Source organism: Sus scrofa, chromosome 11, assembly GCF_054392235.1.
Source record: "Sus scrofa isolate SSC_HxYL_T2T_F1_AM1 chromosome 11, Sscrofa_HxYL_maternal_Yorkshire_Landrace_v2.0, whole genome shotgun sequence".
Taxonomy (NCBI): Eukaryota; Metazoa; Chordata; class Mammalia; order Artiodactyla; family Suidae; genus Sus; species Sus scrofa.
In genome coordinates, this window is record NC_139393.1 from 51,984,508 (window position 1) to 52,561,223 (window position 576,716).

Consider the following 576,716-nt stretch of genomic DNA (forward strand, 5'->3'; position numbering starts at 1 on the left):
AATTCATTGCAGTTTCAAAAAAAAAAAAAGTATTTTGAGGAGTTCTCGTCATGGCACAGTGAAAATGAATCCAACTAGGAACTATGAGGTTGTGGGTTCTATCCCTGGCCTCGTTCAGTGGGTTAAGGATCCGGTGTTGCCATGATCTGTGGTGTAGGTGGCAGATGTGGCTCGGATCTGATGTTGCTGTGGCTGTGGTGTGGGCTGGCAGCTGTAGCTCTGATTGCACCCCTAGCCTAGGAACCTCCATATCCCGCAGGTACAACCCGAAAACAAAGCAAAAAAAAAAAAAAAAAGTACTTTGGACTAAAAGTAAAATTGACATATGATGCAGCCATCTCACTCCTGGGCATATATCCAAACAAAACTATAATTCAAAAGGATATATGCTCCCCTGTGCTCACAGCAGCACTAGTTACAATAGCCAAGACATGGAAACAATCTAACTTCCATTAAGAGATGAATGGATAAAGATGTGGTACATATACACAATGGAATACTACTCAGACGTAAAGAATGAGGTAATGCCATTTGTAGCACCACGGACCAAGAGATTGTCATACTAAGTGAAATAAGTCAGAAAGAAAAAGACAAATACCATATGATATACCTTAACTGTGAAATCTAAAATCTAACGCAAATGAATTTATCTATGAAACAGAAACAGACTCACAGATATAGAGAACAGACTTGTGGTTGCCGGGGGTGGCGGAGGGGAAGGGGAGGGAGAGATTGATCGAGATTAGCAGATGCAAACTATTACACATAGAATGGATAAACAACAAGATCATATCGTATAACACAGGGAACTATATTTAATATCATACAATAAACCATAATGGAAAAGAATATGAAAAAGTATATATACATATATATATATATAAGTCACTTTGCTGTACAGCAGAAATTAACACAACATTATCTTCAATAAAATAAAAATTTTTTGGCTCTGTGGCGTGAGAAAGTTCCCAGGCCAGGGATTAAAAGAGAACCACAGCAGTGACCCAAGCCACAGAAGTTACAACACTGGATCCTTAACCCACGAGGCTACCAGAGAACTCCAGATTTTAAAAAAAAAAAAAAGTTAAAGTACTTTGACCTTATAGCCATGAATGTATCATCAATCTTTTTAATTGTATTATTATCATTATCACCAATATATCATTATTAACTATAGTTCAATTGTACACCTAATTTTATTCATGTGTAACATTTTTAAACTTTCTGTACAGATTAAAAAGTGTATTTAACTACTATCTTTTATTTAATAATTTGTATTAAATGAGAGCATGGCAGTATTCAAAAGCCAGTGAAATTCAGTCATGTAAGGTCTCAATTGAGAGGGGTGGACATATATGTACATGCATAAACACACTAAACTTTTTAATTTTAAGCTTAATGTGGTTAAATTAGTTATAAAATAATCAGTTGTCTTATAATCATATTCTGCTGTTCGCACCAAAATGAAATATACCTCCCTTTATTAAAAAAAAAGTGGAAGTGATTAAATAGACGACAACATCATTTCCATTACAAGTGCTTTTTCTGCCATCTAGTGGAAAAATGAAACCTGTGAGGATTCACACATTTACATTTTAAATTCTATTGTCTCAAATTATTTCGCAAGGGCTTATTTAAAATCTCAAGAAAAGAAAACAAAATCATGTCTTCTCTCCCTGTTTCTGATTTGACCTGCAGGTGGATCAAATGTGGGTAATTCTGAGTATTCCCCACGTTGCCAAAGGGACTACAAATTGAAAAATGTAGAGGGTGCTTCAGGCTTTCTATAAAAATCACAGACATCATGGACTCCAAACAAGGTCCTAGCACCCACTGTTTTAAGTAATTGAATCGTCACTCATTGTCAAAGTGATGAAAGATGCCTCTTACACCCATCCCTTCTTGTTACTGTCTCAATGTTCTAATCCTGTAAACTGGCGGAGAGGGTTTACACTAGAGAGATGTTTGTTGAGCACTGTCTAGATCAATGGCCTTCAAACTTTTTACACCGCAAGTCACACTAAGGCATATTTTGATTGTGATCCAGTGTGTGTATATAAAACAGAAGACAAAGTTCCACAAGGAATAACCTTTTTATGAGTGATCACTGTGATAGTTCACATTCTGTTCTGCTTTATTCCACTTCATTTTTTGCTATTTTATTGTATAACATTGTAAGTTGATTTCATGATCTGGTAATGGTCCTAAAGGTTGAAAATCATTCAAAGAATATCCTGAGAAGTCCTAAGTGTTTACTGTTCCTGCTTTAAAAATATATGATACTGGGAGTTCCCGTGGTGGTTCAGCAGGTTACGAACCCAAAAATATCCATGAGGATCCAGGTTTGAGCTGTGGCCTTGCTTAATGGGTTAAGGATCCAGCGTGGCCCTGAGCTGTCATGTAGCTCACAGATGTGGCTCAGATCCTGTGTTGCTGTGGCACAGGCTGGAAGCTGCTGCTTGAATTGGATCCCTGGCCCGGGAACTTCCATGTGCTTGCAGGTGTGGCCCTAAAAAAATTTTTTTTAATTAAAAAAAAAAGTGTATATACATACACACACACACATATATATGATACTATGTCCAAATAAATAGCCAAATAAAAAGTTAAATGAGGAGTTCCTGCTGTGGCTCAGCAATAACAAACCCAACTAGTAGCCATGAGGGGGCAGGTTCTGTCCCCGGCCTTGCTCAGTGGGTTAAGGATCCTGAGTTGCCCTGGGCTATGGTGTAGGTCCCACATGCAGCTTGGATCTGGTATTGCATAAGCTGCCAGCTGCAGCTCTGATTCAACCCCTAGCCTGGAAACCTCCCTATGCCTCGGCTGCAGACCTAAAAAGAAAAAAGAAAAAAAGGTTAAGCAAGAAAAAAGGAGTTGCTTATTGTGGCTCAGCGGTAACAAGCCCAACTATTATCCATGAGAATGTGGGTTCCATCCCTGGACTCCCTCAGTGGGTTAAGGATCCCGCACTGCAGTGAGCCGTGGTGTAGTTCACAGATGTGGCTGGGATCTGACATTGCTATGGCTGTGGTGTAGGCCTGCAGCTGCAACTCCTCTTTGACTCCTAGTCTGGGAACTTCCATATGCCAAGGGTACAGCTCTAAAAAGACAACAAAAAGAAAAAGAGAAAGATATGATAGAGATTGGTTAATTAGTACAAAATCCTTTGAAATCTTCTCAAAGATATTTTATCTGAGAGTTCCCTAGTGGCCCAGCATGTTGAGGACCTGGTGTTTCCATTGCTGTGGCTCTGGTCACTGTGGTGGCAAGGGATGGATCCCCTGGCCCAGAAACTTTTGCATGCCACAGGCATGGCCACAAAAACAAGAAACTTCATTAGACGAATATTCACTATTCCGTGTTACTGCCATCATCCCCTCTGTCCCCAGAAGAGAAGGCTTGGATTCATCTTCACAACCACCTCTCTCACTGAATCAGTCGTCAAGGTCTGTGGCTTCTAGCATCACAGCCTCCCTCATATCTCTGTTCCTCTTTTCATCTGATTGAGAGCCTTCCCATTTCTTTCTGGAGGGTCAGAAGCTTTTGCACTGCTCTCCCTGACTCCATCTCTCATCTCTCTGGTCCATCCTTCACACGGCTGCCAAGACTTCTCCTCCTCACAGGTTAGATGACATCACCACTGCCTCCTCTGACTAATCACCTTAGGGTGGCATTCAAGACCCTTCCTGCTTAGTGCTTCGCTGGCATTTAATATTTTCGAATATCGCTCTCCTCATCCGATGGTGAGTTGGGACTATATCTTTGCCTCTTTGGGGGCATATTGTATTTGCCCCAGCAGGTGCTTAACAAGTATCTGTAAAAGGCACTGAACAAAACTTCTTCTCGGATGTTCAGTTCTCTTTATAGTCCTGTGTGCACCCCTCCATCCAGTTGCCGTCCTACCAATCAGTCGCTGAACTCTCCCTTATTAGTTAATTATTTTTTAACTAACTAAGCCACAGCTCACAGCAACGCCAGATCCTTAACCCACTGAGCAAACCCTTTTTATTGAAGTGTGGTTAATGTACAATATTATATGTTACATGTGTACAATGTAGTGATTCACAATTTTCATTTTTTTTATTTTATTTATTTATTTATTTATTTATTTTGTCTTTTTAGGGCTGCACCCACAGCATATGGAAGTTCCCAGGCAAGGGGTTGAATCAGAGCTGCAGCTGCCAGCCTACACTACAGCCACAGCAACTTGGGATCCTAGATGAGTCTGCAACCTACACTAAAGCTCACAGGAAAGCTGGATCCTCAACCCACTGAGTGAGGCCAGGGATGGAACTTGAGTCCTCATGGATACTAGTTGGGTTCATTAACCACTGAGCCACGAAGCGAACTCCGTGATTCACAATGTTTAAGGGTCACAGTCCATTTACAGTTATTATAAAATGTTTGCTGTAAGAGTAACCATTGTAGCTCAGTGGGTTAAGAACCTGAGTATGTGAGTTCAATCCCTGGCCTCGTTCAGTAGGTTAAGGATCCACCATTGCCACAAACTGCAGTGTAGGTTACAAAGGCAGCTCGGATCTGGCATTGTTCTGGCTGTGGTGTAGGCCAGCAGCTGCAGCTCCAATTCCACCATAGCCTGGGAACTTCCATGAGCCACAGGTATGGCCCTAAATGAAAAATATATATATTAGCTATAGTTCCCATATCGTACAATATATCCTTGTAGGTTATTTTATACATAGTAATTTGTCCCTCTTACTCCTCTATCCTTATATTGCCTCTCCTCCTTCCTCTTCCACTAGTTTTTTCTCTACATCTGTGAGTCTCTTTCTTTTTTGTTATATTCACTCATTTGTTGTAATTTTTAGATTCCACACATAAGTGGTATCATACAGTATCTTTTTCTGACTTATTTCATTTAGCCTAATGTCCTCCAAATCCATTCAAGTTGCTGTAAATGGCAAAATTTCTTTTTTTAATGGCTGAGTAGTATTCCATTGTCTATATCTTTTTTTTTTTTTTTTTTGGCTTTTTGGCTTTTTGGCTTATTGCTTTTTTAGGGCCACATTTGCAGCATATGGAGATTCCCAGACTAGGAGTCCAATAAGAGCTGCAGCTGCCAGCCTACACCACAGCCACAGCAATGCAAGATCTGAGCCACATTTGTCATCTACAACACAGCTCACAGCAATGCCAGATCCTTAACCCACTGAGCAAACCCACAACCTTATGGTTCCTAGTCAGATTCATTTCTGCTGCGCCACGATGGGAACTCCCATTGTCTATATCAATCATCTCATCTACCCATCTATCTATATACTACGTCTTTTATAAAATTGAAATATAGTTGGTTTATAATGTTCCAGATTACAGAAAAGTGATCCAGTTATATATATATATTCTTTTTCATATTCTTTTCCATTATAGGTTACTACAAGATAGAGTTCCCTGTGCTGTACAGTAGGTCCTTGTTGCTTATTTATTTTATATATAGTAGTGTGTATCTATTAATCCCAAATTCCCGATTAATCCCCCCCCTTTCCCCTTTGGTAACCATTTGTTTGTTTTCTGTGTCTGAGTCTGTTCTGTTTCGTAGTCACTTGTGTCATTTTTTTAGATTCCACATATAAGTGATATCATATGCTATTTATCTTTCTCTGTCTGACTTACTTCACTGAGTATAATAATTTCTAGGTCCATCCATGTTCCTGCAAATGGCATCATTTCATTTTTATGGCTGAGTAATATTCCATTCAATATATATGTATACCACATCTTTATTCAGTCATCTGTTGATACTGATGACTTTGGTTACTTTCATATCTTGGCTATTATAAATAGTGCTGCTGTGAACACTGAGGTGTATGTGTCTTTTCAAATTAGGGTTTTCTCTGGACATATGCCCAGGAGTGGGATTGCTGGATTATATGCTAACTCTATTTTCAGTTTTTTAAGGAACCTCCATACTGTTCTCCAAAGTGGTTGCACCAATTTACATTTCCACCAGCAGTGTAGAAGGGTTCCCTTTTCTCCACTCTCCTAGCATTTATTATTTGTATACTTTTTGTTGTTGTTTATTTTAAAGAATGTGTGTATACTCAAGGTTTTTCCTGGGCTGCCTTGCTTTCTGTTTTCTGCCTGGGAAATCCTTTTCATCCTTGAAACATCAGCTCAGATCGCATCCTCTGCAAGAAAGTCCCTTGGTCCTCAGCAGACTGAACTCCCCCAGTTTAATAGTAACTTCAGTGTCTATTCAATGCTTATGCCATTGTGCCCAGTTTAGACAGAATTTCTGTGTCTATTTCACTTGATTGTGATCATTTTGAGGGAATAAAACCTGCTCTTGCATCTTTCTAGCTCTTGGGGCTATTCCAGGTATTGATGTATATTCATTTACTTGAACACATTTGTTTCTTTATGTTTTTAAAAAGAAACTGGAGATTGCTGACAATGATGTTTAGTGTAGGCCAGCCAGGTAGACAGGCTATTTTTTAAATTTGGTATTATAGTTGATTTACAGTGTTCTGCCAATTTCTGCTGCACAGCAAAATGACCCGATTACACATGCGCATACATTCTTTATTCTTATATTATCTTCTATCATGTTCTATCACAAGTGATTAGATATAGTTTCCTGTGCTGTGCAGTAGGACTCCATTGCTTATCCATTCTAAATGTAATAACTTGCATCTACTAACCTCAAATTCCCAGTCCATTCCACTCTCTTCCTCTTGGCAACCACAAGTCTGTTCTCCATGTCTGTGAGTCTGTTTCTATTCTGTAGACAGGTTCATCTGTGCTGTATTTTAGATTCCACAAATAGGTGATATCATAGGTATTTGTCTTCCTCTTTCTGACTTACTTCACTTCTTACTATGAGAATCTCTAGTTGCGTTCATGTTGTTGCTGCAGATGGTATTATTGCATTTTTATGGCTGAGTAGTATTCCATTGTATATATGTACCACATCTTAATCCATTCATCTGTTGATGGACATTTAGGTTGTTTCCGTGTCTTGGCTATTGTGAATAGTGCTGCAATGAACATAGGGCTGCATGTATCTTTTTGAATGAAAGTTTTGCATAGCAGGGACTTGACAAAGCTTTCCAGTTTGAATTATCAGCCCCTCCACCAATAATTTTTTTTGGTATCTACCAAGCACTATCTACTGCTGAGAATACTGGAAAGCTGAAAAGCCATCTACCAATGCCCAGCTGGATAGCCCTTCCCCACGTTCCCATGAGGAGCTGTACTTTCTTCTGTCACCTGGCTTCCTCCTGTACTACATGTATCTGTTTCCATGAGATCCTCCAAGGGAGGGAGTCTCATTCATTTCTATATTCAGCAACTAACATACCACCTGCACAAAGCAGATGGTCAATAAATATTTGTCGACAAGAATGAGAGACACAAAGAATTATAATAGATAAAAAAAAGAAGCATTAGATATTATGTCCATCTTCAAGGCGTTTATGCATCAACTGGGGAAATAATTACCTAAGTATTCTGACCATCATGTTCTACACGTAATAGACATTAAATACACTTGAATGAATTACAATTTATGAAATGAGAGCCTATGTCTCTGTGCAGGAGAAATGCTAACCACTCATCAAGAAGTCCAAGCACCAGCTCTGTCCTCTAGGAGAGCATAATCAAGGGTGAGGTAATAAAAATATTCACAAACACATTACTCAGCAGGTTGGTTTCCTGCCAAATGCGTTTTAGAGGATCCCTGTAAGCTGCAGTAGTTAGATAGGACTTCCCAAAGAAAGAAGGTCTTTGTCAAGAATTCTGGAAAGTCTGAGATTTTACCCTATGTGCCAGCTGAAACCTTAGTCTGCCACATTTTCATAGGTGCTGGCAGAGACCACAAAGCTCCTGAGCCAGAGGCAATGCCCTCTGTTGCTCTTAGCACAGCAGGTAGCAGGAGATTTGCATCCACGTTGGTTCCCTTTGTCCTCCTGTTAGTGCAAGTCCGTGTACCCAACACGCAGTGAGGCCAAACAAACCGAACCATCGGAGTCTGGAGCAGAGAAAGGTTTGTTGCAGGGTCATGCGAGGAGATGGTGGCTCAGGCCCCCAGTATACCCGAAACTCCTGAACCAAAATTAAAAGGCATTTTTAAAGGCAAAGTGAGGGAGGGGCATGGTTGGTTGTTGCAAACTTCTTGGTGCAGAAATCCTTTGTTCTTGTCGCTGCCCATAGAGGTCAGGTCATGACATTCCTATAAACCTCCAAGATACATGCTATACTTCAGAGAAGAGTTAAATCAGAGGAGATGGGGGAAGGGCCTGCCGGGGGAAGTCCCCATAGGGTCCTGCTCAGTTACACTCCAAGGCCACATGGGTGATAAAGGGGGACACTGCCCACTCTGTGGGTTTGCATCATAGTTGGGGAACACTGAGCTAAAGAAAGCTCATCTTCTAGGAGTTCCCATCTTGGCGCAGTGGAAATGAATCCGACCAGGAACCATGAAGTTGCAGGTTCGATCCCTGGCCTTGCTCCATGGGTTGAGGATCTGGTGTTTCTGTGAGCTGTGGTGTAGGTCGCAGATGTGGCTTGGATCTGGCATTGCTGTGGCTCTGGCGTAGGCAGACAGCAACAGCTCCAATTAGACCCCTAGCCTGGGAACCTCCATATGCCATGGATGGGGCCCTAAAAAAAAAGATAAAAGACAAAAAAAAAAAGAAAGAAAGAAAGAAAGAAAGCTCATCTTCTAAAGAGGCTGCTAGCAAACCTGTCCAGTCTTTGTCCTGGAGGGAGACATTATCCATATTATACTGGTCAGAAAATAAATCTGTTCTCTCCCAGAGGGAGATCCCAACTTTGTGTTCCAGGGCTGTTTGATATACAAGCAATCTTGAAAAAATGGCCCAGAACAAAAGCCAATGATGTTTTTTCTCAGAAGATGGACAAAAACACAAGAGACCCAAGGAGAATGTTCTTTCAACATTCTAAATTTGGTTCTTGAAGGTCAGGTATGATTTAATCAAGCAACAGGAAGGGAATGAATATTCCTAGGAGAAGGAATTTCATGGGCACATATTTCATGAAAGTTGTTTTTTTTTTTTTTTTTTTTTGCTTTTTATGGCTGCCTCTATGGCATATGGCAGTTCCCAAGTTAGGGGTCAAATTGGACCTGCAGCTACTGGCCTATGCCATAGGCATAGCAACACAGGATCAGAGCCACGTCTGCATCCTACACTGCAGCTCACGGCAACGCTGGATCCTTAACCCACTGAGTGAGGCCAGGGATCGAACCCGCATCCTTATGGATCCTGGTCAGGTTTGTTAGCTGCTGAGTCATGAAGGGAACTCAATGAAAGAACTTTTTGGAACTCAGTTTCTTTACCTGTATACCTGGAATAATACCTACTTCACAACATTGCTGTAAAAATTGCATGAGGTAATAATCTATGTATAGCATCCAGCCTGGTGACTGACACAGCAGGTGCTAAACTGTTAGTTCTTCTCCATTTTCCGCAATTTCCACAGTGGCACAGTGGTTAGGAATTTGACTGCAATAGCTCAGATTCCTGCAGAGGTGTGGGTTCGATCTCAGGCTCCACTCAATGGGTTAAAGGATCCAGTGTTTGTATAGGCAGAGGTTCCAGCTGTAGCTCAGATTCAGTCCCTTGCCTGAAAACATCCATATGCCCTGGGTGTGGCAAAAACAAACAAAATTTCCCCAGAATGTATAGGTTAAAACTCTGTAGATTGCCCTGACATTAAGAAAGGGAGGAAGAAAGTCTTTAGCCAATCAATTTGCAACAAAATTTATTGAGCATCTACTATGTTTCAGGCACCAGACTATATACGATGCCTGTCCTCTTAAAGCTTATGGTCTGCTTCATGGGGAAACTAGAGAACAGTTATCTTGCTTCTGTCAAGTAAATTTGTTGAAGATATGCCTCCAAAGTTTTATGGCTATGCCATCTGACCAGAAAGCCAGGGAATTATTGAAACAGAGAGGGAGCATAAACCCAACATAAGAAGAGAGAAATGCCAAAGTTCAATGACGGCATACCCCAGCCAAAAATGCTTTTTCAGGATCCTGTTGAAAGAACAGTACTAATAATCATCACAGCAGGAAGTTTTCATGTGAACATTATCAACATCTAGGTAGAGTTGTTAAATCATTCATTTGATAAATATTTATTGAACTTCCACTCTATGTTATGTTTAGTAATGGGTGCCAGAATTCCAGGCTCAAGAGCAGAAATTCCACCAAGGGTGAAGTGACCCCAAGAAATAAGGGATTGATTTTTTAAAACTTGATGCCAATGTTCGTCTATGCATGGATGGAGAGAGAAATGTGAGCGTCTTGGAGATACTACAAATAAGATATTCAATGCAAGGGTGACTAGATTATTGATTCACTGGACAACTCTAAATTAGAACTCGAATAAGGAGAAAAGGGAGTTAAAATTTCTGTCTTTATCTATGGAAAGGGTAAATAATTACTTGTCATATTATAGACCATATTTATGTCTGAAATATTTACTGGTAATAAAATAATAATTTTTGAGAGAAAAAGATGAGTTATAAATACCATCCCAATTCAGGTCTTGCTATGTTAAGTGTGTCTGATGCATTAAAATAGTATATGAAAATACATCTATAGTTGGCTTTTCTGGAAGAACAATGGTAATTGTACTTTTTTTTTCCTATCTTGTTTCCAATGCAATGCAGACTGGATTTCAGTGATTTGTCAAGAATCTACCTAAGGGGTTGATTGTGAGAAATGGCGCATGCTCTTTGACAGGTGAATGTTGGGGGCTATCCAGAAGGAGAAGTGAATTATGTTTGAAATGAGAAGCTGAGGACAAATATATGAAAGCAAAGCCAGAGGGAGTAGTGCGCCATCTTTTGTTTCTCTTACTCATGGATCATTAAATGGGCTTCAGCTGATGCTGAGTTGTCTTACACTGGATGGCTTTGGGGAGTGTCAGGTCCAGCAGTCAAATGATTTGAAGGACCTTAAAAATCTCTCCATCTGCCAAACTCATCCCCTCCCTTATGACCCTATGCTGTGAGCTGGCTACCTTCCTTCAAGTTGAGTGGTCCTTCTAGGATTTGGTTTTCCCCAGAGATGGGAGATGCATTATCATTAACATTCTGGTTTGGATTCCTTCGCCCTGACCTGAGTTTGTGAGGAAAAAGAAGAAATTTTAGCACAAAATGCTGAAAGGGAGAGAAGAAATGATTTGAGAAATCCCAGGTGAGAAAGCATCTTCTCTCTTCTACACGTTGTTTTCCCTAGGGCCTCCCTTGTTAACCAGATTTACTGCTAAATCCCAACATAGATTCTAAAACCTTTCTGAACTGATGAAAGTGACAGTGCTGGAGTCATAATAATTCATCACAACAGCTCTTTTCCTTTCTAAGTCATGCTACTGGCTGCTACCTTGAAAGGTCAAGTCCACACCAGTTTTTTCCTAAGACCGCAGGGTCCCCAAGGTCCTTGGCAGTAGCAGTTCAGTATAAGAACAGCACAGTGTACACAGTGCCATTTTTGTGAAATTGAAGCACTTTTGTCTTTGTTCCACATAAAATGCTTTTTTTCTTGCTCTCTCCGTCTGAACTTGGCTCTTTCAATTTCTATTAGGTAAAGACAGGTAAAAGCAGAAATGGTGTTTATCCAGGGCTGAAATGAAACCATACAGACCCCTTTCTTCTGGGCTACCCCACCTTCCCGACAATTTTCTTTCAGTAGACTTCCACAGAAACTCCCATTTAGCTAGCTACTTGCTCCTATTTTACATGACGGTTTTCCGTGTTCATCAGGAACAAAGATCACTGATTTTCCCACTGGGTTTATCAAAAGCAACTGAACAATGAGCTCTTTTTATGTTGAAAATAGAGATTTAAACAGTATTCATAATCCTTGCTTCTTCTCCCATCGCATTTTCATCCCTATGAGCTCATTTCACTAATTAGTTATGCAAGTCTTCATACTAAAATTGAGCTACATGTTAATCTTTGATAGGATGTCTTGATCTTCCTGGCTACACAAACAAACGCAGTATGTGCTTACATCTAAATACATTTTGTCTATGTTTCCAAAAAGATAGTAAGTAAAAGCAGGAGTTTATGAAAACATTAGGTCTGATTTTATTGATGAGAGAAAAGTGCATTTCAGATTTATGTATTCAGAACCACTGAGCCACTTTGTAATAGGGAAGAGTAAATCAGACTCCATATTAGATCTATTTCTTTTACTTTGACCTCTGAATTCTATTGCTTTTATTTGGAGTCAAGAATGTTGCCTACAGCCTGAAATATACAAGAGAGCCCATTCTCAAGGCTCTGCACTTTAAGAATATATTTTCCCATTCATATAGAGATAAAAAGTTGCAGGACAGAGAATAACATTTGTCTTGTTGGAGATTTACAGGAATATCAAGACCAGACACAAAGATGCAATAACCAACCATACCCTCTCCCCTTTCAGCATGAAAGAAGTTAGAATTCTCACTTGAGTAAGATGGTTTCCTAGGACATTGGTCTTCCACCTTCTCTATCTGCTGGCTGTCCAAATAAAGTTGCTATTCTTTGCCTCAACACCTCATCTTTCAATGTATCGGTCTATGGTGCGGCAAGCAGAGTTGAGTTTGGACTCAGTAACAACTCTTGAAATTAAGTTGCTAGGTAAATCCCATTAACGTAAAATAGAAAATGAAGATTAGTATTTATGAAGTTTCTACTATGTGCCAGGTGTCTGGTGTGGATTTTACGTATCTTGGCTTAATCTTGGTGATGCTTTGAAGTATATATTGCCTTCATCCTACAGATAAGAAAACTGAGACTTGGATAGGGCACATGGACTCCATGCCTGTCTGACCCCAAAGCCTGAGCTTACTACTAAACTGTATGAATATTAGAACCGAAAGGAATCTTGAGGATTATCTAGGGTAGCAGCTTTCCAAAAGGATGGGTGCCAAAGGGGTGGGGGGGTAGGTGGGACAGTATATTTTAAATGCAATAACTGTCATAGCAAAGAAGTTCATTTCTTTTCAGCTCTTTTCATCTTTTTGATGACTTTGTTCTGTGTCTCTAACACTTGTTCATCTTGTTTTCTATCAAAGAAAGAGCAGGTCTCAGAATCACAGATTTAAAGACAATATCTAAGATAAAATCTATGTTTTGTTTTCATTGTAATTGTTTTCATAGCTACTTTCTAGCTAAGACAAATAATGCTGGTTTTCCTTTTTAGTAGTCATGTAAATTTTTATTTAAAAAAATAAACATATTTAAGAGGTCCCATTGTGGCTCAGCAGTCAAACAAATCCGACTAGTACCCATGAGGACATGGGTTCAATCTCTGGCCTTGCTCAGGGGGTTAAGGATCCAGCGCTGCCCTGAGCTGGGAGGTAGGTCATAGATGCAGCTCAGATCTGGTGTTTCTGTGTCTGTGTCTGTGTCGTAGGCCAGCGGCTGCAGATCCATTTCGACCCCTAGCCTGGGAACTTGTATATGCCACACATGTGGCCCTAAAAAGCAAAAAATAAAAAATAAACATATTTAGGTTACTTTAAGTGAGCCTATTTAAAGAAAAGTGTTTATAAATAAGTGGTGTATATATACAAAGGGTAAAAATCATGAAGAAGACATAGGAAATCTAGACTTTTGGGGGCACAGGTTTGGAAATTCTAGGTTAAAACTCACAGAGTACAGTCGAGGAAATTTTTGAGGCCCAGAGAGATGTAACTAAGTGTCCACGGCATACGATTTTACTGAATTGTTGAAACATGATCATTCATCTTTTTTAAAAAAATTGAAGGATAGTTGAGTTATAGTGTTTCAGGTGTACAGAAAAGGGATTCAGTTTGTATATATTCTTCTTCAGATTCTTTTTCATTATAGGTTTTTACAAGATATTGAATATAGTTCCTTGTGCTGTACAACACGTCTTTGTTGTGTCATTTACCTTTTAAAACATGCAATTATCTCCCCACAAACAGATCAGTTTCCACTGTTTCCTGGTGGTGCTTCAGGTACCTTTGGACCCTACATATATACTAGAACAACCACAACAAAACAAAAACAGGAATTCTGTTTCCTCCCAGAGAAGTTACATAGTTTCATTTTTCTTCCATGCTAAAGGATGTGAAATTGAAGTGGGTGGTATTTCAGATTAGCTTGACAAACTGGGTCTTTTTGCTTAAATCAGAAGTATATATTTTATATATTTTTTATTTTATTTATTTATTTACTTTTGTCTTTTTGCCATTTCTTGGGCCGCTCCTGCGGCATATGGAGGTTCCCAGGCTAGGGGTCCAATCGGAGCTGTAGCCACAGGCCTACGCCAGAGCCACAGCAACGCGGGATCCGAGCCGCGTCTGCAACCTACACCACAGCTCACGGCAATGCTGGATCCTTAACCCACCGAGCAAGACCAGGGATCGAACCCATAACCTCATGGTTCCTAGTTGGATTCGTTAACCACTGCACCACAATGGAAACTCCTATATATATATTTTTAAAAGTTATATGTATTTTTTAAATTAGTTGCTGCCGTAGTTAAGACAGTGTGGTACTGGTACAAAAACAGACACACAAACCAATGGAACAGAATAGAGAACCCAGAAATAAACCCAGAAACCTTGGTCAATTCATCTTCCACAAGAAGACGAGAATATAAAATGGGAAAAAGTCTCTTCAGCAAGTGGTGCTGGGAAAACTGGACAGCTGCATGTAAATCAATGAAACTAGAACACACCTTCACACCATGCAGAAACATTAACTTAAAATGGCTTGAAGATTTAAACATAAGACAAGACACCATCAACCTTCTGGAAGAGAACACAGGCAAAACATTCTCTAACATCAACCACACAAATGTTTTCTTAGGTCTGTCTTCTTAGGTTATTTCTCCCAATAGAAATAAAAACAAAAATAAATGGGACGTAATCAAACTTACAAGCTTTTTCACAGCAAAGGAAACCCTAAAAAAAAAAAAAAGGCAACCTTCGGAATGGGAGGAAATAGTTGCAAATTAAGCAACTGACAAGGGCTTGATCTCTAAAATACACAAACAACTCATACAACTCAACAGCAGTAATAATAATAATAATAATAATAATAATAATAATAATAATAATGAATGAAACAACCCAATTGAAAAATTGGCAGAAGACCTAAATAAACATTTCTTCAGAGAAGACATACAGATAACCAATAGGTACATGAAAAATGCTCAACATCACTAATTATTAGAGAAATTCAAATCAAAATTACAATGAGGTACCACTCACACCAGTCAGAATGGCCATCATTAGTAAGTCTACAAATAACCATGCTGGAGAGGGTGCGGAGAAAAGGGAACTCTCCTACACTATTGGTGGGAATGTAAATTCATAACAACCACTGTTGAAAACAGTATGGAGGTACCTCAGAAAACCAAATATAAAACTACCATATAATCTAGCAATCCCACTCCTGGGCATAGATCTGGACAACACTTTCATTCAAAAGATACATGCACCCCTAGGTTCAACACAGCACTATTCACAATAGTCAAGAAGTGGAAACAACCTAAATGTCCATCAACAGATGAATGGATTAAGATGTACATATACACAATGGAATACTACTGAGCCATAAAAAAGAACAAAATAATGCCATTTGCAGCAACATGGATGGAACTAGAGATTCTCATATTAAGTGAAGTAAACCAGAAAAAGACAAATACCATATGATATAACTTAGATGTGGAATCTAATATATGGCACAAATGAACCTATCTACAGAAAAGAAACAAACTCATAGATATGGATAACAGACTTGGAGTTACCAAGGGGGAGGAGGAGTTAGTGGGATGGACTGGGAGGTTGGGGTTAGCGGATGCAAACTATTGCATTTGGAGTGGAAGAAATGAGATCCTGCTGAATAGCACAGGGAACTGTATCTAATCACTTGTAATGGAACATGATGGAAGGTAATATGAGAAAAAGAATGTATATATATGTGTGTAATTGGGTCACTTTGCTGTACAGCAGAAATTGGCAGAATATTGTGAATCAACTATAATAAAAAATTAAGGAAAAAATTTACATTAGTTTTTTAGCTATTTAAATGTAGAGCAGCCAGCACATTCAAATATAAGTTATTACTGTTAAAATAAAAAGCCACTTTTCTGGTAGTAGAGCAAGTCAACTGTCTTAAAAAAAGTTTACAAGTGAAAAGTTTTTCTAACATTACCTCTCAAAAGCAAAATTAATCAGAACAGCCTTTTCAAAGGATTTTGATGTAACTTTTCAGGTGTACATCTGGCAATCTGTTGCTTTCAGTAGCTAGAGGTGATAATGTGGACTGCTTCTGGTACAACATACCTGTATTTCCATTCAGCTCCTGGGGACCCACAAGATATCCCAGCATTCTGCTCTATTCTACCACACAAAGTATCATTTGTTAACAGGTAGATTTCCTGAAGCTGCTATTTAGGGTGGTCACATATATTATTATTTTTTTCTTTCTTTCTTCCTTCCTTCCTGCCTTCCTGCCTTCCTTCCGTGGAAAGTAACATAATGTCTTTTCTATCAAGGGAAATTTTGGTTACTCCATTTTGCTCCAGTTTTGGCTGAAACGCCCCCTGTGACCACCTTCCTCTTTTCCCAGCAACAATTTTTTTCAGTTAGCCAACCAGGAAGAATGTGTGCCCTGACCTGACCAAAGGGAAGGGGACAGGTTAATCACCTGCGTTAGGGATAAATAGGGGAGGGTCCTTTGTTCGGCACGAGCACTTTTTGAGCACCCGTGCCCTTCTGCAGAAGTAAAGAGCCTTGTTGCAATCTCTCCATGTTCATGTGTCTCATTTTTCGACACTGATGATCCAAGCCATGTCCCCAAAACTAACTTCCTTCCTTCCTTTCTTCCTTCCTTCCTTCCTTCCTTCCTTTCTTTCTTTCTTTCTTTCCTTTCTTCCTTCCTTCCTTCCTTCTTCTTTCTTTCTTTCTTTTTCTTTCTTTCTTCCTTCCTTCCTTTTCTTTCTTTCTTTCTTTCTTTCTTTCTTTCTTTCTTTCTTTCTTTCTTTCTTTCTTTCTTTCTCTTTCTTTCTTTCTTTCTTTCTTTCTTTCTTTCTTTCTTTCTTCCTTTCTTTTTTTCTTCCTTTCTTTCTTTCTCTCTCTCTCTTTCTTTCTTTCCTTCTTTCTTTCAACACTAATAATACTTCAATCCCATGCACATGAAAATAAAAGTGAATTTCATAGAACAAGAGTTTTTTGGTTGTTAGAACAGGGCTTTCCAAATACGATGCTTGTGGAAAATGAATGGTTTTAACATGTTATTTCTGTTATCAAAAGACAAAAATAATACAGACCTTCAGCGATGTCATGAAAATTCACCAGCCCACCAATATCAGCATTAGAGTGCTGGTTAGGAAAAGATCCCTGGAAAAAGTAAGCACTTATCATTGGTCTTTTTTTATATCCAGAGCATCTACTTCCAGAGTTTCAGTTACAATCTTTGGGCATCAGATTCCCAGCCTCTTCGACCCATGAGAAGGTGATGTATAATGGGAGGCGCTACAGTGCGTGGGCTCTAGAGTCAGTTTACCTGGGCTGGCATCCTGGCTCTACCACTTTCTGGATTAAGCCATCTCTTTACTAATCTATGCCTTGGTTTCTGTTTCTTTTCTTTTCTCTTCTGCCTTCGTACTTTCTTTCCTCCCACCCCTCCCTCTTTTTTTTTTTTTCTTTCTTTCTTTCTTTCTTGCTTTCTTTCTTGCTTTCTTTCTTGCTTTCTTTCTTGCTTTCTTTCTTGCTTTCTTTCTTTTTCTTTCTTTCTTTCTCTTGCTTTCTTGCTTGTCTTTTCTAGGGTCGCACTCATGGCATGTGCAGGTTCCCAGGCTAGAGGTCCAATCAGAGCTGTAGCCGCCAGCTTACACCAGAGCCACAGCAATGCAGGATCTGAGCCACGTCTTCGGCCTACACCACAGCTCACGGCAACGCTGGATCCTTAACCCACTGAGAGAGGCCAGGGATCAAACCCACAACCTCATGGTTCCTAGTTGGATTCCTTAACCATTGCGCCACAATGGGAACTCCTTGCTTGCTTGCTTGTTTGCTCTTATGGCTGTACCTGTGGCATTTGAAAGTTCCCAGGCTAGGGGTCAAATTGGAGCTGCAGCTGAGGCGTAGGCCATACCCACAGCAACACTATCTAAGCCACTTGAGACCTACTCTGAAGCTTGTGGCAACGCTGGATCCTTAATTTCCTGAGTGAGGCCAGGGATTGAACCTGCCTCCTCATGGAGAATATGTCAGGTTCTTAACCAACTGAGCCACCAGGGGAGCCCCAAATATATACACCAAATTCCTTTTTAAAAAATTTATTTAGGGAGTTCCTGTCGTGGCGCAGTGGTTAACGAATCCGACTAGGAACCATGAGGTTGTGGGTTCGATCCCTGGCTTTGCTCAGTGGGTTAAGGATCAGGCATTGCCGTGAGCTGTGGTGTAGGTGGCAGACGCAGCTCGGATCCTGCGTTGCTGTGGCCCTGGTGTAGGCCAGCGGCTTCAGCTCCGATTAGACCCCTAGCCTGGGAAACTACATATGCTGCGGGAGCGGCCCAAGAAATGGCAAAAAGAAAAAAAAAAAAAAATTTATTTTTGGCCACACTCACGGCATGTTGAAGTTCCCGGGCCAGGGATCAAATCCAAGCTGCAACTGTGGCAAGATCAGGTCCTTGAGGCATTGCGGCAGGCTGGTGATTGAACTGCCACTGTGGTACAGACAATACCATATCCTTAACTCACTGTGCCACAGCAGGAATTCCTATGCCTCAGACATATTCCTTTGCTTTTTTTTTTTTTTTACCTGCGATGGGATCTATCTCCTACAGTAACTGAAAGGAGTTTGATACATGTCAAGCACCAGGCAATGTCTTGCATAGAACAAGTTCTCATATGTGTTAGTTACTATTTTTCAACTGCATGGTGGGTATTGTTTCTTGGATGCTGAATCTCTCCATGGGTTCAGCTAACATTTATTTATTGAGCAATTATATGCCGGGTGTGATTCAAGAAGCTTGATTCTCACCAATGAACAAACCCCCTCAAATCTCAGCCTTTGTGGAGCTTCTTCAGGTAGAGGGAGACAAACAGTAATCAATAACTATTATAACTAAGTAAATTGATCAGAGAGGGATAAATGATGTAAGAAAAAAATACGGACTTAGTAAAGGCATTGGGAAGGTAGCCAAGGGTGAGATTTCATATATATGTTCAATAAGATATTCCTAAAATAAAACTCATTTTTCTAGAAAAATTAGATTACCATCTTGATTTTCACTTACTGATAAATCATTCTTTATTTTTTATTTTTATTATTATTAATTTTTTTTTTTTGTCTTTTTCTAGGGCCGCACCTCATGGCACATGGAGGTTCCCAGGCTAGGGGTCTAATCGGAGCTGTAGCCGCCGGCCTACTCCAGAGCCACAGCAATGCATGATCTGAGCTGTGTCTGCGACCTACACCACAGCTTGCGGCAACACTGGATCCTTAACCCACTGAGCAAGGCCAGGGATCGAACCCACAACCTCATGGCTCCTAGTCAGATTCATTAACCACTGAGCCACAACAGGAACTCCCGAATCATTCTCTTTTTAACCCAGGTTAAAAACTCAGTCATTTTAGTTTCTTTTCTATTTTTGCTCTAACCTGCCATTAAACTTCACATGTTTTTCTCCTGTATTGTCTTAAATCTATGGATCTGAGCACCTAGGCTTGTGCTACTCTCTCCTGTCACAGCCCCCTGCCAGTCTCTGCTTCTGGTCTCATCCTGCACTTACTTCACTAGGAAAGCAATTTCTGTAAGGGAGCTAGCTTACCCCCGTCTCTTCCTTTAGTTCTGATGCCTGTGGAGTGAAGATCCAACTTGTTCAAGGAGTTTCATAATCTGACCACATCTTGCTTTTCAGATCTCAGCCACATCTGCGATCTACACAGCAGCTTGTGGCAATGCCAGATCCTTAACACACCGAGAGAGGCCAGGGATTAAACCTGCATCTTCACGGAGACATCAGGTTCTTAACCCACTGAGCCACAATGGAAACTCTTACATATGTTTTAATGACTCAAGTGATTGTCTTCAGAAAAGCAAAGCCATCTTCTATTCATTATGTAAAAAATAAAAAATAAAAAATTCAACTTCATTTAATGAAGTTTGTGTAAAAACATCCTTGCCACCGGTGAATATTAAAGTGCTTTTATATTAATCTATTTTCTTCTATGAGGTCCAAACACCATCTCGATTTCTCAGCAATACTGCCCATTTGACTCATGCTGCCTGCATGTAAATGATTGAATCATTTCTACTACTGTAGATGTGTTTCAATGCTAGCGATATACACATTCAGGCAAATACAATGCAGACTTTCCCAAAGATTCCTATTAAACGGTAACCTTCAATTGTGCCAGTCTTCAAAAATGCAGGTATTATGTATCTCAAAAATAAGAAATTTATTATTTCAGAACCATCACCAATCAAGACTCTCATTCTTTCAGATTTCAAATTTCCCAAGTGGCTTGCTGATCTCTGGGCTATTTTCATCTGAGGTTCTAAGCAGGACTAAACACACCCACTGTGCCTCTTCACCAACATGGGGTAGGGCAGCCATCAAGTCTTCTTTAAAAACAAACAAACAAACAAAAAAAACATGCCTGCTCCTTGAGGATGCAGATTTGATCCTTGGCCTCACTCACTGGGTTAAGGATCCAACTTTGCCTTAAGCTACAGCATAGATCACAGATGCTGCTCAGGTGTTGCTCTGACTATGGTGCAGGCCTAAGCTGCAGCTCTGATTTAACTCCCAGCCTGGGAACCCCTAGCTTGGGAACTAGCAGTAGCAGCCGTAAAAAAGGAGAAAAAAAAAATTAAAAAACCCAAGGTCTGTATTATCTTCCCAATTTGTTTAGCTTTTGCTTTGTATCCCTGTAGACTGAGTACGATGATTTGTCTATGACAGGTACTTTACAAGTTATTCGTTCCTTTATTAGTTTGTTACAGTTGCCTTTACAAAGTACTACAGACTGGGTGGCTTGAACAAAAAGCCATTTGTTTTCTCACAGTTCTGGAGGCTACTAGTCCAAGATCAAGTTCAAGATGGAGCTGTTGGGTGCCTTGTTTTCCTCTGAAGCCACTTTGCATGGCTTGTAGATGGCTGCCTCCTTGATGTGTCCTCACGTGCTTTCTTCTGTGTGCCTGCACCCCTGGTGCCTCTTTGTGTCCAAATATCCTCTTCTTGTAAGGACAACAGTCAGCTTGGGTTAGTTCTCAGTCTTAAGACCTATCTTTAACTTGATCACCTCTTTAAAGGCCTGCCGCTAAATACGATCATACCCTAAATCACACTGGAGGTTAAGGTTTCAGCACATGGATGTGGGTGAAGCATAATTCAGCCCAAGTTTGCCAACAGAGACCCCATCTGTCACTTACGATATCTTAAAAATTTTTGGTTCCATCTTTGAGGAAGGTGGTGAAGTGAATATTCTTTATGTCCCTGAAATGGTTAAAATGGTAAATTTTATGTTGTGTATATTTTTACTACAATAAAAATGTGGCTAGTGTGGGAAACTTTTAATTAATTAATTTTGCTTTTTTTAAAGGTCGTATCCTTGGCATATGGAAGTTACCAGGCTAGAGGCTGAATCGGAGCTATAGCTGCTGGCCCACGCCACAGCCACAGCCACGCAAGAGTTGAGCTGCATCTGTGACCTCATGGATACTAGTCGGGTTCATTACTGCTGAGCCACGATGGTAACTCCTTTAATTAATTTAAATTCAAATATACAGTTTATTTGAAACCTATGTAAATTTCACAATATCCACCATATAAAGAAACTCTTAACCTGAAGTATAGAAAAATAGAGTCCCACACGTATTGAAATGCCAACTTTGTTTTCAAGCCTGGGGTAATGTTAACATAGCTATCTATTTTCACTGCCAGGGAAAAGTATTCCATTTTACACCAAGTCTAATTTTAAATTGGAAAGGCTACCTTTAAATAGTCTTCTGTCACACATAACTAATAGACATCTAAATATTTATCGAACACTTAAGAAACACAAGTTTAGGAGTTCCCGTTGTGGCGCAGTGGTTAATGAATTTGACTAGGAACCATGAGGTTGTAGGTTCGATCCCTGGCCTTGCTCAGTGGGTTAAGGATCCGGTGTTGCCGTGAGCTGTGGTGTAGTTTTCAGCGTGGCTTGGATCTGGCGTTGCTGTGGCTCTAGCGTAGGCCAGTGGCTACAGCTCCGATTAGACCCCTAGCCTGGGAAACTCCATATGCCGCAGGAGTGGCCCTAGAAAAGGCAAAAAGACAGGGAAAGAAAAAAAAAAAAGAGAAACACAAGTTTAATTCACAGAAGCATATTTTAAATCAGAAGTACATGCTGATACCACCAAAATGGCTTTATTTTTGTCACTGACTACATGCATAACAATGCAACTGTATCATGACTTTGTTTGGTTTCCTTAAATATTATTTAAGTATGCATTAAAAATATACGTTTACCTTTAAGAAATGTAACACATAAAAAGTCCTCTGTAAATACAATACCGTCTTAATATATTTTCCTACTTTGTTTCATAAATAAATAACAATCTACACAGTCATAAATAAAACTATAATTCTTATGATCTGAAGTATATACAAATTTTGGAGCTTGACAAAAGTGTTCTCTTTTTGATTTTATACAAATAACATGCAGTATTTGTGATTTATGTTTTTCTTTTTAAGGCTGCACCTGAGGCATATGGAAGCGCCCAGCCTAGGGGTCAAACTGGAGCTGCAGCTATGGTCTATACAACAGCCACAGCAACACTGGACCCAAGCCACATCTGTAACCTATGCCACAGCTTACAGCAGCACTGAATTCTTTTGTCTTTTTAGGACTGCACGCACAGCATATGGAGGTCCCTAGACTAGGGGTCAAATCAGAGTAGTAGCCGCTGGCCTTTGCCACAGCAACGTCATATATGAGCTGCATCTGCAGGCTACACCACAGCTCACAGCAACACTGGATCCTTAACCCGCTGAGCAAGGATAGGGATTGAACCTGCGTTCTCATGGTTCCTAGTCAGATTTGCTTCCACTGAGCCACCCACGGGAACTCCCAGCGCCAGATTCTTAAACCTCTGAGCAAGGCCAAAGATCAAACCTGCATCCTCACAGATAATACGTCAGGTCCTAAACCTGCTCAGCCACAACAGGTACTCCATGCAATGTTTCTTAATCAAACAGATGACTTGTAACAAAAGTTTTATTGTCTCCCAACCAGTTCTTCCAAAACAGACCTTTAGTGCACTTGGAGAAAGATGCCATGCATTTAAAAAGTCAAAATGGGTCAAAAGACTAAATTTTTAAAACAGAAGGTTCCCATTTAAAGATTACTAACCTTTATTAAAATCAGTTCACTTTTGTTTGAAGAAGAAAAAAATGCCACCAAAGAATATATGCTTGTACCATCATTTAATTGGAAACTAATGAAGTCTTCAAAATCAGACTAAACTTGTATTAGTCTTGGAAAAATTTTCCACTGATATTCTGTTGCAGAAAGAGAATCAGTGCTATCCTAAGTTTTCTGAAATTTATTTTGAACCACCCATCACTCTGATTAGTTTAAACTTTCAGGGTAAAAATAATGATACAAAAAATGATCTTAAGAAAGGCATATTTAGAATTCCTGATATAAAACATTTGATTTAGTTTTTGTTTAATGACTGGAAATATTTATTTCTTCAGAAAATAATAACATATTCGTTGAAAGACACTGCCCATTTAGTGATTTACTAGATAACCACTCAAGGTATATTAGGTAAGCACTCATTATTTTTATGCAACAAAGTAAAAAGAACTTTTCATGCTGGAAATGTTTCATTACGCTTTTTTAAGATTGTGATCTACAGATGTAAAACTTGTAAAAACATTCTCAATCAAAATTCTCACTGAATTTAAATGACTCAAATGATAAATAATACTAAGCTAAGCACTGTCATTACTTTTTTTGGGGGCAGCACCCACAGTACACAAACATTCCCAGGCCAGGGATCAAACCCTTGGCACAGCAGTGACCCAAGCCACAACAGTGGCAATGCCTAATACTTAACCTGCTGAGCCAACAGGGAACTCCTGTCATTATTTCTACAACCTAAGTTTCGAAAAGTTCTATTTTTCATTCAATACAAATATGATCTGGTTCACACCATTCACCGTCAGTCAAACTCTATGTTTTCAAAAACTAAATATTTTTTGTTAAAGAGCAGATGACAAGTGTTTTCCATGCTCTTATGAAAAATAAGATTCTGATATACCTAATGAATCTAAATCAAAATCCACAAATGGCAACTGAAATTCTGTCAACTTTTAGCCTCATACAACATAAATCCACAGCTATTTTGCATAAATAATTCAAAATTAAAGTTTATAATGGAAATGTCAACAAGTCATAACTAAAACATTACTAATGATGGGTTCCACTATACTTCAACTGGGCCCAGCAGATGTGCACATCTGATAGACAGACTGCTTAGAAAATTAAAGCTATCAGTGCTATAAATAAGGCATACATAAATATGAACACAGCAACGCCAAAGGATTACAGCCGTTAAGAAAGAAGGACGGGTGTAAACACGAATGATAGTTCTTTCTATAAGCCACTTTCCACTGATTTATAAAGCTATGGTTTTATAATTCTTTCAAAAAGGACAATGTTTCCACACTGCTACGTGCCGTCAGTTCACTGTACATTCTTGACTACAATGCCGTCTTCAATCCTTCTGCAGAGCTTGACATAGCTCATCGCATTTCTTCAGAAAGTCAGCTTGTCATATTTTCAGCAGCCTAGAACAAGAGGGTAACATTCATTATAATAAAATCATGGAAAAACAGACATGATGGAAATAAATTTGTTAATACTGCACTGTCATTAACAAACAACTCCTTCCCCACAGAGACCAAAGTACTTTCATCAGGATAAGGCAGCGGTGTTTATTTCTGTAGAACACTATTAGAACTATTTTTGAATTGATTGCTGCTAGGTTAACAGTAGAAAACTGTTATATAATCTTAAATAATAGTGTAAAAATATACTCCTACTTGAAAAATTAACTTATAGAAGACCTTATCCACACAGTCTTTATTAGTTTGTTTCTGTACGTTTCATTACAGTGTGAAAAGGGGATTAAGATGAAAGAGGGGAGCTCTCCTGTGCTGCAGTGGGTTATGGATCCAGAGTTGTCACTGCTGCAGTTTGGGTTGCTGCTGTGGCCTGGGTTCAATCCCTGGCCAAGGAACTTACATACGCTGCAAGAATGGCTGAAAAAAAAAAAAAGAAAAGAAAAGAAAGAGACTTTTCTGTTGTACTATAAGGTGAAGAAAAAAGGACAAAAGAGAAATAATGAACATACGGCTAATCCTTCATCTAAACCACCAAAGGGTATACTTTCCCTGATTATTCTGTAGAAATTCTCGGACACCATCATCATTCAGCATTTCTTTTTAAAAAAATTTTATGGCTGCACCTATGGCATATGAAGTTCTGGGGCCAGGGACTGAATCTGAGGAGAGCTGCCATGTATGCTGCAGCTATGGCAACACTGGATCCTTTAACCACTGTGCCAGCTGTGGATCAAACCAGCCACCTCCATGGTGACCCAAGCTGCTGACCTTGGGACTCTTAACCCACTGTGCCATAGAGGGAACTCTTGATATGCATTTCTAAAATATAAGGTTTCAAGCAATTTTTAAAGACCAAAAATAGAAATGCTGAATTTAGATTAAGTTTAGTCCTAGAAATACCTGGTAAACTTATAACTGCCTAATTAAAACTTGCTTTTTAAGGTTCAGTCTAAGTTCAGAGATCTTTCAAGAATACCCCTTAAGATACTGGGAAAATTGTTGATAAATCAGAAATAGTCTTGTTTTTCTAAATAGCTGGCTGTTCTAAATTAGCCTTTCCCTTCTTTGAGTCTACTATTCACGAGAATTAGAACCTAGTTTGAAAAAACATTTCCCTTGTTCAAAAAGGTTTCTTACTTCTTTCGACCCTTACAGGTTCTTACGTTAGTTTTAGCCACATGCCTTTTAAGCACTGTCATCTTCCTAACCCCATTCTCAGGATCCTCTACCTCAAAGATGAAATACTCTGCATGATTTTTTTAAAAACGAAAACACCTAAACACTTAGTGCAGTTTCTCTTGTCCCATTCCACTTTCATACTAATTCTAGAGGTTCCCCTCCAAGATACAATGCAACAAGTGTTTTTACTTAAACTAAGTAAGCCATCAACCCTGGACAGCATTCATGTTACATGATCGCAGAACTACTTCCAGCTGAAAGGACAGCAGTGGCAGCCTAGAGACCCATCAAGACCGGCCATTAGAGACTCCGAAGATATATAAGCATCTGCCTTGGAAAAGCCAATAGTCGTAGACGTCTCCCTAGGCTTTTCTTTTCTGCACAAGTTTATTCCCTCCTTTGGGAGGGTGGGTGGGGACATAGGACCAACTTCATCCTTTATTTTTCTACCAGCTACAAAGTCTACAGCTCCAGCATCCTCATGCTGCAGGGGACCTTGCTACACAGTGGCGGGATCTATCACTCACCCTAAGGTATCAGTGATAGATAGTACGAGACTGCTACAAAAGAAAGGGCAAGGCAAGGGCAAGGTGTACTGTATAGGATCACATCAATAACAGTATAGGCACTGTGGCAACAAAGAAGATGATACATGAAAGCAGGTTTTACCTAGAATTTCTAAAATCATAACATGTAAATGACTCCTTAACACATAAATACTAGCACTGAGGAGACAACACACGAATTCAGTGGGGTTAATTTATAAAAACGAAGTCTGCTGTCTTAAGGACATGCATGTAATTAGCAACCCTATTTATACTGTGGAGATACACATAAGGCAACATATCTATTGTCGTTAATAAATTTACCTAACCAGGCGACACACAAATAGCTGTTTTTACTATTAGCATACATAACACAGTATCAACATACAAAATAACTAATAAAATGTTATAATTTTCTCTGTAATTAAGGAAAGAAGAAAAAACTGCCCTGCTTCAGAACAATTTCTTGCAACATTTCATCATGTCCTTGATTTATATTGTACACAATCTAAAATAGACAAATACCATAAAACTAAATGTTTGCGGGTTTTTTTTTGTTTTGGTATTTTTAGGGCTATACCCTCGGCATAGGGAAGTTCCCAGGCTAGGAGTCAAATCAGAGCTATAGCTGCTGACCCACACCACAGCCACAGCAACGTGGGATCTGAGCCGCATCTGCGACCTACACCACAGCTCACGGCCTACCCCATAGCCACAGCAATACCATGGATCCAACCCACATCCTCATGGATACTAATCGGGTTCTTAACCTGCTGAGCCACAACAGGAACTCCTAAAATTCAATTTTAATACTAGGATTTCTAGGTAAAGGCAGTAGAAGGCAGCAGGGCATTTCTCCTTATCCTATTTTTCAAACTAAAAGAAACAAAAACATATGAGAAAAAATTCATGAGCAGCAACCACACAAAAAAGAGAACTACCTGAAGAACATAAAGGGGGATTAAGGGAAGAGAGGAGTGGCTCAGAGTGGATCTGAACCAACTGCCTCCCAACTCCCACCCAACAGGAGCAGTTAACAAAAAAACCACCACCAACAACAAAAAAGAGAGAACAAACAGACTCTGATCTAGAGATAAACCGCCTTGGGAAGTTTATTCTTTTTTAATTTGATGAAATTAAGTATAACATTTTTGTTTTCAAAGTAGAATGAGACCATCTAGAAAAATGTTCACCAAATATTTCATTGGTTCTCTCTTGGTGATCCTGACTCTTTTTGTTTCCTTCTTTGTATTTTTTGGTTGAAATATGTTAGAATTCTGAGTATGTGGTATTTTTTATAAAAAATTATAGATTTCAAAAACTACTTCAAAGAAAACCAGAAAAAGTTTTCATTAACACTTCTTTATTCATCTCTTCCCCACCATGTTTTAGTAAGATACTGGTATATACTGATTTCAGATAATGGGAGAAATTTCTTTAAGAGTCCGTGTGTGTGTCTAAGACTGATTTTCTATTCAAATAAGCAATATTTCCTGATTTTTGTTCAACTTAATTATTGACTTTGCCTTCACAGCTCACTATGATCCACTAGATGTGGAATAACCAGTATCTCAAAGCTGAGAAAAGCTACATTAATCAGGCATTTCTGGATCTTCTATTCTAATACCTCAGGTTTTATTCTCTCTAAGAAAAGCCTATCCCAGAACTCACTCTCTCTCTCTCTCTCACATTTCCAGCTAGGTCATTTATTTGCCTCTGGTTCTTTCTTAGTATTCCAACTGCATAACATACAAAAATCTCTTCCTATTCTGCCTCCTGATGCTCCTTCAAACTTCAGCACAGTTGAACAAAAATTCTTGTAGTTGTGGAAGATGTCTATTAAATAAACCCTCTTCTACTAGAATTCTTTTCAGAAATTTATTGATGAAAGGCTATAATACCTTTTATTTTTATCAACAGGGTTATGAGACAACACTAAGCCAGGAAATGTTCCTGGGCTATAGTCCATTGACTCAGTTCTAATGACCATTGTCATGCTTTCTGAAATAGCAGGCTTTTTAAAATAACTTACAATAGGCGGAAACTTAGCAGTTAACAACTCTGAGGTCAGAAGGCCTGAGTTCAAATCCCACCTCAACCACTTATCTGTATGTCCTTGAGAGAAGTTAAGTTTACCACAGCTTTAGTTTCCTTAGGAGGAAGCTACTAATGGTAGTAGTAATACATGTCCCTGTTGTGACCAGAGAGCAAACAATGCAAGGAAAAAGCCTTTGGTGCATCTGGTTTGACAAAAGGAAAGTATTCATAAGTATTAGCTTTTTTTTTTTTTTTTTGTCTTTTTGCCATTTCTAGGGCTGCTCTCACGGCATATGGAGGTTCCCAGGCTAGGGACTGAATTGGAGCTGTAGCCGCTGGCCTATACCAGAGCCATAGCAATGTGGGATCCGAGCCACGCTGCAACCTACACCACAGCTCATGGCAATGCCGGATCCTTAACCCACTGAGCAAGGCCAGGGATCGAACCCGCAACCTCATGGTTCCTAGTCGGATTTGTTAACTACTGCGCCACGACGGGAACTCCAATATTAGCCATTTTTATTATATTAGTGAGTTATTTTTCTTTATGACCGCGTTATACAAACACAGCAGTTATGAGTTAAAAAAGAAATATAGATTTGAATAGTTTTTATAATTACTTAAAAATTCTGATTAAAAAACAAACCTGGAGTTCTTCTGTGGCACAGTGGGTTAAGGATCTGGTGTTGTCACTGCGGTGGCTTGGGGTGCTGCTATGGCACAGGTTCAATCCCTCGCCTAGAACTTCCATGTGCCATGGGCAGGGCCAAAAGACCTCCAGAAACCTTACGTGTATATCTGACAAAAAAGGTTTATATCAAAATACTTTAAGAAAGGACACCCACAAAGGACAGATAACCCAGAAAAATGGGTAAGCTACGTGAAAAGATATTTCACAAAAGAAAATGGCCAAAAAACATGTAAAAACACGTTCAATCTCATTGGTACTCAGAAAAATGCCAATAAAATGAGAAATCCACACACTTCCGCCAGAATGACGAAAATGAAAAAGACTCACAGTAAGTACTGACAAAGATGTGGAGCAGGTGAAACGTAAGTGCTACTAGTGAGAATACAAATACAACCTTTTTTTTTTGTCTTTTTAGGGCCATACCCATGGCATATGAAGTTTCCAGGCTAGGAGTCAAATCAGAGCTACACCTGCTGGCCTACACCACGGCCACAGCAACACGGGATCTGAGCTGCGTCTACGACCTACACCACAGTTCACAGCAATGCTGGACCCTTAAGCCACTGAACGAGGCCAGGGATCGAACCTGCACCCTCATGGTTCCTGGTCGGATTCGTTACCACTGAGCCACAATAGGAACTCCAAAATACAACTATTTTAGTAAAATAGCATTACCTCTTCAAGAGACACAGAACCTAAGGACCAGCAATTTTACTTCCAGATACACACCCAACAGAAATGCCCACATACATGCACAAGAGACATGGACAACTAAGCTCACAGCCTTACATTTTTAACAGCTCCGGACTGGAAGCAACCTAATATTCATTCACAGTAAAGATAAATACAGTATATTTGTACAATAAAACATGAATGTTACAGTGAAAAGGAATGCATTACAGCTATATACAACATAAAAGAACCTCACAAACATAATGTCAAATGAAAGAACGCAGTAAAAAAATTGTGCTGTAAGATTTTATTCATACCAGGTTCAAAAATTTTACAAATTTACACTGGTGTTTAGAGATAAATGCTTAGTCAATAAAGCCATTAAAAGAAAGTATCCACCATAAAAATGAGGACAGCAGTTACTGCAGTGGGGAGCAGGAAAGAGAGGTTACCAATGCGGGGAACATAAGGGAACTTCAGCATAAGGGAACTGCTGGCAGAGAATTGTATAGATATCCTCCTTGTGATAAACGTTTGCTCTGTCAATGTTTACTTTTTTGTGCTCGATTTAAAAATCCAAAAGTTTGGGAGTTCCCATCCTGGCTAAGTGGTTAACGAATCCGATTAGGAACCATGAGGTTGCGGGTTCGATCCCTGGCCTTGCTCAGTGGGTTAAGGATGTGGTGTTGCCGTGAGCTGTGGTGTAAGTCGAAGACATGGCTCGGATCCCACGTTGCTGTGGCTGTGGTGTAGGCCAGTGGCTACAGCTCCAATTCGACCCCTAGCCTGCAAACATCCATGTGCCACGGGAGCAGCCCAAGAAATGGCAAAAAAGACAAAAATAAATAAATAAATAAAAATAAAATAAAATAAAAATCCAAAAGTTTTAAATTACACAAAACCAAAAACTCAAATGATTGGAAATTACTGGAGAGTAACTTCATCTGAGATGGGTAAGCTATGTGTTTTCTAAGTCTGTTCCTCAAAGAAAAGAAAAAAGGGTAGAGAGAAGCCACTTTGTCCTTAGAAAGTTTTAAAAGGGACTGACCTGAAGTTTCAGTATTCACGTGGCGTTAGTGCTATATAAACATGGAATGTAAACTGGTACAGCCACTATGGAGAACAGTTTGGAGATACCTTAGAAATCTATACATAGAACTTCCATATGACCCTGAAATCCCACTCTTGGGCATCTATCCGGACAAAACTCTACTTAAAGGAGACACATGCACCCGCATGTTCATTGCAGCACTATTCACAATAGCCAGGACATGGAAACAATCCAAATGTCCATCGACAGAGGATTGGATTCGGAAGATGTGGTATATATACACAATGGAATACTACTCAGCCATCAAAAAGAATGACATCATGCCATTTGCAGCAACATGGATGGAACTAGAGAATCTCATACTGAGTGAAATGAGCCAGAAAGACAAAGACAAATACCATATGATATCACTTATAACTGGGATCTAATATTCAGCACAAATGAACATCTCCTCAGAAAAGAAAATCATGGACTTGGAGAAAAGACTTATGGCTGCCTGATGGGAGGGGGAGGGAGTGGGAGGGATCGGGAGCTTGGGCTTATCAGACACAACTTAGAATAGATTTACAAGGAAATCCTGCTGAGTAGCATTGAGAATTTTGTCTAGATACTCATGTTGCAACAGAACAAAGGGTGGGGAAAAAATATGTAATTGTAATTTATACATGTAAGGGTAACTTGATCCCCTTGCTGTACAGTGGGAAAATAAAATAAAAAAATAAATAAATAAACATGGAAATACAATCACCTGAGATTTTAAATCAGAGGGTGTGAAGCATGTGAGGGAACACGACACTTTTCCTATTCCCAATCTCGGCAATTAAAAGGTTGTAAATTTGGGAGTTCTCGTGGCTCTGCGGAAACGAACCAGACTAGTATCCATGAGGACACAGGCTCGATCCCTGGTGTCAGTCAGCGGGTTAAGGATCTGGCGTTGATGTGAGCTGTGGTGTAGATAGCAGATGTGGCTTGGATCTAGTGTTGCTGTGGCTGTGGCCCCCAGCTGCAGTGCTGATTTGACCCCAGCCTGGGAACTTCCATATGCCATGGATGTGGCCCTAAAAAGAAAACAAAGTTGTGAATTTGAATTCAAAAATAGGTGGCCCTCTGGGTCCGTATTGCCTGTGCAGCTCTATCGGCCTAAGCAGTGTGCTGGCCTCTGGACTCTTCCCTTTTCTTGAAGGATGAACACACAGGCAGGGAGCTCCATCAGTCAGCTTTCTGCCTACTGAATCCCAGAAGTCTCAGAGCCTTCCTGCACTTCGTCCTGCACTGTTCCCTTTCAGCCCAAGCTGGCATGGTTTTGTGCCCAGATAGCCTGACTGTATCTGAGTCACACAACCTTATTATCTCTTCACCTAAAGGTTGTCCAGCCACACTCCCAGCCTTCTTTCCAGAACATGCTGTCTGGGTAGGCTGAGACTTTCCCAATGCAAGAGCCAGCTCCTCTTTGCTTACCAGTTTTTCCTCAATTTCTCATTCCTCTTACATTTTACTATAAGCAGCAAGGAGAAATCAGGCTGCACTTTCCACACTTTGTTAGGAAATTTCCTTAGCTGGATATTCAAGTCACTGCTTAAAAGGTTTGTTTTGCTTTTTAGGGCCGCATGTGTGGCATATGTAAGTTCCCAGGCCAGGGGCTGAAAAAGAGCTACAGATGCTGGCCTATACCACAGCCATGGCAACGCCAGATATGAGCCACATCTACTACCTACACCACAGCTCATAGCAATGCTAGCTCCCTTAACCCAGGGACACCTGGGATCAAACCCATGTTCTCATGGGTACTAGTCGGGTTCGTTACTGCTGAGCCACAATGGGAAGTCCACAAGTTTTGTTTTCCTTCCAACAGAATATAACTCAGCCAAGTGTTCTTTATAGCAAGGATGGCCTCTCTTCCAGTGTCCCCAACTGATGAACTCATTTCTGAGACTTCATCAGCAGCACCTTTCACATTCATATTTTTAGCAAGATTCTGTTCATGATGATATATGTATTCTGAGATGACTGAAGCTCTTCTCTCTTCTTTCTGAGCCCTCAGGAGAATCACCTTTAACACTTAGAGTTTTACTGACAGCCTTAAAATCTAGGCTTTTTCTATCAAGCCTCTTAAAACTTTCCAATTTCTATCCATTACCCAATTCCAAAGCCATGTCCACATTTCTTAGTTATTTCTTACAGCAGTACTCTACTTTCCAGTAGTCAATCTGTATTAGATTTCTAGGGCTGCCCTAACCAAGTACCAGAAGCTGGGTAGCTTAAAACAATAGAAATTTATGCTCTCATAGTTCTGGAGGCAGAAGTCCAAAGCCAAGGTGTCAGCAGGACCATTCTCTCTCTGAAGGCTCTAGGGCAGCATCCTTCCTTGCCTCTTAGCTTCTGCTGGGCCTTCTTTGGCTTGTAGACACCATCACTCCAATCTCAGCCTGGGTCATCCCATGCATTCTCTCCTGTGTCTTCATATGTACCCACGTCCACATGTGTATCCACGTCCACATGTCCCTTGTCTTCTAAGGACACTGGTCATGAAACCATTACGATCTCATCCTAATGTGATTATACCTACAGATACACTATTTCCAAATAAGGATATATTCACAGGCACTAGACCCATGCATATCTTTTTGGGGGCAGATACAATTTTACCCACAGTATGAGGAAAATTCTAAACACAATTGGAGACTTATCTGGACCAGAAAAGATAACATGGTCCAGAGAGTAGCAAATTTTGTGATTTGAACACATGCCACCCAGCTCCTGGTCTTCAGAATTTCTCCTGAGGAAGACAGATGCTAGTTTAATCACGTTCAGGGCCTTGCACTTAACTTCATCATTAATCATTTTCTAAACGAAAGCATCTTTATTCAGAGTGAGCTAACACACGAATCTCTCTACCTTTAATGCTTCAGTGGCCTTGCGAAGTTCCTTAATAACTGAAGATAAAGCTTCTGGGTTAATTCCTTGTTCGCAGAGCCGGACACATATAGACAGAGTTTCCATATCTAATCCAGTATTCAAAATTCTTGAAATCTCAAGCAGAACTGAAAAAGGACAGAAGGAATTTTTAAAAAAATCTTGTAACATTTAAAAACATGCACATACTTCCATTTTTAGTTCATATAATACTGCATATGAAAACTGGCATGTAATACTGTCTTCCCCTTACTTACTTCTAGAAACTTAAAAATAAATTTACAACCTCCTTCCACATAACTGCTTTTTACATCTTGGGTTATATGCTGCCATTCATCTAATATCTAAAATTTATACTTCAGAATCAAGATTATTCTGAAGATTTACCCACCTTTTAGTATTCTTTTACAATGTAATTTAATTAGTCATTTAATTACTAAAAGAATTAGTATTCTTTTACAATGTAATTTAATTAGTCATGTGATTGAATTAAGTAATGCAAACACGCCATTACTTAACCACTCTGCTATTTTGTTGGGGGGAGTCTTATGTTTCCCCATTAAAATAAAACTGTGAGACGCATCTGTACAAACAAATTTATCAGAATAAATTCCTAGAAGCGGAACTACTCAGTTGATAATATATATACTTAAGGCTTTAAAAGTATTTAGAAACTTTTACAATGATCGTGTTTGTTTACCATATTTTTACATAAAAACATAAGCTTCTATTTTTTAACTTCATTTTTAAAGTACTTCATTTCACTATAGTTTATAAAAGAACCTGTCTTTGACATGAGAAGCACTAGCGTACGGATCCACAGGATGTAAAAACACTGGGTCCATTAAACTTTGTTTTATGGTGGTTGTTTCCCAGAGTGTGTTTAGAATTTTTTAAGTGAAAGGTCAACATGTTATGTGTTGTTTCCTGTGTCATTTTCTCTTGGCATTATGTTTAGAAAGTTATTCCCCATGCAAAGATTATGTAATTATTCACCAATATTCTCTTCTAGCACCTGAAAGTTTATTTCCACCCCCCTCTCCATAAACATATATTTAACTCCCTGCCTGGAGTTTGGGTGGAAGACAGAATTTCTAACTTTCCCTTCCAGAAATAAGTCAGCTGCCCCAATACTATTTATTGAAAAATCTATTTTTTAAACCACTCAGTTAAGATGTCACTTTTATCACATAGTAAATTCTCTTGTGCCTCTGAATTTGTTACATGTCTATCTTCTGTCAGAGCCACAATTTAAATTTACTAACTTTATACTGCATGTAGTAGGTTAAAGATACTTTTGTCACTTTTTTTTTTTTTTAATCTTTTGTTTTTTCAGGGCTGCACCCGCAGCATATGTAGGTTCCCAGGCTAGAGGCTGAATCGGAGCTGTAGCTACTGGCCTATGCCGCAGCCATAGCTATGCGGGATCCAAGCTGCGTCTGCAACCAACAACACGGCTCACGGCAAAGCTGGATCCTTAACCCACCGAGCAAGGCCAGGGATTGAACCTTAGTCCTCATAGATATTAGTCGGGTTTGTTAACCACTGAGCCACGACGGCAATTCCCCGTTACCTTTCATTATCATAAGCCCTCCTGATGAATTTAAAGAGGTTGATCAGTTCCACAAATGAAATTTGGATTTGACTTGAACTCCATGAAAACTATACATTATTTGCATTATTTGGGGATGAATGGACAAGTACCAATATTAAGGCATCCATTAATTTAAGTCTAAGTCCTTCTGAAAACTTTTACAGTATTCACGATGCTCATGACACAGGTCCTTCCCACTTTTTCATACCCAACATTGTTTCATCTCCAAAAGTTCAATTTGAGTCTTTTAAAAAACACATCTTCCATTCCTCTACTCAACTTTCTGAACATATGGTGAACTGTTCTAATGTCTTCATCTGCTAATCCTAATGTCTATGTCAACTGTGAGTCTGTTTCAACAGATAAAGTTTCCTCTTTATCATGGGTCATATTTTTCTGTTTTGCATACTTAATAATTTTTGATCAGATGCCAGACATTGTGAATTTTACCTTGTAGGGTACTGGATATTTTTACATTTCTAAACATATTCTTGAGATCTGTAATCAGAGATTGATCTGGAAACAATTTGATCCTTTGGGGTCTTTTAAAATTCATTAGCCAGGACCAGAGCCCCATTTAGTTTAGGCTTAATTATCACTCACACAATGTCTTGTGAATTATAATTCCGGCTGGCTGATACAGGAACTATTCCCAGCCCTCTCTGAACAGGGTGTACTTTCCCCACCTTTTTGGGTACTTGAGCTTGGGAAATCTCTACTTTCACAACAAGCTGCTTAGCAAGCCTGCTTTTTATCTGTAGGTAGATGCGGGTTTGATCCCTGGCCTCACTCAGTGGGTTAAGGATCCAGTGTTGCTGTGAGCTGTGATGTAGGCCAGCGGCTACAGCTTCGAGTAGACCCCTAGCCTGGGAACTTCCATATGCCACAAGGGCAGCCCTAAAAAACAAAGCAAAACAAAACAGAAAAATGCTTAGTGAAGAGTGGGAGATAGGGGAGGGCTCACACGAGCAACGAGACTGATGGTGGAAGTATGGACTGATACATACACGTTTGCCCAACTAAAAGTGCCTTGTAGACTGAATTGTCTTCACTCCTTTTTCTAGTTTACTACCTGACACATAAAGTATCCACTGGTTCCACATCCCCACTCAAGCAACCATGGACTGAAAAACCAAGGAGGGAAAAAATTCCAGAAAGTTCCTCCAAACAAAACTTGAATTTACCAGAGTTCCCTGGCAACGGAGGGGGTTAAGGATCCAGCACTGTCTCTGTGGCTGTGGTAAGGGTCACTGCCATGGTGCCAGTTTGATCCCTGGCCTGGGAACTTCCTCATGCTGAGGGCGCAGCCAAAAAAACTAAACCAAAACAAACAAACAAACAAAAACCCCCCAAATCAAAACAAAAAACCTCTTGAATTTGCCAATATGCATATGCTGAGAACTATCTACAGAGCATTTGCATTTATCAGGAATTACAAACAACTGAGAGATGATTTAAAGAATACAAGAGGATGTATGCAGGTTATGCAAGTGCCAGGCCATTTTATATAAGAGACTTGGGCATCTAGATTTTGGTGTGGGTGTTGGGCAGATGTGTGTCCCGGAACCAAGTGCCCTGCAAATATTGCGGAACAACTTTACTTTGAAGTCTCTACCAAGGAAGAGGTACTTTATAATCACCATTAACAAAAACAATATCTAGTAGTAAGAAATTAGAGGCATATGAAAAATTCTAGAACATTAAGAAAATAAGAATTAGGGAGTTCCCATCATGGCACAGTGGAAACGATTCCGATTAGGAAAACCATGAGGTTGCAGGTTCGATCCCTGGCCTCGCTCCGTGGGTTAAGGACAGCATTGCCGTAAGCTGTGGTGTAGGTTGCAGATGTGGCTTGGATCTGGCGTTGTTGTGTAGTGTAGGCCGGCAACTGTAGCTCGGATTCGACCCCTAGCCTGGGAACCTCCATATGCAGCAGGTGAGGCCCTAAAAAGCTGAAAAAAAAAAAAAAAAAGAAAAGAAAGAAAAGAATAATTAAAGTATGAAGCTATCAACAAAGAGTATCTAAAACTTCAAAATGTTGAAAAACGAGAGACAATTAAGTATACGGGAGGAGTGAGAAAGGTAGCTGAAAGATCCTCTCACATTTCAAAGAGGAAACGAGAAGCTGAGGCTCTCAGAGAGCACCGAGGAGGCCCTTATGCAACAGACCCTGTACTAAATCACAATTAGGTCCTTTCCAGTGATCTGTGCATATCAAAATCCTTTCATTTCACAATAAAATTACAAATGTTCATAGCTGAATTCTACAACCCTTGCGAATCATTCATTTGACATTACTTAAAAGATTAAAGCACTGTGAGCTGACTCTTAATACGGATGGGAGGGAGGGAGGAAGAGAATGAAGAGAAATATACTAGATCTTGAAGGAGGGTTGCCAGACCCAAAAGGTTTTGAACACTTCAGTCTACTACAGTGAAACCCCACACTGGCAGAATTTCACATAATAATGGTGCCTGAGTAGTTTAGCCCAGTTCCTTGGGCAAGTTAGAGCTCTATTTCTAGGAATTGGGGGGGATTATGAAATTGCTGCATTTAGTACTTTTTTCAGTTCCATGTAGGGTCAATTTTCTTTTTTTTTGATCTTTTTGCCTTTTCCAGGGCCGCTCCCTCGGCACATGGAGGTTCCCAGACTAGGGGTCTAATTTGAGCTGCAGCTGCCGGCCTATGCCAGAGCCACAGCAATGTGTAGGGTCAATTATTAACATTGCCAAGTGTCACAACGTTTCCCTTTGTGCCTTAATCATCCGAGGTGGCATGGAAAATAGTTTCATTAACTTAGCAATAATTAAACTTCACATTTTATGTGACTGATTATTTTGGACCCAATTATGGCAAGACAGCACAGAATTTCTGTAAGTTTGGAGTTCTAATGGACACGACAGTTCCTAAGCACATTTAACAGATCCTGATTCACTGGCAACCTGGGGCCTTCCTTTTTACTTTTTGGATTGTGGGCAAACCATGTGTAGAGGAGCAGTGTTCTTTAATTCACACATGCTCGCCTCCGATGCTGGTTTAAAAAAAAAAAAGCCTGGTCTTTCTTTACCTTTTCATGTTCTTATACTCTGTAATCTTCATTTTACATAAAGTTCTCTCGGCAAAAATCTTGATAATGTAACCAATACAAATGATTGGTTCTCCTTTCTACATCAGTTGTTCCACCAGAGAGAAAATGTCAGTTTTCTATTCAAATGGGATATTGTGGCCATATAATTAAGGAACCTAAGCACAGCTAACATAAAGAAAACTGCCTACAAGTCAGGCTTCATATACCCTCCATCCTGTTCAAAAACCACACTGGCTTCCAAGCATGGATATCTAAGACCATAACGTTGTTCACATATAGTTACCATGTAAACAAATCCACTTAACACCTAATAAGCTATGATATATCAATAAGGATGGGAAACAGGCTGAATACGGAGTTAAGAAAAAAAGTCTATTTTTCAGAAAAATAGCAAAGCAGCAACTAAGTAAAATATTAGACCCCAAAGCGCTAATAATATAAAGAAGTCTTTTTGAAAAGGAGAGCAGCCAGCCAGTGCAAAAAAAGGCAGAAGCATTATCAGAAGTCTCCACAAAGAGTGGCTCTGATAGGAAATGGACCTTACAGTGAGACAGAGATGAGGCATGAAGGCTGACAATGCTTACCTGTGAAAATTTCTAGTTTTGACAGAATTAGAAGGTGAGGTGGTATCCTCTGGAAAATGCAAAGTTTTAACATGCATCAAATCCTCATATACAGGGGGACGCAAATGAGGCGTCCGCAAGTGGGATAACATCTTATACACAAAGTACAGGAACTATCTTTTAACTATCTCTGAGATGCCCTTACTTGGTTTTTTATTTAAATATTCACACAACTCTAGGTAACTTCGTTTTACGGGGGGCGGGGGAGGAAAGCAAGCTCAAGGATGTCTAAGCAGCTTGTCCAAGCCCACCACCACCTGGGGTAGAAAGTGGCAGAGAGGAGAGGATAACTTCCACGCGATTATTTTTCTACTACTTGCGGGTAGGTTTTACCCCCGTGCTCGGGACTCGAAAAACAGGTAAATACGCCCAGAGCCCTCGACACAGGCATCACCTGCTCCAAGACTAAACCGGTCCGCTGCACTTTTGATAAACGCACAACTTGTTCCTTCACGGTCTATTTAAAATGCGCCTGCTGACGTGCAAGGGACAAAAGATGTAGCGGTGACCAAACACGTGAGGCCGCTCTCCGCGAGGGGCTTAAAGTCTGGCAGAGGCTTCTGAGGCGCTCCCCGCAGTAGAGGGAGTGAGCCAGCTGGGCGGGGCTGGCAAGGCCCGCACCAGAGGAAGGACGCGGGAACTCGAAGCGGGAGGGGGCGTGGCATAGGGAGGGGGCGTGGGCTGAGCGTTCCGGTGGCAGGATTCGGGTACGCAAGACCACGGCGTGGGGAGGGGGGCGTCGCACCCGGAGAGAGGCGCGGGAGGGGGCGTGGGATGTGCACGCTGGACACGGACTGCGCGCGCGGTCCAGCGCGACAGAGGCTGAGCGCGCGCCGGGCTGACGTGGGGCCGCAACGCTGTGCGCGCGACAAACTACGCAGGAGCGAAAAGACGACTCCGAAGGGATGAGGCCATCAGCCCCGCGGCCTTGGCGGGGTGCCCTGACAGACTCCCCAAAGATGCAGATCAGGCCAGGAAGTGGACCTGAAGTCCCTTTGGGCCCACCCCCGCCTGGGGGCGCTGGCTTTAAGGAACGGATGCAAGGTAAAGGGGGGCGAAACGGGCACTCACCGTCCATGGTCTCCCTCACTGCATTCAGATTCGCCGCCGCCGCAGCCCCGGAGCCGCTGTTACCCGCCATGGTGAAGGCCGAGGAAGGGTAGCGAAGGGCCTGACCCGGAACTGGAGCGCCTTCCTTTCTCCTGGGCAATCACACCGCGCGTCCCCTTCTCACGCCGGTCAGGCCCCGCCCACGCCTGGCAGCCCCGCCCCTCGCGCCCGTCGCCGGCGTGAGGCTGCGTTGATTTGAATTTGGAGCCTCGTTACTCTACGCGGAATGCGAAGCGAGGAGTTGCCATTCGAATTTACTACGCGGCCTCGACTCGATTGGCTGGTTCGCGGACAGCGGTGCGGCGCGATTGGCCAGTCGCCCACAGGGCCAGAGCCCTGGTTGGCCTAAGACAGCGCGGAAGCGGGGAGTTAAAGAGTCTGCCTGTCGTGTGAGCCGGCCTGGCACCCCCGGGGCGTCCTGGAGTCGCTTTGCGGGGGGGCTTTCTTTTTTTTTTTTTTTTTTTTAAAAACACACAGCTAGGTACGTTGTCTGTAGTTCCTGGCTTTTCCTCCTGTCTCGAATTGGAGAGCTCACTTTGCCCAGCTCCGGACCTGCCTGCCGGCTCTCCCGGGATGAATGGGAGCTGCCAGGGAGTAGGTGCGGAAGAAGGGGCGCCAAGAAAGAGTGGTCTAGTAGGGCTGGCGATGACACCGGCGTGAGTGCCCTCCTCTGCTCTTCACCCGAGGAGGCCAGCTGCACATCAGCCTTCCAAGGAGTAGGTCCTTTTTCTCTGGTTGTAGCTTCCTTTGACAGGAAATAATTGTCTCGCCTTCTGTCCTGGGGGTCTTAGGGAAACGAGGGTGTTCGAGAAAAGGCAGCCGAAAGCGGTTAGTTTCCTAGCCCTAAACAGGCACACTCTCTTTAATGTGCAAGAAGGGCACGGTGCACAAGCTTCCTGGTCTCTTATTTGCTTGCTGTAAATAACTGATGTTTAGTAATTGCATTTTTCTAGGAAATGACTGGGCTCTCCGAATTATGCTCAAAGTGCTTAGAGACTTGAGATAATGAATTAAAAAAAAAAAAACTGTAGGTATAAATTCTTTAGTTGAAAAAGGCTTTGTGCCTGTTGTGAACTTTAGTTGCCTAGAAGGTGGACCGGAACTCTCATATTTGGACTGGTACTTGTAAGCCACTTAAATTCTCTGAGCTTGTAGATTTTCTGCAAAAATCTCTCTCCAGCACCTTCCCCCTCTAGCTTTCTAAGTTATTTAGAGGATCACCCTTGAGAAAATGTATGTGGAGCTCTTGTTAAACTATTTTTTAAAAATCCCAAGAGTGCTAGCTTTTGAGTTAATTCTTTTATGAAATGTTCGTTGAATATATTTTAATTGTCAAAATGAATGTCTGAAACTTTGTCCTTTTATACACACTTATGATTTCTTTTTAGTTTTCTCTCTGCGCTATGGGAGATGTCAAAGAATCAAAAATGCAGATAACACCTGAAACGCCAGGAAGGATCCCTGTTTTAAATCCTTTCGAAAGTCCTGGTGATTATTCTAGTCTCCATGAACAAACTCTCTCCAGTCCTTCTGTTTTTAAATCGACAAAATTACCAGTAAGTTATGCTTGACTAGTGTTTACAAATAGCTTTGAATGTAAATATCTTACTTTACAAGATAAGTAGGTGATTTATCCTGGAACATATGTATCTGGAATGTGCTTTTTAATTGTACCATTCATTATAATATAGTTGTTGGGCAAAAAATAAGTTAACCAGATTTTTTTAAATTAGCATTTCTTTTTATTTTACATACTTAGGATTTCATGTTAGTGTAATAGATAATGTGTTAGTTTCCTACAACTGTGGGTTCAGCTAGATAATGTGGTTGATGACATATGTACTAACACTGTAATAGAGAAGAAGCCATGTCGTTTAATTATCTATTCTCACAAATTCAGCAAACATTATTTGAATGCTCTGGGTTGAACACAGTGCTGGGTACAGAGGTGACATCTTGAACAAGTCCGGGTCACAGGACAAAACTTTCAAGGAGCTTATACTCTAACGCAGGGGTCAGCAAAATTTTTCTTTCAAGGGCCAAATAATAAATATTTTAGGCTTTGCAGCTTATCTGGTTGCTGTTGCAGCTGTGCACTTCTGCCTTGTATTACGGAAGCAGCCATAAGTCGTATTTAAATAATAAATGTGGCATGGTTCCCACAAAGCTTTACCTATGGACACTTGGAATTTCATGTAATTTTCACATGTTGTGAAATAGTAAGCTTTCAGATTTTTTTGTCAACCGTTCTTAGCTTGCAGACTGTTTGAAAAAGAAGTAAATCTTGGGAGTTCCCGTCGTGGCGCAGTGGTTAACAAATCCGACTAGGAACCATGAGGTTGCGGGTTCGGTCCCTGCCCTTGCTCAGTGGGTTAACGCTCCAGCGTTGCCGTGAGCTGTGGTGTAGGTTGCAGACACGGCTCGGATCCAGCGTTGCTGTGTCTCTGGCATAGGCTGGTGACTACAGCTCCGATTCGACCCCTAGCCCGGGAACCTCCATATGCCGTGGGAGCAGCCCAAAGAAATAGCAAAAAGACAAAAAAAAAAAAAAAAAAAAAAAAAAAGAAAGAAAAAGAAGTAAATCTTGGAGTTCCCATCGTGGCTCAGCGGAAATGAATCTGGCTAGTAGCCACCAGGAGGAAGGTTCAATCCCTGGCCTTGCTCAGTGGGTTAAGGATCCAGCGTTGCTGTGAGCTGTGGTGTAGGTCACAGACGTGGTTTGGATCTGCCATGGCTGTGGCTGTGGTGGAGGCCAGTGGCTACAAGCTCCAGTTCGATTCAACCCTTAGCCTGGGAACTTCCTGGTGCGGCCACGGGTGCGGGCCCTTAAAAAAAAAAAAAAACAAAGGCAAAAATGAAAAGTCGGTCTTGACCCTAATGGAATAGACACAACTAAAATGGCAACTTCAAGAGAATATGATGCTGTGACTGGTAGTTAGACAGGAGAGTGAAGTGGAAGGAGACATACTCTTTAGATTAGGGAAGGCTTCATTTTTTCAGCTTTTTTTTGCTTTTTAGGGCCACACCTGTGGCATATGGGAGTTCCCAGGCTAGGGGTCTATCCGGAGCTGTAGCTGCTGGCCTATGCCACAGCCACCGCAAGGCAGGATCCGAGCAGTGTCTGCGACCTACACCACAGCTTACGGCAACACCAGATCCTTAACCCACTGAGCAAGGCCAGGGATTGAACCCGAAACCTCATGGTTCCTAGTCGGATTGTTAACCACTGAGCCATGATGGAAACTCCTCTTTAGCTTATTTTCACTGGTACTGGCTATAGTGGAGAAGTTCTTTTGAAGTTTGATCTTCTAACTTAGGGAATTATCTAGAAAACTGCAAGCAGGGTGGGTTCCTAATGCTGGCTTCACTTTCATATCAGCTGAAAGCTCACTATGCACTGGAGGAAAGTTTACAGTTAAACACTTTATGTTGAGTCCTTGAGCTGACCTCGTGATTTTAAATTGAAGAGTATTAAATTTTAGTCTTAATAAAAATAGTGGAGTGACTGCAGCATAATCCTCAAAGCAAGAATGCATGGCATTTTGGCTTGTTTAAGCTTGATTTTGTCAAAAACAGATTAGGATTTGGATACTTTTGTTTTTTTTATCCAATAGTTGAATAGAGAAAAACTGCATTGATTACTACGTGTAATAATCTTAAGGATCACTTATTTTATTAGCTTTAGCAAGCCCTTCTGTAGTTAGGACTTTGTTTAATTTCATTTTTAGTGAAAAAAATGATCACTAAGATTTTTAGTTTTACTTGGACACGTTGCATCACTGATGCGTGTTAATTGTAGAATTTCTGTATCTTTAATACTCTGTGATTTTTTTTTATTATGTAATTTAAAAAACCATCCAGGGGTAAGGTTTGGATATTTTAAAGACAGAGAGAAAAGTCAGGTGACTTAGTGTGATTTGATTACCATTTGCCATTTAATTTAGCAATAAAGTCAAATTTTAAAATGCGAGCTGTAAGATATTTTTATATTCTAATCATTCCCATTATTTTTGAAGCTGACATTTGAAGTTAGCATTTCAATGAACTCTTTTAGTATGCTTCTACTCATAAGATCACTTTCTTTTAAGACTCCAGGGGAGTTTAGATGGTCTATTGATCAACTAGCTGTCATAAATCCTGTAGAAATAGACCCAGAAGACATTCATCGTCAAGCTTTATACTTAAGTCGTTCTCGGTAAGTTTTCTTTTCTTGCAACTAAGTGTGATAACGTATTCTCACGTAACGAGAGATAGGAGGTTGAATGATTTTATTTGTAAAGAAATCAGGAAAAATTAGGATGCAGATTTATCCAATCTAACTGTAGCATCAGCTCAAAGAACCGCATCCAGAAAATTTCCTTTGCCAACCCCACGGGTCTACCCCATCTGGGTAGGAGGCCTTTTCTTGAGAAGATGACCTTCTCCCTCTGCTATTTAGGGGACATCTCTGCTTCCCCAGCACTTGATGGCACGAAGGGCATTTAGAACTTTGTACCTTTGCACATGATTGTGATTTTTGCCACTGCATTTTTGTTTTGTCTTCCTTTTGGTGTTATAGGGTAAAGCATAATGCCATTTCATTGCCACCTAGATTTAGAGGAGCCTAAAATCCCCTTACCAATTTAAGACACATTGAATGGAAGGGTGGCCATCATCAGCGGAGAGTGCTTTTCTAGACACCGTCTGACTTTGACACTTGGGAATCCGAATTACATTGTCTAAAATTCAACCTAGGAATCAGAGCATCTCTAACTGATGCTGCTGGTGATGTGTTGTATAGATTTTTAAGTACTAGTGTGTCTGAGACTGCTTAATGATGCCTGATATAGTGAGTCCATATTCTTCTTTGGAGGAACAGGCATAGTTTTTGATTACTAGTTGCAGTAATCCATAATCGTAAATTACAGATAGCAGTATTCATTCATAGTTTGAGGGACGTTTTATAGTTGTCAGTTTTATAGTTTGATTTTTCTGTTATTATTTGAAACAGTCAAATACTATTATATTCAGCTTTTCATTTTTGGCTCTAAGGTGCATGTGTTCTCCGTTCGAGATAACCAACCGTTCTTCTCCCTTTAAGTTTAGAATTTAATCACACAGAGATAAACACTTGGGGATGCTCTTACAAGCAAGTGTGTGGCTTTTCCACCCTTCCTCCTTTGGCTTGGTAACTTGACCATCCATTTGTAATTAACTAATTGATGTCCAGCAAAAGTGCTGTGGAAAGGGACGGGGTTGGGGATAGAACATGAAAGGACTTTAACGTAAAAGTTAGACAATACCTTTGAAAGAGAAGGTAAACGGAATATCTAAAAGCAAATGTGTCACAAATGATACGCATTGTTTTGTTTCATACAAACCATATGCTTTCTTTTGCCTCCTCTTTTTGGTCTGTTGAACCATGGACTGTCTAGAGAGATTTTTCCAGCCTCGTGAGGCACTGTCCTAGAGTCAACAAATTGTGACACAACATTACTCTACCTGTTAGTAAAGGGTGTATTGTCTTAGCTGGCTTATGAAAAGAATCTTGGTCTCTGTCACGGGGTAGACCTGTAACATAGGGGAGGAGAAAAGACCTGAATTTTAATTTAACTTCCTCATGTAATTCAGTGATGGGTTTAGCTTCCACCAAGGATAGTGTGTATATTCTTAAAACATGTCAATCCATCCTTAGAAATGAGCAAAGGCTTCCAGTGTTTCTTCCTGTTTCAACCCGAGTTCCTTATTTCAGTTCCTCCCACCCTTTTCATGTTGTGCTACATGTAAAAAATGGTAACTGTAGACAGAGGAGTCTGTCCATAGAGGAGGTGAATGATCTGGAAATGCCTGCCCCACCTCACCTGCCAGGAGTCCATTCAGGACATACATGTAACACTGTAACCTGTATGCATCATGGTGGTGTTCTTTGGTGTGCCAGGCAGGGTGCCCTGCCCTGTATGACTTCTTAGAACCTTCCATGATCTGGCTTTACAATACTTGGCCAAACCGATTTTCACCGCTTTCAGCAATCACCTGAATATTTTAGGTTGAAAGTCCTCTGATGAAGCAGAGGGAGGTTTTTGAATGAAGTAGTGCCAGATCAGAGTTACTCGTGCTGTGTGTTGTTATTGTTATGCACTGTCATCTTGGCCTGATTATGTCCACGAGATGAAGAGAACTAGGTCTCAAAACAGCTGTTTCAGCGGAGATAGGTGGATTATCATTGTAGTCTATTTTCTCACAGTTCTCTTATTTGAGAAATCCACTTGATTTTAATTTCTGAAACATGCACGTTATAAGCTTGGTCAAGCTACAAGTTATACATGAAAACATTTTGAGGGAAAAAGGTGTTTTGCCAGCTTATTGATGGTAAGCAAATACCCTCTCCTGGGACAGATTAAAGAAGTGGTCCTACAAGGCTAACGGCTGAGTCTTTGGCAGGTATATGCCTTGTGCTTGAGACCTGACAGTTTCTATTTACATCTTATAGCTAATAAATGTATGGTGCTGTAATTGAATGTTGTTTCAAAGTGGAAGAAACAGAATTCGTTTGGGTAAAATTTTATATTTTATATTTCAAACTTATTTTGTTGACATTTCGTTTCGTAATTAATATTTTTGCCTATTTGTTTAGGACTATAAGGATGATAGTTTCTTTTATTTCAGAATAAGAGTGGATTCTAAAATTAGGTCTAAAGGAGTTCCCATTGTGGGCTCAGCAAGTTGAGACCCTGATGGAGTGTCTGTGAAGATGCAGGTTCAGTCCCTGGCCTTGCTCAGCAGGTTAAGGAGCATTGCCACAAGCTGTGGTATAGGTCACAGATGCAGCTTGGATCTGGGGTTGCTGTGGCTGTAGCATAGGCCTCAGCTGCAGCTCTGATTTGCCTCTAGCCTGGGAACTTCCATATGCTACAGGTACAGCTGTAAAAAGAAAGAAAAATAAAATAAAATTACGAATATGATAAACTTGCTATAATCGAAGAAGAAGAATTGGGACAATTTTTAGGTTTCTGTGAAGTGACATACTTCTTAATTTGTGGCCATTAAAGGGCAAAAGCTTATTCAAATCACTTTCTTTATATTGTTAATAATAATTTAAAAATTGTATGAATGTAAGCCTTTTAAAAGAAAATATTCTGGAGTTCCCATTGTGGCTCAGTGATAACAAACCCGACTAGTATCCATGAGGACGTGGGTTCGATCCCCTGCCCCACTCAGTGGGTTAAGGCTCTGGCATTGCTTCAGGCTGTGGTGTAGGTTGCAGACGCGGCTCAGGTCTGGTGTTGCTGTGGCTGTTGTGTAGGCTGGCAGCTATAGTTCTGATTCGACCCCTAGCCTGGGAACTTCATATGCCACGGGTGTAGCCCTAAAACAGAAAAGAAAAGAAAATATTCCCTTCAAACTGAGAAAGGGAAAGGGGGAGGTAAGCCTACCAGCACGAGGCTGAATATCTAAATACTGTCATTTTCAAAATGTGATAAGATCCCAATTTTCTTTTAAAATGAGCATAATATTTGCCAGTTTTCAATGGGAAAAAAATTATTTCTTTGAAAGGGTTTATTTTAAATGTTCAATCAGCTGAAGTAATGGCATGGTTATTTTTCTTCTTTATCTCTGTATAGAATAGATAAAGATGTGGAAGACAAAAGACAAAAAGCCATTGAAGAGGTAACTTAAAAACTGTCACTGATCACGAAGCCAGTTAAGCATCGATTCTGCGTGCACATCATCTCTAAAAGAGAAGGACTTCCTTCCGATCCTTTGCTGTCCCAACTCCCGCCAGCCGGCCCGTCCGCAGTCCCTGGCCCCAGTCCCCGGCCCCCTCAGTGCTCCCACAAGACCAGTGTCTTTCAGCTGTTTCAGTACTTTATGCTATTGTCATGATTGATTTAGTGCTTTTCTTCCCCAGACTGAATTCTTCTTTGGCCAATATTGTGCTTTGTTCATCTTTTATTCTCAGGGCCCAGCAAGGTTGGTCTTACCTTGTGCCTTTGATGAGCACAAACTGTGGTTTCAAGTTGGAGTTTATGTTGAGGAAGTTGAATATTTTCGAGCCTTGAAAATCTAGACTGGCATCAGTAATCATTTTATCTTCTATTATTGTTGATTCTTTGAGTTTTTAAGACATAGAATATATTTCGTGAAATAAAACATGCTGCTAAATAGAAAAAATATATCTCAAATGTAGGGCTTTTTGAAGTTTGTATTTTTATTTCTTTTTTCTTTTTGGGGCTGTCTGTACCGGCATATGGAAGTTCCCAGGCTAGGGGTTGAATTGGAGCTGCAGCTGCCAGCCTACACCACAGGCACAGCCACAGCAATGTGGGATCCGAGCCACATCTGTGACCTACACTGCATCTTATGGCAACTCTGGATCCTTAACCCACTGAGCAAGGCCAGGGATCGAACTGGTATTCTCATGGATACTAGTTAGTTTCTTAACCCCACTGGGCCACAGTGGGAGTCCCAAGGTTTTTTGTTTTTTTTTTTTTAAGTAAAACTAATGAAGTAAGTTTTTCACTTTTTGCTTTCTTTGTTTTCTGAACCCCTCTTCAAGGGTAAAATTTATCCATCTAGTTATTTACTCAGAAAGTCTTCATGACATGGCAGCATTTTTTATTTTACCTCTTTCCCCTCGCTGGCCCCCTCTGCCCACCTCTGTTGCTTAGCTGTGCTTGGTTCTTCTGCACCCAGAAAACTTAAGCTATGGCATGTTCAGAGATCAGTGGCTCCTGTATTTCATATATAGGTGTTTCTTAGAAAATAGTTTCATATCCTTTACTCCTGCCAGACATTAGCTACTTCTTAATCTACCTAGTAACTTCACAATTTTCCTTCTAATCCAGTCATTTGATTCCTCCCCAGCTGAATATTTTCAGTCTCTTTCCCATTTCCCAACATTCGGGGGAATATGCTTTCTCTTTCAAATCCTCACCTTAATTTTGGAGGGAATTCAGGAGAAAAAGTGAAGTCATGGTGAAGATTTGGATTAATGTATCAGAAGTTAATGTATCAGACAGAAGTTAAATTCATACATATATATGAAATACAATAAATGCATCCACATAACAAAAACATTCAAACTGCAAAGAAAAAATATAAAATGAAAATGGAGTCCTTCTTCATCCCTCTCTCACTCCTTAAATGTGGTATTTCTTGAGTATAATTTCAGATTCATTTTATGTATATGATAGCATGTCTTTTAAATATTTGCATATAAATGGGTTCATTATTCTGATACTCTTTGGCCTCTTTTATTCAATAATTTCTTTTTTTTTTTTTTCCGCTTTTTAGGGCCGCACCCTAGGCATATGGAGGTTCCCAGGCTAGGGGTGGAGTTGGAGCTGTAGCCACCAGCCTATGCCACAGCCACAGCAATGCAGGTTCCAAGCAGAGTCTGCAACCTACACCACAGCTCACGGCAATGCCAGATCCTTAACCCACTGAGCGAGGCCAGGGATCGAACCTGCAACCTCATGGTTCCTAGTCAGACTTGTTTCCACTGCGCCATGACAGGAACTCCTCTTTAATAATTTTTTAATATGTTTTTTGATTATCCATACATTCCGATTTTTAGTCATAGCACAGTATTCCATTGTGTGAATGAACGTCACCTGATCTAGCCTCTGTTGACAGGTTCATAGATCATGTTCAGTGTTTTTCTATCACAAATAATGCTGCAGTGAACACAGTTGTCCCTATATCTTGTGGACTTGCTAAATCAGAGGCTCTATGTTTTCTGTTTGGGTAGGTTTTGCTGTATTGCCCTTCCAGCTTATTCTCTTGGCCATGTTATATTACTGCCTGTTTTCTCCTGTCTGGTCTACTGGCAGTTATCAGATTTCTTAATTTGTGCTCTTCTTATTGCCTTAAACATTTCATCTTGTTACTTGGGTTCGGGTTTCTTTCATTTTGAATGAACTTAGGCATGGCTTCCTGAGTATGGGTCTTTTATATTCCTTTTTTTTTTTTCTGGGAACTGTCTCTGTCCTAATCTCCGCTTCCGTCTCCCCTTGTTTTGCATCTTCACTTTGTGTATTTATAGGTAGTTTAGACTAAGGAAATTAGTTCATTGTCACAGATGTAGTGAAACAGAAAGAAAATGTTTTGAGTTACCCCCAAAACATAGAGGGGAGGGGAATATCCTGTATTAGGCCTAATTAATTTGATATCTGGAAGGAAAGAGGAAAGACATTTATCCAAATGCTCTATCTCCATTTGAGTGTACTGGCCAGTGGGGTGCTGGTAAATGTTTACCTGACGTCCGGTCGTCGGGAGGGAGTGGGTTTTAGTGATTGCTGTTGTCTGTAATGTAGATACTCCACCCATGGCCAATTTCAAGTTCATAATATGACATCCTTGAATGGGAGAGAAAGGCTTTGTACACCGTTATGTGTAGGCATTCTGCTGTACAGATTCAAAAGACGTAATTAACCTCAAGAACAGAGATACTGGTAAATGCAGTAAAATAACTAGCAGGTGATGGTTTTGAATGTTTACTACCTTTATTTTTAATATAATGTGTTTAAGTTTACATAATTTTAATATTGGCTTTAACCACCGATATACACAATTCCTGAAAATTTAATAATTAGATCTTGAGAGTTAGGACAAGCCGGCTCCTACACACCATTCATCCTGGCTTATACTCATGCAAATCTATTCCGTTTATTCCTTCCCTTTTTCTCTTCTCTTTTGTCAATCTCCCTTCCCCTCCAAAAAAATTAAAAAAGATTTTCTTTATGATTAATGCCCTTAGCTTAATTTGCAAATTTCAAATTTGAGTATTTGATTTGAAGGATTAAGATTTCACTTTCTATATATACCTTGTTTCTTCCATTTCACCTTTGCTCATTTGTGTTTTTTAAAATTTTTTTAAAATTAATGTTGACTTACAATGCCGTGCCATGTGCTTTTAAGTATTAAAATTTAAAAATAGAACTGTAAAGTCAGTATGTAATGTGTTTGATGGTTTTTTTTTTTTTAACACAGTTATATTTTCTTATTTTGGAGGCAGTTTATGCCTAATTGTGTGACTTTCATTTTCCTAGTTTTTCACTAAGGATGTCATTGTACCCTCTCCTTGGACTGATCATGAAGGGAAGCAGCTTTCAGAGTCTCATTCCAGTAAATGTGAGTGTATTAACTGTGTCATCGAAAGTCATAAATAGCATGAAAATAAAAAGCAGTGATTGTATAGTAATGTACAGTGAAGTGTCAGTTTATCCACTTTGATAGAAAGCTTGCTATAAATGAAATTTCTGGATACCAGAGGATTTAACTATTTAAGAGTTAGGATTCAAAAACTTAACTAATTTCTTTTGTGTTTTTTTGTTTTTTGTTTTTTTTTGGCCACTCTGTTCTGAGTTTAACTTCTTTATGACCGTTGTGAACATCAGTTATGATGATGGTTATAGAGTGTCTGGAGATGAAGAAATACGGAAATAGTTGGAATTGAAGATAAAGGTTCAAAAAAAATAAAAAAATAAAAAAATAAAAGGAGTTCCTGTCATGGCTCAGTGGTTAACGAATCTGACTAGGAACCATGAGGTTGCAGGTTCGATCCCTGGCCTTGCTCAGTGGGTTAAGGATTCGATGTTGCCCTGAGCTGCGGTTGTAGGTTGCAGATGCGCCTCGGATCCCGTGTTGCTGTGACTCTGGCGTAGGCCGGCAGCAACAGCTCCGATTCGATCCCTAGCCTGGGAACCTCCACATGCCGCGGGGGCAGCCCAAGAAATGGCAAAAAGACAAAAAAAATAAAGAATATAGAGGTTAATTTTTTTTTCTTTTGAGGGCTGCACCTGTGGCATATGGAAGTTGCCAGGCTGGGGGGGGGGTGGTCAACCTAGAGCTGCATCTGCTGGCCCATGCCACAGCAATGCCAGATCCGAGCCACGTTTGCCACCTACACCACAGCTCACAGCAACACCGGATCCTTAACCCTCTGAGTGAGCCAGGGATTAAACCTGCATCCTTATGGATACTAATCGGGTTGGTTGCCCCTGAGCCACAATGGGAAGTCCTAGAGGTTAATTTTTAAAGTGAAATCTTTAAATTGCTTTGCTTTTTGCAAATTTGCTGGTTCCTTACAGCGGTAGAGGGAGGATGAATATTTATATGACTTCTGGGACGATATGTAATATAGCTGATGATCTGTAAAATTAAGAAGGAAATTAAGGGCAAGCCAGTAATCTTTCAAGTATTTTTCTACCTCCAAGAAGTGTTTTTTTTTTTTTTTTGGCACCCTGAACCATATGGAGTTCCCAGGCCAGAGATCGAATCTGAGCTGCAACCTGCACCACAGTTGTACGATGCCAGATCCTTAACCCACTGTGCCACAGTAGGAACTCCCTGCCCCCAAATTCTTCATGTTGGATTTTTGAACAGGTGAATCAACTTTCTTATGTGATCTTTTTTATAATGTCATTTTTTGCTTGAAATATCCTGTTTTTGTTAAAGTGATGCGGATCAGGAAGATGCTAAAAATACCATACCCTCTTTGTTCTGCTTATCAAGCCTGTGATGACAGAGTACAGTGGTTAATCGGGTGGGCTTCAGAGCTGAGCTGTTCAGTCTGGTGTTGGAAGTCAGTTGAATTCTCCATGGGTCTCACACCTTTCTAGATATCTCATGAAGAGTGTCACAGACAGGTTTTGTTCCAAATTACCTCTTAAAAGGTGTTTATATTGTGACCATATCCCTCCAAAGCAGAGGGTAGGTTTGTTTTGCTGCCCATTGTAATGATGAACTCGTGTCCCTCTGGAGCAGGTTTGCTTGCAGCTTATAAAGGATGGAATTTCCCAAGCCTGGGGTTCCTCCGCTGCGACACAGACCTTCTATGTGTGCTGCACCCCCCTGGGCTGTTTCATTTCACTTCCTTGGGACTGAGGGGCAAAAGGGAACTGACAGGAATGTGAACTTCATGCTGCAGGCTATATGCTGAGATTAACGAAGCCCTTTGTCCTTGACCTGAAGCCTCCTGTCTTTCCAGTGGGTTAAGGATCTGGCATTGCTGCAGCTGTGGCATAGGTCAAAGCCGTGGCTTGAATCCAGCCCCTGGCCTGGGAACTTCCACATGCTGCAGGTGCTGCCAAAAAAAAAAAAAAAAAAAAAAAAAAAAAATGTATAGATGGTCATGTTGCCTACAGTGAAGAAGGCTTTATTTACTGCCTGGTGATTTTTGAGTTAAGAAGTTTAATATTTAGTCACAGAGTTCCCATCATGACGCAGTGGAAATGAATCCGACTAGGAACCATGAAGTTGCGGGTTCGATCCCTGGCCTTGCTCAGTGGGTTAAGGATCCAGCGTTGCCGTGAGCTGTGGTGTAGGTCACAGACGCAGCTCAGATCTGGTGTTGCTGTGGCTGTGGCGTACATAGGCTGGCAGCTACAGCTCTGATTAGACCCCTAGCCTGGGAGCCTCCATATGCCATGGGTGGGGCCCTAAAAAGCAAAAAAAAAGTTTAATATTTAGTCATTAACTTTAGATTGTTAATAAAAATTATTTGCAGCCGTATTTTTTTCTCCTGTGTTCAAAAAAAAAAAAGAAAAACTAGCAAGGTTTTAGTGATCAAATTTCAGTTTCTATCAAAATGGCCTGGCATTTTAATTCAGATAGTTTATCTAAACCTATTTTGGGAAAGAAGTGACAGAGGATCTGTTTGAGGACATTGGCATTCTCTAAACATCCATCCCCAACCTTTTAAGGTTGACGTGGAGAGCCATCCTGCTTTCCTTAAAAAGTATCTCTTGGAGGAATTCCCATTGCGGCTCAGCAGTGACCAACCCACCTACACAAGGACATGGGTTCAGTCCCTCCCCTCACTTAGCAGGTTAAGGATCCGGTGTTGCTCTGAGCTGTGGTGTGGGTTACAGATAAAGCTCAGATCCCGTGTTGCTGTAGCTGTCGTGTAGGCCAGCAGCTGCAGCTCTGATTCTATACCTACCGTGGGAACCTCCATATGCTGCAGGTGCAGCCTTAAAAAGAAAAAAAAGTATCTCTTGGCATCTCCTTACTTGCTATGGTAATCCTTAAGTTTTATCCTTGTGCTCCTTCGTAAGTCGAAAATGAATCAATTAAAAATAAATAAGCTTAACAGAAACACACTGAATTATATACTTACATATGCAGATATTTGTTTTGAAAATGTTAAATAAGTTTCCATGCTTCATTTTTTTTTTTTTTTTCCTTCTGGAAAAAGTAACCCCAATGTAAATGAAGTCTATAAAATGTCAGATTTTTTCACTTTAAATGTTTTACAGGTGTTAACATAAATAATGAATCTCCAATGGGAAGAAAGCTGACTATCCATTCTGAGAAAAGCAATGGTGAGTTTGAATACAATCAGAAAAGAAGTAAGTTCCATATTAAGCAACGTTTGATTTTAAATTCAGCTCATGTGAACACTTCACTCTGGAATTGAAATTGTTGACTTTTTATGAATGGGTTCTATGAGAGCTGACCTTCAGAAACACTTGGGATACATCCAGCCATGTTTTAGAAATGGTGATAATGTGTTGTTTTGTGGTTCTCAAGGCATGTGAATTGAATTTTGGTCGGGGAAAGCATTCTTTTGAAAATTGGTTAATATTAGGAAACCTACCCCCAGATATAGATGGGCCTCTTTTTTGATTCAAGTGCCAACAGCACAACCAGGGGTGTACTTTTACCATCAACAGGTTTACATCAGTTCTAGAAGATGTGGGAAACCATCTGGAAGAAGGTGGCACGTTATGGAATGGAATGCATAAAGGAGATAGCCCAGTTTGGGTGGCGCATCATGGGAGATGGCTGATTGGGAAGAACGTGCTAAATTGCATTTATCACATTGATTTATCCATGTTTGTGTTTATTTGCTTGCTTCCAGTTGCTTGCCAGACATTGCTGTCTCTTCCTGTGGATTTTAATTTAGAAAAGATACTAGGTAAGTATGGTGTTTGTTTAAAATTTAGTAACTTAAAGGTTTTTTTTTTGGGGGGGGGGATGCTTTTTAGGGCCGCACCCACAGCATATGGATGTTCCCAGGCTCGGGGTCAAATTGGAGCTGTAGCTGCTGGCATACACCACTCCCACAGCAACACAGGATCCGAGACATGTCTGCAACCCACACCACAGCCCACGGCAATGCTGGATCCTTAACCCACTGATCGAGGACAGGGATCGAACCGTCATCCCTATGGATGCTAGTCACATTCCTTTCCACTGGGCCATGTTGGGAACTCCCAGGTTTTGTTTTAAGGGCTTTTGTAAATGGAAATCTTTGGCAGTGCCTCTTTCCAAAGAATTGGGGAAACCATCCTGAAATGTCTCATTTTTCTTTAATATAGCCTGAATCACCCTTTTTAATCATAATGAACTTAACTATGAGCATAAACTATTCACGGACACATCTTACTGGTGCTATCTATTCTGATAATGAAGCACTCAAAAGAGAAGGAAGCATTTCAGATTTAAAACATCACATATGCTTTTAAATTTTGCCTTCTTTTTTGAAAAAAATTCAAACATGCAATACATACTGGTTTTTAAAAACTCGGACAACTGAAATATAATTGCTCTTCAAAATGGCTAGCTTTGCCTTTTTTTCTGTTCATTTTAACTATAGGTGACTATTTTAGAGCTGATGAATTTGCAGATCAATCTCCTGGAAACCTCAGTTCTTCATCCCTCAGAAGAAAGCTATTTTTAGATGGCAACGGAAGTATCTCTGACTCCTTATCTCCAGCTTCTCCCAGAAGTCCTCGTAGCGGTGCTCAAGCATCACTTGAGGTTTTCTGTTCAATAGATTTATCTCCTGTGCAGACCCCAAGTTCGGTAAGACGTGTACTAACGGTGGCTGCTTGATTTGCTGTAGGCATCTTAGACCTAGACGCTCCTCTTATACTCAGAAGGAATGATTGTCTTTTGGGTTTTATATTTCATGTGGACTAGCCTATTTCACATGTTGTCATTACGTATAGGAATGTTTTTGGCCAGATTCTCCAATTTTTGTATGTAGAGGTGAATGAATCTCAAGGAATTTCAGTATCAGTTACTTAACTGAATTGTGGAAGATTTCCAGTGTAACTCAATTATAGATTGGTATCAGTGGAGTAATGTCATTTAAAATTTTTCATAAGCAGCTACTTAATATGAAACAATGGTTTGTGTAAATACGATGCATTTATATTTTATCTTGTCTAGTATGTTGTTTCAAAATTTTTCAGAGTTCCCTCGTGACTCAGCAGGTTAAGGATCTGGCGTTGTCACTGCTGTGGCTCTGGTTGCAGCTGTGGCGCAGGTTCGATCCCTGGCCCGGGAATTTCCACATGCTGGGGGCACAGCCAAAAAATAACTAAATAAAGTAAAATAAAATCTTTCTCATAGTCTTCTTAACTATCCTCATTATAAGATGCCTTCCTTTTGCCATAAAGCAAAGGTGGCATCTTACTTTTTGGTAAATGACCAAAGTTAATGACCTAGTTTATGAATGTGTTTTGAAAATAAAGATAGCTAGTGTGTGGTATAACTAGTTGAGAAGAGAACCATGTAATTTTATTATTTTTTTTAATCACAGGGGCAGTTTTCTTCTAGCCCTATCCAGGGTAGTGCAAAAAAATACAGTTTGGGAAGCATAACCAGTCCAACACCTATTTCTTCACCCACTTTCTCACCGATTGACTTTCAGATAGGAAAGACACCACTCTCAGGTATGTCTCACAATAAAATACTTTGTTAAAATTCATCTTGTCAGTATTTGTTGTTAAAGAACTTCTTCCTAGCTTGTTCTAACTGTGGAACTCTAGGAGTTCTCACTGTGGTGCAGTGGAAACAAGTCTGACTAGGAACCAAGAGGTTGCAGGTTCAATCCCTGGCCTTGCTCAGCGGGTTAAGGATCTGGCGTTGCCGTGAGCTGTGGTGTAGGTTGCAGACACTGCTCGGAACCTTCATTGCTGTGGCTGTGGCATAGGTGGGCATTTGTAGCTCCGATTCGACCCCTAGCCTGGGAACCTCCATGCCCTAAAAAGCAAATAAATAAATAAATAAAAATAAAAATAACTACAGAACTCTACATGACCACTAAACTTTCTAAAATTCGGAAACTTGGATTTTTTTTTTTTTACAAAAGAAACAATTTACTTTCTAGGACTGCAGTTCTCAGCACAATGCTACTGTAGTGTCAGTTATGGGATTGGACTAGCAGTATTTATATCAAACCCTTTTATAAAACAGAATCAAAGAAAGATGGCAGTTGTAGAGATAAGTTGGTTTTGGTAGCCTTCCGACCTATAGGTTCAGACTTTCGTAATTGAATATTCATCTTATAAGGATATATTTGTTTGAGTAAGGTTTTGAAGGTAAATATAATGTGTGAAAAATTACATATTTCTGTTCTCAATATGTCAGTTTTTCTTTGAAAAAATTTATAGCACTTTTTGAAAATTCACGTTTTAAAAAACCTACTTGTAGTAAATAAAATTGGTAAACTGGAAACTATTTTTGTTAGTCTTCCCTTTATGTGTATGTATGTGAATGTCTCCACACATGTATACACACACATACACACACAGTTCTGTATCCTGCTTTTTTCATAAAGCATTTTATTATGAGTATTTTCATAGGTCATTCTAGTTATACTTACTGTCTGAAATCATGATTTTTTAATCACTCTATAACATGCCATTTTCTGGTTGTATATTTTGTTTTCAGTCATGGATAAATATTTAAATTATTTTTAAGTTTTCCTTGTATATACATTGTATTATTGTATTTATTTCCTTAGGTTAAATTTTCAAAAGTGGGATAGTTGATGAAAAGGGATGGATGTTTTTGAGGCTTTTGAGGAATTTTGTCAAATTTTCCTCGTAAGAGCTTGCACCAATTGAAATTTTCATGAGCAGTGGGTGAGAAAGTCAGTTTTTCCCCATCTAGCAACACTGGTCTTGTCATTCTTTTTGATGTTTGTTAATTTGGCACATGGTGAAAAGATCTCTTACTGTTTTCATCTTTGTCTCTGATTATTGCAATATTAACTCTTTTGAATATTTATTGGTCATTTGGGGGGTGGGAGGGATTATTACCTTGGACTTCAGTGTTTTTGTTAAAGGGTCTCTCATTGCTTTGACTTCCATTTTTTTAAATTATTCATGTAGCTGAACACTTCATATGTTCATTTACCACTGGGAGGATTGTTTATATGCTTTTGCCCATTTTTTAAAACTTCTGTTATTATTAAGCTGATGAAGCTGTGAAAACTGTTAACTTAAGGCATTTTGATCATTTTGATTATCACTGTTAACCGCCTTCTTATTGCAAATATTATTTTACAGTTTTTTGCTTACCTTTTAATGTTTACATTTTTTTGCTTGCCTTTTAATGTTGCTTACAGTGTTTTACATAACGCAAATAGATTATTACGTATTTCATTTACCAGGTACAGCAGTTAATTGGTAGCTGTCAGTTTATTCTTTTTTGGGTGGTGGGGAGCTGCACCTGTGGCATATGGAGGTTCCCAAGTTAGGGTTCAAATCCGAGCTGTAGCCACCAGCCTGCGCCATAGCCACAGCAATGCCACCTCCGAACCGAGTCTGCGACCTATACCACAGCTCGTGGCAATGCTGGATCCTTAACCCACTGAGCAAGGCCAGGGATCAAACCTGCATCCTCATGGATGCTAGTCAGATTCATTTCTACTGAGCCATGACAGGAACTCCTGTTTATTCTGTATCTTGTATGTGAGGAGTATTTTTCATACTAGCAGTGTGCTTGTGAGGACATAATTCTCAGGGAATAAGATATTTTGTTTCATTAAAAAAGGGAACGTGCCAGAGGAACTAACTTTTTAAAAGTCTCACTTGACTTATGGATACACATTCATTTGTGCTATTATCATTATTGTTATTATTAATCTTAATGGCTTCACTTACGACATATGGAAGTTCCTGGGCCAGGGATTAAGTGTGAGTCTCAGCTGTGACCTACACCACAGCCGAGGGAATGCTGGATGCTTTAATGCCCTGGGCAGGGCCGGGGAATAAACCCACACTGCCACAGCAACCTGAGCCAGTGCAGTTGGTCTCTAACCCACTAGGCAACAGCAGGAACTCCTGTGCTGTTGTTTTTAACACCAGTTTCACTCCAGGAAACAACACAACTGTTCAAGAAATCCAATTTTTCTGGCATGAAACCTGATGATGACCATTTAGTAATGGCTTACCCATTTCCATGTTTTCATGATGTGATTTTTTTTTTCTTTCCTAATCTTTCTTTTTCCCCCTCCCAATTTTTTAGAACAAAGGAAGTTTACTTTGCATTCTCCTGATGCTTCATCTGGGGCCACTTCTAATGGAATTACCAATCCGTGTATCAGAAGTCCTTATATAGATGGCTGCTCACCCATAAAAAATTGGTCTCCCATGAGACTCGAGGTGTGTAGAGGGGGTGCTCAGTATCGGACCTCAGTGATCCGAATACCTTTTACCCTTGAGGCTCACAGTGAAGATGAGGAAAAAGCAGATGTCCCTTGCACAGACACCTCCTCCCCAGCCTCTGGCGCTGCTGGAGTCCACCTGCTGCAATTGGAGGGCAGCACCTGCCCGTGTGGCCCGCACTTGGCAGTGACGGCCATGTCCATTACCCAGCACCAGTCCGGCGCGTCTGCGAAAGAGCTGGCGCTGCTGCAGGACGTGGAAAGCGAGAAGGAGAACCACACTGTGGATATGGTCGATCCCGTCGAGATGGTAGAGGAGACCGCCTGGATTAAGGAGCCCGTGGATCATGGCAGCTCGCCCATGACCGATTTTGGGAATGGGATTGCCTTCAGCATTGAAACCTCCCACATGTGCATGTCACCCCTTGCAGAAAGCAGCGTCATTCCTTGTGAAAGCAGTAACACTCAGGTAAGGCCTTTTAATACGCTGCAGTCCTTTACCTGCTCCATTGGTGGTCTTTTTTTTTTTTTTTTTTTTTGTCTTTTTGCCTTTTCTTGGGCCGCTCCCACAGCATATGGAGGTTCCCAGGCTAGGGGTCGAATCAGAGCTGTAGCCACCGGCCTACGCCAGAGCCACAGCAACACGGGATCTGAGCCGCGTCTGTGACCCACACCACAGCTCATGGCAACGCCAGATCCTTCACCCATTGAGCAAGGGCAGGGACCGAACCCGAAACCTCCTGGTTCCTAGTCAGATTCGTTAACCACTGTGCCACGACGGGAACTCCCGTTGGTGTTCTTTATCCTTTCTTATCAGATTATAGTCAGAAAGAAAATGGGTTAAAGGTGAGGACCTAGAGCGTTACATGATATTTCTTAAAATCACAGCTAGGTGATAGAAAGAGGGTTAGTTCCTTTTCATTTGGGCTGATAATGCATATTTAATATTCACATGGACTGGTCTTTATTGGGAGTAGGAAAAGAAAGCAGAAAAGAAGTCAAGCTGCTCTGTTTTAACTGCTAGAGTCCAGCAGCTTCTCTGGGTCGCTTCTCTTTCGTGTGGAGCTGGTTCCAAAGGAATTCATTTTCTCAGCTAGTATTCGTATTCTAAAAATAAAGTGGTTTTGGTTTTTCCTGTATACGATTTAGGGAGAAAGAATAGGGTTTAGAGTACTTTTACATGTATATTTTTTATACTTTTAAAAAATGTGGTTTATAACCCCCGTTTTTCACGTGATTGTACATTTCCAATTTGGCAATATCTGGCAACAGGCAAGCATGATTCATTTGACAAGTACACTTCGTAGCCAGCCCTTACTTTCAGAAAGACATTTCTTCCATCAACTGCCATATGCTTCTGTGTTGAGAGTTTAGAAAGAACCGTAAAATAGTCAGCAAGGCAACCCAACCTTCCATTTCATAGAAAATCTAGCACTTGGAGCTCTTCCAGTATGCCGGCATTATTCCCGGTACATTACATGTGTTAATTTGTTTAATCTTCATAACAACCCTGTGAAATAGATGTGCTGTTGTCCCCATTTTACAGATGAAGAAACTGAGGGTCATAGAGGTTCAGTAGACTGCCTGCATAGCTAGAAGGTAGTGGAGCCCAGAGTCAGAGCCTGGCAGTCTGGCTTTAGAGTCCATGTTTATATACCGACCTGTAGTAAGTGTTACTACTTACCCAGTGCTCTAGATTGCTAGACACTCTTGTAACCACTTTATATATACTACTTAATCTCATTCTCATAATAACTCCATAATGCTTGAGTGCCATCATTTTTGACATGCTAAAGTTTAAAACTCATGGCGGGATTTTAAATGATCCAAAATTACATATAATCTTTTGCTTGTATTTTATGCCTGTATTGTCTATCCTGACTTCTAGGGTCGTTGCTCAAAAAAAAAAAAAAAAAAAAAAAAAACACAAAACCCTAGAATCCCTTTTACATATTCCAGCTTCTAAATGTGGTTCCCAAGTGAAAAAGCACATACAGTCAAACTGAGCCTTAGAGGCACTGTTAACTTCTTTTCCTTTTTTTCCTCACTACCTCTTTTTCTCCCAGAGCATTTATAGAAGCATTGTAAAATACTTGCCTGGAAATTACCCATTAATCATCCAATCCACCTGTTCAACTGGAAGCCTGTCTCACCACTAAACTGCCGTCCACTCTCTGCCTGGTACCTGCAGGGTAATCCAGCCCCTTTTAGGGGACTTCTTTCCCCGTGACAAGCCTCGTCCTTAATGATTCTGTGGTATATACGAGTCAGTTTCAGCTTTCCCTTTTGCAGGGCATTTTGTAGTTGAAAAATGTTTTCACATGTTCTTACTTTCCTACCAGAAGTAGCTTCAAGCATTCCAAGACAGCCACACTTTCCCAGGGCCTTTGATCGGGCGGCTTGGCCTCAAAACATTGTAGAGAGCTGTCTTCCTAAAACAGTCCTTCGTCATCCTGGGGATTCTCTTAACCTCTCCTGTGTTCTGTACCCTCTTCTTCTCTTTCCTGATTTACTTCTCATTTGACTGGAACATACCTGCTGGTAGCTTTCAGAGAAGGCGTACCTTTTTCAAGCTACTGCACATCTGGCCACGTGTTCTTTATTCTCTCACATTGGAGAGTTTGAAAAGAATTGTCTTTCAGACTTTTAAGATATTGTTCACTGGTTCATTTCAGTGTCACAAGTGAGAGATCTGAAACAATTTTAATACTTGATCTTTTGCACGTAGTCTCTTTTTATCCCATTCTGGAGAATAGGATCCTTTCTGTGTCCACAGTGTCCTGAAATTTCAGTGCCTTTTTGGTATGGGTTCCTTTTCATCAGTTGTGCTAGGCACTCAGAGGGCCCTTATGATGTGTAAACTTAGGCCCCTCGCTTCTTGGATCTTTTGTTGAATAACATCGTAGATTTCACTTCTGTCGTTTTCACTGTTCTCTTTGGAACGCCTTTGGATTCTCCAATTTTAAAAAATCTTCCCACTGTATTTATCTTTTTGTTCTAGTTTTTGAGAAACTTGCTCAACTTCGTATGAACCCTTCTGTTGAGCTTTTGTGTCTGCATCTTAATCTTAAATTTCTAAGCATTTTTTTCAGTTTTGATTTTAGATTAAATTGAAAATCTATAAATAGCATGGCTGGCGAAAGCGTTGCATAGTCTAGCCTTTGCCTTACTCCCCAGCCTCATTTTGTTTCCCTTTATTCTCTCTCTTTCAGTCACATTGTCTTTCCAGAGTTTGGAATCCCACATTGTCTTCTTTGATGACTGTGGGGAGTAAGGAGATGACCTGTGTTGCCTGGTTGGCACAGGGTAGCCACATCCAGATGCTGCTAATGATCTGGGCAGGAGCCAGTGTAGTGATCTACCGAATTGTTAGGGAGCAGCCACTGAACCTTCCCTTCCTATAGAGTGGGGCAGAGTCCCTGTGTACCTTGCTGCCTGCATCACAAGGGTTTTGTTCAGATGGAACAGGACTCCCAGCAGTGCATCCATCCTGAAAACTGGAGCTATTTTTCTTAAGATGCTGATGAAATGCACTTTCTAGGCTCTACAGATGTTTGTGGTGGGGGCCAATTACAGTCTTCCCTTCACCAATCGTAATTTGCATAGAAAGGTGTAAGTACAACTTCCCTGCGGGTTGTTTGGTGCTCAAACTGTGCAGGTGAGAGCACTGTGAGCTGTCAGTGGACAGAGGCTGTGTGGCCTCGGCTCTTCCTCACCTCATTCTGACACTGTGAAAGCTCCTCTTTCTGAGCCTTAGCTTCCTCATCTGTGAAGTTGATAAGTTATAAGGACAAAATAAGAATGGTATTAAGTGGAGTGCTGCACAGGGCCTGGAGCTTTTTCAGGCCCTCACAAAGTAAAAACTTACTCTATTTTTTACCAAAACTGAAACTTGCTAAATCTTTTTTTTTTTTTTTTTTTTTTTTTGTCTCTTTCTCTTCAGCTATAACAGTGTGTAGTAGAATGCTGCATTTTCTCTCTCTCTTTTTTTTTTTTTTTGGTCTTTTTAGGGCTACACCTGAGGCCCATAGAAGTTCCCAGGCTAGGGGTCAAATCAGAGCTGATGGCTGCCAGCTTACACCACAACCCACATCAACTTGGGATGTGAGCCTCTGAGCCATGACTGACCTACGCCACAGCTTATGGCAACTCCCGATCCCCGACCCACTGATTGAGCCCAGGGGTTGAATCCATGTCCTCATGGATACTAGTGGGGTTCATTACTGCTGAGCCACGATGGGAACTCCTAGAATGCTACAGTTTTAAAAGTGAAAAGTTGAAAAAAAAAAGAAAAAAGAGAAAAAAGGAGTTCCCATCGTGGCGCAGTGGTTAACGAATCCGACTAGGAACCATGAGGTTGCGGGTTCGGTCCCTGCCCTTGCTTAGTGGGTTAATGATCCGGTGTTGCCGTGAGCTGTGGTGTAGGTTGCAGACGCGGCTCGGATCCCGCGTTGCTGTGGCTCTGGCGTAGGCTGGTGGCTACAGCTCCAATTCGACCCCTAGCCTGGGAACCTCCATATGCCGCGGGAGCGGCCCAAGAAATAGCAACAACAACAACAACAACAAAAAAAAGTGAAAAGTTGAACTGACACCTAGAGCCATTATATACGTGGTAATGTTATGAAGGTAAGATTTTTATTTCACTGGGTGTGAGTATAATGTAAGGCACCTTTTAAAAAATGGGTATTATTTGGAATCCTCTTCAAGGTAGCATGCCTTTAAGTAGATTTTATTTAGAGATGCAACTAAGCCATTTAGAGGCAAGCTTGATAAAATGAGCTGGAAGGTAAAGTTGATTGTAATCTTCACTTTCATCTACTGAGTGTGAGCACAAAGTCACAGGGAAGCATGTTCTTAGTGGCTTGTTCACTGATTTTAAAGAAAATTACAGGATACATTTTATTAGAAGGAATTGTAGTGACTGAACAAATGGTTCTATGTAGAACTACATTTTGTTTATGTATTACTTTAAAAATTCATTCAGTGTGATTAGTATTAAATATTACCTTGTGTTCAATTGTGATATAGTGATTCATTTAAATGTTTCAAAGTGTTGTTATATATAATTATATAAGCCATATCTTATAAAATATTTAAGATGAATTTACCTATTTTTTTTTTGTGGATAAGTGAATTACAGTTTGTAATGTTATCCTTGGTGTGTTGTTTTCTGTCTGTCTCATCCCTGCCAGATGGATAGCGGTTATAACACACAGAGTTGTGGAAGCAACACTATGGACACGGTTGGGGCAGAAAGTTACTGCAAAGAAAGTGACGCACAAACCTTGGAAGTCGAGAGTAAATCTCAAGTTTTTAATATAAAGGTATGGAAAAAACAGAAAGCTTGACAGGGTTGCATTTTCCTAACTTTTCTGCTACAAAGGGTAAAGAGGAGAGGTTGGGGAAGGAGAGCTAGCGCTGCTTGGCCTGCCGTCAGCTCCTTAAACTGAGAGGGAACAGGAGAGGGTGTTTGCCTGTGATATTGTCTCAAAGCTAAACCTAAAAAAAGAGGTTTGATTATTAGGGAGGGAAAGAGTACAACTTACATATCAGTTAAGAACACTCCAAAGTAAGGGCCCTTTTCTTAAACTCCAAGCCTTCAGAGATAACACATATGTATCTTATATACTAGTATTTATACAAAAGTGTACTGTTGGTGACATTTACTGAACCTCCTAGTCAGGATAGCCATAACTAAATGCAGTCGGCCCTCCCTGTATCCGTGGGTTCTACATCCACGGATTCAACCAACCTCAGATCAGAAATATTCAGGGGACTTCCCTGGTGACCTAGAGGTTAAGGATCAGGTGTGACACCTATGGTTCAGGTCTGATCTCTGGCCTGGGAACTTGCGCATACCAAGAGCAAGGCTTAAAAAGGAAAAATCGGAATGGATTAGCAATGAATTGATCCTGCTGCCAGTAGCATCGGTAACTATGTCTAGTCACTTATGATGGAGCATGATAATGTGAGAAAAAAGAATGTATACATGTATGTGTAATTGGGTCACCATGCTGTACAGTATAAAATGGACAGAACACTGTAAACCAGCTATAATGGAAAAAAATAAAAATCATAAAAAAAAAAAAATTGGGGAGGAAAAAGATCCAGAAAGTTCCCAAAAGCAAAACTTGAATTTGCCATGTGTCAGCAACTTTACATAGAACTTATGTTGTATTTGCAGCTCTTTACATGGTATTTACACTGAATTGGGTATTTATATGTAGTCTAGAGATGATGTAATATATGAGAGGATTTGCATATGCAAACACTGCTATTTCATGTAAGGGTCTTGAGCATCCATGGATTCGGTCTCCTTGGAGGGTTCTGGAACCAACACCCCACAGATCCTGAGGGAGAACTGTGTTCATATTTGAAGAATCCCATCATCATCTTAGGCACTAATCAGAATTTTTGATTTTTATATGACAATTTATTAACAAGCAGTAAACAGCAAGTGCGCAACTGAACATAACTCTCCAAGTGAATATTAAGAGTTAACACAGAGGCCACATTATTTCACCTTTCCTCCATTTTATCATGAGGTTGGGTTGTAGTTGTCCATTTAAAAGTAAGCAAACATTAAGACATAGGAAATTTGCATTCAGGTTTTAAAAAACAGTGTACATAATTGTTGTATCCTTGAATGGTCCTATTTAAACTGAAAATAAGGTATTTCCTTTTTCACAGCAAGATCACCCAACGCAACGGTGTTGGATGAAAATGGCAAATCCTCCTCGGTGCAGCAGTCCATAGAATACCTCTCAGAACAAGACTATCACTGGACAGCTTCTCTCCTATTTTTAACGCACGGGATCAATAATGTGATGGTGATTGGGAAAAAAATTGCTTCAACTAACATGCTTGGCTTTTTTTCTTCCCCTCAATGTGAAAAATCAAGGGCTTAATTTTAGTGACACAGGAACAACAGAAAAGCGCCTGGAACTTTCAGCAAGTTACTAAAGTACAAGTTCATTTTTTTATCAATAAATATTTTTGTACTTACCTCGAGTGATGTGTTTAACAATAAAAAACTTGAGTGATGACTTTGCCTCTATCCTGCGGGGTCAGTGAAGTGCTTCTTCGTGAGCCTTACTCACAGCACTAAATTTAGCAGTTCTGGGAACATGGACTATGAAGGTGCTGTTTTATTTTACATAAAAATATGTGATAATACAGATGAATTCAAACTTACAACCTTCGTGAAAGAAAGAAATCTGACTTAGCTTCCTAAAACAAACTTAATTGAAGACATGGAAAAGTGGTTTAGTAGGTTTTTTCCAGAAATTTTCATTGAAAAATGTGTTCATTTGTGAAGGAATTCTTAGTTCCATGATTAACTGATCTAAAAAATGTAAATCTTACTGTCATGTATTAGTGAGGTAGATGGGGGGTGCCCAGATGTATCTCCATCCTTGGGGTGAGGCCATCCTTTCCTGCTCGGATGTGGCCCGAGGGGAGGAATAAGAACATGGGAGAACCAGATACCTGAAGCTCCGGTAGAGCTTTAGGCTTATGAAGCTTTTAAAATGAAATGAAAAATTTAAAACAACTTACATTCATGTTGGGAATAGAATGAGTATATAATTTGGGGGCGGATACTCTGGAGTATCTATACATTTCGAGAATGCTTGTATTTTATAAATCATCTTTTACAAATCCACATTCAAGAGGGAATCACAATTCCTATGTATCCCTGGGAAATAAAGGCGTACTACTGGCACTTCCTGACTTTTGTGCGCCTTGTAAACTTACTGCCAACCTGCAAAACTTATTTCGTGCTGTGTCCCCGGCTCATCCTCCCTCCCATAGGCCACACTGTTAAAGCCATTGGCGACTGGGTTCACTGCATTAGGAAGTTGAGTTCTTAATCACAGGCTTTAGAATTAATAGAAACTTAAGACAACTGTTGTACATTAAGAGGAATTCTAGATGCTAAGGATAGGAATTCTAGATGCTAAGGATAGGGGCTTCCCTGGCTTTTTTTTTTTTTTTTTTTTTTGTTAATAGCACAAGTCAAAAACAAAGTTGTGCCTGTAACGTGGATGCAGATCTCTCTTCCTGTCACTTACTACCTGAAATAGTTTGCAAACCTCCATCAATCCCCCCATCTGTTAAATGGGGATAATAGTCCTTACCCAACCTTTTTTTTTTTTTTCACCCCCTGGCCAACAGGGCCTTTGAAATGAAATATTTCATGTACGCTGCTTAGTGTAAGAAATGGCATTTGAAGCACTTTAGAAAAGGAGGTTTCTGGTCATCTCGAATCACTCAATAGGGTCTAGAGCCCGAATCAGGCCTTCCTCATTAATGAGGCACAGGAAAGCAAACTGGGAAAGGGAGTCGGCACAGACTTGTTTTACCAAGAAGTCCCCCTTTTCCTTCCCTGCAGGTAAACTATGGCCTGTGGGCAAAGAATTTTACAAGGTGGTGGTGGGGGATACAGTATGGAAATAGTATTTTGTTACACAAAACTAGTATTTTTGTTAAATGAAAAATGTGAACTGTTAGGTTTCTCTATCCGTAAATGAGATCTTGTTGGGATGCAGCCATTCTCTTGCTAAGAGCAGAGGGTGTGAGAGAACCACCCGGCTGGCAGGGCCTGACACGTCTGACCTTTACAGAAAAGGTCTGCTGCCACGCACCCTGATGTTCGACCACTCAGGGCTATTTTCTCCCACTGACACAAGTGCTGCCTCAGTGTATGGAGGTTTTCCTCAGTGAAAGGAAACGGGAACCATCATTTTAACAATTACTGAGTGCCTGAGTGATTTGTACACATGGCAACCACCCCCACATACACCTGCTGAGGGATCTGCCAGTCTTTCTCACTGTACCTCAAGCTCCTTCAAGGCAGAGATAGGTTACTTAGTGATAAATCTGGTGCAGTGTCAGTCCTCTAGAAATTGAATAAGCAAAGTGAAATGTTTTAAGTTATCTGTACTTCAAAGTATTGGTGAAAACACCAATGTGATCGTGGCTAATCTTTGTGGTTGGCAAGGGAAGTAGTCACTGTGACACATGAAAGAGCGGTACTTCCATCTGTTCCCTGTGCAGTCCTCACACAACACCTTCTTTCCTACATAACCTGATATATATGCAATTTTTTTTCATTTTTGCCTTTTAGGGCTGCACCTGCAGCATATGGAAGTTCCCAGGCTAGGTGTTGAATTGGAGCTGTAGCTGCCAGCCTACACCACAGCCACATGGGATCTGAGCCGCGTCTGCAACCTACACCACAGCTCAAGGCAACGCCGGATCCTTAACCCACTGAGCAAGGCCAGGGATCAAACCCGCAACCTCATGGTTCCTAGTCAGATTCATTTCCACTGAGCAATTTACAAGCTATTCATGACCTACTTTTATAAGTTACAGGATGCAACATTTAAAGTGCCATCTCTATTCTTTGAACTTTTAATGCCTTATTTTCGGGGAGATACTCGAGCTGGAGGTCAAGGAGGAGATCACACTTATTATCTTGTTTTTTAAGAACAACTATTATTACAGTCAGATCAAAATATTCTACTTCACTTTCTCATAACATCTGGTTCCCAAACATTTGGCTGTTCAAGGACCAGTAATAAAATGCTGGAGGCTTTTTAACAGGGAATGCTTACTATAACTTAGGTAAATTAAAGATGGCAAAGGAGATGAAATGCTCAATTCTCTGAATAGCTCTTGACTTCACTGTCTTGAAATCAAACTGCCATTCTATATACAGTGACAGCTTTCAAGACTTAAAAAGATTAAATTGTTCCTTGCTCTAAAAAGGTTCTACTTTTCTCCATAGGAAAATTATAGTTTTTTTCTATGAATTGTAAATAATCATATTACTTATGCAAGATTCATCTGCTCTTCAATGAGCTTCGATGAGCAGACGAATGTTCCCTTTAAATGTTCTTTACAGAGCCCTCAAGTTGCTATCCTGTCACTATTTAAGTGATGGTTATTCAATTGAGTATTTCTGCATAAATAGTTCTGTTCACTCCAGAAATGAAAGTAGTATGATGAGACAGACACATTCAACAGTTCAATAAAAATGCAAATTTTAAAAATTATTAAAATATACTTAAAAGTAACAAACTATATCACTCAGTTATTAGGTTTAGAAGTGTTCTCTCCAGCTTTTTTTAAAGAAAACAAATCTTTGAAGGTTTTTTTGTTCTTGTTGTTGCTGACTGTAGCTATTTTTGTAGCTTCTTCTTCTTTCTCTCTGGTTCACTATTGTCCATGTTTGAGGTATCAGTAGGAACACTTATTCCTGGTATCTAAAGGAAGGCAAGTAGGAAAATAAGGTGAGTAAAAGCATAAAAGAAGAATAAGTCTCATTCTTACCTTCCCCTTCCCCACTGACACTTTCAAGTTCAAGAAGATGTACGGGTGGAAGCGGGGGGTAGTAGTAGATCTTCCACACTATGTATCTATTTCACACCTGAGGAATGGTGGCTCAGAAATGTCAAAGGCAGACGTGATCTCGGAAGGTCATGTGGGAAGCAGGTCATTTGGGATGGGCGTGTGTTTAACACACTGAGCTTGTCCTGGCTGAGCCACTATGATGGTCTGCATCACAGGCCTCAGGTGCATTGGGGTGGAACCAAGTTCAAGAACCAATGTCTTTGGTGAAGCATAATCTGCCAAAGTGTAGATTTCAACACTGAAAAAAGTGGAAAAGAACGAGGCAGATCTCAGAGTTCTGCTTTTGGTACCAAGGACCTCAGAAGAAGCCCAGATGCCTGGGTTCCCAAGGACTAGAGAGATGAGTGAGAAGGCAGGATTTATTTCCTACACAAACGTGTGTCCTCCACACTACTTTCAGGGCTTTATCATTAAAGAGAAATAACCTACGACTACATCACTCTCTTAACACAAACTATGTACTGATTATTTCATCACAACATGGACAGTGTAAGTTTGGTTTTACCTGTGGTTCTACCAGCAACATTCGGATTTTCTGATGCTGAAGATTAGATGAGTCTAGCATGATTCTCACTTTAACTTTATCAAATATGTGAAACACTGTATCTTCTATTTTAAGAGATGGTACCTAAACAAAGCACATTTCACTATTTTTAATTGCTTTCTTACACTCGAGGCTTGGTTCTAATAATTTATCTTCCATGTTAATTTACAAGTTTAATTTAAAAATTACTTCAATATTTAATATTTACCAAGTAGCTAGGTGTTCAACATAACAAAAACCACAAACATATGACCCATCAATGTGCATACTTCTCTTTCATTTAAGGTGATCCCAATACTATTATTTGCAGGAGTCTCACCCCTTTAATTAGCAAATTGTTGATCTTATGCAGGAACACAAAGGTTCTGTGGGCAGAATTTATTGTTCTGAAGTTCTACTAAGGTTAGGGAAGTAGGGAGTGTGTCAGGTAAGAGACACTGGGAATTGGTTTAAAAAAATTCCCTTCTCTGAGCTATAAGAAGCCATTTATTCCTTTACTTGAATCCATTTGTCCACCAGGGACAAAGTATAAGTTTTCCTTAGAGGGGAAGACTTTACATGGTATAAAAGAAAGAAATCAAGGACAACATTTGTATGTGGGGAGATATCCTGAAGTGAGAAATTATGAGTAAAAAGTTAAGTGTAGCTGCCATAAAATTCTGTAGGGTACAATAAGTAATTTTACACTTTATGGGTACCATTTGCAAACTATCAAAGAGAAAGTGTGCCCCTTCTAAAAAAAAAAACCCCAAATAAAAACATTAGAAATACTTTATGTACCTCATCATCATAAATAAGTCGTGGCTTTGGTTTGTCCTTTTCTTCAAAAAACACTGTACCTTCTAAGCCATACTTTGGAATCAAAACCACAATAGCATTCTTTCTCACAAACAGAATATAAGCTTCTTCACTTACTATTCCTTTGCTTTTGAAGAATAACTGTAAAAGAGCACAGAACCATAAGGATCTTATTTTGAGGTAAACAATAATACGAACAAGAAAATATGCAATTGAAAGTTTATAGGAATTCCCATAATGACTCAGTGGAAACGAATCTGACTAGCATGAGGAGGACACAGGTTTAATCCCTGGCCTCACTCAGTGGGTTAAGGATCCGGCATTGCCGTGAGCTGTGGTGTAGATCATAGATGTGGCTTGGATCTGGTATTGCTGTGGCTGTGGTATAGGCCAGCAGCTATAACTCTGATTCAAACCCTAGCCTAGGAACTTCCATATGCTTGTGGGCGTGGCCCTAAAATTAAAAAAAAAAGAGGGGGGAATAAAACTTGGAGTTCTCTTTGTAGCACAGCAGAAACGAATCCAACTAGTATCCATGAGGATGTGGGTTCGATCCCTGGCCTCGCTCAGAGGGTCAGGGATCCGGCTTTGCCATGAGCTGTGGTATAGGTTGCAGACATGGCTTCGATCTGGTGTTGCTGTGACTATGACTGCTGGAGCTCTGATTCAACCCCTAGCCCGGGAACCTCCATATGCTGTGGATTCAGCCCTAAAATAAAAAAAAAAAATTTTACAAAGTGAATAAAACTTCATCTCTACTGACATCGGTGACAGAAGGGACATACCTGGGTATGAAAAGCCACTGATGCGCGCTGAGCATATTGCGCCATTTTGTGCCGGAAATTGAGATTTTTACATAAATCTGCAAGCTTGTGCTTGTCTGTCAACTCCGGGTACGTACAGTCAGCCCCGATGGCCACAGCCAACAAACGATGAACAATGATATCTGCGTATCTGGATATGAAGGAGGAAACAAGCATCATGCTGTGTTAGCACTACAAAGTCCTCTTACAATTCAAGCCTGACTATTTTCTATCTCCGAGTTGACAAGGAAAATGTACCTTCGGATGGGTGAGGTAAAATGTGTGTATATTGGGGATGCTAAGCCATAGTGATGAAAGTCATTATCCATTCCAGAGCAGAAGTACACAGCTTGCATCATACAGCGGGTGGCTAATATCCTTAACAGGGTATTTAGATATGGGAAAATAGGCGAATCCACCCGGTCCAGGGAGTCAGCCAGAGCCTTGGCTGTATCGGTTTTAATTTCCAAATTCTGTGAATAAAGAGGAGGGAAAGGTCAGCAGAGTAAACATTTTAAAATCAGTACCAGCACATCTTCAATATAACCAATCAGACTGAACAAACATGGTGTCTTTGACCAGGTTAATGTTTCTTTTTCCTTCTTCTTCTTCTTCTTTTTTTTTTTTTTTGCTTTTTCGGCCCACATCTGTGGCATATGGAAGTTCCCAGGTTCCGGGCTGAACTGGAGCTGCAGCTGCCGGCCTACACCACAGCCACAGCAACACAGGATCCTTAACCCACTGAGTGGGGCCAGGGATTGAACCTGCAGCCTCGTGGATACTAGTTGGGGTCATTACCCCTGGAACTCCCAACCAGGTTAATGTTTATCCTTAGCCTCGAAGAACTAAATTTATAAAAAAGTAATGACTGTCATGTGCAACATCCAATCTTAAAATTTTCTGAATGCATTTAATGGTGTTGCAGCATCAACAGTCTGAAGAAGTTTGCAGGGTGAAGACAACAGTGGGGGAAGCAGTGTTCTCTCAAGGTCCAATCTATGCCTGCCTAATCTTTGTTGGGGTAGGAAGAAAAAAAAAAAAAAAAAAATCAAAGCAGCTCTGGACACTTTCCAGCATGTGTGGATTTTCTCTGCAGATATTTTCCCTCCATTCAGGGTAGAAGTAAAGGCCAGAGGCAAAATAAACCTGTATTGTTTACTCTAGCTCAACGTGCTGATACATCAGACTTAGCTGCTTTGGTCTACTCTGGGAGATGAGGCAAAAAGATCTAAATCTTCCTTCTTTTCCCACGTCATAAAGAAATAAGAGAATCAGAGAAAATTCTCCAAAGCACATTTTAAGCCTTAGAGCAGAGGAGAAGCTGATGCTGTTCTGATGGATATGATAGGAGTAGGGCCACCAAAAAGGTCTGAAAAATCAGAAACCTTCATCCTGTTAGAAATATGCCCTAAGATCCACTCCTCCTTCCAGCTCTCTTCTGGACAAGAAAGATGGGACCGGAGCAAGTGATCAGAAAAAAAAACAAAAACAACAACAACAAAAAAAACCCCACAAAAAACCCAACATAAGCCAGCCACCCTAAGGGCAGGGGTGATTATACCTAAATAAAAGTACTAACCTAGAGGCAGGGGGTATACGGGGCTGAGGAAATGGAGCCTTTTCTATTTTTTTTCCTTGTTGCTAAATGTGCAAAAATGGACTTTTTTTTAGGGACATGATATAAAGACGGCTTCACTGAGTTGAAGATAGAGGGAAAAAAAACGAAGGTAGGCAGTTCAGAGGAGGCATGAAGTCTAACACAGCATAAAGAACAAGTGGAAAGGCAGAGAGATACGGAAGCGCATAACCTGTTCAGGATATTACATGTAACAGTCTGGAACGTCTGGCTTTGATATAGGGCTCTCTTTAAAGGATTTTATTAAATAAATGATTTCAATGTGAGAAGAGATGACTGTACCCAATTAGACGATACCTTTTTTTTGGGGGGGGGGGGTCCCACCCATGGCATATGGAGATTCCCAGGCTAAGGGTCTAATTGGAGCTGTAGCTGCCGGCCTGCACCACAGCCACAGCCACCAGGGATCTGAGCCGTGTCTGCAACCTACACCACAGCTTATGGCAACACCAGATCCTTAGACCACTGAGCTTGAGCAAGGCCAGGGATCAAACCCGCAACATCATGGTTTCTGGTCAGATTCATTTTGGCTGCACCATGATGGGAACTCCTGCTTTCCTTTTTAACCAAAGGAACTACTGGCATATTTTTGCAGCAGATAACAACAAAACTTTTATGGAAATATGAATACAGATTATTCAGTGCAATGGCTAGATCAAATATACATACAGATGATTTTTCAGACTATGGGGCCTTACCTTGGATTTAGCTGCCTTAACAAGAATTTCATAATTTGATGGAGGAGGAGCAGGATGTTTTCGAAGCAGAGCATGCTCAGAAAATTCTTCATGGATTTTTTTTGCAACAGAGATATTGGCAAGTAACATAAATTCTTCCACCATGGAATTTGTTTCTCTACCAATGAAAAAAGTCATCAAGGAAAAAGAATGAGATCTCTATGCAACATTCAGAGGTTGTCTTGTTGCCTTTTCTACCAATGAGATAAGGAAACTATTTCCTATGTAAACAAAACATTCCTGTGTGTGCACATGTGTATTAAGAACATCCCTTTCATTTCTCAGCTACTATGCTAACAATCTCTACTGCATGAGTAAACCTCATGCTAGAGGAAACTTTACAAAACACATTAAAAACAGAAGCTTTACCAACTCTAGTAATTGTAAAATCTGAATCATAAGCATTTTCACCTCTTTACACTGAGTCCAAAGGATTGTTACTTAATTATAAATCTACAGAAGTAAAGCTTACTAAGAATTAAAAGCTAGGTCATATCAATTTTGGTTTAAAAAATGAAAACTTATACCAATAAATCCCCTAAATGAAGAGATACTTATAATAGGTATTTTGGGTGCTTAATATGGCCAGGTGTTGTGCTATATACATGGTGATGTGTTTACACACTCATACATAAGACATATACATACACATGGATATAGATATTAGACCTGTTTTGCAGATGAGAAAACTGAAGATGTGTAACATTATTCTCTTGCTCAAGATCAGAATTATCAGAAATAACAGGATGTGAGCCCACATGATCAGACTTCAAAACTCTTTATTTGATATTGTTTTTCATTTTAGATAGTCGGTCTATGTTAATTTAAAATTTAGTTTTTCGTTCTGAGTTATTAAACATGCATTATTAAACTTTTATTAATATTTTCATTTTTAACACCTTCTAACTTCTTGACAAGATTCCTGAAGTACATTAATTTTTTTTTTTTAATATTAGGAAGACCTCCAATCATACCTTTCAAACTATGAGGACAATCTCTTATAAATATGGTTTTTCTTCTTCATAAGAAGAAATGGGTTATGTTTTACTCTGGCAAAACTAGATTCAAGATTTTTCTCAAAAAAGCTCTTAGTATTGGTTTCACGCTTCATATTAACAATAGATTTATTTGCACAAAAATTCACCCAAAGGAAATTTTTTTTTTTTTTCTTTTTAGGGTTGTGCTTGTGGCAAATGAAGTTTGGAGCATAGGGGTGGAATCAGAGCTGTAGCTGCTGGCCTGTGCCAAAGGCACAGCAATGCCAGAAACAAGCCACGTCTGAGACCTACACCACAGCTCATGGCAATGCTGGATCCTTAACCCATTGAGCAAGGCCAGGCATCAAACCCGGATCTTAATGGATACTAGTTGGGTTTGTTACTGCTGAGCCACAAAGGGAACTCCCCAAAGGTAATTTTTAATTTTAGTTCTAATGCTATAATAACAAACTTGTCCTAATTAACAAACTTGGATATATTCTCATTTTTAATCCTTGGTCATCTATGAGAAAAGTGTAAATAAATGCATGTTTAATTTCAGAATCACCTTACATAAGAAGCATGGAAAAGTGGACTAACTTTGATTTAATCAAAGCAGTCTTACTTCCTAAATCTTAACCAAATCAATAAAATATTAACAATAATACCTAAGCTCTAAGTACTCTCCATGACATCCTATGAGGTAGGTAGCATTACCAATCCTACTTCATCGACAAATCGAGGTACAGAGAGGTCAATAACTTGTCTAGAGTTACTGGCAGAAGTGGGATCCAAATTTAGGCAGTCTGGTTTCAAAGCCCAGGATTTTGGCCACCATTCTAACTTACAATACTATATATTCTATATTAAATACCTAAGAAATTCATTAGGGCAATCTTCTTTTACTTACTGTAACTACCACTAGTCAAGTGCTGATATACCACACATTAAGACAAACCAAACTGGCAATTTTGCTTTTATAGTACGTGTCTTACAAATAAGATGTATACTTTATTAAAGAAGACTAGAGGAGTTCCCGTCGTGGCGCAGTGCTTAACAAATCCAACTAGGAACCATGAGGTTGCGGGTTTGATCCCTGGCCTTGCTCAGTGGGTTAACGATCTGGCGTTGCCGTGAGCTGTGGTGTAGGTTGCAGACGTGGCTCGGATCCCGCGTTGCTGTGGCTCTGGTGTAGGCCGGTGGCTACAGCTCCGATTCGACCCCTAGCCTGGGAACCTCCATATGCCGCCGGAGCGGCCCAAGAAATAGCAAAAAGACAAAAAAAATAAATAAATAAAAAGAAGACTAGAAAGTGCAATCATAATTTTCTCTATATTTCTTAAGTTAAAAAAAAAAACTCTATAGATATCATAATCCCACTAAAAATAAGACTATTTTGGGTATAAATGTTTCTTTTGTTAATAGATATACTAAATATTGCATTAAAATCAAATTCTTATCTACCATAAAAAAAACTGCATACCTAAGTTCCTTGGTCTGCAGATCTATCGGATCATGAGTTTCACTATCCATGTGGAATCGAACTTCTGGAGAAGAAAGGGTCAAAGCCCTAAATAAAATAAAGATATGAATCAGTCATGTGTGCAGTAACAGACACAATTCTGGAAGTGATTACTTTTTTAAAAGAAAAAAAGACTAGAGAGTTCCCATCGTGGCTCAGCAGAAACGAAAAGGACAAGGAATCATGAGGTTGCGGGTTCCATCACTGGCCTCGCTCAGTGGGTTGAGGGTCTGGTGTTGCCCTGAGCTGTGGTGTAGGTTGAAAATGCTGCTCGGATCCTGCATTGCTGTAGCTGTGGTGTAGGCGGCAGCTGTAGCTCTGATTTGACCCCTAGCCTGGGAACCTCCATATGCCGCGTGGGTGTGGCCCTAAAAAGCAAAAAAAAAAAAAAAAAAAAAAAAAAAAGATTAGAGTAAGTACATAGCAGTTTTTCTTCCGAAAGCTTTACGACCATCTGCTAAGTTTTATGTTCTATTTTCATAGATGGCTTAATACTTTACAGTTCTAAAAGACATTTTAAAAGGAATGAGAGAAGGAATGCAACAGAATGAGTCCTTATGTTTCTCAGGAATTGAGTATCTTCTGTACCCAAACTGAGTTTTTACTGAGCTACCTGGGTTTGTAATCAGTTTTATAAGAAGAGAAGGTCATCAGCAGTATTTCCCTTACTACACAGAACAATGAGGGATAGTGGAGAGAGGCCAAAGCTGCCAGGGGTAGATCGGTAACATCAAAAGATCCCCAGTTCAGAAGTATCTTCCACATACACTCAACCAACAGAGAGGAGACTGAAAAACCACACCTAATGTTACAAATCCTGACAGCTATTGATATCTGGGTGCTGTGGGTCAGATAATGCACTAGGCTAAGGGCTTCTACATGCTGCTTCATTTTAGGACTTAGCAAGTTCTGCTTTGAAAAGTAAATTCCCATGAGGCCTGGGAAGTATATTGTTTCTTTACATTTTGATGCTATTTTCATCAGGTCGGTTCCAAATCAACGTAAAACTAAAACTAAGAATTTTCATGAGGCTAAGTAACTTTGGACAATCATAAAGAAGGGGAAAGATGAGTTGGGGCAACGTGGGAGTCCAAGTCCTTTCCTGCTTTGACCTTCACTTTTATTAGAAGAACTACAGAAGAAATACTAGAAAGGGAATCCCAACAAATATTCCTTCCTTACTATGGATGTATTTACAAGGTTCTATACCACAATCAATCCGTATTAAATAAACCTTAAAGACCAAGGTATTTAATCACATTTTGATCATTTTTTCTTCATAGAACATTTAAAACATGACATAATGTTTATCCTTTAAGACATACCATTTCCTTTAAGAAGGTGAAAGACAATTTTCTTTTTACTGATTGATTTCTCAGTTCACCCTAAAACTGAGAATTTCAATGATACGTTTTACCAATAGCCAATTATCTACTTAAAAAACTAAAACTACAAGGAGTTCCTGCTATGGCACAATGGGTTAAGAATCTGACTGCAGTGGCTCAGGTTCCTGCAGAGGTGAGGGTTCCCATCCCTGGCCCCGTGGGTTAGAGGATATGGCGCTGATGCAGCCTGGCCTGGGAACTTCCACATGCCGCAAGTGGCAGCTACAAAACACAAAAAACCACCCTCAAAATAAAACCTAAAAGTACACACTGTTTTTCCAGTTAAAAGAAAATCTTTCCTGTCCTAATTAGGAGAAACTATGTTACAAACGCAAATTTACATCTCTTACTTTAAAACTGCCAAGATAAATAGTTTCAATTTTTATTTGCTTTGCTTTTGTAACAAACTTCTTCAGATGCCTGGCATACTATGAACCCTAATAAACAAATATTTGCTGAAAAAAGAGTTGTTTTGTGTTACAAAAGAAATCTATATTCCTCTTATTTCCATCTTAATGACAAACTTGAACAAGAGTTTCATTGGGTTTTACTGAATCCAAATTATCCTTATATAGTTTCAGGTTTCCTACCTAGGATTATAAGAAAATTCCCAGAAAACTGATTTGTGAGCAGAGATAGGAGTAGCTAAGCATAGAACCTTAGAACAACACTGTCCGATAGAATTTTCTGCAGGGATGGATGTGTTCCCAATCCACCCTGTCCAACATGGCAGCCACCAGCCACATGCGGCTACTGAGCCTTTGAAATGTGGCTTGTATGACTCAGGAACCAAATCTCTTTAACTTTAATGAATTTTAATTTAAATAGGCACATCTTATGAAACAGCACACTCTCTATCAAACACACCTGTAGTAACCACTTGTGACCCTACCCTGCATAGGCATAGGAATCCAGAGACCAACATTTGAAAGGTTCATGCAACCTGATTTACCCTGACAGTTGATGATGTCTTTCCAAGAATCAAATTTCTTTTTCTATTTTTTCTGTCCTTTTAGGGCTGCACCCGTGGCACATGGAGGTTCCCAGGCTAGGGGTCAAATCGGAGCTGTAGCCACTGGCCTACACCACAGCCACAGTGACCCGGGATCTGAGCCGCATCTGCGACCTACACCACAGCTTATGGTAATGCCGGATCCTTAACCCACTAAGTGAGGCCAGGGATCGAACCCAAGTCCTCATGGATACTAGTCAGGTTCGTTAACTGCTGAGCCACGATGGGAACTCAAGATTCAAATTTCTTTTGAATCAAAAAGTTTGGGAACTTGAATACTCCTTAAAACTCCTCTGCAGTTAGGCAAATGCCATGACATAACAGCTAAAAGATGTGCCTCTGCCAGGAGCTATAAGATCTTTGGGAAGACTGTTCCTAAGGAACTTCTAATCTTTTAAAAAATGAAGGTGTTGAATCTCTAAAATCTCTTCCAATTTTAGGTGCAAGGACTTCATCTATATTTAAACATCTGAAAACTAATGTTCAATCTCGAAACCCATTTCTAATTAAAATCAAGAACAATCCATAGAAAAGTCTTAAGAAGATCTTGCCTTCCTAGCTTTTCTCCAAGATCTTTAACTTACACAGTCAAGATCTTTAACACAACAGAATTCCTAAACAAATAGCAGTGCAGAATCAAGCTGCTAATCTTTTCAAAGGTAGCTAGAAGAAATAGAATGTTCACTCTGTCCAGAAAACAGTTCAGTCCAGAAAACAATTCATCACTGTCCATAATAAAATACTTTAAAGAGTTCATAAATTATCCTAACACCATGATAGATGAATTAAGACAAATCTTAAAAGGTATCTTTGAAATGTACCCTTTTTCAATTCTTCTTTTTTTCAAAATTTTAGCTAGTTTATTTAGTCCACGGAGACTAGTAGTAATACTATCATTCATGGCTGCAGAATCAATTCTCATCTGAGCTTCAGCATATGTAAGGGAAGCCTAAAAGAGAAATCATAGGTTAATATAACGTTTAAAAAAAACTGGCTTAGCAGTTCCTGTCGTGGCTCAGTGGTTAACGAATCCAACTAGGAGCCATGAGGTTGCACGTTCGATCCCTGGCCTCGCTCAGTGGGTTAAGCATCAAGCGTTGCCGTGAGTTGTGTAGGTCACAGACGCGGCTTGGATTTGGCATTGCTGTGGCTCTGGCGCAGGTTGGCGGCTACAGCTACAATTAGACCCCTAGCCTGGGAACCTCCATATGCCACAGGAGAGGCCCTAGAAAAGACCAAAAAAAAAACCCCAACACTGGTTTATTCTGTTCCCATATTTCCACTACATAAAACTATCATTTCAGTAAACCCAAAATCAGTATCAAAAGAGATTCCTGGCTATAATATTTATACTCCATACCTAGGATTTCTGGTTCATTATTGCTTTTTGTGTGTGTGTGTGTTTTTAGGCCCACGCCCTGCCGGATCCTTAACCCACTGAGCAAGGCCAGGGATTGAACCTGCAACCTCATGGTTCCTAGTCGGATGTGTTTCTGCTGCGCCATGACAGGAACTCCAGGTTCATTAACTCTTATCTGGTGCATTACACAACACAAGCAAACTTGTGTTAACACAGACAAATGGTAGAATTGTTAGTAAATGAATCATTTAAACTCTAATTACTTTCATAGTTCAGTTAATGTATAAATACTTAGGTAATGCTAAAATAAAATGAAAAGAAGGGTAGATTATTCTCTGATAATGACTATAAAGTAAAATACTTTTATGATGATCATTACTTCCTTAATCACTGCAAATAATTAATAAAGTTGTGATAGTCTAGGCATCATGTTTTATAGGAAATCCACTAAATTAAATATCTAATCTAAAAATTGGACACATCAGAGTAGAAAAGATGAAAGTAATTTCCAATTATAATCCAAACATACAAATACTGCTTCTCTGTTCCTACTTCCCTCCTCATGGAAAAAAAAATTTTTTTTTTTTTAAATAGCTTCAGTAGCAAATATCAGGAACAATATAAGAGAGTTAGATGATGCAGATCAGGTCAGATTCAACTTATCTACTAGGGACTAAGAGTTCCCTGTCAAAAAATGTTTTCTGTTACATGTTTACTAAATTTTTTTTCATATAATTTTGTTACACTGACCAAGTCTAGGAGAACTATAAACTCATCCTATTTAAAAATACAAATCTAGGAAACTTTAAATCATTCGCACATCACCGTTTGTCAGTCTAACACTGCTTTCTCACCAATCACTAACTGATCAGAAAAGAATGATGTTAAAGAAAGAGAAAAAGCGGGGAAACTTGGAAAATAGATCACTGGAAGAAAAGAGGTTTGGCAAACATCAGAGGAAGATTCGGGGCAAAACAGAACAGAAGGGACTCTGGGACAAGGAGGAGAAAAACAATCCAACTCATTCTGTTTGAATGTCGATCTCAAGCTAGTTTCACCTGAATCCAACTATGATTTATAACATCGTTTCAGTGAGAAAATGTGAGGAACAAGAAGATGGTACACATGCCATCTTTTAAAATACTGACTAGTTATAAACTGGGATAACTTCAAATACTGGAGTTCCTGAGTATGGGATTAAAAAAATCTATTTCTTCATCTCAACTAAACAGGCTTTATAAGTTTCTAAAGACAGACAGGACAACTGCCACATCGACTCATTTCTAAATAACATCAAAAATTAAGCAGATAACTGAAAACAACTAGATTTTGTTGCAACACTGGGACAAAACTTCTTAACTCAATAAGCTTAACTTCTGCAAAACACCCTAGAACATTGTTAAAAGTACTACAGATTTTCAACTAACCTTTGAATTAATGACACTTTTGGTAAACCTCGTTTTTAAGATTTCAGCATTGTGATTCATCTCCCAAATACACGAAAATGCTAACCTATGGGGAAAAACAAACAGTATTTATTAATGGGAATCAGTTAAAGTAGTAAATACTATATTTCTACGAAGAAACATGCATAAATACCTGTCAACGTTAGATCTCAGGGAACATAAGTTAGAGCTAAGCAACTCTGGAACCATGTCAATCCTCTGGAAGAGATAAAATAAAAGTCACAGATTACTGAACTGTATCCATACCTTTATTCGAGGTTCTACTCCCAAGGAACATTAATGCTACAAAGTTAAAAAGAAAAAAAAAAAAAAAAAGACCTTTGTGAATAGAACTGGGAAAATGTGAAACAAAAATCTATTTCTAGAAGACTAGTTATATACAACTGTTACGGGAAGGAAACAATGAAAGGGAACTAGACTTCATATCAAAGGATCTAAGTTTAAGTTCTCTACACTGCCCATCTAGCTCTGCTCTCAAAGTCTGAAATCTCTGGTCTGCTAACAGTGTTTGTACTAGGTAATGGACACAAGCCCCGAAAATGCTGGGAATGAACCTTCCTCCAACACGTCACACAAACTACATGGTATTTTCAACATTCTTAAAAAAAGACACACTGAGAACACTATAAACCAGCTATAAAGGAAAAAACAAAAATCATTAAGAGTGAAAAAAAAAAAAGACACACTGAATTTTCATGGTGAAAAGCTACACAGAAGAACTGTGACAATGAATTCATATAAATTTAACTTTCTAGTTTCGCAAGTTTTCTCTTTAAGTTTATGGGAGCATACTTGATAAAGAATAAACAGCAAATCATGACAGAATAGACTCATGACTTAACTACATAAAAACCAGAAAATATATTAGTTACCCAGAGATAAGAAGTGAAATGCTACCCAACAGTTTATATCAACTACATTTATTCACTCAACAACAAAAAACACTGCAATATTTTCACTGATTTAAGGCCACCGTATTCTATGTTTATCTTTTTGCTAATTCATGTACTACTCCAGCTTGTTCAAGAATCCAAAAGTGCCCATGATTTCAACAAATTACACCATTAACAAAGTAGTTATTCATATCTCACTAAATACTGAGGCTGTCCTTTCTTCAGGAACCACCTGAGATGATTTTATCATTAAGAGTAAAATAGGTCGGAGTTCCCGTCGTGGCGCAGTGGTTAACGAATCCGACTAGGAACCATGAGGTTGCGGGTTCGGTCCCTGCCCTTGCTCAGTGGGTTAACGATCCGGCGTTGCCGTGAGCTGTGGTGTAGGTTGCAGACGCGGCTCGGATCCCGCGTTGCTGTGGTTCTGGCGTAGGCCGGTGGCTACAGCTCCGATTCAACCCCTAGCCTGGGAACCTCCATATGCCGTGGGAGCGGCCCAAGAAATAGCAACAACAACAACAACAAAAAAAAGACAAAAGACAAAAGACAAAAAAAAAAAAAAAAAAAAAGAATAAAATAGGTGAGGCATGCCCGTTGTGGTGCGGTGGTTAACAAATCTGACTAGGAACCATGAGGTTGCAGGTTCGGTCCCTGGCCTTGCTCAGTGGGTTAAGGATCTGGCATTGCCATGAGCTGTGGTACAGGTCGCAGATGTGGCTCAGATCCCACATTGCTGTGGCTGTGGTGTGGGCCAGTGGCTACAGCTCTGATTAGACCCCTAGCTTGGAAACCTCCATATGCTGAGGGAACAGCCCTAGAAAAGACAAAAAACAAACAAACAAAAAGAATAAAATAAAATAGATGATGGGAAAGATACAAGCATGCATCAAAATTCCATTTTAAATTTAACACATTTTTACCTTTTCACAAAGATACACTGTTGTTCCCCTTCTAGCTGATTCTTGATCCAAAGCATTTCCTGGCCTAATAAAGTGGCTAACATCAGCAATGTGAACACCAACCTTAAAGAGAGAAAAATAAAAGGATGTCAACATACTTAACTAGGTAAATGTACTAATGGAGTTCTAATGAGAAGCAATTTAGCTAGATTGAAAAAGGGCTCAAAAATAGTTACCATTTCTATTTTTACATGCCCATTAGTCTATGCAGATACAACTGACTCCACTTGACATGAGCAATTCACAAATTCTACAATGGGCTCAAAGGAAAATTAACTCAACACCAGAACTGTATTTGGATCCAACATCATCATAATTATGAATACCTCCAAATCTCCATTTTCAAGCTCTCTGCAATGGAGAGCATCATCTATGTCAGTACATCCTGGGGGGTCCACACTGCAAACACAGAGATGTCTCAGGTCTTCTCGGTTTTTCATGTCCTAGAAAATGCAACAGTATTAAGAAATAAGCCATAGTGTTGGTTTAGATGTAGCATACCTCTTAAGAAATCAAGAATATCTATAATTAAAAAAAAAAAAACCTTAGCTTTATTTTTTAATGATAACCACATTTCATGATTTGTAACTTGTGAACTCCTCAGCTTTGGAAAATTTGACATGAGCTAGTGTCTATCCCCTAGAAAATTCTGTCAGTGAAGCAATAGATTTCCATGATAGCTGTGAGTTCTATGTGTAACCAAATGCCGGGGAGGAAAGGACTATGGTTTCCACGTATTTTAAGATACATAGAGAAATCACAAAATTAGCTCAGACACAGTAATTCGTAAAGTCACTAAGAATTCGACATACCTTCTCCGTAATGCTCCAGGGCATCTTCGGTAAGAAGCTAAGAACAGCCTGTGAAAAGGGCTGATGGGGAACATCATGCTCAAGTAACAAAACTTCCGTTTCCGTCTCTTTGTCTCCAACTTCGCCTAAATTTTTTACAAAGTGTCCCTAAAACCAGAAGGTATTATTAGAAAGGTGTATTTTACAGCTTTGTTTGGAATTTATGTTTTATTATCATGTTAAATCCTTGAACATATATACATATCATTTTAGTATTTCTAGGTGTTTTCCATACTTCTTAAAAATGACCACTCAGTAAATTAAAGCTATAACTGGCAAGACTAAAGTGATTTATGCTGGAGACTTCCAGAGGGCCTGGTTCTCATATAACAAAGTATCTGCTAATTTCCTGTTATCTTTCAAGCTTAAGATGTGCTTCAAATATCACAGCTTTAAAATCGTAACTGTGAAATGTTCCCAAATTCCAGTATGTATTTTATACAAAAGCAGATTCTGGTTTGAGCAAAAGAGGCAATGTTATTTCATTCCCCAAATTTTAATTCAATAGTCTAAAATAAAATTACTAATACAAGCTTACATTTGGATATCTGGAATTTCTGGGCCAACCATCAATGGAAACAATAATTCTCCGTCCTTCTAATGTAGAGGCCTGTCTGGTTTCTATCCGAATTCTAGGGATTCTCTTATCAGCAGGTGTAAAGAGATGTCTTCTTGACTAGCGAAAATAAAGAAAAAAGATTTTACGAACACACAAAAAGGCTGGGATGAGGGCAAGAAAGTGAGGGCTCTAAGTTCTATATTACATAGCAAACATGGTCTGTACTCACCTCCTTAATATCAGACTTGGAAAGCATGCCACAATACGGTCTCCAGTTCCTTTTGATGATTCCGACAACTCTACCTGTCGGCTTTAACATTTTCTCGTTTACAGCAGTCTTGAGCTGAGATTTAAAAATGAAAGACCTTCAGTTAGCTTTCCTGTAAGGGGAATGAGACCGTTTCCCTTCAAAATGAGAACATGAATATGGTTACTAATGCCTTCTCAGGCAGTAAATTATGACATAAGACTACAGAATCCTGATGCTTCAAAATTCTAGGCAAGAGAATGCCAAACTTATACCACAGAAAGAGTTGCATAATAAAGAACCACAAAAACAATTAAAAAAGAAAAGTGACTGAATAAATATGTCAGAACCCAACTCTTCAGTTTTAATCTGAAGATTTACTAACATGCACATATGCATATACACAGGCACACACAGGCCTGGTAATTAACAGACTAGGATTTTAGTACTAGTTTTCAATAGTTAGCGGGGTAACATTTATTAATTCATTAAAAAAGAGATGGATCTTTAAAGGGTCATCCTTATCCAAAATATAAACTCAAATAAATAATAGTTATTAGAAATAACAAAACCTTATGGTATTTCTCCTGTAACACTTTTCTACGGCCTGGACTTTGCAAAGATAACGCTACAGTAAGACTCCAGAGCAGTGAATATAATTCAAATAAAGAAAAGAACCACAAAGGTGTGTATTCCACCTATTTGTATTATTCTTGTAGTTCTAAAACAGGAAAATAAAAAGGTCTTCTCAGGTAGACTTTAGGACATAAGATAAAACTGAAAGCATTCTCTTCATAAGGATTATTAAACAGACCCATTTTTAAGGGCCAGAAGTACATCTAGTATGCTGAGGGATTTTTAATATTACATAAAAGCATTTCAGAAAATTGAAAATTTGTATTTCTTAAAACTCACTAATTCATACAAATCATGTACCTGAATGTTAAGAGTTCAAGTTTCCTACTCAGGTTATGTCTTTTAGTAATTAAATCTGTTTATTTGAGCAAAATAAGACATGAATTTAAAAATAAGAGTGCCAACATGGACCTGCTATATAGAGCACAGGGAATTCTACCCAATATTCTATGATAACCTATATGGGAAGAGAATGACTGTTTGTATATGTATAACTGCCACTTTGTTGTACAGCAGAAATTATCACAGCATTGTAAATCAACTGTACCTCAATAAAATTGTAAAACTTTTTTTTTTGTCTCTCTTTTTAGGGCCACACCCGTGGCATATGGAGGTTCCCAGGCTAGGGGTCCAATCGGAGCTGTAGCTGCCAGCCTACACCAGGACCACAGCAACGCGGGACCTATAACCCACTGAGTGAGGCCAGGGATCGAACCTGCGTCCTCAGGGATGCTAGTCCGGTTTGTTAACCACTGAGCCACAATGGGAACTCCTAAAAACTTTTTAAAAATTTTCAAAAAGAGGTACAAACTCTTAGGTATACGATAAGGTACAAGGATATAATTATAATATGAGGAATATAGTGGATATTTTATAATAACTACAAATAGAGTATAACCTCTAGGATTGTGAATCACTATATTGTACCCTTGTAACATATACTATACATCAACTATACTTTGATAAAAAAAATGAAAAGACTTAAAAGATATTAACTGTGCATGACATGTATCAAACCTATAGAACTATAATTTTATTCAATAAATCTAAAAGCAATGAAACTTCTTTTTCTCCAAAATGACACATTAACAAAGTATTCAATGCTACACAGACAAAAACTAAAACCTGGTTTCATACAATGCGTTCTCTCTCTTCTTCCTTCTCCACATCGTCTTCATTTTGACCTTCATCATGTAAAACCACAGAAGATGGTGCTACCCACTGATTCTTGGGAAGAAGCTCCACAGCCACAATATCTTCATGAACAGCTCGGTTTAAATTTTTAAGTCCTTGTAAGATTATCTGTGTAAAACAGCAAATGACACATGCCCAACTATTTTTAAAGGCAATATAATAATGGGAAGGTTACCTTACAGAAGTTTAGATATATTCTGATGTCTCTATGTAACTATTCTCCCCCTCCCCCCTTTTTTTTTGCTTTTTAGCATTGCACCTGTGGCACATGGAAGTTCCCAGGCTAGGAGCCGAATCAGCGCTGTAGCTGCAGGCCTATACCACAGCCACAGCAATGCAGGATCAGAGCCACATCTGCGACCTACACCACAGCTCATGGCAACACCAAATCCTTAACCCACTGAGTGAGGTCAGGGATCCAACCTGTGTCCTCACAGATATTAGTCAGGTTCATAACCGTCTGAGCCACAGTGGGAACTCTCTCCCCCTCCTTTCTATTTTTAATTCCTCTACTGTGTCTCTTTACTCCACCCTCTTAATTTCTCAGGTAGAAAAACATGGGCTGTGTTCATGGCTCTGCCATAACTCTTATTTTAGTACCCAAATTTCCTAACTTCTCTAAATCTCAGGATCCTGATTGGTAAAACAACAACAAAAATAATAGTATCTACTTTTTAGGCAGAGCTGAAGATTAAACGAAATGCAGCTTTCAAAGCAATGAGATGACTACACGGCAAATAGTGAATACCCCACAGGACTGCTATTAGCTTCAAAGTTTGTGAAGCTCCTGGAGCAATTATACATTATGTAAATAGTATTTCCCATAACAGATCATAATACAGAAAACAGAGGCACCTTAGTTTTTATTTGATTGATTCAATTTTTTATTCTTTTAAAAGAAGGTTAATAGAAACTTCTTTCCTGCAATAAGCGGTTTCCTAAAAGAGTGATTAATTCCACTGGTATCTATGCCTCTCACATAACTGCCTTCAAGCTAATGACTGGGAGGATAAAGCAAATTTAATTTCTTGCACAAAATCTCAAACACTTATGAAAGAAAAACGGGAAGAGAAAGTACTTTAGTGTGTAAGGAATTTATGGATACACTTGCCTCTTTATTTTCTTCAGTGTCACCATGAACCCACACTGTAGCTTCTAGGTAATTTTCCCTGCTGGCTCTAAATGTTCCTTGAAGGTATGTACCAGATTTTATGCCTTGCTGCAGCTTACTTAATGGAAGATGCTCTGAAAATATTACTTTTCCACTTTCTATTTCATTCTGTGAAATAAGTAAACCAAGAAATACAGTTAGCATGTACATCTTCTGTTTGCTCAATAGACAAGTATTACCACTATCACGTATGTTTTCAAAACAACCATTCACATTACGGTATATACAGCCCTACGAATTTGAAAGAATACAGCATAGTAAGAAAAAAAAAATGCTTTCTATTCTTAGGGCAATGTACACATATTTCATTACATTTAGGCGTCAGCCACAGATCCAGAACACTAGGAAGCTGTGTCCCCTGACCTCCACCAGGCCCCCCAAAATGAAAGTGAGTAGTTAGGTGATGGCGTGAGTGGCAGGTAACAGGTAATGTGAAGCCTCAATTGCATGCAAAGACTGTGGCCACTGAAAGCACAAGAAGAGCTATTTTTACTGGGTTATTATTATTTTTTCTTTGCTTTTTAGGGCCGCACCCATGGCAAATGGAAGTTCCCAGGCTAGGGGTCAAATCAGAGCCACAGCTGCTGGCCTATACCGCAGCCACAGCAATGCAGGGATCTGCAACCTACACCACAGCTCATGGTAATGCCAGATCCCCAACCCACTGAGCAAGGCCAGGGATTGAATTGGATACCAGTTGGATTCGTTTCTGCTGAGCCACAACAGGAATTCCAGATACTGGGATTATATTAGCAGCTGAAACTGCTAGACAGAGGGGGGCTGGGACTGCTGTAATCCACTGCATGACCTTCCAGGATCCTTAGAGACTCTGACCTCCCACATCCGGACACTCGGCTTCCCTACTTTGCTTCATTTCCCACACTCTCCTCCTTCTTAGGAGATCACTTTTTACCTTCTCCTTTCCTGCTTAAATTGCCGCCAAATTCCTTGTCCTTCTTCCTCACTCTCAGATGGAGGATCTCCATAGTGAGACTCAGAAGCAATCACTCCAGACCTACTTTATCTTTCCCAGTGGAATCTGCTCACCTGTGTGTATCTATCTACCACTTCCTGTCCTCTATTAGCAACACTGGCCTACGATTACCTTCTCTCTCTGAAATCAATTTCCCCCCCTTCTACTATAATATCCTGACCATGATGTAAACTAACATGATCTATTAAATATTATGATCTAAATTAATTAATGATATGGCCTATTAAAGTAAACTGATTAATCATTCCCTCATTGTCCCCATCCAATATATCACCAAGTCCTAAAATCAACAAATATATATATATATCAACAAAAAATACCCTATATCTAAGTATGTCTCACTACCTTAACTGCTACTTACCATGGTCTAAGTTTGACTTGCCTCCCAGGAATACTAATATATCCTTCTCATTAGAGGATCTTGCTTTGAACCTACTCTCTTAGAGCAGCCAGATGGATATTATTGTTTTCCTACTCAACAGCAATCCAGCACTCATGGACTAAAATCCAATTTTTTTTCTCTGACTTACCACAACCCTATTTGATCTGGTCCCCGCCTATATTTCTGACTTCATTCCTAACATTTTCTCTTTTGTTCTCTCCATTCCAGCCACACTTTAGCTGTTTCTTTCTTTCTTTTTTTTTTTTCTTTTTTGTTAGGGCCACAGGTTTGGCATATGGAAGTTCCCAAACCAGGGGCTGTATCAGACCCACAGCTGCCAGTCTACACCACAGCCACAGCAATGCCAGATCCGAGCCACATCTGTGACCTACACCTCAGCTCACAGCAACACCAGATCCTTAACTTACTGAGCGAGGCCAGGGATCGAACTGGCATCCTCATGATCTGGTTCATTTCCGCTGAGCCACAACAGGAACTCCTTACTGATCTTACCAACTTAATCTAACCTCAGAACCTTTGAACTTGCTGTTTCCTCTGTATGAAATGCTCTTTGCCTAGTTATTAACATGGTAAACTTCCTTACATAATGCAGCTAAGTGTCCCTGTCTCAAAGCGACTGGCAATGCTAACATCTTCCATATCTGAGCTTAGATGTTACTTCTATCAGAAAGCCTTGATGTCCCCCCCAATCCGGGTTAGATGCCCTTGCTTAAGTACAGTTAGTTCTACAGTGTCTGTTTTTAAAACACAAATGTGTTCCAATGCAATTGACATATTAAAAGATATCAGGTGAATGCAGAAAGCCGCACTCAGTTGAACCAAGCTGTGTAGGAATCTATAAAACACACACTCTCTTTCAAACACCTATCAGTTACCTCAGATCACCGTGTTTCATGAGCCACACCACCTTCATCTGGTGTAACAACTTTCTGTTCAAAATTAAGATAACCTCCTTTCTACCATTTCATGAAGTTTCTGAGTGTGTCCCTAATCACATTCTCCTGTTTTTGTCTTTTTTTTTTTTTTGGACTTTCTAGGGCCAAGCCAGTGGCATATGGAGGTTCCCAGGCTAGGGGTGGGAATTGGAACTGCAGCTGCTGGCCTACGCCACAGCCACAGCAACAAGGGATCAGAGCCGCATCTGTGACCTACACCACAGCTCACGGCAATGCCAGATCCGTAATCCACCGAGTGAGGCCAGGGATCGGACCTGTGTCCTCATGGATACTAATCGGGTTTGTTAACAAGAGCCACAAGGAGAACTCCCCTAATAACAGTTACCCTTAAGCTCTGTGGTTTTTATTATATGATTTGGCATGACGGTGACTTTGAGAAGCACACATGTATTACAAAAAAACTGACTGTAATTTCACTATATCCTACACTTACCCTACCATAGTATTGATAAAATACTGTGAATTACCAATGCTGGATTACTTCCTGTTTCTTCTTCTAGATTAATGTTATCCAAAACAACTTTGTGATGAAGGGAATATTCTTTTTGTGATCTTTAATATAATAGGCACAAATGGCTCTTGAACACTTGACAGGGGAATAGTACAACTGAGAAGCTGAATTTTTTTTTTTGGTCTTTTTGTCTTTCAGGGCTGCACCAGTGGCATATGGGGGTTCCCAGGATAGGGGTTGAATCAGAGCTGCAGCCGCCAGCCCATACAAGAGCCACAGCAACGCAGGATCTGAGCAGCGTCTGTGACCTACATCATAGCTCATGGCAACGCCGGATCCTTAACCCATTGAGCAAGGCCAGGAATCAAACCTGTGTTGATTGCCAACCACTAGTTGGGTTCACCAACCACTGAGCCATGATGGGAACTCCAAGAAGCTGAATTCTTTAACCTGAATGAAATTTAAACAGCCACATGCAATTAGTGGTTACATGTTAGATAGGATAATCTTAAATCTGCATTCTAAAAATCAAGCCCAGGAGTTCCCGTCGTGGCTCAGTGGTTAACAAATCTACCTAGGAACCATGAGGTTGCAGGTTCTGTCCCTGGCCTTGCTCAGTGGGTTAAGGATTTGATGTTGCCGTGAGCTGTGGTGTAGGTTGTAGACGTGGCTCGGATCCCGCATTGCTGTGGCTCTGGTGTAGGCCGGCGGCTACAGCTCCGATTCAACCCCTAACTTGGGAACCTCCATATGCCGCGGGAGTGGCCCAAGAAATGGTAAAAAGACAAAAAAATAAAATAAAATAAAAATCACGCCCAGCTTTTGTTTTCTCCCCTTTAGTTTTATAAAGTAGCTACTTGAGGACAAGCAGGGATAGAGAAAATCTTATAAAGACTGGAGATACACCTATATCTATATCTATCTATCTATCTATCTATCTATCTATCTATCTATCTATACATATATAATGTTTCTATTACATAAAACCAATTTTTCGGGGGGGGGGGGCGTACCCAAGGCATATGGAAGTTTCCAGGCTAGGCGTCGAATTGCAGCTACAGCTGCTGGCCTACATCACAGCCACAGCAACTTGGGATCTGAGCTGTGTCTGTGACTTATACCACCGCTCACGGCAATGCTGGATTCCCGACCCACTGAGCAAGGCCAGGGTTGAACCTGCATCCTCATGGATACTAGTCAGATTTGTTTGCTCTGCACCACTACAGTATCTACCATTTACATTTACCATAGCTATATCAGACACTGAGGTAAGAATTTTATTAATACTACTGTTATCACCTCAATCTGCATAACAACACTAAGAAGTCATTACTGCTAAACATACTTTACACCAAGGATACGAGGGCTCCGTAAAGTCTACCACTGCAATGATCTCCTTACTCATCCTTCCGTCTCTAATCCTGTATTTGATACAATGCATCATCTTACAAACTGAAATTAGAGTGGCCTTCCAAACAAATAACATTTCTGGTCATTCTCCTCCATTCCTCCCAGACACATTCTCATCTGCCTTCAATTCTGTTCTGATTCTAGGTAGGGAGCCTAGAATCCCTTCTGCTAACTTCTCTTCATAGCAGCCCTTTAGGGAGTCCTTTAGAAAAAAGCTGGAAAACTACTCACAGAGTAAATTTTAAGTCCACATTATCTGGCTCCTTCCCTTCCTGTTCTGCCTCTCCTGCCCTCTGCCACCCTGGATTGATGCTAGAGCTGTACCTGCTCCCTGCAATGCCCATCACTTCTTTACTTGTCAAATATCTACTTCTTATTTACAAACCAGCCATGAATTCTTTCATTTATTAATCAAACAAATAGTGCTACCGGGTGCCAGGTCCTCCTCAGGTTGCTAAGGATTTATCAGTGAACAGCGCTATTTTAGAAAGTCAAGTCTTCAGGAACAGCATTTTGATAAAACGTCTACTACAGTTACTCTTGTTGTTTATAACCCAACTCCTACTCCAATTCCAGATTACCCACTGATATTCCAATTTTTTTTTTTTTTTTTTTTTTTTGGTCTTTTTGCCATTTCTTGGGCTGCTCCCATGGCATATGGAGGTTTCCAGGCTAGGGGTCTAATCGGAGCTGTAGCTGCTGGCCACAGCCACAGCAACACAGGATATGAGCCGCATCTGCAACCTACACCACAGCTCACGGCAACGGCAACGCTGGATCGTTAACCCACTGAGCAAGACCAGGGATTGAACCCGCAACCTCATGGTTCCTAGTCCGATTCGTTAACCACTGGGCCATGACAGGAACTCCCTTGATATTCCAATTTTTAAACTCTGGTAACTGTAAGCCTAATATCAACAGAATCAAGGACATGTAAACGGTCTTAGGACATAAATCCTTAATAATCACTAAACTTAAAAGTCAAAGTGGCTATGTTAATAATCTCACTTTGCAAAAACGAAATAAAACAAACTCAAACTTACCCCTTCGTCAGACAAACAAGCAAGACGATCTATGAGTTCGGGGTTAGCAGTTAAGCTTTTTACATATTCTTCACCTGAAAAATAAGTTTTTTGTTCTTGATAAATTCTTTTTTTTCTGTGCTTAGCTGTGGGAGAACATGGGTTACCTTGTTTCTGACAGTATCTAGGTCAAATATTTTTTTAGGAAAAAAAAAAGCCCTCTCTGTTGACGTGGTCATGCCTAAGAGGCAGTGAGTGGATCAAGTATATCTATGGGCTTTTATTGCTAAGCCAATTCCTAATGTCGAAAGGGAAACCAATAGCCACGGTGGCACAAACTACTTAGCTTAGAACCGATGAGAAATTTAAAAATACCAAAACATCACATTAAGTTATATAGGACTATGAAAATAACCAAGGAGTCAAATGGACATCTGACCATGGGCCCGAAGATAATTTTTGCATGCATTTGCAAATGTGAACTAACAGTTTGATTTACATGGAGACTTACAAGTAAAAGCTGGTATCCCTTCTTCTATGGCTTTCTCTTTGTTTTTCCTGTCATTGGTTATGAAGATAACTTGCAGCTGATTCTCTGCTGACATTTTCTTCAAATGTTCGTTGTACCATTTTGCTGCTACTCGAATGGCTCTATCGTTCCTGTCATTAGAATTTTCTCCTTGTTGTTGTTCTACATAAGTTTCTCTAAATGTAAAAAAAAAAAAAAGAAAGAAAGAAGAAATGGAAATCAACAGAATCAAGGACATGTAAAAGGTCTTAGGACATAAATCCTTAATAATCACTAAACTTAAAAGTCAATGGTACATCTTTTTCTCTTGAATGTATTCACCTTTATACTTCCAAGAAAAAATAAATAGAGTCTTTACAGTCAAGTTTTTAAGATACTAATTAGCTTGGAAAAGAAGAAAAATGTTATTAATGAAACAATAAAAAGGCCAAAACAGGTTTATTTCACCAAAAGAAAAATTCAAGATCAGAATTTATACTTTAGGTTGGGACATTAGGTAAGTAGGTAACGGTTTGGAAAAAACTATACTAAAACTGTGCAGGTCTGTTAATGATCACATGCTTACTCTATAGTTATTAAATACATAATGCACATAAATTATCCATGGTAAACACTCAATAAATGACAGAAGCTATCTAAAGACTAAAAGACCAGATAGAGACATGATTGCATTTTCCTTCTAAGTCTATCAACTGTGAGATCTCAAATGTCAGCATACTTATTTCTTTAAATCAGTTCCTCGAAGTCAAATTTAAATACAATAACAAAAGTCAGTACAACTTCTACCTAGCGCCGCAAGACAGGAGATTTGACTTTAGAATTTTAGACTTATTTATATTGTTTTCAGAATTATTTTATTCCTTGCCATTAAATATGCCTGCTAATGCTTTTAAGCTTATCAAAGATTTTACCATAAATTTCTGAATTGGTTTTAGCATGACTGAGCAACAATTTCCAATGAGATTTGCCCAAGTGTCTTAATTCTTCTCTCAGCTCCAGTACTGCTAAGCTCTATTCACTGCACTTAAGCTAAATGCAATTGCTCACCCTTGATTAAAAATTTGATGATCATGCGCCGCAGAAACTAGATCTTTCGGCACTGAAAAACCGGGAAGTTTCTGTTTCTAGATTTCAAGGAGGAGCTAGGAATAAGAAGTCTACAAGTGCTTTACTGATATTCTTTATAGGAACAATATTTATAGGAACTGATATTCTTTATGGGATATAAGAGAGAAATTTGAAAAGTTAAATATTTCTTAATTTGCATACTCTAGTGAGATTTCATTGTCAGATCTAATCCAGAATCTCTCAATTAGGGGAGTGATTTTTGCCCCAGGGGATATCTCACAAATTTGGAGGCTTTTGGGGTAGGTACAACTCAGTGGGGGAGGGGAGGTTTGCTACTGGCTTCTACTGTGTATAGGCCACGGATGCTGCTAAACATCCTACAATGCGGAAGACAGCCTTCCCACAACAAAGAATTATCCAGTCCAATATGTCAACAGTACTAACACTGAGAAACCCTGACCCAACAAAAGTAAACTAGGATTCATCACACATTACTTATATAACATAAAAATACCCAAAATCATATTTTCTAAGACCGCACATTAAGTTCAAACACATTAAGTGAAACATAACAAAGGTCTTGAATCTGAAACACAAAGGATTCTATTTTTTAACCTCATCATCCTCAGAGTGATCAGTTATAAAACTTTTAGGAACTAAATAATATTCTGAAGAATATAAAATCTATGGTGTTACCTTCTGACAATGTCACAAATTGCCACCAGGAACTCTCCCTCCAGTTTAGCTAATTCTACAGTTTTCATATAATTGACATAATTTTCCCCTACCTGTGGTGCTCATTAGTAAATGTATAGAAATGCTTCTCCTGGTTATTAGTCACGTCTCGGATTCGTTTATATACAGGAGCACTCCGATTTCTCACTTCTTGGAGAACTGTTTGTAGTACAATGACATTCCTGATCGCAGGGTCCTCGAGAACATCAATCTTTAAAAACAAATAAATAATAAGTAAAAGACTTAATTTTTCCCATGTTCAATCATACAGTCTTTCTGTTGAACATAAAACCCTGGCAGTTAAAAAAAAACATTAAATATGCATTAAACTAAGGAGCTATTTTGCAATAGAAAACCCTTCAGGTCGATAAATATGAGTACACGTAAATAGACTAATTACAAAACTTTGTAGAACTCCACTAATAAAGAAATACGTTGGCCCACATAGTTTTCGTTCGTAGGCACTTACAAGCTGCCTGAGGGTCGCAAGCTGGAGGCCACAGAAGCCCAGGTCCCCGGCCTCCAGATATTAAAATCTAAGGCAGAAGAGACATCAGGAGTTAGCAAATTAATGTATCTAAACTAAAATTCTTATAACTCCAAGAACTTAAAAATAACAGTACATAGAAAAGAACCTCGGCCTGGGGGGCAGGAGGCATGAATCCCGATGGGGTTTGCCTCTCCCTACGTACGCAATGATGCCCAAGACGCTCCTCCCTGGGCCTCAGTCTCCCTAACCGTTATACCCCTTTCTCTTGGTGGGGCCAGGGTGTCAGCAGTTCGCCCTCCTACTGGCGCACCTGGTGCAGCAACACGTTGGTATCAGGCAGCAAATAGTGTGGCTGCGGGCAGAGGCTGCTGGCCGGGTCCAGGGGCTGAGGCTCGAGGACAGGTCCCTCATGCGCACCGCCGCACGCCGCGCAACCGGGAGCACCGCAGCCGATGTCATCTCGCAGGTAATGCTCCCGCACGATCTTCATCACGCCTCCAGCCCGCGTCTTTTTTAAGAAAGTTTTGGACTTGAGCATCTTGCCTCGCCGCGCGTGATCCCAACCTCTGCAGCTGTCTTCCGGCGAAAGTTTCAAGCTCGGATTCCTGGCGCACAACTACACTTCACCCGGAATTTCGCCCTGTAGCCTCCAGGATATTAGTAAAACCTTCTCGCGGGAAAACCTCGAGACTGAGGTTGGTTGGCTCTTTGAGGGCTGCGAGGATTGGAAGGAAGCAGGCAGGTGGGCGGAGTCCGGAGCCATTTCCGCCGGTGAAGAAGGTGGGCCTGCCTCCGGACTCCAGCTCCCAGCATGCATTGCTTCCCGCGCCTGGGTGGAACCGGGAGGGCTGAGTTCCGGTGGCGTGGGCATCCGTCTGCTGCAGGTTCCTCCGTCCTTCTCCCGGCGTGGAAATGGTTGTCTTGGTTACGGATCCTAACGGTTCCTTGCCTGAAATTCCTTGTTGAGGGTCTGCAACACGAGCTGCTGTCTGCAGACTTCTTCGGCTCCCTAAGTGGCGGCTGTGGTGGCTGCTTCAGCTTTTGATGTGGAGTATTTGAAGCTTCCCCTTCCTTTTTCACATGGGACGAGAAATCCTCTGTTGCGGCCAAATTCGGGTTTTATTCTTCACGCCGCGCGAGTGGGCAGTGCTAGTCCCGACCCTTTGTATTCCAGGTGATGTTGCCTGTCTTTGATCTCACCTTTGCTTACCTCTTCTCTTTGTAATCGAGAGGAGCGGATCCAACCAAAGTTCTTACGTTGCCCTCCATACATGCACCTTTTTTTGTAATCATTCAGTTAAGAAGAACTGGTATCTACAATACCGTAAGTAATTTATTATATCGTGTATTATTAAAACAAGGGAGTTGCTGAAATTTTTGTGAAAGGGTGAGAAGTTCGATTTAGATTGAGGGATTTTTCTTTTTCCTCTTGTTTTGATATTTCTATCTGTCAATATGTTTTCTATCACTATTTCCCTTTTAAAAAACCTTTGGTGATGCTTCACTGCCTGTAGAGTAGATTTCGAACAGACTGAAACATTCACAGACTGAAACATTCACGGCCGTCCATAGGCTTGACTATGTATAGGGCATAGCCCTTCGGTGTGTTTGTGCTGAGGGGGTTGGGGGTGGGAAGGGGTGGGTGGATTCGCTGCTCAAATTCATGTAGACTTGGTCCAGCCAGACTACCACCATCGCCCTCTGTTGTTCTACACTTTCACCACCTCTACACCAATCTTAATACCTGCATGCTTTTTTTTTATTGCTCCTCTCCAAATCCTTCAAGATTCTAAGTCCTACCTCTGTTTAATTTTCCCCAGACCAACTCAGAAGTAACGTCCTGGTCTTGAACATGTGCTCCTTTTATTAGTAGCATGCTTGGGTACTAGCTATTTAGGGCTTTATTGTTTATCTCATACATTTCCTTGTTTATTCCAAGAGACGTACCAGGAATTTTTTTTTTTTTTTTGGCCGGGCCCTTGATGTGCAGAGGTTCTGGGGGGCCAAGGATGGAACCCAAGCTACAGTAGTGACAGTGCAGAATCCTTAACTTCTAGGCCACCAGGGAACTCTTGGATTTTTTCAATCATCAAAATATGGGTTTATAATAGGATTTAATGAGTTTGATTTAATATGTTTGATCTGAGCAGTAATTACCAATCTGTCTTAGATTTAGGGATCCTCCTGTTTGCCTATTAACTACTTCAGGAACCCTTAGTATCTCTGATACTGATGCTTTCCACAGAGCATGTTTGAGTACATTTAAATCAATACTTTTCAACCTACAGAAAATCGAAATAGAATTGGAGAAGAAGAGTGAGTCATAATTAAAAATGTCCCGAAAAGTTGCCAAGTCATCAAAAAAATTGAACATCTCTAGCTCTTTGGAATCTGAAGATATTAGTTTAGAAACAACAGTTCCTACAGATGATATTTCCTCATCAGAAGAGCGAGACGGTAAAATCAAAATCACCAGGCAGCTAATTGAACGGAAGGAACTGCTTCATAATATTCAGTTATTGAAAATAGAGCTGTCACAGAAAAATATGATGATCGACAATTTGAAAGTGGATTATCTTACAAAGGTAAGATCTCGTGTAAATTTTGCTGTTTATGTGCTTTATTGCCTTCAAACTGCAGAGAAGAAAGAATTAAGTTTATGGGGGTTTCCGTCGTGGCTCAGTGGAAACCAATCTGATTAGTAACTATTGAGGACATAGGTTTGATTCCTGGCCTCGCTCAGTGGGTTAAGGATCTGGCTTTGCTTGAGCTGTGGCGTAGGTCGAAGACTCTTGGCTCGGATCTGGCATTGCTGTGGCTGTGGCATAGGCTTGCAGCTGCAGCTCCTATTTGACCCCTAGCCTGGGAACCTCCATATGCCGTGGGTGAGGCCCTAAAAAGACCAAAAAAAAAAAAAAAAGGTTTGTGTTTATGTAATCTGAACTGGAAATGAAACATTTAAAATTTCAAGGAGTTCCCGTTGTGGCTCAGTGGTTAACGAATCTGACTAGGAACCATGAGGTTGCAGGTTCGATCCCTGGCCTTGCTCTGGCGTTGCCGCAAGCTGTGGTGTAGGTTGCAGATGTGGCTTGGATCCTGAGTTGCTGTGGCTCTGGTGTAAGCCTGCAGCTACAGCTCCAATTCGACCTTTAGCCTGGGAACCTCCATATGCCGCGGGAGCAGCCCAAGAAATGGCAAAAAGACAAAAAAAAAAAAAATTCAAGAAAATAATTTCATTTTCTTGCATAGTTGAAAAGAACCTCTTTTTCAGAAAAGAGGGGAAGTAAATAATACTTCTGTGTACCAAATAAAAATTTTTGGAAAAGGGTTGTCTTAAGGGTAAACAGGGATGAATTGCTTCTGTAGGCACAATCTTAAATCTGGCATGCATGAGCTATATTTTCTTAGGTGTTTTTTTCCTTTTTTTTTTTTTTCCTGTTAGTTACTGTATTTGTTTTTCTATTTGATGGTTACTGTGTCATAGTTGGAAGTGTAGCAAATTCAGTTACCGGAGCTTTAAAGAGTGGTATTTGGCAAATAAGAAGGGATGCCCTAGTCCTTGTTTTTCTGCCTCGTGTAATTATTTACAGTTACAGAGTATTTTGTTTAAGACCTGGTGAAAGTGTCACCATCACTGGTTATAAAATTTTTACAGTAATTTCAGAAAGACAGAGACACTTCTTAACTCTTGCTACTTCTGTATTGGAGAAAATCTTTTCTTTCCAATAATAAACTCTCCATCTTTGTTCTTGATCTTACTTCTTCCTGTCTCCTCCCCTCCCATTTTGTTTCTGTTACCTACCTTCTCTCCTGCTAAGGCAGTCACCTATTTTAACCCTTGCCTTTGTGTAAGTATTATGGCTGCTAAAAAAATTTCTTGACCATGTCTCTTAAGGTTCCAATGAAGTCAAGACATAGTTTAGGTTCGTTTTTAAAATATACTGATAATTGACATTTATTGGGTGCTTATTCTGTGGCAGACACTGTCCTACGAGCTTTTCATGTGTTGGCTCATTTAAGCCATACAACTCTGAGATGTAGGTTCTTTCCAAGGGGTCTTCCTGACCCATCATTTTAAATGAGTCAATAGAATGTGTTAGACTGATATTTAGTAAGCACACAGTAAGTATTAGTGATTGCTCCTAAAATAACATTCTCATTTTTTTCACCGCCATTATTTTCTGTGTCTTATTTATACATGTTTGTAGAATTCCCCGCCTTGTTCTTTGGGTATTTGTTCTCTTAATAGTGTGTAGGGTTCCTGAGGCCAGGGACTTCTTTATATTCCCTGCTATATCTCCAGCACTTAGAACTGTCCTTGTCACCTAGTAAATGCTCAGCTGTTTCTTAAATGAGTGACCGAACCTCACTTTGCTCTTGAAAAAACAGAACCACAAGTGGTTCCTAGAATACCAAGACCATTCAAAGGGAAGTGATGGAGGCAGGTGAGGTTGAAACCGAGATGTCTAGGGAGTTCCCATCATGGCTCAGTAGTTAACGAATCCGACTAGGAACCATGAGGTTGCAGGTTCAATCCCTGGCCTTGCTCAGTGGGTTAAGGATCCAGCGTTTCCATGAGCTGTGGTGTAGGTTGCAGACGCGGCTCGGATCCCGAGTTGCTGTGGCTCTGGTGTAGGCTGGTGGCGACAGTTCCAATTGGACCCCTAGCCTGGGAACCTCCATATGCTGCGGAAGTGGCCCTAGAAAAGGCAAAAAGACCAAAAAAAAAAAAAACCTAAAAAAACAAATCTAGGAGTTCTTTTGTGGTGCAGCATGTTAAGGATACTGAGGCGGCTTGCTTGGGTCACTGCTGTGGTGCGGGTTCCAGCCCTGGCCCTGGAAGTTCTATATGTTGTGGGGAAATGAAAACCCCAAAGCCAAAAACTTGAGATGTCTAAAGCCCATACTCCATCTAAGTAGATCTCCTCAGACTTCCTTTTAGGTTCTCCATACCCAGTCACTTACCTAGATTAGGTCACTTGGTATTTTATCAATGTATCCAGTGGTTTCCTCTTTCTGTTCCTTTAGTCATACTGTTTTTAACTCCTCATATGGATTCCCACAGTGCTACTGGCTCATATATCTCTACCCATAAACCTCCTTCATTGAAACTCATTGAAGAAGATCATGGTAATATCTCATTCATTAATCTACCCACTCAGCCAACAAATATTCAATTAAATGTGAACTCTAAACCATATCCAAAATTATGTTGTGTTTGGCCACTTTTTAAATGATTTGTTTTCACCTTGCATTGTGCTTGGTTATAACTGGCTTTCCCTCTTTTTAAAGTGTAAGGTTTACATTATAGAAATGTTTATTCATGAGAGAGCTACAGTTTGAGATACACACAGTTTGAGTTTGAATCCCACGCCTTATAATTACCTTGGGCAAATTACTTAAGTTTTTTATTTCACGATTTCCTGTAAAATAAAAATAATCATAGTGTTTACTTCGTGGAGTTGTTGGGAGGATTGAAATAAGCTTTCAGGGGCCTGTTGTATAATAAATAATAGTAGTAATTACCCTTTTTCAGCACTATATCATTATTTTTATATCCCATGGTGCTTAGTATAGTTTCTTTATTATGATTTTCTGTTGGGCTGAAAAATCTTTAGTATAAAAGATTAAATTAATCATATTCCTGAGTTTATAATACATAATCATCATTGATCCTTGCAAGCTCTTTTCCCATTTTGAGTGTTTATTCTTTTTATTCCTGTAGTTTATTTCCCTTCCTCCGTCTATGTTTATCTTTTCCCCTTAACATTTATACTTTAAAAGAAAAAATTTTTTTTTCTGTTTTTTGGCCTCCCCACAGCATATGGAGTTCCTGGACCAGGGATTAGACTGAGCTGCAGCTGCAACCCAAGCCACAGCTGTGGCAACACTGGATCCCTAACCCTCTATGCTAGGCCAGGGATCAAACATGTCTGCCCACACTCCTAAGACCCCACTGATCAATGTTGCCCTACAGCAGGAACCCCTTAAAAATTTTTTTATTGAGAAGTTGATTTACAATATTATGTAAATTTCAAATGTAGAACATAGTGATTCACAAATTTTTTTTAAAAATTTTTATTAAAGTATAATTGATTTAGAATGTTTCTTCAATTTCTGATGTACAGCAAAGTAACTCAATCACACACAGTTCCCTGTGCTGTACAGTAGGGCCCCATTGCCTATCCATTCCAAATAGAACATTTTGCATCCAAAAACTCCAAACTGCCTGTACATCCCACTCCCTCCCCGCTGGGAACCCCAAGTCTGCTCTCCTTGGCCATGATCTGTTTCTGTTTTGTAGATAGGATCATCTGTGCCATATTTTAGATTCCACAAATAAGTGATATCATACGATATTTGTCTTTCTCTTTCTGGCTTACTTCACTTAGTATGAGAATCTCCAGTTCTGTCCATGCTGTTGGAAATGGCATTTGTTTGTCCATTTTTACGGCTAACATTCCAATGTGTGTGTGTGCATATATATATCAATGTGTGTGTGTATATGTACATGTGTGTGTGCATATGTATATATATATAAACACACTACATCTTCTTAATCCATTCATCTGGCGATAGACATTTAGGCTGTTTCCATGTCTTGGCTATTGTGAAAAGCTCTGCAATGAGCATAGGGGGTTCATGTATCTTGTTCAATGAATGTTTTGTCTGGATATCTGCCCAGGAGTGGGATTGCTGGATCATATGGTAGTTCTATATTTAGTTTTCTGAGGTACCTCCATACTGTTTCCCATAGTGGTTGTACCAGTTTACATTCCCACCAATAGTGAAGGAGGACACCCTTTTGTCCACACCTCTCCAGTATTTGTTATTTGTTGAGTTGGTAATGATGGCCATTCTGACTAATGCGAGTTGGTACCTCATTGTAGTTTTGATTTGCATTTCCCCAATATCAGTGATACTGAGCATTTTTTCATGTGCCTGTTGGCCATCCTTGTCTTTTTTGGAGAAATGTTTATTTAGGTCTTCTGCCCATTTTTCACTTGGGTTATTTTTTTGTTGTTGAGTTGTATGAATTGTTTGTATATTTTGGAGATTAGGCCCTTGTTTGTTGTATCATTCACAGAGATTTTCTCCCGTTCTGTGGGTTGTCTTTTTTTTAGTGGTTTCCTTTGCTGTGCAAAAGCTTTTCAGTTTAATTAGGTTTCATTGGTTTATCTGTGTCTCTTTATTACCATTATTCTAGGAAGTGAATCAAATAAGATGTTGCTGTGGTTTACATCAAAGAGCATTCTGCCTCTTTTCCTCTAGGAGTTTTATGCTGTCTGGCCTTTTATTTAGGTATTTAATCCATTTTGAGTTAATTTTTATGTATGGTGTTAGATAGTGTTCTAATTTCATTCTTTTACATGTAGCTTTCCAGTTTTCCCAGCACCATTTATTGAAGAGACTCTCCTTCCACTGTATGTGGAAGGACACTGCCTCCTTTGTCATATTATTAGTTGACCATAGGTGCTTGGGTTTGTTTCTGGGCTTTCTGTCCTAGTCCATTGATTTATTTTTCTGTTTTTATGCCAGTACCATATTGTTTTGATGACTATAGCTTTGTAGTATTGTCTGAAGTCAGGACACTTGATTCCTCCATTTCTGTTCTTTGGTTTTTTTGTTTTTCAATATTGCTTTGGCTATTCAGGATCTCTTGTATTTCCATACAAATTTTAAAATATTCTGTTTTAGTTCTGTGAAGAATGTCTTTGGTACTCTGATAGGGATTGCATTGAATCTGTAGATTGCCTTGGGTAGTGTAGTCATTTTGACAATATTGATTCTTCCAATCCAAGTGCATGGTATATCTTTCCATCTGTTTGTGTCATCTTTCTTTCATCAGCATCTATAGTTTTCAGAGTATAGGTCTTTGGTCTCTTTAGGTAGGTTTATTCCAAGGTATTTTATTCTTTTTGATGTGATGGTAAATGGGGTGGTTTCTCTGGATTCACAAATTTTTAAATGTAATACTCCATTTATAGTTAATATAAATGTTTATTCTTGATAATGGTTATTTTTCATATTTTCTTCTTTACATAAATCTGAATGGCATGTTTCGTTCTGGATGTCATTTCTTTTATAGTTTTTCTTTTCAACTCAGTGCTGTTTTTAAAGTCATTTATGTTACTATACTCAGTGCTGTTTATAAGGTCATTCATGTTACTATGTGTCCCTCTGGTCCTTTGCTTCCAGCTGTGATGTCATTCCGGTGTGCATCTCCCAATCTGTCTGCTCACTCCCTCAGTGATGGGCACCCAGGTGGCCTCCAGCTCCTTGTCACCACATTCAATACTGGCCTTCTCTAGACATGTCTCTCCTGCATCTGGTGTGAACATTTCTGTGACATATATACTCAGGAGTAGAATCTCTGGCTCACAGGGTATACATCTGCTTAATTTAAGCATACTTCCAAATTGGTCTCCCAAGTTGCTAGCAACTCTACATTCTTGAGTTTTTTGTCTATGGCCACTAAGTTTGTCCAGCTTGGAGACCCCTTTTGGGTAATATGTTTGCTCTCAAATGTGGGAAGAAGCATTATATGGTATAGAAGAATTAAGTCTTCCATAATTTCATCAGATCCCAGGCACCTCAATTGTAAGATGGACCATTCCAAGTATTGCTAAGGTTAAAAACTGCCAAGTTAAACTGCTAAGCTGGAAGATGCATTCCAGCTTCAGAGATGAAAAAAGTGGTTTTAAGAGTATGAGTCTGGGATTGATGAAGAAATATTATTTTTAGCCATTTGTTCACTCTCCAAAGCTTACCGATGGGTTGAACATCAGGGATACAAAAATGAAATTGTCACATTTTAGCATTAAAAAAATAAATTTCCCTCACTAGAGTAAGCTCCATGGTAATAGCTTGAAATCACGGAAGGGATATGTTTCTGCTGCACTTAAACATGTTGTTGCTATTAAGATTTAAATGACTGGATTTTCAGTTACTGAGGCTCCTGTCAGTGGAAGTATTCAAGTAGTCCTGAATGGTCAATTGATATGAATATTATAGGTGTTTCTTCTGTAGAGAAAGATTGAACCAGCTGCTCAGCGCTTCAGGGATTAAGTTCAGCTGTTAGAACTAGAAACTTGGAAAATGGTGGCTGCCAGTAACAGAAATGTGGAAACCACAGCTTAAGCAAGATAAGGGTTTTGTTTTTCTGGTATAACAGGAATCTGGAGATAGGCCATTTACACCTGGTGTGGTTACTCCTTGATATCTTTAGGAACCCAGACTCCTTTTAATCTTCTGCATGGTGATTTTTAGCATACGTTTTTCAGCTCAAAAACACAGATGGCTGATCCACCTCCACTATTGTGTCCATGGGAAAATGGGGTATATGCCAAATGAGGCTGTCCTTTAAAGAGCTTGCCCCGAAGCTCAAGGCTATGGCCTCGATTGATTAGGATTATATAGCATGACCATCTCTAGCTGCAAGGAGTGGGAAGCTGGGAAATGTCAGTTTTTAACTGGACGTATTGTGGTCACTAACAAAAATCACTGTTACCTGAGAAAGAGGACAAGACTTCATGTTGTGAGACAAGTAACAGTTTTTTTCTAGTCATCAAGCTCTTTTTTTAGTTAGGAAATATGTAAATCGATGCAACCGAACATCTCTCCACTCCAGCATGGCAGCAATACAATGTGTGTGTTTATTACCGCTTGTTACTGGTGGTATAGTTTATTACTATGACTGTCCTGACCCACGTTAATTTGATTTCTCCACATCTGCAAATAGAAGCCTGTTGGTCCCAGGAAACTAACAAAGCATTGATTCCTATTTCCCACTCAGCTACTCACTAACTGAGAGCACTTATAAGGGGGGCTGTTTAGGCCGAACTCCTTGGACCTAGAGGATTGTGAGCTTTGCACTTTATTTATTTACTAAAAAAAATTTTTTTTATGGCTACACCCACAGCATCTGGAAGTTCCCAGGCCAGGGTTGAATCTAAGCCACAGCTGTAACCTGTGCTGCAGCTGCAGCAATCCTGGATCCCTTAAACCTGGTGTACTGGGCTAGGGATCACACCTCCACCTCTGAAGCTACCCAAGCTGCAGCAGTCAGATTCTTAATCTACTGAGCCACAGCAGGAACTCCTAGCTTTGCACTTTTATCTCCACTTATTGCTGTCTAAATCTCCTTCTTTGCTCCACTTCCTTATTCCTTTCCTCCTCCCCCTTCTTGCCTGTCAATTTTTAAATGCCAAAATCCCTTTTTGTTTATCTCTTATTAGAGATCTGTGGGTTCCTGATTGCTTGGGAAATGGAGGAGGGAATCCCTTGGCTTGAGTGTATCCGAGCTGAGGGACGTAATCTAAAAGTCAGGGGAAATGATAAAAGTTCTGATCCTGAAAAAAGAAATGTTATCTTGCTGTATAGCACAGGGAACTATATCTAGTCACTTGTGATGGAACATTATGGAGGATAATGTGAGAAAAAGAATATATATGTATGTATATATATATGACTGGGTCACTTTGCTGTACAGCAGAAATTGACAGAACATTATAAATCAACTATAATGGAAAAGATGAAAATCTTTAAAAAGTAAGTAAGTAAAAAAGAAATTCTTTCTTTGTGGTAACAGTTTTCTTGATATGCAAAATAGTAATTATTAGGAAAGTGGTTTTCATTTGTTGATTTAAGACATTGATTAGACATGTTGCCAGGAATATAGCAAGAATATGGCAGAGTCCCTGCTTTGGATGCGGAGTCAGCAAACTTTCTCTGTAAAGGCCTGAGCTATACAGTAAATATTTAATGCTTTGTAGGCCATATATGGTCTATTACGTATTTTTCCTTTTTTTTTTTTTTTTAACAATTTTACAAATGTAAAACCTATTCTTAGATGGTGGGCTGTACAGAAACAAGACATAGGCTGAATTTGGCCTGTCGCCATTGTTGTTTACTCTGCTTTAGATTATGTAGTCAGAGAAGTCACTCGCAGATTTTAGGCAGCTGGAGTCACATGTCCTGATTTTTGTATTCAGAATGGCACTGAATAGACGAAGGGCAGATAATGTAGAAGCTGAAGACAGTTACTAGGCTGTTGCCTTATGTAAGACTCCTAAGTTTTTGGCTTCATCTCCTGGAGACATTCATTGAGAAATAGAAGGATGGAAGAAAACTGATGGGAGGTAAAATATAAGTTCTGTTTTGAACATGTCAGAGTTTAAATGCCCATTCATTTCCTGAATGGAATTGTTACTTAGCTGTTAGAAGAGTGCCTGTGACTAGAGATGTGCGTGGGTTTGTCTTTAAGATGCCACTTAAAGCCATGGGATTGGATGCTGTTACCTGGGGAGAGTAGAGGGCCTCGAACCAGGTAAAGGGATAGGCGGACACTTAGACATAAGAAAGTCCAGCAAAGGAACCTGAGGAGGGTCTGGTGAGTTAAGGAAGAAAACCAGGAGGAGTATCACCTAAGTGAAAGAGAATGAAGTGATCAGCTCTGCCAAATCATGCTGTCAGGTAAGAGAATATGCAGAAATAGCCATTGGGCTGGGCATTATGGAGGTGATTCATAACTTTAATAAGAGTTATTCTTAAAACCACATGAACGGAGTTCCCGTCGTGGCGCAGTGGTTAACGAATCCGACTAGGAACCATGAGGTTGCGGGTTCGGTCCCTGCCCTTGTTCAGTGGGTTAACGATCCGGCGTTGCCGTGAGCTGTGGTGTAGGTTGCAGACGCGGCTCGGATCCCGCGTTGCTGTGGCTCTGGCGTAGGCCTGTGGCTACAGCTCCGATTCAACCCCTAGCCTGGGAACCTCCATATGCCGCGGGAGCGGCCCAAGAAATAGCAACAACAACAACAACAACAACAAAAAACCCACATGAACATTTTGCCCTGATGGTGAACGGAGAAATGGTACTGCAGCAGGGGAAGTGGTGTGATCAGGGAGTGTGGTTTGTTGTTTTGGTTTTTTTTAATGGGAGAGAAGACATTTGTTTAATGATAGCATTGGTCTAGTAGAGGAGAATTTGATGATACAGGAAGAATTCACTTGAGTATATTTAAGGACAGACTGTTAGATTAATCCGCGTATTTTATTTTATTTTTATTTTTTATTTTATTTTTTTTGTCTTTTTGCCATTTCTTGGACTGCTCCCGTGGCACATGGAGGTTCCCAGGCTAGGGGTCTAATCGGAGCTACAAATGCCGGCCTACGCCACAGCCACAGCAACGCGGGATCCGAGCCGCGCGTCTGCGACCTACACCACAGCTCAGGGCTCACGGCAATGCCGGATCGTTAACCCACTGAGCAAGGGCAGGGACCGAACCCGCAACCTCATGGTTCCTAGTCGGATTCGTTAACCACTGCGCCACGACGGGAACTCCCTAATCCGTGTATTTTAAAGGGGGAACAAGAATTGCCTGGGTTGGAAGGGAGAATATAAATAATTTTTTAAGAGACCAAGTGAATTTAGGCATGCACGGCATGTTTGGGGACTGTCAAAGCACGTATTTTAGCTGGAACAGAGTTTTCTTTTAGGCTAATGATAAGACATGTGGTAGGCAAGAGCCAGATCAAGGAGGACTAGTATAGTAGACCATGAAGCTGGAATTTATTCTGAAGCCAGGATCCTCTGAAGGATTTAAAACTGGGTAAATACATTTTTGATAGCATTTTTAGAAGATAAGATGAAGGAAGACCAGTTTGGAGATTGACAAAACTGAAAGCAGGGAATGCAATTAGGAAATCATTATCATCAAGGTAAGAAACGGGGTCTATACCTTGTCAGTGGGTATTAAGGAGGCTGGTACAGTTTTGACAGCACCTTATGGAGTAAACTCATCAGCAAAAACAATGATGTCTGATCAGAATAAGCAATGAGGGAGAACTAGATCTATCAAACTGACTCAGATTTTCTTGCTTTGGAGACTAGGAGCTGCAAGGAGTATAAGATTAGGTGAAGAGTAGTTTCATTTTTGACGTTTATAGCATCACCCATATGGTAGTTGACTGAAGATGTATAGTAGTCAGATACTTGGTTCTCTAGTATATATGCAGGTTCTGGCCTGAAAATAATTACCTAGGTGAGGCACCACCGTAAAATCCTACTTGTCAAAGTGTCTCAGTGAGATTGGGTTCAGGGGAGGAAATCATCTTAATGACAGCCTGGCAAAAAAACGTTTATGAGGCCGCAGCTTCAAAGCGTAGTGTAACAACCATTTGTATGGATAGACTTTGTAGTTTGTGGACATTACCTTTACAAAACATCTCTGCCCAGTCTTGGCCTGTTTATTTTAAGTGCTTTTTTAACATTTAGTACTTTTCAAACAGAAGGATTTTTTAAATGATAAATTTGGAAATTGACCATAAAATTTACCTTTTTGTCTTTATTAAGATTGAAGAATTGGAGGAGAAGCTTAATGATGCGCTTCATCAGAAGCAACTACTAACATTGAGATTAGACAGCCAATTGAATTTTCAACAAAAGGATGCCAGGTAAAAGTTATAAAAAGCAATAATACCTATTTAGCAGTTAAAAGTGACATCATTAGCTATTTATGCATGCGTTTGTAAGCTAAAGTAGAGAAATTTTAAATCAAAGATGGTAATAATTTTTACATCCAAGCTAACAAAAAACTACTTGATGCAGTACACAAAGTACAAAAAGTGAAAATCCAACATTCATTCAACAAACATTGCTGAACCATAGATGACATGGAAGCTCTCTAAACTCAGCACTGCTTAACCGGCTGGATGGACTAACCTTTCTTCATTTGCTCTCTAAAACATACTGATATATTCTTATGGCTTATTGAATTCTCCTGGGTTAAAGTACCTTCTGTTTGTCTATATACCTTTTCTAGCTCAGTTGTGTGCTTATCAAGAGTCTGTTGTATTTATTCTCAAATATGTCTATGCCACTTGTTCTTATTATACTTAGATACCTTAATTAAAATTATATTTAAAAATGAGTACAAAAGAAACTTCAAGAGCTCCCATCGTGGCTCAGTGGAAACGAATCCAACTAGTATCCATGAGGATGTGGGTTTGATCCTGGCCCTGCTCAGTGGGTTAAGGATCTGGCATTGCCGTGAGCTATGGCATAGGTTGCAGACACAGCTTGGATCCCATGTTGCTGTGGCTGTGGTGTAGGCTGGCAGCTCTAGTTCTGATTCGACCCCTAACCTGGTATGGCCCTGAAAACCAAAACAAAACAAACAAACAAAAAAGAGATAACATTTCTATACAAACTATAATGCTGTCTATGAAAAGGTGTTTTTAATGTGAGTGACTAAAAAAAAAAAAAGTCATCAAATTAAGTGTAAGCAAGAGATGTTTAGAGATTAGAGGCAAAAATCAAATCCATGAAAAGTATCCTTAGATTTCTTCCCAAGTGTCTTTTAAGATCTCCCACTATTGTAATAAAGTTGAACTTAAAAATCATGAAAAATAATTTACAGAATAGCAAAACACAGCTGCATATTCAGAAATTTTCAGACCCTATGTACAAAACTTTGCAGATGTTTATTTCTATATTTTAATTAGAGGTATAAATATATAAAGTAGCTATCTTTTCCTTTTATAAGATTTCACTATTTAACTAATATTTTAAGGTTTTTTTGTTTGCTTTTTAGGACCGCACCTGTGACATATGGAGGTTACCAGGCTAGGGGTCAAATTGGAACTGCATCTGCCAGCCTACACCACAGCTACAGAACACCAGATCCAAGCCATGTCTGGGACCTGTACTAATAGCTCACAGCAATGCAGGATCGACTCTGCATCCTCATGGATACTAGTTGGATTCGTTACCACTGAGCCACAACAGGAACTCCTTACTAATATTTTTAAAACTTACCTGACCAATTATCAGCCATTACCAGTGGTTCTCAAATTTTAGCATGTATCAGAACCACCTGGAAAACTTTTGAAAAAAGATTGTTGGGTCTTGCCCTGAGATTCTGATTTAGGTAGGGTCCTGAGAAATGTACATTTCTACTAAGTTCCTTGATGCTGCTACTGGTTCAGGGATAATACTTTGAAAACCACTGCACTGGATGATAGGGTTAATTCTTTAGACATTTGATCAAATTAAAGGAAGTGGACAGGGCAGTTAGGTTCTCGCAATAATCGTCTTGATAACTGATGGTGGTGCAAGGATTAGATGTGGGGTTGAGGAGAGAAAGGGAAATCAAGGATTATACCAACATTTTTGGTCTGAATAAGTGAAAGAATGGAGGTGCTGTCAGCTAGGATGGTGGAACCACAGCAGAATAGGTTTGTGAGTGGGGAGCAGGAGTTCAATTTGGAACATGTTAAATTAGAGTTGTATTGGAAATTGATGTCATGAAAAGTCTGAGCTAGAGATAATAAATCAGGGAGTCATTAGAATATAGATAGTATTTAAGTCATGAGGCTGGATGAATTCACCAAGGGAGTGAACACAGACGGAGGAGAGGACCGAGTACGCCAACATCAGGACAAACTAGATAAAAAGACTGAGAAAGTGCCACTTTGTCCTATTCGATAAAATAGAAAAATGAAGAGGAAAAAAATATTGTGTCTTGGAAACCAGATGAAGGTAGCATGGGGAAGGAGAGATCAGATGTCTCAAGTGCTATTGATAAGGATGAAAAGAACTGAGAATTGGAGTTCTTGTCGTGACGCAGCAGAAACGAATCTGACTAGGAACCATGAGGTTACGGGTTCAATCCCTAGCCTCCTTCAGTGGGTTAAGGATCTGGTGTTGCCGTGAGCGGTGGGTGTAGGTCACAGATGCGGCTCGGATCTGATGTGGCTGTGGCGTAGGCTGTGGCCTAGGCTGGCAGCTGTAGTTCCCATTGGACCCCTAGCCTGGGAACCTCCATGTGCCACAACTGCGGCCCCTAAAAAGCCAAAAAAAAAAAAAGACTACTGAGGATTAATTGATCATTAGCAATCTGAAGGATATTGGGGACCTTGAGATCTTGTTAGGAAGGTGAAAACCTGGTTGGGCTGGGTTTAAGAGTAAAGGTGTGTAGAAGGTGTGTATAGACAGCTTTGGAGAAACAAAAGGGGCAGTGAAATGGGGTCCAAAATTGTGGGGGTTTTTTTTGTTGTTGTTCACTTGTTTTAAGATAGGACAAAAAACATTTTTATGTTGATAGGAGTGATACAGTACAGAGGGGGAAATACAGATGGTCCCTTCCTGCGCAAAATTTTGGGGTAGGCGGCCAACGGTGTTCACTGCATGTATTCCTTGAGAAAGATGATTATGTGCAAATGACTATTTTCATTCCTTCACTGGTTGGATGAATAAATTGTGATGCTTCAGTGTTGTCATCTAAAAGAGGTATACTTTGAAGTACCTGGATAAAGACAAATGAAAATTACTTTAATAAGTAGGATCCAAAGCAGATACATAAAATGTATACCTTAAGCAGAAGAAATGTGAGTTTTAAAAGTTATTAAGAACATTAATCTTCTATAATAATTTATGTTGCTACACATTTAGTAATTAGCATTGTCATTTTAGGTTGAACTGGTTAAGTAAATAGGCATTTAGCTGGAGCCAAAAATACTATTAAACTTCTAATTTTTTAATTTTCTGTTACTGTAGAAAAGGAACTTTGAGGAAAATTAAATCGCTGAGTTCTTTTTAACCTTGCCATGCATTCTCTCCTGATGTAGAAAATATCAAGAACTAATGAAACAAGAAATGGAAACTATTTTATTGAGACAGAAACAACTAGAAGAGACAAATCTTCAGCTAAGAGAGAAAGCTGGAGATATTCGTCGAAACCTACGTGACTTCGAGTTGACAGAAGAGCAATATATGAAACTAAAAAGTTTTCCTGAAGATCAACTTTCTATTCCTGAATATGTATCTGTAAGTCTCTTGTGTCATTAAAAAAAAAAAACCTGCATATATTTTCAGGCTAAAAATTACTGTTTATATAGTAGCCATAACTTTTTAAGTACCTAATTGATAAATTTTTTTATGGCCCTGGTCCAAAGATCTGAATGGTGTTCAGATCACCAAATTTTAAAGGGTCTTGACCGTTGATCTCCAAAGTCAAGCAATAAGTAGAGCTCTGAAGTTAATGGCTGGATAATCCATAGACATGAATTATTTTATCGTAAACTGTGGCTGTTTGTGATGTACTGAAAATGAAAGATTGCGGAGATGACAGATTAGTGGTTGCCAGGGCTTAAGAGTAGTAGGGGAAGGAGAAGCATAGCATGAGGGAGATCCTGATGAATCTAGGTCAGGATCTTGATTGTAGTGTTGGCTACACAAATCTATACACAGGGTTGATTTACGGCAGTCATCACAAATTTTTTTGGTACCCACATCCATTATTGAGGACTCCAAAGAGCTTTTGTTTATATGGACTATATCTGTTAATATTTACCATATCAGAAATATCAGATACCATAGTAATACCATTATACCATATTAGAAATTTTTAAGCTGCAAGAACACATAAGCACACATTTCATTAGCCTGAGCGGTGATGAAATCATCACACATCATCTAGCCACTGGCAAATGCTGTCTAATGGGAATAGAGAATAAAACAGGCAAAAAAAATCTTATTGTTACTAGGAAAATAATTTTGATCTTTTGGATTTCCTGCAGGGGTCTCAGAGTGGCAAGGTAGGGCCTGGGGTCCTAAGAACACACATTGAGAACTGCAAGTTTGTGTTATATAGAGGTCATTTCACCCCGAGATGAATTTTTTCATCTATAAAAGGGTTAATAACAACACTTTTTATTCAGTATCTTGTAATAACCCATAATGGGAGAGAATCTGAATAAGTATTTATTTTTTGTTTTTGTTTGTTTGTTTTTGTCTTTTTAGGGCTGCACCTGCAGCATATGGAGGTTCCCAGGCTAGGGGTCTAATCGGAGCTACTGCTGCTGGTCTACACCACATCCACAGCAATGCGGGATCCAAGCCGCATCTGCGACCTACACCACAGCGTCTGTGACTTACAGCTGCTGGTCTACACCACACCACAGTAACTCCAGATCCCTTAACCCAACGAGTGAGGTCAGGGATCGAACTGCAACCTCATGTTTCCTAGTCAGATTCGTTTCCGCTATGCCACAACGGGAACTCCTGAAAAAGTATTTATATGTATATGTAATTGAATCATTGTGCTGTACCCCTGAAACTAATCAACATTGTAAAATCCCCATACTTCAATTTAAAAAATAATAATAATAACAGCACCTTTCTATTGCTGTAATTGTGAAGATTGACTGTGGATGTGTATCTAAAATGCTTAGCATAGTGCTTAGAACATAGTAAACACATAAGAAATATTATCTGCTATTTTTGCCAGAGAGGTGATTTCTACACTTGACTGTCATTTGGATAAGGCATCCAGATGAATGATTTCCTATAACATGGAGTACTATTTTTTTTGTCCAGCTTTCTATTTAAATAGCTCAAATATAATTTTTCTGCCCAAAGTACTATTCAAAACCCATTAAATACCTCAAGTGCTGTCATTGAGGCTTTTTCCATAAGAGACAGAAAGTACCCCATTAGTGGCAGTTATACATATTTTTGCTCTTTGGTTTGTTAACGTTCCTTGTCTTTTGCTTTCAGACAGTATTCTCCTAGCTGGTTAATTATACACAGAGTTGTTGTATCAATTACTAGCCTTAGGACTTGCCTCTTACCAAACATGGTTCTCTTGCAATACAGTAATACATTAACGTTTCAGGCTATATTCATGTACAGTAAATAGTCCCTAATTACCCTCTCTTAATTTGTCAAAAGCTTAGTTTTGTAGGGACTTGTCAGATGGAATGCTTTACTGAGTTAGGATAGGCAAATTCCCCTGAAAGCATGGTGAGACATGGCAGTGGTAGTAAGCAGAGCTTCACCAAGAGCCTGCAGTGTATTTAGGCGCTGGGGATAGAGCAGTGCACACCAGATAAAAATTCCATCCTCACAGAGCTTACATTCCAGTGGGGCAACACACAAAAACTGCCACCTATAAGGATGCTCTTTTAAATCAGCTTAAGGGAATCAGGGAGGTTTTACTGATGGGGTGAAGGAAGTGAAAGCATGAGTCATACGTTGATGTGTGGGAAGAGCTTTTCTTTCTCTTTCTTTCTTGCTTTCTCACTTTCTTTTGTATTATTTTTATTATTTGTTTATTTATTTATTTTTGGCCACGTTCTTGGCATGTGGACATTCATGGGCCACAGATCAAATCCTTGCCCAGAAGCAACCCAAGCTGCAACAGGGTTAACACCAATTCCTTAGCCTGCTGAGCCACAGAGGAACTCCAGGAAAAGCCGTCAACTCTTCAACACTTGGTGTGTTCAACAAATAATAAGCCAGGAGTTCCCATTGTGTCTCAGCGGTAACAAGCCCGACTAGTATTCATTAGAATGTGGATTCGACCCCTGACCTTGCTCAGTGGGATAAGGATCCAGCATTGCCGTGAGCTGCAGTGTAGGCTGCAGACATGGTGTGGCTGTGGCGTAGGCCAGCTGCTACAGCTCCGATTCGACCCCTATCCTGGGAACCTACATATGCTGTAGGTGCGGTCCTAAAAAGACAAAAAAGAAAAAAGAAATAATAAGCTGGTAGTGTGGAGTGAGCAGTAGTAGGAGGTGAGAAGTAAGGAGAAAATGGAGTATAGATAGAAGAGAGGAGAGAAAGACCGTGTCAGGGATGGGGAGTTACAGATGATCTGGGCCTTGAGGAGCCTAACTGAACATTAAGATTTCATAAAGTATGATGGTCAGGGACATTTAACAATCGTGTTGTTTTAGTTTTGTACAAACAAAACTTTAGTGTACAGGCATATAATCTGAAACCCCTTAACACTTTCTTTTATTACCTTAATACTTGTACTACTGATAGTTTTGAATCCTATTCATTAGCAAATTGTAATTGTAATTTGGGTTTCAAGACTGCTTATTAATTTGATTTTTTTTTTCAAAGATCCGGTTCTATGACCTAGTGAATCCATTGAGAAAGGAAATCTCTGAACTGCGACTGAAGAAGAATGAGCTGTTAGAAGAATTAAGTGAAAACAAAGGTCAACTGAAACAACTGACTGAGGTTTGTATAATTCTGATCCCTGGTGAGACAAGGCTCCAAGTTTTTCTATGGGGAGTTTCTTAAGATTTGTAAAAGTCACCGATAGAAAAATGGGACTTGAGGATGCTCTTTGTTGTGATTCTTAATAAAGAGTGGGAAGGAGTTAGATTGGAAATAGCCATCTTAAGGATTGACAGGCTAAATTCATGATATTGACCTGTAATCCATGGTTGAACATTTTGTTACTGTAACTCATTTCATTCTCAGTTCTTCATTGCAGATTTGCCTTCTTGGTGAAATGAAAGGGTGTCCTAGTCCATTTATTAGTCATTTTGCCTCTTCATCAAATACAGTTAGCTCTCCTACTAGCTGTTCAGAGCACGTGCGCTAATCTACCCCATTGATGCCTGGTGCTGTGCTAGGTCCTCACAGCAGTGAACACACAGAGACAGTGAGCACCTGGCCTTCCAGAGCTCAGATTTCAGATTCTAGTAGGTTAGTTAGAACCTTAGATGATATCTTGACACCCTTTATATATTTGTTTATTTTTTTGGCTGCACCTGTGGCACATGGAAGTTCCCAGGCCAGGGATTGAACCCGTGCCATGCAGCAACCCAGGTGCTGCAGTGACAATTCCAGGTCCTTAACTCCCTGCACCATAAGGAAACTCCACAATGTTCATTTTTTTGTGTGATCTTGAACAAGTCATCTGTCAAATGGAGAAAATAATAATGTTTATCCATTCATTTCATTGAGTTGCCCACATTTCTGTTTCAAATGTGATTTTTAGCAAAGTTGCATATAAATGCTATTTTGTGCCTTATTTCAAGGGCAACTTTTATCAAAAATCTATTATTGAGAAGTAATCATAATTTATATTTTGATGCTCTAATTTGCTGCATTGTTAATGCTGGGCTGAATCTACTTAGGTCACTAATACAGAGCCAGTGTTACAGGCGAGTGACAGCTTAGCTTACTTCTCATAGGAGCACTGAAGTTGGCAGAAGCGATGCCAGGGAGGCAGATGTGCTGATATGAACCCTGCTGCAGGGCTCTGTTGTGGTTGTTTTTTCTGCTACTCATCTGCCTCATTGTGCAGGTAAATTGTTTTTTACATTTAGAAAGATAGCTCTTAGCTTTTAAAAAATTTTCGTCTAGAGTCAGAATAGTAAAGAACAAAGTTAGAAGGTCTCAGTTTGGTTCCTAACTAATCTTGCAGCCTCAGGCAAATCATTTAAGTTCTATCATCTCTGTAAAAATGCCCAGAGCATCCATGGTGGTGGTGGTGGCAGCAGCAGTGGCAGCCACACAGTTTGTTGGGAACAAGGCAGACGAGTATTCAAACTTAGTACCACAGTGCCTTATGACACCTCAGCAACTCTCCTTACTTTTTAGAGGGAGACCTGGAGAAGCTTTCTATCCTCATTTCTGTTAAAACACCTCTAAGAGTGATTTCTCCAGAACAAAGTCTTCTTTGGGTCAAAAAGGGGGGGTGGCTTGGATCTCTAAAATTATCATTATTATGTGATATATTTTTACTGTGTGGTAAAGCAAGTCTCTCTACTCTCAAGGGACAGTGATAGCCTCGTATCCCAGATTTTAGTTTGTTTCAACCATATCAGCACTCTAAATATTTTAGTGTCATGAAAACAGATAACTAATATTGATTTCATTCATAAGATTCCTGAGTGTTTTTAATGCACCAGTAGCTTCTGAACACAGAAGCAGTTTTGTGAACTTGTGTTAGGGTTCTCCAGAAAATCAGAATGAACAGGATATGTAAATGTATATTGAGAGAGACATGTTTTAAAGAATTGATGGTAGAGGCGTGGTGAGTCTAAAATCTGATGGAGTAGGCTGGCAGGCTGAAGATTCAAGAGAGGGTTGCAGTTCAAATCCAAAGACAGTCTGCTGAGAATTCCTTCTTGCTCAGGAGAGGTCAGTCTTAGTTCTGGTAAGGCCTCAGCTGATTGGATGAAGCCACCACGTTATGCCAGGTAAACTCGGAGTCCACTGATTTAAATGCTAATCTCATCTAAAAAATACCTTTACAGAAACATCTAAAATAATGTTTGACCAATTATTTGGGTACTATGGCCTAGCCAAGTTAACATATAGAAATAACAATCAGGAGTTCCCGTGGTGGCGCAGTGGTTAACGAATCCGACTAAGAACCATGAGGTTGAGGGTTCGGTCCCTGCCCTTGCTCAGTGGGTTAAGGATCCGGCGTTGCCGTGAGCTGTGGTGTAGGTTGCAGACGTGGCTTGGATCCCGCGTTGCTGTGCCTCTGGCGTAGGCCGGTGGCTACAGCTCCGACTCGACCCCTAGCCTGGGAACCTCCATATGCCGCGGGAGCGGCCCAAGAAATAGCAACAACAACAACAACAACAACAACAACAAAAGAAATAACAATCATAGTATCTTTCCATGTGCAGGTTTGCCTCTTAAAGGTTTATTACCTCTCAGCTGAAAATATAATCCTCTCTCTGAAACTTTTTGCTAAGCTTAATAACATTATAAATAGAGAATTGAATCACCATTGGGGAAAAAATATTTAAGCAGTGTCTTAGATACCTGTGTAATAAAAAGTCCTAGAAACTCAAGAATGTAATTTAAACATAATAGAATTACTTTTGTATTAAAGACACCATTAATGTTAAGATTCTTCTGATCTGTGATAAACCATGATGGAAAAGAATATAAAAAAGAATTTATATCGCTTTGCTCTATAGCAGAAATTAACACAACATTATAGATCAACTATACTTCAATGAAAAAAAAACCAGGAGTTCCCTCACTGGCTTAATAACGAACCCTACTAGTATCCATGAGGATGTAAGTTCGATCCCTGGCCTTCCTCAGTGGTTTAAGGATCTGGCATTGCTGTGAGCTGTGGTTGTCACAGATGCAGCTTGGATCTGACATTGCTGTGGCTGTGGTACAGACCAGCAGCTGCAGTACTGATTCATCCCCTAGCCTGGGAACCTCCATATGCCACAGGTACGGCCCTAAAATGAAAAAAAAAACAAAAACAAAAACAGAAACCTACAACCACGAAAAGTTAGATCCTTTTGTTCCGTCAAGGGCCTAGTACAGGTCAATTTGCCTAACACTGAGAAAAAATAGACTAAACATTTTTAAAATAAAAGTCAAACCAACAAGGACTTTTTTTAAAAAAGTAGAATATAGTGAATAAATGTTAATATTTTACATTAAATTTTGTTTAAAAGTATATTTTGGGGTTTATTTTTTTTTGAAAAGGTTTGTTGAATTATTTTCTGCTCTGGTATTTGAAAACCTCAAAGAAACTAGTTTGAGTTTCATCTCTGCAACTTAATAATGGTGTGATGATTTTGGATAAAAAACTTTGTCTTCTCTACCCCTCCCTGCAGTCTCCATCTATAAAACAATGATGAGAATATGTTAACAGCTACGTCACTCACATGGTCATTACTATGAGAATGAACTTCATTCAGTACATAATCACTGTACATCTACTATGTAGCAAGCTTTGCTCGAGGTGTGTGAGATAACCTCTGAAGAAAACAAAGATCTCTGGCCTTGTAGAATTTATATTTTAAAAGAAGTGCAGGGGGAGTTCCCTGGTGGTCTGGTGGCTAGTATTTGGGGTTTCTCTGCTGAGGCCCAGGTTTAAGCTCTGGTCTGAGAACTGAGGTCCTACATCAAGCCACTGTACACTACAGCCAAGTCAATACATAAACAAATGATAAACAAAAGGAGTGCAGGGAAACAAGGACCAAGGTGTGAGCTCCAGGGCACGTCAGTATTGAAGTGTAGAATAGAGAAGGAGGATTTATTAGTGACATAAGGAAACCAAGAGATTTTCATGTCCAGGAAGCCAGGGGTGAAAAGTTCATTAGGAGGAGAGTGATCAGTTTCTGCTGCCAATAGGTCTGGTAAGATGAAGACTGGAAATTGCCATGATGTTTAACAGGATCAATGGTAACCTTGCCAAGAGTAGTTCCAGTGTAGTGGTGGGTTAAAAGTGTGAATTCAGGGAGTTCCTGTCATGGCTCAGTGGTTAACAAATCCAACTAGGAACCACGAGGTTGTGGGTTCGATCCCTGGCCTTGCTCAGTGGGTTAAGGATACGGCATTGCCGTGAGCTGCGGCATTGCCGTGAGTTGTGGTGTAGGTCCCAGACACAGCTGGGATCCCACGTTGCTGTGGCTACAGCTTCGATTTGACCCCTAGCCTGGGAACCTCCGTATGCTGTGAGAGCAGCCCTAGAAAAGGCAAAAATAAATAAATAAATAATAATAAAAAATAAAAGTTTGAATTCACTGTGTTTAAGAGTGAGTAGAGGGAAAGGAGTTGGAGACAGAAGTCTAGACAGCTCTTTCAGTGGAATTTTGCTGCATAGGGGAATAAAGGGATATGGTTGAAGACGCTGGGAAATGGAATGAAAGAGAGGGTTTGTTTTGTTTTTTAAGGTGGAAGAAATCACAGTTAACGTACACAAAATAGTATTTAGTAAACTATAGGAATTTCCAATTGTCAATAACGATAGAAAGGCATTCATCTCCTTTTTATCCAGCAGTGTAACATGTAGTTAGACTTGTGTTTAAGACTCACAACTTCAGTGTGATCCATGTGATAAAAAAGAATCATCTGTGTTTGGAGCATAGTCGGTAGTATATGCTTCTGTAATTATGATATTTGGGGAAAAGTGTTAGAACACAGGTGTTTTTTTATTTTTTAATTTTTTATTATAGTTGATTTACAGTGTTGTGTCAATATCTGCTGTACTTTGAGCAAAGTGACCCAGTTATACATTCTTTTTCTCACATTATCCTCTATCATGTTCCATCACAAGTGATTGCATATAGTTCCCTGTGCTGTTATCTCACTGCTTATCCACTCCAAATGCAATAGTTTGCATCTACTAATCCCAAACTCCAGTCCATCCCACTCCCTTCCCCTAGGCAACCACAAGTCTGTTGTCCATGTCCATGAGTTTGTTTCTTTTCTGTAGATATATTCATTTGCGCCATATGTAACATGCCAGATATAAGTGATATGTATTTGTCTTTCTCTTTATGACTTAATTCACTTAGTGTGAGAGTCTCTAGTTCCATCTGTGTTGCTGCAGATGGCGTTATTTTGTTCTTTTTTATGGCTGAGTAGTATTCCATTGTGTATATATACCACATCTTCTAAATTGGTTCATCCATTGATGGACATTTAGGTTGTTTCCGTGTCTTGGCTATTGTGAATAGTGCTGCCATGAACGTAAGGGTGTTTTCAATAAAAGTTTCGTCTGGATATATGCCCAGGAGTGGGATTGCTGGATCACTCAGTAGTTCTATATTTAGTTTTCTAAGGTACCTCCACTTTGTTTTCCATAGGTGTTGTACCAATTTACATTCTGACTGAGAGTGTAGGAGGGTTCCCTTTTCTCCACACCCTCTCCGGCATTTGCTATTTGTTGACTTACTAATAATGGCCATTCTGACTGGTGTGAGGTCGTACCTTATTGTGGTTTTGATTTGAATTTCTCTAGTAATTAGTGATATTGAGCACTGTTTTCATGTGTGTGTAGGCCATCTGTATGTCTTTAGAGAAATGTCTATTCAGGTCTTCTGCACATTTTTCAATTGGGTTGTTTGGGTTTTTTTGCTGTTGAGTTGTATGAGTTATTTGTATATTTTTGAGATTAAGCCCTTGTCAGTTGCATTATTTGCAACTATACTCCCCCATTCCATAGGTTGTCTTTTTGTTTTTTTATGATTTCCTTTGCTCTATATAAGCTTTTAAGTTTTGTTAGGTTCCATTGCTTTATTTTTATTTCTCTTGCTTTGGGAGACCTAAGAAAACATTTAAATGAATAATGTCAGAGCATGTTTTGCTAGTGTTCTCTTCTAGTTTTATGGTGTCTTGTCTTATGTGTAAGTCTTTAAGCCATTTTGAGTTTATTTTTGTGCATGGTGGGAGGGTGTGTTCTAGTTTCACTGATTTACATGCAGCTGAGCAGTTTTCCTAGCACCACTTGCTGAAGAGACTGTTTCCCATTTTTTATTCTTGCCTCCTTTGTCAAAGATTAATTAATAGGTGTCTGGGTTTATTTCTGGGTTGTCTCATCTGTTGCATTGGTCTGTATATCTGTTTTTGTACTAGTACCACACTGTCTTGATTACTGTAGTTTGTCGTATTGTTTGAAGTCTGGGAGGGTTCTGCCACCTGCTTGTTTGTTTGGTTGGTTGGTTTGTTTTCCCTCAGCATTGCTTTGGCAATTCTGGGTCTCTTATGGTTCCATATAAATTTTTGGATTATTTGTTCTAGTTCCATGAAAAATGTCTTGGGTAATTTGATAGGGATTGCATTGAATCTGTAGATTGCTTTGGGCAGTATGGCAGTTTTAATGATATTAATTCTTCCAACCCAGGAATATAGAATATCTTTCCATTTCTTTGACTACTCTTTAATTCCCTTGATTAATGTTTTACAGTTCTCAGCATATTAAGTCTTTTACCTCCTTGGTCAGGTTTATTCCCAGGTATTTAATTTTTTGTGTGTGATTTTAAAAGGTATTGTATTTTGATATTTCTTTTCTAATATTTCATTGTTAGTATACAGAAATGCAACTAATTTCTGAATGTTAATATTGTATCCTGCTATTTTGCTGAATTTGTTGATCAGTTCAAGTAGTTTTTGTGTGGAGTCCTTAGGGTTTTCTATATACAGTGTCATGTCATCTGCATACAGTGAGAGTTTTACCTCTTCTCTTCCTATTTGGATGCCTTTTATTTCTTTTGTTTATCTGATTGCTCTGGCTAGGACTTCCAATTCTATGTTGAATAAAAGTGGTGAGAGTGGGCATCTTTGTCTTGTTCCAGATTTTAGTGGGAAGGCTTTCAGCTTTTCTCCATTGAGTATTATATGTGCTATGGGTTTGTCATAAATGGCTTTGATTATGTTTAAGGCATGTTCCCTTTAGACCCACTTTGGTAAAAGTTTTTATTATGAATGGATGTAGGATTTTGTCAAATGCTTTTTCTGCATCTATTGAGATGATCATATGGTTTTTGACTTTTGTTAATGTGGTGAATGACGTTGATTGATTTGCGTATGTTGAACCATCCCTGTGAACTTGGGATGAATCCCACTTGGTTGTGGTGTATGATGTTTTTTGTACATTATTGAATTTGGTTGGCCAAAATTTTGTTGACAATTTTTCAGTCTATATTCATCAAAGATATTGGCCTGTAATTTATTTTTTGGTAGTATTTTTGGTTTTGTGATTAGGGTGATGGTGGCATCATAGAATGTCTTTGGGAGTGTTCCTTCTTCAACCTTTTGGAAAAGTTTAAGAAAGATGGGTATAAGTTCTTCATTGTATGTTTGGTAGAATTCTCCTGGGAAACCATGAGGTCCTGGACTTTTGTTTGTAGGGAGTGTTTTTATTACATATTCAATTTCATTTCTAGAGATCGGTGTGTTCACTTGATCTTCTTGATTCAGTTTTGGTGGGCTGTATGTTTCTAGAAAGTTGTCCATTTCTTCTAGGTTGTCAAATTTGTTGGCATGTAATTGTTCATATTATTCTCTCTCTCTCTCTCTTTTTTTTTTTTTTTTTTTTTGTATTTCTGCAGTGTAGATTGAGATTTCTCCTTTTTCATTTCTTATTTTGTTTATTTGAGTTGTTTCTCTCCTCTTGGTGAGTCTAGCCAGAGGTTTGTCAATTTTGTTTATCCTTTTCAAAGAACTAACTCTTAGTTTTATTGATTTTTTTTCTATTGTTTTTTGAAATCTCTGTTTTATTGACTTCTCTAATTTTTATGATTTCCATTCTTCTGCTGACTTTAGGTTTTTGTTGTTCTTTTTCTAATTATTTTAGGTATTTGGTTAAGTTGTTAATTTGAAATTGTTCCTCTATTTTTGAGGGAGGCCTGTGTTTTCCTATGAACTTCCCTCTTAGCACTGCTTTTGCAGCATCCCATAGATTTTGAATGGTTGTGTTTTTGTTATCATTTGTTTCGAGGTATTTTTTCATTTCCATTTTGATTTCCTTGTTAACCCATTGGTTTTTTAGTAGCATGTTGTTTAGTCTCCATGTAGTCATTGTTTTCTCATTTCTTTTCCTGTGATTGATTTCTAGTTTCATCCCATTGTGGTCAGAATATTCTTGAAATAATTTCTATACTCTTAAATTTGTTGAGGTTAGTTTTGTGCCCCAGCATGTGGTCAATCCTTGAGAATGTTCCATGTGCATTTGAAAAGAACACATATTCTGATTTTTTTGGACGTAATGTCCTAAAAATGTCAATTAAGTCTAACTTTTCTATTGTGTCATGTAGGCTCTCTGTTGCCTTCTTGATCTTCTGTCTGGAGGATCTGTCCATTGATGTGAGTAGGGCGTCTCCTACTATTATTGTATTCCCCTCATTTTCTCCTTTTATGTCTGTTAGTATTTGTTGTATGCATTTGGTTGCTCCTATATAGGGACATATATATTGACAAGTGTAATATCCTTGTCTTGGTCCTGAATGGATCCTTTTATCATTAAATAATGTCCTTCTTTGTCTTTCTTTGTGGCCTTCGTTTTAAAGAATATTTTGTCTGATAAGAGTATTGCAACTCTCCCTTTCCTGTCTTTCCCATTCGCATGAAATATCTTCTTCTATCCTCTCACTTTCAATTTACATGTGTCCTTTGCCCTAAGGTGAGTCTCTTGTAGGCAGCATATTATATGCTTTTTTTTTTTTTTTTTTTTTTAGGACCGCACTACCCCCAGCATATGGAGGTTCCCAGGCTAGGGGTCGAATCAGAGCTGTAGCTGCTGGCCTACACCACAGCCACAGCAGTGCGGGATCTGAGCTGCATGTGTGACCTACACCACAGTTCATGGCAATGCCAGATCCCTAACCCACTGAGCACGGCAAGGGATCCAACCTGTGTCTTTATGGATGCTAGTCAGGTGCGTTAACTGCTAAGCCATGATGGACACTCCTTAGCTCTTTTCTTTTTTATTTATCCAGTCTGCCATTCTGTCTCTTTTGATTGGAGCATTGAGTCCATTGATATTTGAGGTTTTTTTTTTTTTTTTTGTCTTCTTAGAGCTGCACATGCGACATATGGAAGTTTCCAGGCTGGGGGTCGAATTGGAGCTGCAGATGCCAGCCTATGACAGCAACACCAGATCAAAGCCAAGTCTTTGACCTATACCATAGTTCACAGCAATGCTGGATCCTTAGCCCACTGAGTGAGGCCAGGGATTGAACCCATGTCCTCATGTATTCTAGTCAGGTTTGTTATTGCTGAGCCATGATAGCAATTCTGATGTAAGGTAATTATTGTTAAATATGTATTTATTGCCATTTTAAACCTTGTTTTCCAGTTGCTTCTGTGTTTCTCTTTTGTTCCTTTCTTTTTTGGTTGTATGATTTCCTTTTATTTGTGTCCTCTTTTTTTTTAGTTTTTCTGAATGTATTATTTGGTTTTGATTTGTTGTTGCCCTATTTTTCAAGTGTGTTAACCCCTTCCTATATCTGCTTGCTTTAGCCTAGTAGTCATATAGGCTCAAACACATTCTAAAAAAAAATAGAGTCTAGATTTTCTTACTTTCCTTCCCTACATGTTATGATTTGATGTCCTTTTTTAACATGATCATGTTTATCGTTTTTCTGTTCCTTGTGTTTACTGCTGCTTTTACAATAGGTTGGTTTTTTGGGTTTTCTTTTTTCCCCTTTAGATCTGGATACTGGCTTATTTGTGATTACTTTCCAGTTTTGATTTCCTCCATCCTATTTCTTACTTTCTTTTATTTGGAGAAGCCCTTTCAGTATTTCTTTTAGAATGAGTTTAGTATTGCTGTACTCTTTCAGTTTTTGTTTGTTGGAGAAATTCTTTATTTCTCCTTCTATTTTACATGATGTTCTCTGGGTAAAGTATTCTAAGCTGTACATTTTTCCCTTTTAGAACTTTGAAAATATTTTGCCACTCGTCTGGCCTGTAGTGTTTCTGTAGAGAAGTCAGCTGATAGCCTTATGGGGCATCTCTTAAAATTAACTCTTTGTTTTTCCACAGAGGTATTTATTGATTGAATTACGCCTGATGAGTTTTAAAGAACTTCATATTCTATATAGTGGTTTTTAAAAATAATAATAATTTATTTGCAAAGTGAGGTCATTTATCTCTTAATTAGGAGAGTTTTAATTGTATATGCTCTTTTCACAAAAAGGTGGGGCTCAGTGTAAAAACCAACTGAAGAATGTGATTATCACATTCCTTATCACCAGGTAGGGAAGATAGAGATTATGGTCATTAGAGGAAGGTTTATAAAAAGTTATCATCAAAAAGGTTATTAAATTAGCAGGGGAAGTAGTTATGACCACCTAATTTATTGAAAGTACTAAATGAAAGTATTAGCTTTTCAGTTGGAGATATGTTTTTGCTTCCATTACCTGAAATGTTCTCCTTTTGGTGCTTTTTACCCAGTGGCATCTAAATTTTCTTTCCTCTTCAATATGTGTGCTATATAGAATATTTAATATGGGTGACTAAAGGCAGGCAGTAAGAAACACAAAAATGCTCATTACACATGTAATTTTTCGTAGTGGTATCATTAATTTTAAGTCCCTGGACCTCCCCTAAAATATAAATTTTCCTTTCAACTTTTGTCAGAGGAAATTTGAATTTCTTCCTAAAGGGAATAAATATTTTATTTTGTCATGAGCAGATTGAAAATGCATCCAGTGAAAGATAATGACCATTGATTTTAAGCTCTCCTAAATTTGACAAATAAAAGGAAGTACTACCTTGTTCAATAAATAGTAAGATATAAGACTTAGGACCGGGTCATAGTATTAATAGTTGTGATCACTATTAACTAGCTGATTTTTCATTAAGACATGATCCTTATTTTTCATATTATTTTCTTTGAATGATCTCATATAGGATTCAGCAAATATAATCTTTAGTTTATGTATACTTAGTGTTGGATATTTTAAAGCAAGTAACATGGGTCTTATAAATGATGCTGTATAAATTTAAAGTTGAATAAAATGTAAACTTTGAAAAATAGCATGACTAGATGGTATTCACACAAGAGATTTAAAGAACTTCAAGGATGAGCTTGAAACTGTAGCGAGTATATAATCTTGTTATCAAATAGAGCAATTAGAGTAGGTTTAATTGCTTGAAACTGGTAAATTGCCTGCCTGTGATCCAGAAACTGAGAACACCAAGAACTACAAACTGATAAACCACATTTCTGTCATTACTGTGTTTGTGGAATGGGTGAAAATTAGGATCACTGAATACCTACACAATTATAAACCTTTGGAAGAAAGTCAACAAAGAGTTGACATTTATAATACTTCACTTGGGTGAAAACTGTACATGTGTATAAAGAGAGAATAGGGAATGAAATATGTAGATTTCAAAAAGCCATTGACAGGCTTCTAAATTTTAAGTTTTAAAAAATTTGACAGACTTAAGAATTGTTATCCTTAGTCCTTAGGAAATTGTCTTTTCTTTAATGATTGAAAGATGAGAGCCAAAAAGTAGGAAATGAATGAAAAATGAAAATAGAAGTATTTTCCAGAGATAAATAAGTCCAATTTTATTTGGTACTTAACATCTTAAAATTGTATTGGAAAGGAAGCAAAAAGTAAAATCTCGAATTTACAGATAGCAAAGTTTTCCTGAGTAGCAGAATATTAAACTAGTAAAGCACATTGGAGGAAGTTCTCAGAAGATGAGTAGTCTGACTATAACCTATGTATTTTCTTTTGTATAACCTCTCAGTTTATGTTCCCAAAATTAGCGTAACCAAAATTGGTCATCAGCCCTAGAGAGTGTATTTTTTTTCCTGCTTTATTATAAAAGGTTTCAAGGAGTTCTCATTGTGGCTCAGTGGTAACCCGACTAGTATCCATGAGGATGTGGGTTGGATCCCTGGCCTCACTCTGTGTTAAAGGATCCAGCATTGCCATGAGGTGTGGTACAGATCTCAGACATTGCTCAGATACTGTGTTGCTATGACTGTGGCATAAGCTGGCAGCTACAGCTCTGATTGGACTCCTAGCCTGGGAACTTCCATATGGCACAAGTGCAGCCCTAAAGAGACAATAAATAAATATAAGTGTTCAAGCATAGATACTTCAAAAAATAATTGCAATGAACCCCAGAATACCCATCACCTAATTTCTGCCATTAGCACATTACTATACCTATCTTAATTACATACCTTTCCACCTATCCATTTACCACTCATATGAAGTTGCCAGACCATTATTTCTTAAAATATCATTAGTACTTTTTTATTGTTGAGTAATAGTTAATTGTATGGATATATTCATTCTCCAGTTGATGGGCTTTTGAGTTGTTTCCACTTTGGAGACATTATAAATGAAGCTGGTACAAGCATTTGAACATTGGCTTTTGTGTGGACACATGTTTTCAGTTTTCTTGGGTAAAATTTAGGAGTGGGATTTTTCACTTCTGTATTTACATTTGGTTGCTTATTTTTATTTTCCTGCTGTTCATTTATTCATTATGAGCATATTTTCCTTTATACCTTGGAGAATAGTTGTCTGCTGCTAATTCCAAAATCTGGGTCACCTAAGAGTTGGTCTCTGTTGAATATCTTTTCTTTTGAGAATGGGTTACAATTTTCCTGTTTCTTCAAAGGTTGAGTAACTTTTAATTGTTTATTTAAATCATGGAGTAAATTTAGATCTTAACATTGTAACTGTTACCTGGCTGAGTCTCTGCATTTTGACTGTGCTGATGATTTTGTTTTAGCAGGAATGTAATTTGTTTGTACTCAAAGTGTTTCTTGGACAGCAGCTCAAATTTCAGTTAGGTTTTTTGGCCTTAGTGGACTGGCTTAGGTCTTTTCTACCCATTTATTGTTCACAGGTCAGCCAGAGGTTTGGCAGAGATTATCCCTAGAACTCAAGAGTTCCCCATCTTTGGCTCCCTCTAGAATTCCCTCCTTAGTTTAGAATAGCCGAATTGTCTGAAACTCTTTTTCTGGTTCTTTAAGCTAGAAAGACAAAGGATTTTCTATTATACTGTTATCATCCAACTTGGCACAGAGTAGGCCTGCCTTCCAGCTAAAAGACATTTAAAAGAAAAAAAGAGAGACCAGGAAGTTCACCCAGTGTTGTTCCCTTCTTCCTCATGTAGATGGACTCCCCTCTAGAATATGTCTTATTTTGACTACATTCCTGTTTCACATTTTGTTGTTTTAGTTGTTTTACATTTTGTCTAGAATATAAAGTTGTATCTGCGGTAGAGTTGGTTGGATGAGCACTTGAAGAACCATTACCAGAAGTGGAACCACCTCAAAGTTTTGTTCTTCGCTTTGTTCTAAGTGAAGAAAGAAAACCCAATCTGTGCATGTAGAATATCAGACTTTAAAGTCGCCTCTTTTCCCTAAAAAGAACCTTAGCTTCATTGAAAAATCTTTTTTTCAACATATTTAAATTAATTTGGTACTGACATGGATGATGATGTATTAGGCATTATTAAAAAAAATATTGGAAGCAAAATAAAACACATCACTAGACTGTGAACAAAATATCCAGTTTTGAACATTATAACTTTGGTTTTTTGCACTTCTTACCTATTAATAATTATTGAGTTCCGTGTATATATATATATGTATATATATATTCACCCATAAAGTTCAGAGTTTAGAAAGTAAAATCTGGTATTTGAGCAGTAAAGTTTACTAACTGAAGACATATGTGTCAAATGAATACTAACAGGTAGGGAAAATGTGACTGATGTTCATAAAATTACAAAGTCGTAAAATCACAGAAGTTGAGGACTAACTTGTTACAGGATAAACTCAGAACAAATACAAGGAGGTACTATTGTTTTGTAGAACAGGTAGCAAATTAATAGAAATTTAAAAGAGAAGGCAACATCTGATAAATATAAATGCCTCAAAATGACAAGATCACAACAATTCATTGTAGTTCACTAAGAGAAACTAAGATATTTGTTAGTTATGTCTCTTGAGTTTTGAGACTGGGCATTTAGAAAACAAACTTTCCACTCCTGGATTGAGTTTGTCTTTTCAAAAATGGTTTTAATTTTTTTTTAACCACATGGTGGCGGCATATATCCATTTATTTTTTTAACCAGTTTTGGGCTACTCAGAAAACCTTGTCATTTTTGACCTAGAGGCCAAAATGTTACAATACATTACTACCTTATTTTCATTTATATTCCTTATTTCGTGTCAATTGCCTTAAACCAATCTAATACTACGTTTTCCTAATAAAATTCAGTAGCTCTATAACTGGGAGATAGAATTTTTAAGAACTGAAACTTTTCTGGCAAAACATGTCTTCAGATCAAAGCTGTCTCGGCTATTATGCCAATTTCATAATTAAAGCTAAAAAAAATTTGGAGATGTTAAAACCCCACAAGTACACAGTTAATTCTGCCTCTCTTCATATAATCTAGTTTATGGCAAAAATGAGATGAAAACTGATTCACAAATGTATATAGAATGTGATTTTTGACCTTTAAAAAAGAAGTTATTCTTCCCAAAGTGCTAATTTTAGTTGATTTCTGGCATCTTCTTTCATGATTTTTTCCACATCTTTCATTACTCAGAAATAGTATCTAGATACTAACACTGGAAAATAGGGCTCATCTTTTACTTCAAATTTAGAGTTTGTTTATAAGTGTCAGTAACACAGTTTAACTACAGCATATCTTGATCTGTATCACATACCTGAGCTTGTGTATGGCACTGAGTGTTTTCCTAAGTGCTATACTTTTTATTTCCTATTTATGAAATCTCTTTAAAACAGATCAGAATTTGGGTCCAGTACATGTAGCTAAGCTATGTGCAGCTGTTGTGCTATCGTAGAGTTATTTCAGCATGCTTCTTTGACTTTAAAAGAAAGTAATGTTGACAATACTATGTGGGCATTTTTGAATCTTACTTAATAAAACTATAAAATTTTATGAAGAAATGGTGAAATATTTTTCTCTTATGAGAATTTTGGTAACTAGGAAGCAAGAAGAGAGTTTTGTTCCAGAGACTTCCTTGTTTAAGAAACATAGTTACATTTGTTGAAAAAAATCCTGCAAGATCACCTTGAGGCTCATCTTAAGTATTCATTATGTGAGTAATCCAGTTAATTTCATTCGAATGAAAATGAAGTTGTTCATCAATGATACATACTTGTTATTCAGGTTTTTTTATTTCAAAGGGTATTAACTATTTGTTTCCTGAAGTTTCTTTTTTGTTCTGCCCAGCTGATGAATTGCAATTTTCTTTTTTAAATGCATGTTTGTGCTGATTTCATCAGTTTTAATTATTTTAGAGAATATGACTAATTCACTAGTAAACAATAATAGTTTTGCCTCTTCATATTAAATTTGAGTAAGCACTGCTTAAAATTTAGATCTTCCATAGGTTCTGATTCTGATTTGAGATGGAACTAAGAATCTCAATTTTAATAAACAGCCTAGGATTCTAATGTGGCAGGTTCATGGACCATGAACACAAATCTCTTGTTGTTGTTTTCTTATTAAGGTCCAAAAATACTCCATATTCTTGATTAAATTTCACATTTAAAATTTTATATATTATTAATGCTATAATCTTCTTCAATGTAATTAATGTTTATAACATCCAAGAGTGTAATTAGAATAACACTAGTTGTCACGTCACTACTTGTATTTTCTAAAACCCATTTCTTAACCTATACCTCTAAAACCTCTTGCTTTTTTACAAACCTGTTGTATTTTTACAAATAAAAGTTACAGATAAAAATTCACGTGGGAGGGGGGAAAGCTGTAATGCAGGCAATGTTAAATATGATGTTATCAGGGAGAAGCCTCCCTTAGCTGATTGTTTTATACATGCTATAAGAGGAAACAACTTTTTAAAGAGTAATATGACCTTTTTTTTTTCTTATCTGCCACTATGTCTATTATGATTTTAAAGAAAGCCAGTAGCACTGTTAATTTTTAAATTCAGGGAGAAATTTTGAGGGGTTATTAGGTCTCGAGATGAAATTTTGAAACCAGTGGCCACTGTATTATGAGAAGGGAAAGCAACTCAAGAGGGACCTTACCGGATACCTTAGCTTAAATCCAGGTATGCTGTGAACACTTTGTTCTCTTGCTCTATGCATCTCAATCCAGATTGTGAAGACATAATTTGGAGTAGCTAAGAGTTCTTTTTAATCACTTTTAGCTTTATAATTTAATTTATTGATCTAAGAAAATAATAGGTGCCTTTACTAGATCACCTGAATAAATAATTTATACTAGAATATTGTCCCCCCTGGTATTCATGCCCGTGTTTGCATTTGATTTTGTCATCGCCGTAGCATCACAAAAGTTAATTTTAAAAACAACCATCAACTTACTATACAAAGTATGCATTTCAGCCAAATAATGGCCAGATGCTACCATGGGTTACTGTATGAATAAAGGTTTCACAGTTGAACTAGAGAAAAAGAGTGTCAAATTGGGTCATTTTACTACTGGGTATAGCTATGCCAAACATAAATCTACCTCAAAACTAAATCAACTAGATGTAATATTGGCATAGAAGCAGAGAAACGTCAGTAAAACAGACTATAGAGATCGATGTAATTGTATACTACAATAGTGGTACTTCAGTTCAGTTGAAAAAGAATTTTTTTTCTAGAAGGCTCCTAGCACAACTAGTTGATATTCATCTGTTAAAAAAAAGTTGGTCCTCACATTTTATACCTTATACATATATTAATTCCAGTTGGATCAAAATTTTTAGAAGGAAATCTAGGCCATTGCTTCAGTAATCATGCAGATTCTTAACTTGGGGTCTGCAGGCCTCTAGGCGGTATGGGGAAAAAAATGATTTTCACTTCTTATTGAAATTTAGCATTTCCTTCAATTACAGATAGATACAAAGACCACGGTAGGGTTATTACTGCCTATGATCCTGGTAGCATTAGAAATCCTTTTTTTTTTTTTTTTTTGTCTTTTTGCCTTTTCCAGGGCCGCACCCACGGCATATGGAGGTTCCCAGGCTAGGGTCCGGCCTACGCCAGAGCCACAGCAACGTGGAATCCGAGCAGCCACGTCAGCGACCTACACCATAGCTCTTGGCAGCACCGGATCCTTAGCCCACTGAGCAAGGCCAGTGATTGAGCCTGCAAGTTCATGGTTCCCAGTTGGATTCGTTTCCACTGGGCCACAACGGGAGCTCCTGATCTCATTTCTAACGCATTAATAAAATGGCATATGTAACTTTTTAAAATATTTTGAGGGAGTTCCTGTTGTGGCTCAGTAGTTAATGAACTCAACATAGTATCCAGGAGAATGGGAATTCGATCCCTAGCCTCGCTCAGTGGGTTAAGGATCCAGTGTTGCCATGAGCTGTGGTGTAGGTCGCAGATGTAGCTTGGATCCCGTGTTGCTGTGGCTGTGGTATAGGCTGGCAGCTGCAGCTCCCATTTGACCCCTAGCCCAGGAATTTCTGTATGCCGCGGGGGTGGCTGTAAAAAAGAGCAAAAAAAAAATTCAACAGTTTGTTTACAGTATACACCTGACCCTTGAACCACATGGGATGCTGACCCTCTGCACAGCTGAAAATCCACATAACTTAGTCATCACCCCCTATCAGCAGTTTTTCATCCTTGGATTCAATCAACCACAGATTGTGTAGTACTGTAGTGTTTATTATTGAAAGAAGTGGACCCATGCCGTTCAAACTTGTGTTGTTCAGGGGTCAGCTATAATTCGTTTCCTTTGTAAGTTTGTGTATTTTGATTTTTGATTTTAGAAATGTTAGTCTCAAAAGGGATTCACAATTATGAACAGATTGCTGATGGGGTCCATAGCACAAAAAGAATTCTGAGAATCCCTAATTTAGGTGATTATTAACAGTGCTTCTCAAACTTTAATGTGAGTATGAGTCACCTGGGTATCTTGTTAAAATGAAAACTGACACAGTAGTTCTAGAATAGGGCCTAAGACTGTGCATTGTAAGCATGGCTCTTGGATGATATGAGCGCTCCTGGCTGTGCCAGTTCATGACTGCACAGTGAGTAGCTAAGTTCTGGACCGGGTTGTCTAATAGGGTGATTACAGCCACTTGTGGCTGTTTAAATTTTGGCTCCTCAGTTTGGTTAGTGACTACCATGTTGGGTGATACAGATAGAAAGCATTTTCATCATTGCAAAAGTTCTGTTGGACAGTGCTATTATAGAGTTTGGGATAATCTTAAGCAAAACAGAAACAGAAAGCTTTAAAAAGAGACCAAAAAGAAAACACAGGCAGTTTAAAGTACGCATTTGGGGAAAAAATTAGAATCTAGGTTATCAAAGGTAATGTCATCACTGTTTTAAAGCTCTTAGGAATTAACGTGAAAGGATAACCCGATTAAAAAATGAACAAAGACTATAAATAGACATTTCACAAAAAGTGCAAATCCATATGGCCAGGTGCTCACACTAACTAGCATTTTGAGAAATACAAGTAAAGTGACAGAACTCGGGTTGGCAAAAATTGAAAAGGCGTAACATCTATGTAGATATAAGGAAAAAGATACATAATGTTACTGGTGGAAAAGTGAACTGCTGAGTCTTTTGGAAGACATTTATCATCAATTAAAGTGGAAAATAAGCATTCTTCAGCATAGCAATTGCACTGCTGCGACTCTGTCTCATAGAATAAAATACTAGAACATAAGTCTATGTGTACAAGGTTCACTGCAGCAGGTGTTGGAAGCGGGAAGAAGGAACAGGAAACAATAAATGCCCATCAATAAAACAACAAGGGAATGGTTTCATAAACCATGGTACAGTCTACACTGTGGAATATTGTGCAGTCGTTGACAGGAATGAATTTGAATATCAGTTCATTTAGGATTTTTACCTATCTTCCCATTTTATTGTGTGTGAGCATGAATATATGGACATTGAGACAAATAAAGATACATGTCACTTAACATGAGGTTGTTATGTGGGGATGCAGATGTGAGTCAAAGAGGAAGAAAGAGAGCAATAAAAATAAATAAAATTCCTGTTTTTAAACTTGTCCATATGTATGATAATTCTACAATACATATCTTTTCATTTATAAAAATTTATGAATTGTGTTTCTGTATGTTTAAACTGTTGAAAGCATTTAAAATAATTATAGTAATTTACTGATGAAACAAAAGTGGCTTTCTTTTGCCATGAATAAATCCCTGCTTGTTGCACCATACCTCCTCATTTGCTTCAAGAGCTAAAATTATTTGAACCTGACTGTAAATTGATGAATAAACTTAATTGTTTATTCTTTCTGCCCAGACTTATCAGTACTTTTAATGCTTATCTAAATCTCTTAAAACCCATGGGAAACCATACTTTTTTGCATTGATATACTTAAATTCTTTGAGGTATAAGAGAGATTTTAAAGATAATTTACTCACTTGTCTATTTTAAAATGTTAAGATTTAAATAGTTTTGGTTCAGTCATATTTGAGTCAATACCAGTTAAATGACCAGTACTTCCAATTTATTTTACTAGTTTGCTGAATAAAATGTTGACTATAAAAATTGCCTCGACACATCATACCATTTAGCAGTGAAGATCTATGAGCTAGTTATGAATAATAGTCATAAAATGTTTAGTACAAGAGTAGGCATAAAAAAATAACAAGTCAGTACATCAGTTCTTGTATTCACTTTGCAGCAGTTAAGATCCAGAGAGTTGACTTGCTGCAGTCCTTAGTAACAGAGACAAAGTTGAATCCATGTCTCCATCTTAATCTAATGTCCATGACACTTGGTGAAAGTTACCTTTCTTCATTTCTCATCTCTTCATTATTATTATTATTATTTTATTTTATTTTATTTTTTTTGTCATTTTGCCAGTTCTTGGGCCGCTCCCGCGGCCTATGGAGGTTCCCAGGCTAGGGGTCTAATTGGAGCTGTAGCCACCGGCCTACGCCAGAGCCACAGCAACTTGGGATCCGAGCCGTGTTTGCAACCTACACCACAGCTCACGGCAACTCCAGATCCTTAACCCACTGAGCAAGGCCAGGGATCGAACCCGCAACCTCATGGTTCCTAGTTGGATTCATTAACCACTGAGCCACGACGGGAACTCCCACATCTCTTCATTATTTAAAAAAAAATTCTTCTGAGTTCCCATCATGGCACAGCAGAAATGAATCTGACTAGGGACCATGAAGTTGTGGGTTCAATCCTTGGCCTCGCTCAGTGGGTTAAGGATCCAGTGTTGCTGTGAGCTGTGGTGTAGGTCACAGACGCTGCTTGGATCTGGCATTGCTGTGGCTGTGGTGTAGGCTGGCAGCTGTAGTTCCAATTAGACCCCTGGCTTGGAAACCTCCATAGGCCGTAGGTGCAGCCCTAAGAAGAAAAAAAAAATTTCCTTTTATAAAAGCTTAAACTTTTATGTTTGAGTTCACATTTATTAAAAAGATACTGAAAATCATCATGTATTATAAAATATTTAAATTTTCATGTTTTCTTTTTAACCCACAATAGACTTTTAATACTTCAATTTCATCTTTTTCTTTCTTTCTTTTTTTTTTTTACCTTTTATTCTTTTCTACTGTACAGCATGGTGACCCAGTTACACATACATGGATACATTCTTTTTTCTCACATTATCATTCTCCATCATAAGTGACTAGACATAGTTCCCAGTGCTATACAGGAGGATTCCATTGCTAATCCCTTCCCAAGGCAACAGTCTGCATCTATTAACACCAAGCTCTCCATCCATCCCACTCCCTCCCCATCCCCTCTTGGCAACCACAAGTCTATTCTCCAAGTCCATGAATTTATTTTCTGTGGAAAGGTTCATGTGTGCCATATATTAGATTCCAGATATAAGTGATATCATATGGTATTTGTCTTTCTCTTTCTGACTTACTTCACTCAGGATGAGAGTCTCTAGTTCTATCCATGTTGCTGCAAATGGCATTATTTTGGGGTTTTTTTAATGGCTGAGTAGTATTCCATTGCATATACATACCACATCTTCCTAACCCAATCATATGTCGATGGGCATTTGGGTTGTTTCCATGTCTTGGCTATTGTGAATAGTGCTGTAGTGAACATGTGGGTGCATGTGTCTTTTTTAAGGAATGTTTTGTCTGGATGTATGCCCAAAAGTGGGATTGCTGGGTCATGTGGTAGTTCTATGTATAGTTTTCTAAGGTACCTCCTACTGTTCTCCATAGTGGTTGTACCAGCTTACATTCCCACCAACAGTGCAGGAGGGTTCCCTTTTCTCCACATCCACTCCAACATTTTAATTTGTTATTTGTGGACTTATTAATGATGACCATTCCGACTGGTGTGAGGTGGTATCTCATAGTTTTGATTTGGATTTCTCTAATAATCAGTGATGTTGAGTGTTGTTTTATGTGGTTTTTGGCCATCTGTACATCTTCCTTGGAGAAATGTCTATTCAGGTTGTTTGCCCATTTTTCTTTTTTTTTTTTTTTAATTTATTTTCCCACTGTACAGCAAGGGGATCAAGTTATCCTTACATGTATACATTACAATTACATTTTTTTCCCCACCCTTTCTTCTGTTGCAACATGAGTATCTAGACAAAGTTCTCAATGCTATTCAGCAGGATCTCCTTGTAAATCTATTCTAAGTTGTGTCTGATAAGCCCAAGCTCCCGATCCCTCCCACTCCCTCCCCCTCCCATCAGGCAGCCACAAGTCTCTCCTCCAAGTCCATGCTTTTCTTTTCTGAGGAGATGTTCATTTGTGCTGGGTATTAGATTCCAGTTATAAGTGATATCATATGGTATTTGTCTTTGTCTTTCTGGCTCATTTCACTCAGGATGAGAGTCTCTAGTTCCATCCATGTTGCTGCAAATGGCATTATGTCATTCTTTTTTATGGCCGAGTAGTATTCCATTGTGTATATATACCACTTCTTCCGAATCCAATCCTCTGTCGATGGACATTTGGGTGGTTTCCACCTCCTGGCTATTGTGAATAGTGCTGCAATGAACATGCGGGTGCATGTGTCTCTTTTAAGTAGAGTTTTGTCCGGATAGATGCCCAAGAGTGGGATTGCGGGGTCATATGAAAGTTCTATGTATAGATTTCTAAGGTATCTCCAAACTGTTCTCCATAGTGGCTGTACCAGTTTACATTCCCACCAACAGTGCAGGAGGGTTCCCTTTTCTCCACAGCCCCTCCAGCACTTGTTATTTGTGGATTTATTAATGATGGCCATTCTGACTGGTGTGAGGTGATATCTCATGGTAGTTTTCATTTGCATTTCTCTTACAATCACCGATGTTGAGCATTTTTTCATGTGTTTGTTGGCCATCTGTATATCTTCTTTGGAGAAATGTCTATTCAGGTCTTTTGCCCATTTTTCCATTGATTGATTGGCTTTTTTGCTGTTGGGTTGTATAAGTTGCTTATATATTCTAGAGATTAAGCCCTTGTCCGTTGCATCATTTGAAACTATTTTCTCCCATTCTGTAAGTTGTCTTTTTGTTTTCTTTTGGGTTTCCTTTGCTGTGCAAAAGCCTTTCAGTTTGATGAGGTCCCATGGGTTTATTTTTGCTCTAATTTCTATTGCTTTGGGAGACTGACCTGAGAAAATATTCATGATGTTGATGTCAGAGAGTGTTTTGCCTATGTTTTCTTCTAGGAGTTTGATGGTGTCCTGTCGTATATTTAAGTCTTTCAGCCATTTGGAGTTTATTTTTGTGCATGGTGTGAGGGTGTGTTCTAGTTTCATTGCTTTGCATGCAGCTGTCCAGGTTTCCCAGCAATGCTTGCTGAATAGACTTTCCTTTTCCCATTTGATGTTCTTGCCTCCCTTGTCAAAGATTAATTGACCATAGGTGTCAGGGTTTATTTCCGGGTTCTCTATTCTGTTCCATTGTTCTGTCTGTTTTGATACCAGTACCACACTGTTTTGATGACTGTGGCTTTGTAGTATTTCTTGAAGTCTGGGAGAGTTATGCCTCCTGCTTGGTTTTTATTTCTCAGGATTGCTTTGGCAATTCTGGGTCTTTTGTTGTTCCATATAAATGTTTAGATTGTTTGTTCTAGTTTTGTAAAAAATGTCATGGGTAATTTGATAGGGATTGCATTGAATCTGTAGATTGCTTTGGGTAGTATGGCCATTTTTATAATATTGATTTTTTTTCCAATCCAGGAACATGGAATATCTTTCCACTTCTTTACATCTTCTTTGATTTCTTTGATTAAAATTTTATAGTTCTCGGCATATAGGTCCTTTACCTCCTTGGTCAGGTGTATTCCGAGGTATTTGATTTGGTGAGGTGCAATTTTAAAAGGTATTGTATTTTTGGATTCCTTTTCTAATATTTCATTGCTGGTATACAGAAATGCGACTGACTTCTGAATGTTAATCTTATGTCCTGCTACTTTGCTGAATTTATTAATCAGTTCAAGGAGTTTTGGGGTTGAGTCCTTAGGGTTTTCTATGTGTAGTATCATGTCATCTGCATACAGTGACAGTTTTATCTCTTCTCTTCCTATTTGGATGCCTTTTATTTCTTTTGTTTGTCTAATTGCTGTGGCTAGGACTTCCAAAACTATGTTGAAGAGCAGTGGTGAGAGTGGGCATCCCTGTCTTGTTCCAGATTTGAGTGAGATGGCTTTCAGTTTTTCCCCATTGAGTATTATATTTGCTGTGGGTTTATCATAAATGGCTTTGATTATATTCAGGAATGTTCCCTCTGTACCCACTTTGGGGAGAATCTTGATCATGAATGGATGTTGAACTTTGTCAAATGCTTTTTCTGCGTCTATTGAAATGATCATATGGTTTTTGACTTTTCTTTTGTTAATGTGGTGTATGATGTTGATTCATTTGCGTATGTTGAACCATCCTTGTGAACCTGGGATGAACCCTACCTGGTCATGGTGTATAATTTTTTTAATATGTTGTTGGATTCGGTTGGCTAAGATTTTGTTGAGAATTTTTGCATCTATATTCATCAATGATATTGGGCGATAGTTTTCTTTTTTGGTGGTATCTCTGTCTGGTTTTGGAATGAGGGTGATGGTGGCATCATAGAATGTCTTTGGGAGTATTCCTTCTTCTTCAACCTTTTGAAAGAGTTTAAGGAGGATGGGCACCAATTCCTCTTTATATGTTTGATACAAGTCACCTGTGAAGCCATCTGGTCCTGGACTTTTATTTGTAGGGAGTGATTTTATGACCTCTTCAATTTCATTTCTAGTGATCAGTTTGTTCAGTTGGTCTATTTCTTTTTGATTCAGTTTTGGCAGGCTGTAAGATTCTAGAAAATTGTCCATTTCTTCCAGATTGTCAAATTTGTTGCCGTGTAGTTGTTCATAGTATTCTCTTATGGTTTTTTGTATTTCTGCTGTATCCGTTGTGATTTCTCCTTTTTCATTTATAATTTTGGTTATTTGGGTTCTTTCTCTCCTCTTTTTAGTGAGTCTGGCCAGGGGTTTGTCAATTTTGTTTACCTTTTCAAAGAACCAGCTCTTGGTTTTATTAATTTTCTCTATTGTTTTTTGAGTCTCTATTTTATTGATTTCTTCTTTGATCTTTATAATTTCCTTCCTTCTGCTGACTTTAGGACTTTTTTGTTCTTCTTTTTCTAATTCATTTAGGTGGAGGGTTAAGTTGTCAATTTGGGATCTTTCTTCTTTTTTGAGAAAGGCCTGTATTGCTATACATTTTCCTCTGGGCACTGCTTTCACAGCATCCTATAGACTTTGAGAGGTTGTGTCTTCATTATCATTTGTTTCAAGGTAGTTTTTAATTTCCTTCTTGATTTCCTCATTGACCCATTGGTTTTTTAGTAGCATGTTGTAGTCTCCATGTAGTAGGTTTTTTCTCTTTCCTTTTCCCATGGTTGGTTTCTAATTTCATGGCATTGTGGTCAGAGAAGATACTTGAGATAATTTCTATGCTCCTAAATTTATTGAGGTTAGCTTTGTGTCCCAATATGTGGTCGATTCTTGACTATGTTCCATGAGCATTTGAGAAGAATGTGTATTCTGATTTTTTTGGATGTAGTGTCCTGAAGATATTAATTAAGTCTAAATTTTCTATTGTTTCCTTTAGGATCTCTGTTGCTTTATTGGTTTTCTGTCTAGAGGATCTGTCCATTGGTGTGAGGGGGTATTAAGGTCTCCTACTATGATTGTATTCTCATCAATATCTCCCTTTATGTCTGTTAATATTTGTTGTATGTATCTGGGTGCTCCTATATTTGGGGCATATATGTTGATGATAGTAACATCCTTGGATGGATCCCTTAATCATTAAGTAGTATCCTTCTTTGTCTTTCTTTATGTCTTTTGTTTTAAAGTCTATTTTGTCTGATATGAGTGTTGTGACTCCTGCTTTTCTGTCATGTCTATTGGCGTGAAATATTTTTCCCTACCCTTTCACTTTCAATCTATATGTATCCTTTGTCCTAAGGTGAGTTTCTTGTAGGCAGCATATTGAAGGTTTTTGCCTTTTTATCCACTCAGCCACTCTGTGTCTTGCCCATTTTTCAATTGGGTTGTTGGCTTTTTTGCTGTAGAGTTGTATAAGTTGTTTGTATATTTTAGAGATTAAGCCCTTGTCAGCCACATCATTTAAAACTTTTTTCTCCCATTCTGTAAGTTATCTTTTTGGTTTCCTTTGCTGTGCAAAAGCCTGTCAGTTTGATTAAGTCCCATTGGTTTATTTTTGCTCTTATTTCTGTTGCTTTGGGAGACTGACCTGAGAAAACAGTTGTAAGGTTGATGTCAGTGAATATTTTGCCTATGTTCTCTTCCAGGAGTTTGATGTTGTGTTGTCTTATATTTAAGTCTTTCAGCCATTTTGGGTATAGTTGTGAGGGTGTGTTCTATTTTTATTGATTTGCATGCAGCTGTCCAGGTTTCCCAGCAATACTTGCAGAAAAGACTGTTTTTTTCCCATTTTAAATTCTTGCCTCCTTTGTCAAAGATTAATTGACCATAGGTGTCTGAGTTTATTTCTTGTTTCTCTCTTTGTTCTGTTGGTCTGTTTGTCTGTTTTGGTACCAGTACCACACTGTCTTGATGACTGTGGCTCTGTAATATTGCCTGAAGGCTGGGAGAGTTATGCCTTCTTTGTTTTTGTTCCTCGGAATTGCTTTGGCAATTCTGGGTCTGTTGTGGTTCCACTTAAATTTTTAGATTGTTTGTTCTAGTTCTGTGAAAAATGTCATGGGTAATTTGATAGGAATTGCATTGAATCTGTAGATTGCTTTGGGTAGTATGACAGTTTTAATCATATTAATTTTTCCAACCCAGGAGCATGAAATATCTTTCCATTTCTTTGAATCCTCTTTAATTTCCTTGATTAATGTTTTATAGTTCTCAGCATATTAACTCTTTCACCTCCTTGGTCAGGTGTATTCCCAGGTATTTGAGTTTTTGCAATTTTAAAAGATATTGTATTTTTATGTTCCTATTCTAATATTTCATTGTTAGTATACAGAAATGTGACTTATTTCTGAATGTTAATCTTATATCCTGCTACTTTGCTGAATTTGTTGATCAGTTCAAGGAGTTTTGGGGTTGAGTCCTTAGGGTTTTCTACATATGGTATCATGTCATCTGCATACAGTGACAGTTTTACCTCTTCTCTTCCTATTTGGATGCCTTTTATTTCTTTTGTTTATCTGATTGCTCTGGCTAGGACTTCCAATTCTATGTTGAATAAAAGTGGTGAGAATGGGCATCCTTGTCTTGTTCCAGATTTTAGTGGGAAGGCTTTCAGCTTTTCTCCATTGAGTGTTATATGTGCTGTGGGTTTGTCATAAATGGCTTTGATATGTTAAGGTATGTTCCCTTTATACCCACTTTGGTAAGAGTTTTCATCGTGAATGGATTTTGGACTTAGATGCTTTTTCTGCATCTATTGAGATGATCATGTGGTTTTTGACTTTTATTTTGTTAATGTGTATGACGTTCATTGATTTGCGTATGTTGAACCATCCTTATGAACCTGGGATGAATCCCTTCTGGTCGTGGTGTATGATCTTTTTTATATGTTGTTGGATTTGGTTGGCTAAAATTTTGTTGAGAATTTTTGCATCTATATTCATCAATGATATTGGGCGATAGTTTTCTTTTTTGGTGGTATCTCTGTCTGGTTTTGGAATGAGGGTGATGGTGGCATCATGGAATGTCTTTGGGAGTGTTCCTTCTTCTTCAACCTTTTGAAAAAGTTTAAAGAGGATGGGTATAAGTTCCTCTTTGTATGTTTGGTAGAATTCACCTGTGAAGCCATCTGGTCCTGGACTTTTGTTGACATATTCAATTTCATTTCTAGCGATTGGTCTGTTTGGTTGATCTATTTCTTTTTTATTCAGTTTTTGCAGGCTTTAAGTCTCTAGAAAGTTGTCCATTTCTTCTAGCTTGTCAAATTTGTTGTCATACAGTTGTTCATAGTATTCGCTCATGGTTTTTTGTATTTCTGTAGTATCATTTGTGACTTCTCCTTTTTCATTTTTTATTTTGTTTATTTGGGGTTTTTCTCTCCTCTTCTTGTTGAGTCTAGCCAGAGGTTTGTCAATTTTGTTTACCTTTTCAAAGAACCAGCTCTTGGTTTTATTGATTTTTTTTCTGTTATTTCTTGAATCTCTATTTTATTGACATCCTCTTTGATCTTTATGATTTCCTTTCTTCTGCTAACTTCAGGGTTTTTTTGGTTCTTTTTCTAATCCTTTAGGTGGTGGGTTAAGTTGTCCATTTGAGATTTTTCTTCTTTTTTGAGGAAGGCCTGTATAGCTATAAATTTCCCTCTGAGCACTGCTTCTGTGGTATCCCATAGATTTTGAGTAGTTGTGTCTTCATTATCATTTGTCTCAAGGTATTTTTTAATTTCCTTCTTGATTTCCTCATTGACCCATTGGTTTTTTAGTAACATGTTGTTTATTCTCCATGTAGTCAGTTTTTTCTCATTTCTTTTCTAGTTTCATGCCATTGTGGTCAGAAAAGATACTTGAAATTATTTCTATACTCTTAAATTTGTTGAGGTTAGCTTTGTTTCCCAAGATGTGATCAGTTCTTGAGAATGTTCCAGGTGCACTTAAGAAGAGTGTGTATTCTGATTTTTTTGGATGTAATGTCCTGAAAATGTCGATTAAGTCTAACTTCTCTATTGTGTCCTTTAGGATCTCTGTTGCCTTATTGATTTTCTGTCTAGAGGAGCTGTCCATTGATGCAAGGGGCATGTTAAAGTCTCCTACTATGATTGTATTCCCATCAATTTCTCCTTTTATGTCTGTTAGTAGTATTTGTTGTAGGTATCTGGGTGCTGCTATATTAGTGGCATACATATTGTCGATTGTAATATCCTCTTCTTGAATGGATCCTTCATCTTTTTTTTTCTTGAGACTTTCGAAGAAGTCCAAAATTTTTTTAAATGAGCTATTTCTTGAGGATCTTAACAACAAAAAAAGTAGTCACAGCCAGCAATCAGCCTGTTGTTTCTTAAAGAGACAGTCTTTAACAATCAAAGGTTAATTGGGTTTCTTGTTCTTTTCAGTATTTAGTTGCTTGGAGTAGATTATAGACAGTGTGACCCTTGTAAGAATTCTGAGCAATGAATTCTCACTTTCTCGGAATAGCTAATCAAAACATTTTGTCTCATTCACAAAACTGCTATCCAGTGTAAAGTGCTTCTGATTTGAACCATTGACCATAAGGTAAATGAAGTTACATCCCATTTCTAATTTTCTTAGCTGCCGTATCTCCCCCCAGGCTGGAGATCACTTCATTTATTAAAGATTTATTTTGACACATAGATTACCACTCTCTTCTCAGTTTTCAGAGTGCAAGAGACAAAAGATTTAAATGATGGTTAGGAATTCATTATATCTGAAGTAATTACCTTTTGGTTTATGTAGCTGCTGACTTTAAAATGTGCGTATTTAATTGCATCTTTGAATACATTTTTACTTTTTGTAGAAAACATTTAGATTTGATGTTATTTTGTCAAGTGATTTTTTTTTAAAATGTGGATTTAAGGAATAATTGTAATAGTTGTTTTAAGGGAGGGGAGTCCAAAATTAACTGTGATTTATGTGTGTGCCACATTTGAACCTATAAAATTTGCAATTAAAGTTTTTTTTTAACACCCTGGATTTGAACAGTAAATAATATTAGCTTTCAGTCTGTGGTTTTATAAGTTCCACAGAATAGATTCCTTAAAAAACAATCACTTAAAGTTAAGAAAAGACTGAACTGTTTATGAATTCAGGAACTTAAATTCTAGTTCTGCCTCTGCCAGCTCTGGAATCCAGGAGAAATCATTTAACCCTCTAGGGAACTTAAAGTTCTTGTCTTGGAAATAAGAAGAGAGCAATAGATTATCTTCAGCATATCTTCCATCTCTAAAATTCTGTAGGTGTGAAATGCTCAGCTGCTGCTGTTTGCAAGCCAGAGGCTTGGGGGGAAAGACATCTCATTATAAGTAAGAAGGGTCTAATAGTTGATTACTTTCCCCAAAACACTGTGTAGTATAAATTTTTCAGTTCCTTTATATCAAACAGCAGAGAAATACAGAGTGAAACACTGAGTGTCTCTCCATTACCCCCTTCCATCCTGCTCGACGCTTTTCCCCTTTCATGTGACTCTCACGTTTCCATTCTGGAGACAAGCATCCCTGCAGAACTGCTTCAGTTAACGTTTTCCTGGTTGAAGCCTCTTGTTTTATGTCTGTGTAATAAAGCAATTTTAACTGACTTTTCACAAAGTGAACACACCTGTTTTAACTACCACCCAGATCAAGAAATGGAAGCACCTTTCATTGCTGTTTTTCTCAAAATCTTTGGGAAAGTTCTGTGTATATGTTGTATAGAGGCCGTTGTTTCAACTGAGGCGTTTTATTTACAAATTTATGTTAATATTCTTTAATAAAGTTGATGACTTATCAATATTTAATTTTGAAAGTCACTTGTTCTGCGTCCTGAGCAAGTTATTTTATTTTATTTTATTTTGGTCTTTTTAGGGCTGCACAGGCATCATACAGAAGCTCCCAGGCTAGGGGTAGAATTGGAGCTGTAGCTGCCAGCATACGCCACACCCATAGCAACATGGGATCTGTATACCACAGATCACAGCAACGCCAGATCCTTAACCCACTGAGAGAGGCCAGAGATCGAACGTGTGTCCTCATGGATGCCAGTCAGATTCGTTTCCACTGGGGCACAACAGGAACTCCCTGAGCAAGTTATTTTAAATGCCAGTACTGGAGTTCCCGTCGTGGTGCAGTGGTTAACGAATCTGACTAGGGACCATAAGGTTTTGGGTTCGATCCCTGGCCTTGCTCCGTGGGTTAAGGATCCGGCGTTGCTGTGAGCTGTGGTGTAGGTTGCAGACTCGTCTTGGATCCTGCTTTGCTGTGGCTGTGGTGTAGGCCGGCAGCTGTGGCTCCAATTCGACCCCAAGCCTAGGAACCTCCATATGCTGCAGGAGTGGCTCTAGAAAAGGCAAAAAGACAATAAATAAATAAATACTAGTACTACGTAGTCCATTTATATTTCAACATTAGTTGACTCTCCAGGCACTTCCAGTGTAACTACTATGGAAGGGTTATTGCGTGTGCAGATATAAGGCAGGTCCTCAAGGAGCTCCAGGGTCTTAGGGGGGTGTGGGAAAAAGCAAGGATTATAGGAAAGACAAAAAGCATACAGTTCCAATAACATTTACTTTTTACAGGCTAGAGATAGCCCTCTATGATTTCCTCATATGAATAATTTAGGAGCTGGAAAAGGTGACATTAACCCTGGCAATCAAAATCAGCTCCATTTTCGATATGTGGAAAACTGGCAAAAAGTTGAAACCTTCTCAGTGACTTGGATTGTCCTTATTATCCCTGTGCAATTTTTTTTTCTATATTCGAAAAGGAAATTGAGAATGTTAACCAAACCTAATTACCTTTTTTTTTTTTTTTCAAACCTATTTCCTTCTTATGTAGAAATTTTCTGTTGGAAAAGGCTGGTGATTGGAAATTTTGTGTCCTCTTTCTTTATGTTTGAAAAAATTAAGTTTTTTACTTCTTTAGTTTTAGTCTATTTAATGTCCTCTTTTGCTCCTTCTTTTCCATAGACATTAAGTATAAACCTTTTATTTGATAGGTAGTGTACTAGGAATTAGAATTATAGAAAACTTCCTTTAATGTCAGAGGCTGGTCATGGCTGCCCACGGCACACGAGATATGTTTTCTGACAGAGGTAAGAATTAGGTGCTGTGGAAAAATGTAAGACAGACATCTAACTCAGATTTGGGGCTTGGAGTCATCCCACAGAAGTGAATACTGAGATCAAAACAGGAAGAGTACAAAGAAAGAATACAGCAAAGTCTTCTCTACTCTCTTTCGCCTTGGCCTTCAAGTTCTAATGGTAGAACAGTGTCATAGGTTTGGGTCATTTTCTTTTCTTTTTTTCCAAAGCTATACCTTAATTTTATTTGCTAACAGTAAGTGAAACAGACTTTTTTTTTTTTTCCAAAATATATAAGTGATACTTAAGGGGAAATTTTTCCATTGAAAAATCTTAAAAGATTTGGTAAGATATGTACATTCCTGTACTGAACTACTCTTTGTATTTGGTCATATGGTGTTTATGTTTAAAGAATACATATAAATTCACACACATATATACTATATTCTGCATAATAAGTATACACATATGTGTCTTTTCTGTGGAATTGCCCTCTGCACAAGTTTATACCCCTTCTGTTTCAGGGCTGGGTGTTTGACGTCCTCTCTGGGCCTTAGATCTTGGTACTTGCACCCTCACATAAACCCTTACCTTTTGGGGCACTCATGTCACATAGCTACCCCACCCTGTAACCTTCTTCATTTGCAGACCACAGGGACATTGTTTTTTATTTAGCGTCATCCTTGCTCTAGATTTAGTCTTTCTGCCTTAGCTGCTGCCTGGGTTACTTCTTGTGATTCATCCACAACCTTGACTTTGCACTTAATTAATCTCATCTTGAGTGATTTCCTCTTCTCTACTTGAGCACTCAAGTTCAGGGCCCACATTCTGTTCCTTGTCACTCAGAACTGATTTACTCTTGAAGTTACCAATTCAGGTTTAATTTTTATTTTATTTTATTTCTTTTTAGGGCTGCACCAGTGACACATGGAAGTTCCCAGGCTAGGGGTTGAATTGGGGCTGTAGCTGCCAGCCTACACCACAGCCACAGCATTGCTGGATACAAGCCACATCTGCAACCTACACCACAGCTAACGGCAATGCCGCATCCTTAACCCACTGAGAGAGGCCAGGGTTAGAATCCACATCCTCATGGAACCTAGTTGGTTTCATTAACTGCTGAGCCACGACAGGAACTCCTGTCAAATCACTGAACTTCCTATATTTCCAGGTTTGTCGGTCATCTGCTTCCAACCTATCTTTAGCAGAATTTCTAATCTATATAATCTATTTTTTTTTTTTTTGTCTCTTCCTTCCCTTTTCTTCCTGTTATCAGTCTTAAACCTCTCTTGTCTCTGATTCCCCCTTGTCTTTTTATCCAACATGCCCGATAAAATCTCAACTCTATTTTTCCACCTGAGCACACCTGGAGAAGATCACAGAGGCAATAACAAGTCTATTAGTTTGTTACCAACTTCAAATAGGCCCACAGAATTGTGTTGTCCTTTAGGTTTTTTTGTTGTTGTTTTTGTTTTTTTTGTCTTTTTCCCATTCTCTTGGGCCACTCTTGCGGCATATAGAGGCTCCCAGGCTAGGGGTCGATTCGGATCTGTAGCCACCGGTCTGCACCAGAGCCACAGCAAGGCAAGATGCCAGCCGTGTATGCAACCTACACCACAGCTCACGGCAACGCCGAATCCTTAACCCACGGAGCAAGGTCAGGGATAGAACCCACAACCTCATGGTTCCTAGTCAGATTCGTTAACTACTGAGTCACGACAGGAACTCCCCTGTCCTTTAGTTTTTTTAGCCCTCTCATTTTTCACAGTGGTTATTGTAGGCATTTACTTTCTTCACATCTCTGGCCTTCCACTCTTCTCCCTCTCAGCAGATGACTTGGTATTTCCTTCCACGGAGAAAATTGAGTTCTCAGTTGAGAACTTCCACAATTTTTTGCCTCAAACATTTATATATTTACTCATTCTGTCTGTCTGTTTGTTCTTACTGCTTGTAGTGGGAAGAGGCTAGTTTTCAAGGAGTGGAAAATCATAAGCCTTTACAAACCAAGAGGGTAATACAATGTATGTGAAGCAGTAGGGTAAGGAGTGGTTTTTTGGCTTGTAGGGAATTGATAAAAGCTGCCTGAGGATACCCAAATTCAAGTTTTTAACACGCTGTATCAGCTGGAGAAAAACCTGCTATGACGAACATGGCTGCTGGCCTAAGACTAAGTGTCCACAATGGAGAGGGAGCCCGTCCCCAAGGCCTTCTTAGGGCCTTTACCCCCAGACCCCATCCCATTTCCCCCAGTATCAACCCCTCATTTGCTTTTCTTTCCCATCAATATTTGAACATTTTTCAACCTTGTCCCATCTTTCAAAACCTTCGTTTTCCCGTATTCTCTTACCACTTTACTTTCTCCACTTTTAAACAAAAGAAATTGCCCACAATTTCGATGTTTGACAAGTTGGAGTCCTAACCATACTGTTCACGAGCTCTGAGACTTTTATCCTCCCCAAGCCTAGTTTTCCCAACTATAAAAATGAGGAGAATTCTTATGCCCAGTCATAAAGTTAAGTATTAAGTGAGAGAATGTATGTATAATGGCTCCCAAAAAGGACATACTGTGTTTTCAGATATATTTGCTTTAGTCCTTGGCAGTCTACCTTCTGTCCCTGTCCCTGAATACTTGATGGGTTCGTTTGTGGTTTTTTTCTTAGTGGTAGTTAGTACCACCAGCAGCCCAGTACCCTCAAAGCAGCTCTTCTGTGGCTGTCCCTGCCACACACGCCAGCTCACCCTCTTTTTCTGTGAATGCTCCCTCGGGTTCTGTGCGCTTTTTATTGTTTTCCTCACCCTGTAAACGTTTATATTCCTCAGGAGTCTGTCTGTCTCTGTGCAGTGGAGCTATCCGTTTAGCTCTTTCTCCCTGATAGCCAAAGCAAAGGCGAAGCACTATGGTGATAGTAGTTAATAGTTTACCATCATTTACTGTGTGTGGGTCATCTTTATAAGCACTATACATGTATTCCTTGATAATCTTCACAACGACTCTGTGGGTGGATGAGGTAGATGAGGACAATGAAGTGCTGAGAGGAAACCTGCTCAGTGTTCCTGCAGGTAACTCAATTCTAGACAGTTGAATTCTGGAACTTTCTGTCCTAACTATAACACTGTACACTCTTCCCAAATAGTTACACGATTAGTAGTGTTTAGAAGGGTCAAAGCATTCTTCACGGGAACTAAAGCCTCCTCTGGGACTTAGATTTGAAATGATGTAGGTGATGTTTCTTTGGGGAGGCGACAGTGTCCTCAACTATGATCCTCTAATAAAGTACCATCGAAGAGCATTCCATTCTCATGGAGAATGTCGTTGTAGAAGAACATAGTATAGACCGAAGCAAAACACCCCCAATATAGTTTTTCCATTATTATATTTTTTAAACAGTCCTTTGATAAAAATTTGGGAGCTAATATTTCAAAGTCATGTTTCATAGTTTAAAAAGGACAAAAGCTCTGTCTTAATCACCTTCTTATCTACAATGTCTCGCCCAGGACCAGTCACTAGAAATAGTTCAGCCGGTATCTGGGGACTGCATATGACCACTCTGAGCTGGTCAGCTCCTTTAAGAAAGGATTGCTTGGGACAGGATGCATTTCATGTAATAGGTTGCAGGGGGTGGAGTTAATGATCGCTTGCAAGATTTGATGCGCTCAGAGGTGGAGAAGAGTGAGAACTCCCATCCCTGTGTCCTGCTTTTCCTCCCCATTCCCATATTCATTTATTCATTAATTATTATTGACAAGTATTTATTTCATTCTTACTATATACCAATTACTGTATAAAGTGATGGAACTTGAATGGCAAATAAGACAAAGTCCCTACCCTGAAGATGTTTATACTCTGATAAGGTGTGTAGAAGACTAATTTGCTGGTACAGAGATCAGTACTCTGAAGGAGGCAAATATTCAGCTCCTCAGGCAGTGAGAACAGGTTGGAGGAAGTGTAGTGCCTTCAGAGGACCTCAGATCTTTATTAGGGTTGGAGGTGAGGTGTGAATGTGAAGAATGCTTCTGTAGGAAGCAGGGCCAGGTGTGCTTTTAAGGTTTTCATTTCTACCCCTCATCCTTATCTCTGCAATCCCTTTCTACTGGTCTGATGAGTACAAGGAAGGCCAATGTAGAAATACATTCCCAAGTGCTGTAGGACTCCTTTTCTGCCAAAGACCACAACTGAAACAGCACGGTTAAGTTCTGCAGTAACTTTTTTTTTTTTTTTTTTTTTTTTTTTGTATTTTTAGGGCCTAGCCTGCAATATATGGAAGTTCCCAGGCTAGCAATGGAATCAGAACGGCAGCTGCTGGCCGACGTCACAGCTGCAGCAACGTCGGATCCTTAACCCACTGAGTGAGGCCAGGGATAGAACCTGCGTTCTCATGGAAACTAGGCAGATTCGTGTCCGCTGGGCCATGACTGGAACTCCCTTCAGTAAATATTTTTCATTGTAAATGTTTGATGTTCATGTGGCTTTTCATCTCTCATGTGAACTCCTCAAGAACAGGGGCTGTGTTTTATTCATTTCTGTGTCTTTAGTACCTAATAGTAACTCAATAAATGTTGAAGATGTCATTTAACACTGGTAATCATTTAATTGTTGTTCTATTAACCAAGGCATAGCTGTGCTGTTTCTTCTATGAAAAACAGAGCTCAGGTTTTATACAAATGAACTTACAAGCTACTCTTGTGAGTTTAAGATTACCCATCTTTGAGTAGTGAAAAATTACTGAATAGAAAAATTGAAGATTTTTTTTAAATTAGAAAGTCACTCACAGCTTAACAGAAGAATTCAATACAGAATTTGGTCAAGTATATTTACTTTGAAATGCTTTATTATTGTTTTGATTTATAGACTTATGAGGAGGATCGCAGAAACTACTCTGAGCTTCAAATTAGATGTCAACGTTTGGCCTTAGAATTAGCAGACACAAAACAGTTAATTCAGCAAGGTGACTACCGTAAAGAAAACTATGATAAAGTCAAGAGGTAAGTAGTTAAGAGGGCCACAGCAGTTATTCTTATTTTTAGCATGCATCAGAGTCACTTGAAATTTTTTTTTTTGGTCTCTTTAGGGCCGCACCTGCTGCAAATGGAAGTTCACAGGTTAGGGGTCAGATCGGAGCTACAGCTGCTGGCCTATACCATAGCCACAGCAACGTGAAATCTGACCACAGCTGCAACCTACACCACCACTCATGGCAATGCTGGATCCTTAACTCGATCGAGCCCAGGGATTGAACCCACATCCTCATAGATCCTAGTTGGATTCGTTACAGTTGAGCCACGACGGGAACTCCTTGAATTCTTACCGTCAACATCATTAATTCTACTTTGTGTCTTCTTTTTCTGTCTCCATAGTCTTGCCTTTTGTAGAATATCATATGGTTGGAATCATACCATACAGAACCTTTTCGGATTGGCTTCTTTGACTTAGTAATATGCATTTAGGGTTCTTCCATGTCTTTTCATGGCTTGATAGTTCATTTGAATAATGAATAACATTCCAGTGAATAATAATATTCCAATGAATAATAATATTTCATTAAATAGTGAATAATAAATATTCCATTGTTAAGATGGACCACAGTTTATCCACTCACCTACCCAAAAACAGACAACTTGGTTGCTTCCAAGTTTTGGCAATTAGGAATAAAGCTGCTATAAACATTCACGTGCTAGGTTTTATATGGACATAAATTTTCAACTCCTTTGGGTAAATGCCAAGGAACACGAGCATACTCACGTTGTAAGGGTATGTTTAGTTTTGTAAACTGTCTGTCTGTCAAACTGTCTGTCCCAACATGTCTGTACCATTTTGCATTTCCACCACCAATGAATGAGAGTTTCTGTTGCTCCACACCCTTGCTAGTGTTTGTTATCAGTATTCTAGATTTCGGGTTTTAGTAGGTGTGAGGCAGTATCTCATTGTTTAAATTTGCATTTTTCTGATAACATGTGATATGGAACACCTTTTCTTGTATTTATTTGCCATCTGTATATCTTCTTAAGTTCTTTGGCTCATTTTTTAATTAGGTTGTTTGTTTTCTTACTGTTGAGTTTTAAGAGTTCTTTGTATATTTTGGACAACAGTCCTTTATCAGCTATATCTTTGGCAAATATTTTCTCCCAGTCTGTGGCTTGTCTTTTTGTTCTCTTGACATATACCTTATTCTTTACTGCACAAAAGCATGTAGTTTTGACAGTTTGTTGGGTTTAGAGTGCATTTTAATATTGTTTTTTATTTTATTTCAAAGAAGCTTTGTTTTTTTTTTAAATGTAAAGCCTTAGAAAATAGGAACGACCCAGAGTGAAATACCATGTGTGCAAATATTTTCAAAATCTTTTTGATGATTTAATTTTATGTAATTTTGATATTTTTATTTTATGGAATCAATGTAAATACATTGCAGTTTTATCTGAAGTTTTCCCAGCTATTCCTTTTTGACAAAAGGCACACACTTTCAAAATAACACTTTCTGAGGATATGGTTCCCATTGTGTTGCTACTAGGTAGCTATGGCAAATAATTTTCCTTTTGTTGGAATATACTTTTCTTTTGTTTGTACATTAATGAACCACTACTTTGCTGTATGTCCTAGGTAAATCTCTTACTATTCTAAAAATTTTTTTTAATCTGTGAGGTGTTGCTAATTGCTGCACTGTATAAATTAAGATCAAAGTAATATTTGTGAAATTCTTTGTGTGTGTGTGTGTGTGTGTGTGTGTGTGTGTGTGTGTATGGGCTGGGGGGAGATTATTCTAATTGTTTACTGCTGTAACTATCTGCACCTAAAATAATTCTTTTTTTTTTTTTGTCTTTTTGGCTTTTCTAGGGCTGCTCCCTCGGCATGTGGAGTTTCCCAGGCTTGGGGTTTAATTGGAGCAGTGGCCGCTGGCCTACACCAGAGCCACAGCAACGTGGGATCCGAGCCGCGTCTGCAACCTACACCACAGCTCACAGCAATGCCGGATCCTTAACCCACGGAGCAAGGCCAGGGATCGAACCCGCAACCTCATGGTTCCTAGTCAGATTCGTTAACCACTGCGCCACGACGGGAACTCCAGCACCTAAAATAATTCTTGAACTGCAGTGAGAACTCAGGGAGTGTTTGGTGTTTGTTAAATGAATGAATCCTTTATAAACTGTATAATGCATGAGTAAATTTGCAAGTATTTGGGGATATAACATTAGTAGTCCTAATCCCAACATGACTGACATGCAGCATGTATTATTATGTATGTATCATGTCAAAATCTAGTGATTATTGTAGCTTAAAATCCATGAGAGCTCTACTCTTGGGCTCTTGAATACAGCCAGATTTCAAAGAATCATTTCAAAATAAAGCAGATTGTGAAGGTAAGATGATACTTTGAGTTGGTGTTTTGATGTTCTCTCTGCCACTATAAATCTGTAGCAATAATTGGTACAAGAGAAAACTAAAGGGCATAGTCATCGGAATAATCCAGGGTGGCCATGAATGCAGGCCAGACTGTGTCACGAGTTGGTAATTATGATCTAAGTGATGAAAGCAGGTGGGGGGAGGTGTCTCATTTGATCATTCCTATTTATATATGTTTTATTTTCATAATGAAAACCTAGGAAATAAAAACATAGTCCTGATCAAAGACATAATAAGCATCATCAAGTGCTAGAAATGGAAAAGAAGAATAACAAAGCAAGAGTGGCTCAAACTCTGAATCCTTGACTCAACAGAAAGAATGGATTTTAAAAAATGGCATGGTGGAGTTCCCACTGTGCCACAGTGGGTTAAGAATCAGACTTCAGCGGTTTCGTTTGCTGCTGAGGCATGGGTTTGATCCCTGACCTGGCACGATGGCTTAAAGGATCCAGTGTTTCCACAGCTGCAGTGTAGTTGCATCTATGGCTCAGATTTGATCTCTGGCCCAGGACCTTCCACATGCCACAGGTGCAGCCATAAAAAAAAAAAAAAAAAAAAAAAAAAAAAAAAAAAAAAATTAAAAATACTCTGTTCACAAAAATAGAAGATAAACTGGGGAAAAATCACTTTTATATCCTTGATAAATTCTAAAAAATGTACAAGAAAACAGGTATATGGATGTTATTAGAAGGAATCGAACTGCTTTTCAACAGCAGCATGGAAAATAAATTGATTTCTTTCTTCCTTTCTTTCTCTCTTTCTCTCTCTCTCTCTCTCTCTCTCTCTCTCTCTCTCTCTCTCTCTCTCTCTTTCTTTCTTTCTTTCTTTCTTTCTTTTTAGAGCTACGCTCGCGGCATATGGGGGCTCCCAGGCTAGGGGTCCAATTGGAGCTGTAGCCGCTGGCCTACGCCAGAGCCACAGCAATGCCAAACCTGAGCCGCGTCTGTGACCTACACCACAGCTCACGGCAACGCTGGATCCTTAACCCACTGAGTGAGACCAGGGATCAAACCCGCAACATCATGGTTCCCAGTTGGATTCATTTCTCCTGAGCCACAGCGGGAACTCCTAAGTTGATTTAATTCTATAATGTAATTCTGTGTAATAATTAAAAGCATTAAATTAGATCTGAATGTATCTACATGGATAGATTTTTAAAAGCAAAATGTATACTCCCTTGTTAGCAACATGGCTGGACCTGGAAATTATCATGCTAAGTGAAGTCAGTCAGACAATGAGACACCAACATCAAATGCTCTCACTTACATGTGGAATCTAAAAAAAAAGCACACAGTGAACTTTGCAGAACAGATACTGACTCACAGACTTTGAAAAACTTATGGTTTCCAAATGAGACAGGTTGAGGGGTTGGGGGATGCACTGGGGGTTTGGGAAGGAAATGCTATAAAATTGGGTTGTGATGATCATTGTACAACTATAAATGTAATAAATTCATTGAGTAATATAAAAAAAAAAACACAAAATGCACATGCCCATCTTTAAAAAAAAAAAAAAAAAAAAGCCATTCCTTACTTTCTGGCATAACATAAAGTTCTCAGGTTAGGAAATTCCCATTGTGACTCAGCAGTAACGAGCCCAACTAGTATCCATGAGTATGTGGTTTCGATCGCTTGCCTCGCTCAGTGGGTTAAGGATCCAGTGTGGCCATGAGTGGTGGTATAGGTTGCAGATGCAGCTCAGATCCCTTGTTGCTGTGGCTGTGGTGTAGGCTGGCAGCTATAGCTCCAATTCAGCCCCTAGCCAGGGAACTTCCATATGCTGCAGGCGCAGCCCTAAAAAGCAAAAAAAAAAAAAAAAAGGTTCTCAGGTTTATTTTCTAATTTCATTGCCTCAGCATCTTGGTTCCTTTTGGTGGTGAATGCTATTCAGAAATTAAGGTTTGGATGCTGGTCATTGCTACACTGATCATTGTTCTTAGGCCCTTTCAGTAGGCAGAGGTGATGGAGAGGGAAGTGAGAAGATGGTTTAACATGCTCTGGGTGAGATCATACCAGTACCTCTCATTTCAGTTCAGCTCTACAGTAGCTAGTGTGACGGGGCTCTGACTGGCCAAATATTTACAACCTAAATATTAAAATGAATATTAACAATAATGAGTTATAATCCATTAAATAGAATAAGGATTTTTGAGTGTATGCTTATAGATAGGATCTTTGCAATAGAAAGCCAACCAATACATATACATGCAAACTAGAACTACCATTTTGTAACTTCATAATACTGTGTGATTCAGAATGACCATTGGAAACTAAAGCCATTGTATAAATGTTGGAAAACGGAATCTTATAATACGTCCTACAGATTACTTATGAATTGCTAGGGGCAAAAAGTGACCTTTATAATTGAGAATTTTGGCAGATACTGCCTTAATGATCAAAGTTATAATCACCAGTCATGGGATAAAAATGACATCATGTGGGAGTTCCCGTCGTGGCGCAGTGGTTAACGAATCCGACTAGGAACCATGAGGTTGCGGGTTCGATCCCTGCCCTTGCTCAGTGGGTTAACGATCCGGCGTTGCCGTGAGCTGTGGTGTAGGTTGCAGACACGGCTCGGATCCTGCGTTGCTGTGGCTCTGGCGTAGGCCGGTGGCTACAGCTCCGATTAGACCCCTAGCCTGGGAACCTTCATATGCTGCGGGAGCGGCCCAAGAAATAGCAACAATAACAACAACAACAAAAAGACAAAAGACAAAAAAAAAAAAAAAAATGACATCATGTGCTTCTTTATTTGATGTACCAAGGACACATTATCACTTCTGTAGTATTCCTGCCCAAAGTGCTTAATCCAAACCTAATTATGGGGAAACATCAGATAAATGACAGTTAAACAACATTCCATGAAACAGTTGGCCTGTGCTCTACAAGAAATCAAGTTGTGAAAGACAAAGAAAGGCAAAGGAATTGTTCAAAGTCAAAAGAGATGGAGTTCCCAGAGTGGCTCAGTGGGTTAAGGACTCACCATTTTCTCTATGAGGATGCAGGTTCAATCGCTGGCCTTGCTCAGTGGGTTAAGGATCCAGCATTGCTGCAAGCTACAGCACAGTTCACAGATATGACTTGGATCTGGTGTTGCTATGGCTGTGGAGCAGCTTCTCTTTGAACCCTAGCTTGGGAACTTCCGTATGATATGCCACAGGTATGGACGTTAAAGAGAAAAAAAGTTAAAGGAGAATAAACATGCGTGACATCCAAATGCAGGGCATAATGATATGTTGGATCCTGGGCTAGAGAAAAAAAATTGCCATAATGGACATTTGGAGGACAATTGACAAAATTTGAAAATTGATTATAAATTAGATATTAGGACTAAGTCTCCAAAATTGAATAATTATGTTCTGATTATATAAGACAATATCTTTTGTTTGTTTGTTTTTTGGCTGCCCTGTGGCATATGGAGCTCCCAGACCAGGGATCAGATCTGAGCCACAGCCATGAATGAAGGTGCAGCTGCGGCAATGCCAGATCCTTAACCCATTGTGCTAGGCTGGGAATCAAACCCATGTCCCAGCACTCCCAAGATGTTGCCAATCCTGTTGTGCCACAGCAGGACCTCCAAGAATATCTTTAATCTTAGGTAATGCACACCCAATTATTTAGAAATAAAGGGACCTAATGTCTGCATATAGGTCTTAAATATTTGAGGGGAAAAATGCACATGTGTAGAAGTGTGTGTGTGTGTGTGTGTGTAGATGTGTATACTTATATATGTGTGTATATGTTTAGTGAATATATGATATATATTCACATAGATGAACAACAGGGAGAGAATAAATAGGGCAAAGTAAAATTTAGTAGGTATTACAAAGTAAATAGGACAAAGTTAATAATTGGTGAGTATAAATATGTGAGAAACATATAATATACAGAAATACTGGAGTTCCCATCATGGCGCAGTGGTTAACAAATCCGACTAGGAACCATGAGGTTGCAGGTTCGATCCCTGGCCTTGCTCGGTGGGTTGACAATCTGGCGTTGCCGTGAGCTGTGGTGTAGGTTGCAGACACGGCTCGGATCCTGCGTTGCTGTGGCTCTGGCGTAGGCCGGTGGCTACAGCTCCGATTAGACCCCTAGCCTGGGAACCTCCATATGCCGCGGGAGTGGTCCAAGAAATGGCAAAAAGACAAAAAAAAAAAAAAAATACAGAAATACTGTTTTCATCATTGTATCTAGGAGATTATATAGGAACAGTGAGAAAAATATAAGGAATTTCAGGTTTACCCATAGTGTTCTATTTAAAAAAAAAAATTTCATGCAAATATAGACGAATGCTAACTGTTGTCAATTGCGAATAGCAAGTTTATGGGTGTTTTGCTGCATCATTCTTTATAATCATTATTTTACCTAAAAAAAAAAAAATCATAGCAAAGGGAGCATGATCATTACCTTGTGAGAATAAAAACGTTTGCATGTAAAAGCATACAATACTTAAAGTAATATATACTGAAGTATTACTACCGATAGTCATCTTTCATTAGTGGGTTTATGGGAGATTGTTATTTTTTAACTTGTGCCTTGCTCAAGTATAAACATAATACTTTGTTAAGCAGAAGAAAAGAGTCTTTCTAAATTGGTTATTGAAAATCTAATGAAAAGAAAAACAATTCTTAATAACTCTCTCCATGGAAACGCCAGGTGAGTAGATGAACTAAAATGCATAGGAACTGATTCTGACTGGAGAGATTAAGTCAAGAATTAGTAAATCTATTTCTCTGCTCATTTTTTAAGATATGTGTTTGTAGTTTGGTCCAGTTCTTGGTTCTGCTGTGTGAGGGAAAGAGCTGGTCTGAAAATGGAAATTAGAATCTCTAGGTAATCATAAACAATTTGTGAATGAAATAGTCACAGGAATGTCTGCCTGTGTATCTGCTGTGCAAACTGAGTGATGAGTTAAGGCTTTTTTGACCCTAACTGAACTGAAAGCCTAGAGCCATGTTTAAATTCTTTAAAAGTTTTGGCCTTAAGATTACATTGAAGATGGTTAGTGAGAAGATACCAGAATGTACCTTAGAAAGTTTTATTATTTACTTTGCTGGTTAGTGTAGTTTACATACTTATTTTTTAAAGGTAATAAATTCATGTTTATGTAACTGAACAAGGTCTTGAACAGAGAGTCCCTCCTAAACTTGAAAAGCAGATACTTTGTTGTTCATAGAATGACACTGAGGTCCCACTGCTGATATCTCTGATCAGTTTCCTGAAATGTAATCAGTCCTTTTTAACTGTTCATTACAAAAAGAGATGTAAATTCTATATATGAATTTTATTTTAGTAAAAATAAATAAATACATGTGTTTGAATTTTATAGTGAGCGTGATGCACTTGAACAGGAAGCAGTTGAATTAAGGAGAAAACATGAAATACTGGAAGCCTCTCACATATCTCAAGCTAAAGAAAGAAGTGAATTATCAAAAGAGGTAAGCTGATAGCGTCACTTGTATTTTATTGTTCAGTGCTTGTGGACAAAGCCCAGGGCAGATTTGTGAGAGGGCCTTTTTTTTCCTTTTTGATTTAGTTGCTAGAAAGAAGGGACTTTTAGTAGCTCTGTTTGGGTGAAACACTTCAAGGTAAGAGTTAGCCTGCTTTATGTGTTGTGCAAAAGCACAATTGGAAGAAAACATAGTAATAAGCATTGAAAATGAAGATGCCGTTGCTCTGGACACTATCTCTGTGTGCAGGTAACCACCTTACAGCAGACTGTCACTCTACTGCAAAAGGACAAAGAATATCTCAACCGCCAAAACATGGAGCTCAGTGTTCGCTGTGCGCACGAGGAGGATCGTCTTGAAAGACTTCAGGCTCAACTTGAAGAAACCAAAAAGGCTAGAGAAGAGATGTATGAAAAATATGTAACGTCCAGGTAAGATTTACCTTGTTTTCCGTATGTGTAGATAATACCAGCTTCTTTGAAGTAACTCTTGGCTTTGGGGAAGAATAGTGATTTTTTTCTGAAGGTCTATAAGAGGATGTTAGGAGAATCGTTCATTTTGTTTCCTCATGGGATACTCATTCTAATTGATTTTTTTCTTAAGACAGTGTGTTTTTTTCAACAACCAAAAGCCTGTGCTAAGGATATATATTCTATAACTATTTTTATTTATTTTTTTCCTATTTTTTTTAATTTATTTTTTCTTAGGATATAAGCTTTTTAATTCCCAGTGACTAAGATCTCTATATAAGTATTTTATGAAAGTAAGTATATAAATATCTCTATAGAAGTATATTTTTGAAGAAAATGTAATCATGTGGAGCCTGACTAAGCTGACCTTTTCCTGACTGTGTGAAACATACAAGAAGAATGACGAGACAGCATTGCAGATTGGTTTAAGATACAGGCTCTTCTGGAATCAGACTCCTGCATTTCAATCCTATCTTCTCTCTTCAACTAGATGTATAAGTTACTCGAGTTCCTTTATATTAATAGTCCTTATAATCCTAGAATTCTTTTTTTTTTTTTTTTTGTCTTTTTGCCATTTCTTGGGCCGCTCCCGCGGCATATGGAGGTTCCCAGGCTAGGGGTTTATTCGGAGCCATAGCCGCTGGCCTACGCCAGAGCCACAGCAATGCAGGATCCAAGCCATGTCTGCAGCCTACACCACAGCTCACAGCAATGCCGGATCCTTAACCCACCAAGCAAGGGCAGGGATTGAACCCACAACCTCATGGTTCCTAGTCGGATTTGTTAACCACTGCGCCACAACGGGAACTCCTAGAATTACTTTTTTTTAATCAGCATTTCAAAAACTAAAAACAAATTCTAAATTTTATGTTTTAAGACTTTACACATTCATAACTTTTTCCCCAGCTTTTGGTATTTATTGTTTGTTTGTGTTTCTGCCGATATCCTGTGTAGCTTTTGACTTTGCTAAGAGATCACAGTGACTGTTGTACTTAGAGGGAAAGACTGTGTAAAGAGTCCGTCGGGGCCGTTTTTTTTTTAAAGATTATTTGTCTCCCAATATGCACCACACAAGATTATTATTTCTAAATGAAGGACATTCTGTAACACGTTAGTTCTCAAGTCTCCAATCATGTGCATTAAAAACTATTGGCAAGGAGTTTCCACTGTGATGCAGTGGAGGCAGGCACTGGTTTGATCCCCAGCCTGGAGCAGTGGGTTAAGGATGGAGCGTTGCTGTGGCTGCGGTCGAGGTTCCAGCTCATATTTGATCCCTGGCCCAGAAACTTCCATGTGCCACTGAGGCGGCCAGAAAAAGAAAAAGAAAAAAAAAAAAATTAGTAAAATATTTTTAAAGATGAGTAATTATACAACATGAACTAACATTTTATGTAGTAAGGAAGGCTTTAGGGCAATATGTATAAAAAGAAATCCTAGATGGAACTAGTTTGGAACAATATTTTTAGGAATTATAAGATTTTACATCTAATACTATGTTTTTCAAGTAACCTTGCTTATAGATCATTTTGACAAAAGATAAAAGCATACATAAAGGGCAAAAACCTATTTCTTTTGCAAAAAAAAAAAAATCATGTGTATTCCTTTTGACTCCTTGCAGAGACCATTATAAAACAGAATATGAAAATAAACTACGTGACGAACTGGAGCAAATCAGATTGAAAACTAATCAAGAAATTGATCAACTTCGAAGTGCCTCTAGGGAAATGTATGAACGAGAAAACAGGTAAAAGAAGAAAAGTAGGAAATTTATATGATATTTTATTACTCTTTGAAGGTTTTAGTTTTATCGAAATTAAACTTTAGTCCATGACATAATGTCTTTTTTAATGAATTAAAGAAATTTGTCATAAATCTAAATCAAATAGAACATTGAAGTTCTAAAATCCCTTGCTAACGAGTTCAGAACTGGGTTTATCAGATGTTAGGCCTCTTTACTCTGGTATTCCCATTATCTTTTCATTACCCCGTTAACTTGTCCTTTTACCTCTACCTTAGTTCAGATTAAGGACAGAGATGAAAAGGAAATTAGAAAGTACTAACAGATAACAGTGGTTCTTCCTGTAACATGCTAGTGATTTCTCCAGGAAATTTTTAAAAACTACAATAATAAGGCATTCCCGTCATGGCTCAGCAGAAATGAATCTGACTAGCATCCATGAGGACGCAGGTTCGAGACCCGGCCTTGCTCAGTGGGTTAAGAATCCGGCGTTGCCATGAGCTATGATGCAGGTCACAGATGCTGCTGCAATCCTGCGTTGCTGTGGCTGTGGCATAGGCCAGCGGCCATAGCTCCGACAAGACCCCTAGCTGGGGAACCTCCACATGCCACAGGTGTGGCCCTAAAAGGGCAAAAAATTAAAAAATTAAAAAAAAAATAATAATATGAAATACTGTTTATGTCTCATTTAGCTGTTGGCCCTAAAAGACCAGATAATCTTTAAGAAGGATCATTTTCATTCATGCAGTTACTTTTAGGTCAATGTTTATTAGGTTTCCTTAGTGATTTCCAGTAATAAGGGGAAAATGAATGGGACTTATTTCAACAGCAGTTATCTTTATATACCAGGATTATGGTTCATATGATTTTTCATAGTTTATATTTTAGAGGGAAAGTGATTTTGAAATTGATTTAATTATTATGCTTGTTTATCAGCACTGATTTGAGTATATGATATTTTGATCTTTGCCGACAATCAAGACTTTAAATCAGACTAAGGTTGATATTAGAGAAGTTTATATCTGAGCTCTCAGAGCAATAAATTCACTTACTTAGTAAATATTTATTGAGGCCCACCATGTCCTAGATACATGTCAGATGCCAAAGATAAAGTGGTGACCTTGGCCTTCACAAAGGTGGTAGTCTAATAGCACATAAAGACAAATAGAGGAATATTGATCATAGTGCGTGGTGATGAAGAAGATGGCAGGATGCACAGGATGAGACCACATAGCCTTAGGTGTATCTAATGAAGCCCTGGGAGGAACTGGCGAAGAGTACATGGGGGGAGAAATACATACACATGCTAACACTTGCATGATGACTATCAGTGATGGAGGGGGGGCGAATTAGGGGAATTAATGCATACCCTGGAGACCAGACAAAATAAAATTTTTTGAGCAAACTGAAAATGATTTAGTATGGTTAGACCATGGACCAAGAAGCAGGGAGTTTTAAGAAATGCAACAGAAGGAAAAACAGGCCCAAATCATGCATTTGACCCATTGTCTAGGACCATGAACAATTGAAAGATTTTAGGACTATGCTTGATATGATCTGATTTTATATGAAAAGATCATTCTGCAACGTGGAGGATACACTGGCAGAGTATAAGGCTGTAGAAAAAGAAGCCACTCTTAGAGGTTGTTTCCATGATCAAGATGAGAAGTGGTGGCGTTCCTGTTGTGACTTAGTGGTAATGAATCTGACTGGTATCCATGAGGACATGGGTTTGATCCCTGTCCTTGCTCAGTCGGTTAAGGATCTGGCATTGCGGTGAGCTGTGATGTAGGTCACAGACCAGCTCAGATCCCACATTGCTGTGGCTGTGGTGTGGGCCACCAGCTCAGATTTAATCCCTAGCCTGGGAATTTCCATGTGCCATGGGTGCGGCCCTAAAAAGCAAAAAAAAAAAAAAAAAAAAAATAGAAAGGAAGGAAGGAAAGATGAGAAGTGATAAAGGAACTGGATTAGTAGCAAAGAGATGGAGAGAAGTGGGCCAGATTGGAAGCTTACTCAAGAGGTAGAACTAACAGGCTACAGTGAGTAGATTGGACTGTGGAGTGAGAAGTAGTTAAGGATGTCACCAGGTTTCTTGATTGGGCAGCTTCGTGGATGATGATGCAGTTTTTTAAAAACATTATAGAAAAAGACATGGCTTTAATTGGCAACATGGTAAATTTAGCTTAGTTTCTGTGACATGCAGCAGTTGACTCTTTAAGGTCTGAATCTCAGGAGAAAGACCTGGATGTGAGCTAGACCTGTAGCATAGGTGATACTACTCTTCTGTTTTACAATTAAGTACCTGTAGTCCTGTGGCTCAATTCCGTTATGGATTTTATAATAAACCCTTTTTTTTTGGCTGACTTAACCTTAAGATTTATGGGATTGTTTTTTTGATAATATGCATGATTACTTCTAAACAATCCACATAGCCGTATAGATTTTGGTATGTAATCATTTTGAGAATGTGCAGATTTTTTAGTTTTTGTTGCTTTTTTTTTTTTTTTTTAAGAAAACTCTTTAAAATGCCTCCCATGGTAACATAAGTTGATATAAATGAGTGCCTGTCCTTTAAGATGGCTGGTAGAGGTAGATTGGGAAACAGACTATAGAACCATTTCTGGAAGCAGAAAAGCCGAAAGCAGGTTTACTTTTCCTCTGTGCTGTTCTAACTCCGGAGCCACATCAAAATGTATTTCACCTAAATCAACTATACTTCAGTAAAACTTGAAAAAATGGAAAAGAAAAATGTATACCACCATATCAGGGGATTCCTAGTATTGGGGCCACTGCCCTGGAAACCTCAGCCAGCCGCAGGACCAGACTGACCTTGTAGATGGTGAAGCTAGAGTGGACAGTTGCCACCAGGTGGTGCCAAAGTGCAGCCCAGGCTCAGAGATTTCAATTGCACAGGACTCCTAGCCAGGTAGTATAGGCTTACCTTTATTGTTTTACTAACCTCACAATAATCCAACCCTGTATTTCATGTGGCTGAATCTTTTTGTGTCCCAGTTTCCTCATTCTGACAGGATTTAACTGTAGTTAGACTTTATGTCTCACTGGTCTTTCACAAGGTAAAAATAAATTGTAGATTATTTCTTTTGAAAGGGAACTCCTCTTACAACTTAAAATAACTAAGGAGAAGATTTTAGTATTCCTTGTTATGAAACATGAAATGCATAAAACATAAGTTTACACATTTGGAAATTTTTGTGTCTGAGCAAATTAATCACTTGCTTTGAACTTAGATGTATAATTGTGTCATTACTTTTATTATATAAGCTGCACTGTTACAATATGAATTCAAATGGATAAACTTGCATATTGGTGCTTAGTGTCCTTGCTTCTTGGCCAATAACATTTTTAAGAGAAAGTTAAGTGATAAGATTATAGATATATGTTTTGTCTTTGGTTTGCTTTCTATACATTGGAGGATATTAAGAGAGTGCCTTTTTAAAGGCAAGTATAAGACATGACACCACGAAACTCCTAGAAGAGAACAAAGGCAAAACATTCTCTGATGTAAATCATAGCACTGTTTTCTTAGGTTAGTCTCCCAAGGCAATAGAAATAAAAGCAAAAGTAAACAAATGGGACCTAATCAAAAGTATAGGCTTTTGCAACAAAGGAAACTGTGAACAAAACAAAGAGACAGCCTGTGAAATGGGAGAAAACATCTGCAAATGATGCAACCAACAACGACTTAATCTCCAAAACATACAAGCAGGTCATACAGCTCGATCACAAAAAACAAACTGCCCAATCAAAAAATAGGCGTAAGACCTAAATAGGCATTTCTCCCAAGAAGACATACAGATGGCCAATAGGCACTTGAAAAGATGCTCACCATTGCTAATTATTAAAGAAATGCAAAGTAAAACTACAATGAGGTATTACCTCACACCAGTCTGAATGGCCATCATTAAAAAGTCTACAAATGGGAGTTCCCTGGTAGCCTAGTTGTTAAGGATTCAGCGTTGTCACTGCTGTGGCTCAATACCCTGCCCCGGGAACTTCTGCCTGCCATGAGTTTGGCCAAAAAAAAAAAAAAAAAAAAAAAAAAAATGTCTACAAATAACAAGTGCTAGAGAGAGTGTGTGAAGAAAAAGGAACCTTCATAGAATGTAAGTTGGTGCAGCCACTATGAAAAACAGTATGGAGACTCCTTAAAAAACTAAAAATAGATTTGCCATATGATCCAGCAGTCCCACGACTGGACATATATATCATCTGGAGAAAACTCTTAACTTGAAAAGATACATACACCCCAGCGTTCAGTGCAGCACTATCCACAATAGCCAAGACGTGGAAGCAACCTAAATGTTCATCTGCAGAGAAATGGATAAAGAGTATGTGGTGTGTGTGTGTGTGAGTGTGTGTGTATACATATATACATACACCATACCCACAATGGAATACTACTCAGCTGTAAAAAGAATAAAATAATGAGTTCTGTTGTAGTTCAGTGGTTTTGAAACCAACTAGTATCCACAAGGACGCAGGTTCAATCCCTGGCGTCACTTATTGGGTTTCATATGTGGCATTGCTGTGAGCTGTGGTGTAGGTCTCAGATGTAGTTTGGATTCTGCATTGCTGTGGCTGTGGCTAGGCTGGCAGCTGCAGCTCCAGCTCCAGTTCCATCAGAGCTCTGATCCCTAGCCTAGGAATTTCCATATGCCATGGGTGCAGCCCTAAAAAGCCAAAAAAAAAAAAAAAAAAAAAAGAATAAGAGAATACCATAGCAACATGGATGAACCTAGAGGTTATTCTAGGTTAAGTGAAGTAATTTGGGCAGAGAAAGACAAATAGCATGCTGTATCACTTGTATGTGAAATCTAAAAAAATAAAATAAAATAAATTTATTTACAAAACAGAAACAGACTCACAGACGTAGAAAACAAACCTATAAGTACCAAAGGGGAAAGGTGGTGGGGAGGGGTAAATTAGAAGTTTGGGATTAGCATGTACACACTACTGTATATAAAATAAATAAAGAACAAGGATCTACTGTATAGCACAGGGAATTATATTCAATATCCCATAATAGACTGTAATGGAATAGAAAAAAAAAATAATGTACTCAAGGATTGAGATTTAATAAAGTAATTCTTCTTCTTTTTTTTTTTTTTGCTTTTTAGGGTTACACCCACAGCATATGGAAGTTCCCAGGCTGGAGGTTGAATTGGAGCTGCCCCTGCTGGCCTACACCACAGCCACAACAACTCAGGAGCTAAGCTTTGTCTGCGACTTACAGGTTATGATGTGTATGTATGCTCTGGCTCAGTTTGTGAGTTAGGTTTTTTGGCTTTTTCTCTACTTTATAGTTTCTTTAAAACACTGCTTTGGAGCTTTGGGAAATAATGAGTGAAACTCACTTTGGCAGTGAAATTTATTATTTAAATAACTTTTTGCTTAGTAGGTATCATATGACTGAAATATATGAACTCTCTTGCACTTTTAGAAGCATTATTCCTCGAACAGAGAGTATGTTATGAAAGAGATTTGAAACAAAAGTCTAAACTTAAATTCTGGCTCTATTGCTTATTAGTAGAGAGTGAATATGTCACTTAATATCGCTGAAGTTAATTTTCCCTTTTGTGGAATGAACTGATAACTATTTAACAGGGTAATCTGGAAGGTCTAAGTAAGATAATACATGTAAAAAAGGACATCATAGGAGTTCCTGTTGTGGCTCAGCTGTAACAAACATGACTAGTATCCATGAGGACTCAAGTTTGATCCCTGGCCTCTCTCAGTGGGTTAAGGATCCAGCATTGCTGTAAGCTGTGGTGTAGGTCGCAGGCATGGCTTAGATACTTCATTGCTGTTCCTGTGGCTGTGGTGTAGACTGACAGCTGGAGCTCCTACTTGACTTGTAGCCTGGGAAGTTCCATACACCACAGGTGCAGCCCTAAAAAGAAAAAAAGAAAAAAAATTACATCACAAATTGTAAAGCTGTATATAAATAATAGTTATTTAGATACTTTTTGCCTATGTGAAATACTTCTAAAAATTCTTTCATTCCTTGTGTTGACAATATAAGTAAAATAAGCATTATATAAAGTCAGTGGGAGAGTTCCCATCGTGGCTCAGTGGAAACGAATCTGACTAATATCCATGAGGACGTAGGTTTGATCCCTGGCCTTGCTCAGTGGGTTTAAGTATCTGGTGTTGCCATGAGCTGTGGTGTTGCCATTAGCTGTGGCTAACTTATTTGTTCTTTAGTAATACTGTGAAATAATGAAGGGGAGATAAATTCAGCTGCTTTTTTTAACTGCGACTTACAGAGGTTCCCAGGCTAGGGGTTGAATGGGAGCTGTAGCTGCTGGCCTCTGCCACAGCCACAGCAACGTGGGATCTGAGCCATGTCTGTGACCTATACCACGGCTCAAGGCAACCCTGGATCCTTAACCCACTGAGCAAGGCCAGACATAGAGCCCGAGTCCTCATGGATATTAGTGATGTTCGTTTCCGCTGAGCCACAACAGGAATTCCTCAGCTGCTTTTTAAAGTTTTTCCAGAAAGTAAAACTTTACATGAGATAAGACTCATTATTATAAATAGTCTCAGAAAACAGAAAGAGCTACTCTCACAGTAGTAACTGTAAAAAAAAAAAGGGGGGGGGAAGTATGAGTTTGTTATATTTATTATGCTCTTGATACTGCATAGAATATGGAAATTGAGATTGCTCTACAGTTATTGAAACAGGGATGGCAGTATGGAAAAGGAGATAAAAAATATACTTTTAGAAAATAATACAGTGTTGTAAATCAACTATACCCCAATAAGATTTTTAAAACATACATGCTTTTAATTGTAACAGTATTGCTCTAGTGATTTTATTTTCCCACCATGTCTATAAAAACTATCTTGACCACAATTTATCTTCATACTCAAGAAGAAACTTTACTGACATAAAGTTTGCATAGAATCTCAGAGTGATATTAAACACCTCTGACTCTTGAATCTAAGTTTATTTACTAAAGTTACTTGAGTGTATGTAATGCATTACAGTGGGCGAATTGGAACTAGTGTACAGAGGTTCATGATATAAGAGGTATATGTCCTCATTAGTGCTTAAACAAGATTCTTTCATTTATATCTTACCAGATAGCTGTCTAATTTTTAAAGCTCTTTTATGAAAAAACTTAAGAATATTCTATCTTGTCCTTTCAATTAGACTATTCTGATATATGGCTTTAAAAATAATTGTAAATGAAATTTCATTGTTAGATTATATATATGTATATATGTGTATTTATTTTTAGGGCCACACCTGCGGCATATGGAAATTCCCAGGCTAGGGTTCACATTGAAGCTGCAGCTGCCAGCCTGCTCCACAGCTGCAGCAACATGAGATCCGAGCCACATCTGCAGCCTACACCGCATGCATCTGCGACCTATATAGCAGCTTGCAGCAGTGCTGGTTCCTTAACCCACTGAGCAAGGCCAGAGATCAAACGCACATCCTCATGGATACTAGTCAGATTTCTAACCCACTGAGCCACAACGGGAGCTCCATATTGTTAGCTATCTTTAATTGTCAACTATGTTCTTTATCCCTGTAGGGATTATCACATATGTTCACTGCTTAATTAATATTTAAGGAGTTCTCTTTGCGGCTCAGAGGTTAACAAACACAACTAGGATCCATGAGGATTTGGATTCAATCTCTGTCCTCTCAGTGGGTTGGGGATCTAGTGTTACTGTGAGCTGTGTTGTAGGTTGCAGACACGGCTTGGATCCTGTATTGCTGTGGCTGTGGTGTAGGCCAGCAGCTATAGCTGTGATTCGACCCCTAGCCTGGGAACTTCCATATGCCATGGGTGTGGCCCTAAAAAGCAAAAAAATAAATAATAATAATATTTAAGAATTTCATGGTGTATAGAGTGTTCCAGATATGAAGCAAGGTGAGTTCAGGTTATAGAAAAACTTAGATTTTCCTGCATGGTACCTACAGTTCATAGGGTGGTAAGGGAAGTTAGTAAGGGTAGGGTCAGATTTTCTTAAATCCTGTTGTCAGAGAATTTTTGGAAACTTTATAATAAAGGAGTGACTTTTGTAACTGTGGTTGCAGTGTGAGGTGAATTACGGTTGAAAAGGACATAGAGAAAGAAAGATTGGTTAGGGGAGTTTAAGTGAAGATGAGAAATGGAAAGCAAGAATAAGCCAAATTTAAAGAATATTTAGGTAGTGGAAGTGAAAAGACCTAGTGATTGACAGGAAGCGGACAAGAATGACTCCAGCTCTTCTACTTTATTGGAGAGATGGATGGTTAAGCATGGCCATTAACCCAAGGTTGCAGAAAAGTTGGAAAAAGGAAAATAAGTTAATTCCTGATGTTTTATGGATATAGCAGCTCTGACCAAGCACCAAAGTACTTGTCTAAGATCACATTGTTTCTTTATTGTTCATTAAGAACATTTTTATTTTATCATTATTTTATTTTTCAATTAAAGTAACATTGATTTGTAGCATACCACAATAGCAGCCAGAGCCACAGCAGTGACAGTGCTCCATCCTCAAGCCACTATACCACAAGAGAATGCCTAGATTTCATCTTTTTTATTGCTGAGTACTATTCCAGTGTGTGTGTGTGTGTGTGTGTGTGTGTGTGTGTGTGTGTGTGTGTGTGTGTGTGTACCATACTTTTTTTTTTTTTTTTTGGTCTTTTTGCTATTTCTTTGGGCCGCTCCCGTGGCATATGGAGGTTCCCAGGCTAGGGGTCCAATCGGAGCTGCAGCCACTGGCCTACACCAGAGCCACAGCAACGCGGGATCCGAGCCGCGTCTGCAACCCACACCACAGCTCACGGCAACGCCGGATCCTTAACCCACGAAGCAAGGGCAGGGACCGAACCCGCAACCTCATGGTTCCTAGTCGGATTCGTTAACCACTGCGCCACACGGGAACTCCTACCATACACTCTTTATCTGTTTATCTGTTGATGGACTTAGATTGTTGCCATTTCCTGGGTATTGTGAATAATTCCACAATGAACATGGAGGGCGCACATTTAGATTAACCTTTTCAGATTAGTCTTTTCCTATTTTTGGAGTATATGCACACAAGTATATATACACAAAAGTAGGATAGCTGGATCGTATGGTAGTTCTTAATTTTGGGGGGAATCTCCATACTCTCTTCCTTAGTGGCTGTACCGGTTTTTATATGAGGATTCTCTCTTTTCCACATCCTCTTCAATACTTGTTATTTCTTGCCTTTTTGATAGTTACCATTCTGTCAGGCATAAGGTGATAGTTCCTTGTGGTTTTGATTTATATTTTCCTAATAATTGATGATTTTGAATATCTTTTCATGTGCCTGTTGGTCATCTGTATGTCTTACTTAGAAAAACCTCTCTTAGGCTCCTCTGCCCATTTCTTTAATCAGGTTTTTTGTTGTTGAGTTGTTTGAGTTCCTTCTATATTTTGTACATTAACCTCTTATTGTATGTATCATTTAAAAAACATCTTTTCTCATTCAGTAGGGTCATTGTTGTGTTATAGATGGTTTCCTTGGCTGTGCAGAACCTTTTTAGTTTGATACGATCCATTTGTTTACTTTTGCCTTTGTTTCACTTGCCTGAGAAGACATAGCTGAAAAAATATTGCTAAGACTGTCGTCAAAGAGCATAGTGCCTATGTTTTCCTCTAAGAGCTTCATGGTTTCAGGTCTTATATTCATGTCTTCAGTCCATTTTGAGTAAATTTTGTGTATGGTGTGAGATTGAGGTCTAGTTTCCTTTTTTTTTTTTGCCTGTGGCTGTTCAGTTTTCCCAACACCATTTGTTAAAGATACTATTCTTTTTCCACTGTATGTTCTTGCTCCTCTGTCATAAATTAATTTTCCGTATGTGTGGGTTTATTTCTGGGCTCTCTCTTCTGTTCCATTAATACAAGTATCTGTTTTGCTGCTAGTATCATGCTGTTTTGATCACTGTGGCTTTGTAAGATAGTTCGAAAGCGGGGAGTATATGTCTGCAGCTTTGTTCCTTTTTCTTAGGATTGCTTTGGCTATTTGGAGCCTTTTGTTGTTCTTTATAAATTTTAGAAATTTTTATTCTATTTCTGTGAAAAATATCCTTGGGATTTTGATAAGGACTGCATTGAATCTGTAATAAGGACATTTTAACAATGTTAATTCTTTCAGTCTGGGAGCACAAAGCATCTTTCCATTTATTTATCTTTCTCAATTTTTTTTTAACAATAAAAGCATATAGTTTATAACTAGAAATCTTTCTCTACTGTGCCCCGGATATAACTCCCATCAGCCTTCAAAAGTCCTGAGGCAAGAAGGAGCCTAAGCTGCTGAAGCTTCTCTAGCAGTTTTCCTTGTTCTTCCCAGGGTACTTTTACAAATATTATCATTTTCTATTTATACAATAAAAAATATTAGGAAGCATTGCTCTAATTATTTCTCATCCTCTAAATGAATATCTTCATATTTTAAATGTAGATTTTCATATTAAGAAAATTTTTATTGAAATATAATTGATTTACTTAATTGTACAGTGGCATTATTTAATTATAATTATCATAAGTTCTTTGATGGAGAGGAAATCAGAATCAGATCTAAGAAGACTTCAGCATTCCAAGAATGATGTCAAATGACCCCCTTCATGGTGGATTATTAAAATACAGTCCTACAACTGTATTATTAATAACCATTTCTCTCCATGGTACAATGTAAAGTCTATAATGTCTTGTTTATCACATCACCTAGAATGGTGTAATGCCTTTACTGAAGAATCAATGAGATGGAACAAATTGTGAGGACATATTTATATAGTTACACTGTTTTTTAACCAATTTATGCATTTTATATTTTACTTATTTTCAGAGGGTGTATTATTTTTGTTATGCTTACCAGTTGTTATTCTTTTTACTATGCTATATAAAATATTTAATGGTATATAAGGCTTTCTTCTTTATAAATTTTAGTTGCTTAATATAACAATTTAATATAATGCTAATATTTAAAGAAAAATTGAAATGTAATAGATAAAACTAAGTAGTAAAGATGAAAGCCATAAAATTGGGATAAAGTATAGAATAAATTTCCTATTTGTCTCAGCATATTTTCCATTCCACTTCTCCAGTGGGAGTCACTTAATCTGTTTCTTAAGATCCATGTTATAATAATCTGCGTGAATGTAATTGTGTGTAAATGTATGTATTTTATTCTGTAAAAAAATAAAAATTAAAATTAAAAAAAAGAAATATAATTGATTTATAATATTATATTAGTTTCACAGCATAGGGATTTAATACATTTATAGATTATAGTCCATTTAAGTTATTACAAAATAATGGCTATAATTCTCTGTGCTGTACAATATGTCTGTGTTGCTTACTTATTTTATACATAATAGTATGTCTTTTCATCCCATACCCTATCTCACCTCTCCCCAAGATTTTCATATTTAGATAACATACTAACCATAGCTACTATTTATTGAGTATACATAAACAGATGTATCACATACATTGTAGAGAGAATTAAGTGGGACATCTTATGAGGTTGTAGGCATTAGTACCTGCATGTTACAAATGTGGAAACTGAGATAGTGATCACTTGTGATTTGTCAATGATTTCAGCCTTTTTAACTGGTGAAGTTAGAAATGCCTGACTCTACCGTGTAATGCAGACTTCCATCTTCCTGGTTGAGGGAGGCTATGAAAACTGACAAAAGACTTCTTATTGAAACTCTCATTTTGGAGGTAATTTATTTAGAAAAGAAACTCGGTCTTTTTTTGATTTTTTTTTTATTACCTAATGAATTTTATTACATTTATAGGTATACAATGATCATCACAAACAAATTTTACAGCATTTCCATCCCAAACCCTCAGTGCATTCCCCTACCTCCCAACTTGTCTCATTTGGAAACTGTGTTTTTCAAAGTCTGTGAGGCAGTATATATTCTGGAAGGAAATTCATTGTGCCCTTTTTTTAGATTCCGTATGTAAGTGATAGCATTTGATGTTGGTGTCTCATTGTATGGCTGACTTCACTTGGCATGGTAATTTCTAGGTCCATCCATGTTGCTGCAAATGCTGTTCTTTCTTTCCTTTTAATGGCTGAGTAATATTCCATTGCGTATATTGATCCACTCGTCTGTAGATGGACATTTAGGTTGTTTCCATGTCTTGGCTATTGCATATAGTATTGCATGAGCATTGGAGTACATGTGTCTTTTTGAGTCATGGTTTTCTCTGGATAGATGCCCAGGAGTGAGATTCCTGGATCAAGTGGGACTTCTATTTTTAATTTTCTGAGGAATCTCCATACTGTTTTCCACAGTGGTTCCACCAATTTACATTCCCACCAACAGTGTAATAGGGTTCCTTTTTCTCCACAACCTCTTCAGCACTTATTGTTTGTAGACTTTTGATGATGGCCATTCTGGCTGGTGTAAGGTGGTACCTCATTGTGGTTTTGATTTGCATTTCTCTAATGAATAGTGATGTTGAATATCTTTTCATGTGTATTTTGGCCATCCGTATGTCTTTGGTGAATTGTCTGTTTAGATTTTATGCCGATTTTTTGATGGAATTGTTTGTTTTTTTGGTATTGAGTTATAGGAGGTGTTTATAAATTTTGGAGATTAATCCCTTGTCAGTCGATTCATTTGCAAAAATTTTCTTCCATTCTGTGGGTTATCTTTTTGTTTTGTTTAGGGTTTCCTTTGCTGTGCAGAAACTTTTAAGTTTAAGTCCCATTTGCTTATTTTTGTTTTTATTGTCATTACTCTAAGAGGTGGATCTGAGAAGGTGTTGCTGTCGTTTATGTCAGCGAGTGTTTGGCCTGTGTTTTCCTCTAAGAGTTTTATGGTGTCTGGTCTTATATCTAGGTCTTTAATCCATTTGGAGTTTATTTTTGTGTATGGTGTTAAGAAGTGTTCTAATTTCATTCTTTTACATGTGGCCAGTTTTTCCAGCACCACTTAATGAACAGGCTGTCTTTTCTCCATTTATATTTTTGCCTCCTTTGTCATAGGTTAGTTGACTGTAGGTGTGTGGGTTTAATTCTGGGCTTTCTATCCCTTTCCACTGATCTATATATCTGTCTTTGTGCCAGTACCATACGGTTTTGATGACTGTTGCTTTGTAGTATTGTCTGAAGTCTGGGATCCTGATTCCTCCAGCTCCATTTTTCTTTTTCAGGATGTCTTTGGCTATTCTGGGTCTTTTGTGCTTCCAAACAAACTTTAAAATATTTTGTTCGAGTTCTGTGAAAAATGTCCTTGGTAATTTGCTAGGGATTGCATTGAATCTGTAGATCTCCTTGGGTAGTATAGTCATTTGGATGATATTGACCCTTCCAATCCAAGATCATGGTATGTCTTTCCATCTGTTTGTGTCATCTTTGATTTCTTTCATCAGTGTCTTATAGTTTTCAGAGTACAGGTCTTTTGTCTCTTTAGGTAGGTTATTTATTCCTAAGTATTTTATTCTTTCTGATACGATGGTAAATGGGATTGCTTCCCTAATTTCTCAAGAAACTCAGTCTTTTAAGAGAGTTTACAAACCCTACTTCACGCTTCAGGGCTGAGTGTGGATCATTAGAACTTATAAAAGCACTTGAAATTTTGAAAATTAGGAAAGAGGGGTTCATTTTTCTAGAAAATGGTGTAATTTTTTGACAGGGCCTCCCTCTCTGACACTGCTCTCCCGGGGCCCAGGCTCTCCACTTGTAACCAGAGCCCATCCCCTCTCTGCTGCTCAAGGACACACTCCAGCAGGTCTCCCCTTTGTCTCCTAAATGGCAGTTTGCCCCTGTCTACCATGTAGAAACATATTATTTTCCTCATCTTTAGAAAGTCTCTTTTATCTCCACTTCCCCCTCCGGCCACTGCCCCATTTCTTCGTTCCTCTTTGTGGCCAGAGTCTTGCAGAGAGTTGATATACTTATTCTGTAGCCCCGTTTTTGAAAATCCACTACCAAGCTTTCCCCCCATACCAGTCCCACAAAGCTGTTCTTATCAAAGGCCCCTAAAGACCTTCATGTTGCCAAAAGCCTAGTGGTCAGGTTCTCAGTTCTCATCTTACATGACCGCAGCAGTTTTTGTCTTTTTTTTTTTTTTGTCTTTTTTCTATGGCCTCACCCGCAGCATATGGAGATTCCCAGGCTAGGGGTCCAGTCGGAGCTGTAGCTGCCGGCCTATGCCACAGCCACAGCAATGTGGGATCCAAGCCACCACATCTGCGGCCTACACCACAGCTCATGACAACGCCAGATCCTTAACCCACTCAGCAAGGCCAGGGATCAAACCTGCAACCTAATCAGATTCACTGACCACCGAGCCATGATGGGAACTCCATCAACTCCATCGCAGCAGTTTTTCATACAGGTGCTCGCTACATACTCCTAGAAACACATTCTTTAATTGCCTTCCAGCGTCCTACACTTTGACTGTTCCCCCTCCTCACGGTCTGTACCTCCTCTCTCTCTTTACTGGTCCTCCACATCTCCTTGCCATCTTTTGCAGCTGCCTCCATTGCATTTCCACTTGGTTATCGAATAAGCATCTTAAGTTGAACATGCCCAGAAGCAAACTTCTGTCCCTCAAACTTGCTCCGCCTTCAGTCTGACCCAGTGCAGTTAAAGACAACTCTAGCCTTCTTCTTGCTCAGACCAAAAACCCTGAGGTCATTTTATTCATTAGCAGATCCTTTTGGTTGTGTCTTCAAAATGTATGATTTTTTATCATCTCACAGATACTACGTTAGTCCAAGCTATCATAATCTCTTGCCTTAATTACTGTAAAAGCCTTTTAAGTGGCCCCCAGCTTCCTTCTGGGTTCCTGTTAAACAGCAAGTCAAGTTGGATCACTCCTCTGCTCAGATAAAAAGGCAGCCCATCTCACTCAAAGTTTAAATGATTAAAACGGCTGTGCTTCTGTGATCTGGGCCCAGTTGTCCCCACCCTCATTTTACTGCTCTCTTCTAATCGCTTGCCTAATCACACTGCCTCCCTTACCTGTTAGGCACGTCTCCACCTCAGGTCCTTTGTATTTATAGTTCCCACCACTTAACCCAGCACTTCTGGATGCTCTAGAGCCCTATCTCATCACTTTCTCCCTATCTTCAAATGTCACCTGCTCTCATAACAAAAGTTATGCTCTCTCATAACTTTTCTGACCACTCCGCTTAAAATTGTGAAAGCCCCCACTCCTCCCACACCTGCTACGCATTTTCTCCAAAACACTCAGGACCTATGACACACATTTGGTTTCTTTCTTACTAGAATGTAATCTCCATGTGAGTAGAGATTTTCCTCTGCTGTTCAGTGTACATGACTGAACAACATAGACTGAACATAGACTCCTATGTACCAATGTCTACTCTATAGTAAGCACTCAATAAATGTTTGTTGAATGAAAGAATGAACTGGTGTTACTCTTGAGGAATTAGACTATTTGTTTACATGAAAACCTACACAAAGATTTATAATGAGATGGATTTGATCAAGACCAAGCATGCTTACTGACATTTGTGTTAACTCAGTTAACCATCCACCAGAGTCACCTGGTTTCATTTTATTACATTTTATTCCACGAGCTGCTTTTTAAACCTCAGTACATTAATGTATTTTAAACAAGTGTTTTACATTCTGATTCTTCCAAATTTTCATAATTAAAAAAAATCATTTATTTTTGGCTGAAGTTTTCATGTCTATGAAATGAAAAATATCTGCTTGGGCACCAACTCAAAAGGATAGGAAGGTTTAGCGTGTTCAGTCAACAGTGATCTCAAGAAGTTTCAACTCTTAAAATAGACTTCCTCCCAAGAAATTGTGTTACATAAAATTTCTACTTTGCTCTGCTCTTCAGGTCCTGTTCATTCACTTTTCAACTATCTATGTTAATTAAGGGAAAAATGATCAGTCATTGATTATATAATTGCAAATAATCCACTTGGCATCCTTCTGTTTCATGTCATCTTTTTTTTTTTTTTTTTTTTTTGTCTTTTTTGCCTTTTCTAGGGCCGCTCCCGCAACATGTGGAGGTTCCCAGGCTAGGGATCTAATCAGAGCTGTAGCCACCGGCCTATGCCACAGCCACAGCAATGCCAGATCCTTAACCCACTGAGCAAGGCCAGAGATCGAACCCGCAACCTCATGGTTGCTAGTTGGATTCGTTAACCACTGTGCCATGACGGAAACTCCGGTTTCATGTCATCTTAAAAACAAATACAGATGGGCAGTTTTATGTTTTGTTCAGGGAGAAGAGTCTGAAGGTAGAAGAGCTTAATTCAAATGCTTTTCCTATAAGTAAGCTTGTCATATAAACAGCCTGTTCCAGTCCCTTTTTGTTCCAGCTAGAAAAAATATGTTCACTTTTATTAACCAAAAATATTTTTACATGAAGACAAAAGAAGGAGAATAATTGTACTTGCTGAGCTCTTCTGACAACCATCATTTTTTTGGGTTTTTGTTTGTTTGTTTGTTTGTTTTTCAGTCTTTATCCTTGGTAAATTTATTTCAGGTTCTGGGGCATTAGTGATGTTTATTCAGTCTAACGCATGCTCTTAACATTGCAATTTTCTGATTTGTTCCTGTTAAGAGTTTCAAAGGTTACTGAAATTTTTCTTTTTCTCGCATTTTCTTTACCACTTTTCAAAGACAAATTTTGATTTGGCTTGTTAGTACTATGAATTTGATCTTCTAATAAGTAAGAAGATAGATTCCTTCATGTAGAGAAATCTGATGCTATTGTATGTTTTGTACTGAGGTTTTTAGGTTTCAGATGTAAGGTCCTTTTGGACAAACTTACGTGTATGAAGTTATCTCTGCACAAATACACTAGATTGCTTATGAAATATATCTTTTATTTAATATTAAAATCCTTTTATTTGGAATTTAACTCTAAGCTTCTTGTTGGAATGTTACAGTTTAAGTGATGATATCTCCCAGGTGTGTTTTTCCACAAATCCTGGTTTATACCTGTTTCTCTGGCATAATTTTTTTTTTTTTTTTTTTTTTTTTTTGTCTTTTGTCTTTTGTTGTTGTTGTTGCTATTTCTTGGGCCGCTCCTGCGGCATATGGAGGTTCCCAGGCTAGGGGTCCAATCGGAGCTGTAGCCACCAGCCTACGCCAGAGCCACAGCAAAGCGTGATCTGAGCCGCGTCTACAACCTACACCACAGCTCACGGCAACGCCGGATCGTTAACCCACTGAGCAAGGGCAGGGACCGAACCCGCAACCTCATGGTTCCTAGTCGGATTCGTTAACCACTGCGCCACGACGGGAACTCCTCTGGCATAATTATTAATGACACCCTCTTTTACTCTAAAAAGCATCTAATTTGAAAAATACATTATTTGGATACTAGTAATATACTCACTTTTCTTTTGCATTTTAAGTAGGATTGATAAGGTTTCTTTTCCCTTTTCTGTCATCTTTCCTCTCAGTTCACCTATACACAAATATGGGATGGATAGGGAGATAGAAATGTGTGTTTATGAGGGAATGGACTTTCATATTGTAGGGAACAATATGATAGAATTGTGTAAAACAGTTTGGGAATCAAATGTTAGCTTTCTAAAAAGCATTTCTAAGGTTGAGACATTTGAAGTTTTATATTTTAGACAAGATCGGGAGCGTTGAGGATGGTATGGCCATAGACGAAGATTTGTATTTTAGAACATTTGTTATAATGTTGGCCAACTCCAAAAATCTTCCTCTGTTATTATGATTACATTTCTATACTCAATTTGGGCTTTAAGCCTGTAGCTCCTTTAGCTTGTACATGCTGTCAATTTTTCAAGTTTGTCTTTTGGAGAACATTTGAATTCCTGCTATTCTGTAATTGTGTTTCTGTTGCATTTTCTAATGCATTTAACATTTAAAAATGGATAGTTTATTAGCTATGTGGCAGTTATGGCTTTATCTGTGGCAGGAATCAGTCCATCTGGTGTTTCATCAAATCAGTCTGAGTTTGAAAGAGCAGGGTATAATATATTCACGACTTTTCCAAAGCTTATTTTTGATTTAACATCTATTTCAGTTAGGAAATAGTCCTATAAGTCTCAGAATGACAGAATTTCCTAAGGGGAAGAGTTCTGTGAGACAAGGAGACTCTTAAGAAAGGCCGCTTAGTGTGATGAAGAGCGTGGACTTGGCACCATACGCTTTTGGTTCACATTTGGGTTCTAACATACTTGTCATAGTAAGTGACCATCATAGGCAAAATACTTCTCTGTGTTTCAGCCTTCTCCTTTGTGAACTGGAGGTAGTGATAACACCTATGCTTTGTTGGATTGTTGTAAAGATTAAATGAGATTATATGTACAGTGCCTAGAAAAGCTTGTAGCCTGGGTGAGCAGCCCATTTGCTCTTACTATTATTGTCAGTGGAAGAATAATTCATTTTATCTCTCAGACTTAATTTGAAACATTAAAAATCAATTCCTAATATTAAAGGAGGTATCTCTGTCTTAAAAGGAATTATACTACTTCTTGTTAAAGTATGTAGTTTGTGGCAGGATATGAAAGGCCTGGTTTCTGATAAGAACGATTTACACAGAAATCTTACCAGCAAACACTTATGAGAGGACTTATTGGTAGAAGCCTCTAGCTTCCCAGTCATTTCGGTTTTCTCTATTTGAATTACCTTTGTTTAATTTATCCTTTAAGGTCCAACTTACATGTCTTCCTTTCATTCACTCTAGTTAAAATAATCAACTCCCGGAGTTCCCATTGTGGCTCAGTGGGTTAAGGACCCAACTGCTATCCATGAGGATGTGGGTTCAATCCCTGGCCTTGCCTAATGAGTTAAAAGATCCAACATTGCCAGGAGCTGTGGTGTCGGTCACAGATGCAGCTCGGATCCCGAGTTGCTGTGGCTGTGGCATAGGCCAGCAGCTGAAGTTCCAATTTGACCCCTAGCCTGAGAACCTCCATATGCTGCAGGGGCAGCCCTGAAAAGGAAAAAGAAATAATAAGCTCCCTTTATTTTTTGTTTTGTTTTGTTTTGTTTTTTACTGCTTTTTTTTTAGGACCATACCCATGGCATATGGAAGTTCCCAGGCCAGGGGTCGAATCGAAGCTACAGCTGCCATCCTACACCATAGCCACAGCAATGCCAGATCCTAGCCACATCTGCGACCTGCACCACAGCTCACAGCAACGCTGGATCCTTAACCAACTGAGGGAGGCCGGGGATCAAACCCGAAACCTCATGGATCCTAGTCGGGTTTGTTAACCACTGAGCCACGAAGGGAATTCCCTGTAGTCAGCTCCCTGTCTTTGTGGTTATAGAATTTTTGTTTATGCCTTAATGGAGCACTAATTCTAGTTAGCTGGATGATAGAGATTGTGGCCTGGTGAAGGCATCCGTGCCCTCTAATCATATCTCATCTCAGAAGCCTTAATTTTAGCTTATTCTGAGTTTTATTTTATCCCCTGTGACTTGTTTTTCCTTCCTTTCTTCTTTCCTTCTTTCTCCCTCCTTTCCTTTCCCTCCCTCTCTCTCCTTCCTTCCTTCCTTCCTTCCTTTCTTTCTTTCTTTCTTTCCTTCCTTCCTTCCTTCCTTCCTTCCTTCCTTCCTTCCTTCCTTCCTTCCTTCTTTCTTTCTTTCTTTCTTTCTTTCTTTCTTTCTTTCTTTCTTTCTTTCTTATGTTGAGATATAATTGACACACAGTACTTGTATAGTATTTTATAGTAATTTCTATAGGTTTAAGGTGTAGAGCGTAAAGATTTGACTTAAATACATCATTAAATGATGTCTACAAAAAGTTTAGTGAACGTCTATCATTCTCACATAGATACAAAATTAAAGAAAGAGAAAAATTTTGTTTTCTTTTTGATGAGAACTCTTAGGGTATACTCTCTTAACAACGTTCATGTGTAATGCACAGCAGTATTAATTGTATTTATCATGTTGTACATTATACAGGCCTACTATTTTATTTACCTTGTCACTGGAATTTTGTACCTTTTGACCATCTTCCTCCATTTCCCCCATACCCCACCCCCTGCCTTTTCAATCTTTTTTTTCTGAGTTTGTTTTTGAAGTATAATGACCTACAATATTATTAGATCCTGTTACACAACATAATGAGTCCCTCTTTCTGTACATTTCACAATGATAAGTCTAATTACCATTTTTGCTTTTATTTATAATGCCCATTGTTGCATAAAGGAAATGTAGTAGGGACTGAAGCTTTTTTCATCTGCCAACTAATCATTCATGATTAATTAGTACTGTAAATGTATCTACTTGGAATTTTGCTACTGAAATAACTTACAGAATAAAAAGGCTATAGTATCTGAGAAAGGAAAATTGCAATCAATTCTGGATGATTTCCTACTAAAATATGTAGATCATCTAGGGTGGAAAAATGTATAAATGTTTAATATACTCTGAGAATTTCATTCTGCCTATAAAATTAAAATCTCATGTTTCAGTTAATTTGTTAATGGTGGAATATTTTTTGAAGCTCTTTGCAATCAGGGTGGTATAATAAAATAATGATACTGTTCTGTGATACCTACTTTAAAATATACCTCCACTTAGATAATAGTATACAAAACTTATTTTCTTTTTGATAAAAGTTAACTATACTTTAGTTTTTTTATTGCTATTTTATTTCTTGCTTATAAGATATTTTACTGATGAATCTCTGTTGATTGACATGTTTTAAATTTTAAATTTGTTGTTAGCATCACCATGCAAAAGATATCATCAAATACTGGCACAGCAAATATAACTACTAAGAATTTATGTCTACTAGTTATTAGATTGATTTATTCAAACCGTGTGGGTTTCCATGACTCCCTACTGACATTCTCCATCAATAATAAAAACCAAATTCTAATATCCAGCCCAGTTCTTTATAGGAGACAGGTGATATGATGTAAAAAACACTCCTTTGGAGTAAGACATAACTGGGCTCAAATTATGGCTTTAACACATAGGCTGTGTGACTGGGGCCTAGGGACTTGAGTTGTCTAAACTTGAGTTTACTCAGCTGGAAAGTATGTTAGAAAAACATAGCTTCGAGGATTTGTAGGGATTAAGTGAGCACAATCATTTATGTTACACTCCAATTTTATTTAAAATCCTCTGTTAGAGGATTTTTAAAAAATTAAGTGACTCTTTGAAAGAAGCTGACTGTTGGTATTTTTCTGATCCAAACTTCCACTTTGATTTTAAAAAAACAAACAAGATGTGATCTTTGAAGGCCCCTATCTGGCTCTATCATTTCTAATCACTCACTGTTGCTACCTTCCACCTTTTGGACATTCCCCTGCAAAGTAACTAAATGTATATATCTTTCTGTCCATTTCCGTTCCTGCTATCATCAGCACTGTTAAGTGATGACTGATACTCTGGCCGCATACTTCTTTGAGTGCTGTGTGCATGCTGACCTTCATCTCAGCTCCACTTCACACAGCTGCTCCATTGGTCGCACCCTGGATCTTAGGAACTGAACTTCTAGGCAAAAGCATTATTCTGCTTTAGAATCACTGCCCTCTGACAGCATCTCTGGTTTGCCATCTTTCCTCTACAGCTACTTCCACCTAATCTGTTAGTCATCTCATCAGGACTTCAAGTCTTTTGTCCTCGCTTACTTTCTCCTAACCTCAGTCCCATGTTCCCCTCTCTCCCCTTTAGTGGAGACTCAAGTGGGACCCAAGGTCCAGCAGTTCAGCTGTTCTTGTGTGCTTATCTACCTTCATTTCTCTGTGGATTCTTGTGATCTCTGTGTTGTATCTCTATAATATTTTATATTGCATTCGTTAACCTCTCAAACCTCAGCTTTCTTATGGATAATATGTTGATCATTATACCTGCCTCTTTAGATTATGTTAAGGATTAATTGAGTTGCTATATATAAACACTGTTTAGCCTACCTTTGAACTGTGTGGAAACAATTCTGGAGAAAGGTAGCATGCTATTTAAAGATTAGACCATGTTTGTACCTACACTGCTCTGTGCTGCTGGAGAGACGCATCAAGCCAGGCACATTCATTTAGTCTACACTGTGGGTCACAAACCTCTGGGATATCCCTGAGACTAGAAGTTAGTCCAACTCCAAACAAGCCCATTTAAGAGTCTTTAAAAGGCAGATACTTGTGTATTTGGAATAACTGAAATGTGTGTTTAAATTTTAGGAGCCTCCGAGAAGCAAGGGATAATGCTTTGGCTGAAAAGGACCGAGCAGTGATGGCTGAAAAGGATGCTCTAGAAAAACATGATCAGCTCTTAGACAGGTAAGCATCCTGAAAACAGAAATGTTAAAACTCTTTAAAGTTTTGTACCTTTTTCTTTTTTTTTTTTTTTTTTTTTGGTTTTGGTTTTGGTTTTTTTGCTTTTTATGGCTGCACCCATGGCAAATGGAAATTCCCAGGCTAGGGGTCGAATCGAAGCTACAGCTGCTGGCCTGTGCCACACCACACAGGATCTGAGCAGCTACTGCAACTTACACCACAGCTCATGGCTATGCTGTATCCACTGAGGGAGGCCAGAGATCAAACCCGCATCCTCATGGATCCTAGTTGGGTTCGTTAACCTCTGAGCCATGAAGGGAAAGCCACTCTTTTTGTTTAATGTATCTTTTTAATGAAAATTTAATTTTCATTTCAGTTGAAGTATGATTTAAATGTAATACTTTGCATGTGTAATGATTGCATATATTGAAATAAGATACAGGACAATTCAATCCTCTAGAGAGTTTCCTTATATCCCTTTGGTCAGTCTCAACCTCCATCCATGAAGGGGAAGATACTTTGTGATTTATGTCACCGTAGCTTAGTTTTGTCCTTGATGGACTGAAAATAAATGGAATTGTACAGTATGTACCTTTTTGTATCTAGCTTCTTTGACTCAACATTGTATGTTTTGAGCCATTATATGTTGTTTCAGTAGTTCATTTCTTACTGTTGCTGGGCATGAATATGCCACATTTTGTTTATTCATCCACCTGTCAGTGGACATTTAGTTTGTTTCCAGTTTGGCGCTATCGTGAATAAAGCTGCTATGAACATTTTTATACAAGTCTTTTTGTAGGCATATGTTTCTACTTTTTTGGATAAATATCTAGAAATGTACCTTCTAATCATCAGGTAGATGAATGTTTTACTTGAAAAGAACTGCCAAACAACTCAAAGTGGTTGGACCTTTTTTTTTTTAACTTTTTAAAGTTTTACTGAAGTAGTTTTTGATGTATGAGAAAGTGATTCAGTTTAACTTGTACACACATCCATTCTCTTTCAGATTCTTTTCCCACATAGATTATCACTGAATATTGGGTAGAGTTCTTTGTGTGGTATAGCAGGTCCCCTTTGGCCAGTCATTCCATATACTCCAGTGTGCATATGCCAATCCCAAGCCTTTAGTTCATCCCTCCTCTCCCCACCCCTGTCCCCTTTGGAAACCCTAAGTTTTTCAAAGTCTGTGAGTCAGTCTGTTCTGCAATTAAATTCATTTGTATCCTTTTTTTTTTTTCTTTAGATTCCACATATAAGTGATATGGTCTGATGTTTGTCTTTCACTGTCTAACTTCACTTAGTATGATAATTCATAGGTTCATCCGTGTTGATGCAAATGGCATTATTTCATTCTTTTTACGGCTGAGTACTATTCCATTGTATATATGTACCACACTTTCTTTATCCATTCTTCTGTTGATTGACATTTAGGTTGCTTCCATGTCTTGGCTGTTGTAAATAGTGCTGCAGTGAACACTGGGCTGCATATATCTTTTCAAATTAATGTTTTTTTCCCAGATAGATGCCCAGAAGTTGGGTTGCTGAACCCTATGGTAGTTCTATTTTTAGTTTTTTGAGGACTATCCATACTGTTTTCAATAGTGGTTGTACCACCAGGAGCATTAAGACAGTTCCCTTTTCTTCACACCCTCTCCAGCATTTATTGTTTGTAGATTTTTTGATGATGACCATTCTGGCTGGTATAAGTAGTTTTGATTGTATTTCTCTAATAATTAGCAATGCTGTGCATCTTTTCTTGTGTTTGGGGGCCATCTGTATGGTTATACCATTTGTATACTCAGTTTATTTTTGAAAAATCTATATGTTCTGGTGCAGGTATGTTGGAGGGTAGGAGAAGAGAGAGACTAAATCATCTTTAATTTATCAATAGAAAGTATGTTAAATTGCCTAGTTAAAAGGAAAATCACTGATAAATTTTCAAGTAAATATAATTACCTCATTAAACAATGTATTTTAGTGGTTCAAAATATATGCAAAGTAAACACTGGTTATCTTTCTTATTTTTAGATTTTTCTTTTGAAATAATTTCAGACAGAAAAGTTGCTAAAATAGTACATAAAGTTTTCATTTACCTTTTGCATACTGAAATGTGAGATTATTAAAAATAATCTCAGTGGGTCTTTTAATAGTTAAATGAAGATTGCAGATTCGTGGTTTAAGCAATACAGGAAACTAAAAATTCAGGCATGTTTTCACATAATTAACCTATCATTAATCCTCTAGAATGTCAAAATCTTTTAGAATTGTTCAAAATGTTATACTTCAAAATTCACATCAGTCTTATAAACTTGACTCATGGAGAAATTTTAACAAATATAATAATGAAGAGATCTTTTCTATAATGTAAAAATATGTCTGCTTCCAAAGATCTTAATATAAAATTGAACATGTATAAATCAACTGTTTTTATTAGCATGCTTTTGCAATTTATCTTAAAATTATCTTTTATTACATATAATCCTTCCATTTATAAATCTTTGTGATTTCCACTACAGATTTACGTGGCTTTTTGTTGATATTAGTTTTGAGTGTGATATATTTACTAATGACTCTAGAATAATATTTATGGACTCATTAGCAAGCCTTAAAAGAAAGTATAAGATTTTAGCTAGTAAACCAGAATGTATATGCAGGGAAATTTTCATAAATTGCTAGCTTGGTATGTTTTCATGAGTTTGGAAAGAAGAGAATAGTAAAATTGACCATAAAATTGACTATTTTATATTTATTCTAAGCTCTGTAATGTTCTGAACTTTGACATCTAAAACCCTTCTTCTCCTACTTGTCCATACAGTAGCAACTGGTATTCATCCTAAAGGCCATGGGAGGAAGTTCCTGTCGTGGCTCAGCAGAAATGAACCTGACTAGTATCCATGAGGTTGCAGGTTTGACCCCTGGCTTCACTCAGTGAGTCGGGGATCTGGTGTTGCTATGAGCTGTGGTGTAGGTCACAGATGCAGGTCGGATCCTGGACTGCTGTGGCTGTGGTGTAGGCTAGCAGCTACAGGTCGATATGATTCAACCCCTAGCCTAGGAAGCTATATATGCTGCAGGCGTGGCCATTAAAGAACAAAAAACAGAAAAAAACTCAAAATAAGCTGGGTTTTAATAAAATGCTTAAAACAGCTAAAGGTTCCCGTCTGTTTTTTGAGCTATAATATCAACAAGCAAAGAGAAAATCCCTTAGGGTTGTAATGTTGCTAGATGATTTCAAAGAAGTAGGGTTCTAGATGTCCCCACAATTTAATTCTTCCTTAATTACTCTCTAAATTCACTATAATGCTTGTCAAAAATTTCAAAAGACTTTTAGTGAAACTTGACTAACTCCAAAATTCTTTTTCAGAATGGCTGTGATGATTCTTGTGCCTTTACTCTTGCACATGAATTTTTGTAGTCATATTCTTCATGTTAATACCCTTCGTCCATACAGAGTTCACTTTGCAATATGCTGTAGGTAGAAAACTAATTTAATTGATTTTGTTCACAAATGTACCAGTTTCCTTAAGTTTACCTGTGCATTTAATGGGATCTAAATAAAAATATGAGCAAGATTTTTTCTGTTTAATCTACACTCTACCTTGGCTCTTATATTGGGTGATGTAGGTCTACACAGGCCTTTTGGGACTGGCAAGGGGAAGTGAGTTAGGGATGCATTTGGGTTAAGTGGTTTCCAGTCTCTTCTGTTTATAGGTAAATTAGTGCTAGCCATTGCTGAGTAGCAGTGGCTTCCAGAAATATGCAGATTACCCACTGATAATAGGTTGCAGATATGTTGTGACAGATAGGAAAGTACCCATGACTAGAACCAGGGATTGTTGGCCTTCTTTCTTCATGGAAGGATATGCAAGATGCAGTAATTCATCCTTTATTTGGGGTTTTTTGGTTGTTTATTTTTTGGTTTTGGGGGGCTTTTTTGTCTGCGGCGGCGAGGGCATATGGGAGTTCCTGGGCCAGGGAATGAACCCCAGCCACTGCAGTGACAACACTGGAACCTTAACCCCATGTCTGCAAGAACTCCCTTCTTTATTTTGGAAGGGTTGCCCTGGCAGGTCTCAGACCAGTGGATACTTAAACTTTTTATTGACATGGTGTGTTCTCAAATTTCAAAGGGTTTTCCTTCCAGCTTTATTGAGGTATAATGGACAAATAAAATTGTGAGATATTGAAAGTATACAATGTGATGATTCGATATACATATACATTGTGAAAGGAGATTCTCCCTCATTGAGTTAATTGACTAACTATCAGTCCACATAAGTACTTTTTTTTTTGGTGGGAACATTTAAGTTCCACTCTCTTAGCAAATTTCGATTATACAATATGGTGTTATCAACTATAGTCACCATGTTATACATTAGATCTTTAGGCATTATTTATCTTTCAGCAAGATTTTTAAAATGAGATATCAATTTTCTATGGTTCACAAGGAAAAATTAAATATATTTCTTAAATAATAAGACTTGAAAGTCAAAATTACTCCTTGATCCATGGGCTGCAGAATGGATATGTTAGATGGCACAAAAACAACATTCATCTTGTCCCATCTATCCTCAGAGCTGTTGGTTAGCTAAGTGCACTGTCAGTGAGCAGTGATATTTTGAAAGGAATCCTTTTTTTTTTTTTTGAGATTTCAACAGTGGGCTTAAAATATTCCTTAAACCATATTGTAAACAGATGTGCTGTTATCCAGGTTTTGTTGTTCCATTTATCAAGCACAAGCAGAGTAGATGTAGCACAATCCTTAGGGGCCCTAGGATTTTCAGAACAGTTAATGAGCATTGGCATCAACTGAAAGTCACCAGCTTCACTAGCCCCTAACAAGAGAGTCCGCCTGTCTTTTGATGCTTTGAAGCCAGACATTGACTTCTCCTCTCTAACTAAGATAGTCCTAGATGGCATCTTCTTCCAAAAGAAGCCTGTTTCATGCACATTAATAATCTGTCATTTATTGCAGCCCCCTTCATCAATGATCTTAGTAGATCTTCTGGATAACTCGCTGCAGCTTCTACCTCTGCACTTGCTGCTTTGTTGTGCCCTTTTACATCATGAGGATGACTTCTTGAATTTCATGATCCCATGAACCAACAAGTTTCAGATTTTTCTTCTGCAGCTTCCTTACCTCTCTGAGCCTTCAAAAACTTGAAGAGACTTGGAGCCTTGCTCTGGATTAGGTTTTGGCTTAAAGGAATGTTGTGACTAATTTGGTCCTCTATCCAGACCACAAAAACTTGCTTCATATCAGCAGTAAGACTCTTTTGCTTTCTTATTATTTTGTGTTCACTGGAGTAGCACTTTTAATTTCCTTCATGAACTTTCCCTTTGCATTCACAATGGCTAACTGTTCCACACAAGAGGCCTAACTTTCAGCCTGTCTCGACTTTCAACATGCCTTCCTCACTAAGCTTAATCATTTCTAGCTTTTAATTTAAAGTAAGAAACATATGACTCTTTCTTTCACTTGAATACTTTGGAGGCCACTGTAGGCCTAATTTCAGTATTGTTGTGTTTTGGGGAATAGGGAGGCCCAAGGAGAGGGAAAGAAGAGAAACTGGGAAGTTAGGCAGGTGTCTGTAAATGACCCTAAGGGCTAAGCTGTGTGCAGTCTTGATGCTGTTCTACTGAATGATATGATCAGAGTTTCTCAGGTTTAGAGCAATTACTCTGGAAAAATGAGTGATGAAAAGACACTAAACTGATAAAAGGGAGATGGATAGTTCAGAGATTATTATAATTTTCTGTCGTGTATGGGCATGATTCATGATGCCACAGAACAGTGACAGTGGTAACGTCAAAAATCACTATGGGAGTTCTGTTGTGGTACAGCAGGTTAAGGATCCAGCATTGTTACAGCAATGGCTGAGGTGCAAGTTCGATCCCTGGCCTGGGAATTTCCATATGCTGTGAGTGTGGCAAAAAAAAATCATATGATCTCAAATATAAATAACAAATATAACAAATACAATGATAATGGAAAAGTTTGAAATATTATGAGAATTACCACAATGGGACACAAATACAAGGTGACTAAATGTTGGAAAAATGACGCTGATAGATTTGCCTGATGCCACAAATCTTCCATTTGTAAAAAATGCAGCATCTGCAAACTCAGTAAAGCAAAAGGACAGTAGAAGGAGGTATATCTCTGTAGGCTTAGAATTGAAATGATATGGAGGTATTATGTTGCTGTAATAGAAGTTATATCTAGAATGTGGTTGGTGACTGTCTTATTTGTAGAATCATGCTGGGTCTGGACACCCAAGCTCTAAACTGAAGGTCTCAAGAGGGAAATTACCAAAACTGTTTAAAAGATTAGAAAATGTCTTATTAGCACCAGATTATAACTGTTTACAAATGTTTAAAATGTGTTTTTCTCACATCATAATGCCTAAAGTGGGAGAATAGGGACCACTGGGTAAACATTCCAAGAAAGAGTAAAGATAAACTTTCTAGTGGGGCTTTTCAAAATGGATTGGCATCGGGTATATTCTCCATCAGTAGAAATGTACAGGCATCAGCTGGCAAAGTGTTCACTAGGATTGAGTTTATAAGGGTTGGAACATCAAGTAGGCAGCTTGATGAGTCTAAAGTCCCTTTTGATCCTGAAATAATCTGTAGCAACAGCTCAGAAGAGTTAATACGCTGGTTAAGTTACCATGTAAAAGAAATGGTGAACCCAAGCTATTTTTTTTCTTTTTTTCTTTTTTTATTTCCTTAATACATTATTATTATTGTTGTTATTTTTACTGTACAGCATGGTGACCCAGTTACCATGATGCATTCTTTTTTCTCACATTATCATGCTCCATTGTAAATGACTAGACATAGTTCCCAGTGCTACACAGCAGGATCTCATGGTTAATCCCTTCCCAAGGCAACAGTCTGCATCTATTGCCTTGGGCTCCCAGTCTATCCCACTCCTTCCACCTTCCCCCTTGGCAACCATAAGTCTATTCTCCAAGTCCATGATTTTCTTTTCTGTGGAAAGGTTCATTTGTGCCCTATATTAGATTCCAGATATAACCTATTTTGCGAGTAGTTTTATATCTCTGTAGTTCACTTTTCCTTTTTTTTTTAAATAAAAACCTAGTGTATAGCACTATTATTTGAAAAAAATACTATAAATTTTTTTAATATCCACTGAAGTTCTTTTGAGTATAATTTACCTAGGAGTAGTTTGGGAATATCATGTATTTTTTTTTTTTTTTTGTATATAGTGAAACCTAAGGAAAATATTTTTGTTTTATAATTATACAAAAATTTTTATTTTCAATTTTTGAGTTTTTAATAATCAAGTATGGGATTCTGGCTTCTTTTGTATCAAAATCAGAATAAACAAATGTGTTTCAATCTTTATATGCATTGTGATTTCCCTGAATCATGCTGAAGTAAAGCCTAAAATATGTCTATACACAAATTTTAGTCAAATATAATTAATCTCAACTTCCTCATTTATACTGAAAGTTTTACTTTATCAAATGTTTCATTTAATGATTAAACAACTTGTGTTATTATAAAGAGAGACATAAGGAAATAGTATCCCACTTTCAAACATGAATGAAAAGGCTTTTTACTCAAGGACTTTAATTTTCTATAAAAGAATGGACTTTTCACAAACATATAAAAGACCTGTGTACGTCCCAACTCAAGTTCAACAATTTACCTAATAGTAAGTAACAAATACCCAGCTTTCGTGAGTGGGAACAGTTCTTACCTCTTGTTCTGTTTCTCTGAATCTCTGTAAGCACCCTGAGGATTCTACCACAAAGGGGGAATTTTTAAACTCCAGCTGTGTGACTAGAATAAATTTGAATACACTGTTACTTCTGTAGGATCCTACATCCGAGGCCCATGTTTGAATCCTAAGTGTAAGCTTGCAATCCAGAATTAATTTTGATAGTATTTTTTCTTCAGTTATAGTTCTTTTGATGTTTTTAAAGCTACAGTTCAGTGTATTTGGAATGCTTTTAAGTTTGTAAGTATTTTTAAATTAATATTATTTTCATTATGCTTTCAATCCCTACAACTTCTCTGGAGATAGTAAAATTTTATCTTTTATTTTTTTTTCTCTCATAGAAGATAAAAGTAAGAGGGAATAGGAGATCTAGTGAGTAGATTAAATGAGTTTTATGACGTATGGCTTAGTTTAAAGCTTGATATGGAAGCCAGCTGTCCTAAATTTTCATTTAGTGCTTTATCTCCAAGAATGGAACAATTTTGACATGCCTTTATTCTGCCTTTTGTCATATTGTTATGTTGTTTTGTTGTTGTTTATCTGTTTTTTATTAGTAGTATTTAATTTATCTTTTGCTTTTTAGGGCCACACCTTGGCATATAGAAGTTCCCAGGCTAAGGGTCCAATCGGAGCTGCAGCTGCCAGCCTCTGCCACAGCCACAGCAATGCTGTGGGATCCGACACAATGCTGTGGGTGTGACACCACAGCTCACAGCGACACTAGATCCTTAATCCACTGAACAAGGCCAGGGACTGAATCTGCATCCTCATAGATGCCAGTGGGTTTTGTTACTGCTGAGCCATGACAGGAACTCCTGTTTATCCTTTTTTTCAATCTGCTGCTGGCTTCTTCAGCAGGCAAGTAAATATGTCATTTGCAATATAAATCCATAGGATAAAGGATATTGAGATTTGAAATAAAAGCTAGAGTACTGTACTTAAACCATGTTTACTTTTTTTTTTGCTGTTTTAGGGCTGCATCTGCAGCATATGGAAGTTCCCAGGCTAGGTGTTGAATCAGAGCTACAGATGCCAGCCTGCACCATAGCCACAGCAACGTGGGATACGACCCACATCGGCGAACTACACCACAGCTCACAGCAACAGCGCCGGATTACCAACCCACTGAGTGAGGCCTGGGTTTGAACCCATATCCCCATGGATACTAGTCGGATTCGTTTCCACTGTGCCACAACAGGAACTCCCAAACCTCATTTACTTATTAAATTCTATGATAATTTTATTCACATTATTCTTATTTTTCATTTTTGCATAAAGTAATCCACATCATAATTATAATTTGAATGCATAAATTCTTAATTCTCAATCCTCTGTTATTACTCTTTTGACATACTTCCTTATGAAAGAAAGAATATACAATAAATTCTTAAATAATTTTCTTAGTATTTGATTTTTTCCTTAGTAATTTACAAAATCCTCTTATTAATTATGACACAATGATTTTTCAGACTTTATAAAATTATCTTTTTGTTATTTGATTTCTCTTTCTCCTTAAAATGCTCTATTTGCCCATTGGTTTGCTTCATTTGTATTGAAATAGTCTAGCTCTGTGTTCTTAAACTTTCTCCTGGCTTTTAAGCTGCTGTTCCATCTAATGTATATTTGTCCGCATATATAGGCTATTTCAAGTTGGTCTCATTACGTCCTAAGTTACCAGAAGCGATTCCATTCTTTTCCCAATAAAGGCTTTGGACTTTGTAGTACATAATGTGGTGTACATGAAAGCGGTGAGAAATTTATTGCTGAGATGAAGAATACCTATTCCTTCTCAGTCTAGACATAAGGCTTTGAAAGAGCTGATAAGAACTTTCATGTTCAGATCACAATGTATGGATTTTGTTTTATCCGCCTCTCATCTGTCTTCCTTTTTCTTTGTTAGGTATTGATCTGATCTGAAATTCCTTGTCCCAGCGGAAACAATGGCCCAGGGAGTCCTTTAACAATTCATGGATGATTTATTGCTTACAATTGGGCTTAAGTGGTACTGCTGGTTCTAAGTGATACACCTATTCTCTTCCACTTCAAAAGAATGTATCTTGCATATTTTTGTGCAGGGAGTCAAAATACATACATACACAGAGCAATTTGATGTTGTTTTCTGTCAGTCTTGTTTCTCAGAGAAGGTCTGGGTGGCTTCTCTGACCAAAATGGATATTTACTATATATGTCAGCAGAATGAATGATGGATGCTAGTATTGTTAACCTGAAAGTCTGTGGGACAGGACATCTTTATATAGTAAGCATATTTTGTTGTGTACATGGAACAGTTGGTTTAGACAAAGCTGTTTCCATACCTACTGGACATAAACCTCTTCTCTTCTCAATCCTGAATCACTCTGAACAGCCATCACTCTCAGGGGATCAATTCACTGTTGACCTTATAAACTCAAAGGTATGCTCCAGCATTCTATTCTTTTTCTTCTTTAACTCCTATTTCAAATTTCATTTGTGCACAAAAGCTACAAGAATGATGCAAAGAACTCCTTTATATCTTTTATCTAGATTCACACCTTTGTAACATTTTGCTATATTTGTTTTATCATCCTTATTTTCTCTCTCTCACACACACACATTTTTCTGAATGGTTTAATAGATTGAGTGCATCATATGCTTTTACCTTTTCACTGTTTATTTTCTAAGAGTAAGATTATTCTTATATAATCACAGTATACTTATCAAATTCAGAACAACATTGATAATAATATTTTACCCATTTTTGATTAGTTGTCCCAAGCATATCTTTTTAAAACAGTTTTTTTCTGCATAGCATCCCATCTAAATTTTGCTTTACTTTTAGTTATCCTGCCTCTTCAGTCTCCTTTAACCTGAAGTAGTTCCTAAGTTTTTCTTTTCTCTTTTGTTTTCATGACATTTGGTCCTTTTTATGTTCAGTCATGTACATATATATGTCTCTTACTTCTGAGATCTCTTCTTCTGCTCAGCTTTAACTGTCGCTTTAGTGCATGACCAACAATATTTTAAAACTCAAGCTGTACCTTTTCTTGTGTTCTATAAACTTGTATTTCAGGCTGCCTAATTGACATTTTTACCTCCATTTTTTCTCTGGTACTTTAAACTCGGTATTTCTGAGATAAATTCAGCTTCCTCCCACATTTACCCTTCCCAAAACAAAAAGTTTCTGCACAACTTCACATTGATAAACCATACCAATAGCACCATTTTTAAGTATTTCTATTTGAACTTTCAGAGTAATAATCTTTGCTCCTATGTGTAATCACTTGTCAAATTTCATAGATTCTACCCTATAGTTATAGTATCTCTAAAATCCTCTACGCTCCTATTGCCGTCATCCTGGGTCAGCTTCTCACTACTTCTTGTCTGGTGTCGTGTTATGCTTGGGTACAGTAACCTCGTAATTGGTTGCTCTATCTCTCCCCCACTCAGGTAATCCTCTTGTCCAGACCTGTGCTTCCTTCCATAGTTTTACATTCTCACTAACATCATCATTTGCTCAGGCACTTTGAGCAGGAAAGCTGGTGGTTCCCAGCTACTTTTTTCCTTTCACTCCTCTTCCCATTCATTCAGCCAGCAAGTGTTTATTGATAACCACCCTGTGCCATTTGCTGTATTAGATGTTGGTGTACACAATTAAATAAATAAACCGAAGATCACCCCAGATGGGATTTGAGGGAGACAGAAAATAAGCCAATAGTTAGATACATAATTATTATATTATGATTATGCGTTTTGGTGATTCCTGTGAACCAGGTTGTGTGAGGAGGAGTAATGGCTCAGGCAGGGCATATCAGAAAGGCCTCTCTGAGCACTTAAGCTGAACAAATGTCATGTTATTTCTAGTTTCTAAATATGTCTAATCATTTCCCTCCTTTTAATCCCAGGTGCCACTGCTTTAGTCAAGTCTGTCTTTTCTCTTGCCTGAACTATTTCTAATAATCTCTGAACTATCTAGCTGCTTTCAGTTTAGTCCTATTTTCATCACTCCTTCTTCCAGGGTAATTGTTGTAAACCTGAGAACTCTAATCATGTCGTTCAGCAGAATGATGTCTGGTCTGCACACTTAGCATAAGATCATTCATAGACTCCCTGCCTGCCTCCCAGTCACAGGTCTTTCTTTCGATTCTCCCCCATATACTGAAGACAGACTGATCTCTCCAAGTTCTGTAAGGGTATGATGCTTCTTCTCTCACCCTCTCATATGTGTCCTTTGCTAGGAATGATGTTTTCTCTTCCCTTCCTCATCTATCTCACCATTCTTCTACTAGGTAGATACCCTTTCATTTGATAAGACAAAAATCTGTGATCACATCTTCTGTTCAACCTTAATTTCCCATCAGAAATATTGACATCTCTTCTATTTTCTAGTGTTATATATAATTGCATGATTATTTACAAGTATTCTTCTCTGAAGTATTGGGGGGGTTTTGAGAGCAGGAATTTTCTTTTCCCCATCTTTGCTTCTCTACTAAGGCCTTTACTCAGTATCTTTGATATAAATAATTCTCAATAATATTTATCAATTTCAACTGGTTAACATTTACCCTATTTTTTTGTTTGTTTGTTTGGCTGCAGTTGTGGCATATGGAAGTTCCTGTGCTAGGGATTGAATCTGAGCCACAGCTACAAGCTACGTCACAGCAGCAGCAACACCAGATCCTTGACCCACTGCACCACAGTGGGAACTCTTTATCATGTTTATTTTGACTTACAGTTTTCCACTGTGAAAGCAGTTTGAATGCTAAAAAGGGTTCCCAGGACCTGTTCTTATTTTACTTCATCAGTAGTTCCTAAGTCTAGGTGAATTTCAATCACCTAGAGAAGTTTTTTTCTTTTACACATATTTTTTTGCCTCCCTCTTCTCCTAGTAAATAAGTAGAGGAGTCTACTTATCTAAGTAGAGGAGTCCAGGAATTTGTACTTCCCACAAAGCTCCCCAAATAACCGTGAATGATCCATTCCTCAAACATGTGTTTAGAAAACACTACAACAGCTTTTGAAAACACTTGTAAGCTATAAGTACTAAAGAAATGCTAGTTATTACTCTCTATCACTATGTCCTTGGTGATTAACCAGTAATCTCAAAGAAGATGTAAGCTTCTTCTCTAAGGACCTAAGTACTCAAAGTTTTGATTAATTAAAAAATACATTTTTTTTAGTAGCAAATGGAAATTCCCAGGCTAGAGGTCAAATCGGAGCTGCAGCTGCCAGCCTATGCCACAGCCACAGCAATGCCAGATCTAAGCCACAGCTTGTGGCAATGCTGGATCTCTCACTTGCTGAGCAAGTCCAGACATCAAACCCACATCCTCACGGACACTGTGTCGGGTTCTAACCCGCTGAGCCATAATGGAAACCCTAGTACCCTAGGTTTGAAAGAACTTGAATGAGTATTGGTTATCTTATTCAAACATTGTTATCAGGCCAAATGCCAGAGACTGGAAATAAGCAAATGTCCTTATTCTCTAAAAGATTGAAGAGGAAAGATTCCAGAAACTGTACTACATCAGTAATCGTGAATGTAGGCCACCATGAATATTCTAATACATATTATTAAATAGATAGCATTTAGAAATGGAAATAGTAAAAACCAGAAGACATCATTAGTTAACTATTAAGTCTTGACAAACAGCTTTTTCTTCTTCATTTTTTTTTTTGAGATATTTACTAGAACCTCCAGAGAAGAATGCTAATGGTAGAAGGTATTCCAATTTCATTAAAGCATTTTATTAAGATTAAGAACATCTTTGTAGACACGTGGGAAATATGAAATTAATAACTATAAATAAATGATGAATTGAAAGCAGTTTAAATATCAATTTCAAGGCATGTTGATTAGTAGATCAACTTAGAGGGACATTACTGATTAAATATTTTGAGCACGTTGTACCTGTCAGACCTTTTTGATTTCCCTCCTTCAGTGAAAACAGGGAAGTAACTACGTTACTTACAGGGAAGTTAACTATGTTAGCCAGTTTTGCATAAAATCATAGGCTAGCAAACTCTAACCTATGGTTTAAAGAAAAATTGTCTTTAAGGGAACTCTGAAATGTTAGTTGATGGAGGACTTCTAAAACTTAAGATTTTAGGAGTTCCTGTTGTGGCTTAGCGGTTACAACCCCAACTGGTATCCATAAGGATGTGGGTTTGATCCCTGGCCTCGCTCAGTGGGTTAAAGGATCCGGTGCTGCCATGACTATGGTGTAGTTCACAGATGCCACTCGGATCTGGCGTTGTTGTGGCTGTGGCATAAGCCAGCAACTGCAGCTCCGATTCGACCCCTAGCCTGGGAACTTTCATGTGCTGTGAGTACAGCCCTAAAAAGCAGAAACATAAAAAAAAATAAAAATCAAGATTTCGTCAGAGCATTTTTATGATGTTCTCCATGTATATTACATTGATGAAAATAAAATGAGGAAGAAACTCATCTCCTTTGGAAACAAAGGAAAGCCTCAGTATGGTATCATAAATTTCAAAGAATATTGGTCAGAAGCAGTGTAACCAGTATAACCAGAGCACTTTAAAATTCAGCAGATAGAGTACTGTGGGGTGGATAGTATATTAGAGGAAATTCTTAACAGCTCCACCAGTATCCCCTGAGGTAGTGCTCTCCAACAGAACTTTCTACAATGAGATGGTCTCTGTCTTCCCTGTCATACAGTAGCCACCAGAGCCCTATTGGCACAGGGGCACTTGAAGTTTAACTAGAACAGCTGAGAAACTGAATTTATTTTACTTCATTTTAATTAATTTAAATTTTAAAAGCTACTGTGCCCTAAAGTGAAAGAGTAAAGGCTGGAGGTTTCACGCCTTCCTCCATCACATATCTGCAGGGATGCCAAGTCCTTGGGGAGCCTGTTTAGCTGTACTATATCTTATTTCCCTTTGGAGTGATTTAGATTCTTAACTAGGAGCGATGGGGTTTGGATGAAAGCAAACTGAGTAGCTGCAAAAACAGGTAAATGTGCAGAGAAGAATGCTGGAGTTTCTGTCGTGGCTCAGCGGTTAACAAATCTGACTAGCATCCATGAGGACACAGGTTCGATACCTAACCTTGCTCAGTGGGTTAAGGATTTCATGTTGCTGTGAGCTGCGGCTTGGATCTGAGGTTGCTGTGGCTGTGGCGTAGGCCGGCAGCCAGCAGCTGTAGCTTTGATTAGACCCCTACCCTGGGAACCTCCATATGCCGCAGGTGTGGCCCTAAAAAGCAAAAAAGAAAAGAAATTTATGTATGTTCCCATAGTGTAAATCAGAAATATACAAATAGAAAGTTCCTGTAGTGTCTCGGTTGTGGCGAACCCAGTTGGTGTCCAGGGGAATGTAGGTTCAATCCCCGGCCTTGCTCAGTGGATTAAGAATCCAGCGTTGCTGTGAGCTGTAGTATAAGTCACAGACAAGGCTTAGCTCTGGCATTGCTGTGGCTGTGGTGGAGGCCAGCAACTGTAGCTCCAGTTCGACCCCTAGCCTGGGAACTTCCATATGCTGTGGGTTCGGCCCTAAAAAAAAAGGAAATATGCAAATAAACAACAAAAAGAAGATAATTTTAGAAATTTACAATTATTTGAGAGAGATGAAACAGAGTGTGGTTCAGGTAAGTGAGACTATGTGAGAGGTGACATTTTTTTTGCATCCTGAGTGATGAAAAAATCACTACTCATATGAAGACGCAGGAAACTTGTTACCCATGTGGCCTTCCTGAGACACCTACTTGAAATTGTAGCTTCACCAGCCAAAGAATCAAAGAACTCTTGAATTGAGATGTCAAGGTATAAAAGAACTGGCAGTGAACATTTAATGTAAAATTAAATCCTAATAACTATTGTCATTCTGGTTTCAAAACACATTGTAATCATAATTGTTAAGGGGAAATTACAACATAAAAATAATAATTTAATCTAAGTAGAGGCAAAAATAGCAACTTGCAACTAAAATTAGAGAATTGATGGTAAGAAATAGTGTATATATAACATATAATATTGTATAATTATAATTCATTCAAACTTTGTAAGAATCAAGAGTTTTATCAAGAAATATGTATTTACGCATTTTACTTAGTCATGAAAGAAAACATTAATTAAACTGAAAATAAATGATACACTTTGCATGTTATCAGAGTAGAGGGAAAAAAGAAAGCACGAACCTTAAAACAAAAGATAGCTAACAAAGCAAACAGCAAAGAAGCAAAGAATAGGGTATACAAATCCTTAAGGTTGTGGAGGACCAAATGTGTCTTTTCTGACAATAGTCATAAACGTGATGAACTTAGTATTACATAGGAAGAGAAATACAATTTGGGTCAAAAGTTAAACTGTGTTCTTTTCACAATGGTAAGTGAGTCTGAATGCTTAGAGACGAAAAGGATCAAAAGTGAAAAATAACACAGGCTCTAAAACTATTCTACAATAAATAGTTTACTAAAAATTGTTTTAAAATAGTGATTCAGGATCTTGAGACTCCTTCTGTCATGACAGCCTATACACAAGGAAGAGATACTCAGAAACATTTATGCATCAAATTTGCCACAGGCAAAGTGCTTATTGTCCCACTTGGGGTTACAGCCCACACCCAGACTCCTGGGTTGTTGCCAGAGATGATGTAAAACGTGGTTTGATGGTTGGGATACTTTCGAGATAAAATTCCGAGATAAGGGGGGTGTTAACAGATGCTCTAATGAATTGTTCACTGCCTTTCCTGATCAGTACAGAATTGATGGAATAAGGAAACAAAGCTCCAAAAATTTAAAACTGGAGTCATGTTGTTAACTCTTAAGCACTTTTTCATTGAATCCAGCTTAAGGCCACTTAAAGGTATGATCAAAGGTATAGTTAAGTATGTGGCCCATTAGTTAGCTTACAGGGAATGTGCCAGTAGTGAGACCAGGGTTTCAGGTCCATTCATCTTGCAGACCTTTTTTGTGTGTTTGGGAGTGGGTGGAGGGAAGGTGTGGGTTCTATTATCTTTTCTGTGTCTAGCCAGCTCCCTCACAAATGTGCAATTGGGGTCATAAGTGGAAAGAGTAGATAGACTCAGTACAAATATGTGTTACTAGAAAAAGAACTGAAATACATGTTCTCCTGGTGACTTAACAATAGCATTGTGTTTATGGAGTTCCCTGGTGGTGCAGAGGATTAAGAATCTGCTGTTGTCACTGCTGTGGTTTGGGTTGCAGCTGTGGTACAGGTTCGATCCCCAGTTCTGGTACATCTACATTCTGCAGGCACGGCCAAAAATGATAATAATAACAGTGTGTTTGTAAATGAAAGAAAGCACATTGTCATGTATCTGTACATTTTTAAAGACACTTTCTTGGAAATCTAGAATCACAGTTGGGCATTATGCATATGAATTGAAGCGGGGATGAAGAGTGTGTGTGTGTGTGTGTGTGTGTGTGTGTGTGTGTGTGTGTGTGTACAGCTTTCTTTATAAGCTGTTGCTCTGTTGCTTAGGGGAAATTTTCATAGATTTACATTTGGTAAATATATTCACATCCAAAAAAAGATATGTGTAAAAAATTGGAATGCCAGCTGACTAAATCAACTCATAAAAACTTCAGTTAAATGTAAGATATTTTCCACAATTATTTTAAAATATGATGTTTACTGGAAGGAAAGTCCAGAGAATTACCACAGATGAAGTGTGAGTGTATTTCTCCCACTTGTAAATGAGCTCTTATTTCCTACAGTGTATATTCTGGTCCACAATGAGTCATTTTCAACATGTTTCAATTTAACTCCTAATACATTTTTAAACTTGGCAGGCATACTTAGATGAACGTTACTTCCAGTTTTAGAGACTGCTTCTAAATTATGCTTCGGTACTGCAGTCATTATGAAAAGTTCTTTCAGTAAAAAGGAAACAGGATTGATTGGAAGTGTATGTTTTAAAGGAATAAAAAAAAAATGTTTGCCATTGAATAAAAAACAGATAGTTAAGCTTCTAAAAATTTTGTTACTACATAAACCCTCTTAATATTATCTTTAAAAGTTGTAGTAGCCATAAGGTCCTTTTTATTGGTAGAAGATATTTAAGAAAAAAATAGGATTTATTCTAGATAATGTAGTTAGTATTTATTGATCTCTTACTATGCCTAGCACTATTTAAGTATTTTATGTGTACTAACTTTTTAAATGCCCACGTACTAGGTAGTAGTTTAGTTTCTATGAATCATTTAGGCTTTTTTTCTATTGTAATACATGGAGCTTGACACATTTCTGGACATGTAACTGGTGTTATGTGAATGTTTGTAAAAGCTAATGACTTTATGGAGACTATTGCCAGCTCTTGATAAGTATTTAATGATTACCATATATAAATTTGTGCAATTCCTTTTAATCTGATGACTCTTCTGGCAGATTTCAGTCGACCAGCTTGTCCATTGTTAACAATTGTAATATTCTTAATTTTTGTTATAATGATCTTTACGCTGTACCCTATTATTTTTAAAGGTTCTCAGAAGTTTAAATGTAGAAAAAAAGTGGAGGTTGTTGAAAACATTCCACTCATTTAGCAAATGAAGAGCAAATCTAAAGAGGTTATATGACTTGTCCTGAGTTATCCTGTTATGAGGAGCAGAGCGAGGAGGAGATAATGTGTGCTCTTTGCTCCCATCCCAGTTGTTTGTTCTGTCACACAATTACATCATACCACATGAGCACAACATTCAATACATTTTTGCTCTCCAATATTAAAAACATGCAAAATTCCCAGTGATACTGTATTCATTTCCTGTTATGGCAATTTACCACGAAGTGGGTGACTTAAAACAACAGAAATGTATTCTATCATAATCTGGAGGCCACAAGTCTGAAGCCAAGGTGTCCACAGGGCCATATACCCTCCACAAGCTTGAGGGACAGTCCGTTCCTTGCTTTTTCCATCTTCTGGGGCTCTGGGCATTCCTTGCCTTCCTTGGCTTATTGCCACATCACTCCAGTCTCTGCCCCTGTCTTCATGTCACCTTGGCTTTTCAGAGGATGTATGTGATTGCGTTTAGGGCCCACCCAAAAAACCCAGCACAGGCCCAAGATATTTCACTCATTCACCTCTGCAAAAACCCTTTTTCCATGTAAGGTAATATTCGCAGGTCCTAGGAATTAGAACATGGACTTATATTTGCAGGAGGGGCTACCATTCAACCTACTGCTTGTGCCTTTTCAGTCATTTGAGCTAGTATTCAGATCCTTCAATAGGAGTAACATTTTAAAATTACCAAACCAGATCTTTTTAAAGTATCAGCAAATTTTAGGAGTTATTAAAATTCTGTAAATTTGGATTATCTTTTCAACCTACTAACGTGACATTTAGCAAATTACTAACTCTTGAACAAATGACAGCTTAAGGATCCCAAGGAACTCTGTACCATATGATATATGACATATATTTTTTATGAATTAGAAGTCATTCTAGGAGTTCCCGTCGTGGCTCAGTGGTTAATGAATCCGACTAGGAACCATGAGGTTGCGGGGTTCGATCCCTGGCCTTCCTCAGTGGGTTGAGGATCTGGAATTGCCGTGAGCTGTGGTGTAGGTTAGAGATGCGGCTCAGATCCAGCATTGCTATGCCTCTGGCATAGACCAGCGGCTACAGCTCCGATTAGACCCCTAGCGTGGGAACCTCCATATGCCGAGGATGCAGCCCTAGAAAAGGCAAAAAGACAAAGGGAAAAAAAAGTCATTCTACATAACTTTATTTATTTATTTATTTAGTTTTTTTTTTTTTTTTTTTTTTTTTTTTTTGCCATTTCTAGGGCTGCTTCCCGTGGCATATGGAGGTTTCCAGGCTAGGGGTCGAATCGGAGCTGTAACCACCGGCCTATGCCAGAGCCACAGCAACGCAAGATCCAAGCTGAGTCTGCAGCCTACACCACAGCTCACGGCAACGCCGGATCGTTAACCCACTGAGCAAGGCCAGGGATCGAACCTGCAACCTCATGGTTCCTAGTCGGATTCATTAACCACTGCGCCATGACGGGAACTCCCTACATAACTTGTAAATGACATTTTGAAGAGCATCATGGCAGTGACATTAAGGGTTAAAGAAACAGAGTTGGACTTTTTTTTTTTTTTTTTTTTAGCCTATATGTTAGATGGTTAATATTTTTATATTAAAGGAACTTGCAAATCAGTAAGAGAGATTCTTTTTTTTTTTTTAATTTTTTTTGCCTTTTGTTGTTGTTGTTGTTGCTATTTCTTGGGCCGCTCCCGCGGCATATGGAGGTTCCCAGGCTAGGGGTTGAATCGGAGCTGTAGCCACCTGCCTACGCCAGAGCCACAGCAACTCGGGATCCGAGCCGCGTCTGCAACCTACACCACAGCTCACGGCAACGCCGGATCGTTAACCCACTGAGCAAGGGCAGGGACCAAACCCGCAACCTCCTGGTTCCTAGTCGGATTCGTTAACCACTGCGCCACGACGGGAACTCCGGACATTTTTAACAGACATAAAAATCTAGCTTTAAGCTAAGCTATATTAAGGTCATTTAGATCATTTGTTTTCTTCTAGGTAGCAATTAAATTTCACTTTACTGTATTTAAGCTTCAATGAGTGAGATCTTGAAAGCTTTAATAATGTAAGGACTACTTCATGTTTTATTTTTGTTTACCTATTTCGTCATTTAGCAAATGTTTAGCCCTTCCTGGTTTTAATAAATGTATGTTTAACCTGTTTGTTTCTGTGGCATATGCCAGACATGTGGTCATTAGTTTCTCCTTGTGTAGAAATCATTGTTAATAATATGAAGAAATTCCAGGAATCTTTGTTACCAGATGTGAAGATATTCTCAACTCCTTTATCCATTAAAGTATATTAACATAAATGAAAAAAGGAACATAACTAGTATATTACATAATTCTTATTATAATACAGTTTTAAGTTCTTAGTAAATGTTAACTATTATTATTTATTCTTATCATCTAGTTAGTTGACTTTTAAAGTTCAGATGTGGGAGTTCCCGTCGTGGCGCAGTGGTTAACGAATCCGACTAGGAACCATGAGGTTGCGGGTTTGGTCCCTGGCCTTGCTCAGTGGGTTAAGGATCCGGTGTTGCCGTGAGCTGTGGTGTAGGTTGCAGACGCGGCTCGGATCCCGAGTTGCTGTGGCTCTGGCGTAGGCTGGTGGCTGCAACTCCAATTTGACCCCTAGCCTGGGAACCTCCATGTGCCCAAGAAATAGCAAAAAAAAAGACAAAAAAACATAAGTAAAGTTCAGATGTGTCTATTTTCTTTTCAGCACAATAAAGACAAAGGGTTAGCAGCAGTCTCTGACTAGATCTGGTAAAACCATTTCACGCAGATGGATAACCTTGACTGTTACAAGGCTCTCTGAAGGAGGTCCCTTTCCTCAACTTACTATTTATTTTAATTATTAGTAATTCATACTGTTGGGATTTCCTTTACATCTTTGTGAGCTTTAAAAAATATACCCATGGTTTTTTTTAAGTGGATGTAATTTTTTTTTTTTTTTTTTTTACTTAAAGGCAGTGTGTTTTCATTTTACAAATGAAAAGTTTAATCTATGTAATTGTTAAAGTAGGGAATAAGTTCATTGATCTTCAAACAACGAAACTTAACTAAAATGCACAAATCTATTATTAGGACTCAGTTGTTTTATTTTAATTCCCTGGGATCCCAAATATGAATTTCTGTTAGCTAGAATATTCGTAGATACTCCAAGTGTAATGATGCCTGTCATTTCTAAAATTCTTTTTGTCCAAAATCACAGAGATGGAAAATGCCCCAAAGAATACATCTCCCAGCCTCCAGGCAAGGGTGCACCCAGATCATTCTAGTCAGAGACTGTCCATATGTAAACCTGTAAAGGAACTCAGGTACCTGTAAATGACAATGAAATGTTAGCTTTGAAATAGTTTTTTAAAGTAGTTCACGAAAAAACCAAGGTATGGTTAATGGCCTGTCATTTATGAGAATGGAATGTTCTGTATGTTGGTACCACAAGACATGTCTATTCTTATTCATTTCTCATCTTTTGCCATTGGTTAAACTGTGCATTTGATCCAGAAATAAGTCAACAGATGTTTAAATGAGAAATATGTGTTGTGAAATTCAATCATTTGTATATAGTAAACATAGGGGTTTTTTGGGAGCCCAAAGTAACAGCACTTCTAAAATAGAGACTGAATTCTTTGAGTAAAGTGCTGATCTCTAGTTTTTGAAAATCTAAACTATGAACTGAATACTTCCAAAGGAACATAATCTGTTAACCAGTTTTCCATGTCGTTAGCTGCTGTACATTTATATGTGTGATCCGACATAGCCAACAGTGCCTCTTTCCATGAGAGAAACTAACCCTTGCCCATTATTAACAATAGCCCCTCTTGAATATTAAGCATTATGCTTATAAGAATTTCATAAGCTCTAAAAGCCTTTCTGTAGGTTTATATAACATTTTTCATCACAAATCTTTTGTTTGTTTTGTCTTGTTTTGGTTTTTGTTTTGTTTTTTGTTTTTCACTTTTTAGGGCTGCACTGAGGCATATAGAAGTTCCCAGGCTAGGGGTCAAATCGGAGCTACAGCTTCTGGCCTACACCACAGCCACAGCAACTCAGGATCCGACACAAGTCCACAACCTATACCACAGTTCACGGCAACGCCAGATCCTAACCCACTGAGCGAGGCCAGGGATCAAACCCACATGTATACTAGTCAGATTCGTTTCTGCTGAGCCACTACAGAAACTCCCTTTCCTACAAATCTTAAGCAGTACTCTATTTACCAATTAAGGTATACCAAGATAAAGCTAAAGTCTATGACTCCTTAAACCATATATGTTATCTTTGGTGAGAGAGAGCACTAAAGCAGTGTGGAATTAAATGACTCAAACTTTTTATGAACTTTCAATAAAGAGAATAGCACTAGTCGTTCTTGGGGTTCATTTGAGTAGAGCTATGAAAGAGGTATCTCACTTTTATTAATTTTATTTATAAAATTATGATTTAATTTTACAAACACTCATAAGAATTTTCAATTGCAGATACTATCTGATAAATGTTATAGATTCATACCTACATAATTGTACATAAAGAAAAATTCAATACAGCTAAACTCATTTTCCTTTGTCATTTTATAACAGAACCTAACAGAAATTCATTTCCGTGACTGCTTCTTGCCTGTGAGAACTGAGTCTTCATTGCACAATTTTATGAAATGTTCTCTCCTTCAAGTCATTAATATGGGAATGAAACTAAGGCTTTCTTCCTATCAATTCCAAATGTTTACATTGCTTGCCATATTTCCTTGTATTTTAAAGGGGAGCCAACATTATGAACTCTGCACTTTACTGTGAACCTCAAAATACGAAAGAGAAACATCTCTCTCCCCATGGTTTCAGAGGAGGATGCGGAGAAAAATATGTATGTTGTGCTCAGGTTTCTCTTTGGTAGAATGTGGACTATGATATGAGTAATAGAGAGCTACAACTGCTCTCTAAATTTTTCTCATGGCTAGAAATCATTCAACTTAATATTAATAGAACCTTTGTTCACAACACTTTAGAAGAATAAAAAATTCTTAAGACACAATTTTGTGTTTCCAAAGAGCTGAAAGAATGCAGGTACATACAGATTTACCTTTGGAAGCAAAATGCTCTGTGTCTTAGAGTATATACTGGTCTATGACTGCTCCTATCTCTTTTAAAGGAGTATTAGGAATGACCTTTCAGAGAAGGTGGTATATGAAGCAGGCATTTGAAGTATGAGTTTTGATATGCAGATCTGAGAGAAGAGCATTCCCAAAACATTATAAACCTTAGGAGATAGTTTCATATTCCGGTAGGCCTGAAATGTCAGAATAAAAAGCTTGTATTTACTTCAATGAACAATGAGGGGTGACATGATGAAAATCATTTTAGGGAATTAACTTGGCAGATATATATATCAAATATATAATACCTGAATAGGACCACCTCAAGTCCAAGTGAGAGGTAACAGTGGCCCCGGTTGGTGTGATAGCATAGGGAATAGACAGGAGAATTGGTTTTAGAAGCACAGCTAGGGGGTGATGAATGGATTTTTTTCTACTCTGCTGTCTCCTCACCACGCCCCTCCCCAGAAAAAAAGACCTTTCTAATATGTTTGGGTCATATTCCACGACACTATTTGGGCCATATTTCTAGTTGGAAGGTCTGTAGCAAAAAGGTCACCATCAGGAATACAGCTTGCTCTTCCCCTTCCCCTTTTCCTGTGTCTAGAAAAAAAAAAAAGGGTTGGAGATCACTTGCACTTCTTTTCAGTCTTCAGCAATGTATACACTCTGATTGTATTTAGTCTCCAGAAGCCAGCCAGTGTTAAGATGAGACTGGGCTTAATAGTCTCTTTTAAATTTCAAACCTATCACATTCCCCACCCCATCTACCAAAGACCTCTGAATTGGGGTTTTCACTATGAGGCCAGCTAATAACATAACCATAATTTTATTTCCCATTTGCCCCCGACCCTTTTGCACCTGTCTTTTTCAAGAACATCCTGTCGAGGCTGCTTATTTTAATGGAGCATTAAATAGTCTTAGATTTCCCCAAATATCCTCCAGTAACAGCCAGTCTCACTATCTACACAAGTAAGTGGAGTCCACTCATTAGAGGCAATATTATATATGTTTCAGATTAGTCTTTCTAGAGGTAGATTGTCTAAGTTCTGATACTGGCTCTGTTGTTTCTGGGTACATGACTTTAGGAAGAATATTTAATCTCTATATCTCAGGTTCCTCATCTATATAATAAAGATAATAATAGTAACTTATAGAATTGTTGTGATGACTAAATTAGTATGTGGCATAGTGCTTGTCAAGTAATTAACTTTAAACACTAGTTATTGTAGTTTGACAGGAATTAGTAACTGACTGGGTTTGAAAGTATGCTGGGGAGTTATCAATGCTTCCTACAAAATTTGGGGTAGTTGAGTTGACAATAAATAAGAAAAAGACATTCTGAAAGCAGAAGTGATTCATGGATGAAGATTATGATTTTGATTTAGGACTTGTACTTGAAGTTCTGATGCACCAATGACATAAAAATATGGTAAATGGAAATAAGGATCTCAAGCCTAGGAGAAAGATCAGGCCTACAAGATAAAGATTTGAGACACATTAACATTGCTGAAACTTGTAGTAAGAACTCTGAAACTTGGGGAGAGATTTAGTAAGCGCTAAATACTTGCTGTGCCAAGTGTTTTGAGAGTTTTTTCTTTCGTTGATTTTTTTCTCAATATTCATTATTTCTCAAAAATGCTAATTTAAGGGGAAATTAAGGCTGAAACAGGTTGTTGTCTTAAATGTCATAGCTGGAATCTACAAACAAGCAATTAGACAAATACGACTTTAGCAAGATTGCAGAATACAGGATCCTTGTGAAAAATGTCAGTTGTATTTCTATATACTAGTAATAAGCAGTTGAAATTTTTGAAAATTAAAAGGTTTTTTATTTTTTATTTATTTTTAATTTTTTAGCCACACCTATGGCATGTGGAAGTTCCTGGGCCAGGGATTGAACCCTAGCCACAGCAGTGACCCAAGCCACTGCAGTGACAACACTGGATCCTTAACCTACTGTGCCACCAGGGAACTCCAAAAATTAGAAGTTTTTAAAATGCTATTTGTAATAGCATCAAAAATACTAACTAAAGGATGAAATTAATAAAATATGAAGCAGATACACGACACTGAAAGCTTGTGAATATTGCTAGGAAAAGTAAGTCAAACCTGAATAAGTAAAGAGACACACATGTTCATGGATTGGAACACTGAATGTTGCTAAAGTATCTGTTGTCCCCAAAGTAATTAATAGATTCAGTGCAATCATGATGAAGAACTTAGCAGGTATTTTGTAGAGAAAATGAGAAGCTAGCCTAAAATATACATGGAAATTTTTCGGATCCAGAATATCCAAAACAATTTTTAAGAAAAAGATTAAAGCACCAGGATAATTCAGTAAGGAATTATAGTTTTTTCAACAATGTGCTAAAACATTTTGATATCCGCATGCCAAAAAAACTGAACCTCAACCCTTAGCTTCCACAAAATATAAAAATTAATTTGTAATCATTCATAGATCTAAATATAAGAATGAAAACTAAAAAAAAAATAACAGAAAAATCTCATTAACCTTGAGTTAATCGAAAAGTACATAAATAGAATACAAAGATCATGAACCATAACATAAAAAAAGTTGTTAAATTGGATTTCATCAAAATAAGAAATGTTTGCTCTTCTGATAAAGGAAAAGGCAAGCCACAAACTTGGAGAAAATATCTGCCAAAAATGTATCTAATAAAGGACTTGTATCCAAAACTCTTATAACTTAAGAGAAAGACAGACTTGCCAATCTTTTTTAAAAAAAATGGCCAAGGTTTGAATAGACCTTAAAAGAAGAAATGCTAATGATCAATAAGCAAAAGAAAAGATGCTCAACATCATTAGTCTCTAGGAAAATGGAAGCTAAAACCACAATTAGATACAACAACCAGAATTCTACAATCTAGAATAGCTAGACTTACATTACCAGATATTGGCAAGACTGTGGATCAGTTGGCCTGTCCATACATTGCTAATACAAATGCAGAATGGTACAGTCACTTTGGAAAACAGTTTAGTGGTTTCTTACAAAGTTAAACATTAACTTACTATATGATTCAGCAATCCTACTTCTGGTTATTTACCCAAGAGAAATAAAGAGTGACCACACAGGACTTGTATGCAGATCTTTATAGCAGCTTTATTCGTAATGGTCCAAAACTGAAAACAACCCAAATACACATCAGATAGTGAATGAATGAACAAATTTTGGTATATTCATACCATGAAAAACTACTCAGAAAAAGGAACCAACTACCCACACATGCAACAGAATGGATGAATCTTTTGAAAAGCGTTATGTTGGGAATTCCCTGGTGGCCTAGAGGTTAAGGATTCGGTGTTGTCACTGCTGTGGGCTTGGGTTCCATCCCTCACCAGAGGACTACTGCATGTGCACCCAGCAGGGAGGAGGCAGGTGAAGCATTATGCTGCCTGAAAGAAGGCAGTTACAAAAGGCTATATGCTGTTTGATTTCATTCACGGGACATTCTAGCAAAGGCTCTGCCAAGAGCCAGAGGTTAGGATCAAGGAATAAATTTCAAAGTAGCACAGGGTGTTTGGGAGATTGATGGAAATGTTCTGTATTGTGGTCATGTATATGAATATAAACATTTTTCAAAACTCGTAGACTTGGACGTTCCTGTCATGGCGCAGTGGTTAACAAATCCGACTAGGAACCATGAGGTTGTGGGTTCGATCCCTGGCCTTGCTCAGTGGGTTAAGGATTCGGCGTTGCTGTGAGCTGTGGTGTAGGTTGCAGACGTGGCAGATGCGGCTCGGATCCCACGTTGCTGTGGCTCTGGCATAGGCTGGCAGCTAGACCCCTAGCCTGGGAACCTCCACATGCTGCGGGAGCGGCCCTAGAAAAGGCAAAAAAAGACAAAAAAAAGACAAAAAAAAAAAAAAAAAAAAAACAAACAAAACTCATAGACTTGTACACTTACAATTGGTGAATTTTATGTATGTTAATTATATCCCAATAAAGTTTTTTTTAAGTGATTAAAAAAGGTATAGCTAATGGGTGGTTGTACCAATATTCAAATCTATCTCTGTACTATTTTTTTTAATGGTCACACCCATGGCATATGGAAGTTCCCTGGGCCAGGGATTGAATCTGAGCCACAGCTGCCACAACACTGGATCCTTTTACCTACTGCACTGGGCTGAGGATTGAACCTGTACCTCCACAGTGACCCTAGCCCACTGCACTACAACAGAATCTCCTCTGTCTCTGTAGTTCTATGACACAGAGTTAGGAGGGTCAGACCAAAAATCATCGAAAGTTTAAGATCTCTATTTTCAGGAGTTCCCATTGTGGCTCGGTGGTTAACGAATCTGACTAGGAACCTTGAGGTTGTGGGTTCTATCCCTGGCCTTGCTCAGTGGGTTAAGGATCCATTGTTGCTGTGACTGTGGTATAGGTTGCAGACGCGGCTCGGATCCCGCATTGCTGCGGCTCTGATGTAGGCCGGTGGCTACAGCTCCGATTTGACCCCTAGCCTGGGAACCTCCATATGCCACAGGAGCGGCCCTGGAAAAGGGGGAAAAAAAAAAATCTCTATTTTCAGATGACTTGTGAGAGTTAAAACTAGGTTGTAAGAAGTTGGGTTGTAAAGATGCAAAAGCAGCAACTATAAACAAATGGGAAAGGAAGGAGGGTCATTAGTTTAAGGGTCTGGCAGAGTTAGGTGAAAGCTGAGCTTTTCTTTTCTGTTTTTAGGATACAGGAGAACTCAGCATGTTTGTGAGCAGAGGTGAGGCACTATGAAAGGCAGAGTTTTAAAATTAATCAAGAAGTGACCATTAGGGCATCAGAGTGATTTGGTAACAAGAGGTCAAGAGGAAAACTATGATCCTTAAAACCAGAGAAGGAACATTTTCAGAAATAGGAATATAGGAAAGGAAAATAAGGATATAAAGAGATTTTAAGGTAGAGAGAGGAATCAGAAGAAACCTTTGCTGGATGGATTACTGATCTTAGTAAAGATGAATTCATCAAAGGAGAACGAAGAGAGCTGTGAATGACCTGATGGTCTTAATAAAGGACAGCAATTTTTGGAACAACCGTTGTAGAGAGTAGGATAGTCTAATAGATATAAATAAGTTTATTCCAAACAGCAGTAAGAGCCGGGTCATGGACTTGGTTAGCATACTGTCACTCATGTTCCAGAGATTCTCTTAATTCAAATCAGAGCCAGACCAAATCTAACCCACCATCTGTTTTATTATAGCCTGCAAGCTAAAAACAGTTTTTCTGTTCTTTAATTATTAGGAAGAAAAAAATCAGAAGAATATGTCATGACATGAAAATTATGAAATTCAAATGTTTAGTGTCTATAAATAAAGTGTTATTGGAACACAGCTACACTCATTTGCTTATGGATTGTCTATGCCTCCTTTCCTGCTTCAACTGCACTGTTGATTATATGGTCCACAAAGCCTAAAATTTTTGCTTTTGGACTTTTACCAAAAAAAGTAGAAGACTCCTCATCTAAAGCATTGATGCCAGCTTTTCAGTAGCTCCCATAAAAGTAGTGGTCATTATCCATCTTCTATGTAGCCATTCCCAGGTCTGAGTAGGCAGGCCACTGTTTGTGGATGGCTTTTGGGAGATCAGCATGCCCTTCTCTCTAGCTGCGCAAATGAAGATTATGACTTTGAAGACATAGTTCTGTTTCTTGGTAAGAATAAGATATTTACATTCTACTAACTGGGAAAACAGAATCAAGTTCTGTGCTTCCAAAGTTCATATATTTCAAATAATTAGGACATTTTATGGTTCGTATGATAAGACATGTAGACCACACTGAAAATGGGACCACTTGGCCAGGAAGGCACTATGTAAGATTACCTATAAGTTTACCCACGACAGTCCTTTTTTTTTTTTTAAGAAAAAGGGCCTGGCAATCTTGAGTATTTCATTTCATTCAACAAATACTATGTTTACTGTACCAGCACAGTTTTAAGCATTTTATTAACTCATTTAATCCTCATGACATAATGAAATTACTATAATTATTCACATTTTATCAATATGGAAACTGAGACACAGGTAATAAGGGGCAGGTGTGGACCCACACAGTCTGACTTCAGCATCATTGCTTGATTTAGTTATATGTAAATGTTTAAAATTACATTAACAAAAAGAATGCTTCAGTTTCGTCAATGAACCTTCAGTACTACTCAAGGCACTTTTTGTGTTATCTAACACATTTTTCCAAAAGACATCATCTTCACTGCTTTTTGTACTTTTTTGCTATCAGAATCCTTAGATGGTGCTGTTGCTGGATTTTGATCTTTAGCCACAAGTATCCATTCAAAAACATTTTTTTTCTTTGTTCTTTTGGTGTGTTTGTTATCTTCACAGTGTGATTGATTATGTTTCTTTTTAAGATAATCTTTAACACCTATTTTCAGTGTAGTAGTGAGGCTGCTTCCCAGGAGTAATTATTAAATGTGTTAATATGTCTTTGCTTTTGTATTTATTGATTCCTTCAAGAGAATAATCAGCATCAAAATTTGCATTGATTATGGTCTTCACAAACTAATGTGTCCTCCCTGCAAAGTATGTTACATTTCCAAGGAATGTTGAGAGAATGCTAAATGGGAAGGATTTTATTAAAAACACAAAGAAAAAGTGACACCCTTTTTGTTTTAAGGATAATTTTGAGGGAGAGGCCTTATTGTATATTCACACCCACACTGTAGGTATTGGTAGCGCACAGAGCCAACTTGGTCCAAAGCGAGACACTTCTTTCTAGACTTCCTTCAGACTTCCTTCCTTAATCTCCAGACCCAAATCCAGGTATACTGTGCACATAGGGAGCTGTGCTGTGTTTGATTCTTTTCGTGGACAGCCCTGGCCTGTTTTCATCTTCTTTCTTCACCTTTCAGTCATGTCCCTTACCTCTTCTGTCTTCTCCTTTGGTTGGGTCTATCCATAGTTACCGGCCAACAGGGTGTTGCTGGAGATTGTGTATTTCTTTTTGGTGCATACTTTATTTTTGTTAGAAATAATTTTTTTTCTCTCTTAGATACAGGATTTTAGAGGGTAAGAGAACAGAAATTTGAGATGGGAGTGGGCACAGATTCCAGCTTTATTACTTACTTGGCAAGTTACTAACTTTTCTAAACCTTGGTTTCTTTATCTCTAGAAAAGAGAATAATACTAAACTCTATGGTAGAGTTTTAGAGATGATTAAGCGATTTTATATATATCACGTGGATAGCAAAACACACACATGGATAGCAAAAATAAACATACAGCACTAAAATGTTGGGTTCATTTCCTTTGTATTGGTCTGTATACATGCTGACAGGAGTCATGCCAATTCAAGTTTCCCCTTAGTAAAATTCTTCAGAGTTTATCTCTGGCTTTTGATCTTAAGCTTCTCAAAACCCAACGCTTTGGGTCTTGGTTAGAATAGCAAGTGAGAGAAAAGGAAGAGGCAGTGGGACATAATAAAAGATCCCACTTTCCTCCAGCCTAGGGAGGGAAAGCAGGAGAAACAACAGTTCCTGGGAGCATAGGAAAAGTATAGGGAGTGATGTGAGGCTCCAGAAAATATTCAGAGAGAAAAAGTATTTCTTCAAAGTACTTATGTGAGATGTTAAAATTTCTAATTTTTTTATTCAATTTTCTTCTTTGATTATATTTGCTACTTTATTATTTCTTTTTTCTTTTTTTTTTTTTTAAGTAAAGTATAGTTGATCAGCAGAATGTTGCCTTTGGCTTGGGTTAGCAATGGGATCCTGCTGTGTAGCACTGGGAACTCTGTCTAGTCACTTATGATGGAACATGTAATGTGAGAAAAAAGAATGTATATGTGTATGTGTAACTGGGCCACCATGCTGTATAGTAGAAAAAAAATGTGTAAATAAATGATAAAAAAATAAATTATAGTTGATCTACAATATTGTGCCAATTTCTGCTGTGCAGACCCAGCCATACATATATATATACATTCCCTTTTCTATATTTTCTACCATGGTCCATCCCAAGAGACTGGGTATAGTTCCCTGTGCTATACAGTAGGACCTCATTGCTAATCCATTCTAAATGTAATAGTTTGCATCTACTAACCCCAAACTCACAGTCCATCCCACTCCTGGCAACCACAAGGCTGTTCTCTATGTCTGGGAGTCTGCTTCTGTTTTGTAGATAGGTTCATCTGTATCATGTCTTAGATTCCACATATGAGTAATATCATACAGTATTTGTCTTTCTCTTTCTGATTTACTTCGCTTAGTATGGGAACCTCTAGTTTCATCCATGTTGCTGCAAATGGCATTATTTTGTTCTTTTTTATGGCTGAGTAGTATTATTTCTCTTTTATCCTGATACATTTGTAGCCAAAAATAGATGGCTAAATAAATACCTAGTTATGTAGACATTTTCTAAAATTTTATAAGTTTTCTCATTCAATAAACAACTGTAGAAAATAAAAACATGATCATAACATGATGTGTTAACTGTGCTAACTGGCATTATATTATATAATATTATATTACATTATATTACATAGTATTATATATCTACTTGTTTGAAAATCCCAAGGTAGTATTTTATCGAAAAACCAATAAGTAGTTATTTAGTCCATTAAGTCTAATGAGAGGAATTTAGAGGTGGAGAAGTAGACCTAACAGAGTGATTTAGTTCTTCTTATTACTATGTTGTTTTTCTTCTTAATTTCTGTTTTACATGCCCTCATGATAGACATTCTTTTGGGTAGGCTAGTGAGTTGCACTTATATTTTTAAAATTATGTGTATATTTTGCAGCTACTTCAACTCATTATGCTAGTTAGATACATCACATTATCATATCACACCAACTTTGCTCTTTTTTGCCTTTCTGTTTTTAAAATGCTTTTAGAATGTTGTCACGTCTCCATCTACCACCTTAGTCATTAGGTAAGCTACATTTTTAGAAACTTTAATCTTTCTTGTAGCTCATTCATACCTATCCTATAATCATTTTGGTTTCTTTTTCCTTAACTCCCTATAATTGGTTTTATCTTACACTGACACCTAAACCTGGAAATAATCATCTTATTTCACCCTCTTTGTCATACTTCAGAAAAGACTGTCTCTCATCAGATTAGTTTATGATACTTTAGTGTTTTCCATCCTAGCTTAAACCTACTTAGTAATTTCAATTTTATAACGCAGTAGTTAATATGACTCCATTTATTCTTCAGTAAAGGTTTGTTAAGAGCTTGTAGTATACCAGGTGGGAATCCAGAGATCCATCACACAAGATTCTGATACTTGAATAACTTACATTTTAATTGTACAAGGCACTGTTGTGAGCATTTCACTTATATTTGCTCGTATAATCACCAAGAACTCAACATTTTGAAGTCTGTCCTCAGAGATTTTGATTTAGGAGGTTTACGGTAGATCCATGGCCTCTAGAATTCTTACGAGTTCTACAAGAGGTTCTGATGGTCATCCCTGATGGGGCTGGGTGAAATCAAGCTTGGGAGTCACCCTCACTCTTAACAAAGAAAAAGTCTTGCTAATGATCCAGCTCTACTTCAAACTATCTGGTTTTGAAGACCTGGGACTCTGGTTTCTAGATCCCTATTCAGGAATTTCCTACAGTTCTCATGTAATTCTTTGGCCCACTTTCAAAACACATTTATAGATGTTAAGGTTTTATAGTTTTTCCATATTTATAGGAAGTTGGTCTAAATAAATGACTTTTCTATCCCTTACTGCTATACACAGTACTTTGTGTGTTAACTATAGTAATTTGATTTCCTTTTTTTGCACTATATCTTATGGAAAAATAGACAAAACCATGATTAGCCTGTATTTGACTACTGTTCATACTTGGCACTATTCTTCATAAAAGCATACCCTAAAAGTGCTTTTTTTAAGACTTCATGTTTTAAAGCGGTTTTAGGGTCACGACAAAATTGAGAGGAAAGTACATATAGCAAAGTTAATGACTTTTGTAGATTCGGTTTTATAACATTCTGATTTTTTTCTTTAATGTGGCCTTACACTTTAAGGACATATTGAAAGCAGTAGGCAATAGTTTTGAGTACTCTGATATACTGATATAATAAAAACTCTTGGTTAAGAGGATGATTCAAATTAACTTTTTTTTTTTTTTTTTTTTTGGTCTTTTTAGGGCTGCTCCTGCAGCATATGAAAGTTCCCAGGCTAGGGGTTGAATTGGAGCTGCAGCTGCCACCCTATACCACAGCCACAGCAATGCCAGATCCAAGCCACATCTGTGATCTATACCACAGTTCACGGCAACACCGGATCCTTAACCCACTGAGTGAGGTCAGGGATCGAACCTGCATCCTCATGGATACTAGTCAGATTCCTAACCCAGTGAGCCACAACGGGAACTCCCAAATTGGATTTTAAGTGTTTGTTGTCATGTTTCCATAAAAGAAAAAAAAAAAAAGCTACCCATTCAAACACTGTTATAAAATATTTTACTCTAATTTTATCTCATGCATGCTTTGATTTATTTTAAGGCAACATTCTTTTCATTATATTTGTTTCACTTAAGTACTTACTTTTATCCTCACATACCTGCAGTACCCATTTTTGGCCTTTATAAGATAGCCAGATATTACTGTGTATTATTTATTAATGACATTACATATTTTATTTGATCATAATAAGATAGATGCATTGAATTACTCTAAATGCATGCTTGAAATTCTTATAAATCCATGGTACAGTTGTTAAACATACTCGGCGTTTTTAACTCAGCAAAAAAAAGAGCTCTCACATTCATTTAAGAATTAGCTTGTAAGCCAAAAATGACAGATGTAGTATTGCAGCTGAGGAGTGAACTTGTTAAAGAAATCATCTAAATGGCAGAAACATTTGGACAAATACCCAAACGCCTTTTAAATTCCTTTCTCATGTCCTGTAGTAATCATTATTGCGACATTGCTGGTTGTTTTATAAGTTTTCTCTACCTGCTTTCTTTTCAGTTTGGAATGTCTTACGCTTGAAAGGAGAAGACCAGCATTACTGGAATCCAGTCTCTCTATAATTTAAATGCATATCTTGAAACTGCAGTTCATTGTTTTTCTTATTTTCTTTGAGAATAGTTTTGATTCAGTATCTAGGTGTGGATTTTTAAAATTTGTAATATCAAGATAACCCAAAAAAGTCAGAGAGAACAATTAATAGAATAGGTAGCGATAATACCCAAAAGTAAAATCTTTAACATAAAATTTCTCTTTGAGGAGTTCCTGTTGTGGCTCAGTGGAAATGAATCTGACTAGCATCCATGAGGATGCAAGTTCCATCCCTGGTCTCGCTCAGTGGGTTAAGGATCTGGCGTTGCCATGAGCTGTGGTGTAGGTTGCAGACAGGGCTCAGATCTGACGTTGCTGTGGTTGTGGTGTAGGCCAAGCTACACCTCCAATTAGACCCATAGCCTGGGAACCTCCATGTGCCACGGGTGTAGCCCTAAAATAAAAAAAGACCAAAACCTTTATATTTTAATGTCAATGAAAGGAAAGCAATTTCAGCTGTATCCTCTAACATATTAATTGTTCTAAACATATTTTTCTACTTTCACAACTTTCACATGGGCAACATAGTTAATTTCTCTCATTACAAACAGTAATTCTCAATTAGAAGACAAACACTTCCCACCAGGAGGGCATACTACAGTAGAGCAAGTTGGTATATGATATGAAATAACAGAAAATTCTGATCTACCCTCCTTTCTGACTGATATATAAATTAGTATAATTGAAGAATATAATTTTCATTTAAGTATTAAAGATGTAATGATATAAAAAGTTATTTTTAAAGAAATACCTGTAGACATTTTCAAAAATCTACCTTTCTAAATTCCATTTTAATTTGTGGTATTAATTTATAGAAATGCAAATATGTGTATAAATTTACATTAATTTGACATATTCTGAAATATATACAGCTACATAAAAATTACATTTTTTATTTTGGGTTTTTGTTTTGTTTTGTTTGCTTTATAAAGTAACAGATTAGAAATTATGGAGCCTGGGAACCTCCATATGCCGTGGGAGCGGCCCAAAGATATAGCAAAAAAAAAGACAAAATAAATAAATAAATAAATAAATAAAAATAAAAAACTAACCAACCAAAGACTTACTTTCTTTACTAGGCATTGATTATGAATAGTGAGTAATAATTTATTATCCCTTACTTGACTAATAAACATTTTGATTGTGAGAAGTAAAATATGCCTCAGCCAAAATGATTTTAATGGAAACTACTTAGAGTTTTCATTTTTTAAAATGCCCACGTCAAAAAATTTTGAGTTGCCTTTGGTGAAATTACTTTTAAGTCAAACCATGTAATATAAAAACAATAACTTTGTTTCCAGTCTCCCATCTCCCAGATATCTTTAACTACAGTAATATCGTTTCTTCAGTAGTACACTTTTTATTTTCTTTTTATGTATCTGTAAATATCCTTATGTGATTTTTAGATACATCAATGATACCTGTCTAAATATATACATAAGTAATGAGTCAGGTTTATATTTTTGAAAAAAACACATCAGAATATATGGATCCAGATAATAATATCCTCCACAAGGTAGGCACATTTGAGCCTCGTATGTTTCCCAATAGTCCTGGCATTGCTTGGTATAGAAGGAGTAGCCTTTAATTCTAAGAGCCTTCCTCCTTCAAAGATGTATTTCATTTTTGGAAATTCAAACTTTATTCAGAGTAAAATTCATTGCATTGAGTGGGTGAATAAACGGAGTACTGGTATGTGGTATGAAAAATGAGGTGAGAAATTGGAAAGAGGCTAAATTCCTAATAATAGAGGAATAATTAAGAATGAAAAATACATGGGACCAATAAAAATAATACTTATAAAAGGGGTTGAATAACATAGTAAGATTTTTAAGTTATATTGGAGGGAGAGAATAGCAAATTCTGTATGCAGGTATCATTTAGATTTATAATGTGCATAGCAAACATTTTTACATATGATAATGTATATTGGTGAGGATATAGAGAAACCATGTTTTATATTTTTCTGGTGCCTTTTTTTTTTTTTTTTTTTTTTGTCTTTTTGCCATTTCTTGGGCCGCTCTCGCGGCATATGGAGGTTCCCAGGCTAGGGGTCTAATCGGAGCTGTAGCCACTGACCTACGCCAGAGCCACAGCAACGCGGGATCCGAGCCGCGTCTGCGACCTACACCACAGCTCACGGCAACGCCGGATCGTTAACCCACTGAGCAAGGGCAGGGACCGAACCCGCAACCTCATGGTTCCTAGTCGGATTCGTTAACCACTGCGCCACCACGGGAGCTCCTCTGGTGCCATTTTTAATTGCTATTGCCACTTGGGAAGAAAATTTAAAATCCTTTGATTCAAAAATTCCAGTTTATGATGGTCTTCTTAGAGAAACATTCATTTATGAACTTGAGACATTATTTAGGGTGGTCTTTGAAGCACTGTGTATAATAAAAAATTTGAAACAATATAAATAAATGTTCATCAGTTTAGAATTAAATGAATTTTGGAATTAAATGGTTATATCCAAATTATGATCTGCTATGAAGCAAATGGAAAGAATGAGGTAGAGACATGGAAATATCCCAAGACATATTCTTAAGTGAAAAAAAGAGTGTATGTGACATGATATCATTTTTTTAAAAAAGAAAAGGGAGACTGATTATCCTTCTGTGTGTTATACACATGTATTGCTTTAAAAAAAGAAAAGGAAAACCTCTATGAAGATGTCCAGAAAAGTGGTTTTTCTCTAAATGGAGAAATGAAGTTGAGAGTGGTGATAAAGAGGTCTTTAATCTTTACTTGTAATATTTGTAGTTTTCTACCCTAAGAATGGATTTGATGAATTGCAGAATTAAACATAAAAATTTTTAGTTGTGCAGAGAAGGAAATAAATGAAAATAAACAACAGTTATCATCATGAGCTTATGATTGATATTTTTCTTGTATTTTCTGTATTTTCATAAACAGTGATAGAATTGTTTGTTCAAATAAGTATCTATTTCCCAGTCCTGTGAAATAGCACTCATTCTAATATTACCAATGCATTCCTTAAAAATTCAGTCGTCTTTCTTGTAGTTAAATTTCATGTAGATTAGACTAGTAAATCCATTAATATAGTTTGGATATGTAATTTTTTATCAAAGTATAGTAAATTTACATTTTTGTGTTAATTTCTGCTGTACAGAAAAGTGATTCAGTTATTCATATACATATATGAATATACACACACATTCTTTTTTTTGTTTTTTTTTTTGTTTTTTTTTGGCTGTGCGTGCAGCATGTGGAAGTTCCTGGGCCAGGGACTGAACTCATACCATAGCAGCAACCCAAGCCACTATAGTGACAACACTGGGTACTTAATCCGCAAGGCCACCAAGGAATTCCCCATTCTTTTTTATATTTTTTCCATTATGATTTATCTCAGAATATTGAACATAATTCCCTGTGTCATATAGTAGGACCTTGTTGTTTATCCTTTCTATATGTAATAATGCACATGTACTAACCCAAAACTCCAAGTTCATCCCTCCCCCATCCCCCTTCCCTCTTGGCAACCACGAGTCTGTTCTCTATGTCTGTGAGTCTGTTTCTGTTTTGTAGATAGGTTCATTTGTGTCATATTTTAGATTCCACATATAAGTGATGTCATAAGGTATTTGTCTTTCTCTTTCTAACTTACTTTAAGGCTGAGTAATATTCCATTGTATGTATGTACCACATCATCTTTATCCATTCATCTGTCAGTGGACATTTAGGTTGCCTCCATGCCTTGGCTGTTATGAACACTGCTGCTCTGAACAAGGGGTATAGGTATCTGAATTATGGTTTTTCTCCAGATACATGTGCAAGAGTAAGATTGTTAGGTCACATGGTAATTCTATTTTTACTTTTTTGAGGAACTTCTCTACTATTTTCCATAGTGGCTGCACCAGCTTACATTCCCACGAACAGTGTAGGAGGGTTCTCTTTTCTCCACACACCCTCCAGCATTTGTTATTTGTAGACTTATAAATAATGGCTATTCTGACTGGTGTGAGGTAATACCTCATTGTAGTTTTGATTTGCATTATTAATTACTGATGCTGAGAGCATTTTCTCATGTGCTTATTGGCTATTTGTATGTCTTCTTTGGAGAAATATCTATTTAGGTCTTCTCCCCATTTTTTGATTGGGTTGTTTATTTTGTTGTTATTGAGTTGCATAAGCTGTTTGTATATTTTGAAAATTAAGCCCTTGTCAGTCATCTGATTTGCAAATATTTCCTCCTGTTCCATAGGTTGTCTTTCATTTTGTTTATGGTTTCCTTGCTGTGTAAAAGCTTGTAAGCTTGATTAGATGCCGTTTGCTTATTTTTGTTTATGTCTATTGCCTTGGGAGACTGACCTAAGAAAACATTGGTACAGTAGTTCCTGTCGTGGCTCAGTGGTAACGAACCAGACTAGTATCCATGAGGCCGCAGGTTTGATCCCTGGCATCACTCAGTGGGTTAAGGATCTGGTGTTGCTGTGAGCTGTAGTATAGGTTGCAGACAAGGCTTGGATCTGGTGTTTCTGTGAGCTGTAGTATAGGTTGCAGACAAGGCTTGGATCTGGTGTTGCTGTGGCTGTGGTATAGGCCAAGCTACACCTCCAATTAGACCCATAGCCTGGGAAACTCCATATGCCTCAGGTGCGGCCCTAAAAAGACAAAAAAGAAAACATTGGTACAATTGATGTCAAAGAACATTTTGCCTGTGATCCCTTCTAGGAGTACTATGCTATCATGTCTCATTTTTAAGTCCTTAAGCCATTCTGAGTTTATTTTGTGCATGGTGTAACATTGTGTTCTAACTTAATGGATTTACACGCAGCTGTCCAACTTTCCCAACATCACTGGCTGAAGAGACTGTCTTTTTTACCATTGTCATAGATTTAATTGACTTTTAGATATGTGGGTTTATTTCTAGGCCCTCTATTTTCTACCATTGATCCATATGTCTGTCTTTGTGTCAGTACCACACTGTTTTGATTCCTGTAGCTTTTTACTTTTGTTTGAAGTCTGGGAGGGTTATGCCTACTGCTTTGTTCTTTTTCCCAGGATTGCTTAGGCAATTCTGGGTCGTTTTTGGTTCTATAAAAATTTTAGGATTACTCTAGTTCTTTGAAGAATGTCATGGGTAATTTGATAGGGATCACCTTAAATCTATAGATTGCTTTGGATATTATGGCCATTTTAACAATATTTTTCCAATCCAAGAGCATGGAATATCTTTCCATTTCTTTGAATGAATCCTCTTTAATTTTATTAATGTTTTCTAGTTCTCAGCATATAAGTCTTTCACCTCCTTGGTGAAGTTTATTCCTAAGTATTTTATTTATTTATTTATTTATTTTGGTGCCTTTTTAAAAGGTATTTTTTTTTTTTACATTCCCGTTCCGATATTTCATTGTGAGTGTAAATGAACGCCACAGATTTATGTATGCTAATCTTTTTTTTTTTTTTTTTTTTTGGCTTTTGGTCTTTTTAGGGCCACACCTGCAGCAAATGGAGGTTCCCAGGCTAGGGATCTAACACAGCTGTAGCCTCTGGCCTAGGCAACAGCCATGGCAATGCCCGATCCTTAACCCACTGAGCGAGGCCAGGAATCAAACCCGCAACCTCACGGTTCCTAGTCGGATTTGTTTCCACTGTGCCACAATGGGAACTCCTGTATGTTAATCTTGTATCCTGCTACCTTGCTGAATTCATTTATCAGTTCTAGCAGTTTCTATATGTCATCTTTAGGATTTTCTATATATAGTATCATGCCATCTGATATGATGACATGATATAATGACATCATGATATAATGACAGTTTTACCTCTTCCCTTCCAATTTGGATACCTTTTGTTTCTTTTTTTTTTTTTTGTCTGATTGCTATGGCTAGAACTTCCAATACTGTGTTAAATAGAAGTGATGAGATTGAGCATCCTTCTCTTTTTCCAGATTTTAGTGGAAACACTTTCAGCTTTTCACTGTTGTGTTATACAGGCTATGGGTTTGTTATAAATAGCTTATATTATATTGAGATATGTTCCATGTATTTGGATACATAATTTTAACTACTGGTTTAAAATACCAAGTTTCCAATCAATGGGAAGAACTTTTATTGATATCATTTGTTTGATATTATATCTTTTGTTTATATTTTTTGTCTTTTTAGGGCCGCACCCATGGCATATGGAGGTTCCCACGCTAGGGGTCGGATCAGCTGTAACCGCCGGCCTATGCCACAGCCACAGCAATGCTGGATCCAAGCCGCATCTGCAACCTACACCACAGCTCACGACAACGCCGCATCCTTAACCCGTTGAGTGAGGCCAGGGATAGAACCTGCTTCCTCGTGGATTCTAGTCAGATTTGCTCTCTCTGAGCCATGAAGGGAACTCCTATATCTTTTCTTTAAAATGAAGTCTTTACTGTATAAATCGTCAATATGATACATGACCAGTAAATATTTTTTTATTAATTCCTTAGTTTAGTTCTAAGATACAGGTTTTATTTATTTATTTGTTTATTTACTTTATTGCATTTATAGTTCTACACTGATTATCACAATCTAACTTTATAGAATTGCCATTCCACAACCCCAGTGCATCCCCCCATCCCCCGAACTGTCTCCTTTGGAAACCAAAAGTTTTTCAAAGTCTGTGAATCAGTATCTTTTCTACAAAGAAGTTCATTGTGTCCTTTTTTCATATTCCACATGTCATTTGATGTTAGTGTCTCATTGTCTGACTGACTTCACTTAGCATGATAATATCTCCGTCCACGCATGTTGCTAAAAATGCCAGTAGTTCTTTCCTTTTAATGGCCAAGTAATATTCCATTCTGTCTATGTACCACATTTTCTTGATCCACTTCTCTGTTGATGGACATTTAGGTTGTTTCCATATCTTGGCTATTGCAAATAATGCTGCAATGAACATTGGAGTACATGTGTCTTTTTGAGTCATGGTTTTCTCTGGATGGATACCCAGGAGTGGGATTCCTGGATCAAATGGTAGTTCTATTTTTAACTTTCTGAGGAATCTTCATACTGTTTTCCACAGTGGTTGCACCAATTTACAATCCCACCAACAGTGTACTAGGGTTTCTTTTTCTCCACACCCTCTCTAGCACTTATTGTTTGTAGATTTTTTGATGATGGCCATTCTGGCTGGTGTAAGGTGGTACCTCATCGTGGTTTTGAGTTCCATTACTCTAATAATTAATGATATTGAACATCTTTCCATGTGGTTTTTTTTTTCTGACCATCTGTATGTCTTCTTTGGAGAATTGTCTGTTTAGATCTTCTGCCCATTTTTTGATGGGGTTTGTTTTTTTGGTATTGAGTTGTAGGAGGTGTTTATAAGTTTTAGAGATTAGTCCTATGTCAGTTGATTCATTTGTGAAGATGTTCTCGCATTCTGTGTGTGTCTTTTTGTTTGGTTTATGGTTTCCTTTGCTGTGCAGACACTTTTAAGTTTAAATAATCCCATTTGTTTATTTTTGTTTTTATTGTCATTACTCTTAAGAGGTGGATCTGAGATGATGTTGCTGTCGTTTATGTTGGAGAGCGTTTGGCCTGTGTTTTCCTCTAAGAGTTTTATAGTGTCTGGTCTTATATCTAGGTCTTTAATCCATTTGGAGTTTATTTTTGTGTATGGTGTTAAGAAGTATTCTAATTTCATTCTTTTACATGTGGCCGTCCAGTTTTTCCAGCACCACTAATTGAAGGGCTGTCTTTTCTCCATTGTATATTCTTGCCTCCTTTGTCATAGATTAGTTGACTGTAGGTGTGTGGGTTTAATTCTGGGCTTTCTATCCTGTTCCACTGATCTGTATTTTTGTCTTTGTGCCAGTACCATACAGTTTTGATGACTGTGGCTTTGTAGTATAGTGTGAAGTCAAGGATCCTGATTCCTCCAGCTCCATTTTTCTTTTTCAGGATGTCTTTGGCTATTCTGGGTCTTTTGTGCTTCCAAACAAACTCATAAAAATATTTTGTTCGAGTTTTGTGAAAAATGTCCTTAGTAATTTGCTAGGGATTGCATTGAATCTGTAGATCTCCTTGGGTAGTATAGTCATTTTGATGATATTGACTCTTCCAGTCCAAGATCATGGTATGTCTTTCCATCTATTTGTGTCATCTTTGATTTCTTTCATCAGTGTCTTATAGCTTTCATAGTAGAGGTCTTTTGACTCTTTAGGTAGGTTTACTCCTAGGTATTTTATTCTTTTGGATGTGATGGTAAACGGAATTGCTTCCCTAATTTCTCTTTCTGCTCTTTAATTGTTAGTGTATGGAAATACCATTGATTTCTGTTTATTAATTTTGTATCCTGCAACATTGCCAAATTCATGGATGAGCTCTAACAGTTTTCTGGTAGAGTCTTTAGGATTTTCTAGGTATAGTATCATGTCATCTTCAAATAGTGATAGTTTTACTTCTTCCTTTCCAGTTTGGATTCCTTTTATTTCTTTTCCTTCTCTGATTGCTGTGGCTAGGACATCCAAAACTATGTTGAAGAGTAGTGGCGAGAGCAGACATCCTTCTTGTTCCTGATCTCAGCAGGAATTCTTTCAGCTTTTCACCACTGAGAATGATATTAGCTGTGGGTTTGTCATATATGTCCTTTATTATGTTGACGTAGGTTCCCGCTATGCCCACTTCCTGGAGGGTTTTTATCAGAAATGGGTGTTGGATTTTGTCAAAGGCTTTTTCTGTGTCTATTGAGAGGATCATATGGTTTTTATTCTTCAGATTGTTATGTGGTGTATCACACTGATGGATTTACAGATATTGAAGAACCCTTGCATCCCTGGGATAAATCGCACTTGATCATGATGTACAATCCTTTTAATGTATTGTTGGATGCAGTTTGCTAGTATTTTGTTGAGGATTTTTGCATCAATGTTCATCAGTGATATTGGCCTATAGTTTTCTTTTTTTGGGGTATCTTCATCTGGTTTTGGTATCAGGGTGATGGCCTCATAGAATGAGTTTGGGAGTGTCCCTTACTCTGAGATTTTTTGGAATAGTTTCAGAAGGATAGGTGTTAGCTCGTCTCTGAATGTTTGAAAGAATTCACCTGTGAAGCCATCTGGTCCTAGACTTTTGTGTGTTGGAAGTTTTGTAATCACAGTTTCAACTTTAGTACTTGTGATTGGTCCATTCATCTTTTCTATTTCATCTTGGTTTAGTCTTGGAAGATTGTACTTTTCTAAGAATTTGAAAAGTACTTTTCTAAGAATTTGAAACCATTTCTTCTAGGTTTTCTGTTTTATTGGCGTATTGTTGCATATAGTATTCTCTTATGATCCTTTGTATTTCTGTGATGTCCATTGTTACTTCTCTGTTTTCATTTCTAATTTTATTGATTTGAGTCCTCTCTTTTTCTTGATAAGTCTAGCAAAGGATTTATCAATTTTGTTGATCTTGTTAACAAACCAGCTTTTCATGTCATTGGTCTTTTCTATGGTTTTCTTCTTTTCTCTTTCATTGATTTCTGCTCTGATCTTTATGATTTCTTTCCTTCTACTAACTTTAGGTCTTGGCTGTTCTCTCTCTAGCTGCTTGAGATATAAAGTTAGCTTGTTTATTTGAGCTTTTTCTTGTTTCCTGAGGTGGGCTTCTATTGCTATAAACTTTCCTCTTAGAATGGCTTTTGCTTCATCCCATAGGTTTTGGAGTGTCATATCTTCATTGTCATTTGCTTCTAGGTATTTTTTAATTTCCTCTTTGATTTCTTCAGTGATCCATTGGTTATTTAGTAGCATGTTGTTTAGTCTCCACGTGTTTTATGTTTTTTGCAGTTTTTTTCTTGTTAATTTCCAGTTGCATAGCATTGTGGTCAGAAAAGATGCTTGATATATGATTTCAATTTTCCTAAAGTTACCGAGGTTGGATTTGTAGCCCAGGATGTGATTAATCTTAGAGACTGTTCCATGGGCACTTAAGAAGAATGTGTATTTGTTGCTTTTGGATGGAATATCCTATAAATATCTATTAAGTCCATCTGGTCTAATGCTTCATTCAATGCCTGTGTTTCCTTATTGATTTTCTGTTTGGATGATCTGTCCATTGCTGTATGTGGGGTGTTAAACTCCCCCACTATTATTGTGTTATTGTTGATTACTCCTTTTAAGGTTGTCAGCAGTTGCCTTATATATTGTGGTGAACCTATGTTGTGTATGTAGATATTTAAAATTGTTATATCTTTTTCTTGGATTGATCCTTTGATCATTATGTAATGACCTTCTTTGTCCCTTAAACTATTCTTCATTTTAGAGTCTATTTTGTCTGATATGAGTATTGCTACTCCAGCTTTCTTTCGATCCCCATTTGCATGAAATATTTTCTTCCATCCTCTCACATACAATTTGTTTGTGTCTCGAGAAGTGAAGTGGGTCTCTTGAAGACGGCGTATATATGGATTTTGTTTTTGTATCCATCCAGCCAGTCTATGTCTTTTGGCTGGGGCATTTAGTCCATTAACATTTAAGGTAATTATTGATATATATGTTCTTATTGCCATTTTATTAGTTGCTTTGATTTATTTTTGTTGCTCTTTTTTCTTCCCTTCTTCTCTTGTTCTCTCCTCTTCTGGTTTGATGACTATCTTTAGTGTTGTATTTGAGTAGATTTTTCTTATTTGTTTGTGTATCAGTTGTAGATTTTTGGTTTGCTGTTATTCTGAAGTTTTGATGTAAGTGTCTATATGTATGAGAGATTGCTTTAAGTTGTTGTTCTCATAATTGCAAGTTCATCTCCAGGGTCCTGCACTTCTACCCTCCTCTTCTCAATATTTCTGATTTTGGTGGAATAATTGTGCATGGATGATTTCGTATCTTTACTGTATATATACCTTTACTGGTGAGCCTTGTCATTTGTGGAATTTTTGTTTCCTGTTGCTGTCTTTTCTTTTCTGCCTAGAGAAGTTCCTTTAGTATTTGTTGTAAGGCTGGTTTAGTGTTGCTGAATTCTCTCAACTTTTGCTTATCTGTGAAGGTTTTGATTTCTCCTTCAGATCTGAATGAGAGCCTTGCTGGGTAAAGTAATGTTGGTTGGAGGTTTTTTCCTTTCATCACAATAAGTATATCATGCCACTCCCTTCTGGCCTGCAGAGTTTCTGCTGAAAAATCTGCTGATAACCTTATTGGGGTTCCCTTGTATGTTATTTGTTTCTTTTCCCTAGCTGCTTTCAAGATTTTCTCTTTAATTTTGGTCAGTTCAATTAATATGTGTCTCGGTATCTTCCTCCTTGGGTTTATTTTATATGGTACTCGTTGTGCTTCCTGGATTTGAGTGAGTGGTTCTTTTCCCATGTGAGGGAAGTTTTCGGCTATTACCTCTTGGAATATTTTTTCTGTCCCCTTCTCTCTCTCTTCTCCTTCTGGCACCCCTATAATACAAATGTTAGGGCATTTAACATTGTCCCAGAGTTCTCTGAGACTCTCTTCATTTGTTTTCAATCTTTTTTCTCTTTTCTGTTCTACATCTGTAATTTCCACTAATCTGTCCTCCACCTCGCTTATTTGTTCTTCTGCCTCCTGTATTCTGCTGTTGGCTGCTTCTAATGAGTTTTGTATTTCAGTTATTATATTTTGCATCTCTTCTTGTTTAAGTTTTATATCTCATATCTCTTTGGTCATTGTTTCCTGTAAGTTATCCATCTTTGCCTCCAGTTTATTTCTAATGTTTTGCATCATCTTCAGCATCAACAGTCTAAAGTCTTTTTCCTGGAGGCTGAGAATCTCCTCATTGCTTAGCTGATTTTCTGGGGTTTTTCCTTTCTCCCTCATCTGAGTTATAGTTCTCTATCTTTTCATTTTTATAGGTATGTGGTATGGTGACCTTTTCACAGATAATAGAATTGTAGCCTCCCTTACTTCTGGTGTCTGCCCCCCTTGTGGCTGAAGTTGGTCACAGGGGCTTGCTGTAGGCTTCCTGATGGGAGGGGCTGATGCCTGCCCACTGGTAGGTGGAGCTGATTCCTATCCCTCTGGTGGGTGGGGCTTTGTCTCTGGATGGGATTAGGGGTGGTTGTGTGCCTGGAGGGTCTTTAGGCAGCCTGTTTTCTGATGGGTTGGGCTGTACCTGGCATTTCTCAGTGCTGATGAGTGGGACCAGATTTTCCCCAAATGGCCACCTCCAGAGAACGGCAAGCTGATGAATACTCCCAAGAGCTTTGCTTCCAATGTCCTTTCCCCACAAGCAGCTACATTGACCCCTGTTTTCCCAGGATGTCCTCCAAGAACTGCAGTCAGGTTTGACCCAGATTCCTATGGAGACTTTGCTTTGCCCTGGGACCCAGTGCATGTGAAAGTCCGTGTGTGCCTTTTAAGAATGGGTTCTCCATTTCCCCCAGTCCTGTGGAGCTCCTGCACACAAGCCCCACTGGCCTTCAATGCTAGATGCTCCAGGGGCTCTCTCTCCCAATGCCAGATCCCTACACATGGGAGTTTGATATGGGACTCAGAACTCTCACTCCTATAGGTGAGTCTTTGCAAAACAGTTACTTTCCAGTCTGTGGGACTTCCCACCCGGGAGATATGGGGTTGCTTATATCATGTAATCATCCCTCCTACCTCTTGATGTGGCCTCCTCTTTGTCTTCTCGAGTAGGATATCTTTCTGAAAGTTTCCAGTCCATTTGGTTGAAGATTGCTCCACATTTGGTTGTAAATTTTGTTGTTTTTTGGAGAGAAGTGAGCTCCAGTCCTTCTATTCTGCCATCTTAATCCTTTATAGTCCAAAACCAATATAGCTCCTTCCTTTATCATTCCAGCTCCTTTTTATTCTCCAGGAGTCAAACTCTTTGAAGACAGGGTTTTGCTTGAATTACTCATCTGTGTCTAAAATACAGGTTTTAGAATCCGACTAGGAACCATGAGGTTGCGGGTTCGGTCCCTGCCCTTGCTCAGTGGGTTAACGATCTGGCGTTACCGTGAGCTGTGGTGTAGGTTGCAGACGCAGCTCAGATCCCGCGTTGCTGTGGCTCTGGCGTAGGCCGGCGGCTACAGCTCCGATTTGACCCCTAGCCTGGGAATCTCCATATGCTGCGGAAGCGGCCCAAGAAATAGCAAAAAGACAAAAATAAAATAAAATACAGGTTTTAGTAAACCCTACTATACATATCCTTGCTCAAATATCACCTTAACAGAAAGATGCTTTCCCTGCCCACCTCTTTAAAATAATACCACCACTAATAGCTCTATCATTTTCTATTCCCTCACTCTATTATTATTATTATTATTATTTAGTATATCTCATTATGTTTGTTTGCCTTTCTCCCATGATTACAATGTGAAATCCTTTTTAAGTAGTGGTGGTATCATATAGGGAATTACTCACCAACAGGGACCTGCTATATCACAGAGGAAACTCTACCCAATATTCTGTGATAACATATCTGGGGAAAGAATCTGAAAAAGAATGGATGTGTGTATATGTGTAACTGAGTCACTTTTTCATGCAGCAGAAATTATCACAACATTGTAAATTAACTTTACTTCAATAAAACTTTTAAAAATGAAAATAGTAGTAGTGATGCTATTTGTGGGTCTCTGATTTCTAATAGTACCTAGCACATTTATGTTCGCAATAAACATTTTTATATAATTAGGTGTTGAGGAATGAAATATTCTGGTTCATGGAAATTTAGTCCTATATAAAATAGCACATTTTGAAGAGGGAATACAAATATGCATTTGTAAAAATTATTAAATGTCTTGTGCTTTATACTCACTATGCTCAAATATGTAGTTGGTAAAGTACTAGTTATTATAATATTAGACATAGATCTATAAATAAATATGGATAGAGGGGTATATACTATTAAGAGCAAGGAAAAAAATTTTAAGGATATTTGAAAAATCAGTGGTTTAGTATCTTTAACCTAGGATGATTAGCTTTTCTTCAGTTACAGAAGCAGAAAATCCAAACCAACAGGTTTTTGTATATGTGAGGTTTGGTTTTTTTTTTTTTTCCTCAATTCTTAGTTGGCAGGAGCGAATCTTAAGGTTTGGTTAACTATCACTCAGTGACTCATCCAGAAACATTTTCAGCATGTGCTACAGGGCTAGAAATACATGTGGAACAGGTCTAGAAACACAACCAAAATTCTCTGTAAATAGAATAGAAATGAGTTGTCTTCCCTAAGAATTAGAAATAGCAGACACAAAGAATAGTTAAGGGGTGTATTAATTATCAGCTTAAGCAAAATGAATAACTCAAAGGCAATTGAACATCACCTCAATGAGACCTTATTAAAAGAATAAGAGGAAAGGAGAGTCAGAAACGCCAAAGTAAAATGGGATTGCTGTCCCCCCCATGCAAGCAGGGTTGATTCTTGAATGATTAGCCATGTCCACTTTTGCCCTTGTCAACTTCACTTTCCCATCCTTATCTGGAGTCTCAGGCCCATCTCTGCTTCAAAGCCCTTTTTTGTTTGTTTGTTTTGTTTTTAACATGTAGAAAATTTATCAGCAGGCTATGCCCCATTTTCTTGTAGAATTTAGAATTAAATTATACTCCTCACACAAAGGATTTAGTGGTCCAGCCATGGCTACACGCTCTCACGTGTTTTATAAACCCCACAAGTATTTTCTCTGTATCGACCCAGAGAACCTTTCAAAACTCTACCCATTAATCTGCCTGATGCCTGACAACTGTAAATCCCTCCCTGAACCCTTGTCTGTGAGTGGAAATGCTGTTACTTTGCTTAGCTTCTTTTACCCATGTTCCTTGTGCAGATTTACTTCCTGTGCTCTTTATCTATACGTAGTTGCCCTTCTGTACACAGACAAGTGCCTCGCCTCAACTGCTTCACTGCCTTACTTCAAACCTGGACTGGTGGAGTTCCCCTCGTGGCGCAGTGGTTAACGAATCTAACTAGGAGCCATGAGTTTGCGGGTTCGGTCCCTGCCCTTGCTCAGTGGGTTAAGGATCCGGCATTGCCGTGAGCTGTGGTGTAGGTCGTAGACACGGCTCAGATCCCCTGTTGTTGTGGCTCTGGCATAGGCCGGTGGCTACAGCTCCGATTAAACCCCTAACCTGGGAACCTCCGTATGCCATGGGAGTGGTCCTAGAAAAGGGTAAAAAAAACAAAAACCTGGACTGGCTCTCAGAATTTCTTAATGGAAGGGCTGATTATTGGTCCTGGTGATTACAGGAACCTCACCTCTGAATACTGTGCTTTGGGGGTAGTTTGCCTTAGATGTCTGTCTATCAAATGAGATTAGATAATTGGGTTCAGAATGAATATCCAGTTTTAATATTAGCAAAGCCATGAACATCTTGTGGATAAAATTCAAAGACCAGTTGTTATTTCCCATTGGAATACAAAAAGAAAATAAGTAAAAGGCTGATAAGTGTAGATGTCTTTGACCTTCTTACTCAAGGTAACCTTATCGATAGAGATGGGAATAAATATACATTGCTTAGCTTAATACATTAGAGTCTTATGAGCAAGCCTTCAACATGATATATCTATAAAGACTGCTGATCTAAGTATTATTATGAAAGTCACTTGTTGTGTTTTGTCTGGTGCTCTTGTTCAAATGAGTTCTCCCATTTCTGAGAACAGAATTCCATGTTGAGGTCTCCCCTGTGGTAATTTCTCAGTGTTGTAGAGCATGCCATGCTCCTTGGAGTTCAATTCACCAGAGCTGAGAGCATGTGGTATGGATTAACATCTCTGTAGTTCCCTACCAAATTACTGAGTTCTACCTTTTAACAGGTGAAATTTCTCCCTGTGTGTCCAGCTCAAAAAATATGTTGCAATGAATATTCCTTTAAGAACAAACAGTTCAGGAGTTCCCTTCGTGGTTTAGCAGTTAATGAACCAGACTAGGATCCAAAAGGACGTGGATTCGATCCCTGGCCTCGCTTAGTCAGTTAAGGATCTGGCATTGCCCCTGAGCTGTGGCGGAGGTCACAGACACTGCTTGGATCCAGCTTTGCTGTGGTTGTGGTGTACACCAGCAGCTGTAGCTCCGATTCAGCCCTTAGCATGGGAACTTGCATATACTTCCTGTGTGGCCCTGAAAAAAGGAAAAAAAAAAAACAAAACAGTTCATTCTAGGACTTAATATATTACTGTTTTTAAAATAGTATGTGATTTATGGCTGAGTCTTAGGAAAACTGAAAACCCAGCGAGCATAAGGATCTGGTCAAATTGGGGGCCTTGGGATGAGTATAGTTAGAAATTCTGACTATACTTTATAGTTACTGTACTCTTAAAGTTACTGTACTGAATTAAAATGTCAAACATAAACTTGTTAACATTTGAATAATAGTGACTTAGTTCAGGAGTTCCCTTAGTGACTCAGTGGTAACTAACCCAGCTAGTATCCATGAGGACATAGGTTCTATCCCTGGCCTCGCCCAGTGGGTTATGGATCTGATGTTGCCTTGAGCTGTGGTGTAGGCTGACAGCTACAGCTGCAATGCTGTCCTTGTCCTGGGAATCTCCACATGCCATGGCTACAGCCCTTATAAATGACAAAAAAAAAAAAAAAAAAAAAAATAGTGACTTAGTTCAAATAAGATGTTCACATTAAGAGGATAAGATGAAAAGTCTGAGTCAACAAAGTAAAATGTGACAGGTTATATTCACAAAACAAATAGGAGGAAGTTACCTGAGACTCACAGGCCGTGCCCTTGTCGTCATCCATTTCTCGCTCTGGAACTACTTTTGCAGCTCTGATGTTTCTTCAGCATTTTCACAGTTCAATTTAACAAATTAAAATAATAACTCTTATTACAAAGGCAAAATGACTTCAGGCAGATTTTCTTTTACTGTATAAATAGCATGAAAATACATTCTTCCTTTTCTTAATTGAAGTATAGCTGATTTACATTATTGTATTAGTTTCAGGTATACAGCAAAGCAATTCAGTTATAATTCACTTACAATTCTTTTTCAGGTTCTTTTTCCTTAGACTATTACAAAATACTGAATGTAGTTCCCTATGCCAAATACAGTAGGTCCTTGTTGGTTATCTGCTTATACATAGTAGTGGTGGGTATGTTAATCCCAAACTCCTGATTTATCCCTTCCCTCCTAGATTAGTCCTTTAAAAGTATTTGGTTTATTGAAGTATTTATTTACTAAACTTAGCTTCTCCTCAGATTTCTAGGAGATAACTATTGTTAACTTTTCAATATAGGGGAGTAATAATAGTGCTAAGTGTAAGTTGCAAGTGCCATGTAATGAATAAGAGGAGCAAGTGGAACTCAAACTCTAAGTCTTTAATTTCCTTTTTGGAGTTGGCATTAAGCTCAGAAAGACCAGTGTCATGACTCCATGAAAAGGCAAACTTTTTCAAAACAAATTATTTTAAAGATAAATATCACATTCCAAATGACTTATCAAGAATTTATTTCAGGAATTCCTGTTATGGCTCAGTGGTTAACAAATCCGACTAAGAACCATGAGGTTGCGGGTTCGATCCCTGGCCTTGCTCATTGGGTTAAGGATCCTGTGTTGCCGTGAGCTGTGGTGTGGGTCGCAAACACAGCTTGGATCCTGTGTTACTGTGGCTGTGGCATAGGCCAGTGGCTACAGCTCTAATTCAGCCCCTAGTTTAAAAAAAAAAAAAAAAAAAAAGGAATATTATGTAACAGTGGATAGAGTCAAATATAGCTGGATTTGAGACCCATCTGAATTTACCAGCTTCTTGTTAAATAAATTATTTTACTTCTCTGAGCTTCTTGTTCCTCATCTGTAAAATAGCTATTAGAGTTGTTGTAAGGATTACATGAAATACTGTTGAATAAAACAGGCTATGTTCTCTGTTTTTGGTTTTGGTTTTTTTTTTTTTTTTTTGTCTTTTTGCCTTTTCTAGGGCCGCCCCCGTGGCATATGGAGGCTCCCAGGCTAGGGGTCGAATCGGAGCAGTAGCTGCCAAGCCTACACCAGAGCTACAGCAACACAGGATGCAAGCCACGTCTGCAACCTACACCACAGCTCACGGCAACGCCAAGGATCGAACCCCACAACCTCATGGTTCCTAGTGGGATTCGTTAACCACTGAGCCACGACGGGAACTCCAATGTTCTCTGTTTCGCTGCCCAGGACGTACTCTTGTTTTTATTGCCTAGAACACTTCCCTCCTTATATCTCCTCCTCTGTGTGCACACAAACACACACCCCCTACCCAAACTGAGTTGGCTCTTCCTCCTGTATATGACCATCAAACCTGGGGATTACCATGCTAAGCATTTATCATATACCATTGAATTTTCACGTTTACATGCCTGTCTTTTTCAGAAAACTAAGTTCTTTATTGGGAGGGAAGCATATTTTGTTTACCATTGTATACATATTTACCTGGCATGGCAGCTAGCTCAATATATATTTGAAAAAAATGGATTTTAGTAAATATCCAGCATTTTACTAGGTTCATCATAGCTCCCTGAGAAGGTATAATGTGTCTTTACTTTCTGTTACAACCTAGTCAACTTGAGCCATTTTCATATTTACCACATGCATTGATTTATATGTTAAATGGAAATGTTTTATTACTAGTTATACCTATGGAATGAAGAGAATGTTTCTTATCTCTGTTGTAATAGAATGCTTATAGTTACATATTTATCTTTGTATTTTGCACATTACACTTTCTTATAACATTCAAACATGTATATTTACTAACTGAAACATTTATTTTACAGGTATCTCAATAATGTGCAGTTCAGTGTATATTTCATGCCATTCTTCTCCATCTGGCATTATTTAGACTTAAAGCGAAACAGCGAATTTGGAAACAATGCTATAGATTTAAGAAGGCCTATGAAATATATGGAAATTAAGTCATTTTAAGCAATATAACTAAAACTTGCTCTTACCATTTTTTACTTTAAGTGTCCTACAAAATAATAATAATAGATAGATAGATAGACAATACTTACTTTGGAATGGAAAGAATGAAAATAAGGGGCAATAGAGGAAGTTTAATTGGTATGTTTTGTTCCCTGAACTTAGCATATTTCCATTCATAGGCCTGTCTAAATTATTTACAAAAGCTTTGCTGAATAAATAAAAGTTATTAACTGCATTATAATATGGGGATGTGAAAAAAGTAGAAGTAATGTTTATATAAATCAAAATTTCTTTAGTGTTTCACAACCATTCTGCTTCTTTCAGGTACAGAGAACTACAACTTAGTACAGAAAGCAAAGTAACGGAATTTCTCCATCAAAGTAAATTAAAATCTTTTGAAAGTGAGCGTGCTCAGCTTATACAAGAGGAAACTGCAAGGAATCTCACACAGTGTCAGTTGGAATGTGAAAAATATCAGAAAAAATTGGAGGTATATATATACAAGTTTTTCTTTTAAAATTAATGCAGAATGTAAACTACATAAGTACAAGATCTGTAATAGCATATTGAGCTTTATAAATAATGTTTGTGTTATGTATATGGAAGAACCTATGTCCTTAATTTGTAAAAATCTCTAATCAAGAGGACATACCTTCCTCTTTTAGATAAATAAATGGGAAGAAGGAATGGACCTTGTCTAAGAAAAGAAATGCAAATTGTCTGCTTGTTGTTTTTATTTAAATTTTTACTCTTTGACCATGCCCACGGCATTGCAAGTTCCCAGGACAGAGATCAAAGCTGTGCCACAGTAGTGACCTGAGACACCGGAGTGACAGCACCAGATCCTTTACTTGCTGCACCGCAAGGGAACTCCTTTTGGTTGTTTTTAAGGTACTGACGGAGTTCCCATTGTGGTGCAGTGGAAACGAATCCAAATAGTATCCATCGGGTTTGATTCCTGGCCCCCTCAGTGGGTTGGTGATCTGGCATTGCTGTGAGCTGTGGTGTATGTCGAAGATGAAGCTCAGATCCCATGTTGCTGTGGAGCAGGCTGGCAGCTGTAGCTCTGATTCAACCCCTAGACTGGAAACCTATATGCTGCAGTTAGGGCCCTGAAAAGCAGAAAATATTTCAAAATAAAGTGTTGGCAAGAATACCCTTAAATGAGAAATCTCATGTAGTAAGAAAATGGAACATCCCTTCTGGAGAACAATATGGTAATCTGAGTTCAAGTCCTTAAAAAACTGACCCAGTAATTTCAGTTAAAGGAGTTTACCAAAAGAAATGTTAAAAGATGCTTATAAAACTTGGTATTCTTTGTATACATCACATTATTTATTATAGTAAAAATTGGAAGTATCTTGAATGTCCAACAATAAACAGTTTTCCATTAGTATATTAACAATTATATATTTTTTCTCTATTCATACATTATATAATTACATACAACACATTCTTGAGTGTTTTAGAATCGGGGAAATGCTTATTAAAAACATTAAATGAGTGATGCTATAATATCATTAACCTGATTAATTAGCTACTGATGTAAGTATTCATTACAATAATCTTTAAGAGATTACATTTCTGAGAAGTACTCTGGTAAATAAATCTAAGATTAATAAGATAGAGTCTCATGGAAGATAAAGCCTTAGGGAAAAAATTAAAAACTATGTTAAACACACATATTTAAAGAAACATAAGTAAAAATTGTAGATGGTGCCTACTTCTAAGCAAACCAGTGTTTGTCATTTGAAACTTTCAGATACCTTCTTTGGGAAACCGCTACAGTCATAATCTTCGTGGCCAGTTCTCCCACACATATTCAGTTAAATGAGCTCTGATTTGGTATTCTTCTTTTACAAAGTTATGATTTCATGGTTTAAATTTGATAACTCCTAGCAGTTTCTTTTTCTTTTCGCATCAGATGGCTATGATTAAGAATATGTTTTAGGAGTTCCCGTCGTGGCGCAGTGGTTAACGAATCCGACTAGGAACCAGGAGGTTGCGGGTTCGGTACCTGCCCCTTGCTCAGTGGGTTAACGATCCGGCGTTGCCGTGAGCTGTGGTGTAGGTTGCAGACGCGGCTCGGATGCCGATGCCGCGTTGCTGTGGCTCTGGCGTAGGCCGGTGGCTACAGCTCCGATTCGACCCCTAGCCTGGGAACCTCCATATGCCATGGAAGCGGCCCAAGAGATAGCAACAACAAAAAGACAAAAGACAAAAAAAAAAAAAAAAAAGAATATGTTTTGGGATGGGAGGATGGGGTGGGATTATATTTAGGAAGGTAGAAACATATTTCACTCACTAGTACGTTACAACATACAGTGCTGATATTTTCTAGACTATTCTATTCTGTAATTTTTAGCTGGTGGCAATTTAACTTGAATTCATGACCTCCTAAAGGTTACAATGTGCAGTATGAAAGCCACACTCCCATAGACCTACCCACTTGGCCTGTGGATGCAGGTAACTAGTAATTGTATTCTCTTGTGTAAAGATCACATATGGAGAAATACCTTTGTGGGAGTTCCCATGGTGGCACAGTGGTTAACGAATCCGACTAGGAACCATGAGGTTGCAGGTTCAATCCCTGGCCTTACTCAGTGGGTTAAGGATCCGGCGTTGCCGTGAGCTGTGGTGCAGGTCACAGACTCGGCTCGGATCCCGAGTTGCAGTGGCTCTGGCGTAGGCAGGTGGCTACAGCTCCGATTGGACCCCTAGCCTGGGAACCTCCATATGCCACGGGAGTGGCTCAAGAAAATGCAAAAAGACAAAAAAAAAAAAGAGAGAGAGAGAGAAATACCTTTGTAAAAATTATTATGATTCTAAAAATTCTGGTTGATAAAACTGAGGTTTTAGGGGAATTTCTTTGCAATATCTCCTCTGTTAAACTAGGATATTTGAGAGGACAGGGACTATTCATTTATTATTATGTCACCAATGTCTAACATGGTCCCTCACTCGTGATGAATGCTCAATAGTTATTTAATGCGGGGAGTTCCCCTAGTGGCTCAGTGGTTAACGAACACGACTAGGAACCATGAGGTTGCAGGTTTGATCCCCTGTCTCGCTCAGTGGCTTAAGGACCCGGTATTGCCAGTGAGCTGTGGTGTAGGTTGCAGACTTGGCTGGGATCCTGCATTGCCATGGCTGTGGCATAGGCTAGCGAATACAGCTCCAATTGGACCCCTAGCCTGGGAACCTCCATGTGCAGTAGGTGTGGCCCTAGAAAAGACCAAAAAATTTTTTTTAAATTATTTAATGAGTTAATGAATGGATTGATGAGTGCTAGTACCATTGTCAGAATCCATTTTTCTGAAGTAGTAGAAAGTATCTTAGACAATTGTTATTTATAGTAAATTTAGAGAGAAATAATTTCATGAAGGGTAAAGATGGTTATAATTATGTACTTTTCTGTGACTTTTACCCAGTATTCTCATTGATTTATAACTTGGGGACAATTTATTTTATTTTTCTTAATTATAACTTGCCACAAACTTCTGAAACCCTGGCTTTATATTTCTGTCTCTTTTTAAAGCAATTATTGACCTAGAATTTTATATTATCATTCATTTTATACATGTGTTATCTATATAATTTTATGTTTTGTGTTATCATTATGTTTTTTAAAGAAAGGAAATACCCACTGTGAGTGCTTGATATTTAATGGATTCCCAAAAGTAGTTTACCTATTTTTGCATTCATGTTTACACTCAAATGTTCATAAACTGGTTTTTCCAAAAGATTCTTTAATGTTAATGGTCTTCCATGGGTCCAGTATTCAGGTTCTTCTGTGGCTTTCAGAAACTGTAACACATAGCAGCCACTCAGACAAATCCATAGTAAAAGAGAATTCGCCACCATGGGTACTGTGTTGGAAGACTCCCCAAATCAGAAAGTTTCCTGTGAAAGTATGCTATGAATGAGAATTTTAAATTGTATCTCTCAATTTAACACCGCTTTTAAATCTCTTCTTAAATTAGTATTTTGTGAAATATCTCATCTTTGACATTTTGATTCTTTAGGTATCCATTCTTTGCGGTATTTTTGTTGGGGAAAGTGGGGTACAAATGAAAGGTAGCAGTTGTATTGTGGCAATTGCCATTTAACACTGTCCTTACTGATCCTCTCTTTTGACGATGAAATTAATAAATGTCATCAGTCACCAGATTTTTTTTTTTTTTTTTTTTTTTTTTTTGTCTTTTTAGGGCCGCATCCGCAGCATATGAAGGTTCCCAGGCTAGGGTCCAGTCAGAGCTACAGCTGCCAGCCTACACCACAGCCACAACAATGCCAGATCCAAGCTCACAGCAACACTGTATCCTTAACCCACTGAGCGAGGCCAAGGATTGAACTCGCATCCTCATGGATCGTAGTCGGGTTCATTAACCACTGAGCCACAACAGGAACTCCAGCCACCAGATTCTTTATAAGTTACATCCCAATATAACTCTATGAAAAGATACAACTCCATACAACTCAACATACCTCTATGAAAGCCCCAGATTGTTTCACTGAGCAGTGATTTTTGTTACAATAAATTAAGTCTCTAGAAAATGTATCTCTAGCCAGCAAGAATAAAGGATGCTAAAACATGAATTTTCTTTTTCTGACCCAATCAAAGACACTTGAAATCATCCTACAGATATCATTCCTATGTTGTTTTTTTCTGCACCCTTCGAAGGAATGTATTTGGAGGGTGAGGAATAATGTATAGTTTATTTTGGGGGGGGGGAGTGTAGCGTGTGTTAGTGGAAATAACAGAAGAAAATGAGATGGAATAGATTAAAGAAAATTAAATCCAAATTTCTGCTTGTTAAAAACCGTAAATATATCTTCCACATCTTTCTCTGCAACATAGGAAGCACACAATTACATACACTTAAGGTGAACCTTGTGTCACTGGAGAAAGTAAGTTTTCTTCAAAATTGTTTCATAATCGAGAATTCAGGATAATTAAATGAGTGCATCTCATTTCTATGAATCATTTAATACAAAGTTCTCGTAATTATCTTTCCTGTGGTAGGAATAGTATTCTTCAACACTTACTATGTTCCAAGGATTCTGCTAAGCACTGTGAATTTATCCTCTTGTTTAGTCCTTCCAACAATATTCTGAAGTGGGCCTGGAAAGAATAATTATCTAGAATTACAGTACACAAGTGTCAAAGCCAGGATTGAAATCCAGATCTTTCTGGCTCCAAACCCTATTCTTACCATAATATTCTCTTCCTTCTCAAGAAATGCTACATGACTTACATTGTGTTAGGAAATAAATGTAATACCACCCCATAATTTAGTCTGTATTAGTAAGTAAACTTTCTAGGTGATTGCAATTTAATTTAAGCATTAAAACATTCCTTTGTCACTAGAAATGTCTCCTTTTTTAGTGAAATCATTATTGTCACCATAGTGATTCCTTCAATGAGTTACCATAAGAAAATAAAGGATTTTTGTTCTTACACAAAACAACACCAATTTCCATGCCTTTTGTTTTTCTTCTTAATGATTTGTTTATCCTTTCTTTCTATACAAAGGCATTTTCTGATATTGCCCCATGTAGCACTTCACACTTACATTTTGACGGCTGCTTTGAATTTATGATTGTTCAGCAAACCAAAAATCTTATTAAAACCATGGTGAGGGTAAGTGAAATCAGCTCTGGTGGAAAACTGAAGGACTCATTATAAGTATATAATTTTTTCACACAGCTTTGTAAGCTTTGCTCAAATAACTGAGATCACCAGATAAATAACCTCCACCTAGGTGAGGATAGTATTATTGCATTTCCTGAATTCTAACAATCAAATGCTAATGTTACTCCTGTAACTATTTCTCAGTTTTAAAGTTTTTTTTTTTTTTTCTTTTTCTTTTTTTCTTTTTAAGGCTGTACCTGAGGCATATATAAGTTCCCAGGCTAGGGGTCAAATCGGAGCTGCAGCTGCTGGCTTATGCCACAGCCACAGCAATAACTGGATCCAAGCCTCATCTGTAACCTATACCACAGCTCACAACAATGCCAGATACTTAACCCACTGAGTGAGGCCAGAGATTGAACCTGCATCCTCGTGGATATTGGCCGGGTTCATTACCATTGAGCCACCCCCGACGGAAACTCCTAAAGTGTTTTTCAATGTATATACTAAAGTGCTTCATAATTTTCAGTTAAAAACCAATGAATTATTTTCTTCAGAAATAAATGTATTTTACCTCCTCTGCCATCTTAATTGAGCTACTTTTTCTTCATGTCTAAATCGTTTTTAAAAAATAGTTTTTGTTTCATGTTTTTGTCTTAACTGTTAACCTATTTAATTCTGCCATTGCAATTATTTTTCTTCCACTATTAGGTTTTAACTAAAGAATTTTATGGTCTCCAGTCCTCTTCTGAAAAACGCATTACTGAACTTCAAGCACAGAACTCTGAACATCAGGCAAGGCTAGACATTTATGAGAAACTGGAAAAAGAGCTTGATGAAATAATAATGCAAACTGCAGAAAGTAAGTCTCCCATCACTCCACTCACACAGCTTTTTTTATGGCAGCACAAGAAGGAACCTGATATCATTTATAAAACTGCTTTGGTATATTTCTTTGAAATATAACTTGTTACTTTCTTTGGAAAAATATTTTATATTTTAAAAATTAATTACAGCAGTGGATCCAAAAAAAATGACTAATAATCATAGATTTTATCTTTTCATTTATTTAGCTCGTTCATTCAACATTATTAAGTGATTACATATGCCAGGATCTGGGGATATGGAGTTCATACAATAATTCTTGCTTCTAGGTGTTCCTAGTCTGGTCTACTGAAAGAGACAAACACATTCACAGGTAATTAAAGTGCGCTAGCAAGAGATAGGCAGTTCTTGGTAAAGTACAGAAGAGATCATGAAATAATTCCATGTTAGAGATAAGGAAGCCCTAACAGTCGAGGTGACATTTGAATGAGTCTTGAAGGGCAGGTAGAAGAAATTCATTGACTACTCTGTTATAGACTTTGACCTTTAATTTCTACTTCCTTTTTTCCCTCTGATTTGTCATCTTCCTATCTTGTCCCTGACTCCCAGGGAATATTTTAAATTAACATTTCATCATTGACTATGATGTTTGCTACTGTACATTCTTTTTTTTCAAAAAATAATAGTGGCATTCTTGTAAAAGTGGGTTTAAACTTCAGTGGAAGTTACGGTTGACTCTCTTTGGGGCAGGGCACATTTTCTTATAAAGACTGTATCTATTGATAGGTCAATTTAAGAAAAACATTTTTTTTTTAGATTTCTAAGGTCAGTGTCTGATAACTGTAATAGTTTCCAAATTTATCTTCAGTTTCTTCACTTGAGTCATAGTAATCTTTATAAATTACAGATTTGATCACACCATATACCTGCTTTAATGCTTCTATCAATTTAAGACAGCCTAGGAGTTCCCGTTGTGGCTCAGTGGTTAACCAATTCGACTAGGAACCATGAGGTTGCGGGTTCGATCCCTGGCCTTGCTCAGTGGGTTAAGGATCTGGCGTTGCTGTGAGCTGTAGTGTAGGTTGCTGACGTGGCTGGGATCCTGCGTTGCTGTGGCTCTGGTGTAGGCCAGTGGCTACGGCTCTGATTAGACCCCTAGCCTGGGAACCTCCATATGCCGCAGGAGTGGCCCAAGAAATGGCAAAAAGACAAAAAAAAAAGACAGCCTAAAGTCAAATTCCTTAGCATGTCTTTTATGACTAGACTCATTTGTCTTTCTACTTTTTATACCTTTTCATTCCCCTTACTTTGAAACTTCCATACCCTTTCTTAACTCTATAACTTTGCAGATATCCATCTAAACAAATTAGGAATAGAAGAAAACTTCCTCAATCTGGTAAAAGATGTCTTTTAAAAACCTACAGCTAATATCATACCTATTAAATGCTTTCTCTTTAAAGGAAAGTGCTAGGTAAGGATTTCTATTTTTTTAACTGAATGACTTTATTATATTGATAGATGTACAGCAATCATCACAACCCAATTTTATAGCAAAACCCAAACCCCCAGCCCATCTGCCCCCACTTCCCCGAACCTGTCTCCTTTGGAAACCGTAAGTTTTTCAAAGTCCGTGAGCCAGTATCTGTGCTGCTAAGAAGTTCATGTATCCTTTTTTTTTAGATTCTGCATGTAAGTGATAGCATATGATGTTGGTGTCTCACTGTCTGACCAACTTCACTTAGCATGATACTTTCTAGGTCCATCCATGTTGCTGCAAATGCCATTATTTCATTCCTTTTTATGGCCAAGTAATAGTCCATCTTCTTTATCCACTCCTCTGTTGATGGACATTTAGGTTGCTTCCTTGTCTTGGCTATTGTGTATAGAGCTGCAGTGAACATTGGAGTACATGTATGTTTTCTAGTCATGGTTTTCTCTGGATAGATGCCCAGGAGTGGGATTGATGAATCAAATAGTAATTCTATTCTTAGTTTTTTGAGGAATCTCCATACTGTTTTTCATAGTGGTTGCACCAGTTTATAGTCCTACTAACAGTGCAATAGGGTTCCCTTTTCTCACAACTCTCCAGCATTTATTGTTTGTAAACCTTTTGATGATGGTCATTCTGGCTGGTGTAAGGTGGTACCTAATAGTAGTTTTGATTTGCATTTCTGTAATAATTAGTGATGTTGAACATCTTCTCATGTGTTTTTTGGCCACCTATATGTCTTCTTGGGAGAACTGTTTGTTAAGATCTTCTGCCCATTTTTTGATAGGGTTGTATGTCTTTTTGGTATTGAGTTATAGGAGGTGTTTATAAATTTTGGAGATTAATCCCTTGTCAGTCGATTCATTTACAAATATTTTCTCCCAATCTGTGTGTTGTCTTTTCATTTTGTTTAGGGTTTCCTTTGCTGTGCCAAAACTCTTAAGTTTAGGACTTCTATTTTAAAACTTGTGTCAGAGTTCCCATTGTGGTTCAGCAGTAATGAACCAGCCCAACTAGTATCCATGAGATTGCGGGCTTGATCCCTGGCCTCACTCAGTGGGTTAAGAATCCAGCATTGCTATGAGCTGTGATGTAGGTCACAGATGCAGCTCGGATCCTTGGTTGCTGTGGCTGTGGTATGGGCCAAACTGCAGCTCCAGTTTGACCCCTAGCCTGAGAACTTCCATATGCTGTAGGTGTGGCCCTAAAACAGAACAAAACACTTGTGTCAAACATTATGATTATGCTCGGGCTCCTAGCCAGTAAAATAAGACCAGGAGGGAAAAAAAAAGTATAAAGATCAGAAAGGAAAACAGATTACAAATCAGTCGCTAACACTGTTAAGTAAATTTAACAGAGTACAAAAATGTATGAGGAGCAAACAATTGGATAAAGAAATTTTAAAAGCAGTCTTATTTACAGTAGTATTAAAAAACACAAAATAGGAGTTCCCGTTGTGGCGCAGTGGTTAATGAATCTGACCAGGAACCATGAGGCTGTGGGTTCGATCCCTGGCCTCGCTCAGTGGGTTAAACGATCCGGCGTTGCTGTGAGCTGTGGTGTACATTGCAGATGTGGCTCAGATCTGGTGTTGCTGTGGCTCTGGTGTACACCCATGGCTACAGCTCCGATTAGACCTGGGAACCTCCATATGCCACAGGAGCAGCCCTAGAAAAGGCAAAAAAAAAAAACAAACCACAAAATACTTAGAAGTAAATTAACAACACAAAATACACACCATTGCAAGAGAAAATAGACCTACTAAAATATCAAGTGATATATCATGAATTCTGTAAATTCAGTGTTGTCTCAGTCATAATTCCTTTTTTTTAAATTTTTATATTCCACTTATATGGAAATGCAAAGGACTATTAAAAGGTCCACTTTTAATAATACCACTACAGTCCTACTAGAGTGGCTGAAATTAGCAAGACTGGCTGGCTGTACCACCAAATGTTGGTGAGACTGTGGAACCACTAGCACTTTCTTAGAAAATCAAACTACCTATCCAGTGGTGCAACAATTTCATTCCTAATTACTTACCCAAAAGCAAAGAAAGCATATGCATGCTACAATAACCAAAATAATTTTGAAAAAAAAAAAAAAAGAACAAAGTTGGAAGACATACTGTTTGACTTCAAGATTTCATATAAAGCTACAGTATCAAGCTAGTATACTCTTGGCATAGGGGAAGACAAAATACAACAGCAAAAGCAAATAGAGAATTTGGCATAAGGAAAGACAAATACAGCAACAATAGAATAGAGAACTAAGAAATAGACCCACACTTGTATGACTGGTTTTTTTTTTTTTGCCATTTCTTGGGCCGCTCCCTCAGCATATGGAGGTTCCCAGGCTAGGGGTCGAATCGGAGCTGTAGCCACCGGCCTACACCAGAGCCACAGCAACGCGGGATCCGAGCCGCGTCTGCAACCTACACCACAGCTCACGGCAACGCCGGATCGTTAACCCACTGAGCAAGGGCGGGGATCGAATCCACAACCTCCTGGTTCCTAGTCGGATTCGTTAACCACTGCGCCACGACGGTAACACCTGAATTTTTTTTTTTTTTAATAAAGGCAGCAACCATTCAACTGGAGAAAGGAAAGTCTGTTCAGTAAGTGGTGCTAAAAAAATTGGACATCTTTTTGAAAATGAATCTAAACTTTATTTCATACTGTACACCAATATTAATTTGAGATGAGGCCTACAAGTAACAGATAAAACTACAAACCTTTAGTAGAAAACATAGGTATTTTTGCATCTGGATGTAGCTTAAATTTCCTAGACAGGATCCTGGACAGATACTATAAAAGAAAACTGTATAAAGTAGACTATCATGATTAAAAACTTCTGCTCTTTTATTTATTATTTATTAATTTATTTGTCTTTTTGCCATTTCTTGGGCTGCTCCCTCAGGATATGGAGGTTCCCAGGCTAGGCATCTAATCGGAGCTGTAGCCACCAGCCTACACCAGAGCCACAGCAACTCAGGATCCAAGCCGCGTCTGTGACCTACACCACAGCTCACGGCAACGCCGGATAGTTAACCCACTGAGCAAGGCCAGGGACTGGACCCCCAACCTCATGGTTCCTAGTCGGATTCGTTAACCACTGCGCCACGACGAGAACCCCAAACTTCTGCTCTTTTAAAAGACATCTTTTTTTTTTTTTGCAAAATAAAATACGTATATTTAAACAATTACATTCATACAGATTATTATATCATGGATCTTAAGAAACAGATTAAGTGACTCCCTCTGGAGAAGTGGAATGGAAAATATGCTGAGACAAATAGGAAATTTATTCTATACTTTACCCATTTTGTATGGCTTTCATCTTTACTATTTAGTATTATTTATTACATTTCAATTTTTCTTTAAAAATTAGCATTATATTAAAATTTTGTATATTATGCAACTAAAATTTATAAGGAAGAAAGCCTTATATACCATTAAATATTTTATTATAGCATAATAAAAAGAATAACTTAACTGGTAAGAATAACAAAAATAATACACCTTCTGAAAAGAAGTAAAATATAAAATGCATAAATTGGTTAAAAAACAGTGTAACTATATAAATATGTCCTCACAATTTGTTACATCTTATTGATTCTTCAATAAAGGCATTACACCATTCTAGGTGATGTGATAAACAAGACATTATAGACTTTACATTGTACCATGGAGAGAAATGGTTATTAAAGATACAATTGTAGAACTATATTGTTTAATTGTACAGTTGCATTATTTAATTATAATCATCATAAATTCTTTGATGGAGAGGAAAACAGAATCAGTTCTAAGGAGACTTCAGCATTCCAAGAATGATGTCAGATGACCCCCTTCATAGTGGATTCTGAACTTATTTACTATGAGATATATTTCTTCTTCAGAAATTCCTTGTTTGTGTATCAGTTGTAGATTTTGGTTGGCAGTTATTCTGAAGTTTTGATATAAGAGTCTACATGTATATGAGATGGTTTAAGTTGTTGTTCTCATAATTGCAAGTTCATCTCCAGTGTCCTGCATTTGTACCCACCTCTTCTCATGATTTCTGATTTTGGAGGTGTAATTGTACATGGGTGATTTTGTATCTTTACTGCATATATACCTTTACTGGTGAGCCTTGTCATTTGTGGAATTTTTGTTTCCTGTTGCTGTCTTTTCTTTTCTGCCTAGAGAAGTTCCTTTAGTATTTGTTGTAAGGCTGGTTAAGTGTTGCTGAATTCTCTCAACTTTTGCTTATCTGTGAAGGTTTTGATTTCTCCTTCAAATCTGAATGAGGGCCTTGCTGGGTAAAGTAATCTTGGTTGGAGGTTTTTTCCTTTCATCATGTTAAGTATATCATGCCACTCCCTTCTGGCCTGCAGAGTTTCTGCTGAAAAATCTTCCAATAACCGAATCGGGATTCCCTCGTATGTTACTTGTTTCTTTTCCCTAGCTGCTTTCAAGATTTTCTCTTTGTCTTTAATTTTGGTCAGTTTGATTAATATGTGTCTCAGTGTCTTCCTCCTTGAGTTTATTTTATATGGTACTCGTTGTGCTTCCTGGATTTGAGTGAGTGGTTCTTTTCCCATGTGAGGGAAGTTTTCGGCTATTACCTCTTGGAATATTTTTTCTGTCCCCTTCTCTCTCTCTTCTCCTTCTGGCACCCCTGTAATACAGATGTTTTTGCGTTTCACGTTGTCCCAGAGTTCTCTGAGACTCTCTTCATTTGTTTTCAATCTTTTTTCTCTTTTCTGTTCTACATCTGTAATTTCCACTAATCTGTCCTCCACCTCGCTTATTCGTTCTTCTGCCTCCTGTATTCTGCTGTTGGCTGCTTCTAATGAGTTTTGTATTTCAGTTATTATATTTTGCATCTCTTCTTAAGTTTTATATCTTTTATCTCTTTGGTCATTGTTTCCTATAAGTTACCCATCTTTGCCTCCAGTTTATTTCCAATGTCTTGCATCATCTTCAGCATCAACAGTCTAAAGTCTTTTTCCTGAAGGCTGAGAATCTCCTCATTGCTTAGCTGATTCTCTTGGGTTTTTCCTTTCTCCCTCATCTGAGTTGTAGTTCTCTGTCTTTTCATTTTTATAGGTTTTTGGTGTGGTGACCTTTTTACCGATAATAGGGTTGTAGCCTCTCTTACTTCTGGTGTCTGCCCCCCTTGTGGCTGAAGTCAGTATGGGGGCTTGCTGTAGGCTTCCTGATGGGAGGGGCTGATGCCTGCCCACTGGTAGGTGGAGCTGATTCCTATCCCTCTGGTGGGTGGGGCTTAGTCTCTGGATGGGATTAGAGGCAGCTGTTTGCCTGGGGGGTCTTTAGGTAGCCTGTTTACTGAGGGGCGAGGCTGTGATCCCACTTGGATGGTTGTTTGCCCTGAGGCTTCTCAGCACTGACTGACAGGTGGGACCAGATTTTCCCCAAATGGCCACCTCCAGAGAAAGGCAGCTGCTGAATATTCCCAAGAGCTTTGCCTTCAATGTCTCTCCCTCACAACAAGCCATATTGACCCCTCTTTTCCCAGGATGTCCTCCAAGAACTGCAGTCAGGTTTGACCCAGATTCCTATGGAGCCCTTTCTCTGCCCTGGGACCTGGTGCACATGAAAGTCTGTGTGCGCCTTTTAAGAATGGGGTCTCTGTTTCCCCCAGTCCTGTGGAGCTCCTGTACACAAGCCCCACTGGCCTTCAATGCCGGATGCTCCAGGGGCTCTTTCTCCCAGTGCCAGATCCCCACACGTGAGGGTTTGATGTGGGACTCAGAACTCTCACTCCTGTAGGTGAGTCTCTCTCTGTGAACCAGTTAGTTTTCAGTCTGTGGAGCTTCCCACCTGGGAGGTATGGGGTTGTTTATATCGTGAAATCGCCCCTCCTACCTATTGATGTGGCCTCCTCTTTTTCTTCTGGAGTAGGGTATTTTTTTAAGGTTTCTGGTCCACTTGGGTGGGGATTGCTCAGCTTTCAGTTGTGAATTTTGTTGTTTTTAGGAAAGAAGTTGAGCTCCAGTCCTTCTATTCCGTCTTAATCCTCTGTCTCTTTTAAAAAATCTTTAAGAAATGAATAGCCAAACAAAAGAGTAGGAGAAAGTAATCCCAGTCTTATATCTGACAAAGGAATGATATAAGAAATATAGGAATGAAATGAAACAAGAAATTAAGAAAATGCCACAGAGAAAATACTCAAAAAGTCTTGACATAAGATTATCCAGGTGGGCCCATTTCAAGGGTCTTTATAAGAAAGAAGGTGATGTGATGTGAAAGCAGAAGTCAGAGAGAGTGGATTTGACAGTGCGAAGAAAATGTTATTAAGTAAATCGTAAGGAAGAGAAAATATATTTACAGTACTGTGCTGTATATATCAATACTGTAAAATTACATGTTTTTATGAGATGAACTATATGTCAATACCTATATCAATATTGTCTTATATGATGCAAAACACTGTATATATTATATGTATTATTAACACTAGACATCAAAAATGAAAAGACAGGAAGGAGTTCCCATTGTGACTCAGCAGCTTAAGAACCCACCTAGTATTTATGAGGATGCAGGTTCGATTGCCGTCCTTACTCAGTGGGTTAAGTATCTGACATTGCTGCAAGCTGTGGCCCAGGAACTTCCATATGCCGCACCTGCAGCCATAAAAAGAGAAGATAATGTGAGAAAGAAATTCACATTTATTTGCAGACATTAAAATTCATGCATGGGTAATGAAGAAGCAGGAGTATGATTGCTTTATGATTGCCTGGTGTAATCCGTGTGATGGCTTCACGGTAGCCTAGCCTATGCACTAATGAATGAATTACTATAAAATGTTTATGGCATACAATGCTACAGTCATATTCATACTAAAGTATTGGAAACATTGTTAATTTTTTTTAAATCACCAACCTTTGATGATAACCTGATAGCTTCTCCAATTATGAGAGAGAAAGAGGCATATGGTACAGTAATGTAATTCTTTGAAAGCAGTTATAAAACAGTAAAAAAACTAACACATTCATTTTATATTGAATATTACTTTCCTTATACCTATATAAGGATAAAGTAGCATCTACTTATAATTTATGCATTCATGACATACTTAACTTTTTCTTAGTTTTTCAATATTTCAAAACTACATGCTTCATCTGCAAGATTTTTCAAATTGTTGCAAGTCTCCAAAATTTTTTCCCAGTGTATTTATTGAAAAATATTTATATATAAGTGGGCAGGCCCATGCATTTCAAATTCATTTTATTTGAGATTTAATTGTACATATTCTCAAAATGTGTTGACTGATAGACAAGATTTGTACCTTCACGATATATAAATTTTATTTTTAAAAAACTATAAATACTGTTGAACTCTAGCTGATGATTTACTGTTGAACTGTCTGGGGGTGAAGGCAGAAGTCTGCAACTTATTTTGAAATGCATCAAGAAAAGATAAGATAGATTGTTGGCTAGACACAGTGCTGGATAGATGTGTGATAAATAAATACAACACAGTGTTTAATTTATAATCCAGATGCATATGTATGTGTATATGCCTTTCAACTTTTCCATATGTGTGTTTTCTTAATAAAATATTTAGAAAATATATAGAAATTATTTTTTTGCTATGCTATTGTACAAACCATCTTAAAACTATCTTAGAATAAAATATATTAACTGGTATTTGGAAGATCAATAAACCAGATTCTTTTCTATCCATTCGCATCAGAAATTGGAATATTCCTACACTTGTTTAATGAATACTTATTGATTAAACAAAATTTTTAAAATATAAGCACAAAACATTCCATTTTAGTACTATAATGTATGCAGTATTCAAAGGATTATTATCATCAAAACTCTTCTTTTTTTTGTTTTTTTGTTTGTTTGTTTTTTAGCTTTTTAGGGCTGCACCTGTGGCATATGGAGGTTCCCAGGCTAAGGATCAAATTGGAACTACAGCTGCTGGCCTATACCACAGCCACAGCAATACAGGATCTAAGCATGAACACAGGATCTGAGCCGCATTTGCGGCTGTGACCTACACCACAGCTCAGGGCAACACCAGATCCTTAACCCACTGAGCAAGGCTGGGGATTGAACCCGAAACCTCATGTTTCCTAGTCGGACTCATTTACACTGCACCACGATGGGAACTCCCCTCTTCTCTTATGTCTTAAATCACCTGCCTTTGATGTTCTTCTCCATCACTTTTGTTGTCTCTTCTATCTAATTCTTTCCCGTTCCCAGCTGATTTTTTCCCCCTCATCCTCTTCAATTCTTACCTCCTTTTTGTGTAGTCTTATCTCTTTTCTACAATCATCCTCTTCAATTCTTACCTCCTTTTTGTGTAGTCTTATCTCTTTTCTACAATTTCAGTTACTATCCACTGGCTACCGATTCCACAGGTCTGTATGGAGTTCTTGCAGTCATTGAGAATGTGACATCACTTACATTTTCTCTTCTTTCCCTGAAACTTACTGATTTTCTTGTCTTCTGCATCTGTTAATATGGTTAGGGCATCTATTTACCCAACTAACTTTTGACAGTTTTGATTTCTCCCTTATCCTAGTGTCATCTCACATCCACTTGTCTAGAATCCAAGTTCTTTTCTCCATCCTCTGTTGTTATAATGGACCATGTCTCAATTGGATTATTACTATAAATTATGAGGAGTTCTCTGTGCTGCCATTCTAGGCCATCTTTTTCCCATTATTGGAATTTTCTTCTTCAATATCATCATCAACAACAGAAAATCTATAGGTCATGTCACCTACCTGTATCGATCGCTTTTGTTTTCTTGTTGAGTATCCAATAAAATCCAAACTCCTTAGCCTAGCAAACAAGACTTTAGTCCCATTCACAGTTGGAATTTAGCCTATCTTCCTGCTACTATTGTACTTCCAACTAACTTCAGCCACTTTTCTCACAATTATCATAACTCCACAGCTCATTGTGGATCCTTTCTGCTCCTTCTCCATGAATGTCAGCCTCCCCATACCTTTCTCATGCCTCCAGCATGGGACAAATAGCGGCATACTTCGAACATAGTTGCTCTGGGCTTCTACGACATGTTCATACCTCTTATGAACTTACTGTGTTATATAGTACATTGTTCCTGTCGTTAAATCACCCCTAGAATTGTTATCCGATGAGTTATTGATCTAATAAGTATTAAACTCAAACTTAAGTTGCCTGTCAATGTCCGATGTGTTTTTGAGATGTTAACTAAATTTACCCATCTCTCTTCTGAACTTAGAACTATTTAGTGAGACAAGAGTAGGGTAGGTCTCTGAATGCCAGCTCTAGTTCCTATAGAGCTGAATTGGAGACCTCAACTTGGCTTGGAAGCCATGATAGCTGATAACTCTATTGGCAATGGCCTATAGCATCGCTTGCTTCTACATATCCCTTGTAACTAATAATCCTACCTCTGAGAACTGATCTTGGTTCACTATTAAAAATATATATATATCTATATATATATATAGATATATATGGGGTCAAGATGAAGAGAAACAGCTAAGGATAATACAAAAATATATATATATATATATATATGGCTAAAGAGTTCCCGTTGTAGCTCTGTGGTTAACGAATCCAACTAGGAACTATGCAAGTTTGATCCCTGGCCTCGCTCAGTGAGTTAAGGATCTGGCATTGCCATGAGCTGTGGTGTAGGTTGCAGACACGGCTTGGATCCCGAATTGCTGTGGCTGTGGCACAGGCCAGCAGCTGTAGCTCCAATTAGACCCCTAGCCTGGGAACCTCCATATGCTGCGGGAGCAGCCCCAAAAAGCACACACACACACACAAAATAGGGTTAAAATTGAAGGAAAACACTTATGAATATTCCTAAAATGTTTACTCCAGAAGGGTCAAACAACCAATTAGCTCGTATTATAGTGATAGGCCTACAGATAGTCAGCTTCTCTTACCAGTGTGAAATATGTGGCTTTGTTTTTAACTGGAAACACTTCTGAAAGAAGAATTCTCTTTGACATTAAGTAATGGTTGTTGATAAATAATATTATAAAAATTGTTATGTCTTAGGCTGCTTTAAATTGAACTAGTAAATCTGTAGTTTTTATGGCCTTTGATAAAATATTTTTTCAATCCCAACTTAACAGTAAAATTGTCATTGTATTTAAACTTTTTACCCATAAAATGTGAACCTGTAAGTTAAAATTTCTTTTGGGGAGTGGTGTGACAACAGCAAAATTTAGAAGTAAACGGTGTTGCTGTATTTTTGGTAATTTTTTTTTAAAGAGCCATCAATACATTCTTAGGACTGTACTTTTTTTTCCATAGAGTAGCCTACTTGATGGCATAATTTTATTATTGCAAGTTAGGATAAAGCTGTTCTTCTGATAAAATAATAAGCACCTTTCTTAATTAAAAATAATCATTTCTGGGACTTCCTGTTGTGGCGCAGTGGAAATGAATCCAACTGCTGTCCATGAGGATGCTGATTTGATCCCTGCCCTCACTCAGTCGGTCAGCAATCCAGCATTACTGTGAGCTGTGGTGTAGGTCACAGATGATGTGGCTCGGATCCCGCATACAACAAGAAAACTTAACATGTCATATTATGCAATCACTTAAACCTCGTAAAAATAAATGGAACAAATCCAAACAAGCATATAACTTTAAGAAATATGCTGCTGCTTACAAATGGCCTGTTTGAGATTATGCATTAGCCCTTTTTTTTTTTTTTTTTTTTCCAATGGGAAAGTAAGGTTTATTGGTGGGTGTGAATAAGGAGGGGACAGCACAGAGGCTCTCATGAGTGCAGGGCATGCCATGTGTCCAGGGGGCCACAATTAGGAATCCATTTGACCCCACAGCCATTGGGATGCGCTGCTTTTCTGCCACCATGTTTCAAATTCATCTGCGTTAAACTTAGTAAATCTCTACTTGCTGGAGATGTGGGTCTTATGGCAGCCAGGGAACTTGTACTTAGCCCTGCATAGGGCCTCGATCACATGCTTCTTGTCCTGGAGCTCAGTGTGGAAGGACATTATGACTTGGCCAACAAGGACCCTAGCCACTGTGCCCAGGGCTTTCCAAAGGCACTGCACATACCCGTCTGGAGCCTAGAATGGGGGCAGCATGCTAGGCATGAATGTCCACTGAAAAGGGCTGTCTCCAAGGTCCCTTAGGGCGATGCATACAGGCAGCAGGCTTTGTACACACACTAGCAAGGAGGCTGCTGTTTGCAGCCATTGCACACTAGGCCCCCTCAGGGAAAAGAGCATGGTCAGCTTAATTGGCTGCAAAAACCCTTTTTAATGTTTTTATGCTCCCTAATTCATTACTCTGACCACTTTTATTTTCACTTCTGCCATGCTTTTTAAGAAAAAAAAAATTTCACATGGTACACTTTATTGTTTTCCAGTTGAAAATGAAGATGAGGCCGAAAGGATTCTTTTTTCCTATGGCTATGGTGCTAATGTTCCCACAACAGCTAAAAGACGACTAAAGCAAAGGTAAAATCAATGTATATTTGTTTTACTTATCAAGCTAAATGTAATTACATTATGCTTTTTGATAATGTGCTGAACAGAGTGACAGAATAAAGTTACTTTATTCTCAGTATGCTAAATATTAAATTGCTCACAAAATAAACACAGTAATAATCATGCATTTCTTGTATTTTTAAGTGGGTTTAATGGTAGTAGAATAAAAGTGTACATTAGGATTTTCCTAAAACTGGATTCAGTGATGATGACGCCATTTTAAATTTATTTTCACCTTAATTTCAGGTGCATTACAAATGCTATTGTACCAACAATTTTCAGGTTAAAATTAATGAGTTATGCTTCCTTTTTTTTCCTCTCTTTTTTTTTTTTTTAAACTCACCTGCCTACCCTTTCTTGACATGTACTTGAGGAAGAGATAGAAGTTGAAAGAGAGAAACAGAGGTAGCATAAATATTGTGATTGAAATTATAAGAGACTTTGTGAAGGTCAATAAAATTTTTAGAAGATCCTCTAGTTATTTTGTGAGATATAATTTAAAATACACTCAGAGAAAATTGTACCGATATTAATTTGGTTTCTAGTTGACCTAACCCCTAACTCCTTTCTCCCACCCCAGTTCATCATGCTTTGCAAAAAGAACCCCTTTTGCTACCAGAACAAATCTAAATGTTTCTGTTAGACTTCTTAGCCCTTCCATGTGGCCCTACCTCTCCTGCCTATTTGCCGCTCTACTCAAAGTAAGAATAGAATATCTCTCTGCCTATAAACATCTATTTTCGACATACCGTCCAATACAGCATTTGTGTTATCTCATTAGCTCTCATTTCCCGTGTGTCCCTAGCTAGATGGAAAGTTCCTCAAGGTCAGCAACTACATCTTATTCTTGTTTATTCGCCATTGTCTTCCCCTAGCATGATGTGAAATAACTCGTAGTAGAACTGTCTCTTCATCTGAGTATTTGAGGATTCAAAGCCGCTTGTTTATCTATTATTTTTACATGAATTGATTTAATTTAAACATTTAAAGACATTAAATGCTAAGTACCCAAAACAATCCATCTCAATTTTAATATTTTTGTAGACGCTTGGAAGTGATGGCTCAGAGGAAAATGTGGCTATCTTATCTTTGTGGCTATCTAAAACAACGTAAGATATAGACCATTTTATGAGAAGTAACAAAAGGATGCTTAGAGGTTGTGTTTCTTGTTACACTAAATAGGATAGATGACTACCAGATATCAAAATGTAGCTGGAATAGTGAATTCTGTTCAGTGAAGATGCAAGTATTTCTAAATTACGTATTATTTAAAAAATCGGTTATAGTCCCATTCCATTCCCATTCTCCACTGAGTCCCTCCAAAGGTCACCAAGGATGACCTAAGATAACTTGTAATTTTCAGCATATCTGTTTTTGAGCTTTATGTTGCCAGCAGAGGAATAAAAATGTAGTTTTGTAGTTTTGCACCTGAGGCATGTGGAAGTTCCCAGGCCAGGGATCAAACCTACACCATAGAAGCCACCCAGGCCATGGCAGTGACAATGCCAGATCTTTAACCCACTGAGCCGCAAGAGAACTCCAGTGACCTTTTTTTTGGTTAGTGGCAAATGATTGAAATTCGAAGAAGATCATTCTCTTCTCTACTTTAGCATCTGATTCCTTCAAAAGAATCTTTGTCACAAGAAAAAAATATTTTTTTTCTGTTGTAAGCTTCCTTTCTTCAGTCCTAAATGCTGAGTTCCTCAAAAATTGAAAGCAATTATTGTTGTTACCTTACTATTTTTTTAAATTTCCCAAACAGATGTTGATTTCTTAGTATTCAGAGTGAGGATTTAAGGAAGCACAACTGATTCATATTCTGAATAATCTTAACTGTCCAAATATTTCTAAAGATTTTATCACTGAGCTATCTATGTGCCTTGAACAAGTGCCTAATGGGCATGCTATTAATATCTGCTACCAGCTGGGGCCAGGCATTCTTCTCATGATGAACCAGAGGGTTATTTTGAGGAAGTGCTTCTCAGGTCATCTAAACTGAGTGAAGGGAAAGTAAGTCTAGATATCCAAAGGGGACATTTATGCCTTCCTTTGCCTGTTCATTCACCAACTTTAATTGAGTGCCTACTGTATGCACAAAATTGACCAATGGCACAAAAGATCGCTGTTGAGGGTCTGATGCATTTCTGAAGTTTTCCCAAGTCCATATTTGACTTCCTAATGCATGTCTGTAAAGAAGTCAGTGGCTTGGCACTCTCATTTGAGATGAAAGCAATATAACCTTAGAGAGAATCTAAATTTAATTCTTCACTTTGAAATTAAAGCGATGGAAACTTAAAGGTGAACTATAAAATAACTCATTCAGAACGACACATGAAATAGTTGCATAATAAAGTTTTCATCACACCTCAGCCTATACCAAAATATGTTAAAATTTCAAAGGAATTTATTGCCCCACTGCTGCACAGTATATCTCATTCATACATAATTCAATTTAAAATCTGATCCTTTCAACAGCCAGATTTATGTATTTTAGGATAACACCTAATTGGAGGGGGTTTCTGATTATTAAAAATAATACATATTTATTTTAGAAAACTAGGAAAAATACTGGTAATCCTACCTTCCAAAGATAAACATTTAAAAATGTATACAGTTGCATATATTTTCTTACGTATTTAGAGAATTATGGTGTGTAACTTAGAAGTTTAATTTCACCCGGAACATTTTTTATGTCCTTGACCATTTTTATTCTTTTTTGGGGGTGGGGAGAGAAAGGCAGTTGCACTCATGGCATGGGATGTACAAGTTCCTCCAGAGATCAAAGCAGTGACCTGAGCCACAGCAGTGAAAACACTGGAGCATTAACCCACTGTGCCACAAAAGATTTTTTTTTTGGGTTTTTTTTTTTTTAGGGCCACACCCACAGCATATGGAGGTTCCCAGGCTAGGGGCTGAATAAGAGCTGTAGTCGCCAGCCTACACCACAGCTCATGGCAAGGCTGGATCCTTAACCCACCAAGTAAGGCCAGGGATTGATTCTGTTTTCTCATGGATGCGGGTCAGATTGTTAACCATTAAGCCACAACAGAAACTCTGCCACTAAAGAACTTTAAAACCATTTTTTTTTTTTTTTTTTTTTTTTGTCTTTTTAGGGCCGCACCCACAGCATGTGGAGGTTCCCAGGCTAGGGGCAGAATCAGAGCTGTATCTGCCAGCTGTACCACAGCCACAGCCACGATGGATCCAAGCCCCGCCTGGGACTTACACCATAGCTTACAGCAATGCTGGAACCTTAACCCATTAAACGAGGCCAGGGATCAAACCCTCAGCCTCATAGATACTAGTCGGGTTCGTTAACCACTGAGCCATGACAGGAACTCCTTTGAAACCATTTTTAATGGTTACTCAAAATTTCAATTTTGAGGCCTTATGTTTTTGCTATTAATATGGATAGCCACTAAAAATGTTCATTAGTTGCCTGTTTCTTCCCAAGGAATATTATGAAAATCAAAATGAGAAAATGGGTGCAAAGTTCAGTACACAGTGCCTAGCAGAGTTAGGTGTTCAATAAATGTTGGTTTGTCATCTCAATTAAAGTTTCTTGGAGTAAGTTAATTTAATGGTTGATTTTAGGGATAAAGCCAGTGTTCCAAAGAGATGTAATTTGCATTTTCATTTAAAACAATTTTATTTAAAAATTTTAATGGACCTCTTGAAGTAATTAGTAGAAACAATCCCTGGACATGCAGCTAGTTTTGAGACTCACTTTCTTTGGTATTACTCAGTTTCTTAAGGCATAAACTATAATGCCAATTTCCTATAAAGTAATGGCAAAATTTTTCAAAATTAGTTTGAAAAGTAATTCCCAGGAATGTATCTTAAACACATTATGATGTTAAATAAGGTTGCTCACATTTTGAATTTTCAGTAGAAATATGAACAATAACTAAATACTATGTTAAACTTTCTGGGATAAAGTTGTGAAAAGTTAAAAGGGCTTCTGCAGTTAAGGTAGATTAAAATAAAATAGGTTCCTCTTGACTTGACTAAACTTGAAAATCTGAAGTAATGTTTTTGTTTCGGTTGTGATTGTTTTGAAAATAGCAAACAAGATTTTCTGGTTACCTGTTTTGGTTATATTCTTTAACCTGTGATACTGAATGGGAAACACCCAGGCACTAACGTGTTCTTAGTGTGTGCTTCTGTATTTGTTTTGGCAGATCTGAATGTGGAGACTTTTATGAAGGTTTTTAAACCTTTTAAAGTAAAAGATTTACTGCATACTATTGACCTTTTGTTTTAGTTTCTGTCTAGTTTTATAAAGAGCTTTAAGTTGAAATGTCCACAGTAAACTAGGTTTTAAAGAAAGGAGAAATTAAAGCAGAGGAAGGTTTTATTTCCTCCAACAAACTTTTGTGCCCAATGAAATTTCATTTTCTTCTCCTTTATTCCCACATGTATGAGTTCTCATTTTTGTCCTTAGGGAAAGTTGTGCTTATTTCATTTGGGTTGGTTTTAGGAATAGTCCTTTAAAGTTACTGCTAATCTATTCCTGATCAACTATAGAAAAACTAGAGAAAGACCTAACTAGAAATATAGTCCTCAGTAACTGCTGAAAGAGCAGGAAGTGCAGGCACCGACCTGGTGCTTCTGAAGCTGAACTCAATCTGGCCCATGTGCCCTTTTTTTGAACCATTTTTCCATACCATTCTAATAGAGACAGAACTCTGACCTGCTAAAACTGAAGAAGGTCAAAAAGCCAAATGTTATTTCAGACCACATATCTAAATAGCTAGTAACTACATACATACACTTGTTTATTTGGCATTTTGGTAATACAAAAGGAACCATACCACTATTGGAGGTGGTTAGCCATGCTCACACTGCATGGGCTATGCTTTTCTGTGTGTGCGTGTGTGTGTGTGTGTGTGTGTGATCATCAGAAATACTGCCGTTGACAGACCCAAGAGAATATAACATTTATCTGGAGTCAAGAGGTGCTGAGAGAGCTTACCTTGGGAAGTAATTTTACAAGATGAAATTTTAATTTAAAATTTAAATACAGGAGTTCCTATTGTGCAGCAGAAACAAATCCAACTAGTAACCATGAGGTTATGGGTTCGATCCCTGGCCTCGCTCAGTGTGTTAAGGATCCGGCGTTGCCATGAGCTGTGGTGTAGGTTACGAACACGGCTCAGGTCCCGAATTGCTGTGGCTGTGGCATAGGCCAGCAGTTGTAGCTCTGATTCAACCCCTAGCATGAGAACCTCCATATGCCACAGATGCAGCCCTAACTAAAAAGCAAATAAAATAAAATAAAATTTAAATACAAAATATACTTTTGTGTTATTAGTTTCTTTTTTTTTTTTTTCATTTCTATCGTGTTCTAACCCAAGAGACTGGACACTGTTCCCTGTGCTGTACAGTAGGACCCCATCACCCATCCATTCTAAATGTAATAGTTCGCCTCTACCAACCCCAGTACTTTTGTGTGTTATTAGTTTCTAATTGATGTCAAACTTAATCTTGTTAGAGGTAAAAATCACATGACAATTAATATAATTACAAAGAAGAATTGTCTGCTGTACCTATTTCAGTGTCCCAACACTAAAAAAGCAGTGGTTTCTTGAAGAGTGCAGTACTAAATAAATAAATAACCAAACTTTAGCAGGAGTCTTTTCCCTTGACTGTATCCATGGTTACTCATTATAAAGAACTCATTATCAACACTTGTTTTCATCGTATGTGCATTGTAGTTAAGGAGATTAAACCTAACTATAGTTGAGCAGCTCTTCACTTGTCTTGCCTTGAATTTCAATTAAACTAAACTCCCTTCATTTCTTTTCACTTCTAATATCCCAGATTTCTAAACAGAATCCACCTATAGCACCAAATTACTCACAACAACAATATGCAGCATTTAACGATTTAGGAAATTGAAATATGGAAGAGGCAAATTGATATCTGTGACATTTGCCTCCTCCCCTTACTAACTTTATGTTCTTTTTTATTCCTAGATGCTGAGCATTAGGTGTCCTTTATTTTTTAATTTTTTTTTTAAATTTTTTTTGTCTTTTGTCTTTTTAGGGCTGTACCACCGCTCATGGAGATTCCCAGGCTAAAGGTCGAATTGGAGCTACAGCTGCTGGCCTACACCACAGCCACTGCAACGCCAGAACCGAACTGTATCTGCAACCTACACCACAGCTCACAACAACGCCATATCCTTAACCCACCGAGTGAGGCCAGGGATCAAACCCGCATAGGTGGGTTCATTAACCACTGAGCCACGATGGGAACTCCAGGTGTATTTTAATATTGAGACTCTGCAACCTTAGAATACAATTTGTAGCCATTTGAGCAAATTTCTGGAATTTAAGCAAAATTCTCTTAAAGCAAAATCAATCAGGAGGAATTTATTAAGTGCCCACTCTCCTCAGCACATACCACAGAGAGTAAGACCCCTGTCTTCATTTAAGTTGTATCTGTTGGGGTAGAAAAGATGAACATACATGAAAGACTACCAAGAAATATCCCAAACTAGATATTTTGGAGACTGTCCATTGTGGCTTTAGGTGGTTAAGGACACAGTGTTGTCTCTGTGAGGATGCGGGTTCGATCCCTGGCCTTGCTCAGTGGCTTAAGGATCCTGTGTTGCCACAAGCTGTGGCATAGGTCACAAATGCAGCCTGGATCTGCTGTTCCTGTGGTTGTGGCATAGGCCTGCAGCTGCAGCTCTGATTCAGCCCCTAGCCTGGGAACTTCCATATGCTGTGGGTGCAGCCCTAAAGAGAAAAAAAAAAAAAGAGAGAGAGAAAGAAATACAAAGGTAAGATCTATAATGCACAGTTTGGGCTAAAGTATAAAGAAACAGGAGTTCATTTTTTTAATGATTTTCATTTTTTCCCATATATTTGATTTAGAGTGTTTTGTCAATTTCTACAGTACAGCAAAGTGACCCAGTCACACACACACACACACACACACATATATATATATATTCATTCTTTTTCTTACATTATCTTTCATCATGTTCCATCACAAGCGACTGGATATACTTCCCTGTGTTATACAGCAAGATCTTATTGCTTATCCATTCCAAATGCAGGATACTGGAGAAACTCTGTTTTAGGTGTCCTTAACTTTTTTTTTTTCTTTTTTTTTTTTTTTTTTTTTTTAGGGCTGCACCTGTGACATATGGAGGTTCCCAGGCTGGGGGTCCAATCGGAGCTACAGCTGCCGGCCCTATGTCACAGCCAGAGCAGCGTGGGTTCCGAGCCTCATCTGTGACCTACACCACAGCTCACCGCAATGCCAGATCCTTATCCACTGAGCGAGGCCAGGATTCAAACCCACATCCCTATGGATCCTAGTCGGGTTTGTTAACCACTGAACCACTAAGGGAACTCTCTGAGTGTTCTATGTGCTTAAATATTTTGTTTTTTAAAGAAAAAGATTTAACAGTATTATTTTTTATTCTTGTTTATTGTATTCTTTCTTTTCTTCGAGAACATGGGTTTTAAGAGCAATTTGAGGACTATCATTTCTTTTTTTTTTTTTCTTTTTTTTTTGGCTTTTTAGGGCCACCCTTGCAGCATGTGGAAGTTCCAAGCTAGGGGTCGAGTCGGAGCTTTAGCTGCTGGCCTACAGCACAGTCGTGCAGTCATGGCAACGCAGGATCCGAGCCATGTCTGTGACCTACACCATGCTCACGGTCATTCTGGATCCTTAACTCACTGCGTGAGGTCAGGGATTGAACCCATGTCCTCATGGATACTAGTTGGGTTCATTACTGCTGAACTACAAGGGAACCCCTCTCATTTCTGATAGAACTAGAAGATGTGTTCTGCTATGCTTACAACTGACTTAGAAGTGAATTTTTGAAACATAGTCATTGGTTCAGTTGGAGACCAGTTGTACCCCAGTGTCTTTTACTTTCTAACCAGTATGCATTGTAACTAACATCAGCATTCATAGTACTAGTTGCAATCGTTTCCATCAGCATCAGTTCCTAGAAAGTTTTTCTGAATAAAATAGGACTGTAAGCTAGTCATCAGAACACTGTAGAACACACTTATGAGCAATTTCAAGACATCCTAAATACCTTCCTTCTATTGACTTTTTTCTCACTCAATCTCCAAACGAAAATCAAGGAAAATTTTTAGTAGAAGATAGCTGTGGTATTATGGCTGAAGCACCAGCATACTAAAAATTTCTTGAATACCGTTGTCTTGGGTCATGTGATGTTTTACATTGATAAGTGGTATCACACAAAATCTGCATAAGAGCATTAAGCAGTTTCCAAACAAAACAAAAAACACACAAATCAAATGAGCTGTTTAATAGTATTAAACTTGATGTCTTCAAGTCATTTATCTACTTCAAAATGTTGGTAATGGGTGACTTTTGCATCTCATTTTCAAGCATCCCTTTTTCTTCCATTTTATCTCATCCGTAACTATTTCTGGCAAGGTATTCTTTGTCCCATACTAAGCATTACACAAATATGTGTAACATGCAAACATTTATTGAGAAATTGCCATGTACGGAAAGACCCTAATGCTGAGTTCTGTGGGAGACAGAAAGATAAAAGAGATATTTTAACATATATAGCGGATGAGAAAAAGAATAAAAATATGAATTAAGATAATTCCAAAGGTTTTGTTTTGTTTTGTCTTTTGTCTTTTTAGGGCTGCACCCACGGCATATCAAGGTTCCCAGGCTAGGGGTTTAATCAGAGCTGTTGCTGCCAGCCTACGCCAGAGCCACAGCAATACCAGATCCGAGCCACATCTGTGACCTGCACCACAGCTCACGGCAATGCCAAATCCTTGACCTGCTGAGCAAGGCCAGGGATCAAACCCGCAACCTCATGGCTCCTAGTCAGATTTTTTCTGCTGTGCCATGACAGGAACTCCCAAAGGTTTTTTTTTTTAATAATGATTTTTACTTTTTCCGTTATCGCTGGTTTACAGTGTTCTGTCAATTTTCTACTGTATAGCAAGGTGACCCAGTCACACATACGTTTATACATTCTTTTTTCTCACATTATCAACCTCCATCATAAGTGAATAGATATAGTTCGCAGTGCTATAGAGCAGGATCTCATTGCGTATCCATTCCAAAGGCAATAGTTTGCATCTATTAACCCCAGGGTCCCAGTCCATCCCACTCCCTCCCCTCCATCTTGTCAACCACAAATCTGTTCTCCATGTCCATGATTTGTGTGTGTGTGTGTGTGTGTGTTTTCTAGGGCCTGCACCCTCCGCATATGGAGGTTCCCAGGCTAGGAGTCTAATCAGAGGTGTAGCCGCAAGCCTATGCCAGAGCCACTGCAACTTGGGATCTGAGCTGCATCTGCGACCTACACCACAGCTCACAGCAACGCTGGATCCTTCACCCACTGAGCGAGGCTAGGGATCGAACCTGCAACCTCATGGTTCCTAGTTGGATTCGTTAACCACTGAGCCATGATGGGAACTCCTCCATGTCCATGATTTTTAAAGCTTTAAAATACTGATGTTTGGGGATGGACCTAGAAATTATCATGCTAAGTGAAGTCAGTCAGACAATGAGACACCAACATCAAATGCTCTCACTTACATGTGGAATCTAAAAAAAAAGCACACAGTGAACTTTGCAGAACAGATGCTGACCCACAGACTTTGAAAAACTTAGGGTTTCCAAATGAGACAGGCTGAGGGGTGGGATGCATTGAGGGTTTGGGATGGAAATGCTATAAATTTGGTTGTGGTGATTGTTGTACAACTATAAATGTAATAAAATTCATTGAGTAATTTTAAAAAAAGACAAAAAGAGCATATTGGTGGGAGTTCCCGTTGTGGCTCGGTGTTTAATGAATCCAACTAGGAACCATGAGGTTGTGGGTTCGATCCCTAGCCTCGCTCAGTGGGTTAAGGGTTCAGCGTTGCTGTGAGCTGTGGTGTAGATCGCAAACGTGGCTCGGATCCTGCGTTGCTGTAGCTGTGGTGTAGGCCAGCAGCTACAGCTCCGATTGGACCCCTAGCTTGCGAACCTCCATATGCCATGGGTGTGGACCTAAAAAAAAAAAACCCAGGATTGTGTTTTTTACATCTCCAACTTCAACTGATTATTAAGGCACAACCCTGTGCCAGTTCAAAGAACAGAAACTTAAGAGCTCCTGTTTTGGCTTAGTGGGTTAAGAACCCAGCTAGTATCCATGAGGATGCAGGTTTGATCCCTAGCCTTGCTCAGTGGATTAAAGATCTGGCTTTGCCACAAGCTGTGCTGTGGTATAGGTCACAGATGTGGCTCAGGATCCCGCATTTCTCTGGCTGTGGTTTAGGCCACTAGCTGCAGCTGCAGATGAGGTCCTAAAAAGGGGGGAAGAAAGGACAGGAACTTAGATATGATCATATACCTAAATAAGCTACCCGGAGTTCCCACTGTGGCTCAGCAGAAACGAATCCAACTAGTATCCATGAGGATGCGGGTTCGATCCCTGGCTTCTCTCAGTGGCTTGGGGATCCATAGTTGCCATGAGCTGCAGTATAGGTCACAGACACAGCTCGGGTCCTGTGTTGCTGTGGCTGTGCTGTAGGCCAGCAGCTACAGCTTCTATTCGACCCCTAGCCTGGGAACTTCCATATGCTGCTGGTGCGGCCCTTAAAAAAAAAATAAAGAAATTATGCCCCAGTGGTCAGGAGGAATGATATTATGATTTTATAGGTAATTTTTTTATTATTGTGTCTTAAAAGTGGAATTGAGACATTTTATATTTAATGTAATTTTAAATACTAAAGGTCACACTCAGTACAATAACTTGTGGTCATCTCGTGGTGATCCCTGTGATCTGTCAGTGATTTCTGTTAGTACGTAATTTGCCTTTACTGTTAGACATCTGTCTCCGTTTTTCATATATCATTTCCATCTGTTTTCAGTAGAAAATCTGTTCAGTTGTGTTTTGTATTATAAAAAGATGTTGTCTGAGATAAACACTGATGCTTTTCAAAGTGCAAGCTTATTATTGTTTGAACTAATTGCCTTATTTGTTTGTAAATGGGAAATTTTTATAAAAAAGGAGAAAAGCTGTAAATTGCTTTCTTGTGGTCTTTTTGAGCAAATATCGTAATGTAACTCTCCACTTTTATAGCAAGGGCTAGAAACTATTAATGTGGTAATCAATATATCACAATTACGTTTTGCAGATTTTTAATGTTACTTTCAAAATTATGGTTTGTTGGGATGTTGGTCTTCCACTGTTGACACCTGAAAATATTATTCCACTCCATATTTTTCCTGTTAATATTTAAGCATTAGTAGGAAATGGAAAGTCAATTTTGGAGCGTACAGACACATTTTGAATATTTGAGAGAGTGTTCCTCTTTTGTCAGCATTTCTTCTTTTATTCCATTCTCCTAGTGTCCACTTGGCAAGAAGAGTGCTTCAGTTAGAAAAACAAAACTCATTGGTTTTAAGAGACCTGGAACATCAAAAGAACCAAGTGACACAGCTTTCACAAGAGGTAAAGAACCTAAACAAAAAAAACACATATAAAGAATCACAGTATTCATTTCAATTTTTTGTTACTCCTTTGTGTATTTTCTGAGAAGTTTTAAAATAAGCCGTTTGCTAGAACAAAATGATTTTACAGTCTATGAAACTAACCTAATGTTAAAGCCTTATAAAGCAACTTAAAGTGTATGGCAAAATGAAGATCAAAAGAGAGATTAAATGCCCAGACTAAATATAAATGCAGACTAGACAGACAAAGCTTTGATTTCTGAGAATATCAACTGGCAAAACAAGTTTAGCAAATTTTGGTGGCATTATAAGTTTTTAACTAAAACCTCATTTTAGATAGATTTGCTTTTTAAAAACTTTTTTGTTTGATGAACAATCACTTAACTGTTAAACACATAACTTGGTATGTACACTTAAGCTCTCACATTCTTTAGCTTTTGATAGTTCCCAAATTGTGTTTATTTTTTAAAAATCAGATTCACAGTCCTTATTTTTCTTAGCATTACATTATATAATTTAAAATATATATATACATTTTATGTAGTATTTTCAATCTGCCTATTTAATCAATATCTAATTGCATTTTTCTATACTTCTGAAATTCAAGTAACAAAACAATTCAAACCAAAGATGTCACCTCCCTAACTTTCCTTTCATTTCCTTTTCAGCATAGCAACTTTTCTACATTAATATTTTAGATCTTATAATAAAGGGATTTTTAAAGGCATATGTTAAGGAGTATTAATAGGAGTTCCCACTGTGGCTCAGCAGGTTAAGAACCCAACAAGTATCTATGAGGATGCAATCCCTAGACTCCCTCAGTGGGATAAGGATCTGGCACTCCTGTGGCTGTGGTGTAGGCCAGGGATTTGGCTCAGATCTTGTGTTCCTGTGGCTGTGGCGTAGGCCAGTGGCTATGGATCCAGTTTTACTCCTAGCCCAGGAACTTCCATATCCCACAGGTGCAGCCTTAAAAAGACAGAAATATTTATAGATACCATGTATTCTATGTTTGTTTTCCTGTGGACTTGTTCACATTTGTCTGTCTAGTCCCCTCTATTTAGTATGCTTTTCATACTTGAACATTAGGAGGATCTTTATGCTCAAATTTCAAAAGACAAGAAATATTTCATATAACGGCAGTGACTCAAAAGTTAGTGCTCAGGGTGGAAGCAGTGTTGTGCTGGCCAATGGTAACAAGTGGCTCTCCCAGCAGGGGTGTGAGGGATGGCTCTAATTTGTAGAGTTTGCTTATGTCCTCAGCATAAACATTCCCACCATGATTAACTTCAGGCCTCGAACATAACATTACAGAACACAACGTAGAGAAAAGATGCTCAGTAGCACGCATGACGCTTCCACCACACACACACAGTAGACACGTAAACTGAAGAGCACAGATAGTAGTAAAACTAAACTTGTTGAATTCTTGAGTATTTGGGTTTTTTTTCATAAAATTTGTTTTAGGAGTTCCCTGGTGGGTGGCACACTTGGGTTAAGCATCCGGCATTGTCACTGCTGTGGCATGGGTTCCGTCCCTGACCCAAGAATTTTCACATACCGTGGATGCAGCCAAAAAAAATTTTTTTTTAATTTTTTAAATAAAATTTGTTTTACTATAAATCTAAATGATTTTTAATAATAGTGATGTTTAACATCCAGCTCACAAAATTCCAAAAACTTTACCAGCCATCTCTTACAAACCTACAAGCTTCAGTACATCACTGGGTAGAACCATGGAAAGATATATAAATAAGTGAATTACCAAAGAAACAAACGAACCTCTGTTTGTTAATATATTACAAATCCCTCATGTTTGTTTTAGTCAGAATTACTTATCAAAAATATGTCTTTTTTTTTTGTCTTTTTTTTTTTTTTTTTTGTCTTTTTGCCATTTCTTGGGCCACTCTAGCGGCATATGGAGGTTTCCAGGCTAGGGGTCTAATCAGAGCCACAGCAGCCAGCCTATGCCACAGCCACAGCAACGCCAGATCTAAGCTGCATCTGTGACCTACACCACAGCTCACGGCAACACCAGATCCTTAACCCACCGAGCAAGGCCAGGGATCGAACCCACAACCTTGTGGTTCCTAGTCGGATTCGTTAACCACTGAGCCATGCCGGGACTCCAAAAATATGTCTTAAAAATATTAAAATTCAGGAGTTCCCCATCATGACACAGTGGAAACGAATCCAAGTAGGAACCATGAGGTTGTAGGTTCGATCCCTGGCCTTGCTCAGTGGGTTAAGGATCCGGCGTTGCCGTGAGCTGTGGTGTAGGTCACAGACTTGGGTCAGATCTGGCATTGCTGGGGCTCTGGCATAGGCCAGCAGCTATAGCTCTGATTAGACTCCTAGCCTAGGAACCTCCATATGCCGTAGGAACGGCCCTAGAAAAGGCAAAAAGACAAAAAAAAAAAGAAAGAAAAGAGAAAACCGTCTTCCTGAGCATTTCAGTTAATTGAAATAGGAGTCTCTAAATGGGTACACACTCCTATATAAATTGTAAAGAAGAAACGGAAGAAATTAAATTAAGTATTCTTGAATTGAAGTATAATTAACTTTGTATGAATCCATTTTTTTTTTGGCTGTACCCATGGCATATGAAAGTTTCTGGGCCAGAGATGGAACTGGCACTCAGTTGTGGCCCATTCCATAGCTATGGCAATGCCAGATCCTTTGCCCCGCTGAGCCACAGGGAACTTCTAGCAATTTTTTAAAAAGCGTTGGCTTGTATTAGAAAAAGATGTAAATATTGAAATATCTGCGATATGAAATACTATGATATCTGGAACTTCCTTAAAATATTCTACAAGAAAGTAGTGGGGAGGCTCAGTAGATAAAACAAGAATCTCAAAATGTTGATAATATTTGAATCCCAGTGACAGGTACAAACAGATTCATAATTCAGTTCTGTACTTTTGTGTATGTTTGAAATTTTTTCTTAAGACCTATGGAGAATCAGTAACTCTATATTAAAAGGTTTATGCTAACTGTAAAACTTGAGATCGAAAAGTAAATATTATAATTTGAAAGACTCCATGAATTTTACTTTTTTATGCCCCCCAAAAATTACATTGCTTAAATTGGAAAATAATTATATAAAGTAATTAGCTGAAAGATGATAGTATTAGGCTGCTTCTGTACCAATAGGCTATCCATGATAGAGGGTGAAAAATCGGAGAAGGAAAGTCTCTCAGGATCTGTATTCTTTTTTCTTTTTCAGGGCTGCACCGGCAACATGTGGAAGTTCCTAAGCTAGGGGTTGAGTCGAAGCTGCAGCTGCCTCCTTAACTGAGCAAGCCCAAAAATCAATCCCACGTCCTCATGGATACTAGTGGGGTTTGTTACCACTGATCCATGATGGGAACTCCAGAATCTGTATTCTTTGGGAGCAGGTTAAATATTTAAACCAACTTTGAGGGGTTTTTTTTGTTTGTTTGTTTTTAATAATGTTTATTTTTCTATTATAGTTGGTTTATAGTGTTCTGTCAATTTCTACTATACAGCGAAGTGACCCAGTCTCACACACACACACGCACACACACATTCTTTTTCTCATGTTATCCTCCATCATGTTCCATCATAAATGACTAGATATAGTTCCCTGTGCTATATATATAGTAGGATCTCATTGCTTATCCACTCCAAATGCAATAGTTTGCATCTATTAACCCCAGACTCCTAGTTCGTCCCACTCCCTCCCCCTCCCCTCGGCAACCACAAGTCTCTTCTTCAAGTCCATGAGTTTCTTTTCTGGGGAAAGGTTCATTTGTGCTGTAGGTTAGATTACAGATATAAGTGATATCATATGGTATTTGTCTTTTCTTTCTGATTTACTTCACTTAGTATGAGTCTTTAGTTCCACCCATGTTGCTGCAAATGGCATTATTTTGTTCTTTTTGTGGCTGAGTAGTATTCCATTGTGTATATATACCACATATTCTTAATCCATTCATCTGTCGATGGACATTTAGGTTGTTTCCATGTCTTGGCTATTGTGAATAGTGCTGCAATGAACATGTGGGTGCATGTGTCTTTTTCAAGGAAGGTTTTGTCCGGATATATACCCAAGAGTGGGATTGCTAGATCATATGGTAGTTCTATATTTAGTTTTCTGAGATACCGCCATACTTAATTTCCATAGTGGTTGTACCAATATACATTCCCACCAACAGTGTAGGAGGGTTTCTTTTTTCCACACCATCTCTAGTGTTCATTATTTGTAGACTTTTTCATGATGGCCATTTTGACAAGTGTTAGTACCTCATTGTAGTTTTGATTTGCATTTCTCTAATAATTAGTGATTATGAGCATTTTTTCATGTGCCTATTGGCCATCTGTATATCTTTGGAGAAATATCTATTCGAGTTTTTGCCCATTTTTCCACTGGGTTTTAAGATATATTCAAAGTTTTAAAAGGAAAAAATTTGCAGCCTAGAATACTCAGCAAGAATATCATTTAAGGGAGTTCCCGTCATGGCTCAGTGGTTAACGAATCCGACTAGGAACGATGAGGTTACAGGTTCGGTCCCTGGCCTCGCTCAGTGGGTTAAGGATCTGGTGTTGCCGTGAGCTGTGGTGTAGGTTGCAGACACTGCTCAGATCCCGTGTTGCTGTGGCTCTGGCGTAGGCTGGCAGCTACAGCTCCGACTGGACCCCATATGCCTCGGGTGCAGCCCTAAAAGGACAAAAAGACAAAAAATAAAAAAAATGAAGAATATCATTTAAAATAAGAGAAATAAAGAATTTCTCCAACAAACAAAAGCTAAAAGAGTACAGCAATACTAAACCCATTCTAAAAGAAATACTGAATGGGCTTCTCTAAATAAAAAAGAAGTAAGAAGAAATAGGATGGAGGAAATCACAATTGGAAGGCAATCACTTAAATAAGCCAGTATACAGATCTAAAAGGAAAATAAAAACCTATTGTAAAAGTGATGATAAACACCAGAAACAGCAAAAGGACAAACATGAAAATGTTAAAAACGGACTTCAAAGTCAAAGAATGTGGGGAAGGAAAGTGAGAAAATCTAGAGTTTTTTTTGTTTGTTTATTTGTTTTTTATAATGTGTTGGAGCCTATATGACTATCAGGTTAAGTCAAGCAGATATAGGAAGGGGTTAACATACTTAGAAAACAGGGCAACCACAAATCAAAACCAAACATTGCAGTCACAAAAGCTAAAAGGAAAAGTACATAAGCATAAAATAAAAGGAAATCATCCAACCAAAAAAAAAAAAAAAAAAGAAGAAAGGAGAAACATAGAATCAACCGGAAAACAAGATTTAAAATGGCAATAAATACATATTTGTCACTAATTACCTTAAATGTCAATGAACTGAATGCTCTAATCAAGTTTTTGAGAATACAGAGATGAAACTCAAATGACTAATATTAGAATTAACATTAAGTGCTATTCAAAATAAGTCTGAGATTATATATAAATGAATTGCCAAAGTAAAAGTACTAACAAATATTCAAAATGAAAACAAATACTTCTCTTATAGCCGCTTTATTGAGTTGTAATTGACACACACTAACCTGCACAAATTTAGCGTGTACAATATGATAACTTCTGGCACATTTGTAACCACAAAACCATCACCACAGTGAACCTAATGACAGAATGCATGTGTCACTGCAGAAGTTTCCTTGTGCCCTTTTGGAATCTCTCTCTTTCAACCCTCCCCACCCCCACCCTTGTCCCCCGATACTGCTGATTTGCATTCTTTAACTTTAGATTTGTTTGCATTTCCTAGACTTTTATATAAATAGAATCACTATGCATTATATATACACACTACTTTTTTATGTCTCCTTTCATTCTGCATAATTATTTCAAGATTCATCCATAGTTCATTTCTTTTCATTACTGAGTAATTTTCCATTGTATGACTATACCACGGTTGTTCATCTATTCACCATTGGGTTATTTCCAGTTTTTACCTATTAGAAATAAAGATAATATAAACATCCATGAACAAGTCTTTGTATGAGCATATGCTTTTGTTCCTCTGGGATAAATACCTGCGAATGGAATAGTTGGATCATATGGTAGACGTCTAATGTTTTAGAAAACTGCCAAACTGTTTTCCAAATGTTCATACTGTTTACTGTTTCTCCCATCAGCATTATGAAAACTGTGGTTTCTCTTCATCCTTGCAGAGACTTGATATGGTCAGTCTTTTTAAATCTAACCATTATAATAACTGGTACATAGTGGTATCTCATTGAAGTTTTAATTTGCATTTCCTTCATAATTCATGATGTTGAACATCTTTTCATGTGCTTCTTTGCCCTTTGTTTTTCTTATTGGGAGAAATGTCTATTCAAATTTTTTGCTAATTATAGCATAGTATTTTCTTATTATTAGGAGTTTTGAGAATTATTTTTATATTCTAGATACAAGTCTCTTAGCACCTGTATGATTTGCAAATATTTTCTCCTATTCTGTGGCCTGTCTTTCCATCTCTCTTTTTTTTTTTTTTTTTTTTTTTTTTTTTTTTGTCTTTTTTAGGGCCACAGCTGTGGCAGACGGAAGTTCCCAGGCTAGGAGTCCAGTTGGAGCTGTTGCTATTGGCCTACACCACAGCCACAGCAACTCGGGATCCGAGCCGCATCTGCAACCTACACCACAGCTCATCTTAACCCACTGAGTAAGGCCAGGGATTGAACCTGCGTCCTCATGGATGCTAGTCAGGTTCGTTAACCACGAAGCCACGATGGGAACTCCCTCCATCTCTTAACAATGCTTTTTGAGGAGCAGAAGTTTCTATCCTGTCCATTTTATCAGTTTGCACTGTGTTTTAGATGTTGTATCTGAAGTATCTTTGCCTAACCCAGGATCACAGTGTTTTGATCTGTATTTTTCTGTGGATCTTTCATAGTTTTAAGTCTGTGGTCCATTTTTAATGTTTGTGTTGTGTATAGAATATAGATTGAAATTCATTTATATGTATATTGAAACAAAATTGTTCTAATATCACTTGTTGAAAAAGACCCTTATTGAAAATCAGTTAATCGTCTGTGTTTGAGTCTCTTTCTGGACTCTGTACTGTTCCACTTATCTCTTTGTCTGTCTTTATGTCGGTACTACACCAGCTTGATTACTGTAGCTTCGTAATATCATCCAACTCTGTTTGGGTTCAAAGCTTTTTGGCTACTCTCCATCCTTTTCATTCCATATGAATTCTATAATCATATTTTTTCTTTTTCTTTTTTGGCTGCCTCATAGCATATGGAGTTCCCAGACCAGGGATCAGATCTGAGGCGCAGTTGCAACCTATGCCGCTGTAGCTGTGGCAACACCAGATCCTTTAAGCCCATTGTGCTGGGCCAGGAATCAAACCTGCCTCCTGGCGCTGCAGAGACGCCACTGATCCTGTTGTGCCACAGCAGGAACTCCCCATAATCATTTTTTTAAACCGATTTTGATTGAGATTGCATTGAATCTGTGAATGAAATGAGGATAGTTGACATGTTAATAATATGAATATTCTGACCATGAACCAAATATATAGCTTTCCATTTATTTAGATCTTAATTTCTCTTAGTGGTGTTACTTTTTAGTTTTTATTTTAAAGTTTCACATCTTTTGACTACTGTTAAAAGAGTGTATGTGTTTTCCCATCCTTTAACTTTTTTGGGGCCTCACCCACAGCATCTGGAATTTCCTGAGCCAGGGATTGAACCCTCACCCCAGAGGCAACTCGAGCCACTGCAATGACAATGCCAGATCCTTAGCCCACTGTGCCATGAAGGAACTCCATCCTTTAACTTTTAACCTTTAAAGTTGTCATATATGCAACATACATAGTTATATCTTGCTTTTTTATCCAATCTGAAAAATACAACCTTTAACTGGGGTTTTTAGACATTTACATTTAATGTATTTATTAATATGGTTATTTTTAAATCTTTTGTTTTCTATTTGCCTTTCTATATCCCCCTTTTTTTCTTGCCTGCTTTTTTGAATAGTTTTTATTAATTGAATAGTTTTTATCATTCCATTTTATCTCATTGGCTTGTTGGCAATAACTGTTATTGCAGTGGTTGCTTAAGATTTCTATATATATATATATATATATATATGTATCTTTAACTTATCAATTTGATGTGATATTTTACTACTTTATGTATAGTATAAAAACCTTACAATAATATACTTCCATATGTCTCTGCCCAGCCTTTGTGCTCCTCTTGTCATATGTTTTATTTATAAATGTCTAAGCCTCACACTACATTGCTATTGTTTTTACTTTCCCTTTTAAAGAAATATAATAATATGGAGAAAAGATATTACATTTAACCAAATAGTTACCATGCCTGCTGTTCTTTATTCCTTTGTATAGATCCAGATTTCCATCTGGCGTCATATCGCTTCTGGATGATGTACTTATTTTAACAATACTTACAGAGTAGGTCTGCTGGTGATGAATTCTTTTGACTTCTGTATGTTAAGAAAGTTATTTTACCTTTTTTGTTGTTTGGTTTTTGTTTTTACTTTTCTGACTGTCATTAACAAAAGTAAAGATTAAAACATATTTCTCAGTTATGTTACTATAGCGAAATAAATTGGAACTATGCCTTTGAGGGTCCACTTTTTCCTTTTTATTCCGGTAAAATTCACATAACGTCATAGTCACCATTTAAACCATTTTAAATTATATAATTCAGTGGCTTTTGTTACGTTGGTAGTGTATAACCATCGTCATTGTGTATAACCATCGTCATTGTTTAGTTACAGAACATTCGCACCACCCAGAGAGATACCATGTACTCACCAGTCAGTCATTCCCCAATCTCCCCTCCCTCCACCCTCTGGAAACCAACAGTGTGCTTTCAGTCTCTATGGATTTGCCTGTTCTACATGTTTCATAGAAATAGAATCATGTGCTATGTGACCTTTTATGTCTGGCTTCTTTCACTTAGTGTAATGTGTTCAAGATTCATTCATGGTGTCCCATCTATCAATACTTAATTCCTGTTTGCTTTTCTTTGTTGTTGTTTTTTATTGTTATTATTCTTTTTGTTTGTTTTGTTTGTTTTGGTTTGTTTTTATTACTCAATGAATTTATTACATTTATAGTTGTATATATATATTTATACAATGATCATCACAATCCAATTTTATAGGATTTCCATCCCACACCCCCAGCATTTTTGGGGTTTTTTTGCTTTTTAGGGCTGCACCTGCGGCACATGGAGGTTCCCAGGCTAGGGGTCTAATCAGAGCCACAGCAGCCAGCCTATGCCACAGCCACAGCAATGCCAGATCTAAGCTGCATCTGCGACCTACACCACAGCTCATGGCAATGCCTGATCCTTAACTTACCGAGCTTCAGGAGGCCAGGGATCAAACCCACAACCTCATGGTTCCTAGTCAGATTCGTTTCCACTGCTCCACGATGGAAACTCCCCTTAATGCCTTTTTATGACTGGATAATGTTCCATTGTACATTATGTCACGCTTTGTTTATCCATTCATCAATTGATGGACATTTAGGTTATTCCATCATTTGGCTATTGTAATAGCCCTGCTGTGAACTTTCATGTACAACTTCTTTTTCTTTCTTTTTTTTTTTTTTTTTTTTTTAGCACTTGTTTTCAGTTCTTATGGGTGTATACCTGAGTGGATGTGCTAAGTCACATGGTAATTCTGTGTTTGACTTTTTGAAGAACCATTAAAGTGTTTTCCACAGCAACTGTGCCATTTTACATTCCCATCAGCAAAGTCCAGGATTCCAATTTCTCACACCCTTGCCAATGCTCATTTTTTTTGTTTTTCAGGTTTTATAAATTTCTAGTCATCCTAGTGAGTATAAAGTGTTGTCTTGTTTTGGTTTTGATTTACATTAACCTTACAACCAATGGTGTTAAGCATTTTTGTGTGCTTAATGGCCATTTTTTATATCTTCTTTGGAGAAATGTCTACTGAAGTTCATTGCCCATTTTTCAACTGTTGTCTTTCTGTTGTTGAATCCTAAGAGTTCTTTATATATTCTGGATATTAAACCATTTTAGCTATATGATTTGCAAATACTTTCTCCCATTCTGTGCATTGTCTTTTGCTTTCTTGTTTCTCTGATTACAGAAAATTTTAATTTTGATGGAGTTCAAGTTATCTGTCATGTTTATTGTGCTTCACCTTTGGGAGTTTTTGTTCACTTGAATTTTTTAATTTTTCACTTTACCTTTAAATTATTTTTAATAAATATTTACATGTTTAAGTTGTACAACATGATGATATATATTAACATGGTAAAATGGTTACTACAGTCAAGCTAACTAACATATGTATCTGCTCACATATTCACCTTTTGTGTGTGTGTAGTGAGAGCACCTGAAATCTACTCTTGTAGCAAATTTCCAGATATATCACATATTTGTAAACCCATTCATCCATTGGTGGCCCTTTGGGTCATTTCCGTCTTTTGGCTATGAATAGTGCTGCTCTGAACATTCAAGGACAAGCATCATATATTTACCTATTTTAATGTTTTTTGAGTATACACCTAAAAGTAGAATTGCTATACTCACCTTTGTTTTGTTTTGTTTTTTAATATTTTTCATCTTTATTTTTGGAAGATATTTTCCCTAGGTAAAGAATTCAAAGTTGACTTTTTCCTCTCTTTCTCTCTTTTTCAGTACTTGAAAGATGTTGTTCCACTCCCTTCTAATTTGTATAGTTTTTGTCAAGAAATATGTCATCTTTATCTTTGTTCCTCTCTAGGTAATATGTCTTGTTTTTCTAGCTGCTTTTAAGATTTTCCTTTTTTTTTTACTGGTTTTAAGCAATTGGATCATGATGTGGCTCACTGCTGTTTTCTTTATGTTTCCTGTGCTTTGGTTTTGTCAAACTTCTTGTATATGTAAGATCATCAAATTTGCAAATGTTTCAGGCATTATTTCTTTAAATATTTTTTCTATCCCACTCTCTTCCTTCCCTTTGGAGACTTCATTAAACATATATCAGGCTTCTTAAAGTTGTACTATGACAGAACAAATGATGTTCTGTTCTCTTTTTTTCACTCTTTTTTTCTTTTTTTTTTTTTTTTTGGCTTTTTCCTTCTGCATAATTTTTCTTGTTAAATCTTCAGGTCCACTAATTTTTTTTTCCCAGTATGTAGTCTGCTACTAATCCAGTCCACTGTGTTTTTCACCTCAGATATTGTACTTTTCATTTCTAGAAGTTCAGTTTGAGGTTTTTTTGTATCTTCCAGGTTTCCGTTTAACCTTTTCTAACTTTATTTTCTTGAGCATATGAAATACAGTTTCAATAACTGTTTTGATAGCCTTATGTAGTAATTCTGATATTGTGTCATTTCTTGATTCCTCAATTAAGTTGACTTATCTCATTATGTATCATATTGTCCTTCTTCTTTGCATACCTACTAATTTTTTTACTGGATACCAGATTTGATGATTGTACTTTGGAGCTAAATATTTTAGGGTTGCTATAAGTTTTTGTAAGCTTTTTTCTCAGACATGTTTAAGTTTCTTGGAGAATATTTGGTCCTTTCACAGCTTGCTTTTAAGCTTTTAAAAGCAAAGAAGGGTTCATCTTAAGGCTAATTTTTCCCCCACTGCTGAGATCAAAATCTTTTGCGTACTCTACCCAATAACCTGTGAATTAGTGGGTTTCTTACTTTGGCTGCTGAAATGGCACTATTCCTGGCCTCTGTGATTTTCACAGAATGTTCCTTCTAATCTTTCCAGTGGTTCTGTCTCAGTCTCTGATAGTTACTTTATACTTGGTTACTGTTCAGTGCCCAAGTGAATACTCAAATTTTAGTGTCCTTTCTCTGTGCAGCTCTCTTTTATTCAGTACTCTAGCCACCTTGAGTTCTTTTTCTAGCAATTGCTCCTTAATTTAGGGAGTTTGTCAGGCTCTGCCTTTATTCCCCCTCCCTGCACCATGGCCTGGAAACTCTCTCCATGCACTTAACTGGCGTAGTCATAGAGCTGGGCTCACTTTGTTTGTTTCCTCTGTCTCAGGGGTCATTTTCCCTCATTGCTCGATGTCCAGTGTCTTCATTAGATGGTCCAATATAAAAGAGAAAAGAGTTAGTTGGCTTCCTTTTTTGTGTGTATGTATATGTCTAATTCTCAAGAAACTATCAAGTTAGAGTGTGATATAGAGTTTATTAAATAGTAAAAAAAATCTAGGCTAAATCATAAGGCATGCCACATTACCACTACCAAGAATTGGTCTTCCTTTGCTACCTTCTTTTAAACCCTGATTCTTTCTCTTTCCAGGAAATAATTATCCTGGAAATATTTAATTCAGGCTCCACTGTATTCAACCACTGGTGAAGGAAAAGAGGCACAGTCTTGTCCTGTTAGCTTGTACAATCTGTTTACAAAGCTTTATCTTCTAGCATTAAGCACTTACAGATTTATCACTTTTAGCTAACTTAATTTTAGAAAAAGACATGCGCAATCTCAGGTAACCAAATAACAAAGTTTAGTTGCCTAGAATTTTGTACTTAGGAGGCATTTCATGGAATCCGGCTAATTTGCTATAAAACTTGAGATTGCTAGATTTAAGAGACTTCAAGATGCATATAATAAAGCAGATCTATATGTACTAGCTTTAAAAGCCATTCATATTGGGGAGTTCCCGTCGTGGCTCAGCAGAAACGAATCTGACTAGTATCCATGAGGACGCAAGTTCAATCCCTGGCCTCGCTGAGTGGGTTAAGGATCCAGTGTTGCTGTGAGCCGTGGTGTAGATTGCAGATGCGGCTCAGATCTGGCATTGCCGTGGCTGTGGTGTAGGCCAGCCCCTACAGCTCCTGATTTGACTGCTAGCCTGAGAACCTCCATATGCTGCAGGTGTGGCCTTAAAAAGACAAAAGAAAAAGAAAAAAGCCATTCATTCTGGAGTTCCCTAGTGGCTCAGCAGGATAAGGATCCAGCGTCGTCACTGCTGTGACTCAAGTCACTGTTGTGGTGTAGATTTGATCCGTAGCCCTGGAAACTTCCATATCTTGCAGGTACAGCAAAAAAAAAAAAAAAAAAAAAAAAAAAAAAAAAAAAAAAAAAAAAAAGAAAGAAACCAAAAGCATTCATAGTATATGGATATATTAAAAAAAAGATTGCAGAATAATCTGTATTGAGTTTTATATTTGAATTTAGTGTGTGTGTCTGTGTATAGGGGATGGAGTTGTGTTTCTGTTAAAGAGAAAACGCTTAGAAAATATGCTAAGCTTATGTATATAAAGTAAGCTTTATTGGAGTAAACACAAAGAGGTAACAGGCATTTGTTATCACCCAGGTTCTCTTTCCACAGGAAAGTGTGTTTAGGCTAGCATAGATGGTCTGAGGTACCATAGAAAGGGACCTGATAGAAGGATTCCACACTAAAACGTTGTACACATTTAAAGTGAAAGAGGGTAGGGAGCATCTAGGTGAATCACTGTATAGAAAAGCAAAAGCAAAAGTTAGTAATATGTAATAAGATAATTAAGATAAGCATTATTGAATAGCAGTGATAACATAGTCTATTACAAATTTTGAGTAAATATTAAAACCAAAATTACAGGAGTTCCTGTCATGGCGCGGTGGTTAACGAATCCGACTAGGAACCATGAGGTTTCGGGTTTGATCCCTAGCCTTGCTCAGTGGGTTAAGGATCCAGCGTTGCCGTGAGCTGTGGTGTAGGTTGCAAATGCGACTCGGATCCCACATTGCTGTGGCTCTGGCATAGGCTGGTGGCTACAGCTCCAATTACACCCCTAGCCTGGGAACCTCCATATGCCACAGGAGCGGCCCTAGAAAAGGCAAAAAGACAAAAAAAAAAAAAAAAAAAAAAAAACCACCAAAATTACAGATGTTTTATATATATATAAAAGATATATACATAATATATAAGATTCATAAATACATAAAATAGATAATAATGGCCAACACTTGAGTTGTGCTATGGTATGAAACAATAATAGAGTGAGATCCTGGGTTTGTCAGCTTCCCAGGCTTCCTAAGTCCTGAAAGAAGCTCTTCTGACTGAGAGGGCTTCCACTGGATTGACAAGTGTATCAGAGAAGAATCAAGGAATCAGAAAAATGACTCAGATGCAAAGTTTATCAAGCTTACTCTTAGGTTCCTGGTGGATATGCTGTTGGCATAGTTAACATACTGAGTACTGTATCATATGGTCCCTCCAGCTCTTCAAATCTGAAATGTTCACCAAGCGATCAAGTCTTCAGAAAACTGGCTACAAAGTTGACCTGAAACTGATTTGGATTTGGACTGATTTGAATATAAATCTAGTCCTTTATAATGAAAAGCATAACTACCAGCTGAGCAAATAGCGCTCGTTGTTTTCTGACCATGACCTGTAGTAAGAAGTGCGCCTTTCATAGCAACCCAGTACATACATATGTATGTGTATTTGCTTGTGTGTGTGTATAAGGAGATATATGTGTGTATCTGAAATGTATCTAATTCACAACACTGTGAATTCCCTTACCACATGGTGCACATTCTACTCGTTGCCATTTTGTTCTATTTACTTTTTTAATTTTTATTTTTTAATACTGCTTGCAACCCACAATGTGAAAACCCTCATTGGACAGATAGATAACATATTTTTTTTTTCTCTTTATGGAAGCCTCCTTGAGAAATCAGCTTAGAGGTAGAAAAGAGAAGAAAGGTGAAGCAGTAAGAATGAGGAAAGCATGTTAGACAAATGTGGGGTCATCTGGTGTGACTCTAGTGTAGAAACTTGTCACACTTCCCAGTTGTGTGTGTCCACCATCTTTAGGAGCAATGCTACTCCAGTCTCTGTCATTTTGAATTGATAATATAATACTGACACAATTGTTATACTTTCCTATATTTTTATCCTGCCCCTTTTCAATCGGTTTTTTTCAATTTGTTCAAGACTGCCCCTTGAATAATCTCGAACAAGTTTGCTGCGGTTTCTCCCATTGGTTAGAATTAGTACCATTTGCAGATGTGAATAATTTTAGTCTATAACTCTGCTCCTCCAAATTATTTGTATTTAGATTGTGTATGATCACGACTCCGAGAGCCTCACCATTTTCCTTCTTATCTAGGGAAGTAATTAGGCTTCATCCTCACAAAAGTTACCCCTCAAATTCCGTGGTGATTCTTAGAATAAATCTTGTTTTAAACTTTATTGAATTTTTTCAAAGGCTTCAAATCCATGTTTTAACATTTTTATCACTAAGTGGTAGACATATTCTTGACAAACTCCAATGAAGAACAGGATTTCCCATTATAAAGACCATGTAACTTTTCCTCCAAATAAATTTGTTCCCTTATGGTTCTTTATGCAGAAAGAACTCTGTGAGAATATTATAAAGGTAATGTCACTGTGGAATGTTTTAGTCTGTTCCATGCCACTTAACTCAGCGTAAGAAATAAACTATTTAGGAGTTCCCGTTGTGGCTCAGAGGTAACGAATCCAACTAGTATCCATGAGGACACAGGTTCAATCCCTGGCCTCTCTCAGTGAGTTAAGGATCTGGCGTTGCCATGAGCTGAGGTGTAGGTCACAGATACAGCTCATATCCTACATTGCTCTGCCTGTGGTGTAGGCTGGCAGCTGCAGCTTCAGTTCTACCCCTAACCTGAGAACTTCCATATGTTGCCAGTGAACCTCAAAAGACAAAAAAGAAAAAAAAAAAAGAAATAAACTATTTATGTAAGTGACTTTGTCAAATTTTAGGTAATACTGATGTGAAATTCAGTCTTTGAGCAAATATTTGTTGAATACCTGCTATGGGCTGAATATTGTTCTAAGCTCTGGGAATAATCATTCAATAAGACAAACAAAAATTCCTGCCCTTTGGAGCTTATGTTCTGTGTGGATGGAGACAAAGCTTTTTCCCATGTAAAATATATACTCAATTAGAACTTAAGTTGTATGAAGGAAATAAAGCAGGGAAGAAGATAATGACTAATTATTACTGCTTGTAGTTCCCAGCCAAATGGGCACACAGAAGGCATAAAATGAGCACCGTAGTTCTTATAGATCTTCTCAAAGTGACCATAGCAGCAAGGAAAGTGGCATAGCGCCTATAGGTCCCTATGACTTCCATACACACTGTGTGTGCATATACGTATACATGCATGGCTTTAGTCTGCATTTTGTCGGGGGGCAGGGGGGTTGGTGAGGGAAAGGAATTCTTTTCACATTTTGGGCTAGTCTTACATAATACTGCTTTCTTTTCTGCTATTGAGAGGCAAGAATAAATTCAAAGCATATGATACTGAAGTAGCAATGCTGGATTCCCCGTCCCACTGAGTGAGGCAAGGGATCGAACCTGCGTCTTCATGGATGCTAGTCAGATTCATTTCGGCTGAGCCATGACGGGTACTCCCAACTATTTATGAAATAGTTAATGTTGGATACATGGGATTAGAGTTGACCTTCCATATTCACAGATTCTGCATTCATGGATTCAACCAACTGTGAATCAAAAATATTTGGAAAAAAATTCCAAAAAGTTCCAAAAAGCAAAACTAAATTCACCTCATACCAACAACTATTTACATAGTATTTACATTATATTTACAACTCTGTGCATAGTATCTACATTGTATTAGGTATTATAAGTAATCTAGACATGATTTAAATTGTATGGGGGAATATGTGTAGGTTATATGCAAATACTGTGCCATCTTGTATATGGGACTTGCGCATCCTCAGATTTTGGTATCCATGAGGGGTTCTGGAGCCAACACCCCCCCACACCCCACCGTGAACACCAAGGGATGAGTGTACATTTGTCAAAACCCATAGAATGTACAACATCAAGAGTGAACCCTCATGTAAACGTGGACTTTGGGTGATAATGGTGTGTCAGTGTAGGTTCATTAACTATAACAAATGGTGATGGTGGGGGAGGTTGTGGCGATAGAGGGACGCGGGGAGTATTCGGGACTCTGTACTTTGGCTCAATTTTGCTGTGAACCTCAAACTACTCTAAAAAGGTCTTTAAAAAAAAAGTGTGAAAGAGGATGAAATCTGAAAACACACAAGAAGGATAAGATGGGAGGAAAGAGTGGGAAAGATGTCAGTGGCTTACTTTCTGTGAATGTTATCGTGGCTACTTTTTGTCCCTTGTGGGAGTTGTCAGTCTTTGAAGCTATTTTAGTTGGTAGTAGGAAAATAAGGAAAATATCCCCTGGAAAGTAACTTTGTCTAGAGAAAAATTAACTGCTTGACATAGGTAACAGATCTTAACTTTTCTGTAATGTTAAGGAATTTGGGAGCAACCTCGTTTTCTCTGTGTGTCTGTTTCACGTGGCGCTTCACCGCTCCTGAAGTTAAAGTCGTATTTTGTGTGGATGCACAATATGAAATGTAACTGGAGATGAGGGATAATTAAAGTGTTTCACGAAGTTTCATGAAGAAGACAAAGTGAAAAGACTGTTGGAACAAGCAGATCGAGAAGTAATATGCAACAGCATCAAAATACTACCAGAAATTGCCCCTAATGTGTATAAATTATTATTAATTATCATCATTCTGTCTCTTCTTTTTTGAGCTTCTGGTGTAGAATTATATAGAAATTGACATTTTTATTTTAATAATGATGAACATATATGTATCTACCATGTGAATGGCTGTTTCATTACATAGACAAAACATTAACTTTGTAATAACTGCTCTTTATCTCATCGTGCTTAACCAAGAAGTCTTTGTCATGGTTCATTCTGGAGAAAAATCAATTACATGGATCCAGGGCAATATACTAGAATTTATTCTTTAAGCCACGTTTTTAAAGGTTCACATACCAGGTTATATGAGTGAGTGTGTGTATGTATGCACGCACATGCACACACACCAAATGTCAACCACATTTGGTAAGGAAAAATAATAACTTGTTTACAAATAATATGCTGTGTTTACATCAAATAAGATAATTGTTTAAGCTTTTTCCCTTACTGATATTCCTTGGTAATTCATAAGTGACTGTAATTTTTTTTCTCTCAGGAGGTATTACAGATCACTGTCAATCCCTCCTCCCCCGTCATCATTGCCGTACAAGTGAGCCACATTAATGAACTTCCCAGGGGTAGCTTTGAGGAGGAAAAAATTTAAAACACTTGAACTCAAAAATTCCATTCTCTGACACTAATCTCCGGTCCTTCCAGCTCTCCCAGTCCTTCCAGCTCTCCCAGTCCTTCCAGCTCTCCCAGTCCTTTCATTCCCACCAAATCTGTGCTCATTACAGGTCTCAGACTCATAAACTCTTCCTATTTCCAATCTGTCAATCCCCTCCTGGCTCCACTTTGCCTCCTAACCCAGCCCTGGACCTTATCAACCATCTGAGCCCTCCATTCACTGGCCCTGTCCAGCGCTCTGGCCAGATTCATCCATCAGGCTTTTCCTGACTTACCCCACCTTTAGCCTAGTATCTTACAATCAAGTAGTTACTCAATCAATATTTAATGGAAGGGAGGAGAGGAGAGAAAATTCTTTGATTTTGTGTTGATGTGCTGAAAATTTCTCCTGGAAATTTGTTATTTTGCTACTTGGAAGTGTCACAAATTCATGTTGTTGAACATGAACCCTTAAGGCCCTCATTCCTTTTGCCCAGTGTTTTTATTTTTCTGTATTTATCCTATTTCCCATTATCTTCATTGCAGGTCACTTCCACTCACCCCAAACCATCAGTACCATCATCTGTATCTTTTGCTTATTACAATTAGGTCATCTAATTGGGAGTTCCCATTGTGGCTCAGCCGTAACAAACCCGACTAGTAACCATGAGGAGGACGCGGGTTCCATCCCTGGTCTCCCTCAGTGTGTTAAAGGATCCGGGGTTGCCGTGAGCTGTGGTGTAGGTCGAAGACGCAGCTCAGATCCTGTGTTGCTGTGACTGTGGCATAGGCTGGATGCGCAGCTCCAGCTCCTATTCCACCCCTCGCCTGAGAACTTGCATATGTCATGTGTGCGGCGCCAAAAAGACAAAAAAAAAAAAATATTTTCCTTGAGTCTTTTTCACCCAGAGTGTTTAGTATCTTCACTTTTTTCCCTTGTTTGGTCCCTCTTCAAAAAAATAAGTGTGTTTTCCCACTGTGGCACAGTTGGTTAAGAATCCAACCGCAGTGGCTCGGGTCACTGCAGTTTTGGGTTCAATCCCCGGCCCAGCTCTGCGGGTTAGAAGATTCCACACTGCCACAGCTGTGGCTCGAGTTCAACCCCTAGCCCGGGAACTTCCATATGTTGAGGTTGCAGCCATTAAAAAAAAAAAAAAAAATTAGAGTGTATGTGTATGTACATACATACACACATAATTTGTGTGTTTGTGTTGACATATGTAACTTTCAAAATGTAACCCCTCTCTCTGTTCTTAGTACCTTTGGCTCTCTTCCCCCTTCCTTCAGCTGTACCATTCCTCAGTGATCACCAGTGACTTACTGATTGTCAGTATTCTCATTTCGGCCCCCTGGTCTCTCTGTGGCATGACGTATAGATGTTATATTCTAGAAATTCTGTCCTCTCTTTGCTTTACGATGCCATTCTCCCTCATATGGCTCTTTAGTCTTCCTAGCTTTTGTCTTCATCTTCTTCTAGCCCTGAAATGACAGTTCCCTCATGTGTCTGCCCTTTGCTCTGTTCTTAAATGTCAGTAGTGGTTCTTAAATGTTAGTGAATATAAGAATCACCTAAGGTTTTCTTTAGAATATAGGTTTCTTAGAGTTCCTGTTGTGGCTTAGAGGAATCCAACTAGTATCCATGAGGGTGTGGGTTCCATCGCTGGCCTTGCCCAGTGAGTGGGGGATCGGGGATCCTACGTTGCTGTGGCTGTGGTGTAGGCCGGCAGCTGCAGCTCCTTTTGACTCTTAGCCTGGGAATTTCCGTATGCCACCAGTGTAGCCCTAAAAAATATATATATTTATATAAATCCTGCCCTCAGAGATTGTGATTAAGTAGGTCTACAATGAAGACTAGAAATCTGCTCTTCTTGTGACACTAATAAAAGTGATGCCGGGCCACATTTTGAAAAAAATAATGTTCTATAGTCCTGTCTACTCATGAGTTCACCCAGCACTGCCATGCTAATTTCTTTCAATATTTTAACCTCCTGCTCTCATGAGTTTCTCCTTATTATCTGGACCACACTTTGAAAACCTCAAGACCAGAGCAGGGCTAATAATCAATGAGAAGGCCCTCGCTTTGGGTCATTAAAATAATAAAATATTGGAGTTCCCGGTGTGGCTCAGCAGTAACGAACCCGCCTAATATCCATAAGGACTAAGATTCAATCCCTGGCCCTGCTCAGTGGTTTAAGGATCTGGTGTTGCTGTGAGTTGCAGTGTTGATCGCAGATACAGCTTGGATCTGACGTGGCTGTGGCTGTGGCTGTGGCGTAGGCCAGCAGCTGCAGCTCCAATTTGACCCCTAGCCTGGGAACTTCCATGTGCCATGGGTGAGGCCCTAAAAAGATAATAAAGTGAAATAAAATATTTACTAAAATTCTTGTAAACAGCTGTTGCCCTAAGTCCATAAGTGGCATTCCACCACCACAGTCTTGTCTGTTGTGGTCCCTCTCCAGAGAGCTTCTAGACCTCCCCACCTTCCAGCAATGAAAATTAATACCCAGGGGAGTTCCTGTTGTGACCCAGAGGGTTATGAACCTGACTAGTATCCATGAAGATGCAGGTTCAATCCCCGGACCTGCTCAGTGGGTTAAGGATCTGGCATTGCTGCAGCTCCTATTCAGCCCCCAGTCTGGGAACTTCCATATGCCACAGGTGGAGCCCAAAAAAAGAAAAAAAAAAGTTAACACCTAGAACCATAGAGTTTCTCCAGGATTCTGACCCTGTGAAAAGGCTAGTATCCTAATTGGCTGAATTATATTCATTAAATATTACGCCTGTTTGGGGTTCCCTGGTAGCGTACAGCTGGTTAAGGGTCCAGCGTTGTCACTGCTGTGGCTCAGGTTGCTGCTGTGGCATGGGCTAAGTCGCTGGCCCAGGGACTTCCACGTGCTGCAGGCATGACCAAAAATAAAATTTAAAAATAAAAATAAGAAATTAAAAATTTTTTAAAAAGCAGTTCCCATCGTGGCTCAGTGGTTAATGAACCCGACTAGTAGCCTTCAGGTTGCAGGTTCAATCCTGGCCTCTCTAGGTGGGTTAAGGATCTGGTGTTGCCATGAGCTGTGGTATAGGTCTCAGACAGTACTCGGATCCCCAGCATCTACAGTTCCAATTTGAGCCCTAGCCTGGGAACCTCCATATGCTTCGGGTGTGGCCCTAAAAAGACAAAGACCAAAAAAAAGAAAGAAAGAAATATTAACTCTGTTGAAGATGTTGATATCATTGACCATGTAGAGGCACAGGAGAAGAAGCTGGTTTTTAATGGGGAGGATGGTGAATTCAGCCTGTAAGACGGTTAAGTGCAGTACCGTTAAACCTGCTAATAGTTGGATGGGGTGGCTTACGGTAAGTCCAAGAGCACGAGAGCTGTACTTTCTAGATTTGACTGAGCACCAGAATCTAAGGCCCAGCCCTGAGAAATGCTGATTCATTGGGACTGGGGTGGAGGCCAGAAATCAGTTTTTCAAGGTTTCCCCAAGTGATTCTGATGATTGCTTAGGTTTGAGAGTCGCTGCTTTGGCCTGAGAACCTAGAGAAGTAGTACCAAAGGACTGCCCTGTATTAGACCTCCAGTAGGCATTTTCCATTCCAAGGTGCAATCAGAAAGATCAGGCAACAGGATATGTGGATTTTTCAGCACAAGCTACCACCACTACAAAGTATCACTTGTATGTGTATTATACACAGAAAGCAACTCAATGGTAAATTCCATTCAACAGAATGCATTTTGTCCCTGGTAAGAAAGAGTTTATTTTCTAGGAGTTTCTTTGAAAATAAACTTCACAAGGAAAAAAAGACAAAATCCCACATTTAGGAAAACACAACAAAATGTAGTCACCTTCGTATGTTTTTTAAATTTTAAGAGAAAATATATAATGAAGTTTTAATCAGGTATTGCATTTCTCTGAATCATATGTACAATTTATTGAAACAAAGGAGAAATAACAATTCTATAAAATGTTGTATCATGGGCTTGTCCTGAGTCATTCATTACGTATATGATTCCTGAGTCACTAATTACTAATACTTTCCTATAAGGAAAAGATTACTAACAATAGGCAAGGTGAGTGATTGTGAAACTTTGAGTACTAATGATTGTAGTTACAGAAAGACTTTTTTAAACCATATTGGAGGAATTAAATGCTGTTAAATTACACTGATTTCAAAAATAGATACATAGCATCACTTTTCATTGAAAAACATGTATTCCCCCCCCCCACGGAATTAAATTACATTTGGGGGATTCAGAAGTCCACAAGTTTATAAAGAAACATAGTCTTAAAATTGATGGCACTACAATAGTTTTATAACCCAGAGAGCAAGAAGTTTATAGGTTGTATTTTAGAGATACAGTTTGAAAGTAAGGCTTATGGCCCTTAATTTTGTTTATAATACTAAAACCTAATATATGTAATTGCTCTAAGGAAAAAAAATGAACTGAAATAATCAGGACTAATAACTGCTGTTATATTTTTTCATGCAACCAAAGTTAGATTTGATAAATGTAAACATGGCTTATTTTAGACTACAGCTAACTCCAACTTGTCAATGGCCTTAGTTCTTTCCGATCCCTGCTCACCACCCCCACCTCCACCCCACTCCACCCCCACAATTGTAAACATAAAACAACTTGTCAGTTCAGTTTATTCAGTTAGGGTCAGTTCTGTGAAAACAAAGTCAAGGCAATTGTTTGATTTAATTGACTAGTGAAACTGGTTATACAGGTAAGTAGACCTTAGTTTTATTTTTGTCCAGCCACATATTTGAATGTTCATAAAGTAACTTAGTAGAGTAATAAGATTCCAGTGACACTGTAATAGATTTGGAAGAATGATTACCAGAGCAAAGAAAAAGAACACTAAAACCCAAACTATAGACAATATTCACGGTATATTTTTTTTTTTTTTTACGGCCCTGCTTTCACTGTCATGAGTTGTGTCCAAATAAAAAAAGAAGTCTTCTTTTCTTTCACTCTTCATTTCCTTTTCTTGAGAAATATTTCCTCGAATATACTTCCTATGGCAAAAATTTCTAATAAAAAATTTCTGATGTAATCTAAATGAATAGTTTAAATAACTTTTATCAAATGGTCTCCAAACTGTACACGAATATCCTCTAACAGTTGGTCAGCCACCTCTTGGCTTCACTTTCCTCCTCACCGTCCCCCCCCCCCAGACCTCATCATGCTTGATCATTTTCACAATGAATGTTTCTGCCCTTAGTTCTTTCTGCCTTCCTCTCCACCTTCCACCATACCCATCCTGCTGTTCTCTACACCTTCAGCTTTCGAGGCTGCTAGTCACTCCTTTCTTTTTTCTATGAGAGGAAAATTAAAAAATAGCAGCACTAACATAAATGATATGTTTAGATCCTAATTGAGAGGGAAAAAAAAGATAGATCTTGTAAAGGTAGTTTGAGGAAGAAATAGAAATCATTTCTTAAACAAGCCAATCTTTAGTCTCAATTAAACTTGTCAGAGATTATGAAGGAAAGGGAGGGAATTTTTTTTAATATAAAAAGTAGAATTTTATTGTCAGTGAACATGTTATAAGTTCATAAAGTTGAAATTTTATATTTTTGTTCTGTATAATCAAATACTCTCTTCCCCACTCCATCATCCTTTTTTTTTTTTTTTTTTTTTTTTTTTTGGTCTTTTTAGGGCCGCACCCACAACATATGGAAATTCCCAGGCCAGGGGTCGAATCAGAGCTACAGGTGCCAGCCTGCGCCACAGCCACAGCAATGTGGGATCTGAGACACGGCTGCAGGCTACACCTCGGCTCACGGCAAAGCCAGATCCTTAACCCACAGAGTGAGGCCAGGGATCAAACCCGCATCCTCATGGATCCTAGTCGGTTTCATTACCACTGAGCCACAACAGACACTCCTCACTCATCCTTATAATAGTAGACTTCTACCACTTTTGTTGTGATTGTTTAGTTTTTGCATATCCAAGTTTAGAATACCTTTTCTGAGAACTTACTGTGTACCAACAGAGTCAGGACCTGCTGATACTGACAATACTGTGTTTAGTCCTGTTCTCACATTTTACATTTGCTTAGGAATAAAGAGAAAACACAAGCAAAAAAATAAGGTTGATTGGGTATATAAGTTGATAAAGACCTTTAGAAAGAACTTTGGTCTTATGTGTCAAAAATACTTCGTAATTGTACCCCTTTAAACTTAGTGCATTTTCTGTTCTGAAAAAATTTAACAAACAAGATGTTAATTTAAGAAAAAAATACCTACAGAATTTTTCCGCTGTTGTGGCTCAGTGGAAATGAATCTGACTAGTATCCATGAGGATAAAATTGTGATTAAAATTGTGGCACAATGGCTTACTAGGTAGTTTTGTAACCACTTAAAATATAAAAAATATAAATCAAGATACTCCAAAAACCTAGAAGAATGATTATAAGTGGAAAAGAGTAATATGAAGTTGTACAGAGTATACTAGCATTGAACAATCCAAAAAAGAATTAAGAAAACAATTTGATTTGTAAAGTACTTTGGAATAAATTTGAACAAAGAAAAGACTTGTGCAGTGAAAACTGCAAACAAGATGTTAATTTAAGAAAAAAATACCTACAGAATTTTTGGAATAAATTTGAACAAAGAAAAGACTTGTGCAGTGAAAACTATAAATCATTCCTGAAAGAAATTAAATAAGACTTAATAAATGGAAAGATATCCCATGTTCATGGATTAGAAGATTTGATTGTTTGTTTTTTCTTTTTCACTTCTTAAATTGAGGTATAGTTGATTTACAATATTGTATAAATTTCAAGTGTACAACAGTGATTCACAATTTTTAAAGATTATACTCCTTTTATAATTATTATAAAACATTGACTTTTACCCCTGTGCTGTACAATATACCCTTTTTTTTCTTTCTTTGCCCGAGGCATATGGAAGTTCCTGGGCCAGGGATTGAATCCAAACCACAGCAACAACCCAAGCTGCTGCAGTGACAATGTTGGATCCTTAACCTGCTGCACTGCAAGGGAACTCCTATGCAATCAATATATCCTTGTAGCTTATTTATTCTATGCATACTAGTTTGTACCTCTTAATCACCTACCCTTATCTATCTTTCCCCTCCCTACAGGATGCACTTTCTGTACTGGTAACCACTAGTTTGTTTTCTTTGCTTTTTTTTTTTTTTTTTTTTTTTTTTTGCTTTTTAGGGCCACACCTGCGGCATATGGAGGTTCCCAGGGTAGGGATCAAATTGGAGCTGTAGCTGCTGGTCTGCATGACAGCCACAGCAGCTCGGAATCCGAGCTTCGTCTGTAACCTACACTGCAGCTCACAGCAACACCAGATTCTTAACCCACTGAGCAAGGCCAGGGATCAAACCCACAACTTCATGGTTCCTAGTTGTATTCGTTTCCACTGCACCACAATGGGAACTCCTAATTTGTTTTCTTTTTTAATATTCACTAATTATATTTTTTAGATTCCACAGATAAGTGATAACATACAGTATTTTTTTTTTCTTTCTTTCTAGGGCTGAACCTGAGGCATGTGGAACTTCCCAAGTTAGGGGTCAAATCACATGTACAGCTGCCAGCCAACACCACAGCCACAGTAATGCAGGATACGAGCCGCATCTGCGACCTACACCACCACCGCTCACAGCAACAGCAGTGCTGGATCCCCATCCCACTAAGTGAGGTCAGGGATCAAACCCTCATCCTCATGGATACTAGTTGGATTTGTTTCCACTGCACCCCAGTGGGAACTCCTGTCTTTTTCTATCTAACTTATTTCACTAAGCAATGATGTCCTCCAAGTCCATCCTTGTTATTGTAAATGACAAAATTTCATTCATTTTTGAATTTTTTTTAAATTAAGGTATAGTAAATTTACAGTTTGCCAATTAAAATTTCATTCATTGTTATGGCTAATAGTATTTCATTGTGTGTATATATACATACATATATATACACACCACATCTTTTTTACCCATTTATTTGTTGATGGACACTTCAGCTGCTTCTACACCTTGGCTATTGTAAATAGTACTGCTATGAACATTGCAGTGCATGCATATTTTCAAATTAGTGTTTTTATTTTCTTCAGATATATACCCAGAAGTGGGATTGCTGTATCATGGGATAGCTCTATTTTTATGTTTTTGAGGAACCTTCATGCTGTTTTCCACAGTGGCTGCACCAGTTTACATCCCCACTGACAGTGTTCCTTTTTACCACATCCTCACCAATATTTGTTGCTTGTGGTCTTTTTGATGACGGCCATTCTGATAGATGTGACGTGGTATCTTACTGTAATTCTGATTTGCATTTCTCTGCTGATTAGTGATGTTGAGCATCTTTTCATGTGCTTCTTGGCCTTCTGTATGTAGAAGACTTACATTGTTAAGGTGACCTTACTACCCAAAATGATTTACAGATTCAGTGCAGGCCCTATCAAAGTCCCAAAGGTATTTTTTGCAGAAGTAGAAAGACCCATCCTAAAATTTATGTAGGATTTCAAAGGACCTTAAATGGCCAAAATAATCTTGAGAAGGAAATAGAAGAGTTGGAAAACTTATATGTTCAGGCTTTTTAAATTACTATGAAGTAAAAGTAATCAAAGCAGTTTTGTACTGGCAGAAGGATAGATATATAACACTGATGGAGTAGAATAGAGAGTACAGAAATAAATCTCATATATATGGTCAACGGTCTTTTTTTTTTTTTTTTTGGTCTTTGTTTGCCTTTTTTAGGGCAGCACCCGTGGCATATGGAGGTTCCCAGGCTAGGGGTCTAATCAGAGCCTTTGCTGCCGGCCTATGCCACAACCACAGCAATGCCTGCCAGAACCAAGCCGCGTCTTCGACCTACGCCAAAGCTCATGGCAACGCCAGATCCTTAACCCATTGAACGAGGCCAGGGATCAAACCCACAACCTCATGGGTCCTAGTTGGATTCGTTTCCGCTGCACCACGACGGGAACTCCTGGTCAGTGGTTTTAAAACAAAATTACCAAAGTTTTGTCGGGAAAACCATTTAACAGAGAAAAGACAGTCTTTTTTTCTTTTTAGGGCTGAACCTGCAGAATATGCAAATTCCCAGGCTAGGTCAAATTGGAGCTACAGCTGAGAGAGATGCCACAGCCACAGCAGCACACAGGATCCAAGCCACGTCTGTGACCTACACCACAGCTCATGCAGTGGTGACCCTTAACCCACTGAGCGAGGCCAGGGATTGAACCCAAGTCCTCATGGACACTAGTCAGGTTCATAACCTACTGAGCCACAGCAGGAACTCCCAGAAAAAGACAGTCTTTTCAACAAGTAGTGCTGGTAAGATTGCATATCTACATATAAAAGATTGAAATTGGACCCATATCTTAAACTGTATCCAAAAATTAACTCAAAATGGATCAAAACCCTAAAATTTCAGAAATAAGGATATAACACTCATAGAAGAAAACATAAGAGAAAAATCTTCATGACATTAGGTTTGTCAATGGTTTCTTTAAAATGACACCAAAAATATGGGCAACAAAAGCAAAATGGGTAAGTTGGACCTCATAAAAATTAAAAACTTTTGTGACCAAAGGGCAGTGTTAAGAGAATGAAAACCCACAAAAAGGGGAAAATATTTGCAAATCATTTAGCAATTAAGGTTTTTAATATACAGAATGTACAAAGAAATCCTACAATTCAAAAGTAAAAAAACAGCCTAACTAAAATGAGGGAAAAAGAACTGAATAGACATTTCGCCAAAGAGAATATCCAAATGGCCCATAGGCACATAAAATAACTGTTGGTGAGGATGTGGAGAAATTGGAACCAGGTGCATCATTAATAGGAATGTAAAATGATGCAGCCACTATGAAAAACAGTTGGCAGTTCCTCAAAAAAGTTAAATATAGAATTACCATATGACCCAGCAGTTCCACTCCACTCCTAAGCAGATGCCCAAAGGAATTGAAAACAAGGACTCAAACAGATACTTACATAGCACAGCATTAGTCGCAATAGCCAAAAAGTGGAAACAACACAAGTACCCATCAGCAGACGAATGGATAAACAAAAAATTTTTTAAAATAAAATATGCTGTAGACATACAGTGGAATATTATTTAGCCATAAAAAGGATTGAAGTTCTGATACCTGGTACAACATGGATGAACCTTGAAAATATTGCATTAAGTGAATTAAATAGACACAAATTGACATATCATATGATTCCACTTACATGCAGTATCTAGGATAGGCAAATTCATAGAGACAGATCAAATAGAGGTTTCTGGGAACTGGGGGTAAGAGGATTGTTTTTACTACTTAATGTGTACAGTTTCTGTGTGAGTTGATGAAAATGTTCTGGAAATAAATACTAGTGATGGTTACATATCATGCGTGTACTAACGCCACTGAATAGTACACTGTCAAATGGATAAAATGGTAAGTTCTATGTTGTTTATATTTTTAAACGTAATTATTTAAATTTTTAATTATACATAGTGATTTAGGTCCATAAGTTATACATAGTGGTTTAGGTTCATAAATAAAGATGAAAGGAGGAGTTCCCTAGTGGTCTAGTGTTTAAGACTGAGCACTTCCACCTGGGTTCAGTCCCTAGTCTGGGAACTGAGATTCCCACATCAAGCTGCTGCACACCACAGCCAAAAAAAGAATTTTTTTAAAAGATGGAAAAGAGCATGAAAAGCACTAAATTATATTGTGTTATGTTATTTTGATTAGAAATAAGTTCAAATAAAAATTTTCATTTTTAGCTAATGGATATTGATTAAAAGAAGATAAATTTTATATTACATATCTTCTCATACCAACAAATGGTCAGAAAATTTAGGTGACCCATAACCAAAATTGGCAACAATATTTTAAAATTTTTCTTTCCTGTTTACAGTCTTTATTATTATTTTAAAGAATAGTTATGTTGACTCATAATTTTTAAAACCTTCGCATTAACACTGGAAGTGTTTTTCAGAGTAATTCATGTAGGGGAGAGCTGGTGGGCTGTGTCTATACTATGTAGAACATTTTGAACACTTTTAGTTTCTTGTAAAATTGTCCAGATTTTAATGAAATCTGTTTTTCTTTAGCTTGACAGGGCCAATTCTCTGTTAAACCAGACTCAACAACCTTACAGGTACCTCATTGAATCAGTGCGTCAGAGAGACTCTAAGATTGATTCCCTGAAGGAGTGTATTACGCAACTTGAGAAAGATGTCAGGTAAACCCTCTACAAATCTTTGATTTAAGTAAAGCTAATGTGTGCATAATACCACTATAGATGAATTCAGGTTGAAATTGTGAAGAAAAAATAAATAATGTAGCTGGTCTTAAATGTTTGAGGTTTTTTGGTGTTTTTGCTTTTTGCTTTTTAGGGCCACACCTGTGGCATATGGAAGTTCCCAGGCTAGGGGTCGAATCAGAACCGTAACTGCCTGCCTAGAGCACAGCCACAGCAAAGCCAGGTCTGAGCTGGGTCTGTGACCTACACCATAGCTCAGAGCCACACCGGATCCCTAACCCACTGAGGGAGGCAAGGGATCAAGCAGGCATCCTTCCTCATGGATACCAGTCGGATTCGTTTCCACTGTGCCACAACAGGAACTCTTTTTTTTTTTTTTTTTTTTTTTTTTTTTTTTTAGCTAAGCTGGTCTTAAATGTATTGAATATTCAGTTTCTCTTAGAAAAACTAAGTCATTATTAAAAATAAATGCATATTCCAAGGTAAAAAAAAAGACAAACGAACAACTAAGGTCACATTAAGGTGTTCACATTCCACCTTATACATTAGAAGTCTTTAGTCTGGGAATAGCAGTGCTACACTGATGACCTAAGCACTCCACCCACCCTCAGGCACACAGCAGCCATCCGGTCCTATCCTTGTTCCCTAGAATTCTTTGGTGGGATGGGCCACTTGTGGAGTCAGAATGACTTTTTAAACAGGTAAAATATATGCATTTACTGAAATTCATGTTGTCTTTGCCAAGGAATTTTTGAGCTCTTCTTCTTCTGACCCTTTACATGAAGTAAACCATGAATTGCCTCAGTGTAAATAAGTTCCATTTACTTCCTTATATTGACATTGTTCTCTTAGATGACACTTGATCCAGAAGACTTACTCCATGTAACAATCATTCAGATTCTTTACCTCTTCATCTGTATGATCATTTTCGTCTTTTTAAATTACAATGAAAGGATGATGCTATGGGAAGAAAAGTTTTAACTCGTGGATGCTGAGTTAGTTGGCCTAATTGTTATTAGATTTTAAGATTATTTAGAATAAATTATGAGATAAATTATTAGCCAAGTCATAAGTGTAAAAGCAAAGAATTAGATGGGAATGAAAATTGTTAAACTAAGGAATTGGAAAAGGTAGTTTTATTGGAAAATATAGTTATTAGAGAAGACAGTTCTTAAATTCAGGTTTCCTAAATATATAACCAAAAAAATAAAACTACTGGTAATTAACTCCAAAGTGTGAGTGTTCTTTCTGATGAATCAGAATAATTCTATTCCAGGGAATTCCCGTTGTGGCTCAGCGGTGACAAACTCGACTAGTATCCATGAGGACTTGGGTTCAATCCCTGGCCTTGCTCAGTGAGTTAAGGATCCTGCATTGCCATGAGCTGTGGTGTAGGTCACAGACTCAGCTCAGATCCCTTGTTGCTGTGGCTGTGACGTAGGCCAGCAGTGGCAGCTCCGATTCAGCCCCTAGTCTGGACACTACCATATGCCTCAGATGCAGCCCTACAAAAAAAAAAAAAAAAAAAAAGACAAGAAAAAGAAGAATTCTATTCTCGTTTATTCCCCACCAAATTAATTGATCCAGAATATTACTCCTAATCATAATTTTTGATGATATGATAAAATAATTTAAAATAATTTAATAAGTTCCCATCTTGGTTCAGTGGAAGTGAATCTGACTAGTATCCCTAAGGACACAGGTTCCATCCCTGGCCTCACTCAGTGGGTTAAGGATCCGGCATTGCCATGAGCTGTGGCATAGGTTGAAGATGTAGCTCAGATCTGGTGTTCCTGTGTCGGTGGCATAGGCCAGCAGCTGTAGCTCCGATTTGACCCCTAGCCTGGGAACCTCCATGTGCCACGGGTACGGCCCTAAAAAGACAAAAAATAAAATTTAAATAAAATAATTTAAAATCGCATTTAAGTTTTAAGTGTCAACACAAATAACAGTTTTATTTCTAGATTAATTTTAAAGTTAAAATTATATTTAGAATATTTATAATGAGCATTAAAACATTAATTCAATGAGTTATTTAAACAGTTCTAAATAGCTGTTAGGGGCAATGGAAATTATGTCTCATCATTCACTGGCACTTGGTTATCTTAGGGAAACAGAGGAAAGAACTCACAAGAGACCTTTTTTCCTTCCATATTTGATATATTTGAAATTTTGCATAGAGTTTTGTTTTACCTTTGTAATCTTTTTTTTTCTTTTTTTTTTTTTTGTCTTTTCTAAGGCCATACCCACAGCATACAGGCATTCCCAGGTTGGGGTCTATCAGAGCTGTAGCCGCCAGCTATGCCACAGCCACAGCAATGCAGGATCCGAGCTGCATCTGCGGCCTATACCACAGCTTGCAGCAACACTGGATCTTTACCCCACTGATCAAGGCCAGGGATCGAACCCACAACCTCATGCTTCCTAATCGGATTCTTTAACCACTGAGCCACGACAGGAACTCCTACCTTTGTAATCTTGGAACAGGGATGTATATATATAAAAGGCCTGTGGAAAAACTTACCTCTTTCACATTGATCTTCAAATAAACTTATGCAAATATTTATTTTACTAAGAATTAGGATAGTTGAAAATGTTTAATACAGAGAAAAATAATAGCCAGCTATAGGAGAAAATTATAACAATGAACAAATTCAGCCCTAGAGGAATGAGCAACTTGTTGTCTAAGAACACACAGTTTTGTGATTGGGCCAAAATTTGAATCCAGATCTGTCAGCTTTCTAATTCCATACTCTTAACCATTATGTTATACTGCCTCCCTATGTTCTAATCTGAATAAGGGATAATTTTTCATTAACTAATATAATTAAGGAAGAGAAGCAAAAAAAAAAATAGTGTAGAATAGTAGTTAAAAGTAGGACTTTAGGAATTCCTGTCCTGGTGCAGCAAAACGAATCCAACTAGGAACTGTGAGGTTGTGGGTTCCATCCTTAGCACCGCTCAGTGGGTTAAGGATCTGGTGTTGCCATGAGCTGTGATGTACGTCTCCGATGCAGTTCAGATCCCTCGTTGCTGTGGCTGTGGTGTAGGCCATCAGCTGTAGCTCCAATTTGATCCCTAGCCTGGGAACCTCCATATGCCGCAAGTGCGACCCTAAAAAGCACACACACACACACACTCGCACGCACACACACACACACAAAAGTAGGGCTTTAGGAGTTACCTAGTGGCTCAGTGGGTTAAGGATCTGGCATTGTCACTGCTGTGGCTTGGGTCAGTACCATGCACGGGTTTGAAACTTGGGCATGCTGTGGGAGCAGCCCAAAAAAAAAAAAATGTAGGGCTTTATTTAATGAGTTGATAATTGTTAAAGCAAGGTGACAGATACAATTGGGCCTATAATATTTTCTCTCTTAAAATATTTAATAATAAAGTTACTTTTTTTTCCTTTCTTGGCCACCTGCCAAGTGAATGGGGTAGGGATCAGATTCAAGTAGGGATCAGTTACAACCTATGCCCAGCTGCTGCAACACTGGATCCTTAATCCACTGTACCTGGCCAGGGATTGAGCCTGTGTCCCAGCACCGCAGGGACACTGCTGATTCCATTGCACCACAACAGAAATTCCAATAAAGTTACTTTTTAAAAACAGATTTTAAGCACTCCTGCTATGGCACATAGGGATTAGCGACCTCTTGGGAGCACTGGGACACAGGTTTGATCCCAACCTGGCAATATTGGGTTAAGGATCTGGCGCTGCAGCTCAGACCTGACCCCTGGCTCAGGAGCTCCATATGCCTCTGGGCAGCCAAAAATGAAAACAAAAAATAGGGGTTCCAGTCATGGTTCAGCAGTAACAAACCTGACTAGTATCCATGAGGACGCAAGTTCGATGCCTGGCCTCGCTCAGTGGATTAAGGATCCAGCGTTGCTGTGAGCTATGGTGATTCACTGAAGACGAGGCTTGGATCCCTCTTGCCATGGCTGTAGTGTAGGCCGGCAGCTGAGCTTGGATTCGACCCCTAGCCTGGGAACTTCCATATTGCCAAAGGTGTGGCCCTAAAAGACCAAAAAAAAAAAAAAAAAAAAAAAAAAAATTTAAACCAAAAAAAATTGGTCTTAAAAGGGAATACAGGAGTTCCTGTCATGACTCAGCGGTAATGAACCAGACTAGTATCCATGAAGATGTGGGTTCGATTCCTGGCCTCACTCAGTGGGTTAAGGATCTAGTGTTGCCGTGAGCTGTGGTGGAGGTCACAGACACGGCTCGGATCTGGCATTACTGTGGCTGTGGCGTAGGCTGGCAACTGCAGCTCCAGTTCGACCCCTAGCCTGGGAACTTCCATATGCCATGGGTATGGCCTTAAAAAGACAGATACATACATACATACATACATACATAAATGGGAATACATAGGTTCAAATCCAGATTAGTCCTTAGATTTGAATTGGAGAAAAACAGTTAAGCTCTCTAAAATTTCATTGTCCAATACAAATTTTTGTAATGATAAAAAAACATTCCAAATCTGCATTTTCCACTGTGGTAGCCACTAGCTTCAAGGTGGCTGTCGAGCCTTTGAGATATGGTGAGTGTTACTGAGGAACTAAATTTTTAATTTTATTTAAAATTTTCATTTTCATTGCCGCTTGTGTCTAGCTAATAGCTATGGTCTTGGACACTACAGCCAGTGTCCTCATCTGTGAAATGAGAGTGGCACCAACAGCACCTTGTTCATATGGTTATTCTGAAGATAAATGATATAATATATACAGCACTATTAAAAGCGCTACGCATTGTAAATGCTCTAATATTGTTTGCTATTATTAGTGTTTGTCTTACCTTTAACACATTTTGATGTTGAAAAATATCTTTGAAATGAGAAATAAATTTCTCAAAATATACTGAATTTTGACAAAAATTAGGACTACCTTAATAACAGCAACGGTAATCATAAGAACTATGCCAATTATAGAATTAACTACAAAAAAATTGTATGGTAAACATCTGGGACCTTTAAAACTGTGTTTCATAAATGTATTGCATACTATTTTAGTAGATTCTGAACTAATATTTCATAGGAATATTTCAAGTTTTGCTCTTCGTTGAAGCAACTACCTTCTAATGGGAAAAATTAAGGATCTTTCAGTATTTTAATGATGGCTTTTGAGATGCTGTAGATATGCACCCTGATGACATGAATGAAAGGATGTGGTGCCATAAAAAACAGCCCAGTCAATGATTCAGATACAGCAGGATAAATCACATTTCTACCTACCATCCCCCTGGGCTCTGAGCCAATGGCATTTCACAAAAAGGAGAATTATCCTGGGCTTTGGGCTTTGAATACATGTCAGCCTGGTTTCTTTTCTCATGGTAAATGTGTCTGTTAAAATAGAGGTACTAATGTGAGCACAAAAGGGTAGCTGTGAAAATTAAATGAAGTAACATGTATAGAAAGCTTCTGGCACACGGGAAACTCAGTAAATGTTACCGCCCTTCCTCTTGTCCTTCATTAATTTGAAATTTAAACATTGGATGACCCATCCAAAAAGATTACTAAGTGATTATGTTCCCTGAAAACGCCTATTGCTTTCACTGGATGTTGATTTTAACTATAAGGAGTATTTACATTAACTGATTAATTTGTAAATGTTTCTCTAGCATATACAATAAAATCTCTTTAAAGAACTGAATCATTTTATCGTTTTCCTACAAAATAAAACAGTACCCTTATATTTTACACCCAGAACTTGCAAATTTAGCTGCCTGTACAGTCTATTCAATGCCTAGAGAGGTTACGGTAAATATGCACTAAAATGAAATAGTTATAAACATGTTAAAAGCTAACATTTGAGAAATTACTATTAAGTATTTTAAATTCCCGTATGGTCAAAGTAGTACTCTGTTGTGAAAGTAGGACTTTTAACTCTCCTCCACCAATTCACAAGAGAGCCTGGGTTATATAGTTAGAGCTACAGTTCAGCCCTGAAAGAAGCATGGAAAGAGAATAACTAGAATAAATTTTCTTTCTCTGTTGTCACTCCTCCATTTATTGTTAACTAGTAGTTTAGGAAGAAAAGACAACTTAGGCTTATAAGGTTAAGCCAGAGTATATTGATCCAGGAAGTTAAGGAACAATATATCAGGAATATGTTTTCGTGTAGCAGGTGAAACAGAGCCATAAACATGCATTTCTGAGTAATAATTAACAGTGAATTGAACAATTATGAGTGTAATATACCATTCACGATAGATGTGCTTATAAGGAGATTTGTTTGGTAGTTGCCTTATGAGTCACGCATAGAAGCTTTGTATTTTTAAAGGTAAGTTTCCACTGTTATGAAATCCCTTATGGAGACTAAACTTCTATTGAGTAATTACTGTGTGTGCAAGAACACAGAGTATAATAAGCATCCCATTCAGTCTTAGAGACCCACATGTTGAAGGCAGTCTCCCTTGTGATTTAAGAGTATATTATAGAGAAGGCTAAGATTTGAAAATATATACCCTGGTATTGTCTGTGGAGCCGACATCTTGCCGATGGAGCAGAGTTGCTTCGTCATACAGTTTATCCGCTCACCTTTTATTCCATGGTATATGGTTATTTTTGTTATGTAACTATGGAATAGTAACTTCTAAAGAAATTCAACACTGCATAGAAAGCATTTCTAGAGAATTATTCAGTCAAAATTCTTTAATTGCATCAACATTCTGTTCCTACACTACACTTTACTTAATAGGCCTGTTGTTATTTGTGAGCCTGTGTGTGTGTGTGTGTGTGTGTTTGCACACATGCACTGATGTATGTACTGCATGTCAGTGGATGTTTACATTCTGTGTGTCTATGTGTGCATGTATATGAACTTGTATCTTACATGTATACGAACACATGGCTGTTCCTTGAAAGTTCATCTTAATTACAGGACATTTATTTTAATTCTGAAAAAATTTCAGAGTTACATAAACACTTATCTTTACCGTGCTTTGGGGGACTCAAGCAGAACATGGCACTCAAGCAAGACATTTCCTTTTTTCTTACTCTTTTTTTTTTTCTTTTTGCCATCGCACAGCATATGGAGTTCCCAGGCCCAGGACTGAATGTGAGCTGGAGCTGCGACCCACGCCACAACTGCAGCAACACCAGGTCCTTAACCCACTGGGCCAGGCCAGGGATGGAAGCCGCATCCCTGCCCTTGCAGAGACACTCAGAGATCGCATTGCGCCACAGCAGGAAACTCATCCTTGGCTCAGTAGGATCTCTGATGCCTAACTCCAAAAGTCAATTTGTTTTTCTGCTGAGCTTCTTACCTGTATTGACATTTAATTACTGTTTTCCTCAGATGACTCTTTTCCATCTAAATTAGTAACACAATAGAGCATTTATATAGTTTTTTATATAGCATTTATATAAAAATGCTATTATATTATATTATATATTATATATTAATTATATATTATATACTATATATTAATTATATTATATAACACAATAGAGCATTTATATAGCATTTAAAGTTTTATGTCTTCAGTGCTTTATTGAATCATTCATTAGATAATTCTCAAATCCCTTTGACATACCGGAGTATCGTTTTCCACTTATACCGATGGGAAAACTGAGGTTCATTGGGGTGGTGTGTTGTGCTTTACACCATGAAGTTGAGTCAGTGGCACAGTTGGAAATAGAAGTCAGAATTACATCTAATTAATCTCTCTTCTCAGAGGATAAACGATGATGCTTCCTTGGGAATGTTCTCAATTATTAGGAAGGAGGAGAATGTGAATTTTTTCCTCTTAGTCCTTAGAATAACCACTTCTTCCAGAATACCTACTCATGTCCCTTGATATGAAGTTTTAAAATTTTTTTCTTGTTCCTGTCATGGCACAGTGGAAACGAATCCAACTAGGAACCATGAGGATACAGGTTCCATCCCTGGCCTCGCTCAGTGGGTTAAGGAAGCAGCGTTGCCATGAGCTGTGGTATAGGTCACAGAGGCGGCTTGGGTCTGGCATAGCTGTGGCTGTGATATAGGCCAGCAGCTGTAGCTCCAATTAGACACCTAACCTGGGAACTTCCATATGTGGCCCTGAAAGAAAAAAAGCAAAACAAACAAATAAATAAATAACTTGTCCCTAATATTTTAAAAATTGGTGGCATTCCATGTTCTTAAAGTTTAACTTAACATACCTTACCTATTCAGCAAAACAGTTCTCATTAGTTTTACCCTCACAGGTTTTGTTTTGACATTTAAGGAATTATGTTGCTTCAGTTCATGGGCACTTCTTAATCTTTTTTGTAGTGCTGGCTGAGTAAACTCATCCCAGTGGCTTTCAAAGAACATTTTATTTAATGGCTATAATTTATTTTTTTCCTTTTCAGGGCCACACCTGCAGCATATGGAAGTTCCCAAGCTAGGGGTCTAATCAGAGATGCAGCTGCCAGCCTACATCACAGACACAGCTATGCCAGATCCAAGCCTCATCTGCGACCTACACCACAGCTCACGGCAACACCAAATCCTTAACCCACTGAGCACGAACCCACATTCTCATGGATACTAGTTGGGTTCATAACCCACTGAGACACGTTGGGAACTCCTCTAATTTTTATATGTTGAATAATAAAACTCCAGACAGTATAAGACAGGCCCCACATATTTGTCTTTTAAAATATTAGTATGTCCTTACAATTAGGCTTCTCATTCTTTCTTATCAGAAAATAAGTCATATCAAAGAGAAATTCACAATGCACTTAGAGACTGAACACTGAACTAAGAATTTGGAGACAAAAATTGTTTGTAATAGATTAACTATCTAATTCATTTATCTATCTCAGTTATATATCTGATAATTTAATATGTGATAAATTATAAAATACTGCTTTCGGTTTTAAGGATGTTTTAATTTGACTTCCAGTGTCTTGAATTTTAACGTGGTGCCCATATGTACTTTCTTTTTACCTTTTATGTATAAGCCCCACTTTGTCTTTTACATTTCAGGAGCAACTAGTCATCTTTAAAACACTAATTTTATGTCCCTACTGGGCAGAAAAGCATTCTCAGAAACCATCTCAGTTGCATTGTCAAATGGTTGTTAAAAGAAAAAGTATTCTTGGAGTTCTCACAGTGGCTCAGGGGGTTAAGAATCTGATTGCAGCAGCTTGGGTCACTGCAGAGGTGCAGGTTCTGTCTCCAGCTTGGATTCAGCCTCGACCCAGAAACTTCCATGTGCTGTGAGTGCGGCCATAAATTTTTTTTTTTTTTTTTTTTTTTTTTTTTTTGTCTTTTTGTCTTTTTGTCTATTTAGGGCTGCACCTGCAGCATGTGGAGGTTCCCAGGCTAGGGGTTCCACTGGAGCTACTGGTGCTGGCCTACACCACAGCCACAGCAACACCAGATCCGAGCTGCAACTGTGACCTACACCACAGATCACAGCAATGCCGGATCCTTAACCCACTGAGCCATGACGGGAACTCCAGCCATAACATTTTAAAAAAACAAAGAAAGAAAAAGTATTCTTATAAAAAAGCTAGACCATTAATTAAATCAAATGTTGCAGTCACTGATCAGATATCTTTATGAAATATAAATTTAATTTCTCTTTAATTCAAACCATTAGATTTGTTTTTAGTCTTACTATTTATTATTTGATTAAATTTATGCTAATAGGAATTTTTTTTTTTTTTTTTTTTTTTTTTTTTTGTCTTTTTAGGGCCATACCCACAGCATGTAGAAGTTCCCAGGCTAGGGGTCATATTGGAGCCATGTCTGTGCAGTTCACAGCAACGCCAGATCCTTAATCCACTGAGCAAGGCCAGGGATCACACCCACATCCTCATGGATACTAGTTAGGTTAGGTACCACTAAGCCATAATGGGAACTCCAAATTTAGCTAATGTGACAATTTTTTAAAAGTTGGTGTGTGTTTTTTTTCTCACAGCAATTTAAATAAAGAGAAGTCCGCTTTACAACAGATGAAGAATCAGATGGCCTTAGATTTGGAACAACTTCTAAATCATCGTGAGGTACTTTTTCCATTTTGTCATGATTTTTACCACTTTAGGAATTTTTAAAATCATGTTGGGCTAAGATTATTGGATTCTAGTTGTCTGTGTTCATTAATGACTTCTCACGTGAGCAACTCACTGTAATTGAGCCATTTATATTCAATTTATGATGCATTTTATTCTATGTGAAATAATTTATACTTTTTCCTGGAATACCCCTTCTTCTTGGCCTCTAACTGCCCTACTCATATCTCTGTCATTGTATTTCCATATTATTCAATAATTACCTGTTTTGGGAGTTCCCGTTGTAGCACAGCAGAAACAATCCAACTAGGAGGCATGAGGTTTCGGGTTCGATCCCCGGCCTCATTCAGTGGGTTAAGGATCTGGCGTTGCCGTGAGCTGTGGTGTAGATTGCAGACTCGGCTCGGATCTGGCATTGCTGTGGCTCTGGCATAGGCTGGCGGCAGCAGCTCCAATTGGACCCCTAGCCTGCGAACCTCCATACGCTGCATGTGCGGCCCTAAAAAAAAGCCAAAAAAGAAAAAATTACCTCTTTTATCTCTTTTTCCCACTAGCAGTAAGTTTTTTTAATGCGCCTCTCCTTTGTGTTTTGGTTTTTTGGTTTTGGCCATGCCCATGGCATGCAGAGGTTCCCCGGGCCAGGGATCAAACTTGTGCCAGAGCAATGACCTGAATCACAGCAGTGACAATGCCCAATCCTTATCCACCAGGCTACCAGAGAACTCCGGGTGTACCTCTGCCTTATTTATCATTGTATGGCCCATGCCTAGTGTACAATTTTTTTTGTGTCTTCTTAGGGCTGCACCCATGGCATATGGAGGTTCCCAGGCTAGGGCTTGAATCAGAGCTATAGCCACCGGCCTATGCCACAGCCCCAGCAGTTCGGGATTCAAGCCCCATCTACGACCTATAGCACAGCTCACGGCAACTCCAGATCCTTAACCCACTGAGTGAGGCCAGGGATCAAACCTGCGACTTCGTGGATGCTAATCAGATTCATTTCTGCTGAGCCACAAAGAGAACTCCCCTAGTGTACAGTTTTTGTGTTGAACTTTTAAGTTCATAAAGGTTTTTAGTTATTTGTTCCTCACCCGAAATCTTTTAGAGTTAATATAATCTCTATTTAGTAAAAGGAGAAATGAGTCTTAGGTGGCTTGCCCATAGCCAGTCTGTAACTAATCCCAGGGTTTTTTTTTCTCAATTTTTTTAAATTGAGATATAACTATAGTAAAATTCACCCTTTTTCGCTTACAATTCTGTGATTTTTGACTAATGCACACAGTTGTGTAACCACCACCACAATCAATATATAAAATAGTTCCATCACTGGAGAAAATTCCCTCTTGGGTCCCTCTTTGAGGTGACCCCCTTTCCCCAACTCCAGTCCGAGCAACCACTGATCTGTTTCCATCCCTATAGTTTTACCTTTTCAACAAAAGATAATATCCTTTCACAGAACATCATATAAATAAAATTATCATTCTTTTCAGTCTGCATTTTTTTTACTTACCATAAAAAGATTTGTCCATGTTGTTGCACATATTAGTAATCTGTTCCTTTTTATTGCTGGTTAATATTCCATTGTGTGGATGTGGCAGTTTGTTAATCCATTCATTCACCCATTGATGGACATTTGAGTTGTTTCCATTTGGGAGCACCTATAAATAAAGCTGCTGTAAATAATTACATACATATTTTTGTGTACATTTGTTTGCATTTTTCTTGGTAAATACCAGGAGCAAGATTGCTGAGTCAACTGGAAAGTGTATTTTAACTTTATAAGAAACTGCCAAACTGTTTTCCAAAGTGGCTGTACCATTTTGTATTCCCATCAGCAATGAATGAGAGTTCTAGTTGCTCTGCATCCTCGCCAGCAGTTGGTATTATGAAGCCTAGTTTTTAATACAGTGAATTTTTCCCACTGTACTATCACTGCCTTATCTTGGCCTTGTTTTTACCATTTTGGTGTCCTAACAGAGAAAGCAATACTTAAAACAGATCATTGGTATATGAGTATTCTGAAGACACTGGTTTCTAGTCTGGGAAAGATATACCAGATATTTGGGAAGAAATTACTGGAAGGATATTATTGAGAGAGATGAACTAGGGGATATTACTGGAAGCAGCTCCAAGGTGCATATCCTAGAAATAGTGTCAGGGGATTTGGGGGATTGTTTCTAAGAAATTGCCTTTAGAGTGCATATTTAATATAATGTGTGAAAGGGAAAAGAAGGCGTGCCTCACCTAGATTTTAGAGATGATTTTTAGATAGATAAGTAGATCTAACAAATTATAGAGTAGGAAAATCTCTAAAGATTCTTTTTTCTGACTTTCACATTTTAGGCCTTATCTGCTCTCACTTGTGTCCTAGGATTCTGCCTTCAAATAATTGTTTCTTCACTGTGGAAGCCTGATTCACTCACTGTTATTTATCAGAGTTATTTATTTATTTATTTATTGTCTTTTTCCCTTTTTGCCTTTTATAGGGCCGCTTCCTGCAGCATATGGAGGTTCCCAGGCTAGGGGTTTAATTGGAGCTGTAGCCACTGGCCTACACCAGAGGCACAGCAATACGAGATCCAAACCGCATCTTTGACCTACACCACAGCTCATGGCAACGCCGGATCGTTAACCCACTGAGCAAGACCAGGGATTGAATCCTGCAACCTCATGGTTCCTAGTCAGATTCATTAACCACTGAGCCACGACGGGAACTCCTATCAGAGTTATTCTTATTCGACTATTATCTATGACTCTTCTGGGCACTTCACCCTCAGAGCCATTAAATGAATAAATCAACCTTGCAGACTGTTTCGTTAGGCAGATGTTCAAGCCCACCCCCAGGTCGCTTTCTTTTCATAGATGCTATCTGTACTTGCTTTTGGATTTTCACAAATATTTTTAAGATTGAATCTTTAAGAGATTAACAGCTACAGATGTCCATTCAGCCATAACGCCTTTTATGATAAATTCAAAAAAACTACATAACAAGTATTTTTTTCAGAATAACAATTCTCATTTGATTTTAGATTATGCTAGATTCATATTTTTACATTTAAGTATATAAATTAAAATATATAAATTATATAAAATTATAAAATAAAAGGATATAAATTAGTATATAAAATAAATATATATATGTAAGTTTTCAGTTATATATATTTTTTACTTTATACTTGGAATCACGTTATTCATGGGTCCAAATAAATACTAAAAGTTTTACTCGGTAGAGGTTTTTTTTTGGTTGTTTCTTGGGTTTTTTGGCTGCCCCTTTGCATATGGAGTTCCTGGCCATGGATCAGATACGAGCTGCAGTTCCAACCTAAAGCCAGACCCTAATCCTTAAACCACTGTTCTGGGCCAGGGATCATACCTGTGTCCGAGCCCTCCCAAGATGCCACCGATCCTATTGCACCATGGCAGGAACTCCCTTGAGTAGGTTTAGAAAAGAAATATGTTTAAACATAAAAATTAAATGCTAGCAAGGGGAAACTACTCATATAAATTGCTAGACATTGCATAGCATCCATGAAATTTGCAGGGATGCATATTTAATTCAATAATTTTCATGCATTTGAGACCTCTTCATTTTAGTATATATTTTAATAATCTAACACTGTGACTCTTCTTTATGCCACACACCCAAAAAAAAGTAGTTTTGGAGTTCCCTTGTGGTGCAGTGGGTTAAGGATCTGGCAGGGTCCCTGCAACAGCTAAAGTCAGTGCAGTGGTGCAGATTCAGTCCCTGGCCCAGGAACTTCCACATGCCACTGGCATGGCCAAAAAAGAAAAAAATATCTTTTTTTTCCCCCAAACATAGTAAAAATTAAAATTTAATGGAAAAAATCTGATACAAGTTTTTAATCTTTTCAAGAAACAATTTAGTATCAACTTGCATAATGTAGGCAGGTACAAAAGCAAGTGCAGACAGCTTCTATGAAAAGAAAGCAGCCGACGACCCGGGGGGTATGCTTGCCCATTACCTTGAACATTTACCTAACGAAACGGTCTGCAGGATTGATTTATTCATCTAATGGCTCTGAGGGTGAAGTGCCCAGAATAGTCGCAGGTAATAGTCAAATAAGAATAACTCCGATAAAGATTTTTGAAAGTGAAAATCAGGGTTGAGACTAAGGGGAGCACAGCAGGCTCCGAGGGCACAAAATAGAGGTGCCCCCTCTCATAGGCGTGCACAGTGTGCCCGACACAGCCAGCTCTTGAGACCTTGCCCCACCCCAGTCAGGACACTGAAAATTATCTAGTATGAGTCATTGCTTTAATCAGCTGAATTTTCTCAGTTTAAATTAGTGATCCATTAAGAGACCAAATGAACAGTTAAAGTATTTCATTTTCTTTTTTGCGCTGGACAGCTCTCCCTCTGACTTTTTTAAGCATGTTATTTAGTTCTGACAAGACTGTCTCTGATAGGAAATGAAATCCCCACCCCATTTACATAGTTATCAAATATATGTTACATGAAAAAAGAAAATGTGTGGGATAAGTCTAGCTTGACAGGGCTAGGAAAGTTAAGGCATGGCTACATCAGGTTTTTTGTTTTCTATATTGGCATTAGCCCAAACTCGTGAGCCTGAACTCCTCTGTGTTAGAAGTGCAGTTGTGGTCTTAAGGAATTCTAGGAGTTCCCATCGTGGCGCAGTGGTTAACGAATCTGACTAGGAACCATGAGGTTGAGGGTTCGATTCCTGGCCTTGTTTAGTGGGTTAAGGATCCGGCGTTGCCATGAGCTGTAGTGTAGGTTGCAGACTCGGCTCGGATCTCGCGTTGCTGTGGCTCTGGCGTAGGCCGGTGGCTATAGCTCTGATTCGACCCCTAGCCTGGGAATCTCCATATGCTGTGGGAGCGGCCCAAGAAATGGCAAAAAGACAAAAAAAAAAAAAAAAAAGGAATTCTAGGAATGATAAAATCAATATTGGTCTCTTATTCTATAAATGTGTAGCATTTATACATTCAAAAATGGTTGTGTAGAATTCCCGTGTGGCGCACTTGGTTAAGAATCTGACTTCATAGGTTCAGGTCACTGTGGAGGCAAGGGTTCAATCCCCAGCCCTGGGTTAAAAGGTTTAAAGGGGTTAAACTATTCGGCTTTGCTGCAACTGTGGTGCACATCACAGGATTCAGTCCCTGGCCTGGGAACTTCCATATGCCAAGAATAAGGCCGTTAAAAAACCAAAAAAAAAAAAAGTTGTGTGTATTAGGTGACTATTATTCTCATCTTTTCTTTAGAAAAAAAAAAAATGTATTAACCTAATAATAAAAAAAAAAAATGTGAGGAGAGGGTGAACATAGAGAAAAATAGAAATTTTTAGGTTGCCTTTTCAGGTTACAGAACTCAGCTGGGATAGGTAAACATATGAGGTTAAAGGATCTGTGCAAAAAAAATACTAACTAAAAGATGTGAATATAAATTGAATTGAGATCATATGCCAGTCCACACTCCTCCATTCTAAATTCTCCAAGTTCTGTGTCTGTATTCAGTGAAACTTCCATAAAGCAGAGTGAGGGTGAGGGGCAAAAATATCTCTCCTCACTAAATTCCTTCCACTAAGGCACAATTTTATGTCATGACCTCTGCCTTTATAAAAGATCAGAACAAAAATCTGGTGTCATCTCTCTCTGTTTTGTGAAACTAAGACTGTCTTCTAAGTACTTCCATTTATATTATATAATTTAGTCTTTGCTGCAGTCCCCTGAGATAAATATCATCATTCTTACTTCTACAGATGAAGCTAATGCTGATAAGATTTAAGTAACTCAACCATGATTGCATACTTACTGTCAAAACTTTTTTTCTTCCCTGAGACAAAAGCTCATGATCTTTCTCCTTAGTCCCATTTAGAGAGAAATCTCATGATAAATTATTGCTCGAGTTAGTTCCAGGAAAATTTTTGCCTCTGTAGATGAAGTTATAGCCTCCTTTTTTTTTTTTTTTTTTTTTTCAGAAAATGAAAACTGTGTAATTTAATGTATTTCCTTTTTGTCTTAGTTGCCAGAAAACTCAGAGCCAAATATCTTATCCAGGTGTTGGAATCTTTTTTTTCTTTTCTCTTTCACTTTTGATGCCTCAGAATAACCTTTTGTCTTTCAAGTGAGCTGTAATCTTTTTTTTTTTTTCCAAGTGAGCTGTAATCTTTTTATCCTTAAATGTCTTCACTTATACTAAGACCTTTTAGGTGTTAAAATATAAAAACTATAAATCTTAAATAATTAGGTTTTTCTAAAAGGTAAAGGAAAAGATCAACTGGTAAGAGCTCATTCTTAGTTAACCGTATCAGAGCTTCAGATTAATTCAAATGAAACGTTCAGTTTTGAGTATGAGAAATATGATTCCTTAGAATGGTTTCTCTCATGTTGAGCAAACCCCTCAGGTGTCTTTTCTTTTTTTTGACCAAACCCTCAGCGTACGGAAGTTCCCAGGCCAGGAGTGAGACTCAGACCACAGCAGTGACAATGTGACAGCACCGAGTCCTTAACCCATTGAGTCAACAGGGAACTCCCAGGACTCTTCTTACTGGCCTTCATTTTTCATTCTCGTACACACATATTTGCCTTAATGAAGCAAGATTTGCTGATCACCTTTGAAAATTCTAATCCTGTTTTTATTTGTATATATTTCCTCATAGGTCCCTAGAATATAAGCTTGCAAAAGTAGGAAAAGTGGGAGTTCCCATGTGGCTCAGCAGTAAGGAACTTGACTAGGAGGTGGGTTCAATCCCTGGCCTCCCTCAGTGGATTAAGCATCCAGCATTGCCATAAGCTGTGGTATAGGCCACAGACACGGCTCGGACCCCATGTTTCTTTGGTTGTGGTCTAGGCTGGCAGCTGCAGCTCTGATTTGACCCCTAGCCTGGGAACTTCCATATGCTATGGATGCAGCCCTACAAAAAAAAAAAAAGGCGTTCCCATTGTGGCTCAGTGGTTAATGAATCTGACCAGGAACCACGAGGTTGGGGGTTCGATCCCTGGCCTCACTCAGTGGGGTAAGGATCTGGTGTTGCGGTGAGCTGTGGTGTAGGTCGCAGATGCAGCTCAGATCCCACGTTGCTGTGGCTCTGGCGTAGGCCGGTGGCTACAGCTCCAATTGGCCCCCTGGCCTGGGAACCTCCATATGCCACGGGAGCAGCCCTCAAAAGACAAAAGACAAAAAAAAAAAAAGAGAAAGTAATATAAGAGTAGGAAAAGTATCTTTCATCAGCCATGTGGTCTAGTAGAATACTGAGCATAGTTTTAAGAAATGATGCAAAAGCCCTTTTCTAATTTCTTTTGCAGCTTATTAAGGGCAGTGGTAAGAGCCCCACTTAGGAAGCTATTTTGTTATTTTATTGAGCAATAAACAGTGTCTTGAACTAAACTGATGATGATGGTGTCCAGTAAAAATGGACCAATTTGAAAACTATGAAGCAGAATCACAGGGTTGGGTGATTGTTTGAATTTCGAGACAGATAAAGAGAGGAGGAATGAAAATTATTGTCGAGGGTTTTGGCTTATCTCCTGGGTTTATGATGATGCTACAAAGAACATAGGAGGAATAAATTTGGGAAAGGAAAGCCCAAGAAAATATCTTTTTTTTTTTTTTTTTTTTTTTTGGTCTTTTTGCCATTTCTAGGGCTGCTTCTTTGGCATATGGAGGTTCCCAGGCTAGGGGTCTAATTGGAGCTGTAGCCGCCGGCCTACACCAGAGCCACAGCAGCGTAGGATCTGAGCTTCGCGTCTTCGACCTACACCACAGCTCACGGCAATGCCGGATCCTTAACCCACTGAGCAAGGCCAGGGATCGAACCCGCAACCTCATGGCTCCCAGTCGGATTCATTAACCACTGAACCACGACGGGAACTCCAAGAAAATATCTTAAGTGGTTATATTCAATAGAGTTAAAAATGTAGGTTCTGGAACCCAAGAAAGAGAACTTATCTGGAAGTAGAGGTTCGAGAGTTACAGCATAGAAGATGGTGCTTTACTTGGAAGTAGATGAATTGAACTATATAGACTGAGAACAGGAAAAGATCTTCTAGACCAAATCGTTTTCTTTTCTTTTTAAGGGTTAGGGCTGCACCCTTGGCATATGGATGTTCCCAGGCTAGGGGTCGAATCTGAGCTGCAGCTGCCAAGCTATACCACAGCTCATGGCTGAGCGAGGCCAAAGATCCAACCCGCATCCCATAGACACTGTGTTGAGTTCTTAACCTACTGACCCACAAATAGGAACTCCCTAGACAGAATCTTGACAAGCACTAATATATGAGGGATGGACAGAGGGAAAAAATGCTTCACAGAAGAATGAAGCGTTACCAGAGAAATGACAGACAAAACAGGAAAAGAGTAGATCCATGAAGCCAGAACCATCCAGAGGAAAGAGGTTGTCAGCAGAGGCTCAGGGACCAACCGGGTCAAAGATATAAAAGCAAGTGTCATTTAGATTTAACAAGATGCTTAAAAAAAAAGTTTTGAACAGTTTCGGTGGAGTTATAGGCAGATTGCAAGGAACTGATTAATGAGTAGAAGTTGAAAAATAGTAATAGGAAAAATAGACAACCCTTTGAATAAGAGCATAAAAGGGAGGCTGCATGAGATCAAGGGCTTTTACCTCCCAGGGCTGGAGAGCATCCAGCTTATGTGGTGATAGGAGGGAGCCAAACACAGAGACGCTGAAAGTACAAAAGCAAGAAGGTAATCACTTGGACAGAAGTGTTGGGAAAGGAAGAAATGCAAGGTGAAATGATGGGATTTAACCTTAGGCAGGAGGGCCTCCTTTTGCATTTTGAAAAGGAGAAATTAAAATTAAGTTAAAAGTAAATTTGTAGGTTTGTTAAGAATTTAGGACATTGCCATCTAATGGCTACTCTTTAATGGCAAAGACATAAGATAGGATTAGAGTTTTGAGAAAAACAAAACTTTGGAAATAACTGTGAAATAAATGAATGATGTACATTATAGCAACAATAAATAATTGCTAAGATGAACTGTCTTTTTTTTTTTTTTTTTTTTTTTTTTGTCTTTTTAAGGCCGAACCTACGGCATATGAAGGTTCCCAGGCCAGGGGTTGAATCAGAGCTGCTGCCGTTGGCCTATGCCACAGCCATAGCAACACCAGATCCAAGCTTTGTCAGCCACCTACACCACAGCTCACAGCAACGCTGGATCCTTAACCCTCTGAGTGAGCCCAGGGATCAAACTACATCCTCATGGATATTAGTCAGATTCATTTCTGCTAAGCCACGATGCGAACTCCAAACCGTCATGTTTATAATAGTACCATTCTGGAGTTCCCGTCATGGCTCAATGGTGAACAAATCTGAGTAGGAACCATGAGGCTGCAGGTTCGATCCCTGGCCTCACTCAGTGGGTTAAGGATCCGGCATTGCCATGAGCTGTGGTGTAGGTCGAAGACGCGCAGCTGGGATCCCACGTTGCTGTGGCTCTGGTGTAGGTTGGCGGCTACAGCTTCAATTAGACCCCTAGCCTGGGAACCTCCTTATGCCACAGGTACGGCCCTAGAAAAGACAAAATGACAAATACAAAATTAAAAAATTAGAAATATAATGGTACCATTCTGTGTAGTTTTTCTGTAGCAACTTATACTCAGCATACTCAATGTAAACATGGAGAAGGTGGGCAGCAGGGATGATTCAGAAGGACATATATGTACACATACACGTGTTCAGCGCTCTTAGTAAATCATCAGGCTAGAATTACCCTTATATTCCTTGCATCACCTGTATTTTGAAATGGTGTGGAAAAAGCCAGCAGTCAGACAGACAAGATAGCTCTGCTACTTAATAGCTATGGATTCTTGGGACAATAATTTAACCCCTCTAAACTCAGTTTTCTCCTGTAGAAATATAGGTAATGTCTACTTTGCAGGGTTGTATGAGAATTGGACAAGGTGGTACATTTCCTGGTATGTGACAGTAACTCAGCGAATGTAGGTCTGTTCCCTCTTCTTCTTCCTTTCCAAGAGTCCGTTCAGGGGTCGTCCATTTTTTGAAGCCCTCCACAACTCAATAAAGAAAAACTTATCCTCTTTTCTACTTCTTTTCCCATAACTTTAAAAATATTTGTGCATTTTGTATACGACGCCAATCATGTGCCTAGTTTTTCTTTGTATATTAGCCTTTAGCACACTATTACCATATAGTAAGTATTCAATTGAATGTTTGTTAAATTAACTGTAATTTTTTTTTCCACTCTTCAATAATTTCACTAGAAGCTGTCAGAATAGTCAATGGAAAGCTTTAGAAATTAGCCTTTAGGAGTTCCCGTCATGGCTCAGCGGTAACAAACTGGACTAGTATCCATGAGGACGTGGGTTCAAGGATGTGAGTTTAAAGGATCCAGCGTTGCCATGAGCTGTGGTGTAGCTCGCAGACATGGCTCGGATCCCACGTTGCTGTGGCTGTGGTGTAGGCTGGCAACTGCAGCTCCAATTCAACCCCAAGTCTGGGAACCTCCATATGCTGCGGGTGGGGCTCTTAAAAAAAAAAAAGAAAAAAAGAAATTCGCCTTTAATATATCCACATCATCTCCCCTCAAAAAATAAAATTCAGGAAATTTCCTGGTGGCTCAGTGAGTTCAGGATCCAGCATTGTCACTGCTGTGGTTCCAGTTGCTGTTGTGGCACAGGTTCCATCCCTGGCCCTGGAATTTCTGCATCCTGCAGGCATGGCCACCAAAAAATAAATTAATTAAATAAAATTCATTCTAACTGATGTCATTTTCGTTGAAAAAGGACAGAGGCTCTCCTGCACCCAAGGACAATTTCGGAGAACTTTCTAAGAGTGGTTAGTAAGAAATCATATCTGGGAGTTCCCGTCGTGGCGCATGGTTAATGAATCTGACTAGGAACCATGAGGTTGCAGGATTCAATCCCTGGCCTTGCTCAGTGGGTTAAGGATCCAGCGTTGCCATGAGCTGTGTTGTAGGTGGCAGACGCAGCTCGGATCCCACATTGCTGTGGCTCTGGCGAAGGCCGGTGGCTACAGCTCCAATTGGACCCCTAGCCTGGGAACCTCCATATGCACGGGAGTGGCCCAAGAAATGGCAAAAAGACAAAAAAAAAAAAAAAAAAAGAAATCATATCTGAAATGTTTGTCTAGAATCAGGCTTCTCTGTTTCAGGACATGGAAACTGTAGCCACAGCCACCTCTACAGGTATCAAGCCTCTAAAGAATAATATATATTTGTGAAATATAAGATATCTGTTTCTAAGACCTAGGATTCTTCTACTCTTGTACTCAGTGCTTCTGCCAGTAATGACTCTCAAAGTGCACAAGCATTTCAGCTAATGTTTAACCAGATTTTACCAACCACTTCTTACTAAGTGCCTAGAATGTGCCAGGCTCACACTTGCCTGAATGTTGAACGAAGCCCCATTATTCCAGATAACTTGCCTCTCAGTGCGGTGTATGTCACTTAACAAAAAGAAAACAAACCCTGCAGTTAGCCAGGTTTCTGAAAAGTGAAGTCACAGTATAATTATCATTCTTTTATGGTATGTTTATGTTCCAGGACTCTAACTCCTATGTTCTCTGTGATTTCTCGGAAAGTTTCAGGACGGTTCAGCATCACAAGTGCCCCTTAGGCAATCTACCTCATAAAGGGTTCGAACAAATTACATACTTCTATATGTGTGTCATTCTTTTTGGTTCATACTTAACTCTTTTGAAATTTTCTTAAGAATACCTTTTTACATGTTTTTCTCATACACCTATGTAGTTAAATTTTACTGTCAGCACAGTCAGCATGACTAAAAAAAAAATACTTCGTGGGTCAGTTAATTTTTCTTTCAATGAAGATGTAATCATTTCTCAGAGTCATACATTTCTCCTCATAGTGTGCTCTTCAAGTTCAAATTTGGTTTTGATTTCCTGGATGTAAATGAATATTTCAAAGACATTTATTACAGTGGAAACCTAAAACATGTACAGTGTAAATCATATTTTCCCTATACAGTTTTAGAATGTTTATTTTTTTCCACATAAGGGTATGTGAATTTAGGTCTGAAGAAATTCAGGGAGTGAAATATTGCAAAAAATACTCATTGCAAATGTTGAATGTAAGTGTACTTTAAGTATGACAAAACTAAACTTACTATATACAAGTAATAATAATATCTTGAGTGTTCATAACATCTTCCAACCAAACTGTTTTAAACATCTTCAGCTCAATCATGTTATACTTCCATACTTAGGGATTAATTAGATGTTACTTTCAACCAAGTATATCTGGGAGTAAGGAATCAGAAAAAGGAAAAGGTTTTGTTGCTGTTATTTTTTTTTTTTAATTTTTTATTTGGCCATGCCCATGGCATGTGGAAATTCCTGGGGCCAGGGGTCGAACCCATGGCGCAGCAGTGACCTGAGCGGCTTACATTGACAATGTTGATTTCCTTAACCTGTTGTACCACAAGGGAACTCCAGGAAAATTTTAAATTATCCCTCCATACTAACAAAGGTGGCCTTTTGTTTATGCCCTCTGGAATCTGAGAGGGCATTAGACTTTTCCCCAAAATAGGCACTTTTCAGTTAATGAGAATGTTTAATATTTATATAATACATGTTATTGTACTTAAGTGTAACGAGAGCTCTGTAATGGTCTTATACTCATTTGACAGAAGCAGCAACTGAATCTCGGTTGCCCATTCCATTCTCGCTTCAATTTTGAATTGCGTAAAAGGCACACATTTTTTTTAGATTAAACTCTGTGAACCTCTGTGTTTTGTGGATTTGTACAAAACTTAGTAGAACTAGCTAGATCAGATTGTTTTGATTTTCATAAGTATTTTGGCTTCTTATCTTTTCATCATCAACTTTAAAATTACAGAAATCTCTGCTGTATCCTGCAAGTAGCATTCTGTCTTTGTGAAGCATTATATCTCGTCATAAAAACATTTTATCTGTGCATACGTGCACTTTTAACTTTTTTTTTCACATCACATTTTCACATCTATTATATATTATATAGACCTCCCATTTCCTGGTTATTGGTTGTTTTATGTAAAGGATGAAATGTGTATTTTTCCCACATTTTAGAAGTTTGGTATGTTTTAAGTAGTGGGTACACCTCTCTGACCTTTTTTTTTTTTTTATCAGTAAGGAACAAGTAAATATCTTGCTGTCATGTCTAACCCTGTGTTTTTATGACTCTCGTAGAATAGTAGCAGTTTATAACAAACTAAGGATATAAGGAAATACACAAAACAAACAGCACAGCTATTCAAATAAGTCTCCAGAAATATGTGGGGGCCAGGAAAGAACATTAACAATGGTATGAGATGATTATGGTCTTAATGGGCAGTACTTTCATTTAAATTTACCAAATCTGTATCACATATTTAGGAGCTAACATTGAGCGAACACAACACAGAGAAAGCATGGGCACTGGAGTGAATCACCCGCCTGTTACGCTTAGCAGGGCTCAGAGTGGAGACAAGAATGTGGAGTCTGAAATTGATGGAAATCCACAATAGGCATCAGAAGCTAATCAGATTATACTGAAATCGTACAGGCCAGAAACCAGACAGCTACTCAATGAATACTGGTGTTGAAGGGAAAGCCAGGCACCATCACAACATGAATAGCGGGAGGCAAAGCAGTTACAAGCCCAGGTTGCTCTTCAGTAATCAGCTGAAAGGGTCTGTGCAAACCAACCCAAACAGAACAGATCAGGGAGCCCACGCTTCTGTTTTAAGTCAACAATGGCAGTTCTCAGGGGCCTACTTCAGTGCCTGAATACTAGCTTCCTCTACCTGCATCACGGTTGAGGATGACCTTAAGATTACATCCAAGTTCAGGAAAGGCGATTAGTTACATCCCCTAGGCTATGGCAGCACAGCTGTCTCTCCTTCGCGTAAACACAAGCTCTGGCTGAGCTTTCAGTGGTAGATAGGGTATGACTTCAAAAATGTTTGTCATCTGAAATGCATCCGAATAAGGAGCAGATAAGCCTGTTCCCCTCTGCTCTGGCCAGGACTTCTTTCTCTATTCTGTTCTAGGCCTAAATTTTTGAATACTAGGAGATAATCAGAGAAAAAATAATCAAGATGATAAGAGAATTCTTTTCAGTCATAAGAGAGAGGAATGAACTGGGGGTGTTTAGAGAAGAAAAGATGCAGAAAGATAAAAGAAATTCAAAGTAGGCCATGTGAAAGAGGCAGAAATAGGCTTGTGATACAGCTCTCCAAAGGCTGGAATTAAAACCTAAGGGTAGACATTATATAGAGACAGGATTTATTTGTTTGGTTTTGTTGTTATTGTTGTTTTGTTTTGTTTTGTATGGCGGTTAGGTTAAATAACTTGACGGTCCCTTCCAAAGCCTGAAATTTTGGCTGACAAAGGCCTTGATAGAAGGCATCTGCATTATTGTGTAAATAATGACAGCTTTGAATCCACTTGAATCCTTACTTCACTTCTTATTAGCTAATGAACTTGACTACATTTCTTAAAATCTTCTAAACCTCAGTTTCCTTATCTTAAAAATCAAAGTAATGTCTAACTCTTGGTATTTAGAAAAGAATTAAATTTTTATGTAAGATACTTCATACCAAGCCCAGCACATAGTAAATACAAAGTGAATGTTAAGTTGCCATACAAAACCTGTTTTGTCTGTTGTTTACCATGTAGTGGCATTAATATTCAAGGTATGTTTTAACTTCTTCAAAAACCATTTGTTTCTCTGAGGATGCAGGCTCAATCCCTGGCCTCACTCAGTGGTTAAGGCAACCTGCAGCATAGGTCGCAGATGTGGCTCAGACCTAGTGTTGCCTTGGCTGTGGCATAGGCTGTGACTATGGCTCCAATTCAGCCCCTAGCCTGGGAACTTCCATACGCCGCAGGTGCAGCCGTAAAAAAAAAAAAAAAAAAAAATCTGTGTTAAAAGTTTGCTTTGATAATAATTGAAATTCTTACCTAGCACTTACAGTATCTAATAGATGACTTTGAAATAAGTTGATACTTTCTTTTAAACTATTGTATTAGATATGATAATGATGTTTTGGGTTTGTTTGGTTTTTTTCAACCTTTATCTGTTAAAAATCTCTACTGAAGTATTTACAAGTGAATGATCTAAGGTCTGAAATCTGCTTAAGAATATTTCAAAATACCTGCAAAGGAAATAGATAAAACAATGTTGACAAAACATTATGGCAGTTTCTTAGATGATTAGACATAAGAGTTACCATAGGGCCCAGGAATCCTACACTGGGTTTATACTCAAGAGAAATGAAAACGTGCCCACACAAAAACTTGTACATGAATGTTAGAGGTTAGCAGCATTATTCACAAGAGCCCAAGGATGTAAACAACCCAAATGTCCCCCAGCCGATGAATACATGAGCAAAATGTATTACGGCCATACAATGGAATATTTATTCAGTCATAAAATAAAATGAGGAGTTCCCATCGTGGCTCAATAGAAATGAATCTGACTAGCATCCATGAGGACGCACGTTCGATCCCTGGCCTCGCTAAGTGGGTTAAAGATCCAGTGTTGCTGTGAGTGGTAGTGTAGGTCACAGACATGGCTCAGATCCTGCTGTGGCTGTGGTGTAGGCAGGCGGCTACAGCTCCAATTTGACCCCTTAGTCTGGGAACCTCCATATGCCGATAGTGCAGCCCTAAAAAGACCAAAAAAATTAAAAAGTAATACGAAGTACTGATATATTTATAATATCGATGAACCTTAAAAACACTATACTGACAAAAGAAGCTAGTCGCAAAAGAACTACATATTAGATTGATTCCACTCATTTGAAACATCTTAGAACAGAAATCTGCAGAAACAGAAAGTAGATTAGGGAGGGGTTGCTTAGGCTGGGGAATTGAGGACAAGATGGGATGGAAAAGTGATTCCTAAAAGAATCAGCGTTTCTTTTTGAGGTGATAAAAGAGTTTTTAAATTGTATACTTTAAATGGATGACTATATGGTATGTGGATTTTATCTCAATAAGACTTTATCTTTTGTCTTTTTGTTGTTGTTGTTGTTGTTTTGTTGTTGTTGTTGTTGCTATTTCTTGGGCCGCTCCCGCGGCATATGGAGGTTCCCAGGCTAGGGGTCTAATCGGAGCTGTAGCCACCGGCCTACGCCAGAGCCACAGCAACGCGGGATCCGAGCCACGTCTGCAACCTACACCACAGCTCACGGCAACGCCGGATCGTTAACCCACTGAGCAAGGGCAGGGACCGAACCCTCAACCTCAAGGTTCCTAGTCGGATTCGTTAACCACTGCGCCACGACGGGAACTCCTCAATAAGACTTTAATAAGACAATATTGGTGGAGTTCTCTGGTGGCCTAGCAGGTTAAGGATCTGGAGTGGTCACTGCTGTGGTGCAGGTTCAGTCCCTGGCCCAGGAACTTCCAAATGCTGTGAGTGCAACCAAAAAGGGAAAAAAAGACAATATTGGACAAATGTTGGTAATTGTTAACGTTGGGCAATAGAAGCTGTGCCATGCTCTCTTCTCTATTATCTTTGAAATTTTCCATAATAAAAATTGTTTAAAGACTCTTAGATGAAGTTTAAACATTATACACACACACACTCACACACACACACAAGCACCCTTGGTTTAAAATAAGGTTGGTTTCTATCTTGTGTTAGCTCAGGTAGGAAAGATGCACACTGTTATTATTTTTTTTTTTTTCTTTTTTAGGGCCACACCTGGGGCATATAGAGGTTCCCAGGCTAGCAGTTGAATCATAGCTACAGCTGCTGGAATATGCCACAGCCATAGCAACACGGGATCCAAGCCATGTCTGTGCCTACATCACGGCTCATGGCACTGCCGGATCCTTAACCCACTGGGAGAGGCCAAGGATCAAACCTGCATCCTCATGGATACTAGTCCAATTCGTTTCCACTGAGCCTCGACAGGAACTCCCACATTGTTATTCTTATATTTCTTTTTCATTTTTATTTTTTGCCTATACCTACAGCATACAGAAGTTCCAGGGCCAGGGATCGGACCCGCACCACGGCAGTAACCCAAGCTGCAGCAGTGAGAACACAACTCTGGATCCTTAACCTACTGAGCCGCCAAGGGACTCCTGTTATTCTGTTATTTTATAAAAGCACTTATGGTTAGCCTCCAGTGGAGCACATAGTTTGCATTATACTTATGAGAGCTATTTTCATCAAGAAATGCCATCTATGTGTCCCCTTGCCAACATCTTTGCAGAGTTTACAAGTTTCAGCAATTTATTGGCATCAGCTATGCAATACTGTTAAACAGCTGCTCTGCAGTTGAGCTGCTTTCATATGTCACTACTCTATGCAAATGGATTATATTAAATGGCCAAGATATGTGCTTTTGGATTCAAGAGAGCAATTTATCTCTTTTATAGATGTTGTTTGTACAATAACAGGCATCATCTTCATCATCATCCTCTGGAAGTTCCATAAGGACGGCCTTGTCCTTAACTCTTCCATTTAGAAGAGTGTTACGATGCCACGTGGCTTTTATTGTTTTTATTTTTGTTGTATTTTAAGTTGCGATTGCATCGTCAGGTGAAGTTCTACATGTGTAAATTTTAATTACCAGTTCCTTATTCTTGAAGTTACTGTAATTTTTGTATGGATTTGATATACTACAATTATAGGAGAAATACTGTTAGCTTTTTGAAAAGCACTGTAAAAGTATATCAGAAAAATGAATATTGCTATAAATAAGATTGTTATAGAATAGTATTTAAAGGTCTGAAACAACTAGTGAAAGGAAAAGAGAACTGAGGCATGGCACTTTGGCAGTATTTTAATTTTACAGCGAACAAGTAATTCTCCTATAATTTTTAAAAGCAGGAATTTAAAAAATTTTTTGACAAATGGCTTTCAGAATTAATAGAGCACTTGCCAGGAATAGACTAGAACTGCCAAAATGAAGAAGCGCCAGATTAGAACCCTCCAATTTTGTCATTTTGGACAAGAGAACCCAACTTCCTGCCAGAGGACCCCAGAGTAAAGCCTGCTTGACAGATTTTCATGTCCACGGATCGTACTCAACCGTCTCATTCAGATGAATGACCCATAGCAGGAGAAAGAAAACGTTTAATCTGTTCCTTCATTCATAAATTGGAACACACAACTGAAGGCCGTCGAAGAAGAAAATTAATGGCACAAAAGGGAGAAATCATAATAAACAGAGAAACTGACTCTCTTCTCCAGAGAAAACAAAAATTTCTGTAGCAGAAAAAAACTTACAAGTCCGGTAATTAGTTTCTTCAGAAAGATTTTGGGAAAGAAGTATTTACCAAAAAATAAGCAGTATACCAGAAATGTTTCTGACATTTTCAAAAATTGCTAAAACCAAAATCCTGAGGTTATTATAAGTAAAAATGCCAGTAGGAGGATGTGAGAGAAAGTCAGTGAACTCTCCCAAAACTACTATCAAAGTTCTGAAGGAAAGTACAATAGTTTACTACAGGACCCTCTCTCATAAAATTATTAGATTGTTTGCCATCAGATGACAAAAAGAGATGCAAGAAGTAATGCAACTTGCCAAGATATGCAATAAAACGAAATTGCATAACAGCAACTATGCATCATTTTTAAAATCAGTCAGTATAAAATTGATCCCAGCAAACAGTATGATTAAGAAGCTAGATAATCTTAGATAATATGGGAAAGATATATTATTTCCATCACTGAGTGGGAAAAAAGGAACTCAAGTAGAAGGGGAAAAACTTCTATAAGAAAGTCAAGGTCCAAGTAGGAACCTAACTAAATGACATGATTTTGAGCAATAGCTAATGTAAGAAATAGAATCCGGATGAACTTGATACCCGAAACATTTTCCTTTGAACATCGGAGGTTCCTTTTCTGTGGACCTAATCACACTCTCTGCTCTGCAGTTAACAGTGTTTATAAATCATTACACCATAGTACAAACAAACCTACTGGCCAATCAGAAAAGGACAGAGAACAGAAAAAAACAGAATCAAAAGCTAGAGAAATGAAATGCAAAAGTCAAGTTTCAACAATAAGACCAGAATCTTAAATAGGAGATGGAGCCAGAAATCAGGAGGCAGACAAGAAAACATGTTAAGAACCAAATCAGGTTAAGACCAAGCCAGATTTCAAGATGACTTAATTTTACCAAAGGATCTCATTTTGTAGTGACAAGTTTTTCTGGTTCTTACATGTTATGTTGTTATTTTTGCTTGTTTTTTCAGTTTATGAATTGAGATTTTGTGAATCACCATTTCATTATAATAGTAACTCCAAGTAGGGCAGGACAATTTATGCCAACATGTAGGTAAAAGAAATATTAAAATATTTTCAGAGTAAGGAAGACTCAATATCGTAGAAGTCAGTTATTTTTTTTTTAATTCCTACCCTTACCAGGAGACCATAGCCAAAAAAAAAAAATCCCTTAACTATTAAACATTAAAACAGTGTGATATGAGTGCATGAATAGATAGACCATTGGAATGGAGTTTAAAAGTCCAGAAATAAATCATGTGCTTAAGGAAGGTGATATAGTATCTCAAATCAGTGAGGAAAAAAAAAAATGTCTCTTTCGTAGTACACAATGTTGTTACTATGGAATAGCCTTGGGGGAAAGATGTTGAATCCATACTTTTTACCATAAGCCAGGCTAAACTTCAAACAAATCAAAGATCTAAATGTTTGAAAAAGAAAAGAAAAAGGAACCATAAAAGTAACTTGAGGAAAATGGAAGAAACAAACATGGCAAGGCCATAAAATTAATGACTGCATATTCAGCTACATAAGAACCAGAAAGTTCTTCATAGCAAAGAAAACAGTAAAAAGCATAAGCAAACTCGAAAGGGAAGGAAACCCGCTGCTCATGTTACACACAGGAGCTAATGTCTCTAATATATGAAGAGGTCCTCAAGGGAGTTCCCTGGTGGCACAGCAGGTTAAGGACCAAGCATTGACACTGCTCTGATATAAGTTCTATCCCTAGTCTGGGAACTTCCACATGTTGAGGGCATGGCAAAAAAAAAAAAAAAAAAAAAGAGAGAGAGAGAGAGAGAGCTTAAAATACGAAAGAAAATGACCAGTCACCCAGTAGAAAAATGAGCCAAGGGTATCAACAGAAAGGAGAATACCTTTAAATACATGAAAAGCTGCTCACCCTCACAGTAGGAGAATGCAAAATAAATGTACCCAAACATTTATCAGACTGGTAAAAATCCAAAAAGTTAACGCAAACATACGTTTTATCAATTAGGAAACTGAAGCTCATTGAACCAGAATAGATTAAGTTTACACACTTAATAATAGGGTCAGAAATAGATGTGTGTTTGACTTCTAACCCAATACTGAAATATTTCTACTACCTGTTCTTGGCTTTCTGTGTGCTCAGACTATGACAGTACTGTGGATGCTATTTGCTGTCGAAGTGGAGTTTTCTTTCTTCAGATTTACCATTGATATAAAGGGGTCATCTATATATTCAAACATAATAAAACTGAACAAAATTGTTCTGCATGTTATTTTGGTATTCATTGTAGCTGTGTATTATCCTAATAGGAATTTTACAGAATTCCGTTGCTTTTTTTCTTTTTTCTTTTCTTTTTTTTTTTTTGTCTTTCGTCTTTTTAGGACCACACCCGTGGCATGTGGAGGTTCCCAGGCTAGCAGCTGAATCGGAGCTGTAGCTGCTGGCCTACACCACAGCTCACAGCAATGCCAGATCCTTAACCCACTGAGTAAGGCCAGGGATCAAACCCACAACCTCAGGTTCATTAACCACTGAGCCATGACAGGAACTCCAGAGTTCTGTTGCTTTTAAAGTGTTCATTACTTAGATTTCAGAAACCATGCTAACATTGTTTAATGCTATCAAATAAACAAAAGTATTACTGTGACAACACTGTAAGTTGGGGTGATCCCAGTCTGAATAAAGCAGAAACCCATGAATTTCCCATCTGTCTCCTCACCAGCACCAGGGATGATTGGCCTCCTGTACCAATCATTGCTGTTCCTATACCAGCAGCAAGTGAAGCCAAAGAGAAACAAAACTGGAGTTCCCATTGTGGCGCAGCGGAAACAAATCCTACTGGTATCCATGACGATGCTGGTTTGATCCCTGGCCTCACTCAGTGGGTCAGGGATCCAGCATTGCCATGAGCTGTGGTGTAGGTCACAGACGCAGCTGGGATCCCTGGCATAGGCTGGCAGCTAGAGGTCCGATAGGACCCTTAGCCTGGGAACCTCCATATGTCACAGGTGCAGCCTTAAAAAGCAAAAAAAAAAAAAAAAACCAACAACAATAACAAAACAAAACAGGGGGATCAGAAATATATGTGGCCCCCTCTTGGGCACTTAGGAGCCGAAGCCCTCTGCCTAGTAACCCCGTACCTCCTTCCTTTTCTCCCTCCTCATCCCTGTTGTCCCCACTTCCTCTCCCCCAGAAGGTCTAATCCCCTTGACGTTATTACCTGTAGAATAGTAGTAGGTTGTGTTGGAAGAAATTTTTTCCTATTATTTTATCTTCGTGCCAAGGTACACACGTTAGGGCTAGTAAAAAGAGGGTTTTTTTCACATAAATAGTGTTCCCTTAATAGGCTCAGAAATATCATCTCCCGTCTCCCTTCTAGTTATCGTGTGGAAAGTAGAACAGGAGCTGAAATCTACCATAATGCCAGGTATGTTTAACATTAAATCAGTGGTTTATACTTTATGATAGGGGCGCATATGATGAAGTAACATAATCTCAACACAACAAGAGTCCTCAAAGGGCTCAAATAAAAGTATATCAGATTGGCAGTGTCTGAAGGTATACACATCCTCATGTGTGTTGGCCAAACCAGCCCCAGTCCTTCAGGAAAGAGAAAGAGGATTCTGGCACCGTTTCTTCCAGCTTCTCTCTTGGCCCAGAGATTTATTAAGGCTCTGTGGCTTAAACTCAACTCTGTTTTAAAATACTCACTCAAGCTAGATGGTTCTAAATAGAACTAATGACAGCCAGAAAAAAAAAAAAAAGGCCTGTAGGAACTTGCTCTGACACAGAGCTGATGTCTATAAACAGATTAGTTGAAGGGAGCAGAACATCCTTCTATCGCTGTAACTTCACGCGTCTTGGCATGAAAATGAAACAAAATAATAGGAAAAAAATTACCTCCCGCCACAGCCTACCATGTTCTGCAGATGGTAAGGTAAAGGAGAGTTTAGTCTGTCCTCTCTCCATATACTTATTTTTGATTGAATCACTTGAACAGTTAATCATGAATATCCACTAGTTAGTGTTAGGTGCTGAAGACTATGGAGAACAATAAAAGACTTGAAAGTGGGAAGGAGTGAAAATTTTGTGCTGAGTTCTTGAATTTCAGCATAATTAGTTCTTAGTTCAGATAACAACTGAAAAGCTAACTCAAGTTTCCATTTGTAAACAAATAGGGAATAATATAGGGGTTTTTTTTTAATTGAAATATAGTTGATTCATAATGTTGCAGGTATATAGCAAAGTGATTCCGTTTTACATTCTTTTATATATTCTTTTTTTTTTTCTTTCTATTTTAGGGCAGCACCTGCAGCACATGGAGGTTCCCAGGCTAGGGGTCGAATCAGAGGTGTAGCTGCCAGCCTATGCCACAGCCACAGCAACACCTTATCCTTAACCCACTGATTGAGGACAAGGATTGAATCCGCATCCTCATGGATCCTAGTCAAGTTTGTTAACCACTGAGCCATAATGGGAACTCCCATTTTATATATATATATTCTTAATTTTTTTTTTTTGGCTGCATTTGGAAGTTCCTGGCCAAGGATCGAATCCACACCACAGCAGTGATCCAAGCTGCTGTAGTAACAATACCAGATCCTTAACCCACTGCACCACAAGAGAATTCCATATATATTTTTTCAGATTATTTTTCACTGTAGTTTATTACAAGATATTGAATCTAGTTCCCTGTGCTATACAGTGGGTCTTTGTTGTTTATCTATTTTATATATAATAGTGTGTATCTGTTCCTCCCAAATTCCCAATTTATCACCCTCTTCCTTTCCTCTTTGGTGACCATAAGTTTTCTGTGTCTGTGAGTCTGGGACTAAGATAGTTGAAGAAATCCTGAAGCTATATTATACTTACTGTTTGAACTGCCAATCAATAAGCAAGAAAAAAAAGCTTGTACGCTTTTTCCCTTCCATCTTTCATATAAGACTTCAAAAGGAAATAGGACAGTTTGAGAGGTAGAAGAAAAAAAGTTAAGTGCCAAAATAATCTGCTTAACAAGCATGTGTAGATAAACTGGAGGGAGTAGCTTTGCCAGTGGTTCCCAGATTTGTCTGTTAGAATCACCTGGAGATCATTAAAAAATTTCAAAGCCAAGTCTCACAGTCTTTAGGTATGGGACACAGGCATCAATTGTTTTTGAAGCTCCTCAGGCTATTCCAGTGTGTAGAAAAATTTGGGAACCACTAGATTACTGAATGATTTGGGGGTGTTTTTGTTTTTGTTTTTGTTTTTGTTTTGGCTTCACTCATAGCATGTGGAAGTTCCCGGGCCACAGACTGAACCTGCACAACAGCAGCAACCTGAGTCACTGCAGTGGCAATGCTAGATTCTTAACCCATTGCACCACAAGAGAACTCAGGGATGATTTTTTTTTTTTTTTGAAGTATATTTACTTCAATTAAATACAAATACAGGGAGTTCCTGTCAAGGCTCAGCAGTTGATGAACCTGACTATCCATGAGGATGAGAGTTCAATCCCTAGCCTCGCTCAGTGGGTTAAGGATCTGGTGTTGCCATGAGCTGTGGTGTAGGTCACAGATGCAGCTTGGATCCCGTGTTGCTGTCGCTGTGGTGTAGGACAGCAGCTACAGCTCTGATTTAACCCCTAGCCTGGGAACCTATGTATGCTGAGGGTATGAACCTAAAAACAAACAAACAAAAAATACAAATTTACAATATTATGTTAGTTTCAGGTGTACATCAAAGTGCTTCAGTTATAAATATTTTTTCAGATTTTTTTTTTTTTTTTTTTTTTTTTTTGTCTTTTTGCCTTTTCTTGGGCTGCTCTCTCGGCATATGGAGGTTCCCAGGCTAGGGGTCTAATCAGAGCTGTAGCCGCCGGCCTATGCCAGAGCCACAGCAACGCAGGATCCGAGCCGTGTCTGCAACCTACCCCACAGCTCACGGCAACGCCGGATCCTTAACCCACTGAGCAAGGGCAGGGATCAAACCCAAAACCTCATGGTTCCTAGTCGGATTCGTTAACCACTGCGCCACGACGGGAACTCCTTTTTTTTTTGCAGATTATTTTTCACTGTAGGTTATTAAAAGATATTGAATATAGTTCTCTGTGCTATACAGTAAGTCCTTGTTGCTTATCCCTTTACGTACAGTGGTTTGGATCTGTTAATCTCATACTCCTAATTGATCCTCCCCCCCCCCCCCCCCCCCCCCGCTTAGCCCTTTGGAATGATGTATTTATCATTTATCATATTAAAAGTATTAATGACTATGAGATTCACATGCATCATTATTGCACATTAATTTTCACAGCTTTCCTCATTTATATATTTGCTTCAAATGTTTTTTCTACTTCAAGAATAAAAATAGGAGTTCCCATTATGGCACAGTGGGTTAAGAATATGACTGCAACAGATGGCCAGCAAACACGTGAAAAAATGTTCAACATCGCTGATTATAAGAGAAATGCAAATCAAAACTACCATGAGATACCACCTCACACCAGTCAGAATGGCCATCATTAATAAATCCACAAATAACAAGTGCTGGAGGGGCTGTGGAGAAAAGGGAACCTTCCTACACTGTTGGTGGGAATGTAAACTGGTACAGCCACTATGGAGAACAGTTTGGAGATACCTTAGAAATCTATACATACAACTTCCATATGACCCTACAATCCCACTCTTGGGCACCTATCCGGACAAAACTCTACTTAAAAGAGACACATGCACCCGCATGTTCATTGCAGCCCTATTCACAATAGCCAGGACATGGAAACAACCCAAATGTCCATCGACAGATGATTGGATGCGGAAGATGTGGTCTATATACACAATGGAATACTACTCAGCCATAAAAAAGAATGACATCATGCCATTTGCAGCAACATGGATGGAACTAGAGACTCTCATCCTGAGTGAAATGAGCCAGAAAGACAAAGACAAATACCATATGATATCCCTTATAACTGGAATCTAATACCCAGCACAAATGAACATCTCCTCAGAAAAGAAAAGCATGGACTTGGAGAAGAGACTTGTGGCTGCCTGATGGGAGGGGGAGGGAGTGGGAGGGATCGGGAGCTTGGGCTTATCAGACACAACTTAGAATAGATTTACAAGGAGATCCTGCTGAGTAGCATTGAAAACTTTGTCTAGATACTCATGTTGCAACAGAAGAAAGGGTGGGGGAAAAAATGTAATTGTAATGTATACATGTAAGGATAACTTGATCCCCTTGCTGTACAGTGGGAAAATTAAAAAAAAAAATTCCCATATAAGTTTTATTCATGACCTTTGCTCTGAAAAAATAAATTATCCATGTATCACTCAAAAAAAAAAAAAAAGAATATGACTGCAGCAGAGTTCCCACTGTGACACAACAGGATCAGAGCATCTCTGGAGCCCTGGGGCACAGGTTCAATCCCTAGCCCAGCACAGTGGGTTAAGGATCCAGTGTTGCCAAAGCTGTGGCATAGGCCACAGATGCAGCTCAGATTCAATCCCTGGCCCAGGAACTTCCATGTGGTACAGCCAAAAACAGTGGGGGGGCAGGGGAGGGGATATGACTGCAGCAACTCAGGGTCACTTCAGAGGCAAAGGTTTAATCCCTGGTACGGGAACTTTCAATGCCATGGGTATGAAAAAAGGATTTAAAAAAGGATGAAAATAAATGTTTTAACATCAATCATTATTAGCTTGCTAAAATCATACTTGCCATTTTGTTCTGTTTTCATGTATCAACAGGAATTGGCAGCAATGAAACAGATTCTCACAAATATGCGTAGTAAGCGGAAGGAGAACAAGTTACTTTTTACTAAAATGGAATCCAAAAATGTGACAGAAAATCAGAAATCAAAGACTTCGAATGTGCCTAGAGAACATGAAGACAATATATTTATACCCAAACCAACAGTCTTTGTAAGTATAATAAAAATTAACCTAGAGTGTTAGTATCTCTGATTTTCCCTAAATATACTTTATTTCCCCTCACTCATATTGGTTTTAAACTAACTTTAATAGTTTTATAAAAGGGCCTCGAGGAGTTCCCATCGTGACTCAGTGGTTAACAAATCCGACTAGGAACCATGAGGTTGCAGGTTCGATCCCTGGCCTTGCTCAGTGGGTTAAGGATCTGGCATTGCCATGAGCTGTGGTGTAGGCTGCAGATGAGGCTCGGATCCCGAGTTGCTGTGGCTCTGACGTAGGACTGTGGCTACAGCTCCAATTAGACACCTACCCTGGGAACCTCCATATGCCCCAGGAAGCAGCCCTAGAAAAGGCAAAAATAAATAAATAAACAAACAAACAAATAAATAAAAGGGCCTTGAAAGATCTGTATCAGTCCCTTTTCTGAATGAATAAATATCTTAACAGTTGATAGTTGGGTTTTATATTTCTAGTTAATATATTGTACTTGCCCAGGAATTAACATTAATCTAGCACTTACCTCCCCCGGTCTCCAGGAACAAATTATAAATGAATTAGAGAGACAGTTTGTATCATTTTTAAATTTACGTAAGAATAAGGAGATGCAGAATATCATCTGCCCCCTCTTATTTGTAAAATAATAATTTTGCTCTGAGTTTCTTTTAAAGTATAAAGCCAATCATATTATGTAATGTATTAAAATTATGTAATGATTACCTAAATGTGTTATTAGGTAAAAATGCATGTTCATAGAAATCAGTCAAAGAAAAAATTTGAAATTTTTGCACTAAAAGTAGAGAAAATAAATTAGGAAATATTTAATTAGAATTAAGAATAAAAAGACAACAGAAAAAAAAATAGGAGCAAGCATATTAAATATTTCACTTTATTTCAACATGGTTTCCCCTCCGTGCCATAATTTCTCAGAAGAAACATGATTTTTACCATCAGAACAAAGAGACTTAAAACCAGAAAGATTTTCTATGCAATATTCTGATTCAGTGAGTCCCCAGTTAATTTTTTTAACTCCCTAGATGATTATAATAATCGGTCAAGTATGGGAACTTCTGATCTAAGCTGTTTCATTATACATTCAGAACATGCTACTCCAGAGCAGTGAGATGTGAGAGATTGCTTGGTGATTACATACTTCAGCCTCCTTTCTTTTGAAAAAATAACAGAGTTACAATCTGAATGAAATAAGGGATAATTACCCTAAGGATGTGTGTGGCAATCGAGACTGAGCTAACAGGATGGAGAAAACAGGAAGTCTAGATCAACCAGCTCGGGTACAAGGCAGCTCTGTGGATTTCCACAGCTGAGTCCATGGATCTTCTCCCCTAGTGATACATCAGCTTCTCTCTATTTCTTAGCATCTGCTCGCTTATGGTTTCCCTTTCCTCGTCAACGTGTGCCCACAGCCCCTTCTCTTGAGACATGTTTCTACGCATCCTTTCCCCAATCTGCTCCCTTATAACCTCGTTCTCTCTGTATATTGCAAAAGCAAGACTCTAGTTGGCACAGCTCATCCTTGTTGGGAGATACCCCTTTGTGGCAAGACTTGGAAGGTTATTAGCCAGCCTAACTGAATGGCTGCCCTTACTAAGTGAGCAGACATCACATGGTACCAAAGAAAGCTAACTACTGGAGTTCCCGTCATGGCTCAGTGATTAAAGGATCTGATTAGGAACCATGAGGTTGCGGGTTCGATCCCTGGCCTTGCTCAGTGGGTTAAGGATCCAGCATTGCCGTGAGCTGTGGTGTAGGTCGCAGACGCGGCTCGGATCCAGCGTTGCTATGGCTCTGACGTAGGCCGGTGGCTACGATTAGACCCCTAGCCTGGGAACCTCCGTATGCCACAGGAACGGCCCTAGAAAAGGCAAAAAGACAAAAAAAAAAGAAAAAAAAAAAAGAAAGAAAGCTGACTACAGCTGTTTCTTCACAAGGACCACGGCTTGGCAAGTTTTCCTCAGAAAGTGGGCTAAGCTCATGGCAGACACTAGGATGTGTCTACATTCTAATCCCCAGGAAGAGAGTAGACTGAATGGTGGATGGATGCTATTGGGAAATGTAGGGTCAGATGAAAACCACAAGAGACAGGGTGATGGGGAGATGTGCTGGGGGTTTGTGTTGGAAATGCTGTAAAAATTTGGTTGCATTGATCATTGTACAACCATAAATGTAATACAGTAATAAAAAATGCTATACTAAAAAAAAAAAAAGAAAACCACAAGATACAGCGAAATTCGCAAAGCCTGTCACACTCTCTGGCCTGCCTTTCTGTCCCTTCTGTTCCAAGCAATGATCTACTCCTTCTGACCCTGACCTCCTACTTTTCTGACTGTAGCTCGGTGACCTGATTCTGATACCCTGACATCCTGACTGTCACCAGGACATAAGTAACAGTAAAATTTCTCCAGTATGTTCAGATAAGGTTCTGCAGTGAGACAAAATTAAGAAGATCTGAAATAGGGAGTATTGATTGGGTAGTTTTTATTTCCTTCTTTATGCTTATCTGCATTTTCTTCTCTTTTTCTTCAGTAAAGTTTCTTTTATATACAAGAGAAAATTTTTCGTAAGAGGTATGATCACAGCTACATCCTAATGAAAACTGAGATCATGCTGTAAACCAGTCAAATCGAGACTATGTGCTAAAAATGCAGAATTAGGCATGTGAACTGACTGGGTCGGCTGGGGCAAGTCATTTAAATATCTGGAGCTTGTTCTTATCTGTAAAATTAGGAGGGAGATTACATGAAATGAAGTCTGGACTCCTTTTTACTAACATGCTATGATTCTCTTAAGGCATTGTCGTTTTTACAATAGTCATTTTTACAGTTGTTATTTTGAGTATTTTCAATTTTCCATAATACAGTGCTTCTCTTATATTTTCTCTCATTTTGTTAATACAGAATTTATGGGAGTTCCCACCTGGGCTCAGAGGATAACGAACCCGACTAGTATCCATGACATTTTGGGTTCGATCCCTGGCCTTGCTCAATGGGTTAAGGATCCGGTGTTGCCGTGAGCTGTGGTGTAGGTCGCAGACATGGCTCAGATCCCACATTACTGGGGCTCTGGTGTGGGCCGGTGGCTACTCTGATTGGACCCCTAGCCTGGGAAGCTCCATATGCTGCAGGTGCAGCCCTAGAAAAGACAAAAAAAAAAAAAAAAGATGGAGGGATGGTTGGATGAATGCATAGATGGATGTGTGTTTATACATGCACTAAAAATATGAGGAAAACACAAAACTCCTGTTAATTGGAGGTAGAGCTGTGTTATGGAGAGGAAGAGGAGGCATAAGAGCTTGAGACATTTTTCTTCACATTCTTTTATAATCATATGAACGTTTTGCGGTGCTCATGTGATATTTACATATGACGACAACCCTAAAAGGTGTATTTTATAGGAAAGCTCTGACCATTGACATCACAGCTGCGGCAGAGTTGTTTTTCAGGTATTTAATGAACCAACAAAAACTAACTGGAATCACAGAATGTAAGTGCTTAAAGGACAGAAGCTGTGTTCCCATTGCCTTGCGTACCCCATGAACAAAGAGGATATTCAATCAATATTTGGTAACATAGAATTTTTTTAAAAATCAGTTATTGCCTCCCCCAATTTAGTTGTCTTCTTAGCTGTTAAAACTCTAAGCTGTGTGTGGAATTTTTTTTTTTTAATTTTCCCACTGTACAGCAAGGGGATCAAGTTATCCTTACATGTATACATTACAATTACATTTTTTCCCCCACCCTTTCTTCTGTTGCAACATGAGTATCTAGACAAAGTTTTCAATGCTACTCAGCAGGATCTCCTTGTAAATCTATTCTAAGTTGTGTCTGATAAGCCCAAGCTCCCGATCCCTCCCACTCCCTCCCCCTCCCATCAGGCAGCCACAAGTCTCTTCTCCAAGTCCATGCTTTTCTTTTCTGAGGAGATGTTCATTTGTGCTGGGTATTAGATTCCAGTTATAAGGGATATCATATGGTATTTGTCTTTGTCTTTCTGGCTCATTTCACTCAGGATGAGAGTCTCTAGTTCCATCCATGTTGCTGCAAATGGCATGATGTCATTCTTTTTTATGGCTGAGTAGTATTCCATTGTGTATATAGACCACATCTTCCGCATCCAATCATCTGTCGATGGACATTTGGGTTGTTTCCATGTCCTGGCTATTGTGAATAGGGCTGCAATGAACATGCAGGTGCATGTGTCTCTTTTAAGTAGAGTTTTGTCCGGATAGGTGCCCAAGAGTGGGATTGTAGGGTCATGTGGAAGTTGTATGTATAGATTTCTAAGGTATCTCCAAACTGTTCACCCTAGTGGCTGTACCATTTATATTCCGACCAACAGTGTAGGAAGGTTCCCTTTTCTCCACAGCCCCTCCAGCACTTGTTATTTGTGGATTTATTAATGATGGCCATTCTGACTGGTGTGAGGTGGTATCTCATGGTAGTTTTGATTTGCATTTCTCTTATAATCAGCGATGTTGAGCATTTTTTCATGTGTTTGTTGGCCATCAGTATATCTTCCTTGGAGAAATGTCTATTCAGGTCTTTTGCCCATTTTTCCATTGATTGATTGGCTTTTTTGCTGTTGGGTTGTATAAGTTGTTTATATAGTCTAGAGATTAAGCCCTTGTCGGTTGCATCATTTGAAACTGTTTTCTCCCATTCTGTAAGTTGTCTTATTGTTTTCTTTTGGGTTTCCTTTGCTGTGCAAAAGCCTTTCAGTTTGATGAGGTCCCATGGGTTTATTTTTGCTCTAATTTCTATTGCTTTGGGAGACTGACCTGAGAAAATATTCATGAGGTTGATGTCAGAGAGTGTTTTGCCTATGTTTTCTTCTAGGAGTTTGATGGTGTCCTGTCGTATATTTAAGTCTTTCAGCCATTTGGAGTTTATTTTTGTGCATGGTGTGAGGGTGTGTTCTAGTTTCATTGCTTTGCATACAGCTGTCCAGGTTTCCCAGCATTGCTTGCTGAATAGACTTTCTTTGTCCCATTTTATGTTCTTGCCTCCCTTGTCAAAGATTAATTGACCATAGGTGTCAGGGTTTATTTCCGGGTTCTCTATTCTGTTCCATTGGTCTATCTGTCTGTTTTGATACCAGTACCACACTGTTTTGATGACTGTGGCTTTGTAGTATTTCTTGAAGTCTGGGAGAGTTATGCCTCCTGCTTGGTTTTTGTTTCTCAGGATTGCTTTGGCGATTCTGGGTCTTTGGTTGTTCCTGTGTGTGGAATTGTAATGTTAAACTAAGTAAGCTACCGGGAGAGTGTAAGCAGCTCCCAAGACCATGTTTAGTCCTGCTTCTGCATCAGACAACACCCCTTCAATCTCTTTCATCCAGAAACACAGTTCATTTCCATTGATCTTCTGCTTTCTCTTTCAAGGTCTGTTCTAGCTGTTTTTCCTAACTTCACCTGTCCCTTTCCTAGAAAAAAAATGGGAGCTATTCTAATCCTTTGGTGGGGGGGTGGGTGTGCCCATAGCATATGGAGGTTCCTGGGCCAGGGATTGAACTCAGACTGGAGCAGTGATGATGCCCCCATCCTTAACCTGCTGAGCCACCAGGGAACTCCTGTTCTAACCCTTTGGGGAGCAACTTTCCTCTCTCCTTCCAGAGCAGCATGGGACTCTCTTTTGCTAATTTTCTGCTGCCATCCTTTTCCAAAATGCCAATTACTCAGGATTCATAGCAGTCACTATTTTTTCAGTACTTTATTAAAAAGGCATATTAGCAACCCTGCTGTTAGTCTTCTTTCCAAGTATTGTAAGCATTAAAAAAGAAAGAAAGAAAGAAAGAGCTTTAGTCTCCGAGTAGGGAACATAGTAAGAATGTGCAACGCCAGCCCATCAGGTCTAGAATGACTGCATTGCAGCGAGGTTATGATAGGGTTCAGTTCGTGGCTTATACCATTTATCTCGTTGACTAGCATATCTTGGATGGGTTGATTACATTCACATAATTTATACACAAATGATTATATAAACAAGACGATTCTCCAGATGATTCTCTAGAAGTGATTTAGAAAACAGTTATCTGGAAGGCAAAAAATGTTCAAGTTAAGTTCTGGAAGTGTGTACTGACTATATGGAAAAACCTATGCAAAACATTATGGAATATCTGATCATTAAGATAAATCAGCTTTGAAGATGTTTCTTTTTCAGGATCAAGAATAGGAAAACAGGAGTTCCTGTCGTGGCACAGTGGTTAACAAACCCATGAGGTTTCGGGTTCAATCTCTGGCCCCGCTCAGTGGGTTAAGGATCTGGCATTGCCGTGAGCTGTGGCGTAGGTCTCGGAGCTGTGGATCTGGCATTGCTGTGGCTCTGGCATAAACCAGCAGCTGTAGCTCCAATTAGACCCCTAGCCTGGGAACCTCCACATGCCACGGGTGTGGCCCCAGAAAAGACAAAAAAAAAAAAAGAATAGGAAAACAAATAAAAATAGTAGAAGGTGGGAGTCCCATCATGGCTCAGTGGTTAACGAATCATCCGACACTAGTATCTGTGAGGACTTGGGTTTGATCCCTGGCCTCGCCCAGTGGGTTAAGGATCCAGCATTGCCATGAGCTGTGGTATAGGTTGCAGATGTGGCTCAGATCCTGCGTTGCTGTGGCTGTGGCATAGGCCAGCAACTCTAGCTCTGATTCAACCCCTAGCCTGGGAACCTCCATATGCCGAGGGTACAGCCCTAAAAAAAACAAAACAAAACAAAAAACAATAATAATAGAAGGTGAGGAGTTCCCTCTGTGGCTTGGTGGATTGATGATCCAACTTGTCTCTGTGACATTCCGGGTTCAATTCCCAGTCCGGAGCAGTTGGTTAGGAATCCAGTGTTGCCGCAGCTGTGGTGTGGGTTGCAGATGCAGCTGGGATTCCACGCTTGGCCCCAGAACTTCCATGTGCCATGGATATAGCTGAAATAGGGAAAAAATAATAATAAAAGGTAAAATCGAGTGGACTACCTTAAAGGAAATACAAACTGCTGTGGAAATTCAAAGAAAGAAGAGATTATATGATGTTGATGGGCTCCAGGGAAAAGAATATTTGAGGATGGCCTTGAAGAATGTCCAGGATTTACATTGTGAATTAACTATACTTTCAATTTTTTCACAAAAGAGTTACCTTGTCATTCAGCAGGTTAGGGGTCTGGTGTTGTCACTGCTTTGTCTGGTTACAGCTGTGGTGCAGGTTCAATCCCTGGCCCAGGAGCTTAAAGAATGTCCAGGATTTAATAGGTGACAGTACAGGTTAAACAGAAATTCCAAGGGCAGGGAGTGTAATATTCACAAGATATTTTCTAATTTGTGCTCATTTTCATTATTCAGAAATAGAATGTTTAATAATATAGACTTTATTCCTCTCTTACTGCATTCTTACGTCTGACTTGAGTCGTTTCACCACTTTTTAAAAAATTTTATTGGCGCATAGTTACAGTGTTGTATTAGTTCAGATGTACAGCAAAGTGAATCAATTTTACTACTCTTATCTCCATTATAACTATTAAGGTAGGTAATTTGTAATACCTCCTGGAAGTTCCCGGGCCAGTGATCAAACTCATGCCACAGCAGCAACCCAAGCTACTCCAGTGACAATGCCCAACCCTTAACCCACTGTGCCACAGGAAAACTCCATTTCATTCTTTATAGCTGAATAGTATTCCATTGTCTAGTGTATCACATTTTACCACTTATTAACACTTCTCCTTAGGACAAAAGAAAAATGCAAGTAGACAGGATATACCTAGAGTTGTCAGATCCAAAGAGGCAGAAAGTAGAATGCTGGTTTCCAGGAACCAGGGGCAGTGGGCAGTTACTGCTTTAATGTGTGCAGAGTTTCAGTTACACAAGATGGAAAAATTTCTGTGGATGGGTGGTGGTGATGGTCGCTCAGCCATGTAAACATACCTAATGCCACTGAGAACACTTAAAAATGGTTAAGATGATAAATTTTATATTGTGTGTATTTTACCAAATTTTTTTTTAATTAGGTTAAAAAAGAGAGAGAGTTTCCATTGTGGCTCTGCAGTAATGAACCCAACTAGTATCCATGAGGATGTGGGTTTGATCCCTGGCCTCACTTAGTGTGCTAAGGATCTGGCGTTGCAGTGAGATGTGGTGTAGGTCACAGACGCAGCTTGGATCCTGTGTTGCTCGGCTGTGGTGGAGGCCAGCAGCTGCAGCTCCGATTCGACGCCTAGCCTGGGAACTTCCATATGCCACAGGTGTGGCACTAAAAAGCAAAGAAAAAAAATTTAGATAAGTTATAAAAATATTTTTCTCATTATTCATAAGGAAGAGTTTATAATTGCATCAAGATGGAATTTAGCCATTATTTATGATATACTTAATGAGTACAATCCATTGGATGTATTAAGTGACACAGGATGCCGCCTGGGGTAGCATTACCACAGAGTCGTGTCAACTCTCTGCCACCCACATTTTTCATATCATAACACACATAGGAAAGTATAATATTTGTATGGCACGCCAGGGTAAATGAATGCTGTGGGTAGATGAAAGGGGCTCCAGCCATCTCTGGGGCCTGAGGGGACCATCTGCTCATTGTACCTCTAACACTCTTGTCCCATTTGTTTGGAAGCTCTGATTTCACCTTTTTGGGGGCTGGGGGGAAACACATGGCACATGGAAATTCCTGGGCCAGAGATCGAACCCAGTGCCTCGGCAGTGAGCTGAGCCACTGCATTGGCAATGCCAGATTCGTAACCTCTAGGCTGCCAGAGAACTCCTCTGCTCTCACTTTTTAACGTCGAATCTAGATTTATCTCACCAGAATATGCTCAGACCTCAAGATAGCTAGCCATGTACATTTACATTTTTAAAAATATTTTTTCCATTTCAAGTCTCAGCAATACTAATTGCAGCCTCTTCCTGATATAATTTAGCTGTATGCGAAATTAGAAATCGGGAATTTTTTGGTGGCCATGGAAGTAGAGCCATGAGGACTGAATGATGTGGGCCAGTTCCTCATTTTGCCACTTGGTAGGAAAGCTGGGTCAGTGATCCTAGGCAAATTTAAGTTTGGCCCTTTCTGTGAAAGCCCGTAAATATTTATTTCTTTGATTCCTAGCTTATATCTTTTTTTTTTTTTTTTTGGAAAACAAAGTAATTATATCTACTAGACATAGTATTTCTTCTCTTTAGAAAAGTGGCACTGGCTGAACACTAATAGATTCTTAATTTCTAGCTCTTTTTCTAGATTCCAGGAATAATCCGCCAGGCTTATTATGCCTGCATTTATCAGTCAGCATTCTTTCTCAATATGTTATAATCCCCAAGTTATATATTAATGTTTTAGTTGGATGCTTCTGGATGACACAAAAGTACCTATCTTATCAGTTTTTTATCTCCTAAATCACATTGTAACAGTAAATTACTCCTGGTAGATTTCCAGTTAATCCTGTCATTTGTTTTTACCACAGCCCTTCCGAGGCCTTTCCTAAATCTGGAATACGATTTACTTCAGGGCCTGTTAATACCACTAATAATTTGATGCTTTCATTAATCTATACCGTTTCTTTATAAAATTACAAATGTTATTAACCTAAACCAGCCCATAAAAATTAAAGCAGTGGTTCCAATACTTTTAGTAATTTGTATATCTAATATCATGTCTACTCTGTGTGGACTTTCCAGGTGGTGAAGCAGGTTAAGGATCTGGATCCAACGTTGTCACTGCTATGGCTTGGATTGCTGCTGTGACATGGATTTGATCCCTGGCCCAGAACGTCCACATGCTGTGGGTGTGGCCAAAAAAAAATTATATAATAAATATAATATTCAAAGGGTTTCATATCATGGAATCTGTAAGAGTTTTAAATTGGAAAAAGAAATGTGAAATAGCCAGAAAATAAGAGCCTTCCTCAGTTAAAAGATTAACCCTGTTAATAACTGAAGAGGCATAACAAAATTTGTTACCTAGAGCACCGTCTTTTGAGTAGAAAGGGTAAATAACTTTAAGAGAGTAACATAAAAGAAACACTACTGTTTAAATAGGTGTAAGAGGAGTTCCCCTCGTGGCTCAGTGGTTAACGAATCTGTCTAGGAACCCTGAGGTTGCGGATTCGATCCTTGGCCCCGCTCAGTGGGTTAAGGATCCGGCGTTGCCATGAGCTGTGGTGTAGGCTGCAGACGCGGCTCAGATCCCACGTTGCTGTGGCTCTGGCGTAGGCTGGCAGCTACAGCTCCGATGGGACCCCTAGCCTGGGAACCTCCATATGCCGCGGGAGCGGCCCTCGAGAGGCAAAAAGACAAAAAAAAAAAAAAAAAAAAAAATGGGTGTAAGAGTAGAATGACCTAAATAAAAAGCAGCTAATTGTATATCTCAATTTTTGTGCCTACTTTGTTTAACAGTCATCTATCAGGTGTGGGCGCATTTTTTTTTTTTAAGAGCAAAAGAATAAATATTTGCGAGGCACCTACCTTCACTGTTGCATATTCGATTTGTATTTACCTTTCTTTTAAAATGTTAAGTCCATTCTTAGTAGGCAGTCCATACAGAAACAGAACATGGACCATAGTTTGCCAATCTGATCTATCTTATGCTAGTTACTCAATACTAATCAGAAGTTGGTAAGGTTTAGGAATTTCCAGTGTCTGGATCTTTGGGTTGTCACTAATGGATAGTACCTAATTGACAAAATATCTGGAAAGGAAGAATGTATGTTTCAGGAGAAGCAGAAATCAACTTTCCAGAGTCACTATTATCTCCATGGAATTTGTTTGAATTTTTGTAGTGTTTAGGCATAGATAATGATGTAAATGAGAAATCACTTGACATATACTATCCTAATGTAATTAACAGATAACCTGAACTTCAGGCAGTAATGTGACTGAGCCCAGAAGTTTACCAATAGGGGGAGTTCCCATCGTAGCTCAGTGGTAACAAAACGGACTAGTATCCATGAGGACACAGGTTCAATCCCTGGCCTTGCTCAGTGGGTTAAGGATCCGGCGTTGCTGTGAGCTATGATATAGGTCACAGATGTAGCATGGATCCCATGTTGCTGTGGCTGTGGCTGTGGCATAGCACGGGAGCTGCAGCTCTGATTCAACTCCTAGCCTGGGAACTTCCATATGCCGTGGGTGTGGCCCTAAAAAGACAAAAAAAAAAAAAGTTTACCAATAGAAAGATTGCACATATTCATATGGCAGAATATGCTTTTTTAATATCTTACCAGTCATTATTATTTCTACTCAATAACTACACTGTTACTTAGGATCATAAATACTGCCCACAGAGAGTTCCCTGGTTGCTCAGCGAGTTAAGGATCCAGCGTTATCACTGCTGTGGCACAGGTTTGATCCCTGGCTAGGGAGCTTCCATATGCCTCAGGCATGGCTAAATAAATAAATACTGCTCACTATGCTTATAAAGGTGATGTTGCCTGATTAGCTGAAGCCATGTTATTGAATTACTGTAGTGGCATTTTCTTTCACATAGTGTAGGAGCAGCTCTTGAATAAAGGCTCTCATAAGGCTTTATGTCCAGACTTAGGAGTTCTCATCATGGCGCAGTGGTTAACAAATCCGACTAGGAACCATGAGGTTGTGGGTTCGATCCCTGGCCTTGCTCAGTGGGTTAAGGATCTGGCGTTGCCGTGAGCTGTGGTATAGGTTGCAGACGCAGCTCGGATCCCACATTGCTATGGCTCTGGCGTAGGCCGGTGGCTGTGGCACCGATTCGACTCTTAGCCTGGGAACCTCCACATGCCGCAGGAGCGGCCCTAGAAAATGCAAACAGACAAAAAAAAAAAGACTTTATGTCCAGACTTAAATAGAGCTGAGAGGCATCTGTCATAGCAGGCCTGAACATCATTCATTCATTCATTCATTCAGAAATGTTCACTGAGCACCAGCTTTGTGCCACACCCTGTTAGGGGCAATAGGGATCTAAAAATCCCTGCTTCCATGAAGCTTTCCTTCTTTTATGGAGGTAGACTCTAAACCAAAAGACAAAAAAATAAATTTTGGAGCAAGTGAAAAAATGATAAATGCAATGGAGAAAAGTAAAACAGGGAGAAGGGTAAGAAATAGGGAGGGATAGTTTCTCTGAGAAGGTAACATATAAGCAAGACCTGAAAGAAGTAAAACCAAATGCTCAACATTTTTGAGCAGCTGGATTTTGCTAGGACTCATCATTATCTTAATATTAAGGAAATTTTAAATGGCAGTGTATGCAGATAAAAATAGATTCTGATGGAAACTTGCTTTGCTATTACATATATAAGAAATGAGGTCCTATTATTATTTTTTTTTTTTATTTTTTGTCTTTTGTCCTTTTAGGGCCACACCTGCGGCATATGAAGGTTCCCAGGCTTGGGGTCCAATCAGAGCTGTTGCTGCCAGCCTACACCAGAGCCACAGCAACACCAGATCCAAGCCACATCTGCAACCTACACCACAGCTCACGGCAACACCAGATCCTTAACCCACTGAGCGAGGCCAGGGATCAAACCCTCAACCTCATGGTTCCTAGTCGGATTTATTTCCGATGTGCCACAGCGGGAACTCCTATTTTTGTTTTCTTCTATTTAATAAGATGGGGTGCAAAATATCTAATAAAATAATGTAACTTCCTTCAACAGCAAAGTCCAAATAGCTCATATTAGAAACAATGCACTTTTCAACATTGTTGCTCTTTTCCAAAACCTTTTTTTTGCCACACCTGCAGCATGTGGAAGTTCCCAGGCCAGGGATGAACCCATGCCACAACTGTGTCAATGCCAGACCCTTCACCCACTGAGCCATAAGGGAACCTCTTCAAAACATTCTTTTGTTTAAAGCTCTTGGGTTGGTTTTGGTGGGTTTTTATGGTAGTAAAAACATACAATATACCCTTTTACATGTTTTTAAGCATACATTTTAGTGGTGTTAAGTGTATGCATATTATTGTGAGGCCGAGCCTCAGAACTTTTTCATCTTGCAAAACTGGAACTTTAAACTCACTGAGCAACAGCTCCGCTCCCCCCACCCCACCTCCATAGCCCCTGGCAACCCACCACTCTCCTTTTCCATTTCTACGAATTTGACTCTTTTGGATACCTCAAATAGGTGGCATAATATTTGTCTTTTTGTGACTGGCTTATTTCACGTAACATAATATCCTCAAGGTTCTTCCATGCTGTATCTCAAAGCATTTGGGAATCCCTCTTAGGAAATTGGTCTGCGGTACATTCCTTTGAAAGTATTCATTTATTCAAGCCTTATTCCAGGCCCAGGGCTCCTGCCCTGGAGTGCCCAGGAGTCTAATCATGGAAACTGTGTATCATAGAATACCTTGTGATAAAACACTAAATAGGAAGCAAGTACCAAATGGGTCAGGTTTGTGTTCTCCAACTTGGACAGCGGCACTGAAAGATGAATTAGAAGAATGAAAAGAGGAGTTCCTATCATGGCTCAGCAGTAACGAACCCAACTAGTATCCATTAGTATCCATGAGGACTCGGGGTTCAATCCCTGGCCTTGCTCAGTGGGTTAAGGATCTGGCGTTGCTGTGGGCTCTGGTGTAGGTTGCAGACACACTTCGGATGCCGAGTCACTGTGGCTGTGGTGTAGTCCGGCAGCTGTAGCTCCGATTCGCCCCCTAGCCTGGGAACCTCCATATGCCACGGATGCAGCCCTGGAAAGACAAAAAGAAAAAAAAAAAAAAAAAAAGAATGGAGAGAAAGAGGCAACAGACTCTTATATCAAGTCAGGTAGAAATGAAGCAGGTAGCTAAGGTGGTGGTAGAGAAACAAGAGGCCGCTGTAGGGATACATCGAGGGAATAAGAAACACCCTGCTGGGGAAACAAGGAGGGAAGACAGAATAATATGTGCTGCCCAGTTGGCAGTGGAGGGAAGGAGGCCTGTCAGGGAGCTGGAGGAGCAGCCATGTCTTATTTTATAAACACGCCTCTTCATTGCTGTGGCTACTTGCCTCTTGGAGACAAGAAGGAAAATGAGATTACATAGAACATTTGAAAATTAAGTGCTTCCACATATTAGTTACGATAAAATGTCAACACTACCCCTGAAACTTATTTTTACATGTAGTCATTAAAGTTTATTTTGAATCGTATAGTCAGGAAAAGTTCTAAGATACCTGTTTTACATTTACAAACTGAGATTCAGGCTAAGAAATATTAGTTGGATATTCAGCATCCAATATCCAATTGTATTCACTGTTGAAAATGCGGATAATATAGGGATCAACCACTGAGTACTCTCGTTGATATATTAAAGCACTTAGATTCAAAAATGACAATAGAAATAAATGTATTCATTTGACCAGCATTTATTGAACATTATGACTTCCCTAGAGGAAGGCACAGTTTATTGAGTGGCTGATTCAAGTCAACAATTAAAATAATTACAAATAAGTTAAGCATTAAAGGCTTTAAGTTCTTGAAAGGAACACCAAAGAAGCTGCTATAAACAGAGCAGACTTCCTAGAGGGGGTGACATTTCAGCTAAGTCCTGAAAAACAAATGGGAGTGAGTGCTGTGGACAGAGAGAACATCAAGTGGAAACTGCTCTTCCTAGTTAGCATGTATTAAGGCCTGGGTACTTTCATATGCATGTCTCATTTTATCCTCTCAACAGCCCGCTGCTGTGGGTTACTGTTTATCAGTCAAGATCCTTTTAGGGAACACATGTCACCTACTGAAGGGACTGTTTACAAACAGGTAGAAACCAACAGGTGATAATGAACATTTTAGGATTGGTAACCGTGCAAAGCTTTAATCACTCCTGGGTCTCAAGGGACAAGGAGAGGGGTTGGCGCCTTCTTATGGAAACTTCGTTCTTTTTTTTTTTTTTTTCTGCTTTTTAGGGCTGTACCTGCAGCATATGGACGTTCCCAGGCTTCGGGTCAAATCGGAGCTGCAGCTGCCATCCTATGCCACATCCACAGCAACTAGGGATCCAAGCCTCATCTGTGACCTACACTGTGGCTCACGGCAACACCAGATCCTCAACCCACTGAGCAAAGCCAGGGATAGAACCTGCATCCTCATGAATACTAGATGGGTTCGTTAACCCGCTGAGCCACAGTGGCTATTCCAGAAACTTTGTTCTTCTGTTGAAGAATTCAGCTGTTACCAAACCGCTGCCAGGCAGAGAAGGAGCTGCAGAACAGATATCCCAACTTCTTTCTCCTCCCACCTGCAAACCTGTTGTGTAGTCCACTGGGTAAACATAATCAGAAACCAGAAGACACCACTGACAGCACCTGGGGTGCAGAGCAGGGTGGAAAAGGATGGAGAGTAGGGCTGAGGGTACCCAGAATATCCAGTTATTTTTTATTCTCCCCGTATTACCTGTGAGGTAACTGAGAGGTCATCAACTTGCCCACGTTTACAAATAAGTGGCTGGAGCCTGTTTTAATTCCAGAGCTTGTGCTTTAACCTACTGTTCTGTATAGTGTTCCAGCTACAAAAAGAAAAACAAAGGAAGCATTTCATGGGGTACATACTGCATGCCAGATACCTTCCCTGTGGGGAAATACAACATGCAACAAAATAAACACCATAACTTACTTAAGGATAAGAGTAGAGGTCTAGGAATTGTGTTCCACTGCTAGTGCAGTGACTTAAGCAAATTGTTCTGTCTCTCAGATAAAAGCCTAGAGATAAGCTTTTCAGAACTAGTGTGTGGCGCTTTGAGGTCATCAGATAACTAGGTTCCTTCAGCCTTTCTCTTCAAACCATCCTTGGTGTGTGGTTTCCATCCTCAGCATCACAATATGGTTGCTGTAGCTAAGCCATCACAACTGCATTCCAAGCAGAAAGCAAGAGTAAATGAAGGAAAATACCATCTCCTTTTCTAAAGTCATTTTTATGTAAGTTCTACCCAAGATCTTCTATTTATATTCCATGGGTCAGAATTTAGTCTCATGGCCACACCTGGCAGCAAAGGAGGATGATAAAATGTACTTTTTCACTGGATGAGCCCATTACTGTCATAATAAAATCAGAGTTCTGTTATTAAAAAGGAGAAATTAAAGTAAAAAAAGTAATCTAGGCAACCAGCATAGGGTCTTATTCATTTTTATATCTGTACCACCTAACTAAAGACCTGGTACATAGTAGGTGTTTAATAAATTACTATAAAACTAGTCTCAGCTACAGATAATTTTTTTTTCCCTGTCTTTTTAGGGCCAAAGCTGTGGCATATGGACGTTCCCAGGCTAGGGGTCAAATCAGAGCTGTAGCCGCTGGCGTACGCCACAGCCATAGCCACACCAGACCCGAGCCACGTCTGTGATCTACACCACAGCTCAAGGCAACACCCGAGCCATGTCTGTGATCTACACCACAGCTCAAGGCAACACCAAATCCTTAACCCACTGATCAAGGCCAGGGATCGAACCTACATCTTCATGGATACTAGTCAGATTCTTTTCTGCTGAGCTGCAGTGGGAGCTCCTCAGCTACAGATACTTTAGTTCATGCAGTAGAGTGTCAATGGACATGATTAGAGAAGTAAGTGTGGACCAGATCCTAAAGGGCCCTGTCTTCTAAGTTAAATATAGTTTGAACATGACAGTGACAGTGAAGTTCCCCCCAAATAACCTAGGAGTAAGAAGCATACATTCGTCCAGTGGGAGCAGGCTGTGAAATTAATTTTAAATGGTTATGACCAAAGAACTGAAAAGTCAGTTTATGAAATGGAAAAACAGCTTACTCCTCAGGACAGAGGTACACTCAACTGTGGCAAAGCTGCTTCATTAACACATCTGAAGAATAGGAATTGGGAGGAGGGGATGGAGGGAGGATGGTCTTTATTGGACGAGACATAGATTAAAGGAGGGGATTTTTGTTTGTTTGTTGGGGTTTTTTTGTTGTTGTTTTTTTTTTTTTTAATGCTTTTTAGGGCTACACCCGCTGCACATGGAGGTTCCCAGGCTAGGAGTCAAACTAGAGCTACAGCTGCCAGCCTTCGCCTCAGCCACAGCCACTGCAACCCCCGATCCAAGCCATTTCTGAGACCTACACCACAGGTCACGGCAACGCCAGATCCTTAACCCACTGAGCAAGGCCAGGCATCGAACCTACATCTTCATGGATACTAGTCAGATTGTTTTTGCTGCACCACAATGGGAACTCCTAAAGGAGTTTTGAATATCAAAAGTGTTCTTTTTGGAGTTCCCATTGTGACTCAGGGGGTTAAGAACCCGACATAGTCTCAGTGTGGATGCGGTTTGATCCCTTGCCTTATTCAGTGGGTTAAGGATCCAATGTTGCAGGAAGCTGCAGCATAGATCGCAGACACAGCTTGGATCTGGTGTTGCTGTGGCTGTGGCGTAGGCCTCAGCTGAAGCTCCAATTAGACCCCTAACCCAGGAACTTCCATATGCCACAGGCACAGCCCTAATTTTAAAAAAAAAAAAAAAGAGGGGGGTTTCTACTTTCTCCCCATATAGACCTAGTAGCAAAAAACTTTTAGTATCAGTTGATTGAGAAAATGCATAATGTACAAATTCTGTATTTCTTGCTATAATCTTTAGGACCTGTAGCTTGGTCTATAAAGTTATGTTCACGCTTTTTGTCCACGATCCACAGTTAAGAAAACCAGTTTAGGAGTTCCTGTTGTGGCTCAGCAGTTAACGAACCTGACTTGTATCCATAAGGACACAGGTTGGATCCCTGGTCTTGCCCAGTGGGTTAAGGATCTGGTGTTGCCGTGACCTGTAGTGTAGGTCACAGATGCGGCTCGTATCCCACGTTGCTGTGGCCGTGGTGTAGGACGGCAGCTACTGCTCTGATGGGACCTCTAGCCAGGGAATCTCCACATGCCGAGGGTGCGGCCCTAAAAAGACAAAGAAAGGGAGTTCCCATCGTGGCGCAGTGGTTAACGAATCCAACTAGGAAGGATGAGGTTGCAGGTTCGATCCCTGGCCTTGCTCAGTGGGTTAAGGATCCGGCGTTGCCATGAGCTGTGGTGTAGGTCGCAGACACCACTCGGATCCCGCGTTGCTGTGGCTCTGGCGTAGGCCGGTGGCTACAGCTCCCATTAGACCCCTAGCCTGGGAACCTCCATATGCCCCTGGAGCAGCCCAAGAAATGGCAAAAAAAGACAAAGAAAGAAAGGAAGGAAGAAAAAGAGAGAGAGAAAGAAAGGAAGGAAGGAAGGAACCAGTTAACCAGTTTACACTGTGACCTAGTGTAGATCACAGTTTCTCAAAATGAAACCTACTCCTTCTCTGACAGATAAACTAGCATTCTGATTTGTACTTTGGTTTCTTTTGGATTTGGTTAACCTCTGTCACCTTTGAATTCTCTTGGAAGATAGCGCTTGGCTTTTCCCTGTGGTTTCCTTATTTTACCCTGGAAGCTTCTTTCACCTTTATACTGAGGACTCTGGACTTTCTATTAAAGAAAAACTATGAAAGTATTTTAATGCAGATTGCATTTTAGAGAGATAAGCTTGGAAGGACTGCGGGTGATGAACGGAATAGAAGAGAAAGCCACATCAGATTTAGGAAATACTTGCAGGAATGAAGCCGGGAATGATGAGAGGGACGAGGTAAGTTTTTTAGGGTCAAGATCAAAGTAGAATAAGGAGTTTCAAAGTTATGTCAACCAATGTTGGGAACTGTTTAGAACTGATGAAGCAAGTGAAAAGAAGGAGAAATCTAAGATGAAAAGCAATCAAACATTTTTGGTTTAGATGGCTGAACAAAGTATGGTACCGTTCACCAAGACAGAGGATATGCAGGATTCGGGGAGTTCGTTTTGACACAGTGAAACTTCCGTTGCCTTTGGGGACCATAACGTGAAAGTACTCGTAGCTCAAGTTAGACCTATGGTATACAGGTAGGGTTGGAGGAGGGATGGGGGGTCTACTGTGTTATTTGGTGGTGATCGAAGCTGGACGAGGGCATCGCTGAGATCAAGAGGAGCTGATCACTGACGACACTCCTAATATTTTCTGCATCAGCTATAGCATATAAAAATTATAAGCGTGTATGTTATTATACTTATCTATATGCCAGTGTACATGCATGTGCATATATGTAAGGATGTGGTTCTTCACAGTTTCAAGAAGATGGAAGTGGGAAAGGAGTGATGCAAATTTGATGTATTATATAAATGAAGATGTTTTGATTGGAATCAGTACCTTATATAGAGAATTCCGAGTGCTTTATTCTATAATAACCCACCTCCCCTGCTTTTCTGTTACAACTCCGTATACCCAGGCTCTTTGGGACTGAAATGATTGAGCAGTACACCCAAGAAGTACTCTGGTAAACAGCGATTCAGAATGCCTGAAGCACAATGATTTGCATCTAGAAATTCTTTACTAAATTATCTATTGAGTGAATGGGCTATCTATCTCTAGATAGCTAAGACAACTAAAGAGAAGCTGTATCCTTGATTTTTCTAATAATTTTCTTTGAAAGTAGAATCAGTTCATAAAATACCCATATCTGTAGAATATATTAAATATAAAGGCTTTAAGCTAGAAAACGCAGCTGTGTATTTTTTCTGTAGACATACCAGACAGGAGACAAAAGACAAAATCTCTGCCTTTAAGTATACTTCTGAATTACAAAAAGCAATTATTTACTATAATTTTACATGAAAAGGCCCAATGTATATAGATACTTAGTTCTCTGAATTGCTTCTCTTGTCTTCCTTTATAAGCATTTTACTTAATTTTTTCTTTTCTTTTTCTTTATTTTATTTTATATTATTATTTTTTTTAACAGACCAAAAAAGAAGCTCCTGAGTGGTCTAAGACACAAAAGATGAAGACCTAGTGTTTTGGACAGATTTGCTGTATCTTTATTCATTCCTGAAGTTCTTTTTCTGATGAACAGAAAGTTTATCTCAATCATGTCTTTGGCAATTTTTGAATAGCTAACTTAAAATTTTATTTTACCTGAATGTTAAATTGACAAATTTTATCATCATAATAAAAATATATTTGGTTTTATCTATTTTGTTATAAAATAAATACTGTATACTCTGTGATTTACATTTTGGAGCTTTCATAATTCTCCAAGGCATTTTAAATGTGTGGCTTATATTTTGGTTAGTTGTTATTATTGGTATTTCTCTAACTGTATAAATTTTGAGTTTAAATGTCATAACACAAATACCAAGACACCTTTCAGTTTTTAAATTAATAATCATTTGTGAAGTCTACGAGAAAGCACTTCCAATGCCCAGTAATGGTGGTCAGATATGATGTAAATGGATATAAGTTGCTGATTCTTTCTTCAGGCTCTGTTTTTTCTTATATTTCATATTTTAATTAATCAATAAAATCTGGTACAAAGTCTGTTATTCCATTGGTCAAGTAAAAATTTGGTGGAAAGTGTCTTGTCAAAAGACTCTTGACGTTGGTCAAAACAATGCTGCTTCAGATGCAGCATGGACCAAATTCTTAGTCAGTAAGAAAAACTCAGTCGTATTTTCTCTTTTTCTTGTCATAAAATATGCTCCATTTCTCCTTCAAGAGTTACTCAAAAGACGAGAGGTGCAAGGAAAAAAAGAAATGGAAAAGAATATGTTTTTTTATGTAGTATGGTCTCAACCACTGTTGACATAGAGGCTGGATAATTCTTGAATTCAGGCTGGGAGTGGGGGGCAGTTTTTTGCCTTGTGGGATGTTTATCCCCATCTCTGCGCTCTAGATGCCAGTAGCACACCCCCTCCCCGCAGCTGTGACAATCAAAACTCTCTCTGTCCCTTGGGGTGAAAGGTCACCCCCCCACCTCCTAATGAAGAATCAATATAACAATATCAATGATATCCATGGTTATCATTGTAGATATGAAAGAATCTTCCTGATCACTGTGTTCTTTGGAAGTTTACAATGTCGTAAGCTGTTAGCTGAGTGCGAGAGAACAGAAAAAGCCTTTGATAATAATATATACTTATAAATCTACTGTTGGCCTAAAAACTCTAATCATCCTTCCCTTTTATTTCATTTGAATACATCTAATATATGACTTTCTGCAACACAGGTTTGTGAAAATGGCCTTTCTCAGGCATGCATTTTAAATTCAGATACCCTTATTCATTAAAGCTAAACTTACAGGAGCTCCTGTCGTGGCTCAGTGGTTAGCGAATCCAACTAGGAACCATGAGGTTGCGGGTTCGATCCCTGGGCTTGCTCAGTGGGTTAAGGATCCGGCGATGCCATGAGCTGTGGTATAGGCCACAGTCTTGGCTTGGATCCAGAGTTGCTGTGGCTGTGGCATAGGCCGGCGGCTTAGCTCCAGTTGGACCCCTAGCCTGGGAACCTCCATGTGCCGCAGGTACGGCCCTAAAAAGACCAAAAAAAAAAAAAACTAACATACATAATTTGTTTTCTTCTAAGATGCTAAAATGTCTTATTTTCAACTCTAGTTATTAATCTAAAAGCATTTTATAATCTAGTTCAGTTAACCCCCTTTGTTATATGTATATATTTTAATATAAAGGAATACCGATTATCCAAGTTAAAGTAATGGTGTGGACAAAAGCACAGAAATATTTAACCTAATTTTAAATAGAAAATACAGTGTTGGGAGTTCCCACTGTGGCTCAGTGATAAAGAATCTGGCTAGTATCCATGAGGATGCTGGTTCATTCCCTGGCCTCACTCAGTGGGTTAAGGATCCGGCATTGCCGTAAGCTGCAGTGTAGGTTGCAGATACACTCGGATACCACGTTGCTATGGCTGTGGTGTAGGCCAGCAACTACAGCTCTGATTAGACCCCTAGCCTGGGAGCCTCTATATTGCCATTGGTGCAGCCCTAGGAAAGACAAAGAAGGAAGGAAGGAAGAGAAGGAAGGAAGGAAGGAAGGGAAAGAAAGAAAGAAAGAAAGAAAGAGAGAGAGAGACAGAAAGAAAGAAAGAAAGAGAAAGGAAAAAAAAGAAAGGAAGGAAGGAAAGAAGAAAGAAAATACAGTGGTAAAGAAATGAGGAAGACTTCCTCCAAATCCCTATTTTTTTCCCTCTTTCTTTCATTTCTAGATATGAATTACTCTTTTAAAAAAAAAAGTTCTTTCTATCATGTCTTACCATTAATAAACCTCAGAGTTAGATTATGATATAAAAGCTTTGTGAATTTCTAATTCAGATGCCACTCCTTCCAGAAAGTTCTATCTGGTCTACCATAATAATCTGTATTATGTCGTCTGTGCTTTTATCTCTACTTCTCCTTACCATATAATTGCTTCTTTGAAGGCAAGAATTTTTTCTTATGCATTTTTTGGTCTTCAAATATTAAGCACTCTGTCTTGAATTTAAGATGTAAATGTTTATTTGATGAATTTGGGCAGAGATGAGATACAATGATGTAACTTTTTATATATATTATAAATTAGGATTTTTTAACATCATAGAATCTATTCTAGCTTATTCTTTGTTTCTCTTTTTGTTTTTGGGGGTTGTTTTTATTTGTTTTGGCTGTGCCTATGGTATGTGGAATTTCCTGGATCAAGGATCAAACCCAACCCAAGCCACTGCAGTAACAATATGGGATCCTTAACCCACTGTACCGCAAGAGAACTCCTATTCTAGCTTGTTTCTTTTTTTTTTTTCTTTTTCTTTTTTTCTTTTTTTTTGTCTTTCTGCCTTTTCTACGGCCACTCCAGCTGTATATGGAGGTTCCCAGGCTAGGGGTTGAATCGGAGCTGTAGCCACCTGCCTACGCCAGGGTCACAGCAACACAAAGGGATCTGAGCCTCGTCTGCAGCCTACACCACAGCTCACGGCAAAGCCGGATCCTTAACCCACTGAGCAAGGCCAAGGATCAAACCCACAACCTCAGGGTTCCTAGTCGGATTCATTAACCACTGAGCCACGACGGGAACTCCACTAGCTTGTTTCTTAATATGACTACAACCTTGCCTTCTCTCTAAATTACCAGACTTTCACTTTTTCTTTTTCTACATTTTTTTTTTTTTTGCAGTTGCAGTAAAAAAAACCACCTAACATAAAATTTACCACCTACTCATTTTTAAGGGTAGAGTCCATTATGTTGAGTGTATTCACGTTGTTGTACAACCAGTCTCTCAAACGTTTTCCTCTGGTACTCTGTCCCCATTAAATGATTCCCCTTTCTCTCACCCCTATCAAGCAGTGGTTGGATAACCATCAGGAAGTTTTAGGCAAGATTCCCACCTTTAGGGGAAGTCAAAGTTCCTATTAATGAGCCAAAGTCCCTTTTATTTTAAGATCCTCAGAGGCTAATGATATGCTAAAGAAAAGAGTTTTAAAGTCTTATTTTAAAAAGTAAATAGTACTGTAAATGCTTCAAAGAAAGACATCCTACCAAGCTATCAAGATTCCTCCGAAGGGGAGTTCGCATTGTGTCTCAGCAGGTTAATTATCCGACTAGTATCCATGAGGATGCAGATTTGATACCTGGCCTTAGCATTGCCATGATGTAGTGGTTTAGAATACAGACGTGGCTCAGATTCCACAATTAGAACCCCTGGTCTGGGAATGTCTACATGCCACAGGTGCAGCCCTTAAAAAAAAAAAAAAAAAAAAAAAAAAATTCCTCCAAGGTATTGTTTACCTGGGGTTGATTTACAGAGTCCATGGTCCAATCCACAGCCTTGCAGACTCAGACATGTAATTCTATTAATGAACTAAAGATGAAATATCTTTCAGGAATATGCCCAAACTTCATGATTTATATGGTGTATAAATCATAAAGTATCAGTTGCGAGTGAAAAGTAAAACTATTACACAGAATATACTTCCCGGCATAAGCACTCTTGCCCTATTTTTCTTTTTTTTTTTTTTTTTTTTGTCTTTTTGCCATGTCTTGGGCCACTCCCTCGGCATATGGAGATTCCCAGGCTAGGGGTTGAATCAGAGCTGTAGCCACCTGCCTACACCAGAGCCACAGCAACACAGGATCTGAGCCATGTCTGCAACCTACACCACAGCTCACGGCAACACCAGATCCTTAACCCACTGAGCAAGGCCAGGGATCGAACCCACAACCTCATGGTTCCTAGTCGGATTCGTTAACCACTGCACCACGACGGGAACTCCCGCCCTATTTTTCCTTGGCTTCTGTGTTACTGTACACTCATCATTTTCCCCCTTGCTCCTCTTCTAGTTGATCATAAGACATTAGAATTTTCAGAGTTTCTTTTCCTCCTGAAGTCTTTCCATTCTGAATGTACTCTTGATCATTTCTGCTCCCTGGCTTCACTTACCAAATGCCAGTATTCCCAAGTCGTTATCTCTAATCCAAGCTGGAGTCCTTTAACGTAACACCTGCCTTCTTGACATCTCTACTGAATGTCCCATTGTGACCTCAAACGTAACATATACAACACTGAATTCACCAGCTTTCTTCTCCAGTGTTCCCAATTTCAATAAATGGCTCATATCAGCAGCTATTTAGTGGCTAGTATTACAAACCTACAAATCATTCCTAGACCTTTTTCTCACTAACCCCAGCTTCAATTACTACGCCCGATTGATCTGCCTCATAGTTTCCTTTTTGTAAAAACTTTTGATTATGAAATGTTCCAGGAGTTCCCATCGTGGCACAGCGGAAACGAATCCGACTAGGAACCATGAGGTTGCGGATTCGATCCCTGGCCTCACTCAGTGGGTTAAGGATCAGGCATTGCCGTGATGGTGTAGGTCACGATGCAGCTCAGATCTGGTGTGGCTGTGGCTGTGGCATAAGCTGGCAGCTGTAGCTCTGATTTGACTCCTAGCCTGGGAACCTCCATATGCCTCGGGTGTAGCCTAAAAAGAAAAAAAAAAGAAAAAGAAAAGAAAAAAGAAAAGAAATTTTCCAATATATAAAAAGGCAGAACAAATCTTCGAGTGATGGGTATGTTCACTGATTTGATTATGGTGTTGGTTTCGTGGGTGTATATGCATAAAATGTTGAACAGATTCTGTATTTTTTAAATGTGCAGTTTATTGTATGTCAGTTACACCTCAATAAAGATGTTTAAAAGGAAGAAAAATCACCATTTAGTAGCACATGATGAAGTGATTCAGGCATCAGTCATCAATGTATGCTAAAGCAATTAGGTGAAGGATATCAAGGAACGTTTATCAGGACATAACCACCTAAATTCTCCAGCCGACCTTATAGATTATGTTGATTTATGTGCCTCTTGATGTGATGTATTATAAAGTATAAAACAACATCTATGCAGGTTCCTTGCCCCCCCCAAAAAAAATTAACCTGAATCAACTTAAATCTTCGTGTCTCGCTTCCAGTCTATGGACAAAACAAGAAATAGACCAAGCTTAATGACACCACAAAGAAGGAATCATTCTGGGCATTGGGAAGGTCAATTGTTTCTAGGCCCTCTCCCTCTCTCACCTCTCTCTCTTCCTTTTTTTTTTTTTCTTTTTGCCCCGCTCTTGGCATGAGGAAGTTCCCAGGCCAGGGACTGAACCTGTGCCACAGTAGTGACCCGAGCCACAGCAGTGAAAATGCCAGATACTTAACTGTTAGGTCACCAGGGAACTCCTAAGCCCTCAATATTTCTAGGCTTTTTCAGTAGACAGAGCTATGAAATAAGTGGGTTTTTTTTTAAATCGGGGGTGGGGGGGATATCAGGAGTTCCTACGCATATATCCAACAGTGATTTCAGACTTTTTTTTAACTTCTTTGATTTGATACTTTGTATGTCATTTCTGATTGTGAATTTCTATCACCACCTTAATTCAAACCCTCATGTCTTCTTCCCTAGGTTTACGTTAGTAGTCTCCTAACCATCTCCCTAAATCTACTCATGCCTCTCTCCAAACCATTCTCCACAGAGGCACAAGGCATGTAGAACCCTTTTTCCTTTTTTCTAACACTGCAATTTTTTTATTTAGAGTTTTAATCTACAGTTTACACAAGGTAATTACAGGAGAAGAACTTAGAAAATAGAACAAATTGCAATTGAGGTAAGCTGAAAAGATATCATGTTCCAATACATATAATTTAAAAATTTTAATGACCAGATAGCCTTACTCTTTCCTAAATCCATGTAAAATATTTTTCTTTATGTGAAGTAGAGAATAATTTTATTTTTCATTTCATGAAATATGGCAATTTTAGTCATAAAATTGTACATCATTGTCAAATTTGAAAATTATTGGCTATATTGATCATAACTCTAATATTTGTCTGCAATAGTTGCCAAAAGGCATTTAACTTGCCACCTTCCCGGATGAGAAGTTAAGAATTACCTTAACTTAAAGACTTTTGTGCTGGCATTATCAAGATAAATGCTTCTAAATAGAAGGGTAAAAACATATTTTATTACTCCCAAACTATAGAAGCCAATTCTTTTAGTTCTTGTGCTAGAGGTATGCTGCATTTCCTTTATATTCAGAGTACCTATAGCTTCAAAAAATCTTCATAAATTTATTTTTTAATTTGAAGTATAGTTGATTTACAGTGTTGTATTAGTCTCAAATGTATAGCAAAGTGGTTCAATTCTATATACATATATATATTCTTTTTCAGATTCTTTTCCCTTGCAATATTGAGTATAGATCTCAATTTCTTTTAAATTAAACTACCTTTTGACACATTATTTCTTCTTTGCTGGTTTTTCTCTTATTTTATAATTCGGCACTTTCTAGTTCAAAAAGCTAACACTACCTAATATATTCAATTCTCTGACCAATGATACATGCTCTCAACTGTATCAAGCAGTTTAGAATCTAACATATTGCCTCCAAACAGAATGGAGTGGAACAGAACAAAAATGTCCTCCTAACCCGGATGCGCTATAAAATAGTTCTTCTCTTTTCTCCTAATAACAGAAATGCTTATGTATCACTCACTTACTAGCAGAAAGGTTTTTTAGGCTTTTTTTTTTTTTTTTTTTTTTCTTTTTGCCATTTCTGGGGCCACTCTCTTGGCATATGGAGGTTCCCAGGCTAGGAGTTGAATCAGAGCTGTAGCCGCCAGGCTATGCCAGAGCCACAGCAACACGGGATCCGAGCCGCGTCTGCAACCTACTCCACAGCTCACAGCAACACCGGATCGTTAACCCACTGAGCAAGGGCAGGGACGGAACCCGCAACCTCATGGTTCCTAGTCGGATTCGTTAACCACTGTGCCACGACAGGAACTCCGAGGTTTTTTATGCTTTAAAGATTTAACATACTTAATTCCACAGCATAAAATACAGTAGTTACGTCCTTTATTGCTGATAGCGTCATAAAACTAATAATAGTTTGAAACAGAATGATATAATAAAAGTACAATTTTTCTTTAGTTTTTCTAAAATGCCCTGGCATGTGGAATAAATGGATTAAGAACAGAAAAAAATTTTTCATTGCAATTTCTTCCTTTAAATAACCAAACCATAAGCCCAATAAACGAGAAGAAATGTTAGAAGTTGATCCAAAAATTTGAGTAACAGCTTTGCCATTTTAGGAAAATGCATTGAACAATTTTTAGTTAATTTATCATTATAGTTTCCTTCCAAGGTAAAGCCAGGCATGAAGCAGGGGAGAAAAACTGTCATGACATAAACATCTGTGAAACCTCTTTATTATTTTTTACACTATTAGTATAATTTTACTATATCACCCTATAATTAGCATGTTGGTTCTTGAAACTTCCACCAGATCTTTGGCAATTTTTTTTTAAATTGCAGCCAAAAACAATTTTTTTTTTTTTTGTCTTTTTGCCATTTCTTGGGCCGCTCCCGCGGCATATGGAGGTTCCCAGGCTAGGGGTCAAATTGGAGCTGTAGCCACTGGCCTACGCCAGAGCCACAGCAACTCGGGATCCGAGCGACATCTGCGACCCACACCACAGCTCATGGCAATGCTGGATCCATAACCAAATGAGCAAGGGGAGGGATCGAACCCGCAAGCTCATAGTTCCTAGTCGGATCCGTTAACCACTGCGCCACGACGGGACCCAAAAACAATTTTTAAGTGTCCATTACAGTATACAGAGGTGTGCTCATAAATGTTGAACAACTAGCTCCCAGGAGAAAAGGCCCAGATTTGGTGGGAGCCAGATTTCCCCGGTGAGATTTAATAAAAACTCTCACAGTAGCCCGCATTAAACAGAGAGGCCCATGCTGGGCACCGACTCAACAGCTGGCTCTGCACACCACGCCCAAGCTCACAGTGCCCAACCCTGCCTTTTTTTCTTTCTTTTTTTTTTTTTTTTTTTTTTTGTCTCTTTGCGATTTCTTGGGCCACTCCCGGGGCATATGGAGGTTCCCAGGCTAGGGGTCAAATTGGAGCTGTAGCCGCCGGCTTACACCACAACCACAGCAACGCGGGATCCGAGCCGCATCTGCAACCTACACCACAGCTCAAGGCAACGCCGGATCCTTAACCCTCTGAACAAGGCCAGGGATTGAACCCACAACCTCATGGTTCCTAGTCGGATTCGTTAACCACTGTGCCACAAGGGGAACTCCGAGCAACCCTGCTTTTTTTTCAAGCTCCTTTTGAACTACCCATTACATTGCTCAGTGGCCTTAATTTTCCCAGCTCTTCCTCCCCTCAGGATCTTCAGTAGGTGCTGCTTCTTCTGCCTAGAATACTGTATCCGCCTCCTCCCTGGGCGACCTTGGGATGCAGGACTTCCACTCCACTCCACACTAAGCGAGAACTTAGATCATGATATAAAGTGTAGTGCAGTGCTTTAAAAAACAGCCTTAATGCCACTGCCCTAGACAATACTAGAATGGGCATTGCCCTCCAGACTCGGATTTTGCAAGTTTTAGGTTAACAGTGCTGACCCCACCTCTGCCTTTAACACGTTATCTATACCTGTGTGATTTACTTTCTAGTTACCCTCTGGTCCTGTGCTGTCTGGGAGCCTCAGAACCTGCCTTCTAGGTGCACATCTCTGCTCTAATCCAGTAACTGGTGATTGTTGTGGCACTCTGGGGATTGCTTTATCCTCAGGTGCCGCAATACCTTCGCGCCTCATGCCAGCGACACAAGTTGCATTTCATGTGTTTCCAGCATCGCTTCTGCCCTGTGATTGTGAAGGCATTGTTCAGACTTCTAACGTTTTAACATCCCTCTTTCAAAGATTGTACCTCATGCCTTACCTAAGTCATTTCAATACAATTGAAATGCGAAAGTCACTTTCATCGCCTAATGAACATTGTCTTCATGTAATAGAATTTATTTCTACTACTGGTGCATATTTCCAATGACGTCATTTTCAGGAAAGGACTATGAAATTCTCCTTGGCCATATGTTTGTTAAGACTTCCTTTCTCCCCCACTTCCACCTTCACGCCGCTCCCTCTCCCACTGAGCCTTTCTTTCTTTCTTTTTTTTTTTTTTGAAAAGTTTTCATTTCCTTTAATAAGTAAATTGAATCAGAATAGTGGACCTGAATCAGAATAATGCACCTATTTTTGTGTGTTCTTTGATCTGATACTTTGTAGCGGGTATTTATTGAATATATATTTTTTCTGTATCTACTCATGCTTTATCCTCCCTTTAATAACCATAGAACAATTAAAACATATATTGAGAATCCAAAATTAAATGCCTGTCCCCTAAACCTTCAAAGTCCATAGCATATGTAACTCCCCGAGGGCCTTCTGTTACTGCTTTGTTAAGCAAGTTGTTAATGTTACGTAGCAGAAATATCACTAACATTAAAAACTATGCTCTAAAATATGTGTAGACATTCTAAACTGCTGCTGATTTTGCTCTCATTCCTCTGCTCACTTGTATCTAATACTGCAATCAGAGTCATATATCTGCCTCTTTTACTTTCAGTTCCTTCCATTTATTTTCGGTAGGACCTTCTTGATTTACTATTATTAGCATGATTGGATCATTATCATTACTGGTTACTAGCACAGTTCCAGGAATATACTACCTATTCTATCAAATGTTACCTCACTTTTATTTTCTTCTGGTATCTTCTAAAAATATCTATTGAGGAGTTCCCCTTATGGCTCAGCCGTTAGCAAACCCAACTAGCATCCATGAGGACTCGGGATCAATCCCTGGTCTCGCTCAGTGGGTTAAGGATCTGGTGTTGCCATGAGCTGTGGTGTAGGTCGCAGATGTGGTTCAGATCCCTCGTTGCTGGGGTTGTGGCTGTGGTGTAGGCCTTCGGCTACAGCTCCAATTTGATCCCTAGCCTGGGAACCTCCATAGGCCGAGAGGGCAGCCCTAAAAGACAAAAGGCAAAAAATAAATACAGTAATTAATTAATACATTGATTAAAAATATCTATTGAAAATACGCCCACTAGGAACTAGAACAAAGCTGTGACCTTAGGGACACAGAACAGATAAGAAAAACATTTATCTAATTCCTGTTACCTTTGGTGAGTAAAGGATAAAACACGATGGCCACTAGGGCAAACTTTAGGAGGACAAAGGACTTCAGGAGAGCATATACTCTGCTGGTGTCCTCAGAGCTTAGAATGATACCCTGCACACAAAAAGGATTCAATATAGGATGCTGAGTCAATGAATTTCTGCACAAGCAGAGACAACAGCCATGTCTTGTGTGGCACTGACTCCATGCAAATATGTATGTATATTCATTAACTGTAGAATTAACTGGTGTGTCCGTCCAACTGATCAAAATGAATTTTATGGCTGAGTACATCACAATTTGTTTGTGTGCGTGGGACCTTCAGTCACAGTTTCTTCCCCTCTTGCTTCAATAAAGATGAAATAAAATTTAGCAAGTAATTGTTCTAGCAAATCTTCAGGTGGACAGGTGAATTGAGTTTGATGCTTTTCTTCTCAAATGATATTTGTTTCTGTTTTATAGAATCAGGAGCCAACGGTTCTGGCAGCAGTATGCAAAATGTTGATAATATTTCTTTGGCCTCCTCGGAGTTCCCGTCGTGGAGCAGTGGTTAACTAATCCAACTAGGAACCATGAGGTTGCGGGTTCGACCCCTGGCCTTGCTCAGTGGGTTAAGGATCCGGCGTTGCCGTGAGCTGTGGTGTAGGTCGCAGACGCGGCTGGGATCCCACGTTGCTGTGGCTCTGGCGTAGGCTGGCAGCTCAGCTCCGATTCGACCCCTAGCCTGGGAACCTCCATATGCCGCAGGAGCGGCCCAAGAAATGGCAAAAAGACCAAAAAAAAAAAAAAAAAAATTTCTTTAGCCTCCTAAATAGTCTTTTTTTTCTTTTTGACCGCACCCATGGCATGGGAAAGTTCTGGGGTCAAAGATGGAACCAGCACCCCAGCAGCAACCCAAGCCACAAAAGTGATAACACTGGATCCTTAACCTGTCAAGCCACCAGGGAACTCCAGATACTCTCTTTTTTGTTTGTTCATTTTTGTTGGGGGTTTTTTGTTGTTGTTGTTTTTGTCTTTTGTCCTTTTAGGGCCGTGCCCATGGCATATGGAGGTTCCCAGGCTAGGGGTCTAATCGGAGCTGTTGCTGCTGGCCTATGCCAGAGCCACAGCAATGCGGGATCCGAGCCACATCCGTGACCTACACCACAGCTCATGGCAATGCCGGATCCTTAATCCACTGAGCAAGGCCAGGGACTGAACCCGCAATCTCATGGTTCCTAGTCGGATTTGTTTCTGCTGTGCCACAACGGGAACGCCAGATACTCTTGAATATTTTTTAAATACCTGGATTTTAGGAGTTCCTGTCATAGCTCAGTGGTAATGAACCCAACTATTATCCATGGCCTCACTCAGTGGGTTAAGGAGCCAGCATTTCCATGAGCTGTGGTGTAGATCACAGACACAGCTCGGATCCCATGTTGCTGTGACTGTGACAGAGGCCTGCAGCTATAGCTCTGATTCAGCCCCTAGCCTGGAAACTTCCATATGCCAAGGATGCAGCCCTAAAAAAAAAAAATCTGGATTTTATAACTTATTCAGTATATAGATACATAATTTAGGGTTCAGCCTTTTCCTCCTCACACATTCTGCCCTCCCCGCACACATGCTGCATTCCCTTTGTATTATTTTCTTTAGAGAAATATATGAAATTCTTATTTATTTTCTTGTTTGCTCATTGCCTCTTCCTCCCAAATAGAATATACCTTCCAGGAAGGCAGACAATCTTACCTGACACTGCTACATCCCCAGCACCTAGCACAGAGGCTGACACAGAAAAATTGCCCCTCAAAATTTTGTTGAATGATAGGAAGAAAGTAAGGAAAAAAAGAAATGGTATTTGCTTCCTGATTTCTTTTTAATTGAATTTTTGTCAGAAAATGTCAGTCCATTTGGGCTATTCTAACAAAATATCAGGCTGGATGGCTTGTAAATACCAGAAATTTATTTCTCAATTCTGGAGGCTAGAAGTCCAAGGTTAAAGGTGCCAGCAGATTCGATGTTTGGTGAGGGCCAAAAGGCCAACTCTGGAGGGTCTTTCTCTCTCTCTCTCTCTTTTTTTTCTTTTCTTTTTTTTTTTTTTTTTTTTGTCTTTTTAGAGCTGCACCTTGGGCACATGGAAGTTCCTAGGCTAGGGGTCGAATTGGAGCTGTAGCTGCCAGCCTATGCCACAGCCACAGCAACATGGGATCTGAGCTGTTTTTGTGACCTATACCACAGCTCACGGCAACGCCGGATCCTTAACCCACTGAGTGAGGCCAGGGATCAAACCCAAGTTCTCGTGGATACTAGTCAGGTTCATTACCGCTGAACCACAGCAGGAACTCCAGGGACTATTTTATAAGGGCACTAATCCCACTCAAGAGGGCTCCACCCTCGTGACCTAAAGTCCCCTACTTCCAAATACCAGCAGGGTTCAACATTTGAATTTGGGGGGAAAACATTCAGCGTAGAGCAGAAAAAAATGTTCTGCTAATAACTAATTAGCCCTTTTTTTTCCATTTTACACAGAAAAACAAGTCCTTTTCCATCTCTGTATCTTAATATCTTTTTTTCCCCTGATCTTAAAAGGAGCGTTTCTCCTTTTGAAGGTTAACCCCATCATACGCATACTCTTTCTTTCCCTTAGATTGACATCCACGGGTGAGCAGACAATCTGGGAAAAGTGAGGAGTGAGAAATGCAGAGGGCCCAAGACAAAGTACCCACCTTTGAGGAAAAGACAAAGAAGAACAAAACAAAACAAAAACAAGAAAGCAAACCTCCTTCCCCCTCATTTGCCCCCTTGCAATGGGGATTCTACCCGAATCCCCAAATTGAAACCTTTGTCTCCAGATTCACATTGCACCTCCTCTTTTGAATTTCTTTTTTTGTTTGTTTGTTTTTTTGTTTTTTTGCATTTTCTAGAGCCGCTCCCTCGGCATGTGGAGGTTCACAGGCTAGTAGTCACCAGCCTACACCAAAGCCACAGCAACACGGGATCCGAGCCGCATCTGCAACCTACACCACAGCTCACAGCAACACCAGATCCTTAACCCACTGAGCAAGGCCAGGGATTGAACCTGCAACCTCATGGTTCCCAGTCAGATTCGTTAACCTCTGTGCCATGACAGGAACTCCCTGTTTTGAATTTCTAAGCCTCTGTCTCTCACTACGTCCTGTCTAAATGTTCTTCTCTCTCTCACCCCTTGGGTACAGTCACTCCTCCATGTTCAGTCATAAATCCCATGTCTTGTTTTGTTTTTCACCGCTCTCCTTGGAGCACAGAAAGTATTGTTGGGAAATAAATGTAAGCCTACCACCTCCTTCCCACCCCATACTATGTGTTTCCTCTGAGGAGGAGTTTTCCCAAATGCTGCTGCCTCTTTCCACCTCCTGACTCTCTGATTGGCACATTTAGCCTGCAGAACTGTGCTTGTATAGTTTTTCCTCTTTCTATTTTTTTTTTCTTTTTCTACAAAGGAACCACTTTTTTTATTTCTGGGACAGTTCTCTGCTCCTCTGGTTCCAAGTCATAACCATCACCTTGGGACCGAGAGGGTAAGTCACAAGGTACAGTGGGGGAGATTAAGTGCTCATGACCTTAACATTCAACTATGTTCTCCATTATAACATTCATTACTAAGGAAGATGGCTTTTTTTTTGCTTTTTTTTAGGGCTGCACCCGCAGCATAGGGAGGTTCCCAGGCTAGGGGTCTAATCAGAGCTAGAGCTGCCTGTCTACTCCACAGCTGCAGCAACGCCAGATCTGAGATGCATCTGTGACCTACACCACAGCTCACAGCAAGCCAGATCCTTAACGTACTGAGTGAGACCAGGGATTGAACCTGCAACCTCATGGTTGCTAGTCAGATTCATTTCCACTGAGCCACAGTGGGAACTCCCTGAAGATGGCGTTTTAAATCTCTGTTTGTCTCCCTAATGTATTTGTTAAGACCATGCCTGGGAAGAAAGGTGTTACTTATTGAGCCTCTCACATCTGCACAATAGTAAAGATTTTTTAAAACTGAAATTTGTGTGCTCATATCTCAATATGTATAAAATGGCTTTTTTAAACTTTTCTTTTCCTGAGATACCTTTCTCATGTCCAAACACATAGAACTTTGTGTGTTTCATGAAGGCTAAATTATTTGAACATTTATTTTTTATCACTTTGGAAATAAAGATGTGGGTAAACTCTATTTTTTTTTTTTAAGTCCCAAATGATGAAAAGTATTTTTCCTTTTTTTTTTTGTCTTTTTAGGGCTGCTCCCACGGCATATACAGGTTCCCAGGCTCGGGGTCAAATCAGAGCTGTAGCTGCCGACCACAGCCACAGCCACAGCGATGCGGGATTTGAGCCACATCTGAGCCCTACACCACAGCTCATGGCAATGCAGGATCCTTAACCCACTGAGCAAGGCCAGGGATCAAACTGGTATCCTCATGGATCTAGTCGGGTTCGTTAACCGCTGAGCCACGACGGGAACTCCCTGAAAAGTATTTTTCTGAATGAATGAAAAGAATGAATCAATTACTCTCATCTTCTCTAGCATGTAACTTTCAAATCTTCTCACCTCTTATAATCCCTAGAGACTTCCAGACCTATGTTATCAGTTGTCTACAGAATGTTTCCTCAGATTTTACTTTTTTCAATGCCCTAGATTTTTTTTTTAATTCTTTGAAACTTTTTCTTTATTTTTAGGGTCACACTCTTGGCATATGGAAATTATGACATAATTGCAGGCTTACAGAGAAGTTGCAAGAATATTGCAAATAATTCTCATTTATACTTTACCCAGATTATCCAAATGTTAACATTTTATCACCGGTCAAAAAGATTTGCTTTGTCCTTTTCTCGAGTCTCTCTCTTTTTGTGGTCTTTCTGAACCTTTCGAGAGTACTTTGAAGATAGGATTTCCCTTTGCTGCCAAATGTTTCAGTGAGCATTTCCTAAGAACAAGGACTTTCTTTTACATAAGCCCAGGACAATGATCAAAATCAGGAAATTAACATTGATACAATACTCTTATCTAATCTAAAGACCTTATTCAGATTTCACCAATTGTCCCAATAATGGCCTTTATGCCAAGGAAAATCTCCAATGGTTTTTTGCATTCAGTCGTGGCATATCTCTATTTTTTTTTTTTTTAAGAGCCACGCCCAACCGATTTGGAAGTTCCCAGGCTGAGGGTGCAATTGGAGCTACAGGTGCCAGCCTACACCACATCCACAGCAACGTGGGATCCGAGCCACATCTGTGACCTACACCACAGCTCACGGCAACACCAGATCCTTAACCCACTGATCGAGGCCAGGGATCATACCCACATCCTCATAGTTCCTAGTCGGGTTTCTTTAACCACTCAGCCACGAAGGGAACTCCAGTTGTGGTATCTCTTAAACCTCTGTGAATCCAGAGTGGTTCCTCAATCTTTGTCTTTTAGGACACTGATATTTTTTTAAAGTACACGTCAGTTATTTTGTTGACTGTCTGTCAATTCTTTGACCCTATTCAGCTACATTAATTTGCTCTTGGAGCCATAATGAATAAAAGTAATCCATTTTCTACATCCATATTCCAGTTCCATATTTCATCATCTCTTGCTGGATGTGTGATCACTCAGCCTCTCTGAGCCTTAGTTCCTCATCTTTTGTTTGTTTGTTTTTGCTTTTAGGGCCAAACCCACAGTGTATGGAGGTTCCTAGGCTAGGGGTCCAATCGGAGCTGTAGCCGCTGGCCTATTCCAGAGCCACAACAACTCGGGATCTGAGCCTCGTCTGTGACCTACACCACAGCTCACAGCAATGCTGGATCCTTAACCCACTGAGCGAGGCCAGGGATAGAACCACAATCTTAGTCGGATTCGTTCCCACTGTGCCATGACAGGAACTTCCAGTTCCTTATCTTTAAAACTGGAATAATCACACCTACCTAATGAGTTATAGAGAGGATTAGAGCAAGTGATATATTTAAAAGGAATTTACTCTCCAAACTCATCATGTTCTATACATTAAATATGCATACCATTTTGTCTGTCACTCATTCTTCAATAAAGTAGTTTTGTTTTTAAGAAGGAATTTACTCAGTGCATGTCACAAAGTCATTTGCTTTTCATGTGATTGGGTTTCTCAACTCTCTGCCATTTGGCCACCCTTACAGAAGTGCATTCTAGGTTGCCCATGTGTCTTGAAAAAGGAGCTTCTAGAACTACTTACAACTCACCAAAATAAGATCATCAGCCTCATCAGACTATTTGCTAATATTGAAACTGTAGTCAATTAAAACCCCTAAAGCTTTCTCTGCTATTTCTGCTATTAGTATCATTACTACAACTAATACTAGTACCAACTGATATTAGTATCGTTACTACAATTAAGACCAATACCTACTGACCTGATTAACTAGATGTGCCAGGATCTGCACTGAACCTCTAGGGTCTTTTTGTTTGTTTGTTTTGTTTTTTGCTCTTTAGGGCTGCACTCGCACTAAAATGGAGGCTCCCGGGCTAAGGGAGCTGTAATTGGAGCTCTAATTGGAGCTGTAGCTGCCAGCCTGCACCACAGCCACAGCAACGCAGGATCGGAGCTGCGTCTGCAAACTACACCACAGCCCACAGCAATGCCAGATCCTTAACCCACTGAACGAGGCCAGGGATCGAACCCCCCAACCTCACAGTTCCTAGTTGGATTTGTTGCTACTGTGCCACAATGGGAACTCCCACTAAACCTCTTTGGATGACTATTTATATTATGTGCTTCTCCCAAGTTCCTGCAATAGTTATTATCAGCACTTCTGAGATAGGAAACGGATTCAAAGCAGTGAAATCACAGGACTTATACAAGTGAGGGAGCTGGAATTTAGTCCCATGTTTTTCAGGACATAAGAAAAAGTCTTTATTTTTCTATTAAATATCATTTTAAATTTCTGCTCATCATTCTATCCTGTTGGATCATTAACATTCCTGATTTTTTTTCCCTGTTTTTTGGCCTTTCCATGACATATGGACTTCCTGGGCCAGGAATCAGATTCAAGCCACAGTCGTGACCCAAGCCACAGGTGCAGCAGCTCCAGATCCTTAACCCACTGTGCCGGGCCGGGGATCAAACCCTCAACCCAGCTCTCACAGGACACAGTTGATCCTGCTGATCCCGCTGTGCCATAATGGGAACTCTAAGATTTCTGATTTTTTCATCCAACATATTAGCTTTTTTTTTCTCAACTTGGATCTTGTGTGATTCTCATGTCTTTCTTTTTCTTTCTTTCTTTTTTTTTTTTTTTTTTTTTTTTTTTTTGTCTTTTGTCTTTTTAGGGCTGCACCCTCGGCATATGGAGACTCCCAGGCTAGGAGTTTAATCAGAGCTATAGCCACAGCAACGCCAGACCCAAGCTGCATCTGCCACCTACACCACAGCTCATGGCAGCGCTGGATCCTCAACCCACTGAGCAAGGCCAGGAATTGAACCTGCAACCTCATGGTTCCTAGTCGGATTCATTTCCGCTGTGCCATGTCAGGAACTCCTCGCGTCTTTCTTGAAGGCATTGATGAAACTATTTAAGAGAGAACCCAGAGGTAAAGGCTAAACATTTTCTTTAAGGTTGAAATCAATCATTCTCTGGATACATTTTTTTCAAAATCTATATAAATAAATCTTAACTGGATTGTAGGCTAAATCACCTGTGACCATTTTATCGACAAAAACAACCTAAGTTTTTTTTGTTTTTGTTTGTTTATTTGTTTGTTTTCATGCCTCTGGCATGCCCCCTGGCTACAAATCTCATAGTACCACTGGGGGAAAAAATATTTGTCTTAATCTAGCCCAACTTGTTTGTATTGGACTAATACTGGTCTCTGGTAGTTACTCCATTTCTTCTTACAAACCTTCCCTTCAATAATCTATTCTAGAATTATGGTAAAAGAGAAATCACCAATAGTTGTTTCCAAAATTCTGGTCCCTTTCTAACAATGTCCCTGAGTTGTCTTGTGACCTAGAAAAGGTCACTCTTTAAAGAATGAAAAAATTAAATCCACCACTTGTTGAGCTCACTGTGCAATCACATTTATTTGATTTTGGCCACAACTTATGCAACAAATATTATTTCTGTTTTACACATGTGAATGCTGAGTGTTGAAGAGTTTGTTTGTTTGTTTGTTTGTTTTTTGTCTTTTTGTCCTTTCAGGGCTGCACCCTCAGCACATGGAGGTTCCCAGGCTAGGGGTCCAATCGGAGCTGTAGCCACCGGCCTACGCCAGAGCCACAGCAACAGGGGAAGAGTTTTAATACTTACCTAAAGGTCACCCAGGCTATGGGAGTTCTCTTGTGCTACAGTGGGTTAAGGATCCCATGTTGTCACTGCACTGGCTCAGGTCACTGCTATGGTGGGGTTTCAATCCCTGGCCTGGGAACTTCCACATGCCTTGGGTGTAGCCGGAAAAAAAAATACAGGGAAGATTATCTTTACATGATGATTGTTTAAATTACTATGTGATGGAGTTCCCTTCATGGATCAGCAGAAACGAATCTACTAGTTTCCATGAGGTCACTGGTTCCATCCCTGGCCCTGCTCAGTGGGTTAAGGATCCTGCATTGCCATGAGCTGTGGCGTAGGTCGCAGATGTGGCTCGGCTCTGGCATTGCCGCGGCTGTGGTGTAGCCCAGAGGCTATATATAGCTCCGATTCGACCCCTAGCCTGGGAACTTCCATATGCCAAGGGTGTGGCCCTAAAAAGACTAAATAAATAAATAGGTGATATTTGGAATTTTCCCCCTTTTGAAAAGTTATTATTCTTCAGCATCAGCAAGATGGGGCTGGGAATGGAAACCAGGTAGATCTTACTAAGTGCGAGCCTGTGGGAAACCGATGGGGATCTGGTAAAGAGCAAATTACCCCACAGCTATATGTGTTGACACAGTCAATGGGTGTTTGTTCTGTTTGAAGATACTTCAAAAATAACAATTGTAAACGAGATTACTGCTTTGATCAGAGAATCTGAATCTCCTTTGTTTGACCATGAATAATTGGTCTTTGTAATGTTAATGTGTCTTTTAGGGAATATCAGATCTGTAAATGCCCCTTAATTACAGGCAAGCCGTTTTGGAGGGAATTCTGGACCGCATTTTAGTGAAGGTTTTATCTAGTTCCCCTTCAAATCTAATTACAGTAGAGAGATTATTTAGCAAAAAGCTATAATTATTAGTGTTTTCATTCATGTTCACATAGGTCAAAATCGTTATCTTATGGAAGAATAAGACAGATTTTTTTCAATGGCCTAGTTTTCCTGTACAACCTGGAAGGCAGGAAAGCCTTAATTGAGCTGTACCTGCTAACCTGTTAACTGCAATCCTGCGGGCAGCTCAGAAGTCTGTTTTCCCCAGACTTTACACTTGGAAGCACCACTTGGGAATCCACACCTTCAACAATGCTTGATACCCAAATCTTATACTTAAAATGTAAAACCAAGCAAACCATCCTGCGGGAGTGGATGAGTCCAGTGTGGAGGGAAGAAAGCATCCTTTTCTTTTTCTTTTTTCTTCTCCATTTTTACTGTTCTTTATTTATTGTGTTCCCCCAATACATGATTTTTTTTTTTTCCTACTGTACAGCATGGTGACCCAGTTACACATACAGGTATACATTCTTTTGTCTCACATTATCATGCTCCATTATCAGGGACTAGACATAGTTCCCCGTGGCATCTTTCTCTTTCAGTCCTCCTATTGTAATTCTGTGGTCTTCAGCTGAGTTATTTTTGTTGTAAGAACCTAAGCATCAATATAGAAAGTTAGATGTTGCTGAAGATGTGAGGAAATAGGATTGCTAAACTGCAGATCGGGTGATTTACTTAGATAGGGGGAAGGATGTCTCAACGGCAGAGGGAAATGTCCTTATGTGGAGGTGGCTTGACAATTGCATTTTTTATGAAAACGGTGTGGGGCAAAGCTTGTGAGCCAAGCAAGCCCTGCTCTGAGAAGGGGAAACTTTCTATTGAGTGCATTGGATATCTTACATGGCATTCAATCCCCAAAGGGAATTTTCTCCTCCCCTGGCTGGAAGGCCATCCCAACACTTAACCTCTGGCACCAGCAGCCAAGATCCAACCTGAGAGGTTTTCTGCTTTTTGTTTTTTTCAGTCTCGTGTTCACATTTGAGCTTATTGAAAAGCGATGACCAGAGCCCATCACACCTGGATAGGAGGGAAAATGTCTCTGAGGTTTAAACCACACCAAGTGAGAATATCCCCAGTCGTTTGGGGTGTGGTGGGTCTTTTTTTTTTTTTTTTTTCCTAATTATGGCAGCAATTAGCTTTGCAGCATTGCACTCATTCCAAACAGCAGGGATGCCGAAAAATAATCTTGTTTACCCAAAGCTGGAGAGAGCGTACCTAGCTTTGTTCCCTCCGCAGCCTAATCTCAGCGCTTTGCGAGGTGCCATCCCGCACAATGGAGTGTGACAGGCCCCCTCAAAGGTCCTCTCTCACCTGGTTAATTCCGTTGTCACTGACAACCTCCACGAGGCCAAGGAAAAACAGATAACAGACTGTTTCAAACTTAAGAAGGTAGCACATTTTACTTCCATGGTTGTCAAAGACAGAGCCCTCAGCTAGAGAAATACCTTAAAAAAATTATTTCATCTGCTAAAATTATCCCAGAGGAAGTAATGGAATGCCTTTAGATTATTCTTGACAATTAATGAAATACAAAGGTGGCTGTTGTACAAGGCTCTTCTGCAGGGATGGGGAGAAACAAATTATTAAATGGATGAGTTATTTACATTTGCAAATCAACAGCCTCTCCCTGGGGAAATGATGTGACAGGTGATTCTGCATTACAGTGGGGAGCGGGGCCGCGTCCTTCGTTTTCATTTTCCACAGCAAAGATTCGAGGGTCATTTTCTTTCATTAGAGTGAAGTCGGTTCTCTGCTCCGCATGTTATCAAGCAAAAGCCACGGTGGTCACCATCAGAGGGGGTTTGGCTTTGCTTCTGGTTTTTTCCTTCAGGCCTAAGAGGAGTCTCTTTGCTTTTTCTAAGTATCTAAACATGATGGCAGACTTTTATTGCATCAGCAAAAACTGAAATGGTGGGTGGACGCCGTGCAAATGGGTCATAACCATTGCACAGGGCCAACCGATAATGCTCTGAAGGTTACGGCAGCATTTGACATGTTTTAGTGTTTTAGGGTGCCTAGTGTACACAGTGTATTTCTCTACTGTAAAATGAGGCTACTACAGAAGAAGAACAATAATCGGTTATACATTAACCACGAAAGGTCATTTCTTGTGGCAAATGCAAGGTCTATTGATCAAGTACTATTTGTCAGTAGAAATGAGCCTCATTGCTGCATGAGGCTCATGAAGGAAACCATTGTCTAATGCGGCATCATGATATGTGCAAAGCATCCATTTGCTCAAGGGCTGAATATCATCAAATGTTTATCTGCACTTTTCTAAGGTAATTTACTGACTTTTCAGCTAATCAATCCCCAAAGCTGCGTTCTTCTGTCAACTTACTACACTGTATGTTCAAACAAAGATTAATCACCTAATGTTAACTATGAGATAAGACAAAAAAATGAAAAGAAAGCGAATGACGTCGTCACTTGTGTTACAAAATTGGCTATAAACTAGTTTCCCAGCATGAGCTGTGGTTTACTTTCAAACTTAAATAACTTGTCCATGTAACCTTATCTTTCAGGCGCTTCCTGCAAACTTTATATATTATGCAATCAAGCCCATAAATATAGGTAGAAGTTAACGTGAATGGTTGAAACAGAGTTAACCACACACATGTAGTTAAAGCTTTATCACCATTTCTGTCATAAACCTCTCCCTTTTCTTTAAGAGATTTACCAAGCTGTCATAAAAATGTATTATGGCTATATCTTTGCTAAAAAAAAAGAACTCCTAAGAAGTGGCTTGCCTCCTTAAACATACTGGACTTCGCCTTAGAATCCCAGAGTTGTGTATCCTGTGTGCTGTCACATGTCAGGACGGCCAGCATGCTTGCATGTCAAATGTTACACAGTTGAGGTGGCACCAGCGTTCATTATTCCCTTCTTATTTCTCATAAATTCCTTTTTTTTTTTTTTTTTTTTTAGCTTTTTTAGGGGTGTACCTGTGGCATATAGAACTTCCCTGGCTAGGGATCGAATCAGAGCTGCAGCAACTGGCCTGCACCACAGCCACAACAATGCAAGATCTGAGCCTCATCTGCGACCTACACCACAGGTCAGGGCAACACTGGATACTTATCCCACTGAGCGAGGCGGGGATCAAATCTGCACCCTGGTCGATACTAGTCGGGTTTTGGTAACCCCCTGAGCCACAATGGGAATTCCAAATTCCTAAAAAATTAACACAGCGCAACTCCCATGATGACATACTCCCAGAGGCATACTGATTTAAACACATTTAACCAAGTCACCACTAAATTGGAAAAGTGTAAGATAGAATGCTTTATGGGGGAAAAGGTGATTATACATAATCAAATATCCATAATGAGAGGGATAGAAATATTCCAGGCATATAATCAGCCCAAAATAATTAGGCAGGAAAATTGAAAGGAACAGATCCCCTACATTGACTTAGAGAAAGGCTATAGCAAGCATCTGGCTGATGATTCTGCTGATTTCTTTTCAGAGCTAACACCCCTCGTATTGTATATTATAGTATATATGCAGTATCTTGAGAAACTAAACTCAGCCATTGTAAGTTTCTAATAAATACATATACATACATACACATATGTGTATATATATATATTTATTTTTTGGCCATGGCATGCAGCAGACTGATGTAGGATCTCAGTTCCCAGACCGAGGATTGAACCTGGGCCACAGCAGTGAAAGCACCAAAATTTAACAACTAGACTACCACAGAACTTCGCTAATACATATATTTTTAATGGGTAGACACAAGGTCTCTCTCCCTCCCTTCCTTCCTTCCTTTCTTTCTTTTTTGCCTTTTCAGGGTTGCACCTGTAGCATATAGAAGTACTCAGACTAGGGGTAGAATCGGAGCTGCAGTATGCCACAGCAATGCCAGATCCAAGGCACATCTGTGACCTATGCTGCAGCTTATGGCAACACCAGATCTTCAACCCACTGAGTGAGGCCAGGATTGAACCTGCATTCTCAAGGATACTAGTTGGTTCTTAACCCGCCAAGCCACAATAGGGATTCCCACAAGGTCTCTCTTTCTATGAATGATTTCTCTCTGGCAACATGAGATGATCTGTAATTACCTCTTACTTTCCATGTGCACATCATAGAAGTTTGAGGGTCATGGAGTGAAAGATTCCTGGACTTGAGTCCAAAATCTGAGTTCGAATTCTTCAAGGCTCTTTGCCGAGCTTTCTTCCTCCAGGAAGTCTTCCTTGACTATCTGGCACAGATTATGCTTTATCTTTTGGACTTTCAAGGTATTTTATGCTTAGTCTTTAATAACACTCTGGTTCCCTTTGAGGTCCCAGTGCTCTTGAGAAGTTTATGTTCCATACAAGGTGCTCAGTAAATTTTGTTGAATAATGGGTTTCAAAAATTGAGAGGGTTCTGTCAGAAGAGAAGAATCCTGGGAGTTCCCATTGTAGCTCAGCGGTAATGATTACACATAACTGGTATCCAAGAGAATGTGGGTTCGATCCCTGGCCTTGCTCAGTGGGTTGAGGATCCGGTGCTCATGAGCTGTGGTATAGGTCACAGACGTACTTTGGATCCCAAGTTGCTGTGGCCGTGACACAGGCTGGCAACTACTGCTCTGATGCAACACCTACCCTGAGAACTTCCATATGCCCCGGGTGCGGCCCTAAAAAAAAAAATTATAAATAAGGTGGGAAAATAAAAAGAAGAGTTGAATCCTATGGTTCTTTTCAGACGTATAAATTCCATCAATCCCAGCTGACCTCCCTAGTAGCAGGTGCTCATGGAGGTGGGCTATTTTGTGCATGCAATCACCAATCCTTAATTACTCCTGGGACATAGGTAGCAACTGCCCTCCCATTTACAAATCCCAATCTCTCACCTTTCTCCAAAGGTAAACTGTTAACAATTGCGTGTTAGCCATTTTAGATGATGTATATGTCATATAAATTATTTACCTAAATGGCACCATGAAATATATATTAAAAGTGACTTTTTTTCACTTATCATCTCTAGACATGAAGTAATAGAGGGAAGTAATAGAGCTACTTCACTCTGTAAAAATTGCTGGAAAGTACATGGATACAGTAGAACTTATTTTATCATTTCTGTGACCATTACTTATTGGATATTTAGATGATTGCCAATTTTTCAGTATTACAGATAAGGCTGCAATAAACATTCTGGTACGTCTATATATTCTGTGCACACTTCGGTGATTTTGAGGACAAATTTCTAAAAGTGGAATTTCAAAGTGTGTGAAAATGTTACCTTTTGATAAGATGCTGCAGCATGCCCTGTATGGATATACTTTTTGCCAAGCCCATACGAAGTTATATTTTTAGTAACATAATGAGACTTCCAGTTTCCCCATGCCCTCTTTGTTTTTTGTTTGTTTGTTTTTGTTTTATTTTTATTTGTTTGTTTGTTTTGGTTTGTTTTTTTTTTTTGGCTTTTTAGGGCCACACCCAAGGCATATGGAGGTTCCCAGGCTAAGGGTCTAATCGGAGCTGTAGCTTCAGGCCTCCTCTAGAGCCACAGCAATGCCAGATCCGAGCTGCATCTGTGACCTACACACAGCTCATGTCAACACCAGATCCTTAATCCACTGAGCGAGGCCAGGGATCAAACTCGAGACCTCATGATTCCTAGTCAGATTTGTTTCCATTGTGCCACGAGGGGAACTTTCCCCATGCCCTCTTTAAATTACTTTCTCTTTTTTTTTTTGTCTTTTTGCCTTTTCTAGGGCCACTTCCCGCGGCATATGAAGGTTCCCAGGCTAGGGGTCTAATTGGAGCTGTAGCCACCGGCCTACGCCAGAGCCACAGCAACACGGGATCCGAGCGGCGTCTGCAACCTACACCACAGCTCACGGCAATGCTGGATCCTTAACCCACTGAGCAAGGGCAGGGATTGAATCCGCAACCTCATGGTTCCTAGTTGGATTCATTAACCACTGAGCCATGACGGGAACTCCCTGAATTACTTTCATTTTTGGAACATCAGTTGAGCAAAAATGATTTTCCTGGTTCTGTTTCATTTGCATTTCCTGACAGTGGTGGAGTTAAGAATCTTTTCATAAATTTATCAGCCTCTTGTACATCTTCTGCAAATTGCCTATTTACTATCATTGCCTAATTTTCCTGGGGTTCTCTTTGTCTTACAAATTTTTTTTTAAGATCTCATTTATGACCGTGGATATGAATCCTCTATTGCAAATATGTTCTCCAGGTAGTCACTTACCATTTTAGGAGGTTGGGGTAGAGGGGACTTTGGCTTTTAACTTCAGGGTCACATTGATTCACAAGACTCTCCATTATATGAGTCTTTTTTCTGGACTTCACTACATAAATTCTTTATACAGCTCCAAGAAATTGGGTTTGCTCGGTCCATGGACCAATAGTTCTCACCAGTTTATCCCATTTGTGATTTACCTTAAGTACCATGTCTGCTCGGGCCTGGAATTCCCACCTCTCTTCTATCTGCTGTTTTGCAGAATCTTGTGTTTTCTTTAGGGTCAATTCAAGAATCAAAGTCCACAGCAATCTCTCTCTCTCTTCCTCCTTCACTATTCATTTGCACAAAGTTATTTTGTATTTTATGTGCACATATATTGTAACTTCGACCAGATGGGAAGCTGCTCAACTGAAGGTCCCTTGCTTTTGCCAAAACCCCAAGTGTCTTACACACAGTGCGAATCCAAGAAGTATCTGTTGCTTGTTTTAAACAATCTTTTTTATAGGAAAATCTACTCCTTCTTCCCCATACATACAAACTATGGACAATTTGCCTGTGAATTTCTTCAGTCATTTTTGTGTGTGTGTAATTGGTCTTTTTTTCCATTTGTCAGTATGTCACATCTGCTTAAAATGTCTGAGAACAATATTAAGGATCTGATTTTCTCAAAAGTCTCTATGGCGCAAATGGAATCTAGTATTTCTCAAATTTGAAAGACACAGCTCTAAGGTCTACCTTATTCCCTGGGGTAGGTCTTTGTTTCATGCTACCTGAAGTTTAATCTTCTCAGACACAGTCGCAGCACTTGGTATTGGATATGACATGGGCTCCTAGAGAAGGACCATGGCTGTACAGATGTTTTTTGGTTTAGTTGTTTGTTTTGCAATTTTTTTTTTTTTTTTTTTTTTTTTTTTTTGGTCTTTTGGCCTTTTCTAGGGCGGCTCCCGCAGCATGTGGAGGTTCCCAGGCTAGGGGTCGAATTGGAGCTGTAGCCACTGGCCTACCCCAGAGCCACAGCAATGCGGGATCCGAGCCATGTCTGCAACCTACACCACAATTCATGGCAAGCCGGATCCTTAACCCACTGAGCAAGGCCAGGGATTGAACCTTCAACCTCATGGTTCCTAGTCGGATTCGTTAACCACTACGCCACGACGGGAACTCCTGTTTTGCAAAATTAAAAGTCAAAACCTAATGTAGACTACATTAAAATACCATTAATATTTCATTCATTGCTCAAGCTTCTGCTGTGCTTTCCTTGAAACAATTCTTTTCTTTTTTAATCAGAGAATGTTTCAAAAAGAAACAAAAATAGAATGAACCCCTTGTATATGCATCACTCAGATCCAATCATTATAAACTTATGCCCAATCTTTTTCATTCCTAGTTTCCTTCAATGTTTACCCTCTCTGAGCTATTTTGAAAGAAATTCCAAAGGTAACATCATTTTATACGTATGTATTTTCCTAATGCCTTTGAAAGACAGCGCTGCAATAAAGTCCTTTCTGATATTTTAGTTCAAAGCACTGGAGGCCCTTCTGTGTGTGTGTGTGTGTGTGTGTGTGTGCGCGCGCGCGCGCGCGCGCGTGCACGCAGGTGTGCAAGCGTCTGTGCACACACGTTTCTGCGCTCTTCATTGAGACCTGAATTTTCTTTTTTTTGTTTTTGTTTTTGTTTTGCTTTTTCTTAGGGCCACACCTGGGGCATATGGAACTTCCCAGGCTAAGGGTCAAATTGGAGCTGTAGCTGCTGGCCTACGTCACAGCCCCAGCAATGCCAGATCTGAGCTGCGTCTTTGACCTACACCACAGCTCACAGCAAGGCTGGATTGAACCTACGTTCTCATGGATGAGCTGAGTTCGCTACTACTGAGCCACAATGGGAACTCTGAGACATGCATTTTCATAGAGTACTCTATATGGCAGAATCACGGTCAGTTGAAGAAACAAAGATTAATGTAACACGGAATATAACAAAAGGAAATTTGATACATGCAGTGATGGTGGTGGCACATCAGGACCATCCATGTGACAGAAATGATAGGTTCACAGAGGCTGAGGAAAGGGCTGTGTTTTAGCTGAGGTGGAATTGCATTGTGGATTTATGACAGGTTCTCCTCAATTTAACTCCAAGTTAAATACGAATCTGGAAAACCAGTGCTAGAAAGCAGGATTTCATCTTTTGAGGTAAAACAAATAGTTTCCTCACCTTTTTTTTTTTCCTTTGTATTTTTAGGGCCCTACCCAAGATGTATGGCGGTTCCCAGGCTGGGGGTCAAATTGGAGTTGTAGATCCTGGCCTACACCACAGCCCCAGCAACGCCAGATCTGAGCCGCGTCCTCCACCTATGCTACAGCTCAGGGCAACGCTGGATCCTTAACCCACTGTGTGAGGCCAGGGATAGAACCTTAGTCCTCATGGATGTAGTCAGATTTGTTTCTGCTGAGCCATGATGGGAACTCCCTCAAACTTTCATTCTTTTTTTTTGTTTTGTTTTCTGCCTTTTTGCCTTTTCTAGGGCTGCTCCCGCGGCATATGGAGGTTCCCAGACTAGGGGTCTAATCAGAGCTGTAGCCGCTGGCCTACACCAGAGCCACAGCAATGCGGGATCCGAGCCGAGTCTGCGACCCACACCACAGCTCACGGCAACGCCAGATCCTTAACCCACTGAGCGAGGCCAGGGATCGAACCCACAACCTCATGATTCCTGGTCAGAATCGTCAACCACTGCGCCACGATAGGAACTCTTCAAACTTTTATTCTTTTTTTCACTTTAATTTCAAAATGATTTTTAAAACTTACAGACATAGATTGTAAGAATAAACAAAAAATTCCCATATACTTTTTACCCAAATTCACCAATGACTACCATTTGGCTACATCTGCTTTCTCTGTTTCATAGTTTCTCTTCTCTGTTTCTGTCTGCCTGCCTGCCTGTCTGTCTGTCTCTAAACACACACGCACACACACACACACACACACACACACACACACACACACACACACACACACACACACTGTTTTGTTGGCCTCGATTAATTCAACTGTTGGTTGCAAACATCAGGACTTTATCCATAAATATTTAGGGGTATTATTCTACGAACAAGGATATTCTATTATGTAACCATAGTTACACATTCAAGTTCAGAAACATAGCATTGTCCATACTCAAATTTTGCTCATTACCCCAATAATGTTCATTACAAACAATGCTGCAGTCAACATTCTACTGCATCTACCTTTGTGAATACTTAAGTGATTTGGAGGAATGGACACCTGAAAGTGGAATTTCAAAGTGTATGAATATTTTATTTACAGTTCACACTCAAATTTTGCTAATTACCTCAATAATGTGTACTGTGACAACTCCCTCCCATCCCCCATGGAGGTCAAGCCAGGATTCTTTATTCTTTTATTTATTTATTTTTTTTTTAAGGGCTGCGCCCACCGCTTATGGAAATTCCCAGGCTAGGGGTAGAATCGGAGCTACAGCTACCGGCCTACACCACGGCCACAGCAACTCTGGATCTGAGCTGCATCTGTGACCTACTCCACAGCTCATGGCAACACCAGATCCCTAACCCACAGAGCGAGGCCAGGGATAGAACCCACATCCTCATGGATGCTAGTTGGATTCGGCTCCACTGAGCCCTTACGGGAACTTCTATTTATTCCTTTAAAACGAAACAATAGCTAAGTCTTTGTCTTTTGTGACTCTTTCATGATAGTTAGATTTTTGAAGCATGCAGCCAATGGTTTGTAGAAAGTTTCTCAGTTTGTCTGACTTTCTTCATGGTTAGATTTCAGGTTATACATTTTTATATACAATAAAATACAACAGAAAATAAAATGTGGCCTCCTTCTCAGTGTCTCACATCCCAAAAACCAAACCAAAACAAAACAAAAAACCACCGTATCAGTTTGCTCCATTAATGATGATGTGAATTACTGTCATCTGCTTAAGGTAGTGTCTGCTGAGTTTTTTCTGTTGGTAAGTTACCATTTTCCCCATTGTAATTAATACCTTATTTGTGGGGAAATACTTAGAGACTATGTGACATATTCTGTTCCTCATCAGAATTTCACCAAATGGGAGTTCCCATCGTGGCGCAGTGGTTAATGCATCCGACTAGAAACCATGAGGTTGCAGGTTCGATCCCTGGCCTCGCTCAGTGGGTTAAGGATCTGGTGTTGCTGTGAGCTGTGGTGTAGGTTGTAGATACGGCTCGGATCCCACATTGCTGTGGCTCTGGTGTAGGCCTGGTGGCTACAGCTCCGATTCGACCCCTAGCCTGGGAACCTTCATATGCCGAGGGAGCGGCCCAAGAAATGGCAAAAAGACCAAAAAAAAAAAAAAAAAAAAAAAAGAATTTCAGCAAATGATTTTAGCTTCCATTAATTCTTGCTGAATTGATCAATACTACAACGGTTGTCAAATGGTGATTTTTCTAACTCTTCTTTCTTCTACAGTTTTAGACGACATTCTCTCAAATCTTTATTTTTAATTTCACCTTTTAGGATTAGAAGAACAGGAGCTCCTATCATGGCGCAGTGGGTTAAAGAATCCAACTGCAGTAGCACAAGTCACTGGAGGTGCAGGTTTGATCCCCAACCCAGCGAAGTGGGTTAAAGATCTGGTGGCCTAGGTCACAGGTATGGCTTGGATTTATGCGGCTATAAAATTAAAAAAAAAAAAAAAAGAATAAACTGAATTCACCCAGCATCGATGGCCTCTTTGGTGTGAGTCACTGCTCGGAGACAACATGAGGGACACAAAGACAAGACTGACTGTGTCCTGAAGGGACACTTGATTTGGTGGAAGAGGTGGATTCAAGGCCAATGGTAAAAAAACGCTTTATTGGGCATGTAAAGCTAATGGGTAGGAGAGGAAACCCAGGGAGTGTAATTTTTATGGGGGCATATGGAGTGGCCTTGGGAGAGGCGAGGGGTTTTAGTTGGCTTGTGATTTCTGATGTATGTGGTCAAAGAAAGACATTACATTGGAGGCAACAGCAGTGTAGCATTTGGGAAGTGACAAATAATCCCTATGGTTAGAGCCTCAGGTTTCTGGGAGAAGAAGCAGAGGGTGTAGTGAGATTCTGGCTTGGAAAAACCAGCTGGAATTGGCTTGGAGTTCCATGTTGAAGAGTTTGGACTCCAGTTTTCTAAGAGAAGCAGTGGGACATGTTTGAGGAAGGGGAGTTAACCTGTCAGATGATGCTTAAGGACAGGGATTATATGTCACCCACCTGTATTTCCAAGGCCTCCAACAGTGCCCAGAACATTGGGGGTGTTCAGTAAATGTTTGCAGGTACCAATGACGGGCTGGATGATTTAGAATACGGAGTGGGGTGTGTGTGTGTGTGTGTGTGTGTGTTACTTGTGGCTTGAGATCATGATGCGAAGTTGGAAAAAGGGGAGGGAGCTGTTAACTCTGAAAGCAAGTCCCTTTTGAATTGTTTACAGAAAGTATTTTAAATATGAAGTTCCTAGACCACCACCACCATTCTCCCTGACTTTGATTTTCCATTCCAAGGATTACTTTTTAATAACTTTGGGTGCCAATAAGGAGAACAAATCTCTTAGAAAGAAGATAGTATGGACCATCCCATTAGAAACTTTTTTTTTTTTTTTTTTTTTTTTTTTTTGCTTTTTAGGGCAGCACCTGAAGCATATGGAAGTTCCCAGGCTAGGGGTCTAATTGGAGCCACAGCTGCCGGCCTATACCACAGCAATGCCAGATCTGAGCCACGTCTTCGACCTACACCACAGCTCTCAGCAACACTGGATCCTTAACCCACTGAGCGAGGCCAGGGATTGAACCTGCAACCTCATGGTTCCTAGTCGGATTCATTTCCACTATGCCACGATGGGAACTCCCCATTGGAAACTATTTATTTCTGTATCTTTATAAGTATTTTAGAATTCAAAAAAAAAAACCAACAACACAAATAGCTCTTCGAAGTTGCATATAAACTTTAAGAGCCTACGCATTTTGCCAAAACACTGTAAATAACCTAGTTCTTTTAATAAAGGAAAACAAAGTAAGAAAGTAAAAGGAGATACCCAAAGCAACTTTGCGTATAAATCATTGTAGTAGTCTTCCTGATGTTATCCCTTAGGAAATGAATTCAAGCATGTTTATATTTACACGTAAAACATTCTCAGGTCGTCCCTTTCCGACTTGAAAACTTGTAATCTCTCTTCAGCTTGTTTATTCTGCAGTGAATCCTGAAAATATGCTGATTTGGTTAAAAAGGTTTACATATTTTCCCAGCAGAGTGTTGGCAAGTTGTGGCCACACTGGGTGGTTTCAGATGGAAAATCATTTGATTTTCACCTACAGTTCCAATAAACCTTAACTGTATAGAGGTAACATTTATTTATATTTCATTTTTATTTTTATTTTTTGTCTTTTTGCCTTTTCTTGGGCCGCTCCAGCAGCATATGGAGGTTCCCAGGCTAGGGGTCGAATTGGAGCTGTAGCCGCCGGCCTATGCCAGAGCCACAGCAACTTGGGATTCAAGCCGCGTCTGCGACCTACATCACAGCTTACAGAAATGCCGGATCGTTAACCCACTGAGCGAGGCCAGGGATCGAACCCACAACCTCATGGTTCCTAGTTGGATTCGTTAACCACTGTGCCACGACGGGAACTCCTATTTATATTTTTAAATTAAAAGTATTTATTCTGATTACAGATTAAATATATGGCAATAGTGGAAAATTCAGAAAATATTCCAAAGTATAAAGCAATGTAAGACTACCCATCATGTGACAATCCATTGAGAGCCACCAAAATACATGCATGTTTTGTGTATTCTTTTCATCTTTGGGTGTGTTTATAAAACTTTTTAACTATCTTGGGAGTTCAGTGGGTTAAGGACTCAGCATTATCACTGGTGTGGCTTTGGTCACTGCCCTGGCGTGGGTTCGATCCCTGGCTTGGGAACTTCTGCAGGCTGTGGTTGTGGCCACAAAAAAACAAAACAATAAAACCTTTTAAATCTTCTTTTACTTAATATAAGTAAAAGTATTTTTCCACGTGACTAAATATCCTTTAGTAATGTGATTTTTGGTAGCAGAACAGTAGCCGCTGTATGGATATGTAACTTCTATTGTGGGACACCTGAGTTCCAATGTATATACAATCACTTCCTAGAGGGGGACATTAACTATTGTTTTAAAGGTTGTTTACATTTTTAGCCTTCTTCACACACATTGGCCAGCTGTCCTCTTCAAAAGTTATACAAGTTTACACGACCATCACCAGTGGATACAAGTAAAGGTGGGAAGAGCCAGCACTGGTCTTGGCACTGTCCTTACACACTTCCTTTACCAATTAACCTCCAAAAGGGTATTTCCTTGTGATCCGTGCACAGTGCACCTGACCATTCATTCACTGTGATGCCCCACAGCCTAGTCCCATTAGGGCTTTTGTCATCACGTGAAAGGCAATTGGCTCAAAACGCTGCTCATTGTGATGTTGGTGATGTGGCCTCCTTAAAAGTTCTAGAAGACTGCTTGGTGTAACCACTTCAGTTCAGGGTTTTTCTCTTCACCTTTCCTAGCTTGTTTAGAGTCAGAATGCAAATACTGTATGGTTTAAGCTGCAGTATGCCTGGCCTGTAAACTTTATATTTATGTCATTTTGGTCTGCTTGTTATACTAACAAGGTGGAAAAAGCAATCCCCGTCCCCCCAAAAGGTAAAATACTGCTTTTTGTGTATTATTAGAGTTTTTAAAATAGGATAAATTATAGTACATTTAGGAATAAGTGCACATTGAGAATTTTATGAGCTATTTCAGGGAGAACCCATTTAAATCCAAACTTAAATATAGCATTTAATGTCTTAAGAACTGGGGTTGGAGATAGGAAAAAAATAGAATATTAAGTTTTTTTTGAAGACATCACTTTATACAAAAGGAATGAATGTCTTTTCTCATGTGTCTTAATTTTTTGAGTCAAAGTGGTTTGGATTTTGACTAATCTCTGAAGCTTCTATTCACTGTGTTCTTTTCTCAATGGGTTTTTTTTTTTTTTTTTTCTTTTTATGTGTGGCTACGAGCAGTTGCCACTAAGAAAAAGAAAAAGATTACAAGTGTGAAATAGAGAACAAAATTGTCTTATGTTTCTGGTGATACAGATTCTATCACCCGGTGGACCATCCATAAATACTAAAAAGTCACTTTAAAATTAAATACCCTCACCCTAGAGAAGAGTATCCTTCCTTACAATTTTTTTTTTTTTTTTTTTTTACTTAGCGTTGTGCTTTATCTGTGGCCCAATATCACTCAGAAATTTGATTCTGATTTTTCAGAAATGCAATATTCCTTGAATATTCTCCAAAATGAATAAAATGCTGTCAAACATATTTTAGATCCCTTAATTTCAAGCTCTCTCTGATGTTTTGGCAAACAACGAATACAGATATTTCTGTTGCCGTGTCTTCCTGTGAACACTGCCCTAGTTGATAGCTTCATATTTTTCTCATCTCATCATTCAGAAGCTATTTACCCATTTTTTTTTTCCACTGCCTCCTTCAAATCCCTCCTCCCCCACCGTTGAATGCCTGTTCAGCCCCCACACATTCAGGCGTATTTATTCCCGTAAAGATAGTGACACTTATGGTTTATTCTAAGACTAAATCTGTGTTGCCCAGTGACTAAGGACCTAAGCATGCACACTGCTTCTATGCTTACCCTCCTACCTAACTTAACTACTCACATCTTTTCTCTTTCCCTCAGAATTCTCTGTTTTGGCACAGTTCAGTTAACACACCACTGCCAGGTCACTAATTGATTTTTGAAACCTGACATTTGTTTTTTGTTTTCTCCTGTCTTCCCTAATGGTACAGCACTACTAAGCAGGAAGGAATGCAAAGAACTAGAAAGTTCAAAGTAATTGAGGATCTGTCCATTCACACTGTCTGGCTTCATGCCAATGTAGAACCTGGAACATTTGAAAAATATCAAGTTTTAACCCTTTTTGCTAAGTTGATGAAGCAGCTTTGCAGCTGGAACATTTGTGTTCGCAGCAACAGCAAATAAGCTTGGTTGAACATGTTCTTTATATGTTCAAAACTGCATGGCAAATATCTCAGAAAAAGATTACTTTCCAATTTCCGAGCTATTGTACAGTGCTAAGCTAGTTATTTGCTGTGTGATTGCAGAGCTGGGCATTTGAGAGAAACCATTACTTGAAAGTGGCAACCCTATTTCATGAATCCTTATGTCAGAAATGAAATTTAAATCAATGCTACTGTATTTGAGCAAAAAAGACTATATTCAGCTTTTCTGTTGTAAAAACGTTTCAAGCCCACCCATAGTTCATATCTATATTCATGAAGAAAAGTGGAACTATGAAAACAATTTAAAAATCTTTAATAAGAATATTTCATTAGAAATTTATCAAATACTTTTTTTTTTTTGCATTGGAAAAGCTTTTGTAAATGAAAACATGCTAAAAAAATGGTGTGAAATATAGAAACATTTCCAGTAAAATAACTGGACTTTTACTGCAGTGAAAACTTAGGTTGAAACAACAGGGCACCGACCCTCTGGTTAAAAAAAAAAAACTAAACTAAACTAAAAACAAAGGAAAGGTTTAGATAGGCTTAAAAGCAAATTCGAACATGGATACCAAATTGTATTAAATCTAATTAGATTTAAATTGAAAGTTAAAAAGAACGCAAAAGTTCTATTGAGTTCTCTCTATTACACTGAGTTTTGATCATGTTATCATTATTAAATAAAGATCTTTCAGGGTTCAAATTTTTTAAAGTTATGTTAAATCCCCTATCAAGTCTATAATCTGTTTCTAAATTATTTATTTAATTGGGCTCAGTATTAGAGAAAATCAGGACAGCTTTTTGAAGGTGAAGGTGGAGAGTATGGGATTGTTTGCTGAGAAAAATAATCTACCAAAACCACCTTAAATAATACTTTGGTAACAAGAAAGTAGTCGTCAACCATTCTCTGAAAGCAGTCATCACAGCTATAAAAATGAATCATTAACAATAATGAAATGAAAAAGAGAAAAGATATATTTTACAGTATAATTTTACATTTCTAATAATTAATAATATCTTTAACACTTTATGGGTATATTAATTTTTTTAATCTACACACTGAAACAAGACCCGTATCTTTTCCTTCTCTGAACACTTTTCTAAGAACTCTTTTTTTTTTTAAAGCTGTTTTACTTTACTGCAAACTGATGTTGTATATGTAAAAATGTCTAATGGTTAGAGTGTGCTGTCAACATATATACATATGGAGTAGTATTCCAGGCATTTTTATTGCAGTTTACGTTATATCTTCCCAATAAGACAGATAAAAATCATGTACAAGGACATTAAGGATTAAGGAAAGTGGTTTCCTTATGATGGCTGGCAAATAGTCACCATAGTAAATGGACGATGATATATTTTGGCTATTGCTTTCCCACAAATTTGGAGCCCCCGTTTTCAGAGCTGCTGCGTGTCTAATGATTGTGGCTTCTTTGGTTGTTTTCCCGTAGGTGTAGCTGCCACGGTGTAAAGTAAATGTGCTACGTTTCTATTTTGTAAATATTAAACTCCATTTCTTGAACACACAGTGGTAGCAAAAATAAGTCAAAGATGTAATATCTATTTAAATACATTCCATCTAGTCGCTAGTGCTTAAATTAGATTGCATGCTCGGGCTAGAATCAACAGTGTAAATATTAAAAACTTCAAAAATTCGTATGGGCCCATCCCCCTTCTCTCCATGCACGTATACGAGGCTGAAAGGTGTGTGAGAACTTCTTCGCATTTAAATACTGTAGGAAAAAGCCAAGCTTTTATGCAAGGACTTTTAAAAATACTTGCCATTAAACCTTTTATTCAGGACATTCCAAATTAGCGTTGCTAAAGGGATAGATTCACTGCTGAAGATACATAGAAACAAGTGCTGATTTTAAATTTGTTTATCACACCGCCCCTAGTTTTGTGCTAAAGAAAAGAACATTTTGTATATTTAAAAATACACACTCAACAAATCTCTCCAAAACCTTAGCGCCCCCACCTAGCTGCCTTCTGGGTTTCAGCTAGTGAGTTTCAGGTCCTTGAACAACACCTAGGACGTGCAAAACTTTTTCTCCCTAATTCTGGCAGAGAACAGTCCGAAGAGATCTCCCTCCACGTCTCCACCCGAATTCCCTCTCTTCTCCAGATTCCACCCGCTTCCCTCCTTCCCTCCGCCCCCGGCTCCGCCAGCCCAATCTGTCAGAGAAGTTGTGTACAAACTGCGCGGCCGCTCTGCGCGCGAAGCTCGTGGCCCGGGAGGGGTGCGGTCCGCCCGGCGGAGGCGGGGCCCTGGCAAGCTTCTCCCTCCTCATAGGCTAACCGCTTCGGTCTGGCCGGCCCCGTGGCCTCGGGATTCGCCGGTGCGCTGCCAATCTTGCCCGAAGGCCCCGCCCCTCCGGAGTTGGGTAAAATAAGAGGCGGGCGTCCTGTCAGCAGTCGCGGGGCAGGTACGCGCGCTCGCAGCTTTCTCGCAGAGACCTGCAGTGGCAGGAGCGGGCTCCGGGGAGCGGGGGAGCGGGGGAGCGAGGGAGCGCGGTTGGGGCGGGGCAGGAGAAAGTGTCCGCCCGGAGGACGTCGGCGTTTACGCGTGGCCAGCGGAAGAGTTTGGCTTTTCGTGCGCGCCTTCGAAAATCTCGCCTGCTGTGGGCTGAGGGGTCCGCCCGGAGCCCTCTCTCCTCCGCCCGCCGCCCCGTGCCGAGCTCGCAGGCCCGAGCCAGCGTGGGCGACGTGGGAAGCTCGTTCGACCTGCGCCCAGCGCCCGGAGCCGCCCCTCGAGTGCCCATGGCTACGCGGGTGCTGACTATGAGCGCCCGCCTGGGACCCGTGCCCCAGCCGCCGGCCCCGCAGGACGAGCCCGTGTTCGCGCAGCTTAAGCCCGTGTTGGGCGCCGCGAACCCAGCCCGCGACGCGGCGCTCTTCCCCGGCGACGAGCTGAAGCACCCGCACCACCACCCGCAGGCACAGCCCGCGCCGCCGCAGCCGCCGCAGCCGGCGCCGCCGCCCGCCGCGGGCCCGCGGCTGCCCGCCGAGGAGCTGGTCCAGGTAGGAAGAGCCGCTCCCCTCCCTCCGCCTCCCTCCCGGAGTTCGGGCGTGTCCCGCCGCTGCGACGCGCGGGCGACAGGGGCCGCTCCAGGCTGGGGCGCGCGTCGGGGCGCACCGCGGGCCGGGGCTGGGGGGAGAGCCCCGCCCTGCCCTCCTGGTCTGGGCACTGGCGTTTCGCAGAGAGAAGGTGGGGGGACCTGAAGAGGGGCGTCCCAGAGCAATCTGCCCTGGCGGTTCTGTCCCGGAGAGCTTAAGGAGGGAACTGGGGCTCAGTTGCACCTTAGTTGTTTTTCTTCCATTTGGGGGATGAAACCTCATACCTCACGCCCGACTTGACTTCAATTCCTCGTGTCTCTTTAATCCCCCCTCCTGCCGCTGCCCTGGCCTTGGAGGCCCACCCCCTCTTCCCGCAGCGTCTCGGGTTCGGTGGGAACGCAAATAGGGGTGTTGGAGGGAGGCCCCTCCGGGTGCTAGTTTCCTATCCCTTGGTTCAGCCTGCTTTAGACGCGATCGTGGAGCTGCATTTGGTAAACGGGAGTTAGAAAAGCTAAGATGGTAGTAGAGCGCTTATTTTTCCTTCAAAAGAAACACCAAAAAAAAAAAAAAAAAAAAGAGAGAGAGAGAGAGAGAGAGAGGCCAGGGGGTGTTGTTTTTTTCATGTGCGCGTAAATTTCCTCCCGGAGCCGCGTTGAAAGCTGGCAGTTGGCTTTTACACTTGCCCGGCAGCCGAATTAGAGCAACCGCCTGTTTCTTTCGCCCACGCAGGGAGTCATATAGCCCAGAAAAAAACTTCCCGGGACTTTTAGCCTGTCCCAAGGAAAAAAAAAAAAAAATTGGAAGCATACCCACATGCAAACAGCTGGAAGAGCTAAAATCAGAAACCACTAACCACTACAGGAGCGAAGTGCACGAAAGGGTTTAGTTCGGTTTATTTCAGACGCTTCATTTAATAGCCCCTTGGTATACTGTGTTATTTGCTACCCATCTCCTACTCCGGGGGGTCTGAGAGTGTCGCGGTGTTGTGAAAGGGCAGTGGCATTTGTCAGAGATGTGACTCACAAGACAGGAGCGTTCATTTTTATTTTTAAATCGTGTCTATGCGGGACACCGGTCTCTGTTCACACCGAATGATACGGGGTCTGATATGAAAAGCCTTTGAAATCAAGTAGTAGCAAAAGAAATGACTATTATTCACAGGTTAAGATGCCGCGGTTAATGGTTCTATGAGTATCTAGTTGGGGTGCTTTTTTTCCTGCCGGAATTTCCTTTCAATGTTAAGAATTTTACAAGTTTGTTGTACTAGGAAAGAAGCTAGCTGCAAAACCCGAAAAGACTAGTTACAAGGTGGATTATGTCCAAAAAAGGACTGGCCTTTTGAAAACCATTTGATTATTTGTCAGTTTTCTGCTTAGGAGACAGGAGAGGATCTGAGATGACTGAGCTTTTTACAGAGTGAGGGGGAATGTAGCATTGGCCCACTGAGGAGGACTCGATAAATGTTTTGCTGATGACTGTGCTGGCGATCCACAGCCTCTCCCCACCCACTGGCCCCTTAGCACCACTCTACCAAGGGAATGGTTTTCCCCTAGGTAATTAAAGATCTGTTTCAGATAGGGATATGAATAGGAACATTTCATTATCATATTAACCAATTACAGAATCTGCTGATTAAAATCAACATTTAGATCAAATGGTGAACAGCAAAGTTGTTCTTTCAGTGGATACTTATGTTTTGCTCAGGACATTTGCTTTTAAGTTTCCATTGAAGTATAAACTGGAAAAGGCACTGAAATAGCCAAGGAATATGTTTCATATTAGATATTTCAACAATACCTATCCAAGCAAAAAGAAAAAAAAAAAACAACAACCCTTTTCAAATATTATGGTTACGGTTTGCTGAGCTTTTAAAGACAATTTTTTTAAACACTGAGTTTACCTATATGCCACAAACCAGAATCAAGGTGGTTTGACAACATTACTGTTGGCAAAATATACAACAATACTGTATTTCAGTTGTAAACTTTTATTAGAGTAGAGAGGCAGGGAATCCTGCTTGTATGTGAGTAATAGCAAAGTATACTTTATTATTGCGTCAGAAAGGAATATTTTTTCTTTTTGCTTCCCCCTTTTTTTTTTTTTCCTGGATTTGTCTCTTTCACTTTGTGTCTAGGGTTGCTTAGGAGCGATTTTACCAAATACTTGCTATACAAAGTTTCATAAGGTTTTCGGTGAACTGTTTTATTCCACGGTCGACAGATAAGCCTGATGCATTTCGAAGCAACACTTAGAAGTCTGCCCTAGGACTTTTCACAGGGGTTGTTGGGGAAATTTTAATAAGCACTCTTCGGCCTTCCCGAGATGATGAATTGGGTGGATTATACACGTTTGTATCTCTTCTTTTTTAGACGCGATGTGAAATGGAGAAGTATCTGACACCCCAGCTTCCGCCAGTTTCCATAATTCCAGAGCATAAGAAGTATAGACGAGACAGTGCCTCAGTCGTAGACCAGTTCTTCACTGACAGTGAAGGGTTACCTTACAGTATCAACATGAACGTCTTCCTCCCTGACATCACTCACCTGAGAACTGGCCTCTACAAATCCCAGAGACCGTGCGTAACCCACATCAAGACCGAACCTGTTACCATTTTCAGCCACCAGAGTGAAACGACGGCCCCTCCTCCGGCCCCGACCCAGGCCCTCCCCGAGTTCACCAGTATATTCAGCTCCCACCAGACCGCAGCTCCAGAGGTGAACAACATTTTCATCAAACAGGAACTTCCTACACCAGACCTTCATCTTTCTGTCCCTCCCCAGCAGGGCCACCTGTACCAGCTGCTGAACACACCGGATCTAGATATGCCCAGTTCTACCAACCAGACAGCAGTGATGGACACTCTCAATGTTTCTATGTCAGCTGCCATGGCGGGCCTTAACACCCACACCGCCGCCGTCCCGCAGACTGCGATGAAGCAATTCCAGAGCATGCCCCCTTGCACATACACCATGCCAAGTCAGTTTCTTCCCCAGCAGGCTACTTACTTCCCCCCATCACCACCAAGCTCGGAGCCGGGAAGTCCAGATAGACAAGCAGAGATGCTCCAGAATCTAACCCCACCTCCATCCTATGCTGCTACGATTGCTTCTAAACTGGCGATTCATAATCCAAATTTGCCCGCCACCCTGCCAGTTAATTCCCAAAACATCCAGCCTGTCAGATACAATAGGAGGAGTAACCCCGATCTGGAGAAACGACGCATCCACTACTGCGATTACCCGGGTATGTGGCCTTAACCTGGTTGAAGCATCAGTACCTGGGTTCAGGGTTTGTGTCTGTGTGCCGTTTTCAGCCTCAGGTTCCAAATTGACATGGGAGAATAGTGCTTGACAATTAAAAAAAAAAAAAAAAAATTACCTATTCTGTTCTTGTCGCATCCCGTTCTGTGCCTTACCTGAACATGTAACCATTTAGTTACCAATAGCTTATCGCATGTATTAAGAAGGCTGGACTATTCTGGGGGGGAGAAAAAGATTACTCTGGACTTTTTCTCCTTTAATATTAAATACATTAGAGTTTTGCTGCATTTACTTTTGTTGACCAGAGCAGTCTAAATTGGATTTTTTAAAATTCTAAATTAGGTGCCCTGAAAAGGAATTATGTTAAGTGAGGTAGGGGAAAATCTCACGAAGAGTAGGCTGCTGCGAGACTGTCTACAGAGTGGATTTCCAGGGTAGTTCTGATAGCATACAGCGTATGCTCATTCTTGAATGAGATACGTGGCCCAAAATACAAATTGACGACAGTAATGAATAGATCTACAAGTTGCTGGCATAAGCTAGTTTATGATTAATACAGGGTATAATTTATTGACTGCAGTACATGATATGGCATGACATACTCAATGAAAAAAAAACCCAAGAAATGTGGGAGTACAGAAAATTGCAGTCGTCTTGGATAATGGTTTAACGTTGTCAGCTCTAGAGCCACTGAAACTTTTTAAATCATGAAGCATGTGTTACTAGTATAAAGCACCTACTGGTAGAAACACCAATTTCCCATTTGTGGCTTGGCTTGATTGTCTGTGATCTTTGCGCTAAAGTGGTACATAAAGCACATCACTTTATACCTTTAATAAAGTAAGAGGGGAGTACTCTTTAAAACATCTCTTAAAACTGAAGCTTCAAATATCTGATCTTGCATGAGAGATTTCTTCTTTCACGCCAGATTTTAAACACTGAATCATTAAAATGTGAAGATCTCAAAAGGATCTCCAGAATGACACGCTCTTCTTCTCCTTTATTTTAGGCTGCACCAAAGTTTATACAAAGTCTTCTCATTTAAAAGCTCACCTGAGGACTCATACTGGTATGTAATTTTCTTGTTAATTCTGTGAGTTGTGTAAATAGCATAAGTGGTATTCAGCCTTTTAAAAGCCAACACATGTTTGATCTCTTCTTTCTTCTGTCAACTCTTATTTTTTAATGGCCTACCTTTGCAGCACTGGCTTGGCTCAAAATTCAGTTCACTGAAAAAGTCTGGTTCCAGGAAGGCTGATGTTCCCTCACTGAGGCCTGGCCCTGTCACCTCACACAGAATTAATTGCCCAAAAACATAAACACCGATGTTTACTAATGGATTTTAAAACTTTAATGGCACTGCTATTCCTATCTTGAAGGGAAAAAATGGAACTTATTTTCTCCCTCCGTAACAAATCTGTCAGCTTCTGTGAAGCTATATCAAACCCTGAAACCCTTTTCCATTTTGCATGTAAAGCATAACTGCTTAAAACATTATCTTTAGTTTTACCTTCTGCCTAAAATATCTGTGCTTAGCATGTTTTCCGTGCTTGGTGAGAGGTAGGGAGGAAATTGCAGAGTATTAAGATCAGGCAAAGCCAGGGTCGCGGGTCCCATCCCAGCCCATGTTTTATGCATTCGAGAGACTTTATCCTTATTCTGGCTTGTATCTCATCCGTGTTTAAAATGTTTAGCCCCTATAATTTTATAAATACTTACCTCATCACATCCATACAATCATTTAAAATGCTTTTTAATTTTAGAACTTTATTTCAGAACTCGTTTTAGGACGGAAAGGAAATGCTGTAAAAAAGCCATAAATACCCAGAGTATTTTCCAATATATAGGTGGTTACTGTTTGTGATTTTCTTAAAAGGGTAGCCCAAAGGAAAGAACCTATACGAAATGATTGTGTTGTGTTTTTTTTTTTTTTTCCCCTCTCTGCAAATGCAGCCTTAACCTAAAGTTCAAAGAATAAGTTTGCTAATAAAAGCAATGACCTAGCAAAATGTTTTATTCCATCATTGCTATGGAAACCAAAGTATTCAACAGTTCCTTTGAATGGGTTGTTGGATTAGTGTGAGGACTTGAATCTCCTCAGGCTAGATGTTACTATGGAAATTGAGTTTTGATAAATGAAGTAGTTATCTCTAACTGCTGCATTAAAAAGTAAAAGCCTTTGAACAAAGGTCAGTGCTGAGATAGAGCTCTGGGTGGGGGGAGTGAGGTTGCAGACATTTTGTGTGCATGTTAGGAGGTATTGCTTGATAACTGGGCGATAAATGCTACTTACTAAAATCCAAATAGTGTCAGGCGACAACCCGGTAGATTCCAGGGCTCTCTGAAAAAATTGCTTTTAAAAAAAAAAAGACATCTCATGTATTTATCAGTGAAACAAATAGGTTGTTTTGGGCCCAAGTTTTTCAGGTACAGACAAATTGACTCTTTGAAAGGAAAGGTCCTACCTCGCTCAGGAGCCCCAAATCAAAGTTATTATTTATAGTTATATAAATTAAACAAACACCTGTTAAGCATATAAAACACAATCCGAAGTTTCCAAAATACAAATGACAAGGCCATGGAAACATTCCATACTAAACTATCCTTTTATAGAATATATGTTATATTAAAAGAAAGGAAATGTGGGGGAAAAAAATTTTTTTTAACCTGAATTTTGATTAAGGGGAAGAGGAAGTAACTTCAAAACGTTCCAAATCTTGTTTTTTCTTCTTTGTCCGTCCTTGAAATGAGCGATAGGAAGAAGGGAACACGTTTCTCCTGGGGTTAAAGTCTCCTAATAAAAGAGGAGTGTGATTCCATGTAACGATGTAATCAACTGTTTATGGCCGAGATGCAGTCAGCGTATCTAAATGGCCTTGCAACCCCTGTCAGGGTTTAGTCCTTATACCAGGGATTCTGGAACTTGACCTGCTAGCTGAGAAATTTAATAGTAGGTTGTCTTAACAATGTACCAATAAAAATTAAAAGCAAAACAAAGCCACAGAAAGCACCCCTCACTAAAAAAGACGACAGAGGCCGAGTTTGGGTCCCAGGCATTGACTTTTTCAAGTCAATGTGTGGCCATCGGCATCTAATGAGCGAGACCCTGTAATCCAGTTTAATAAAGTTTTGTTTGATAGGCTTTCAGATGCCTTGGGGAGGGCCTGTGGCAGACCTGTTCATCTGGCTAAACCCGTTCTTGGGTAATCATAGAGCATTGAGGTTGTTTTCTCCTCATTTCTAGTTTCTAGACAATGCCTTTTAAAATCACCTGGGCGCTCTCCTTGCATCCTCCCCACCCTGCCTGTTGTTTTTTAATGAATGTAGCTGAATCCAGCACAGTCTTGTTTTCTTCTTCCTTTAAAGGCCCAGGTATTTCTAAATAACTTCTCTCCTGTCATAGCTTTTTTGTTTTCTTTCTGTCTGGGTCCCTCCTCACCTCCACCTCTGACCATTTGTGTTTTTTTCAATTTGTAATTTTTTTGGGGGGGGGCGGTCTTTTGTCTTTTTAGGGCCGCACCCATGGCATATGGAGGTTCCCAGGCTTGGGGTCTAATCGGAGCTGTTGCCATCGGCCTAGGCCAGAGCCACAGCAACTCGAGATCCAAGCTGTGTCTGTGACCTACACCACAGTTCTCGGCAGCGCCAGATCCTTAACCCACTGAGCAAGGCCAGGGATCGAACCTGCAACCTCATGGTTCCTAGTCAGATTCGGTTCCACTGCGCCAGGGCGAGAACTCCACCTCTGACCATTTGTAATGGGACTTTGAAAACAGTTAATATGGAAATATCGATCCTCTATTTGATGTAAAGAATCACTTTTTAAATGGATTGCCATTTTGCAGGCAGTGTGAAGCACCCTAGGATTTCTTGGGAATATAATTGTAATTGCTTTAAAATGTCAAGTTACCTTATGTTTTAAAAACGATTTAAGCAATTAAAACAACCTACGCCTGAGTTCTATTTAATTGCTTATTCTGGATTTTTAGATTGTAAATGCTTCTTGACTTGAAAATTGAACATAAGAAAATAGTCCTTCTAAAACAAGACCTTTTTTAAAAAATTGGGGATGAAAGAGTAGAAAATAGCAGTTCCTTAAACCAGGAGTCTTATAGCATTCAAGTTTTTATAAGTTTGTACCCTTTGACTTCTTTATTCAGAAAGAATATACAAATATTACAAAGTTCTGTCTTTGGATGGTTAGACAAAAATGCCTGAAATAGACATTGCCTCTATTCTGGAAAAAAAAAAATTGCATTTCACTAAAAACATGCTGTGTCTTTATATGCATTTGATAACATACCAAGAGGTCTACAGAGTTACCTTTATATATGTGTGTGGGGGGTTGTTTGTGTGTGTTGTGGTATGTATATAGACGTCATGCCTCTGGTGAGAAATAATTATGACTGCTTCCAGGCAGAGTGTGTATTTCCAAATGAAAATATTTGTACTTTTAATAACATTTAAATACAAACCTTCTATGAACATTCTACTGAACTTTGTGTAAGCCTCATGATGCATGTAGGGGGCTTTATCCTTTGCTATGCCAATATTTAGAAGTTGCTCCCAACTACCTTTATAAAAAATTCACATATCATTTTGGCCTTATAAATGAAGACGACGAGTAGAATATTCTGCTGCAGCCAGTAGTGTAGTTGTTCTGCTCATACCTCTTATTGTGTTTTAATTTTGTAGTGACTTTTTTTTTTTTTTTTTTTGGTAATGATTTTTAAAACTTCTGAGCACAGGCTTGCGGGCCAAAAATAGGAAAAAAATTAAGACTCTCTACAAGGAAAAATTTGCAAGAAATTAAAAAAAAAAATCTTATCAACCCAATACTGGTTTCTTGGTATACCTGAGTACCAGAAGTTGAAATACAGCTTTTATTTTACACTGGGTGTGGAAATTTCTTTGAAAATTGTATTTACACTTTAGTAAAAAAGTTCTTTCTTTCTTTCCAAAGAAAGAGTTCTGAAAAAGTAAATAGTGAACTCAGTACCAATGTCTGAAATCTGAGTAGTTTTGGTCATGTGTGCGGCCGTGCCTTTAACCCCTAGAGTACAGGCTAAAGCAGTTGGGAAAATAGGGTACGGTAAGATTTTAGGGTCATTCTCAGCTTTCTGGAGCAGGGCAGAAAATGAGCGGTTGGACAGAGTCTAAGCAGCACACACACTTGGCTCCAGGATCCCTTAGACCCAGACTCTGTGCCCAGGGCTGTTAACGTGTGTACCAAGTGATCCCAGAACGGCTTGCCATGGGTTGGCAGCAAAGGACAATTAAAACACCCCTGCAGGAGTTCCCGTCGCGGCACAGCGGTTAACGAATCTGACTAGGAACCATGAGGTTGTGGGTTCGATCCTTGGCCGTGCTCAGTGGGTTAAGGATCTGGCATTGCCGTGAGCTGTGGTGTAGGTCACAGACGTGGCTCGGATCCTGAGTTGCTGTGGCTCTGGCGTAGGCTTATTACTCTATGCACTTGAAAATACATCATCTCTGCTAGAGATTTACTGTTAAGTATTGATTTTTAGTTTCGGTTTAGGTCCTAAGAAGTCTTGAGATAATAAATTCTTGTCTAGTTCTTTGCTCTTCACTTACTGTCCATTAAATATATTAGGTATAGGTTTTTAATTTTACCATACTGACCATGTTGATAATAAAATTACTTTCATTTGTAGCACTTCCCCACAGAAATTAAACATTCAAAATGCTCTGAGTTGGAGTTCCTGTCATGGCACAGCAAAAACGAATCCAACTAGGAACCGTGAGGTTGCAGGTTCGGTCCCTGGCCTAGCTCAGTGGGTTAAGGATCCCGAGTTGCTGTGGCTGTGGTGTAGGCCGGCAGCTGTAGCTCTGATGAGACCCCTAGCCTGGTAACCTCCATATGCTGCGGGTGCGGCCCTAAGAAAAAAAAAAAAGTTCCGAGTTACTCTTTTTTGGGGAGGGACCTGTAGGAAGTGGTAACTATGGGGAGGACTCCATTTCCTTGGAAAACTATTTAGAACTTACGTCAGCATAAGCTTTTATATATACATGGCCTTAATGGAGATTATGCAGTTTGGATGTAGAGATCGATATTGCTTAAATGTGTAACCTGTGTTATTGGTGGAGGTGAAAAGGTTTCACAGGATGAAGTTATTTGGTACTTAGTGATTTTTTTTCTTTTGAGTCTATATTTGAAAAACATGTAGGAAAAAGTATCACATTATGCCTGTGTTATATGTTGCTAAACATTCTTTCACGTTCTTTTCATTTGCAGCTTTGAAACTTACCTGTATTGAAAATTTCAAGTTAACCTAAAAAAAAAAAAAATAGTAACTTAAAAAAGAGTTTCTCTGGTTCAGACCCCTGAAAAGGTATTTATGAGCATAAGGCTTAGAAACAGTTGCTTTTTAATGACTCACTGAGAAGATTAAACTTTGCTTCTGGGACTTGTTCTTTCATCTGAAAAACATTTACATAGGAAATTGATTAAACGTTGTGAGATGATAAAGGGTAAGAAGTGTAGCTTGACTAATCAAACATTTTTGACTGATCTTGTGGAAAATCCAAAGAGAATCTCTTCCTCTCTTTTGTTTTTATAAATCAGTGGGAGAACCTAGTTCATATAAGTAGATTAAATAGAATTGCTGAGATAGAAACATTTAGCTGTGAAAGTAGAATGTAATGTTTTTTAAAAGTTGTGATGTAATCACCGAAGGTTTTTACTTCGGCAGGTTTTTTTAGGGCCGGAACCTCAGCATATGGAAATTCTCTGGCTAGGGGTCGAATCGGATTTGCAGCTGCCAGCCCACACCATAGCCACAGCAACGCCAGATCTGAGCCACATCTGCGACCTACACCACAGCTCACAGCAGCGCTGGATCCTTGAACCCACCAAGAGGGATCGTTACTGCTGATCCAGGAACAGGAACTCCTGGCACATATTTTTAGTTCTATAGTATGTAGTAGCTGTTTACTTGATGGCCTACATCTTTTCAGGGGAAAGATTAGAAAGAACATAATGTCTTACTTTGGTAAAAGGATCTCTGTAGCAGCGTTCCTATTCTGTCAGCCTGCATTTATATTCAAGAGATCTCAGCCTACTCTGATTAAGGAGGAGTTGCTGTTTTAGAAGTCTCCTGTAGGTAACTTTCATGAGAAACATCTGGGCAGAAGAATACACTGTTGACCTTAAATACAAAGCTTGAAGAGTTAAGAGGAATCTCCTGGTGAAAATAACCATGATAAGGGCAAATTAAAGGAAAGGCTGTCCAGCACTCCTTCAGTGTTAGAAAAATGAAAAGGTAGAATTTTTCTATTTTGGTTAAAAAAAGAAAAGGTAAAATATTTCACTCTACTTTTTAAAAAACTCACTTTGGGCTCTTCTTACAAGAAAGTGAATGTTGCCTTTTCGTCAGGAGACTCAGGAATTGGGATTTCATTAACATCAGTTATGATAGAGGATGTTTCCCCTTGGTTTTGTCCAGAACCCTTAGGAGAAGTAGCAGAGGAGCTTAGGAGCCTGGAGGTTGGAGCTGCTGGGGTAGAGATGGTGGCCCTTGACAGTGACAGTGGCCCTTGACAGATGCCCACACCTGTTCCCCTTTAGATTCAGCAAATCACTGCTCTCCCGCCCTGGAAGTTCCCTGGTTGCCTTTGGCCGGCACTGGGGGCTCTAGAACTCCTGGGTTTTCATCACATCCAGTTCAATTCTGAAAAAGAACTCATTGACATAGAGTTTATTTATCCTTGTGCAACTTCAGGATGGATAGGAAACTGATTCTGAGCATGTCCTTCTGAAGAGGCCAAAAGCATGGTTCTCACCTAAGCGAACATTTAGTCAGATTTGGCTCAGTGGTCCTCGGCCAAACAATCAGCTAAGGCCCTGCTATAGGCGGGGCCATGGAAGAAGAGAGACAATATGGTAGACTCCTCACCGACTCTTACCTCTTTTCCCTCCTTTTCATTACTTGGGCCAAACGTGATTGTTATCGAGGTGCAGTAGTGTGGCAGTACAGCTGAAATAAAAGACGGTCCCTTGTCTTTGAGGAATTTTCAAAGCTAGTTAAGGAGGCAAAATACAGCGATTTGGAGCAATATCTGTGCAAGTGCAAATCGTTTTAAAACAAATTTGGGTGATGATGGGGATACAAAGAAGGGGAATGATCTCTTGGGCTGTTCAGAGGTTTTCTGGAAGGAATCAGGGGAGTCAGATTTTAAAGAAAGGGATAAACACAAATGAGCCAATAGGGAGAAAGAAAGGCATTTCTTAATATATCCTTTGAATTACTTTCCTTAAAGTGGGTGCATTGTTGACAGGGATAGGGTATCTCATAAACATTAGATGCATATGCAAATACTAATAATACACACCTTTGAAGTGAACTGCCTACCCTTCTGTTGCCAAGTATGAGAGATGTGTTACAATGACCTTTAATAAAAGGATTTTCTAATGGAAAATTACTGGCATACATGTATAAAAATATAATGAGCCCGAATCATCCTACCCTACATGTTTTTTAAGATAGCTAATATTTCCCCACAAATTTCTTTAATCTTGGGATTAATGCTTCCCTTGTTTTTCCCTTTTACTAGAGTATATACTGCTTCCAGCTCTAAATTCTATAAGTCTCTATGGACGAGAAAAGAGCTAATTATTATTGAATTGCATGAAAATATTCTCCTCCTCAAATAAGCTAATTTTTAGCCTGAAGGCCTCAGAAATTCTAGGAATTAAAATTAAGTGCTGACTATTGAAATAACTTATTCCAGTTTAACAGTTTGCATTGTTTTGGTTGTCACAATAGAATATGGATTTTAAGCTCTTTGAGGCCAGAGACCAAGTCTTATTTGTTGTGTTTGCAAGTCACTTAGGACAGGTTATGTTCATTTACTGCAAGTTACATGCCACTAAACATTGACTTTAAATTCTGATGGTTTTTGGCTTCTGTCAGATGTAATTGATTGGATTTCAACCATCAGGAAGGAAACCAGATGTGCAAAGATGCTGTACTAAACTTGTAAAAAGTTACCTAAATTAACTATTTTAAGACAAATATTTCCACATAAGCTATTTGTCTTTTGTTAGAAGACTACATGTAGAGCCTTGTAGGGAAAGGCCTTGACTTCAGCAGAGGAGAGAAACTTTTTTTTCTCATTCCATTGTGGTAAATCCAAAAGTCATTTTATATCTATTCATCAGAGGAAAGAAAAGCTTTTAGTTCATCACCGAAGCCTTCAAATACTTGGAATTCCCTTGTGGCCCAGTGGAAATGAATCCGACTAGTATCCATGTGGATGCAGGTTTGATGCCTGTCCTCACTCAGTGGGTTAAGGATCCAGTGTTGCCATGAGCTGTGGCGTAGGTCACAGATGCAGCTTGGATCCTGCATTGCTGCAGCTCCAGTGCAACCCCTAACCTGGGAACTTGTATATGCTGAGGGCGCAGCCCTAAAAAGCAAAAAGGGGTGGGGGGAGGAGCAAAAATTAAAAAGACTGCAAATACTTGGCAAACATTCTGCTAGCCCCATTGACGTTCATTTCACCTAGGGTGAAAGAGCAGCAAAATTAGGTGATAGCTGGGGATGATTAGTTCCAGCCTAGAATAGCTCTTGGGACCCCCAACAGGTCCTGAAAAGCAGGTCTCCACGGAGGGCAGGCTTGGTTGGCCAGGGTGTGTCCTCTACTAAGGACAGTCTGTTGCTTAAGGCCGGCTCTGAGCCCATTTAAGGTAGTCCTTATTTGACCTTCATAGGTGGCTTTAGAATCTTTACCTAAACTTGAGCAGTATCTGTGTGTTCCTTAAATCATCCCTCTAGAGCGCACGGGCCTTTGCTAAGGGAGGATGTGAGGGGGACCTTATGGAAAAGGGACAAGCGAGGATTCTCAGCGCTTCTAACTCCCTGGAGTTACCCGGAGGGTAAATGAAATAACGCTCTGGCCTGTGTGCTCAGGCTCTGTTTTGGCCTGCTCCCTCCTGCGCCTGGGAGTGTTTCTGCTTAACATTTTAGTAAGCTAGACTACTTGACTTCATCAGTGTGGACAATAGGTGTGTTGAACTTAACATTTTTAAAAAAGAGGAGAGATTCCTCCTAAGATGGTCCTAGTGATCTTAAAATAGGGTGAGAAAGTACATACTTTGAGTTAAAGCTGAAGCTTTGTTTTGCATGCTGTACGAATCTGTCACTTTTTTTTCCTTTTTGCCTTTGGAAAGTTTCACATTAGCAGCATGAGAACTTAAAAATACAGTTGATGTTGAAAAAGCTTAACTAAATATTTTAAATTGGTGGTATTGGAAAGAGATTCTGTAAAAATCCAATTAAACTTTTGAACGCTCTATCCTGTTGAAATAACTTAAAGGAAGTCAGTTTGGTTTCCCAGAAGTACTATGCATAGTGTTTCTGGCTAAGGAAGAAAGGCCTGAATCTGCTACTTGGCTAGAAATTGGGTACCAACTTCCTCTACAATGTTTTACTTGAGGGGTGTTGACACTTGAACAAATCCCATAGAAACTGCCCCAAGTGGGGAATAGTTGTCCTTGCTTTTATGGTAAAGCCCTGAGCCCATAACTAACATCCAGACACTGGTAGTATTCTTGGCTCTAGAATCTATAGATGCACATAAATTGAGCAAAACCCCAAATGTTTTCAGAACTTGAATGGCTACCGTTTTTCAACTAATCAGTCAACTCAACTTTAAAAAATATTGATGCAGTTTATTGCTTCATAGCCAATAAAAATCGTGAACAAAAAGAGTCTAGTGTCCCTTGTTTCTTAAATAAACTCTGCAAATGCAGATCTGTTGCTGCTATTTAATTATTCAAGTCAAAAGACTAGAATGACTTCTTTTAAAATTGGGGCACTTCAGGAATTTTTTCCCCTAGCCTCAGACATCAAAAATAACTTTCTCCTTCCATTAAATGACAGTGAGGTATTTAACCAATACGTTTGTTTTGTGATTTATTTTTCATGAGGAACAAAAACAAGCACTTGGGTGCAAGAAGTTCATTTTTTTCAGTGGGATTGATATGGACAAGAGTGATTGCTACATTTACTCCCAGTATTAAAACATTTCTATGTATAAAACAGATTGTGAATGTGAGTTGATGTATGTTTAAAAGGTTTAAGTCTCTTAGCCTCTTAGAATTTACTATGAGGAAAAACAAAATGGGGTGTGCCTTATTTAAGTGGAGTGATAGGAACCAAAAAGGGAATTAAAAACAAAAAAAATACTTGTGTCTTGGTTCCGAGCCAGAGGAGAGAGAGGAAAGGTAGCTGGGAGATGCATAGCCCGGGAACTGAAAGACATCTGGGACGTCACTGGAACAAAATTCAAAGGGCTCTTCTGCCCTTTCCTCCTTTGTCCTTCTGGGATTTTGTTTAGGAGGCAGAGTGGTTATTAGGACAGCAAGATATATTAACCACGAGCTGTAGAAATCTCAGTTGACGGTGAACAATGTCTTTTAAAATTTGGACTCAGCTGAGTAACCTTACGACTTCCTGAATTTGATCTACTGCTAAATCAGGCAGAAAGGTAGTTGAATTTCACTGTGGTACGAAGTCGCCAGTGTTCAAAGCAAATCTGAGGCTCTTCCCTTGCAGAAGAACCTTTTTTTTTTTTAAAAAGGAATTTAGGAGTCTGGCTATTCATTTTTAAAATGGTATCCATTTAAAACTCAGCAGCCAGCCAACAGTACTTTAACATGCAAATTTATCTCAAACTCTCATCTTAAAGAAATGCAAAGAATTATAACAAAGTAAAGCTTAACTATAGGAACTACTAGTCAATGCTCAGTGAAAGATTCTTAGGTTTGGGAATTTATTTTGAGGGATACATGAACACAGGCTCTTACTCAAATAGCATTAATTCCAAAACTGGGCATTATAATAGACCGCATCATAATTATTACATATTTTTTCCCGAAGGGAACATTAGTTTTATTTGTATATCAAAGGTATACAATGATTTGGGACAGTTGCACAAAGCTGGAAGGTGGTTTGGAGTGTGGAGCAGCAAAGGCCTCTGGGGGGTTTCTTTAGGCGCCACTGAGGGCAGGCCATATTGAGTAGTTTTGAAAGATTAGCATCCAGCAAAACTTGAGACAAAAGCAAGAATACTATAAATGCAAGGGTGAGGGGGGTGCCTGGGGTGGTGGCTCAGATATCAGTTTACTGTTTAAGTGAGGAGAGCTGTGAAAGAACAGGAAGATGGAATGATTAGAGGCTTTTAAAATACATAGTACACACATAAAGCTCTGTAAGATCTGACATTTTTTGTTTTGGTGACTGTTGTAATCCTAAGCATTCAGGACTGTGCCTGGCATCTAACATACATTTGAATAGATTTGCCTCTGGCTGAAAAATAGGTGTGATATACGATGTGTGCTGGAGTGATAGTCCATTTTGGAAGGTCATTTGATCAGGCTACCTGGCTTCTGTGCTGGACATTTCAGAGCAGCTAATTGAGAAACTTTTAGGATCCCGTTACTGAAGCCAAGGATGACAGTTGTGGTCCATTACATTCATAGTATCGGTGATGTGAGCGGCTCCCTCTTGCAGTCTTGGAGCCATTAGCCCTGCCCCAATGGAACTGGGGTTTGTTGGTGTAGAAATTGTATTGGCACAGCAGTGATCAAGCCACCCAAGCTCATCTTAGACATTTCATGGATTTATAACTGTAGGAGCAGCAGACCATCAACATAAGAGCACTGATTGATTCATCCTGCACATTTCAAGTTTCCATTTGCCCATTCTTCAAGGTGCACAACACTTTGGGCTTAATGTAATTAAGTATATCCTGTGGAACAGGGACTCTCTGCACCGAGTATTCAGTTCCTCCTGGAATCCACACACTCGCCTCCTTGGAGCATGCGTTTGACAAAAAGCCCCTTGGCAGGCAGGACTACCTGTGTCTGTCTTACGAGCTGCCCCCCTCACCACCTCCTCTTGTTCCCTTGACACAGGCGAGAAGCCCTACAAGTGCACCTGGGAAGGCTGCGACTGGAGGTTCGCGCGCTCGGACGAGCTGACCCGCCACTACCGCAAGCACACGGGAGCCAAGCCCTTCCAGTGCGGCGTGTGCAACCGCAGCTTCTCCCGCTCTGATCACCTCGCCCTGCACATGAAGAGGCACCAGAACTGAGCCGCCTCGCAGCGCTGCGCCCATGTATCGCCCGCCGCCGCCGCCGTGCAGCTCACTTGGCAAAATCCTAAACGACAAACTTAACTCTATATATAAAAAAAGAAAACGACAACAAAAAACTGGAAATGTATATTTTGTATATTTGAGACAACAGGGAATACATTGTATTGATACCAAAGTGTTTGGTCCTTTTCAGAATCTGGAATGCTCGCTGTAACCAACCCGCTTTTACCCAAGCAGATCCCATCATCTCAGACAGGCAGCCCCATCTCAAGCGTGGGCAGGGGGTGCAGGGTGTGTGGGCAAAGTTCTTCCCCCAAACACCACCACTTAATGTGACAGTGTTTAGTAACTAAGTCAGTTGGGAGACATAGGAAGCCTGGATTGTGTGTCAAGATTTTCCTTGACATAAGAGGAGTTTTTTCAATAGTAGTTAATTCTTTAGAGGTGCACAGCATACCTGGCAATTCACAAATAGCCATTGAACAAATGTGTTGTTGGTTTTTTTTTTTGTTTTTTTTTTTAAATATGAGTTGCCTATATTTGCTATTCAAAATTTTGTAAATACGCAAATCAGCTTTATAGGTTTATTACACGTTTTCTAAGAGTCTTTGGGAAAAAAAAATCATAATTCTTTTGAAAATAACCATGAGTACATTTACAGTTAGAATTTGTGGTGAGATACAGCTTAAAACCTTACCAAATTCATTTCTCTAGGGTGAAGAGAGAATAATCATTCAAATGGACTTCAGAAACCGATTTCATGCACTGATTGAAATGGGATTGTTTATTTTAAATATGACCGACATTTTGTATGAATTGTGAACTCAAGAGCTTAAAGATAGTTACACCACACAAAAGTGAAACCTTATAGTAAGCTAAAGAGTGTCATTTTTAAAAAGAAGGACTTAGGTAGTTTTCACATACATGGCAATGTTGAATTTATGATGCAGTTTTCAGACACGGAAACGCTGAATTTATGATGCAGTTTTCTTGTGCAGTACCGTTGGTTAGATGCCAATTTATGTGGACTTTGCATGTAATATACAGTGAGACACAGTAATTTTACCTAAATTACAGTGCAGTTTAGTTAATCTCTTGTTAATACTGACTCAGTGTCTGCCTTTAATTATAAATGACATGTTGAAAACTTAAGGAAGCAAGTGCTACATATATGCAATATAAAATAGTAATGTGATGCTCATGCTGTTAACCAAAGGGCAGAATAAATAAGCAAAATGCCAAAAGGGGTCTTAAATGAATGAAAATTTAATTTTGTTTTTAAAATATTGTTTATCTTTATTTATTTTGTGGTAATATAGTAAATTTTTTTAGAAAATTTTCATAACTTGATAAATTATAGTTTTGTTTGTTAGAAAAGTTGCTCTTAAAAAACATGTGTAAATAGATGACAACGGTGTAAATATTTTGTAAGAGGCTTCAAAATGTTTATACGTGGAAACATACCTACATGAAAAGCATAAATTGGTTGCTGTTTTGCTTCTTTTTCCCTCTTATTTTTGTATTGTGGTCATTTCCTATGCAAATAATGGAGCAAACAGCTGTATAGTTGTAGAATTTTTTGAGAGAATGAGATGTTTATATATATAAATGACAATTTTTTTTGGAAAATAAAAAGTGCCTAAAAGATTCATGTCGTACCTTCCTTCTTTACCTGGAGCAAAACCAATGAGCAGATTCCTTTTTCATAACTTTTAAAAGGCTCTTTTATCCTGACAGTTAAACCAATACCCACCTTTGTTTAAGACAAAAGAGGAATTTGTTTTTAAAATATTAGACCTGTAAAGGGAGGCCTACTTCATGAACGCTTATTATTTTTTTTTTTTTATCCTTTCCATTGGACACATATTGTACCTTTTCATTAGTTGAGAGCATTGTAGAGGTAACTCGTATATCCTATATTCTTTTCTTTTTTCTTTTTCTTTTTTTTGGTCTTTTCTAGGGCTGCATCCGTGCCATACTCCCAAACTAGGAGTCTCTTCAGAGCTGTAGCTGCCGGCCTACACCAGAGCCACAGCAACACGGGATCTGAGCTGCGTCTGCAACCTACACCACAGCTCACGGCAACGCCGGATCCTTAACCCAATGAGCAAGGCCAGGGATCGAACCAGCAACCTCATGGTTCCTAGTTGGATTCATTAACCACTCAGCCACGACAGGAACTCCTATATCCTAATTTTATTGTCAGATAAACAGCACAATAACTGGGTGTTTAACTCCTTCCCCCCCCTTTTTTTTTTCTTAGCCACACCCCAGGCATAAGGAAATTCCCTGGTCAGGGATTGAATTCAGGCACAGCTGCAGCTTCAACCTATGCCACAATTGCAGCAATCCCTGATCCTTAACCCACTGCCACCGTGAGAACTCCTTTTTTTTCCCCTTTGTAAAGGAGAACACTCAGAATTGATTTTAATCACTACGCCTTGGTTTCTAATAAATACCATTTTCCAGTAAAAAGAACTGAGGGTCCCCAGAGAAATGGCTGAGACTGGGGTAGATAACATAAAAATAAGCCCAGAGCATCTTATAGCACCAGAAAGTAAGCAATTAAAAATTCCCAGTACGGAGTTGCCGTCATGGCTCAGGGGTCTTATGAACTCGATTGGTATCCATGAGAACTTGGGTTCAATCCCTGGCCCTGCTCAGTGGGTTAAGGATCTGGCGTTTCTGTGACCTGTGGTGTAGGTCACAGAGGAGGCTCAGATCCCATGGCAGCTCCGATTCAACCCCTAGCCTGGGACCCTCCATGTGCCCTGCTTGCAGCTCTAAAAAAAGGCCAAAAAACTCCCCCCCAAAACCAAAATTCCCACAGTGGTGGGGGGATATGTCAGAGCAATAACAGAAAATAGGATTGGATTATAACTCAAAGGGTAAAATACCCATGAGCCTATGCCAATACAAATGATGAAAAAATGGGATCTGCAGAGGAATTCTAAACCATTTTTTGTAGATCCTTCACTCTCAGAGGTAGATCAAAACACCCCACTTCTTTTTTTTTTTTTTTTTTTTTTTGTCTTTTTTTGTCTTTTTTTGCCATTTCTTGGGCTGCTCCTGCAGCATCTGGAGGTTCCCAGGCTAGGGGTCCAATCGGAGCTGTAGCCACCGGCCTATGCCAGAGCCACAGCAACTCGGGATCTGAGCCTCGTCTGCAACCTACACCACCGCTCACAGCAACGCTGGATCCTTAACCCACTGAGCAAGGCCAGGGATCGAACCCACAACCTCATGGTTCCTAGTTGGATTCGTTAACCACTGCGCCACGACGGGAACTCCCCAAACTCCCTACTTCTTAAGTACAAGTTGCCCCAAGCAACTTTATTCCACAGAGTGGGATGTGGTCAGGAGGGGAGGGAGAAGCACTTTACAGTTTGAGAAATCCTCCAGACATCCTCAGCAGGTGATCAAGATTCATGGCAAGTGTCAATGTTCACAGTATGTACCTTGGATTTGATGTGATGAGAATGGAGCTTTGCCTTTGTGGTCTTCCTCCTGAAAACACAACCCTGGTCTAGAAAGAAAGACATGGGACATCCCAGTTTAGGAACATTCTACAAAATATCCAACCAGGACTTAAAACTCCAGGTCATGATGAACAAGAAAAATCTGAAAAGCTGTCGGAGCCAAGAGAAGCCTAAGGCGATAAGACGAAATGTAAACGGAAATGGGATTCTGGTACAGAAAGGACATTGGGGAAAATCGAGAGACAATCTGAATAAAGAATGGAATGGGGGAAACTGGCCGTAGGGCGTATGGGAACTCGGTTATTTCTGCAGTAATCTAGAATAAAGTTTAGAGGAAGTTTTTTGGGTTTTGTGGGTTTTTTTTTTTTTTTTGCCTTTCAGGGCCACACTTGCAGCATATGGAGTTCCCATGTTAGGGGTCGAATCAGAACTAGAGCTGCTGGCCTATACCGCATCCACAGCAACTCGAGATCCGAGGCAAGTCTGTGACCTTCCTACACTATAGCTCAAGGCGATGCTGGGTCCATAACCCTCTGAGTGAGGCCAGGGATTGAACCCCCATCCTCATGGGTACTAGTCGATTTGTAACCCTCTGAGCCGCAGTGGGAACTCCCTAGAGTGGAAGTTAGAGTGAAAGTTTAGAATAAAATTTAGGGAGTTCCTGTCGTGGTGCAGCAGCAGTTCCTAATCTGACTAGGAATCATGAGGTTGCAGGTTTGATCCCTGGCCTCTCTCAGTGGGTTAAGGATCCAGTGTTGCTGTGAGCTGTGGTGTAGGTTGCAGACGTGGCTTGGATCTGGCGTTGCTGTGGCTCTGGTGTAGGCAGGCAGCTACAGCTCCGATTAGACCGCCTAAAAAGAAGAAAAAAAAAAAGAATAAAATTCAGAGCGGAGGAGAAGAATCAGTATCCCCAGTATGTATTTTCAATAAGGCAAGAAAGTCCCTGATGGGGAAAATAAAGTGAAAATTGGAGTTAGATAATTTGGCATAGGAAGTTTATTCATCTTCATTCTTCCCCGTCATTTAAGCAAAAGCTAGCTCAAGAATATCGCAAAATTCATTCCCTGGCCAGAAGTCCTCATTCTTTCATGGAGAAAAAAGGTTTTTTGGCTTAAATTTATTTCTAGAAATGGAGATAGAATGTAAGGCCACCAGATTTTCGAAGCAAAGACAACTCTAATGACAATCAGGCACGGGATCAGTATTCAGTTGGTAATTGCATGAATTACAAGTTTTGCTTGTTTTTTTGTTGAGTAGAAGCCACCACTCTTGGCTTTGCTTTCCAGCACTTAATTGTATTTGGCTTTACTGCATTTCAATACCATTGTACTCCCTATTTCAGAGCAGAGCTGTTTCTAGCCTCTCTCTTAATTCTTCTTCTTCCCTTCTGTAGGCTGCCCTTGCTCATCTCCTGCCAGCTACCTGGTCATATCCTTGACTATCAAACTCAGTTCTGACCCCGAATCATCCTCAGCCACACCCACTGGAACTTCTTTTGCACTGGGAGACATTATGACATGTTAGCATTTGCATTTATTTTCCAGTGTCCACCCTATAGGTTTTTCTTTCGCAGATTGTCAGCTCCTTGGAAGAAACACCACTTCTTGGATTGCTTTTGTATTCCTGCTCTTATTGACGGATAAAGCAGATGTCAAAAGTAGCTCTGTGGGGCTGCCTGAGTTTGGCTTAAGCCTTGCAGTGGTTGAATCCATCTGATGTTGGCCACACTTCATGTTGCCCTGTTGACACAGTGTTGGTACTGGGTTCTTGATAAGGTGTGTGACTGAAACTCTGATTATCTTGTAAGAAAACAGATAATGTGAATTTTCAAACACTGTGAGTGCCTTTTCAAGGGGAAATTATTTTAGGCGATCGTACCTAACACTCTTTCAAAGCTACAAATAATTGAGTTGCTGATCATTAGTGTGTTCAGTAAATGAATGTCTGCATTCAAACATACTCTGACCAATCTCGTTAACAAGCTATCCCATCTAGACAAAAATGAGTAAGACACCAGATTCCAGTTAGCCAGAACACAATTTGACTTCAAGCTAGTAATGCTAAGTTTTAACTGTCTTCAGTTAGTTTTTATTTTCCCTTCCACCATCACCCCTCCTTCCAGCCCCCCCACAAGTTATCTTGTTTTCTGTTTTGCTTCATTGTGTTATTTCATTCTTACTGTTGCAGCTTGTGTTAATGCATCACTTCATGGCATCCAATTAGAGAATCCTCAGATAAGCATGACTTGGCCTGCCTACATAAAAATGTTCTTCAGAATCTAGCTAGATTCCTTTTCCTATCTGCAGCTAAGCCCACCAGAGCTCTTTGGATTAACTCGTGGCCCGTAACATAACAAAGCAGGGCTTTATTCTCCATTACTAAATCTGGTCTCTACTTTGAAGTTAACCAAATTCCATCTTTGGTCAGATTCTTTACTGAAGTCTTAAACTAATCGATAGGAGACAACCCCCACCCCCCACTTTTTTTTTTTACTCATACCAGTTATAAGTGACAAAATCTAGCGATTGTTTAGTAACTCATTGTAACAATGACTATTAAGAAAAAAAAAGCACAATAAATTACATGAAAGCTGTGTGTGCTTAGAAGAGTTTGCTGCATGAAAACTCAGCATTCCTCTTTCTTTGTAGACCAGCAATCTTTATTTTACCCATATCTCTCAGAGCATATCATACCATGAAAGCATTTGGGGTTATAGAAATGGTAATATTCTTGAAGACGAATGCTATTAGTGCTCTTTGGTAACCAAAGATATTTGAATGATGATATATATGAAAGGAATTGAAGAGGAACCTAAGAAGCTCATATAGACATCTTGGGGAAAAAAATCATACATACATCTGATTTTGCATCCTCCTAAAACCCCACTAAAATGCAGAGGCTTTTTCCTCCAAGGCATAAAACCTGTGAGGAGAAAAGGAAAACAGAAATACCAACAAGCTCGTGGGAGCAGGGAAAAGCTGGATAGGGGAGGCAACAAGCTGAGCAGGACTGAAAAAGCTAAATCCTAAAGTGGTGGTGGAGAAAACTGGGAACAAACCTAATTCTAATCCCTGCAAAAATCCCAAAGGAACTCAGGAATTTATAGCATCAAGTACTTCTAGAAAGAGTTTGTTTAAGGAGTTGTTAATTACCTAGTTGCTACCCCCCTTCCCACCCCCACTCCAATATACACACACCGTGAGCAGGAAATAACCAGCTAGTACGCACCCTAGCAGAATGGAAGTTTATATGCTTATTCTCTGAAGAGGGTAAAGACAGAAGATCTCAACGTTAGTGGACCACAGGCCCAGTTGAGGGGAGGAGCATTGAAGAAATGTGCATATTGGTTGCAGGAACCCATTCTTCTTTTCTTCCTCATTTGGTTCCCAGAATGCTGAAGCCAAGGCTTTATCCTCCAGGTTGGAGACTGGAAAAGTCTTCAGAATGGACCGGCTCCAAGAGGAAAGATCTAAGTGTACTGAAAATCCCAAGTTCTAATAATGTGGCTCAGCTAGATCTCTCACAGAGAACCCCACAGATGATTAACCTCACACATATGTTCAGAACTTTGCAACCTTTGGTCCCTCACTATTTATTTTATTCTATTTTTGTTTTTTATTTTTTGGTCTTTTTAAGGCCACCCCCCCCCCCCCAAAGCATATGGATATTCCCCGGCTAGGTATTGAATCGGAGCTACAGCTGCCAACCTATGCCACAGCCACAGCTACGCCACATCTGAGCCAGGTCTGTGACCCACACCACAGCTCATGGCAATGCCAGATCCTTAACCCACTGAGCGAGGCCAGGGATCAAACCCACAACCTCATGGATAGTAGTTGCGTTTGTTACTGCTGAGCCACCATGGGAACTCCTGGCTCCTCACTATTAAGTATTAATAAAAACCAAGAATTACAAGATATTGGAGATCCCCTTGTAGCACAGTGGAAATGAATCTGACTAGTATCCATGAGGATGCTGGTTCAATCCCTGGGCTCGCTCAGTGAATTAAGGATCTGGTGTTGCTGTGGCTGTGGCCAGCAGCTGTAGCTTGGGTACAGTCCCTAGCCTGGGAACTTCCATATGCAACAGATGTGCCCTGAAAAGCAAAAAAAAAAAAAAAAAAAAAAAAAAAGAAAGATTTACAAGATATCTGAGGAAACCATTTAACATGAAAGAGATAAAACAGAGAAGAGCAATTTGGAAGAAAAAATATGTAATGTAAGTGAAATATAAATATAAAACACTATTACTATTAATAGCCTTAAATATATAAGAAAGATTGCAACTAAGAAACAAACGGGATGCTCTAAACATGCAGAGAACAAAAAATTAAAATTAGAGGATTTCTTTTTTTTTTTTTTTGTCTTTTGTCTTTTTTTTTTTGTTGTTGTTGTTGTTGTCGTTGCTATTTCTTGGGCCGCTCCCGCGGCATATGGAGGTTCCCAGGCTAGGGGTTGAATCGCAGCTGTAGCCACCGGCCTACGCCAGAGCCACAGCAACACGGGATCCGAGCCGCGTCTGCAACCTACACCACAGCTCACGGCAACGCCGGAGCGTTAACCCACTGAGCAAGGGCAGGGACCGAACCCGCAACCTCATGGTTCCTAGTCGGATTCGTTAACCACTGCGCCACGACGGGAACTCCCAAAATTAGAGGATTTCTAATGGTGGCTTGGTGGGTTAAGGATCTAATGTTGTCACTGTTGTAGCTCTGGTTACTGCCATAGCATGGGTTTGATCCCTGGCTCAGAAATTTCCATGTGCCACAGGCACAGACAAAAGAAAATTAAAAATTAGAAATATGAGAGCAGAAATGAAAGAATCCAAAGGAAACTGAAAAATGCAAAAGATAAGTAAATTAGAGTTTCTGTCTAAGAGATCCATCATCTGAATACAAGCTTCAGAAAAAGAAATTTGGAAAAATGGAGGTAGGGAGAAAAAAATAAGAAAGTAATTCAGGAAAATTCCTTAAAATCAAATTTCAACAGCAAAAGTCTTTGATGTCCCTACATGCCAGCATAAATAGATCTGTATCTGTATGAACTGTCAATCTCTGGGACCAAAAATAACTTCCTAAAACTCCTAGAGAGTAAATAAGTCATATATAAAGGAAGCTGAACTGTTTCTGACTTTTCATCAGTGACACTGGATTTAGAAAACAGTGGAGAAATGCCTTTAGAATTCTGAAGAAAAATGATTTTTAATCTAGAATTTTATACCCAGCCACACTATCAGTCAAGTATGAGGAAAGAATTAGCCATTTTTGGACGTGCAGGATTTCAGAGGTTTACTTTTTTACCTCTCAGAATGTTGCTGAAGTCTACACTTCACCAAAATGAGGGCATCAACCAAGAAAGAGAAAGACATGGAATAATGAAAATTACCTGCACAGGGGTCCTGTGCAGATGAGAGTTGAAGGGGTCCTCAGGATAAAGTGAGAAGAACACAGAAGAAAACCAGGCTTGGCCAGAACAAATTTAAAAAAATCTCTGGGAGAAGCTTCTCCAAGATTATGAAATTGATAGAATGTTGGAGACATCTGAATGTATTTCAAGGAGATGTAGACCAAAAGTTGACAAACTACAGCCATTCAAATATAACCTAAGGCCGAATTTTTTCCTGCCTGTGAGCCACAAAATGTTGTTTTGCATTTTTAAAAGGCTGAAAAACAACAACAATGGCAGAAACTGTATGTGAACAAAAAAGTTGAAACTTTTACCAAATGTCTCTTTTACAGAAAAAAAAATTTGCTGACCCTTGACTTAGACAATGGGTGAAAATGTGAGGATTTCATTAGAGTTCTGTCTATAGAAAACCAATTGAAGAGGGAGTTCCCTGGTGGCTCAACAGGTTAAGGATCTGGCATTGTCACTGCTGTAGCTCTGGTTACAGCTGTGGTGTGGGTTTGAACCCTGGGCCAGGAACTTCTGCATGCTGTGGTGTGACCAAAAAAATAAAATAAAATAAAATAAAATAATAATAATAAAAAATAAGACACAAACAAAAACTTACACATAACACACATTAATTCCACATAAAACAGAAAGTTGTATAACTGAGGAGAGCACAATGCAAATCTCTTCTGTAGAAATATGGAAGTAAACATTGAGGATTGGCTAAAATAGTTGAATGTGTGTTTCTAGGGATGGGGTAATGGAAGAAAGAAGGAAGTGGGAGTATTGATTTTTCACTGGAAAAATAAAGCCTTGTAGGAGTTCCCATTGTGTCTCAGTGGTTAACAAATCTGACTAGGAACCATGAAGTTGCGGGTCAGATCCCTGGCCTCGCTCAATGGGTTAAGGATATGGCGTTGCCATGAGCTGTGGTATAGATCAAAGATGCAGCTAGGATCCGGCATTGCTGTGGCTGTGGTGTAGGCTGGCGGCTACAGCTCTGATTCGACCCCTAGCATGGGAACCTCCATATGCCGCGGGTGCGGCCTTAGAAAAGACAAAAAGACAAAATAAATAAATTAATTAATAAATTAAAAAAAAAAAGCCTTGTAGAAGTATTTAACTTTTTCAACAACATGCACGCATAATTTGATAAAAAAATTAATAGGAGCAGAAGGAGGAAGGGGAGGTAAGGAGGATAATAAGCTCATGAGATATTGTGACGTGTGGACCCAGTGGTTTCTATGGAAACTGCTGGTTCATTCTGAATGGTCGACTCTGTTGTGTCTCCTGGAGCTTTGAGCCCACCTTTGGTATTTTGTGTGAGAGGAGGACTAGTTTCTCATATGAAGGTCAGTATAAAAGATAAGAGAACTGAAGACGTGTAGGTTTAGAAGAAGGTAGAAGGTAATATTTGGAGGTTCTTTCTTATACAAAATTGTTAAAAGCAGTTTTTTCATTGAGGAACGAATACAGGGGTCTATGGTTTGTAAGGTACAGAGAGGTATAAGATACTGTTATCTTAAAAAAAAAAGGCCCAGGGAAAAATAATTTTTTCCAATTTCTGAATTTCCCACACTAGGATTGGCCCACAGTCAATTCTCAGTAAATATGTGTTGATTAAATAAAAATCTGGGGGTTCCCATTGTGGCTCAGTGGTTAACGAACCCCACTAGGAACCATGAGGTTGCAGGTTCGATCTCTGGCCTCGCTCAGTGGGTTAAGGATCTGGTGTTGCCAGTGAGCTGTGGTGTAGGTCGCAGATGTGTCTCGGATCCTGCATTGCTGTGGCTGTGGCATAGGCCGGAGGGTACAGCTCCAATTGGACCCCTAGCCTGGGAACCTCCATAATGCTGCATGTGCCCCCCTAGAAAAAAAAAACAAAGACAAAAAAACAATAATAATAAAAAAAGAATCTGTAAAAATACCTCATAAAGAAGGAAGAAATCTCAGGGATGTTAGGCCAAGAAAATTAGGGTGACTTACCTGAGTAAAAAATATAAAATTGGAGTTCCTGGAGTTCCCGTCATGGCACAGCAGAAACAAATCCAACTAGGAACCATGAGGTTGTGGGTTTGATCTCTGGCCTCGCTCAGTGGGTCAAGGATCTGGCGTTGTCATGAGCTGTGGTGTAGGTCGCAGATGTGGCTCAGATCTGGCGTTGCTGTGGCTGTGGTGTAGGCTGGCAGTTACAGCTGTGATTCAACCCCTAGCATGGGAACCTCCATATACCGTGGCTATGTCCCTAAAAAGGAAAAAAAAAAAGAAAAAAAATGTGTGTGTGTATACAAATGTATATATAAAGTGTTTATGAATTCTCACTGAAAACTATTAAAAATTTTAAAATATTTTATCTCACTAAAAACTATGAAAAAGCTCTTCTTCTATGTTATAATGATAACAGTATGAAACAATCCTCTTATTACATAGTATTCAAGGCCACATTTGAAGTCTTTGGGACTTAAATGAACTTGCATTGCAAAGTATATTAATTTCTTTTTTTAAAAAAATTGAAGTGTAATTGATTTACAATGTTTCAGGTGCACAGCAAAGTGATCCAGTTATATATACATATATACATACACACATATGTGTATATATATTCTTTTTTAGATTCTCTTCCACTATACATTATTACAAGATATTTATTATAGATTCTTGTGTTATACAGTAGGTCCTTATGTATATATAGTGGTGTCTATCTATTAATCCCCAATTCTCAGTTTATCCCTCCCTGCACTTTTCCTCTTTGGTAGCCATAAGTTTGTTTTGTACAGGAGTTCACTGCATCATTTTCTTAGATTCTATATATATGTGATACCATATGATATTCTTTTCTCTTTCTGACTTACTTCATTTAGTATGATAATCTCTAGGTCCATCCATGTTGCTGCAAATGGCATTATTCCATTTTTCATGGCTGAGTAATATTCCATTCCATGTATGTGCCACATCTTCTTTATCCATTCATCTTTTGATGGACATTTAGGTTGTTTTCATGTCTTGGCTATTGTAAATAGGTGCGGCCATGAACACAGGGGTGCATGTATCTTTTTTCAAATTAGAGTTTTGTCTGGATATATGCCCAGGAGTGAGATCAAAGGAATCATATGGCAACTCCATTTTTAGTTTCTTAAGGACACTCCATACTGTTTTCCATAGTGGCTGCACCCATTTACATTCCCACCAACACAGTACACAGATTTTATAGATAAGGAAAGTAATGCTTAAGAAGGGTAAGTGACGGGAGTTCTCGTCGTGGCTCAGTGGTTAACGAATCCGACTAGGAACCATGAGGTTACAGGTTCGATCCCTGCCCTTGCTCAGTGGGTTAACGATCCGGCGTTGCCGTGAGCTTGGTGTAGGTCACAGACATGGCTCGGATCCCGCATTGCTGTGGCTCTGGCGTAGGCCTGTGGCTACAGCTCTGATTCAACCCCTAGCCTGGGAACCTCCATATGCTGTGGGAGCAGCCCTAGAAATGGCAAAAAAAAAAAAAAGAAGGGTAAGTGACTTGTTTTTCCTCATGGAAACATAGCCAATAACAGCTGGGTGTTCTGACTCCAAATCTTTGACTCTTTCTGACATAACCTACCTGTCTCAAGAGTCAGGAGACACACTTGAAGTCTAAGGCAGCCCATCAGAATCTAGAACTAGGGCAACTGAACATGGAGGTAGCTTCAGCTCATCTAGAGTGTTTCCCAGTCTCCTTTTGGGGCAAGAGTTGGGTCCAGGACAAGGCACGCCTGAGCCTGACAAGAGTAGTAGGTGAGCTCTGATAAGATGAAGCAAGTGGATTAATCTGCTTGGAGACAAGTGCAGACTCTGATTATGCCTTGAGAAGGAGCAGTGGAGGATCAGAGCTGCCGCGTAAAAGAACAGATTCCCCCCCCACACCCCAGCTTGGCGGGACCTTCAGGGAGTGCTTTGTCGAAAAAACTATCCAAGCCAAATAATACAAGTCGCTGTTGAAACAGAATGACAAGTACATTCCTTGAGATTCTACCCACAGGGAAGGCAAGGAGAAAGCAAAGTGGGATGTTCCCAGGCCTTTGATCTTGTCTACCTGCCATGGGCCTCCCCTCCCCCAGGAGAGATTTCCTGAGGCCGGAAGTAGTGACATCACCCTGGGTTTGTCAGCTCTGTCCTGCTCTGAGTCATCAGGATTGCTGGCATAATTCTCCAGGAGATCTCCGAGCAGATAATTCGCTCCCCTTTCAGGGGCTTGGCAGCGTGCTGAGCGGCAGATCACTCAGTGAAAGCCCAGACTTCCATTCAGTGTGGGATTTCCTCCTGGGAATGTCACATGAGGTCCTTAGGAGCAGTAGCTGCTAATGTTTATTAACATTATCCTATATGAACTCACTCTACATGGGGACAGGAGGTCATCAAAATAGACAGTGGAATGAATTAGGGTGAATTTTTTTTTTTTAAAGAAAATTTTTTTTATTGCTCAAATGAATTTATCACATCTGCAGTTGTATAATGATCATAACAATCTGATTTCACAGGATTTCCATCCCACAGCCCAAGCACATCCCCCCACTCCAATTACGGTGAATTTTAACCATCCCCCCAAGTGGGCCATGACTGTGGTTTCCATTTATGTGTTGCTCTTAAACAATGTCAAAGACAACATCTTCCTACCTAAGTGTGTGCCTGTGGAAGTGCGTTCCTCTAGGACAGATCCCTAGATGTGGAACTGGGGGGTCATTTAATTTAAATGCCATTAATTAAACCAAGACATCATGAATGAATGCTTAAATTGTGACATTGTTTTAATTCACCATGTATAAAACCATTTTATTATGGAGGTTTGCAAATATAAAAGTAGAGATAACCGTACAATGGACATGATGTAATTAACATCCCCCTTTATCCAGCTTGCACCATTATCAGCTCCTAGCCAACCTTAATTTCTCTAAATCCCATCTTTTCCCGTCTTCTCTTCCCATGAGGGGATAATCGCCTCCCTTATTTTAAAGCAAATCTCAGACATTGTATCCTTTCATTTGCAACTATTTCAGAACATGTCACTTCGAGATTATTCTTTAAAAAAAATAAAAATAAAAAACCATAGCCACCACCTCATCTTTGCACCTCAAAAATGAATAATTTCTTGATATCATCCAGATAAGCCATTTTAAACCTGAATAGCTTCTCAAAAAAAATGTCCTTCAAAAGCAAAAAAAAAAAAAAACAAAACAAAACCCTCCTCATGTATCCTTGTACCAGGGGTGCTGTAGAATTCTGGAAGGGAAGGCCAAGCACAAGGGAAGGAACTTGCATTAGTCAATGTTGAAAGAGTGACACCAAGAAATGGCACTTTAGCAAGAGCGGAAGCTGAACCCGCTAGAGGTCTATGAGCTCTCCTGGTACATTTAACTCCCCGAAAGAACAGTCTTGAATAGCAGACAACATCAAAAGGCAGCTGTGCTCTTCTCAGAATAAAACAGCTGAGCTAAACAACCAAAACCAAACAGCTGTACTGCCTTTGGATTTAGTGTTACATTAAAATTAGATGTGTTCTTTTCCCAGGCCTTTTTCTTTTTTTTTTTTTTTGAGGAAGAAAACAATTGAAGAGTTTTATTTCAGACATAAATGTGATGTTCAAATCATTTGCACACAGCCCAAAGTAAAATGATAGTGATTACAGAAATTTGGCTGATAGTAGTGTCACACATAAGCATAGACCCTCTCGCTATTGTTTTCATTATTCAATACTACTTAATTATTTAGAGGTTGCTTGTGTTGTGTGAACACAACTTATGATCCAGAAGTGGAAGTTCAGATGCAAATTTTGCAGCTATTTTATTCGTAAAAATTCTGAAAATATTCTCTTGAATTAAAACAACTTAAATTTGGTATTTTTTAAATCAGGTATTATGTCTTTGTTTTAACATTAAACTCATTTTTAAGTTTTATTGAAGTATAGTTGATTTACAAGATTGTGATAATTTCTGCTACACAACAAAGTGATTCAATTATATATACACACAACCATTCTCTTTCAGATTCTTTTCCCACATAGATTCTCACAGACTGTTGGGTAGAGGTCCCTGTGCTATACAGCGGGTCCCTGTTGGCCAATCATTCCATATACCTCAGTGTGCATATGCCAGTCCCTAAACCCCCAGTCCATTTCTTTCCTTTATAGAAAAGTTAATTATTATCTTCCAATCTAAACAAAATGGAACACTTCAGGCAAAGAACAAAACATGGTCTTAATTCTTCCTTATAATAAGCCTATAACCCCCCTCAAAGGTAATAATATTTGTTAAATTTTTCATTATACAATAGGACATATTGAGTATAGAAATATGGTTAAGATGAAAGTAGAAAATAAAGATTCCTATGATTCCATCATTTATTCTTTGGCTATAACTCAGTATCCATCCACGCCAGGCACCAGTCAGAGGTAAGTACTGGCCAAATCCTGCCATTTGTAAATCCATTTTGCAAACTTCAGGGTTATACTATACATGCTCCTCTATAATCTGCTTTGTTTTCTACCTATGTCATGCTAATTGTTCCATGGCATGAACTCTTTTCCATGATGTAATTAATGTAGTCCCACAAAAGTCTGCACCTGCAACATATGGAAGTTCCCAGGCTAGGGGCCGAATCAGAGCTGCAGCTGCCGGCCTACACCACAGCCACAGCAATGCCAGATCAGAGCCATATCAGAGACCTATACCACAGCTCATGACAACGCTGGATGCTTAACCCATTGAGCAAGGCCAGGGATGGAAACTGAGTCCTTATGGATATTAGTCAGGCTCGTTGCTGCTGAGCCATAATGAAACTCCCCCGAAAACTCTTTTTAACCTTTTTCTGCCCATGAGTACATTGTGGGGGGGGTGACTCTCTAGAAGCAGAGAAGAGAAGACTGATTTGAAAACAATGCTTCTCAAATCATGTGTGGTGAAGGACAGTGTAAAATCTCCAATCTATTGTAGACTGACATTTTAAAAAACATGATAAAAACAAGAGAAATGAAATATTAATTTAAAAAAGCATTTTCAAGCAACCATTAAATACTGAATAAAAACACGAAATAAAAGTGTATCAAGGAGTTCCTGTCGTGGCTCAGTGGTTAATGAACACGACTAGTATCCATGAGGACATGGGTTCAATCCCTGGCCTCGTTCAGTGGATTAAGGTTCCGACATTGCCGTGAGCTGTGGTGTAGGTCACAGAGGCGTCTCGGATCCTTCGCTGCTATGACTGTGGTGTAGGCTGGCAGCTGTAGCTCCAATTCGACCCCTAGCCTAGGAAACTCCATATGTCACAGGTGTGGCCCTAAAAAGACCAAAAAAAAAAAAAAAAAAAAAAGGTATATCAAGTACTAGCTCAAATATTTTAATATTAGATGTGATAAGTACAAAATTCCTCAGTGAAATTGTTATGTCAATTTTGAGTGTTTATTCTCAGTATTTTTATTGATCCTATCCCAGGCCAGTGGGAGTGACGTGGGCTATACTTTGATTACACTGGTTTAGATCTTCCCAAGAGAATAAATGATTCTCTTCATAAACAGTCAAGGGTGAGAAGGTTAAATAATACTTTTAATTTGCTATGTGAGAGTAGAGCCAACAACCTTCAACTCTCCCTCATTTTCCACACACAGGAAGGCCCAGAGAGAACCCAGGGGGTGTCTTAGTGGTCACGAATGTGTTATTCCTTGGGTGTCCCTTACCAGCAGCTTGGCCCCACGTTCTCGACACACAGTGGTGCAACAATGCTGTCTTTCCAGCTCTCCTCTGTCACAAGCTCCTCCAGGAATGATTCCACGTTGCTGTGGCTCTGGTGTAGGTCAGCGGCTACAGCTCCGATTAGACCCCTAGCCTGGGACGCTCCATATGCCACGGGAGCGGCCCAAGAAATGGCAAAAAGACAAAAACAAAACAAAACAAAACAAAACAAAAGAATGATTCCAGGAGTTCCCATTGTGGCACATTGGAAACGAATCAGACTCGTGTCCATGAGGATGAGGGTTCAATCCCTGGCCTCACTCAGTGGGTTAAGGATCCAGCATTGCCGTGAGCTGTGGTGTAGGGTACAGACGTGGCTTGGATCTGGTGTTGCTGTGGCTGTGGTATAGGTCAGCAGCTGCAGCTCCAATTTGACCTCCAGCCTAGGAACCTCCATAGGCCACTGGTGTTGCCCCCCAAAAAGAAAAATGTCACATGATTCCAGAATGATCTGTGGATGAGTCGACCAATAAAGATCTTGCTTTTACTTTGTTGCTTCTTTTAGGGAGATTTATTGAGGTCTAACTGATAAACAATAAACTGCATGTATTTCAAAACATACAATTTGAGGAGTTCCTGTCATGGCGCAGTGGTTAACGAACCCGACTAGGAACCATGAGGGTGTGGGTTCGGTCCCTGCCCTTGCTCAGTGGGTTAAAGGATCCGGCGTTGCCGTGAGCTGTGGTGTAGGTTGCAGACGTGGCTCGGATCCCACATTTCTGTGGCTCTGGCGTAGGCCAGTGGCTACAGCTCCGATTCCATCCCTAGCCTGGGAACCTCCATATGCCGCGGGAGCGGCCCAAAGAAATAGCAAAAAAAAAATAAAAAAATAAAAAATAATAATAACAAAGCATACAATTTGATAAGTGTTAACATATATATATGTACATATATAGATATATACCCGTGAAACCATCTCCACAATCAAGAAAGTGAATGTAGGAGTTCCCATCCTGGTGCAGCGGTAACGAATCTGACTAGTATCCGTGAGGTTGCAGGTTCGATCCCTGGCCTTGCTCAGTGGGTTAAGGATCTTGTGTTGCTGTGAACTGTGGTGTAGGCCGCAGACACGGCTCAGATCTGGCGTTGCTGTGGCTGTGGCATAGGCCGGCAGCTATAGCTCTGATTGGACCCCTAGCCTGGGAACCTCCATATGCTATGGGTGCGGCCCTCAAAAGACAAAAAAAAAGAGAGAGAAAAAAAAAAAGTAAGTGAATGTATCTGTCACCCCAAGTCTTTTTGTGCCTCATTAAAATTCCTTCTTTGCCCCTCTAGTCACTCCCCCTCCCAGGAAATCACAGATCTGCTTTCTTCTTTCAGTATCATCTCCTTTTTTTTTTTGGTCCTGACCTCAGCATGAAGAAATTCCCTGGGCCAGGGATCAAACCCGCACCATAGCAGTGACAGTGACCTGAGCCACAGCAGTGACAATGCCAGATTCTTAGCACACTTAGCCACCAGGGAAATCCTACTTTGCATTTTAAAGAATTTTATATAGGAGTTCCCCTTTGTGGTTCAGTGGGTTACAAACCTGACTGGTGTCCATGAGGATGCGAGTTTAATCCCTGGCCTTGCTCAGTGGGTTAAGGATCTGGCATTGCCGAGAGGTGTTGCATAGGTCACAGACATGGCTTGGATCTGGTGTTGCTGTGGCTGTGGTGTAGGTCAGGCAGCTGCAGCTCTGATTCGACCCTTAGCCTGGGAACCTCCACATGTGCGGCCCTAAAAAAACCAACCAAACAAAAGAATTTTATATAAATGAAATCTTACTGTATGTACGTATTATTGTCTGGCTCCTTTTGATTATTTTGAATCTATATCATGTAATGATTTTGAGATTCATTCATGTCACCCGTATGAATATTTCATTCCTTCTCTTGCCAAGTAGTATCCCGTTGTGTGGATAGATCATGGTTTGTTTACCCATTCACCTGTTGAAAGATGGTTGGTTCCAGTGCTGTATGTCTGTTATACCTCTGTAAGAAAAAAAAGTACTGTTTGTTTTCTTACTATTGTGTTGAAGTCTTAATATAATCCAGATGCAAGTCCTTTCTCAAATATATGCTTTGCAAATTTCCCCCTCAGTCGGTGCCTGCTCTGTTTACATGGTCTTACCTCTAGGTACGTTCATATCCTACTCCTCTCCTTTCCTTTCCTCTCCTCTCCTCTCCTCTCCTTTCCTTTCCTTTCCTTTCCTTTCCTTTCCTTTCCTTTCCTTTCCTTTCCTTTCCTTTCCTTTCCTTTCCTCTCCTTTCCTCTCCTTTCCTCTCCTTTCCTTTCCTCTCCTCTCCTCTCCTCTCCTCTCCTCTCCTTTCCCTCTCTCTCTTTCTTTCTTTCTTTCAGCTGCACTGGCGACATATGTAACCTAATCCCAATCCCAGGCCAGGGGTCAAATGGGAGCTGTAGCCACCAGCCTATGCCACAGCTGTAGCCACCAGCCTATGCCACAGCCTATTCGAGCCGCATCTGCCACCTACACCATAGATTACCGCAACACCTGATCCTTAACCCACTGATCAAAGCCAGGGGTTGAAACGGTGTCCTCATGGATGCCAGTCAGATTCATTTCCGCTGAGTCATGATGGGAATTCCTCTTTTCTTTTTTAGGGCGGCACCAGTGGCATATGGAGGTTCCTAGGCTAGGGGTCCAATCGGAGCTGTAGCTGCCAGACTTCACCACAGCCACAGCAACGCTGGATTCGAGTTTCATCTGTAACCTACACCACAGCTCACGGCAACCCCGGATCCTTAACCCACTGAGCAAGGCCAGGGGTCAAACCTGTGTCTTCATGGATATTAGTCAGTTTCATCTCTGCTGCGCCACAATGAGAACTTCCCATGTCTCCTACTCTTTTCTTCTAAGGACGCTGGTCATGTTGGTTTAGGGGTCGCCCTAGTGCCCTCTGCTAACCTTGACTACATCTTTAAAGACCCTGTCTCCAAATCTAGTCACATTGGGAGATATTGGGAGTTAGGATTTCAATGTATGACTTTTGGAGGGATATAGCTTGTCCCGGAAGAACCACTTACCTGAAAGCTGAAACTATTCAGAATTCAGAAGGACTGTATTTCTAATCAACACTAGTAACCCAATCGAATATTTTTGAAGTAACTCAGTTGCAAGTATTGACGCCTCCTGTGGAACATGGATTCTCTCTAGCGGTTCACATTACATGACTTTGGCCATATCCACCTCAGCGATGGGTGAGCCTTCCCAGAAAAAAACCTCTTTGCGAATTGTGAGTCATTCTCCCCTTTTGTTAGCTGCTGAGCTCTGAAAGAAGTTAAGCACCACCCTATGGGCTTGAAAATCGAGATAATAGCAGTATTTGCCTTATAAGGTTATGGTGAGGATTCAATGAAATAATCCACATGAAGCCCTTAGAACAGTGCCTAGCACTTAGGAAGGGCTTAAAATGTTAGCTATCATTATTTATTCATCAAATACATGCTGAATTCTGCCTTCAAATGGAGCGCTGTGCAAGGTGATAACGGCAGAGTCAGAGATAAATCAGCCATGGCTACAGCATCAAGTAGATGATCTGTCTATTCATAGTTATTAGTAAGTGCCAATTTTGAGCACCTTCTGTGGGTCAGCTTCTCTGCTAGGTGCCTTATATTTATCATTTCATTTATTCTTCAAACATACTCTGCAAAATAGGTCTTACTTGTCCCGTTTGATAGATGAGGACACTGAAACTCCTTGGGGTAACTCGAGTATCATTCATTGGTTATTTAGTCACGAATGTGAGCTCTACACCAGACCTGTGTGATGGCCTGAGTTCTGCTCCCTTCTCTGTGAGTTTATGGTCACCACAGGGAAAACGTGCTCTGTGCCCTAAGAGAGATACGGACGAATTGCTATAGGGATTTGGACGGGAAGGGAGTTTTCCTTTTGGTGCATTAGGGAAAAGCCGTAGGAGACGCATTACTTGGGCTGAATTTGCACGTGTGGATTTGGCAGGGCTGGGGGAGGGGAACATTCGTGGCTATAAGAACAAAACCATCCAACAGGAAACTGCGGTTGTTAAATGAGGAACAAGAGGGAGTTTGGTTTGACTAGAAGTATGTGGGAAACCTTCATCGGGTCTCGCTGGGACTACCGCCCTTTGTTCTCCCTCTAACTTGCCCTCTGTCTCTTCCTTCTTTGCACTTGATCTCCGGACTTGTTCTCTGTTGGGAGATGGATGATCTTCCTGAATCTGAACATGTTGTTCCCCTGCCTGAAATTCCCCAGTGTCTGCCCTCCCCCAGTCTGAGAAATCTCTAAGCTTTAGAGCCATCGAGGCGTGTCTCTTACCTACTGCCCAAGTCACACCCCCTTTTTATGTTCCCTTTTCCATCTTGTGGCTGCCATACTCAACCTCCAACTGTAGTTGGGAGAACCTGTCGCATTCCCGGCCACTGCCCTAGTCTTCACAGATGCTGTTTTCCTTTGCCCGTTCTGATCCACCCAGAAAAGTCTACTTTCACCCTTTGGCTTCAGTTCTTAAAATGCCTTCCCCAAAGCTTTCCCACATTATCCTCCATCCCCATTCCCAGACAGACCTGGCCCATCTTTTTAAGCACCCATTGTATTGGGTAGTCATTCACTAATAATGATTTTTATTGTAATGCACTCATTACAATGTGTTAACATTCTATTTTTAAATTTATTTTAATGTAATAATATCAACATTTGATTTTATAATATGATATACTATTACTAATTTTTTGTTTTTTAGGGCTGCACCCAGAGCATATGGAAGTTCCCAGGCTAGGGGTTGAATCTGAGCTACAGCTGCCGGCCTACACCACAGCCTCAACAATGCCGGGCCCAAGCTGCATCTTCATCCTACACCACGGCTCACAGCAATGCCGGAACTCCGACCCACTGACTGAGGTCAGGGTTAGAACTGTGTCACAACAGGAACTCCCTATAATAATTTTATTTATTTATTTATTTACTTGGTCCTTTTGCCTTTTCCAGGGCCACTTCCCGTGGCATAGGGAAGTTTCCAGGCTAAGGGTCTAATTGGAGCTGTAGCTACCGGCCTACGCCAGAGCCACAGCAACACAGGATCCTTAACCCACTGAGCAAGGCCAGGGATTGAACATGCAACCTCATGGTTCCTAGTCAGATTCGTTAACCACTGCGCCACGATGGGAACTCCCTTCCCTATAATAATTTTAATATTAATAATTCAATAATTATTTTAAAATAATGATTATGTTACTTAGATATTTTTCCATTTTTCACCTTTATGAAGGCAAAAACCATGTCTTATTTTTCTCTCCTGAATTCTCAAGCCTCAATAAGTAGCAAAAGTAAATTAAGACCCGAATAAATGAATGAATGCATGCATAAATGAATACTGGGACTCTCTTAGCAAGGAATACTGAGGCTAGACCTTTGGGGATCTGGATGGCGAGTTTAAGTGATTCAGTTCTTTTATTCGATTTAGTTTGTTCTGCACTGAGGAGCCAGGAACCATTTCTGAACAAGGGTGATGGATCATAGGTTCGTACGTAAAGCTAATAGGAAAGGCCAGAGTTAGGGTGAGTAAGAGGCTATTATAAAAATGTGGCAGAAAAGTTATGAAAACCTAAATCAGGATAGTGCTAAAAAAGCACTTCAAAGCACAGGGAACTATACTCAATATTTTGTAAAAACCCAGAAGAGAAGAGAACTTGGAAAAGATTTTATATATATATGTGTGTGTGTGTGTAATATACACGTTACATATATATATATGTATTATATATATATGTATTATATATATATATATTACACATGTACACACACATATCACTGAATAGCTGTGCTGTCTGCCTGAAACTAACACAATATTGTAAATCAACTATACTTAAAATTCTCTTTAACTTTTTGACCAAGAAAAAGTATTACTGGAAAGCAAAGGGACCTTTTCATTTAGCAAACTCTTTTTTCAAAAATCCTGGAACTTGAATAAGACATTCCTATATGTTCCATTTCCCATGTTCTTCTGCAAAATGAGATTGCAATTGTTGGTTCCTTATGGCTGCATATCAGAGGTCTTCAGCGAGTCGTGTTCCTTCAGGGCAGAGACTGTGTATGGAGACCTGTGAACTATACTTGGCAGATGGGTGCCCAAGACCTGTTTGCTGAAAGAAAAGAAAATGCCTCCTAATGTCGTCATGTTCAAGGTAATGGATCTGCTACAGTTGCTCCCACGTTCTTAAACCCTCTCTGGTCCTCTCCAATCGGACAAGCAAAAGCTCTCTTTTGGATGCTTACACATTGATAGTGCCCTTTCCCCAGCCTCTGTAGGCCTCTTTGTCTCACCAAGTCATATTCATATTCTTTAAACCAAGAAAGCCCAGGAGCTTTGCCAGCTGTGTTCCACTTCCTGTCTTCTATCACCTGCTTCTGACCCATGTCCGGAAAACCACTTGGATTCAGTGGCTAAGAGTTGAAACCTGCTCACTGGCAGGTTGTAGGTCGTGGGAGCAGGTAAGTTGTTGGCTTTTTTAATGACGCTCACCCTAGGTCCCTGGTTCCTCTATCTGGCTGAGTGTCACGATGTAGTTAAACATCTACATTCCTGATGTCATTCCGATGTCACTGACTCAGAATTTGAGGTGGCTGGGGACAGAGGACAACAGGAGGCCCAGTGATCTGAACTGAAGGACCCAGGTGATTGTGACATTCAGACAGGTGAGCAGAAACATTGGGGTACATCTCTTCCACGGTAAGCAAAGGGCCGAGGGCCAAGGCGGCTTCGTCTAGGTCTGCCTCTGCTCTTCAGGGTTATCTAGGCATTTTTAACTTTATATTTACAGTTTACATTTTCTTTCATGGTTAACGGCTAGATGCAGTCCGGAAGCCCTAAGACTCACTCCTCCATTTCTATCACAAGCAGGAATTTCCCTGAAAACGAACAGATCTGAATTCTTTCATCTCACAATCCTGGAATTGTTAGGCCTCTTAAAGGTCATTTAGTGGGACATGCACATTTTTAAGACGACCCTAGATACCCAAAGGACAGGCAATGACATCAAGATTAGCGATGCACATAATTCTGGTGAGTAACCCTGGTCAGGATTGACCTGAGGCTTCCTGCCCCCAGCACTGCTAGCAAAGAGATTAGGAGATCCAGGGCGAAGCTGAAGGGGGAGAGACGTGGAGGGTTGCATACGGGGGAAAATGAAGGGAGATAGCATTGTATATGAGGGGAGGGGGTGGAGCAATATGTTTGGAGCAATGTTTCAGGGCCCGACCACAGAAAGGAATTTATTTGCTCACTCACCAAACATTTATTAGTTATCTGCTAGGAGCCTGATCTGATACAAACCATAGTTCCTGCCCTCAAAGGGCTCTCAATCTAGTGGGACAGACAGATACATATTACAATGGAGGGCGATAAGTCCAACAATGGAGGCAGATACTAGGAGTAATGTAAGAATATGCTAAAATACAACGGCCCACACTGCTCTTCTTTTACACACCTTCAACTTTCTTCTGTGTTTCTTCAAAAACATAAGGTTGTTTCTCTCTGGGTGATGCGACAAATGAAGGCCTTTAGCCTCATCTCGCCCCTTCCCGCTCTCCTGTAATTACAAAGCGTTTGTGGGGTGCTGTGGTCCGAAGGGAATTTATTGCTGTGATGTACAATGGTACCTGCGTGAAGGTAGATGTGAAGATGCTTTAGGGATGGATTCGAGAGAAGTAAAAAAAGGAAGAAACAGAATGAAGGTGCCCCGGATTGATAGGAAGGTAGGGAGGTGAAGAAGAAAAGCAGAGGAATGAAGTGGAGCCTGAGAAAGAAAAAAATATTTCAAACATAGACATGGCTGCAATTAGAAGGTATCAGGCAGTATAGTTTAGACCTGTCTGGTGGAAGATAACCATTCAAAGTGAATTATTGTACTGATTAGCAAGGAGGAAACTGTATCTTAGCCTTTAAAAAAGGAGCTGCACAAGGAGTTCCCGTTGTGGCACAGTGGAAACCAATCCAACGAGTAACCATGCGGTTTCGGGTTCCATTCCAGGCCTCGCTCAGTGGGTTAAGGATCTGGTGTTGCCTTGAGTTGTGGTGTAGGTCGCAGATGCGGCTCGGATCCTGTGTTGCTATGGCTGTGGCATAGGCCGGCAGCTGTATCTTCCACGGGACCCCTATCCTGGGAACCTCCATATGCCGTAGGTGCGGCCCTGGAAAAAACGCAAAAATAAAATAAAATAAAATAAAAAAGAACCACATGAATCAGAAGTGCTGTAGGAAATTTCAAGGATAATAGAGAAGATAGTATACAATTACAGTCTACTGTTATAATTGTCAGCTTAATTGAAAATTAATAATAAAATCAATATAGTCAGTACTAAAGTTACTCTGAAAGACGTCTGATAATTAAAATTACTTTATTACTCTTAGTTAATGCCAACTTCAGATAAAATTTAAATAATAAATAGCTTCAAATAAAATTTAAAAATAGTGCTAGATTATATAAAGTTCTTCTTACAATGGAATCATAAATTATTGAATATAGCTTTTCATTTGGGTTTTTTTTTTTTTTTTTTTTTTCGTTTGCCTGCGCCTGTGGCATGTGGAAGTTCTGGAGCCAGGGACTGAACCCAAGCCAAAGCTGTAACCAGAGCCACAGCAGTGACAATGCTGGATTCTTAACCTGCTGAGCCACAAGCTTTTTGTTTTTAACAACTAGACTGAATTTGTTCTCCACAGATTTAGTTATTAGTAGATCTCTTATAATTCAGGCCTCACCACTAAAGTCAGTGTTTCCTTTTTATTTCTTTCTGCTCCTGATGCAAGACAAGCACACACTGGGCATTCAAAAAATATCTGTTGACTGATGAAAATCTTGAGTGGATAGATAAGCAGAGATTCAGAGTTCATAATTTTGATCAGGTATGAACCGGAATAAACAAAATATGGATTCCATAATCCAGAGTCACTTAAACCCATAATACTTTTTTCTAAGTATCAGGAAAATATTTGCACTGTCTGAATAGTATCTTCCAATAACCTTTTTTTTTTTTTTTTGCTTTTCGGGGCCATACCTGTGGTATATGGAAATTTCCAGGCTAAGGGTCGAATGGGAGCTGCAGCTACTGGCCTGCGCCACAGCCATAGCAACGCCAGATCCCAGTTGCGTGTTCGACCTACACCACAGCTCACAGCAATGCTGGATCCTTAACCCACTGAGCGAGGCCAGGGATCAGAAGCACATCCCCATGGATACATACCACTTGGGTTTGTTACAACTGAGCTACAACGGGAACTCCCCTTCCAATAAAAGTGAGCTCTAAATTCAATCTGCTTGTTAAGACCCAGCACTTAGATTATTGGAGGGTCAGTCTAGAATTCAGAATTAATCCTCCAAGTGGATTTCAGCCTGAGGAGCTGAATTATGGCCTCCATTTTCCCACCCCTTCCAGTAGTGCTGCGGGACCCGGTCACCTGGACTCTGAGATGTCGCCTGGTTGCCATGGGGCTGCTTGGGAGGTTGGACTCTTTTGGATGCAAAGCAGAGCACCTGTGACCATACCCAGTGAAAATTCAATTGCAGGTGTATTTGCAAATTGGATTTTGAGGGGGAAGTTTAAGCAAATCCTTTTGAAAGCGAATCCCTCCAAGGTGTGAGTAATGAAGAAATAAGGAGAAAAGTGACAATCAAAAACCTATTAAAATCTAGCTTCCAGAGAGGACTCTGACTGTCTAATGACACTTTTGTTTTCGTAGCAGGCATTTAACAGTCATTTGGTGTCAGTTGCTTCCTTTATAAGTGCCACATGACACATTTTTCCCTTCTCTGGGTTCCTGAGACCCTAATCCCAAAAACTCTTTGATGGTTAAAATGAGCCGAGGGCCCTAAAAGAGGAGGTTCTCTGTTCCTCTGGATTTCTTTACAGGAGCCACTAATGACACCTGAAGCACCAATATGTATATGAAATGAATCACTTGTCCAATCCCCTCATTCCATTCATTCTTTTCCTTTATTTAGTCCTCAAAATCTAGGCTAAATTATTATGGCAAAAAACAAAACAAAACAAAAAACTAACCCAACTCGCTGTTTAAAAACCTTAGCTTTGGGGATAGCATGGAATTATGAGTCTAGACCAAAGCAAGAAATTATTCTCATCTGATGCATCACTGATACTTTTCATGGGCATTATATGCCACCCCAACATTTTGCTTTTGTTAAAAAGCCACTGTACCCCCACCTTCAAATGTTTAACCTAACTGCTCAATTTTGCCCCAGAACTCGATTTGCTGTTACTGCCATTCCTCTCAGAATGGTTGGGATGAGGAACCAGAAGGGCTAGAAACCTAGATCTGACATGTTGATCATATTACGTGTATGCTAAGAGCTGTGGATGATCAGCTTTTCACTGTGACCCTTTCGCTCCCTAATTGACTTTGGTTATTTGGGAGAGGGGGCTGCAGGAATGGCTGGCTCAGGATTCAAATCTCTCTCTTTCCCTCCATGGGAGAGAATCTAGTTCTAATCAGGAAAAGAAGATGGAATTATCAAGGCTTATTACAGCAACTTTTTAATAAAATAATCTTGGATTGACTGAGGACATATGTCTTTAAAATAACGTGGGGTTGAGATGTTTATTTGATCTCTGTTAGATTGTATGAATTGTGGTCCTTGAGCCTGTTAAGCAGAAATTCCATTTCTCTAAAATGTCTTCTGAACGCACAACTTGGTGTTTGCCAAACTTATAGCTCATGGGTTCCTGATTGGAAGAGCGCACACAGACCCCTCCAAAGTAAATACATACATTCTAAATTTACCTGAGGGCTTTGAGCAGCTCTTGACATCACATGACAAGGAGAACATTTGTTAATCAGAAAAATTACAACCTATTCATACTTATTGTTTGATTATTCCTTTGCTGACTTTTGAGGTCCCATTGTTGATTGAATTAGGTATAGTAACACGTATTTATTTTAGCAACTAGCTATTATGAATGCAAACTCTTCTTATCATCAGATGATTGATAGGCACATTAAGAAGTTGTTCAACAGGTTGCTTGGTTTGAAGAAATGCTTAAATCCTGATAGGTTACTTTCTTTTTTTTTAATCAGCAAAGAGAAGGAATGAGCACCGATAAGCCCATGGTAATGACCCTTTTATTTTCAAAGTGAAATGCTGTCATTTCTTTAAATTGGCTTCTTTTAAGCAGTTGATGCTTTAGTCTCCTTTCAAAGATTTCAATTTTAAAATGTTGGTAGATTGAAAACATTTGGAAATAAATTATTTTTCTAGTGCTGGCTGGAGAAGGTAGGTCGTGAGGAAAATTGTCAAGCAGCTGAAGGTGATGAAGTTTCTGTTGAATGGATGTTGCCCCCTTTTCAATTTTTTTTTCCTTTTTTCCCTCCCCCCATTTTTAAAACCAATGTTCTTTCGTTTTTGTTGAGTCATTGCATAAAGCCTTCATTTTGTAGACTTTCAGGCACAGGTTAGGATCTCAAATGCCTAACATTTTTTTACTGTTGGTAAAAGTGTTGTTTTGATTCTTTTTTTACATAGAAACACAAGCACAACAGAGTAAGGAAAATGGCCCTTGGCTATCTGATAGGTGAGTAATGAGGCTAAAGTTTGTAGTTACTCATCTTTAATCTAGTCTTTGCTGTACAGCACGGCTTCTCAATCAGATTGGCTGTCATTTTTGTCTCCTTAAAATATCTCTTCCTGAGGACGCAGGCATTGTGGTGATAAGCACCAGAGAAAGGCCTAAATATGGACACAATGGAGAAGTCAAAACAAAAGACTGAAAATTTCCTCTTGAATGGAAGCTGAATGATAATGCCAGAAAATTGTGTTGCATAATGCCTCAACTTCAAAAAGGTGACCTCAATTTCTCTTTCTTTCCTTCTTTCTTTCCTTCTTTCTTTCTTCCTTTCTTTTCTTCCTTCCTTCCTTCCTCCCTCCCTCCCTCTCTCTCTCTCTTTCTTTCTTTCCTTCCTTCCCTCTTTCTTTCTTTCATAAACTTTATTGGAGTATGGTTGTCTTATAAAGTTGTGTTAGTTTCAGGTGTACATCGAAGTAAATCAGTTACACATATACATCTATCCATTCCTTTACAGATTCTTTTCCCATATAGGTTATTACACAGTATTGAGTAGATTACACTGTGCTATACAGTAGGTCCCCCTTTCTTTTTAGGGCTTGTACCTACAGCATATGAAGGTTTCCAGGCTAGGGTCCGATGAGAGCTGCAGTTTCCAGCCTATGCCACAGCCGCAGCAATGCCAGATCCGAGCTGCATCTGCAACCTACACCACAGCTCATGGCAACACCGGAAGCTTAACCCACTGAGCGAGGCCAGGGATCGAACCCACATCCTCATGGATACTAGTTGGATTTGTTTCCACTGCGCCACAATGGGAACCCCCGGTAGGTCTGTTAAAAAAATTTTTTTTAAACTATAGTTGATTTAGTCATACATATATATATTCTGTTTCTCACATTATCTTCCATCATGTTCCATCACAAGCCGTTGGATATAGGATCTCATTGCTTATCCACTCCAAATGCAATAGTTTGCACCTACTAACCCGAAACTCCCAGTTCATCCCACTCCTTCCCCCTCCCATTTGGCAAACACAAGCTTGTTCTCTAAGTCCATGACTTTGTTTCTTTTCTGTAGATAGGTTCATTTGTGCCATATATTAGATTTCAGTTATAAGAGATACCATGTGGTATTTGTCTTTCTCTTTCTGATTTACTTTACTCAGTATGAGAATCTCTAGTTCCATCCATGTTGCTGCAAATGGCATTGTTTTGTTCTTTCAGTAGGTCCTTGTTACCTATTTTATATATAGTAGTGTGTATATGAGGTAACCTCGGTTTCTAATAGTGGCTTTGGATATAGAATTATTTGGATTACTGTACTTTTTTTTTTTTTTTTTTTTTGCCACACTCATGACATGTGTAAGTTCTTAGGCCAGGGATCGAACATGCACCACAGTAGTGACCTGAGCTGATGTAGTGACAATGCTGGCTCCTTAACCCACTGAGCCACCAGGGAACTCCTATTGTACCCTTTTATATCAATTTGATGAGGGCAGATACTAGGAAATACAATACTACCTGATATTATATGTAGGGAAATTTTGAAATAAAAAAAATTACCAAAGGAATTTATAGATGGATGACATGGAGTTTCTGAACCTGAAACTGACTTAGGGTCATCTGCTCAGGGTTTGCCGGCTCTCAGGTGGGGCCTCCACTGTGGACACGGTGAGCATGTTATCTGTTGGCATATTCACGGATGATGTGGAGAGTGGCAAAATGGCAGAATGTCTAATTATTAAACAAATCACAAGTTCATATCTCCCTTCCCCTCCTCCACTTGTTTCCTTGGAGACACTGTTCCTTGTCAATTTTCTGAATTGCATTAATATTAAACTACGGCTTTGAATCAGGAAGAATGCGAGGTATCTGAAGAGCAGTATTTATATCTTCCGTGTGACATTTGCATCACATGGATAACCGTTTAAAATGTTCTTGAGAACACTGAAAAAATAAGGAAATAGAGTTCAAAAATAAAGTATAGAACTTGTTAGACTAGTTTCTGTTGAAAACTTGGTGGATTATACCTCTTTGTTTTAAACCATTAGAACAGCAATGTTTAAATATCAGATTCCTTAAAGAGTCACTAGCTCCTTTTGGAAAGTTTTGATTAAAGCATTGGATTTATTAAACTGTTCTCCCCACATGTCTTTCTTTCAAGATGTTGTTTTTCCCACGTCTGCTATTTTATTACATGACGGTTATTGAAAAGTTACATGCTGTTTACTTTACCTGAGATTTATTTTTACATCGTAAATCATACTTGAAAAAAAAAATACATCGCAAGAAGCAGCGTGGTCTGTTCAAGCTGGGCGTCAGGAGACCCAGATTCCATTTCCAACTCGGCCATGTGACTTTGGGGAAGTCAACAAATTTAGACGTGTCTCAGTCTCCCTAACCGCATAATGGGGATAATAACATCACCCTTCTACCTGTTTCACAGGGTTGCTTTTTTTTCTCTTTTGAGGATTAATTAGTTAATGTTTGCAAACCACTCTGAGCTCCTTTGATAAAAATACAAAGCACCATTCTTTATGACAATAATAATAGTGTCTTGGACGGTAGGCTTCCTTTCATCCAAGGATCCCAAAGTACTTTACCGCTGAGATTGTAACTTTACAGAGGGCTACTGTGTGGTGGCTGGCTCTCCTTGAAGCTAACAGTTGCTAACAAGCAGTCTGGGTTTTCACTAGAGAGCAATTAAGTCTTCCACCAACTCCTGTGTCATTTGCATAAACTTCCCAAGACAGAAGAGCAGCTCTTGGGAGTTGCTGCTGTGGTGCAGCCCAAAGGAATCTGACTAGTGTCCATGAGGATGGGGGTTCCATCCCTGGCTCAGTGGGTGGGGGATCCGGTGTTGCCATGAGCTGTGGTGTAGGTTGCAAACACAGTTCAGAACTCATGTTGCTGCGGCTGTGGTGTAGGCCAGCAGCTGTAGCTCGGATTCAACCCCTAGCCTGGGAACTGCCATATGATGTGGGTGCGGCCCTAAAAAGCAAAAAAAAAGGGGGGGGGGAGAAAAAGCAGCTCCCCAAAGAAAGCAGAGTCCAGACTCCTCATCCCTCATGGCAATTTATAACTAAGTCACAGGGGATTTGAAATTTGGAATATCGATGTTTTCAATTCCTAAATCTGTATGTTGAGAATCTGGTCAAGTATGGGACGAGTTAGACAGCAAGCAAATTTGGGTTAATGAAAATGTACATGTTACCAATGCGGATTACTCGAAGGTGGTTCAGGTTGTGTATACCAATGATGGGCGAGTCCCGTGAGCTCTCCGTGGCCGTCTGGACAAGGCTAACTTCAGTGAATTGACAGAGATGGATTAAGTGCCCAACTCATGTGCACGTCTGGGGTTATTAAGAAGAAAAGTGTACGATGTGGTCCCTACCCTCGAGTTGTTTACAACCTATTTGAGAAGATGAAACGAAGATACAGGAAACAATTAGTGGACCATGGAAGACAGCATATAATTAAAGGCTAAATTGTGTGGAACAGACCACAGGAAATAGAGAAGGGAGTCATCAGTAGGGGCCAGCGTAGTTCAGGGAGGACTTACCAAAGAAGTGAGTTTAAAGGAGTGTGTTTTCCCCGGGACCAATGTCGCAGAAGCCATGTACGTATGGACCACACAAGCCTGTGTTGGGAGACAGGGCAGATGGGGAGGTTCTTCTCTTTTCCTTAGGGAAACTCAGGCTTTGATAGCAAGTAGGGGGAGGAAGCTCCCAAGGTCTGGGAAATTTTCACAGGCAGGCAGAGGAATGAGGACTAAATTTAAGTCACCTAAAAAAAAAAAAAAATCAGTATCCAGGGAACTGATAAAAGCAGTACTTTGGAATACTTCTTCTTTTTTTTTTTTTGTCTTTTTGTCTTTTTGCCATTTCTTGGGCCTCTCCCGAGGCATATGGAGGTTCCCAGGCTAGGGGTCTAATCGGAGCGGTAGCCGCCAGCCTACACCAGAGCCACAGCAATGCGGGATCTGAGCTGCGTCTGCCACCTACACCACAGCTCACGGCAATGCTGGATCCTTAACCCGCTGAGCGAGGCCAGGGATGGAACCTGCAACCTCATGGTTCTTAGTCGGATTCCGTTAACCACTGTGCCACGACGGGAACTCCTGGAATACTTCTTTGGCAACAACATGCAAAAATCACTGGAGTAGGAAAGGGACTTAAAGCTGGGAGGGCTGGCTCGCATTGGATACAGTAATCCAGAGGGGTGGAACATTATCTAGAAAGAATTAATTAAAAATAGGGCTTCTATGGAGTTCCTGTTGTGGCTCAGTGGTTAACGAATCCGACTAGGAACCATGAGGTTGCAGGTTCACTCCCTGGCCTTGAGGATCCGGCGTTGCCGTGAGCTGTGGTGTAGGTTGCAGACACGGCTCACATCCTGTGTTGCTGTGGCTTTGGCATAGGCCGGTGGCTACAGCTCCGATTAGACCCCTGGCCTGGGAACCTCCATATGCCATAGCAGCAGCCCAAGAAATGGCAAAAAGACAAAAAAAAAAAAAAAAAAAAAAAAATAGGGCTTCTAATGAGAGCTTAGCATGTGCTGGGAACATGTCTTATTCTCACAACAACCCAAGGTGATGCTAATATTAACTCATGTTAGCACTGATTTCCTGATATGAAAACTGTGGCTGAGGGGGTAAGTACCTCGCAGAGGCACAGAGATTGAATGTGTTAGAGCAAGGTCTGCACCCAGTATGAATCCTAAACTGCTATTTAGATTGAGGAGATTAAAATGAGAGGGGTAGGATATCTTTTTTTTTTTTTTTTTTTAAGGCCACACTAGTAGCTTATGGAAGTTCCCAGGTTAGGGGTCCAAGCCACAGCAACGCAAGGTCTGAGATGCATCTGTGACCTACACTGAAGCTCAAGGCAATACCGGACCCTTAACCCACTGAACGAGGCCAGGGATCGAACCCAAGTCCTCATGTATACTGGTTGGGTTCGTAATGGCTGCGCCACAATGGGAACTCCTGAGGTAGGCATCTTGATGAATGAATAGTTGTCCAGGAGTTCTTGTTGTGGCTCATTGGGTTAAGGGCCAGATGTTGTCTCTGTGAGGATTTGTGTTTGATCCCTGGCCTTGCTCAGTGAGTTACCCCCCCAGGATCCAGCGTAGCCAAAAGCTTTGGAGTAGGTGGAAGATTCGGCTTGGATCCAGTGTTACCATGGCTGTGGTGTAAGCCTGCAGCTGCAGCTCCTATTTGACTCCTGACCCAGGAACTTCCATGTGCTATAGGTGTGACTGTTAAAAAAAAAAAAAAAGAATAGTTGTCCAGTCCAGATAGGAAGATGCTGAGTTAAACAAACTTAAAACAGGTCATTCTCATCACCCCCTTTTTCTCCTGTAGGACGTCTTAGAGCCTTTTTTGTGCTGCTTTCACATTGTGAATCTGCAGGAGAATTTAGTCTAAGGAGCATGTCACCACTGGGCATAATGCAGAAAACACTTGGAAAATTCTGGTTTGGAATCTTTCTTCATAGCCATGGCAACCTCCAGGATCAAGAATGCTAGGGAGGGGATGGGAGTTCCCATAGCGGCTCAATGGTTAATGAATCCGACTAGGAGCCATGAGATTGCGGGTTCGATCCCTGGCCTTGCTCAGTGGGTTAAGGATCTGGCATTGCCGTGAACTGTGATGTAGATCACAGATGGCGCTTGGATCTGGTGTTGCTGTCATTGTAGTGTAGGCTGGCAGCTGCAGCTCCAATTTGATCCCTAGCCTGGGAACTTCCATATGCTGCAGGTGTGGCTCTAAAAAGAAACAAACAAACAAACAAACAAACAAAAAAATCAGAGTGGCAGACCCAGGAGGCTGCCATCAAGATACCTAACTAGATTTAGGGACCTGGAAATTCAAAAAGGAAAGATTTATTTATTTACTTATTTTAGTTTTTTTCTTTTTAGGGCCTCACCTTTGGCATATGGAAGTTCCTAGGTGAGGGGTCAAATAGGAGCTGCAGCTGCCGGCCTTTGCCACAGCCTCAGCGATGCTGGATCCAAGCAGAAATTGTGACCTATGCTGTAATTTGGCAATACTGGATCCCTAACCCACTGATTGAGGCCAGGGATGGAACCTGCATCCTCCTGGATACTAGTCTTGTTCGTAACCCACTGAGCCACAATGGGAACGCCAAAGAGGGAAGGTTTAGCTCATAGGCAAATTAGTTATGGGGAGACCCAAGCACTGGGAGTTCACTGCCCACAGTGTCTGGTGCTGCATTCTACCTTGCCTCAACTGGGCAATACTCTGCCAGTCTCACCTGTTTCCACGTCTCAGTCTCTGGGCAGATGGCACTCTTGGTGTGGCACTGAAGAAAGGTAAGTAGATTTTCCTGGTGGGAAAAGAAGTTAGATGGGCAGGAGAGGATTTGGTTGCTCTGTCTTGGAAGCTCAGGATTCTAAAATTTGACTTTGACTCCAGATGAAACTGTGAACAATTCTTACAAGAAAAAATGCTTCTTGGCAAAAAGGATTCGTGCTAATCATTTTGGAGGCGTTGAAAGGGCAAAAGGTTAAAAACAAAACGACGGTTGAGCCTGAAACGGCAAGAAAACTTAAACATTGGCTGGCTTCGAAATTCTACTACAAATGATCAGCACATTAGCTGTTATTGCTAAAGCTGGCAATTTGACTTACGAATGTACTCACTGATTACATTTTGGATACATTTGGCAGCCAAAGTAAGAGCAGGAAATCATTATTGGATAAAAAGGGCCACACAGGAGGAAGTTTTTATTGGCAAATACCAGCTCATGTATTTACAGAATCCTATCATCTTAGTACAAGAAGGAGTCTATCCCCAGTTTCAAAATATATCCAAAGAGATAACAAATTTCTTCTCTTTTTATGACCCCTCCCCACCCCCCCACCCCAGCTTCCCACTCTCTGAAACAGATTCCAACCTCCAATTCTGCTTTCATCAAACACGGCCACTATCATTTAAATCCTTTTTTTGGAGGGGGGTGATCTTTTTGTGAGCATGGAAAACAATTTACATCTTTTCCCTCAAAACCCTTCCTATTCTCGAAGGCTATAATTACATTTCCCTCAATTTTCTCAGCATTAGATGGAATAGCAGATGTGTAGACCTCTGACGTTTGTTGACTTCTGCCCAGGGCCCTGAGCAAGTCCCTTACCTGATCTCAGTTACTTCTGACAAAATTTCTGTGCAGCGTCAGGCATTTTTAATCTCCATTGGAAAGATAAAGTGATTGATACGTGAGGTCTAGAGGTGAGTAGTGCCTTGCAAACAGTTGGTAAATAAAAGAACCAGGATTAGGAAACGACCCGCCCTTCATGGGAACTCATGGATTGAATCCACTCGTCTGAATCCACTCTCCTGCAATGACCTTCCTTTTTCCCTTTGATTCCCTTTGACTTTTCTTTCTTTTTTTTTTTAATAATGCTTTTTATTTTTTCCATTTTAGCTGGTTTACAGTGTTCGGTCAATTTTCCACTGTACAGCAAAGTGACCCAGTCACACATACATGGATACATTCTTTTTTCTCCCATTCTCATGCTCCATCATAAGTGACTAGACAGAGTTCTCAGTGCTACACAGCAGGATCTCATTGCTAATCCATTCCAAAGGCAACAGTTTGCATCTATTAACCCAAATTCCCAATCCATCTCCCTCCCTCCTCCTCCCCCTTGGCAACCACAAGTCTGTTCTTGGTCCCTTTTACTTTTCTTCAAGGCCTAGTTGTTCTCAAATCTCTTTCCTTTGCTCCCTGCTTTCTTTCCTTTTTTTTAAAAAAAAGTGATTTTTCTCCATGCTTTCTTGACTATTCCAGCCCTCACTGTTTTTCCTTTCATCTCTCAAAAGATAGCCATCAAATATATTTAAAATATATATTCCACATATACATTATTTACATATTTTAGAATATTTCCATATTATTGCATTTTTTTCCCCTCATTCTATCTGAAATAGAAGCTCCTTGCAAGTTGGAACCATGACTTGCAATTCACTGACTTCTTAGCCAGAGCGATGTTCTCTGAGTGGTAATTATCTTATGAAATGGGAAAAAAAGAGATCGGTTGGAGGGGAAGATAAAGACTGGAGAGGCCGGACCATTCCTCCCTCCTCTGTGCTCTGAAATCATTTTGCATAAATGCAAGTCACATATAGCCAAACAGAAGGTGGGTGCTCAGGTCAGAAAACTTGGGTTGAGATCCTAACTCTTAAAGCTCCTACCTGTTCGACTATGGGAAAGTTCTTTTTTTAAAAAAAAAAAAAATTTATTATTTTATTTTTTATCTTTTTTCCTTTTCTTTTCTTTTATTTTTTCAGGGCATATGGAGGTTCCCAGGCTAGGGGCTGAGTCAGAGCTGCCGCTGCCGGCCTACACCACAGCCACAGCAATGCCAGATCTGAGTCTTGTCTTTGACCTACAACACAGCTCATGGCAACTCAAGATCCTTAACCCACTGAGCTGGGCCAGGAACTGACCTGAGTCCTCATGGGTGCTAGACCAGTTTGTTACCACTGAGCCACAATGGAAACTCCCTAAGGACCCATTTTCTTGTAAAATGGGGATGAAATGATAATACCATTTTTTTTTTTTTTTTTTTTTTTGGTCTTTTTAGGGCTAGAGGTTCTCAGGCTCGGGGTCCAATCGGAGCTATAGCCACTGGCCTACACCACAGCTATAGCAATGCAGCATCTGAGCCCAGTCGGCCACCTACACCACAGCTCACGGCAATGCCGGATCCTTAACCCACTGAGCAAGGCCCGGGATCGAACCTGCATTCTCAGGGATGCTAGTCAGATTCGTTTCCGCTGAGCCATGACGAGAAGTCCAATACTAATTTTATAGGGTTCTCATGGGAATTAGTGAATGCAATTAGGAAGGTGCTTTGCATAAGGCTGGGTACACATGGTAGCTGTGACAATGACAGCTTTTATAGTTAGACTGTAGTCTATTCTCGTATCTCTCTTGCAGAATTCACTCTCTTACTAGATCGTAAATTCCTCAAGGGCAGAGACTGCCCTTCATTTTTATTATCTGCCCCACCAAGCCTGTGAAATAGTAGCAGCACTCAACGATCTTTTAAATGACCGTATGAGAAGGAGCTCTAGTGAAGGGTCGGGGTTGGGAGACTGTAAAAGCCTCTTTAAAGCTGAGCGCAAGTTCTGTCAACTGCACTTTGTACCAAACCCCAGCATGGGGCCCTGCCCCCAGAAAATGTGCCCTAGGAAGTAGCTTCAATTGCCCGAAATTATCCCATTGACTATGGGTCTGTTCTAGCGTTCCTTGTAGCTCCTTTTCAGATGTACACTTTTTTATTTTATTTTTGTAAATTTTCTGTCCTTGCCTTATGGAATTTATTTTTTTTTCCTTTACACATTTGAAACAAACTCATAGTTCCTTCTTTATTTTATGTCAGTTGAAGTATAGGAGTTCCCATGGGGGATCAGTGGAAACGAGTCTGTCTAATAACCAGGAGTTTGATCCCTGGCCTCACTCTGTGGGTTAAGGAAGTGGGGTTGCTGTGGCTGTGGGGTAGGCCAGGGTATACAACCCCGATTTGACACTTAACCTGAGAACCCCTAAAAATAAATAAATAAATTGAAGTATGGTTGATTTAAAGTGTTTCAGCAAAGTGCTTCAGTTCTGTGTTCTTTTTCAGATCATTTTCCATTATAGGTTATTATAATATATTCAATATAGTTCCCTGTGTAATACAATATGTCCTGTTGTTTATTTTATATATAATATCTATAGCTCTTTCTTTTTTGGATTTGGTGTAGCTCTCGCAGGGCAATTGGTTTCCTCTTGCGTTGTAATATATATATATAATTTTTTTCTGCACCCACAGTGTATGGACGTTCCCGGGCCAGGGTTTGAAGCCAATCTGCAACTGCAACCTACAACCCCACAGGTGAGGCAACACGGGATCCTTAACCCACTGTGCCAGGCTAGGGATTGAACCCTTGCCTCTGCACTAACTGGAGCCTCTGCAGTTGGATTTTTAACCCCTGTGCCATGGTGGGATCTCTGAGAACTCCTCTTGTGTTGTGATTTTTCACAGTGAACTCATCTTCCGTGGGACCTGCCTGAAGAACCCAACTCTGCCCTAGGTTGTGTCCATTTCCAAGAAGATTGGTTCCCATTGGTCTCTTTTATGATCCAGAAGGGGGTAAACAGATGCAGCGCAGGTTCTGTTGTTAACAAGACCCTCAGTGTAGGCCCAAGAGAGAGACTTACAAACCACTTCTACCCAACTTCGACATCTGGTAGGTACCTACACTTTCTAAGATATTGATACTGCCCTTATAAAAGTCCATCTTCCTCTTATTTTTTTCTTTTATTTTTTTAATTAAAAAATGTTTAAAATTATTATTAAAGTATAGTTTATTTACAATATTTCTTAAAGTGCTGCTGTACAGTAAACTGATCCAATCACACACAGTTCCTTGTGCCGTATGATAGGGCCCCACTGCCCATCCATTCCAAATATAGGAGTTTGCATCCACAATCTTATTCTTCGAGACCTGTGACTCTGATGTGGAAACTAGATGATCTTGGCAGGATTCTGGTTATTAATCAGTACCAAGTTTTCCTAACGTGTTTACTAAATTGATTGGGTAGTAATATTTTTTCCCCCTCTCAAGTACCGAAGTGAAGCTCAGGGTGGACATATTTCTTGAGTCTTTTTTGGGGGGGGAGGGACAGTGATTGGAGAGAGTTTATCTTCTTTCTTTCTTTTTTTTTTTTTTTTTATCTTGTGTCTTTTTAGGACCGCGCCTGTGGCATATAGAGGTTCCCAGACTAGGGGTCTTATCGGAGCCGTAGCTGCTGGCCTATGCCAGAGCCACAGCAACGCCAGATCTGAGCCACATCTGTGACCTACACCACAGCTCACGGCAATGCTGGATCCTTAACCCACTGAGCAGGGCCAGGGATCGAACCTGCAACCTCATGGCTTCTAGTCGGATTCGTTTCTGCTTTGCCATGATGGGAACTCCCAAGAGTTTATTTTCTTTATATATTCTCTCTCCACATACATTTTCTACAGTACATACTTTCAATAAAAAAAATAATTTTCTCTTCAAATTCTAGTTTTCTTAGATTTCTCAAATCATCAGTTTACTTTTCAACTTTCTCAAGATTTCCCAAACAGTTACTAGGCTTTCTTCTTCATGGGTCCTGATCTACCTTGCTAATTGCCCATTAAGTTTTCAAAGAATTGGGAAACTATATATGTCAAATATTCCAAGAGAATCCAGTTTCACTCTCATACTTGTAAAATCAATATTTTATTCAGAAAGTGTGGTTGGTTAGGGTACTTATGATTTTTCAGCTTCTCTGTAGGCTATCTCCCCTCCCAATTTCTCTGCATTTTCTTTCCGGAGTCTTAGTATTAAATAGCTTGAAGAAAGTTTTATAGTTTTTATTGCACAGAAGTGATAAATACATTTAGGGTTATGTTCATACATGGAGTATACTGTACTATTTTTTTCTAGCACAGAAACACCTCCATAGACTTCATGGAGTCCTGGAAGATGATGATAAATAGTACATTGATAGCAGGGTTTTGTTTTTGTTTTTTTTGTCTTTTTAGGGCCGAACCCAAGGCATATGGAGGTTCCCAGGCTAGGGGTCCAATTGGAGCTGTGGCTGCTGGCCTATGCTACAGGCACAGCAATGCCAGATGCGAGCTTCGTCTGCAGCCTACACCACAGCGCATGGTAACACTGGATCCTTAACCCACTGAGGGGGGCCAGGGATCGAACCTGTGTCCTCATGCATACCAGTCAAAGACTCGTTTTTGCCGAGCCACGATGGGAACTCCAATGACAGTGGTTCTTACACCAGACGTGGAGCCAAGAAATTGGAGTTGTTGGTGTTTCAAGGATGGATAAGACCCCCTGATTTTCCCATCGAGGAGTTTATTTTCTAGACGAGATATGTACACTCAAGGCAATGACTCAAGTATTGTCTTGGCGGTAAGTATGAAGAACTATGGGAATAAAAATGCAAGAGTAATTCATTCATTCATTCATTGTGCCAAGCAGAGGAGAATAAGGGACAACTAGAGAAAGAAGGCCACCTTAGATGACGATTTCACTAGGAGGACAAGGCCTGGGGGCAGGTGCGGCAGGAGGAATAGCTTGAACAAAGACAGGTATGACTACCACAATAGTTGGATGCAAAACATTATCCATCTGCTTAGTTTTTCTAAATAAAATGAAATCTGGTTCAGGATCCCCACCCCTTCTTTGTCAAGAAGTACAATGTGACTTTTTTTTTTTTTTTTTTTTTTTTTGTGGGAAAACCAGTAGGCAATGTACATAGTATAAAAAATTTAGACATGGACCTCTGGTCTTTGGGGCATCACGGTGGCCACTGAGATGTCCTTGGTTCAAGTTCCTTGGTCCACATGGAGAGGGCTTACAATGCCCAGTGCTTCCCAGTGTTTACTTCCGAGAGAACTGGGGTCTTCATGAGGGTTTACAGATATTCTGGGAGCTGGGCTGGGATCACAGCGTCCTGGGCTGGGCAGTTGTATTCAAGGCCCCGATTTTCCATTTGGCAACTCATCTCTCTGCCCTCCACCAGGAGCAGACATAGCAAGTCTGGTTCGGTGGCACAGAATAAAGCTCTGGCATCTTTTGAGGGTGGGGAGGGGTAGTTCCCTGACTACAGAGGGTTGGGGAGGGGTCGGGGGTCCAAATGCTCTTTGTGTCGACTTTCAGTCACCCATCCTCACAGTCTCTGTCTTCTGATGATCTGTTTGCTCTCATGTAGAGAATTTCCTCACCTCCTTGGTGATCAGCGGGCATGAAAAAGCTGGACGAGGTGAGGTTTCGATTTGGGGGCTCATGGGAGAATGGTCCATTTGGGTCTTTTGGGGGTAATATCCCTCCCTGATACCTGTATCCTCAGATTCTCCCTGGAAGGTTTCCAAAACAAAGTGTTCAGGAGTTCCGTCGTGGCTCAGTGGTTAACGAATCTGACTAGGAACCATGAGGTTGCGGGTTCGGTCCCTGCCCTTGCTCAGTGGGTTAAGGATCCAGCGTTGCCATGAGCTGTGGTGTAGGTCGCAGACTCGGCTGGGATTCCACGTTGCTGTGGCTCTGGCGTAGGCCAGTGGCTACAGCTCCGATTAGACCCCTAGCCTGGGAACCTCCATATGCCGCAGGAAGCAGCCCTAGAAAAGGCAAAAAGACAAAAACAAACAAACAAACTAACTAAAAAAGCATTCAATCACACATGGAAGTTCCTGGGTCAGGGATGGAATCCCAACTGGAGTTGTGACCCACACCACAGCTACAGCAATGCCAGATTCTTAACCCACTGTGCTGGGCTGGGGCTCGAACTGGTGCCTCCACAGAGACAAGCAGGATCATTAACCACCTGTGCTGTAGTAGGCACTCTCATGTTTGCCTCCTTTGCACAGAAACTCACTTAATCCCCTTGCTTTCAGCATGACGGGGCCCCACCCTACACACCCCGTGCTTTACACTCCCCAGAGCAGGCATCTCTGTGGCTCCCCTGGGAAAGGTGGGGGCAGGGGAGCTGTTGCTTGGTCAAAGCAGAAAGGGAAGCTTGGGGGAGTCTGCTTTTCTTGAAATAGACATTTTACCAATTCCGTTTTGCCCTTATCTTTTTGCTCCTGCTTCTAGACCACCTGGTTCTGCCAATTTTTGAGGTTGAAAGAAACAGCTACATAAAGCAAATTGGGTCCCTTGGCCTCAGATTTTAGGATTTTGCTTTCTTGGACCCCTTACATTATTCTACTAGCACTTGTACTTCCTCTTTCCAGCCTCTACTTTGAAAGTATTTATTTATTTACCATTGTTTCTCCCATTCTCTTTGTCTTTGGGAGTGGTGCTCTTTCATTTTTTTTTTTTAAAGATCCGAACCCAAGGCATATGGAGGCTCCCAGGCTAGGGGTCCAATCGGAGCTGTAGTTGCCGGCCTACTCCAGAGCCACAGCAACGCCAGATCCAAGCCGCATCTGAGACCTATACCACAGCTCATGGCTATGCCAGATCCTTAACCCACTGAGCGGGGGCCGGGGATCAAACCCTCAACCTCATGGTTCCTAGTCAGATTCGTTTCCGCCGTGCCACAAAGGGAACTCCTGGGAGTGGTGCTCTTAACAAAAGTCTCTTTAATGTAGTTTTAGGGAGTTTCAAGAGCGAGAAGATAAACCTATATGTTTCGTACACCATTTTTAACTACAAACCCTCCGCAATTCATCTTTTACTTTGTGCTCCTAACTGTTGTCCCCGGAGTCCTAGAAAATATAGTTCACAAGACACAATTTATGCAACTTTGTTTCCCACCTGAGAATGACTTGCTTGCTTTTTCAAGTTTGAGTAACCTGGGCTTATACATTTTGCTGTATCATCTTAAAGCCTCTCTATGCAAATGCGACAAACATTGGTACTTTATTGACCAATTTTCAATATTTTCTCTGGTCTGGGGCTCATAAGTACCATTATTTTTTCTCCAAATCTGGAGCAACCAGAAGGGCATGATTTAATTCGGATGAGGCTCCTATTTATTTTAGAACTGACTTCTTTATCCCTGATGAGAAAGCTGATTTTTTTTTATTACTATACGAACCTCCAACTTAATTCTACTTGTTTTTTTCCGCTCTCTTTCCAGATAAGTATACAGATAAGAGGGATATCACAAAGAAATGTTCTGTGATAATTTAGAGCTCTTTTCTCCTTTTCTTCCTCCCCTGCTACACTTCCCAATGGGAAGCTGCGCCTAGATATTTCATAGAAATAATATTTGGCATGTTGCAGTAATTGACATACGGAACAAAGGTGACCCCCTGGGAGATTCCATGACTCTGTGAGAAACTGCACGTCTGAAGGTGTATCCCTGAGTGAGTGTGTTTTTCCTTTGCTGAACCTGACGGTATGAGGAAGCAGAGAATATGGCCAAGCACACACACGTTGCAGACCTGAGTTCACTCCACTTCCTAATGGGACTGACTTGCACAAGATGCTTAATTGTTATAAGCTCCTGTTTCCTCACCTGTAGAGGAGGAAAATTAATACCTGCCCTACAGGTTATTGTCAAGATTAAATGTGATAATGTCTGCAAAGCACTTAGGACAGTGTCTGGCCCTTAGGATGCGCTTACTGTTCCTGGTTGTTTCGGGGGTCTGATTCTGTCTTTTCCAAAACAGAGAATCTAGCATTGTCGTGCCATTGCAAGAGTTCAAGTCAGGTCCACCTGCTTGGAGTAGATAACAGAGGACTTTTGAGTCACACCGGTAATGATATATTTGGCAGTCATTTATGACACAGACTTAAAAACATCTCCCAAACAATAAAAAAAAAATTCTTTTTTCAGAATCTCCAGATCCTTTAAGTCTATGAAACAGTTAAAAAATTCTACTTTGGCCATATGAAACCCATTAAGATAAAAACATAGAACTAGAGGGTTTCTTTTCTTTTCTCTTTGCTTTTTTGTAGGATCACACCGGCAGCATATGGAATTCCCAGGCTAGCGGTCAAATGGGAGCTACAGCTGCTGGCCTACACCACAGCCACAGAAACGCCAGATCTGAGCCACATCTGCAACCTACACCACAGCTCATGGCAACGCCAGATCCTTTAGCCACTCGAACCCTCGTCCTTGTGGACACTACTTGGGTTTGTTAACCACTGAGTCACAAAGGGAACTCAAGAATTAGGGGGTTTCCGAATAAAAAAATCTTAGAGGAGAATGCCAGACCTATTCTGAAGGGCATATATAGACTTATGTTTGTAGTTCCTTAGGTCACTTTTAGTATTCAAATTATTGTCTGATCTATTCATTTTAATAAAATATTACATGATATTGAATAAATGCCAGAATGGACATAAATGTACAAGCTGGCTTTTCTCTTCTTCAGGATAGAACAATGACTGGTATGATTTCATTACTTTGTTTCTCCTTTCAATCTCTTTTTTTCTTTTTTTCTCTTTTTCCCAAGGTAGGGATAAGACAGGAGGCTCTAAGGACTAAATTAGACAAGACAGAAATATTCTGCTGGCCTAGTTTGCTGTAATTTCCCTATATGACTACCCTCTGAAGCTAGGACTAGAAATACCTGTCCTGTTACTAACCTGTCATTTAAGACAGCCTCAAATGGTTAGTGTGATTTAATCACTCATTCTCCCTCTTTCTCTCTCAACAGCTTAGTATAAAATCACTCTCATGGCCTTTTATCAATATGGGACATCAATGAATGCTTTTGGAAACTCTTGGCATTTTGCAATGAATGCTTTTTGGAAACTTTTGGCATTGTGTCCGGCTGTGGACTGAACGCACAGCCCGTGTTCTTTTTACACATTTCCTTCAGGTAGTTCTTCCTCAGTGGTCTAACCAGACTCCAACTTGTTAAGTGATGTTTCCACTGAAAAAGTCTTTGGTTGGCAGAAGTTTTAGCTCTAGCAGATCCAGTCATCTGGGCAGGGAAAGAGATGGAATGACCTCTACCTCTATGTTCATAGCAGCGCTATTTACAACAGGCAAGACACAGAAACAACCTAAATGTCCATCAACGGATGAATGGATAAAGAAAATGTGGTACACACACACAGGAATATTACTCAGCCATAAAAAGAATGAAATAATGCCATTTGCAGCAACATGGATGGACCTACTTATGAGGAAAGAGAAGGAACCTACTTATGATATCACTTATACATGGAATCTAAAATGTGACATAAATCAACATGTCTATGAAACAGAAAGAGACTCACAGAGAGCAGACTTGTGGTTGCCAAGGAGGGGTTGTGGAGGAGGGAAGGGATGGGAGTTTGGAATTAGTAGATGCAAACTCTTGTGTATAGGATGGATAAACAAGGTCCTACTGTATAGCACAGGGAACAATATTCTTTTTTTTTTTTTTTTGTCTTTTTGCCTTTTCTAGGGCTGCTCCCGCGGCATATGGAGGTTTCCAGGCTAGGGGTCTAATTGGAACTGTAGCTGCTGGTCTATACTATAGCCACAACAACTCAGGATCTGAGCCGCATCTTCGACCCACACCATAGCTCACGGCAACGCCAGATCCTTAACCCACTGAGCAAGGCCAGGGATCGAACCCGCAACATCATGGTTCCTAGTTGGATTCGTTAACCACTGCGCCACGACAGGAACTCCATAGGGAACAATATTAAATCTCCTATGATAAACCATAGTAGAAAAGAATATGAAACAAGAAACAGATATATGTATAACTGAATCACTGTTGTACAGCAAAAGTTATCACAACATTGTAAATCAACTATACTTCAATAAACTTCAAAAAATGAAAAAAGGAATATATATATATGTATAACTGAGTCATTTTGCAGTACAGCAGAAATTAGCACATTGTAAATCAATTATTTTTCAATTAAAAAAAAGTCAAAAACCAGGAGTTCTCGTAGTGGCTCAGTGGTTAACGAATCCGACTAGGAACCATGAGGTTGCGGGTTCGATCCCTTCCCTTGCTCAGTGGGTTAACGATCGGGCGTTGCCGTGAGCTGTGGTGTAGGTTGCAGATGCGGCTTGGATCCTGCGTTGCTGTGGCTCTGGTGTAGGCCGGCGGCTACAGCTCCGATTAGACCCCTAGCCTGGGAACCTCCATATGCTGTGGGAGCGGCCCAAGAAATGGCAAAAAGACAAAAAAAAAAAAAAAAAAAAAAAAAAAGAGTCAAAAACCAAACCCCCCCGCCAGAGGCAATGAGGATGAGTCAGTCCCTCACCACACTACAGCCCAGGGCTCTGTGTGGTGGGCACAATCTGAGAGTAAAATTCCCCTCTACACCACCAGGCTCTCCTGGAACCAGGAGGAACTACGGGAAGGAAAGATTGGTGGCCTGAGATTGGGTCTGACTTGAATCTTGGTTCTGCTATATCAAATTTCCCACTGATATTGGTTTTTGGATCAACATGGGACAAGTTGTATGATTTTTTGAAGGTTTAAAAATTAGGAGAAAGAAGCCAAGAACATAAGCTTCTCCTTCTTGTTTTTGACAGAAAACTCTGGTATTTAATATTCTGTGTATTCACAGCTAAAAATAAACCTGCTTTTGAAGCACAAAAATTTTATTTATTTGTGTATTTATGTATGTATGTATTTTGCTTTTTAGGGCTGCACCTGTGGCATGTGGAAGTTTCCAGGCTAAGTGTCGAATCAGAGCTGCTGGTCTACTCCACAGCCACAGCAATGTGGGATCCAAGCCACATCGGCAACCCATTCCACGACTCACAGCAATGCTGGAACCTTAACCCACTGAGCAAGGCCAGGGATTGAACCTGCATCCTCATGGATACTCGTCGGGTTTGTAACCTGCTGAGCCACAATGAGAACTTCCTGCAGCACAAAAAAATTTATTTTCAGAAATCCACTTTTCATTTTTTCCACAACTGGATTATTGTAGTCTTCTATCTTCCTGATTGTAATGTTTTCCCAGGGTGTTGTTTATGTAGGAAATAGTTTCTCACATTAAAAAAAAAAAAAATCACCTGACTTAACATTTGAACATTTCTTAGTTTGATTGCCTTAAAACCCTTCTCCTGATTTTCAATGAAAGCCCTCAGGAGCCTAGGGACCCAGCCTTTTCACTTTCAAGTGTGCTCAGAATCAGCAGGCTGTTATATTTCAGAATATGATTTTAGGGCTGGGAGAAAAATTCATTGTGCCAGTTTTGAAATTTGATGCCAGCTTCCAGTAACTATCCATTTTTTGTCCTTTGCTTCTTCACTCCTTCATCCTCACACACTAGGACATCAAAAGGAGCCCTGCTTTAAGGGGGCAAAAATCATACTCACAGGGCGTTCCATTTTAGTATTTAACATTTAAATTGTGATTTGACTTTAAAGTACCTTGTTTTCTTTTTTCTTTGAACCCAACTCATTATGGAATTATAACAAATGGAAAGAAAGGCTGAGAAGAAATTATGTAAATATCATATTGGATAATACTCAGAAAAGACTGAGAGATTATTATGGTTATAGTGATCCCCGCTTATAGTGGTCCCTGCTTTCTTTAAAGTCATTGTACTCTTAGTTTTGTTTTGTTTTGCTTTTCAGGGCCACACCCCACAGCATATGGAGGTTCCCAGGCTAAGGGTCTAGTCGAAGCTGTAGCCACTGGTCTATACCACAGCCATAGCAACACCAGATCCGAGCCATGTCTGCAACCTACACTAAAGCTCATGGCAACACCGGATACTTAACCCACTGAGTGAGGCCGTGGATCGAACCCGCAACTTCATGGTTCCTAGTCGGATTCGTTTCTGCTGCACAGGAACTCCTGATTGAGCTCTTTACTTCAGCAAAAGCAAGTCTTAGATGTATAATTAAAAGACATAAAACAGAAATTTTGTTACTTTCTGCCTAAACTCATAGACAGATGATAGCAATAGAAAAAATGAAAAAATTGTCACTTCAGATGCAAACAGTGGGAAAGGCTTTGCCTTTTGGACAATGAAGGAGAAGAACTGTGGAAGATTTGGGGGGTGTGAATGTGTGTGTGTGTGTGTGTGTGTGATGGGGTGGCAGTGACTGAGCCCTTCTCTATTTTTTTACCCCTTCCCTACATCCTGGTGGGGTAGCTACTGGGAAAATGGAAAATTGAGCTCTGGTCCCATTCATGTTCCCAACAAGTTATGTACCTGTGGTCAGGAGATTAATTTGCCTCTGTAGCCCTCATATTTTTTAATCCCTTAAATAAAGGGTAAATTTCCTGCACATCTGTCTCTTCTTGGGTCACCTCTTCTTGCTAATCTTTGAAAGTATTACAAAGGAAGTATCTTAGCATTCATTTTGGTCCATGTTTTTTGGTTCTTGTTCTTGGATCATTGGTTGGTTGCTTTGGAGACACTTTCTGGCTGTTATGCCAATTGTTACACATTTGTGAATATCAAGTTACAACCTATAGTTAATATTCAGCATTATTAGACTATTTTTTAAAGCAAAATCCACAAAATGCAGTGCTTGTAGAAAGAATATATGACACTGCCTTTCTTCCTGTAGTTCTTTAACAAAATTCGGTTTTATGGAGCTAAAATTTAAAGTGTTTATACTCAGGGCTGTCCTTTTTTTTTTTTTTTTTTTTTTTTTTTTTTTTTTTTTTTTTTTTGTCTTTTTGCCTTTTCTAGGGCTGCTCCCGAGGCACATGGATGTTCACAGGCTAGAGGTCTAATCGAAGCTGTAGCCACCAGCCTACGCCAGAGCCACAGCAACCCGGGGTCCAAGCCACATCTGCGACCTATACCATAGCTCATGGCAACACCGAATCCTTAACCCACTGAGTGAGGCCAGGGATCGCCCCTGCATCCTCATGGATACTAGTCGGGTTTGTTACCCACTTAGCCACAAAGGGACAAGTATATTTCATATTTTCTTTTTTTCTTTTTCCTTCTTCTTTTTTATTTTTATTATTATTATTTTTTTTTGTCTTTTTGCCTTTTCTAGGGCTGCTCCCTCGGCATATGGAGGTTCCCAGGCTAGGGGTCTAATCCGAGCTGTAGTTGCCCGCCTACACCACAGTCACAGCAACACGGGATCCGAGTCGCATCTTCGACTTATACCACAGCTCATGGCAATGCCAGATCCTTAACACACTGAGCAATGCCAAGGATCGAACCCTTGACCTCATGGTTCCTAGTCGGATTCGTTAACTACTGAGCCACGGCAACTCCTCATATTTTCCATTAAATATGATGCCATTTGCTTACATCTTATTAAACTTTTTTTCCGTGTATGAAGAATTTATTGGGGAAAATGTTTTAAATGAAAAAAATATACTCTTCTCTTGAGTTTTTAATAAAATAAAACAAATATTTGACTTTATTTCTTTATAGAAGTAACTAAACATGGAAAATTAGAGCTATCTGGTATTAAAACAGGAGACCTGGAGTTCCCGTTGTGGCGCAGTGGTTAGCAAATCCGACTAGGAACCATGAGGTTGTGGGTTCGGTCCCTGCCCTTGCTCAGTGGGTTAACGATCCAGTGTTGCCGTGAGCTGTGGTGTAGGTTGCAGACGCGGCTCGGATCCCGAGTTGCTGTGGCTCTGGTGTAGGCCGGTGGCTACAGCTCCGATTGGACCCCTAGCCTGGGAACCTCCATATGCCGCGGGAGTGGCCCAAAGAAATAGCAAAAAGACAAAAACAAAAACAAAAAACAGGAGACCTGATTTTTTTTTTTTTTTTTTTTTTTGTTAATAATTGTCAATTTTCAAAATTTGGGAACTCTGGAGTTCCTGTTGTGGCTCCGATGTTGTCTCTGTGAGGATGTGGTTTCGATTCCTGGCCCCCTTAAGTGGGATAAGGATCCAGCGTTTCTGCAAGCTGCAGTGTAGATTGCAGATGCAGCTCAGATCTGGTGTTGCTATGGCTGTGGTGTAGGCCAGCAGCTCCAATTCAACCCCTAGCCTGGGAATTTCCATATGCTCCAGGTTCGACCATAAAAAAAAAAAAAATTCGAAAACTCCTGAAAGACAGAGGTCTGATCTGTTTTGTTTATTGCTGTATGAACAGTTTTGTATGTGGCATATGCTCAATACATGTTTGATTGTTGTTGAGGTACAATTTTTCCACTGAAAATCTTTTTTTTTTTTGTCTTTTTGCTATTTCTTGGGCCGCTCCCGTGGCATATGGAGGTTCCCAGGCTAGGGGTCGAATTGAAGCTGTAGCCACTGGCCTACGCAAGAGCCACAGCTATGCGGGATCTGAGCTGCGTCTGCGACCTATACCATAGCTCATGGCAACGCTGGATCGTTAACCCACTGAGCAAGGGCAGGGACCGAACCCGAAACCTCATGGTTCCTAGTCGGATTCATTAACCACTGCGCCACTACGGGAACTCCTGAAAATTCTTCTTTATCTTCTTTTGTATGATGATTGTAGATATTTATGTACCAAAATTTATATCATTCACATCTTCTGGGCTTTATGCCTTATTTTGACTAAGATAATATTCACAAGCTTGACTGACCATAAACTATTCTTTTTTACTTATTTTTGTTATTATTATTAGTGTTATTTTTGGATTTTTAGGACCACATCCGTGGCATATGGAGGTTCCCAGGCTAGGAGTCCAGTTGGAGCTACAGCTGCTGGCCTACACCACAGCCACAGAAATGTGGGATCTGAGCCTCATTTTCGACCTACACCAGAGCTCACGCCAACGCCGATCCTTAACCCACTGAGCGAGGCCAGGGATCCAACCTGCATCCTCATGAATCCTATTTGGATTCATTAACCATTGAGCCTCTAAGGGAACTCCCAACAAAATGTATTCTTTATTAGTTTTTCACTCTCTTGGCCACTTCCCTTCTTTTTCTCAGTGAATAAAAAAAACAAATCCTCATTGAGCAAAAACTGCTGCTGTGTCCTGCTTGCCTGCCTGCCCTCTGCCATAAACAATGGGGTGTCACTCCAGGTCCTTGCTTCTGACGTGTAAGATCCCCCATCCAATAAGCCACTGATGTCGCAAAAAGAATGTCTCCAAATTTGGGGCCAGATTAAATACTTCTGTTGCTCTCTTCCAAACTCAAAATTATTTAGAGATATGTTCACATTTGAGCACTTTTTTCCTTTTATTTATTTATTTTTTTGTGGCCACACCTTTGGCATGTGGAAGTTTGCAGGCCAGGGATAGAAACTGAAACTGTGCCATAGCAGTGACAATGCCAGATCTGTAACCCACTGAGCCACCAGGGAACTCTCTTGTGGACACTTCTTGAATTGTCTGCCGCAAGCATTAGGGGGTTTTTCTTTCTATGAGACTGAGAAGGTGACATCTGTCAGCTTGTTAAATATGGGAAATGTATAACTCTGGCCTTTGTAACTAGGAACTGATAACTAATCATTGTGCAAGGGTTGACTGGTAAACTATTGATAGTCTGATTAAAGGGCATTATTTGACTAATTTAATTATAGGTATTTTTAGATATGTTAGATTTGAAATAATAATTGTAGCTGCTTAGGTTTTTTGGACAATATAAGTTTGTACATGGAGAGTATGCAAATTCTTCATCCGAGCATTGGATTTCTCAGTGTTTCATTTCTGTGGGTGCTTGAAATGCTTTTTGAAACCATCTGCTTATTGAAACCATCTATTCAAATGACTTTTGACTAAAACATCCCACAAGGTGGTACCTCCATTTGTGTGTCTTACTCTCACTTCCTAAGTGAGTGACCACGTGGTCAGAGAGTTCCGCTAAATTGCTGCTGAGATTCATTTCAGGACGAAGTTGGGTCTCTTGGCCTCCCCGATCAGCCTCGCAGTGTATATTTCACACATGCAAATGTGCTCATATGGGAATCTTTACGAAACAGCAGCCAGTTTTATTTGAGTAGCCTTACAATTTGAAAATAAATGATGCCAAATTTAACCAGATGGTGAGTATGGCGTTTCTTATAGATAAATTTAACTCGATGCCAATGGTTTTACACACATCCAACAACTAATTAATTTAAACATGTTCCCCCCAAAATAACGTACAGAAACTGTATCCAGTTGGCATTAATAATGTGAGATAAAGGCATTAGAAACCATCAATTTTGCGGTCTTTCCTTTCCCCCATTTGAAGGGAGAATAATATGCTGGTGGGTGCAAATTTAGTTACTGCTTTTCAGCTGCCTTACTTTTCTTTTTTTTTCCTTTTAAGGCTGCACCCACAGCATATGGAAGTTCGTAGGCTAGGGGTCGAGCTGATTGGATCTGCGTTTGGGACTTACACTGCAGCTCAGGACAATGCCAGATCCTTAACCCACTGAGCAGGGCCAGGAATAGAACCCGAGTTATCATGGATACTAGTCAGGCTCATTACCACTGAGCCACAGCAGGAACGCCTCACTTTTCTTCAACGACTTATTTTTTTATTTAACATCCAAAAAAAAAAAATTATCCTCGTAAAAATCCAACTTAACATAAAAGTATTCAATATGTACAAAAGTGCCCTTTCCTGAAATGTCCTTCCCTTCCCTCAGTATCTCATCCCACTTCCCTCCCAGAAGAAACCACTGTTGAGACTTTGGTCTATATTCATCCATGACTTTTCTCCTCTGCATAAATATAATCAATTCTCTCTGTTTTGAATTTCATATGTGAGATCATATCACACATATTGTTCCATAATTTAAAGTTTTCACTTTGATTTTTTTCCATATCAGTACACAGAGATCCAGTTCATTCTTTTAAAATGCTGTAGAATAAGCAGTATAGAAGACTACTCAATGCATCTTTTTTGCTTTTACCATTTCTCCATTAATAAATCATTTATATTTTTCCTCAATGTTTCAATTATAAAAAAATCTTGCCATGAACTTTCTGGTACATTTTTTTTTTTTCCCAAATGCTTCCTTCTTTCTTTTTCATCTTTTTTTTTTTTTTTTCCTGATGAATTGCTCTAGTAGACTCATTCTGCATTCTCTATGTCTCATGTAAAAATTGAAATGTGAAATGCTGAGGTGTTCATTTTTGACGTCTCTGAAGTTCGACAGCTGAATCCAGGATGAAGAGCTATCATACATACTGAACTGTTGCGCTCTCTTCACAGAGATGCCTCTTGAACTTGGGGCGGGGGGGGGGGGGGGGAACAGGGTGTGGCCGGAAACTCAGAGCCAGCCACTCATTGACCCATTCGTTAACCAGCTCTCATCGTCAAAGTAAACAAACAAAAACCTCCCTCAACACTGCCTTCCTCTGTAGTTATGGCTTTTCACTGTAGTCAGTCTTCTCTAGAGGAATCTCTGCTTGTTTTCCCTGAGGGCTCACTTCGCCTTCAGTTCTCTCCCCCACTGCAGCCTGGGCTCTGCCCATTGCTGAAACGTCTCCCCTTAAGACTTTCTGGTTATGACTCGGGATGCCTTTCTGGCTCTTCATCACTGGCCTCTAGGTACCACTCAGTACTCTTGACCACTTCTGGCTAAAGTGCTTACCTCTTCCGGTTTCTGCGACACTAGCTGTATCCATTAGTTCAGAAGAAAGTGACAGAGGAGTTCCCGTCGTGGTGCAGTGGTTAACGAATCTGACTGGGAACCATGAGGTTGTGGGTTCGGTCCCTGCCCTTGCTCAGTGGGTTAACGATCCGGCGTGGCTGTGAGCTGTGGTGTAGGCTGCAGACGCGGATCGGAATCCGCATTGCTGTGGCTCTGGTGTAGGCGGGTGGCTACAGCTCTGATTCAACCCCTAGCCTGGGAACCTCTATATGCTGCGGGAGCGGCCCCCCAAAATAGCAAAAAGACCAAAAAAAAAAAAAAAAAAAAAAAAAAAAGAAAGTGACAGAAAACCAACCCAAACTGTTTAAGCGACAAGGAACTTCACAGGTCCCAGCAATGGCAGAAAGCAAAGGTCAGGGTTGGCTCGGGCTCCAGATGTCTGTGATTCCCTTGGCTTGGTTGGCTTCTTTCAGATGGTTTCCTTCTCAGATTGGCAGGGAGAGGGGCTGCAGCAAATCTGGGCTTCAAAGTCACTTAGGATGACATTTGGAGAAAAAGAAGGCATTGGTGTAAGAAGTTCTTCTAAGAGCATAATGAAGACTTTGTCTGGAATCGCATTAAATTTTCCTCTTTTTTAAATATTTTTTTTCTGGTTTTAATTAAAATATGATTGCCATATAACATTGTAAAAGTTTAATGTGTACAACATAATGACTTGATATATGTAAATATGGCAAAATGTTGACCATAATAAGTTTAGTTAACACACATCATCTGTGTTCTTTTTTTCTTGTGATGAGAAATTTTTAACACCTACTCTCTTAGCAACTTTCAAATATATGGCACAGTATTATTAACTATAATCACTGTCTGTAAATTACATCCTTGGGACTTATTTATGATTGAAAATTTGTACCTTTTGACCACCTACCCCCATTTCTTCAAATTTTACCTGAATCTTATTGGGAAGTTCCTCCCTCCCCCAACCCCGGGTGCCCAGCAGGGAGGGTGGGATTATCTTTAGACTAGTTGGGTCAATCCTTGGAACTAGAGACATGCAGCTTCCCTAGAGGACCAGAGACTTTCTGGGGGAGGAATTATGCAAAGAAGTAGAGCAGGAAATTGGTACTTGTTAGGAAATCAACAATGTCCACCACAACTGCTGTCTCTAGTTGTTGTTGTTGTTTTTTTTTTTAATTAGAATTTTTTTTTATGGTTGCACCCATGGCATATGGAAGTTCCCAGGCCAGGGAAGGAATCTGAGCTGCAGCTAACAACCTATGATGCAACTGAGGCAATGCAGGATCATTTAACCCACTGCTCTGGTCAGGGATCATATCTGAGCCTCCATAGCAACCAGAGCTGCAGTGAGATTCTTAACACACTACTCCACATTGGGAACTCATTTTTCTTTCTTTTTTTTTCTTTTTTTTTTTTTTTTTTTAGAGCCACTTCCTCAGCATATGGAGTTTCCCAGGCTAGGGGTCAAATCAGAGTTGTAGCTACTGGCCTATGCCTCAGCCCCAGCAAGGCAGGATCTGAGCCACGTCTGCAGTCTATACCATAGCTCATGGCAATGCCAGATCCTTAACCCACTGAACAAGGCCAGGGATTGAACCTGCATCCTCATAGATGTTAGTCACATTCCTTAACCGCCGAGACATGGTGGGAACTCCGTGTCTTTTTTTTTTTTTTTTTTTAAATCTCCGTTTGCTCTTCTGGTTCCCTAATGGTTTCTTCTTCCTCTGCCCAGACCTCCATGTGGGCAATCCCCAGCGTATCACTCTTGCTTTCTTCTCTTCTCACTGTTCAGTGTTATCCCTGAGACAATTCTTCACTTATTAGACTGTGTGTGCTGATAACTCCCAAATCTACAACTCCATTCTATGGAGTTCTAAACTGTAGGCTCTCATATACAGTTGCATATTGGACATATCCACTTAGGTATCTCACATGCATCTCAAATTCAACGTGCCCCAAACTGAGTTAATTAACATAGCCCCAAGACTGGCACATCCTTCTGTGTTCCCAGTCTCAGTGAATGGCTTCATCAAACACTATTCTCTAAGTCCTTATAGACCCTTATAAACTTCCTGATAGCAAAGCAGTCACAAAGCTGTGTTGATGTAGCCAACAAAATTGAACAGGGCCACATGCTGTGAGAAATACCATTTCTTTTTCTTTTTTTTTTTTTTTTTTTTTTGTCTTTTTACCTTTTCTAGGGCCACACCCATGGCATATGGAGGTTCCCATGCTAGGGGTCTAATCGGAGTGTAGCTGTCAGCCTACACCAGAGCCACAGCAATGCCAGATCTGAGCAGTGTCTGTGACCCGCACCACAGCTTATGGCAACGCTGGATCCTTAACCCACTGAGCGAGGCCAGGGATTGAACCCTTGACCTCATGGTTCCTAGTCGGATTCATTAACCACAGAGCCACAATGGGAACTCCAGAAATGCCATTTCTGAATTAACGTTTCCCTCTAATTTGTGATGTGTTCTGTCTTATGTGATCCTATGGCATTTTGTATTAAACTGTATAAGAACACTTTTGCTTTTCACTATCTTTTGCCTTTTTAAGGTACCACATTCTACTAGTGTTTTTTGTTTGTTTGTTTGTTTGTGTGTTTGTTTTTGCTTTTTAGGGCTACACCTGCAGCATGTAGAATTTCCCCGGCTAGGGGTTGAATCGGATCTGCAGCTGCCAGTCTATGCCACAGCCACAGCAATGCTGAATCCTTAACCCACAGAGCAAGGCCAGGGATTGAATCCACATCCTCACGGATGCTAGTCGGGTTTGTTACCACTGAGCCACAGTTGAAACTTCCCGCATATTACTAGTTTTTAATATCCCTGTTCTCAGTAAGGTAAAGTGAACACTGTAGGTGTTCTGAAAATGTTAGATGATTATGGAATGACTTTAGTCTTTAAACACCTTGGTCCACGACTCTTTCCAGACATTTTCTCAAACTCGAATGTCTAATGTTCTTCCTTGACAGACTTAGTCCTGCCCTGGATTGGGTGGAGTCTGTGGGAAAATGCCAGAAGCAGTGTCCTAAGGCTGTCAGTGCCAGGTCATGGCCAGTGTAAACAATTTGAAACCAGGTCAGCCATCCAAATTGAGCTGGATGAATCTAGGAAGCTAAGGCATGAAGCCAACTGGATGGGTGTCTGGTTTTTGGAAGAGGCAGGTGGAAAGGAAATCTTGAATTAATTCCAGGTCCCTAAGAGAAAGTTATGGCAGCTTGCCAGCAAGTTTAAGATCCTGAGAGTGTCACAGTCACTGGAATACAAAGATGGGATTAACATATACGTATATACAATAGATAACCTACTGTATGGCCCAGGGAACTTTTCTCAATATTCTATAATAACCTGTATGGGAAAAGAATCTGGAAAAGAATATATATATATATATATATATATATATATATATATATATATATATATGAATCACTTTGCTGTACACCTGAAAGTAACACAACATTGTAAAGAAGTTGTACTCCTTTTTTTTTTTTTTGGTCTTTTTGTGATTTCTTGGGCCGCTCCTGTGGCATATGGAGGTTCCCAGGCTAGAGGTCCAATCGGAGCTGTAGCCACTGGCCTACGCCAGAGCCATAGCAACTCAGGATCCGAGCCACGTCTGTGACCTACACCACAGCTCACGGCAATGCTAGATCCTTAACCCAATGAGCAAGGCCAGGGATTGAACCTGCAACCTCATGGTTCCTAGTTGGATTCGTTAACCACTGCGCCACAACGGGAACTCCAAGAAATTGTACTCCTATAAAAATAATTAAAAAAGATGAATAGAAAATGATCCCTAACCTAGCAGGAACTCATGGCAAGGTGCGAAAATAGATAGGTAACAAAAACTTAAACTGCAGTGTAAGAAGTGATACAGTGAAACGTGTTTGCAACATTAAGGAATCCAGAGGCAGAAACTAGTGCCCAAGCTTAGGAGAAATTTTGATGACCTTGAGGGGAGTTTTGTTAAGAAAGGTTTCTTTCTATTTTTTTTAAGTTAACATCTCAAATTTGGCATTTAGCTCCGTGGATGTACTTGGGACAAACCACTTCCTTTAATACACAGGCAAAAGTTGGCTTCTTCTAATAAATATGTAGCAGGTTTTTCTTCTTTTTTTCTTTTTTCTTTTCTTTTCTTTTTTTGTCTTTTTAGGGCCACATCCACAGCATATGGAAGTTCCCAGGAGAGGGGCTGAATAGGAGCTGGAGCTTCAACCGCCAGCCTGCGCCACAGCTGCAGCAACACAGGATCTGAGCTGCATCTGTGGCCTACACCACAGCTCAAGGCAACGCCAGATCCTTAACCCACCGAGTGAGGCCAGGGATCACACCTCATGGATACTAGTTGGGTTCATTATTGCTGAGCCAGGATGGGAACTCCTTATGTGGCAATTTTTTTTTTTTCTGGTCTCATAGGGACCGTGCCCCCATGGAAATTTTTTTGGTGACATGGTATTTAAGCTATAAATATGAGAATACTTTTTGGGTGGTTTTTGTGCAGAGGAGAGATTATTCAGTGTTTACTTTAGGTATATAAAAATAATATTAAATATACTAAAATTAAATTTACCTACTACACTTTGAAATGATAAATACTTGGTTCTTCCTTAAGCTTTTAAGTTGAGTTTGTAAATCTTATTAGTTCCTTTTAATTACAAGTCTAGCAAATTTTAGCACTATTTTATGGACTTCTACAATGTTTGTAATATAAAAACCTTTAAACCTTTAAAACTGAACTTATAGGAGTTCCTATTGTGGCTCAGCAGTAACAAACCTGACCTGTATCTATGAGGATGAGGCCTCAATCCCTGGCCTCACTCAGTGGGTTGAGGATCCAGTGTTGCTGTGAGATGCAGTGTAGGTTGCAGATGTGGCTTGGATCCTATATTGCTGTGACGGTGGTGGTGTAGGCCAGCAGCTTCAGCTCTGATATGACCCGTAGCCCGGGAACTTCCATATGCTACAGGTGTGGCCCTAAAAAGACAAACAAAACAAAACAAAACAACCCCCCAGCCCCCCTAAACCAACCTGCATTTATACATTTCACATATGTGATTTTCCTAGTAAATACTACAGTTGTAAGACTTAATAATGAACATTCTTCCCAAGTTTTATAGTAAACTCCTCTAAATCTAATTGAACATAAATGTGGATAGACTTAAATATTCTAATATAATGTGTAGATTTCAACCAGTCTAAACATCTTATACAATGACATAGTTTAAATTTTCAAGGATGGCTTTTTACTCTAGTAGGTCAGGTTTTCTGTCACATTATGCATACTTAGAGTAACCAAGCATGTTCAGATTTTTAAATGTTGAAATGTGAATTGTAACAACTGACATTGCTACTACCACACTGTTGTCTAGACTTTGCAGACCTGATGGGAGTTTCATTAGCTTACATACATATGTGTATACACACATGTATCTGCAGTATGTGTGGTTCTATGAAACTTTCTACTGTGTATAAATTCATGGAACCACCACAATCAGGGTACAGAACAGTTCCATCCCTACAAAGGAGCTCTCTCTTGCTATTCCTTTAGGAGGACTAGCCTGCTGTATTCCCTTTTGTCCTACCGGTGCCCCGCATAATGTCAGGTACAAGACAGACACCCATCAATATATGTATTAAATATACCTGTCCATGACTAAATAGTCCTGGGAGAATTTTCCAAATCTGTCTGGATAATTTATCAGACTTCGGTTACTAAGCTTATATTTGGGGAGAACAAGGACGTCCAGCTCCATCTCATAATAGCTGTTTTGCAAATAACCATCTTGTGTTTTGCAAAGAACACCAAAAAAATCCCCGGTTACCACATCTCGTAGGAATGTTGCATCGGTAATTAATCTGAATATTGTAATCAAGGCTTTGCCACCTGAGAAACTTACAGGTCTTGAGAGGAGGCCTCAACAGGCACCGTATATGTTTGCACATACAAGATTCTGATAAATCACGTGAATACATACAGATACATGTTTCCAATAAATCATGTGCAATGTCATTTGCACATCCTCTGGAATCCAGACTAGAGAAAGAAAGCAGCCTGACCAGGGCTCTGAGGTCTTGCTTCCTCCTGGTTCAGATTACAAATACTGTCCCAGAGTAAACAGAAACATGACCCTCCATTAACTTGCGTTAGAATGACTACAATAAAAATTTTCCCTAATGGTACGAGAGGAAAATCGGACGACTCCTGAAAGATATTTGCACTTTGTTGGCGTTTCTTGACCTTAAGATATCTTTTTGGAAGCATTTAAAGAACGGAGAAAAGAAACTGCCCTTTAAGGTGACCTTGTGACAGAAGGAGGTGGGAAAATAATTACACTGCATGCCAGACCTTACCTTTGCACAGAATAATTACATGACAAATGCTAAAGCAAATATGCTATAAGAATACCACAATATTCAGTCACCTCCTTTCTGATAAGAAGGGTTTATGAATTTTTATATCTTGAAAACCTTTGTTTGGCAGGGTTTGTTTTAGCAGGTTGCCTCTTACTCATAGTGTGTGGCGATTGACTCACTTTGGAATCCATTTTTCTTGAGTTACTTGAGGTGTAGCATTTGGTGCATTTTGTGTTGGAAACTACAGGTAGGACCTGTTTCTGTAAATGATTGATTTCCATGGATCTGTTCCTTTAATTGATTTGATATTTACTTAAGAAAGTTCTTTCTTTGCTTGCCCTGTCAGTGCTCCCTGAGAGCTTTTGAAAAGTATGTCACGTCGTAAGGAGGCTGGTTCTTTCCCCCACCAGTCCTTTCCCTGAGGTTTATACAACTTTAAATGGATTCTGGGCACCATTTCATAAGGGTTTTTCTAGAAGTTCTCTTTCGGGATAAAACCTGTGGTCAGGAAACTTTAACCTGTACCTCAACCAGCTCTGCAACCACCTGCTTTACAATAATCAGAAAAATAGCAACAGTCATTATAATTGCTAATATGGATTACTGATGTATCCTTGATTGTACATGGATTTTACTTTATTTTTTAGCATTTTTTTTAGTATATGTGCTGCCAAAGAGAGCACTTTTAATATTTTTAAAATCAAAGTATAGTTGACCTACAATGATTCAGGTATACAACAAGTGATTCAGTTATATATATATGTTCTTTTTCAGATTCTTTTCCATTATAGGTCATTACAAGATACTGAGTATAGTTCCCTGTGCTTTAAGTAGGAACTTGTTATCTATTTTATACACAGTAGTGTGTATCTGATTTTTTTTTTTTCCTTTTTAAGGCTGCACCTGCGGCACAGGAAGTTCCCAGGCTAGGGTTCGAATTGGAACTACAGCTGCTGACCTACACCACAGTTCACGGCAATGCCAGATTCTTAACCCACTGGGCAAGGCCAGGGATCGAACCTGCATCCTCATGAATCCTAGTCAGGAACATTACCGTTGAGCCAGGAAAGGAACTCTGGTTAATACCCAATTCCCAATCTATCCCTCCCCACTCTCTTCCCCTTTGGTAACCATAAGTTTTTTACCATGTCTCTGAGTCTGTTTGTTTTGAATAAAAACACTTTAACAAAGTCTTTTGCTAGTTTTATTGATGCTAAAATTCTATCTAAATCAAACCAAGGTGATTGCTATGAAAACTCAGCTTCAAGGCAAGTCCTGTGCCCTCCCAACAGCGTTGCTAGCCTTAAACCATTTTGGAGGGACCACTGCATGTGGATACTGTGAAGCCCATGTCTTTTAGCTGGGAGGCCAGTAAATCTGGAGTGCCTCAGTGTCTCCACCCCTCTGGGGAACAACGAATCCAAGATCTTAAAATAATTCTTGCATGGTTCGTCTTAGTCCCAGGTCACACTCTGGCAGTAAGGCAGATAGGGAGCATGCTCTTTGAGTTGAATTTCTCAGCTCCATGTAGCAGGCTGGAGGAGTCCTGGCCCGGGAAAAAGGACCTGGAGACGAGACCTCTGCACTCTGCATCTGGTTTCTCCTCTTCAACAGCAGCCAGAAACTGTTCACTCCCTTTTCATCACCTTTTCTCTTTGTGTAAGTAGGCAAGTACTGCTGCGTCTGCAGAATGATATTCCAAGAGGCACCTGTGCCGTGTGTCTTCAGCTCACTGAAAAGGGAGAGTGATTTTTGTTTGTCAGTTTGTTGTTGCTTTTTTTTCGGGTTACACCTGTGGCAAATAGAAGTATCCAGGCTAGGGGTTGAATTGGGGCTATGCCACAGCCACAGCAACGCAGGATCTGAGCCCTGCCTGCAACCTACACCACAGCTCCTGGCAACGCTAGATCCCTAACCCCCTGAGCAAGGCCAGGGATGGAACCCACATCCTCATGGATTCTAGTCGGATTTGTTTCCTCTACGCCACCAAGGAAACTCTGAGAGTGGTTTTTATAGAGAGTTACCAAGGCAAAGATCACCGGATGAAAAGAGAGCTGAGAAAGAGAACTGCTTTCCAAAACTTCCAGGTTTCCAGCCAGTGGCTCCCATTGGTTCCAGAGCTTATGGTGCCAATGACACCAACATAGAGGCCCTCATTGCAGTCTTCTGGTTGGCCCTGAGAACTGAAGGGAGTCATTGAATTTTAACTTTGCTTCTTAGAGAAGTCTATGATGCAGGAAAAATACTGTTCTACCTTCCAGGGAACTTCCAGAGCTATGGGCTGGGGACCGTATAACTGGGGCAATGAGATGTGCTTTCCAGATGGCTATGCTTCCTTTGGCCCTTATCAACCTAAGTATTCGCCCAAAGGTGGCTTTCTGCTTTACTCTCACCTCTAAGGAGGAAAGAATTATTAATGGAGGGGTAGACCAAGGGCCGAGAATTGCTCATTTTTCTGCATCATGGAAAATAAAACGTGTGCTGGAAACACATCCTTTCGACTGGCTTAATCCGTCCACTGAGGCTCATTTCAGTGAGCGCCATTGTATTCAGTTCTTCCTTGAACACAATAAAAATAGGTCACTTAGAGGACTCTGTCTCTAGAATCAGAGTGAAATGGAGAGTGGAGGTAATTGTTCAGATAATCCAAGGAAAATCAAAATGAAACAAAATAAAACCCACCCCCGATGAGAGAGAGAGAGAGAAAAAGCAGCTTTAGGAGCCGGAACCATCCAGTCTGTTCCTCTACATCATTCAAATTCATCAGCTCTGCATCTATATTTACTTTTTCTACACAGACTGAGCCTAGTTATATGGAAGAGTTTTTTTGCCCCCAATATTATCTCAAGTACTACCTCCAAAAATGCCTTCGCTTTGAAGTATCTCGCTTTGCCGTCTTGCCCAGTAAGAAATAAAGTAGATTTCATGATAGATTTATGCATGTTTTTACATAAGACAGTAGTATTAAAAAAATAGATGGCTCTGGAATTTAGGCAGATTTCTTTTTCACTTATTTCTGTGACTTCCCCCTAGCCGATTGCTAAAGGCTGGAGATGGTTTATCTACATGCTGCCATGTTTTAAACCTGTTGCTTTATGCTTGGCTAAGTGCCTGTCATGTGTGTTTGTTGCCAGCACAACAGCTTGGCTCATTTGGAAAATCAAGAAATCCAATTTCCTCCGAGACAGCAGCTGGTAATATTCCACTGGATGCTAGTGAGGTACTGCCCGGCTTAAAGATGCCCTGTTGGCCGGAGTTCTCCTTAGACTGGCTTCCCGTGTCGGGATTGCTACTGGCCTCTCAAATTACCCTCCCTGACCCTGCGTCTTAAAGGTACTGCTTCTCTCGTCATTCTTCTCCCAGGGACTCAAACCTTTTCATTCAAACACCTGATTTTTTTCCTCCTGCCTCTTTCCCAACACAACCCGTCCTGAAGTCCTGTGGATTCTTACTTCCCCCAAGTTTCCCTTACTCTAAACTTCTATTTTACTCTCATTCCCTGAGTTTAGGTTTCTTTTGTCTTATCCTTCCTAATAATCCCCTGCTTTTTTTCAGGCTCACCCATTTTTAATCTGTTCCAAGTAAACGCCAGAACAACCTTCTTGGACACTCTTCTTAATTGAATTGTATTTTCTTGCACAGATGTCTTCCGTGGCTCCTTGCTGCCTAAAAGATTTTGCTCAAACTCCTTACCCTGGCATGAAAAGGTCTTGTCAGGACCTGTTGTGGCTCAGCAGTAACAAACCTGACTAGTATCCATGAGGATGTGGGTTTGATCCCTGGACTCGCTCAGGGGGTTAAGGATCTGATGGTGTAAGTGGCAGACTTGGCTCGGATCCCTTGTTGCTGTGGCTGGCAGCTATAGCTCTGATTCGACCCCTAGCCTGGGAATTTCCACATGCTGCAGGTGTGGCCCTAAAAAAGCAAAAACAAACAAAGAAGAAACAAAAAGCAAAAAAAGAAGTGTCTTGATAACTTGCTTCTGATGACTTTAGAGCCTCCTGTGAACAGTCAGCTCTGCAAGCTGGATCTGTTGTCCCCTGTGAAATGGTCTCCCTCCTCTTGCTCACCCATCAAAAGCCCAACCATCTGGAGTTCCCACAGTGGTGCAGTGGGTTAAGAATCCCACTGCAGCAGCTTGGGTCACTGTGGAGATGCAGATTCGATATCTAGCCTAGAGCGGTGGGTTAAAGGATCTGGCTTTGCAGCAGCTGTGACTTGGATTCAGTTCCTGGCCTGGGAACTTCCAAATGCTTAGGGAGCAAGGAAAAAAAAAAAAAGAAAAGAAAAGAAAAAAAAAAAAAAAATCCTAGCCATTTCCCAAGGCTAGATTGGACAGTCTAATTCTCCCAGGAAGATTTTTCTGACCACCTTGGAAGGAAATGACCATCTTTAAGCTGGAGTCACAGAATCTTCAGAATTTGAAAGCATCTTGGAGGGTACTCAGTCCTGCTCTTCACCCTGTAACACACCCTTGACCTTGGCTTGAACATCTGAGAGGGAGAACACACATGGCATCCACTGCACTTTTGGACCACTATTATTTTTAATTTATTTTTTATTTTTTAAATAGTTATTTCCCCAATACAATATTTTTTTTCTACTGTATAGCATGGTGACCCAGTTACACATACATGTACACATTCTATTTTCGCACATTATCATGCTCCATCATAAGTGACTAGACAGAGTTCCTAGTGCTACACAGCAGGATCTCATTGCTAATCCATTCCAAAGGCAACAGTCTGTATCTATTAACCTCAAGCTCCCCAACCACACCATTCCCTCTCCCTTCCCCTTGGCAACCACAAGTCTATTCTCCACGTCCATGATTTTCTTTTCTGTGGAAAGGTTCATTTGTGTCCTATATTAGATTCCAGATATAAGTGATATCATATGGTATTTGTCTTTCTCTTTCTGACTTACTTCACTCAGGATGAGAGTCTCTAGTTCCATCCGTGTTGCTGCAAATGGCATTATTTTGTTCTTTTTTATGGCTGAGTAATATTCCATTGTGTATATACACCACATCTTCCTAATCCAATCATCTGTGATGGACATTTGGGTTGTTTTTGTGACTAGAGCTGCAATGAACATGCAGGTGCATGAGTCTTTTTTAAGGAAAGTTTTTGGACCACTATTATTAATGGGAATTTCTTTCTTTCTCTTTCTCTGGGATAATTTCTTTCCTTCTTTCTCTTTTTCTGGGATAATTTATTTTCTTTCTTTCCTTTTTTTTCTTTTTTTTTTTTCTTTTTTTAGGGCTGCACCTGTGGCATATTGAAGTTCCCAGGCTAAGGGTAGAATTGGAGCTACAGCTGCCAGCCTACACCACAGCCATAGCAATGCCAAATCTGAGTCTCATCTTTGAACTACATGGCAGCTCATAGCAATGCAGGATCCTTGACCCACCGAGTGAGGCTAGGCATTGAACCTGAGACCTCATGGATACTACTTGGGCTCGTTACTGCTGAGCCACAATGGGAACTCTTCTCAGGGATAATTTCTGCCTCTCCATATTTTCCCTGTTTGTGGTTTTTCCTCAGGAACAATACAAAAATAAATATCATCCTTCTTTACCAAAGCCCCTCAAGTATTTGGTGAAAGCTATCATAGCTGTCTTGACTCAGCCAAATACAATCTCGATTCTGCAGTTATTTCTTTTCTTTTTTTTTCCTTTTTTCCTTTTATGCTTTTTAGGGCTGAACCCTTGGCATATGGAGGTTCCCAGGCTAGAGGTCAAATTGGAGCTACAGCTGCCGGCCTAGGCCACAGCCACAGCAACGACAGATCTGAGTGTGTCTGCAACCTACATCACAGCTCATGGCAACACCAGATCCTTAACCCACTGAGCAAGGCCAGGGATCGAACCCTCAACCTCATGGTTCCTAGTTGGATTCGTTTCCACTGAGCCACAACAGGAACTTCTCTGCAGTTATTTCTTTATTAAAATAGTTTCTAAGTCCTTCTCCATCTTGGCTATTTTGTCTGGAGATGCACCAAAGGGCTAACAATAATCTTAAAATATAGACTCCAGGAGGAACACAACTTTCCTGATCCCACATTCATTCCAGAGAACCCGCTGTGTTTGCACCAGTAGTGCAGCTCATTATGTGCTGTATCAATTACAGGGGTTTTTGGACACAGAGGAATGAAGGAATATCCCCGGTGCCTTTGCATTCTTGTCTGTCAACTAGATGATCAGCCCCAGGAAAGAAGCAACTTGGACCTGCAAATTTCTACTTCCCTTAAAGAAGGCCTTGGGGTTCTGCTGTGGCACAGCAGTTTAATGATCTGGCTTATTTCTGTGGAGGCGCCAGTTCAATCCCCAGCTTGGTGCCATGGGTTAAGGATCCAGCCTTGCTGCTGCTGTGGTATAGATCGCAGCCCTGGCTCCGATGTGATCTCTGGCCTGGGGACTTGCACATGCTATGGGACCAGCTGGAAAAAGAAAAAATAAAATAAGATAAAGATGGCCTTGCCTCTAGTAGGTGTTCAATAATGTGATTTTGAGAAACTAATGCAAGTGATGAATTTGATAAATCTAGTGCTCACTTTTCAACACTTAGATTCTTTGATTCCATTGGCAGCATGGACACTGGTAACCACCTTTCTCCTGGGAACTCTTCTTTGAGTTTCCATAACAATCTACTCTGTGGATTTGCTCCTTCACTCTCTCACTTCTCAGTCTGCTTTGTAATTTCTCTTCATCACTGGATTTCTTCAGGGCTCTCTTCTGTTCTACTTCTCCTTCATCCCCACTGTCCTTTCCCTTCTCTGATGTGCATCTTTTCAGGCACAGATGACCGTCATCATCTCCTACAACCAGATTTTGGAAGTTTGGGAATGCTTACAAGTGGTTCAGGAGGAGTTCCCATCGTAGTAGGGCGGAAATGAATCTGACTAGGAACTGTGAGGTTGAGGATTTGATCTCTGGCCTCACTCAGTGGGTTAAGGATCCAGTGTTGCTGTGCTGTGAGCTGTGGTGTAGGTTGCAGATATGGGTTGGATCTGGCATTGCTGTGCCTGTGGCCGGCAGCTGTAGCCCCGATTGGACCCCTAGCCTGGGAACCTCCATGTGCTGCAATTGTGGCCCTCAAAAGCAAAAAAGAAAAAGAAAAAAAAAAAAGGTTCAGGAGTTCCTGCTGTGTTGCAATAGGATTGGTGGCATCTCTGGAGCTCTGGGATGCAGGTTTGATCCACAGTCTGGATCTTTATCTCAGAATGCTACCATCCAGAAGCAGTGTGGCCAGAGAAGGACAGAGACCACTTCTCCCATTCCTGGGAAGCATTTTCTCATTGGCTGATGACCAACAACACCAAATTTGGAGTCTACTTTGTTTTTCACGTTGGCAGAGAACAGAGACAATAAGAAGGTACCCGTGGAGAAACCTGATAAAAACTGACAACAGCCAGAACCCAGTATGAGCCTTGAAAGGGCAGGTGAGTCCTGCATACCTGGAAGAGCTGAGGACTTGTGACTAGAAGGAGGTGGCTACGAGAGAGACACTATAGTGAAGTCCAGTGTAACGATGTGGAGGACTTTTTTACATGAGAATTCTAAAAGGGCTACCCTCACGATAAAAATGGAGAGGCAGCTGAGCACCTCAGGGGCAGAAGTCCCCAGAAGAGTGCTGGAACAGTGTGGAGAGGGAGGCAGGTTTTCCAAGCGCTTTGAGTGGGAAATCAGGGGAGAAGGAGTGAGGATTTTGAAGAAATTTTAGGGATTTATGGGAGTTGCATAGGATTTACCAGCTTCGCCCAAAAGCATGGACTCTAGCAAGGATCTGGGGACCTCCATGTATGCCAAGCACAGAACTTGCATGGTTCTTCTTCTCCTTCTTCTTCCTCTTCCTTTCCCCACACTTTTCCTGCCCCTCTTCTTTTTATTCTTCATGTGGACGTTCTGGGCCAAGGATTGAACCTACTCGACAGCAAACCACCTGAGCCACAGCAATGACTGCACCAAATCCTGAATCTGCTGAGCCTAGAAGTCCCGTATGGTTCTTTTTCAACAGACTAAAGATTGTGGATGTAATTAATAAAATCAAAAGCATATGATGGAAATCACATGACTTCTTGCTATATGTATTTCCCCATTAATGGACAATAAGAAAGAGGAGACATTTTTATGTGTGAGTATGAGGAGGACTCCTTAAAAGTTCCCAAAGCAGAAAGATGACAAACACAGGTCTGGGGCATCCTCAATTCCTTATTAATTTCCCTGTGTCTCTCCTACTTCCTACATCCGTGCGTAGTGTTGAACTTTCCTATAGAAATGGCACAGAGTTTTGGTTTTGCATCAAAACACGGAGGCTATTTGTGACATAGGCATTTGATATTTTCCATGAATTTCCTCTAGAAAGATGAGAAAAAAAAAAAAAGAGGCAGATGCACACTTAGACCATGGCAACGTTCAAAGTATAGATGGGCAAAAGAAAACTGACTTATCTCTCGATGGACTCTGGGTTTATTTCTGCGATGATTAGCTAACCATGTTGTGGTCTATGTAATTCTTGTTCCCCTCACAGCATCCTTATTTCTTCTGTTTTCTGGTTTGGCTGGATTACATGCTTATGTCGATGGTAATACTTTCTGCTCACCAGGAGCATTTAAGGCTTGTAATGCATGTGTGTATTTATGTTCATTTTTCTTTCACTAAACATATTTCTTTTTTTTTTTTTTTTTTGTCTTTTTGCCTTCTCTAGGGCTGCTCCCGAGGCATATGAAGGTTCCCAGGCTAGGGGTCGAATTGGAGCTGTGGCCACCGGCCTACGCCAGAGCCACAGCAACTCAGGATCCGAGCCACGTCTGCAACCTACACCACAGCTCACGGCAACGCTGGATCCTTAACCCACTGAGCAAGGCCAGGGATCGAACCTGCAACCTCATAGTTCCTAGTCAGATTCGTTAACCACTGCGCCACGACGGGAACTCCCACTAACCATATTTCTAATTTCCCCACATCATTCAAATTTTCAGCTGAGATGACTTTTCCCAGATTCCCATATGTATATTCTTTCATTCATTGAACTCTTTTGTGGGTGATTTCTACATTTTTACTGTTAGAAATCATGCTGTGGTCTACGGGGGTGTGTGGGAGACTGTTATCAGCCCCACCCCAAATTATTCCTCTGGTCGTAGTGGTCTGATGCTCTCTGCGTACCACCTTCTCACACTCCCAGCCCTTGTCCTCAGGGTGGGAATAAAGAGTCGAGCACATGGTCTGATCACTGGATTCCCCTGCCCTCAGGGACTAACTGGCTCAGCGAGCGGCTTGTGAGCCAAACAGAGCCAATGAGATGCCGTGATTCCTTGGCTGAGACTTCTGAGAGACTCACGCTCTTTCCTTTACAGGGTTTACAAGGAGGCCAGGAAAGTGATACAGATGAGACCCTCTTGTCACCATGGGTGGGGGTGGGGGGTGGGGGTGGGGAAGCACTGAGAATGACACTTTCCCTCAGTGAGGAGAGCAGAGCAGACCCGAAAGACAGGAACGGCAGAATGCAACGGGAAGAAGCAATCAAATAAAACCGGAGTCTGGACAAGGTCATTAGACCGGGGACTTTAGCCTGTTAGGCACCTTGACTTTTCATTTATTTATTTATTTATTTATTTTTTGAGAGCCTCACCAGTGGCCTATGGAAGTTCCCTGGCCAGGGATCAAATCTGAGCCGGAGCTGCGAGCTCTGCTAAAGTTTTGGCAATGAGGGATTCTTAACCCACTGAGCCACAGTGGGAACTCTGGACTTTCATTTATTGAACCAATAAATCCTGCAACTACTCCCCTGCCCCCTAATACACACACACACACACACACACACACACACACACACACACACATACACTCTTTATTTTTGAGTCTGTCTGCATTGAGTATTGTTGTAAGCTCTTTTTCATATAGCTTTTTTCCTGAGGTTTTCATTGATTTTTCCCCCTTTATTTTTAAATTGAAGTATCGTCAGATAGCGCAGTGATATACATAAAGATACATCTTAATGTATACATAAAGATATATCTTTATATATGTATAAACAAAAATACATGTGTGTGTATATATATATATGGGTATGCCATATATATATATGTGGGTATGCCCATATATATATATACACGCACAGACATAATTCTACTCTTTTTCAGATTGTTCATGTATCTTCAACTTCCCGGCAAATAAGAGCTAACACGCCGAGTGTTCTCCTTGTGTCCGGCATCGTGGGAAAGACTTTCCATTCGTGATCACATTTCGCTCTTCCAATAATCATCACAAGTAGCTACTATTCCAATCCTCATTTTATACATAAGAAAACTGAGGCTCAGAGAAAAGAGAAGAGCAAAATATGAGTGTGGAGTCACAGCTAGCAAATAGCAGGGTTCGGATTCAATCCTAAATCTGTTTTCCCAGCCAAATCTCCATCACAATCTGCCTTTCTATTCCTCCTAACTTCTTTTATTCACTCTGTAAGCATAGAATGAACTTTGGTGGAATCACAAAGACCTAAGCATGTAAAGCCTCTTTGAAGAGAAGTGTAGTTAAAAATTTGGGTCCTGGAGGCGGGTACAAGAAAATAAAAGGCTGGATTTTATTTTATTTTATTTTTCTTTTTCGGGCTGCTCTTGAGGCATATGGAGGTTCCCAGGCTAAGGGTCGAGTCAGAGCTGTAGCTGCCGGCCTACACCACAGCCACAGCAACGCAGGATCTGAGCCATGTCTGCAACCTACACCACAGCTCACGGCAATGCCAGATCCCTAACCCACTGAGCGAAGCCAGGGATGGAACCAGCATCCTCAGATATCCTAGTTGGATTCGTTAACCGCTAAGCCATGAAGGGAACCCCAAAAGGCTGGATTTTAGAAGGAGCAAAAGAAGAAGGATCTGAGAAAAATCCCCAGAGGTGGGACAGAGGCTGGGGTGTGTGTGTGTGCGTGTGTGTGTGTGTGTGTGTGTGTGTGTGTGAGATCAACTTTGGGATTCTTTCCAATTCTAGAGTCTAAGATTCCAAGAAGTCAAGTCTGTCCAGATCTGAGAGCTCATGTGGAAATGTGAGTGATGAGATTGGGATAGATTTTGAATCCTATTTTCAAAAGTCTATTACGATATTAAGAGTGATGGAGAGCCCCTGACTCCTTCAGAAGTTGTAGTAGCCTGGCTTTGGTGACCCCACCCCCCCACCCCTGAACCATGCACCCATCCCAATATTCACGCCCTTGTGGGCTTCCCTCCACCTTGATTTAAGTTTGCCATTTAAGTAGCTTTGGCTGATGTGACATTAGCAGACATCACGTAAGTGGGAACTTGAGCATTTGCACATCTGGGTGTATTCCCCTGGAAGGCTCTTTCTTGGAACCTAGCTGCCAACTGTGAAGAAGCCCACGCAGCCACAGAGAAAGGTCCACGGAGAGGAGGTCACCTGGCTGACAGCCGAGCTGTGCTCCCCCCGCTCGCATCCACCACCTCTTGACAGCCTTGTGAAATGAGGTCATCTCGGATGTCCCAGCCATCCTAGGGCCCTAGCTATCACAACTGGGAGCAGAAGAACCACTCAGCCAGCCCTTACCATGGTGAAAATAATTAATCGCTATTGTCTTGAGCCACTGAGTTTGGGATAGTTTGTGATGTAGCAATTGAAAATGGTCTTCCTGCTTCCCCCACCCCTGCTTCTTCCTTCCAGCAAATATGATAGACTCTGTGGACCATGCAACGATAAAGAGGAGGAAGCCTCGGGATGGTTGACCTCAAGGAGCATGATGAACCCTTGCCCCTCTGTCTCTGCCTTATGTTTTTCGAAGCTTCGCTTCCAGCTGGTTATCTGTATTTCTAAAGCAGAATTCATTTTCTTCCACTTCGAAACTCCCTTCTTCCTCCTTTCTTCATTGTGGACATTGATGTTGCCATGTACCCAGTTGGCTATGGTAGAAATCTCATCCATAGAGAAGACGCAGTCCATATATAGAATGCACAATTATGCAGCCACATAAAAAGCATGAAAGAATGCCATTTTCAGCAACAGGGATGGACCTAGAGATTTGCATACTAAGCAAAGTATGTAGGAAAGAGAAAGACAAATATCATAGGATATCACTTGTATGTGGAATCTAAAATATGACACAAATAAACATATCTATGAAACAGAAAGAGACTCACAGACATAGAGAATGACTTGTGGTTGCTGGGGAGTGGGGGTGGGGAGGATGGGGGAGGGGGAGATTGGGGGTTTGGGAGGGATATTTTTATTTTTATTTTTGGCCACAGCATGCTTAATGTGGGATCTCAGTTCCCAGACCAGGGGTTGAACCTGAGCTGCAGTGGTGAGAGTGCCAAATCCTAAACACTAGACCACCAGGGAACTCCTTGGAAGAAGTTTTTTTTTTTTTTTTTTTATCAGGAGTTTGGGATTAGCAGTTGCAAACTATTATATATAGGAAAGATAAACAATAAGCTCCTACTGTATAGCACAGGGAACTATATTCAATATCCTGTGATAAACATAATGGAAGAGAATATGAAAAAGAATATATATATATATATATACAAACACACATACATACATATATATGTGTGGTGTATAACTAAGTCACTTTGCTGTACAGCAGAAATTAACATATCACTGTAGGAGTTCCTGTCGTGGCTCAGTGGTTAATGAATCCGACTAGGAACCATGAGGTTGCAGGTTCGATCCCTGGCCTCGCTCAGTGGGTTAAGGATCCGGCGTTGCTATGAGCTGCGGTGTAGGTTGCAGACGCAGCTTGGATCCCACGTTGCCGTGGCTCTGGTGTAGGCTGGCAGCTGTAGCTCCGATTAAACCCCTAGCCTGGGAACCTCCACATGCCACGGCTGCGGCCCTAGAAAAGACAAAAAAAAGACCAAAAAAAAAAAAAAATCCCAAACATATTTAATTAATATAAAGTTGAATCATTTGTGCCGTGTTTATTTATTTATTTATTTAGGACCTTACCTGCAGCATATGGAAGTTCCTGATCTAGGAGTAGAATCAGAGCTGCCGCTGCCAGCCTACACCATGGCCACAGCAATGCCAGAACTGAGCTGAGTCTGCAACCTACACCGCAGCTCACGGCAACACCTGGATCCTTTGACCCACTAAGCAAGGCCAGGGATGGAACCCGCGTCCTCATGGATCCTAGTCGAGTTCATTACCGCTAAACCACAGTGGGAACTCCTTTGTGCTGCGTTTCGAGTGCCTTCTGTTATGAGCAGGACGAAGTATCCTGGCACTTTTTTTAACCAGGCATCTGGTTGCATTGCCCTTGGTATTCAAGAATGCCATAGGAATGAGATGCCAAGTATCATTCTGGGTTTTCCTTTTTCCATATTCTGAAGACAACTCATCTTTCCCATTCAGCCTTAGAAAAGGAGTCAAGAGACGGGGCCCAGAGTTGCTACTCTTCTAAGTGGCATCTTAGCGCCTGTTAGCAGGTGTCCCCTCTGGGGGGAGGGGCAGAAGACCCCTTTCTAGATGGATGCTACCCCCCTCCCCCCCGCCCCCCGCCGCCAGAGCAGAAGCTTGGCCGAGAGAATACAGTGTGGATTTTGGTCACCACCCACCTCCCTGGCCAGGGGGCCTTTGTAGAATGCGGAAAAAGGCCACCACTTCTTGTCTCTCTCCTGGGGCCCTGATGGAGTGGTTCCATCAGCAAGTCGGGTGACTTTATGTCCCTGGATCTGCGTTTCCTCAAAGTGGCCAGAACGCTGCGTTTGGGGCCAGGAGACCAAGGTGGGTGTCTTCCCTTAGTCACAACATGATCTTGACCAAATCCCTCATGTCAGGAGGCTCTAATTTTCAGGTTTGAAAATGGAGGTGCCTAAACTGGAGCATCTAAGCATCTCCTCCCGGATTCAAAAAGCTTGGCTACGAATACGCTGTGGAAACCTAGGCATGGATTCAGGATCTTGACGTTTCATTACAGGTCTTGCTTTTAATAGCCTGCTTTCCTCCTCTTCTCCTTATTGCAACTCAATTAGGTCGATTTTTCTGCATTTCGGTTTCACTCTATTTGTCAAATGCAGATAATAAGGGATGCCTTAGAGGGAGTCAGCGAGGATAAACGAATTAATGGTCATAAAGTCCTAGTGGCCGTGTGCCTGTTTAGTGCTCATGATTCTAAACAGATCCTCATAGTTCCTCGGCCGCCCATTGCCGGAGCGTCAGATGGCACCGTTTGTAACATGATGTTCTCTTCCTTCCATCAACACAGACACGGCGAGGCCTGGAGAGGGAGGAGCTCGGAAGCAACGGCCAGGATGCCGGCCGGGATGATGGGGATGCAGGAGGGTAGGAGGGGTAAGCTGAGGGAGGAAGAAATTGCTGTTGTGAATGGAAGGAACTGCTGTTACCGTTGAGATGTGGGGGGGGGCCCCCGGTTGCTGTCTGTCCCTGGAGGATTGGGTAGCGGCAGAAAAGACGGCAACTAGGAAGTTCCCACTGTGGCTCAGCGGAAATGAATCTGACCAGCATCCATGAAGATGCGGGTTCAGTCTCTGGTCTCCTTCACTGGGTTGGGGATCCTGTATTGCCGTGGGCTGGGGTGTAGGTTGCAGATGCAGCTCGGATCCCACGTTGCTGTGACTGTGGTGTAGGCTGGCAACTGTATCTCCAATTTGACTTCTAGCTTGGGAACCTCCGTATGCAGTGGCTGCAGTCTGAAAAAGAAGAAAAGAGAAGAGAAGAAAAGAGAAGAAAAGAAAAGAAAAGAAAAAAAGAAAAGTGATGGCAATTAGATTGGCAGAATATCTGCTGTTGGTGCTCCTAGCTTCGGGTTTCATTTCACGTAGTTATGTGCGATGGGGAAGGCAAGGGAGCAGCAGTAAGGAAGGCAGAATCCACTTCTTTAATCTTGTTACGGCTTTGAAGATAGTAGCCAGGTCATTCAAAATACATCTACTGCTTGTTGATCTAAGTTGCGTTCTAAATAGTTTGACACTTCAGAAGCTCGAAAACAGGAGTTCTCTTCTGGCTCAGTGGGTTAAGGATCCAGTGTTGACACTGCAGCGGCACAGGTTGTTGTTGTGACAGGGGTTCGATCCCTGGCCCGGGAACTTCTGCATGCCATGGGCATGGCCAAAAAAAAAAAAAAAAAAAAAGATGAAAAAGAAACTAGAAAACATATTACAGAACAGAGCATAAACATGAGGCATTGTCTTTGTCAAGTTTTTTTTTTTTTTTTTTTTTTTTCTTCCTTTATGGCTGCACCCTAAGCATATGGAAGTACCCAGGCTAGGGGTCAAATCAGAGATACAGCTGTCGGCCTACACCACAGCCGCAGCTGCAGCCGCAGCAACTTGTAATCCGAGCTTCGTCTGCAACCTACACCACAGCTCATGGCAATGCAGGATCCCCAACCCACCGAGCGAGGCCAGAGATTGAACCCAAGTCCTCATGGATACTAATTGGGTTTGTTACCACTCGGCCACGATGGGAGCTCCAGTCAAGTTTTATTTTATTTTTTTTTTTCCCTTTCAGCTGAGCCCATGCATGTAGAAGTCCGGGGGCCAGGGATCGAACCTGAGCCACAGCGGTGACAACTGCTAGATCCTTGACCTGCTGAGCCACCAGGGAACTCCCTGTCTTTGTCAAGTTTTTAATTCCTCCTTGAAGTCATTTTAGTTGAAATGAATTTCTTCTTCCTAACATTTCCCTATTGCTTTGGATCTGCCCTGTGTTAGAGATACTGAACCAACTGCCATGATAAACTCCTTGAGAGCAGAGAAGGACGTCTTACTTGTCTGTGAGCTCCTTACAGTGTCTAGCAAACCACTTGCAACATAAAAAGCCTTCAATAGCTACTTATTAAGCTGAACTGTGTTATGTTATATGAAGAAAGTGGGGAAGAATTGAATAACAGTTTTAGAGTTTCAGAATTTTGGATTTTCTTGGATTTATCACTCAGGTAAATGCTATCATCCCCCCGACCTTGATTTAACTTTCTCTGTGAGGCTAGAACTCTCCTTTTGATGTAATAACACAAAATCAGTTTATTTGGTAATCCAATCATACCACCTTGGAAACCCAGAAGGCGGTGACCTAAGGGGGAAAAAATGAGATGAAATTAATTTTGTTTGGGGCAAGGGATGAGGCGATGAAGAGGATGGGTAATGTAGCAAAGGAAAATTTCACTCACTTTATGAGTTGGCCTTTGGGCAGATTTGGTTGGAGTTATGTAACCTCTCACTCAAGTGGGTCACTTCTGCAAGTGCCTTGATATGGAGCAACTGAAATCCTTGGGTGCCCTATGTCACTCAACACATTAAATAAACACTCATTCTGTCTCATGATCAGGTTGAACTTTGGATAATGATGTATATTGTCAGCAGATCCTTTTGCTATAACTCTTACCACATAATTTGCTACAGAATATTTACCTTTGGACTCATTGTATCTAGAAAGTGGAGGCATGAGATTGTAATTCCATGCTCTTGGTAGGCAAAAGGAAAGTTTACCAACCCTTAAGTCACATGTTTTCACCTGAAGTGGGAAAATATATAGAATCAAAGAGCTGAAGTGTTCTAGAGCTGCTTTTGCCTGAAGAATCATCTGGCTCTTTCTCTTATTTCACAAATGCAGCTACTGATGTTCTGAGAGCATAAATGACAGATTGAGACTGGGATCGGAACCCAGGTTTCTGATTCTGGGTGCTGGATACCTTTGCTGCTTTTTTTTTTTCTTTTCCCCTGTGATGATACTGTCTGGATTGAATTTGTAGAAGCGATGATGCTTGTTTGAACTTCTATTTTGCTGTTTTCAGGGTATCATATACAATTCAACAGACTTCTTTCTTTTACCAGAAATCATGGTAAAATTTCTACCAGGATTTATCCTCCTGTGGCACTAAAGTTTTTATAGTAAGGATGTTAGGTTCCTCCTAGCTCATTTCTAGACTTTAGTTTAACCTGGTATATTTAGAAGCTAATAAAGGATTTATAAGCAATGACTGAATCCATAACATGTAATGCAAACCATCTATTGTTACTATTATATCAAAAAGGAATGCTTTATGCTGCAAGTATGCTGACTCACACGTTTAAGCAATAAAGACGCTTAATTACGTTTGATAGGTGGCTGAAGAGAGGTTCAACAATGTCTTTGAAATCCAAGACTGTTTCTAACTTTCTGCTCCACAGTTCTTTGTATTGTCATGCTAACTCCTTATCTCAAGATAGCTGCATTGTTTCCAGGCATCACCTGGGAATTCTAGGCAGCAAGAAGGGGAATAAGTCAGTACTGGTAATCTTATTTCTTTTTTTTTTTGAAGAAAATGGGGGTTTGGGATGGAAATGCTATAAAATCAGGATGTGATGATTATTGTTCGACTATAAATGTAAAAAACTTCACTATGTAATTAAAAAAAAGACAACTTTAAAAAAAGAAGAAGAAGAAGCAAAAAGAAACTGTTTTTTAGAAGCTCATCCACCCCTGGCCAGCAGACTTCCTACTTCTCATTGGTCAGAACTGTGTCACATGTTAGCTCTTGCTGGAAAGGGGCTTGGGAAAGAGTTATAGAGCTTTCCCTCTACAGTGGATGTGGGCAAGAGATGTGTAGTAGATGTTGGTGTTGAGTTAGCCAAGCTTCAATTTAATGTAGCCCAAGAGTAAATAGATCAAATACCTGTACCTAATATTCTTTACCAACTTCTCATCCTATTTCATTGTCTGGTCCATCTTCCCTGGTGGGAAAGTCAGAAGGTAGGCTTCTCTGCTGGTTAGATTCAAAAGAATATCCTGGATGTGCCAAAATGCCCAAAGCAAGGGACAGGCAAAACTAAAAGGCCAGTAGGCAGGCTGGGATCAAGATGAGAGTACAAATGGGTTGTCTGAAGGAGAGAAAGTAGATCAAAGTGGTTAAAAGTTATGGGCTCTTGAGCCAGAGGGATCTAGGTTTAAGTTCTGGCTCCACCACTTCCTAACTATGTGACTTCTTCATCAAGTTACATAACATTTCTAAACCTGGGTTTCCTCATGAGGTTAATGAGGATAATAATAATACTTTATTCATTGAGTCGTTGTGAGGAGTTCCCATCTTGGCTCAGTGGAAATGAATCTGATAAGTATCCATGAGGATGAAGGTTCGATCCCTGGCCTCAATCGGTAGGTTAAGGATCTGGAGTTTTTGTGACCTGTGGTGTAGGTTGCAGACGTAGCTTGGATCCCAAGTTGCTGTGGCTGTGGTGTAGATCGGCAGCTACATCTCTGATTCGACCCCTAGCCTAGGAACCTCCATATGCCTTGGATGGGGCCCTAAAAAAAAAAAAAAAAAAAAAAAAAAAAAAAAGGAGTTATATTTATTAGGTTCTGAGCAGAGTCTCTGGCTCAGAGCAAGTGTTGAACATCATCATCAAAACAAGGGGGTTTTGAAGTATAGATACGAAGAATTGATGTTTAGAATGAAGGACCCTCAGAGCCTGAGGTATGAGAGGAGGTTAAGCGGAAAAGCAAGAGGATGAAATCAGGCGGTACATGCTTCCTGATGGGAGGTGGGCTGCCTGCTTTGGAAGGATTCCCTGTTGCAAACGAGTAATGAATGACTCACACGTGGGGGTCTATCTCTTATCTCCTGGCTTAAACCTGTCTCCGGAAGGAGGTGTACGCTACAGGATTCTGGAGTACAGACATGGGATGGTGGAGGGGAGAAACCCTGGCAGTAGCTCCAAGAAGAGTGAGGGGCAAGTCACGTCAAGGGTCTTCTGCTAAGAAGTGTGACGGGACTATGAGAACCATCATGATAGAAGCCATAGAATTAGCTCTCCCTTTGATCTTCCTAGCTCTGCTTTCATTGAGGGACTTTGTGTGTGTGTGTCCATGTGTTTTATGAGTCACTGGGAATGCCCATTAGCAGTGCCCATGTATACAAAAGTAGCTCTAGGTACTGTGGACATTTGGGCTCATTGGAATATGGCTGGGTTCACAGCCCTTGTGGTATTTTTAAGTCCATCACTGGCTGGGATCTAAAGTAGGGTGGAGCTGCAAGGCAGTTGAGGTATTTTCCACTCTTCTCTTGGGCTGGACCACATCTGACTATGGAATAGAAGGTTGTTCATCTCTATCAGTAGCTGTGTTGGAGTTCCCATCATGGTGCAGTACAGTGGAAATGAATCCGACTAGGAACCATGAGGTTGCGGGTTCGATCCCTGGCCTTGCTCAGTGGGTTAAGGATCCGGCGTTGCCGCGAGCTGTGGTGTAGTTCGCAGACGCGGCTCAGATCCCACGTTGCTGTGGCTTCAGCGGAAGCCAGCGGCTGTAGCTCTGATTAGACCCGTAGCCTGGGAATCTCCATATGCTGTGGGTGCAGCCCTAAAACAAACAAACAAACAACCCCCTCCCAAAAAAAACCAAAAGCCAAAACCTAAAAAAAAAAAACAAAACAGTAACAAACAGCTGAAAGTCTGTGTTGTCAGTTACCTGACTTCCTCCCCTTTCAGAAAAGACCTGATATGGACGATAACGTTAAACATATATGCTAGACACCATTATCTGTGTTAAATAGCTTAATCCACAAGACCACACTGTGAGGCAAATGTAATGATTACCCAGATTTTTACAGATGAGAAAACTGAGGTCAAGTAACTTACGAAGATGTAAATGTGTCTGTTGAGGTGCAAAGGAGATGTGGGCAGGCCTAAGCCTGAGTCTAGACTTCTGCTAAGACCCATGACTTCAGAAAGGCTAAGAACACTGGTCTGTGGTTATTCTTATAGATTCTAACTTTTGTATAAAGGGTGGACTTTATTTTTATTTTTTATTTTTTTGTTTTTTTTTTTGCCTTTTCTAGGGCCGCTCCTGCAGCATATGGAGGGTCCCAGGCTAGGGGTCTAATCAGAGCTGTAGCCACCTGCCTACACCACAGCCACAGCAATGAGGGATCCGAGCCGCGTCTGCAACCTACATCACAGCTCATGGCAATGCCGGACCTTAACCCACTGAGCAAGTCCAGGGATTGAACCCGCCACCTCATGGTTCCTAGTCGGCTTCATTAACCACTGCACCACGACGGGAACTCCAAAGGGTGGACTTTAATGAAGCACTGATCCAAACCCTTTGTGGTAGACAGAGATTGTAAAACGAAACAAAACAACCAAACCCAAGTCTTGGCTTTTTTTTTTTTAAACATACCTTAGCCATACGTGTGCAAGGCTCTTCCTTGCCCACATCGTGAGATGATTGGCAGATGGGTGGATTTGCCCTACAGTTTTGAGTGCAGCAGTTTTTAGAAATGCAGCCTTACAGAGAGGTTTGAAGTGAGAGGAGATTGCTGAGGAAAAGGTAATGAAGATTGAGCTGGGTCCTGTAAAGGGTGACTAGAAGATGGCTGGGGAGGAAATTCCTGGCATGGACAAAGATAGAGAAAGAAGAAAAAAAAAAAAAAAGCAGAGCTTAAACAATGTGGAATTCCTTTTGACTGGAATATAGGGTTATGGAGGGGAATGTTTGAAGTAAGAAGGATGGGAGATAAACCACAGAAGACTTTAAATTTTAGGCCAGGGAGTAAGAATTCTACTCAGTCAGTAATGGGGAACCTTCTAAATAAAATCTAAGTAAAAACTGGGGCCCTGGAGGAAGGACAACTTTTTTTTTTGATTTTTGTTTTTGGGGGCCGCAGGTGCGGCATATGGCCATTCCCAGGCTGGGGTCAAATTGGAACTACAGCTGCTAACCTACTCCATAGCTCATGACAATGCTGGATCCTTTAACCCACTGAGAAAAGCTAGGGATGGAACCAACATCTTCATGGATACTGGTTGGGTTCTTTTTCCTTGAGCCACAAGGGAACTCTGGAAGGACAACTTTTATTTCACTTACACACCTATGAATAAACATAGCCTGGGCTATTATAGTCATTGCCTGATTTTAAGTCTAGATCGGAGGCTGTGGTAGAGCATTTCTATTTTTGTTTATTTGTTTACCATTAAAATATCGTTGTTTTTTTTTTTTTTTTTTTTTTTGGTCTGTTTGCCTTTTCTAGGGCCACTACCGCAGCAATATGGAGGTTCCCAGGCTAGGGGTCTAATCGGAGCTATAGCCGCCAGCCTACACCACAGCCACAGCAATACCAGATCCAAGCCGTGTCTGCGATGACCTACACCACAGGTCATAGCAATGCCGGATCCTTAACCCACTGAGCAAGGCCAGGGATCGAACCGGCAACCTCATGGTTCCTAGTCGGATTCGTTAACCACTGAGCCACAATGGGAACTCCAAAAAATTGAAGTATTGTTAATTTACAATGTTGTGTTAGTTTCATGTATATAGCTGATATTGATTATAGTTCCCTGTGCTATAAGTTGGTCTTTGTTGCTTAGCTATTTTATATTTAGTAGTGTGTATATGTTAATATCAACTCCTAATTTATCTCTGTCACCATCCCCCCCCCGACCCCTACCCTGATATTCCCTTTGGTAACCATAAGTTTGTTTTCTATGTCTGTGAGCCTGTTTCTGTTTTACAAATAATTTCATTAATATCTTTTTTTTTTTAGATTCCACAGATAAGTGATATTCTGTGATATTTGCCTTTGTTTGGCTTACTTCACTTAGTATGATAATCTCTAGGTCCTTGTGGCTGCAAATGGCATTATTTCATTCCTTTTCATGGCTGAGTAATGTTCCACTGTATAAATACATCACATCTGCTTTATCCATTCATCTGTCAATGGACACTTAGGTTACTTCCGTGTCTTGGTGACTGTAAATAGTGCTGCTTGCGGCAGGGCATTTCAATGCTTAACATTGTCTCTCTCACTGCTACCATGTGTCTGAAAGTAAGACTGAGACAAAGAACAGCTACCAAATAGATGGTAAATGAGTGGAATTAAGATTTATGTTTTTTGACTCTTAGATCAGTTTGTCCATTTAACAAATATTTTTGAGCATGATTGTAGGTACGGTAGACAACAACCATTAATGAGCATGGTTTTAGGCAAAATTGTTATCCCCAAACTTAATCTACTGCCTATCTTATTGGCTCGAGCTTCACATTCTTGGACTGGAACCCTTTATACTGTTCCTGTGCAGCACCCCATTCTGAGATGCTATTCTCTCTTGCCCAACTCCTTTCAGAGCCTCTTAACTGGGTTCACGGCTTTTATTATTGAGATTCTATATGCACGGAAGCCAGAGTGATATCATGAAAGCAGATGTCAGATTTTGCCACTGACCTTCATAATACTCTCCAATGGCTCTCATGTTTATAGCTGAAACACCTGTCCACATCCCGCAAGTCTTTGAGTGAACACCCTCTGGCCCCCGTCAAGACCTCTGATCTCACCTCCTTCCTCGTTCTCCCTTGCTCACTGTGCTCCATCCCCTCCTGCCTCGTGCTGTTCCTGAAACAGCTGTAGTATATTCCTGCCTCAGCACTTCAGTCTTGTGGTTCCCTCTGCTTGGAGGGTTCTTCTTCTAGATTCCAGCATGGTTGCATATCACCTCCTCCAAATGCTGTTCAGATTTCGATTTGAATGTCAGCTCCTCAGAGAACCATTCCCTGACTAGCTATTTAGCTATCCATATGGTGCTTACCCTGATGTGAAATTATGCTTTTGTCTGTTTATTGCCTGCATTGCTTACGAGAATGTGAGCTCTGTGTAGAGAGGGCTTTGTTTACTGGTCCATTGCGGTATCCTCAGCAGCTAGAACAGGACCTGGCCCATGAACCCACAATAAGCATCCTTGAATGGATGGTTATTATTACTGGGGCTTTTTTCGCAGCTTAGAAAAGTTGTTTCATGCCTCAACAAACTTAACATCTCTCTGTATATGTTGTCCTCGCTTACCATAGCTTCAAATTTGCCCTACTTGACGTCTGCAACTCCTGAATAAGTGACATCCACTTTAGGCATAGTACTGGCAGTCTGCGAATAGTAGAGTGCATTTCTGATTGTAATTCTTCTGGCTGCTGTGATTAGTTTTTCTCTGGTTGTTAGTAATTAAAACAAACAAGCAGAAAGACTCATATTATTCTATCTCATTGCCAAATTGGATATTGCTCAACTCAAAATTAAATGTACACACACCCATAAAACTAGCCAAACGGGCTATTACAATTACATAAAGTTCCTTGTGTTCATTAGCTGTGTTGCCTTTCGTGGTTTATCCTGTTTGGCATATACATCAAAGTAACAGTCATAAAGACTTCTATAAAAATTTGGGGCATGTAGATGTGGAAACATTTTTTAAGTTTTTTTTTTTTTTCCCCAGCTAAATTGTGACAAAAGCATAAGCTTGTTATTGCACTATAAAGCTTAAGGCACAGGAGTAGAGAAATTCTGTATTTTGTCAAAACTTGCTACTTTCAGCCCAACTGCCAGTCACCTAAAAATGGTAGCTATGATTCAGCTTTGTACTCTGCATCTTGGGAATTAGTGTCAGAATACCGGCCGTGATCTCTTTAGTGAATGATTCATTCGCTAACATGATTAACGATTCTGGGAGCCAGCAATGTTGGCCACTAATATCAGATTTTTAGAAGCTGCCTGTTTTAATGGCATTGCAAATCGGTTCATTTGTACTTGGGGGGAGGGAGGTCTTGCATCTGCTGTTCTGATTGTTAATGTGTTTATTTGAATCAGGGCAACGAGCGTCTTAGGATTTCTACAGTTTTCCACTTTTTTTATGGGCCGTACCTGTCCATGAGAAAAATGCAACAACAACAGAGAGTTCAGAGGAATTAAGAATAAAAAGAAGTGACGAAGCGCCTTCAAGAAAACCTTGTTGATCAAGTTCATGGAGGTTTGGCGAGTACATTGAGTAGAACGTATTTAGCTTCAGTTCATTGTTTGATTCAGAGTCATAGCTCTGTCCCTTTTCGAATATAAGGAATTCAGAAGAGGTGGGGTAGGTGGTCAGATTGAGATTATGGTTATATGATTATTAGTTTACATGGCTGTCTCTAAGGGTGGTCTGTGAGCCCCTCGATGTTCAAACCCTATTCATCGTTACTTCCCATCGTCTGACATGGCAAGTTGTGTAGCTTTTTTTTTTTTCTTTTTCCTTTGTCTTTTTGCCTTTTCTAGGGCCGCTGCCACGGCATATGGAGGTTCCCAGGCTAGGGGTCTAATCAGAGCTGTAGCCGCTGGCCTACACCAGAGCCACAGCAACCCCAGATCCGAGCCGCGTCTGCAACCTATACCACAGCTCACGGCAACGCTGGATCCTTAACCCACTGAGCAAGGCCAGGGATCGAACCCGCAACTTCATGGTTCCTGGTCGTCTTCATTAACCACTGAGCCACGATGGGAACTCCTGTGTAGCTTAATAACAGTGATGATTATGATGATGCCAGTCATAGCTAACATTACTCAGCCCACTGCACGCCAGACACTGTGCTCATTACTCTGTATACATTACTGTATTATATGTAATTCTTACAACAGTATATTCTGGCCATGTTTTATGAAGAAACTGAGGCTTAGACATAGTCACCAACTTGTCCATGGTCACAAAGCTCATGGAGCATCATACCTGGGATGTGAAACATCTCTGTGCTTCCTTCCAAGTCCATATGGTTCATCACAACACCATCTTGTTGCCCAAATGGATAGGAGTGTAGAACCCTTCCTCTACCTGGTCCCTATGATTCAGTCAAGAGTTAAAATATGACACCCAGAAATAGACAGTGGTCATGTCCTAGAACTAGCTTCACCAACCAGGAAGAGACGAGGAACCTTCAGTGTGGGCAAAATGATGAAATGATTATGGAATTCCCATCATGGCTCAGTGGTTAACAGAGCCTGACTATTATCCATGAGGATGTGGGTTCGATCCCTGGCCTTGCTTAGTGGGTTAAGGATCTGGCATTGCTGAATTGTGGTATAGGCTGGCAGCTACAGCTCCGATTGGACCACTAGCCTGGGAAGCTCCATATGCTGTGGGTGTGGCCCTAATAAAACACACACAAACACAAAAGAGATGAAAGTATTACCTGTGTCACTGATTAGCTTCAAATGTGTCATCACAAGACTTAAGAAAAAGGGGAGGGAAGGGAATTTCTACTACGGTTCAGAGGGTTAAGAACATGACCAGTATCCATGAGGATGCGGGTTGGATCCCTCGCCTTGCTCAGCAGGTTCAGGATCTGGCATTGCCGTGAGCCGTGGTGTAGTTCTCAGACATGGCTCAGATCTTGCGTTGCTGTGGCTGTGGTGTAGGCTGGCAGCTGCAGCTCTGATTCAACCCCTAGCCTGGGAACTTCCATATGCTGCAGGTGTGGCCCTAAAAAGAAAAAAATAAAATAAATAAAAAAGAAAGACAGAAAAAGGGAAGAGAAGAAAGTGCTTACAAAGGGACACCTAAGTGGGAATTTTTTTAAAAGAGAAGGTAGATTTTTCAACCCTGGAAGCTTCCGATGTGATGCTTTTGAGCCCTCCTCTTGCTCAGAGTGACATGGAGCAGGAGAAAAGAGAGCAAATGGAAAGATGGGAACATGCTTCCTGTACACTGACTCCCTCCCTCCTTCCTTGGAGTCATACGTGCTTTGGAAGCAGATGGGTGGAAAGTTTTGCCCACTTTGGCTCCCTTTGCTTTTGTGCGTGGGTGTAGGTTTGTGTGCCCAACTCTTCCACGGGGAGTTCAGGTTGTTTTACCTGCTCTTGAGTCTTAACAGGGTGAGACATGTGCCTGTGGTTGCAGGCCTGTCCCAGGAAAACTTGTCTTACTGGATATGGAAATTGCTAAAGCAAAGTGGGAGGCCAAGTTGTCTTATTTTCATGCTGGTACCTGGGTGGCTTTCCTGCCGCCCAGCTGGCGCAAAGCTTTGATGGGGGACCCAGAGGGAACCATTTGCATGCAGTGCTCACCTGGCCCTTCTGGAAACATTAGCTAAGAGGGACATCGTCACAGAAAACAGGCCTTCACAAGGAATGTCTCCATCAGAAAACTGAAGAAGTCACAGAGTTTTTCTCAGCTCTTGCTCTGGCTCTGACAATCCTGATGGCTCTCGAGCTTTTCAAACTGATTCTTTTCATATGCCTTTCCGTGGTCCTTGAGCCTCTGTTGAAACAGTCTCCTGGCCTCCATTAGACCGGTGGTTTTCTAAGAACTGATTTAAGCCTCAGTATGAGCGTACTGCTGTCCGCCTATAGGAAAAAGTAACTCACTTTCCTAAAACCAGCATCAACAGCCACTGATGGACGGGGTTCTTCCCCTAATGTGATTATGTAAGAATTAATGATGGGTAAACATCCATGTGAAAAGATTTTTTTTTTTTTTTTTTTTTTTGTCTTTTTGCCTTTTCTAGGGCCGCTCCTGTGGCATATGGGAAGTTCCCAGGCTAGGGGTCTAATTGGACCTGTAGCTGCCAGCCTACACCAGAGCCACAGCAACACAGGATCCGAGCCACATCTGCAACCTATACCACAGCTCATGGCAACGCTGGATCCTTAACCCACTGAGCAAGGCCAGGGATTGAACCTGAAACCTCATGGCTCCTAGTCAGCTTGGTTAACCACTGCGCCACAACGGGAACTCCCATGTGAAAAGATTTAATTTGGATAAACATTGTAAAGCTTGTCTGCTTAATTGGAATTGATCCAATCTTTTCTGATTTTTTTCTTCGCCCCTTTTCTTTTTTAAATAGTGAATTTATTTATTTTTTTGTCTTCTTCAGGGCCTCACCCACAGATATGGAAGTTCCCAGGGTAGGGGTTGAATCAGAGCTGCAGCTGCCAGCCTACACCACAGCCACGGCAAAGCAGGATCTGAGCCACATCTGCAACCTACACCACAGCTCACGGCAATACTGGATCCTCAACCCACTGAGCAAGGCCAGGGATTGAACCCACATCTTCAAGGATACTAGTTAGGTTTGTTGTTGCTGAGCGATGATGGGAACACCCTTTCTTTCTTTGTTCTGCAAATTTTCCAAGAAGAGGTACCAGTGTGATAGTCTCCCTGCTTCCTGGTCCAGGGCAGAGAGGAACTTTGTGAGACCTGGCATTCTGGTACTATTTTGATAACTTCCACTTCAGGGAAACAAAGGGGGATACAGATGCATGCAAATGCAAAACCGAACAAGATGCCAGCAGGACTGGCTCAATGATTCCCTCTTCCCCTGAAAGGTCCTAGTGAAAAGAAGCCGTAATTCGGAGTTCAGGTGTTTTCCCATCTTCATTTACTCTTTCTTAACAGGGAGCCATGGGTCTATGAGCTTTTTGCTTTTGAGAGCTCCTGCCCAGGCAGCCTTATCTGCCCTCCAGTCCCTCCTCCCTACTTCCAGCTCTCTCTGAATCTATCTTTGAGTTCCTGAAATGTACATGGGTCTCAAATAGGCCATATCACAGGCCGAGCTACTTTATAGGCATCTTTCTCCAAGAAGGTGAAATAGTCATTGTTTCCAGCTTCCTGATGTGATTTTTTTTTTGTCTTTTTTTTTTTTTTTTGCCATTTCTTGGGCTGTTCCCATGGCATATGGAGGTTCCCAGGCTAGGGGGGTTGAATCGGAGCTGTAGCCACCGGCCTACGCCAGAGCCGCAGCAACTCGGGATCCGAGCCGCGTCTGCAACCTACACCACAATTCATGGCAATGCCGGATCGTTAACCCACTGAGCAAGGGCAGGGACCGAACCCGCAACCTCATGGTTCCTAGTCAGATTCGTTAACCACTGCGCCATGATGGGAACTCCCCTGATGTGATTTTTGTATTCTCTGGAAGAACTCAATTTCTTGTATCTTTTCATGTTTACTGATTGGCCGTCTACAGCCATACACTTGGTTTGTGCCTTCTATGCCTCAGCTTCTATGAAAAGGCTCATCAGGCTGAACCATAAGCAGGCAGAACTTAGGAAACATTTGGAGAAAAGGAAATGGTTTGGTGGAAGCTCTTATTTTTTATTTGATAACAGGAGAACATCCTTTTTAAAGACCACTTTTGCTGTTGGGACAATTGGAAGCACAGTTGCATTCATACTTTCTGCTTGTTGGGTACTTATTTTATCCAACAAAGAGAGAAAGAAAATTCCACCCTCCAGGAATCCATCTCTTGTTATATTTCCCGAGAACAAAATGCACAGAAAAATAAGGCTAAGCACACTGGCGTTCACATTTTCTCCACCTTTGGACTGATACCAGTCATAAAACTCCATCTTGTATAGACAATCTGTTAAAATAAGTTACTAAGAAACCCAAACAGGTGTAAAGGTCATTCTTAGTGCGAGTGGGCTTTCTTTTTGCTGTGTTTATAGCCAAACCAAAACTCACTTCGGGACGGTGTTTTATGGTTGATATTTTAAACTGTAAACCACATTATATGGTTGTAGAACCACACCCAGCAGAGTCAATTTTCCTGTTTCGGAACTCTGGTGCGATTCAGTGCATAATTCATGTCCCTTCGTCATGCTCTCACTTTGTTCAGACCTCAGAGTTTATGAACAGTTTGCTCCCCTGCATTTTAAACACATCATCTCTCCTAAGGTGGATTTGAAGAAATATAAGAGCAACGAAAAGGAAGCCAAACACATCCTTTATAGGAAAGACAGAGGGTATTTAACAAACTATCAGGAATGCTATTTCTGGGAATCTCGAGGAAAAATTCTCAAATTATGGGACGGGCATACAGGTTTGAGGCCAAAAGCAAGTGTATCTGAAGCGAGGAAATGACATTTCTCTGACATTTTTATGAGCATCTCGTAGATACCAGGCATTTTGTCATGCACTTTAAGACATCATCTCACTAAATCCTTGATAAGCTTCTGTGAAATATTAAGAATGTAGGTTAAGAACGGTGAACGGGGAGTTCCCGTCGTGGCGCAGTGGTTAACGAATCTGACTAGGAACCATGAGGTTGCCGGTTCAGTCCCTGCCCTTGCTCAGTGGGTTAACGATCCGGCGTTGCTGTGAGCTGTGGTGTAGGTCACAGATGCAGCTCGGATCCTGCGTTGCTGCGGCTCTGGCGTAGGCTGGCAGCTACAGGTCCGATTAGACCCCTAGCCTGGGAACCTCCATATGCTGCGGGAGCGGCTCAAGAAATGGCAAAAAAAAAAAAAAAGAATGGTGAACGACTTGCTCAAGTTTAATTAGCTTATGTACAATTAGCTGGAATTGCACACTTGGTTGGCTGTCCAGTTTCAGCCCAGTGTGGTTTAGCTCCAAGTCAGCCTTGGTCCCCAGACCATCTTCTTGAGAGACCGTCCCCCCAACTCTGCGGTGTAGTCTCCGACACCCCCTCCTCCTTCGAGTTTTAACCTTTCAAGGGCAGAAGAATAGAAGCGTCTTTGGGGATGTGGTCTGGCTTTCCAGCGTTAATGAAGGGCTGGTCAGAATGCCGAAAATTTAGATGTTTTTGGGGGGCATAGCCAGACGGAAGCGCTTCTGTGTACATCAGGTTAAAGGAAGTAATGTGTGACAAACAGCCTTATCTTGCTTTTCTCAAAGTGCGAGCAGTGATGAGGCATTGCTTTGAATAAAGTCAGAGCAGATTTTTTTCCCCCTCTGCGCAGAAAAATCTATTGTTTTCCACAGCCCACTCGTACCTTAAATAAATCTGTTAAAATGTACATGTTAAATAAAACTTTTCAAACTCTCTTACCTACCAGCTTAGAAGCAGGAATATTTCTTTTCTCCTTCAGTCTGGCCTATGGAAAAAGGACTCCTTTAGAACCTGATATGTGAGGTTGCCTTTGCTGACTTGGGAGCTTTATAGCCCCATGTGGTTCTTTGTCCAAAGATAACACATTTATAGCCAGAACTATGCTCAAATGTAGTATCACTTTCTTCCATTCATCTGTGCTATAAGATTGTATAACTTCCAGTCAAACGATATTGAAAAATCCCTCATAAATTTCTTCCTAATTAGATGTCGCATCCTAAGGAACTTATAATTGAGGATCACACACACACACACACACACACACACACACACACATAACACTTAGATTACCATGGGATGGATATAGTAGCCGCAGTAGGACTGTGTTTTGGTGGGGAGTAGGCTGCCCAGAGGAGCTGGAAGAAATGAATGAGTCAGCATTTGAGCTAGGTCTTTATTCTTTTTAAGCACCTGCGGCATATGAATGTTCCTGGGCCAGGGATGGAACCTGTGCTTTGCGGCGACTTGAGCCTCTGGAATGGGATGCTTAATCCACTGAACCAAACTTGGAATTCCCTTGAGCTAGGGCTTGAGGGAGCAGTTGAATTTGGTTAGGTGCAGAGAAGCATGGAGAAGAAAGTGCCACGCAGTCAGTGGAACATGAGAGAAAACTCAAAGATGGGGCGAATACTGAATATAGGGACAGAAGCCAGAGAATATTGGGAAAGAAGAATGATCTATGCTTGCCATAGAGTTATTGGATCAGATTCTTTGCTTTCTCTTGCAAGAGTTTTCTCCATCTGATTAGAGAAGAAAATGAACCCTGGCGAGACCGCCAGCACACTATAGCAGGATACGGAGGGGAAATACATTTTTCTTTTATTCTACTTTCCACATTCTAATGACCGACACAAACTTCTTAATGCTGTTGTTTCTAAAACACTAAACAGATGAATAAAGGGGGATGGATTATGAAAGCAAAATGGCCCAAATGAAGACCGTCTATAGTAGATTTCTCAATCTCAGTACTATTGACTTTTTTTTTTTTTTTTTTTTTTTTTTTTTTTTTTTTGTCTTTTTAGGGCTGCATCCTTGGCTATATGGGAGTTCCCAGCCTACGGGTTGAATTGGAGCTACAGCTGCCAGTCTATACCACAGCCACTGCAATGCAGGATCCAGGCCATGTCTGTGATCTACACCATAGCTCATGGCAACACCAGATCCTTAACCCACTGAGTGAGGCCAGGGATTGAACTCCCATGGGTACTAGTCGGGTTCGTTACTGCTGAGCCACAACGGGAACTCCAGCATTATTGATGTTTTGAGCTGGATAATTTTTTGTTTTGGGAAATGAGGGCTGTCCTATGCAATGTCAAATGTTAGCCGCATCCCGCATTCTGCCCACTAGATGCCAACGGCATCCCTGACCCTCTGCCCCATTTGAGAAAAGTAAAAATGTCTCCCAACATTGCCCAATGTCCTTTGGGGAAGGGGGCAAATTAGTTTCCAGAAGAGACACAGGCTTTATGGTAGGTAGAATGATCTAGTAACAGGTGTGGTTTGTGTAGACCTGGAAATTTGTGGAGCTGAGGGGAAGATTTATGACCTGAGAAAAGGCAATCATGGCAGAGATGGAACTTGAGAAAGAGTAGTGTCTATTATTCTGGATGAATATGTCTTGTTCATCTTCAGATGCTCTTCCTGGGGCCCAACACAGTTCCCTTAGCCTAGAAAATGGCCAATAAATGTTGAATAAATGGGATGTTTGCTTAGAGTCTTAGAGAAGAAATTATAGGGACAGACAGCTATTTACTTGACAATGCATCCACTTTTTGCCTTGCTGTGTGCTATTTGAGGGTCTTCTGAATGTTGCAAAAGCAACCAAGGATAACAGTATAATCACATGCAGCAAACAGAGGGGAAAATGAATAGAGTGACAGACGTCAAAAGCCTTGTTTATCAGGTCTCTTGCCGGAAAGTGTAGGGTTTGGGAGAGAGAATATACAGAAGAATCAGGGCAAGAGCCACCCCTATACTGGGGATCATTTACTGTTCTCACCGTAGCAAGTTATTAGTTTGATATCTCTTGCCTTCGAACTTTGCATCTTGTCTTAACCAGGGATTTATGTATCTTCCTTTCAAGGGAGCTGGTCAGAACATCTGAGTCCTGAGTTGTGGAACCTCTGCGTCTTCCAAAACTTGGCTAGTGGGTGAAGGAAGACGTGGTGAGATTCCAGGGATGGGAGATGAGTTCCATGCAGCAAAGACGTGCGTTATCCATCCTCTGTATGACCAAGTGGTGAGAAAGTAGGGGATGGATACAGCCAGCTCACCTTTTCTCCTCTCAAGACTCTTATTTTCCCCCTTCGCCCACATCTTTCATTTCTGAGTAACACATTAGGTTGTACTTGACTTATTCCTATTAGCAGTTCTAGGGCTAGGATTCAAGGGCACTTCCCTTTGGGAGTTCATATTGGGTGTCCTCTATTTGGAAGATCTTTATGTGGAAACTTCTGATGAGTGTTCTCTAATGCAGGCAGCTTTTTCATCTGTTCCTCAATACTGCATCAAAAGGGGCATCTTTAAAATTCCTGACTTGTGTACTCAAATGCCTACCTGATATCTTCTCTTGGATAGCTTGCAGACATCTCCATCATTGCATGTCTCAAAATGAATCCTTTCCCATCTCCCTCCCAATCTGCTCATGTGTCCTTGCCCATCTCATTCAAAGGTAATTCTATCCTTCTGGTGGCTTAGGTCAAAATCCTTGGAGTCAGCCTCCACTCCCCACTTGGTCTTATAAGCCTCCATCTCACACCAACAAATCTTGTTGGCTTCACTTTCTTTTTAAAATTTTTTAAATTAAAATTAAAATTTTTTTTATTGTTGAGTTACAGTGTTGTGCCAATTTCTGCTGTACAGCAAAGTGATGCAAACACACACACACACACACACGTATGTACATTCCCTTTCTTATATTATCTTCCATCATTGTCTATCCCAAGTTGTTGGCTTTATTATCAAAGCATATCTAAGATCTGAACATCTCTCTCCACCTGCATTTCTGCCATTCTGATCTGAGCTATCCCAAGCTCGAGTTAGTGGCCAGGATGACGTTTTAAAATTGTGAGTTAAATCTCATCACTCCTTTGCTCAAAACCTTTCAACATCTTCCTATCTCAGAGTAAAAACCAAATTCTTTATGTGGTTTGACAATTCTTCCCCAACTCTTTATCCCCACAAATCATCTGCTTGCTGTTTCTTAAGCATATGAGACATGCCCTACATGTTCCGTCGGCCTAGACCCCTCTTCTCCCAGATAGCTACATGGTTACATGTGGACTCTCCAAGACTTTGCATAAATATCACCTTGCATGAGACTTAATCTGATTCTGCTACTTAAAACTGTGACCTGTTTTGAACTTCCCCTACCACCCCCAAGACCTAGTCTTCTTATTCTTCAGCCTTTTTTTTTAAAATAGCATTATCAACTTGTAATAATATACTCTTCAATTGATTGATTCACGACATTTATCCTTTTGTCTCCCGTGTGAGAATGGAAGCCTCACAAGAGCAAGGATCTTGTTTAACCCAAACACCTAAAATAATGTCTTGTATATAATGCACGTTCATCAATATCAGTGGTTGAATAAATATGTGCTTTCAAAGCATATATTAGATATTTCACTCAGTCTTTCTTCCTGCCCAGACTATGGACTCTTTTTTCTTGTATTTTATTTTATTATTATTTTTAATTGAGGTGTAGTTGATTTACAGTATTATGTTTCAGGTGTACAACATAGTAATTCAGTTTTTAAAGGTTATACTTCATTTATAGTTATTATAAAATATTGGCTATATTCCCTGTGCTGTACAAAACATCCTTGTAGCTTATTTATTTTATATATAGTAGGTTGGACCTCTTAATTTCCTACCCCTATCCTGTCTCCCCTACCTTCTCTCCCCTCTTGTACCCACTAATTTTTCTCTGTATCTGTGAGTCTGTTTTTTGTGGGGTTTTTTTGTTGTTGTTATATTCACTAGTATGTTTTATTCTTCAGAAGCCACATATAATTGATATCATACAGTATTTGTCTTTCTCTGTCTGACTTAGTTCACTGAACATAATATCTTCCAAGTCTATTCATATTGTTGCAAATGCCAAAATTTAATTCTTTTTTATGGCTAAGTAGTATTCCATTGTGTGTGTATATATGTATGTTTTGTAGCTACGTTCCTTTGTGTCATATTTTAGATTTCACATATAAGTGATGTCATTTGGTATTTGTCTTTCTCTTTCTGATTTATCTTGCATAGTGTGATAATCTTTAGATCCATCCATATTGGGGCAAGTAGCATTATTTCATTCTTTTTTATGGCTGAGCAATATTCCGTAAGCCATTTATGGCTTATTCCAGTGATAAGCCATTTTATGGTTGAGTAATATTCCAATATCTTCTTTAAAAAAGAAGACCATATCTTCTTTTTAAATTTTTTTATTTTTGAAAAAGTTTTATTAAAAGTATAGTTGATTTACAACATTGTGATAATTTCTGCTATACAACAAAATGATTCAGTTATAGGTATACATGTATCCTTTCTTTTTCAGATTCTTTTTCCATATAGATTATCACAGAATATTGGGTAGAATCCCCTGTGTTATACAGTAGTTCCCCAATCATTCTATACATCACACTGTACATATGCCAATCCCAAAACCCACTCCATCTCTCCCCCAGCCTGTCCCCTTGGACAATATAAGTTTGTTTTCAAATTCTATGAGTCTGTTTTTTTTTTTTTCCTGCAAAAAAGTTCATTTATACCCTTTTTTTAGATTCCACATATAAATGATATTATATGATGTTTGTCTCTCACTGCCTACCTTCACTTAGTATGATAATCTCTAGGTCCATCCATGTTGCTGCAAATGGCATTATTTCATTCTTTTTTGTGGCTGAGTAATATTCCATTGTATATAGGTACCACATCTTTTTAATCCATTGCTCTGTTAATGGCCGTTATGCTGCTTCCAAGTCTTGGCTCTTGTAAATAGTGCTGCAATGAACACAGGGGTGCAAGTATCCCTTCTTCCTTTTTAAAATTAGGTTTCTGTGCTTACAGATTTGTCACAAGATTCATGTAAAAGCATTCATGTGTCTATCTGCTTGTGGTTTATTATGCACTTATCAAGATAGCATCTGAATGACATAGTCTTCCATGATACTTCTCATCTGAATAAGACTGAAGGTCAGAATCATTTAGTTGCTCAGCAATCCTTAATATAATGTGATGCTAAAGCATATAGTGAGGGAAAACTCATGATAAATGGCAATGAAATTGAAATGAGACTTTTTTAAACAGTCCCTTTCTTATTTTATGTACCTAGGTTAACATTATTTTTCTAAGATTCCACCTTTTCCATCATATATATATATATACACACATACTTTTTTTTTTTTTTTTTTTGCTTTTTAGGGCTGCACCCATAGCCTATGGAAGTTCCCAAGGTAGGAGTCAAATCGGAGCTACAGCTGCCAGCCTACACCACAGCCACAGCAATGTGGGATCTGAGCCACATCTGTGACCTATACAACAGCTCACAGCAATGTGGGATCTGAGCCACATCTGTGACCTATACCACAGCTCACAGCAATGCCGGATCCTTAACCCACTGAACCAGGCCAGGGATTGAACGCAAGTCCTTGTGGTTCCTAGTCAGGTTCATTAATCACTGAGCCACAAAGGCAACTTCTCTTTTCCATCATATTGATTTCTTGTACTTGCCATATTTTTACTTAAACCATTAACCAGATAAATAGATTTTAAATACCAGCCTGTACGACAACGATTCTATATAGAGTAAAGCAAATATTCTGACATAAATCTCAGAGAAAAAATATTTGAGACAAGGGTTTAGACGTGACTATTTAATTGCTTTTACTTCCCATTTATCTCTCAATGCAGTAGAGTCTGGCTTTTAGCATCTACTGAAGCTCCTTTATCACTTACTGAAATTGCTTTTTCAGTGGTCAACAGTGAGCTCCTAACTGCCAAAAGGTGAGCTCACATTCTTCCTGGCGTCTGCAGCATTTTGTGGTGTTGAATATCTTGAAACAGCCTCTGAACTTGGATTGGATGGCAAGATTTTTTCTCTCCTTTCTTATCTGGTTATTCATAGCATCCTGTCTGGGTTCTCCATTGTTCTCCAAAGAGCTGCCTTTGTCCACCTGCTTGCTTTGTAAACTTTTGCCAGAGGATAAGTTCAGGCCTAACCTATATTTAGGTGGTTCCAAAATGTCTAGATTTATTATGAACTTCAGACCCAAATTTTCATCAACCTCCTGGAAATGTCTGCAAGGATATCTTTCAGGTGTTTCAAACTCAACATGTCCCAAAATATAACACATCGTTTTTACCTTTAGCACTCACTTCCTTCCTGCTGTGTTTTCTGTCTCAGCTAATGGCACTGCTATGGACCAGGTTTCCTAAGCTAGAAACTCTGGAATCATCTCCCAGTCCCTTCTCTCCTGACTTTTCTCCTTTCTAATACACCCCTTCCACAGTTGCTATTTACCTTTCTAAAATGCCAAAATGATCTCCTATTTACAAAAACAATCTTTGGACTTCCTATTGTGGCTCAGCAGGTTAAGAATCCGACTAGTATCCAAGAGGATTCGAGATCGATCCCTGACCTTGCTCAGTGGGTTAAGGATCCGATGTTGCCACAAGCTGCTGCATAGGTCCCAGATGTGGTTCAGATCTGGTGTGCCTGTGGCGTAGGCTGGCTGCTGTAGCTCTAGTTCAACCCCTAGCCTGGGAACTTCCATATGCTGCAGGTGCGGCCATAAAAAAGAAGAAAAAATAAATGAAGAAACAGTCTTCATTGTCTCTGCATTGAAGAGGACATTTTAAACACCTTAGAAGGGTTTGGCAGTGAAAAATTCCATCAGAAAAATAACTGAAGAGCAAATTCCTGCCTGTGGGGCTCAGCAGATTAAGGATTTGGAGTTATCACTGCAGTGGCTCCGACTGATGTTGTGCTTTGGGTTTGATGCCTGGCCTGGGAAATTTTGTATGTTATGGGCACAGCACCCCCCCCCCCCAAAAAAAAGAAAAAGAAAACAAAAAGAAAAATAACTGAAGGGAAAATACCATGGCACTACTAAATATTTCCAAAGGTAGAAAAATTAGATCTTCAGAATATGGAGCAGGAAGATATAGAAAACTATCTCTAGAATCTAGTGTTTATTCTCTGAGACTGAGAATGAACTTAACCTTAAAGCCTAGAGTATTTTTTAGTGTTCTTCCTCATATTTTTCTCAGTTACGCGCAGGAAAATTTGAAACAGAATGCTTCTTAAAAAGGTCAGTTTGTGTGTGTGTATTTTTACTTTAGTACAAAATATGAACACCTTCTGCTCTTCTATAGATTATATCTAGGTCAGTGTTTGCCAAATAAAGTTGGTCTGTAGTTTACGGAACATTTTAATTCTCATTGTCGGAGCTCAGGAGGGAGGAGGAGGAGCGGAGTTAGAAAGAGAGGAACTGGGAGTTCCCATCGTGGCTCAGAAGTTAATGAACCCAACTAGCATGCGTGAGGATGCAGGTTTGATCCCTGGCCTTACTCAGTGGGTTAAGGATCTGGCATTGCTGTGAGCTGTGGTGTAGGTTGCGGACATGGCTTACATATGGAATTGCTGTGGCTGTGGTGTAGGCTGGCAGCTACAGCTCCGATTCGACTCCTAGCCTGGGTACCTCGATATGCTGCACCCCCAAAAGGCAAAACCAAAGCAAAACAAAACAAAAAACAAGAGAGAGAGAGGAAGTGGACAGGCATCACCCCACTGAGGTAGAGGCCAAGGGAGACCCAGGCAAAGGCAGGTACAACCCCAGGTCTGCTGGTCCACGCCTTGTCTCATAACCCTGGAGTCAAAGATAAGGCAGCTAGCCCATCACCACAGTAATACTAAATTTCCATTTATTTGAAAACTTCTGACATGGTGCAAAGCAGACCTCAGAATTTTCCTACACTACACATGTTGTGCAGAAATGACCTCATTCCTTGTACTATTGTTCTAGATCACTTAACATTGGGTGACTTAGCGTAGACAGAATGCAACCTCGTCCCAAATTCATGCATCATTGAAGAAACAATCTTCCCCATTAGCTAGTTACTTAAGGTGCTCTGGATTTTCTCATTCACACCCTGGCAAGTGCAAAACTAAGAAATTAGTATGCGCCTGTCTTTTTCCCTCTATGTGGCTAGCTTTTAAAGCCTCACTCTATAGCAAGGCTGTTCTGTCCTCCAGGAATTTATGATTTGTTAATGTCATTCCCGATGCACATTTGGCTACCAAATGACACTAGGTATCCCACTTGTTCTGTTCTTAAATATTAAATGTCCCCCACCCCAGCCCCAGTCTCCACAAATCTTTGCTCTCTCAAAAGGAAAAATGAAAGACATGCACAAGTTTTAGACTCCTTATGAAGTAGGAGAAGGTCTCTATATCATTTAAAGTGTTTTTTCTTTTCTTTTCTTTCTTTTTTTTTTTTAAAAGGAGTTCCTGTGGTGGTGCAGTGGTTAATGAATCCAACTGGGAACCGTGAGGTTGCGGGTTCAATCCCTGGCCTTGCTCAGTGGGTTAAGGATCCGGCACTGCCGTGAGCTGTGGTGTGGGTCGAAGATGTGGCTCAGATCCTGAGTTGCTGTGGCTCTGGTGTAGGCTGGTGGTTACAGGTCCGATTAGACCCCTAGCCTGGGAACCTCCATATGCCTTGGGAGGGGCCCAAGAAATGGCAAAAAAGACAAAAAAAAAAAAAAAAAGATAAAGTGTTTCTATTAGAACCTAAAATCCAACGTAGGTTGGTTGGCATATATTTATGAAGCTGTCTGAAATCTTTTCTGGAGCAAGGCAGTTATACATACATAAGAGAAGAAAATGTGAAAGCCTCTGACATACAAGCTTGTTCATGCATTTACTGTGATGGATAACAATGTACCAGGTTATGATTTTGGATCCAAGAGTTAGTAAAATAAATGTTCATAGGGAAAACCACGTCCCTTCTGTGATGTGGGAGGTTGTATACTTTATGTACCTCTGCTGATAGGACATTATTATCCAAAATTAAGTACTGGCAACTTTAGGAGTTCCTGTTGTGACTCAGCAGTAACGAACCTGACTAGTATCCATGAGGATGTGGGTTCCATCCCTGGCCCTGCTCAGCGGGTTAAAGATCTGGTGTTGCCATGAGCTGCGGTGTAGGCTGGCAGCTGCAGCTCTGATTTGACCCCTAGCCTGGGAACTGCCATTTCATTTGCTGCAGGTGTGGCCCTAAAAAGAAAAAAAATTAAGTACTAGCAACTTTAATAAAAGTCTAATTATCTATTAAGCTTCAAAAAGAAATTAATTGAGTGCCTATTAGGTACCTGGCAATGTTCTCCATGCTGGCTATCAGGCTGTGAACAAAACAAAAAAAAACTGCCTTCACTGGAGATGGTTAACACATAAAGTGCTTACTGTTTGTCAGCCACTGATTTGAGACTTTTACACACATTAAGTTTTAAAATTTTCAAACACCTTCTGAATTACTATCATTATCTCATTTCACAGACAGGGAAACTTAGGCAGAGAGATTGCCCAGGGTCCATATCATGGGGAGTTAGTGGGAGAGCCGGGTTTTGTACCCAAGAAGTCTATTCCAGAGCTAAAGCCATGAAATGCAAATCTAGGCAACGGAAGCAAAATTAATGAGAAATTTATTAATGACTTGGAGAAGTATTTTCCCCAGATATCACCTCGTGGGTAGTTTCCAGCTGCAACCTATATCCCAAGTTATCATTGATTTGGAAGAAAATTTAATCTCGGGAGCTACAATAAGCACGGCTATTAATCTATGGCACTTGTTGATCAGCTCTGCTGCAAACATCAAAATAATGAATGGATTTTGTCAGACAATTTTTAATTTTATTAATTTTTATTTTATATTGGAGTAGAGTTGATTTACAATGTTACATTAGTTCAGGTGGACAGCAAAGCGACTCAATTATACATACACATATGTATATTCTTTTTCAGATGCTTTTGCACACATGTTATTTCAGGTGAGGAAAGAAAAATAAAGTCTCTAGGAAACATCTTCAAGGGCAATGAGAGTGTGTATCTCCAGACTATGACAGACATGTTATTTTGTCCCCCTATCACAGGGAATGCCCAGGCTCTCTGGATATGTTCTAGTGAAGTGAAGCCAAACATGTCACAGCTTGACTGACCTTGATGGACTAGCATGTAGAAACCTAGCAACCTGACTTACCACTGGGGAATGCTTCAAGAAACAACTCTTAATAGGTTCATGCTGGTGTGCTTCGCAGGAAATATGTCACCTGTTTTATACACCGAAAGTGCTTTCAAATGAGAATGAGTTTCACACGTAACCTTAAGGAGAACATAACCTAATTCAGGCCTGAATAACTCAGTCACCTAATTCAGTCGCTGTGAGCATGAAACTGATGAGGCCACTCACAGCCCCATCAGCTCTGTTCTACGGCCCAAGACCTTGCCCCTGAGCAGCCAGCCAGGGCAGTGCGTGGTTAGGGTTAGGGTTAGGGTTAGGGTTAGGGTTAGGGTTAGCATGCTACTAGAGGACAACTCAAATACTAGCCTTTATGTTAAGTCAAGCTTCATCTTTACATATGGAAGATGGTTCCAGGGAGCTTAGAAGTCTCTAAGGCTTGTGTGGTTTGTAAAAAAAAGAAAAAAAGCTTTTTTGGATACATTTTCAAGATGATACCATGGCTTGGTTATACCAAGATCAAGCAGGTAGATTGAGCAGATTGTAAGTATAGGCATAAAGGATTTCTACAAAATGTTGTGGATGTGATTCTTAAACCTCAGATGACCATACTAGCTACATGGTTATTAATACCGACAAACTATGGTTAAAAATTTTCTAAAATTAGCTCTTCCATCATTCTAGACCTAACTGGTCAGTCTTTAAGGTAGATGTCAAAATGTGTGTGTATGTGTGTTTATGTGTGTACATATGTGTATTGTATGTGTTTGTGTATGTATAGACGTATGTGCATGAGTGTGTGCATCTCATCAGTGGTATTAGTAAACAGAGATATGTGAAATGTATCCAATAAAGAATGTTAAGGAGTTCCTGCTGTGGCACAGTGGGTTAGGGATCCAGCATTGCTGCAGCTGTGGTGTAGGTTGCAGCTGTGGCTCAGATTCAATCCCTGGCCCAGGAACTTCCACATGCCATGGGTGTGGCGGAAAAAGAAAAAAAAAGGAAGAATGTTAGGCTTTTTTTATGGATTGAATTGTGTTTCCTCTAAAGATATTTTCAAGTCCTAACCCCTGGTAGCTGTGAATGTGGCCTTATTTGGAAATAAGGTCTTTGCAGATGTAATCAAGTTAGCATGAGGCCATACTAGACTGGGTGGGACTTAAATCCAATATGACCAGTGTCCTTACATTTTTCACAGAACTTGAGCAAAATATTTTAAAGTTTGTTTGGAAGCACAAAAGACCCAGAATAGCCAAAGACATCCTGAAAAAGAAAAATGGAGCTGGAGGAATCAGGCTTCCAGACTTCAGACAATACTACAAAGCAACAGTCATCAAAACCATATGGTACTGGCACAAAGACAAAAATACAGATCAGTGGAACGGGATAGAAAGCCCAGAATTAAACTGACACACCTACAGTCAACTAATCTATGACAAAAGAGGCAAGAATATACAATGGAGAAAAGACAGCCTGTTCAATAAGAGGTGCTGGAAAAACTGGATGGCCACATGTAAAAGAATGAAACTAGAACACTTCCTAATACCATACAAAAAGATAAACTCAAAATAGATTAAAGATCTAGATATAAGACCATATACTATAAAACTTTTAGAGGAAAACAAAGGCCAAACAATCTCAAACGTAAATGACAGCAACATCTTCTCAGATCCACCTCTTAAGAGTAATGACACTAAAAACAAAAATAAACAAATGGGACTTAATTAAACTGGAAAGCTTCTGCACAGCAAAGGAAACCCTAAACAAAATGAAAAGACAACCCACAGAAAGGGAGAAAATCTTTGCAAATGAATCGACTGACAAGAGATTAACCTCTAAAATTTATAAACACCTCCTACAGCTCCATACCAAAAAAACAAACAACCCCATCAAAAAATGGGCAGAAGATCTAAACAGACAATTCTCCAAAGAAGACATACGGATGGCCAAAAAACACATGAAAAGAAGTTCAACATTACTTATTATTAGAGAAATGCAAATCAAAACCACTATGAGGTACCACCTTACACCAGTCAGAATGGCCATCATCAAAAAGTCTACAAACAATAAGTGCTAGAGAGGGTGTGGGGCGAAGTGAACCCTATTACACTGTTGGTAGGAATATAAATTGTTGCGACTACTGTGGAAAATAGTATGGGGATTCCTCAGAAAACTAAAAATAGAACTCCCATTTGATCCAGCAATCCCACTCCTGGGCATCTATCCAGAGAAAACCATGACTCGAAAATACACATGTACTCTAATGTTCATGGCAGCACTATATGCAATAGCCAAGACATGGAAACAAACTAAAAGTCCATTGACAGAGGAGTGGATCAAGAAGATGTGGTGCATATACACAATGGAATATTACCCAGCCATTAAAAGGAAAGAAATAATAGCATTTTTAGCAACATGGATGGACCTAGAAATTATCATGCTAAGTGAAGTCAGTCAGACAATGAGACACTAACAGTAAATGCTATCACTTACATGTGGAATCTAAAAAAACGGCACAATGAACTTCTTTGCAGAACAGATACTGACTCACAGACTTTGAAAAACTTAAGGTTTTCAAATGAGAGAGATTGGGAAGTGGGGGCATGCACTGAGGATTTGAGATGGAAATGCTATAAAATTTGGTTGTGATGATTGTTGTACACCTATAAATGTAATAAGATTCATTAAGGAAAAAAAAAAATAAAAACAATATGACCAGTGTCCTTATAAGAAGAGAGAGAGACATACAGAGAAGAGAATGCCATGTAAAGACACACACACACACACACACACACACACACACACACACACACACACACACACACACACACACACACACACAGAAGGCCATGGGTCAATGGAGGCAGAGATTGGAGTGATGCAGCTGTAAGCCAAGGAACTCCAAGGACAGTGGGAAACTAGCAGAAGCTAAGAATATGCAAAAATGTCTCCTACTCTAGAGCCTTTAGAGAGAGCATGGCGCTGCAGACACCCTGAATTTGGACTTTCAGCCTTCAGAACTGTGAGAGGATCAATTTCTGCTGTTTTAAGCCACGCAGTCAGTGGTACTTTGTTATGGTAGCCCTAGGAAATTAATACAAGTATCATGTTCCAGTTCAGTGTTGTGGGTCACAGTAGGAAGATGAGAAGCTCTCTGGGTGAATCCTGAAAGGTCAGCTAATGTTACCTTTTAAGCACTCTGAGATTTCGGGGATAGGGTGGGTCTGCTAAGAAGGGGCTTTCCAGCCACCCTCCACTGTGGGGAATCAGTTTTGAATTGCTCTGTGTTTGCCTCATGGATGTGCCAAACACACTCTTACACAGCTGCTGAAGGGAAAGGTAGATGACACTGACCACTGTGCTAGCCCATCGCTCTCCCAGTGGACCAGTTTTTTTTTTTAAATGAATTTTATTTTTTCCATTATAGTTGGATCACCGGGTTCTGTCAATTTTCTACTGTAGAGCAAAGTGACCCAGTCACACATACATATATTCATTCTTTTTCTCACATTATCCTCCATCATGGTTCATCATAAGTGACTAGATATAGTTCCCAGTGCTATAGAGCAAGACCTCATTGCTTATCCATTCCAAAGGCAATAGTTTGCATCTATTAACCCCGGATTCCCAGTCCATCCCACTCCGTGCCCTCCTCCCCTTGGTAACCACAAGTGTATTCTCCAAGTCCATGATTTCCTTTTCTGTGGAAGGGTTTATTTGTGCCATATGTTGTATTCCAGATATAAGGGATATCATGTGGTATTTATCATTCTCTTTCTGACTTACTTCATTGAGTATGAGATTCTCTAGTTCCATCTATGTTGCTGCAAATGGCATTATTTTGGTCTTTTTTAACGGCTGAGTAGTATTCCATTGTGTATATATACCACATCTTCTTAATCCATTAATCTGGACATTTATGTCGTTTCCATGTCTTGGCTATTGTGAATAGTGCTGCAATGAACATATGGGTGAAGTTTTCACTTGATGCTATTAGGTCAATGGTGGGGGTGAGAGTACTTCTGGGGCGGGCTGGGGAATTATTGCAAAAGGATCCATGAAGATTCAGGATTGATCCCTGGCGTCCCTCAGTGGGTCAAGGATCTGGTGTTGCTGTGGCTGTGGTGTAGGCTGGCAGCTGCAGCACCAATTCGGCCCCTTGCCTGGGAACTTACATATGCTGCAGATGTGGCCCTAAAAAGACAGGAAAAAAAAAAAAAAAGAATATTTACTATCTGGCTCTTTGCAGAGATTTTGCTGAGCCCTGGGTTAGAGGATGGAGGGAGGCGTTCTGGGGAGGTGACAAGCCAAGAGTGAGAATAATTCCATTGAAAGAAACATAAAATGAGTTACAAGGGGAGTGGACATACACAGGAGCCTCACAGAAGCCAAGGGAGGGGAGAGGGCCTGTCCTGAGAAGTACAGGGTGTTAATAGTGCCAGGTGGTACCACGAACATAGAGAAATGCAACTGAGGAGAGGACATGGACTTGGCATTTTTTACATCATTTGTGAGTTCTGAATCCTGTGGAAGGTGAGGAGTGGAGTGGAGAGTAAGACTTGAGGAAGAAGAGGCAGAGCCTAAGAAATTAGGTGGAAGCGGGAAGGTGGAAGAGAGAACTTCCTGTGTGATATAGTGTAGAAAATAGAGAAAACCTGCCCATATTTGTATGGGGGTGGTGGGGGAGGAAATTATAGCGGGAACTTTGAAGATGCTCTGTAGGGAAAGGCTATTTGAAGCAATGAGGTTGGGGAAACATCAAGTCAACATTTTTTTGTCTTTTTTTTTTGCCATTTCTTGGGCTGCTCCTGCGGCGTGTGGAGGTTCCCAGGCTAGGGGTCCAACCAGAGCTGTAGCCACTGGCCTACGCCAGATCCACAGCAACACAGGATCCGAGCCACATCTGCAACCTACACCACAGCTCATGGCAACGCCAGATCCTTAACCCACTGAGCAAGGCCAGAGATTGAACTTGCAACCTCATGGTTCTTAGTCGGATTTGTTAACCTCTGAGCCACGACGGGAACTCCTCAAGTCAACATTTTTGTGACAAACTTTTAAGTCATCTTGCTACAGAAAAGTAGCATGGAATAAACTCCTCCGGAGTCCTTTCAGCTCCACGTTCCTGAGCTCTGAGTTCGGTGATGCATGAGGATTTGGGAGTCAACAGACTAGAGTTTGCATCTGTCCCAACTTATTAGCTATTGGCTTTGGGAGAATTGCTTAACCTCCTTGCTCCATTAGCTTATCTCGGAAGAGCTGATGATAATGCATCCACTGGAGCATTATTGTGAGAAAGAGTGGGTTGATTCTGTTTGGAAAATGTCAAAAGCATGAGGTCTGGCCATTAGTAGGTTCTCAAAAACAAATACATGTTAATGCCATCTAAGTTAAAGGGTAAGAGCTACTAAGGAAAGTGTCATCATGTTAGGGGGCATTTGCTTTTTCCGAGAGCTGGCACGTATGTGTGTCACCACTCCCCGTTGCTGGGACTGTAGCATGTTGTCTGTGGATCTATCCCTGAAACCAGATGTGGCCTCAGAATTTTTTCAATATAGCGCTCTAGAAAGTACTAACAATTAGAGTTGGCACACAACTTGAAACATTTAATATTCTGACCTAATGCCTATTTAGCTATCTATAACATATGCATGGAATTCTACCTGGAATTTTGCCATTGGGCTCAATAGATCTGGACTCGTAGTTTGGAAGTTAAAATGTCAATCGTCTATGTACACTTATACTGGCCAGTAATGTCACATATCTCACTATATAAGGGCCATGTTGTCATACTTGCCCCCGAGATAAATTTTTTAAAAATGCTGTTTTTTTAAAAAGTATCAATGACTTTGAAATTTCAGAATGAAATTAGAGTGAAAAGTTGCCCCAAATTATAAGTTTCTAAACTAAAAATAGTGTTACCATGTGGTCTAGCATTTCATACATACATCTGGAAAAGACTCTAATTTGAAAAGATACATGCACCCCAATATTCCTAGCAGCACTATTTACAATTGCCAAGACATGGAAGCAACTTAAATGTCCATTGACAGCTGAATGGATAAAGAAAATGTGATGTATATATGCATATACAATGGAATATTACTCAGCCATAAAGAGAATGAAATCATGCCATTTGCAGCAACATAGATGAATCTAGAGATTATTATACTAATCGAAGTAAGTCAGCAAGACAGACCAATCATATGATATCACTTATATGTGGAATCTAAAATATAACACAGAAGTTCCCGTCGTGGTGAAGTGGAAATCAATCTGACTAGGAACCATGAGGTTGCAGGTTCGATCCCTGGCCTCGCTCAGTGGGTTAAAGATCTGGCGTTGCCGTGCGCTGTGTTTGTAGGTTGCAGACACGGCTCGGATCTGGCATTGCTTTGGCTTTGGTGTAGGCTGGCAGCTGTAGCTCCAATTGGACCCCTGGCCTGGGAACCTCCATATGCCGCGGGTACAGCCCTAAAAAAGCAAACAAAAAAAATATGACACAAGTGATCTTATTTACAAAACAGAAACAGCTCCCAGACAGAAAACAAACTATGGTAACCAAGGGGGAACGGGGGTGGGGAGGGATAAATTAGGAGTTTGGGATTAGCAGATGCAAATTACTATAGATAAAGCAGATAAACAACAATGTCTTATTGTATAACACAGGGAACTATATTTGATGTCTTGCAATAAGCTATAATGGAAAATAATATGGAAAAGAATATTTGCATGTATATGTATACATGTATATACATGCAAATCACTTTGCTGTACATCAGAAAGGAACAACACTGTAAATCTACTATACTTCAATTAAAAAAGTATGCTTTTCTATTTCCTTCAAATCTCAGAAAACATTTATACTTCATTTATAAGGACTTCTAAACCTTGATTAAAGTTATTGACCCAGTTTTCCTCTCACTTGAATGTATGAAACAGTTACTGAAATCAACTAAATATATATGACTAAGGGGAGACCTCTGCATTCTTGAAAGCTCTCGATAAAAGATTTACTCACTAAGCAGACTGATTCCTTGCTGTTCAAATTTTTGTGTCTGTTCTGAAAGAATTTTGTTTGTACTGCGTATGAAGAAAATATACGCTGCCTTGGAGTGTGGTGATAAGATCATGTTTCTATGGTTATCATTTTTTTCCAAGTATTTTGGTATTTTAAGATGTTATCTTTTCAGTTTTCACAGCGTGCTAGGAAGAAGGAAGGACATGTTGTTCTCACCTAACTGAAATTGAGGTAAGCAGTTACTCACAGTCTTGCATAAGTCACTGATTGAGCTGGGGGTGTGATACCAAACAGGCTTCTTCCATTCGCTTGGCCATTGTGACCCTACAGTGTTTCTGGGCAATCCATGAATCCCATTTTCTTTTTCTTAGTTAATGACTACACCGTTGGCTCTTCCTTATCTGTGCTGAGGGAAAAGGGAAGAACAGGACACAATCGCAAATGGTAGATGATGCAAAAGTAATTTGGATTTGGTGATGAAGTATGGCCTTTTGGCACTTGTCTGGGAACCTGGGCGTGTCTGGTGTTCTGGAAATTTATAGCATTCCGATTCAAACTATGCAAGGAGACCCAGGGTGGGGACAGTCACAAGTGCCCCTAATTTGTCTCTGGATTCCCAGCCCACCTGCTCTGCTGAGGTCAGACAGCCTCATCTCCCCGACCGAACCAGCCTGAGTAAATCTGTCCTTTCTTTCTTTCTAAATCCCATTATGAGACATTTGTTTCTTTCTTTCCCTGGGCATAGGAGAAACTGGTGTCTGGGATTAGAATGGTTAATCATTTCTTAAAGTTTTTTTTTTTTTTTTTTTTTTTTTAATACAATGGCACTTTCATGTACTAAGGAAATTTAAAAGTTTTTTGACTGTGTAATAAGAAGAAGGATGTAAGAAAGAAATTGAAAGCAGTATGGGTGCCAGATAATGTAAAATGACTGAGACACCTTACAGGAAAATGAAAGCGTCTTTTTCCTCAAGTTTTGTCAGTAGTGAGAATAAATTGTTTTACAACATTTATTCATGTTGTTCATTCAGAAAAAGGAACATTGCTTAATAACTCCTCTATGCCAGGAACAATTGGTGACTGAATTGACGATAGCAATTTGTAGAGAAACAAATGCAAGAAGTTGAAAGTTAAATTAGAACTTGGTGGCATTTCTGTAACATTCTTTTTTTGATACATTATTTACTTATCCATAAATTTAATCGATTAATTTATTAATTGAATCTTTAATGAATTCATTCATATTTAATATTATAATTTATCTTTCATTTATTCATCCATGAAAATATTTAAGTACCTACTTAAATACTGACTGAGCATTACTATTTTTTCTCTTAATTTATTCTTTCATTAAATAGGAGTCATCGAAAAGAACATTGCTCAAAATTATTTTTATTTTAGTTTTTATGTTTAACAACTTTATAGAGGTGTATTACTCAAAAGAGTCCAGTTGTGTTATAAGATTTGTTTGAAAATCTTCATTCTGATTTTTTAAAAATTTGTGTTTTTATTTTATTTTTTTTTGTCACACCCGCGGCATGCAAAATTCCAGGTCAGGGATTGAACCCCCGCCACAGAAGTAACAACAGGATCCTTAACCTGCACAGCCACAAGGGAACTCCTATTCTGCCTTTTTTATCCCTTCACTCTCTGGGCTCCACCCCATCCTTCTTCAAGACTTTTCACATCCCTTTCTTCATAGTCAGCTGCCCTCAATTCTACTATGGATTGATGGGTGTTACATTTACCTCATTGTCTCTAAATAACATGTTTATATTTCTATTATATGTTTATGTTTATAGTTCTTTCTCCCTGATTTTAGAAGTCACCTCTTGATGAGAATTTAGCTTTTCCCACATATTTTGGCCTCCTTCTGTATTCACCCGTATTCCTCACCCTTCTCTTTTTAAATTAGAGTTATCTTGTTATTTTGGTCAGATTAAAGTGCAATTTTTATATAATACAATGACATAATGTGCCTTAAAAAATACATTCCGTACGAGTTATATGGAATGAGCCAGATAGTACATTATCAGTGCTTTTCCTTTCCTACTTAAGTTTTGTTTCCCTCTGCTGTCTTTTCGGGATTCCTTGTCTTCTTTTTCTGTAGATACCAATTTTTACTCTTACTTGGTTTGTTTCCTTATATTGACATTTCTTCCACTTGCTTTCTGTCCATCATAGCTGGTTTACAGTGTTCTGTCAATTTTCTACTGTACAGCAAAGTGACCCAGTCACACATGCATATATATATATACATTCTTTTTCTCACATTATCCTCCATCATGTTCCATAATAAGTGACGAGATAGAGTTCCCTGTGCTATACAGCAGGATCTCATTCCATTCCAAAGGCAATAGTTTGCATCTATGAATTAATCCCAGATTCCCAGTCCATCCCACTCTCTTCTGCTTCCCCTTGGCAACCACAAGTCTGTTTTCCAAGTTTATGGATTTCTTTTCTGTGGAAGGTTCATTTGTGCTGTATATTAGGTTCAGATATAAGTGATATCATATTGTATTTGTCTTTCTCTTTCTGATTTACTTCACTTAGTATGAGAGTCTCTAGTTTCATTCATGTTGCTGCCAATGGCATTATTTTGTTCTTTTTTATGGCTGAGTTGTTATAATGAAACTTTTACATAGAGAGTCTCGAAGGACTATCTGCTTAGCCTAATAGTAGAAGAATGCAGAAAGATGATGAGACAGTGAAGTTATTAACTGAAATTATCCATATTCAGGATCCTAGTCAAACTGGTACCTGTGGGTTAAGTCTAGTAGGTATTATCTGGCTCGTATAGCATTGAAGAGTTTTTAAAAGAGTCGTTATTTTTTAAATTGTATTTTATTCAAGCATCATTGATTTACCATGTTAATTTCTGCTATATAGTAAAGTGATTCAGATATACGTACAAAACTATGTATACATTAAAATCCTTATTTTATCAATGTATTTTACTATTTATTTTATAAATCTACACTTTTAGCTTCTTTTCAGAATCAGGTGATCTGTCAATATTGAGTCTACATTTGCACAGGCAACAACTGGCTGGCACAAAGAAGATAAGGCATGCCATTGGTATTTCACCAAGTCCTCTCCCCTCTTCCTTTCTCCCATTCAGTTGGCCTCTTATTTGTATTACCTACCGGCCCTTGAAGGAAATCCAGCCTTAGGGAAACACCCGACATCATCTTCCTTGGGGCAAGCTGCCAAAGGGAAAGAACAACACTGAGAGCCTGCTGCAAACGCAGCAGCAGCGGAAGGGATCCCAGTCCTATAACCTCCACTTAATCTCACTTAGAGAAAGTGTCCAATGGACCATATCAAGAGGTGCTTTGGTGACTATGGACCCAGAGCAAGGGAGTGGTTCATGTGAACTGAAAGAATAGTGGCATTCCCCGGGAACAATTCAAGTGTGTTCATCTTCCAAGGGGCCACCATATATTGTCTTGCCGCGGATCTGCCAAAGCATAGCTCTCTGACTAAGCCCCCTGCTGATGAACATAGCATTTCTTTAGATATATTAATACCTCAGCTTATGCTCAAGTCTCCTTCTTGCCTAAAAGTAATTCTGCTCTATTAGACCATGACCCTAATGTTAATAATAACAACTGCAACAACAAATCTTTACTGGACATGTATTGGTGTCATCAACTGGCATGTCCATTGTATCAAGGAATCCCCACCAACTATGCAAAATAAGTGTTACTTCTCATTGGAAACTTAAGGAAGCTGAGAGTTGAGAAATTTGTTTAAGATCACACAATAATGAATGAAAGGGTCAAAATTTACATCCAGATCTGATTCCAAAGCCTACAATTACTACCAGGATTCTGACTTGATCTATCCCTACTTTCATTCTGAACTGCCAAGGCTCTTGATTGCACTGGTTGGAACCTACTTCAGCTTAAACCTCAAAAGAAAACGCATTAAAAATATAACCAAGTTGAAAGCGCAAAGGTCTCACTGACCTTAAGCAAGGGTAGGATTGGAGACCAGGGTGGTGTCAGTGCCTCTTTATTGAGCTGCCTTGTCCCTGCTTCCCCTGAAGCCAGCTCCATTCTCTTGCATGGGAGCCTGGCTTTCTCCATGGCGGAGGGTTTTGGGGAGATGCTGATTTGACTACAGGCAATTTTTGATTTAGTGACTTGAGAAACAAGTGATTCATCATTTGGTATCCCCAGCAAGGAAATCCTGGGAAGACTCTCAGTAGTTCGGTTTGGCTCACGTGTCCATCCCTGGACTAAATGCTGTGTCCAGGAAGATTGCAAATTGAGTTCCACAAAGCCCCTTGGTAAAGCTGATAATGTCTTTACGTAAGGTGGAGGAGAAAGAGTGAGGGATAGACAAAAGCAATAGCTACAATGCCTCTGTTTGTGTTGAATTTTTCATATAGAATTTAGTTTTATAATAAATTTATTACTTTTATCAGAAAAAAACCTGCAAGGCAAGAAAAATTATCTAATATTCATAGGATAATCTTAATGTTCTTATTCAAAATTCTGGGAGAACACTTCATTTCTGCCCCCACTTACCATTTTAGAGTCTCCATGGGGGTTAATGAACTGGGTTTACTGGGTCACAAGTTAGTAGCATCAGTTACACAACTTGCACCTGAACAGGAAGTAGTCTTGATATTTCCAAGTAAGCCAAGTCTTACACAAAGTAAAGGATATATAGATTTAGTGGATTGATGGGTGAAGAGGGAACTACTGTTGAGGAACCATTACTGGAGGAATCTCGTCTTTTTGATGAGTGGCAGGAAGATTCCCAAAAGCTTTATGATTGATGGTGTTGTTGAAAATATGAGAGGGAAGGATCCTGTGAGTTAGAACCAAACTCCAGGGAAATTTGAGCTACTTGAAAGAGGCTTAAATATGGAAGAAATAAATGTGCTTTCAAATGGTAAGTTTAAGTCCTTCCCATTCTCTTCTACTACTCTGTGGGTGATGAAAATCAAGGAAAATAAAGACACTACATTTTGTTTACACGAGTTAAATTGTCATATTTCTACTATCAGATCAGATCGGATTTACCTTTTTTTTGGGCCATGCCTGTGGTATGAGGATGTTCCCCACCAGGGACTGAACCTGAGCCACAGCAGTGACAATGCCAGATCCTTAACCTGCTGAACCACCAGGGCACTCTGGATCAGATTTAATTTAATTTAATTTTTTTTTTTAAGGCTGCACCCATGGCATATGGAAGTTCCCAGGCCAGGGACTGAATTGGAGCTGCAGCTTGGACCTATACCACAGCTGCAGCAACAGCAGACCAGAGATTGAACCTGCACCTCTGCAGTGACTCAAGCCACAGCAGTTAGATTCTTAACTGACTGTGCCATAGTGGGAACTCCAAGATTTACTGTAAAAAAGATCATCCATTATTATTATTATTATTTTTTTTTGGTCTTCTTTTGGGGGGGCTGCACCTGGATCAAATGGAATTTCCCAGGCTAGAAGTCAAATTGGAGCTGTGACTGCTACTATACACCATAGCCACAGCAATGCCAGATCTGAGCCTCATCTGTGATCTATGCTGCAGCTCACAGGAACTCAGGATCCTTAACCCACTGAGAGACTAGGGATTGAACCCATGTCCTCATGGATACTAGTCAGGTTTTTTACCGCTGAGCCATGATGGGAACTCCAAGCTACGGTTTTAAGAGTATTGAGGAGTAGTGGGATGAATGTCAGGAAGACAGTTTAGGACTCTTGTGATGACCCAGGCAAGAGCTGATGGTGGCCTGGACCAGGGAAAAATAGAAAGTAGGAGAGAAGTGGGTAAGTATGAGAAATTATAGGACTGTGTGATTGATTGAAGACGGGAGTGAGAGAAAAGAAGAGTGAAGGATTGGCACCACTCTCCATCTAGGTTTCTGGCCTGAGTACCTGGATGGATGAAGATACCATTTACTGAGAGGAAGAAAAAAAAAAAACAGAATGAAGAACAGGTTTGGGTGGGGGGAGATTCAGAGCTCAGTTTTGGACATGTTGAGACTGGAAGTTGATGGTGCTATTTACATATACACCCAAAAGCTGTCTCAAACTTATTAACATACAAATCCTGTTGATTCATTCATTGATGTTTTTTTTTCACATCTGTTCTTTCCTTCCTATCTTTTTTCTTCTGCCACCAGAATTTAGGTTCCCATCACTGCACATGTGAAAAGATGAATAGTCTTCTATTCTATACTTCTCCTAGTACTCATTCTGTATATGCTTGCAGTACTGATTTACTCAAAAGCCGGTTTTGCTGTGTCATCCTCTATCTCACAGCATTTTGATGCTCTCCTATGGCCAACATAATACTGTCAGAATTGCTTACAGATTGACTCCTAACTATGCTAACCTTATCCCATGCTTCCCTAACTGAGAGTTTGCCTCCCTGGTCAAACTAGAACTTCAAATACAATATACTCCTTCCTGGCTTTGCAACTGTGCACATGTCATTGCCTTTTGCATAGCCTGAGGTTGCTTCTTCTCTCTACCCATCTGACCCTTTAAACTCATCCCTCAAGGCCCACATCTTCCCTGGAGGCCACCTGTTCACACCGCTTGAGCTCCATCTGAGTCCTTCCTTCTCTGGAGGTCTACCCGTTGCCAGCCGTGTCCCTTTCACTGGCACTTATTCCCACCTTGCATTGTTTCACAATCTTGTGTTCATTTACTTTCTCTGTAAAAGATTGAGAACAAAGATCCGTATCATACTACTTTGGTATTCTCCAGAGCACCTAGCATAGTTCTTTGTACAAAATAGGCACTCAACTGAAAATACTAAGACCCATTTTTTTTTCTTTCCTGCTAGTCTTATCTCTGCCTGAGTAAATGAGGTTGATATGTGAAAGCAGTTGAGATTAAGCACATAAAGTGGAAGAATAAACAGGAGGCAGAGGAGATTTTCATGAAACTTTATGATGTTAAAAAACAATATTAACTATTAAATCTATTTTTAAGCTTTCAAAACATTTGGATTTCCTCCTCTCTTCCTCAGAGCAATTTCATGCATATATAAGTAAACACGGGTGCTAAAAAATTGAATAAGATTTAAAAAAAATTTACAACAAAAATGAACTTATTTTATTTTTATTTATTTATTTGGTTGCAGCATGCAGTGGCTTGATGTAGGATCTCAGTTCCAAGACCAAGGATTGAACCTGGGCCACAGCAGTGAAGTGCCAAATCCTAACCACTAGACCACCAGGGAACTCCCCAGATGAGCTTGTTTTAATCAGAACTTTTTTTTTTTAATTTTTTTAAAATGTCTTCATTGCAAAACTTAATAAATCTTAATGTGGATCATTTATTTTGACTCCAAATTGACTTTGGGTGAAAAAAACTCATTTCTTTAAAAAAATTATAAATAAAATATTTAGAGCAAGTTTGTTGGTATAGATAGTAATAGATTTAATTCTAAATCTAAGCCTCCAGTAAACATCTAAGTTGGGAGTTAGGTTATCAAAATATGCACTGATAAAAAAAAGAAAAAAACCACTCAAACTGTGGTTCAATGCGAATATTTTCCATGAAATAAGCTCTGCTATTTTTATTACAGAATTAGAGAAGTCAACTTAAAGCATATTTAAGTCAACAGAAACTGTTCTAAGTAAATGAATTTAATCTTTATGGTCACTGACACACAATATAATCTTGTTTCTCTCAGGATTTTAGTCTTTAAGTAACTAAGTGACTCATAAGCTCAGAAAATATTTTCTGGTACAGGTAAGTCTGAGCTTAGCATGAAATATTCTGAATATTTCTTCTCCTCTCCAGATGAGTATTTCAAAAATAACAGCTCCTTCCTGGAAGGTGTAATTGGCTTTTGGTTAGGAATGTCTAAAAATGATTGTCCTTTTGTGGAATGTATTTTAGGACAAACGAGAATATACTTTTTCCTTTCTCCATTCATCAAAATCCTACCAACACCTTAGGGTTTGGTTCAAATTCTACCTCTTTTATACAACCTTGCTTTCTATGGGGGCAGAATTAATCTCCAGCCACACCTTTTATAGGGGGCTAGGGTAACATTTCTTACAATATTTATTTCAGTTTACCAAGTCCTATAATTGGTGTGTGTTTTAGGTTTCGCTCCATGGAAACTATAAATTACTCAACTTTGTATCTCCCCTGAAGCCTTAGCACAGTACTTTACATATGGCAAGCAATCAGTAAGTGAATATATTTTATTTTTAAATATTAAAACAATTTAATCAAAATAATAATTATGGTTTAAAAAATGCTATGGAAGGGCTTATAATGAAAAAACAATAATCCCCCTTCCTCACTTTACCACTAATCTTGATTACCAGAAAGACCTACAGGTAGTTTTTAACTTTTTTTGATTTAAGCTCTTCTGATTGTTACCTTCGTTTCACTAAATAATATATTTAGTTCCCCATCTCTTTATTTTAGATTTTCTATTGATTTCCTCTTATGGGAACTGACTATTATGGAAGATACCTGTGATAGGAGATGACGATTTTTTTCAAACTTATACCTTTACCTGCCTTTCTCTCATGCTTAGGTTGCTTTTCTTTCTCAAAGATTGTATCCTATCCCTGGAATAAAGGGAATGTTCTGGATACCTTCTAGGAGCCTCTGATCTCACTGGACTCTGCATGATTATTCCTCTCCAGGCTGTTACACAACTGCCATTTGTCCTAGTAGGTAAATTTCTAAATTTCATATTTTATTTCTTCTTGGCTTTCCACCCACATTTTGTGGGAGTGCATCCTTAGGAAACTTTTTGATAAGGGACATATGGAATGGAAATTTTCTCAGTTCTCCTTAAGTTTCACTTGATTTATACTTTCGTTGTATAAAGGATTGTGTATTGAAAATCATTCTCCCTCTGAGCATTGAAAGCAATGTCCACTGTTTTTTGGAGTCCAGAGCTGCCAACAAGACATTCTACAGCTGAGCGATACTCACATAAATGAGGCTCCTCATATAGATCCTCATTAGAATTTTCCCTTTATCCTTGGGTTTCAGAAGTTTCCCAATGACTTGTTTAAGGGAGGGTTTTTTTTTTTTTTTTTTTTTGCTTCTTCAGCTTTAGAATATTCTCTTGATTAGTTGCTTGGTGATTTTATATCTAGCCCTGTATCCTCACTGAGACATAATTTGCACACTGTACAAGTCATCCATTTGGTATATAATTCAATAGCTTTTAGTATATTCACAGAATTGTGCAACTACTACAACTATGGAATTTTAGAATTTAGAATATTTTACATCACCACAAAAGGAAACTTGTACCCATTATCAGTCATTCCTCATTTCCCCTCGTCTCCAGTTCCTGGAACACACTAATCTACTTTCTTTATGGATTTGTCTATTCTGGATATTTCATAGAAAGGGAATCATTACAACATGAGGCCTTTTGTGTCTGGTTTCTTTCACCTAGCAGAATGTTTTCATGGTTCACCTGTGTTTGTAGCATGTGTCAGTGCTTCATTTCTATTTCTGGTTGAATGATATTCCATTGTATGAACATATCACATGTTGTTTATCCATTTGTTGTATGATGGACACTTGGACTCTCTCCACTATTTTTCTTTAGATAATACCACTATGAACGTTCTTGTACAAATTTTGGTGTGAATGTATGTCTTCATTTCTCTTGGATATTTATCTACCAGTAGAATTGTTGGATCATATGGTTGATGATTGCGTTGTAGTAATTTAGATTTTTGTCCTATTTTTTTACTTTTGTTTTCCATAGTATCCTGCTCCTACTTGATGATCTTAATATATTCTCTTTTGTAGGAGTTCCCTTGTGGCTTAGCAGGTAAGGATCTGGTGTTGTCACTGTAGTGGTTCTAGTTATAGCTGTGGCATGGGTTCAATCACTGGCCCAGGAACTTCTGCATGCCACAGGTGTGAATAAAAGAATTCTCTTTCAAAATTTTTTAATATATTCTTGAACCTCTCTAAGGAAACCAGTTAGCTTCATCAGTTACCATTGCTACACCTGCTTTGTGTCTCTCAGAAATTTGTTAAATCTCATATTCACTAATGTTCCTCATCCCTGCCAGTCTTTGTTATTTTGAGCTTAAATCTGTACTTGTCTTTAGCAGTACTTTACTGGGCTACTGTCAGTCCACCATCTTGAATTCAAGTCAATAAATATTTTTTTTATATTACTCAATGAATTTATTACATTTTTAGTTGTACAATGATCATCACAACCCAATAAGTCAATAAATATTTTTAAATGGTTATCGAGTTGCCCTACTAAGTGCCCATAAAGTGGAAGGAAGTAGGTTCTTTACATATTGTGTATCTGCGTACCTTTGTGTGATAGCCATGCTGTAGTTTACAAAAATCTGAACTGTGGAAACCTGACCTTATAAACTACCATACAGCAATGTTTGACCCTAATATCTAAGAGATTATGACCATGCTTTGATTTTCTCTTACACTGAAAAGAGTAGAATGAAAAACTTATTACCGATACTTAAAAAAAAATGTGCATAGAGTTTACCATTGATTCATATTATGACAAGGGACAAATCACTTCTTTTTTTCTCCTCATTTACCAAGTAGAATTTATAATCTCTCCAGAGTGTTATGGTATGAACTCACTGACTACTGAGAAGTATTCATAAAACAAGTTTCCTATGTGCAAATTAATCATCTAAAATAGTGTCAGGTAGACTTCATTTTCATATAGAGGAGGAGGCATGTCTATCCTCGGTCACACTCACTACCCTTACCTCTCCTGAGTTGGTTGTGTAACTCTGGGAAATAGTGGTAATCCACACTGGTCTTGAAGGGAAGGAGTTATTGCTCTCAGGTTTTCCCATTAATTCTTTTACAAGGAGTTTCAAGGCTGGAGCTACCCGTCAGGAGCACTGATGCTCCCACTTTTGAGAGAGGTTTCCTTATGAGTAGGTAGGGCCTGGTTACTTAATGGCTGAATGACCAATAACTGCTTAATCCTCTACCTGGTGGGATGTGCTTCCTAGGAATTACAGTGAATCGGTAAATGGGTCTGGTTTGAATACAAAGTGTTTTGTTCTTTTCCACGACTGAGCTCAGTTTCTTCAGGGAAACCACATATTTCCATGTGTGGTCTTGAGAAAGCTTTCATTATTCGTCCTGATTTCCTCATTGGCAAATAGGGATACCTATAATAGCTTGATCAAATAGCCACTGTGTCCTGGTCAAACAAGGAAACTCAGAAAATGAATGATCCATATGGCCTCATTTGTCAATACTATTATATTCATGGCTGGAACAAACACCACCACACACACACACACACACACACACACACACACACACACACACACACCCCGAGTTACTAATGTGAGGCTTCATTCCTCTGCCAGCATTAGCATTTATCATTGCATTCCAGATCCTATATGATTTAAATTGATAATGAGTTACAGGCTTAAAATTATATGTTCTGGAATGACTCATTATGCATAGGCATGCTTCTATCATCCAAATGTGCTTCTTTTAATTAAAGGACTAGGAAGCTTTTAGAGTGTGGATCTGTAAGTCTGAATCATGGGAGAATAATCGTTTCCTCGGTGAGTCTTGGGCTGTGTTGCCCATAGTCTCGCTGGTGATTTTCTTCAGTTAAATCTCATTTCCTTTTTTTTTTTTTTTCCCCTAGGTTCTAGTTGGTATTGGTTTTCTGTGCTGGTGTTTAGAACTTGAACAATCCTGGAGTTCCTGCTGTGGTGCAGGGGGTTAAGGATCCAGGGTTGCCACAGCTGTGGTGTAGGTTGCAGCTACAGCTCATATTCTATCCCTGGTCGGGGAACTTCCATAAGCTGCAGGTGTTGAAACAAACCAACCAACCAACCAACCAACAAACCAAACCAAACCTAAATTTTAAGCTACATTGCCTTTCCAGGAGGACACATCTGAGTCAAGATTTCTAGAAGTGCCAATCTATCTAGGCATTTAGAGAAAAATGTAACTTAGGTGAGCTATCTCAAGCCTCATGTGTGTTTTAGAGACTAAATTCCTTGACATTCTTCCTTCTGTGAGTTTTTTCTTCTATTTTTTTTCTCTTTCAAACCACTGCCATCGTGGCTTTTCAGTGAATTTAAACCTCAGGAAATAAAGGCACTTTGTAATTTCTAATGTCCTGTCAGTGAATTGAGACCAGGTCATCTCTGCTTTCAAACCTGTATGGTTTTTCATAGCAAAGGCATTTTGTGTTGAATAAAGACTTCCACTGTAGGGTATCTAAGAACCATTGCATCTTAGGAGTCCTGGGGTTGTGAAAAATGAAGTGATTGATCATATGAGCTGGCCAGGAAAAAAGATAGCAAGAGTCTTAAATTATGTATTTGTTCATGAAAAGGCTTCAGGGCTCTGAGCCATATTCAGCTCTTTAATTCCACACATACGCACTCATTCAAGTCATGGTATCTTGATTGAAGTCTTTGGAGAACATACAGAATGTGTTGATAGTTCATATTATATCACACTGTTACTTAGGTGCTTGCCAAGGAAGCATACTTCTCTTTAGAAAAAAAAATTAATATTTGCTTGATTCCCTGATAAAAGGAATACTACAAAAGAGTATTGCAAAACCTTGAAGGTTTGGCAGGGTTTCCCATGTGGGTGGAAAAATGCTGTTCTGAAGCCAAAGTGGAATTGCTCATGAAAATATAACATAAAAAATACGTTAAAAAAATGAACCTCAATCATGGAAAAAAAAAAAAGGATATAAATGTTTAAAACAACAAAGCTTACAGACTTGACCAGCATGTGTTATATAAACATGATGATATAACTATGTGTTATGAAAATGGCAAATTTCTGATATCAGAGATAACTGGAATCTATATGCTGATTTTAACCCTTATCCAGATTCCCACTATGTTTGGATCTATGTCTATTGGGCCTTGAAATGTTTATATCCTACTCCTACCCCTATTCTACCTCTATCTCTGTTATGTACAGTGGCCCTCATGCTTCTCAGGAAGGAAAGCTACTTAAAACTACAAGATCTGTTAGGCTTGTCTTCATTCTTAGGTTGAACTCATTAAAAATTTAAGCATTCAGATGTCTCAAGTCTAGAGGTAAAATCTTTCCCCCTCAGTGGAGCAGCGGAAATGTATCTGACTAGGAACCATGAGGTTGCAGGTTCAATCCCTGGCCTTGCTCAGTGGATTAAGGATCTGGTGTTGCCATGAGCTGCGGTGTAGGTTGCAGATGCAGCTCGGATCTGGCGTTGCTGTGGCTCTGGTGTAGGCTGGCAACTGTAGCTCTGATTCGACCCCTAGCCCGGGAACCTCCATATGCCACAGTGCAGTCCTAAAAAGCTAAAAAAAAAACAAACCAAAAACTTTCTCCTTATTCCATCTTCACTTTTTGAATTCCTTTAACTCATTTCCATATGCCCTCCTTTTACCTAACCATAACCCTTATATAAGCTTAAGCATAGTGATGCTTTTCCTCTTAAGCCACATGATAAATATGTGGAACAAGAGAGGGTGAACAGGGCTGTAAAAGACTAGTCGGCTGGACAAAAATTTAGTGTTTTCACTTATTAATTTATTCTTGGTTTTGCCTTTTTTTTTCCTTTCAGTTTAGGGGCCATATGGTGTTTTTTCTAAGCCTTATTCCATAGATATCTATCAATCTCTAACTACCTGTTCTTTCCATAGAAAGAAATATAAGAGATTTGCTGTCAGACACTTCCCTATGAAGGAAAGATGTTTAAGCATAAACTACCATTTTATTCTATCTCATAGATCCTGAGCCTGTGTATTACTGGTGCTTCTTGGTTAGATAGCCTATAGTCAATTTCCCCTAAATTAGAGAAGCCTTTTATTTTTTTTTCTTTTGCTGAATAAGTACTGGAAAAAAAAAAAAAAAAAAAAAAAGACTTCATAGAGCAGATTGGGGATTGTTCCAAAGGGTATACTAAATCTCAGCAGAAGAAGTGGTAGAAACAGGTGATTAATTTTTATGAGAAGTAGTTAATGAGTAATCAATGAAGCCATTCTTAAGCCCTTCCTAGATTCCCCAAAATGAAGTCGGCGGTGTGAGAATCAGCATGTCTCTGACATGATATTTAGAGGAACTAGTTAGGTCATATGAATTTTACATTTCAAATGAAACACTACATTCTTTAGAACTTTGAAATGCGTAAAGACTTCAGAAAATGGAAATATCTGTGAAACATAGGCTAGAATAAGATGAAAGAAGTTTAAAGACAGTCAACGGATAATCTTAAGTGGATATTGAGACTCCTGGCCTGAGAGAGGAGTGGCCACATTGGCAATTTACTTTGGGGACCCTGATCATTGTAGGAGGATGAGTTTAACTCTGATGGAAAGGGGAACTATAGGGGTTCCTGTTGTGGCTCATCGGATTAGGAATCTGACTAGTATCCATGAGGATTCGAGTTGGATCCCTGGCCTTGCTCTGTGGGTTAATAATCTGGCATTGCTGTGAGCTGTTGTGTAGGTCTCAGATGCAGCTTCAATCTGGGGTTGCTGTGGCTGGGGTTCTGTGACAACTACAGAACTGATTTAACCTCTAGCCTGGGAACTTCCATATGCTGCAGGTACAGCCCCTAAAAAGCAAGAAAATAAAATAAAAATAAAAAATAAAATAAAATACGGTTTGAAACAAGGAGTGATTGTTACACTCCATGATTTCATTTTGTTTCCATAAAAAAAGAATCTAAAGTGTTTACGTTAGATGAATGGCGATATTACCTCACTGGTAGAAGAGTGGAAGGAAGATTACCGTTAGGGAATAAGATGTGAAGTTTAGAACAAGGGTGAAATTTTGAGTTCCCTTTGTGGCGCAGCAGAAATGAATATGACTAGGAACCATGAGGTTGTGGGTTCGATCCCTGGCCTTGCTCAGTGGGTTAAAGATCTGGCATTGCCCTGAGCTGTGATGTAGTTTGCAGCTCGGATCTGGTGTTGCTGTGGCTGTGGTGTAGGCTGGTGGCCACAGCTCCGATTCAACCCCTAGCCTGGGAACCTTCATATGCCACAGATGTGGCCCTAAAAAGCAAATAGATACAGATATAGATATTCCATGGAGATCTGAGAATTTCGGGGAAAAAAATTGAGAGTTGAGTCTAGAGTAAAACATTTGACAATCATTCCTTAAGTTTATACTGATAGCGTAAGTTAGAAAATAGCCAGTGGTTAGGAACAGAATACTCCGTAGAACCTCAAAGGTAACTTTTATTTCTGCAAAGTGATTTGTTCCGCCTGGAATGGGGCAAAGGCGAAAGCTGAAGATAGAGGATTTATGGGGACCAGGAGACATGACGAAAGTGTTGCCCAGGCTTATACCCGCTGGTGTGGCAGCGGGGATACTGGGCAATGGGCCGCTCAACAGTGCTGCAGTTCTGTTTTAGGTGCTAGGTCTGCCAACACTAGGAATGTGGAAATTCCGAAAGATTTTGAATCAGACTAGGGTTCAACCCTGGCTCTGAATGACTGCTTGAAGGTAATGAGGTAAATCATTTAAATTTTCTGAGCTGCTTAAATGAAGTAACATTTGCGAATGTGAAAGGTACCTAGTACTCAGACCAGAAATTGTTTCTTTCTATGTATTTGGGGGGCAGACAGAGAGGGATGCTGAAAACTGTATATGGAGCTCATGCTTTGGGCAAGACAAAGTGTTTATTATTCTTTGTATTATTTTAAATAAGTGAATTTTATTTATTTATTTGTTTGTTTGTTTATTTTTGGCTGCAATGGTACCATACTGAAGTTACCAGGCCAGAGAGTAAACCTGAGCCCATAGCAGCGACCTGCGTCACTGCAATGACGTCACCAGATCCTTAACCTGCTGAGTCACACGGGAACTCCAAGGTAAAGTTTTTAAAAGAAAAATAAAGGTCAAGACAGATTAACTTATTTATTCATTCCTATTAATTTATTTTACTTTGTCTTGTTCCTAAAAGGATGTATAAAGATAGTTTGCAAAGATGCATATCTTAAAAGAGTGCTTTACAAGGATAGTTTATGAAGATACATATATCACAGATCAAAATGAGCAAAAATTAGGTTTAAGAAAGACGAGATTTGGAGTTCCCGTCGTGGCGCAGTGGTTAATAAATCCGACTAGGAACCATGAGGTTGCGGGTTCGGTCCCTGCCCTTGCTCAGTGGGTTAAGGATCCGGTGTTGCCCTGAGCTATGGTGTAGGTCGCAGACGCAGCTTGGATTCTGTGTTGCTATGGCTCTGATGTAGGCCGGGGGCTACAGCTCCGATTCGACCCCTAGCCTGGGAACCTCCATATGCCAAGTGAGCGGCCCAAGAAATGGCAAAAAGACAAAAAAAAAAAAAAAAAAACAAACAAAAAAAGAAAGACGAGATTAAAGAGAAAATAAGACCACAGAGCAGAGGAGAAGTCTCAGCTCTGTTTAGAACAGAAATTTAGTGCCAAGAATTTTATTTTATTTTGTTTTTTATTTTTATTTTTTTGTCTTTTTGCCTTTTCTAGGGCCAATCCCACGGCATATGGAGGTTCCCAGGCTAGGGGTCCAATTGGAGTTGTAGCCGCCAGCCTACACCAGAGCCATAGCAACTCAGGATCCGAGCCAAGTCTGCGACCTACACCACAGCTCACGGCAACGCCAGATCCTTAACCCACTGAGCGAGGCCAGGGATGGAACCTGCAACCTCATGGTTCCTAGTCGGATTCGTTAACCACTGAGTCACAACGGGAACTCCCAGTGCCAAGAATTTTATACCTTTGTTAGCGATAGGCTATAAATTCAGCTTGAAATTTTATCTATTTATTAACAATTTTTTATTATGGTTAATTTACAATGTTCTGTCAATTTCTGCTGTATAGCAAAGCGACCCAGTTATACAAATGTATACATTCTTATTCTCACATTATCCTCCATCATGTTCTATCACAAGTGATTAGATATAGTTCCCTGTGCTATGCAGAAGGATCTCATTGCTTATCCACTCCAAATGCAATAGTTTGCATCTACTAACCCCAAACTCCCAGTCCATCCCACTCCCTCCCCCTCCCCCTTGGATACTATTGCTTGGTTTGATATAGAAGCATTTAAGAGGACCTGTCCTGCTGGTCAAAGGCTGAGAGAGGGAAGGTGGTGAGAAAGCCGATGTGAGAGTTAGCTGCAGATATTAAATGGTTTTCCTCTGATGGCTATTCCACTTTATTGCTGTAAGCACTTTCTGCTGTCCATCTGTTAGCAGCTTATATAAAACTTGGCTTAATTTGTTTTTCAGGGGCAGTTTAATTAGGCAAAGATTTTGTGAGCCTTTCATGCAGTTCTTCTATTACTTTGCACCTCACTGAGTGATTTTTTTTGGAAACCCACATGTTGAAGACATCTGACAGGGGATGGGAGAAAAGGTAAGCATCCTTGGTGATGAAGGACAGTGGCTATTGGGTTGTTCATTTCCAGGATGGACTGGTTTGCAGCGAGAAGCTGAGTAGGGGTCAGAAAGAAAAGATTGGACATCTTAGCACCTTCTGGATTGGATCTTCAGTTTGGCATCAGTATTTTGTTTGAACTAAATTGCCAGAATATTAGATACATCCATATTTAAATATAAACATGCTTCAATAACACATTTCTAAGCCAAGTATGCATAATGTTTTGATTATCTGATCTTGTCAGTCACCCACATGTTAGTTCTCTTCCTGCTAGCAGTGAGAGCCAGCACTAAGTTGCAAGATCATATGCCCTATGTCTGTGCAGTTTTAAACATTTGAAAGTGTTTCAGTGTAGTTGCCATGGTCTGAATGTGTCCGCCCCAAATTTACCACTTGAAATCTGGCCCCTAGGAGTTCCCGTTGTGGCGCAGTGGTTAACAAATCCGACTAGGAACTGTGAGGTTGCAGGTTCGATCCCTGGCCTTGTTCAGTGGGTTAAGGATCCAGTGTTGCCGTGAGCTGTGGTGTAGGTTGCAGATGCCGCTTGGGTCCCGCGTTGCTATGGTTCTGGCGTAGGCCGGTGGCTACAGCTCTGATTAGACCCCCAGCCTGGGAAACTCCATATGCTGCGGGAGGGGCCCAAGAAATGGCAAAAAGACAAAAAAAAAAAAAAAAAAAAAAGACATCTGGCCCCTAAGGCGATGGTACACGGAGATGAGGTCTTTGGGAAATGACTGGTCACGAGGACGGAGTCCTTACCAATGGGATTAGCGCCCTTATTAAAGAGGCCCGAGAGAATCCCCTTGTCCCTTCCTTTCCATGCGTGGGGTACAATGAAGACAATGAGAAGTCTATGACCTAGAAGAGGGCCTTCGCCCAACATGTTCACACCCCAGACCCTGCACTTCCTGTCTCCCACACTATTAGAGATACATTTTTGTTGGTTATCAGCCCCCCACATTGATATTTTGTTTTAGTAGCCTGAACAAACTAAGACAGTCCCCTTACTCGACTTTCATGATTCTCACAAAAACACTCTGAGTAAGACAGAGCTTCTCATTTCATGAATGAAGAAAGGTTTTCACAGTGTTTTATTTCATCCTAAATCCGTATTTCTGGAAATTGGCAAAAGTAGAGTGAGAGACTTACAAGCTGCTTTTTCCATAAGAGTTTCCAGGTAGCCTAGTGGTTAAGGATCTGGCAGTGTCAGGGCAGTGGCTAGGGTCACTGCTGTGGTGCAGGTTTGATCCCTGGCCCAGGAAATTCCAAATGCCATACAGATGTGGAAAAAAAAAAAAAAAAAAAAAGACTAGAGGAGTTCCCGTGGTGGCACAGTAGTTAACGAATCCGACTAGGAACCATGAGGTTGAGGGTTCGATCCCTGCCCTTGCTCAGTGGGTTAAGGATCCAGCGTTGCCATGAGCTGTGGTGTAGGTTGCAGATGCGGCTCGGATCCCACGTGGCTGTGGCTCTGGCGTCTGCCGGTGGCTACAGCTCTGATTGGACCCACAAACTGAAGAGAAGGCGATAGTGTCAGATGTGTAATCCTACTGCCTACACGTCTACAACCAAAGTCACTCCTTGCTCCCCAAACCTGCTGTTTCTTGGGAGACCCTCGCTCAATGAATGGCATCATCAGGGCAAGCTGCCAGACCACAAAGCAGACTCTGACCTTTTCCTGAGCCTTCTACTGAATCAGTCACCACACCTCTGGACTCCATACACTGAGAATCTTTTGTATTTTCATGACCCAGTCCAAGCTTCCAGCATCCCTTCCCAGAACTGTTTTCTGCAAAGACTCCTGCCTGTTCCTCTGCTTCCCATCTTCTCCTTCTTCCCATTTCCTAGGGTCATTTTTCCCCCTCCCCCATTTATTTTATTTTATTATTTATTTATTTATTTATTTTTTGTCTCTTTAGGGTTGCACCTGCAGCATATGGAGGTTCCCAGGCTAGGAGTCGAATCGGAGCTGCAGCTGCCACCTACACCAGAGCCACAGCCACACTGGATCCTTAACCCACTGAGCAAGGTCAGGGACTGAACCCGAAACCTCATGGTTCCTAGTTGGATTCGTTTCCTATGTGCCATGACAGGAACGCCTCCCTCCCCCATTTAAAAAAAAACTTCGGGCATTTAAATTTTTGTTTGTTTGTTTATAGGGCCTAAACCATGGTATATGGAAGTTTCCAGGATAGGGGTGGAATCGGAGCCGTAGTTGCCGGCCTATAAACCACAGACACAGCAATGTAGGATCCAAGCTGTGTCTGTGAGCTACACCACAGCTCACGGCAACACTGGATCCTTACCCCACTGAGTGAAGCCAGGGATCAAACCTGCATCCTCATGGATACTAGTCGGGTTTGTTACGGCTGAGCCACAGTGGGAACTCTGGCATTTTTAAAGGTAGAGAAAAATCCAACATTATAACCAACATCCATGGTCTAATCACTCAGAATTAATCACTGCTGACATATGATTTATTTGCTGCCAGTTTTTCTTTTGAAAGAAAAATTACTCTTTTGTTTTTCAAAAATAAAATGACCTGCATTCCATATAAAGGATGGAATCAAGATGAAAGAATTACAGAAATGAAAGTTCAGAAATCACCTCTCGTCTCATGTTGCAGAAGTCATCATGACTATAGCAGAAAGCAACACTGTAGTTCTCTTTCAAGGCCCGGGGTGAGCTTTTGAAATCAGAACGGACTCAGTCTCATCCTCATGCTTAAAATCCAATCATGAGAAAGACTTTAGGCAATTTAGAGACAAAACATCAGATCAGGACTCCTCAAAACTGTCAAGGTCATGAAACACAAGAAAAGAATGGAAAAGTACCACTTAGCCAAGAGGTGCCCAAGGAGATGAGATGTGAAAATACGTGCTATCCCGGATGAGAGGGTGGAACAGGAAGAGGACATCAGTGCAAAAAACAGGTAAAACCCAGATAAAATCTGGAGTTTAGAGGGTAGGCACGTATAAATATTGTTTTTTTGGTTTTGCCCCATGTACCGTGATTATGTAAGATGTTATCATAGAAACGGGGTGAGGGGGTACACAAGGACTCGGTGTGTTATCTTCACAACTTTTCTGTCAATCTAAAACTATTCCAAACTTAAACAAAAAATTGTATAGAAAGGCAAGTTCTACCGTAAAAAAATCTTTGGTGACCTCTCTTAACTCTCAGGAGGAACTTTATACTCCTTAGCTTCACAGAAAAGACCTGTTCCCATCTCCCATAAACCTGCCTACACCATCATGCACCTGTCACCAGAGTCATATGGAACCACATGATCGGGACTATGCTTCTCCTTGAAAACCTGCTTCTCTCCCTGTGTTTCATTTTTCAAGGTTTCCTCCTAACTTTTTTTTGCCTCCTATATGTATTTTTTCAAACCTGTCTACTCCCTTCCCATCCCTCCATTCTGATGGAAGCTACCATCGCATCTTATTGGAATTAATAAAATAGCTTTCCAGCTATAGTGGTTGACCCTTGAACAACATGGACTTGAACTTATATGCTGATTTTTTTCTTGTAAGTTTTTTTTTGTGTGTGTCTTTTTGCCTTTTCTAGGGTTGCTCCTGAGGCATATGGAGGTTCCCAGGCTAGGGGTCTAATCAGAGCTGTAGCTGCCGGCCTACACCAGAGCCACAGCAACGCCAGATCTGAGCTGTGTCCAAGGCCTACACCACAGCAACAGTGGATCCTTAACCCACTGAACGAGGCCAGGGATCGAACCCGCACTCTAAGCGTTCCTAGTTGGATTCGTTAACCACTGAGCCATGACGGGAACTCCTGCTGATTTTTTTCAATAGTAAATACTACCATCCAAGGTTGGTTGAATCTAAGGATGCAGAACTGCAGCTACAGGGTAACTGCATTCATGGAGGGCTAACTATAAGTTATACTTGAATTTTCTGCTGTGCAGAGGGTCAGCACCCTTCAACCCTGAGTTGTTCAAAAGTCAGCTGTGGTTTTCTTATCACCACTTTTGTCCTCATCTGATGTCTTCTCTGTTCAACAGCTACAATAACCTCTTAAAAGGACACATTTAAGGGAGTTCCCATTGTGGCTCAGCGGTAACCAACCCAACTAGTATCCATGAGGATTCAGATTCTGTCCCTGGCCTCGCTCAGTGGGTTAAGGATCTGGTGTTGCCGTGAACTGTGGTGTAGGTCGCAGACACAGCTCAGATCTGGCATTGCTATGGCTGTGGCTATGGCTGGCACCTGCAGCTCCAATTCGATCCCTAGCTTGGGAACTTCCATATACCATGGGTGTGGCCCTATAAAGCCAACAACAACAACAAAATAACAAATAAAGACACATTTAATTCTGTTTTTCTTAAAAGTTTTCTTTGGGTTTTCTATGTTCTTAGAAAAAAGCCTAAAAACTCTGTAGCCTCATTGCTGTAGGAGTTCAGGGCTAGCCCTTCTGTAATAGACTTGGTGATGGGGCAGTGGTCAGAGAAGGAGCTTGGCCCTCCAAAGCCGTACTTTCCTTGGCCCACCCTTGCCCCTTCTCCTTATCTGGCTAAATCCTAGTAAGTATTTAATAACATCTTTCTGTGATCTATCCCCTCCCTGTCACCTCGAGCACATACCTCTGGTTTCTGTCTGGTATGGGAGAAGAGGCCACTATCTTTTCATGGTTAAGAGCCAGTCAGCCTGGGTTGGAAGTGACTCAATTCTTTAACAGGTACATGGTCCCAGGCAAGCAACTTGACCTCTCTGGGTGTGTTTCCTCATCTGAGAATTAAATAGTTGTAATAAGTAAAGGGCTTAGCACATCCCCTGGCAGAGAATGGGGTTCAGAAATAGTTGTTGCTGTGCCATAATCTATTCTTTGCCTTCTCTGTTGTCCTGGATGCAAATAGCATCAATGCATTATATTGGCATCACTGGGTTTCTAGTGCCTAACACACGTATTTGTTAAGGAACTACTGTTTCCTTTGTCTGGAATGTACTTTCACTCTTTTTCCTCCCTCTTCTCCATGCTCTGTCAGTGCATGCTTCTGTTCCCACCTCAGCTCGAGTCCAGTGCCACACAGAACCTCCCTGCCTGGGACACCTTCCCTTGAAATAGAGATTCCTCCTCTGGCTGCTAAAGCTCCTGTTGTTCCCACATTGTTTGAACTGCTGGTCTCTCATTAGACTCTCTGTCCTGTGAGCAGTATAAGCTCTGAAAAAAAAAAGCTCCCGAAGGTATCAAATAGGTGAATAAATAAATAATTGGATTAGTGTGCCCAGGCTCACTGTGAGGATCAAATGGCAAGGGCTCAGTAATTTTCCTATCTAAAAAGTCGACCTGAAGTATCTCAAGAATAGTGAAAGAGTCAAGATGCTCTGATATATTTATTACTGGCAGTTAGGAAAGACTTGGAACTCTGTGACATCAGGGCTTTGGGGCAAAGGAAAACAGAAAGGTGTTTAACATTTAGATGAAGCGTGGACAGCTGATAAGGCTGGAGAAATTTAAGAAGCAGGTACTCACTCTGCTTGTGTATGAGTAAAACTGTCCTCAAAACAGGCAGCATAAGCTTCCCAAAGATCTCTATTTAAATACCTCAAGACATCATGTATGTTGTTTGTACACCATAAATGCTTAGCAAATGCCTAGTGGATGACATAAATTCACATTACAGAAGACTAGGGAAAGGGAAAATCTTAGAGGCATCTGGTCTACCCTCATGATGAATAAAACAATTCTTAGAAGGTTTCAAAATGAAAAATAAAGATTCGCATGCTTCAAGGATATTATTGAAAAACGAACTAGGATTTCTCTAGACATAAGTAGGGATCATTTTCTAGTCTCAGTCAGTCAATTTCTGGGTTTTCTTCATAAATGGAGGATGGTATTTTTTTATATTCCAAGGACCCATCCTTTGAATTTTTGTATTGCTCTGAAAAAAACCAGATAGTCTTAGATCACAATAGGAAGTTCAGCTCACATCTTTCCAGTTGTGGCAAATTCCCCACATCCTAGGGAGACATCTTTATTTATTTTTTTAATTTTTTTTACTTTTTTGTCTTTTTGCTATTTCTTTGGGCCGCTCTCACGGCATATGGAGGTTCCCAGGCTAGGGGTCGAATCGGAGCTGTAGCCACTGGCCTATGCCAGAGCCACAGCAACGCGGGATCCGAGCCGCGTCTGCAACCTACACCACCGCTCACGGCAACGCCGGATCGTTAACCCACTGAGCCAGGGCAGGAACCGAACCCGCAACCTCATTGTTCCTAGTCGGATTTGTTAACCACTGCGCCGAGACGGGAACTCCCGGGAGACATCTTTAAACGCAGGATAGTTTTGGAAAATTGTGATTGCCCCAATGTGACCCTTCCTGCCTATGAGACAGTTTTGGGGTGACTTATGATGTACTTGCACTTTTATTTTCACCTCAGCTGTAGAGAATAAGATTCAAAGCATATGATCATGCAAGGCCCAAACAATTTAGAACCATTTTATTTTATTTTATTTGGCTGCACCCTCAGAATGTGGACGTTCCCAGGTCAGGGATTGGACCTGCACCAGAGCAGTGATCCAAGCCACAGCAGTGACAACACCAGATTCTTAACCACTAGGTCAACAGGGAACCCCTAGAATCATTTTAATTTGGGGATCAGTTCTAGTGTAGAATGTATCCATTTAGAGAAAACAATAAGCAAACCAGCCACATTTTTGACCCTGGTATACCAAAGGAAGATTAAAAGAACATCTATATTATTTATTTGTCATTTGAATTCGTTTTATAACTATATTACCTGTGAGTAAGATACTTTTGAGGAGATGAAAAAAATTCAATACTAAAAAAACCTACCCTAAATTGGTAAGATATATACTCAGGAAAATTTCAATGATCCCAGATTCTCTCATCTTTCCATACATAGAAAGACACTGAAATCATTAACTTGAGATGTCTGTTCTTTGTGATCAGCAGTAATTTTTCTAATGCTTTTCCTAGCCAAGAAGTTCATATATATCCTCACCTCTTTGGAACAGTTCCTCAGGGCTATCTGAGAGGCTGTCTCCCAGGCTATAGTCCAGAATAAACCTTAACTCATAACTACAAAAAAAAAAAAACATCTATTTTGGATAGGAATCAAATATTCAGTATCGAGACCTTGATCTTTATGTCTGTCCTCTTTAGGGAGGAGCAAACTGTTGAATGGAATTTGATTAACTTCGCATTCGCATTGTGAGCAATAATGTTTATGTCACAAATGTCAACTCAGTACAGAGTCGCTCATCCATTTATGTACCAAACATACGATCCAGAGGGGATGCGTGAAGAGGAAGAAGTGATAGGTGTCAATGATCATTGGTTTTGGCCCCAGCAGGCAACCTCAGCGAAGTTACAGAGAACTTTCTTGCAAAGGGAGACCACAGATCTAGTCACCAAAAGATTCTGTTCCTCTGAGATAGAAAAACACTTTTCATGAAGAGAGACTGAGACATTTAAATCTGAGAGTGCCAGTTCTCCCAACAGGACAAGATGAGGCCATATTGAAGCTGAATTTTCTTCTGAATATTTTAAATGAGAATTTGGATTTACCTGAGGATTTAAACCTGATTGATGAAGTCTTTGAGGTGATGTCCTCGACTGCAGAAACATGAAGAGTTAATTGGGGGAGTTCCCGTCGTGGCACAGTGGTTAACGAATCCAACTAGGAACCATAAGGTTGAGGGTTCGGTCCCTGCCCTTGCTCAGTGGGTTAACGATCTGGAGTTGCCATGAGCTGTGGTGTAGGTTGCAGACGCGGCTCGGATCCCGAGTGGCTGTGGCTCTGGTGTAGGCCGGTGGCTACAGCTCTGATTGGACCCCTAGCCTGGGAACAGCCATATGCCACTGGAGCGGCCCAAGAAATAGCAAAAAGACCAAAAAAAAAAAAAAAAAAAGAGTTAATTGGGCAAGATAATGGACAATTTTGTTAATGCTTCAAGTAGTAGTTTCTTTTCTTTTTCAGTCAGTTTGGGAGGTAATTATAAAAGCAAGAAAAATCAGATTTACAACTACAAGTCTTTCTAGGTGATTTAAATATGTACTTTTAAGTGTCGACTGGGCTACTTAATGTAGCCCAACATTTAGAGCCATAGCAGACTATTGAATTTTCTTACAGGTCTCTGGTATAAAAAATGTTTACACGTTAGGTTTTGCACAGGATTTAATAAGCATATGCTCTCCCTGAGAACGACGTGGAATCATGTTGAAACGTTCTCAACTGTCATCATGAAATTTTGGACACAAGATAAAATAGAAAGTTGATATATCATTTGGTAGATAGAGCTCTATTTCATTCATTGTAAATATTAATGGGAAATTTTTACAGAAGGAAGGTATTGGGGAAAATTACAAATCTAGAAAAAACTACCAAAACCCTCTACATTTTTTGCCCTGATATACCAGAGGAAAATTGAAAGAATAACTACATTACTGATGTGGTATCTATCAAAATTCAAAACATACATCCCTTTTGATCATACAGAATATTTACACAAATACACAAGGACATGAGAACAAAGTTGTTTGCTTCTGTGTGGTTTATAATAACACAAAATGGCAATTCCCCCAGTTGTCCACCAGTAGGGAATGAATAAGCCACATTTTTTTCTGTCTATACAGTTTTTTTTCTGTCTATATGTCTATACTATAGATTTGTTAACTAGATCCATAGTATAGATATAAAAAGTGCCTATCAGGTATTCATTAACACATTCAAAAGATTTTCTTGACTGTCAGTTGAATACTAGTCAGGGTGTTAGGGATAAAGGATATTGGGGATCCTTTAGGGATAAAGGATATTCGGGATCAGGATAGTCAAGACAACAGTTCTCATTGAGCTACCATGCGGAGAAAGAAAAGAGAAAATGAACAAGTAAGACTATGTCAAATAGTTATGTTATCAAGAAATACAACCCAGATGATATGGCAATAAAGAGTGATTGAAGAGGCTGTTTTAGTCAAGGGAGGCCCAGAAAGTGACTCGTGACCTGGACCTGGAGACCAGTGGTCCAGGCAAACAGAAGAGCATATGCCGGTGCCACCACTGTGGAAAACAGAATGACAATTCCTCAGGAAACTAAAAATAGAATTACCATTTGAGCCAGCAATCCTGTTCCTGGACATCTATCCAGAGAAAACCATGACTTGAAAAGATACATGTAGTCCAATGTTCACTGCAGTATTATGTACAATAGCCAAGACATGGAAGCAACCTGAATGTCCATCAACAGGGGAGTGGATAAAGACGATGTGGTACGTATACACAATGGAATATTACCCAGCCATAAAAAGAATGAAATAACGCCATTTGCAGCAACATGGAGGAACCTAGAAATTATCATGCTAAGTGAAGTTGGTCAGACAGTGAAACACCAACGTCATACGCTATCACTTACATGCAGAATCTTAAAAAATGGATACAAAGAACTTCTTAGCAGAACAGACACTGGCTCACAGGCTTTGAAAAACTAATGGCTTCCAAAGGAGACATGTTGGGGGTGAGGGGGGTAGGCTGGGGGTTAGGGATGGAAATGCTATAAAATTGGGTTGTGGTACTCACTGTATAAATATAAATGTAATAAAATTCATTGAATTGAAAAAAAAAAAAAAAAGAGCATATGCCAAGACCCTCAGGGGGAATGAACTTGATCATCCTGAACAGAGAGGCATCACCTGCTGTCGGAGAGGTCCTGGTGAGATGGGTCCTGGAGGGCTTTGAGGACTACAGAGAGGAGTTTGTTTACTTATGTATTTATTTAGATTTTGCTGTAGGATCTCAGCTCTCAGACTAGGGATTGAACCCGGGCCACAGTGGTGAAAGCTCCAAATCCTAACCACTAGATCACCAGGGAACTCCCTACAGTGAGGAGTTTAGATTAATTCTACATGCAATGAGAATGAAGCCAGTGAAGAATTCCAAGCAGGGGAGGGACAGGGCTGATACCTGATATAAAAAGATCACCCTGGGAATTCCAGTTGCGGCTCAGCAGGTTAAGAACTCCACTAGGATCCCTGAGGATTTGGGTTCCATCCCTGGCCTCGCTCAGTGGGTTAAGGATCCAGCATTGCTGCAAGCTGCAGCTTAGGTGGCAGATGTGGCTTGGATCCTGTGTTGCTGTGGCCAGCTGCTATGGCTCCAATTTGACCCCTAGCCTGGGAACTTCCCTATGCTGCAGGTGTGTCCATAAAAAGGAAAAAAGAAAAAGACAAAAACAGAAGATCATTCTGGCAGTTCCTGTGAGAAAGGGGACAATGGAGGTAGGCAGATGCATCCAGTCAGAACCGTGAGTCTAAGTGAAAGTTGACAATGAGTCTGGCCATAGACTTGGGCCGTGACTGCATGGCAAAAAGTGAAAGCCTTTGAATTTTCTTTTGAAGGCTGGCATTGTTGAGCCCTAACGCTGTCACTGCTTCAAGCCTCTCAACCTGGAACTAGATCCGGGCTCTTAAGACGGTTTTCTCTAAATTCACTTTCCTCCTCCAAATATGGGGAGGAAGGAAGGAGTGAATGAATATTCCCAGGTCGGCTGTAACTCTTTCAAGGGGGCCATTGCTAAGAGTAAGTAAGATAAAACCTGTGAAAGCATGTGCTAAACTGTCAAAGTGTTGTGTAAGTATCAGGTCTTATTAACATTAATTCAGTAAGAGTCCAGATGGAAAACACCTCCGCAGCTGGGCTCCTGGGCTGCCTTCTTCCAAAGGCTCATAGGGAAAAGGGTGAGCAGTTCTGTGAAAACTTCGAGAAAGCGTTTGCCTATATAAAGTGGATACAATGCATCTCATAACCTCAATCAAGGAGAGCAGCGAGAAGCTCAGGGAAAACAAACGAATTAGTAATTACAAAATAATTGGCTGCTCTCTAAGTGATAAAAATAATAAAATATTTTCCAAAGCGTTTCTGGCACGCTGGAGTGATTGCATTAAGCCAAGTTTCTCTCAGGGCTTAAATTCTTCCTGCTGGTGAATTTCCCTTTGGGGGCTCCTTTTTCTGTCAGATACTAGGGGAAAGTTCAGGAAGTTTTGGAAGCCCCGGTTTTGAGGAACTTCGTAGTGTCTTAATTGGTATATGGAAAATGGCTAGAACCTTCAAGATAGGGAATTAATTCCCTTCACACGTTAAGGACTACAACTTCAGGCCAAAAAGGAGAGCTTCCATCCTAAGCAAAATGGCTTTGATCATAAACAGATGGTATAAGGGAGTTCCCACTGTGGCTCAGCAGATTAAGAACCCAACTAGGATCCATGAGGATATGGGTTTGATCCCTGGCCCTGCTCAGTGGGTTAAGGATCCGGTGTTGCCGTGAGCTGTGGTGTAGGTCGAAGCTTGGATCCTGCGTTGCTGTGGCTGTGGTGTAGGCTGGCAGCTGCAGGTCCAATTTGACCCCTGGCCTGGGAACTTCCATATGCTGCAGGTGCGGCCCTGAAAAACAAACAAATAAACAAACAAACAAAATAAATCGGGTGGCACGAAATATAGGCATTGGGCTGTGGAGCAGCGGAAACAAATCTAAGAAATATCCATGAGGGTTGTGGGTTCGATCCCTGGCTTCGCTCAGTGGGTCAGTGATCCTGCATTGCTGTCGCTGTGGTGTAGGCCAGCAGTCCCAGCTCCGATTCAACCCCTAGTCTGGGATCTTCTGTATGCCCTGGGTGCAGCTGTAAAAAGCAAAAAAATAAAAATAAAATAAAAATAAAAGAAATTAGACATTAATAGGGACATCCTGTCAATTTACTTAGTATATTTTTGACCACCTTCAAGCAGTGGACATTGAAGGATACTCAGGTCATGTTTTACAACCAGAGTAGAGAATATTGAAAACATTTTCCCTCCCATCTCTCTTTCTCTCTTTTTAATTTTTTTTTTTTTTTTTTTTTTTTTTTTGGAGAGGAGGGCCATTCCAGATTACTTAGGGCAGGATAAAGGGCCCTATGGAGAGAAAAGGAAGATCTGTATGATCAATAATGATTTATTAATCCCAAAGACACACACGATAGTCATTTCTTCTGCAAAAGTCTAATTGACGTCAGTGGCTTTGAACATTCATGCTCATTGCCTTTGAGTTCAATCTTATCTTGATTTCATCATCCCACCCACTACCTCCCTCTACCTTCAAACAATGGCCCCATCAAGCCAGTTCTGAGCATGCCCCAGGCTCACTTTCCTAGGGGAAAATTGAGCATTACCTCACTTCCTGAAAATGTGTCCAACAGAAACAAAACACTTCTCTCTATGAAAAAGCAGACAGCGGTATTAACATTTGCCACTTTGATTGGTGATTTGTTCACTTCAAGGGCCACAGCATATTTGCAGTGAGGCTGGCTGAACGTGTACCAGGATAGACTTGGGAGGCTTTTTTCTTTTGCTCTTGTGTATATATTTTAGCAAGTGAGACATAGTGATCGTCCATTATAAAACAGAAATGTGGTGTGCACAAAATTAGCATGACTTGGCATTCACGAGACAAAATGAAAGTTGTGAGGGATGCAGTAGTTCAACTTACAGGTATTTCATGGAACATTAACATATCAAGTTAGAAGAATGTTCTGTGTAATCCAAAATATTGATTCATTCAAAAAAAAAAAAAAAGCTGGGTGAAATAGAATTGTTCATAAGTTATTATTGCTGTGCCCATAAAAATATTTTCTGTTTAAATTCATAACAAACGTTCTGAGGAGGAGAAATGTCTTTTCTAGGTCCCATTTAACAATACAATAACTTTGTTTGCAAAATCTCATTTCATTCCAGCTGGAAGATATATGATCTTGTTATACAAAACAACTGCTTCATCTCTACAGAAACTTATTATTGGAATTTATGAGTGTAATGTTCTACAGAGAGCGTAAGGCATAACCTTTATCAAGTTTAAACTACATGCCATGCAGCTGGAACCTCATCTTTGGGAGGATTAGATAGAAATTACTTCATGAAGTTATAATCGCAGTTTAATGTTAAGACATTTACAGCTATTGATAGACGTGATCATTTGTATTGTTCTGTAATGAGTCTCTGAGATAATGTTAAAATAATTATGATCCTGTCCTCATTGCATCAGATTAAGAATGAAATGGGAAAGGTAGAATATGGGATAAAATTATGGGTGTGTGCTTTGAAAAAGGAAAGTGTCATTGAAGTGCAGATGCTGAGGCTTGGATGAGGGACCTTGACAAGGTCATGTGACAGGTGAGTCCACGGAGACATTCTGGAGACTGTAGATATTATCACACAAGGACCTTCCTGACCTAAGATCCTCCTGCCTCTGGGTCTTTGAGGTATGCTTCTTTCTAGGATTTTTTTTCCCCCTTCCTTTCCTCTGCCTTCCTCTGACAAAATCCTAGTACTAGTTGAGGGCCATCTTCAGTACCCCATCTCATTGACCTCTGGCGACCAGGTTGGGCTCCCTGCTTTGAATTTCTATTTCACCCTGAGCTTCTCCATTTGTATGACTGCTCATGAAATTTATTATTATCTATATTCTCTCAACCAGGACAAGGATCTGGCTTCACGCCCACATTCTATACTCAGCACAGAATCTGGGGTATAGTGTATGATCACTATATGTTTTATGAACTTAATGAATGGATTTCATTTTTGTATAGAATTAATCATAGTTCCACTCTCACAGGCTGTTAGATAAGAACTCAATACTTGTCTGCTTAGTTAGAAGACAGATAGTTTAGAGAAGAAAATAAGTACCCTTTTCAGGTCCCTAATTATACCCCCTTAAACTTTTGACTGGCACATATGCCAACACAAACTCTAAGTATTGTAAATAAGAACAAAATGTCTTAAAATTAAGGTTTCCTCCCCACCCCCACATAACTAGGACGATCAAAGAATAAGCTTGGCTTTGGGATTGAATGCGTCTAGGAATTCTTAATAAGCAATTATAAAGCCATCTTTCTTTCTCCTCTTTTATCACTGCTCTCTGCATTGAGTTATTTTTTTAGGCAGGAGCTCCCTGCTTGGGGACAAAGTTGGGCACGAGCAGCTTCCGTCATTTGTAAGGACAACACCACCAACCACCCTAACAGCCCTGGCAGGTATCATTTTGGTCACACATCCATCCCAGGGTCCATTGTACAGCCACAGTGGTGTGGAAGTTAGGCCATCTGAACAGGTGCTCACACCGTGTGGGAGAGAAAAGAGTCCCTCAGTAAAGAAGCAGTTATTACCAGGAAGATGGGGAGAGAGAAGGCGTAGTGGGCAGACAAAAACCTTGGCTACCTCGGTTCTCTGCCAAACAAGTGCTGGATATCCTAGAAACTCATCACCATTGGCTTAGATCATCTTGATATCACGTGATTGGGATGAAGGCTGATGGGAGAGCTCTTTAATCATTGCTTCTTTTCATATATTGACACATTCCACAAAATATTTGCAGCAAAATCTAGAGATACAAGAATGAACAGGTCGAATGATGGTCCTTGCCCTGATGGGACTTGCATTTCAAGCAAGATCATATATGATAATGAAAACTTGTAATAAAGGCTCTAAGGAAAACAAACTTGGAGGTTTCTGTGGATTAACATCCCCTTTCTTCATCTTTTCTCATGTCATCTAATTAATGAGGTCCTACCCTGACTCGCTTCCTTGACATTACAATCTACTCCATCCTGCCCCATTCACTGCCAGTTCCCCTTCCATTTTCCCATAGCTTCCCTGTTCTTCTAACCTCATTTCTGAACTTCTGACATATTCTGCATTCATTTACGATTTTCATATTAAGTTTGCATACTTTGTTATCATCCGCCATTCCCTTCCACTGGAATACCCCCTAAAGTCAGGGATTTTTTTTTCCCCTAGTTTTACGTATCTTCCAGTGCTTCCCACACAGGAGATGCTTCATAAATATTTCTTTTTAAATTTTTTAGAAATTAAAATATAGTTGATTTGTAATGCTGTGCCAATTTCTATCGTACAGCAAAGTGACCCAGTCCTTTTCTCTTTCTATCCTCCATTATGTTCTAGCCCAAGAGATTAGATATAGTTGACTGTGCTGTACAGTAGGACCTGATATATATATTTGTCTTTTGTCTTTTTAGGGCCGCTTAGCATATGGAAGTTCCCAGGCTAGGGGTCAAATGGGAGCTGTAGCTGCCAGCCTATGCCACAGCCACAGCAACTCGGGATCCTAGCCACATCTGTCACCTACACCACAGCACATAGGTGAGGCCAGGGATTGAACCTGCGTCCTCATGGATACTAGTCGGGTTCATTAACCACTGGGCCACAATAGAAACTCTGAGATAACCTCTCTTTTTTTTTTTTTTTTTTTGTCTTTTTGTTGTTGTTGTTGCTATTTCTTGGGCCTCTCCCGTGGCATATGGAGGTTCCCAGGCTAGGGGTTGAATCGGAGCTGTAGCCACCGGCCTACGCCAGGGCCACAGCAACGCGGGATCTGAGCCGCGTCTGCAACCTACACCACAGCTCACGGCAACGCCGGATCGTTAACCCACTGAGCAAGGGCAGGGACCGAACCCGCAACCTCATGGTTCCTAGTCGGATTCGTTAACCACTGCGCCACGACGGGAACTCCTGAGATAACCTCTTTCTTGAATGAGTAAATGTGACAGAGAATAGTGGAGATGATAAGATCGTTCTTTCCGTACAGGGGACAGTGATGGCTTTGAGAAGGTGATATTCAAGCTGAGATCTGAACAGCGAGGAACTAGCCTTGAGGACGTACGTATGGGGGACAAATGCTTCAGTCAAAGAAAGCAGCAGACAAAAAGGAAAGAACTTGGAGCATTCAAGAAATTAAACACAAACCCGTGGGCTACAGTGTGGTGATCCAAGGGGTGAGTAGCTTTAGCAAAATGTGAGAGATGTAGGGGCCAGATCCTGTGAGGTTCTGTAGCCCAAGGTCAGGAGTTTGGACTTTTGTTCTAGTGTGATGGAAAGCCATTGAATGGTTTTAACACAAGAGAGCACATGGTTTGAATTACATTTTCATCTAGTATTTCTTGAATCGGTCCAGAGTTCTTTTCCTCATCCAACCAAACCACCTCTCACCTGCATGGCATTTTATGGGTTTTCTCCATCTACCTGCATCCCTCCCAATCCTTTCCTTACACAGCAGCTCTAGGGATCAAATCTGAAGTCATTCTTCTGCTCAAACCTGGAATGGGTTCCCCTTATCTCCAAAGCAAAAATCCAAGGCATCTTGAATCCTACTAAGACAGTGACTATCTGCAGCTCCTGCTCTGCTAGCTCTGACTGCCTCCCTCTTGTTCACTCCTTCACAGTCATGTGGCCCTTGGTGTAATTTCTAGAACACACCAAGTTGCTCCTTCTTAGATCCCTCCCCTGCCCCTCCACGCTGGGTTACTGCCTCTTCATGCCTCTGTTTGTCTAAATGTCACTTCCTCTGGGAGCTCTTCCTTACTCACCCCCCAACACATCGCTTCAGTTCTGTGCTCTCACTGTGTGAGAGGGACGAGTCCTTCAGCAGGGACTGGGGGAGGGCTGAGAGTGAGGATTGTAGGTTGGACAAGGAGTGGGCCTTAGTCGACTTAGTTACAATGAGGCTCAGCCATTTGCTGAGGGTAGTTGCACAACCACCCCACCCACCATGAGATGGGGCCCCATAATAGTTTTAAGGGATTCTCTCTCTACCCACAGAGGACAGTCAAACATGAACCTATGTGGCCAAAAGGGCCAGCCCTGGTTTTCAGTGAAGAACTTTTAAATAAAACTGTAAATGGCGTGATCATAGCCTTACTCACCGTCCCTTTTTCCCCCTTATGTAATTTTAATCCTCTTTTTTTTTTTTCCTGAGCTGATTTCAGATTTTTCCAAACTAACCCAAACTCCTTAAACATATCCAGTTAGTTTTTGGTTGATATTCAATATTTTGTGTCAGGTTTCTCTACTGGATGCATGCATGCCACAGACAACAGCAACAACCTAACTAATTGAGCCACTGGAAGAACTGTTTCTCAGGAAGGAAGGCCTGTAGGTTGGATTACCTGGAGATCAGTGGATAATTCTTCTGTCTTAGAAATTCCATTGTCGCATTTGAATTTTTGAAGAGAATCGTTGTCTGTAAGAAGGTGATTATGGAAAGAAACCCTTAAAATGATTAAACATTTCAACTAATTTTTTTTTCTTTTTTAGGGCCACACCTGCAACACACGGTAGTTCCCAGGCTAGGGGTAGAATCGGAGCTGCAGCTGCCAGCCTACACCACAGCCACAGCAATGTGGGATCCAAGCTGCATCTGTGACCTACACTGCAGCTCATGGCAATGCAACGCCAGGTCTTTAACCCACTTTAATTATGCCATGGATGGAAACCACGTCCTCATGGTTACTAGTTGGGTTCGAGCCAGAGTGGGAATGCCTCAACTAAAATATTTTAATTGTAGGATCTGGACAACTGGAGAAAGGACATGGAGTTACTGTTTAGGAGTAAAATAGGACAGAACTATGATGGTTAAGGGACTCTAATCCACTTACTTAAGTTGTTTTTTTACTAATTTATTTACTTGTAGCTGTATGGGGAATAAACATTTATTTTAAAATATCTTTAATGTAAGTGACTTTCTTTTAGCTAAAAGTATTGCATATTTTCTACTTTTTTTTTTTAGAGACACACCCTTGGCACATGGAGGTTCCCAGGTTAGGGATTGAATTGGAGCTGCAGCTGCACTGGCAGTTCCCAGGCTAGGGGTTCCCAGCAACGCCATATCCAAGCCACGTCTTCGACCTACACCACAGCTCATGGCAATGCCGGACCCTTAACCCACTGAGCAAGGCCAGGGATCGAACCTGCATTCTCATGTCTGCTAGTCATATTTGTTTCAACTGAGCTACAATGGGAACTCCCATACCTTCTACATTTGAGCATATGTTTAAAACTCAGCTTGTGGTGAAAAGGAGCATTTTTCCCTAGTGTTACTTGACATGGTGGCAGTTGGACAAAAAAGTGAAATTTTGTATTTTATTTCAATTTGTCTTTTTTTTTCTTAGACAACTAAGAAGGTTGACTAACTCTCCTTATTTGGAGAACAGGAAGTGGTTTAGGAGTGAGATCCAAAAAAAATCAAATTTGTTTGATGTTACCAGTAGTGACCTGCCTTGATGTGGCTTCTTCAGATGTAACTGGGAATGAAAATTAAGACATCCAGAAGTGGTGGGAGAGTTTGAGGATCATTAGTCAGAGCCTGTTACCTGAAAGTTCAGCCTCTGAAGTCGCTGTTCCCAGGGAAAATGTCTGATCTTACAGAATCTCTGCAGTTATGATTGCCTGAGAAAAAGGTGATCTGAGATGACCAAGAAATAATTACAATAGCATTTTGAGGGTTCCTTCCACGTCATTCACATTTCTTGATTTGATCTGTACAGCCACCTTTAATGTATTTCTAGTCTTTCTACTTCTTGACTGAATAAAAGAGACACAATTTGTGATTTCTTGATACCTGTATCAAGATTATCTGATGTTCCTTAAACTGTAAGTTTTGAACTCCACATTAACGTGTAGAATTTAAGTTTTGAAAGTTGTATTTTTATCAAACTCCTAAGTGATTCTTTGGCATCTTAAAATTTCAGAACCACTGGTCTCTAGTATAGGACCCAATAGCCACACAAGTGATGAATGCTTTGGTTGATATTGATGTTATTATCAGAATTAGTTTTAGTGAATAATAAAGCTGATTATTTAAGATATTGTTATTGCCTATTTCTGCTTATTTAGGGGATTCCTTTTTCCTTTTTAAATTTATTAATTTTATTTATTTGTTTATTTGGCCATGCCCACGGCATGTGAAAGTTCTGGTGCCAGGGATTGAAACTGTGCCATGGCAGCAACCTGAGCTGCTAAAGGACAATGCCAGATCATTAACCTGTGGCACCACAAGGGAACTCCCTTTTTTCCTTTTGTAAAATTGAAGTATCGTTGACTCACAAAGTTCTGGCAGTTTCAGGTGTGTGGTAAAATAGTTCCATTATATATACACACACATATATAGATAGATAGATAGATAGATTTATACATATGTATATATATTTATATACACATATGAGAGTTTTTTTTCAGAATCTTTGCCCTCATTGTTTATTACAAGATCTTGAATGTCATTCCCCATGCTCTACAGTAGCACCTTATTGTTTTTTTCATTTTATTTATTTATTTAATTGAGGTACAGTTGATTTAAAATGTTGTGTTAGTTCCAAGTGTACAGCAAAGTGATTTTATATGTATGAATTCTTTCAAAGTGAATTTACATAGATAAATTCATTGCTAGATTCTCTTCCATTATAGGTTATTACAAGATATTGAGTATAATTCCCTGTGCTGTATGGTAGTTCTTGCTGTTTACCTGTTTTATACCTAGTAGTGTGTATCTGTTAATCCCAAACTCCTATTTTATTCCCCCCGGGCCCCTGCTTGTTGGAGACCATAAGCTTGCTTTTTATGTCTATGAGTCCATTCCTGTTTGTAAATAATTTCATTTGTATCATTTTTAGATTCAACAAATAAGTGATATAATGTGATATTTGTCTTTCTCTGACTTACTTCACGTAGTATGACAATCTTTTGTTCCAAGTAATTCTATATAAGAATGTGACACCTCAGAGTAAAAGGTGAGCCTCCTCTGTTCTTAAACTTAGAATAGTGTGTCACAACACCGACTTCTGGCCTTGTCCCCAGTTTCTTCTTCTGCAGATCCAGGGTGGTCCCCAAGCATTTCCATTTCTTACTAGTTTTCATAGGTATCAGTCTGCTAGGGCTGCTGTAGCAAAATGCCACAGACTGGGAGGCTGCTTCTGGAGGCTGGAAGTCTAAGATCAAAGTGCTATCAGGGTAAATTTCACTGAGGTCTGTCTCTGCACATGGCTGCCTGCTTATTACCTCTTCCCATGGTCTGTTCTCTGTGTGTGCTCATCCCTGGTGTCTCTCTTCGTTTTCTTTCTTTCTTTCTTTTTTTTTTTTTTTTGGTCTTTTTAGGGCTTTCCCTGTGGCATATGGAAGTTCCCAGGCTAGGGGCGGAATTGGATCTGCAGCTACTGGCCGACACCGTAGCCACAGCGATGCCAGATCTGAGCTGCATCTGCAACCTACACCACAGCTAAACCCACTGAGTGAGGCCAGGGGTCAAGCCTTCATCCTCAGGGACACCACGTTGGTGTTTTAACCCACCGAGCCACAGTCGGAACTCCCCTGGTGTGTCTTTGTGTGTTCAGATTTCCTCTTCTCTGAGTCAGACTGGATTAGGCCCTACCTTAACAGCCTCATTTTAACTTATTCACCTCTTTAAAGTTTCTGTCTTCAAATAGAGTCATATTCTGAGATGTTGGGAGTTAGGGCTTCAACATAGGAATGGGTGGGAGCACAATTCAGAGCCATAACCCATATAAGCTAAGGCAATCCGTCCAGAGGCAACACTCTGAGAAGAAGCACTATCTGACCTTCACTGGTGAGACAGGAAAATGACTTTTGAGAAGCCATTTCCCTATGGAGTGAGACAATTATTGCCCTTTACTGCTTTTACCAATGTTCTCTCAAGGATCTTGTCTACTTCTCTGTTTTAATTTTTTATCTTTGGCAGGTAATTTTTCAGTTTGCCATCTACCTCACTCTGTCCACAGATTGATTCCAAGTCTGTGTCAGTTACCTTAAAACATGCTATGCAGCCCAGACCCAGGCACAGAAATTGTCTTTAGCCATACAGGCTAGCTGTGTTTTATCAACAGGATGCCTCAAAAGCCCGTGGCAAAACCCAACTGAACTGGCTAGACCCAAGATGGCAGGAAAAGAGGCTAAAGGCCACCCTTTTTTCATTGTATGCTGATTATATCACCAAGCTAGTATCTCCCCTCATGGATGCAATGACCTGATTGTCCAGGGCATACAAGAACAGAAAGGTGTAGACCTGATTCTTAGAATTCTCTGCCTTTTTCTGAGAAATGAGATGTCAGACTCCACCCTGATCCTTCCCCTTGGACTTTTCACTATAAAAGTTTCCCTGATCTCTGCTTGGGGAGAAGATGCTTTTAGAGCATGAGCTCCCCTTTTCCATTCTCTGCCCCAAACTCAGTTTCCTTATTAGCAGAGGGAACCTGAGCAGGAGAACTCCCTGACTGAGCCAGGGGACTTCAGCTCAGTTAGGTGCCCAAGAGGGGGCTTTGGGTCAAATTTGGTCATAGTTTTTTTTTTTTTTTTTTTTTTTTGGTCTTTTTGCTATTTCTAGGGCTGCTCCCATGGCATGTGGAGGTTCCAAGGCTAGGGGTCTAATTGGAGATGTAGCCGCCGGCCAACACCAGAGCCACAGCAATGCAGGATCTGAGCTGCGTCTTCGACCTACACCACAGCTCATGGCAACACCAGATCCTTAACCCACTGAGCAAGGCCAGGGATCAAACCTGCAACCTCATGGCTCCTAGTTGGATTCGTTAACCACTGAGCCACGACGGGAACTCCGAAATTTGGTTTCAATGTGGAAATCTTGCCAGCCGTGTACACTTATATGCTCAGATCAGAGCTTATCTTGGTTATTATAACTCTACTCTTGCTCCTGCTTTCTGTATTTCTGTTTCTGGAACCACCACTCTAGACACTTAAATAAGACTATGGAGTCATATCTGACATTTTCCTTTGCTCTGCTCCCCATGCCTCATCACCAAATTGAGCAACAGCTACTTTGCATTTCTTTGTCTCCATCTCTCTATTATTTCCCTTGCATCCAGCTTTATTTAGGTTTCATTAATTTTTCTTTGAATATTGCAATAGCTTTCTAGCCAAAACCCTCTTTTCTCAGTCTTTCTCTCCTTTAATGAATACTATTTACCATTGCTAGCATAATCCTCCTAAGCATAATTCTAATCAAAAACATTGAGTGTTCTCCCACCGTCTGTTCAATAGTCAACATGCCTATCTAAGCACAGTTCAGAGTTCTGTTACAAAGAGAAGGGATGAGTAGGAAATTATCAGTCTCTGCCCATCTGCTCCACGGTCTCCCCAAATATGCATCGCACCCCTCCTCTCATACACAGGACCCTTCCCCAATGGAGACACTCTAGAATGGAACCCACTTATAGCCTCAGTTCAAGGTCTCTGCCTGTGGAGTCAGACCCCTCAGACATTGGGACAAGGGGGAGGGTTCATCATGATCTGGTTGAAAGTTAATGCCCATCCATCATACCAATATTCAACAATAGAGTAGAAACATAATGACTGCAATATAATTTCTCTGTGGAAAGAGGAAAATCAAAGACTCTGGGTTGTAACAGTTTTTAAATCACGTTGGCGAGACTAGTGAAGATTCCAGCCCAGGCAGTGGACTGATTTCCATGGTTATTGTCCTCAATGCCCTGGGGCTTTCTCTCTGGGATGCTCTTCCTGGCTCATGCTTCTTTATGGTCCTTTCAAAGTGGCCATTAGAGATCTGACTCTTCTTGAGGGTTACAATCCTATCCTATCTCTTTTTGGGGGTGAATTTGAGGACTCAGGGATTATTTTAGAGATTGGACTATCATGCTGCTGCTGGCTAGGCTAGGGTTTTATGGGCAATACAGTTCTCTAAAAACCCAAGGGGGGAGTTCCTGTAATGGCTCAGTGGTTAATGAATCTGACTAGCATCCATGAGGACGCAGGTTCGATCTCCAGCCTTGCTCAGTGGGTTAAGGATCCGGCGTTGCCATGAGCTGTGGTGTAGGTTGCAGATATGGATCGGATCCTATGTTGCTGTGGCTGTGGCACAGGCCAGCAGCTACAGCTCCGATTCGACTCCAGCCTGGGAACCTCCATATACCACAAGAACAAACAACAAAAAAGAAAAAAAAAAAAGAACAAACAACAAAAAGGGGGGGCTTCCAATTTACTTGTTGCTATTCCATTCTATGAGTGAGTAACCAGAATTAGATACCTTGTCTTGATAAGATTTTTGAGCCAAAAGGCCTCTGTTTAATTACACACAGCCCTCTGTGCTTTGCCAACCCTCTCTCCCCAAATTACTTTGAGACTGTTTGGAAATAAATGGGCATGGAGGGTGGGGGAGTTGCTAATTAACTGCTTCCAAGTTTGACAGACAACGCTAAAAGGAAGTACTAGAAAAAGGCAAAAGGCCATGGGTTTATCTCCTATGAAGGCTGATTTTGCTCCTGCCTCTGGCCATGGCTTACGCTAGCTTCACTTTGAAGTAACAAGTGGTTAGTTTCTTCAGTCTGAAAAGGCTCCAAGCTAGACTTAGTCTGATGGCTATAGGCTTTTTAAAAATATATATATGTAATGATTTTTATTTTTTCCATTATGGCTGGTTTACAGTGTTCTGTCAATTTTCTATTGCACAGCAAGGTGACCCAGTCACACATACATGTGTACATTCTTTTTTTCTCATATTATCATGCTCCATCACAAGGGACCAGACATGGTTCCCAGTGCTACACAGCTTTTAGCAAAGCTGTATTTTCCTTTTACCCTGCTGGCAGACTGGCCAGTGCTAATGTGAATTCATCTCTTTTGTGGAATATTGTTGACAGTGTAAAGAATTAGCCAATACACACCAACATTCTAAAAGCTACCTATCATTTTCATTAGCATCCTAGCCCTTTATTTGTACATTTCCAGGTTCTGCTAGCCACTATCTTGCCAGGATGGACCACTTTCCATTCTGCAATTGTTGTGTCATCACTGATGCCATTCAACTATGTCCTTTAAACGAACCCTGTTTTATCTAATGCAGCAGCCCCCTTTCGGTATCATAATCTATATCAGTTGGAATTAAGTTTGGGTGCACATGTCAGTGGTTTAAATGATGTGTAAGTTTAATTGCCTTCCTTGTGAGTTTTGAGGGAGGCAGTCTAGAGCTGATATAAAGTCTCCACAGTGTCACTAGTATTTCAGGATCTTCTGGCTTTCCTCTTGACCTACCTAAAGTGAGGGCATTGACCTCGTGGTTCAAGATGGCTGCTGGAATTCCAGACATCACATCCATTTTCCATATACGAAGATATAGGAAAAGGGAGAAGAAAGGTATACCCTTTTCTTTCCTTGAGATTTTTCTGGTCATTCTACACATTAGATATTCTACACTACATTATAACTAAGCCATCAAGAGCTTGAAGAGAGGCTGGGAAACATAGTCTTTAGCTGGGTATATGTATCCAGCTATGTATCAGGGTTCTGTTACTAAAGTGAAAGGAAGGTGCATGTTGGGGTAGGAAACCATCAGCCTCTGTTACAGGTAAATACATGTTTAAGTAATTATAAATCAAGGTGAACAGTTTTAAGTGCCTTAAAGGAGCTTCAGGTAGATTTTGGTGGGAATTCAGGGGAGAGGGGAGTGGTAGCCTCCAGCTGGACTGGGCATGGAGAAGGTCTTTGAGAAAGGATGGAACACATGAACTCAGTCTCTGAGTAGGAGGGAAACAGCATATTCAAGCGGGACAGTCTGAGGTGTGAGCGTAGAAATTCTGTGCGCTGGGTGCCTGGCTGACCTAACTCTAGTGCCAGCCCTCAACTAGAATAGAAAGTACATTAATAAGACAGGTGGGCCAGCAAGGAGGGGATGCTGGTCTTAGAATTTCGAGTAAAGAAACAGAAGGCTGCTCCCACACATGTCAAGAAGAATGCCTAGCATCGCAGGCCAGTTCCACACAACAGTTGGGCAATCCTTCAACCAAAGGAAGAATTTTGCGTGTTAACTGGCAGAGTAATTTCCTGTAGACCATACCCCAAAGACAAATGACTTTCGTTTTGTCATGTACATGCTGCGATTCTGAGTAGTATTTTCCTCACGTCATAATCAGACCTACAGCAGATCTTGAGTAAGGAAACATTCAAAACGTCTGTTTGATGTTAATATAGCGGACACCTGCTGTAAAGCCACACGAAACAAGGATGGGATGGTTGGTGGGTGGGACAGCATTTCCCCTGTGTGGGCTGCAGAGCGCATGCTCACAGGAGTCAGGGGGAGGGAGCGCTTCCTGGTTTCCAGGGTGAGGTTGGCCTGAGGACGCGGTGGGAGTGTCATGTTCCCAGTTATTCTAGTCTGAAGGTGGCTTGGTTCACAGGCACTAAGTATGAAGACGAGTGGTTACAAAAGCCTTCAATAAAAATAAGGTATTCTGGGAAATGCGAGAAGTTGGTTATCCTGCGTGGTTACGATATTCTGAAAGCAGTAAATGCCACGTCACCTCTTTCTTAACCCTTGTAATTAAGAAGCTGGAGTTCTAGGTATGTAATTCCCATAACCACATGTTTTAGATCCTGATTCTCCTTCCAACAATAGTTAAAGATATTGGAAACTCCATTCATTTGTTGGTCTACCTGCAGCTTTCTGGTTGAGGGTTGGGGAATGGGTTATAGAAGACACATGAAAAGTAATGTATGCAATTGATTAAGGTACTTTCTATATGCCAGTCTCTTGCCTTTTATTATCTCATAAAACCCTTTCTTCTTACCTCTAATTATAGGTAGAAGAAATGGAGGTTTATAGAGATAATTGTGTTTTGGGTTCAGTGGTCCTGTTGCTTATATTGCGAGAGCATTCTCAGATGGTAACCCACTCCCTCTTGAGAAGAACATCTTTGGGCAACTCCATGCATAGGAAAGTTATTTTTCATATTTGCACCCACAGTTCATTACTTATAACTTCTGCCTACTGGTCTTAATTCTGTCCCTAAATAGGCAAAAATGTTTATCATGTTTGCAGGTTTTTCTTGTCTCCTCATTAAAAATTCAAATTCTCATGTGGTCTGATTTCAAACGTCTTCCTTACTGGGCTTGCTATTCTTTGAATATGTTCCAGTTTGTCTACAGGCTTTAAAGATGCGAACACAGCAAAACCTGTGGATTTCTAAATGCATATTCAAAAGGGCACCGTCATCTCCCTCGTTCTAGATATTATACTTTGATTAATGGAAATTAGAATTTCATCACAGCTTTTAGCGCATGGGGGGGCATTAATATCTTACAGTTGATTTCCATTTAAGATACCGCTGACAAAATCTGCAATTCTTTTTCATTTTTTACGTTTGCTTTTGTTACACTTTGTTACCTCCATACTCCATTTCTGCAGTTGGTTTTTTGTTTGTTTGTTTGTTTTTGGCCCAGACACAGATCTTACATTTGTCACAGTTAAAAAACATTTTATGAAATTTGGTCCATTGCTTCAGGTGCTTCACATCTTTTGGAAGATTGATCTTGCCATCCTCTGTCCACTCACTGTGACTTCCAGCTTCCTTTCATCAGTTAATTTGAAAAGCCTGTCCTCTGCATCTTCTAAGCAAATGCAGGTAATAGACCGGTCAGAGGTTTGACCAGTGACTGGCACTCCCCTTAGAGTTGACATCGATCCACCACAAGCAGATCACTCCCTAGCACCTGCCAGTTGAAAATCTGGGCACACAAAATTGTCTTGTGCCTGTTTTGGCAGGCAGATCCTTGTTTCAAGGTTTTCCCTTTAGCAATGCCTTAAAGCCTTTCATCATGTAATGTTTCAAGGTCTACACATTTTCAAAGTCTAATTCAAAGCCCACGCCCTATGGGAAGTCTGCTCTGATTCACTGGATTCTCCCATTTCAGAAATCCTTCACATAGACTTTTTGATTGTTATTATTATTTGGTTGAAGTACAGTTGATTTACAATATTATAGTGGTTTCAGGTGTACAGCACAGTCATTCAGTATTTTTGGAGATTATACTCTGTTGGGGTTGTTATAAGTTAGTGGCTCTAGGAGCTGCTATCGTAGCATAGCAGAAATGAATCTGACTAGGAACCTTGAGGTTGCGGGTTTGATCCCTGCCCTTGCTCAGTGGGTTAAGGATCCAGTGTTGCTGTGAGCTGTGGTGTAGGTCACAGATGTAGCTCGGATCTGGCATTGCTGTAGCTGTGGTGCAGGCCAGCAGCTGTACCTCCCATTGGACCCCTAGCCTGGGAAATTCCATATGCTGCAGGTGCGGCCCTAAAAAAACAAAAATAAGTAAATAAATAAAAATAAAAAAATAATAAAAAGACAGTGGCTCTAATTCCCTGTGCTATACCAGTGAATCCTTGTTACTAATCTATTTTCTACACAGTAGTTTGTAGCCGTTAATCCCTTATCCTTTGTTTGTTCCTCCTCTTTTCCCTTCTTTGCATAGACTCTTGATTTCCAACCTCCAATGATTTTTTGTTATGTTGACTGCATCTTCGCCTCCCATCTCAGGAAGGCAGGCACATGTGACTTATTAGCTTCTAGCATCTGGTTACTGTAGTGCCAGGCTGAGAGCAGTGCTCAATTGTTACTTGTTTTTGCTTGATTGGGCCAGCAGTTCTCAGTGGTGGATGGCTTTTGCCTGCCTCCTCCTCCTCCTTCCCCAGGGAACATTCGGGAATGTCTAGAGACGTTTTTTGGTTATCCCAACTGGGAAGGTGCTACTGGCATCTAGTGGGTGGAAGCCAGGGATGCTTGCTAAACATCCTGAAGTGCGCCGGGCGGCCTCCCACATCAGAGGCTTATCCAAAACGTCGATAGCGCCGATGGCGAGTAACCCTGTATTAGACAGTTCAGGTGTCTTTTGATTGGCTTTTTAAAGGGCTGCTCTGCCTGTTCATAGATATGTTTTGGTGGCGGGTAACATGTCTGGTGACCCTTCCTACCATGGCTGCTGCGTCTACGCAGTTATGCCTGGGGTTCAGGCCAGGGCACATTTGTCCTAGATAAACTACTGAAAGCGTGATTGTGGGGCGTGAGCAGGTACCACTACAGACGTAATAAAGCTGATTCTGCAGACTACACCCGAAAATTACTTTTACGAGTTTCTGGCGATGCCTGTTAAATATCGAGGTGTTTTGCCTTCTCATTTTATTTGTATGTTAGATCATAATAGGCTTCCTCCAGCTACTTCATAAGGATATAGGAAGAAAAAGGAGATACTGTAGGTGAGGACTTTTGAACTCTCTGGTGGGGCAGTTACTATTAAAGCATTGTTATGATAAAGAGCAGTGGCAGTCTGGGGCCTGGAGGAACAAAGTACTTTATACACCGCGTATTCTGTTCCGAAGAGAACTAAATAAGGCAAACGTGTTGTTGTGGTTCTAACACATTTTTCAGCCAGGGCTGATCCCCTAAACAATAACTATATCTTCTGACTATGACGTGGGGAGATCCTGATGGGTTCTCTCTCCTGGATCCGTGGAAGGTGGCCAGGTCAAAAATACTGGGTGAGGAAGGTAAAGTGTTTGCACAATCTTAGTGTGCAGAGTGCTTTTATTATTTCTAAAAATCGAACCCTTACTGGATGACGAAAGTCTTCTCTCAATGAACTCGTGTTCTCTTACATAGCTCAGGGGGATCTTTTCTTTTTTATTCTTTTACTTATTGAAGTATAGTTGATTTACAATGTCGTGTTAGTTTCATCATGTTAGTTTCAGGTCTAGCAAAACGATTCAGTTTATAAATATATATTCTTTTTCAGATTCTTTTCCATTAAGGTTATTGCAAGATATTGAATATAGTTTCTTGTGCTATACAGTAGGTCCTTGTGGTTTGTTTTCTCTCTCTCTCTTTTTACTTTAAATATAGTTGATTCACAATGCTGTGTTAGTTTGAGGTGTACAGCAAAGCAATTCAGTTATTTATATATATATATTTTTTTGTTTGTTTGTTTGTTTGTTTTTGTCTTTTTACCATTCCTTGGGCTGCTCCCGTGGCATGTGGAGGTTCCCAGGCTAGGGGTCCAATCAGAGCTGAAGCCGCCGGCCTACGCCAGAGCCATAGCAACACGGGATCCGAGCTGCGTCTGCAACCTACACCACAGCTCATGGCAACGCCGGATCCTTAACCCACCAGGGATCGAACCCCCAACCTCATGGTTCCTAGTTGGATTTGTTACCTACTGCGCCACGACGGGAACTCCTATATATGTTCTTTTTAAAATTATTTTCCCTTATATATTATTATAAGGATATTAAGTTCCCTGTGATATACAATCTATACAATAGGTTCTTGTCTACTTATTTTATATCGAGTCATGTGTATCTGTTCATCCTAAACTCCTAATTTATCCCTCCCTTCTCCCCGGTTTTGTCCTTTGGTAACCATAAATATAGTTTCTATGTCTGTGAGTCTGTTTCTGTTTTGTAGATAAGTTCATTTGTGTCACTTTTTAAGATTCCACATATAAGTGATCTCATGGGGCATTTGTCTTTGTCCGACTGACTTCACTTACTCTGAGAATCTCCGGGTCCACCCATGTTGCTGCGAAAGCTCATGGAGCTCGTCCAACCTACACACACAAGGGGTTAAAGGACTTCTGAGCAGTGACAGTATGGCTGGAGTCAAACATATGTCCCTTCGGCGCGCAGATTCTAGCCTCCACGACGCCTGCCCGCCTCACCTCCTGTTTGTCTGTGCCTCTGTGGCTGCTGTGTGGTTGGCATCCGCCCCCATGCTGACGTGCCAAAGGAGTGAATGAACAATGGCATACCCTGGCACCGACGGCTGTTTTAATAACTGTGGAAAATGAGGAATTTACAGATGCATGATTCAAGCTCCCACTTCAAAGGTCCTCACCCCCCAATCCTCCAGAAATTAGAAGCAATGCTACTGAACACAATGCAACCTTTTGCATGGCTGCCCAACGTTACTATAAATCTGTGTGCGCTGTGTTTGGGAAAGTTACATTACTGCGAAACCGGTGCGCTGCTTTCATCTGGAATTTATGTTCAGTGTTCAGGAGGTAGGTCCCGCTTGGGAAATATGAGGTATGTCATGGGAAGCAATTTGCTTTTCACCGGCAGCCAAGGCTGAAAACAGGCTCAGGCTATTTGACTAGTTACTTACCCAGCAGCCTACACCGTTCGATCTTCCTGGGTCTGAATTGCCATTACTCTGAATGGAGTTCTCTTGCTCCTGAGCCTAGTGGTCTGAGATGCCACAGGAAAGGGAGAGAAATAAGTCCTTTGTGTCCCACTCCTCTGCCCGCCTCCTCCACTTCCTCACCGCTTCTCAGTGGAGACCTGAATGTTTATGATGTTTTCAGGGGCCGCCACCTCTCCTGCACTGGCTCCCTATTCAGATCTGTCCTCCTCAGCCAGGCTCCAGACCTACTTTTTCCTTTTGCGAATAATTGCTGCTACTTGTCCAATGCTTAGCATGTCTTGTACTGTGCTCGTGAAACCACACCTCAGCCAGCGAGGTAGGCATTTTTCACCTCTATTTTGGACATAAGGGAACAGCCTCAAAAAACATAAATAACTTGGGAGGTCCTCTTGTGGCTCAGTGGGTGAAGAACGCAACTAGGATCCATTAGGATGCTGGTTCGATTCTTGGCCTTGCTCAGTGTGTTAAGGACCAGGTGTTGCCGCAAGCTGCGGCATAGGTTGCTGATGCTGCTTGGATCCAGTGTTGCCATGGCTGTGGAGTTAACCTGCAACTGCAGCTCCGATTTGACCCGTAGCTTAAGAACGTCCATATGCCACAGGTGTGGCTCTAAAAAGAAAAACAAACAAACAAAAAAACCCCATGAATAATTTGCCTGAGATTACCCAACTTGAATTAAAAGTAGAGATTTTAACCTAGGTCCAAAGTCCAAACTCATATACTGGATGATATTCCTACTACGCTTCACCTTGAAACTTAGCTGGGATGTTTCTTCCTCTTTCCGATGAGCAGCAACACAACCATTTACCTCTGACATGTTTTCAGAGTATCTCTACCTTAGCAGGGTCTGCTTGGACCCAAGGCCCGATTGCTACTCTTAGATTTCTCTACCTTTTGATGCGTGTTGAGGGACGGTTGGAGCCCTTCAGTTCTCTATCAAAAATACTGCCTGTGGAGTTCCCGTCGTGGCACAGTGGTTAATGAATCCGACTAGGAGTCATGAAGTTGTAGGTTCGATCCCTGGCCTTGCTCAGTGGGTTAAAGATCCAGTGTTGCCGAGAGCTGTGGTGTAGGTTGCAGACGCGGCTTGGATCCCGCATGGCTGTGGCTCTGGTGTAGGCCGGTGGTTACAGCTCCGATTCGACCCCTAGCCTGGGAACCTCCATACGCCGTGGGTGTGGCCCTAGAAAAGGCAAAAAAAAAAAAAAAAAAAAAAAAAGACCAAAAAAAAAAAAAAATACTGCCTGTGATGAGGAGGCCTGTGGTTGGTTGGCCTGATCCCTGCAGTCCAGGCTGGAGTCCTGTAGCTGTTACTACCAGACGAGGCAAATCCTGGACAGTGCTCTTCTGGGCATTGTTGAAGTTTGCCTTGCTGACTCTCATTTCTTTCCCCTCCGATTTCACCCCATATCCCCTCTGTACCCTAAAACCTCAAATCCAGGTTGATAAGTATTGTCTAGATATTTACTTGATCAGATGTCTCTCAGAGTCAGACACTTAACTGTGAACTAATCATTGCTGACCCTTTGTGTGCTGTATAATTTGTGTCATCTCATCCTCGCCGGAAAATATTTGAGCAAGGGGATCATAGTTTTAATCTTGAGAAAATTAAATGTGGGAAAATGGAACAATTCACATGATTTTTCCCAAGACGCATTTCTTAGCAAATCCAGACTTTAAATGGACGGGGCAGCAGAGGCGATGGTAGTTTAGTTGGGACTGAGGTGACATACAATTCATTACTTTTTTTTTTTTTACCTACTAGCCCCAAAATTATAAACTGGAGGGTTATGCTTGGGTGACTCTGGTGGAGATTGATGGTAGTTCAGTTAGAGATCAAAGAAAAATCATTTTCCCAGTTCTCGGCCTATTAACATTGTTTTTTAAAAAAATCCTTCCTAGTTTTCCCTCTTTTTTTCTTCTTTCCCAGAGTAAGGAAACCTTTGGAGTGTGACTTCAAGGCCAGGCTGCGTTTCCCTGCCACGAGACACGGTATGTCATCAATTTCTGCTGCCGAGTCTCTTGGGTGACAGAACCCTCTTCCTGGAGGTCTGGATCAGGGGAAGGGAGTCTGGAGCGTGGATGAAGCTAATAGTATTCTCTCAAATTGGTGCAAAATTTCTTAAAGCTCACTTCTTTTTCGCTTTTCTTCCTGTTATATTGAAAGTATTTTAAGTCTATGTATTTCTCCTTCAAGTTTATGTAACTCTCCTTTAAGAGTTCCCATTGTGGCTCAGCAGTAACCCATTGTGTAGGTCCCAGACATGGCTTGGATCCTGTGTTGCTGTGAATGTGGTTCAGGCCAGCGACTGCAGCTCAGATTTGACCTCTAGTCTGGGAACTTCCATATGTCACAGGTATAGCCCTAAAAAAAACATATATATATATATATGTATCACAATGCTTAATATATATGTTGGCCCTAAAAAATATATATATTTATATATGGCCCTGAAAATATGTATAATACTTAATACATATATATATATATATATTCATTCCAAGTATTGTAAAAATTCCCAATATAATTTCTTTTGAATCCTATGAATTAATTAATGTTTCTGAATTTCTGATTGCATGGATTTTTAACTCGCTTGGTTATTTTTCTTATTTTTTCATGGAATGAAAATTTTTTATTTTTTTATTTATTTTTTTTATTTTTGTCTTTTTGACTTTTTCTTTTGTCTTTTTTTTGTTGTTGTTGTTGTTGCTATTTCTTGGGCCACTCCCGCGGCATATGGAGGTTCCCAGGCTAGGGGTTGAATCGGAGCTGTAGCCACCGGCCTACGCCAGAGCCACAGCAACGTGGGATCTGAGCCGCGTCTGCAACCTACACCACAGCTCACGGCAATGCCAGATCGTCAACCCACTGAGCAAGGGCAGGGATCGAACCCGCAACCTCATGGTTCCTAGTCGGATTCGTTAACCACTGCGCCACGACGGGAACTCCCGAAAATTCTTTAAATACTATAGTGCTTTACGACTTTCAAAAATTCCACACCCATGACTTCATATAACCCCATAATGACCCTTTAAAAAATCTCCTACCCCTGTATTGCCCCTCCCTCTGCCCTCTTCCCACTGGTAACCACTAGCTTGTTCTCTGTATTTGTGAGTTTGCTTCTTTTTGTTTTATTCACTAGTTTGTTGTATTTTTTAGATTCCACATGTAAGTGACAGCATATAGTACTTGTCTTTGTCTGAATTATTTCACTTAGCATAACACCCTTGAAGTCATCCATGCTGCACAAATGGCAAAATTTCGTTCTTTTTTATGGTTGAGTAGTATTCCATTGTTTACATATACCACATCTTCTTTATCCATTCACCTTTAACTTGTTTATTTTTGTGTGTAAGGTCTAACTTGATTATAATGTGGCCTGAGAACATGGCCAGTATATATTTATTTTCTGAAATATGTAAAAACTAGTTTTATACAAAGTTTTGGTCAATTTTTGTGAACTCATGTTTTGAAAAAAATGCTGATTTTTTCAATGTTTTGGTAGAGTTCTGTATCTATTAATTCAAGCACATTGATTTTGTTGTTGAAATCTATCTCTTTAAAAATTTTTGTCTTTTTGATCTGTCAATTAATGAGGTAGGTATACTGAAAGCTCTTATTATGATGATGGGTAGATCAATTTTTACGATTATTGATTTTTGCTTTATAAATTTCCATGTTATTAGGTACACACAAATATAGAATTATTATGACACTGGTTAATGTTTCAGAAAATTATTGTGTAATAAAGACCCTCTTTATTTTCAATAATACTTTCTGCTTTAAAGTCTGTTTTGTTTTATGTTAATTTCATGGCCCCTATTGTTGTCGTTACTGTTGTTATTTTGGTTAGTATCTATCTATTTAGTTTTTCTTCTTTTTACCTTGACCTTTCCATATGTGTATAGTTTATAAATGTGTCTCTTGTGAAGAATACATATCTTTTAAAGAAGCAAGCAGGAATTCCCATCTTGGTGCAGCTGAAATAAATCTGGCTAGGGATCCATGAGGATGCAGATTTGATCCCTGGCCTATCCCTGGCCTCGCTTGGTGGGTTGAGGATCTGGCATTGCTGTGGCTCTGGTGTAGGCCAGCAGCTACAGCTCCTCTTTGACTCCTAGCCTGGGAACTTCCATGTGCCTCGGGTGCAGCTATTAAAAAAAAAAAAAAAAAAAAAGGCAAGCAATTTGGCAATCTTTGTGTTTTTACCGGATAGTTGATTTCATTTACATTTATTGTCATTTTGGTTATATTTTGACTTGTTTCTACCATCTTCCTTTAACTTAGAGTTTGTCTTGTGTGTCATATTCTATTTCTGTCCCTTAGTGATAACACTTGAAATTTTCCTACTTCTTCAGAAGATAGGATCTTCCCATTTTAATAAGTTATAATGCGCCACTCTGTTCATGAAGCCAAAGCATAGTTGTGAATTTAGCAACAAAACAAATATGAAGAAGCTAATGTCCTAATGCCCAGCGCTGCCAAGATATGTCCATCATTTGTTGCTAACAATTGTCTGTGGGTTGAAAGAAATCTTTAGCTCTTTATGGGTTTGGGCGTGCAGTGTGCTTGTTAAGCTGTGAAAACACGGTGATTGTTTCTCATACATTGATTTAAGAAATACTCCCCTCTGTCCTTATTTATTCCCCGTTAGCCCTTTCCCCGCCATGTCTGGATTTGTCTCTAGCTGCCTGGTGTCTAGATGTTCTGGGTCTTGTGTGCAAGCCTGCCACCCTCTTTCTCTTACTTAACCATTGCCAGCCCCTTGCCAGCAGCCACGCGGTAGCCCGCAGCCACTCACAACCCGCAGGCTCTAGCGACTAACACAAAGAAACAATTATACTTGTATATTAGAGATCTTTAATAAATGAATAAAAATAAAGCTCAGAGACTTGGATGGAGGTTGAGAGGGAGAGAGGCAGATTTTTAAATTTCTCGGAACTTCTCTTTAACAATCAAAGAAACCCACACCACTGCTCTGTGTTTGTTTGTTTTTGCCACGTCTCTCTGTGCTTTCATTCCCTGTTTATCTGATTTTCACCTCCTATCCCTCATCCCTGGTCTAAAGCTTTCTATGTTGCAGCTTACTCCAGGGCTTCTTCTGTCCAGTGAGGTTATAAAATAGCTCCAATGTTCCATTGCTTAATGAGAAACATTCTAAAAAGTCATTGTGGGAGTTCCCATCATGGCGCAGTGGTTAACGAATCTGACTAGGAACCCTGAGGTACAGGGTTCGATCCCTGCCCTTGCTCAGTGGGTTAACGATCTGGCGTTGCCGTGAGCTGTGGTGTAGGTTGTAGACTCTGCTTGGATCCTGCGTTGCTGTGGCTCTGGCGTAGGCTGGCAGCTACAGCTCCGATGAGACCCCTAGCCTGGGAACCTCCATATGCCGTGAGAGCGGCCCAAGAAATGGCAAAAAGACAGAAATAATAATAATAATAATAAATAAATAAATAAAATAAAAAGTCATTGTGAGAACGAAAAATCAAAGTTGTGGATGGGCAGGAACCATTGGAAAAGACACTTCTTTTTAGATATTCTTTACAGTATTCACAAGTTAAAAAGATTGATTCCTAACTTAAAAAAAAATATTCTTTTTATATTAATGATCCTGTGATGTGATATTGTCCTCAGTTGATAAATTCTAACGCCAATACTACACAAGATCTGTTCAGACTTTTTCTTTTTTTGTCTTTTTAGGGCCACTCCAGTGGCATATAGAAGTTCCCAGGCTAGGAGTCTAATCGGAGCTGCAGCTGCTGGCCTGCATCACAGTCATAGCAATGCCAGATCCAAGCCGCATCTGCAACTTATACCACAGTTATGCCGGATCCTTAACCCACTGAGTGAGGCCAGGGATCGAACTCATGTCCTCGTGAATACTAGTTGGGTTTGTTACTGCTGAGCCACAGCAGGAACTCCTGTTCAGACTTTTTAACTGTAGTTGGCTCTTCTCATATGTCAGCTGGTGTGTGCTCAAGAAATGTAAACTGACATTTTATATGCATCTAAGCAGCTTACCATAAGGCAAGCAGATTTACTTGGGGAAAATCCTACGGAGATGGCGACCAGCCTTCCTTATGGTGGAGAGTGTATGCACCTTGGAAGTCTCTTTAGTGATTCCATTGGTTTTTGCTGGGTTGGGAACTCAAGGCCATAGCAGAGCTTTTATTGTTTGTCTGCAAATGTGTACACGGATTGGCACATAGCTCGTGAAATTGCAGCATGTGCCAGCTTGGTAATTGTGGGTGGAATTTGGGCATTAGCTCTAGAAAACGTAACCTGCAGTGTTTTCTTTTCTTTTCTTTTTTTTTATCCAAACAAAAGCATTCAGGATTGTGTATTTTCTATGTGAGAAGTAATAATACATAAGTGAGCACTGAGAAATGAATTGTTCCTCGTGGGACAAATGCATTTACCCCCCCCCAACTGTCCCTTTCGAATGCAAGTCTTTGTAAAATATAGTACACAGATTTTGTAGAACTTCCTTTGTGGGATATACCAAGTAGAATTTAACCTCATCTAGATGGGTAGGGTCATTATTAGAAAACCTTGTTATTTTTCAATGCAAGAATACAGGATGCCCGTGAGGTTATTAAGCCTTGTGGAGATGGGGGCCCTGAATTAAATGCCCTGCAGGTCGTGGTTATTGAGCTTTTCTTAACTGTTTTCCATATTTCTTTTAATTCTCTCCTATGGTAAAACTGACATTCCAGATTTTCATTCCTGCCTTATCAGCCATCCTTGACGTTTATCTTTTGAATTGACAAACTGTTGGCCATTATTGAAGTGGGGCAATATCTACGCAATGCTTACTCTATTCTCTCTACTCCGGTTATTTGGATATCCTGGTGGTGGGTTTGGATAGGACAGAGGAGCAATTAAACTCTAGGTGAGGGTCTGTGGCTCACTTCTCTCTCTCTTTTTTTTTCTTTTTAGGGCTGCCCCTGTGGCATATGGAAGTTCCCAGGCTAGGGGTTGAATGGGAGCTGCACTTACTGGCCTACACCACAGCCACAGCAATGCCACATCCATGGAGGGTCTGTGACCTGCACCACAGCTCACGGCAACACCGGATCCTTAATCCCTTCATCACTGAGTGGGGCCAGGGATTGAACTCGCATCCTCATGGATATTAATCAGGTTTGTTACTGCTGAGTCACAATGGGAACTCCCCTATTTGTGTGATCTTTGGATGAACATCTGCTTAGGTTCCAAATTATCAAAGATAAGGAATTTTCTGAAATAATTTTTTTGCAGGGGCTTAAAATTTTAATACTTTTTTTTGGCACCACCTCACCTCCGACTGTGGAAGTTCCCGGGCCAGGAATCAAACCCACATCACTGCAGCCACCTGAGCCACAGCAGTGACAATGCCAGGTCCTTAATCCACTGAGCTACAAGAGAACTCTCTAAAATTTTAATATCTATTACAACTCTTTTCAGATGTCGTAATTTTATCTGGGGCCATAGAAGCACACAAAATATCAACATAACCCACTTTTCACATTTGTAGATAGAAAATATTCTTCAGATTCTTGGAATATTATGAAAGATTTCAAATAATTTGTTGCATTTTTCATACATTCTTTATTTTAATGTACTATTTTTTTTGTCTTTTGTCTTTTTTTAGGGGTTCAGCCTCAACCCACTGAGCAAGGCCAGGGATTGAACCCATGTTTTCATGGATACTAGCTGGGTTTGTTAACCACTGAGCCACGATGGGAACTCTCTGCATAAGCTCTTAGAGTTGGTTTTCATGATTCAGAGGCCACATTGATAATTTGAGGAAGCACTGTGATTTAATTATAACCTTAAACTTGCTTCATACTTATAATCACACTAGACAACAGTTTGATATTCTTGTCACAGCATATAGAACATTAGTTGGAGTGAAAATTATGAACTATGGCAAGGGATTTTGCTGTATTTTAGTGACCCAATTTTAATGGAGATACTAGATTCTGATTTTTATTAGGTGAAATAAAATATTAGTTTCTCTCTGGGAATTAAATACCCTTAAAAGCTTTGGCATCTTGCTGGTGACTAGTATAGAGGCAGCAAGAGCAAATTCTGCTGTCTGAGGTCCAAAGTTACTGTGTTATTCCCATAGGTTAGGTTATGCTATGGGGACAACTATACAACATTTCTTTGTCACACCAAGTTCACTTTAGGTTCAGGTAACTCTCTAAGTGGTGGCCCAACTTTCCAGGCCCTTTGATCTTAGGGCCCTTGCGTCTCAGTATTTGTGTCCGTGGTCCCTGTGGCCAGGGAGGTGAGTGCCGAGACTCTCATCTGGACTCTAGAAGCTTCTGCTCAGAAGTGATAGGCATCATTTCCACTTTACACCTCCTTGGCCAAAACAGATCAAATAGTCATACTCAATTTCAGCAGGTGGGAAAGGGTCCCTCTCCGATACGTCGGAATGGGGAGAGAATGGAAAATGTTAGTGAGGCCCAGCAATGTTCCAGAATCTGACTCAATAACTTTTTGTGAAGGGAAAACCTTTTTTATTCCCTTAATGATGAGCATTGCATTGAGTGTAAATGGAATCTTCCATCTCTAATGCAATCATTACAACTTAAAGTACAATAAGTAGGGCATAATTTACTGCAAAATGGGATTTGTGGGGAGGTGGTTCTGTCTTGGATTCTTTCCAGAGGGTGGGGATCCTTAGTGCTGAGACTGCCAGAGGCAATGCATTGCTTTGCTGAGAACGCAGCTCTGAGGCATGGGCCTGGAGGACGGTACCAGAAGGAGGCTTTCATTTCACCATCTCCCCTGCTGTGGGACCCTGAGATAAGACACAAAGTTGGAAAGATGATCATAGGAAACAATATATACATTTCACATGGTTCCTATGTGGGTTAAATATCCATCTTCGCCTAAGAACCCAGTGTACAACTACTGCCACTCCCTTACCAGTCACTGCCTTGTTCTCACTTAAAAGAATATATACTCAGGAGTTCCCTGGTGGTCCAGCTTTGTCACTGTTGTGGCACAGGTTCAGTTCCTGGCCCAGGAATTTCTGCACGCAGTAGCCAAAAACAGCAACAACAACCAAAGAATACCTGCACACGGCGAAAGTCTGATAAGACCCGTTTGGCAAGATGTGTTAGTTGTCATCTTTCTTCCCCCCTAAAGCGATCAAGGTATATTATGCTTTTGCCTCTTTCTAAAAGTTGGATGTGATTTCCTGTCATGACTTGCTGTTTCTGCATCTGGGTTCTTTGGCTTGTGCAAGGAAAGTGTCAATAATTTGAACCTCTTGGCACTTTCTCTAATGACCTTTGGCCAGTAAGTGCTAAGCAAGCCTTGGGTGAGGAGACTATGGTCCAGCATGTTTGTTGGACCAACCTTTTAACTGAACTGCATTGTGGTAAAATCTGGGTAGAAGGAGGTCAAACAATGATTGCCCTTTGTGTGTCTTCTACACTACACACACACACACACACACACACACACACACACACACACACAAAATCCCCGAGTGCAACTAACAAATGAACTTTCCTGGTGTGCTGTTTTTGTCATATTAACACAGGATTTGACTGGTGAGCATACAAAGGGGTCAGGGTGGGGGTTGGTATTTGGTTGAATGTCTATGAAAGTGCTTCTGCAACATGCCTTTCACAGTAAGTGCCAGTCATTTAAAAAGCCATCTAAGTCAGAGAATGCACTTGAGGTTTGGTGTTTGTCCACATTTTCCATTGGTTTATTCTTACCACATATGCAATTTTTATTCCTAACAGCATTTTGACAATTTGTTGCCTTTTTAATAAAACAGGGCAGTGCATTAAAGGATATTGTCTTACAGTAGAAATAAGAACAATATCCATTTATCAGGTGCCCGTACAGAGTTCTGGTGTCAATATTTGAAAAAAGGACTTCAGGACCCTGGCCTGAAAGCATTAGAACTTGCATTGTTTACCAGAGTACTGGCCCTTTCTAGGAAAAGGAAACAAGAAAAAGGCATGTTTCGGGAAAAAGAGCTGATTTTTGCAGCTAATGAGAAGGATTTAATTGGATTTTTCTCTATGGTATCCTTGCTCTTAATTCTTTCCCCAAAATATTCTTCTCAATATATTGTCATACACAGTGGCATGCACACTCTTACACTTATTTCTTCATTCATTTAACAATTATGTACTGATCATCTACTATGTGCAAGGAAAAGGCTAAGTGTTAACGAAATGTAATCTTTTTTTTTTTTTTTGTCTTTTTTTTTGCCATTTCTTGGGCCGCTCCCGCGGCATATGGATGTTCCCAGGCTAGGGGTCGCATCGGAGCTGTAGCTGCCAGCCTACGCCAGAGCCACAGAAACGCAGGATCCGAGCTGCATCTGCAACCTACACCACAGCTCACAGCAACGCCGGATCGTTAACCCACTGAGCAAGGGCAGGGACCGAACCCGCAACCTCATGGTTCCTAGTCAGATTTGTTAACCACCGTGCCATAATGGGAACTCCCGAAATGCAATCTTAAAAACACTCACTGTTGGGAGTTCTCATTGTAGCTCAGCAGTAATGAATCCGACTAGTATCCATGAGGATGCGGGTTCAACCCCTGGCCTTGCTCAGTGGGTTAAGGATCTGGCGTGGCTCTGCGCTATGATGTAGGTTGCAGACATGGCTCAGATCTGGCATTGCTGTGGCTGTGGTGTAGGCGGGGCAGCTGCAGCTCCGATTCAGCCCTTAGCCTGAGAACTGCCATATACTGAGGATGTGGCCCTAAAAAGGAAAAACAAACCAACAAACAATAAAAACCCATTCACTGTCAACTAGAGGGGATAAACAGATTAAGCGTTACAGAAAAGATGAGAGGAAGAAGGGTAATAGAGAGGGGACCACCAAGAGGGGCATCGGTAAGTATCTAGCAGGGAGGGGAGACAGGAGAAAGATCATCACAACTTTCTGAGTTTTGAAGGATGAGGATAAGGCAGATCAAAGGCGAAAGGCTGTTGCAGGCAGCGGGAAGAACCCAGAAACATTCATCAGTGGCACGTTTCCGTGGCACGTGACCTGTGAAAATGGGGAGTGGGGAGTTGTGGGAGAAGGGAGGCTGACCAAGATCTGGAGGCCAGCCTCACAACTCAGGACTTCAAGGAGTTTGGACTTCATCGTGCGGGGGTGGGGAGCCACTGAAAAGTTGGCCACAGGGAAGGCTCTGATCCCATTTCCATGTTAGAAAGATGACGCTGGTATGGTCCAAAGGCCAGGCAGAGCTTTGATTAGAGGCTCCATGTTCCAGGTCCAAGATGATGGCCAGAGTGTCAGTGGGCATGGCAAGAAGAGACAAAGTGAGGGAATCTACACTGTAAAATGAAAGTAACTTATTAACTGATTTTATGTAGAGGGTTAGGTTGAAAAAAGACTCAGTGATGATTTCCATATTTCTGGCTTGCGTGACTGGCATTAAAAGAGATAAGGAATATAGGGGAATAGGCATGTTTGAAGGGAACATGACTTGGTGAGGCCCAAATAGTGAAAAGGATAGTAATTATTGGCTAGCATTTATTGCAAGCTCAGTGTGTCAAATATTGTATGCTGTAACTGATTTAATCCTCACTGCCATCATAAAAGCTGTTGCTAGCTTATTTCATCAGATCTCAAGTGCCATCAATGGTAAGACACATCCTGATATCAAAGATTTTTTTAAAATTTTGTATTATAGTTGATTTATAATGTTCTGTTAATTTCTGCTGTATAGCAAAGTGACCCCGTTATACATTTATATACATTCTTTTTCTCACATGATCCTCCATCATGTTCCATCACAAGTGACTAGATATAGTTCCCTGTGCTCTACAGCAGGATCTCATTGCTTATCCACTCCAAATGCAATAGTTTGCATCTACTAACCCCAATTGTAAGACACATCCTGATATCAAAGATTTTAAAGTGTCCTTCCTCAAACTGATAAAATATGCTAGTATCCTCATTTTACAGATGAAGAAATGAGGCAGAAAGATTAAGTAACTTATGCAAAGTCACAGTTAATAGAGGAGGTGGGATTCAACTCTAAGCAATCTGGCTCCAGAAATTGTCTGGAATGGGAGAAAATATTTGTAAATAATGTGATCAGCATGGGGCTAATTTCCCAAATATAGGAGTTTCCCTTGTGGCTCAGCAGGTTAATGACCTGACATTGTCTCTGTTAGGATGTGGGTTTGATCCCTGATCTCATTCAGTGGGTTGAGGGTCTGGCATTGCCACACGCGGTGGTGTAGTTTGCAGATGTGGCTCAGATCCAGCATTGCCTTGGCTGTGGTGTAGGCCTCAGCAGCAGCTCTGATTCTACCACTAGCCTGAGAATTTCCATATGCTACATGTGTGGCAGTAAAAACAAACACACACACACACACATACACACACACACACACACACACACACACACACAAACAGTTCATACAGCACAGTATTAGACAAACATACCAATCAAGAAGTGGGCAAAAGACCTAAATAGACATTTCTCCAAAGAAGACCTACAGGTGGCCAACAGGCACATGAAAAGATGCTCAACATCACTAATTATTAGAGAAATGCAAATCAAAACTACAAAGAGGTATCACCTGCCACCAGTCAGAATGGACATCACGAAAAAGTCTACAAATAACGAATGCTGGAGAGGGTGTGGAGAAAACAAACACTTTGTGAAATGATAGCTGAGAGGTGGAGCAGGATGGAACTCTTGAGATTGTTGCCATGCAAGTGCGCCCAATCAAGGCTGTGGCTTTGCATGTGAAATTCATGATATCTACAGTCTTGGGAATAATTAAATTCCTTACCTGTGGGCAGGTGTGTATTTGGCCATCTGCCTTTGCTTCTTAGGAAGACGGTATCACTGTGCAGTGAGTCATACCTTTTTGGAGGCAGTCCTTCTGACTCAATAGCAACTAATTTGTTTTTCAGTTTTTTTCCCTTGCTTTCTCTGACACCCCCACCCCCACCCCCGCCCAACTCTCCTCCATGCATTTCCTCCCTAGATTATTGGTTCCCAGTAGGACAGCAGAAGGGTGAATGTGCAGGACATTAGAAACAGAACTCCAGTTTACAGAGTTGAAAGGGAAATAGGAAGCATTGGAACCCAGTCCTCCAGGTGGCTTAAGCTTTAACCAGGCCAAGAGGATAAGCAGAGAATAGCTTTAAGGAAGAAGTTGCAGAAAGGTGATGCTTCTGTTTCCCTCTCAGCAGGATTTGGTGCAGAAGATAGGTGTAAACTGTCTTTGAAAAAAAGATTGTGGGGCGTTCCCGTTGTGGCATAATGGAAATGAATCCGCTAGTATCTATGAGGATGTGGGTTCGATCCCTGGCCTTACTCAATGGATTGGGGATCCGGCGTTGCCATGAGCTCTGGTGTAGGTTGCAAACTTGGCTCAGATCTGGGGTGGCAGTGGTGTAGGCTGGCAGGTGTAGCTCTGATTGGATCCATAGTCTGGGAACTTCCATATGCCGTGGGTGTGGCCCTATAAAGCAAAAAAAAAAAAAAAAAAAAAAGATGGTGGGAGAGACTCAGAAAGAGGGCTGCTTTGTACCCAGCCTTTCAGATGGGGTCATTGTGAAACAGCCCTGAGCAGTGAGGCTTAACCCAAACTGTTTCATATGCTGGCAATTGCCTTTCATCCAACTGGTGGAGAGTATGATAACAGTAAACAGAGCAAATGAAGAGCCCACTTCAGCAAGGAATGGATTTTCAAAGAAGAAAACCATGTTTTGGAGGCAAAGGTTTATAAAGTTATTTTATTTTGCTGTGTTTTCACCTTGAAAGAAGTCAACGGTTTTTTAAATTTGCTGTGGTTATTTAATCCCACACTAGTTAAATCATCCTCAAGAACTGCTTTTTTTTTTTCTTCCTAAACTCTGAAAAATTGCTTATTTGTTTATGTAAGCTTACTTGGATAGGAAAGAATTCTATTTATATTTCTTTAGCTATCATTGGCATAAGACAACAGTCTCAATATTTTTCCTTTTCCTTTATTTTCTACCACGACTTCTTCTATCAGCTCAACAACCCGTTTTAAGTAATCAGATTAGCTAGGTGATAAACCGTCTTATGTAACTCTTTTGAAGAGGAGGTGGCTTATAAATACCTTCCAAGATAAATAAAAAATAGTGAAAGAACCAAAGTCATCTTTGAGAGGATGAAAGCAATTTCTTTTTCTTTCATAGAGAAGAGTTTGG

General features: G+C 39.7%; 5 protein-coding genes and 1 non-coding gene across 30 annotated transcripts; 3 read left to right on the forward strand and 3 right to left on the reverse strand.

The window, feature by feature from the left end:
- Positions 1-22,360: 22,360 nt before the first annotated feature.
- On the reverse strand, positions 22,361-40,510 carry MZT1 (mitotic spindle organizing protein 1). Of its 5 annotated transcripts, XR_014819626.1 has the most exons (4): positions 40,328-40,510; positions 32,769-34,079; positions 30,750-31,982; positions 29,127-29,793 (listed from the first exon to the last, which is right to left on the reverse strand). XR_014819626.1 is itself a non-coding variant. In XM_003131018.6 (3 exons), exons 1-3 carry the CDS (start codon positions 40,395-40,397, stop codon positions 24,783-24,785), a joined length of 240 nt encoding a protein of 79 aa, XP_003131066.1. In that variant the 5' UTR covers positions 40,398-40,510; the 3' UTR covers positions 22,361-24,782. The 5 variants fall into 5 exon arrangements, 1 of the variants encoding a protein (XP_003131066.1); XM_003131018.6 differs by lacking the exons at positions 29,127-29,793; positions 30,750-31,982 and adding an exon at positions 22,361-24,806 and having other exon boundaries at positions 33,934-34,079; XR_014819624.1 differs by having other exon boundaries at positions 30,750-34,079.
- Positions 40,127-66,810, forward strand: BORA (BORA aurora kinase A activator). Of its 9 annotated transcripts, none has more exons than XM_005668463.4 (12): positions 40,127-40,300; positions 41,755-41,922; positions 44,455-44,561; positions 47,968-48,013; positions 51,397-51,478; positions 54,607-54,672; positions 55,212-55,268; positions 55,950-56,158; positions 56,901-57,033; positions 59,615-60,222; positions 64,946-65,077; positions 66,444-66,810. In XM_005668463.4, exons 2-12 carry the CDS (start codon positions 41,770-41,772, stop codon positions 66,507-66,509), a joined length of 1,659 nt encoding a protein of 552 aa, XP_005668520.3. In that variant the 5' UTR covers positions 40,127-40,300; positions 41,755-41,769; the 3' UTR covers positions 66,510-66,810. The 9 variants fall into 9 exon arrangements, with proteins under 9 accessions (XP_005668520.3, XP_084838073.1, XP_005668519.3 ...); XM_005668462.4 differs by lacking the exon at positions 40,127-40,300 and adding an exon at positions 40,732-41,082; XM_003357859.5 differs by lacking the exon at positions 40,127-40,300 and adding an exon at positions 40,732-40,847.
- Positions 66,811-69,782: 2,972 nt separating this feature from the next.
- On the reverse strand, positions 69,783-97,545 carry DIS3 (DIS3 homolog, exosome endoribonuclease and 3'-5' exoribonuclease). The gene is made up of 21 exons (XM_003131019.6): positions 97,288-97,545; positions 96,541-96,698; positions 94,667-94,860; positions 94,177-94,250; positions 88,860-89,027; positions 87,692-87,856; positions 85,901-86,014; positions 85,651-85,788; positions 85,074-85,220; positions 84,588-84,704; positions 84,223-84,324; positions 82,543-82,607; positions 82,371-82,455; positions 80,405-80,532; positions 77,148-77,234; positions 74,649-74,805; positions 72,573-72,787; positions 72,297-72,465; positions 71,494-71,652; positions 70,675-70,797; positions 69,783-70,021 (listed from the first exon to the last, which is right to left on the reverse strand). Exons 1-21 carry the CDS (start codon positions 97,513-97,515, stop codon positions 69,938-69,940), a joined length of 2,877 nt encoding a protein of 958 aa, XP_003131067.4. The 5' UTR covers positions 97,516-97,545; the 3' UTR covers positions 69,783-69,937.
- Positions 97,546-97,820: 275 nt separating this feature from the next.
- On the forward strand, positions 97,821-385,268 carry PIBF1 (progesterone immunomodulatory binding factor 1). Of its 13 annotated transcripts, none has more exons than XM_021065663.2 (18): positions 97,821-98,301; positions 99,266-99,562; positions 110,332-110,432; positions 113,607-113,805; positions 116,890-117,009; positions 153,020-153,153; positions 160,895-161,003; positions 161,265-161,446; positions 163,104-163,229; positions 185,351-185,449; positions 238,938-239,103; positions 244,960-245,110; positions 257,932-258,022; positions 269,417-269,519; positions 298,687-298,817; positions 308,737-308,821; positions 334,749-334,922; positions 385,064-385,268. In XM_021065663.2, the coding sequence occupies exons 2-18, from the start codon at positions 99,311-99,313 to the stop codon at positions 385,067-385,069; spliced, it is 2,229 nt and encodes a 742-aa protein (XP_020921322.1). In that variant the 5' UTR covers positions 97,821-98,301; positions 99,266-99,310; the 3' UTR covers positions 385,070-385,268. The 13 variants fall into 13 exon arrangements, with proteins under 13 accessions (XP_020921322.1, XP_084838062.1, XP_084838060.1 ...); XM_084981936.1 differs by having other exon boundaries at positions 97,821-98,151; XM_084981934.1 differs by lacking the exon at positions 385,064-385,268 and adding an exon at positions 367,823-371,253.
- LOC146398623 (small nucleolar RNA SNORA70) lies at positions 257,674-257,812 on the reverse strand. Its single transcript, XR_014820148.1, has one exon. It is a non-coding gene; the product is annotated as a small nucleolar RNA SNORA70 (small nucleolar RNA).
- Positions 385,269-392,376: 7,108 nt separating the features above from the next.
- KLF5 (KLF transcription factor 5) lies at positions 392,377-409,052 on the forward strand. Its single transcript, NM_001097489.1, is given in 4 exon segments — positions 392,377-392,637; positions 395,043-395,916; positions 396,943-397,002; positions 408,874-409,052. Coding segments are annotated over 4 exon segments (1,374 nt in total).
- The last annotated feature ends 167,664 nt before the right edge of the window (positions 409,053-576,716 follow it).

Bases quoted from the DNA above. Each gene is read 5' to 3' on its own strand.
- DIS3 (XM_003131019.6), bottom strand. From the start codon at position 97,515: ATGCTCAAGTCCAAAACTTTCTTAAAAAAGACGCGGGCTGGAGGCGTG. The intron at 89,028-94,176 runs GTAAGTTTGAGT...CTTATTTCACAG, and splicing joins CTTGTTTGTCTGACGAAGGG to AATGAAATAGAAAGTGGAAA. The intron at 84,705-85,073 runs GTATGTCGAATT...TGCATTTTCTAG, and splicing joins CCTGGAGCATTACGGAGAAG to GACATGAAAAACCGAGAAGA.
- MZT1 (XM_003131018.6), bottom strand. From the start codon at position 40,397: ATGGCGGGTAACAGCGGCTCCGGGGCTGCGGCGGCGGCGAATCTGAAT. The intron at 34,080-40,327 runs GTGAGTGCCCGT...GTCCTTTTTCAG, and splicing joins AGTGAGGGAGACCATGGACG to TTCTGCTTGAGATTTCAAGA. The intron at 24,807-33,933 runs GTAGAGAGATTC...CTCTTGTTCTAG, and splicing joins AGGCCACTGAAGCATTAAAG to GCTGCTGAAAATATGACAAG.
- PIBF1 (XM_021065660.2), top strand. From the start codon at position 99,311: ATGTCCCGAAAAGTTGCCAAGTCATCAAAAAAATTGAACATCTCTAGC. The intron at 113,806-116,889 runs GTAAGTCTCTTG...TTTTTTTCAAAG, and splicing joins CTATTCCTGAATATGTATCT to ATCCGGTTCTATGACCTAGT. The intron at 258,023-269,416 runs GTAAAATCAATG...CCATTCTCCTAG, and splicing joins AAAAGACGACTAAAGCAAAG to TGTCCACTTGGCAAGAAGAG.
- BORA (XM_005668463.4), top strand. From the start codon at position 41,770: ATGGGAGATGTCAAAGAATCAAAAATGCAGATAACACCTGAAACGCCA. The intron at 56,159-56,900 runs GTAAGACGTGTA...TTTTAATCACAG, and splicing joins CTGTGCAGACCCCAAGTTCG to GGGCAGTTTTCTTCTAGCCC. The intron at 60,223-64,945 runs GTAAGGCCTTTT...CATCCCTGCCAG, and splicing joins GTGAAAGCAGTAACACTCAG to ATGGATAGCGGTTATAACAC.